Below are 558,353 nucleotides of genomic sequence, written 5' to 3'. Positions count from 1 at the left end.
CTCCCCGAATTCGGCTCGGTTCCTGCCCACAGCTCCCTCCTCCTTTGACCCAGTTCCTGGCGGAGATATCCAGGCTCTGCGCGCTGGTGGAAGGAGCCCCCGTCGGATCCGAGGTGGTCCCTGGGACCGCGCGTGGCCTCCGTGAAGCCTGAGCACTGACAACGCTGTCGGCCGCGTCAGGTGTGGACGCTTCAGCTAGTGAAGTGCGGGACCCGCCACAGGTAAGCATGTTTTAGTCCAAAAGTCATGGAAAGGTCATTGGCCCTTGACTCCATGTCCTTCAGTGGGGTCCTTACAAGGTGTCCAGGAACTCAGCTCCTCCCCAACCCTTCCGCATTCTTAGGATCCAGACCCAAGACCCTTCTCCACCAATCCCTCCAGAAGTATGATGTCCCAGCGTCCTTCCTCTTCCTACATTCTCCTAGTAGAACACCCTCGTAAACATAACCCAGGGCAAGTCAGACCCATCCCCGCTTTGCAGTGATAAGGCACTCTAGGGCAAAGTACCTGCGCTACCTGCCCTGAACCAAAACTGAGGCCCACAGAGGCTGATTGACGTGGCCAAGATCACAAGGTATTTAACGTATGAGGAGCTCGATTACAGCTCTGCCCCTCTAAACAGAATCAGAGCCAAAGATAGAGGTCATTCCTGAGGCAGATCCACTCAAGGAGGGGAGGATGAAGGTCAAGAGAGCCAGACCCCAGCCTCAGACCTGGAGAGGCAAACTGTGCCTCTGAGCAGGTTCTAGCTTGGTACAGACAAAGTGAAGACAGCTGCTGGGGTGATTTGAAGGGCAGCTGGAAGGTTAGCCCTCACCCACCCCCGTGATGAAATCCCACCAAGAGTCATCTGCAAAAACAGATGGAGAGGTGGCCTTCAGTTCTGGGTCACTCCCAGGACATGCATCCATTCATCTGGTTGTTCAACTCTTTGGAAAGCAGTGAGGTTAGAAGGAAGAAAGGGAAGCCTGACAGCATCATCAGGGGCACCAGGAGAACAGGCTCAATAGAAGGAGGGGTAAGAAATAGTGCCAACTGAGGAAATATGCTGAAGTGCCACAGATAGCATCAAGGTTTTTCCTGGGAGTTTTGCATATTTTGGAACAAATATTTTAAATATAATTCTAATTGTTTAAACTTTCATTTTTAACATTTTGTTTAACCTCTGAGGGTACATTGTACTTGATTTTCGTGGCTCAGATGCCACAAGGTCCCCGGAATTTTAACTCTCTTCCACCACCTGGTGGCAAGATTGGAAATTTCAAATGGTTGTCCACACTGTCAGAAAACATTCCTCAAAAAAAAGAAAAAAAAGAAAACATTCCTCATTCATTCCTAATTTATAAACCTCATCACCCCAACACGTGTTGGGAATAAAAAGACAAGTAATATTTGTACTATATCCATGGGTCTTGCTTTGAATTGTTTTTACAGCAGAAGTGTGTTAGTCGCTCAGTCATGTCTGACTCTTTACAACCCCATGGACTGTAGCCCACCAGGCTCCTCTGTCCATGGCGATTCTCCAGGCAAGAATACTAGAGTGGGTTGCCATTTCCTTCTCCAGGGGATCTTCCCAACCCAGGGATCAAACCTGGGTCACCTGCATCACAGGCAAATTCTTTACCATCTGCACCACCAAGGAAGCCCCCAAGGATCTATAACAAATTTGGGACATTTTACTAATGAAGTTAAATAACACTACTACAGCAACAACGCTACTCCAGGAAGATCCCCTGGAGTAGGAAATGGCAACCCGCCCCAGTCTTCCTGCCTGGAGACTCTCATGGACACAGGAGCCTGGCAGACCACAGTCCATGGGGTTGCAAAGAGTCGGACTACAGCAATTATGGAACAATGAGTCAATGCATTTAATATAAACCACTGTTAACATTTTGGCATTATCTCTTTCAATAATATGCATTTGCATGGTTGGCAGGCAGATTATTAACCTCTGGATCACCAGGGAAGTCCTACATTTGCATTTTTAAGCTTGTACTGTACAGATTTGAGTCTTGCTTTTGTAACTTAACAATACTTCATTACTATTTTCTAAAATCCTTTAATACACCTTTCCTAACATAAAGTTTGATAGCACATGGTGCTGGCTGGACAGGACAGACACTCTTTCATGAAAAAATTGAAAATCTCTGTGAAAAGAAATTTTGCCATATTGCCAAAATTTTTAATGCTCCCTTTTTTTTTTTTTTTTTTGGCCACAAGACTTGCAGTGAAAGCACTGAGTCCTAACCACTGGAGCACCAAGGAATTTCCTAAGTGCTCCTATGTTTTGATCCAACAATTCCATGTTAGAGTTTATCCAGATATCCTCATATGTGCAAAGTGAAATATGTATATAATTATTTATAGCAGCATGGTTATTCTGGCAAAAGATTTGAAAGAACTAAATGCCATCAGTGGAGGATTAGCTCAATAGATTGTAAGATATCTATACAATTAAATCATATTCAAGCATTTAAAAAATGAGGAAGCTCTGTGTTTTGATATGGAACAATCACCAGCTATAAAGTGGGGGAAAAACAAGATGCGAAACAAACTGCCATTTGGGTAAGGAGGAAAAACAATAGACGTGTGTTTTAAATGTTCCTCTTATGCGGGGGTGAATGGGGCAGAGGGACATAGGAGGGAAGAAAACCTACTTTTCACTTCATGCTCTCTGGACCTCTGAGTTTATACAATGTGAGTGTATTTCAAACCTCCAAAAAATTAAAAAGAAAAATCTTCAGTATCACTTTTTAACTTTTGCATAATTTCCCATCAAGTGGATATACCAATACTTTCTTAGCATTCTCTTAATGCTTTTAGAAATATTACTGTGATAAATATCTTTTACATAAATTTTTGTTAAGATTCCTCGTAATGTAATGTTCACAGAAGCACTATTCACAATAGCCAAGACATGGAAACCTAAATGTCCAATGACAGATGAATGGATAAAGATGTGGTACATATATACAATGGAATGCTATTCAGCCATAAATAAGACTGAAATAATGCCATTTTCAGCAATATGGATGCCACTAGAGATTATCATACCAACTGAAGTCAGAAAGAGAAAGACAAGTATGATACCACTTATATGTGAAATCTAAAATATGACACAGACGAGCCTATCTACAAAACAGAAAGAGATTCGTGGACAGAGAGAACAGACTAGTGGTTGTCAAGGGGGAGAGGTTTGAGGAGGGATGAAGTGGGAGGGTAGGGTTTAGCAGATTTAAGCTATTATACTGGAATGGATAAACAACAAAGTCTTACTGAATACCACAGAGAACTATATTTAATATCCTATGATAAACCATAATGGAAAAGATTTTAAAAAAGAATGTGTGTGTATATGTGTGTATATATATATATACACACACATATAACTGATTCACTTTGCTGTACTGCAGAAATTAACACAACACTGAAAATCAACTATACCTCAAAAAAGTTCCTCATAATCACAGGCTAAATAATATACATTTTTAAGGTTTTTGAAATAAAGCTGTCAAATTGTTTTCCACAAGAGTTGTAAAGGAAAGGGAGGCTTCCCCAGAAGGAATTAGGGATCTTTCCCTTGAAATAGGATAAATGGATGGTGAGTGACAAAAATAACAAATGCCCACTAAAATCACTTTTCCTTTCACACGTTAAAAAATCAGTCTGCATTCCTCTTCCTCCTCTGCCAACTCGCCTTAGTTGTTCTTTCTTGAAGCACTGCCTGCTTCTTTTCTCTGCTCTCTTCACAAAGCCATGTTTCTCCATCAGAATTAAGTCCCAAATGCCCCTGTGTGGCCGTCAAGACCTTCCCTACCCTGACCTTTCCCACCTCACTCCCTCGCTTCCTCCCCTGTCCCCACCCTAGGCCAATCAGGCTTTTCTGCCACCCCAACTGTGCTGCTTCTTTGCAGGCTGCCTGGGCGCTGCTCGTCTCTCTTCTCAAATTCCATCTCAGCACCACTTCCCCACCTTCTCCAGCCCTTAGTCATCTCATTTCTTTAATTTCTAGAACATGTCATCCTTATTACACTAACTAGCCCTTGATGAAATATGACATATTTATGTTTTTTTCTCTAATTTATGTTCCTCGTGGATAGCTTACCTCCCCAAGAAGACTGCAAAGCCCCTCAAGATAAGGATGCTATTTTCTCATGCACTCTCATGGATTAGACAATGATAGTACCAGACAGGGAATTCAACAACCTCTCCCTGATCATTAACAGCAGTACTGGACTTCCTTGGTGACATGGAGGATAGGAATCCACCTGCCAATGCAGGGGACACGATCCCTAGTCCGGCAAGATTCCACATGCTATGGAGCAACTAAGCCCATGCCCCACAAATAATGAAGCCTGTGAGCCTAGAGCCCCAGCTCCACAAGAGAAACTACCTGTAGTCAGAAGCCCGCTCTTGGCAATGAAGAATAGCTCCCGCTTGCCACAACTAGAGAAAGCCTGTGCAAAGCAACAAGGACCCAGTGCAGACAAAAATTAATTAATTAAAAAAACAGCAGTCAGTACCAATTTTTACTTCAGTTCCCATAGCCTGATCCCTCCTTTCCAGGAGACAGACGCAAACCTGGCCAGGGAGCTAAAGCCAGGATCTGAGAAGCAGGACCTGGCCAAGCAGGGGACAGAGGGCAGCAGTAAGTCAACGTCAAAAGCAGAGAGGTTGGATTTCATCACTAAGATTAGAAGCTGAGTAGATTCATGAGTGGAGCAGAGGGTCAAAACAGGACATGAATAGTATACAAAGGGAAAACTTCCAGGAGGAGGCTTCAGTACCCAGGGGCTAGCTGTCTGCAACAAAGCATGGGTGAGGGTGGTCTGCCCTTTGCACTGTTGGGGCACAAGGCAGACCACCCCCAAAATATCCTCAGCAGCATGATTTTGAATGTTACTTAAGAAATTGCAAATCCAAGAAGGACACTGTAACACCTGTCTCCCTGAAATCAGGAAATAAATCTCCCATTTGAAAGGTCCCCTCTGTGTACCAGTTGAAAGACATCCTTATCCCCAGAGATAGGAAATTCAGGGCCAAGTCTGTATAAACAAAACTTGTTATGCTTCTTTTATTTACAACCCCAAATCCAAACTCTGTTTAGACTCATTTATTAAGCACCCATAACCTAAGTTTGTCCTGATAATTCCTCTCAAATTTATTGTCTAAAAAGCATACAACATTCACCTGCTTTAGCCACATCTTATATCCCATTTCTGAGACCTCCATGTGCATCAATTAAAATTGTTACTTCTCTCATTAATCTGTCTGGTATCAATTTTATCAGTAGGCCAGTCAAACAGAGTGCTAGGGAAAAATTCCCCCTTCTTGACACCTTTTAAGTTTAGAATTTTCTTGAGTGAGGTAAGGAACTCAGATGTGTTCCTGACTGAAGTAATTTAAAGACGGAAGAAGTTTGATATTCACTGGTACATAAGACTACCGTCTATAGGACTTTTTTTTTTTTTCCAACAAAAGCCACCTTTTTCAGACAGACAAGCTGAAGAACAGAAGAGGACTTCCCTGGTGGCCCAGTGGTTCAGAATCCACTTGCCAATGCAGGGGACACAGACTGATCCCTGGCCCAGGAATATCCCACATACAGCAGGGCAATTAAGCCCAAGAACCACAACTACTGAAGCCTGTCTGTGCTACAACCCGTGCTGTGCAACAAAGGAAGCCATCACAATGAGAAGCCCAAGCACAACTACAGCAGCCATTGCTTATCCAAACTAGAGAAAGCCCGCAACGCAGCAACAAAGACCCAGTGTGGCCAAAAAAAAAAAAAAAAAAAAAGAGGAAATTTATGGTACTTTTATCCTGTTAAGAACTCATATCCAGTATGTACATAATGTACATGTATGGTGTGTGTGTGTATAAAGCTTATAAAATCAAAAATAAAAAACCAAGACTTTCTAGAGCTGGGGCAGGAAATAAGCTGAACTTGAACAACAAAAATATATAACATTGGATTATAATTCAAAGTACAAAATAATTAACCATTAATTTATACTGACTTAAGTACGTAACAATATATAAACAATATGTAAATCTTTTGTGCAGAAGAATTTCAAATATAACTGAATACTTTGTTGTACACCTAAAACACCAATATTGTAAATCAACTGTAAGACAGAGGATGAGATGGTTGGATAGCATCACCAACTCAATGGACATAAGTTTGAGTAAGCTCCAGGAGGTTAGTGAAGGACAGGGAAGCCTGGCATGCTGCAGTCCATGGGGTCACAAAGTCAGACACAACTGAGCAACTGAACAACATAAAACAAGTTTTCCTCTGGGCAAAAGCCGATTCATCCATGAACTCTTCCAGTTCTACCAGTAGGTATTTTATCTACTGCATTCAGTATGTGTTTCTGTGTAGTAATTGCACAATATTTACAAAGTCATTAAATGTCTTTTGCCCTCCCACCATAACTCTAAATGTTAAATAACCTAAATGAAATGGTACTAGTCTTGCTCACTTTGCATGTTCTTTAGTGTTAATCTCAGTTGATGCTCCATAAACTAAGCACTATTTAAAATATGCCTCTTTTAATATTCCTATAATCATAAATTATACCCTTGAAAAAGACATGAAAAGACGTCATTATAAACAGATTTTAAAATATAAATCTGAAAGCCATAAAACCTCAAATTTCAAAGGTCAAGTACCTTTTAAGACATTTACCACTCCTCTATAAGCTGTACAAAATACATTTTGACAGGCCACTTGGCTGCCACACAGGAAGGCTGTTAGGCAAAGTATTCAGGCCTGCCTGTCCAGAAGATTCAGGTGCCCATTAGGTAACCCATCACATTAGTTTGAGTGGTTTTAAAAAAACTGCACTTGAGTCTCAGAATTTGTTGCTCCTGGTTCATTGCTGTTTTTTTTTTTTTTTTTTTTTGATGTATAACATAACCACATTTAACAATGTATTCCAATATCTAAGAGCAAAGTTCAACAATGCAAACCACAATTATTGCACCAACCTAACATTACAATCACAAACAATGCATTATATATAAGCGATTCCTCTTTCAATATCACTGAGCCTACCCTGTGTTGTAACTAGAATACAGAACAGGCATTTGACAGCTCTAGTTTTCTTCCTATAAAGAAACGACAAATGGTTTCTGTTGGATCCTTCCCAAAAGAGATTTCAGCAAGATATAAACAAAGCTTCTCAACTAGAAGGAGCTACAGCAAAGTACATTTCACGTGGGAAGTTTCACATCGTCCTTCAGAGATTCCAGCATAGAATGACAGGTCTTCAGCAACCAGGGGATAAACAGCATCACTTCAAATTCCTTCCTAGCTCTAGAGTTTGTTAAAGTATCAGGCTATTTTGATAGTTTTAAAAGGTTTCAGGTTACTGAAGTAACGTGAATCTTTGCTCAGTCTTCCCATTAACACACCTCCATGGCACCAGTATAAACTCTTCAGAAACTCACGTTTGTACAAGGCACAGGAGTAAAACACCTGCGGGCTGTTCCATACCTATTAGATGTGTGAAATCAGCTCCAGTTAAATGATGGCCTTTTCTGGGCTTGAGTTTAAACTGAGTTCAGGCGTGTTGGAACTTACAACAGGTGATACTTGAATCACACAGGCAGAACTCTTCTCATCACTATGATGAACAACTATAGTTGTTCAGTGACTAAGTATACCTGAAAGATTGAAGACAGGAAGAGGAGACGACAGATGAGATGGCTGGATGGCTTGCTCAATGGACATGAGCCTGAGCAAGCAATAGATTGAGCTGATCTTTAGGTAAATAAAATCAGGGAAAGGGCCGCAACTCTTAATCCACATGATCAAAGACTTTCCAAATTCATACAGCTTATCAACAGAAACTGGCCTACATGAGCAAACTCACAAACTCTTTCCACATGGCATACTTGGTGTGTCTCACTACCATCAGACAAATCAAACTACAACTGTTCAGGGAATTCCTTAGTGGTGCAGTGGATCAGAATCCACCTGCTACTGCAAGGCACACGGGTTTAATCCCTGGGCCATGAAGAGTCCACATGCAGCAGAGCTGGGCCCATGCTCTACAGTGCACCCGCCTAGAGCCTGTGCAAGAGAAGCCCATGCCATGCAACTGGAGAAAGCCCGAGCCAACCAACACAGACCCAATGCAGTCATTTTTACAAACTAGATCTCAAAATATTCTGCTTATACAGATTCTGAGAGGAAGGTAAAAATAAACATTTTGGCTTTCTTCAGGTGTTATATAAGCAAAATTTCTTTATCCCAAATCATAATCTATACTGTAATGATAAATATGGGTGTGTAGTGTGTCCACATGCAAAATTCTTAACTACTGGGTGAAATCAATAGATCACACACATAATGTAAAAATGGCACAATGAAAACCGCAATATACAGTTGACAGAAGAAATAAAGTTAGCTGCTTTTAGAGAGCAGAAAAGTTGGGGGTAGACAAACAACAGATTGCCCTTTTTTCATCAACAGCCCTGTCCTTCACTCTGCCTATGGTACCCAGTTTTTGTTTCGGTATTGCTGTGAAGGGTTTGTTTTTTGTTTTTCTTTTTGGTTGGGGAGAAGGACAATCTACCACTGGACCACCAGGGAAGTCCCATGTGAAGGTATTTTTTAGATGATTAACACTTTAATAAAAAAGCATTAGACTTTGAGTGAAGTCCATTACTCTCCGTAAGGGTGGGTCTCATTGCCATTGAAAAACCTGAGGTCTACTGTGGGAGAAGGAATTGTACTTCCAAATGGAACACTTCCCTAAGTCTCCAACCTGCCCACCTACACTTTCAAATTTGCCAACACTATAATCTCTGTATACAACTACACTTACGTTTCATTTCTCTGGTGAACTCTAATATGTGAATTAAGCTCCTAGGTGACAGCAAATCTTCACAACTCTCAACAGAAAATATAGTTATCTTTGTGACTGTAAAAATTTCCCAAATAAGACCAAACATACTAACCATGAAAACCTGATCACTTCATAATTAAGAACTGCAGCGTACGAACGGTATTTTAAAGCAAAGATATTGACATGTTCACAATTTTATTCATTCTGATAACCTACTTTTGCAATTTTTGTCCTTATCTTTTATTCTTCACTTAGCATTTTTTTCATTTCTTTGAAAACCTTAGTTGCCCTATTTTTTTTTTTAACTGATTACAGTACCTCTTCATGCAGATCAGTCTTCTGGGCAGAGAAGCCAGTCAGGCTTTTCACATTATCAAATATGAACTTTGCCTCTTATGGCCAGTTAGTGAATTTCTCTTTAATCAATCACAAAACACTCTGGAATTGTACAAAGAACTCAATCATAAATATTATGTAGGCCTGCTAACTTTAATAAAGTACAAAAAGCTAAGAAACATATTTACCAATTCCTCAAAGTAATCTCAGTTCTTTTCAAGAATCAATCTATAGAAAACCACCAAGCAACATGGAATCTTTATTTTAATGTGATTACTGTACATCTGCAGTATTGGAGTAATCCTTTTACAAATGGAACTAGAAGAAACAATGACAAAACCAAACTGGCATTTGATGTGAATCCACAGGAGTTTAAGCTTCAAATCCAGCCAAGAAGTTTGTTACAATCTCTTTCAGCTTTGCATCTGACTCTTCTGAGATCTTTCCATCAGTCCTATTCGAAAACAAAAGCAGATCAGTTGCGACCTGGGCAAAAATTCAATGATTAACCTAATTACAGAATTCAAAAGAATTTTAACAAGACTTTCTATTTTAAAGCTTACAAAAAAGGAGACATCAGTTGTGTTCATACCTGATTTTGCCCAACAGGGCTTGATGTTGACTGATAACGTGAGACAAGAAAGCATTCTCAAATTTTGTGATCTTGCTGGGCTCCAGCTTGTCAAGATACCCCCTGACACCAGCATAGATAACAGCCACTTGCTCTTCAATAGCCATGGGAGCTGAAAAGAAAGAAGTTGCTCAACAAATGCATGCCATTGTTTCCAGAGTTAGAGAAACTTATTTTTTTCACAAATTATTAACATGTCTCCATAGATCACGGAATTTCACAAGTAGAAATTCCGTATTAGTACTCCTTCCCACCTCCCTGGAGAAACAGTTTTTTCCTCTTATTGGTAAGCCTTGAAGTACAATCTTTGCACTTTTTCCATGAGCACTATGCATCACCCAACGAGATTGTTTCGGGTATAAATAACTTGCTGAAATTTTATAATAATATATATTTTTTGGCTGCACCACATAGCTTGCGAGATCTTAGTTCCCCAACCAGGGATAGAAGCCAGGCCTTTGGCAGTGAGAGTACAGAGGTCCTAACCACTGGACTACTGGGGAATTCCCAACACTAACATTCTTTATTAGTTACTCTATATTAGTTATCTATTAGTTATCCCTTGTGGCTCAGGTGGTAAAGAATCCGCCAGCAAAATGGGAGACCTGGGTTCAAATCCCTGGGTTGGGAAGATCCCCTGGAGAAGGGAAAGGCTACCCACTCCAGCATTGTCGCCTGGCGAATTCCATGGACTATATAGTCCATAGGGTCGAAGAGTCGGATAAGACCGAGCGACCTTCACCTTCAACATTCTTTTAAATCTGCCAGATTCCACACATATATAGCCAAGGCAATGATGGGGAGACATAGAATCTACCATGTCTTAATTTCTAAAATAAAGGTATTATTATACCCTTCCTAGGAATTCCATTGAAATAATGACTGTACTTTAATTAAAACAGGTATCAATCACATTCAAAAGGCAACATCTTTCATCAAAGGTAATGGCACATACTACAGTTTGTAAGGAGCTATGTTATATTCCCAGGTCCTAACAGAGAGTAGGAACTTGACCAAATGTACAACTCACAATACTGTCCTTGCTTGAGCAGCTCAGTCAAACGCACACCACGACTCAAGAGTTGTTGAGTGGCAGCATCAAGGTCAGAACCGAACTGGGCAAAAGCAGCAACCTCACGATACTGAGCCAACTCCAGTTTCATGGTACCTGCCACCTGAAACATAGAAATGGTTAACTCAAACAATACAAAAATACTTCAATGACACAGACCACCATACAAATACATTTTTATTTTTAACCTAATGACAAAGTGATACAAATTACCTGTTTCATGGCCCTGGTTTGGGCAGCAGATCCGACACGGGACACAGACAAACCAACATTAATGGCAGGGCGGATACCTTTGTAGAACAATTCTGTTTCCAAGAAGATCTACAATGTAAGGAAAATACAGAGGCATATTAGCAAGCTTAAAGAAATCAATCATTTTCACAATTAAGTCACTACAGTAAAAACTGAAGCCCCAAAACTGAAGAATGCTAAACGGCTTCTTATCCTAAAGAGCTCCTTAAATCTTTCACAACTCAAAATCATCCTGTATATTCCATTGCTGAGATGAGGAGATATGAGATGCAAAAAAATTAGGTACCATATTTACAGTAAAACTTAAATTGGTGAAGTGATGTGATCTCTCTAGGATTCGCTTCAAAATTACACACAAGAGAACCGTGGGGAAAAAGAAAGCAAGAATGAAGTATACTATACCATCAATACATAAATAGCTGGGATATGTGGGGTTTCATTATACTATTCTCTTTACAATTGAGGTTTTCCATAATGAAAAGTAAAAGGAATTTAACAAATTAGTTCAAAACTACCAGTCTCAATTACTGCCTTGAAATCACCCAAAGTTTCCACATTTAATCATAAAAATAATACCTGTCCGTCAGTGATGGAAATGACATTTGTTGGAATGTAAGCAGACACATCACCAGCTTGCGTTTCGATGACTGGTAGAGCAGTCAAGGAGCCACCACCAAAAGCATCGTTCATTTTAGCTGCTCTCTCCAGGAGTCGGGAGTGCAGGTAGAATACATCACCAGGATAGGCCTCACGACCGGGGGGTCGGCGGAGCAGCAGAGACATCTGACGATAAGCAACCGCCTACAGTATAGAAAAGTGTGCACCTATTAGACAGGAGCTACATTTGTCAACTACCACATACAAACATAAACACGTCTAAAAATACATTTATTTTGACCTGTTTGGATAAGTCATCATAAATGATCAAAGCATGTTTGCCATTATCCCTAAAATATTCTCCCATTGAACATCCAGAATAAGGAGCCAGGTACTGAAGTGGGGCAGCATCTGAAGCAGTAGCTGAAACCACAATGGTGTACTTCATGGCATCTGAGAAGAAAATAAACATTAAGTTTTACATGATTATTAATACTGTGATTTTAAATTAGAGATTACTAGAATAAAAATTAAGTACTTTACTACTGTCATTACTATTAAGATTACCAGTCTAATAGCTTCTACTTTAAAGAAACTAACAAAACCTTCAGTTTACTGCTGCTTTATACTACCGATATAGTTTTTTACTTATTACTTTTTTATTGACTTGTATTAGTATAAATTTGAGTTCATTAGGGAGTAATTAAAATCAGACTTCATTCTAAGCATAAGCTATTCTAAGATTTGCAGCATCCCAGATAACTGCAATGAGACTGAAATTCCTTAATACCTGCATCTGTAAGTCTCTTCACCAATTGGGCAACAGTGGATCTCTTTTGACCAATAGCAACATAGATACAGTACAGCTTCTTCTTTTCATCAGTTCCATCATTGAATCGTTTCTGGTTAATGATTGTGTCAATAGCAATTGATGTTTTGCTTTAAGAAAAAATAAACATAAACCTTACTAAGTACTTCAAAGAATTCCCCAACTTAAATTCCACTACAAGTTACTCTCATATTACAGTCTACTCTCGCCGTATAGCCAAAGTTTTTATATCTACCATTCCAAGTCTAAAAGTAACCTTTCAATAGAGCATGTTTTAGTTAGAACTTTTAAACAAGCTGTTAAGTCTTTACCCAGTCTGTCGGTCACCAATAATCAGCTCACGCTGACCACGACCAATCGGCACCAAGCTATCCACAGCCTTAATGCCAGTTTGCATTGGTTCCCGCACAGAGATTCGAGGAATGATCCCAGGGGCTTTCAAGCCAACTCGTCTTCGGGCCTTGGAACCAATTGGACCCTGTTAAACAATAAGAAGAAACCCCAGAACAATCAATCTGGCTCTTTGTTTTGAAGCTACAACCAAATCCAATAAAGTTAAACCTACCTTTCCATCAATGGCATTACCAAGGGCATCGACTACACGACCCAGCAGCTCCTCGCCGACTGGAACATCTACAATAGCCCCAGTTCTCTTCACAATATCTCCTTCCTTAATAAGTTTATCATTTCCAAACACGACAACACCAACATTGTCAGGCTCCAAGTTCAGAGACATACCCTATACAAAAGACATAATTGAATATCCATGAAGCCTGAGTGGCACTTCTTCCCATATACCTACACTACATATGAAAATGGAAGGGGGAGCAATACCAACTTTTCAGATCTGGTTCACTTCTATTTTTCCACCAAACAATCTTCAGTAAACACTTGTCAAGTTCCCTCGAATAATCAGAGTTTAAAATTATAAGCCAAACATGCACCTTATCACATCCTCTAAAAACTAAAATAAGCAAAGAAATTGAACTGCTTAGGCTTCTTCCACTGCATTTCCTTTGACTACAGTTTTTGGATGAGGTGACCAGTATAAAGTAAAGTGTCAGGGTCAACTAGGAAGACACACTTGATTTACATCTGTGAGAACTCATAAACAATCTTTTTTAAAGATTATCTAGTAAGAACCTATATCCATCAAGTCAGTAAAAAATTAAATTAAAAGCTACCTAATCAAGAACAAATCTGTACAACAGAACAGTGCTGGGTCATCTCATCGTATTTCAAAATGGTAAGATTTTAGGTCCCTAGCTCATACATAATCAATGCAAAAAGGCTAGTCCAGGAACTGAATCTGGTCAATAAATAAAGCTCTCAAGAATTACAGAGTAAATATAGAGGAGTACCATGGAATACCATTGCAGGTACAAAATCTTTAGTCTAAATCTCTAACGTTCAACAGAGTAGTCACTAACATCATGTGGCTATTTAAAATTGAAATTAGTAATTGCCCTGTTACCCAAGTCAGTAGTTACCGTATCTATAAAACACTTCCATTATGGCAAAAGTTATTTCAGACAGTATCAGTCTGGACTCCTAGATTTTAAAAGTTAAACGAAAATGAGTTCCTCTATTTCAGCCTATTCAAAGCTACACACAACGATAGATCAAAGGGTAAATTTTTAGCCAAGGTGAGAGCTACCGATAAAACATTTGGCTCCATAATTAGTCTTTCACACCAACAGGTTCTTTTTCCATACTGGACACCAAATTCTACTGCCCCTGGTCCACCTGGATATCATACTCTGCTTTTGTCAGAGAACCCATGACTCCTGCAACTTTGACTTCTCACCTTACTGGCCAACTACGATAATCTAATAGAAAAAAGCACCCTTCTGTTATTAGTGCTTCTGATGACTGTACCACTAGCTCACCTCTCAACAACAGGTCTACTCCTACAGGAAACACAAAGTCAATGACTTCCAACTTTCTGCCAAAAATGAATTTAACTCATCAAATGCTTTTGTACAGAATGATCTTAACAGCTACGAACAGACTTGAGCTTTTCACAATCTGGTTGAAGATTACCCAATTTTGTATTTCAGTGCTAATGGTTACAACTTATGTGTAAATCAGTCCAGAGGGTAAAAGTCTGGTCAACAAAAATATATATTCTTTTCACAATCTATAGTAATGACAAACACAAACATCACTGAAGCAGATTTAGATTCAAAGTTAAAAAAAAAAATAATGTGACACAATCTCTCAATTACTAAATGAATAACTGAGGAAACACCAATGCTAAAACTATAAAATCTCATTTTACAATTTACCTTTAAACCTGAAGAAAACTCTACCATTTCTTCTGCTTGAACATTTCTTAGGCCATGTACCCGAGCAATACCATCACCAATACTTAAAACACGCCCAGTCTCTTCAAGGTCAACAGAGGTATCAGCTCCAAGAATACGCTCTTCAAGAATAGAGGACACCTCAGCAGTGCCTATTAAGAGAGGACAATTCCATTACAAAAAACAGCCTGGTCCAAAGATCTTTTCAAAACTCATTTCCCCAACAACATATAAACTATAGCTGTGATCAGAATAATCAAATTGTATTCTAAAGTTAACATTCTTTAAAAAAAGCTTGATACCTACCAGTATGAAAACGAATCTAAGTGACTGAGAGAAAACCTCGCGAGACAAACATAAATCAGGTAAGGAGCTAATCAAATTAAGCAATATCCCTAAAATAAATATTTTCTATCTCCTAATTCTTTGGTTTAATCTCTTAAGAAATCTGAAACTTGAATTTTTTGGCTAAATTCTATAAAAAGTATATCTTAAAAGGCAACAGCTTAGGAATTCCCTGGCAGTCCAATGGCTACGACTCCATGCTTTCAGTGCCAAGGGCCCAGGCTCAATCCCTGTTGGGGGAAGTAAGATCCCACAAGTCACTCAGCCAAAAACAAAAACAAAAAAAAACCCCAACTGTTTAACAAAATATAAGTACTGATAGCCCTTGCACTTTGAGAGTTCATTTATGTCACTTCACTTTGACAAAAAAGGGTAATTTCTTCTTCACACTTCAATCATTTCAGCCAAGGAAAAACTTCATTAGAATACCCACTTTCAAATAGTGATGAAAAGCTGTATTTCTCGCTTTCAAGGGAAGCATGTATTATATTCCTCATCTTGGCATACAGATGATACCTATTTCAAAAGCCCTAATGCACATCTCAAAAAAATTTCCCAACCTACAGAATCTTCTTAACTTTACCTCCTCATTTCTCTATTGCATTTACAGTGTGCAAATTCAGACTGCCAGGTATAGGTTACCAGTTCCTGTTTTTGAAACACATAAAAATTACTTGTGTTTTCTCAATGTCTATTAGGAAAGGGTTCATAGGTCAAAAAGGAGCCTACCACCTGACATATACTGATACAGACCAAGAAGTATTCATTATGACAAAAAAAGAATCTGTGTTCCCATCAAGAGAAAAAAATATAGTTCAATTCACTAGAAGAGAACCTACCAAAATAGAGCTAAATGGCATATTATGGGTTCAGAATCTAAAATTCCACAGTAACTAAAATTGAGAAAAAAATTCACTAATGGAAAAAATCCAAAAAAATATTCCCAGCAGGTATGTAACCTACGTGACATTTTTCATTTAGTAACAAGGTAGTAAGTGTGGTCCAGACACAGAAATAATGACTTACCGGTCTTCTGAAGACGCGAGTTAGAGGCATGCAGGTTCCTTGCAGCAATGAAGGATGATCCCAAAGCATTTTTGGAGACCTAGTGCAAGAAATTTTCTTTAAAAATCTGATTTTTAAAAAAGGCCTTTATAAAACTAGCAAGCTTAAACAAATGCAGGCTTAGTATGATCAAATTATCAGCACAAATATTAATCACGTGAGAAAGCATTTATCAATATATGTGAAAATTTGTTAATGCAGTTCCAGGTACACTGTAAGTACACTAAAAAAAAAAAAAAAAAGCATATTCTAAAAAGCAACCGCTAACAAAGTATCTTTCCTTTTAAAGGCACCAGATAAATATTATTTTGACTTTAAATGTATTTCAATTGAGTTGTGGAAATCCTCAATTTTATAAACTGCTTCCTAAAAGGGGCAAATCTCAATAGATTTTTCTATTCTAATCTTAAAAAGCCTCTAAATGTTGAGTTTGGTTAGAAACCAAGAGATATGGCAATATGCACTTTGTTTTCAAAAAAACTCCCTTCAACAAATCCTGCAGGAATCCGGACCCTCCTCCTACAGCTGTGGTTGGTCAAGGCATATTCTGAAGACATTCCCTTCTACAGGACTAGGATGAATGTCCTTGAGTACTTCTTTTTTGTTTTTGTTAATAGAAATCCAAGATGGTATCAGCGGTTGTGTTAGGGCAGTAAACGGCCAACGAATTTATTTGGCTTTCCAAACTGAGATTACCCTGAAGATGAAAACACAAGTAAATGTCAAAGCGTTTACATAACCTTTAGGAGTAATGTCCTTAACTTCATGGGATTTAGGTGATGAAGGGCAGTGACCTTCCAAAGAATCTCCCAACCTATGTTCTATTTTACTTGAGTTTTCAATCACTAACATTCCTCAAGGATGAAATCTTAAAACAAGTCAAAGCACCACCAACGAAAGTCTGCCAGTCTGAGACAATCTGGAAGCCAGCTCCTCGGCTGTCAGGGTGGCGCCCGCACTGAAATGCATATTTGCACCTGTACGGTGTTTTCACGATCGTTTCACTATTCGGCACTAAGAGATTGCATATTGAAGCATTCTTAAAGGCAACTTCATTTATTGCTTTTCTCTGAACCGACCTCGGGAGGAGGTGAAATGCCGGGGCCTGCTGACCTTCACGCAATGCTCCCTACCTTGCTTCAACCCGGGCTGACAACAGTACTCTGACCTTCAGCGAGGAAGTCCGGAGAGTCAGTGGGACCCAGGCTCCCCGTTTCGGAGCAGGCCTCGAGAAACTAGCGCCCCAGCCCTGACCTTCATCCAAGGCCCCTCTCCGGCCTCTCTGACGAAGACTGGAATCGTCCCGAGGGGCCATCTCCAGAGAGCACAAAGGTCACTGTCTCCCCTGCAGCACCCTGCACCCTCCGGCACCGGGCAAGCAAAAGAGCCCTTCGACGAGAGCCCAGGGCAGGCCGGGAGGCCAGCGGGGCAAGATGGCGCCGCCCGCCACAGCCCCTCACCCTCTGCACAGAAAAAGAGCCCGAGCCCATGCAATCGCCACCCGCCGCTGACTGGACCCTCTCTCCAGCCAGCCTCCCGTGCTCACCAGCCCCGCTCGCCGAGGGAGGGCGCGGGCCACGGCCGCGGCGACGCGCACGGACAGCATCTTTGCAGCTCCTCCTAGGGTGCTTCCTCCGCAGCCGCAGCCTCGAGACTGACTGGGACAAAATGGCCGAGCTGCGGGGAAGGTCAAAGCAGTCAGCCCACGTGACCCGGATGTACCGCCCCTCGCTTTCACCCCCGGACGCGAATCTGCCAGCGTGCGAGTGGGAGGTTAATTACTTTCTTCCTTTAAGTATCATTTTTAGATTTTGAACCTCCAAATGACTGATCAGACGTTTGCCAGCTTCGACCCAGGCACTGGTTACATATTTACTTTGATCTTTCTCATCGACCTTGTGGTTGCCCTGGGCGACCACATGGTTATAGCGGAACTGGCTGAGAAGCAGTTTCCAGGCCGCATCCTGGTAGAAAAACGATGCTGCCGTCACCTTGTCCTGGGGCGCAGCTGGCTAGCTTGACCATCAGGGGGGTTGACTGTGGCGGGTCCCGAAGATACAGCTATTAAACCTTGGTGATGTGGGTGCAATAGTTACTCTTCTTGGGCGTGTAGGCAGCAGAGCATTTCCTGCTGTGCGAATTAACGCGGATTAATCTTCAGATCGCTAGCCACACACCCAGAGACTGAGTCAAAAACTGGGGGCAAGCCGAACGTTTGAAAAGCACCCTCACTGTGATAAGCACTCAAATTGAAGAATCGTAGTTCTTTTAGATTCGAGCTGAAAGAATTATGTCTGCCAATTAGGGCAATGTTTAACATTAAAATGTTTAACAAGCAAAAATTTGAATAGAGTGGTTGCTAATCCTGGGAAGAATTGTCCAGAATCACTCCAGGGAGAGCTAGGGCTCAATTTTTCCTTTAAAAGTAGCTATTTTCATGACAGTATAGACACTACTTTTTCATTTGAAGTAAAACGGCAATGATGACAATAACTTTCTATACCTACCCAATGAAATCAGGGCAGGACTTTTGCTCCCCCCAAGGAGATTGTGTGTGTGTGTGTGTGTGTGTGAAAGAGAGAGAGAGATACTGAGATAATTGTGAAATGTGCAGAATTTGGGTTGGGAAGGAAAATGTTAGGTATTTTGTGATGCTTGTTGAGTCCTATCAGACTGCAACTCCATGGCCTGTATCCCACCAGGCTCCTCTGTCTCTGAGCAAGAATACTGGAATGGGTTGTCATTTCCTCTTCCAGGGTATCTTCCCGACCCAGGGATCAAACCCCATGTCTTTTGTGTCTCCTGCATTGGCAGGTGGATTTTTTTTTTTACCACTGTGCCATTTTATGGCATTTTATGATAGTGGAGAGTATTTACATTAACTGCACTTGTAGCTGTTTTGAGAAGAATCTTTTAGCTTCATTCATCAAATTCTAGCATATACCCCAAATCTTAATTTGGGTTGGGCATATGAATATCTGGGTTAAAAACAGTCATATCCTAAAAAAAAAAAAAAAAAAAGTCATATCCTAAAACAGTTTGCAAATATATGATCACCCATCCCTTTATCTAATATCCTACTTCCTTTTCAAGGTGAGCCTTGGGTAAATATGACAGTCCTCCTGGGAATTAGGGGTAGGACTAGGTAAAATTTGGGTTTGTAAAAATAAAGTTCAAGGATATTTTGTAAAATTTGTAGTGATGAAAGTGGACAAAGGGCATAAAGATAACTTCCCTACCCTTATCTGGAATTTAGTAAATGAGCAGATACATATATGACTGAAACAAAAAAGAAAAGAATAAGAGAGCCACACAATATGATATAGGCTACTTACTAAAATTTCATTGAAAAGTTTCATCATTTAAAATATCCATATTACTCAAGAGAAAGATATTTGGTGCTAAGTGATCCACAATTTGATATTGAAACCTGTCACAGAAAGACTGAAAGCAAAAGGAGAAGGGGGCAGCAGAGGATAAGATGGTTAGGCAGCAACACTGACTCAGTGGACACAAGTTTGAGCAAACTCCAGGAGATAGTGAAGGACAGGGTAGCCTGGGGTGCTGCAGTCCATGGGGTCGCAGAGTCAGACACAGCTTAGCGAACAAACCATCACCACAGAAATTTGAGTACAGGACCTATTTTTCCTAATGTAATAGTATACTACAGCAGGTTGTGCACAGCAGTATGGTATGACCTGAGGAGACTGAAACACCCAACTGGAGTCAGAACACCATGGTCAGATTCCAGGTCTACCACCTAATCTTGGTCAAGCCATATACTCCATGTGTGTGGTTTTAATGTGAAAATAGGTAAAATAATGTGTGCCCATGTACTTTGCAGGGTTCCTCTAAGAATGAAACAAAAATAGGAAAACACAGAAAACTATACATTACCATAGAAATATAAAGAATCTCTCAAGGTGTTAACTACAGAGTGATGGAAGGAGAAGAGAACTTTAGGAAAGGCAAAGAAATGAATGGAACAATGGCTGAGTGACAGTGCAGGAGTTGTATGCTGTAAACCTTTTTAAAACAGTTTCCAGCACATTTAGCTCTTTAGTAGTGGAAACTAAGGGATAAAAAGAGTGAGACTGCTCCAGCTCATATTGCCAAGGTAAAATTAAAATTGTAAGTGAGGAAGAAATAAACATCTGCTATCAAAAAACAAGTTCCAGGTTGTTTTTTTTCTTTTTAAGATGAGTGATTCAAGTGAGAAATAAAAATATAAAAGAAAGAAAACACAGCCTGGTTCCATGCGGCTTTGCTTCTCCTGGAGGTGATAACCATGGAGAGCGGAGAAAGCCGCAAGGGAACAAGGGCTTGCAGGGTTAGAGTCTCGGATCAGCCTCGTCCAACAGCTCCGCGCACTGAAGTCCTAGTAAAAACTACAACTCCCAGAAATCCCGGATCCCGAAGGGGGTGGGCCCAACGGTGTGTGGGCGGGGCCGTCAGAGCAAGCGGGGCGCTGCTTCCGCGAGGAGCTGCTGGAGAAGTGGCGGGACTGGCGGCGATGGAAGCTCTAGAGGAGAAAGAGGCGCAGGTGATGGGGCGGGAGCTGGGCTTTGCGGCCTCCGGGAAACCGCGTCTTTGACACACCCGCCCCGCCGGCGGATCTCCTGGGCGAGCCACTCTTACTGTGTTCCTCTGCTGATCCATCTTTAGTCCGGTTTTCACCATCTGTGAGCTACCCCCTCTCCCCCCTAACCCCACCCCAACGCTGAAAAGGGAGTTTCCCTTCTTTTCCCGGCCTTCCCTGCTGGAACTCAGGCTTGGAGAAGGGTTGAGGAGCCCTATCGTGTGAAACCTCTCCCTGGACACTGGATGGGGACTTCTGATCCTAAACTCAGTTTCCAGCCAGACCTCGCCGTTCACCGCTGCTTTTTACTAAATTTCTCACTCTTAACCAAGCGGTAAAGAACCTGTCTGCCAATGCAGGAGGTGTAAGAGACACGGTTTCGATCCCTGGGTCGGGAAGATCGCCTGGAGGAGGGCATGGCAACCCACTCCAGTTTTCTTGCCTGGAAAATCCCATGGGCAGAGGCGCCTGGAGGGCTACAGTCCATGGGGTCGCAAAGAGGAGGACAGGACTGAAGCGACTTAGCACACACAACCTGTTTTCCGCATCTCGCATCCCAACTCTAGGAGCTTTCCGGCTTTGAGGGACTTGTGATGTGTTGGAGACAACTCTTTTTTCAGACTTTGCGCCCATAATAATGGTTAGCACTTGCATATTGAGCTTCCTATGGAAATACTTGCCTAATACTGCTTTCGTAGCTTTGGGGAAGAACAGATTGTTTTCTGGTAATTTTGTTGATTGTGCTGTGCCTGCTCACTTTTTAATCTCCTGACATCTGATCTCTCTCTCCCTAAAGACAAATTAGGATGTGGAGTAAGTAGGATGCCAGAATATTCATAGAAAGCATTTTGTTTGCTATTGATCATTACTTGGTCTTATTTGCTTCATGCCATTGAAATAAACAAGGATTATTAAATTCGTGTCCCTTGTAATGGTTAGGTCGCTGCATGGCTGAAAAAAATATTTGGAGATCATCCCATTCCACAATATGAGGTGAATGCTCGGACAACAGAGATTTTATATAACCTTTCAGAACGCAACAGAGTCCGAGACAGGGATGTCTACCTGGTAACAGAGGACTTGAAACAGAAAGCAAAGGAATATGAATCAGAAGGTGAGATCAATTACAGAATTTTGAATGAGATACTAACTAGAGGTAACCAGATTTTAAAAGAGTAAAGTATGCATGCCTGCTAAGTCCCTTCAGTCATGTCCAACTCTCTGTGACCCTATGGACTGTAGCCCACCAGGCTCCTCTGTCCATGGGATTCTCCAGGTAAGAATACTGGAGGGAGTTGCATGCCCTCCTCCAGGAGATCTTCCTAACTCAGGGATCAAACCCACACCTCATTATGTCTCCTCCATTAGCAGGAGTTCTTTATTACTAGTGCCACCTGGAAAGCCCTAACAGTAGAGTACACAAGATTGATTTAGTGTAGACAGCTTTTTAGCATTGCTTCTTTATTTTACCGAGATTTGTCTTAAACTGTGTTGTTATAGCAACCTAATATATTACAAGGCTTGCCTGGTAGCTCAGCAGTAAAGAATCTGCCTGCCAATGCAGGAGACACAGGTTAGATCCCTGGGTCGGAAAGATCCCCTGGAGGGGGAAATGGCAACCCACTCCAGTATTCTTGCCTGGGAAATCCCATGGACAGAGGAGCCTGGCAGGCTACAGTCCATGGGATTGCAAAGAGTCGGACACAACTAAGTGACTAAAGAACAATAACAATATGTTGTGTCATTATAGTATATTTTATTGGTACTCTGATGGTAAAATACTAACCGCTAAAATATAAGTCTAAACTTATTAGCCTGACATATAAAATCAGTTCAGTTCAGTTCAGTCACTCAGTCATGTCCAGCCTTTGCGACCCCATGGACTGCAGCACTCCAGGCTTCCCTGTCCATCACCAACTCCGAGAGCTTGCTCAGACTCATGTCCATCAAGTCAGTGATGCCATCCAACCATCTCCTCCTCTGTCGTCCCCTTCTCCTGCCTTCAGTCTTTCCCAGCATCAGGGTCTTTTCAAATGAGTCAGTTCTTCGCATCAGGTGGCCAAAGGATTGGAGTTTCAGCTTCAGCATCCGTCCTTCCAATGAGCATTCAGGACTGATTTCCTTTAGGTTTGACTGGTTTGATCTCCTTACAGTCCAAGGGACTCTCAAGAGTCTTCTCCAACACCACAGTTCAAAAGCATCAATTCTTTGGTGCTCAGCTTTTGTTATAGTCCAACTTTCATATCCATACATGACTACTGGAAAAACCATAGCTTTGACTAGATGGACCTTTGTCAGCAAAGTAATGTCTCTGCTTTTTAATATGCTGTCTAGGTTGGTCATAACTTTTCTTCCAAGAAGCATATAAGATACCTGTGGTTTTTAATTAATCTGTTTATTTATGGCTTCCCTGAGTCTTGCTTGAGGCACTTGGGCTTTCTGTAGTTTCAGTGAGCAGGGACTACTCTCTAGGTGTGGTGCATGGGCTTTTCACTGTGGTGCAGGCTCTGTAGTTGTGATGCAGGAGCTTAGTTGCCCCACCGCATGTGGGATCTTCCCAGACCAGGGATGGAATCCGTGTCCGCTGCATTGGCAGGTGGACCAGAAAAGTCTTATTTTAGTAATTATTACAATACAGTATGTACACCCATGGCTGATTCATGTCAATGTATGGCAATAAACCACTACAATATTGTAAAGTAATTAGCCTCCAATTAAAATAAATTAATTTTTAAAAAATAAATAAAATACAGTATGAAGAAAGGGGCTTTGAGTCCAGAAAAATCTTTTTTGCAAAAGCTATTTTTTTTTTGTCTATACTAATATGTAACAAAAATTCTAAGGATTTTAAAAGTTAAGATTATTTATGTCTGTCGTAAAGCACCTTTTAGGGTGACACATTAAACTGTAAATATTTCTACTAATATATACAAAATTTTGACACAATTATCCATATGAAAGTATCCAATAAACATCTACTTCTGCTTCACTGATTATACTAAAGCGTTTGACTGTGTGGATCACAACAAACTATGGAAAACCCTTAAAGAGATGGGAATACCAGACCACCTTACCTGCCTCCTGCGAAACCTGTATGCAGGTCAAGAAGCAACAATTAGAACCAGACATGGAACAACAGACTGGTTCAAAATTGGGAAAGGAGTACGTCAAGGCTGTATGTTGTCACCCTGCTTATTTAACTTGTATGCAGAATACATCATGTGAAATACTGGGCTGGATGAAGCACAAGCTTCAATCAAGATTGCACAGAGAAATATCAGTAACCTCAGATATGCAGAAAACACCACTCTCATGGCAGAAAATGAAAAGGAGCTAAAGAGCCTGTTGATGAAGGTGAAAGAGTGAAAAAACTGGCTTAAAACTCAACATTCAAAAAGCTAAGATCATAGCATCCCTCACTTCATGGCAACTAGATGAGGAGAAAATGGAAACAGTGACAGACTTTATTTTCTGGGACTCCAAAATCACTGCAGACTGTGACTGCAGTCATGAAATTAAAAGACACTTGCTCCTTGGAAGAAAAGCTATGACACACCTAGACACGGTATTAAAAAGCAGAGACATCACTTTTCTGACAAAGGTCTGTATAGTCAAAGTTACGGTTTTTCTTGTAATCATGTGTGGATGTGAGAGTTGAACCATAAGGAAAGCTGAGGGCTGAAGAATTGATGTTTTGAACTGTGGTGCTGGAAGAGACTCTTGAGAGTCCCTTAGACAGCAAAGAGATCATACCAGTCAATCCTAAAGGAAATTAACCCTGAATATTCATTGGAAGGACTGATGCTGACGCTGAAGTTCCAATACTTTGGTCCCCTGATGCGAAGAGCTGACTTATTGGAAAAGACCCTGATGCTGGGAAAGATTGACCGCAGGAGAAGAGGGTGACAGAGGCAGAGATGGTTGAATGGCATCATCAATTCATGGACGTGAGTTTGAGCAAGTTCCAGGAGTTGGTGATGGACAGGGAAACCTGGTATGCAGCAGTCCATGGAGTTGCAAAGAGTCAGACATGACTGAGCAACTGAGCAACAACTATAAGTTGATGTCTGCTGAGTAGGGCCGGGATGGCTGAATATCTGCATGTAGAAGAATGAAGTGGGACCCTGCCTCATAATATATATAAGAATTAACTTAAGGGACTTCTGTGTGGTCCAGTGGTTAAGAATCTGCCTTGCAATGCAGGGGACACAGGTTCAATCCCTATTCAGGGAACTAAGATCCCACCTGCCACTGGGCAGCTAAGCCTGAGCGCCACAACTAGAGAGCCTGTGGGCTACAACTGTTGGAAGTCCACATTCTCTGGAGCAGTGACGATCCCAAGTGCTGCCACTGAGACCAGATGCAGCCAAATAAATGAATAAATACATTCATTTATATATATATATATTTATATATATATTCATTTATATATATATATATGAGTTTTAAACAAAAGAACAAGAATTAACTCAAAATGAGTAAAAAACCTAAAAGTAAGAGCTAAATCTAAAACTCAGAAGACAGCATAGATGTGCATCTTCATACTTTGGATTTGGCTATGGTTTCTTAGCTGTGATACCAAAAACAGAAGCAGCAAAAGAAAAAGTAGGCAAACTGGAAATCATCAAAATTCAAAACTTTTTATCTCAATTTTTTTCTTATCATCAAGTAAATGAGAAGACAACACACAGAATGGGAGAAAATATTTGCGAATCATATATATGATGAGGGACTGCCAGTAATCACAGCATCAGTAACCATCAGGAAAATGCAAATCAAAACCACATTCCACTTCACACCTACAAGGATGGGTATACAACTCTGAATATAGTAAAAGCCATTATGTTTTAGGTGGGTGGTTGCAATAAAACTGTTGCAAAATTAAAGCAAAGCAAAGATCTTAGTCACCATAGAACTCTTATTTCTTTTCAGCCAAGCATCTTCAAGACCTTCTCATGGAGAGTGTGAATTTTTCCCCTGCCAGTCTCTCCAGCACTGGTTCCAGGTATCTGAATGCTTTGGTTGACAGTGCAGTGGCCCTTGAAACAAAGGACACCTCTCTAGCTAGGTAATTCTTATGATTGTTTTAATTTCTGCAGTCATATATGCTATCAGGTGTTGACCTACGGAGCTTTTTTATCTCAGGGTAATGCTATATAAGAAATTATAGGAAATAATTTTATATTTATATAGGAAATATACGCAGAAACACTAAATTTAGTCAACTCCTTATCATTGTTAGTGAGTATGTTTGATTATTTCAGATAAACTTGGTTAAATTTATAATGTATTCTTTCAGGATTAGGTTTGTGAAGGTAGGTTCTCATGTATATTTGAAGAGGGATTAGGTATCACATTATTCCCCTCAGTCAGTCAGTTCAGTCGCTCAGTCATGTCCGACTCTGCGACCCCATGAACTGCAGCACACCAGGCTTCCCTTTCCATTACCAACTCCCAGAGCTTGCTCAAACTCATGTCCATCGAATTGGTGATGCCATCCAACCACCTCATCGTCTGTTGTCCCCTTCTCTTCCCACCTTCAATCTTTCCCGGCTTGAGGGTCTTTTCCAATGAGTCAGTTCTTCACATCAGGTGGCCAAAGTATTGTAGCTTCATCTTCAGCATCAGTCCTTCCAATGAATATTCAGGACTGATTATTCCCCTAAACAGTAAGAAAAGCAGTAGACTAAATCACCTACTGTTGAGCATAATGATTTTTAGTCATGTTCCCACCCTACTGGATAGAGTAGGCTTCCTTCTGACAGGCATCTTACCTGTGTAAAGACATTATTCTTCTAACAACCTTAAGAAGAAACTGAGGCTCAGAGGGGTGGGTTAGATAATATCTCTGAGCTAGTAAATGACAGAGTTGGGTTTCAAACCCCATCTGACTTCAGAGTCCTAGGACTATCCCTGTTGGATGAATCTTAGCTAGGGACTTCCATTACAGATTATAATCAGAGAACTGTATAGCTGTTCTGTTTAACTGCTAATGCAAAAGCTTGGAGTATATATATACATACATATGTATATATATATATTTAAGCAAAAGTGTTTTAGCTAGAAGTTCATATAGGCTATATGGCAGTAGAAATCTTAATTCAATCAATTGACTTGAATTAAGCAAATTCAGCAGACACCAAATACTAAATATATGTATAACTCTCTGTATCTCTGTTCCCCTCTCTTCTTCCCTCCCTCCCTATATATATATTTATGTATAGCTACCTATGTAGGCACTGGGGAAGCAGAAATGAAGTGAATAGAATAAAATAATGAATGCTGGCAAGGACTATCTCACTCATGGTAAATTGCAGAAGATGGACTTGTAAAATTATAAAATAGTAAGACAGCTGCAACAGTATAGGAATGTACAGGTTGTAGGTAGAAAGCACAGAGAAAGGGGTAGTGACTTCCAGAATGGGAGTAAATATAGTTTTTAAGGAAATTTGCCAGCTGAGGAAGGGTATTCCAATGAGAACAGTGTGTAAAATAGTATAGAGGTGTAAAAGAGCGTGATTAAGGAAGAATTCACATAGAAGTAAAATCATTTCTAGAAGTGAGGAATAATTGTAATAATTGTAATTATTGTCCTTAATGTCCGTTTACATGACCAGATTCTTCTTTTAGTTTTATCCCTGCAGTGAATGATTTGACCTCTGATCTTTTTCGCACCAAATCCAAAAATGAAGAAATCAAGCTTGAATTGGCAAAACTTGAGAAAAATCTAACAGCAACTTTAGTATTAGAAAAATGTCTGCGAGAGTAAGTAATTAGTTTGAAGTTGTGGCAATTTTTACTACAAAGGCAATAACAGGACATTGTAAGATTTAGTTTTGGCCAATAGATACAATTTAAAACAACACATTAGAAAATGGTAAGATAAAATGTGTTTTTAAGTAGAAAATGACTTGGATGAAGATAGGAGTGGTTGGGTACATACTTTTATCTTTTATATAGTAGATTCTTTTTTCCCTTTTTTTAAATTTTTTTATTACTTATAAAGTTTTACAGAAAGAATACATCTGAGTATCATTCTATTGGTGATGACAATTGAACAATACTCATAATTGTTCTTGAGTAACTAATAATTATCAAAGATCATAATTATACAATATTGAGAAATAAAGAACAAAATACAATTATGGGAGCACAGTTGCTCTACAATATTGTGTTGGCCTCTGCCACACATCACCACGAATCAGCCACAGGTGTACCTATGTCCCCTCCGTCCTGAACCCCCGGTCCCATCTCCCATCCCATCCCATCCCTCTAGGTTGTCACAGAACACTGGGTTGAGCTCCCTGTGTCACACAACCAATTCTCACTTGCTATCTGTTTTTCACATGGTAATGTGTATGTTTCCATACTGTTCTCTCAATTTGTCCCACTCTCTCCTTCCACCACTGTGTCATAAACTATGGTACAACTTAAAGTCATGTTCTATCTTATTGCCCTTTGTTACTAGAACTCTGGTATCCCTCTTGATGTTCTGGCTCTTCTTTAGGTCCCTATGGCCCCAGAGGTTAGATGCTGTGAAACAGGAGTATGTATATGCACAAGTAATATGATATTGTATAAATTTATCCCATAAATATTGACTCTGTATGTGCAAAGCACCTTGTCATGTTACATTTAGATGAGAGGCCTTTGTGACCTCCATAATTCAAATTGTATTTAGTATCCATTAAGTCACTTTTTTGAGCAGCAGATCTACTTTCTCCAAGAATAATCAGCATAGATTAATCTTAAAGTTATTCAGTATTCCTTGAGAAAAATCCCAGATGGCAACATGGAGAGAAAGATGACCTGGAAGAATGCATGGTAGTAGCCAGTCTGGGATATAAAATTTAAGCTAGAAAATCCAGCAAGTATGTTATCTACTCTTTGAATCAAAAGAAGTAGTAGTTTGCTTTTCATAATAATTTCATCAAGAAGAAAATGTTCTCAACTTTACTTTTTCAAGGGACCTCAAGAAGGCAGAGTTACATCTGTGTACGGAAAGGGCCAGAGTTGACAGTCGTCTTCAGAACATGGACTTCCTGAAAGCCAAGTCGGAGGAGTTCAGATCTGGAATTAGAACTGCGGAGGTTCGTATGAAAGACTCAATACATTTAGCTCTCTTCACACTTCTTTTCAACTTTCGTCCTCACAACTAGGCAGTATTATCATTCTCTTTTCACGACAAGGATACTGTGAAGGTAGTTCAGTTCAGTCGCTCAGTCGTGTCCGACTCTTTGCGACCCCATGAACCACAGCACGCCAGGCCTCCCTGTCCATCACCGTTGCACAACCGTCGAGCAGCAGATCCCACCTCACATGCAGGTCCCAAAGCTCAAGCTCTTAAGCCCTGCACCCATATTGTCACCGTCTTGTCACAAATCTCGGACTGTCTGAAATGACTCACATGCAACATAAAAAGTGCTTAGAAGCAGGTATTGTTCTTCATCTGTGATTTTTTTTTTGTAGCTTTTACAAAAGCTCTTTTTTATGTTATAGCTCTTTACATAGCTCTTTACTGTGTTATATATTGAAAATATTTAATGATGGTCACTTGCAAAATAATTTTTTAAACTGAGCTCCCTTTTTTGTCATTGTAGGAGCAGCTTTCAGCCCGAGGAATGGATGCTTCTCTGTCTCATCAGTCACTGGTAGCACTTTCAGAGGTTCGCTTACTTTACCCAACTTAGCTTCCTTTAAAATGTCAGTGTGCGATGTGCTTGTTTCTTTTTATAGTTTTTTTCACTATTGACCCGATTTCTTTTTCTTTACCTCTGTATTTTATGTTTACCAGTATTTATATCTTTACTACTTGTTTATCTATATATATATTTACATTTGTTTGTTTTTTTCTTTATTTGTTGGAGTCAATGATTATTGATTTATCTGTTGAATAAATGTATTGAAGTATTATGTGCTAAACCACGTAAGTATTCATCTTTCTTCCCTTTCAGTAAAATACCAGCTCCCAACTCCTATAGAATGCAATTCTGGGGTTTAGGTTCTGTAAGAGTTTTACCTATTTTTGTGGGAAGAGGGAGCAATGGGGAGATTTGTTTTATGGTTTTATTCTTAAGATTTTTTGGTACTTTGAGTTTTGGAATCTAAAATTGACGGTTCATAAATATGTGTTTGAGACTCTTGTTTCCTGATGTTCTGATGCCTCTTAATCACATTATTTTGTATTCCCAGACAGCATATTAGTCTGAATAAATAGGAGTATTACTTTCCTGTTTTAACATCTTCTAAGGATTGTGTCCATTTGTTATCCATTTACCTTTGAAGCTCTTTTATTTGTTACATTGTTTAAAATGTCCTAGTGTTAATGCTTTGTCATGTTTTATTTATGTGCAGTGTTTAATTGTATTGTGAATATCTTTATTATTCTGTGTGTTTTTTTTCACCCTCAGAAATTGGCAGAACTAAAACGACAGACTACGCCTTTGAAGAAAAAATTGGAGTCCTATTTAGATTTAATGCCGGTAATTATTTTTATGAATTAAAAAAAAGGTTTATCTCCTCCAGCTTTCTCCAAGGGCACTAAATGATCATGAAAATACTGGGTCCATGTCTAAGGACCTAGGTCCTCCTCTTTCTTCTCTTTCAGTAAAATATAAGCTCCAAATTCTTATAGAATGCAATTCTGGGGTTTTAGGTTGTATAAGGGTCTGTGTTGAAAGTCTTTATTGAATTTCAGTATTGTATGTAGTTGGTATATACTTTCTATAAGTTTTTTTGCCTTTTGAAAAGGGTTGTTATATATTTTTTTCCCTTGTTTCCTAGCTGAGACAATATAACCTTTCCTTATTCTATTTTTCTTTAAAAGAATCCATCTCTTGCTCAGGTAAAAATTGAAGAAGCAAAGCGAGAATTAGTAAGTAGTTCCATTTTTTTCCTTCAGACTTTAAAAGATAAATGCTGATAAAGCTAAAACTCCCTTCCTCCTCTTTCTTTCCTTTCTACTCAGAGGTAAAGGTAAAGCATAGTCCCAAACTTGAGGTATATCATTACCAAGCATCTTTTAATACTTTTGGGGGGGCATATATGTTGTTTTTTTTTTTGTCATAAAAAATACATAGTGGTCTTTTAAATTTTTGTGTAGATTTTCCTGGATGGAAAAGGAGAGTTGAGAGGCATAGAATATTCTAGACAAAGTGAAAGTGAAGTCACTCAGTTGTGTCCAACTTTGCAACCTCATAGACTGCAGCCTACCAGGCTCCTCCGTCTATGGGATTTTCCAGGCAAGAGTACTGGAGTGGGTTGCTATTTCCTTCTCCAGGAGATCTTCCCAACTCAGGGATTGAACCCAGGTCTCCTGCATTATAGGCAGACGCTTTACCGTCTGAGCCACCAGGGAGGTCAGGAAATAACAAAAACATAAGAGCTGAAAAATGGAGGACTTTTCCAAGCTTTTGCAAGTAAAGCAATCTGCCTGCTTAGGGGTATGCAGTGGAAGATAGGACTGAAGTAGGTCAATTGGTTTAGGAGGTGAAGGGCCTTAAATGTAAAGAAGGTTGAACTTGGAGCCTGTAGGGCAGAGGTCCCCAGGACTGGTCCATGGCCTGTTAGGAACCAGGCTCACAGCAGGAGGTGAGCAGCAAGAGAGTGAGCAAGAGAAGCTTCATGTGTATTTACGGCTGCTCACATTACCTCCTGAGCTCTGCCCCCGTCAAGTCAGCATCCAATTCTCATAGGAGTGTGAACGCCAACCCTAAAGTCAAGGCAGAATATGCTGAGATTGCCACAAAATAAAAATAAAGTACACAATAAATGTCATGCACTTGGATCATCCCAACGGAAAAAACATCTTCCATGAATGTCTTCCACTGGTCCCTAATGCCAAAAAGATTGGGGACTGCTGCTGCAGGGGACCACTGAAAGTTGCTCTGAGTTGCCTTGCTTTTTAAGCTAAAGTGAAGTGTGATCAAGGTTATGCTTTTTGATCAGGGCAGTCATTTAGGAAGATTTTTCTGGAATCAGTGTATAAGGTAGCTTGGAGGATAGAGAAAGAAAATTGCAGAAACAAGTTGGCCTGTTTAGGCCAGATGAGAAGTAATGAGAACAGTGACAGTGAGACTGGAAAAGAGCGATGTGAGAGACATTGTGAAAGTACATTGCTTGAGGAGTACAGGTCAGGAAAATCTATTCATGTAGCATGTCATTCACCCCTCTAAAGGGTTTTTTTTTCCCCCTCCTTAGATGTTTATTAGGAGTCTGAAAACTTGGAGTGTGGGAAGTGGGAAAGATATGAAAGCAAGGAAAATCTCATTTATAATGATATTTTTTAAAATTTCTGCTTTAGTGGTTTTCCTTTTTGTTTCCCTGATTTTAAAGAGCTTTACAAGTTAGAGCACTTTTTTATATGTCCTTAGTTATAATATTTATGGTGTTTCTTTCTTCCTTTAGGATACTATTGAAGCTGAACTTACAAAGAGAGTAAACATGATGGAACTGTGACCAGAGCCAAATAAATTTCACCTTTCTTAACAAAGTAGATCGAATAGGACTTTAAAGAATTTTTCCTTGTGACATTCCTATAACTTAATTTCTGTGTTCTTAGATGAAATAATGTCATTATTGATGAAATAGTGGTGTCTGGTTGTGTATTGAATTTTTATGTGCAAATGCATAGTTTTCATATGAAGAAACTGGTTTTCAATGTTGTTAGTGGCTTGATGTCCTTCAGTAGCTCTCTTAGGTGAACTCATGACAGTCATCATGTAGTCACTCACGAGGTCAGCTAAATGAAAGGGAAAGATTCTGCAGCTTCAGTTATGTTCCTCCCACGCCCCCTTCTCCTGGGATTTGCTATTGTTTTTTCTGATCCGCTTACCTGCCTAATTCCAAATGTTAGTATACGCAGGAGTTTGGTTTATGAAAAAGATGACCTTTTAAATCAGTAATAGAGAGATGGATAATTTAACACATGCTGCTAAATCTATACTTTACCCCTTATATCAGGATAATTTCAAGGGATCAAAGATTTAAATATTTTTTTAAAAGACAGTAAAAGAAATCATAGAGGAATTTTAATATTTTGATTTTTAAATAATCAGAGTCAGAAACTTATGACTGAAATCCAGGAGCCATAAATAAAATGAATGAAATATTTTAAAATTTTGAAACACTAAAACTTCCTGTATGGGAATATCTCTTATAAATAAAATCAAACCATGATAAATGTAGTCTAAAGAAGAAAAGAGAGATTTTTCACTTTGCACCTTTTTGTACTTTTAAAAATTTTGTACCATGGGATCAAGAATCAATTAGTTTTTTAAAGATTACCTAATTGACCTTAAAAATTTCCCTCTCCTTTCCCACAAATATGTGGCTAAATATAATGCAAAAGACATTTGTATTTCCTTTTTTGGAGACTGTCCATATTCTTTAGCCATTGAGGTATGATTGTTTCATCTGTTTCCTAACAGTTTATAGGTGCTTCTGGTGTGTTAGCTAAATTAATCTTTTACAATTTGAATTGTGAATATTTTCCAAGGTTGTCATTTGTTTCTTAACTGCAGTGCTTTTGGTAAGGTGACTTGATGGGTCAACTGTGGAAATAACCACCGAAATCCCTCCCACCCTTGTGCTCTCCCCCTTTGTACTCTAACCTTGCTACTTCTCGCATCAAGAGGTGGAGTCTGTATCTTCACCTATTGTATCTGGTTTGGCCCTATGATTTGTTTTGGCCAATGAGACAAATAGCAAATAGGACAAAACCAAGGACTAAAAACTTGTTATGCGTTGGAGTTTGCCATCTCTTACTGAGACTACCATGTGAAGAAACCTGGACTATTGGAGGATGAGCAAAGAAAGGTAATTCCAGCTGAGCCCTGCTCCCACCCCAAGACCAAACAGGTTGCCAACTGCCAGATATGTGAATGAGGTCTTGTACTGTCCAGCCCTATTAGCAGACTGCATAGATCAACCATGCTGTCCCAGGCCAGAAGCTCACAGAGTCAACCTGTAGAATCATAAGAAATAATAAATGATTGTTGTTTGAAGCTTATTTTAAATTTGGGGCTGATTGTTGACTGTAGCAGCTAGTTGATAAAAGTAACCTTTGAAATTTATTTTTTGGCTTCCCCGATGGCTCAGCAGGTAAAGAATCTGCTTGCAGTGCAGGAGACACAGGAGACATGGGTTCAGTCTCTGGGTTGGGAAGATCCCCTGGAGGAGGCAATGGCAACTCACTCCAGTATTCTTGCCTGGAAAATCCCATGGACAGAGGAGACTAGCGGGCTACAGTCCAAGGGTCACAAAGAGTCAGATATGACTGAGTGACTAACACTTAACACCTGAAATTTATGTTCAAAGAAAAAAGCAAAACATGTACAATATGAGAATCAAAAAGAAACCTAAAACCTACATAATTTTATAGAATAGTAAAGTAAGTAAGAAAATTGTTTTAGATAAAAGACAAAGATTGAAAGAATAGGTTTTTAAAACACCTCCAGTTATTTAAGGTACTTGAACAAAATGTCTTAAAATGAGGATAGGTAGATTCACAATCATAGTAGATAGATTACATCTTCTCTTAGTAATTGATAGAACAGGCAGAAAAACAATCAGCAAGGATACAGGATATTTAAACAGCACAATTAACAAACTTGATAATGGATATATAAAGAATCCTGTTACAGACTGCCACAGGTACATGTTCTTTTCAAGTGCATCCAGAGCATTTACAAAAATCATCCAACTAGTGGTCAGTTAAAGAAATCTCAACCATTACAAAAGGACTGAAACCATACACAGAATGCTCTCTCAACACAATGCAATTAGATAAAAATAAATAACTGAAAACTTGTACATTTAGAATTTAAGAAATACATTCTAAAACTGTGAATCAAAAATTGCAAATTAGAAAATATTTAGAACTGGCGATGAAAATTCTGTATATCGAAACTTATAGATTTCTGCTTTTGGCCATGTTGAAATAAGAGTGATCACACTGACTAGATGGCTTTAAATAGAAAAACAAAAATAGGAAACTATAGTGTTCGACATTGAGTAACAAAGAAGCCTAGGACATTAATTCGTAAGAGAAAGAAACAAGGTGAGCCTTGTGATAGACCCAGCTTAGTGATGGGCAGGGTTTTCAAGTTCATAACTCAGAGAAGGAGAACCCAAACAGCCTGGTGATCTTGCCTAGTTGAAGAGAGAGAGATGAGAATTGAGAAAATCAAAAGAAAATGTCAGAAAATATCTGCAGGTCTGCAGAGGTATTTATTCAAATCTTCGTCTAAACTGATTTGCACACACAGGAGGAAATCACCTGAAGCCACTGAAAGAGCCACTGGAAAGGAACAGACAAAAATTCCTGGAACATGCAAAAGACTGGGATTATCTCATGTTCCTGTGAGCCAGAGTGGAGCTACTTCCTGCTCCATAGAACACCGAGTAGTGTCCTCAGAAGATTATTTGCCTTGGTGGTGAGAATTAGCTCAAAACCCATACCAACATGAAGGCAGCCATAGACTATACATAAACAAATGGAAATGGCTGTATTCCAAAAAAACTTAATTTACAGACAGATGACAAGTCAGATCTAGCCCACATACAGTAGTTTGCAAACTCCTGTCCTATAACAATAGCTATAAAACAAAAAGAGGGGTAGCTAATACATCAGTTGTGGAGTTAGCATGGAATCATAAAAAATGCTCAGCCCAAAAGAAGGCAGGAAATAAAAAGAAGAGACAAATAGAAAACAAGATGGTAGATTTACACACAGCCATATCAATAATGGCATTAAATGCAAATGATACAAATAACTCCAATTAAAAAGCAGAGATTTTCAGCTTGAGTAAAAAAATCAAGACTCAGTTAAATACTATTCTTTTAAAAATACTCATTTATTTACTTACACGGCTGCGTCATGTCCTACTTTCAGCATGGAAACCCTTAGTTGCGGCCTGTAAGATCTAGTTCCCTGATCAGGGATTGAACCTGGGCCTCCTGCATTGGGAGCTTGAAGTCTTAGCCACTGGACCACCAGGGAAGTCCCAACCTACTTTAAATATAAAGATACAGATAGATTAAAAGTAAAATCATGAAAAATGTATACATGTAAACAGCAATTAAAAGTTTACAGTACAGCTTCCCTGGTGATCCAGTGGTTAAGAATCCGCCTTCCAGGGGACACCCATTCTATTCCTGGTCTGGGAAGATCCCACATGCTGTGGAGCAACTAAGCCAGTGGGGCAACTAAGCCTGTGTGCCACAACTACTGAGTCTGAGCTCTTGAGCCCACAAGCTGTAACTACTGAGCCCACACATTGCAACTGCTGAAACCCAAGTGTCCTAGAGCCCGTGCCCCGCAACAGGAGAATCCACCTCAATGAGAAGCCCCCATCACTGCATGGCAAGTAGATGGGGGAAAAAATGGAAACAGTAACAGACTTTATTTTCTTGTGCTCCAAAATCACTCCAGACGGTGACTGCAATCATGAAATTAAGACACTTGCTCCTTGGAAGAAAAGCTATTTCACACCTAGATAGTGTATTAAAAAGCAGAGACTTCATTTTGCTGACATAGGTCCAGATAGTCAAAGCTATGGTTTTTCCAGTAGTCATGTATGGAAATGAGAGTTGGACTGTAAAGAAGGCTGAACAGCAAAGAATTGATGCTTTCGAATTGTGGTGCTGGAGAAGACTCGAGAAACCTTTGGACTGCAGGGAGATCGAACTAGTCAATCCTAAAGGAAATCAACCCTGAATACTCATTAGAAGGACTGATGCTAAAGTTGAAGCTCCAATACTTTAGCCACCTAATGCGAAGAGTCAACTCATTGGAAAAGACCCTGATGCTGGGAAAGATTGAGGGCAGGAGGAGAAGTGGGTGACAGAGGATGAGATGGTTGGATGGCATCACTAACACAATGGACATGAGTTTGAGCAAGTTCTGGGAGATAGTGAAGGACAGGGAAGCCTGGCGTGCTGCAGTCCATGGGGTCGCAAAGAATTGGACATGATTGAACAGCTGAACAACAAACAACACACCCCAACTAGAGAGTAGCCCCTCCCTGCTCACAGCAACTAGAGAAAGCCAGCGCTTAGCAACAAAGACCCAGCACAACCAAGATAAAAATAAGTAAATAAACAAATTTAAAAAGCACAATTTAAAAGAAAATTTACAGTATTATCAAAATAGATGTTAGAACAGGAAATAAAGATGGACAGTTCATGGTAATAAAAAAGCCAAAATCATCCAAAGATGATTTTGGGGAAAGAAGAGTTTTTAACAAGTGTTGCTGGGACAATTAGATGCAAAAAATAAAGTCAGACCCTTAGCTCACATTATATATAAAAACTAACTCAAAATAAAACATTTGATATGAATGAAAATAAAAAATTTTGAAGAAAAGTTAGAGACAAATCATGATCTTGGATTTGACAAAGGATTCTTGGATATGAAACCAACAGCACAAGCAACAAAAGAAAAAAACAGTTAAACTGGACTTACTGAAAATAAAAAACTTTTGTGTTTCAAAGGATACCACCAAGCCAGTGAGTAGACAATCTACAGAATGTGGGGAAATATTTGCAAATCATATGTCGGATAAGGGACTTATATCCAGAATCTATAAAACTTCAGCTCAATAATAAAATAACCCCATTAAAAATAGGTAAGGGACTTGAAAATACATTTCTCCAGTGTGTGTGTGTGTGTGTATGTGTATGAATGCCCAATAAGCACATGAACAGATGCTTGACATCATTGATTATCAGGAAAATAAAACTCAAAACCACAATGAGATACTGTCTCATACTAAGAAGGATAAAAGAGACAGATAATGACAAGTGTTGATGAGGATGTGGAACCCTCATACACTAATGGCAGGCTTGTAATATGGTACAATCATCTTGGAAACAGTTTGGCAGGTTCTCAAATGACTATTGAGTTATCATATGACCCAGCAAATTAAGTCCCAGCTGTATATCCGATAGAAATGAAAACACATGTGAAGGCAGGAACAGAGATGCAGACAGAGAACAAACTTGTGGACATGGCGGGGTTGTGGGGACTGAGTGTAGGAAGAATTGAGAGAGTGGCATTGACATGTATACACTGCTGCTGCTGCTACTGCTGAGTCGCTTTAGTCGTGTCCGACTCTGTGCGACGCCATGGACTGCAGCCCACCAGGCTCCCCCATCCCTGGGATTCTCCGGGCAAGAACACTGGAGTGGGTTGCCATTTCCTTCTCCAATCCATGAAAGTGAAAGGGGAAAGGGAAGTTGCTCAGTCATGTCCGACACTTCGTGACCCCATGGACTGAAGCCTACCAGGCTCCTCTGTCCATGGGATTTTCCAAGCAAGAGTACTGGAGTGGGGTGCCATTGCCTTCTCTGATGTATACACTACTGTATGTAAAACATAGTTAGTGGGAAGCTGTTGCATAGCAGAGGGAGCTCAGCTCAGTGCTCCATGATAACCTAGAGGGGTGGGATGGGGTTTGAGAGGAAGCCCAAGAGGGAGGGGATATATGTATACATATGGCTGATTCACATTGTTGTACAGCAGAAACTGAAACACAACTGTAAAGCAATTATATTAGATCAGATCAGTTGCTCAGTCGTGTCCGACTCTTTGCGACCCCATGAATCGCAGCACGCCAGGCCTCCCTGTCCATCACCAGCTCCCAGAGTTCACCCAGACTCACGTCCATCGAGTCAGTGATGCCATCCAGCCATCTCATCCTCTGTCGTCCCCTTCTCCTCCTGCCCCCACTTCCTCCCAGCATCAGAGTCTTTTCCAATGAGTCAACTCTTCGCATGAGGTCGCCAAAGTACTGGAGTTGCAGCTTTAGCATCATTCCTTCCAAAGAAATCCCAGGGCTGATCTCCTTCAGAATGGACTGGTTGGATCTCCTTGCAGTCCAAGGGACTCTCAAGAGTCTTCTCCAACACCACAGTTCAAAAGCATCAATTCTTCAGTGCTCAGCCTTCTTCACAGTCCAACTCTCACATCCATACATGACCACAGGGAAAACCATGGCCTTGACTAGACAAACCTTTGTTGGTAAAGTAATGTCTCTGCTTTTCAATATGCTATCTAGGTTGGTCATAACTTTCCTTCCAAGGAGCAAACGTCTTTTAATTTCATGGCTGCAGTCACCATCCACAGTGATTTTGGAGCCCAGAAAAATAAAGTCTGACACTGTTTCCACTGTTTCTCCATCTATTTCCCATGAAGTGGTGGGACGAGATGCCATGATCTTCGTTTTCTGAATGTTGAGCTTTAAGCCAACTTTTTCACTCTCCACTTTCACTTTCATCAAGAGGCTTTTTAGTTCCTCTTCACTTCCTGCCATAAGGGTGGTGTCATCTGCATATCTGAGATTATTGATATTTCTCCCGGCAATCTTGATTCCAGCTTGTGTTTCTTCCAGCCCAGCGTTTCTCATGATGTACTCTGCATATAGGTTAAATAAACAGGGTGATAATATACAGCCTTGACGTACTCCTTTTCTATTTGGAACCGGTCTGTTGTTCCATGTCCAGTTCTAACTGTTGCTTCCTGACCTGCATACAGATTTCTCAAGAGGCAGATCAGGTGGTCTGGTATTTCCATCTCTTTCAGAATTTTCCACAGTTTATTATGATCCACACAGTCAAAGGCTTTGGCATAGTCAATAAAGCAGAAATAGATGTTTTTCTGGAACTCTCTTGCTTTTTCCATGATCCAGCGGATGTTGGCAATTTGATCTCTGGTTCCTCTGCCTTTTCTAAAACCAGCTTGAACATCAGGAAGTTCACGGTTCACATATTGCTGGAGCCTGGCTTGGAGAATTTTGAGCATTACTTTACTAGCGTGTGAGATGAGTGCAATTGTGCGGTAGTTTGAGCATTCTTTGGCATTGCCTTTCTTTGGGATTGGAATGAAAACGGACCTTTTCCAGTCCTGTGGCCACTGCTGAGTTTTCCAAATTTGCTGGCATATTGAGTGCAGCACTTTCACAGCATCATCTTTCAGGATTTGGAATAGCTCAACTGGAATTCCATTCCCTCCACTAGCTTTGTTCGTAGTGATGTTCTCCAAGGCCCACTTGACTTCACATTCCAGAATGTCTGGCTCTAGGTCAGTGATCACACCATCGTGATTATCTGAATACATGGATGTTTGCATCTGCATTATTCAAAACAAACCAAATCCTTACCAACTGATGAATGGACAAACAAAACATTCATCCATACAATGGAGTATTCAGTTCAGTTCAGTCGCTCAGTCATGTCTGACTCTTTGCAACCCCATGAATCGCAGCACACCAGGCCTCCCTGTCCATCACTATCTCCTGGAGTTCACTCAAACTCACGTCCATTGAGTCGGTGATGCCATCCAGCCATCTCATCCTCTGTCGTCCCCTTCTCCTCCTGCCCCCAATCCCTCCCAGCATCAGGGTCTTTTCCAATGAGTCAACTCTTTGCATGAGGTGGCCAAAGTACTGGAGTTTCAGCTTCAGCATCATTCCTTCCAAAGAAATCCCAGGGCTGATCTCCTTCAGAATGGACTGGTTGGATCTCCTTGCAGTCCAAGGGACTCTCAAGAGTCTTCTCCAACACCACAGTTCATAAGCATCAATGGAGTATTATTGAGTCATAAAAAGAAATAAAGTACCCAAACATGCTACAATATGGATGAATCTTGAAACCATTATGCTGGACTTCTCTGGTGGTCCAGTGGTTAAGAATCTACCTGCCAATGCAGGTGACATGGGTTCAACCCCTAATCTGAGGCAATTCCAGATTCCATGGGACAACTAAGCCTGTTCAGCACAACTACTGAACTAGAACTCTAGGTAGAGCCAGTGAGCTGCAAGTACTGAGTCCAGGCACTGCAACTCCTGAAGACTGTGCACCCGAGAGCCCATGCTCTGCAACAAGAGAAGCCACTTCAATAAGAAACCCATTCACTCTAACTAGAGAGTAGCCCCAAGTCGCCACAACTAGATAAAGCCTGCATGCAGCAACCAAGACCCAGCGCAGCCAAAAATACATACTTAGAAACCTTTCATGGTAAGTGAAAAAAGCCAGTCACAAAGGATCATATATTATAGAATTCCATTCATATGAAATATCCAGAAATATACAGAGATATATTCAAGCTGCTTTTAGAAAAGGCAGAGGAACCAGAGATCAAATGGTCAACATCCTCTGGATCATGGAAAAAGCAAGGGAGTTTCAGAAAAATATCTATTTCTGCTTTATTGACTATGCCAAAGCCTTTGACTGTGTGGATCACAATAAACTGTGGAAAATTCTGAAAGAGACGGGAATACCAGACCACCTGATCTGCCTCTTGAGAAACCTATATGCAGTTCAGGAAACAACAGTTAGAACTGGGCATGGAACAACAGACCGTTTCCAAATAGGGAAAGGAGTTCGTCAAGGCTGTATATCGTCACCCTGTTTATTTAACTTATATGCAGAATACATCATGAGAAATGCTGGGCTGGATGAGGCACAAGCTGGAATCAAGATTGCTGGGAGAAATATCAATAACCTCAGATATGCAGATGACACCACTCTTATGGCAGAAAGTGAAGAGCAACTAAAAAGCCTCTTGATGAAGTGAAAGAGGAGAGTGAAAAAGTTGGCTTAAAGCTCAACATTCAGAAAACGAAGATCATGGCATCCTGTCCCATCAGTTCAGTTCAGTTGCTCAGTTGTGTCCAACTCTTTGCGACTCCATGAATTGTAGCACGCCAGGCCTCCCTGTCCATCACCAGCTCCCAGAGTTCACCCACTCACGTCCATCGAGTTGGTGATGCCATCCAACCATCTCATCCTCTGTTGTCCCCTTCTCCTCCTGCCCCCAATCCCTCCCAGCATCAGAGTCTTTTCCAATGAGTCAACGCTTCGCATGAGGTAGCCAAAGTATTGGAGTTGCAGCTTTAGCATCTTCTAAAGAACACCCAGGACTGATCTCCTTCAGAATGGACTGGTTGGATCTCCTTGCAGTCCAAGGGAGTCTCAAGAGTCTTCTTCAACACCACAGTTCAAAAGCATCAATTCTTCGGTGCTCAGCTTTCTTCACAGTCCAACTCTCACATCCATACATGGCCACGGGAAAAACCATAGCCTTGACTAGACGGACCTTTGTTGGCAAAGCAATGTCTCTGCTTTTGAATATGCTATCTAGGTTGGTCATAACTTTCCTTCCAAGGAGTAAGCGTCTTTTAATTTCATGGCTGCAATCACCATGTGCAGTGATTTTGGAGCCCAGAAAAATAATGTCTGACACTGTTTCCACTGTTTCCCCATCTATTTCCCATGAAGTGATGGGACCAGATGCCATGATCTTCATTTTCTGAATGTTGAGCTATAAGCCAACTTTGCCACTCTCCACTTTCACTTTCAACAAGAGGCTTTTTAGTTCCTCTTCACTTTCTGCCATAAGGGTGGTGTCATCTGCATATCTGAGATTATTGATATTTCTCCCGGCAATCTTGATTCCACCTTGTGCTTTCTCCAGCCCAGCACTTCTCATGATGTACTCTGCATAGAAGTTAAATAAGCAGGGTGACAATATACAGCCTTGACATGCTCCTTTTCCTATTTGAAACCAGTCTGTTGTTCCATGTCCAGTTCTAACTGTTGCTTCCTGACCTGCATACAGATTTCTCAAGAGGCAGATCAGGTGGTCTGGTATTCCTGTCTCTTTCAGAATTTTCCACAGTTTATTGTGATCCACACAGTCAAAGGCTTTGGCATAGTCAATAAAGCAGAAATAGATGTTTTTCTGGAACTCTCTTGCTTTTTCGATGATCCAGCGGATGTTGGCAATTTGATCTCTGGTTCCTCTGCCTTTTCTAAAACCAGCTTGAACATCTGGAAGTTCACAGTTCACGTATTACTGAAGACTGACCTGAAGAATTTTACTAGTGTGTGAAATGAGTGCAATTGTGTGGTAGTTTGAGCATTATTTGGCATTGCCTTTCTTTGGGATTGGAATGAAAACTGACCTTTTCCAGTCCTGTGGCGACTGCCAAGTTTTCCAAATTTGCTGACACATTGAGTGCAGCACTTTCAGAGCATCATCTTTTAGGATTTGAAATAGCTCAACTGGAATTCCATCACCTCCACTAGCTTTGTTTGTAGTGATGCTTTCTAAGGCCTTTCTTGACTTCACATTCTAGGATGTCTGGCTCTAGATGAGTGATCACACCATCATGATTATCTTGATCATGAAGATCTTTTTTTGTACAGTTCTTCTGTGTATTCTTGCCACCTCTTCTTTTTTCTTTTTTTTTTTTTTTTTTGCCACCTCTTCTTAATATCTTTTGCTTCTGTTAGGTCCATACCATTTCTGTCTTTTATCGAGCCCATCTTTGCATGAAATGTTCCTTTGGTATCTCTAATTTTCTTGAAGAGATTTCTAGTCTTTCCCATTCTGTTGTTTTCCTCTATTTCTTTGCATTGATTGCTGAGGAAGGCTTTCTTATCTCTTGTTGCTATTCTTTGGAATTCTGCATTCAGATGCTTATATCTTTCCTTTTCTCCTTTGCTTTTCGCTTCTCTTCTTTTCACAGCTATTTGTAAGGCCTTCCCAGACAGCCATTTTGCTTTTTTGCATTTCTTTTCCATGGGGATGGTCTTGATCCCTGTCTCCTGTACAATGTCATGAACCTCCGTCCATAGTTCATCAGGCACTCTATCCATCAAATCTAGTCCCTTAAATCTATTTCTCACTTCCACTGACAGAATATGGTCCACTGGAGAAGGGAATGGCAAACCACTTCAGTATTCTTGCCTTGAGAACCCCATGAACAGTATGAAAAGGCAAAATGATAGGATACTGAAAGAGGAACTCCCCAGGTCAGTAGGTGCCCAGTATGCTACTGGAGATCAGTGGAGAAATAACCCCAGAAAGAATGAAGGGATGGAGCCAAAGCATAAACAATATACAGCTGTGGATGTAACTGGTGATAGAAGCAAGGTCCGATGCTGTAAAGAGCAATATTGCATAGGAACCTGGAATGTCAGGTCCATGAATCAAGGCAAATTGGAAGTGGTCAAACAGGAGATGGCAAGAGTGAACATTGACATTCTAGGAGTCAGAGAACTAAAATGGACTGGAATGGGTGAATTTAACTCAGATGACCATTGTATCTACTACTGCGGGCAGGCATCCCTCAGAAGAAATGGAGTAGCCATCATGGTCAACAAAAGAGTCCGAAATGCAGTACTTGGATGCAATCTCAAAAATGACAGAGTGATCTCTGTTCGTTTCCAAGGCAAACCATTCAATATGACAGTAATCCAAGTCTATGCCCCAACCAGTAACACTGAAGAAGTTGAAGTTGAATGGTTCTATGAAGACCTACAAGACCTTTTAGAACTAACACCCAAAAAAGATGTCCTTTTCATTATAGGTGACTGGAATGCAAAAGTAGGAAGTCAAGAAACACCTGGAGTAACAGGCAAATTTGGCCTTGGAATACTGAATGAAGCAGGGCAAAGGCTAATAGAGTTTTGCAAAGAGAACGCACTGGTCATAGCAAACACTCTCTTCCAACAATACAAGAGAAGACTTTACCCATGGACATCACCAGATGGTCAATACCGAAATCAGATTGATTATATTCTTTGCAGCCAGAGATGGAGAAGCTGTATACAGTCAGCAAAAACAAGACTGGGAGCTGACTGTGGCTCAGATCATGAACTCCTTATTGTCAAATTTAGACTTAAATTGAAGAAAGTAGGGAAAACCACTAGACCAGTCCCATTACTTCATGGCAAATAGATGGGTAAACAGTGGAAACAGTGGCTGACTTTATTTTGGGGGGCTCCAAAATCACTGCAGATGGTGATTGCAGCCATGAAATTAAAAGATGCTTGCTCCTTGGAAGGAAAGTTATGACCAACCTAGACAGCATATTAAAAAGCAGAGACATTACTTTGTCAGCAAAGGTCCATCTAGTCAAGGCTATGGTTTTTCCAGTAGTCATGTATGGATGGGAGAGTTGTACTATAAAGAAAGCTGAGAGCCAAAGAATTAATGCTTTTGAACTGTGGTGTTGGAGAAGACTCTTCAGAGTCCTTTGGACTGTAAGGAGATCAAACCAGTCCATTCTAAAGGAGATCAGTCCTAGGTGTTCATTGGAAGGACTGATGTTGAAGCTGAAACTCCAATACTTTGGCCACCTGATGCGAACAGCTGACTCATTTGAAAAGGCCCTGATGCTGGGAAAGATTGAAGGCAGGAGGAGAAGGGGACGACAGAGGATGAGATGGTTGGATGGCATCACAGACTCAATGGACGTGGGTTTGGGTAGACTCTGGCAGTTGGTGATGGACAGGGAGGCTTGGCGTGCTGTGGTTCATGGGGTTGCAAAGAGTTGGACACGACTGAGCAACTGAACTGAACTGAGCTGATATATAGAGATAGAAATCAAATTGATGGCTGAGGGATGAAGGGTAGAGGGTAATAGCTAAAGGGTACAGAGTTCCTTTCAAATTAATTGTTACAAAGGTCCATGAATATATAGAAAACCACTGAATTATATACACTTTAAATAGGCGAATTGTATGGTGTATGAATTATATCTCAATGAAGCTGTTGAAGAAAAGATACACAGATTAGGAAGGAAGAAGTAAAACTATTTTTATTTCCAAATGGAGATAGTCAAGTGAACATCCATGCCAGAAAGATAGGAAAAGAGAAAAATAAACCCCAAAAAGCTATCATGAACAAATAATGAAGATATGAGCAAAAAAGCATGAAACAGAAAATGAGTACAATAGAGAAGAACACCAAAAAGCCAAGAGTGGTTCTTTAAAAAATAAAAAACTAGGAAATTTACCTTGTTGTCTAATTTTTTTTAATTTGGCAGCATTGTGTGGCTCATAGGATCTTAGTTCCCAGAGCAGGAATTGCATGTGCGTCCCCTGCATTAAAAGTGCAGAGACTTAACTACTGGACCTCTGGGAAAGTCCCTCATCTAAATCTTTAAGTATGGAGATATAGCGTTGTTATTAATAGCCTCTGTTTCCAAAATCTAAAGTGAATCCCCTTTGGTTTTTTGTTCCAATAAGATTAGTGGTTTAAAAACAAAAAAGGCTGGTTAGGAAGTCAGGAAACCCAAGTCCAGAGGGCAAAATGGACTAGGTCCTGGAGGAGTCAGGGGCCTGGCTCAGGCCGACAGTCTGTCTATTTGTAGATGTGCAAGAGTGATGTGAGGTGTGAGCAAGCAAGCATCTAAAGCAGTCCCTAATTAAACCTTCTTGCTCTAATTCCACTTCTAGGTCTATAACTGCATACTTCTTGGAAATATCAGATATACCCATACGTGTGGGTGTGTGTCAATGAGAGGGGCCCTCTGCTCTTTCATCTCTAATATTGACTGCGTGTCTGCCTATGAGAACCCCACCCCTACATACTTCTGCATTTATCTCCAAAGCACAGAGAGATTCTTGGATTATCACAGCAAAATGATCAAATTTAGGAAATTTAACTTTGATTTTATTAACTAATATGTGGTTCATACTCTAATTTCTGCAGTTGTCTTTATGTGCGTCTTAAAAATTGTTTTTCCAATCCAAGATCATACATTGTATGTAGTTGTGTCTGTCTTAAGAGATATAGCATTATTATTAATATCCTCTTGTTTCCAGAATCTAAAGTGAATCCCCTTTGGTTATTTGTTCCAAAAAGATTGATGGTTTAAAAAAAAAAACAAAACTGGTTAGAAAGCCAGGAAACCTGGGTCCAGAAGTTTCTGATACCTGATTTTGACCATCTTGCCTTTACTGTTTTATTCAGTTCAGTTCAGTCCCTCAGTCGTGTCAGACTCTTTGTGATCCCATGAATCGCAGCACGCCAGGCCTCCCTGTCCATCACCAACTCCCGGAGTTCACCCAGACTCACATCCATCGAGTCAGTCATGCCATCCAGCCATCTCATCCTCTGTCGTCCCCTTCTCCTCCTGCCCCCAATCCCTCCCAGCATCAGGGTCTTTTCCAATGAGTCAACTCTTCGCATGAGGTCGCCAAAGTACTGGAGTTTCAGCTTTAGCATCATTCCTTCCAAAGAAATCCCAGGGCTGATCTCCTTCAGAATGGACTGGTTAGATCTCCTTGGAGTCCAAGGGACTCTCAAGAGTCTTCTCCAACACCACAGTTCAAAAGCATCAATTCTTCGGTGCTCAGCTTTCTTCACAGTCCAACTCTCACATCCATACATGACCACTGGAAAAACCATAGCCTTGACTAGATGGGCCTGTTTTATTAGACCCCCATTTCTAGGTCTGTGAAACTTCCCACCCCTCCCTCCCAATTCATCTGAGTGAGTTCAGTCAGGGTGGTACAAATGTAGGGACTGTTGCACATAGTGGTCCAAGCCCTGCAGCATCACTATCCTTTGCCCAAAGTTCTGCCCTCCTGGAGGGGCTGTGCTGTCCATAGAGCTGCGTTTGCCTATACTAAATTAAGAACTCATGACCTCAGCTGGGGCTTGAGTTACCAGCAGAATGGAATTAGCTATTACAACTTCTGCTCCTTGGGAAGAATGTGAAACTGAATGTTGGGTAAGAAGTCAGCTTGAATGAAGAGATGTCCCTTGTTAAATGTGTCTGAGGCTATTTTAAGAGAAGACTGAGGATTGTGTGGGGTTGTCCTTGGAGCCTGTCTGGTTGCCAGGGGAACTTTTTCTTGTGAGTTATCCCAGGAGCACGTGAGAGCCAGCTCGCCATAGCCTGGCTCTGACCCTGTGCCAGGACTTCTGATGTCCAGGTTTTGATGACACACCACCCAAAGAGGCGGCCCTGCCAGCTTTATTTAGTGCTATGATGCATGGATGTGCTTTTCACATCAGCACAGCTTTCTCTCATGCTACGCAGGTTTTTATTTTCAGGTTTATCTTACAGTGCTCAGACCTCATGTTTACAGTTTCCTAATGGCACCCCACTCCAGTACTCTTGCCTGGAAAATCCCATGGACAGAGGAGCCTGGTGGGCTGCAGTCCATGGGGTCGCACAGAGTCGGACACTACTGAGCGACTTCACTTTCACTTCCATTCTGCAGTGGCGGTCGTGGGCTGACCGCCTGCCTCCACTGCATTGAGAGGAAGAATTGCTCTATTTTCTATCACATCTTCAGACACTGAGCATAAAACCTGATTCGTCTACTACCTAGCAATGTGGCCTTAAAGACATCATGTAACTCAGGTATTGAATGGATGTAACAGTTGCCCTAGCTGCCCTGTTATTCTTTCATTCACTTATTTATCTTTTTAAAATGATTTTTATTTTATTTTACTTATTAATGGCTGTGCTGAGTCTTTTCTGCTGCACAGGCTTTTCTCCAGTTGCAGAGAGCGGGGGCTCCTCTGTTGCGGTGCATAGACTTCTCATAGCCGTGGCTTCTCTTGCTGCTGAGCACAGGCTCTAGGGCACGTGGGCGTCAGTAGCTGCAGCTCCTGGGCTCCAGAACACAGGCATGTGGGATCTTCCCGGACTAGGGATTGAACCCACTTCTCCTGTATTACCAGGCAGATTCTTTTCCACTGAGCCACCAGGGAGGCCTTCATTCACTTATTTATTCACAAGTTTTATTAAATACTCTGTGCTAGGCAGTGAGCCCACAAAGATAAATTAGTTTCCCCTCAATCTCAGAGAGGCAGTTTATGCATTCAGAGTATATTAGACTGGAAGTGACTGTTCAGCCCAAATTTTAGTCTTATAGACAAGGAAACTGAGGCCCAAGGAAATGAAATAATTGCCCAGATGTCACACCCAGCCACTGATGAAGTTGGGCTGGGAACCCAGATTGCTTATTTCCTGACCCAAAGATCTTTCCTCCATATCACCTACTTTTGGCTAAACTGTAATGTTTCTGTCTCCCTGCTTAGCTTTTAACTACTTTAGAAATCTAGACTGGAAATAAGATTTCCTTTCTTTGTTTTTTTAAATTCAGCCATTTTTGTTCTAACAAAGCCCAATTATTCTTTATCTTCCAATTAAGGATATCAGGCTCCCTTCTGGTTTTTGTTTCTCATTTGTTTTGGCTGTGGGAATTTTAGTTCCCTGACCAGGGAACGGGCCCTGCTTATTATAGTGGAAGCTCAGAGTCTTAACCACTGGACCCAGGGAAGTCCTTTTTTGTATTTTTAAAGTAACTCTTAACATTTGCTCTATATTCTAGAATTATTTCTCTTCATCTCTAGGTTTGCAAATATGTATTTCTCTTAAGTAACTTTTCTGGAAGCAGAGAACATATAGCAAAATCATAAGGCTTTATAACTTGATGAATTTTCAAAGTAACACACTCACGTGCACATCACCCAGATCAGGATATATATGGACCATCACCAAGGAACCCCTTCTGTGTACCCCGTTCCAGTCATTACTCTCACAAAGGTAACAAAAACCCCAGCTTCTGTCATAGGTTGAATTCACCCTGTCTTAGAAATCACACAGCACGTGAGTCTCAGTTGGGGAGAGCGGGGGAGTAATCCTTCCCAGAGGCATTTGGCAATATCTGTAGACATTGTTCCTGCCTGGAGAATCCCAGGGACGGGGGAGCCTGGTGGGCTACCGTCTATGGGGTCGCACAGAGTCGGACACGACTGAAGCGACTTAGTAGCAGCAGCAGCAGCAGCAGCAATTTTTGGTCTCACAACTAGGAGAGTGCCATGGTCATCTAGTGGGCAAAGGCCCAGGGTGCTGTTAAATATACTACAATCCTGGACTTCCCTGGCATCCAGTGGTTAAGACATCCTGGTTCCACTACAGGGGGCATGGGTTGGATCCCTGTTCAGGGAACTAAGATCCCATGTGCTGTGAGGCCGCTAAGCCCACACATTGCAACTACTGAGCCCTTGCACAGCCACAAAAGGTCCCACAAGCCACAATTAAGACCTGACGCAACCAAAAATACATTTAAAATATTTTTTAAAAATAGGAAAAAAAACTGTAATCCTCATGACAAAAAATTATCTTGCTCAAACTGTCAACAGTGCTCTCCTTTAGAGTGCTTCAGGGTTTTACTTATCCATTCTACCGCTGATGTGTTGCTTCTATTTGAAGTTCTTACAAATAAAGTTGCTATGTATGTTCTCATACATGTCTTTCGGTGTACATACATTTACATGTATATGAAGTATATACTTAGGATTAAAATCTCTTATACTTTCAAATCTAGAAAATACTGTGAAAACATTTCCCAAATTAATTTACATTCTCACCAGCTATGTGTGAGGTCCAGTTGCTCCACAGCTTCATAAATCCTGGGTATTATCATTAAGAAAATTTTAAGCCATTTTGTGAGTTTTGGTATTATCCCACTTATAGTTTCAGTTTATATTTAAAAAATACTTCTGTATTTTTGAGAGGTGAGCTCTGTTTCCCTGCAGTGTCTAGGCTTCTCACTGCTGTGGCTTCTCTTTTTGCAGATCACGGACTCCTGGGTGCAGCAGGCTCAGTAGCTGTGGCTCACAGGCTTAGTTGCTTCGCAACATGATCCAACCCACGTCCCCTGCATCAGCAGGCAGATTCTTAACCACTGGAGCACCAGCAAAGTCCAATTTGCAATTTTTTGATGACAATTAAGGCTGAGAACATTTTCACCTGCTTTTTGTTTATTTGCGTACTCTATTTTGTAGATTGCCAGTTTAGTCTTTGGCCTATTTTTCTTTATTTCTTTTTTAAATTATTTATTTATTTGGCCATATCGAGTCCCTGCAGGCTTAGTTGCTCCAGGCACTTGGGATCTTAGTTCCCCTACTAGGGGTCAAACCTGCATCCCGTGTATTGCAAGGCAGATTCTTGCAGGGAAGTCCATGCGCATTTTTCTATTAGGCCGTTTGCCTTTCTCTTGTTAATTTGTAAATTAATTATATTTTCTGGATAAGAGTTCTTTATCAGCTATAATAATTACAAATATCTCCTCTCATTCTGTGACTTGTTTTACTCTTTTAACAGCATCTTTTGATGAACAGAATTAGTGTTAATATTCAGTGAATCAATTTTCATCTTTTCATTAATGCTTTCTCACCTTCATTTGAAAAGTTATTTTCACTGGGTTTATAGTTATAGGTTGGCAGTTATTTTAACACTTTAAATATATGATTCAAGTATTTTCTTACTTCCATCATACATTAGTTTTCTATTGCTATATAGCAATATTATAGCTAACTTAGCATCTTAAAATAAAACACATTTATGACCTCACAGTTTCTGTGGGTTAGACTTCACAGCTTATTTTTGTCCTCGACAAGGCTGTAATTAAGATGTTAGTCAGGACAGGGTTCTCATTTGGGGCTTGATTAGGAAAAGGATCTGCTTCTCTGTTCATTTAGTTTATCGGCCGCGTTCAATTCCTTGAAGTTGTAGGACGATAGACATCAGTTTTTTGCTAGCTACTAGGTGAGGCCACCAAAGTCCTGGCCAAGTGAGATTCCCCAGTATGGCCACTTACTTCTCAAAGCCAGCAAGGGTGATGAGACCCCAGTAAAACAGGAACTGTGATCTTATGTAGTATGCTGCTGCTGCTGCTGCTAAGTCACTTCAGTCATGTCCGACTCTGTGCGACCCCATAGACGGCAGCCCACCAGACTTCCCCACCCTTGGGATTCTCCAGGCAAGAACACTGGAGTGGGTTGCCATTTCCTTTTCCAATGCAGGAAAGTGAAAAGTGAAAGTGAAGTCGCTCAGTCATGTCCGACCCTCAGCGACCCCATGGACTGCAGCCCACCAGGCTCCTCCGTCCATGGGATTTTCCAGGCAAGAGTACTGGAGTGGGGTGCCATTGCCTTCTCCCTTATGCAGTATAACCATGCAATATTATAACTAATCTAACATACTCACACAGGTGATCATGTGCGTCTTGTCACCTTTGCCTTATTTGTTGGCCACAGGTCCCGTCCATACTCAAGGGTGGGCGACATGAGGACATGAATATCAGGAAGAAAGGACCTTGGGGGATCTGCTGAGTCTGTCCACACCTTCTCACTGAGAAGTCACTGTATCTCTTGCACACTATTGTCCATTCTTTTTTCTCTAAATTTTTTAACATCTTTTTCCTCTCCTTCAGTATGGATATTTTTACTAACCGACCTTCCAGATTACTGATTTTGTTTTCAATCTGCTGTTAGACACATCTAATGCGTTATTAAGTTCAGTTGTATTTTTCCCATTTATAATTTCCATTTTGTTCTTTTTTAAAAAACATGTAACTTCTAGTTCTCTGGTGAAGTTCTCCATTTTTGTCTTTTCTTTTCTTGAACACATCAATCACATTTACCACTTCAGTTCACATCCTTTTATAGGAAGCAACTATCATCTCACAATCCTGATATCGGGCTGTGAGATGGTATCTACGTCAATACATATATTTATAGCTTACAGATCTCAGCAACACTGTGAGCATATAAAGTGCAAACACTGCAGTTCATCATTCACCTCCTCTTTTATTATTCACATAGGACGTGAGTAATAACACACCCATTCACCTCTACAGTGGTTAGATGAAAACCTAGTGAGAAAACCTCTAAACCCTTGGTTCATCTAATAAAATCATTGCCATGGAAGAAATTCTGGAAGGGAGGTATCCAGGATTTCTCTCTGAGCAACAGTATCTATTTGGAATAAAATGGTCAAAGAAGGAAAAATATAGTAATACATCCCTTATATGTGGAATCTAAAAAGAAATGATACAGATGAACTTACTTACAAAACAGAAAGAGAGGCACAGACTTATAAAATGAACTTATCGTTGCCTGGGGGATGGGATACTTAGGGAGTTTGGGGTAATCATGTACACGTTGCTATATTGAAAATGGATAATCAACAAGGACTAACTGTATAGCACAGGGAACTCTGCTCAATGTTATGTAGCAGCCTGGGTGGGAGGGGGGTTTGGGGAGAATGGAAACATGTATGTATATATGGCTGAGTCCCTTGGCTATTCACCTGAAATTATCATGACATTGTTCATCAGCTATATCCCCATACAAAATAAAAAGCTTAAAAAGAAAAAGACTTAAAAATAAATAAATGAAAAAAAATGGCCAAAAAAGGATTTCTCAAGAAAATTTATGAAGGAGAGTATGGCAGGGGCCTCTGAAATAACCCCTGCCTTCTGGTATTCTCTTCTTTGTCTATGCCTCTCACCTTGCACGTGGACTGAGCTTATCTATTTCCTTCTAACAAACAGGACTCATGGGGCACAGTTATGCTAGAACTGTCCTTGTTGTTTATCAAATATTCAAATTTAACTGGGTGTCCTATATCTTGTTCTATTTGCTAAGCTAGCAACCAGTGTGTATTCTCCACTTATGATGTCTCTAAATTAGAATTTCTATTATGAGTAGGCAATGTTACAGAAATTTTGGCAATGGGAATCACAACTTTGGTCATTTATGCAAGTAAAAATAGAAAGAAATTAGGTTTTAGGGGACTTCCTTCATGGTCCAGTGGCTAAGACTTTGCACTCCTAATGCAGGGGGCCTGAGTTCGATCCCTAGTCAGGAAACTAGATCCCACATGCCGCAACTAAGGGGTCACATGCCACAGCTAAAGACTCTGAATTCACAGCAAAGGTCAAAGATCCCAAGTGCCCCAAGATCCGGTGTATCCAAATAAATAAATATTTAAATCTTTTTTTTTTTTTAAAGAAAGAAAGAAATTAGATTTTGAAACTAACCCCTCATTCTCTTATTGTCCTAATATTTTTTCAGTGTATTCTCTTGACTTTTCCAGATATCTAATTACTTCACATGCAAATAATATAAGTTTACTTCCTCCTTATCAATTTTGGATCTTCTCATTTTTTTCTCAGCAAGTACTATCATGCCAATGTGGTCATGGTGGTATTAATAACAGCAGAGGTTTAGTCATTACTGTACAATGACTGTTTCCCAGGTGGCACTAGCGGCAAAGAACCCGCCTGCCAATGCAGAAGACACAAGAAACACGATCCCTGGGTCAAGAAGATTCCCTGAAGGAGGAAATGGCAACCCACTTCAGTACTCTTGCTGGGAGAACTCCATGGACAGAGGAGCCTGGCGGGCTACGGTCCATGGGGTCACAAAGAGTTGGACATGGCTGAAGTGACTTGGCACGTGTGCATGGACTGTATAATGAACTACTCCAAATGGCATAAAATAACTGTGGATTCTTTGGGTGAGGAGCCGGGATGGGGCACAGTGGGCATTATTGACGTTTGCTCCATACTGTCTGCAGCCTCAGGTTGGGAAGACTGAAAGGCTGGGGATGGTTAAAGAGCTGAGGGGTAAAATCACCAGGGATGCTTCAGTTGTTTGCCTGGCATTTGTTGCTGGCTTTGGGCAGGATCTCAAGCTGTCAGCCTCGGGCTAAAACATTAACACCTGATCTCTTTGTGTGGTCTCTTCATGATGGCTGATTTGGGCTTATTTCCAATATGATAGCTGGTTTTTAAGAGTGAGCATTTTAACAGAGCAAGGCGGAGATATAATAGCATTCTTATGATCAATCTTGAAAGTCACAAAGCCTCAATTCTATCATTACTGTATTAGAAGTCCACCCACAGAGTCAAGAGAAAGGGACATAGACTCCCCAGCCAGTGGTTGGAAGGTCAGGGTTACATTGTAAGAAGAGCGCAGATGATATCACTGTGGTCATCATTGGAAAATGCAACCTGGCAAAAAGAACGACTTTGCTGTGTTCCTGAATTGAGTGGAGATCCTTCTACTAAAGTGCCTTCACCCTTAAGCCTAGGTTCAGATTTATTAACATGTCAAGGAAGTCCCTCTGTTCAGAAATTATTGCGTTTTTAAATAATAAAAACTTGGTTCAATTCAGTTCAGTCACTGAATCACGTCCAACTCTTTGCAGCCCCATGAACTGCAGCATGCCAGGCTTCCTTGTTCATCACCAACACCCGGAGCTTGCTCAAACTCATGTCCATTGAGTCGGTGATCCCATCCAACCATCTCATCCTCTGTCATCCCCTTTTCCTTCTGCCCTCAATCTTTCCCAGCATCAGAGTCTTTTCAAATGAGTCAGCTCTTCGCATCAGGTGGCCAAAGTACTGGAGTTTCAGCTTCAACATCAGTCCTTCCAATGAACATTCAGGACTGATCTCTTTTAAGATGGATTGGTTGGATCTCCTTGCAGTCCAAGGGACTCTCTAGAGTCTTCTCCAACACCACAATTCAAAAGCATCAATTTTTCGGTGCTCAGCTTTCTTTATAGTCCAACTCTCACACCCATACATGACTACTGGAAAAACCATAGCCTTGACTAGACAGACCATTGTTGGCAAAGTAATGTCTCTGCTTTTGAATATGCTATCTAGGTTGGTCATAGCTTTTCTTCCAAGGAGTAAGTGTCTTTTTATTTCATGGCTGCAGTCACCATCTGCAGTGATTTTGGAGCCCCAAAAAATAAAGTCAGCCACTGTTTCCACTGTTTCCCATGAAGTGATGGGACCAGATGCCATGATATTCGTTTTCTGAATGTTGAGCTTTAAGCCAACTTTTTCACTCTCCACTTTCACTTTCATCAAGAGGCTCCTTAGCTTTTCTTCACCTTCTGCCATAAGGGTGGTGTCATCTGCATATCTGAGGTTATTGATATTTCTCTGGCAATCTTGATTCCAACTTGTGCTTCTTCCAGCCCAGCATTTCTCATGACATACTCTGCATATGTTAAATAAGCGGGGTGACGATATGCAGCCTTGACATACTCCTTTTCCTATTTGGAACCAGTCTGTTGTTCCATATTCAGTTCTAACTGTTGCTTCCTGACCTGCATATAGATTTCTCAAGAGGCAGATCAGGTGGTCTGGTATTTCCATCTCTTTCAGAATTTTCCAGTTTATTGTGATCCACACAGTCAAAGGCTTTGGCATAGTCAATAAAGCAGAAATAGATGTTTTTCTGGAACTCTCTTGCTTTTTCCATGATCCAGCGGATGTTGGCAATTTGATCTCTGGTTCCTCTGCCTTTTCTATTACCAGCTTGAACATCAGGAAGTTCACGGTTCACGTGTTGCTGAAGCCTGGCTTGGAGAATTTTGAGCATTACTTTACTAGTGTGTGAGATGAGTGCAATTGTGCGGTAGTTTGAGCATTCTTTGGCATTGCCTTTCTTTGGGATTGGAATGAAAACTGACCTTTTCCAGTCCTGTGGCCACTGCTGAGTTTTCCAAATTTGCTGGCATATTGAGTGTAGCACTTTCACAGCATCGTCTTTCAGGATTTGGAATAGCTCAACTGGAATTCCATCACCTCCACTAGCTTTGTTCATAGTGATGCTTTCTAAGGCCCACTTGACTTCACATTCCAGAATGTCTGGCTCTAGGTCAGTGATCACACCATCGTGATTATCTGGGTCATGAAGATCTTTTTTGTACAGTTCTTCTGTGTATTCTTGCCACCTCTTCTTAACATCTTCTGCTTCTGTTAGGTCCACACCATTTCTGTCCTTTATTGAGCCCGTATTTACATATATAATTTTAACCACCGGGGGGCAGTCATATTTTAAAAATACTTTCAAAGGGGAAGAAAAAGAACAAACCCTTTCCTTGAAAGGCTGTCCCTGGGGTTCTGGGGCCAGAGGCAAAAATCACATGGCAGAATTCACTCCAACGGGGACACAACGCAGCACCGTACCGCTTCAGGCCTGCAGATTGCACCAATTTGCCACGAGGCTCTGGCGCTTTGAGTGGAGGATGATGTAATGAATCCTGACCTAGGTTGTAAGGAAGTAGATCAGAGGATCTCCTAAATCAAACACTTCAGAGGGAGTGAACTGCAAAGTTAGCTGTTACCCTGGTGGGAGGGGTCTGGAGCACCCCCACCCCTTCCACCTTTCAAGTCCTCCCTGAAAAATCAGTGAGTGAGCACTTACTGAGCCCTGTCTATTCAGCAGCGGGGTATCTGGCAGGAGAAAAGCTTTCTGGTTACAAAACAAGGCCTCACTTGCACACGTTATGAGAGAGCAGTAAGGACAGCTGGAGCCAACAGTGTCCAGTCAGGAGCTGATGGTCCGCTCCAGAAGCAGAGGCCACCCACCCTGGGCCTCAGCTTGCCTAGATGCAGCCTGGGCCCTAACCCTTGGGGTCCTGCCAGCAGAACTGTGCTTCCAGGAGCTCCAAATCTTTTCTCTCCCTAGCCTCGGGTGAGGCATCTATTTTCAGTGTTTTGATTTGTCTTATTCTGGGGTTTGCTTGTCCAAAGTGGTTTATCAAAGCCCCACGTCCTCTCCCCATTTGGGGCTGGAACAGCTTTGGTGGCAGAGAAGGTGGAGAAACTCCCAGGCTCCTACCCCATCCAGCCTCCCCTGTTACCAAGGCTGCTGCCCCAGAGTCATACCCTGCCCCTTCCTCAAAGAGAAACGGATTGCTCTTATCTAAGTTTCAGGAAGAAGCTGCAAAGAGAAAAAACAATTTAGAACAAACCAGGCCCAGGATGATGGAAGATTTGATTTCCAGTGGACCTTGAGCCTCAGTATATGCTCTTTCTAATGCATTAGAATCTGAATGACAAGGACTTCCCTGGTGGTCCAGTGGCCAAGACTCCCCATGCAGGGGGCTCAGGTTCCATCCCTGGTCAGGGAACTAGATCCCACATGCTGCAATTGAAGATCCTGTGTGCTGCAACTAAGTCCCAGAGCAACCAAAAAAATACTGGAAAAAAAAAAAAAAAAAGAATGTAAATGACGTACCCAAGACACAATAACAGTTGACAATTGCCTTGACAACAAGTAGGAAAGCTCAGCTAACTCATGAACATTCCTCCGACTCTTTCCAAATCCCTCCCTTTTACTCGATCCTCCTATACTAAGTATTTGGTGTCTCAGCCCTAATCAGGTTGAGAGGTTGATTTGTGAACCAGGTTCCTGCCTCTCCATTCATTGGCCACTCAATAAAGCTTGTGCTATTCCAGAACTGTACAAAAAAGATCTTCATGACCAAGATAATCACGATGGTGTGATCACTGACCTAGAGCCAGACATTCTGGAATGTGAAGTCAAGTGGGCCTTAGAAAGCATCACTATGAACAAAGCTAGTGGAGGTGATGGAATTCCAGTTGAGCTATTTCAAATCCTGAAAGATGATGCTGTGAAAGTGCTACACTCAATATGCCAGCAAATTTGGAAAACTCAGCAGTGGCCACAGGACTGGAAAAGGTCCGTTTTCATTCCAATCCCAAAGAAAGGCAATGCCAAAGAATGCTCAAACTACCGCACAATTGCACTCATCTCACACACTAGTAAAGTAATGCTCAAAATTCTCCAAGCCAGGCTTCAGCAACACGTGAACCGTGAACTTCCTGATGTTCAAGCTGGTTTTAGAAAAGGCAGAGGAATCAGAGATCAAATTGCCAACATCCGCTGGATCATCGAAAAAGCAAGAGAGTTCCAGAAAAACATCTATTTCTGCTTTATTGACTATGCCAAAGCCTTTGACTGTGTGGATCACAATAAACTGTGGAAAATTCTGAAAGAGATGGGAATACCAGACCACCTGATCTGCCTCTTGAGAAATCTATATGCAGGTCAGGAAGCAACAGTTAGAACTGGACATGGAACAACAGACTGGTTCCAAATAGGAAAAGGAGTATGTCAAGGCTGCATATTGTCACCCTGCTTATTTAACTTCTATGCAGAGTACATCATGAGAAACTCTGGACTAGAAGAAACACAAGCTGGAATCAAGATTGCCGGGAGAAATATCAATAACCTCAGATATGGAGATGACACCATCCTTATGGCAGAAAGTGAAGAGGAACTAAAAAGCCTCTTGATGAAAGTGAAAGTGGAGAGTGAAAAAGTTGGCTTAAAGCTCAACATTCAGAAAATGAAGATCATGGCATCTGGTCCCACCACTTCATGGGAAATAGATGGGGAAACAGTGGAAAGAGTGTCAGACTTTATTTTTTTGGGCTCCAAAGTCACTGCAGATGGTGACTGCAGCCATGAAATTAAAAGACACTTACTCCTTGGAAGGAAAGTTATGTCCAACCTAGAGAGCATATTAAAAAGCAGAGACATTACTTTGCCAACAAAGGTCCGTCTAGTCAAGGCCATGGTTTTTCCTGTGGTCATGTATGGATGTGAGAGTTGGACTGTGAAGAAGGCTGAGTACCGAAAAATTGATGCTTTTGAACTGTGGTGTTGGAGAAGACTCTTGAGAGTCCCTTGGACTGCAAGGAGATCCAACCAGTCCATTCTGAAGGAGATCAGCCCTGGGATTTCTTTGGAAGGAATGATGCTAAAGCTGAAACTCCAGTACCTTGGCCACCTCATGGGAAGAGTTGACTCATTGGAAAAGACCCTGATGCTGGGAGGAATTGGGGGCAGGAGGAGAAGGGGACGACAGAGGATGAGATGGCTGGATGGCATCACTGACTCGATAGACGTGAGTCTGAGTGAACTCTGGGAGTTGGTGATGGACAGGGAGGCCTGGCGTGCTGTGATTCATGGGGTCACAAACAGTCTGACACGACTGAGCGACTGAACTAAACTGACTCCAGTCTTAGGTTTTTTTTATTGGCTGCACAAAATCAGTTGAAAAAGAACCTCCCTGGATGAGATAAGGGGTCTTAGCCTGGGCTAGAACTCCAGAGTAGATCCATTTAATCAGTTTGGTAACACTCCCACCCCAAGTCAGTGAATACAGAGCTCAGCTTGAAAGAGAAGGAAAGGAGAGGAAAATGATTGATGTCTTGAAAATATCTCCCTTCACAGGATTCTGAGAATGCACAAGACTTAGCCCAAATCTGTTGTGATCAAGAACTTAATGGGTATTAGTTGTTAGATGTCCACAATCCTTTACCGAAATTTCCAAAGTCCCAAAGCTTTAAAAACCCGAAAGTCCTTCATAACTCATTTGGCAAAACCTAATCTGACCTAAGCTTATTTGGCAGCAAAACCTCACCTGAACCACCATGCAGCTAATTTGGGTCTACATGTACCACTAGGTATGAGTAATCATATATCTCACTGCAGAAATCTACAATGATTATAGACTGCCGTCCCAGACTACACCAAGGATGTTGTGAGTCTATGGTGTAACTGTCTGATTGTCTTTCTAAAATCTAGAACAGTCTGAATTCTGAAACATAACTGACCCCTGAAACCTGTTTCTATATGAAACCTAGGTTCTATACCTTAACTCTGCTTTTATCTAGCTGTGTGACATGTGGTGATATGGTGACCCTAAGCTTCACGTCTCCTACATTTATCCCTGTTTCCCTGGTGGCTCAGCTAGGAAAGAATCCGCCTGCAATGCAGGAGACCTGGGTTTGATCCCTGGGTTGGGAAGATCTCTGCCCTTTGAGCGTGGGCAGGACCTGTGGTCTAACAGAATAAGGCAAAGGTGAAGAGATTTTTGAGGATGTAATTAAGATCCCAAATCGACTGATTTTTATTTAATCAAAGAGGAAATGAGTATAAGTGGGCCTGGCTTAATCAGGTAAAAGCTTCAAAAGAGAGACTGCGGGCCTTCCCTGAGGCCAAGGCTCTCTCATGTGTTGGCTTTGAAGAAATTTTGATGCTGTGAGAGGATCTGTGGAGAGGCCTTTGGCGAGGAACTGTGGGCAGCTTTTAGTCACTGAGAACGCCTGGCCGACTACCAGCATGAAAACAAAGACCTCAGTCCTGCTACCGCAGGGAGAGGAATTCTGGCAGGAGCCCGAGGGAGCTTGGAAACTGATTTTTCCCCACTCGAGACCCTGATGAGATGGCAGCCCAGCTGACACCTTGATTTCAACATATCACAACGCTGAGGCACAGGACCCACTAAGTTAAGGTCAGATCCCTGACCCAAGGAAGCTGAACTAATAAGCGTGTGCTGTCTGTATCTACCGTATCGTGGTTGCTGGTTATGCAACACAGAGAACTAGCACGCTGGAGAGAGTCCTTAATCTCCCGGGCTCCAGCTGCTCGTCCATAAACTGGGGAAATGGGTAGACTAAGGTCACATCTACGAGTCTTTCTGGATCCAGCTTTTGGAGACTCTCTGAGACTCTGGGTGCTTTGGTTTGGGCAGAGAAGGGAGAATGGTCCTCCAGCAGGGGAGCAGATGTGGGGCAGGGGGCCGTGGGAGCCAGTAAAGTGCACACACAGACAAAAATGCAGACAGGCGAGAACTCCCCCCGAGTGCCCATTGACCCATCGTCTGCTGGGCTGGACACTGCCCGCAGCTGGCACCACTCCTGGCTACAGAGGCGATCGTCTTTCAAAAGCAGGGAAAACAAGCATCCTCCTTTCCCTGCTCTGTCAGGGGAGCTCCACACCGCCCTGAACACTGACCCATTTCTAGCAGTTTAGGAGGGGCGAAAGGTCCATTCCCAACCATCTTCTTCTCGAGAATGCTTTGGGCTTGTGGCCGCAGGACAGGGAACCACAGTGGGCTGAGTCAGGGCGGGCGTCAGGTTTCCTGTGGGTTCTTGGCAAACCTCTGGAGAGGTTGAGCTTGTGCTTCCGGGTCCTCTCACCGAGCCCCTAGACCACGTGTCCCTGCTTTCCACACTCCATGCCTGTCGGGGGGCCCGGACCACCAACATGCCCCAGAGGTGGTGCAGCAAACTTCCCTCCGCGAAGACGCTCTGAGACCCAGCTGACTCTCATTTCATTGGCTGAAGGGATGGTCCCTTATGAAATTCCTTGGGGGATGATCTCATTAAGCCTTGTTATGGGTCACTTCTATTTTAGGGAGAATAAATTTGCTGGAATCTTTCTATGGGCAGCTGGTTAATTGAAACTTGAGGTGGGGGTTGGGGGAGGGGTGTGCACAGGTGAGGCGGTAGAGAAAGCTTGGAAGGAGGCGGGGGTGGGGGGTGCTGCGGGGGTACATATGAGGGGAGCCGATAAGGAGGAAGCCACAGGCTGAGGAGGGGGAGGGAACCTGAAACAAGTGTCCACTGCAGGCTGATCCGCTTAGATAGCCTCCTAGCTGCCGCGTGGGCCTCTGTGCTCAACCCTGCCAGACACGTGAGTCCGGACCAGCGTTGACGTGATAAGGGCCTAGGGCCAGGATGCAGCAACAGAGATGGAAAAGAAGGAGATATGAGAGAACTTGGAAACAAATTTGATATAGGAATGGAGGAGAGGAAAGAAGCTGAGATGACCTTGAAAGATGCCTGCAGGATGGGGAGAGGTGTCAGAGTACAAGCCCAGGAGAGGCCTAGTCAATGCCAAGTTCAGGGCTCTATTGTTTGAAGAATCGCTCTTCACCTACTTTTGGAAAAAACACTTCCTGTCTCCAGTCTTCTGGCTCTTCAAGCATTCATGCCTGCAGGCAGCTAATGTGAACTGAGTACCTGCTGACGGTGGCACCCAGGCTCAGCACTGGCCAATGCAAATGTAAACAAACACACGTTTTAGGCCAAGTCACTTGAGTCCCTTCAGAGCAGTTAGCGGCTCAGCATCTCTTTTACTTCAATTTCCTTTTCAAACAGTTGTGCTGATCTTCAGGATAGGTCCTACAGAGAAGTGGATATAAAGATGATAGAAAATCTTGGGTTGGGGACCATAAAGTCAAATGAATCTCAAGTGGTCACAGGTGACCACTAATTAATTGTGTGACCCTTGGCTGGACTGCAATCAGGCCTGGATTCTTTCATCTGTAAAAGGAGTGAGTATGGTTAGGTGATTTCTGAAAACTCTCCTACCTTTCTTTCATGTTTTTTTTTAACTTCTTTTATTTTTTAATTTAAAAAATTTATTTGAATTTTTAAAATTTTGACTGCCTTCAGTCTTCGCTGTGGCACGCAGGCTTCTCTTGTTGCAGCACTTGGGTTTAGTTGCCCCATGGCATATAGGATCTGAGCTCCCCGATCAGGGACTGAACTCGTGTCTCTCCTGCATTGGAAGGTAGATTATTAACCACCCACCACCAGGGAAGTCCCTCCTGCTTTGATTTTGATGTGACAGTGTTATGAAAAGTTTGGTTTCTACATAAATGTGAGGTAGTGCTTTATTTCATAAAATGATAATAATGTGAGCACCCATAGAGGGATATGGGTGTGATGTGGGAAACCCCACGGATGGAGGAGCTGGGCGGGCTGGAGGCCATGGGGTCGCAAAGAGGAGCACATGACTTAGTGGCTAAACAACAACAGTAAAGTTAAATTGGTATCCTTATAGGAGGAGATTAGGACACAGACAATACAGACTGAGGGGTGACCACGTGAAGACATAGCAGGGAGAAGGCCTACTGTAAGTTTCAGAAGAAACCGAACCAGCTGACACCTTGATCTTGGAATTTAGACTCTAGAACTATGAGGAAATACATTTCTGCTGTTCAAGTCACCAGTCTGTGGTACTTCAGTCCTAGTGAATTAATAAACACTCTCTGTAGGGCCTGCCCACTTGCAAAGGGACTATATTCTGGGCTGCTCACCAGGCTGTAAATCCACTACTTGGGGGAAGGTCTGAGGTTGTCCAGTCTATCTGCAGCTGGGTGAATATGGTCTACAGTGGCCGTGACGTATTAGGAAGACTGTGGGGCCTGCACATTTCTCTGTGTCCTCCTATTTAGCTTTTATTTATCATAAAGTTGACATGTAAGTGTTCACCTATTTTCTGCGTCTTATTTTTCAATTGGTTCCAAACTTTCTTTTTGAGGAGAGGGAGATAGGGCTATTTATTGCACCTCTACCCCTATCCCAGCAACAAAAAGGAAAGAAAAAACCATCTCAGCCCATCTTACAAATAAGTCTTCCTTGGGGACTTTGTTAAACTCCTCTTTCACTGTTGCTCTCATCACTCCCAAATGAGCACTCTGACCCCAAGCCCACTCATTCCCAGAATGGCTTGGTTCTTTTTGACATCTGCCTAGAAGACTTACCTCCTCTTCTCAATGCTGCAAATTCTCCTCATTCTCAGAGTCTTGGCTCAGAAGTCTTCTTCCAGCTGAGTCCTCCCTGGGCACAGGCCATGTCTGCAGCTTCCTGGTCTCAGCTCCCATGACTCTGGGTGCACACTCCCTTTATGTTGGCACATAGTCCTAAAGTTAGGTGACCCCATGTCTGTCTTCCCCACTAGGACAGGGTGGGCTGAGTTCTGAACCTGGAAGGGCTCTGTGTCTGTGTCTCCATGGCTGGCACAGTGCTTGGCTCCAAAGCAGGTCCATAAAGTGCTGGAGAATGAAAGAGTGGCAGGGTGATGTTTTGATATATTGATTTATGTTTTTTATTGTATTCCAACTAACTCTTCCATTTCAAGTAGACTGCCAGGTTGGTAACTTCTCGTTTCCTTAATTTGGGTTTGGTGCAAGGCAGAAGGAGGTTGAGGTCAATGACTCTTCTTGTCCTGTAAAAAAAAATCTAAACTCAATGGGCTTCATGTCTGTTGTAAAGGGAAGGGACAAGGTAAGAAGGGGAGATGGCCTTTGAGAGAGAAGAAATCATGAGGGCCTGGAAGGTATAAGAGGTGTGAGTAACGTTATCCTTGTACAGATGTCCATGATGGAAGTGGCCTGCCCACCTTCGTGGGATGGGAGGCCTTTGGGGATCCAGTGTTGGCAAAGATTTCTCTCCATGCATCACATGGAAACGGACCCCAGCTACTGCCCACCACTGTGCTTTGGTAAATGACAGATGGATGTGCATGAGACAACAGGCCCCATCCTAATTCTCCAGGCACTTGGGCATCCTGAGTACCGAAGGGAAATTAAGCTTCAGCAATGACTGACATGGACTTTCCTGCCAGGTGGGGGCTTTAGAGTAGAAATTAAACTGGTTTATAGACCATAAGGAAAGTGAGCTGAATACAGATGGCCAACATGCACATGAAAAGATGCTCAACATTGCTAATCATTAGAGAAATGCAAATCAAAACTACAATGAGGTACCACCTCATCCCTGTCAGAACTGCCGTTATCAAAGAGTCTGCAAATAATGAATACTGGGGACGGTGTGGAGAGAAGGGAACCCTCCTGCACTGTGGGTGGGAGTGCAAGTTGGCACAGTTACTATGGAAAACACCACAGAGGTTCCTCAAAAAACTAAAAATAGAGTTGCCCTATGATCCAGTAATCCCAATTTTGGGAATATATCTAGACAAAATTGTAATTCGAAAAGATACATGCACCCCTATGTTCATAAGAGCATTATTCATAATAGCCAAGACAAGGAAACAAGCTAAACGTCCATCTATGCAAAGTGAAAGGATAAAGAAGATGTGGTGCATATATACAATGGAGTACTATTCAGCCATAAAAAGAATAAGTAATGCCATTTGCAGCAACATGGATGGACTTAGAGATTATTATACTAAGTGAAATCCGACACAGAAAGATAAATACCATATGCTCTTGCTAAGTCGCTTCAGTCGTGTCCGACTCTGTGCGACCACATAGACCACAGCCCACCAGGCTCCGCCGTCCCTGGGATTCTCCAGGCAAGAACACTGGGGTAGGTTGCCATTTCCTTCTCCAATGCATGAAAGTGAAAAGTGAAAGGGAAGTCGCTCAGTTGTGTCCGACTCTTCGCGACCCCATGGACTGCAGCCCATCAGGCTCCTCCGTCCATGGGATTTTCCAGGCAAGAGTACTGGAGTGGGGTGCCATTGCCTTCTCCAAAATACTATATAATATCACTTATATGTGGAATTTAAAATGACACAAATGAACCTATCTAGGAATCAGAAACAGACTCACAGACATAGAGAACAGATTTGTGCTTGCCAAGGGGGAGGAAGGGTGGGAGAGGGGTGGATTGAGAGGTCGGGGTAAGCAGATGCAAACTGTTATATATAGAATGGATAAACAATAAGGCCCAAATGTATATGGTGCAGGGAACTATATTCAATATCTTGTGATAAACCATAACAGAAAAGAACATTAAAAAACATGTGGATAACTGAATCACTTTGCTGTACAGCAGAAATTAGCACAACATTACAAATCAATGTTAATTTTTTAAAAAGGCTCAAAAAAAAAAAAAAAAGTGAGTTGGGGCTCTAGATTATAATCCTCTAGAAGTGGACTCAATGAATTCCCCAACCAGGGATTGAACTCTGGCACCAGCAAGTAAAGCCTGGCATCCTAACCACTAGGCCACGGGCAACTCCCAGGAAATTTTGCTAAGGCCTGATCTGGTCCAGAATTTACTTCTTCATCCCTTTACCTGTTGCCTGGAATGTGGCTGTTTAGGGGTGAGCTGGTGAGGAGTGCACTCACAGTAGCCTGGGGCAGCCCAGGAAGGAGAATCCTTCAGTCAATGGATGTTTCCTGCCAGGGACTAAAGGCCCCGGGGGGAAAGTTCTTCTAGGGAACACAGTGAGGACCAGGACCGTGAGACACACAGACCTCTCTCCACGCTGAGTCACCTCCAGCCCGGTTCAGTCTCCTCTCTCCTCTTTAGCCCCATTCTGTCCCTGATGCCCTCCTCTCCCTTGATGCGGAGACCGGGCTCCCCAGGGATAGTCCAGTGATGGAATCTCTAATGCCTCACTGGTGGTCGGCCTGGGACACACCATCTGCCTGAAGGGAGGCAGGGGAGGAGAACGTACTTTGAGAGGAGGACAGAGCAGCAGAGAGAAGAGAGGAAGCTGAACAGGGCTGGGGGAGACAGGGAGAGGAAGGAGAGTGGTGGGCTTGAAAGTGAAAAGTGAAAGTGCTAGTCGCTCAGCCACGTCCAACTCTTCTTGACCCATGGACGGTAGCCAGCCAGGCTCCTCAGTCCATGGGATTCTCCAGGCAAGAATACTGCAGTGGGTTGCCATTTCCTTCTCCAGGGGATCTTCCCGACCACGGGATTGAACCCAGGTCTCCAGCACAGCAGGCAGATTCTTTAGCATCTGAGTAGGGACAGCACGGACAGGGAGAGGAAGGAGAGTGGTAGGCTTGGATTCGCCCAAAACAGAGTCCAGGACAAGAGCTTGTGCACAGGCCGTGGACTTGGGGAAGTTCCCCAGGAACAGAAGGGAGTAGCTTTGAAGAGCAGCTCAAGGAAGCAGGGAGGGCCACCGCAGGGTGCACCACCCAGTGGGTCTCCAGAGAGGCCTCGGAGCATGGTCCTGCTGGTGGCCACTAAGGAGCCCGGCAGAGAAGGCTTCAGACTTACCTTCCTGCAAGAAGGCAGCCAGACATTTATCCCCCAGCTCTGGCCTCTGCTGGCTTGAGGGTTCCCCTGAGGGGTAATAATAATTCCTTCTCTCCTTCAGTTTATCCAGGGTCCTCCAAGTTCTGGGAGGGAAGCCCTGGGACAGGGGACAGCAGGCAGCTGAGTGACGATGCGGACTAAGAAGACGTGAGCCGGGGCACATGCAAGAGAGGAGGGTGAAGATGGAGCAAAAGACACGGCTGCTGCTGCTGCAGCCGAGTTGCTTCAGTCATGTCCGACTCTGTGCGACCCCAGAGACGGCAGCCCACCAGGCTCCCCCATCCCTGGGATTCTCCAGGCAAGAACACTGGAGTGGGTTGCCATCTCCTTCTCCAATGCATGAAAGAGAAAAGTGAAATGAAGTCGCTCAGTGGTGTCCAACTCTTCGAGACCCCATGGACTGCAGCCTACCAGGCTCCTCCGTCCATGGGATTTTCCAGGCAAGAGTACTGGAGTGGGTTGCCATTGCCTTCTCCAAAAGACACAGAGAGGAAGGCAAAGAGGGCGGTGATGAGGAGACGAGGCAGGGCAGACAGGAGGTGTCCCCGTTTGGAGAGAGTCAGAGGGGAGCAGGTTTTCCCAGGTGGTGACTGTGTGAAGAACCACCTGCCAACGCAGGAGCAGAAGGAACACGGGGTTGCGTGGCTCTGTGGGCTCGGCCCAGATCGGGAGAGGCCGGCTGGCCACCCAGAGCCTGTCCTCATCCTCCTCGGCCCTGCCACGGAGGGGCCTCCCGCAGCAGGCACACTGCGGGACCCCCGGCCTCCCCACCCTTCCTTCCCCCCGCCACGCTAGAGGTTCCTGATCCAGGTGGCGGGGCGGGTGGCCTGCCTGGGCCCTGGGCCCTGGGCCCTACCTCGCCACACCACCCACCGCTGCAGCCTCTTCCTGGCTCAGACAGTTCACCATGAAGACCCCCTACACGTGCCCACACACCGAAACCCGTGGGTGCCCAGGCCCCCTCCTCACCTCCCAGCACCAACCCCCTGCCACCCTGCTGGCCCGCTGGCCCAGCTCCCGCTGTGACCGACGCCGAGGGCCAGCATCCAGCCGTGTGCCAGCGCCCCTTCGTCACTGCCGTTTTGTCTTTAGCTTCAAGGAAAGAGTCATTGTGCCACAGCAGCCGTCCCCCCACTTTCCCCCGGCCTGGAAGAGCCCCGCCCTCCCTCGGGGGCTGGGCAGCACAGGCTCACTGCCCGTCCCTCTGTGCTGGCCTGGACCAGGTGGGGGACGAGGGGATGGGCAGTGCGGTCTTTCGGTGCCAAACACAGAGCCGGGGGGTGGGGGGTGTCCTGTGATGCCCTGGGACTTGGGGCAGGCAGGGTGCAGGCTGGGCTGGGCAGAGGCCAGTGACCCGGGCAGGGGTGCAGCCCGCGGGGACATTTGGGGCAGGAACCCCACTGCTGTGAGGCTTTGGTGCCAATACAACTGCTGAACTCACGTGTGGGTCAGTCGGCCACACACACAGACACACGCTCATCCACACTCACGGCGAGCCCAGGCACAGCCCACAGCAAGTACATCCAGCGAGGGTCGCAGACCCTGCATCTGACTTCCGGGGCTTCTGGTGAACCACCAGGTGAGGTGAGCCATTGACCAAAGTGGCCAAAACCCCAGGACTTCTAGAGGCTCCCTGGACAGTGTGCCCTACCCCGTCCGCTGGACAGTGTACGTACTAATTGGGTGCCTCCATGCACCAGTCCTGTGGGGGTGGGGTTGGGGACAGCCCCCCAGGAACAGCTCATGTCTCAGGATTCTCTCAGCTGGGAAGGAGCCAGGCAGCAGAGCGTGGCCCCTCCTTCCTGGGGGGGGCCGATGTTTCTGGAGCCTCTAGGCCACAGAACTCACTGGTGGTGAAGGGTGGGGGTGCAGCTGCCCCAGCTAGACCACACTGGGGTGGCAGTGCTCCCACACTGCCTGGCATCTGCATTCATGTTGATTTCAAGAAGGGACCCACTTCTGAGGGTAGGGTCACTGAGGTGGGACCAGAGGCCCACGGGTGCAGGTCCGGGCTGCAGGGGGCAATGCATGTCTGTGTTTACGTCTAGCCGACGTGGAGCCCAATGCCCAGGCCCTGTGCCCCTCCCCGGTGTCCATGTGTGTGAGTGAACATGTGAGCCTGCTGTGTCCCCACGGAGGAGGTGCTCGTCCTGGGGCCCCTGCCACCCCCAACCCCCATGCTGTCCCCCGGAAACAAGCAGTCCATCCACCCCACCTCCATCCACCCCCTTACCCCCCGGTGGTGATCACTGTACAGTTTTTTTATTCACAAATCCATGCTCCTCTCCCCTTCAGCCTTCACCTTGGGATCAGTAGCTTATTTGGCTTCTTGGAGGCACCTCTGTGCGTTTGTCCTCAGGTGGTCTTATGGATATCTTTCAAAAAATGGTTATTTTTTATGACTTGTCATGGAATTTGTTCTGATAATCATTCTTCTACTATGTGGCAAAAATAAAAGAAGAAAGAAAAGCAGGTTTGATCCCTGGGTCCAGAAGATCTCCTGGAGAAGGAAATGGCAACCCACTCCAGTATTCTTGCCTGGAGAATCCCATGGACGGAGGAGCCTGGTGGGCTACAGTCCATGGGGTTGAAAAGAGATGGACTGAAGCAACTGAGCCCAGAGGGGAGCAGAGGCAGGAGTAAGACAGGGCAGAGGCAGCAGAACAGGGACCGGCTGGGATGATCCTCGGTGTCAGTCTCCTCTTCTTCTGGACTCTGGCAGGCCTCAGGCAGGGACTGTACATCCTCCACCCTTGTAGCCATGGGCAATCTCTTTTGTGCTTTCCCGGTGGATGAGCTGTCTCCTAGGTGTTCCTGGCTTTTATGCCACAACAATGTCAGTTCAGGGTTTGGCTGAGAACACATTTCTCCCAAGGGGCAGTTGAAGGAACGTGATTATACCAAGGGATGTGACCTGCCAGCCTGGAAGCGAGCTCCCTGCAGTCCTTGTGGCAATGGGAAATCCAATTTGGGTGAGTTGAGGAGAGAGGCTCTTGAAACTTCTGAAGTTTAAAGAGCGTGCAACGTTCCATATTTGTATTCCACCTACACTTCAGACCCAGTCTCATCCCACCATCGAGTGGGACTCCTCCCACACAGCATCAATCTTTTCCTCTCTGAGTTATCATAGCACTGATAATCAACAATACCAACTCACTTTTTAGCTCTCCTCCTGTTGTTCTCTCTGGGATATTTTTGTCTTCTCGGGTTGTAAATTCTAGAGCTTCTTGGTATTTCCCAGGTTCCTGGTACACCAGGAATGCAAAACAGTTGGCGTTAGGCCTTGGTGAGATCACACAGATGACTCTGTGTTAGACTGGCTCTCCTAGGTCGTCAGAACATTGTGATTTGAGAATGCTGAAAAACCTGGTGAACTAAAAATATCTTCCTCTCCCCAACTGACCTGCCCTGCTGTCTGAAATGTTTTCCTTTTATGTCACTTCCTGACAGCTTCTAGGGAAGTGTTTATTTTCATTGGACAAAGGATTCCATCACCTCAGAGGGGTAATCTGCTAGTCAGCTATCACTCTAGCAAGAATTAGGTTCCTTAATTAATTTTTTTAAAACAAAGAGTAGAAACCTTCGAGACTGAGTCCTAGACCAGGAAGTCTTGGTTGTCAGAAGGTGGGGGAGAGAGACAAGGAGGGCTAAGTCCTAAGGCCTTGAGTGGTAGGTAAAGGCACTGACTGGCTTGGGGGGTGGGGTGGGGAAGGGCAGTCCTGGACAAAGTGGGTAAACACGAAGCGAAGACAAACTGTTTGCCTTCTGTAAGGCCACTTGCATAGTGGAGCTAACTTGTTCAGGAGACACTAGTTATCCATTAGTTCTCTGAGGGCAGGGATGGCCAGCAGACATCCCTCTGTCTCATCTGCGGTACAAGCTGAGTGTTTTCATGGGTGACAAGAATGGAGCCAGCTCGACACACACTCTCCAGCTTTGCAAACATCCTGGACTTGTGGTGAGCCTATATTCACGCAGGGTGGCCTCCCTGTCACTTCAGAAAGGCACCTTGAGATGACCCCTGCAGAGCTGGCCTTTGGCCTGTCTACTGACTATGAAGGACTCGGGGCAGAAATCACAAGCAGAATTAAAAAGCCAGAACGGGGCTTCTCTAGCGGTCCAGTGGTTAAGAATCTGCCTTGCAATGCGAGGGACACCAGTTCGATCCCTGGTCTGGGAAGATCCCACATGCCGTGGGGCAACTGAGCCCCTGTGCCACTGCAACTATGGAAGCCCTCGATCCCTAGAGCCGGTGCTCTGCAACAAGAGAAGGCATGGCGATGAGAAGCCCGCTCACAGCAGCTAGAGAAAGCCCATGCACAGCAATGAAGACCCAGCACATGTGAAAATAATAAATAAATAATTTTTCTTTTTAAAGCCAGAACAGTTCCACTAAGTGCTTTAAGAAACAAATGTCTCCAAAAAGTATAATTAGTAAACATATACTAGTTTTCTGCAGAATAAGAGGTGATCTCTAAGCCTCCTTCCTCGGCCTGGTGGCTACTCATGGTTCCCAGTGAATCAGTTACTCAAACAGGAGGGGAGGCTTGTATCCTGTGTTCCCCGGGACTTGCCCGCCTGGCTGCTGGGGGCCCTTCCGGTCTGCTGCCTCCCACACAGGTTCTGTAAATCTCGGCTTTGTCTTTCTCCAAGAGAGCCCCATCCTGTTTTCCCAAAGGCTGGTGCTTTTGCACCGACTCCTCAAGAGAGGAGTCACATGAGATACTCTGCTTCGTTTAATTTTAGATTATTGTTGCTGCTGTCAGTCTACTGAAGTACTTTAATGAATGCCTGTATTGTTCTCAGGCCCCAAGCCTTTTTCAAACGATCAGCACATTATAAAACACAATAATGAGCCTAATTCCCTACCCTCAATACACACACACACACACACTGACATTGCTAAGTCCCCCAGCTACAAACAGTAGAAAAGAGTCTGGGATTTGGAGGCTGTAGAGCAAAGTTTGGTCCTGATTCTCCTATTTAGTGCTGGTGACCTTGGATGAGTTGTTCACTCATTCATTCATTCAAAGCAAACATTCATTGGGACTTTCCTCGTGGTCCAGTGGCTAAGACTCTGTTCTGCCAGTACAGGGGGCCTGAGTTCGATCCTTGGTCAAGGAACTAGATCTTGCATGCCACCACAAGGAGTTTGAGTGCCGCAGCTAAAAATCTCACATGCGCCAACCTAAAGACCCTGTCCGCTGCAACTAAGGCTTGCAGCTGCTGCTGTGTCGCTTCAGTCATATCCGACTGTGCGACCCCATAGATGGCAGCCCACCAGGCTCCTCTGTCCCTGGGATTCTCCAGGCAAGAACACTGGAGTGGTTTGCCATTTCCTTCTTCAATGCATGCATGCATGCTAAGTCGATTCAGTCATGGCCAACTCTGTGAGACCTCATGGACAGCAGCCCACCAGGCTCCTCTGTCCACAGGATTCTCCAGGCAAGAATACTGGAGTGGGTTGCCATGTCCTTCTCCCAACTAAGGCTTGGTGCAGCCAAATAAATAGATTTAAAAAAAAGAACAAGCATTTATTCAGAATCTCCTTGTATCAGTTGGATATATGATCTCTGCAAACTATTAACAACACCCACCTCACATTACCCTTCAGGACCGCTTGGAGCAGCTAATGAAGTCATACTTACGAAGTGGTAAAGATAAGCTCTAAACAAGAGAGCATTGTTGGAATTAATCGGTAAAAAGATAAAAACAAAACTGGAGGGTGGGTGACAAGGTCCCAAATCACAATACCTGATCCATCACTTGTGTGAGAAACACACGTATTTCACTGTCCGCTGCTGCGGTGGTAACTGTGCTTTCCGAGTGCAGCCTTCCCTCAAGCAAGACCTGATTCACCCAGGGCACCTTTCTCTGCATCTCTGTCCTTGGAAGCCCTGCTCTTTCTCCAAGCCCCTGGTCAAAAACTTCCTCGGGGAATTAATTTCTCCTCCCTCACGTCCCTCCTCTGCCTCTGTGATTTTTTTCTAGATGGAGCCCTGTTATGCATGGTCTTGAGGGAAGTAACATGTTCTCCTCCAGGAATCCTGGCTCTGCCCATTTAGCTCCTGTGGTCTTGGTCAGGCGCATGGTCTTCTCTGGGCCTCTGTGTCCTCTTCTGTGAAACCTCCCTACCCTTGCTGACTGTTGTTTTTTGGTCGCTCAGTCGTGTCTGACTCTTTGAGACCCCATGGACTGCAGCATGCCGGGCTTTCCTGTCCTTCACCATTTCTCAGAGTTTTATCAAACTCATGTCCATGGAGTCGGTGATGCCATCCAACCATCTCATCCTCTGTCATCCCCTTTTCCTCCTGCCTTCAATCTTCCCCAGCATCAGGGTCTTTTCAAATGAGTCAGTTCTTCGCATCAGGTGGCCAAAGGATTGGAGTTTCAGCTTCAACATCAGTCCTTCCGATGAACACTCAGGACTGATCTCCTTTAAGATGGACTGGTTGGATCTCATTGCAGTCCAAGGGACTCTCAAGAGTCTTCTCCAACACCACAGTTAGAAAGCATCAGTTCTTCGGTGCTCAGCCTTCTTTATGGTCCACCTCTCACAGGGGCTCAAATGGTAAAGAATTTGTCTGCAATGCAGGAGACCTGGGTTCAGTCCCTGGGTCGGGAAGATCCCCTGAAGAAGGGAATGGCTACCCACTCCAGTATTCTTGCCTGGAGAATTCCATGGGCAGAGGAGCCTGGCAGGCTACAGTCCATGGGGTCGCAAAGAGTAGAACGTGACTGAGTGACTAACACTTGCTGACTGTGGTGAGGATTAAAGCAACACCACGCCTAGGGCCTACAGTGTGCCTTGCGCTTAGTAGACAGGACTGATGGATGTCTGCTGAATGAGACTGAATGGCAGGCATGCTTTCCTCGGCTGTATGCAAATGAGGAAAGTCCGGATCCTCCCCACCCAGGAATGCTTCCTGCACTGTCACCAGGAGAGAGGAATTCCTCAGAGGCACTCCTTTCTGTTTCCATACCACCGGGACAGACAAGCATTGGAACTTGCCTTCCAGAGGCTTGGGTGTTGACAGCAGCGGCTGCCAATGAAGAGGGAGATGCCGTCACAGGGAAGGGAGGTGAGGAGTCTGAAGAGAGATTTGGTCTAGGACTGGTCTTGCTTAATGTCATGTTTATTTGAAACCAAATATAACGTATTTATTTCAAGTCAAAGCTTAGGATCCTATGTGATTTCTTTTCTGACACCAGTTCTCCAACAACTGGGTGCCCAGCCATTCAGTTCAGTTCTGACACTTACTGCCCGGAATCAGCGCAGGTCCTACAGGTTCAGGGCTCAGCCCCACGAGACTGTCTCACTTCTGATGCCACCTGCAAGCAGCGGCCCTGGGCTTATGGGACTCACACTTACGTTCTGCAGACTATAACAAATTCAGGAGTTCTGTGGTTCCTCCTCCTGTGTGTGCAAGTCACTTCAATCATGTCCGACTCTTTTCGCCCCTATGGACTGTAGCCTGTCAGGTTCCTCTGACCATGAGGTTCTCCTGGCAAGAAGGCTGGAGTGAGTTGCCATACCCTCCTTCAGGAGATCTTTCTGACCCAGGGATTGAATCCGCATCTCTTTCGTCTCCTGCCTTGGCAGGCAGGTTCTTTACCACTAGCACCACCTGGGAAGCCTGGTTCCTCCTTACCTTTGATAATTCGCTAGAATGACACACAGAACTCAGGAAAGCATTTTCCTTACTGTTGCTGGTTTATTACCAAGGATACAAATCAGGAACAGCACATGGTCGTGGGGGTGGGGCTGGCACAGAGCTTCCATGCTCTGTAGGAGAGAGTATCCCAGCATCTGAGTGTGTTCCACTCCATCAGGTGGGGGTTATCTAGGTTTCATTATGTAGGCATTGTTAATGAAACCATTAGCCTTTGGTGACTGAACTCAATCTTCTTCCTGCAAGTGGCAGTGGGGCTGAAAGTTCCAACCCTCTCTCTCCTCAAGGGATAGTTCCTCTGAGAAACTGCCCCCCATCCAGAAGCTACCCTAGGGGTCCATCAAGAATCACTTGCTTTGTAAATCAACTATACTTTAATTAAAAAAAAAAGAGAATCGCTTCCTTAGCCTGAACTTGGGCTTCTTAGAAATAACAAAAGGCCCTCCTATCACCCAGGAAATTCCAAGCATTTTATGAGCTCTGTGCCAGAGACCTGGGACAAAGAGCAAATATAAATTTTTAAATTACACCCAGAGTCCCCTGATGTAGTTCCCACTTAAAGGCTGCAGTTTTTGGAGCTGCAGGGGAGAAGGTGGAGGACTGAAGATGCTCTCCTCAAAGTGGGTGTTACCCAGAGGCTTTTACAAGTCTTTGCTTCCCAATCACTCTGTGTCTTTGCAATGTGTCTTATCTGCCACCCACAGGGAAAGTCCTTGGGGCTCCAGGTCCTTCTGTTACCAAGTCCAGGCTCGCTCTGCTCACCGCACTGTAGGCTAATGAATCCGAGAGATGAGGTGCTGAGACAAGGAAGACTTTAATTGGGGAGTTGGCAGACCAAAAAGATGGCAGGCTAGTGCCTCAAAATAACCATCTTATTGGGGTCTGGATGCCAGGTTCTTTTATAGATCAGAGAGAAAGAAGCAATGAGGAACTAAAGTCAAAAGGCAGAATAGGCAGGGCGATGCGGTGAGGAAGTAAAGTGAAAGGGTCTTCAGTTTTGCAAAACATCTCCAAGGGAATATCCAGCCTTCAGAAGGGGTGTGTTCACAGGTGGGCAGGGACAAACTATCCCTCCCCGAACTGAACAAAGGCTTTTCAGTTTACAGTTTACAAGCAGAGGGGCAGGGTCCTCCAGGCAAGCCACTGGGTATGATTATAATAATAAAAGCAAGTCAAACAGTTTCCAACATGGAGTCAGAATTGGCTTCCTCCCTGCAACACGCCCTTTCTCTCCTAAAGCTTTCCTTTCTTTCTCTCCAGCGGCTGGCAGTTCGACTTTCTCCCTCCTTCCCTCAGCTTTCCTGCCCCCCTTGCCGTGGAAAGTCTGGGGTCCATGTTCTGCTTCCTCTCCAAGTGGGCCGGGAGGGTCCATTTTCTGCTGGCCTTGACCCGAACACTCCCCAGAAGTCTGGTGAGAACTTCAGACACGGCTTCCCCAGGAGCGTTTAAAAAACGAAGCCCCGGCTCCTTCCACTCATATTAAGCCTCTGACTTACTACCTTCAGGGCTCCCACTTGCGCTGTCCAGCCACGGGCAGCCAGGCCCTCAGGCTGTCATCCCTCAGACATCCCGGGGACTTTTCCACCTCTTGTCCCCTTGTCCCCAAAGGTCAGCTTCTCTGCACAGCTGTCCTTCAGTCACAGACATTTATTTCTGTGTTGTCTGCCAGGCCCCGAGCTGGACACAGAGGCGGCTGCGAGGAAGGTCGGCCCAAGCGCTGCCCTCCGGGCGCTGAGCCCTCCTCCTTCTCAACAGCTGTCTGCAAGCCCGCCACCCTCCTCCCAGCTTCTCACCCACTTGGCAGCTGGAGCCACTTTCTTGTTTTGACATCTTTTCAGTTTTCTGTGTCTCCCCAGCTTAGGTGCTTAGACTTCCTCCATCCATGCCCATCCATGTATGGAGTGTGTCCACCACAGAGCAGGACAACTCGGTCAACCCCCCTCGGAACTCTCTGCTGTGTCGGATGGATGAGAAAGAAGATGCACGACGGGTGCAAAGGAGGGCAGATGTTACGAATGGAAAAGCAGATGTGTTGATGGGCGGTGGGTGCTAGTACTGATGAGGCATCAGGGGAAATCCTCACCCTTCCCACCCTAGAGGTCCCACAGGGTCAGGCGCTGTTAACACAGAGCTGTTCTTTTTTTTATTGCCATGTTCTATGGTCTTGAGAGTTCCCTGGACTGCAAGGAGATCCAACCAGTCCATCCTAAAGGAAATCAGTCCTGAATATTCTTTGGAAGGATTGATGCTGAAGCTGAAACTCCAATCCTTTGGCCACCTGATGCAAAGAACTGACTCACTTGAAAAGACCCTGATGCTGGGAAAGATTGAAGGCAGTAGGAGAAGGGGACGACAGAGAATGAGATGGCTGGATGGCATCACCAACTCAATGGACATAAATTTGAGTAAACTCCAGGAGTTGGTGATGGACAGGGAGGCCTGGCATGCTGCAGTCCATGGGGTCGCAAAGAGTCGGACACGACTGAGCAACTGAACTGAACTGAACTGATGGCATATGGGATCTTAGTTCCCTGGCCAGGGATGGGGTCATGTCCCCTGCAGTGCGGGCGCAGTCTTACCTACTAGACCATTGGGGAATTCCCAGGGCTATTCTTTTATTTAAAAAGAGAGGAACTTCCCTGGTGGTCCAGTGGTTAAGAATGTGCCTGCCAATGCAGGGGATACAGGGTTGATCCTTGGTCCAGGAGGATTCCACATGGTGCAGGGTAACTAAACCCGTGCATCCAGAGCCCCGTCCTCTGCAACAAGAGACACCACGGCAGCACAGACCCCTCTGCTCACCGCATTTAGAGAAAAGCCCACGTGGAGTTAATGAAGACCTACCGCAGCCAAAAACAAATAGATTTTTTTTTTTTAAAGAGAGGTTAACACATACTCGTTGAAAAAGTTAAAACTGTCCTTTGCACTTACTTCCACTTTTTAATAGACTTACAGACTTTACATATAGAAGGGGTGTCACCTGATTGGAAAGAGGGACTTAACCACAGAGAGAGGAGCCACCCACCCACCCCAGAGGCCCAGAGCAGGGCGGGGGTGGTGTGCCTCTACGTTCACGGCATCCTTTTGCCCTGTTCCATTCTGGTTCCACGTGAAGTTGCTGCTCTGGAAATATGAGTCCCTCGAGATGGCAACACCACCATACTTGAGCCATGTGAGTCTGTGCTTGTAGGAGGCGCTGGCCTGGAGTGTTGCCATCTGAACAACAGCCTTGTTGCGAGTGTTCTCTCTGAGCCAAGAGCAGTGCTGGGAGCTTTACCTAAACTCATTTCACCCTCACCCCTCACAAGAAGTTGTTTGACAGGCAAGGACACTGAGTCTCAAGGAGGTTACAGAACTGCCCGGAGGTCACTCTGCTCGAGGGAGGCAGACCCGATCCACACCCAGATTTGTCCAGACCCCAAAGCCCTCAGTCCTGGAGACCAAGTCACCTTACTACTCAGCCTGCTTCCGGACGGCCTTCCAATATGGGGACATTACTTTAATTCTGTGGGATGACGCTGTGAGGCAGAACAGGGGATGTTAACTCTGGACATGGTGACCTGAATGAAATTATGAGGCCACCACAGTGAAGACGGTCAACACCACCCCTCCCTGCACTCAACCGTTCCATGGCCTCACGGCAGGTGCAGGGAGATTGCAGCAGAGGCTGCTGATGCTGGCGGGGGAGGAAAGGTCAGGGTGGTTACATGAGGGAGGGGTAGCCCAGAGCTGAAGGTTCCATCCCTCGGATCCCCCATTTCCCTCATCTAACCAGTGGTTCTAACAATAGTGTCCGCCTTACAGGGGCAAATTTTGAAAGTAACCTGCTCAGTCAGGAGAGAACAGACTGTAGTCAAAGCAAGGCCGGCCACATCCTGACGCCATGGCTCGGGCCAGGCTTTCTACTAGGCGCCTGCTGTCCGCCCAGCCCCAGGTCCAACAATGAATCAGGTGCAAGCAAAGAAGCTGAAGATGACTCAAGGCTGGGCCTCCAGGGTTTATGACAGACTGAGTAGAACTACTGATGTGATGCAGCAGTAACTCCACAGAGAGGGCAACAGGTAGACACAGTGGTAGGACAGTATCTGTGAGCAAAGGGATCTTGAGAGAAATTTCCTACAGAGGCAACAGGATGTGGTTTAGACTGGGCTGGTTTTATAGAGATGAGATTTCAGGAGCTTGGAGGGCTGAGTATATAACGCACAGGAGATTCCAGGAGGCAATTCCAAGACAAGTAGGATCAGCTGTCCAGCACTTCCTGCTCCTACAGAAGGGGAAGAAGACAGCAATCGGGATCTAACTATGGCAGTAATAGTCAGTCCAAGTTGCTCAGTTGTGTCTGACTCTTTGCGACCCTATGGACTATAGAGTCCATGGACTTCTCCAGGCCAGAATACTGCAGTGGGTAGCCTTTTCCCTTCTCCAGGGGATCTTCCCAACCCAGGGATCGAACTCAGATCTCCTGCATTGCAGGTGGATTCTTTACCAGCTGAGCCACAAGAGAAGCCCAAGAATACTGGAGACTGGGTAGCCTATCCCTTCTCCAGGGGATCTTCCCCACCCAGGAATTGAACTGGGATCTCCTGCATTGCAGATGGATTCTTTACCAGCTGAGCTACTAGGGAAGCCCAGCAGTAATAGGGTTATTAATAATTAGGATATCAAACTCCCCAGACTCCAAAAATAAGCAGCCCACTCATTGTAGTGAATTGACTTGTTGGTATCAAACAGAAGGAGCCAAGTTAGTACCTCAGAAGTCAGGGTCCTACTTCAGCATCTCTGCAGCACTGATGAGATAAGATCGTGGAGAGGCTGTTTTAAAACTGAATGTAGTGCTCACTTTGGCAGCACATACACTAAAATTGGAAGGATACAGAGATTAGCATGGCCCCTGCACAAGGATGACATGCAAATTCGAGAAGCATTCCTTATTTTTTAGTGGAAAAAAAAAAAGGAAAACTGAATGTATTTGTCCATATTCATTCATTCATTTCAGACCGACAGCTGTCATCTTAGTAGTTAGTCCTTTTCTCTTTTTCTCCTGAAAGAGCCTGGGCTCTTGTCACTACCCCCAAAACCTCTCAAATTCCTTGAGGACTAAGGAAGCAGGGAAATAAATGAATGAAATAACACACCTAAACAAAATGTTTATCTGGCACATAGTATGTTCTCACTGAATTTCAAGGAGGCACGTGGTGGTAGCAGTTGAGAATGCAGGCTCTGGAGTTGGGCTGCCTGTGTCATGCCACTTTCTGAGGAGCGACCGTGGGCAGGTCACTTTACCACTGTCTGGCTCCACTTTTGTCATCTGGGGCCAAGAATACCACCAGACCCATGGAGTTCTTGTGAGAATTAGAGGAATGAGTCCATTTAGATGCATAGTACAGTGTCTTGCACATAACAGGCATTCAGAGAAGTTAGCTATTATTATTATTTTATCAATTTACTCATGAAGGAATGGAAAATTCCCATGCCTGTAGGCAGGAGGCATTAATGAGTGAACTGGGGGAGCTGGAGGGCCTGATCTAAAGGGGAGACTGACATTAAGGGAAGCATGGAACCGGCGCTGTGATTTTCAGAATGTCCTCCAGTGGAATGTCACCCCAACTCCCAGCACGGCTCCTGAAAAGGTAAATCCCTTTGACATTTTCTCCTCAAGCCCTTATGTATTCATTTATTTCTCAAAACCCTGCTTTTAGGGAGAGCGAAGCGTTGGCCGGATCTTGAGTTGTGAGGTTTCTCCTTCTTAAGCCTACCTCACCTTTCTTCCAGGTCTCGCGTCCAGCACGTTTCTTCCTCGATCCCAGACCTCAGCGAAGGGCGTCGAAAGCTCAGGGCGCGCTAGTGCAAATCCGGAGTGACTGCAAAGGTGGGATTTGGGGCGTCTTGCATAGCGCGTAGGGGGCGGAGCGGGGTTTCTCTGGGGGACTCTTGACTCACCAGCAGGTGGCGGTCTGTCTGCAAGGCGTGCAAGGTTCATCCAGAAAACTCGAACGGAATGTTGATGCCACTGCATGAGAGAGGCACAGCCAAGTCTCCGCGAGTAGAGCCGTGGGCATCCGCGAAAAGGTGGGGAAGAGAACGGAGCGGACTTCCTTGCCGGCGTGACTCAAGGATTCAAACGCCAAGAGCTTCCTTCGGTAACGCTTCAGGAGGGGTGAGTCCTGAGCAGCGCACAGAAAAGGGAGCGCCGACTTTCTCTTAGGGCATTATCCGTGGCTTGTATTGACTGGCTTCCCGACACCCCCGCCCCCCGCCCCACGGGGGCAAGACATCTCTTAGAAGGGAACTGCCTGAGTGGATACAGGGAGCGTGGGAAAACCCGGGAGGCCGATGCCCGCGCGCCAGGCGAGCTGCAGCCGGAGGAGCGTGGGGTCCGTCCCGCCAGATGGCGCTGTCTGGTTTCCTTTCGGCCTCCCGTGCTCGTCCCTAGAGGTTCCCCCGTCGCAGCGGCCGCTCTAGCCGGGCGAGCTCAGGGCTCTGTGGTTCCGGGCGGAAGTGAGGCGCCGAGCGGAACGGCCTCTGGTGACATTTTCTCCGGGCGGCGCGGACGAGTGAAGGGACTTGGTGGAGGAGGCTGCGGAGGCGGTGGGGTTCGCTTTGGCCTCCCCTTGACCCCAGTTGGGGTCCTGACCGCAACCCTCTACTCGTCGCTGGAGCTTGTGCTGAGGACAGAAGGCGACGGTGGGGCCGTCGCGTTCCTAGTCGCCGCGGCCCGGAGGGAACCGGCCGGGGGGGCTCGGTGCGTGCCCCGACGGGGCGCGCGCGGAGCGGGCGACGAGGTGCCGGGCTGCTGCGCAGCGCAGGTGAGGCGCGACGGAGCGCAGGGCCGCGGCCCGGCTCCGGTCCGAGCCTTGGGACCCGGGCAGCTTCCCGGGGAAGCGGAGGGGTCAGGTTCAGTGGGACGGGGTGCGGGCCGCGGGCGAGGTTTCTGCGGCGTTTAGGGCGCCGGGGTCGTGACGGGCAGGGCTGTCGGGCGCCGGGTCTTCAAGCCCGGAACCGGGCGGGAGGTGCGGCCCGGGTAGCGGCCGACTGGAGGGACGAAAACAGCCCTACCCCTGGCTCACTGGCTCGCCGGTGACCCTCGCGTCCTCCGGGCCCGGCGGGCCGAACCCTTCTCCCCGCTTCCCTACCCCCGGTGGATCCCTTTCCCCGGAGGCTGGAGGTGTCGCAGCCCGTGGGCCGCGCGCGGGAGGTGGGGAGCGGCTTCGCGGCTCCGGAGTTGTCTTTCGCGCAACTTTCCGGGACCCCGGGTGGCCGGGCGTAGTGGCCGCGGCGGCTTTGCCAACTCTGCTGGCCCAGCGAGCCGGGAATCTGGCGCCGACACCTGCTCGGTCTGAGAGCCCGGGCGGCCGCCCCAGCACCGCGGCTGCTAAGGCCTGGGAGGAGGGAGGAAGGCTCTCTCCCGCTTGGCGCCGCCTGCGTTTTTGGGCGCTTCCACTACCTTCTTCGGTCGGCAGACGCCCCCCTGGTCAATGGGAGGGATGTGTCAGTCTCCAAAATTGACCTCTTTCTGGCGAATTTGTCAACTCTGTTTAGAAAAACCCGACGAGGATGTAACCTGACCAGCCTCAACTTCATCATCATCTTTCTATTTTCCTCAGTGGTACTTCGTACTTTGTACTTTATTTTCTCGTAGCGCCGATTTCAGTGTCTTGGGGCGGCAACTCCCCGCAGAACCTCAGCCCGTCATTCATTCTCCCTTTTAAACCGTCCTCTCTGCTGTCACAGAATAGATGCTCACAGGTTGAAGGAATGAACGTCTGTACCTGTTCCAGATTGAACCGCTTGAGCAGTTTGTGCTGGATGTGCTTTTGGTTTCTCGCCTGAGCTTCTGCTTTCTGAATCCTTCCACCCAGTAGGATGCAAAACCCACTGATGATGCTTTGTCAAGGTTGGGCCTTTTCATTACAAATACATCTGGCAGTTTTGCTTAGGCTCTTGTGTAGTGTCGTGTGTTAACAGTTTGAAATTACTCTCTTTCTTCTCTTGGGATATTTTAAGGAGGGAGGCTATTAACTTTCTAATGTGGTTTTGCTGATCCTGGCAATCTGGATCCCTTCAGTAAGAACATTGCCTTTTAACAAGCATTTTTAGAGGCCTACAGTTGTTACCTGATGTCCTGAGGAGTGACAGTGTTGATCTTTTTTAGTAGGAAGTGTAATATTTTTGTTAAATAGTCTGGGTAATACAATACTTACTTGAGTGCTTTATGCACAGTAAATATAAAACTAGGAATTAAATTTGAATTCAGGAAACTTATGATGAAATTTACTGTGATGACCTGTATGCTACTTTATGAAGAGCTTTAGTGAAATTTCATGCAGTTTCGTAAAATGAGAAATAAAGACATTTCTAAATCATATTCCTTCAGAGTGCTTTTCAGTACCACTGTAATCTTGACATGTGAAACCATACGTTTTTCATAATGTTAACAAAGAGGTAAACTTCAAAACATAAAATAGGAAAGGAGAAACTTCAAGGTAATTATACCTGAAGTGTCAGCTAAATATGATTTCTTAATGGGAAAATTTTTTTTCTGACATCTTATTTGTGAAAAATAGGATGGACTAGATTTTGGAACTGGAAACTTTCTCTGTTGTTAGCTTCATATTAAGTTCATAATGTTACATTACTGACTAATTCAGTTTGTATTATTCTTAAATGCATTTATGAAAGAGTGTCATAAATGCTCTTTGTTTTATAGTTTGCATGATTAAAGATAGATTTACCTTTAGATTCTAATTTAATGAGGTTCTGAGAGAACTGAGTGCTCAGTGTTTGTTCTTCAAAGGTTCTGTTTCATATGTTACATTACCCTTGTGTGTATGACTAGTAACTTCTAGGGGGTTGTGTAGTTACTCATTATTCAAGGGGTTGTTTTGCTGGGATCTTCAGTCTTATGGTTTTATTTTGATGTGTGCATGAATAGAGTTGACATATGGGCACTTAGAATGTTCTTTTTCTTTTGAAAGTTTGGAAGTGATACATGTATGCGTAGACACAGACACACACACACACATGGGCTTCCCTGGTGGCTCAGTAAAGAATCCGCCTGCAACGTAAGAGACCTGGGTTTGATCCCCGGTTGGGAAGATCCCCTGGAGAAGGGCATGGCAACCCACTCCAGTATTCTTGACTGGAAAATCCCCATGGACAGAGGAGCCTGATGACTATAGTCCATAAGATCACCAAGAATCCCACATGACTAGGCGACTAAGCACACACACATACATACACACTGGAGGCTAAGACCGTATGTTTGTAACTTTGACAAATCATCTTAGACCTTCCTGATTTTCTTGCAAGTAACTGGCACCATGAAAACAGTTTATATTCATATTTACTGAATTGGCAGTAATTGAGAAAATCTGTAAAAGGTGAAAAATGTTGTACTATTAATGTGTTTTCTTTTGAACCACACTGATTTTGGTATTCTGTATTATTTTTATTAGGGCCAAATAAACTTTGCTGTGTAAGTAAAAATGAATAGACATTGATAATTGAGTAAAAAGCTATGAGACTGCAGAAGAGGGGAAGCGCCATTGTGGAAACAGAGACCAAAGGCTCAGATGGGGCCTCTTCCTTCTCCCAGCGCCGATGTATCGGTCGCTTGCTGTGCGCCAGTAGTGCTCTCGTTGCTGGTGCTCGGTGAGTGTGGCTGGCAGGCCTTGATGCTAAAGCAACTTACATTTTTTTTTTTTTTCTCCTAAGCTTACAGTGCTGTTCTCGGTGTTGTATCTTCTGTAAATTTGTTCAAATGTGTAGTGATATGTATCCATCCTTATGGTGTTACAGGGTACGTTCACTACCCTAAAAATGCTCTGTCTGTCCATCTCTCTATCCCACCCCACCTCCAACGACTGGCAATCACTGATCTTTTTACTGTCACCACTGTTTCACATTTGCCATAATGTCATATAGTTGGAATCATACAGTATGTAGACTTTTCAGATTGGCTTTGACTTAATAATACATATTTAAGCTTCCTCTTTGTCTTCATGGCATAATATTTAGGTTGGTGCAAAAGTAATTGTGGATTTGCATTGTTGAACTTTGCTATTTGATATTGGCATACATTCTTAAATAAATGTGGTTATATTATACATCATTTAAAATATTTTATTTGTTTGTTTATTTGGCTGCACCAGGTCTGGTATGTATGTGTCATCTGGTTCCCTGCCCAAGGATTGAACCCCGGCCCCCTGCAATGGGAGCTGGGGAGTCTTAGCCACTGGAACCACCAGGGAAGTCCTGTTACACATCATTTTAATGGGTATTTTTCACTTTGTTCTTTTGCTAATGACTTATTACTTGCTGTTTACTTTATATTTATTTTAGACCATGGAAATGATTTTAGACAAAAAGTAGATTAGAGTGATTTGTTTATTCAGGTTCAAAATGGGTTGTAAAGCAGTGGAGACAACTTGCAACATCAACAACGCATTTTGCCCAGGAACTGCTAAGGGACGTACATTGCAGTGACGGTTCAAGAAGTTTGCAAAGGAGATGGGAGCCTTGAAGATGAGGATGTGGTGGCCGGCCATCCAAAGTTGACAGTGACCAATTGAGAGCAGTCATCAAAGTTGATCCTCTTACAACTACATGCTGCTGCTGCTGCTAAGTTGCTCAGTCGTGTCTGACTCTGTGCGACCCCTTAGATGGCAGCCCACCAGGCTCTGCTGTCCCTGGGATTCTCCAGGCAAGAACACTGGAATGGGTTGCCATTTCCTCTCCATGAGAAGTTGCCAAAGAACTCAATATCAACCATTCTGTGGTCATTCAGCATTTGAAGCAAATTGGAAAGGTAAAAAACCTCGATAAGTGGGTGCCTCATGATCTGACTGAAAATCAAAAAAATCATTGTTTGGAAGTGTCATCTGCACTTATGCTGTGCAACAGCTATGAACCATTTTTTGATCAGATTGTGGTGTGTTATGAAAAGTGGATTTTATATAACAACTGGCAACAACCAGCTCAGTGGTTGGACTGAGAAGAAGCTCTAAAGCATTTCCCAAAGCCCAGCTTGCACCAAAAAAAAGTCACGGTCACTGTTTGGTGGTCTGCTGCTGGTCTGATCCACTACAGCTTTCTCAGTCCTGGCGAAACCGTTACCTTTGAGAAGTATGCTCAGCAAATTGATGAGATGCGCTGAAAACTGCACCTGCAGCCAGCACTGGTCGGCAGAATGGGCCCCGTTCTTCACAGCAGGGCCCGGCCGCATGTCCCATAACCAGGGCTTCAAAAGTTGAACAAATTGGGCCACAAAGTTTTGCCTCATATGCCATATTCACCTGACCTCTTGCCAACTGATTACCACTTCTTCAAGCATCTAGACAGCTTCTTGCAGGGAAACTGCTTCCACAACCAGCAGGAGGCAGAAAATGCTTTCCAAGAGTTAGTTGAATACTGAAGCATGGATTTTTACACTGTAGGGACAAACTGATTAGTTGGCAAAAATGTGTTGATTGTAATGGTTTCCAGTTGATTAATAAAAATGTGTATGAGCCTAGTTATAATGATTTAAAATTCACGGTCTGAAACTGCAATTACTTTTGTACAAACCTAATCCTTTCTTTATAGTGTTCAATACTATACTTTTGTCTGAATTCACCACCTGAAGGTTGGTAGGTTGAAGAAAACTTACACATTTAAACTTGGAACTGGAAATAGATTTCCAGGTGGACATTCCAGGCTAGGGAACAGCCTAAGCAAAGTTGTGAGTATCAGTGATTTCGGTTGGTGTGGCCAGTGCTTTCATTGAAACTGCTTACCTTACTCTTCAGAACTCATGATTGAACTTAGGGAAGTAAACAGTGTTTTCTGCTTCTGTGTGGGCAGTTTCTTTTAGCAGAAGTGAGATTGATGTTCAGTCAGTTTTCACATACGGCTTACAGGTCCTTGTGGTAAAAGAAAGGGACAAGGTGAAACTACAATTACCTTGTTTGTCTTACTCTCTCGTATTTCTGAACTGCCAGGAGAGAGAATATGTATTATATATATTATACACATTTATCATAGCATTTTAATAGAAGTGAATAATAGTAAATATGATTTTAAAATAATTTGCAGTGTGTGTTATTTATTGAACTGTGTATGTGATTTACAGCATTGTATTAATGTCTGTTGTACAGCAAAGTGATTCAGCTGTGTACAGGTGTGTGTGTGTGTGTGTTTGTGTGTATACATTTTTTAATATTATTTTCCACAATGATTTATCACAGGATATCCAGTGTAGTTTCCTGGGCCATCCAGCAGGACCCCATTGTTCATCCATTCCGTATATGCTAGCTTGTATTGCATAACCCCCCTCTCTTTCCATTCCCCCACTTGTCTTGTTCCTGGCAACCACAAGTCTATCCATTAATAGGGTTTAAGTTTTGTTTCTATTCTCTTTCATGTCTTTATTCAAAATAGATCCCTCATACCTCTTTGCTCAGATTCTGTCACTTGAAATAGCCAATAGATAGATGATGCAAGTCCTGAGTTATTAATTTGACTTGATTTACTTTTAAAACTACTTGGATGAGTATTTTCTAGTTGTGTTGTGTGCTTAGTTGCTCGGCCGTGTCCAGCTCTTGGTGACCCCATGGACTGTAGCCCGCCAGGTTCCTCTGTCCATGGGGATTCACCAGGCAAGAATACTGGAGTGGGTTGCCATGCCCTCCTCCAGGGGATCTTCCCAACCCAGGGATCGAACCCAGGTCTCCCACATTTCACGTGAAGATTAACCAAAAGTAGAAATCTGTCGGCAGAACTTAATTTGAGGGTGGGGCAGTTATACCTGGTTAAACTAAAAACCCATTTTCTGAGCACTCAGGCACCAGGTGGAGATGGGCACAAAAATAAAAGAAATTTATGTTGAAGGAACTCAAATCTAGGGAACCAGATGATTTCTGTTTCTTTCCTGCTCTAAAATGTGGAGAAGAAAAGCAGGCTGTAGGAGGAAAAAAGTATTGGATAACCAAACAACTAGTGTATGGAGTTAGTCTTTTCATTTATAAAATAATTTAAAATCGGATATTGGAAAATGATTTTTTCTTAAACGGGTCTGTAAGAGTAAAAGAAAATGATTGGAGACTTGAATTTTCTTTTTCGTACTGCCAGTTCGTGTACCAAATACTTTTTTCTCTGCCTGGACTTAAAGTCCATGTATTGGTAAATTTGTTCTGATTGTTGTTCAAAGAGCAACAAAATTAAATGTTAGATCTTGTTTATTTGCAGCAGCCATTCCCAAGAATGTGGATAAACTAGGATTGTGTTTAGGTAAGATAGAAATTCAAGTTTTCATTAGCATGGTTAACATTCTGGAAACCAGGTACTGACCAAAGGAATCAGTAGAAGTTATTTTTTTACTGAGCTGTTTGGCTTAAAAAAATAGCTTCTATGATGTCCAGAGTCAACGTTTTGTTAAGTGTGTTATAATTAGAGAAAGATATTGTTGAGGATAGGGAAGTTGGGTGTGGACTAAAATTCTAGGAAAACAGGACTGTTTTCTTTTCTGTACTAAGAACAAGAACCTCATGTGGTCAAGATTTTAAGCAGTATCCTGTCTGCCTTAGTTTTAACCTAGCATAAAAGGATAGTAGCATAGTTTATTCTTAAATCAGCATTATATCATCAAGGGTTCCCCATTATTTATCTCTACTATTTGCTATGAGCCTGAGGGCATGATAGGTTTTTGGCAATATTTAGGGGACCTCAGGTCCCAGCGTGTGGTAACCCATCTTTATTTGTACCCTCTTCTGAGGGAGATAGAAAATGGCCAGAGCAGAAATCTTGGCGGAAATCTAGAACCTGTGCTTTAAAATTATTCTTGGTTTACACTAATAGTGCTTATGAGTACTTAGAGGGTCTGTCATTAGCGCTGTTGCATTCTTTACATTTGATAACTTCCTTGGCTTCTTTCTGGATGCTAGTTTATTCACAGCCCTGGTTCTGGGCCAGATACATGTCAGTGGTGGTAGTATCTGCAACATGAAGTGATTTGAGCAGCCATTATCACTTAGGGCCTATTTATAGAGCTTATATCAGTGGAGAAGAGGTTGGCTGGCAAGCAAGAAAAGCTACTCTCTTCCCCTGGTTGCAATCTCATAATTTATTTTTCAGTTCCGAATAGGCCAGATCCATTCAGCTGCATTAATTTTTAGTGTTCCTTTTCTGCACTCTAGCCCTTTTGTACTCTATAGTGTGTTTTAGTCACATTCACTCTTGAAGGAAAAAAAACCAAATAACTTATCACACTGAAAAATAGTTAACAGTACTTCTTGATAGCATCTGCTATTCAATGTTCAGATTTCTCCTATCTCATAAGTGTGTTTTTACAGTTATTCAGATTGAGTCCAGTAGGTCTCTGCATTGTGTTGTAATCTATAGGTATCACCCCCCCCCCCCACCCCCATTTCTTTTTCCTGGACAATTATTTGTTGAAAAAACAGGAGCCTTCCCACAGTTTGAATTTCCAGTTAACATTGCTGTAATGGTATACCAGTCTCCTGTGTTTCTTGTTAATTGATATTAGGTTTAAAGGTTGAGCAGATTTGGTTTCTGTAATATATTATCTCTTTTCTCATTTTTTCTTTGAGGGGGCAAAAATATTTTCTAGGTGATGCTGCATACTTGCATCAGGAGGCACTTAATGTTTGGGTCTCTGCAGTGTTAGCAGCTGATAGTGCTCATTGCCCATTACTTACTCATAGTTCTTTCCTCTGAATGCCTTACATCATTCCCAGTTCTGAGTCTTTGTACTCGGTCTTGCTTATAGTTATAGCCTCTTCAACCTTTTTCTTTTGAGAGCTGAGGGAAAGGAAGAGATGAGTTGCTGTGTAGAAAGGGTTGTTTCCACTGTACTGTAATTCTGTAGATGTTTGTATTTCAATCTTGATCTTTTTTAAATAAATGCATTTATTTATTTATTTTGGCTGTGCTAGGTCTCTGTTGCTGTGTGAGCTTTTCTGTAGTTGCAGCGAGTGGGAGATGCTCTCTGGTTGCAGTACGCAGACTTCTCATGGCAGTGGCTTTTCTTGCTGCAGAGCATGGGCTCTAGGGCATGATGGCTTCAGTAGTTGCGATGTGTGGGCTCAGTAGTTGAGGTTACCGGGCTCTAGAGCACAGGCTCAGCAGTTGTGACACATGGGCGTAGTTGCTGTGCAGCATGTGGGACCCTCCTGGACCAGAGATCAAACTCGGGTTTCCTTCGTTGGCAGATGGATTCTTTACCACTGAGTTGTGAAGGAATGCCAATCTCGAGTTTTGATTTCTGCACTGTCCACATTATCTATAATACAACTTCTCAGTGGAAAAGCTTACCCCAAATCCTGACAAATAATTGAAAGAAGTCCTTCAAAAGCAAAATTTATTTTGAGATATTGGTACTTAAGAATACTGTTGTCATTAGAGTATGTTAGTATTTATGGATATAAAATAGAAAAGAGATTAATTCTTCTATTTTAAATGATTTGGGAACATCACTGTTTTAGTAGAATGTCTTCTAAGAACTAAATATCTGGAAAGAGGGCGTTTTATTTTCATTTTTAGTAAAATACTGTTATTTATGTTGTTTGCATTATGTGGCTTAAGATGCTTAGTTTCATGGTGTCTGGTTTTGCATCCTTATAAATATACAGTCACTTTATATAGTGTTCGAAATGTAAGGGAGCAGCTTTACTAGGCTGTTGGCAGTTGTGTCTGTTTTGTCTATTTTATCTGGAAAGATAAAATGAAAATTACTCTATTAGAAATAATGCTGATTCTATGTAATTTTTTTTAAACTTCTCTTTTATTTTTAATTTATTTTTGGCTGTGCCATGCAGCATGTGGAATCTTACCACCCTGACCAGGGATCAGACCCATGCCCCTTTTAGTGGAAGCATGGAGTCTTAACCACTGGACAGGAGACACAGATTTGTTCCATGGTCTGGAAAGCTCCCACATGCAACTAAAACCAAAAGCCTGTGATCCATAACTGCTGAGCCTGTGCTCTAAAGCCCAGGAGCCACAACTGCTGAGCCCATGTACCACAATACCGAAGCCCAAGGGCCCTAGAGCCCTTGCTCTGCAACAAGAGAAACCACTGCAGTGAGAAGCCCAAGCACAGCAACTAGAGAGTAGTCCCTGCTTCTGCAACTAGAGAAAAGCACACACAGCAGCAAAGACTTGCCAACACAGACATAAATAAAGTAAAATAAAAACCCAAACCAGGCAAAGCTTCAAAACACTTCAGGGATTTTTGAAAAAATTTCTAGGTATAGAGTAGGCAAGGTTTAACAAAGACCCAAGAGTGGTTTTAAAGACACATGACTGATTTGTCAAGATTATTATTTTTTTTAAACCTTGATTCCAGTTACATATTAGGGAAGTTCAGTTCAGTTCAGTTCAGTCGCTCAGTCATTTCCGACTCTTTGCAACCCCATGAATCGCAGCACGCTAGGCCTCCCTGTCCATCACCAACTCCCGGAGTTCACTCAGACTCACGTCCATCAAGTCGATGATGCCATCCAGCCATCTCATCCTCTGTCGTCCCCTTCTCCTCCTGCCCCCAATCCCTCCCAGCATCAGGGTCTTTTCCAATGAGTCAACTCTTCGCATGAGGTGGCCAAAGTACTGGAGTTTCAGCTTTAGCATCATTCCTTCCAAAGAAATCCCAGGGCTGGTCTCCTTCAGAATGGACTGGTTGGATCTCCTTGCAGTCCAAGGGACTCTCAAGAGACTTCTCCAACATCACAATTCAAAAGCATCAATTCTTCGGTGCTAAGCCTTCTTCACAGTCCAACTCTCACATCCATACATGACCACAGGAAAAACCATAGCCTTGACTAGGTGGACCCTTGTTGGCAAAGTAATGTCTTTGCTTTTGAATATGCTCTCTAGGTTGGTCATAACTTTCCTTCCAAGGAGTAAGCGTCTTTTAATCACATGGCTGCAATCACCATCTGCAGTGATTTTGGAGCCCCAAAAAAATAAAGTCTGACACTGTTTCCCCATCTATTTGCCATGAACTGATGAGACTGGATGCCATGATCTTCGTTTTCTGAATGTTGAGCTTTAAGCCAACTTTTTCACTCTCCACTTTCACTTTCATCAAGAGGCTTTTTAGTTTCTCTTCACTCTCTGCCATAAGGGTGGTGTCATCTGCATGTCTGAGGTTATTGATATTTCTCCCGGCGATCTTGATTCCTTCCAGCTTGTGCTTCTTCCAGCCCAGCGTTTCTCATGATGTACTCTGCATAGAAGTTAAATAAGCAGGGTGACAATATACAGCCTTGACGTACTCCTTTTCCTGTTTGGAACCAGTCTGTTGTTTCATGCCTAGTTCTAACTGTTGCTTCCTGACCTGCATACAGATTTCTCAAGAGGCAGGTCAGGTGGTCTGGGATTCCCATCTCTTTCAGAATTTTCCACAGTTTATTGTGATCCACACAGTCTAAGGCTTTGGCATAGTCAATATTGCAGAAATAGATGTTTTTCTGGAACTCTCTTGCTTTTTCCATGATCCAGCGGATGTTGGCAATTTGATCTCTGGTTCCTCTGCCTTTTCTAAAACCAGCTTGAACATCAGAAAGTTCTCGGTTCCCGTATTGCTGAAGCCTGGCTTGGAGAATTTTGAGCATTACTTGACTAGCATGTGAGGTGAGCTACTACTACTTAAAAAATGAGTTAGAAGGAGATGCAAGCTATAATCTGTTTCATAGCATTACTGTCTTGAAAGGAGGAAATTCTGTTATCTTAGAGTTCACTTTAGTTCAGTCGCGCAGTCGTGTCCGACTCTTTTGAGACCCTATGAATTGCAGCATGCCAGGCCTCCCTGTCCATCACCAGCTCCCGAAGTTCACTCAGACTCACGTCTGTCGAGTCAGTGATGCCATCCAGCCATCTCATCCTCTATTGTCCCCTTCTGCTCCTGCCCCCAATCCCTCCCAGCATCAGGGTCTTTTCCAGTGAGTCAACTCTTCGCATGAGGTGACCCAAGTACTGGAGTTTCAGCTTCAGCATCAGTCCCTCCAATGAACACCCAAAACTGATCTCCTTCAGGATGGACTGGTTGGATCTCCTTGTATTCCAAGGGACTCTTGAGAGTCTTCTCCAACACCACAGTTCAAAAGCATCAATTCTTCGGCACTCGGCCTTCTTCACAGTCCAACTCTCACATCCATACGTCACCACTGAAAAAACCATAGCCTTGACTAGGTATACTTTTGTTTGCAAAGTAATATCTCTGCTTTTCAATATGCTATCTAGGTTGGTCATAACTTTCCTTCCAAGGAGCAGCATCTTTTAATTTCATGGCTGCACTCACCATCTGCAGTGATTTTGGAGCCCCCGAAAATGAAGTCTGACACTGTTTCCACTGTTTACCCATATATTTCCCATGAAGTGATGGGACCAGATGGCATGATCTTCGTTTTCTGAATGTTGAGGTTTAAGCCAACTTTTTTACTCCCCTCTTTCACTTTCATCAAGAGGCCTTTTAGTTTGTCTTCACTTTCTGCCTTTAGGGTGGTGTCATCTGCATGTCTGAGGTTATTGATATTTCTCCTGGCAATCTTGATTCCAGCTTGTGCTTCTTCCAGCCCAGCGTTTCTCATCTTAGAGTTACTGTATCTTAGAGTTAGCTGCATTCTTATTGGTGATTACATGATTTTTAAGTTTCATCTATGTAAGAAGTAAGTATTTTTAACAAAAATATAGAAACAGTCCAATTGCTTTGATTTTTAGTGCTGGGAAAGTTTATCATTTTTGAATCATAAATTCGGTAATAAAAGTGTATAGTTGAATATTTAAACTGTAGGGCAGCTAACAGTATTTGGATTTTCAAGCTGAGCCTATTTTAAAAAAAGAGCTTAAAAAAAAAGTTTTTAGGGACTTCCCTGGTGCTCCAGTGCTTTCACTGACGTGACCCTGCATTCAATTTCTGATCGGACAGTGCTGCCAGATAAAAAATAAAAATTTGTTTAGTCTAGATTTCAATGAAACTAAACTGCATCTCCTTGGCTTAATAGCTCCTTTTCTCTCCTTTATTGGCATAGTTTTTACTTTAATAGATTAACCATTTGGCATGCCTTGGGCATAATGTTAAATAAGTGCAGTGGGTGAAAAACTACCATTTTCTTCACATATGAAGATAACAAAGAAATGGTGGTTGTGTGGTTTCTATAAAGTCTATCAAAATGATGGATGTTTTGTTTTTAGGGAAGGCTATCAAAGGAGCAGTCTTGTTTACTTTCTTAAGTGCAAAATGTAGATATATCTTGTTATGCAAAAGATGGATTCTTATACATTCGAGGGAAAAACAAATGATGCAGTGGCTTGGTGTTTTTTGGAGGGCTAAGCCACACCACGAGTAGGGTCCTAGTTCCCTCAGCAGTGATGGAAACTGTGCCTCCTGCAGTGGGAGCAGAGTCCTAACCACTGGACTGCCAAGGAATTCCTGGTGTAGGTTCTTTAGATATTACTAGCTTGTAGTAATTGAGTAATAGATGTAAGCAAAGATATGGCATGTATTTGCATATCTGGTGGCTACTTTTTGAAAAAAATAATTCATTTCTAAAGCCTTGTATCATTATTACATATATTTGAAAGACACGTGCTATGCCAACGATGCATTTGTAGTTAAAAGTCAGTGCTGAATTAACTGCACAGCAGCAGTTTGCTGTGGTACATATACACAATGGAGTATCACTCAGCCATTAAAAAGAATTCATTTGAATCAGTTCTAATGAGATGGATGAAACTGGAGCCTATTATACAGAGTGAAGTAAGCCAGAAAGAAAAACACCAATACAGTATACTAACACGTATATATGGAATTTAGAAAGATGGTAACAATAACCCTATATACGAGACAGCAAAAGAGACACTGATGTATAGAACAGTCTTATGGACTCTGTGGGAGAAGGAGAGGGTGGGAAGATTTAGGAGGATGGCATTGAAACATGTATACTATCATGTATGAAACGAGTTGCCAGTCCAGGTTTGATGCACGATACTGGATGCTTGGGGCTGGTGCAGTGGGACGACCCAGAGGGATGGTATGGGGAGGGAGGAGGTAGGAGGGTTCAGGATGGGGAACACATGTATACCTGTGGCAGATTCATTTTGATATTTGGCAAAACCAATACAATATTGTAAAGTTTAAAAATAAAATTAAAAAAAAATTTTAAACGGTTCATACATTATTAACAAATATGTGAGATTTTAAAATGTCAATTTAAAAAATGAGGATGTCTTTAAGATGCTATTTTAATAAAACATTTTATTTAAAATGATATGAACTTATCCACAGTGCCTAGCAAAATGTCTTTTTTTAAAATAAATACTGATTATATGTTTAAGAACAACCACTTCTCTGGGAGTCCAGTGGTTAAGACAGTTTGCTTCCACTCTGGCGGACATGGTTTGATCCCTGGTCATGGAACTGAAATCCTGCATGCTGCAAGGCCAAAAACAAAGAGACAAAAATAATATATTCAAGAGATATTACATACCTACTACACATTGGGCATTTTTCTAGTGGTTTGGTTATAATAATGAGACAAAATCTTTGCCTTCTTGTATCTTACAGTCTGTGAAGCATACAGGCAATAAACTAGACATATAAATAAGCAGATAATTTTAGGCACTTAAAAAAAGAGAATAATGGGCTATGGGTGACAGGATGCATTTAATGCATTCAGGGAAGGCCTTTTTTAATGTGAATTTAAATTGAAATGTGAATAATTGCGAATACCTGAAATATTAGAGCCAATCTCAAAAAGAGCTGGGGGAGTTCTTTCCTGGCGGTTTGACCAGCAAGTACAAAATACCCTGAATCTGAAAAGGTGTGTTGAAGAATTTGGAGCCTAAGGAGACAGAAATGATGCTGAAGTGAAGTTTGAGCAATACATACCTTGCTCAAAGGTAAAAATAAAATTTTATTCTAATTGTGAGGAAATTTATATAAAGAAACTGCCCACAGTTTCTAAGCAAGTAGCAGTCTTGTTTGCACTTTCCAGTGTAAAATGTAGATGTGCCTTGATTTATGCAGGTGATATATTCTTGTATATTTGTGGACAAAACTTAATTTTAGCACTCAGTTCAGTTCAGTCGCTCAGTCGTGTCCGACTCTTTGCGACCCCATGAATCACAGCTCGCCAGGCCTCCCTGTCCATCACCATCTCCCAGAGTTCACTCAAACTCAGGTCCATCGAGTTGGTAATGCCATCCAGCCAATCTCATCCTCTGTCATCCCCTTTTCCTCCTGCCCCCAATCCCTCCCAGCATCAGAGTCTTTTCCAGTGAGTCAGCTTTTCGTATGAGGTGGCCAAAGTACTGGAGTTTCAGCTTTAGCATCATTCCAAATGTGTGTGTGTGATGGGTGATCTTTTTGGCTGCCCAGAGCAGGTCATCTACAGATGGTTTAGCAACAAAAACCAAATTTTGAATATCAGACTTAAAATATATTACGAAAACTTGTTTTAAAAGGAATCTGTATTAAAACTTTCTTTTAAATATAACTTACTTTATCTTTTGTAAATATCCAGGTGTTCAGAATTTTTTTTATTTTGGTTAAGGGAGACTACTTGTGTAGCATGATGTAGTCTTAGGTTGAGAAGCAGGTTGGAAATTCAGAAACTGTTCTAAATATATCTGTCTAAATATATCTAAATATAACTTGGCCATTGACCTACATATTCTTTTCTTAGAAATGAGGATTATACATTTCAGGTTAACTATGAACAGTAATTAATAAAAATAATTAAAATGTTCTGAAAGCCTAAATAGAATTGTTTAGATGAGTTGTCAGTGTGGCTAGATCCCTTATTCTGTGTATCTTTTTAAATTACAGCTTTTATAAAAGCCTACAAATAGGCAATAAAACATTTATGAATTTCTTTTTTTACATATATTTGTTATTTTGTTAATGGAGTCCTGTGACTCAAAGTACTTTGATATTCACTGATATGGTTTTCTAAAACTGTCTGATTATTCAGGCATCAAGCATTTGCTAAAGGATATCAGTATCCTCTTACAATATGTAAGGTTTTTGAATTTGGTGAGCAAGTCAGAAAGTATACTACTACAGTTATATCAACGGAAAGTCTCTGATTGAAATTACAGATTACTTGGGAAGGAATCTGTGTTCCTGAGATTAGAACTGAAAGCAGTTCTTTGTTGAAGAAAGAATATCAATAGAATATTTATGAAGTAACTACCAGTTTGTTTTTAAAAATCATTAGTGACTGAAATAAACATTATTTTAGGGAGTTTTTCAAATGAAATTTCCTTTATCTTTTAAAAATATTCCTTGAAACTTTTTGAAAGCCTCAGGAGGCCTTAGCTAATTCATGGTTGAGTATTTTATGTTGTGGCTAAAATCGACCAGCAGCACTCGTAGTGCCGCTTGGAGGCGTTGGTTTTCTGATGCTGAGAAGCACAGGCCAGAGGAATGGAGTTTGTGCTCATGTTACCTTTTCCATGAAGTCTGTGTAAGCAGAGCCACTGACTGCAGTGGTTTTCTGGATGCTGTGACCCTAGTTTCTGTGGAGATGCTTATGCAGAAGATGACTGTACGTGTGTGTGTGTCACCATACGGATTTTTAAAAACAAAAATGAGCTCTGATAGGTTCATTTAACTGTGATAAGTCCAGTGTACAACTGGCCTAGTTGAGTCTGGGAGCTCATTTGATATCATCTGAGCACTATTTTTCTATTTTTCTCTCTCACTCTTTACTGCTGTTTTTTGTGGGCTTCATTTCCAGCCAGGCATTCCTCTCATAAGGACACAGTTGGCTCTCCTAGCAGCTCTAAGCCCACAAATTTCCTCAGCATTAATTTAAAAAATTAATAGACTATTTTTAGAGCAGTTTTAGGTTTGTAGAAAAGTTTAGCAGAAAGTACAGAGAGTTCTTCATGCCCCCCTCCTCCAGTTTCCTGTTACTAACACTTTGCATTAGTTTGATGTTTATTGTTTATTACAATTGATGAGCTAACACTGATACGTTATTAAACTTCAGATTTGTATTAAAGCTCACTTTGTGTTGAAAAAGAGACACTCTGTTGAATAACACAATACAACAGTTCTCTGGGTTGTGACAAATGCCTGTCCATCCATACTGTGCTTAGTTGCTCAGTCCTATCTGTTTGTGACCCCATGGACTATAGCCCTCCAGACTCCACTATCTGTGGGGATTCTCCAGGCAAGAACACTGGAGTGGGTTGCCATGTATTCAGGGGATCTTCCCAACCCAGGGATTGAACCCAGGTCCCCCCATTGCAGGCAGATTCTTTACCAGCTATGCTACCAGGGATTCTCTCATTATAGAATCCAGCAATAGTTTCACTGCTCTGAAGATCTTTCCTTATTAATTCCTCCACCTTCTCCACTACCCTCTGGTAACTTCTGCTTTTTTGACACACTTTATATTCTTGGGCTCCCAAATCACTGCAAATGGAGACTGCATCCATGAAATTAAAAGATGCTTACTCCTTGGAAGAAAACCTAGACTGACCTGGACAGCATATTAAAAAGCAGAGACATCACTTTGCCAACAAAGGTCCATCTGGTCAAAGCTCTGGTTTTTCCAGTAGTTGTGTATGCATGTCAGAGTTGGACTGTAAAGAAAGCTGAGCACCGAAGAATTGATGCTTTTGAACTGTGGTGTTGGAGAATACTCTTGAGAGTCCCTTGAACTGCAAGGAGATCCAACCCGTCGATCCTAAAGGAAATCAGTCCTGAATATTCATTGGTAGGACTGATGCTGAAACCCCAATACTTTGGCCACCTGATGAGAAGAACTGACTCATTGGAAAAGACCCTGATGCTGGGAAAGATTGAAGGCAGGAGGAGAAGGGGACAACAGAGGGTAAGATGTTTGGATGGCAACACCAACTCGATGGACATGAATTTGAGCAAGCTTCGGGAGTTGGTGATGGACAGGGAAGCCTGGCATATTGCAGTCCATGGGGTTGCAAAGAGTCGGACACGACTGAGCAACTGAACTGAACTTTCTCATCACTTTAAATACATCATTCCATTTCCTTTTGGCTTGTAGAGTTTCTGTTGAGAAATCAGCTGATAGCCTGATGGGAATTCCCTTGTATGTTATTTGTTGTTTTTGCCCTTGTTGCTTTTAATGTTGTATCTCTGTCTGGAGAAGGAAATGGCAGTCCACTCCAGTACTCTTGGCTAGAAAATCCCATGGACAGAGGAGCCTACCAGGCTCCTCTGTCCATGGGGTTGCAAAGAGTCGGACACGACTGAGTGACTCCACTTTCTTTCTTTCTTTTAATTTTTGTCAGTTTGATTACTATGTGTCTCGGTGTTCCTCCTTGGGTTTCTCCTGCCTGGGAAGGGATTTCTGCACTTCCTGGACTTGGTTGACTATTTCTTTTCCCATGTTAGGGACGTTTTCAGCTCTTACCTCTTCAAATATTTTCTCAGGTCCTTCTCTCTCTCCCCTCCTTTTATGCTGTGCTAAGTCTCTCAGTTCTGTCCAGCTCTTTGAGACCCTGTGGACTGTAGCTGGCTAGGCTCCTCTGTCCATGGGGATTCTCCAGGCAAGAATACTGGAGTGGGTTGCCATGCCCTCCTCCAGGGGATCTTCCCAACCCAGGGATTGAACCCAAGTCTCTCATAAAGAATCAGGCAGATTCTTTACCATCTGAGCCACCAGGAAAGCCCAAGAATACTGAAGCCTATCCCTTCTCCAGGGGATCTTCCCGACCCAGGAACCGAACCAGGGTCTCCTGCACTGCAGGAGGATTGTTTACCAACTGAGCTTCAGAGAAGCTGCCTTCTCCTTCTGGGACCCCTATAATGTGAATGTTAGTGTCTTTAATGTTGTCTCAGAGGACTCATAGGCTGCGCTTATCTCTTTCATCTTTTTTCCATATTCTGTTTTGTGGCAGTGGTTTCCACCATTCTCTCCTCCTGGTCATTTATCCATTCTTCTGCATCACTTATTCTGCTGTTGATTCCTTCTAGTGTATTATTTAGCTCTGTTCATTTGTTCTTTAGTTCTTCTAGGTGTTTGGTAAACATTTCTTGCATTTTTCTCAGTCTTAGACTTCATTCTTTTCTGAGATCCTGTATCATCTTCACCATCATTATTCTGAATTCTTTTTCTGGAAGGTTGCCTATCTCCACTTCATTTAGTTGTTTTTCTGGGGTTTTTATCTTGTCCCTTCATCTGGGACATAACTTTCTGCTTTTTCATGCTGAGTAACTTTCTGTATTGTGACTTTTGTTCTAGTTGTAGGATTTTGGTTCTTTCTTCTTCTGTCTGCTTCTTGATGCTTGAGGCTAAAAGGCCCCAGGTCAGTAGGTGCCCAATATGCTACTGGAGATCAGTGGAGAAATAACTCCAGAAAGAATGAAGGGATGGAGCCAAAGCAAAAAGAATACCCAGCTGTGGATGTGACTGGTGATAGAAGCAAGGTCCAATGCTGTAAAGAGCAATATTGCATAGGAACCTGGAATGTCAGGTCCATGAATCAAGGCAAATTGGAAGTGGTCAAACAGGAGATGGCAAGAGTGAACATTGACATTCTAGGAGTCAGAGAACTAAAATGGACTGGAATGGGTGAATTTAACTCAGATGACCATTATATCTACTACTGCGGGCAGGAATCCCTCAGAAGAAATGGAGTAGCCATCATGGTCAACAAAAGAGTCCGAAATGCAGTACTTGGATACAATCTCAAAAACGACAGAATGATCTCTGTTCGTTTCCAAGACAAACCATTCAATATCACAGTAATCCAAGTCTATGCCCCAACCAGTAACACTGAAGAAGCTGAAGTTGAACGGTTCTATGAAGACCTACAAGACCTTTTAGAACTAACACCCAAAAAAGATGTCCTTTTCATTATAGGTGACTGGAATGCAAAAGTAGGAAGTCAAGAAACACCTGGAGTAACAGGCAAATTTGGCCTTGGAATACGGAATGAAGCAGGGCAAAGACTAATAGAGTTTTGCCAAGAAAATGCACTGGTCATAACAAATACCCTCTTCCAACAACACAAGAGAAGATTCTATACATGGACATCACCAGATGGTCAACACTGAAATCAGATTGATTATATTCTTTGCAGCCAAAGATGGAGAAACTCTATGCTGCTGCTAAGTCACTTCAGTCATGTCCGACTCTGTGCGACCCCATAGACGGCAGCCCATTAGGCTCCTCTGTCCCTGGGATTCTCCAGGCAAGAATACTGGAGTGGGTTGCCATTTCCTTCTCTAATGCATGAAAGTGAAAAGTGAAAATGAAGTCTCTCAGTCATCCTCGACTCTTAGCGACACCAAGGACTGCAGCCTACCAGGCTCCTCCATCCATGGAATTTTCCAGGCAGGAGTACTGGAGTGGGGTGCCATTGCTTTCTCCGAGAAGCTCTATACAGTCAGCAAAAACAAGACCAGGAGCTGACTGTGGCTCAGACCGTGAACTCCTTGTTGCCAAATTCAGACTTAAATTGAAGAAAGTAGGGAAAACCACTAGACCATTCGGGTATGACCTAAATCAAATCCCTTATGATTATACAGTGGAAGTGAGAAATAGATTTAAGGGCCTAGCCTGATGAACTATGGAATGAGGTTTGTGACATTGTACAGGAGACAGGGATAGAGACCATCCCCATGGAAAAGAAATGCAAAAAAGCAAAATGGCTGTCTGGGGAGGCCTCACAAATAACTGTGAAAAGAAGAGAAGCAAAAAGCAAAGGAGAAAAGGAAAGATATAAACATCTGAATGCAGAGTTCCAAAGAATAGCAAGAAGAGATAAGAAAGCCTTCTTCAGCAATCAATGCAAAGAAATAGAGGAAAACAACAGAATGGGAAAGACTAGAGATCTCTTCAAGAAAATCAGAGATACCAAAGGAACATTTCATGCAAAGATGGGCTCGATAAAGGACAGAAATGGTATGGACCTAACAGAAGCAGAAGATATTAAGAAGAGATGGCAAGAATACACAGAAGAACTGTACAAAAAAGATCTTCACGACCCAGATAATCACGATGGTGTGATCACTGACCTAGAGCCAGACATCCTGGAATGTGAAGTCCAGTGGGCCTTAGAAAGCATCACTATGAACAAAGCTAGTGGAGGTGATGGAATTCCAGTTGAGTTATTCCAAATCCTGAAAGATGATGCTGTGAAAGTGCTGCACTCAATATGCCAGCAAATTTGGAAAACTCAGCAGTGGCCACAGGACTGGAAAAGGTCCGTTTTCATTCCAATCCCAAAGAAAGGCAATGCCAAAGAATGCTCAAACGACCACACAATTGCACTCATCTCACACGCTAGTCAAGTAATGCTCAAAATTCTCCAAGCCAGGCTTCAGCAATATGTGAACCGTGAACTTACTGATGTTCAAGCTGGTTTTAGAAAAGGCAGAGGAACCAGAGATCAAATCGCCAACATCCGCTGGATCATGGGAAAAGCAAGCGAGTTCCAGAAGAAACATCTATTTCTGCTTTATTGACTATGCCAAAGCCTTTGACTGTGTGGATCACAATAAACTGTGGAAAATTCTGAAAGAGATGGGAATCCCAGACCACCTGATCTGCCTCTTGAGAAATCTGTATGCAGGTCAGGAAGCAACAGTTAGAACTGGACATGGAACAACAGACTGGTTCCAAATAGGAAAAGGAGTACGTCAAGGCTGTATATTATCACGCTGTTTATTTAACCTATATGCAGACTACATCATGAGAAACGCTGGACTGGAAGAAACACAAGCTGGAATCAAGATTGCCGGGAGAAATATCAATCACCTCAGATATGCAGATGACACCACCCTTATGGCAGAAAGTGAAGAGGCTTCTTGATGAAAGTGAAAGTGGAGAGTGAAAAAGTTGGCTTAAAGCTCAACATTCAGAAAATGAAGATCGTGGCATCTGGTCCCATCACTTCATGGGAAATAGATGGGGAAACAGTGGAAACAGTGTCAGGCTTTAATTTTCTGGGCTCCAAAATCACTGCAGATGGTGACTGCAGCCATGAAATTAAAAGACGCTTACTCCTTGGAAGGAAAGTTATGACCAACCTAGAGAGCATATTGAAAAGCAGAGACATTACTTTGCCAACAAAGGTCTGGCTAGTCAAGGCTATGGTTTTTCCTGTGATCATGTATGGATGTGAGAGTTGGACTGTGAAGAAGGCTGAGCGCCAAAGAATTGATGCTTTTGAACTGTGGTGTTGGAGAAGACTCTTGAGAATCCCTTGGACTGCAAGGAGATCCAACCAGTCCATTCTGAAGGAGACCAGCCCTGGGATTTCTTTGGAAGGAATGATGCTAAAGCTGCAACTCCAGTACTTTGGCCACCTCATGGGAAGAGTTGACTCATTGGAAAAGACTCTGATGCTGGGAGGGATTGGAGGCAGGAGGAGAAGGGGACGACAGAGGATGAGATGGCTGGATGGCATGACTGACTCGATGGATGTGAGTCTGGGTGAACTCCGGGAGTTGGTGATGGACAGGGAGGCCTGGTGTGCTGCGATTCATGGGGTCAGAAAGAGTCTGACACGACTGAGCGACTGATCTGATCTGATCTGAAGCTTCTCTGTTGGGAGGGAATTGTGCTGGGAAAACTGGGTCTTGCTCTGGTTGACAGGGCCTTGCTCAGTAAAGCTTTAATCCAATTATCTGTGAATGGGTGGGGTTTTGCTCCTTCCCTGGTAGTTTTTTGGCTTGAGGCAACCCAGCCCTGTGGGCTTTGTGCTGGGTTAATGGCAATTTTCAAGAGGGTTTATTCCCAGGGGGCCTTCCTAAACTGCTGCTGCCGATGCCCCTGTCCCTGTGGTGAGCCCCTCCTGACCCACACTCCACAGGAGACCCTCCAGCACTAGCGGGTAGTTTTGGTTCAGTCTTCTGGGGGTCATTGCTCGTTTCCTCTGGGTCTTGGCAAAACAAAAAAGGTTTTGTTTGTGTCCTCCAAGACTGGAGTCTCCGTTTCCCCCAGTCCTGTGGAAGTCTTGTAATCAAATTCCGCTGGCCTTCAGGGTTCAGATTCCCTGGGTATTCCCAGTCCCTTTGTCACATCCCCAAGTTGGGAAGCCTCAAGTGGGATTCAGAACCTTTACAACGGTGGGGGAACTTCTTTGGTATATATTTTTTTTCCAGTTTGTGGGTCACCCACCTGGCGGGAGTGGGATTTGAGTTTATCATGATTGTGCCCCTCCTACTGTCTGACTGCAGCCTCGTTTTTGTTTTTGGACATGGGATATCTTTTATTTGGTAAATTCCAGTGTCTTTGTGGTTGTTCAACAACTAGTTGTGATTTTGGTGCTCTCGCAGGAGAAAGTGAGCACTCGTTTCTACTCTGCCATCTTGAACCTCAGAATTTTTTAAAAAGACTGTAGAATCTCTTTTGTGTTCACTCTGTTTTCTTCCTAGGTGAGCTGATATATTCAGCTATCACCTCTGCTTATATTGATGATGTCCTCTTGTATTTCTGGTTTTTTTTCCTTTGAGACTTGTGTTCCTATGAACATTATCTAACTCAAACCATAGTTGATTTTTTTGTCTCTTTACTTTTCTTATAGGCTGCATCTTAGTTTGGATGGTTACCCTGTACCCAATTGTATATGCCGTTAACCAACCCAAGGAGTGTAGTGTTCTGTGTATGTCTTAGGGGTTGAGTTTGTTAATAATGTTAAAAAATCTATATTATTGTTGATTTCCTGTCTAGTTTTATCCATTTAGAATGAGAATTGACATCTGCAGCTATTTGTGTTATCTCCTTTCTATTGGGTTGGTGCCAACGTAATTACAGTTTCAGACTGTGAATTTTAGGTCATTATAACTGGCTCAAACACATATTTGTTAATCAAGGTAGGAACCATTACAGTCAACACATTTTTGCCAATGTTTGTTTATTCCTGTAGCGTAAAAACTGTGTTTCAGGATTCAGTGAACTCTTGGAAAGCATTTTCTGCCCTCTGCTGGCTTTGGAAGCATTTTCCCTGCAAAAAAGTTGTCGAGATGCTTGAAGAAGTGGTAGGTGGTTGGTGAGAGGTCAAGTGAATGTGGCCGATGAGGCAAAACTTCATAGCCTAATTCGTTCAACTTTTGACTATTGGTTGTGCGACCTGTGGTCAGGTGTTGTCATGGAGAAAAATCGGGCTCTTTCTGTTGACTAATGCTGGCTACAGGTGGTGTGGTTTTTGGTGCATCTCATTGATTTACTGAGCATACTTCTCAGATGTAATGGTTTCCCTGGGATTGAGAACGCTCTAGTGGATCAGACCAGCAGCAGACCACCAAACAGTGACCATGAACTTTTTTTGGTGCAAGTTTGGCTTTGGGAAATGTTTTGAAGCTTCTTCTCGGTCCAGCCACTGAGGTGGTTTGATGCCGATTGTTGTATAAAATCCACTTCAGCAGCTTCTTGTGTAGTTGTAAGAGGATTAGCTTCCATGATTGCTCTCAGTTGGTCATTGTCAACTTCTGATGGCTGGCCACTGTGCTCCTCATCTTTAAGACTCTTGTCTCCTTTGCAAAACTTCTTGAACCCCATTGCATTGTATGTTCTTTAGCAGTTCTTAGGCTAAATACATTGTTGATAATGAGAGTTGTCTCCATTGCTTTACGACCCATTTGAACTCGAATAAGAAAATTGCTCAAATTTGCTTTTGGTCTAATGTCATTTACAGTCTAAAATAATTACAAAATAAACAAGTAATAGGTCATTAGCAAAAAAACATAAGGCGAGAAATGTGTATTACAATTATGGATAACACAACCACATGTATTTAAGAAAGTGTTCTAGTATCAAATGACAAATTTCAGTAATGCAAAAACCACAGTTACTTTTGCAACAGCATCATATTCTGTTAGTTTTTGCTCTATGTAGTTTGAACCTTTGTTAAGTGCACATATTTATAAGTAATGAATACATTTGCAGTTTTTATGTTTTCCTGATACTTCTTTTGTATCATTGTGAAGTGTTCCTCTTTGTCTCTAGCAATATTTCTTAAAGTAAGTTTTGTCTGATATTGATACGTTTTAGCTTTCCTATGTTTGCTCCTTGCTAGTGGATCTTTTTGCACTCTTTTTTTTTTTAATTAGTCTATTTTTGAATCTAAGATATGTCTCTTGAAAACTACATACAGTTAGATCTTTTTTATCCAGTCTGACAAACTCAGCCTGTTGATTGAAGTGTTCAGGGCGTTTATATTTAATGTAACTATTAATATGGTTAGATTTACTGTTACCATTTTGTTATTTATTTTCAAATGGCTTGTTTTTTGTGTGTTGTTGATCTTCTGTATTTACTTTTACTGCTTTTTTTGGAGGTAGGGGTTGTTTTTCAACTATAGTTTTGGAGTTATTTTCCCAGTGGCTACTCTGGGAATTGCATCTTTATCTCCATTTAGCATATTCTACTTCAGATTAATACTTATATCCAATAAAATACAGAAACAGTTCTCCAGTAAGGGAGAGCTCCATCTTTTCCCTCCTTTATATGCTATTGTTTTTATACATAAAACATCTGTGTGTGTTATAAACCTAGCAATACAGTGTTACAATCAGTCGTTTGTACAATCTTGTATTTTTAAAAAGATTTTCTTATTGCACACATGTTGGCATTCTTGATGTTGTCCCATAAATTTCTAAGGCTCTTTTCATTGTTCTTTAATTTTTTAATTCTAAAGATTGTATACTTTCTATTGAGCTCTCATTATGTTCCCTGATTCTTTTTCTTCCGTCTTGAATCGGCTGTTGTGAATTTTTCCTTTTAAATGGGCAAAATGTCCATTTAGTTCTTCTTTTATTGATTTCTGTCTTTTTATTGAGATTCTTTACTTGTGGAATCATTGTTACCATATGTTCCTGTAATTTAAAAAATTGTGGCTTTGCTTGGCTTTCTTCGCTGTGAGCAGGCTTTCTCGAGTTGCAGCTCTCTCTTTGGGGGCTGCTCTTGGTTGCAGTGCATGGGCTCATTGCAGCGACTTCTCTCGTTGTGGAGCATGGGCTCTGGGTGCATGGGCTTCAGTACTTATGGCACATGGGCTTAGTTGCCCTGAAACATGTGGGATTTTCCCAGACCAGGGTTTGAACCCTTATCTCCTGCATTGGCAGGCAAATCCTTAACCCTGAACCACCAGGGAAGCCCACTTTCCTGTAATTTTTAAAGCATATTTTTCTTCAGTTCTTTGAACATATTTCAAATAACTCTTTTGAAGTCTTTGTCTGCTAAGCCCAACATCTGAGGAAACTCTTTTTTCTAGTGACTTTTTTTTTTTTTTTTGGCCCCACCTTGTGGCGTGCAGGATCTCAGTTCCCCAAGGGATCCAGCCTGAGCCCCTGGCAGTAAAAGTGCCAAGTCCTGACCACTGGACCACCAGGGAATTCCCTCTAGTGACTTTTTATCTCCTGTGAATGGAGCATATTTCCTGCTTCTTTGGAAGTCTCTTAATTTTTTGTTGAAAACTGGACATTTTAGATAATACTTTAGCAACTTTGGGTTTTGATTATTTTTCCCTTTGAAAACACGGCTGTTTCTTCCTTTAGCTAACTGGGTAAATTTGTGAAATGTTTCTCTCCTGCAGTGTGTTGTTGCTTACGTCTCTGCTTTTTCTTTTCTTCCTGTTTAAAATTTTAAGCCTGGTTGCTCGTATCCTTTCTAGTGTAGCTTATTGGCCAGTCTGCTTAGACAGAGTTGTGCTCAAACACCTCATTCCAGGAAGGATTTTTGTTCTTTGTTGATGGACCTGTATGTGGATAGGGGAACACATTTTAAAGTTCAGGCCATTTTCAAGTCTGCCTGGGCTTTTACTTTCTGTTGGACCCTTTGGCATCTTCTCTGCATTATCACGCAGCCTCAGCCAAGAATATGCTGAACCTCATTTGTGACTGTATCCCTAGGTTAGTAGAACCTGTGACTGCCCTGATTTCTTGCTGCTGAGATTGCAGTTGCACCTACAGTGCCCCGGCATAGGTGTGGCCATCCACTCCAGACTGAAGGAGGCCCCTTTGTTAGTGCAAGCTGGCAGGTCCTCAGGGCATGCCCCTATCTGTAAGGCAGAACCTACTGAGCTAGAGGTGGGGGGGAAGCAGGGGCAGCCTCAGGCAAGACAGATTTTCACTATTCTTAATCAGAATTTTGCAGGTTTTCAAGCATCAGCACATTTGTGTATGCTTTTGACTGATTTCCAGAGCACTGAAATTGGCTGCTTCTGTCAATTTTGTCTTGCTTTATAGTTTCATTTTGGGGAGAAGATTTGCTGACCATCCCCACCCCCACTTGCCCATGGGCTTCCCTTATAGCTCGGTTGGTCTCCATGAGGAGACCCCGGTTCAATTCCTGGGTTGGGAAGATCCCCTGGAGAAGGGAAAGGCTACCCACTCCAGTATTCTGGCCTGGAGAATTCCATATATAGTCCATGGGGTCGCAAAGAGTCTAAGACGACTCAGCAACTTTCATTTTTGCTTGCCCACAGCCAGAGGTCTTGCCCTGATGATACTTAGGAACCCTGTGTACTCATAATCCATCACATCTCTCTCACCCACAAGTAACAACTGACTTGACATTTTGGTAACCATTTCCTTGTTTTTTAAAACACAACTAGGTGCTTTCCTGGTAGCTCAGTGGTAAAGAATCAGTCTGCCAATGCAGGAGATGCAGGTTCTATCCCTGGTTTGGGAAGATCCCCTAGAGAAGGAAATGGCTATCCACTCCACTATTCCTGCCTGGAAAATCCCATGATCAGAGGTGCCTGGCGGGCTACAGTCCATAGAGTTGTAAAAGAGTCAGACATGACCGAGTGACTGAACAACAACAGCTGCACATCTGTCTATCCATGTGTGACGTGTCTTTTCAGTTTGTCCAGTTTTGCACTTTATAAACATGGGATTATAGTGTAGGGTTTGTTTTCTTTTTTTTTGTTTCAGTTCAATCAGTCACGTCCAACTCTTTGCGAACCCATGGACTGTAGCATACCAGGCTTCACTGTCTCCTGAAGTTTGCTCAGACTCATGTCCATTGAGTCAGAGATGAGTCATCCACTTATCTCATACTCTGTTGCCCCTTCTCCTCCTGGCCTCAATCATTCCCAATATCAGGGTCTTTTCCAACAAGTTGGCTCTTCACATCACGTGGTCAAAGCATTGGAGTTTCAGCTTCAGCATCCGTGCTTCCAATGAATATTTAGGACTGATTTCCTTTAGGATTGATTGGTTTGATCTTGCAGTCCAAGCGACTCTCAAGAGTCTTCTGCACCATGGTATGAGAGGATCAGTTCTTCAGTGCTCAGCCATCTTTATGGTCCAGCTCTCACATCGATACATCACTACTGGAAAAACCATAGCTTTGACTAGATGTACCTTTGTTGGCAGAGTGATATCTTTGCTTTTTAATATTGTGTCTAGATTCGTCATAGGTTTTCTTCTAAGGAGCAGTTGTCTTTTTTGTGGCTGTAGTCACCTTTTGCAGTGATTTTGGAACCCAAGAAAATAAAATCTGCTACTGTTTCCAGTTTTTCTCCATCTATTTGTCATGAAGTGATGGGACCAGATGCCATAATCTTAGTGTTTTGAATGTTGAATTTTAAGCCAGCCTTTTCATTTTCCTCTTTGACCTTCATCAAGAGCTTCTTTAGTTCCTCTTCACTTTCTGCCATTAAAATGGTATCATGTAGTATCTGAGATTATTGATATTTTTCCCAGCAGTCTTGATTCCAGCTTGTGTTTCATTCAGCCCAGCATTTCACATGATGTACTCTGCATAGACGTTAAATAAGGAGGGTGACAATATACAGCCTTGATGCACTCATTTCCTAATTTTGAACCAGTCTGTTCTATGTCCAGTTCTAACTGTTTCTTCTTGACCTGTGTACAGGTTTCTCAGGAGGCAGATAAGGTGATCTGATATTCCCATCTCTTTAAAGAATTTTACACAGTTTGTTGTGATCCACATAGTCAAAGGCTTTAGTGCAGTCAGTGAAGCAGATGTAGATGTTTTTCTGGAATTCCCTTGCTTTTTTTATGATTCAGCTGATGTTGGTAATTTGATCTCTGGTTCCTCTGCCTTTTTAAAATCCAGTTTGGTGCATATATATGGAATTTAGAAAGATGGTAACAATAACCCTGTGTACGAGACAGCAAAAGAGACACTGATGTATAGAACAGTCTGATGGACTCTGTGGGAGAGGGAGAGGGTGGGAAGATTTGGGAGAATGGCATTGAAACATGTGTAATATCATGTATGAAACGAGTCGCCAGTCCAGGTTCGATGCACGACACTGGATGCTTGGGGCTGGTGCACTGGGACGACCCAGAGGGGAGGGTATGGGGAGGGAGGAGGGAGGAGGGTTCAGGATGGGGAACACAGGTATACCTGTGGCGGATTCATTTCAATATTTGGCAAAACTAATACAATATTGTAAAGTTTAAAAATAAAATTAAAACTAAAAAAACAAAAAAAAAAATCCAGTTGGACCATATGGAAGTTCTTGGTTCATGTACTGCTGAAGCCTAGCTTGAAGGGTTTTGAGCATTACCTTGCTAACATGTGAAATGAGTGCAATTGTGCAGTAGTTTGAACATTCTTTGACATTGCCCTTTTTTGGGATTGGAATGAAAACTAACCTTTTCCAGTCCTGTGGCGACTGCTGAGTTTTCCAAATTCGGTGGCATATTGAGTGCAGCACTTTCACAGCATCATCTTTTAGTATTTGAAATGCTCAACTGGAATTCCATTACTTCCACTAGCTTTATTTGTAATATTGCTTCCTAAGGTCCAGTTGACTTGACACTCCATGATATCTGGCTCTAGGTGAGTGACCACAGCTTCGTGGTTATCCGAGTCGTTAAGACCTTTTTTGTACAGTTCTTCTTGCCCCCTCTTCTTAATCTCTTCTGCTTCTGTTAGGTCCTTACTGTTTCTGTCCTTTTTGGTACCCATCTTTGCCTCAGATGTTCCCTTGGTATCTCTAATTTTCTTGAAGAGATCTCTTCTTTCCCATTCTATTAATTTTCCATTGTTCACTCAAGAAGGCTTTCTTATCTCTCCTTGCTCTTCTTTAGACTGCATTCAGATGGGTATATCTTTCCCTTTCTCCTTTGTCTTTCACTTCTCTTCTTTTCTCCTTCTCTTTGTAAGTCCTCCTCATACGGCCATTTTGCCTTTTTTGCATTTCTTCTTGGGGATGGTTTTGGTCACCCCCTCCTGTACAATGTCATGAACCTCTCTGTCCATAGTTCTTCAGGTACTCTATCAGATGTAATCCTTTGAATCTATTTGTCACTTCCACTGTATAATCATAAATGATTTGATTTAGGTCATACCTGAATGGCCTGGTGGTTTTTCCTACTTTATTCAATTTAAATCTGAATTTTGTGATAAAGAGTTCATGATCTGAGCCACAGTCAGCTCCAGGTCTTGTTTTTGCTGACTGTATAAAGCTTTTCCATCTTTGGCTGCAAAGAATATAATCATCTGATCTCAGTATTGACCATCTGGCAGTGTCCGTTTGTAGAGTCGTCTCTTGTGTTGTTGAAGAGTGCGTTTGCTATGACCAGTGCGTTCTCTTGGCAAAATTCTGTTAGCCTTTGCCTTGCTTCATTTTGTACTCCAAGGCCAAACTTACCTGTTACTCTAGGTATCTCTTGACTTCCTACTTTTGCATTCCCGTCCCCTGTGATGAAAAGGACATCTCTTTGGTGTTAGTTCTAGAAGGTCTTGTAGGTCTTCATGGAACCGTTAACTTCATCTTCTCCGGCATCAGTGGTTGGGACATAGAGTTGGATTACTGTGATGTTGAATGCTTTGCCTTGGAAACGAACCAAGATCATTCTGTCATTTTTGATATTGCAGCCAAGGACTGCATTTTGGACTGTTTTGTTGACTGAGAGCTACTCCATTTCTTCTAAGGGTTTCTTGCCTACAGTAATAGATATAATGGTCTTCTAAATTAAATTTGCCCATTCCTGTCCATTTCACTGATTCCTAAAATGTCAGTGTTCACTCTTGCCATCTCCTGTTTGACCAGTTCCATTTTACCTTGATTCATGGACCTAACTTGTGGCTTGTGGCTCAGCTGGTAAAGAATCCGCCAGCAATGTGGGAGACCTGGGTTCGGTCCCTGGGTTGGAAAGATCCCCTGGAGAAGGGAAAGGCTACCCACTCCAGTATTCTGACCTGGAGAATTTCATGAACTATATAGTCCATGGGGTCGCAATGAGTTGGACACGACTGAGCAAATTTCAGTTAACCTAACCTAACTAATGGACCTAACATTCCAGGTTCCTATGCAGTATTATTCTTTACAGCATCGGACTTTACTTACAAGTGGCCGTAGTTTCTGCTTTGGCTCAGCCTCTTCATTCTTTCTGGAGCTATTTCTCTGCTCTTCTCCAGTAGCATATTGGGTACCTTGTGACCTGGGGGATTCATCTTTCAGTGTTGTGTCTTTTTGCCTTTTCATACTGTTCATGATAGAAACTGTGGCTTCTCTTGTGGGACTCTGGCTCTAGGCGTGAGGGCCCTAGGGCCCTCTACCTTCTGATACTAATAGAAATCTGGCTTTCCCCGGAGGGGAAGGCACTGCTTCACCTTGTAAGGGGTGGTTGTGTTTTTTCTCTTTTAGCCCTTATCCTCTGGTCTGGAGAAGGAGGGTAGATGATCTACTTGTTCCTCATTGCCACTTTTCAAATGATTTTTCTCTTTCATTTATCCCTATACTGCTGTGTTCTTTTAGCCACTGACTCCTTTATATTGAAATGATTTTTGTTCCTTGATTAGTGTCATTTTGTCCATTATTACTTTTGTCTTAATTCTTGGCCACTTCAGGATACACATGGATGAGTCTTCTGACACTATCCACTCAGTTCCCATAATGGTTTTGTTTTCTACCCTACTTCAGCCACTTGTATCCAGTTATCCATAGTCATACTATAACCTGTGTTTCTTGAACTGTCTGTTGTATTTTTATTCCCATTCCATCATTGGTGGATTTGGGGGGTAAAATATTCAAAATCAGATACTAGAAAATTAAAATGCTGTTTGTTTGTCATGACAATATCAAATTGCTATAAGTCTCTGATCAGTTATTGGTAATTTCTACAGTTCCCTCATTGCAGACAGTCATTCAGGGATAGCACTTTGAGTAGCACCGTTGCGGGATAGTGAGGTGCGAGAGGATGGTTATGTCCCAGGTCTCATGTGAGTCCATGGGTTGGCCGCCCAGTGTGGGTTCTTGGCTTTGATGCAGGAAAGAATTCAAGAGTGAGCCATAGTAAAGAGAAGATTTATGAGTGTGGGCCATCTCAGAAGGCAAGAGAGGCAGGCACCAGGGTATGGGGTTGTAAGATTTTATAGGGGTGGGTAATTTCATAGGCTAATGAGTGGGAAGAGTATTGTAGCCATTTTGGGAAAGGGGTGGGCATTTCCAGGAATTGGGCACCTTTTGTGGTAAGCCTTGGAACTGTCACGGCGCCTGTGGGTGTGTCATCTGTCGTGCTGATGTGTTACGGTGAGTGTATACTGAGGGTTCCGCTTTCCTGGGGACTCAGTGGTAAAGAGTCCACCTGCTGATGCAGGAGTTGTGGGTTTGATCCCTGGGTCATGAAGATCCTTTGAAGAAGGAAATGGCAACCCACTCCAGTATTTTTGCCTGGGAAATCCCCATGGACAGAGGAGCTCGGGCAGCCTGCAGTCCATGTGTGTGTGCGCAGTCGTGTCCTACTCTTTGCGACCCCGTGAACTGTAGCCTGCCAGACTCCTCTGTCCGTGGAATTTTGCAGGCAGAAATACTGGAGTGGGTTACCCTTTCCTACTCCAGGAGATGTTCTTGACTCAGGGATCAAACCCACCTCTCTTGAGTCCCCTGCTTTGGCAAACAGATTCTTCACAGCTGCGCCACTACATCTTGGACCTAGTTAGTTCTAATCAGTTTATGTCATGTCCTTGGGCTGTGCCATTGTCTTAAAGTTGCTCAGTCGTGTTTGACTCTTTGCGACCCCATGGACTATATGGTCCATGGAATTCTCCAGGCCAGAATACTGGAGTGGGTAGCCTTTCCCTTCTCCAGGAGATTTTCCCAACCCAAGGATTGAACCTAGGTCTCCCACATTGCAGGCAGATTCTTTACCAGCTGAGCCACTGTCTCAGCACTGTTTTAGGTCTTGTTGCATGCATGCATGCTATGTCACTTCAGTCATTTCTGACTCTGTGCGACCCTATGGACAGCAGCCCACCAGGCTCCTCTGTGCGCGGGATTCTCTAGGCAAGAATGCTGGAGTGGGTTGCCACTTCCTTCTCCAATCTCACGACCCTTCTGTAATCTCAATTTCATTCAGTGTTTTTGGACTAACACCTTCCGTCTTTCCAGTTCAGTGTATACCCTTACTCCATTGGGATGTCCATTCTGTAGGTTCACTGCATTTCACTACCCTATACTTTCTTAATGTTAGAACGTTAAAATCATAACATTTTACACAGTCTTGCTTTTTCTTGAGTTGTTTTACTTGCTTGGTGAAAGTACAGTTCTGGTTAAATCCAACTTCTCCCTCTGCGTTTAGACTTACACAGTTGAACTTGAAAGGAGAAGACACATCATGTGTACCTTGGAACTTTCATGGTGCTTTAAATTCATGGTTTCAGCCCGTGAAGTGGGTCCTTACTGTCTGGAGATCATATGCTGTACTCCCCTAGTTTCTGGACTCTCTCACTGCTGTTTCACCCCAGTCCTGTGATCAGCCTCCCCACCACCTTGTTTCATCCTTACTAACCACCTTGCTTTCAACTTCCTAGAGAAGTTTGCAGTCAGAAGAAAAGTTCCACAGATTCCCATTATGTTTGTTTTTGAGCCATGCAAGACTAGAATGACACTTTTTGTTTTGATCATAATTTTTGCCTTGTGTTCTCTTTTGCTTGTTAATCATAGGGACAATCAGCTGGTGGGGGTGGTTATTTAATTTGCTGTTAATATATGGGGGATGGACATTAAACAGTGACACAGTTAGTTAACTACAGTTAAGCAAAGTGTCCTGAAGAATGATCAGTATATAATATGTGTATGTACCAGGGATCCTATTAGTCTGTAAGGTGCCCATGGCTATCCCCAAGGAAGCAGTATTTATTCTGATAAGGTGTAAAGAGTACCCAGCAAGAGGTAAGGCACAGAATGAGTGGGAAAGGCCAGCAATCTAAAAAAAAACTGTTTTTGTGACCTTCTCTCTAGGCTGAAGAGACCTAGGGTGTGAGTGGCCCAAGATGAAACTGGAGATATGAATAGAGGGTTTTTTTGTCTTTTTGACAGAGGTTTTGAGTAGGGAAGAACAATCACATTTTAGCTTGTTTGTGTTAATGGTTTCTAGAAAATGAGTATTGTGAATTCTCTTTCACGCTATGTAAATCATTGTACTTAGCAGTTTTATTTTGTCAGATTTTCTGTAGCATGTGTTAAACCCTTTTCCATTTTTCACAAACCCCCAAACCTGCTTTCTTTTTCACCTTGTATTATGCTTTGCTGAGGTCTGTTATAATACAAACTCCCTCCAGATTTTCCTAGTAGCCTCGTTTACTTGTTTTTTAAAAAAGATCTGTTTATTTTTGGCTGTGATGGGTCTTCGTTGCTGTGCGAGGGCTTTCTCTTGTTGCCGTGAGCAGCGGGGCTCCTCTAGCATGTGGGCTTCTTTTGGCGGTGGCTCCTCCTGCTGTGGAGCGTGGGCCCTAGATTGTGTGGGCTTTAGTAGTCTTGCCTCTCGGGCTCCAGAGCACTGACCCCGTAGTTGTGGCACATGGGGCTAGTTGCTCTGCGGCATGTGGGATCCTCGTGGACCAGGGATCAAATCTGTGTACCTTGCATTGGCTGGCGGACTCCCAACCACTAGACCACCAAGGAAGCCCCTTATTCACGCTGATGCTTATCACTTCACTGTCTGCTCAGAGCAGACCTTTCCATGCTTTAACTTTTCCACCTGTCCTCATCTTCTTTTGTCTTACTTTCTTAATTAGTACAAGACTAATAAAATGCTACATTTTCGTTGTCCAAAATTGACAGCTAGGTTTTGAAATTGCATACAGTTCTTTTAAAGGGGGAGAGAAAAGCATCAGCAAAGCTCAGGTTGCCTTTAAATTCTCTCTCCTCTCGGTTATCTCTCCCTCCTTCCCACCCCATCTTGCCACCCCAACCTTACAGTATATTTTAAAAATATTTATAGAAAGTATGTGAAATATAAAAAAAGTAAAAACTTTCCCGTATAAGCATGTCAAATTTGCCTTGTATAGATACTGTTCTGCCTGCTGTATGAAAAATAGGTTGGTGGGTAGGAACAAGACTGAATACACAGTCAAGAGTTGATTGTCAATCATCCCATTGAAAAATAAATGGTAGTGGTTGTGTTTAGAGTGGTTAACAGTGGAGACAGAGAGTAGTGGACAAACTAGTAATCTGAGGATGTAGGGTTGATAGAAATTCGTGAGTGATGGGATGCAGTGAATAAAGGAGAGGCACTGTCGAGGATAACCCTCAGGTTTTGACATAAGCAGCTGAGATAGTAGTAGTGCTGTTAACTGAGCTGGGGAAGGCTAGAGAAGGAGCAGAGTAGGGTAGTAAAGAGATGGATTACGGTGAACTGATTCTCTTTGAATCTTAAGTGTCAAGTGGATGCTTGAGAAGACTGGAATAGAGTTCAGAGAAAGTCTAAGATGGAAAAACAAGATTATGAGTGGAAACTGAGTGGAGGGTAGCTCACTTTGGTGGGCGGGAAGAAGACCAGCCCCGGGGCTAATGACTGCTAATGGATGCGGTAGAGGAGGTTAACCTTACAAAGCAGGCCAGGAAAGAGCAGCCAGAAGTAAGATAGGGAAACCTGAAGCCAAAGAAGCACAGTTTCAGGAGAAGAGAGTGGTGAGGCGTAGAATGCTGCTTAGACATTAGGTTATTTCTGTGTCAGATTCAGAGATATGGGGGTCATTCATGATCTTGGGAAGAACTGTTACTGGTTTGATAGAAGCAGATGTCAGGTGAGATTTGGTTGGAGAGGGAATGTGAGAGGTAAGAAAATAGAGGAAAAAGTCTGGACAGCTCTGTTAATAGTTGGATGTGAAAGAAGAGAAGAGTCCCTGGAGGAGGAGATGGGAGATGTGAGGTTGAAGTGATAGGCAGAAGTAGATTACTTATTTTTTTAATGAATGAGTGAGTGAATGAATGAACGGATGGTCTAGTTGAGTGTGAGAGGTTGATAAGTGCCAAGGAATAATCATAATGTAAGGTTCTAGAGAGATGAGAGGGGATAGGTTGTAAAACGGAGAAGGCAATGGCAACCCACTCCAGTACTCTTGCCTGGAAAATCCCATGGACGGAGGGGCCTGGTAGGCTGCAGTCCATGGGGTCGCTAGGAGTCGGACACGACTGAGCAACCTCACTTTCACTTTTCACTTTCATGCATTGGAGAAGGAAATGGCAACCCACTCCAGTGTTCTTGCCTGGAGAATCCCAGGGACGGAGAGCCTGGTGGGCTGCCGTCTATGGGGTCGCACAGAGTTGGATACGACTGAAGCGACTTAGCAGCAGCAGGTTGTAATAACATTTACAGTGTATACATATATACATATACACAGAAGGGGATTGATTACCTTTAGATTGGAGGGAAGAATAGCATGGGGGTGGGAATGCTGTTCTAATAGGATAAATGCTAATTGTTGTGGATTTCATACTTGAATGTACATTCACTGAAAAACCCTCTGAACATTAAACTAGAGGGTTGAGAGTCTTTTATCTCAAAGATGCAACTCCCATTTGATAATTTTATCATTTCTACTGCCAGCTACATTTGACTGCCTCTACCAGGAAAATCCCACTCCCCCCCCCCCCCCCCCCCCCGATTGAAAACCATATATGCAGTAAATAATCTGTTTGGGAGGATTAATATATGCATATGACATCTTTTCCCCTGGTGTTTTGGATAGTTCATCTTTATTCCACTGCAGAGAATTTTGTTAGAGTTTTTATTTCTACTTTGTTTTACTTTTTTCCTTGTTTTATGAATTACAACCAAATTCCACTATGGAGAGAACTTCTAATAGAATTAACTGACTAAATTTGACCTAAATAGTAATTGGTGTCCTGAGCAGAAAAAACACCAGTCCTTTTTTCCTTCAGAAGACTTTCAGTAGACTTTTATGTTAGAATGGAGTTTTGAGTAGAGTTGTATGGGATACAAAATTCAAGAGGTACAAAACTCTTGGATAGTAAAAAGTCTTTGACTCCTGTGCCTCAGTCACTCGCTTTCCTTGCCAGCGCAGCTGGTGTTACTCTCTTTACAGTCCTTCCAGAGATTTCTGTGCATGTACAGACAAACTCATATAATTTTGTTCATTTTACACTAATGGTATAATGTATCTTTTTTCATTTAATGTTATGTATTAGAAAGTGCTCATATTAGTGTATAGAGAATTTTTTTTATCCTTTTTGGCCACATCGTATGGGCATACCATGATGTCCTATTTATGGTTGATGCCAGTGTTTGTGATTAATATGGACATATTTAAGTGGTTTCGCTTGCAATACTGGTTGCTTTTTTAGGAAACAGAAGCCACTGTAAAGATCAATACTTAAAATTTAAGGAACTTGAAAGGTTGATGTGTCATATTGAAAGACATTGATAATTGTTATGTTTTCTTACAAGGAGAAACAGTCTATATTTATTTGTGCTATCCACATAATTTATTTACTTGAAGAAGCAAGAGTTTTAAAGATCATTTTAACAGATTTATTTTTCATTTTAGTGTCTTTTCTGATATTTAAGAAGAATTTTATTCTAGAGTATATAACTTTATAATCTGCAGAAGAGTCAACTCTCATGTTTATTCAGTTAGAAAACCTTGTATTATTCCTCTTACCGGAGGATATTGCATATCTATAAATATTTTATTTCTTGGTTTGTTTGTTTTTCTCTTTTCTGTCGGCATGCTTCATTCAGGACGCTGGCAGTTTGTTGATTTAACTTTTACTCCCTCTGTTGGCTTTCAGTGGTGTTACATTCCTTTTGGAGTGGTGTTTGCAATGACGTTTATGCTATTTTTCTTTCAGCTCAAAAATTAATTATGATACAAATATATTTATACTTTTTTGTTTTGGTTGTGGCATATGGGATCTTGGTTTCCCAACTAGGGATCGAACCTGGGCCCCCTGCAGTGGGAATGTGTGGAGTCTTAACCACTGAACTGCCAGGGAAGTCCCATGGGATTTTTAATTTATAAATGTTTCCAGTGGTCATGAATGTTCTGATTTTCGTGAATGTGTAAGGCCTGTTTTCTTTATTTCCTTGACTGTGCTGGGTCTTTGCTGCTTGGACTGTCTAGGTGTGGCGAGCTGGGGCTACTCTAGTTGCAGTGTGTAGGCTTCTCGCCATGGTGGCTTCTCTTGTTGCAGAGCACGGGCTCTAGGGCCTGTGGGTTCCAGTAGTTGCAGCTCCTGGGCTCTAAAGCCCAGGCTCAGTAGTTGTGGTGCTTTGGGCTTAGTTACTCCGTAGCACGTGGGATCTTCCTGGATCGGGAGTTGAACCCATGTCTCCTGTATTGGTAGGTGGATTCTTTACCAGGGAAACCTCAGAATGCCCGTGTTGTCAGCAGCTACGAACAGGACCTGAGCGGGGAGAAAAGTAACAGATAGTAGAACATTTATGTTTATATGTTTATAGTAAGCAAAAAGTAGACTTGTCATATTAGATCAATGAAAGGGTTTTTCAGTTATCTTCCTGCTGCTGTCTGCCACATAGTGAACTATCGAGGAACTCGACAGAATGACGGAATGGAGATGTCGTATTGTACCTTTACTAGCACCATGTAGCTTAATGTTTGTGTCTCTCTGTGACTTGTGGGACATTATGATAATTGCCTTCTTTAACATCAGTTGTTCAGGGTGACATACTACTTGCCTTATACATTGTTAGCATTCTCTTAAAAACTACCAGTTAATGAACTTCGTGCTGTATTGGTCACAGCTCTCGTGGTTAAAGATTATGTCCTGTTTCTCTTATGAGTAAGTGGAGTTGTAGCACACACAGTGGGGGAGAGATATTAGGTTCTAAAGTTAGCATAGGAGGTGGATAATGTGTGTGTAGGGTGTTTTCTTTTAAACCCTTTAAGTCATTCTTAAAATAGAGAGTATTAGGTTTTCTGGATTCACAAAGTAGTTTATCTGTATTTAGTGGCTATTGTTTATGAAACAAAACATAGGTTAAAACACTAGACTCGGTGTTTGATGAAGGTTTGATGTGAAAGGTTTATGGGAACTAGGAAGAACAGATGAAACAACAGATTCAGGTTTTTCGGCTTAATGCCTGTCTAGAGCAGCTCCTATTGAGCAAAATGGCAGACAGCTTTGATCACATAATTATTTTTGTTCACTTGTCAGATGCACGTAATTGATGGGTTTTTTCCCTTTAACGAAGGTGTGCATTTGATGTCACTCCCCTGTAGCTTGCTCCCTTGCTTCTTTTCTTTGAAGGTTGGAACATAAAAGTAATCATTCCAGTTAACTTGTTCTAGATCAATTTTTTTGAAGCATTTATATTAGTTAAAAATGTGTGCTACCTATATCAAAGTTTTGAGGATCCTTTTTTTGAACACTTTAAATAAAGTTTTTAAGTTGAGAATACTTATTTGGTTGCTTGCTGGCCTTGCAAGTTGAGTAATAGAAGATTAATATTGTGCCATTTTTAGTAGCCATGTATGCCAGTATTTGGTTGCATTAAGTCCTTTGAATTTGACTTGTTCTAGCAATTAATAGATACATATATTTTAAAGGCCCATATGATGGCTACTTTCACTATCCACTTAGAAAGGTAGGAATGTTATGTTGATTCAGTGATCTGCCATTTCTGTTTATTGATTTTTGTGTGTTTTTGTACAGGTTGGTTTCCTGTTACATCTTTGACATAGTTTCCTAGACTGCTCCATGAATTAACTTGAAAATCTGAAATGAAGATGGAGGAGGCAGTGGGAAAAGTTGAAGAACTCATTGAGTCTGAAGTGCCACCAAAAACATCTGAACAAGAGACAGCTAAGGAGGAAGATGGATCTGTGGAACTGGAATCTCAAGTTCCAAAAGATGGTGTGGTGGATTCTACAGTTCTCTCTTCAATGCCCTGCTTGTTGATGGAACTGAGAAGGGACTCTTCTGAGTCTCAGTTAGCATCCACAGAGAGTGACAAGCCGACAACTGGCCGAGTTTACGAGAGTGATTCCTCTAACCACTGCATGCTTTCCCCTTCCTCTAGCGGCCACCTGGCCGATTCAGATACATTGTCTTCTGCAGAGGAGAATGAACCCTCCCAGGCAGAAACAGCGGTAGAAGGAGACCCTTCCGGAGTGTCTGGTGCCACAGTTGGGCGTAAGTCTCGCCGGTCACGATCTGAAAGTGAAACATCCACCATGGCTGCCAAGAAAAACCGGCAATCCAGTGATAAACAGAATGGCCGAGTTGCCAAGGTTAAAGGTCATCGGAGCCAAAAGCACAAGGAGAGAATCAGGCTACTGAGGCAGAAACGGGAGGCTGCTGCACGGAAGAAATATAACCTGTTGCAGGACAGTAGTACCAGTGATAGTGACCTGACTTGTGACTCAAGCACGAGCTCATCAGATGATGATGAAGAGGTTTCAGGGAGCAGCAAGACAATCACTGCAGAGATACCAGGTAGAGGATGTTTTTTAAACTGACTGTAGAGCACCTCATGGCATTTCTCAGCTCTTGGGCTCAGTTAGATGAGTGACACTTGAAAAAAATCCAGGAGACCTGCAGCTCTATGTAAATTGAAGACTGCAGTGTGTTAACAAGACACGCCAATTTGAAAATCTGTTCTGAGGTTTCTAGTGCACTTTAGCACATCAGCTCGAAAAAAAAAAAATTTAATGATAGGGACAAGATTATTTTTAAAGAATGGAATTTCTCACAAGTCTCTTTCTCTGTAACCCACTACCTGAACTCCCATCATTGCCTTTCTAGCACTGCTTAGATCTAATATTCACTGTTCAGTGTTATTACCAAGTACATATTCCTCAGGAACAGGCACCTTGCTTTATTATATAGCCACTGCACTCAAGCTGATGGTGTCTGAAATAACATGTTCTATCTTTTGTTAAAGGTTTCTAATAACTGTTCCTGCTAAAACAGTAGTTTTATGTATTCCCCTTCTCCCTCATTCAGTGCATGATTAGCTCGTTGTCACTTGCATTTGAAAAGAATGTTTTTTGCAAAATTTCCCCCTTAACACCCCCAAGTTTAAAAAGTTCAGTAGAAATCCACTGTTCCAGCTCTCATTGATATGAGTCTGTAATTTATTACATGTTTGACATAATCTGCTTTCTCTATATTACTTCGTCTGATACTGTGTACTATGAAGGCAGTCTTGAGATTTTCTAGTGGAAGAAAAATGAGATCTGAACTATCCTTAATTGGGTGAATTCTCATTGTTGAAGAGACTTTCGATTAGGAACATTCTGTAAAGTAGTCAGCATGTAATAGATCATGGCAGTGTTATTTGTTGCTATGGTAAAGAGGGGGAAGTTTTGGTTTTCAAAGTTTTATGGGTGACTTTTTTCCTCCTAGTTTTTTGAAAGGTTTCTGATTCTATACATCAGCATATTGCTGATATACGAAGAATATTTCAAGAAAAATCATATTGGTTAATTAAATCTATAACTAACCAAACTTACAGAAACTCAGTAACAAGAACGATTTTATAGGTATTCAACTTACAATAAAAGTATCATTCATATAGTATATTAAATGTGTTCCTAACACTTGTCGGACATGCTTACTGTTTTAATATCTATTGAATTCCTTTGGTAGTTCCCTGTGTTATAATTACTGGGAGAGAGGGTTTAATTGAAGCCCATCAGTTGACTGCATGAGAGAAGCAGACATTAGGGTTGTTTTAAGGCAGGTATATTTAAATTTTATATTTAGTGTTTTAAGGAAAGCCTATTAACAACTATACAGTCGTTTATGCATTCTTAGGTCCTGTACTAATCTACTACTCATGATCATAATGGATCTCTTGATACAGTGCTTAATTCCACTCACTAAACAGATTTTTATGTAACTGCCCAATGCTTCTTTGTCTTTTTATGGAAACGGAGAAGGTGGGTGAGCAAAAATTCTCTTTGAAGATAGACCCCATTGTAGAGATAGCATGAGAAATACCTTCAAGGACGTTCTCCCTGTTGGGCTTATATAGATTAGGTGTGCTTTGTTCATGTTTTCCAAACCCCTCTGCTAATTGACTACCTTGACCAGTATCTAAAACTTGTAAAATGCCAGTCATCTATTTCTTGTCTGTTCTGAATTGTATACCAACCAAAACACCAAAGTAAATTATCTGTATCTATAATTTAGTTTGTTTTGAAAATATGTAGAGTTTTCAAACTATGTCGAGTAATCATGGAGAACCAAATGGTAGGTAAGGTGCAGGGCCACTCTATGATTATCTGGGCTGCAGACCACAGTTTCTGAAGATGCTGTACGCATGAGCAGCTATGAATGGTCTTTCCTAGAATTATGCAAAGTGACAAAGATAGAACAGCTTAAGTTTAAATATTAGGAAGTTCATTTCAACTATCCACATTGTTATCCCTGAAAAATTTTGACATTGGCCTTTTCTGTTGTCATAATTATGTGTACCTCATTTTCTTGAGTCACATTATAACTTTGGGGCAGGAGGGATACACTCTGCTCTAATTGCAAGGCAGTTGCTGAAAAGTCACATAGATTGTAAAGGTAGGATAAATTGTGAACTGACTTGAAACATGAGTACAGCACCGTGGACATTCAGGTGAACTTAAACTGGACATGTCTAACAATGAATCTCTTGGGATCTGGAATTTGAATGCAGCAATTTATACAGAATGGAAACGAAGAGGGAGAATAAAAACTGATATTCTTGCTTTACACTTTCATTAAGATGCAAATAATTTTAGTAGTTCAGAAGTGCTTTATAAACTTTGTTTGGCAGCAGTTTAAACACTGAAGGAATTATGCTAAATGTTAACTTATGCCAAACAATTTAACAATTAATGCATTTTCTTTTAAAGAGTGAAAATAATGTTGCCTGGTGATGCATAATAATTGAGTTTGATATTTGGATCACAGATGTTTACAAAGTGGTTTTGTTGTCTTAGCATTTAGCTGACAGGCAGCTTTTTATCCACACTAGGTCATTCTCTCCTTGAAGTTTTTGAAACTATTGATATATTTCTCTTTTAAGAATCTGGAAGTATCATATCAAGATAACTTTGGCAGTTCTTTCATTTGGGGGATTTAGAGATGAGCAAAAACAGAGTGTTTCATAGTGGATATTAATGTGAAAATAGTGTGTGGTGGTTTTGAGTATTCAAGGTTTTTATTGAGTATCTCATTTATAGATGATCTTTTTATATTATTAATCATTCTTTGCAGTTTTATTATTGGAGCGTTACTTCTTCACGGGTTGAGAGAGACATCAGTTTTTCTGTAAAATCACTTTGAAACTAGATATATAAAGTCTGCTCTCGCAGGGAATTTTTGTTTTTTGTTTTGTTTTGGCTGTGCCACATGGCTTGTGGGATTTTAGTTCCTTGATCAGAGATTGAATGCAAATCTTTGGCATTGAAAGGATGGAGTCCTAACCACTGGATGGCTGTGGAACTCCCCCAGGAAATTTTTATTTTAGTGAATGTGAATAACAGACATCAGACTTCAATTCAAAAATTCTCTGAACAGAGCAGCTTATGTGCATCATTGAGGGTGGGCAGCAGAGAAAAGTTTTACCAGTGACATGTTTTTCATAAATATTTAGTATATAAGAAACCTCACGGTAGCTTCATCTTGTGTGTGTGTGCTCAGTTGGTCACTTGTGTCTGACTCTTTGCGACCCCGTGGACTGTAGCCCACCAGACTCTTCTGTCCATGGTGTTTTCCAGGCAAGAATACTGGAGTGGGTTGCCATTTCCTACTCCAGGGGATCTTCCCAACCCGGGGATCAAACCCATGTCTTCTATGTCTCCTAAGTTGTCAGGCAGATTCCTTACCATTGTGCCACCTGGAAAGCCTGTAGCTTCCTCTTACCTTGGCTATAATGACCTATTTTTGTGTAGTTTAGTAGTGCACCATGTAAGTGACCACTCGGACTGAGGCTCAAAAATAGTATCCATCTTGGTAGATAAGGGTCAGTTGGTTTGCATTTAGAAAATCTAATTGGTCTATTTTGGAGAATGTCAGGCTGTAGAGGACACCTAAGATCATCTGAGTCCTTAATCCTTTGTGGTCAGGCTGGAGCAGCTCAGCCCTCCTGAAGCTAGGATCTCAGCATTCACAACTCACCACAATTATTTATACAATGAAATCCCTCATGATTAGCTATAGTTTTACCTTACAGTTTTTCCTATGTAGAGACTTATTGTGTCTGATCATTTAACTCTTGGAAATGAAAAAAATATTTCTTTAAGTAGTAAATCCTTCGTAGAAAAATTTGAAAATAGAAAAATGTGAAGTCTAAGATTAAAATCCTGTTTCTGTTAACATTTAAGAGTATCACCTTCTATAATAACAGAATTGATCATACTATGTGTACTTTTCTTTCCCTTTAATATTGCATTTTGGACATTTAACCAAAACACAATAGTCTCCCTAAAACCATGTGTGGATTTTGAATAATTTATCTAACTATAAAATAACTTCCCGAATGTTGGCCCTTTGAGCTGTTTTTAGCTTTTGCTGTTATGAAGTAGGGTATGAACACTTTTAAGTCTCTCAACACATACTGCCAAACTACTCTTTAAGACTTTATTGAGTTTATTTTATCCAGGAGCTTAAGTGTTGGTTGCATTATTTTCTCTCTTTTGAGTGTTTATGAAAAGGTTGCTGGTTTGATGAAAGAATTGTATCTTGGCATTAATTTGTATTTCTTTGATCACTAATGAAGTTGAAAAATCATACTGGCCATTTGTATTCTTTTGGTAAACAATCTATTCATGTTCTTTGCACATTTTCCTCTTGCTACACTTTTGTTTAAAATTGATTTGTAAGGGTTTGTGACCTACTGAGGGTTGAATTACTTGAAAAATTTTATTATTAATTTAAGCTGTAGGGACTTGCAGTGGAAGATGAGATCCCAAACCCAGGTTGGGAATCCTGTAACCTGTTTCCTGTTTGAATATGAGGTGACTGAAAGCCCCATGGCCATAATTTAAAATCTGATTGTATTTTGGCAGCTGTTTAGGAGACTCATTAAATACATTGATAACAAAAGACCAAGACTGTGTAATCAGGTGAAAACTGCCTGAAAGCAGTGATTAGTAAATGCAAACAAAGAACGTAGTATCTGTGCAGTTTTCAGTCTGGCTGTGTGTTAGAATCACTTGAGTGGGGAGCACTTAAAACTACGATGCCCAGGCTCCATTCCAGACTTGTTAAATCAGAATCTCTGGCTCTGACTCAGGCATCAGCATTTTCTCCCCAGCTTTTTGGAAACATAATTGACATACGACATTGTGTAAATTTAAGGTATATACGGTATTGATTTAATAAATGTCAGTTCAGTTCAGTCTCTCAGTCTTGTCCGACTCTTTGTGACCCCATGGACTGCAGCACTCCAGGCTTCCTTGTACATCATCAACTCCCCAAGCTTGCTCAGACTTAGGTCCATTGAGTCAGTGATGCCATTCAACCATCTCATTCTCTGTTGTCCCCTTCTCCTAAATGTATATATTGTGAAATTTATTAGCATAGGGTTAGAAGGCAGTGGCACCCCACTCCAGTACTCTTGCCTGGAAAATCCCATGGATGGAGGAGCCTGGTAGGCTGCAGTCCATGGGGTCGCTAGGAGTTGGACACGACTGAGCGACTTCACTTTCACTTTTCACTTTCATGTATTGGAGAAGGAAATGGCAATCCACTCCAGTGTTCTTGCCTGGAGAATCCCAGGGACAGGGGAGCTTGGTGGGCTGCTGTCTCTGGGGTCGCACAGAGTTGGACATAATTGAAGTGACTTAGCAGCAGCAGCAGCAGCAGCTAACACACCTCTTACTTTGCATACTTACGATTTATGTATTAGGAAGTTGTCTTCCTTTCAAATATATGATGCAGTATTGTTAACTAGAGTCACTATGGTGTATTAAATCCCTAGAACTTACTCTTCTTATACAACTGGGTGTCCGTCCCCTTTGATCACCTTCACTCATTCTTGCTGCACTCTGTACTCTCCACCAAACTACTCTGTGCTTTTATAGTTTGGTTTTCTTAAGATTCCACGTGCAGGTGTGATCATGCAATATTTGTCTTTCTCTGACTTATTTCACTTAGCATAAAGGTACCAGCATTTTTAAACTCCCTGGTGATGACATTGGGCAGCCAGACTGAGAACTACTCAGTCAGTTAAGCAGTGATATGTGAAGTCTCCCATAGCTAAAAATCATTGTAGTCTGCTTCAGTTAAGTTCTAAACAGTAGAGTCTCGTTTTTTAAAATGTTCTTAATTATAAAAACCACAGCACAGCCTTTATAAATTAACAAACATGAGCAATTATAAATTTTTCTCCATTTAAGTGATTATATTAAAAGCATGCATTGTTTAAATGTAATCTCCTCAATACTACAGTGTCCAGATAATGTTACCTTAAATTTAGAAGCTTTGAAATGTTACTGGTGGATATTCTTTGACAATCTCTAATGTTAAAGCATCGAGGTATTATTTTCGGCCTGTTTTTCCTAATTTATTTCCTTAGGTGAGTGCCCTTAAAAACTTCGTGTATGCAAAAGCATAAACTTTGCTTTTGATATGTCTTTCTCAAAGTAGGATATATTTTAGTGTTAAAAGGACATATGTGTGTTTAAGATGAGAATATGGTCCCTGGTTTTCTTTTTTTAGATGTGTTTTTCAGAGCAATTTTAGGTTCACAGCAGAATAAAATGGAAGGTAAGGAGATTTCCCATTTATTCCCCTTCTCACCTGCGTGTAGCCTCCTCCACTAGGAGCACCTGCACAGAACAGGACGTTTGTGCCTAGACTGACACGTCATCACTCGGGGCCCGTGGTTTATACGTTAGGGTTCATATTCGGTATTGTACATCCTGTTTGTTTTGACATGTGTAATTGCGTCATCTTTTTAGACTTTAAAATGTCTTTGCTTTTAGTGTGTTTTGCTGGTAGTCATCTTTATAAGGCTGCATCTTATCTCACTGTCCTTAGCACAAGTGTTCTCACACCATTTTGTTGAATTCAGCTTTTAAATACTGAAAAATAAGCAGCACCAGAATCTGAAATATCAAAGTAGTTGTATAAATTCCTGTCCTATACACTGCAGTTTACCCAGCACTTATAATGGGGATAAACTGTTTAAAGAAAGTTTAATATACTTCGAACTCCTTTTAGTTTCTCTATAAGCTGAATGTATTATACTTTGGGGAAAGGTATGTCCTTCTTGAAGACGTTTACTTATAAATAAGTTTTTTTTTTTTTTTAATGTGGAGAGAGGGCATGGAATGGAGTAATCAGGGGTGGAGGAATAAAATGAAGTTAGAGGGAAAAGTTGGTAACAATAAACTTGATGAAGTTTTTATTTGCTAGGTAGAATTGGGCTCAAAGTTTGTCCTGTAGCCTTTTAGGCATTGAAAAGAGGTGAAGTGGCATGATATAAGCAGTTCTCTTAATATAGGAGAAACACTGCATTTCTTGATACTGAGACCTAGGAAACTTTTCTTTTGCCTATTCATAAAAAGCCATTATGAGATAAAGTAAACTATTTTTTCAGAAATATTCTGGGATAAATACAATAGGGCATTTCATGGGGGCAGTTCTTTATAAAGACTTCTTGATATAGGTAGATGGTATAAGGCCAAGCTTGATTGATTCCATCATTCATTCATTCAGCAAAGTTTGGACACCTGCTATGCGGCATTGGGAATGCAACAGTGAATGAAACATGTCTGCCCTCGTGGAACATGATCTTTTTTGAGGAGACAGATAATAAATGAATTCATCATATGCTCTCAAGTAGGAATATACATTATGAATAATAATAAAGCAAGATATAAGAGTTCAGATAAAAATGAACTAGAGATGGGGTAGAATAGCTATATTAGGTAGCATAGGCAAGAGTGATCTGAGGAGGTAACATTTTTAATAGTTACCTGAAGAAAAGAAGAGTTCAGTATAATTAGTTTTATTAGAAACCCAAAGTATTTGAGACCCAAACCAAAACTAATCTGGCCTAGTTCAAGGATAAAACACTGTATATAGAAGAGCATATCCTAAAACTGGAATCCTCTGAAACCACTGTTCTACTTGATATTAATAGGTGTACACTGTTCACACATTTGGAAAGTGCTGGATCATGTGGAAACAGATTTGTCTACTGCAGGGCAACTCAGAGCCATTATTGTGCTCTCCAGAAGAGTAGGATATGATTTGTATATCCAAAACTTAACCACAAAACTTTTTTTTTTTTGAGATATATGTTTTAGTACCTTGCATAAACCAGGGTTTATAAAAAATATTACACAGCAGTATACATGGATTTTGTATATCCTTTATGTGGTTTTTCCATAAGGAAAACAATTTTTTTTAACTTAAGAGTAGTTGATGAAAATCAATTAACTGAGAATTATTTATACTGACTTATTAAGGGTCAGCTGTTAAAACACCTTTTAGAATTTTAAAGTCATGGTGTGATAATATTCAGGGATACAGTGATAGTCAGTCAGGGTTGTACACTGGAATCACCCAGGGGGCTTAAAACAAACCTATGCCTGGGAGCTGCCTACGTTTTGATGTTTGTTATACCATTCCAGGTCTTTATGTTTAGCAAGTTTGAAAGCTACTGATACTTTCAAACTTGAGTAGTTAGTTGTATAGTACAAAATATAAAATCCTAGGCAGATTCAGTGAAGCTATGAAAAAAGGGTAGTGTCATGTTATTTTTCTCAGAATTACTTTTGTTTGGTTAAGTGCTCCTTATCATTGCTGAATCTGTTTGCCTGTTCTTGGTAATGCTTAAGTCATTTTCCTGAATAAGCATGTCTTAATAAAAATACAATTTTCTGATTTAATGACGTTTTATCAAATGGCCTCACTGCCTTTAAAACTGACTTTAGTCATACTGGCGGATCTGAAGGAGCACCCAGCGAAATTTTAGGATTACTTGGCAGGGGTGCTGTGTGTGTTAGAAACGTTACAGGCAGTGTCCTAGAAGAGGCCATGGGCTGTTATTCCAAGATGCAGAGCCAGACAGAGAAGTTCCGAATGTGGACGGAAAAACTAACTCACCTTGACTGGTGAAGAGGACAAGCAGCTACTGGAGTCCAGGGAACTTAAAATGCAACTGATTGGCCAAGGCGTTTCCCCATCACCCGTCAGGTGCTTACACGCATTGCCTGATTCCCAAGACCTGCTGCAACAGCCCTTTGTGACTTGTCAGAATGTTGGCAGCACATTCGAATTCTCAGACGTTACAGTTTTCCGATTAACTTTGTTGAAAATGGGGATATTATAGAACAACCTTTGAATCTATCACAAAATTAATTGTGTTAACTATCTGCTTTTTGAATTGTGTAAGAAAGAATATGCTTTTGCCCATTTTAAGTTTCTTTTGGTAATGTTTTAAAAATTAAATAGTAAACAAGTTGCTTTTTAAAGAATTAGTTATTCAAAACAAAATTTCATGAACTCTAATTAGAGTTTTGTTACATGTGCTTGGAACATAGAACCGTATTTATATGATGATAGGAGTGATCCTCCGGAGAAAGCAATGGCACCCCACTCCAGTACTCTTGCCCGGAAGGCTGCAGTCCATGGGGTCGCTGAGGGTTGGACACGACTGAGCGACTTCACTTTCACTTTTCACTTTCATGTATTGGAGAAGGAAATGGCAACCCACTCCAGTGTGTTCTTGCCTGGAGAATCCCAGGGACATCTTGGTGGGATGCCGTCTATGGGGTCGCACAAAGTTGGACACGACTGAAGTGACTCAGCAGCAGCAGGAGTGATCCTCATCTTTATGCTTTTTTCATGCCCAAAGTGTAAATATCAGTAAGATATAAAATAGGGAATCTTAGTGAATCTAGATAGGTAAGTGGTTAATTCCCTTAGCGTCTCTTAGCATTAATCTCTGCAACAGTGTTGACTTGCTTGTGATTCCTGTAAGAGGAATGATGTAATTAATCTCATTCTGGAGGTCATGAGTGAATATTGCATGAGCATTTTTATGTCATTCTTTCATAGGTCATTTAATGAACTGATTTTTTTGCTAGTCTTTAATGACTTGTATGAAATAGCCTTTGTGTGCAAGAAGAATGAATTACTTTTTGAGCAAATTAATACTCTGTACCTTCTATGTGAGATACTGTAAGGAATGCAGATTAGACAGGAGTTTGAGTTTATGTGTGAGAAAAGCAGTATTTTTCCATTGTTACATAGATGGGTTTTTATTTTAAGCTTTAACTCTCTAAGCAGTTACCTGGCAGAATCCAGTGAAATTGGTACTCTGATGTAAAGGGTAACCTCTAGAGGATAGAGATGAAATGGTCACTCTATTAAGGGTATGTATTGAATGGGTTTTTAAATTAATAGTGACTAAATGTATTGGCTAATGTACTACCAATTTAATTTTGTTTTCAGTCCCTGGACCGAAAATAAATGGTATGTTAAAGAGTCCATGGCTTGTGTCAAAGGGGAGAAAATAGCACAGCATCGTTAGCTTTGCAACATGATATATTTTCAGTGTGTGGCCCAGGACTGAGAAATAGTGTGAGAAAAAGCTAAATTAGGAAGAAAATTTTCAGTAGGTGTATATAACTTGGCTAACATTACCTTGTGCTTTTTTAAAAAAATTGTACTTCCTACTGGATTTACTTACAATAAAAATATGATAGTTTTTCCCTTCAGATATATAAGTTAACTTCTCAATATGAATAAGGTTATTTTAATATTTAATATAGTTGCAACTTTGAAAAAGATCTGATTGTGTGTTTTGCAAGAGGAAAAATAGGTGATATATTTGGAGTTTCATATATAGTTGGACATTAGAACGACAGGAGTTTGAACTGCACAGGTCTTATATGCAGATTTTTTGCACTAAATATGAACTGTGGTTCTGCACAGTCTGTGCTTGATAGTATTCATCGATGTGGGACCACAGACTGTTAGAAAGTTTTGTGTGGATTTTCTTCAACTCTGCAGCGGGTGGGAGCCCAACTTTAGGGTCAGCTGTATAAACAATAAAGACCTTTGTTTTATTTTAGTAATTTACCAGTAACTACTCAGAAAAATTGTCTTCACTTTTTCTGTTTAGTTCTATATTCAGATATCTACACCTTGTAAGTTAACTGTAATAGATTGAATCAATTTATTTTGCTTTTTTGAAGTGAAAAATGACTTAAAAATTTTTTTTTCTTTTTAGAGCTTAATACATGAGAATTGGGGATTAACTTTGGGAGAGTTATAACTGACAGGTTTTTCTCTGACATGATAGCACAACACTTGTAAACTACTTCAGCTAATATATTTTTTTTTAACTTTCCTGTTTTATGCCAATAAGAAGAGCATATTGGTTTTGGGTGAGAAGTTTTTCGCTAATCTATAATATTTATTTGAAATTAAGATGTTTTCAGGGAAGTTTGTTCTGTATTTGGCTTTTCCCTGGGATCACAGATTTTACTAGACATGGATTTTTAGATATAAGAAAATGTCAATTTCAGCATGTTAACATGACTGCTTTTCTATGCATGCATAACTGCTTCAAGAACTTAACAGATTTTTTCTTTGTTTCATGATTTAATGTTTCATATATTAAGCATGTAGTGAAATGCTTTTTATTTTTAAAATAGAAAACATGAATGAATCCTTTAAGAATAACATAAAAAGTAACGAGGACATTATTCTTAGTATGGACTGGATATGTTCTGATTTCTTGTTGTTATTAGATAATGGAGTAGGAAATCTACAGATTTTTTTTTGCCTAAAAGAGAAAAATGTCAGTTGAGTGGAATCATCAAGCTAAAGTTTTAATAATTGATATTCAACGTAAAAATATTGTAAATATTTGAGAAGGTATCGAGCATAATAAATTTGAGGAAGCCTTTTCTACATAAATTTGTATAAAGATATGGAAAGATAGGTTTTGATAGAAAGAAGAGGAACACCAGAATATACTGATTTAATTCATAGAATATATGCTAAAATATTAAAATTTATTCCAAAACAAAATTTTATATTTTGTGGTTTGAAAAGTTTAACCTTAAGAATAATTTTGTACCAGAAACATACACACAGTTTTTTCCCCTGATTTTCAGTTTGTCATGGTGTCTTGAAAATGTGTTGCTGTCTTAAGGAGTATTGTTTTGAAACAGTAGTTGTTGTTGTTTTTTTTTTTAATGAATTGTGCTTTAAAGTAATTATGCTTATTCCAGATTGCATGATTTAAAAATTCTTCTTTCAGAAAAATTTGTTTTTGTATTGTGGACAAAGAAGTATTAAGTATTTGAAGTAGTTATAATAGTTTTTTAAAAATGACTGCTGTTTTGGATTATTGTATTCTCCTTCACTGAGGCAGAGTCTGTATTCCTAAGATCATAGTCTAAATACGTACTAAGAAGTGGAAATTATTTTTGGATTATGTGGTGGCATTTTTATATCGGTATTATTTTAGAATGCCTAGTGGTCATCCCTTGTGCTGTGCTGTGCTTAGTCGTTCAGTCGTGTCCGACTCCTTGCAACCCCATGGACCCACAAGGCTTCTCTGTCCATGGGGATTCTCCAAGCAAGAATACCGCAGTGGGTTGCCATGCCCTCCTCCAGGGGATCTTCTCAACCTAGGGATCGAACCCAGGTCTCCTGCATTGCAGGCACATTCTTTGCTGTCTGGGCCACCAAGGAAGCCCATGAATACTGGAATGGGTAGTAGCCTATCCCTTCTCCAGGGGGAACTTCCCGACCCAGGAATCGAACTGGAGTCTCCTGGATTGTAGGTGGATTCTTTATCAGCTGAGCTACCGGGGAACCCTGGTCTTCCCTTAACTTACCTTAAATTGGCTTAATTTTCCTACAATTTTAAGTATAGGGAATATATCCTGTTTGGGCTTTTTTGTGGTGTATAAAGGGCTAATGCTGGACAGAAACGTCTTTTAGTTGATCTAGATCATGTCTAGCATTGATCTAGACATGGTTGAAATGTTTTTATTTAAGAATATAATCCCACTCTGCTCAGTGTTATGTGGCAGCCTGGATGGGTGGGTGGGTTTGGGGGAGAATGGATACTTGTAGATATATAGCTGAGTCCCTTTTCTGTCCACCTGTAACTGTCCCAACATTGTTAAATGGCTACCCAGTTAATCAGCTGTATCCTAATACCAAATAAAAGGTTGATAAAAGAAAAGAGTATAATCCCAGGAGAATGTGCTCCCAAATATGGCTGCCACCAGTGTCTACAGGCCCCAGGGCAAGCCAGGCACTGGCCCCTCTGCTTCTCTGGGAAGCTTGGGAAGATCAGCAGGGAGATGGCCTTTGGAGAGTCACTGAGGACTGGCAGATTGCAGTGCTTTATAGGGAATGACTGCAAGAAAAGAAAGAGAAGACAAACACAGATGGTTTATTTAAAATATCTTTGCTCATTTTAATCAGTCCAGTTTTCAAGAAAAGGATCAATTCCGAAAGAAATAGGGAAAAGATTAAAATGAAGACTATAATCCCATATTTGGATTATGTCATCTCTCTAACGTCTACATATGCAATTTAGTTGCTGGTATTCAAGTGGGGGGCGCTATGGTGAATATGTTTTCTGATAATCTATCTACAGACTGTTTTCTGCCTAGAGTCTCCTAGTTCAGTGTTGTAGGACATTAGATCCTAATCATTTTTAAGAAAATTTAACCAGCAGATTAAGATTAGAGTTATCAGGTTATTTGAGCCTCTCATTGCATAATACCTTTCAGTTATATTAATATGTAATTTGTGTGCATTATTAAAACTTGAGTGTAATAAGAGCTCAAATAAAAATTTAATTTAGAACACAACACAATAAAATTAAAATCTTAAAACTTAATATTTTGCATGAAGTTTTTTTTTTTATACTTAAAGGATCTGTCATTTTGGGGGCTCCAAGAGAAAAGCCTGTTTTTTGTTACTAAGTCAAAGGAATAAGCCTAGTCTCAAGAGTGTGTTTGTGCACGTGCTTGTGAAGGTGTGTGGACCTTCAGAATTATGAAATAATCCTGTATTCTTATTAATGCTATAGTTGGCAGGTTGTGCTGGAAACATAACTATGCAATAGTCTACAGGGATTTTAATGGATTCAGGTCACTAATATATCCATTCATTGCTTCCTAAATGTGTATAAAAAAAAAATTGCCACATACGAGTTAGAGTGATTAAGTTAGATGGAAAAATTTATTTCTTAGATTATCAGGTAAAAATTTTGACTGCTCGTTTCATTAGCAGACTGAGTAAAAGAATATACACGAATTAGTTTATTTTGCTTCATTGCTTTTGTCATTCCTTAGTTATGTGTATTTAACAGCAGATACTGTGATCTGAAGGTTGAGATATAGCACAATTGAATGAAATATATTGCTTAAGGTTTATATGCAGGTCAGATAACATGGGCAGGTTATTTTACAGAACTTGACTTTAAAAAATAGTTACCTGTTATATTTTGTTTAGCTTGTATTGATTTCCTCTCTTCTGTTTGAATTATTTAAATAGTATAGTAGGGGCACAATGGAAAAGATTTTGTGGGGTTTCACATGTGAGAAAACACAGTATCAAAACAATTTGAGCAGATTTATTAAACTGAAATTTAATTAATTTTTTTATTAAATTTGCTTTAATAAAAATTGTTCTCAAAGAATAATTCTCAGAATCTTCTCTAAAAATGGCGTATATGCCCTCAATCATTGTACAGATAAGAAACTTGTCGTTTTTAATCTGTCTGGAACAGTTGTATGAGTACATTAATAGTTATCAATGTGAATAACTTCCAAGTTCTATACTTTTCATTTTTTTCTTGATTCTGTTTTTAATTTCTCTGAAGTTTAGGAAAAGTTAGTAGGGATTGAAACCAAAGTAAGGAATAGATCTTTTCATATTATCTTAAAATACTACAACGTACAATAGAAGACATGTTAAGAAATGAAGGAATAATAATCTGTGAGGAAGTATATTCTTTGATAATGAAGTCTTAAAACTTTAAAATTTGGGAAGAATGTTATCAAATTGCTGTGATTTTTATTTTTACTGCATTTTCTTTATATCTTTTACCTAATTCTGCATTTGAAGTGTATCAGTTGACCTAGATAAATAAAAATGTTTAAAAAGAAATGTTTCTTGTTACTCTATTTAGGATCCTTTTACATTAGTTATAGTGATTCCCTACCAGTTAATTCACATTAGGTGTTCCTTAGTACAGAAACCTGCTTTTCCATAATGAAATGAATGGCATTAGTTTATAGGTAGTATCACTAATGAGATTTTACATGGTGTTTTTCAGATAATTTTCAGTCTTCTTGCAGTTGGTATATTGAAAAAGGAAATAACAAAATATCAGTGCTAACATAAAAGGTGGAGATTCTTCTCCTTTATATGTCCTTCTGAGTTATCCTGTTAAAAATTGAAGACTGTTTAGAAAATAGCAAAATGTAGCCTACCTTGAGGAATAACCAAAAAGCTGAGTGGATATGTCTTAGCAGGGTACATAGATACGAGGATGTGGCGAAAGTCATGTCAACTTTTCGTGTTCTTCCTTCTTGTATGTAGTGTAGATGTTTTAGTTTTGTTCTCCATTGATCTGAATCCTCAAAACAGAAATTGTGGATTTGTCCTTGAAATACAAAGATAAATTGAAAGATGGTGACCTCTGCAAGTGTCCTGTTTTCTGTATTTAATCTTGAATATTTTCCTTTAACCTCTTCGATACTTTCAAAGTTAACTATTCATCAGTATTATAGGTAACTTCTCTGGGCAAAATGACCTGTCATTTGTCAGTATGATGTAAGAACAGATGTAATCCTTAAAACTCTATTTCTCCCTTGTAAACAGAACATCTAAATTTTTAATAATTGAGTTGGATATAATGGGAAAAGCACAAAATAGGCATCAATTCATTTTATTTAAAAATGATTTTTTAACTTCTGACATAGAATTTCAGTGCATATTGCTGCATTTTATTTTCATTTAGCACTATCTTATTTTTCTTTTTACTAAAATAGCTTTATAATACTATAAAGGAAAAATACCCAGTTTTTGGTATTTAAAGTTGTTATTTTAGAAATGGCACTTTTTGTCTTTTCTGGTTGATATAGTCATCTTTTCCAAGAGATGCTTTGAAGTTACTGGTTTTATAAATGGTTCTTTGTGTATGTGTGTACATATATTACATATATATGTAGATTAATAGTAATAAAATACAGCATATGTATTTTCTTAAGTATTTTATTTTTTCTTATTCCAAATAATCATTTTCCATCTTGGTAAATATTTAGATGTGTTACTAAAAAGCTAGTTTTTATTAGGTAGGTTCTGCCAACTGCAGATTTCCCTTCCAACTATTGAGGTTTGCTTCTTTCTTAAAATCCCTAAGGCTCACACCTCATTTTCCCTACACTTGTTTTCCTAACTTGGCTACCATACACATGCCCCTCCTTCTTAAAGTGCTTGGGTAGGTAATTTCTGAGAACTCTTCTTTTTAGGTGTAACTTTTTTTGAATCTCACTATTGGAGTGACTTTCTCTAGATGTTGTAGATAATGGCACTGATCTTAGGACCTTTAATGACTAGGGAGAAAGTACTTCTGTGGGGTCCTTTGACAGTAGCAGGAAAGTTTTTTTCTTTCCTTTTCTATGAGGGCTTTTGGGAAATTGGCTGTAGTAAAACATAGAGAAGGAATTTATTCTGGTCTTTATCGTATATTACTGTAGTCATTGAAATGGGAATTGAATGAGTAAACGCTGTTTGTCTGTTGCTCCACCTTTCCTTGGGCCGAAGATTTAGCAATAGAGAAGGAGGAGTGACGTTTCCAGATGTCTGTGAGATACAAGAGGAATTTCTGATTCCCAGATCTGATTAGATTTCATACTGGGAGTCTGACAACACTTGTGTTAGTGGAAGGGCTTTGTAGGCAAGAATGATGCCAAATATGGGATAATCCAAAGTGACCTCTATTTGGCTTTAAAACACTTTCATATGAATACATCTAAGCTAACATTTCACTTCAAACAAAAATAAAAATACAAAAGCCACATATGTGATGACCTTATTAATCCCAGCAAAGCATTTACTTAACAAGGTGGGTTAATCCATGACCAGTAGAAGGCACCAACTCAGGCAGTGATGTTTTCTCAAAGCTTCTTGCATGCGGGCTGTGTACAGCAGAGTTTACACAAACATAAGCAAACAAGTAGGGTTAAGTGCTAATTTATAATGGAAAGGTGGGCAGGTGGACCAGTATTTGAACTGTTGTGTTCTGTGTTATATTTTAGCCTTCATCATAACCCTGTGAACAACCTGAGTCATAGGTTAAGAAGAAGTAGGCAGGATTTTAACCTATGTATTTGCTGCCCAAAACCTATGCACTTCATAGACGGCTCCCAGTCTTACCCTGTATATTTCCCATTTCCTCACCACTGAGAACAACTGTAAACTATGCTGGTTTTACCTACCTAGGACTCAAAATTTCTCATCTGTAAAATAGGACTGGTAACTTATGTATTACATAGTTTTAAAATTTTGTGCTTTTGGTTGTCAGCTTTGGAAAGAGGGATTTGGAAAGATAGATGTAATAGAGGATGGATGTTAGGCTTTGTTTTGCTTTGTTTTTTGTTTTTGTGATTCAAATTGTTTCCATGAGATTTAGAAGAGAACACGTTTGACTAAAAAGAAGACTAATTCATAAAATTAAACACTGTTGATAATAATACAGAAGATTTAAAGTCACATAGGGGTAAACTTCACTGTAGTAGGAATGTGTGATGAATAGACAGATCTGTATGTTTTTTTTCATTTTTCTTTTTTGGTCGAACTGTGTGGCAAGCTGGATCTTGGTTCCCTGACCAGGATCGAACCTGCACCCCCTGCAGTGGAAGCGCAGAGTCTTAACCACTGGACCGTTCGGAAAGTCCCACACCTGTATTTTGGTATTCCAAAAGTTAGAACCTATTTATAAACTAGGAGGTCAGAGAGAGGATACAAACCTGTCTAGCACAAGATAGACCAAGTTGATGTTCTTAAATGAAGCAGTAGATTGCTGAACATTTTATTTTTCTTGTGATCAGCAAAAATATCAAGATACTTAAATTGGACACAGCACTTGGATTAACCACAGACCAAATAGTTATTAAATAATTGAGTTAAATTTACCTTTATAGAGAGATGCTTTTAATGACTATAGAAAAACAAAGTTCATCATTATACATTGATGATGTGTGGTTGACAGATACCAAATGGGAGAATGTGAAGTTTGAATAACCTTTTATGTTGTAAACATGGAATGCTTAGTGACTGCATTTTAAATTGGAAATGTTTCCATGTGTAATTTTACTTGAAGTTGCTATTTTGATGTTTTTAAAAGTCAAAATTATCTTAGTAGCAGCACAGTTGTTTTAGCATCCTAGAGGAACAATCAAGTCAGAGGAAGAAAAATAGCTTCATGCTTATTCCCTCCTGTAATAAATTGATAGAATCAAATTGGAAGCATAGATAGCTGCTTCTGTTATTAATGTTCCTGGTTTTTCTAGCTCCTCTTAGTGGTTTGATTTTATTTTTTTCTTTCAAGAGATACTTATTTTAAAAGGATCTTACCTCTTAATTTTGCTGTGTAGCAGAAATCATGTTTTAAAAGAATACCATAAATTGTCCCCATCAGTTAGCTAATATTCATACTTAGTGATTCAAAATCCAAGCCTTGATGCTTAGTTCTTTAAACATATCTTACTTAATTTTGGTTTGCTGATAGTGTGAGATGACGTTGGGACACAAGATACTTAATTGTGATTTCTTGTTGGAAGGCAAAATTGGAAAAACAACCTTTCCTTGACTTTATTAAAGTTTATATAGTACTGACGTGTCATTGTTTGAATATATTAGATATGAAAAACGACAGTGATAATTTATTTTAATTTTAAGTATAATAAAATGTGCAAATATTGCTGTCTTTGTTTATGATGAATACTAAATTTAAGCTAAGCTATAAGGTGTGCTGTTTGGAAATATGGAAGATACAAGAATGAAGCCAGATAACAAGTTTATGCTTGTATATCCTACTGATGAAGACTTTCAGACAAGTTATTTCCATGGGTAGGTGATGTTACTCTGCATGTACATCTGCACTTATACTTTTTGCATGAGTTTACATGTAGGAGTGGGTACAATTTTGACTTGACTGTTGACCTGTTGCCTCAATTTGGTGGTTGTGGGTTGTAGGGTGGGGGAACGTGAGGGCAAGAGGTTGTGAATGGTATTTATGATACAAATTTTTAAATAAGTCTCTTTTATTTTTTTCCAAACACAAAACACTTAAGCCCTTTAAAAAACAGAATATTTGGTCAAATAGTCAATATTGTACTTGACCTTCATATCTTCTGCAACCAAATATTTGGACATCCCACATTATCTTGATTCCATAATAATCATTTTGAACTCTGACGAGAACTCCATAAATGATACAGCTTTCTTTTCTTTTTTGAAAAGAAAAACCGCAAACATGAACCAATATTTTACTATTTGGTCTAAAATCTATTACTAGCTGATACTAAGGCCACACTGTTGAATTTTATGAACTTGATGTACCCTTTTGGGGAAATTGGAAATTATTTTTAAGTAGTCAGCTGAAATTGTCATGATCGTCAGAATTTCATATTGTGACATGTCTGTTCCTTATACGGTGGCACCTAATAACTCATTCACTTTTATGTTTGGTCATTTTTTATTTTAAAAGTGTTGCCGCATAAGCCTGTGGTTTGGGAACTTAGTCTTAAGAGATAAGTGCCCCAAGTGTGTTTCATGTTTTGTTTAGTGACAGTTTACACAATGGATGTTTGTATTAAAACAGTAATCCTTCATTGTGTTCTATTTTAATGATTTATTGGCATATGTATTCCTTCATAGTCAAGAGTGTCATAAAATAGGTGTGTTTAACATTAATTTATTAGATATTAAAAATTTTTTTCTGGAATTAAGTGATTTGCTTGCACTTAGTAATAACTGTTGGAGGAGAAAAAGCATTTTATTCAAAAATAGCAGTTAGAAAAAAAAAAAAGAAAAAAACATAGCAGTTAGTAGTAAGGGATATGCTTCATAGTTGATTGAAAATGATTTTTGCTTTTTACTTTTATATTAGAAAAGGTAGCACTAGCATTTTAAAGCATGTATCTATTTTACAAGCATGAATATTGAATTATTTAGCATGAATCACTGCAGTGTAATTACTTCAGAGCTCAGCTGCCCTTTTCAGCAGCTTAGGGTGATTTGGAGGTAGAAGGGCTCTCTTTATTTTTCCAAAAGTTTTAATATCTTCCTCTCAAATAACCCATAAGGTTGTGTATCACTTCCATGGAGTGTCAGCTGGTTGTTTTTCTCAGGGAAAAGACAATAGAAATATCCCTCACAAGACATCCAAATCCTGAAGATGGATTTTATGAGTTATCTTTTTGCTGGGGGCTTCCCAGGTGGCTCAGTGGTAAAGAATCCGCCTGCAGTACAGGAGATTCAGGTTAGATCCCTGGGTCTAGAAGATCCCCTGGAGTAGGAAATGGCAACCCACCCCAGTATTCTTGCCTGTAAAATCCCATGGGCAGAGAAACCTGACAAAGAGTCAGACCCGACTTGAGCACGCTCTCATCTTTTTATAGAATGTTGTAAAATACATAACATCCCTAATATTATAAAAGGGCTTTTACTGGAAATAGATGTTGGGCAAGTAGAGCTCTTGAAGTAGGAAAACATATATTTGACTTTCTTCTCCGATTCTACTAGGGACTTTTAGTATTAGCTACTAAGAGGAAGAAACTAGATTGATCCTCTTAAAAATAAATAAATTCAGTTTTAATAGTTTGCATCAGTGTTTCCTTTAAAAAATCAGCTTTACCTTCTCTATAGTCGTCCCCTTTCTCTTAATCTTTGGCCCTTTAGCAGAATGACAGGAATTGAATGTAACTTTTGTTCAGTATAGTCTTGTCTTTGTTCTTCATAATAACACCCTTTTCCCTCCTTCTCAAATGTGTCCCTCATCTTTGTAAGCTGGAGTATTTCTTTCACTTTCATTTCATGTACAAAATAATTAGATTGTATAAAGTGCAGCTTTTCTGACTAGGTAGAATAATAAGATAAAGGCAACAGGCATTTAGGGGGCTTTTAGTTATAGAAGTATTTTTCACCCCATGAGTTAGATACAAGTATACATTTTTTTTCCTCCCTAGATGGACCTCCAGTTGTAGCTCATTATGATATGTCTGACACCGGCTCTGAGCCAGAAGTGGTAAATGTGGACAATTTATTGGCGGCTGCAGTAGTTCAAGAGCACAGTAATTCTGTAGGAGGCCAGGACACAGGAGCTACCTGGAGGACCAGCGGGCTTCTAGAGGAGCTGAATGCGGAGGCAGGTTGGTCTCCTTATCCCTACCCCTCCTTCTCTGATGATATAATATGCATGTGTCCTGGCAGCTCTTTTCCTTGCTTAGGAAAGCAGGCCAACTAGAAACATCTAACATTAGATGATTGCGGCTATCCAGGATGCCCTTTATAACTGAAAAGATTTGGGGTAGCATGTCATTTGTATTTACTAATCAGAAGAAAGCAAAAATGAGAATATCTTAAGACAATAATTATAGGCATAGGTAAATTTCAGTAGACATCTTGAGTTAAAAATACCTAACATATGTAAAAATCAGCCAGATGACCCGATACTGTCTCCTCAACACCCCCCCCCCCCCCCCCCCCCCCCCCCCCACCAATGGATTCCCTCACTTAACTCTGAACAGGGAGTGACTTTGCAGTCTGCCCTGTGGACTGTTCACTGAAGTGCCGCACTGTTGTTCTGCCTCTTGTGCAGTGTCCCTGTTAATTTCTCTACACTAGTTCTCATTTTGTCTTTTCCAACTCTTCAGTTGCTGTGTCTCAGGAAAATCTTTCTCCCTGTCTTGCATTGTTTATCTTGGTTCTGTGATGATTCTTAAGAGTGATATTTTATTCTCTAAGAAACCTATTGCTGTTACCTTTGAAAACCTTGCACAATGCCTCCAAGTCTCCTTCAGTATGTTCCCCAAACCTCTTTCTTCCAACATTCTTTCTAATTTAAACCTTTTTCTAAAAGTACTAGTGTTTTTAGAAAATTTTAAGAAAAGAGGTAGAGGGGATTGAGAGACAGACTTCTTATATACTGTGTATTTTCGTTATTGTTATAGAGGGATTTTAGTTTTCTAGTTAACTTATAAATTCCATTGGTTTAATAACTATCTAGAATATTATTTTTATGGGAAATGAGTTTTGTGTTAACGAAAATAGCAGTGGGCTATGATTTAGAACTTTTTATATTGAAGTTCTTAGGAAGTAAAAGACAGTTCTGCAGATCATTGTCATTAATTCATTTCATAATCCTCAATTAGAACTAAATAAAAAAGTTTCTCTTTATTTGTTGAGCTTCTGATTAATTTATTGTGACTAATTTTGGAACAGGACCTTGATTTAGTTTAACTCTGTTGTGACTGCTAACTGCCTATTTAACCTTGGACAAGGTGATTCTCTTAGGGATTTCAGTTTTTGTTTGTATAAACACTTGCTTTGCCCAACAAGTGTCTTTTAAGTGTTTATTAATATGTATTGTGTATATATTGTAACATTAAATGCAGTCTGGTCGGTAAATGTAGACCACTTTATTGTGAATTGTTAGGAAAAATATGAACAGTTACTGTTTGTTTTTTTTTGCTTTTCATAGAGAGTTTTAATATTAGGTTGAACTCTTTTGAATTGTTAATATTTGAGTTTCTGATCTACAACCAATTTAGCAGTTTAATATGAATTAACCTAACAGTGCAGCATTTGGGCGTCTTACCATATCATTAAAGTCACCAGCATTGGTGGGGGTGGGGAAGCTTCACATTTTCAGGTTCAGGTAATTGTTAGCTTGATCATTTAAAACAACCTTAGCCTTTGGTGCTTAGTTCTAAATTCTAAGAAAGAAAACATGACAGAAGTATTTGATGAGGGAAATACATATGACTTCCTTCCTCTATTCTTCTCTCTCCACTCCAGCACTGCCTTGAAATTGATATTTAATATTTGCTATTCCTGTGTATTCCTTCATAGTTTTACTGCATTTGCTTTGTATCTGTAAACAAGCATGTTTTAATACTAAGTAGTATTACATAGAAGGTAATCATTTGCCACTTGCTTTTGTTTTAGTTCAACATGTTGTGAAGTTTGTTCTTGTTAAGTACTTCTGTAGTCCATTCACTTTTCACTGCTGTTTAGGATTCCAGCATATGCATATATGACAATAGACGTACCCATTCTCTTCTTGAACATTTATGATGCTATTTGAAATGATGCTACCATTAACATTTCCTGTATGTGTCTTTTGGTACATGTGTGATAATTTCACTAGGACGTAGTATATCAAGAAAGCACATGTATGTATTGGGCCATAAATCGTGTAGATTTTTGTGTATCATAGAACATGGATATCACTGTTCAACAGATCCCCATGATATTTTCTTATGAAGCCATTTATTGATCGTTCAAAGTCTTTTTTTTTTTTTTTAATCTGACATGCAGGTATGTGAGTAATGTATGTGTGTGTGTATTCAGTCATATCCAACTCTTTGCAACCTCATGGAGTGTAGCCCGCCTGGCTCCTCTGTCCATGGAATTTTCCAGGCAAGAACACTGCAGTGGGTTGCCATTGTTGTCTCCAGGGGATCTTCCCAACTCAGGGGTTAAACCCAAGTCCCTTGCGTCTCCTGCATTGTCAGGTGGATTCTTTACCACTTATTAATACCCTCTAGTCTTGATGTAATTGTCATAGTGGGAACCTGTTTTGTGAATTTGAATATACTTACTGTATCATAACAAAATGTTCATAGAATTTATGCTTCATTGCCAGTTTATAGTTTTGAGACTTGGACTATTAGTATCAATTAGATCATCATTCTTGTGTTTGGAGTTTAAGATAAATGTAGTGGTTAATCATAGTCTTCCTTCTCTCCCTCCCAATAAAATAAAAGCCAGTCACTGAGTTAGACTGTTGAGTGTCTCTGTACACTGTACACTGCATTGGTTGCTCAGTCATGTCTGACTCTTTGTGACCCCGTGGATTGTTCGCCTGCCAGGTTCCTCTGTCCATGGGACTCTTCAGGCAAGAATACTGGAGTGGATTGCCATTTCCTTTTCCAGGGGATCTACCCGACCTGGTGATTGAACCATGTCTCCCGCACTGTAGGCAGATTCTTTACCATCTGAGCCAGCCACTTAGGATGGATACTCAGTGTCTAATTAATAGCAACATTTCAGACCAGGTCTACAGCCCTCCATTTAGAATCACATAAGTAATCATTAAGTGGCTTGTAGCATGTCTCTTTTTCTAAGCAACTAGATGTTCTAGTGGAGAAGGCAATGGCACCCCACTCCAGTACTCTTGCCTGGAAAATCCCATGGATGGAGGAGCCTGGTAGGCTGCAGTCCATGGGGTCGCTGGGAGTCAGACACGACTGAGCGACTTCACTTTCACTTTTCACTTTCATGCACCGGAGAAGGAAATGGCAACCCACTCCAGTGTTCTTGCCTGGAGAATCCCAGGGATGGGGGAGCCTGGTGGGCTGCTGTCTCTGGGGTTGCACAGAGTCGGACACGACTGAAGCGACTTAGCAGCAGCAGCAGCAGATGTTCTAGTATGCAAACATGACTGAAGCGACTTAGCAGCAGCAGCAGCAGCAGCAAATGTTCTAGTATGCAAAATAGTTTTTACTGTTTAGTTTTAGTTTCAACCAAGGCAAAAGAGTTGAAATTAGGAAAGCCACTGATCAAGAAAAGACCTAAACTTTCCTTTTCAGCTCTTGCCATAGGTTTACTTTTTCTCATTGATGCTAGAATTAAATAGTGTAGTGGGTGGCAGCCTCCTGTGAGCAAACAGCTGGATTTTGAACAAGCAGCCTCTTACGGACTGTGTGACCTCACGTAGGTTATGCAAAGCCTCAGTTTTCCTTGTCAAAACTGAGATAAAACTAGTATCTACCCCCAAAGGTTATTAACGTGAAAATTCTTAAAGAGATGGGAATACCAGACCACCTTACCTGCCTCCTGAGAAACCTGTGTGCAGGTCAAGAAGCAGCAGTTAGAACTAGACATGGAACAACCAACTGTTCGCAAATTGGGAAAGGAGTACGCCAAGGCTGTATTATTGTCACCCTGCGAATTTAACCTCTACGCAGAGTACATCATGCGAAATGCTGGGCTGGATGAAGCAGAAGCTGGAATCATGATTCCTGGGAGAAATATTAATAACCTTATATATGCAGATGGTACCACCCAAACAGCAGAAAGCAAAGAGGAACTAAAGCGCCTTTTGATGAGGGTGAAAGAGAAGAGTAAAAAAGCTGGCTTAAAACTCAGCATTTAAAAAACTAAGATCATGGCATCAGATCCCATCACTTTATGGCAAATAGATGGGTAAACAGTGGAAACAGTGACAGACTTTATTTTCTTGGGCTCCAGAATCACTGTGGATGGTAACTGCAGCCATGAAATTAAGACATTTGTTCCTTGGAAGAAAAGCTATGATAGACCTAGACAGCATATTAAAAAGCAGAAACCTCACTTTGCTAACAAAAGTCTGTGTAGTCAGAGCTGTAGTTTTTCTAGTAGTCATGTACAGATGTGAGAGTTGGACCATAAAGAAAGCTGAGTGCTGAAGAATTGATGCTTTTGAACTGTGGTGCTGGAGTCCCTTGGATTGCAAGGAGATCAAAGCAGTCAATTGTAAAGGAGGTAACTCTCAATGTTCATTGGCAAGACTTGAAGGCTCATTCACTGTCAATGTAGATGAGGCCAAGAGAGGCCGAAGTCTGAAGTAATCTTGGTATAATCATTACACTAAACTAATTTAGAGGTCCCCCCGCCTCGGAAATTAAAAATTCTAAACAAATCTCATTTTTTCCATCAGCCTTCTTTTTAAGAAGGTGGATTGTGAACATTCTCTCCATCCTTGAAATTGGGCTGGTAATCTTGACTTGTCCATAGTACAAGCTTAGTTGTAGTGAAGAGAAAAAAAATCTTGGGTTTCCTGTTCTTAGAGTAGGGCTTTTAATAATCAGACCAAAATGACCATGTTTCTGTTGTTAGCACTTTAAAATCATTGTATCGAGTCTTGTGAAGGAGATTTTGTTTAGCTGCTAAATGTGGACTATAAGATTTTAGGTTTCTAATCTCCTTTTCTACCACTTTTTAAAGTTGTTTTTAATACTTCTGTTGAAAAAGCTCAACACAAGGTAATAATTTGCTTCTTTTAAAACTCTGTGAGCACTTAAGATAGTAACCTTTTTATACCGAACATTCCACTGTCACCACTATGTAATACTTTTATATACTGCGAATAGGCTTACGACTAGTTCTCATTAGATAGCTGATTTAAAAAGAGAATATTTGCCCTGATAATTTAGTTACTGCCTTTTCTGGTCTACTTTCTGACTTATTTATGTGTTGAAAAGGTCTGTAGTAGGAGGACAGAAATTTAGAATTAGTTTTCTCATGAAATGAAAGAAGTTATCTTTTCAAAAAGCTACACAAACAAAGAACTACACAGAGACAGCCAGCTGCCACAATAACTAAATATACATCTTCTGCTTTATTTTCAGTCAAATACATGGTAATTGTGATATTTACGCTTTTTGTGCAGAGCTTATTCTAGAATAGAAAGAGATTACTACGACCGACAGTATTTGAAGAGCCTCGTGCATCTTTGACTCACTTGTGTGTGATTTAGGCCCTGCTCTGCTGTTGGATTCCTTTGAGGTATAGGGGCGTTGGTTGGGGCCATGTAGGTGTGACCCGAAGGCCAGAGAGTGTTCGCTTCTGCACAGGAGCTTCCAGAGGAATGTGCGACTTTCTGAAGAGGGTAACGTTGAGAGAAAAGGACTGATTGTTCTGGCTCTGAAATAGAGGAGTGGATGCATTCCTGACTTACTGGAGAATGCCATGGGGTCTCTTGTAGAGCATGGCACCCCATAGACTTGGTGTGTGGCACATTTTATTTAAAGGCTCTGAGAGGAAATGTGGCAGAATACTCACATCATTAGTTCAGAGTTGTTAACGCTCACCAGGAAATTTGTTTGTATCCTCCCACCAACCCCACCCCACCCTCTGGCCCTGTTTTGTCTTAAACTGACTTTTAGACCAAGCAATAAAGAACATGGGTGCATTGAGGTGTCAGAATCATAGGCCTGCAGGGGAGGCAGCATTTTCAAGAAAGTCATGTTTCTACAAGGAGGCAAAGAGAAAGCTCAGTGCCTTTTTCCATAGAGCTGGCATTCCATAGGGCAGTGGAAAAGTTGTAGGAAGGTGAGTGGTAGGTGGCTGGAGCAAAGGAGAATAACAGTTGAGTAGGGGACAAGACCGGAGAAGGCAATGGCAACCCACTCCAGTACTCTTGCCTGGAAAATCCCATGGACGGAGGAGCCTGGTGGGCTACAGTCCATGGGGTCACTAGCAGTCGGACACGACTGAGCGACTTCACTTACACTTTTCATTTTCATGCATTGGAGAAGGAAATGGCAACCCACTCCAGTACTCTTGCCTGGAGAATCCCAGGGATGGAGGAGCCTGGTAGGCTGCCGCCTGTGGGGTCGCACAGAGTCGGACACGACTGAAGCGACTTAGCAGCAGCAGCAGGGGCAAGACTGGAGGAGGGCATAGCGACCCACTCCATTTTTCTTGCCTGGAGAACCTATGGGCAGAGGAGCCTGACGGGCTGCAGTCCATAGGGTTGCAGAGTCGGACACGACTGAAGCCACTCACCACACATGCACACAGGGGACAAGACAGTCAGATGGGTGGCCCCAGGCGGTTGTATTTTGTGAGTGGCCAGGAGGGTAGAAGTACATTTTACTTCTCATAACCGTTGGTTTCCCTCTTACCTCCTCCTAATGCTTTCTCCTTTTGCTTAGCTTTACTTACACTGTTCCTTCCTGCTATGCTGTTCCTCTACCTTAGTGAACCCATCACACAGTCCTTTTTCAGCTCCCCCTAGTTGCATCTTTCTCTGTCTAGTTTGTTCAGCCCAACTCTCCTTTGCTGATATCCTCAGCTCCTTATATAGTTGACTTTCTTGTACTCAGCTGGCCAAGTCTGATCCCTGGATGCACACTTTAGAGCCTCTATCCATGCTGGAGAAAGTCAGATAGTTGAAAAGTTGAGGGTCGTATTAACTTCCTGATTTGCAGTCTCACCTTGGCTCTCCTTTCCTTAGGCATCATTCTTTCTTCACAGTGGCTAGCTCACTTTTCTAAACCTACTCTAAACTGACTCTGCTGTCCTACTCACACCTGTGCTCTGCATATGGCCCTCTGCATTCTTTACAGATCAAGATCACCTCAGCTTTCTGCCATCAAAACTGTTTGCTCTCTGCCTTTTTTCTAGATATGGCCGGTAAAAATAACTATATACACGTACACATCCCCCTCCTGCAAACCCATGTTCCTCTTAGTGCCATCTATTGCTGTTTCCTCCACAGCCAGTTGTCTTCAAATGGGTCTGCTCCTTCTCCCCTTCTGTTCTTCTCCAGCTTGCTTTGCTGCAATAGCTTCAGTCCCATCATTACTCTGAGGTTCCCCTGGCCAGGGTTGTGTATGGTCATCTTATCACATGTTCTGTTGGGCTATACTTAGTCCCTCCTCTTATTGTGTCTCTCTGTTTGGCATTGTAGGCACTTCTTCCGAGAAATGCTCTCTTTATGGTGCCCTGGCTTCGTATCTTCAGATTTTCTGTCTCTTGGTTGACCTTAGTGAGCACCTCTTCCTGTGCCCATCCCTTAATTATTGTTTTTTGTTAGGGTTCTGTTTTAGGCCCCCTTCATTCCTCTGGATGAACTTTATCTTCTCCGCTATTGGGAGGACTTACCTATTATTTCCTCTCTAGACCGCTGACCTGAGCTTTAGAACAGTAGTAACTTCAACTGCCTGTTTTGAGCATCTCAGAAGCATATCATCATCATGCTCTAAGCAGCCACCCTCAACATGTCTGTTGGTGCACTGAATGCCACCAGTTACCTACATCAGAAACCTTGGCGTCAGTTTTTCCTTTGCCTAATTTCCAAGATTACTCACTGTTTGTTCTTACAGAAATACAGACTGTTCCTCCTTTTGTTTCTTTCCTGGTTCTGCTACTGCTGCTGCTAAGTCGCTTCAGTCTTGTCCGACACTGTGCGACCGCATAGACGGCAGCCCACCAGGCTCCCCTGTCCCTGGGGTTCTCCAGGCAAGAACACTGGAGTGGGTTGCCATTTCCTTCTCCAATGCATGAAAGGGAAAAGGGAAAGTGAAGTTGCTCAGTCGTGTCCGACTCTTAGCGACCCCATGGACTGCAGCCTACCAGGCTCCTCCATCCATGGGATTTTCCAGGCAAGAGTACTGGAGTGGGGTGCCATTGCCTTCTCCGTTTCCTGGTTCAGCCATAGCCATTTCTTACCCCGGAAACTATAGCAGTCTAACTGGTTTCCTTGCCTCTAATATTTCTTGTCCCGCTACTGGTTCTGTTTCCATACTTGAAAAAATTTTAAATTCAAAATCCGATCATGTCACTCTTCTGCTGAAATCCTTCATTGGTTTCCTACTTTTCAAGGTCAAGTCAAGACTCCTTACCCATGATCTGACCTCTGCTGACTTTACCAGCTCATTTCCCATTACTTTTTTTTTTTTAACTAACATTACCCCAGATCTCACCCTAAAGGGTGATTTTCTGCCCTAAAGGGCTAGACAGTGTTCCTTGTGCTGCTTTCCTTCACCTGGGCCTGCTCTTCCCTGCGAGCTCAGGGTCCTTGATTGTTCTCCAGTCTAGGAATGGTCCTTTTCTCTGTGCGTGTAGGGCATTCTTTGCCTCCCTCTCAGACTAGTTTTCAAACCATAATACCAACGGACTGGTTTTTGTATATCCTTGATTATCCTCAATTATATCCTTGACTATATTGTAAGCTTGCTGAGGGTATAAACTCTGCCTCCCTCATTCGTTCCCTGGAGCAGTCCTAGCACTGAGCGCAGTGCATTTGTTGTTGTTCAGTCGCTTAGTCGTGTCCAGCTCTTTTGTGACCGTGTGGACGGTAGCCCGCCAGGCTTCTCTGTTCATGGGATTTTCCAAGCAATAATACTGGAGTGGGTTGGCATTTCCATCTCCAGGGATCTTCCTGACCCAGGGATTGAACCCATGTCTTCTGCTTGGCTAGCGGATTCTTAACCACTGAGCCACCTGGGAAGCCCAAGTAGAGTGCATGCTGCTGCTAAGTCGCTTTAGTTGTGTCCAACTCTGTGTGACCCCATAGACGCAGCCTACCAGGCTCCCCCATCCCTGGGATTCTCCAGGCAAGAACACTGGAGTGGGTTGCCATTTCCTTCTCCAATGCATGAAAGTGAAAAGTGAAAGTGAAGTCGCTCAGTCGTGTCCGACTTTTCGCGATCCCATGGACTGCAGCCTACCAGGCTCCTCCGCCATGGGATTTGCCAGGCAAGAGTACTGGAGTGGGGTGCCATAGCATGTCATAAATAAATGTTTACTTTAGAAATAAATAGATGAAGTATACTGTTAGAGCTACGCACAGCAAGTCTGCTTGAAATATTGACTGTGGAAAAGCTGAAGTTTTGGAGAAAAGGGAGACTGTCAATTTGTATTTCTCCCGAGCAGTGCAGTTGGAACTATGTGCATGACAGCAGTCTGACTACAGCATTGAAGTAGAAATGAGACAAAAGACTTTGCCACAGACAAAGTGGTGGGGTCAGAGCAAGAATATCGGTTTACCAAATCCAGGCTTAACCAAATTCCACTTAAGCAACCACCCTAGATTTAACAAAACTGGGTTTGTCTGGTGGATGTCACCTTTGCATGCTTGTAGACTTCAACATCACTGCCCATACCACACACAATCCTATCTGTTCTTTAATACGGATAGGATTAACAAGCCTGTGTGCTGTGTGTTCAGACACTCGGTTGTGTCCAACTCTTTGCAAACCCCATGGATTGTAGCCCGTCAGGCTCCTCTGTCCATGGAATTCTCCCAGCAAGAACACTAGAGTGGGGTGCCATTTCCTCTTCCAGGGGATCTTTCTGACCCAAGGATCAAACCTCTGTCTCTTCCATCTCCTGCATTTGCAGGGCGGATTCTTTACCACTAGCACCACCTGGGAAGCCCGCTAACAAGCCTGTGCAGACTGTAATACAATTTCAGTCACTGGTTGTATCTACAAGACTTTAATCTTCTGTTTTCTCATATATGCATCAGTTTCAATTGAAGAAAAAAAGGTAAAAATAATATTAAAGAATTATAAAAAAGACCCACAATCATATTCAAATTCCTTTACTTTTCATAGCTTTTAACCAGCACATACATATTTTTAGTGTTATATGTAACTCTCTGTGTGTTATACATATATTTTCCCCAAGTTTCTACATAGCAATCTGGTGAGTATCATTTGACATCATGACTCTGCTTATTTAAAGTGTATTCTATAAGGCTAAATTCTCAGAGGTGGGATTATAGGGTCAGAGCATATAAATTATAAGTCTTTTTTGCTTGTGGGACTATCCAAAATTTTCAAAAAGGATTACACTACAAGTTTGCAGGAGTATGAAAGTACAAGGTTTGTCTTGACCTTGAAGCATAGATATAAGTAAGGTGAGAAGGGAAGAGAGAGTTGTGTATATAAAATCTTATTTATATTGGTTTAGTTGACCTAAAGATCCTCTTGATGAGGGTGAAAGAGGAGAGTGAAAAAACTAGCCAAAAACTCAACATGAAAAAAAAAGAAAAAAAGGCTAAGATCATGGCATCCAGTCCCATCACTTCATGGCAAATGGAAAAAGTGGACCTAGTGACAAATTTTATTTTCTTGGGCTCCAAAGTCACTGTTCAGTGACTGCAGCTGTGAAGTTTAAAGCTACTTGCTCCTTGGAAGGAAACTATGACGAACCTAGACAGCATGTTAAAAAGCAGAGACATTACTTTGCCAACAAAGGTCTGTCTAGTCAAAGCTATGGTTTTTCCAGTAGTCATGTATGGATGTGAGAGTTGGACCATAAAGAAGGCTGAGCACCGGAAAATTGATGCTTTCGAAATACGGTGCTGGAGAAGACTTGAGAGTCCCTTGAACTGCAAGGAGTTGAGTCAGTCCTAAAGGAAATCAACTCTGAATATTCATTGGAAGGACTGATGCTGACGCTCCATTCATTTGGCCATCTGATGCACAGAGGCAACTCACTGGAAAAGACCCTGATGGTGGGAAAGATTGAAAGCAAAAGGAGAAGGGGGGCAGCAGTGGATGAGATGGTTAGATAGCATCATCAACCCAGTGGACATGAATTCGAGCAAACTCTGGGAGATAGTGAAGGACAAAGGAGCCTGGTGTGCTGCAGTCCATGGAATCTCAAAGAGTCAGACATGACTTAGTGACTGAATAACAACAACAGTTGTTGGAATTTTTTTTTTAAATAGAAATAATTTTGTATTAGATGACAATATATTTAAATAAAAATACATCTTTAAAGAGTAAATGAAAATTTATACCTGTTGCAACTCTGTTCATTCCATGTTTACTCTTAGACATTCTGAAATTCATCCTTCTAAGTCAGAACATTCAAGAGCTGAATAAATAGGTTTTTAACTCTTTGTCTCTGTTTTTTTTTTTTTTGGCTGTGACATGCAGGATCTTAGTTCTCCTAACTAGGTATTGAACCTGTAACCCCTGCATTGGAAGCGCGAAATCCTGTCTAACTAGAGGAGCGCCGAGGAATCCCTCTGAATTTTAACTCTTTTTAGAATTGTTTACACAGCTGTGTACTTTGGTGCTATGCCATTAACCTGTATTGAGAGTCAGTTGTATTAAACTCATGTTTAGTGTTGGAAAATGTGTTTTATTGCACCATGGAATAGATGCTTTGTGAAGATCTTTGTGAGAAAGTCCTTATAGGCTCCAGTGCTTTCCAGGGTGAAGCACTGTGGTGCTTTCTGTCTAATGAGGAGTATCAACAACATACAGGTTATATATTTCAGTTTCTCAGGGCAAAAATTACCATTTGCTTCTAGTCTTCCCTTTTCGATGCTGTTTTGGGTTCAGTCCCCATCCCCCTCCCCCAACCAGAGCTCAGACCTGCACCATCGTCAGTGATAGTGCAGAGCCTCAACCACTGGACTGCCAGGGGGTTCCCTTGGGCTTGATTTTGTCAAATCTGGATTCCTGGAGAGAAAATTGTTAAAATTGTTTAAAATTGAGAGAAAATTATTAAATCTTTTGTAAGGTTTCCCAGTGTAACTATGATATTAATAATTCTTTTATTTACTCCATTTGTGCCTTTGAGCTTGTCTGGTTTAGAATTTTGTTATATTAAAATGATAAGCAGTAGAGAACCCCTTTGACCTGAGTGGAGACAAACCTACCCGCAGGTCATTTAAAAGCAGAGTAGAATTTAATGCAAAAAGCATCACAAAATAGAGTATTATTGCAGTTTATATATACCTACATTTATGTATACAAACTTGTCAGAATACTCTAGAATTTTTTCTCCTAAGGAATGGCAGTAGAAAGCAAGAGAATTGGAGTTCTTACTTTTATGTACTTCTGTTGTTTGAACATTCTTTTAACACTCAGTATGTATTGTTTAGTTTTTTTTATTTGATGTAGTAACAGTTTCATGGAGGCAAGCTTTTATAAGGATACTCTGTTTCAGTGATTAAACTGAGAGGAGAAATCCATCAGTGCGATGTTTCTGCTGCTCTTAAGGAATCAAAATATAGTGCTTAGTTTTTTCTCCCCTTTCTCTCTCAGGTCATTTGGATCCAGGATTCCTAGCAAGTGAGAAAACATCTGCTGGCAATGCACCACTCAATGAAGAAATTAATATTGCCTCTTCAGATAGTGAAGTGGAGATTGTGGGGGTTCAGGAACATGCAAGGTAGGAAATTAATTAGAAGAAAATGGTATGGCATGCCATGGCATGGCTGGCATGAATGTTGGGAGCTATTTCTCAGCTTCCTGTAGTTTAAGAAATACATTTTGATTATAGACACTTGATGGGTTTCAGAATGTATTGCAGATTGTCTTATATCAGAAACATCTTGGCCACACATGTATGTGAACCAGAACTAATGTTTTTCTCTTATTTTTAGCAAATGGCTAGATGGCTTAACAGATTTTTCTGTTACAGCAGAAGTATCTCCATACTAACCCCCTTCTCACCCATATTTTCTTGCCTTTCAGTTTATCTTGAAATATATCAGGAATAAATAATTGGAATATCTGCATTTGACATCACACCTTTTCTTAGAGCACCTCTCCTTATCTTCCGTGAAAAGTTACAAGTTACTTTAGTCAGTTCCTAACAGTATATTTCTGGTGATGTTCATGTGATATAGGGCATCTTGTTTCTTAGGAATTAAAAAAGCCGTAAGACATTGAATTAGTGTGCAGTAGTATAAAAATAATTTTGTGAAGTTTGTCATTCTTTAAGAGATAAGAGAGAGCAAACTGTAGCCCATGGACCAAGTCTGGCCTGCTGCATCTTTTTATATGGACCTCAAGCTGAGAATTGTTTCTACGTTTTCAAATGGTTGGGGGAAAAAAATCAAGACATGTTTTGATATGAAAAAATTAAATGAAATTCAAATACAATTTATTTATCCATAAATAAAGTTTTGTTTGAACAGACCATGTTTATTTACTTACATATTGTCTATTTTACAGTCCAGTGGCAGAATTGCGAAGTTTCTTCAGACACCTTAGGGTCCACAGAGCCAAAGATATTTATTGTCTAGCTCTTTGCAGAAAAAATTTACTGACTCTTCCTTTAAGATATGGTCCTAAGAATTAGTTGCAGCCCTGTCAGAGATATACCTGAGGAACATTTAACACACACGTACAAAACAAAATCTCATCTTTGGAAAAATCTGTATTCTCTGTAGTGAACAATTTTTCTCCTGTGCCACAAGAGTTACGATTTTGTGATTTCCTCAAGTTGGTATACAAAATAGTATCTTGCCTTATTTTTAGATCTGATTTTGATCTTTGGTTAGCAAGATAATAAAACATTCACCAGCACTGATTTCTTCTGTTGACTTATTTAAAAGGTGGATTTAGGAGTGGAGAAGTGGGGGCAAAAAAAACAGATGCACATAAATTGAATACTTTTTCTAATGAGAACCTATTTTAGTTTCTGAAAGGATTTTTTAGTTAAACAATTGGGGCTTTAAGGGTGTAGAGTTAAGTTGTAATTTATCAGGCCATCTCCCCTTAAGTGGCTAATTCTCCATCAAAACACTTTCCCTTCTATCTTGTATTCGTGCCCTAAGTCTGTCTGCTTAGCTGCTTCCTTTTTTCTTGTCTTTCTAAATGATTATTTCCCCCTATTCTGGTGGGAAAGAACTTTCATTCTTTAACCTTTCCTTTACCTCATACTTTCTTCTCTTCCTTAATAAAAAACTCTTTCCTGTTATGTTCTCTTTCATTTTCTCATGTATTTCCTTCCAGCTGACTTCATCTGACTTCTTCAGATGAAGAAGATAGAACTCCAGATTTCTTCCTTTAGCATACATTTGTCATTATTTTATTTCAGCACTGTATAAATATAAAAGACATTATTAGACTTTAAGCCCCATGTCAAGATCTTTCTAGAATATGATAGTATTTTCCATTTCCAACTCTGTACTATAAAACTTATTCTGCCTATTGACTGATAGCTTGATGTAGGTTAATTATCTTCTGTTGTGCCAGGAGCACATTATCCAGTTACCAACTTCCTCTTTGACTTACTATTCAAATTTTAATTCAGTGTTACTCATGTGTTCCTACTTAAGTAGGAAAGAATAGGTCATGACCTGTGTTGTCTATTTAAGCTCTTGCTCATTCTGAGACATATCACTTGGTCCAGTTCTCTATTCAGTTCAGTTCAGTTCAGTCGCTCAGTCGTGTCTGACTCTTTGTGACCCCATGAATCACAGCACGCCAGGCCTCCCTGTCCATCACCAACTCCCGGAGTTCACTCAGACTCTCGTCCATCGAGTCAGTGATGCCATCCAGCCATCTCATCCTCTGTCGTCCCCTTCTCCTGCCCCCAATCCCTCCCAGCATCAGGGTCTTTTCCAATGAGTCAACTCTTTGCATGAGGTGGCCACAGTACTGGAGTTTCAGCTTTAGCATCATTCCTTCCAAAGAAATCCCAGGGCTGATCTCCTTCAGAATGGACTGGTTGGATCCCCTTGCAGTCCAAGGGACTCTCAAGAGTCTTCTCCAACACCACAGTTCAAAAGCATCTATTCTTCAGCACTCAGCCTTCGTCACAGTCCAACTCTCACATCCATACATGACCACAGGAAAAACCATAGCCTTGACTAGACGAACCTTTGTTGGCAAAGTAATGTCTCTGCTTTTCAATATGCTATCTAGGTTGGTCATAACTTTCCTTCCAAGGAGCAAGCGTCTTTTAATTTCATGGCTGCAGTCACCATCTACAGTGATTTTGGAGCCCCCAAAAATAAAGTCTGACACTATTTCCACTGTTTCCCCATGTATTTCCCATGAAGTGATGGGACCCGATGCCATGATCTTCGTTTTCCAAATGTTGAGCTTTAAGCCAACTTTTTCACTCTCCCACTTTCACTTTCATCAGGAGGCTTTTGAGTTCCTCTTCACTTTCTGCCATAAGGGTGGTGTCATCTGCATATCTGAGTTTATTGATATTTCTCCCGGCAATCTTGATTCCAGCTTGTGTTTCTTCCAGTCCAGCGTTTCTCATGATATACTCTGCATAGAAGTTAAATAAGCAGGGTGACAATATGCAGCCTTGACATACTCCTTTTCCTATTTGGAACCAGTCTGTTGTTCCATGTCCAGTTCTAACTGTTGCTTCCTGACCTGCATACAGATTTCTCAAGAGGCAGGTCAGGTGGTCTGGTATTCCCATCTCTTTCAGAATTGTCCACAGTTTATTGTGATCCACACAGTCAAAGGCTTTGGCATAGTCAATAAAGCAGAAATAGATGTTTTTCTGGAACTCTCGTGCTTTTTCGATGATCCAGCAGATGTTGGCAATTTGATCTCTGGTTCCTCTGCCTTTTCTAAAACCATCTTGAATATCAGGAAGTTCACGGTTCACGTATTAACTCCTGCCAATTCTCCATTCTTTATTGTTTCTTTGTGCCTAGAAATGTTACAGATGCTACTCTTCTTTTCATGGATTTCCCCAGTGGCTCAGCGGTAAAGACTCTGCCTGCAGTGGAGGAGACACGGGTTCAATCCCTGGGTCAGGAAGGTCCCATGGAGGGGGTCATGGCAACCCGCTCCAGTATTTTTTGCCTGGAGAATCCTGGAGTCTGGTGCGCTACAGTCCATAGGGTCGCAGAGTCAGACAGGACTGAAGTGACTGAGCATGCACACCCTTCTTTTCAGATTCTTTGTTTAACTTTCCTTTCATAATGAAATCTTCAGCTTCTTTTCCTGCCAATATTTTTGTTATCTGTAGTTGAAATTATATTATTTCTGTTAAAACTTGTAGATTTAAATTCTAAGTTGCTCTCAACTTCAGTACACACACACACTCAAAGATTATCTTTAGTAGACCCTTCTCTGAACTTGTTACAGTCTTTTATTCAGATTGTCATTTTACTTTATGAACAAACATACTTATTTCAGTCTTAACTAAGCCAAATGATTTTGGGTACCTTTTAAATAACATGCTGTAACATTACATTTGAGGACTTTTTCTTACCAGGCTCTGAAATATAAAGATGTGTTTTTGTTTTTCAAATTCTGATCTTTTAGTTTGAATCCTGGGGAAATCATATCTTAGCAGTAACAGCTTTATCTTAAAATCTCGGTGTTGGTTAATAACTGTCCATACAATGGAAGATGGGTAGGGTTGACAAATTCTATTGGAGTACTTTAAATGGACTCTTTCATCATTATGAGGGGATCTCTTATTTTGGCCCTTGGTCTAGGAATGAGTAGAATCTCACTGACTGTTGTGCCTTTCTCAAAAATTTTCCAGCAGTTTTATTTAGAAGAAGCCTGATAGTCTTTCAAACATTGAGGTTCAAAAGCTGAGAAGCAGGTTGGGGGTTGGGGGATGGAGGGGTGAGAGGCTTTCTTATTGGTTGCTTCGAAATTGCCCCTTTAGCTGGCTGTATCTCATCTGGAATTTGTTTCTTTTACAGGTCTAGGGTTGCAGTTATGAAGTATTGATGGGCTTCTGGCAGGGTTATCGCTTGGAAGAAGGTTTTAGGTTTTGATCCACATCTTTGTGTTCTAATTTGATTTTTTGCATGCATAGATGTTTTGTTTGGATTTAGTTGTCCTTTTCTTGTTTTTCCTTTTGGTATTCTACCTTGTGGACTTTCTGAGAGCTTTAAAAAAAAAAAACTGAGACTTTGTTCTTGAGTTGTTCTCTTTGAGATTGTGGTTGTTCTGACTTGCATTGGATAACATTTTTCCATATTGGAAACATTCTGTTTTGTTGACCTTTGCACTCAGTAATTCTGGTTATGACTTGTCTTTTTTTTTCCCCCCCCAATAAACAGTCATTTTTCTTTTCTTGCATGCTAACATCTTTCCCTGCTCTTTCATTTTAGATTTTGACATATCCCCTTAGCTTACGTGTTTCTTCTAGTTATAGGCTAGAAAGCATGCTTTCTTAACTTGAATGCATCTTTTATGGCTGCCTTGGATTGCCGTGATGAACTCTTGTCATTGTCTACATGTCATTTCTAGGTATTATTTTTGGACAGTCCAGTTTTATAAGGTGCTGTTTGCTAGTGAGATGGGAACTTCTCTAAAATCTCTGGTTCTTCTGCACCCATTTAATTTTGCCATAAGTTTTAAGTTATGACCGTCTTGCCAATATTTTTCTTTATCCTTTGTCCTTTTTCCTTCTTTCCTTCTGCCAGCCTCATTGGTAATTCCCCTAGGAAGATGAATGTGTGTAGCCTGGGTCTTTATGTCATGGAACTGTGTTGGAACAGTTCTTTCAGTACTTGTTCTCTGAAGCTTTTATGAATAATCAGACTCTTATCTCCTTTCACAAACATGGTCCTGTGGTCATTGGTTAATGTTGATTCACCCGTCAGCAGAAGAATTAGTGTGAGAAAGCTTTAGCATTTAAGACTGATTGCATCCTAGAACCACTTGCTAACATTAACCCTAAAAAAACAAGGGGGGTCAGTGAGCATTTCCCTGAAGCTGCAAGGATTCACTCCACCTTCAGTTCAGAAAAATAAGTAGGAATGTTATCTAAGAGGTCACCTTCAGGATCTGTAAATGAGAGCAAAAAATGATTAATTTTTAATGTTGTTTTCTTAGACTAGTAAGTTAACTGTATCAACAGCTGATCATCAGAGCCTGCCCTCTTTCTGTGTTTTTCTTCCTTTCTACTCCAAAGTCTCTCCTTTATTGGTTTTAGTGTATGAAGAGCAGGAAATTATTATATCAAAACTTATTGTTTATAAATAGTGGATTGGTGGGGGAAATGGAAGTGAGGCCTAAGTGGTTTTTCTTGGCTATAAGACACAAAATGTGACTCATTTTGTAGACCTGTTGCCAGTCAAATGCAGAGTAAATGCTTTGTGAGGAAAAAGCTTGTGTCTGCACTAGAATTTGATTGGACCAATTGTAAAACAGATGAGTATATTCCCACCCCATATCTTTCATAATAGAAAAAGGATATGTGCTAATACATGGAACTGTTTTATGTTAGTTAACCTTCCAAAATTTTGAGCTTCTCACATCCTTCTTTTTAAAAAAATATAGTTTTATTATTTATTTATTTGGCTGTACCAGGTCTTAGTTCCTGCCTGCAGGATCTAGTTCCCTGACCAGGGATCAAACCTGGGCTCCCTGCATTTGGAGGGTGGAGTCCCAGCCTCTGGACCACCAGGGAGGTCCCTCACATGAGCCTCCTTTATAGGGCCTCTCTGTGGGGTTAATAACAGTTGTTGTAGTCCCATTTCTTCCTGAATTTTTTTTTTCCTTTTTATCTAAGTTATTCTGTAAGGTACCATCTTATAAAATAGAGCTTGACCTTTTTCCCCCTGTACTTAAAAAAATGTGTTAAAAGTCTTGTTCTATCCTCATCCATCTCCTAGCTACCATTTTATTTAAGGTGGTTGAGGTCTTAAATCATAAAAATTTTTTTGAATGTTTTTTTGGCTTATAACACACAGAGAAAGGCTATAAGTTTGCATTCTAGCTTTTGTACCCATACCCAAGTAACCAGCATTCAGAACAAGAAACAGAAGTCCCCCTGTGCCACTTCTTAATTATACCTTCCTCTGTCCCCCACCTTGTCCCCGTAACTACTATCCTGGCTTCTAACAGGATAGTTCGCCTATATTCAGAATCTTATTAACATTCCTGACAGATGCCTCAGCAATTACTTAAATGTTTAAAAGGCAGATTATTCTGTTTTGTGTAGTCATGACCATTCAAAACTTGGCTTCTAGAAAACGATTGTTGGTTCTTACTATGCTCTCAAGATTGTGTACATGGAGGAGCTGCCTTCCATGGTGATTCTCCCTTCTTTGGCAGCTGCCCTTCAGTTGCAGTTAATAGGAGACAGGGAAGTTTTTGGCCAAAGAAAGGATCATCACATTCTCTGGAGAATCTAAACTTTTGAAGAGAAACAGAGTACGAGGGTTGGTTGTTGTTACTGTTCAGTCACTAAGTCGTTTCCAGCTGTTTGTGACCCCATGGACTGCAGCACAGAGTTTCCCCTGTCCTTCACTGCCTCCCAGAGTTTGCTCAGATTCATGTCCATTGAGTCAGTGATGTTACCGAACTATCTCATCCTCTGCCACCCTTTTTGCCTTTTGCCTTCAGTCTTTCCCAGCATCAGGGTCTTTTCCAATGAGTTGGCTCTTCACATTAGGTGACCAAAGTGTTGGAGCTTCAGCTTCAGCCCTTCCAGTGAATTCAGGATTGATTTCCTTTAGGATTGACTTGTTTGATTGAGACTTCACCAGCACCATGATTTGGAAGCATCAGTTCTTCAGTGCTCAGGCTTCTTTCTGGTCCAACTCTTCACATCCATTCATGACTACTGGAGAAACCATAGCTTTGACTAGACACACCGTGGTCGGCACACTGATGTCTCTACTTTTTAATGTGCTATCTAGATTTGTCATTGCTTTCCTTCCAAGAAACAAGTGTCTTTTAATTCCATGGCCGCAGTCACTGTCCACCGTGATTTTGGAGCCAAAGAAAATAACATCTGTCACTGCTTCCACTTTTTTCCCTTCTGTTTGCCATGAAGTGATGGTTCTTTGAGGTGCTCAAGTAAAGGTGACTTCTAATAAATTTTCTTTTTTGCTTAAAGTAGCCCAATTTGTTTTCCAGTAACTGGAGCTATTTATGATGAAACTACAGAAGTGGTTTAGTTTATATAGCTGAAGAAATGCCTTCTCTCCTCATTATTTCTCCTTCAACCTTTCCTCATTAATAAATATCCTCTCTAAATCTCTCACTCTCCTACTCTAGACACTTTCTAGAATCTGCTTTGCTTTTTATTGTATTATTCCTAGGGGCTAAGCAGTCTTCTTACAATAAAACATAGTGTATAATACTTCAGGTGCAGTCTGGGAAAGACATGGTTATTTAGTTGGAAATAAACTCCCCAGAGGAGACCTACTTTTGTTCTAGTTCCATGCTTTACTTTCTTAAGACCCTGGGAAGTTGTCTTTTGGTCTTGATTTTCTCTTCTGTAAAATGGTAAGATTGGATTAGGTCCTTTTTAAAGCCACGCCTTGATGTCCTGATGTTACATTGTATGATTATTTTAGGAGCAGTGCAAAGTAATAGTTGGGAGTAAATACTGCTTTTATTTCAGAATTATTTCTTGCAGTTCTGTCAGAGATTACATTGACTTTTTTTGGTAGCTCTTCATTCCCTGATTTTTCTAAGTTTCCAACCAACTTTTACTTCAATTACTGCTTGTATAAATGAGCATTTGAACTGTTGAAGAACTTGATATTTTTAAATTGTTTGTCTGGGCTTGTCTTTGCACCCTGCTGACTCTTTTGTATTTTGTCTTACCCAGTTTAATACACACCTTTGTTAAGTGGCAACATTATGTTGTGGAAAGCACTGGACCAGAAATCAGACTTGGTCTGAAGTTCTCTTGCCTACACTTTCAAACAGTGTGACCCTGAACAAGTCATGTAATCTCTTAAATCCTCAGTTTCCCTGTCAGAGGATGGATGATGGCTTCCATGTATACTTCATGGGTCTGTTGGGTGTGTCAGATGTGTAGAAACTACTTAATAATTGTGGTATTCTGTTGTCATCAGTCATCAAAACCATTTCTTGAAAATGTTGAATGGACTCCTTGGACTTTCTTCCATGACTACTTGGTCATTTAATCTCAGTGTATTTAAAGAGTGGACAGATTTGGATTAGACTTTGGGTTTTTGTGTGTCTTATTTTAATGCTTTTCACTAGCTACTCTGAAAATATGGTGGCCTCTGGGTTAGTAGCTGCTTGATTCATTTCTGGAAAGATGATGGCCCTCTGATAACTATAACAGGTCCACATTCTACCCCTACTCTGGCCCCAAGGGATCTGTTTTTTGGCACCTCTCTTGGGAAGGGAGTCCTTTTCAGGCTGGACTTTGTAGGAGCTGAGCCTCTTTCCGTGATCTTAAGGATCCTCAGGGGCAGTTCTATAGCTAAACTTTGTGTGTGCATGCGCGCTCAGTCTCTCAGTCATGTCCAACTCTTTGGGACCTTATGAACTATGGCCCACCAGTCTCCTGTGTCTGTGGGATTCTCCTGGCAAGGATACTGGAATGGGTTGCTATTTCTTTGTCCAGGGGGTCTTAACCCAACCAGAGATCGAACCCACATCTCCTGTGTGTCCTACATTGGCAGGCACATTCTTTACCACTGAGCCACCTGAGAAGGCCAAATTCAAACTAAAACACCATCAGTTCTCCTGCCTCTAAGCCTTCAGACTCAGATGAAGCTACACCATTGGCTCTCCTGGGCCTCCAGCTTACTGACTGCAGACCTTGGAACCTCTCAGCCGCCATGACTTCTTATAATAAACTTTGTCCATTGTTACTCTAATGTTTCTTTTGAACCTAGAGGTGCAGGTGGCATGGAATAGAAATTGGAGTTCTGAAGTGACTAAGCATCACTCATTGTATACAGGTTGTCAGAACAGCTGCTTGCGATCCACTGTAGTAGTTTGTGTGGTTAGAATCATGCCACTTGCCTCTTCTCACGGGTGCTGCGTAGTGACGGGTCTTACAATTGAGATGGGAAGGCATAAGGAGCAGTGATAGCTTGTGCTGCTTGCCTTCCTCTCGTTTGAATCAAAACTTACTCTGTGGTTCATCCTGGAGGTTCATGGTTCTATCATTTGACCGGAATGTGCAATTCAATCTGGAGGTATTTCTGAAACAGTTCTCTCCCAGTCGGTGAACTTTGAGATATGTCAGCTTGGCAGTTCTGACACTCTTATAGAACACTTTTAGAGAATCTAAGCTAAGTACTTCAGCTATGTTATTTTCACTGAACTAAAGCATAAGTGTTTGTGATGAACTAGCCAGGTTTTTCTGTTGTCACCTTCAAGATGAGGAAAATTGGTCTTTAATTCATGTTGTTGTTGTTTAGTCACTAAGTTGTATCTAACTCTTTGTGACCCCACGGACTATAGCCTGCCAGGCTCCTCTGTCCCTGAGGTTTCCCAGGCAAGAATACTGGCGTGGGTTGCCGTTTCTCTCTCCAGGGGATCTTCCCAACTCTGGGATCAAACCCACGTCTCCTGCATTGGCAGGCAGATTGACCACTGAGCCACCAGGGAATCCTCTTTAACTCATGACCTAGTACGTATATGGACATTTAAAAATCTAATCTGTAAAAGGGGTTTTACTGTTAACTGTTTTTGAAAGTGGTATTAACAAATATGGCACAGAACTTATTTTAAGAACAGATTCCACCTGTATTTCTTATTGTTTCATTTGCTCAGGCTAATTGGGCATCTTAATTTTACTTGGGATTTATATGCTGCCCTATCCTGAAGATTCCAGAGATATAAATGAATTCAGAGAAACAACATCTTGTCCATCAGTAATAGATCTAGACATAACTCAGGAGCTTGTGACTGAGACAAGGCTTTTGGCATTTCTTAGGCTATACTGAGAGAGGCAGGGAGACTGACAGACAGACAGACATAGAAGAAAGGAGGAAAAGGGGGAAGGATATTGGTTGTGGGTTTTATGAACTTGTGCAGTAGGCTTATCTTAGGAAAAGTATTAATACAGCCGAAGCCGTATTGCCTTCTGTTTTTGCTCTGATAGGGTTAACCATGCTTTTGCTCTTCATCCCACTTGCAGGTGTGTTCATCCTCGAGGAGGTGTGATTCAGAGTGTTTCTTCATGGAAGCATGGCTCCAGCACACAGTATGTTAGCGCCCGGCAAACACAGTCATGGACTGCTGTGGCTCCTCAGCAGACTTGGGCTTCACCTGCAGAAGTTGTTGACCTCACATTGGATGAGGATAGCAGACGCAAATACCTGCTGTAATACAATGTCACTGTGTTTCCTCTGCACTGTTCCCCTCTACTTCCTCCTCCTCCTCCTCTTTGTGACATGGAAGTTCATTGTCATAGCTTCAGCCTCAGAAGCTGTTTGTGGCATTTGTATAATCAAAAACTCATGGAAAATTGCTCTCCTTCCCCCTCCTTTTTTTTTTTAAATTAAAAGAAGTCACTTAGGAAAATAACTTATCACAGAGAAAAGAATTTCTTTTCTTGTTTCCCTCAGTAGGAATATGAGAATGATGACGTTTATTAGACAACTTCATTTTACTTGGTGACTTTCAGTCTTAGGAAACTCTGCCCTCCCTTTAGAATGGTATTTTAATTACCAGGTAAAATGGATTTCAGTTTTTGAGTCTTGTATTTATTTTTCTGTGTAATAAAATTAATATGTAGACTTGACCACTGTCAGCCCACCCATTGGCACTCCTATCTTAGGGCATTTGCACACATATTAGTCAGGTCCTTATTGGCACCTAGTAGGGCACGTGCATTGAAAACCTGTCCTTAAAAATAGAAGACAGAAGTTAACTTTTTCTTTTAGCTTAAGTCTTCTGCCTTCTTTCCTAACTTTGCTCCCGGCTGACTTCCCACAACCCAAATAATTAACATGCCCTCTTTGTGTTTATAAATACTGCTAAGGTGACTTAGTTGATCTCCTTGTTGCAATAACTCATAACCCTTTGGAAAATATCTCCTTGTAAGGCAGAGGCATTTCAGATAGATACCCACCATGAGGTTTGAGCATCTGAAGAGAGTATTGAGAGATCCCTTTCCCCCTCCCTGGTTTGTTCAATGGGAGAAACAGAACCTATTACTTAGGTAAACTATGCCTAAGTATATAGCTTATAATATGAAAGTTGTGTGACTTCTAAGGCTATGGGCACTTGTAAATCTGAGAGGACAATGCCTTTTTCCATAGCTAGTCTCTCCAAAAAGGATGCATAACAGCTGTTCAGTGCTTGAGCTGAAGTTGACCTGATGCTGTATTTGGGTATTTTTCTCCTCTACCTTTTAAAAGTGGAAAGATCAAAATGTATCATAAAAATCAGATACAAAGCACATTAATGGCACTGTAGATTTTGCAGTATCTAACAGGAATTAGAAGGGGTAGTAGGAGCTTCAGGGAATTCAGGAAATGCCAGTGTTGGAGTTTCATGGCATTAGTTACTACCTTGTTTTCCTATAACATAGTTACTAGTGAATTATTTTACAAGCAATACCTAGAGTTAGAGCACTATATACTGTGCACAGGGAACAGTGAAGTAATACTGGCGTAGAAGACCTCACTTTGTGTTTTTCCACAGTTTTTGTTTGCTTTTTCTTTTTGGTTTCCATTTTCACCATACAGTGTGGCTAGAGCCCTTTGTCTCCCTTCCCAAATGTCTCGGTGGCTCTTCCTTATCGTGAGAGCATGAGAAGGACTATGTTCAGCTTCCATTCAGCGGACACGCATTTACCAAGTGCCTGTTCTGCATGAGGCACTGTGTGGGGCAGTGCTGTGGGGCTGCTGTGCTGAGCAGGACCCCCCACACGCACACGAGTCAGAGTCTGCCTGGCTCCACCTGCCTGGCCTTTCCTTCTGTATTTTGTAAAGACTCATCTATTCCTTCGCCCTTCTTCCTGCTGTTTGAGTTCGTCTGTATATCCTTCTATGGGAGTATATTTAAGCATGTCTTCTCTTCTGATAACATCTCATTTGATCTGGCCTCTGTTGTTCATCAACTTTTTATTTTCCTGTGTATCTATTTTTAATAGATGAGGCTTTTGAAGAGATCGTGAACCTCCAGTTTTAGCCCCTCATACATGGCCACTATTCTAGGCAAAAACCAAAGACCCAGAGGCCAGAGCAAAACAGGACCTTCTGCAGATTCACTACTGGTATATCCTTGGACCTTCACATTTTACTTTAGGATTAATTTATTGAATTTTACTGTTACACGTTGTTTTTGACTTGAATTAAAATGCTAGACAAAGCAGAAATGTACAATTTCTGGTCTGTATTTTCCAGGAATATCATTGGGGAAAGGATACAGTGAGTTATATGACTTGAAGTTTTTGCAGCTTATTTTTCTCCCAGTATCAGGGCAGAGCCCCATTTTATTTCATTTTTAATTTAATTTTTTGCTACACCTGGTGGCTTGTGGGATCTTAGTTCCCCAACCAGGGATCAAACCCACGCCCTCAGCAGTGAAAGCGCAGAGTCCTAACCACTGGACTGCCAGGGAATTCCCCAGAGCCCCATTTTAAAGAACATTTTTGCATTACCTGTTCTTATGTTAGCAGTATGTTTTATTCACTTCCATATAGCAGGTGATTTCCCAGGACATATTTTCTTTAGTCCCTCATGGTCATCCTTTAATGAGAATTCTTTCAGTGTGTTGTATGCACTGTGGGTTGGGAACAGAGAGTGAAGTTTTAACCAAGCTCTTTTATGGCTTTGCTTTTGTATTGGGTTAAAGTTTGCCCTTACCTGTCCCTTTTCCACCACCCTGACTACCTGGCTTAGTGCACCAGAATGAAAATTAAGATGCAGAAAGCAGGGAGGGGAAGGGATGATGGAAATAGTCAGCTTTTCTCCCTACTAGTTTGGGACTTTTCCACCTTCTAACTAACTATAGAGAGACTTTGTTTCAACTCTTCTTTCATTGCCAGGTCCAGGAGAGTAGGGATGTGGTTTCTGGCAAGCTGTTAATGATAAAATTCTGTGGTAAATATTCTGACGTTTTAAATTTCTTTAAAGGGGATCTTTTCTAACCAGTTTTGCATTTGGTAGCATAAACACTTTATACTTCACAGTCTCTTCAAAGTAATATCTCTGCTAAAATGGTACACTTTGGTCACAGATTGGTTTATGGCACCAACATGGCTGAGTGCCCCCCTTCCCTCAGTTTGAAACCACGGAGTGGTAACTTAGCTATTGCATATTGCCCTGCGAGATGTAATTGCTGCTTGCTTCATTTTGATGGAAGGGGCCAAACTGAATGGACTCCATTATTCATAGCAACTGAACATCCCATAAACTTGGCTTTCATTTTACCAGTTGTGAATATGAACATCTAATTTGCTAATTTAGTCAATTGTTCATTGTTACTTTTAGCAAATTAGCACCATAGGTAATTTAAAAACAAATTTGTTGTCTGCTTTTTATATATACTGTGTCATAAGGTTCTTGAAAAAGCTGGGGGCACAATTTTGTCTTTTAAAGTTTTTTTTTTTTTTTTTAAGGCAAAGAGCTCCCCCCAACCCGTTTCTCGGTATGTGTGTGATGCGACTTCCATGTATATATAAGAATGGCTGCGCCCTAACCAAGCTTCCTCAGATTGTGCACTGTTTGTTTAAAATAATCACGTATTTTAGTCCAATGCTGTTGTATTTTTCATTTTATTTAAAACACTACGTACTTCTTATTCTTTTAACAAGTTTTAAAGGATAGTGATCTTAAAAAAAAATCACTGGATAACTAGGAAATAACTTTTTGTTGTTGTTTTGTTTTTTAAAGAGTACAAAGGTCTTTAAAGCCTTTTGCTCCTCTTACCGTGAAAATGAAATGTTAGCCATTGTATGGCTAGGAACCAATGCACTTGGTGGTTAACAGATCTGCTGTTGCTGGAGCGTGGACTTGATGCAGTGACGACAAATCATTGCTTAGAATTAATGTTTTAAAATGTGCAACTCTAGTTTTTAAAATAGAATTTGGTCTTCTTTACGTTCATTATTTAGTTTTTGTTTTCATTTAGTATTTAATGGTCTTTGGAGAAAAAAATAAAACAGAGTGTTATATATATATTTTTTGGTGCAAGATAAGATTTTCTGTTTTTTGAAATAAGTCTGTAGCATAAAGGTTAAACTATTTTAAGACAAAATAAAATAGAGTGTATTTAAACAAAGATAATTTCTGAGGATTTTTTTTTTTCCTGTCTGCTTCAGTTAATTAGATGGTACCTGGAGCAGCTCCCAAGTTAGCTTTTGGATGTGAGAGTGAATTATATTTTGTTATCAGATCTTGTTGTTTAAGTTGCCTGATTTTTTTCCAAGCAACAGCTGTATCCTACTCCTAGAATGTTTTGCAAGTGGCCTTTGGTGTATTAGATCTAGATAAAAACAGTTTTGTACTGGCTTTCCTGTAGCCCCCACTTCCCGTTCCAGTTTGAACCAGTGAGATTTCAAAGTCAACTAAAGGCTCTCTAGTGCTCGACCCCTTTGCTCCTGGGAACAAAAGTCAGCTGACAGTTACTTCCCAGAGTTCAGCGTGCCAGGGTAAAATGCCGTGACTGCGTGCACTTTGCTCGTGGTTCAAGCAAATATAGGATGTTTCAAAAATAGCCTAAAGAATTTTCCTCCTAATTTGATTCTATTTTCAGGTTTTTAATTTGGTTATCAAAACGATAGGAACTACTGTATTAGCGTTTTATTACTTTTGTAACTCCGCATCAAGGAGAATGAGGAACCAGAGAGAGTAAGGCCCATGTTTATTTAAATATTCACTCCTGGATCTCTTCATGTTCATCGGATTTTTGTTCTGCTTGCACTGGAAAGAGATCTGTTATCAGGAAATGTTTTTAGTTTTTGAAAATGGTTCTTTTATACTACCTTGTGTCTGAGACCTAGACATGTTAGTACCTATGAGGAACTTCTTTTCTTGGGCTCTGGAGGAAATTTTTTTGCTTAGAGTCTTGCTTCTGAACCCTTTTGCCCTTGGAAGCTGCTTCTGAATAGACAAGGCATGAGTAAGTAAAATAATCAGTAGCTTGTAATTAATCTCATTCTGACTTCCTCTTTCTATCTTACGCTGGCTTTTGGCCTTGCCTTCTCTTGAAAGTAAAAGTGTTAGTCGCTCAGTTGTATCCAACTCTTTGCGACCCCGTGGACTGTAGCCTGCCAGACTCTTCTGTTCATGGGATTCTCCAGGCAAGAATACTGGAGTGTGAGTTGGCATTTCCTTCTCCAGGGGATCTTCCCAACCCAGGGATCAAACCTGGGTGGATCACCTGCATTGCAGGCAGATTCTTGACTGTCTGAGCCACTAGGGAGCCTTCCCTTATTTGTATTTTTTTCACAGTAGATGACAGCTATTTATAACTCTAATCTTAATAGAGAAAAATTACATAAATCTTTACGAAATATCTCTTCAGCTCCAGTTTTGCAACTGAAATAATACGGTGAATTTCTTGTAGGTTTTGTTTTAACAATATTGCTGATCTATAAAAGAGTGATTCTCCTAGGTTACTGGTAGGTATGATTTTCTTTACTTCCTTGACTCTGTGTTTGGGAGCCCTGGTTTACAGAATTAGAGGAGTTCCTGGACTATACAGTGGAGCTTTGCCTGGGAGAATCTGCCCGGAACAGAAGAAGGCAGTGGCAAATACTGGAAGGAGCAGTGAACTCAGAGAAAGATGCTTGTGGTTATCATGAACATCATCGAGACGTGGAAAGAGCATCCAGTAGCTCAGCTGAGGTTGTGGCACTGGGGCTCGATACAGCTGCCAGTGCACTGCTCTGTGGGTAGCATGCCTTCGAGGTGGAGGTGACTTTAGGCAAGGATCCCTTGGTGTAGCGAGGATTCACCACTTCTTTCCTTTCTGCCAAGCCCTGAGATCTCATTTGGTAGGTGGATGTGAGTCAAGGATGAGAGCCAGCGCTGGCAATGAAGTTAACCCTCAGAAAGGAGGAGGCGGCAGCAGCTGGGTCCGTCTGCTCACAGGTCCTGGCTTGCAGGTGGGGTACAGCTCTTGGTTGTAAATTCTGTTGATCTAATTTGTTATTCTTTGGCAAAGGAAACTATCTGGTGCCAGTTTTTTCCTTTGTGTTTTGATAATTGACACCTCAGAGGAGTCATTCTGTTTCCTTTCCGTGATTGCTCTGTTATAAGAATGGGAAGGTGAAATGTTGCGGACAGTTGAGCCCTTACACTTGGGCTTGTGTCTAAAGCAGGCAAGTCTGACTTTAGGATGGATCTGCATCTGCAGTACGAGGGAAATCAGACCAGAGGGCGGAGGGACTGATATTTACAAAGCCTGAATCAGCGTGCAGGAGACCCCAGAAAGACTATCTTGACTGCTAAGGGATTTTATTTCTACGCCTTAAAATGGAGCATTTCTAAAACTTCTTTTCTTAGATTAAAAGATAAGGATGTGTTATTTTAGGGGATAATTCATTGTTCTGCAGGGCATCGCTTTTCAGGCAGTAATACAGGAGAATGGCTCACTCCAAAAGGCTGTTTTACAGTTTTGTCATCTCACAAGTTTTTTGAAGGCATTGGATAACGAACACTCACAAAACCTTTAATTTCTACAAACTCTTTTATTTTCAAAGTTTTAAAAGAATCTGTATTTCAAAATTTCCACATGGGGTTAAGAAGTGGTACAGATTGTTATCCTCATTTTGCAGATTGGAAGACTGAGAACAGCAGAATAATATATCCAGATTTACAAAGTTTGACTTAGCAAGAGTAGATTTTTTTTTCTTGTGGTCCAAATTAGGACTTTCTAACTTTAAGAAAAACAAAAACCTCTTTTCTCCACCTTATTTTTCATTCATTCTTATTGCTACTGATTCTACTTTGTTCTGGCCTGAACTGAATTAGAAGAAGTCTTTCCCAAGAAGGTAATGTTTGATTGGTTGCCTTTTTTCTCAGGCAAGTGGTCACAGATTTAAACATCAGAACCACACACCTGCGTTTGCCTCTCAGCCCCAGCTCAGGATGGCCATGGAACTTCTTTCTGCAGACAGATTCCCTGTCTCACAGTTTATGGAATAGGAAAATACAGATGGTCAATAAACACAGAAAACATGCTCTGGTTCACTACTAATTATGGAAATGCATGCATATTACAGGACACCATCCCACATAGGAAGAAGCAGTTAGGATTACAGTTAAATCCAATAAGGAGGCAGGACAGTGGCAGCTCACTTGTCGGCTTGTTTGAGCATAATTTGCTACAGCTATTTTGGAAAACAGTGAAATTGTCTAGTAAAACGCTGAATATGTATATACCTCAAGCTGCAGACTGACTGACTGGGTCTCTCTTCCCTCCCTTGCATATGTTGAAGCTCTCCTACCCAATGTGAGGTTATTTGGAGGTAAGACCCTTCACAGATAATTAAATTTATATGAAATCATGAGGGCAGAGCCCCCATGGTGTGATGAATCCATGTTCTTATTAGAAGAGGAGGAGACCTCAGCCTTACATGTAAGACAGTACAAAGGCAGCTGTCTGCAAGCCAGGAAGAGGACTCTCAGCCAGGCCTAACCATGCCAGCACCCTGATCTTGGATTTGCAGCCTCCAGAACTGTGAGAAAAAATGTCTTTTGTTCAAGCCACCACTCTCCATAGTGTTTTGTTGTGGCAGCCCAAGCTGGCTAAGATACCCAAGACCCAGCAGTTACACTATCTGGGACAATACCCTTGAGCAACTTTTATTTAAACTGTGGTAGTAACCTAGGTAGAGAAGTCATGAAATCGCTTCAGTGTCTGTAAACCATCTTTTGTTTACTTGAGATATTAACAACATAGAAATAGCAGGAGACAATATTGTTACACAAAACTTCTGTTATATGCTGATAAACATCTACATACAAATATATGTATGTGTACCTAGGGTCAAAATATATATTTTATTTATTTTTACTGTGGATTGCAGTAAGAAGATACGGAAAGCCATGGTTCTAAAGGAACTGGTTTATGTGCTCAGAGAAGTTTAGTGTTAGTGTTTAGTTTTTCCTAGTTTTTGGCTATTTCAACATGGATGTTCCTCTATAGAACAGGTAAACATTGTATTTATAGAACATTTAGACACTGTGAAAATTAATGAACTAGAGCAATATTTATACACTTAAATTAGTTATATCAACATGGATCAACCGCACTGTGAAGGGGGGGGAAAGCAAGTTGCAGAATATGTATGTACTACATGATGCCATTCATAGGAAGTTAAAAGACAAAGTAACACTACATTTTGGTAAAATACTGATGCACACATAGTAGGAGTATAGAGAAATGCACGAGAATAATAAACACCAAATTCAGAGTAATGGATACCTCTGGATATGGGAGGTAGGGAGGGGACACAGGGATTTCGAGTTTATTGGCAGAATTTCTTAAGCTGGGTAGTGGGGACACAGATGTATGTTGTTATTTGCACCTTTATGTATATCTTAAATATTTCATAATAAAATTAAAGATTGTTTTCTGTCTCCAGTAGAAGGAATAAAAGTTCTTTATGACATTGCAGATGATATTAATGGAAATGAGTAAGATGTGAAGCTGATTCCTTTTAGATGCCTGCAGCACCTTTTGGATGTATCACTGTAAGCAACAAAAGCAATTTGATAATTTGGGCTTTAACAAAACCAATTTTATGCTTCAAAGGACAACATCAGGAAAGGGAAATGACAACCTATGGAATTGGTAAAAAAAAAAAAACAACTTGTAAATCTTATATCTGATAAGGGTCTTGAATCTAGACTATATAAAAACTGTTCCAAGTCAATAATAAAAGACAAAAAAACCAATTAAAAAAACCCAAAGACATATCTCCTAGGAAGAGATACAGTTGGTCAATAACACTTGAAAACAGGCTCGGCATCTTTAGTCATCCGGGAACTGCAAATCTAATCCACAGTGAGATACCACTTCACACCTGCTAGGACCACTAAAGTCAAAAAGTCAAATAGCAACAACCATTGGTAAGGAAGTAGAGAAGTCAGAAGCCTCATAGATTGCTGATGGGAATATAAAAAAGGTACAGCTACTTTGGAAAACAATTTGTTTTCTCAAATGGTTAAATGTGACAGTAATTGAAGGTGGGCATGACCAACTTTGTTATGGGGTGTGACCTGCTCTGACGCTGAGATGCACGTTCACCTGGAGATCTACCCTCCATGGAGAGAGAGGCGGCTTGCTGAGGGTGAAGATAGTTCAGCAAGAAACCAACCATTCCCCACTGAAATATAAGTGCTTGCCCTCAAGGCAAGGTCAGGACCATTGCCTGTGAGCTCTTGAGACCTGCCCCAGGTTTTTGCCCAGAAAGCTTACAGCCATCGCGAGAGACCCGTTTCTGACAGCTGACATCCCACTACAGCGGCCCTCACTGCATCCTTTGGGCGGTGAGTCACATGGGGTCAGAGTGGGGGCAGTTTCTCGCCAGACATGCCCCTGCCCTCTGTGAGATTCTGCTGCAACTGCCACCCCCCCTTGCCTGGTCTCCAGCTCCTGAGAGTCGCTGTCACTGCTGAGAGTTCGTGGTGTTCCTCGGATGCTGAGGCAGAAAACACCCTTAGGACCTTAGTTTTATGTAGTGCTGGGTTATCCAGTTACCCGGTTTCATCTAGTTAGTAATTTTCCACTTCCCAAAGTAGAGGGCTGAATTCTGCTGATTAGCTCTTTGGGCTCTTGGCAGCATAGATTCGTTTGTTGTGACATTAAAGCTGTATACCATTAAAAATGCGAACCTTGCACTCAGCAGTAAAACATGCAAAATCTTCAGCACAGGCATCAACCAGTCAGAACCAGCACTGAAAGTAGGGCTCAAGCAAGTTCCTGTGGCAGGTGTCGGATTAACCCTATCATTGCTGGACTGCAGATCCTGGGGAGTGACCAGGATGGTGGGAAGGGTACGCCAGGGCTAGGGCATAGGTCAACTGCGATTGAAATGGGTCATTTTTGTAACAACTGATAGGACCAAACTAGTGTATACTGTCACTAAGTCAGTCTTGCCTTCACCTAACCTGTCTGTGCCTCAAGTTGCTAACTCATTTAAAGTGGGGCTGGGAGGACTCGCCTGATGGGACTGTCTTAAGGAGTAAATGAATCCAGGGCTAAGTCGATGGCAGCAGTCTTACCAGCTCTGCGCCAATCAATGCTATTTGGCTGACTCAGCCAGGAAGCATGTAGACCAAATTAAACTTGTCTTTAGGCTGCTAACAAATCTCATAGCCACAAAGTTAAAACTCTTGGAACATCTTTTCAGAAGTGAAATGCTTCAAAGGAAGCAATCAGCAGTTTGGGTGTATGATAACTGGCATGGGGTGGTGAAAATTAGAATGTCCCAAGGTCTGCCATAACTGCTAACAAGCTGTGTGACCTCCCGGGGTCAGCCACCTCTCTGGATCTCAACTTCTTCATCTGTGAAGGGAGTATACGTGCAGGCCTACCACTGCAGTGAGGGGGGACCACCCCTCATCCTGTAGGCTGCTAAAACCCAAACTCCAGGTGTGTCTCTGTAAGGGGCAGAGAAAGATAGCTCAGGGAGCTGTGGTCACGCTCATCCTTGGTCTGGTGTATTGCCTGAGTACATCACTCTGGTTGGCTGGACAGTCTGAAGAGAATAGAGGCCAATTTCATGTCATCAGTCTTAACAGCCCTGTAATCAGAATCAATACTATTTGACTTAGCTCAGACAGGGTCTGTGTGGGCCAAACAAAACTTGTCTGCAGGCCTGATTTAGCCTGCAGGCTGCCAGTTTGCTGCTTCTCTGTACCATGCAGATTTCACTGTTGCAGCAAACACTAAATGCTTGTTATGTTCTAGGCACTGGGCCAGACCGCAGGGACACAAAGGTGACTGGAAGTCAGCCCTCACCCTCAGGTAACTTACTCCATCTGCTGTAACAAACCATTGTCACAAAGCCTGACAAGCGCTAAGACAGAGCTCAGTGCAATGGAAACAAGAAGGCTCCCTGAGCCAGCTTTGGGGTGGAGTGAACAAATGGAGGAAGAGCTCGTGCAGACGGTGTTGGTGAGCTAAGTTTGCAGGATGTTAGGAACTCTGTGAGGTCAGGGGAGAAAGAAGGTGGAGGGTGTGGGTGGATGCTGTTCCAAAGCTCTGGAAAACGGAGGTGAGAAGGAAAGCGTGGCTCTGGAGGAACTGCAACTGGCAGGGAAGCAGGTGAGTGCTGGAGACTGGAGTTGGAAGCCATGAGGCAAAGGCCTTGAATGCTTCACTAGCATCTCAGATGCTCTGGCTGTTGATCTCCACCAATAGAACGTGTATTACCCTCAAAAAGCCTGTGTTTTGAGGCAGAAAATGAACATCTAAACATACGCAATGGAGCTGTACCGCAAATGATGGGAACCCTAAAGTATTATATGAAGGAGGAGGAAGCAGCTTTTCCTAGCAAGGAAATGGGGAATTGGAAGTAGGAAATGTGATGAGGAAGCTTCTGCAGGAATTGAGTAGTTAGATGAACAAGACTGTCTCAGGTGGTAGGAAGAACAGGGAGGAGAAGTCAGAATAAAGAAATCAACTTATGAGGTTGAGTCTTCATGATTTAGTTAGAATATGGGGGTATTCAGCATGTGAGCGAGGAAGGAAGAGTCAGGAAGAGAGGTTCATGGGTTATTACATCCACTGAGTGGGAGATACAGAGAAGGACTCAGGTGTAGGGACTGCAGCAGAGGCTTTGGGGTGCCCCATGTCATAGCCCTCTGAGATGACGGGTTATTGCCCTTTGTACTCTCTGCCTTAAGGAGGAGACAGCACCACGTGCCATGTCCCTCTGTGGCTTTGGGACACCAATACATACCGCAGTTGAAAGTACTGTTGCCGTCATTCATTGAGCCACTTAGAGCAAGGAAGCAAACCCAGGCTAGAATATAAGCTGCCTTGCTGCTTGGACCATTATGACACAGCAAATTCAGTGGTGCTGGAGGTATTCTTGATGGATTAGGGTGTGGTGTGGAGTCTGGCAAGCCCCAGTAGGAGGGGGGTGCCATGGGATCCTACAGGTTTTGGAGGCAAGGCTGTGCCTTCTGTAGCAGAGAACTATTCACCACTTGAAAAGCAGCTCCCAGCATGCTCTTGGGCCCTGACATGCAGCATCAATTGACCAAGGCATCAAATGCTCATGATGAGCTGGGTTTTGGACCACTCATGTGTCACTCCTGTTGTACCAACAGGAGTCCGGTCTCAGATGGAAGTAGTACATCTAGGATTGGGCAAAAGTCCAAGGGGCACGAGTAAGCTGCACAAACGGGCTAGCTGCACAGGCTTCTTCCCCAGACCTCCCAGGCACACCCCCGTTGTGTAGATGGCTCTCCTTCAGTTCACACCAAGCATTTTCTTGTGGTGAGCTGCCGGAGGAAGAAAGACCCCAGTTCTGGTTCAGTGTGTTGATGTTAGCCAAAAACAGACTGCTGGTTTCACTAAAGCCCCAGCAGGGTAGCCCTGAAAGACGAGTGGAACCTCTCCCAGTGGGCAGGACTTGCAGCAGTGTGTCTGTCCATCAGTGTGCTCTAGCGGGAGAAGTCTGTATTCCAAAAGGATCTGTATTGGGGGCTACGACAAAGGAGCTTGGTTGGTCGGTCAGGCCTGAAGGGAAAAAAAAGAAAGGCAAGGAGGTCAGGGGAAGCAGCACGTGGGCAATCCTATGGGAGAGGGCACAAAGCGTGTGGGTCATCATTATGTTCCTGCTAATGTTTGCCAGAGACCACCCAGCACAGAGGAGGTGCTGAATAGCATGACACCCTGTGGAGGGCAGCCTTGTCCTCGGCCACTGGGGCTTGCACAATGAGCCCACGAATAGGGTAGCCATGGGGAGGCATGGAGGCTAGGCAGGGGCTCCCTTCAAGGTGGTGCTGGTCACCGCCATTGCTGACCGATCTGTCAGCTCAGAGACAGGCTCCAAGTCCTTGAGCAGCCAGCTACTTGAGGAAAGTTCATTACATTCGGCCCCTTCCACCTTGGAAAGAGCAGTGAATCCTCCTTCCTGGGATTGATACCTATCCTAGCATCCATCTGAGGGTTTACAGAGTGCCTGACTTATTTACATGTGATGCCTCATAACATCACACCTAAGAGACCCATCTTATGGTCAGGGAAGTGTGCTGATGGGTATGTGATCACGGAATCCTCTGGTCTGGTATATATCAAATTGCTGGAGGTTGCGGATCTCGTAGGATGATAGAATGATTTGCAAAAACTCAGCTAAGGTCCCAGCTCGAGGAAGACACTAGGTTTGGTTGCTGTCACCCAGAATGGACCTGTTCTATGGCACTGAGTCCCTAGTTGCAAGAATACACAGGTCCAGGAATCAAGGGTGAATGTAGAATTGGTCCCTTTCCCTATCACTCTCAGTGGTCCACTCATAACAGGTGCGAGGACGTCTGGAACTTAGGAGATGCTATCAGAAACATGTGTGTCTTGAACTCAGGGCTTCCCTGCCTGGTGGTATCAGAAGAATGGACTCTTGTAACAACTCTGAGCTGACACGGCCAAGTCCACTGAGGGCTCAGCCTCCTCAGGGATGTAGGTCTGAGTCACCGCATCAGGCAAACACCTAGACCAAGGAGAATATTGAATAGGTGGTGGAGAAGGAAGGTAGCGATCAGCAGTGTCGGCCTCTGGACCTGCTGTAGCAGCGAGTCGGGTTGTAACCTGTCCCATTAACTCTCTTGTACAAACTGTTTTCACTAGAATAATTATGGCTGACCACTACCTTGAGTGGAGAAGGAAATGGCAACCCACTCCAGCATTCTTGCCTGGAGAATCCCATGGACACAGAGAGGAGCCTGGTGGGCTACTGTCCTTGGGGTCACAAAGTGCCGGACACGGCTAAGTGACTGAGCACTACCTTGAGGCCTTCGTGACTGAATAGACTTACTGTGGATCTGAATAGTGCAGAGGGATAGACTGTTTGGGGTGCCCTGCACTGCATCCCCTTCATTAGCCTCTGATTTCAGCTGCAGCCGTGATAGGTCTTTGTGAGCTTAGACTCGTGTTGATTGCACCCGCAATTCAAGCACACGGTGTGTGCCATTCTGGTATCTATTCTAGAGCCGCCTTCTAAGCCACAGGAATCTGTTTCGCTTGTGTCAAACAGCCCAGAGGGATTTCCCTGGTGGTCCAGTGACTAAGACTCCATGCTTCCAATGCAGGGGGCCCAGGTTCAATCTTTGGTCAGGGAACTAGATCCCACTTGCTGCAACTTAAGATCCCACATGCCGCAACTAAGACCCAGCACAGCCAAATTAATGAATAAAAATAAATATTAACAAATAGGTAACCCAGAAGCCCAGAAGTTGGGGAAGTTAATGGCTCTGGGCATACATGCTCAGTCACTAAGTCATGTCCAACACTTTGCAACCCCGTGGACTATAACCCGCCAGGCTCCTCTGTCCATGGGATTCTCCAGGCAAGAATACGGGAGTGGGTTGCCATTTCCTCCTCCAGGGGTTCGTCCCAACCCAGGGATCGAACCCACATCTGCTATGCCTCCTGTATCAGCCGGCGAACTCTTTAATTGAGCCACCTGGGAAGCCAGATGGCCCTGGGACAACCCGCTAGAATGGAGGATGGGAGCCAGTGGATGGATGCTCTCACCTCACTTGCACTAGGTGGGGGATAAATGCCTAGCCTCACATTTGTGGGGACGGGTAGACAAATCTGGGGGGCATTCTTCATGCTTATTGGAGAGTCCAGTGGGATTGAGGCCCTCCACCCCAACACTGCTCACAGCAGTAACTGATGTTGGGCCTCGTATTGGCTTTTCCTTTTTTGCTCTGCCTCCTCCATTCCTCACTCCTATTTCCTGAGATCACTCCCTAATTAAACTGCCTACATCTGAATGCTTGTCTCAGGCTCTGCTTTTGGGAGAATCTCAACTAAGACAGGAAGAGGCCGAGTTCACTAAGAACTTGACGTGCTGAGGAGACAGAGAGTGGAAACAGGCAGCAGGCAGTGGCCGTATGATGTTTGGAGATGTAGATTTATACATGAGCATAAAGTACAGATAAAAATGACAACCACACTGCCCTTCCTCAAAAAAACCCTGCAAAACCCAACCATATTTAAGAGACCCATGGAAGAGAAGCACCCTTGTAGAGCAGTGTTTCTCACCCAGGGGCCATGTGACAATGCCTGAGGCCATTTCTAGTTGTCGCAGTAAGGTTAGGGACACTGCTGAACACCCTGCAACACATAAGTCCGATCTCCATGACAAAGAATCATCCAGTCCCAAATGTCAGTAGCACTGTAGTTGAGAAACTGTTCTAAGATTGCGAAGATCAGGGGTAGGAAGAAAACCAGGAGAGAGAGAGGTTGTGAAAACCAGAGTGCCCTGGAGCCAGGAGGGCCAGCAGGTCAATGCTACAGAGGGGCAGGGGAGGTGGGAACTGATAATCGTCCATTTAGTTTAGCAATGAGGACCTTTACTAATGTGATTTCATTAGCAGCGTGGGGGCAGAGGTCAGTTTGGAGTTGGGGAAGGAGGACTGAAAGGCAGTCAGTGAAGACAAGGACAGACTCTTTCCAGGAGCTTTGAGGTGAACAAAAGGGGTGTTTGGATGAGCTACAAGGAGCTATAGAGGAGAGGAAGAGCTTAGGAAGATGTTAGAAAGACAAACACCCTGTATATGCCGATGACAGAGAACAAGTAGGGATTCAGAAAGGGGATGATTGATGGAAGAGAGGACCCATGGACATCTGTGGTACCAAAAACCAGAGCAGAGGTGCCCTAACTTGAATCAGGTAAGGAAAACTTCCTCTGAGGCTGGAAGGAGGCAGGGTGGCCATAGTTATACACACAGTTGGGTAGGGGAGTGTAGACTGTCAAGGGTTAACCTGGTGGCTTTTTATTTTTTGCATGTCTGGGAGACATGACCTTCTGCAGGGGAGAGGTGGTGGGGTAACAGGCTATGAATAACTACTTGTTGATGGATTATAGGGGATCATTTTTTTTGCACTGCGATTTTGTATTGCTCTGCTCTCCCACATGAGTCTCCTTGGGCAGTTTGTCTATTTTCTTGCCTCAGATGTTCCAAAAGTGAGCAAAAGGCAACTGTGGAAACTCGGGTTCCCCCCACCCCAGGACGTCAGTTGAGTCTGTCCTCTGTGGAATGCCTGTGGGAATCCCAAGTTCCCTTCAAGATGTTTATGGACTTGGGTTTTGGGGATCACCTCTGTCTCTTGGTTCCTGTGTCTGCATGTGTGCTCTGCTCTGTCATGGATTTAAGCTTGAACATGAAATCCTCTCATTCTACAAAATCACCTCACACCAAACGTTTGGGCGTATGGCCGGGTCTGGGTTCTTGCAGAGCCCACACCTGTGCCATTTTGTGGGGACCTTGCTCCTCCTCATCCCTTCCCAGATCCTCATCTGCCTCCTGCTAATTGCCCTCATCTCCAGTTCCTTCTGCCACTAGTAACTCAGCCATCCTCAGCTCCCAAACAGGCTACCCCAAACCATCCTGGCACATGGTAGACAAGAAAGCTTCCTTTAGACAGATTCATCCTCCAGCAGAAAGTGGTTATGGCTTAAAGCCATGAAAATGTGTTTTCTCATGGGAGCAGTTCAAAATACAAAATACATAAATAATTTAATGAAATGTTCATCTGTCTTAATTCCTAAAGTGAGTACTGCTCTGGTCGTCAGTCCCATACCGACTTCCCTGTGTTGGCCTGCTTCATCCAATCCTCTCATCTCCCCAGGAAGACCTGAAGCTCTTGGGGACATGCTGGGTCCTTGCCCCCTCCACCAAATGTGTTTTTTGTAGGACTGCAGATTCAGTTAGGGTTTGGGGACCTCTAAGATTTAAGCCCAAATCCACCACAGCAACTCGCTCTAAGCCAGGAAGGGCCACTCTACGACTGTCTGTCACCTTGTAAGGTGTCAGCTCCTTCGGGGACAGCGCAGGGAGACATTGCGAGACGGAGCAAAGCTAGAGGAGGAAGAGACCCACCTGGGAAATGGTCCCAGTCCCCTCAACTGCCTCCTTTGTCTCCAGGGGGCTGGCCTAGAAGTCAGCAGCCCCAGCTTCTGGAACTTGCTCCTCGTCAGCCTTGTGACCTCTGTGTTCTTGTCTGTAGACTGAGGGTAATAAGGGAGGAACAAAGACGTGATGAAATAGGTTCTACGAACACCTGCCTCGTAGTCACTACTTAATACACTCCAGATGCCCCATTTCCCTCTGCTTTTGCCACAAGGAAAGGGAGCCTTACCATTTCTTGTCAGAATGATAAGCCAAGTGTCCGGTGACCCTGGACAGCTTCCTTCTGCAGGGCTGGCTCATCAGTCAGCGAGGGGGCCTGGAGCACCGCGCCTCACTGGTGAGCCAGGTGGGTGTAAGATCCCAGCGTGCCCCCAAGCTTCAGCTCCTGGGGAGATGAGAGGACGGGATGAAGCAGTCCGACCACAGGGAAGACGGTGCGGGACAGATGACCAGAGCAGTACTTTAGAAATTAAGACAGATGAACATTGCATTACACTTCTTATTTATTTATTATGTTTTTGTAGTTTGAACTGCTCCCAAGAGAAAACGGGTGTTGCCTCCCACACCTGTCCTGAAAGTCAGGCCCGGCCCTTCCCACCTCCCTGCCACGGAGGCTCCTGGTGCAACGCTGGCAGCGCCCAGCAGGGGCCGACCTCGCTCTTCTCCGCTGACTGCTGCTGCTTAGTCACCAGTCGTGTCCGACTCTGTGCGACCCTATAGACGGCAGTCCACCAGGCTCCCCCGTCCCTGGGATTCTCCAGGCAAGGGTACTGGAGTGGGTTGCCATTTCCTTCACCAATACATGAAAGTGAAAAGTGAAAGTGAAGTCGTTGACAGCAGCCTGGAAAAAGGGTTCTGCAGGCTTTTCGGACCATGAGCCAAAGCAGGACGTGCGTTTTATCTCACCACCCAGTATGGAGTTATGCACATGTGTATTTTACTAAACAATACTTACTCTACTACTTTTTGTGTGCATTCTGATCTAGTCTTCTCAGTTCTGTCCCTTATGAGGTCATTTTAAAGCATACTGCTCCCTCCTACCAATAGATGGAGACCTACGCTCTGAAATGCGCTGGGAATCTCAGTGAGGGAGTTGGGGAGGTTAGGTCTTGGTCGCCTAGGGAAGGACAGTCAGGCTGCCCCTGTCACCCCAGCTCTGCCCTTTTCTCCTGCTGTGACCCGAACAACTTACTCCACCCACTCTGTGCTCAGTAAAGACAGCACCAGTCATAACAACAGCTCCTTTCCCACTCAGAAACAAGGATGGATGGCTGCAGAGTGCCAGTCGGAGCCTGCCTGGCATCTCATGGGCTCATTGATCTAACACATGTTGACGCCTGTTACTGCAGATAACTGAGCAGGAAGCTCCTGGCCAGGCTGAGGTGGCCAAGAAAAGAAGCACACAGATGTGATGGGTGCATGGGTGGTGATTCGCACGGGACACTCTAGGATGTAAATTCTCAGGCCATAACCTGGGTACACGGGGTCAGAAACCAGGGGTGGGCCCGGCTATCTGTTTAACAAGTCCACCTGGGGATGCTGGTGCATATTCTGATTTAAGAATGACTGCCAGTGGCTACCAGACTTTGCTGCATCTCGGGGGCATCCAGCAGCAATCTGATCACAGTGTCTGGGAGTCAAGCATCAGTAGTTTCTTAAAAAAGATCCCCAGGTGATGCCAATGTGGAGCAAAGCAGGGCAATCACTGCCCCCACCCACTCCTGGGGTGAGGCATCTGAGAAAGCTTTCATGGGTGGCGGGGAGCACCATGTAGGCAGAAGCCTTAAATGCAGCAGAGGCTTGTGAGTGAACCCAAGTTCACCCCAAGTTGGAGGGGTGCCCATAGAAGTTTCCAAGGGACTATAATCTAGTGTTGAAGAAGCTGGGCTCTGGAGATAAGCCGTCTGGGTGTGAATAACGCTGCACCTGTCCTTACTGGCTAGTGGGACTGCAGGGTCATCTCAACAGTAACAAGGGAGGAGGTGTCTTATATGTGCTGAAGGCTCACAGCAACCCCGTATCTTGGGAGCTTCATGTGACAAGACATGACCCTGGAGAGACAGGGGAACAAAGCCTCAGAAGGCTTCATCACCACGTCTGGACCCGAAGGCCCTGGGAAGCCACTGAGGAGTGTCAGCGCTGGGGGCCTGTAGGCGGTGTGTGTGGAGAATGTGCTAGAGAACAACTCGGCTGGAGTGGAGAGGTCAGGGAGGGGCTGGTCACCCCGAGACAGGTCAGATGTGACTGAGGCCCTCCTGCCGAAGGGGTGGAGATGGTGAAACAGGTGGGACTTGAGGGTGAGGACACGGCCCTTTTCCAGGCTCGATGCGCCGGGTGGTCTGCACAGTGCTGGGGAACCCTCTGCACCCAGCCCCACCACTAGGTTTTCCCTTGGTTCTGTAGATGGAGGCCTGGCGGTAAGCATGGTCAGACTGGGCCTTTTGGCACGTGGCCCCGGCCTCCCCACCCCCACCACTTGCACACACTTCTTGACAATGGCCTGAGCATTTCAGAGTCATTCCTTGGCTGAAGGCTTGAAGGCCTGTCCAGGCGGGTTGATTCGTCACTGAAAGTGTCGTGCGTCTTCCCACCTCCAGGCCTTGGCCCGTCCTCCCCCTCTCCTCCTGTCTATCAGAATCCTGCCTGCAGGCCACTCTCCTCCAAGACACTCTCCCCAGCTTGTGGCCTGGAAGTCTCCTAAGTGCAGTGACTGCCCTGCAAAGGACAGTGTCCTGGACGTGCCACGTGGTCCTGTGGTTGGCCTGAACCTGTGCCCCCGAAACGAAAGTGTGGAGGCTGAGAAGGGTCTCCACACCTCTGCGCCCCTCCCAGCAAGCCTGGCCCAGTGTTCTGCTCAAGAGATGTGTGGGTAAGCCCCCCTGACTAGGTTGGGAGGAAAATACAGAATTCAATTACCAGCCAGAAAGACCTTGTTGAGAATTAGATGATCAGAATTATCAGTTGAGGCCTCGGCCCCTAGGGGCTCAGTGGGAGAGAACAGAAGGCGGAAAACGTGGCAGTGTCAATCCTCCCAGGGGCTCAGCAGGCTGAGAACATCCCTCTGGTTTCTGCACGGGGGTCCCTTCTTCATCCTGCAGTGAGAGGTGGAAACAGCCGGGCTCTGGGCATCCCTGCCCCAACCCCTCCACGGCGGCTTCTCCCAGCTCCTGGCCATTTAGGGGATGGATGCTGCTGGCTCCCAGCGAGAGACAGAACCAGGGGCAGCATTCAAGAAAGATCACTTAGCAGCCAAGGAGCATACCTAAGGCCATTTTGGTGGGTTGGGTGCTGTCCAGGAGGTGCCAGAAATATTAAGGTGAAAGTCCCAGAAACAATAGGAGAATTGTACAAAGTGAAAGGTGAAATTGTGTAACACAGATACTCATACCTGGGGGATTGGACGTAAGAGCTCAGACTTTGGACTAAGACAAACCTGAGTTTATTCACTAGCTAAGGGACATTGAGCAACACTGGAACCTAAATGTCTCAGAATCTCAAGTTTTCTCATCTGCTAAATGGGGATGATGATAGCATCCATTATGCAAGTGATTAAAACTTTAATTATATATGTTCAAAAGTATGATACAGTGATTAATTGATACATATGATAAAGGTATATAAAGCCCTTCAGCCAAGAGTCTGGCACAGAACAAGCTCTAATAGGTGGTAGCTGTTACTGTTGCTACTGTTCCTTCTGGTTATGAGTCATTACAGGAATTCAGGGAAGGGTAAATCCTCGGAATGATCCCAAATGGCCTGAGGAGACAAGACTGTAAGATGGGTTAGAGAAGAGAAGGACTACCCAGCCCAAGGGAGCAAAATGTCCTGATTTTCAAAAAGAGAATAATATGCTTCCTGGGATGTAAGCTTAATGTCACTCCACAGCATTCTAGAATTATTAGACAGATGGTCCGGGAGCACTTCACAGAGAACCATACTCATGCCAGAATTAATTCATTAAATCATGTCAAACCCAAATCCCCATTACCAAAGGATTTTTTTTTTCAATCACTCAACATATTTATTGTTAGCATGTTAGGAAAAGCAAAGAGTATCTTGGCAAGCACTGAACAAAGCTTCCCGTGCTGTCCATGTGGACATGAGAGAGTCATGAGCAGGGTGATGGGGAGGTGAGTTCTGTCACAGTGTGAGCAGTTTTGCCCCCAGAGCGGGACGAGGGGACGGATGTCAGCCTGGAGCATGGTCCCAGTGGCAGCCAGTGGGCTCTGGTCCAGCCACTGAAGAGCCAGAGGAAGCACGTGGTGGGAGGGATGCACAGCAGAGGACATCATCGTAAGCATTAAGGATTCAGCTCATTAGGAGCAAGAAGGAATCGCAGAACAGCAGAAAAGTAACAGTGTATGCTACTGTATGTTTTTTCTAATGGGAAAATGCAAGCTCATGGAAGAAAATCTAGAAATAATAGATCATGAAGATGTACGTAAAAGGTACCTGTAATTCTCCCTAAATGAGTGATTTAATAGCCTATGAAGGATAATGGTGCAAAAGGGAATTCAGGGGCTACCGGAGAGGATGAGAGATCAGGATTGTTGAACCTAGAAAAGGTTCATGCTGTATCCGCCTTTGGAGAGTGGACATGCTGACGGGAAGGACATGTAGGCTCTCCTGTGCTATTCCAGAGAGCAGAACCGGAACACGGAGGCTCCCAGAGGCCACTCAACTCACAGAGAACCAAAGCACCTTCCAAAAAGTAGCTCCCCCCACCAGTGGGACCAGCTGCCTTGGGAGGGAGAGGTTCCATTCATTGGGAGTGTTTAAACAGAAGCTGGTTCCTGGCCACTTTTTCTCTCAGTGTTGACAAAGACCCCTTGCACTGCTCCACTTCCTTTAACCTCGAAGGTTTGTGTGTCTAGAGGTGAAACCATGGAGGCAGAAGAAAACGTGTTCAGTTATCACAGAGAAGAACATGTTGCAAAATGGTGTGCTCTGAACTCTGATGAAAGCAGAAAGTGTTCACTGAAAAGAGATGGTGAGAAAATGAATGTTCGTGCTTGTACATGCTTTTCACTCTGGGCTGTTTTGATTTCCCCGTTTCTACAGTTGACCTATTTAAAATACAGTCAATGTCATGTTAACATAAAGTAAATGTACCTCTTACATGTGTGAGGCTACTTCCTTTACTGAAACAATAAACTAGGGAGGGGGTCAGAGGGAACATAGTCTAGATAAATATTTAGGGTGGGGTTGATTGTAGAAGGCCTTGAAAGTCAAGTAGATTGTTTAGGCTTTATGGTCACTACGATGGCAATGATAAGGTCAGCAAATGACCTTATTTACTGGGCCAAACTCGGGACTGATAATTGGACAGATAGCAGCCCATGTGTGGGGATGAGAAGACAGAATATAGTAACTGAAACTGCAAAACTCAGAGAAGCAGTGTCAGAGTAGGAAGCCCTATGGAGTTCTTAAAGGACTGATCCTCGTTTGCTTATGCATTCATCCAGTTGAATATCACTTATTAAGCTCTATCTGTATACCAGACACCGTGCTATGTGCCTCATGCAATCAGGTCATTTGAGAGCTGAGTGCAGGACACACTAGAACGTAAGATGGAGATGAAATGGCCAATTAGAAGGTCCCTGCAAATCCAGGTTAGAGGTTCTGAGTGTCAGAAGCAGGAAGTCCTGGTGATACTTAGTCTTTGCTTGTCTTGAAGCTGCACGAAGTGTCCCTTTCAGCACTTTGAACAGGGCAGAGTGCACAGCAGGCAGATGGCCATGTGGTGCGAAGAAGGGCTTGCGGCCACTCCATGAATAGCCATCCCTCTGTATCTATGGGGATGCTCAAGCCTCTCATATAAAACGGTGTAGTCACTGCATGTAACTTGCTAGCATCTTCCCATGTACTTTATTTTTATATATTTATTAATTTGGCTGTACCAAGTCTTGGCAGCAGCACACAGGATCTTGACGCATGTGGGATCTTTAATTGCGGCTTATGAACTCTTAGCACAGCAAGTAAACTCTTTGTGGGCATGAAGGATATAGTTCCCCGGCCAGGGATCAAACCCAGGCATTGCATTGGGAGAGCAGAAGTCTTAGCTACTAGACCACCAGCAAGGTCCCCTCCCATATACTTCAAATCAGTGGTCCCCAACCTTTTCGGGATCAGAAACCAGTTTTGTGGAAGATGGTTTTTTCACGGATGGGGGTGAGGGGATTGGGGGGATGGTTTGGGGATGATTCAAGTGCATGACTTTTATTGTGTACTTTGAAAGTGAAAGTCGCTCAGTTGTGTCCGACTCTTTGCAACCCCATGGACTATACAAGTCCATAGGATTCTCCAGGCTAGAATACTGGAGTGGGTAGCTTTTCCCTTCTTCTCTAGGGGATCTTCCCCACCCAGGGATTGAACCCAGGTCTCTGGCATTGCAGGCGGATTCTTTACCAGCTGAGCCACAAGAGAAGCCTTTGTGCACTTTATTTCTATTATTATTACATTGTGATATATAATGAGATGATTTTATAACTCACCATAATGCAGAATGAGTGGGGAGCAGCTGTAAATACAGATGAAGCTTGCTTGCCTGCCAGATCGATTCCTGCTGTGTGGCCCAGTTCGTAACAGGTCAAGGACCCTACCAGGGGTTGGGGATCCCTGCTTTAAATCATCTCTAGATCACTTATATCTAATGCAATTTAAATACTATGTAAGCAGTTATGAATACATCATGGGCGGTTGGTTGGATTTGAAGATGAAGAACCTGCACGTATGGAGGACTGACTGTAGTTCGCTGGTGTAGAAATGGCTTCTGGGCATATTCCTGCCATTCACTGTGAAAGAAGCAGGGCCAGAGACTGTATCACAATGTGCGTGCGTCCCCTGAGCCTGGGCTGTGAACAGTGGGTACGGCAGGAGAAATAAATTTTGAAGTGATGAAGCCAGAAGCTTGGGAAACATTCTTCTGATCATCAAATGCATAAAATCAGAAACTTTAATTCTTATCAATCCCAGTTCAAAATGGAAGTGCAGTCCTAGGAGTGATAAGGATTCTCTCCTTGACTAGACTCTAGTCAGGCTCCTTTGAATTCTCTTAACTGGGCCCTGACTTTTGGGCTTCTGGGTTTGTCTCTCCATCGCCCAATATTAGCAAGACTCCTGTTATGTCAGTCGGTTTAGCCAGATTCCCCTAATCCCTTACTTGATCACTCTCTCCTCTAGTACCCCCTAGTGATGCCTGATCACCCTATCCTGCCTTCAGCAGGTAACCCCTCCCCCTGATGCTTCCTCTTCGTAATTTTCCATCCACTGACCACCACCCTGCTCCTGCTCCTTGGCTGTAAATCCCCATTTTTCTTGCTGTATTTAGGGTTGAGCATGCTGTCTCTCCCTTCTACAAAACTCCATTGTAGTAGCCAACCCCTCCCCCTCCTTACCATCTTAAACAAGTGTCATGAATGATTTTTAAAAACATGATACCCATCATACTTTTTCTCAAAATGGGAAGCACATGAAATATAATTTATCACATTTTTGGTGTGTTTAAGTTTTTGGATGATCTGAACACAAAAACTTGAAATGCCCTGAATTCCTGTTGTTTACGTCCAAAGAAACTGATAGACGTTTTCCCAAATTTAGCAATAATCATAAACATTTACACTGCAATACCAGTAATAATTTGTGAATGTGAACATTTTATAAACTATCCATAGTCAAAGAACAAATTTAGATAAACCACATTAGAGGAAAGACAAGGTTATCTTTCTATTTTCTCTGTGGAAAACAGAACAGTTTCAGAATTGTCTCAAGAAAAGGTAATCAGAGTATAAAGCTCCAAAAAAGATAGAAGAAAAGTACAACAGAGGTGGATTGGGCTGTAAATGAATTTAAAATGTTGTTATTTTTCTGTATTTTGTGAAATTTGTAGTATCTCTTAGCTTTTTCTTTTCTTTTTTTGATGTAGGCCATTTTTAAAGTTTTTATTGAATTTGTTATAATATTACTTCTGTTTTTTTTATGTTTTTGTTTTTTTGACCTCAAGGCATGTGGGAATCTTAGTTTCTTGACCAGGGATCGAACCCTCATCCCCTACATTGGAAGGAAGAAATCTTAACCACTGAATCACCAGTGGTCCCGCTTAGCTTTTTTTAATATTTGTAATTTAGCATGCTATTTTCCTCATTCTAGATCAATTTTAAAGTTTGTACTCCTTTTAATTTTGTATTTGTCACTTTGTATTCTTTTTGTTACAGAGTTCTACCTCCAATCAAACAGACAAAACAAATACACTGTGTAAGCTACAAGTCCCTCTGTCCCTGCCCCACAGATGGGTGACTTGGTGACTCTCCGTGGGCCTCTGTGTCTTTCCCCCCAGTGAGGGTCAGTGCCTTGAGCTTTCACCAGACCCTCTTCCAGGGAGAATTAGAGAGATGAGCCAGATAATCCTGCCATTATGCCTCACGCCTGCACAGGGAGAGCACATGTCAGCCAGTACTTCATTTGATCCTTCCTGCAAGCCATTAGAAAAAAAACCCTCACTTTTTAATTATGGAAATGTTCAAATTTATGCACAATTAGGTGGAATAACCCCAGCTCCGTGCTGCGGGCTGGGCTCAGTGAGGTGAGGGGAGTGCTGGGCTGGGCGGTGGGGGGCCAGAAGTTAAATCTCTGTAGGCAGGATCTTCTCTCACCCCCCACCAAGCTTCCTGGACCGGGGCACGGGTATTGATGTGCTCACATCCACACCTGTGTGCCTGCCTTGGAAATGTGCAAAAACTCTGAGCTACCAGGAAGGTGCAGGAAGCCAGCAGCAGGCTTAGGGCTCCTTCAGAACATGAGATGGGACCAAGGTGCTTCTCTCAGGGACCCGAGGGGCCAGGTCCCCAGGCAGCAGGCCTCTGGGGGCAGGCTCGGGAAAGCATCAAAATCACTGCGGGGGCTTCTTCCACTTACGGGCTGTGCGCCTCACCCCGGCCTGCTCTGCTACAGGCTGGAGAAGGGCGAGGATGGGGCATTCGGGGAAAATTAGCCGGTAAGTCTGATATCCACTCACTTTGAGGCTGAGAACTGTGGCCTGAGGGGCTCACGGGAGTCACCAGGAGCCTGGGGGAGCCCAGACCTGCTCACCGCTGAACGGAGCCATCCGCTCCAGAGGAGCACGGAGCGGAGCAGATCAGACCGCCTAGGGTGAACCCCTGACCCACCTCCTTTCTAGCCATTTGACCCGGTCCAGGTGCTTGACCTTAGGATCCCCCTGCTTACCTAAAAAAAGGGCAAATAATCGAAGCATCTTACCTTAAATGTGATGATGCACATGAAGCCCTTAGCACATAAAGAATTAGAGACATACTGCGCAAAAATGTTAGCCACTGCTAACATAAATTTCTTTCATTGACATCAGCCACAGGTGAAGAGGAAGGTGTATGTGGCAGCCTCTTCTCCCTCCTGCACACCAACGAGGCAAGATGCCAACGGCCAGAGGCTCATCCTGAAACCCAGTCCAGCTGGAGTCTCCTTTCAGCTCTGCTGGGACCACTCTCTTTTGTCTGAGGCTGGGGAGATGGGTTTGGGGGAGGGTCTCTGGTGTCATCCATTTCCATCCTTTCTATGGGCAGCTGGGGGCTGTCCCAGGAGAGGGAAGAGCCCACAGACCGTCTTCCTTTTACAGCCGGAACAGATGGGAAGCCTGGAACCAGAGAAGGGACCTGGGCTGGCCGGTGAGGAATGGCAAAGGGGGCGGTCTTTCTCGGGCATCCCATTCTGCCCCTTTCCCTCTTGCCTGGAAGCCGTGATCCCCGAGGGGCTCAGGTGTGCACGCCGCCAACGTGCCTGCTCAGGAGGAAGGGGCTTTGACTCATTTCGTGAAGGCATTGAGGTCTAGACGCCTTTCTTCTAGACTGGTGATGCCTTGGAGTGATTTTCAAATGCCCGCCCTCAAGTACTCAGACTAGGGAGGGACTGGGGGGTTGGCACTCTGCCCGAAGCAGCTCTTGGAGCCCCTAGGGCTGGGGAAGCGTGTTCTACACGGGAGAGTCTCCTCGGCCATGAGGCCCACTACCCCCACTCCCCTCCTGAAGCCGGTCAGGGCCGAGATGGCACTTGATCTCAACTCTGTCCTGCACTGCTGGTGGGCCCTTGGCAGGTGGGCATTGGGGACTGAGGCACAGCCCTCTTCACTGCCCACCCTGCCAGGCAGCTTCTGGGGGACCCTCCTGGATGCTCGGACGTGAGCCCACTACCAGGCCCTCTCGGCCCCACACCCTGGGGTCAGAACGCCAACACCTCTGGAATTAATCCGGGCTTAATTGGGTGAACTTGGACACATGGTAGCCACAGCGGCCTGTGGTGATGCGGCTAAGGAGCCGGGCCTTGCTGGTGATGAGACAGCTCTGCTGTTCAGGGCCTCGGGGCTGCGCCCTGTGGGATAACTCAGTGCTTGCCCACCCCCACCGCCCTGCGATGCCGCCCTGCACGCTGCAGTCTCGGAAGTAACAGATTTGATGTCCAGACGGCCAAATGGAGGAGCTTAAAACAGAGTCAAGAGGAAAAAGTCAGAGAGGGAGATCCCTGACACAGTCTGTTTGTATTCATTACTATTATATGTGGCTCAAGCAAGAATGTTCATGCGTAGAGGTTCAGAGAATCAGGGTTGGTATTTTTGTTTTTAATTAATTTATTTACTTTAATTGGAGGCTAATTACTTTCGATATTGTAGTGGTTTTTGCCATACATTGACATGAATCAGCTATGGGTGGACATGTGTCCCCCATCCTAAACCCCCCTCCCACATCCCTCCCCATCCCATCCCTCAGGGTCATCCCAGCGCATCAGCCCTGAGCGCCCTGTCTCATGCATCGAACCTGGACTGGCGATCTGTTTATGACCGCAGCTTATCCTGACTTGTGTTCCCGGGGACCTTCCTCTCTGTGCTGGATACTGGATCCCTGCCTTTCCTAAGGGTGCTCATGCTCCCCACTACCTCTCCGGCTTCTCTAAATCCCACCCAGCTTTCCCAGACTAGTGCAGACCCCACAGCTGCCGGCAAGCCCTCCCTGACCACTTCAGACCTAGCCCAGCGAATCCACGAGTCCCCTCCCTCTCTGGGGTGGCAAGGTGGAGGGACAGGACCAGAGCCCTCCACAGCTTGGGATGGTGGGAGTCTCAGGTGGCAGAGGAGAGGTGAGGCCTAATGTTAACTGCAAACCCACAGGTTGTAGGCATGTGAGAGAAACATGAGCTCTTGGTAATGGATTGCACTTCTTATGGGTGTTCCTGGGCATGTGACCCCCACCCAACAAACCCCCTCCACACACACACACAGGCCCACTGTCAAGGCAGCAAGGCCAACTGTGCCTGAAACAGCTGAGCAGTTGGGTCTAAAGTAGTGAAGAACAGAAGGCACCCCCCACCCCCCACTAGTGTAACCAACTTGGTAAGTGAGAGTAGCTGTGGCAGCTGGCAGCGCTCTGACTCATGGGAGGGCACAGGGAAGGCCCAGGGAGAGGGCTGGGAAGGAGGGGATGAGCTCTGCCTCCAAGCTCCAGGGTCAGGCAGAAAGTGCTGGAAAGGGCCCTGGAACCCCTGCCATGCCTTCCTCTCCCCCGGTCTTTTCCCACCTGTGTCTATTCACCTGTCTATGTTTTGGAGTTTTGATAGGTTAGTTCACCTCCGCTGTGGAGCCTTCCTAGATTTCATCAGGCGCAGAAATTCCTCCCACCCTTCATGTCTCAAATCCCATGGACAGAGGAGCCTGGTGGGCTACAGTCCGTGGGGTCACAAAGACTCAGACGTGACTTAGCGGCTAAACAACAACAATGAAATTATAACTCTCAGGACACTGTGTCAAATTCTTCTCTCCTTCTAAACTGTGACCGCCCAGGTATAAGATTCCTAGTCCCCAGTATGGTGCCTGGCATAGAGGAGCTAGATGCTACATGGCAGTAATAAAATGAGATATCTCTAACATGTAAATAATAAAGAAAGAAAATGAAGTTGCTCAGTCGTGTCCAACTCTTTGCAACCCCATGGACTGTAGCCTACCAGGCTCTAGGTCCATGGAATTTTCCAGGCAAGAGTACTGGAGTGGGTTGCCATTTCCTTCTCTGTGAATAATAAAAACTGAAAGAAAAAAAAAGATTAATTTTTTTTGTTTGTTTCTGGCTGTGCTGAGGGGCATGTTGGATCTTAGTTCCCAGACCAGGGCTCAAACCTGGGTTCCCTGCAGTGAAAGCACAGCATCCTTACCACTGAACTGCCAGGGAACTCCCTAACTTTTTTTTTAATCTTAAAAGAAGTTTTAAAGATATCTCTCTTTAGAAGAATGTGCCAAAGATCTAACAGAAAATTCACACACCCAAAATGATATAACAATAACCCTTAAGTGAAAATATTAAGAGAAGTGCTAATTAAAACTACACTGAGACATTTCTCATTCATCAGATTGGCAAAACTTCAGACTTTTGATAACCTACTCTGTTGGTGAGGTAGTGGGGAAACAGGTTGTCTTAGACGTTGCTGGTGGGATTGCAGGACCCAAGACTCCACTACGGAGAATTTGTGAACACCTAAGAAAACTTCATACAGGGACTTCCCTGGTGGTCTGATGGTTAAGAATCCACCTTGCAATGCAGAGGATGCAGGTTTGATCCTTGGCTGGGGAACTAGAATCCATCATGCTGCGGAGCGACGAAGCCCATGCCCTGCAACTGAAGACTCCCTGAACCACACTGAGAAAGATCCCAGCCAAATAAATAAATTGAACAGAATTTCTCAAATGTAAGCAATAAAATGGGAGACTATTTCAAAGGAAAAAAATGCACATGGGCTCCCAGGATTTAAAGGAAAAAAAGAAAGAAAACTACATACAGGTTTGCCCTCCACTCAGTAACTGAACTGCAGAAACTTACACCGAAGAAGCGCCTGAGTGCTCAGTCTCTCAGCCATGCCTGACTCTGCAGCTGCATGGACCAGGCTCCTCTGTCCATGGAATTGTTTAGGCAAGAATACTGGAGTGAGTTGCCATTTCCTACGCCAGGGGATCTTCTCAACCCAGGGATCAACGTCTCTTGTGCCTCCTGTGTTGGCAGGTGGATTCTTTACCGCTGCACCACCTGGGAAGCCCTTACCCTGAAGTTACAGGTCAACAACATGGAGATGAGTTAAATACACGTGGTTCATGGCAGCATGATTTGTGACTGCAAGCTATAGGAAATTACCTAACTGTCAAAGCCCTTAAGAGATTAGTTGAACATCCATTCAATGGATCCACATCGGCACAGCTGTGAAATGAGTGAGGAATATCTCTTTGAACTGATATGAAGTGATTTTCGGGATATACTGTTAAGTGATAAAAGCAAAATGCAAAAGAGAGCATATCGCATGTAAGAAAGAAGGGAAAGAAAACATAATGGTATCTGCTTATTTTTTTCAAAAGACACACAGGAAGGATAAACTAGAAACTACTGAAATTGGCTATCTACAAAAGGGATGGTGGGAGAGGGAGGTTAGAGGGAAGTTTAGGAGAGTGCTGTTTCTCTGAGTGTACCCTTTATGTAGGTTGACTTTGGAAATTATGTTAATATTCTGTACATTAAAAAATATATAGTATGAAATCAACCAGATGGAAGGAACTGTAAAACTGAGTTCAAGTGAAAATAAATGGATCTGACCATATTTGAAATAAATGTAATAAATACACTGAAAGAAAAAAAAGTAATCCATGTAATTTTTGAACACAGTGCTTTGTCCCTCAATCTACAGACAAAAAGAACCAGAAATGGCTCATCTCTGACTAAACTTGCTTTTTGTAGTGGTATAAAAAACATTGGGGCAATTGACAAAATTGGAACATAGATTTTAGGTTATAAAAGAAAAAGTTGCATTAATGTTACAAATTAACTGTTTACAATGTATCAAGTCCCCCAAATTTGATAACAATAAGATATTAAATAGTAGATGGAGATGGAAATTGGAAAATAAAAGGCCCAGACACAGACTAGAAGGTTGTGCGGGAGCCTGACACCCGTGGCAGCTGGAGTGGGTGGGCAAGGATGCATGAATGAAGTGGGTTTAAGAGACGACATGGCAGAGGCTAAAGATTGCCTGGCCAGTATCCATCCCACCCTCCTTCCTTAGTGACAGAAACCTAGCACAGTGCCCGGTGGGAAAGACTACATTTCCCAGCCTCCCTTGAGGTTAGATGTGTCTAGGAGCTTTGCTTCTCTCAGTGGTGCCTGGGACTCCTGGAAAAGCTCCTGAAGGGAGACTTGGGGGAGGTGTGCCTTTATCTCTCCTCCCACCTCCTTTCTTTCTGCTTTTGGGTAGATGTCGTGGTCCCTGAGGCAACCTTGGGTATTGGCTGTGCACACTGAGGATGGCAGAGTGAAAAAGGCAAAAGAAGCCTGAGTTCCTGGCAATTTATGGAATTACCAGACCATCTCTGGATCGCTCACCTTCAGACTTTACCCAAATAGAATATACCCTTGGGTATTTGAGCCATTTTTATTAGGGGAGTATGAGGGGTCACTTAAATGCAGCTAAAGCCAACCTTGATACTGATGAAAAGGATTGGAAGGTAGAGGGCAGAAAAGGCCCTAGACAGGAGGGTGGAGATCATGCCTGAGAAAAGCCTCGAGAAGGCCAAATGCACTAGGTGGAGACCAGTAATGGGAGGTAAAGCTGGGACGATTGGTGGGGGCCAGACTGTGGACAGCCTTAAAGGAACCTGAGTGCCACTAGCCTGCTGGCAACCTTCACTAAGTTGTTTTCTCTCTCCTGGGCTGGAATTTACTTGGATCAGAAACTTTTAGCCTGAACTTCCTAGACAGACTTCATGGAGTCCAAGAACCTCCTACCAAATCACATAAGGTTTGTAATTGCATCTATGTGTATTTTTCTGGAGAGAGGCCCGCAACTTTAATCAGACTGTCTAAGAGGTGGGCAGCTCCCAAAGAGTTAAAAATCACTGCCCAGATGCTTCCAGCAAGACAGGTCTCTCACTAACTTAATTATGTGGGCTCCTAGGAGTCTTTGGTGTTTGGAGGAGTAGTAAAATTTTTAGGTACCTGAAAAAGTTTTAGGTACCTGAAATTTTTTATTAATCTGGTAACAAATAACTTGTAGAAAATGTATTTTAAAAGAAGAAAAGCACAAAAAAGAAAATTAAAAACATCCCCATAATCATTCCACCTTGTTAGTCGAAATGCTTGGCTGGATGAATCACATGCTGGAATCAAGATTGCCAGGAGATAAAGATCTAAATGTAAGACCAGAAACTATAAAATTCTTAGAGGAAAACATAGGCAGAACACTCTCTGATATAAATCACAGCAAGATCCTCAATGACCCACCTCCTAGAGTAATGGAAATAAAAGCAAAATTAAACAAATGGGATCTAATTAAACTTAAAAGCTTTTGTACAATGAAGGAAACTATAAGCAAGGTGAAAAGGAAGCCTTCAGAATGAGAGAAAATAACAGAAAATGAAACAACTGACAAATAATTAATCTCCAAAATATACAAGCAGCTCATGCAGCTTAATACCAGAAAAATAAATGACCCAATCAAAAAATGGGCCAAAGACCTAAACAGACATTTCTCCAAAGAAGACATACAGATGGCTAACAAGCACATGAAAAGATGTTTAACATCACTCATTATCAGAGAAATGCAAATCAAAACCACAATGAGGTACCATTTCACGCCAGTCAGAATGGCTGCTATCAAAAAGTCTACAAACAATAAATGCTGGAGAAGGTGTGGAGAAAAGGGAATCCTCTTACACTGTTGGTGGGTACGTAAACTAGTACAACTGCTATGGAGAACAGTGTGGAGATGCCTTAAAAAACTGGAAAGAGAACAGCCATACAACCCAGCAATCCCACTGCTGGGCATACACACCAAGAAGACCAGAATTGAAAGAGACTTCTTTACCCCATTGTGCATTGCAGCACTGTTTACAATAGCTAGGACATGGAACGGAGAAGACAATGGCACCCCACTCTAGTACTCTTGCCTGGAAAATCCCATGGACAGAGGAGCCTGGTAGGCTGCAGTCCATGGGGTCGCTAAGAGTCGGACACGACTGAGCAACTTCACTTTCACTTTTCTCTTTCGTGCATTGGAGAGAGAAATGGCAACCCACTCCAGTGTTCTTGCCTGGAGAATCCTGGGGTCGGTAGCCTGGTGGGCTGCCGTCTGTGCGGTCGCACAGAGTTGGACACGACTGAAGCGACTTAGCAGCAGCAGCAGCAGCAGCAGGAGCAGCAGGAGCAGCAGGACATGGAAGCAACCTGGATGTCCATCAGCAGACGAATGGATAAGAAAGTTGTGGTACATATACACAATGGAATGTTACTCAGCTATAAAAAAGAGTTCATTTGAGTCAGTTCTAATGAGGTGGATGAAACTGGAGCCTATTATACAGAGTGAAGTAAGTCAGAAAGAAAAGCACCAATACAATATATTAACCCATATATATGGAATTTAGAAAGATGGTAATGAAAACCCTATGTGCAAGACAGCAAAAGAGACACAGATGTAAAGAACAGACTTTTGGACTCTGTGGGAGAAGGCGAGGGTGGGATGATTTGAGAGAATAGCACTGAAACATGTATATTACCATATGTGAAATAGATGACCAGTCTTAGTTTGATGCATGAACAGGGCACTCAAAGCCAGTGCACTGGGACAACCCAGAGAGATGGGATGGGGGGTTTTGGATTGGGGGACACATGTACACCTGTGGCTGATTCATATCATTGTATGGCAAAAACCACCACAATATTGTAAAGTAAATAGCCTCCAATTAAAGTAAAAAAAAAAAAAAAAAAAAAGATTGCCGGGAGAAATATCAACAACCTTAGCTATGCAGATGACACCACCCTAATGGCAGAAAGTGAAGAGTAACTAAAGAGCCTCTTGATGAGGGTGAAATAAGAGAGTGAAAAAGCTGGCTTAAACCCAACATTCAAAAAGCTAAGATCTTGGCAACTAGTACATTCACTTCATGGCAAATAGAAGGGGAAAAAATAGAAACAGTGGCATATTTTATATTCTTGGGCTCCAAAATCACTGCATACAGTGACTGCAGCCACGAAATTAGAGGACGCTTGCTTCTTGGAAGATGAGCTATGACAAACCTAGGCAGCATATTAAAAAGCAGAGACATCACTTTGCTGACAAAGGTCGTATTGTAAAAGGTATGGTTTCTCCAGTAGTCATGAATGAATGTGAGAGTTGGACCATAAAGAAAGCTGAGTGACAAAGAATTGATATTTTCAAATTGTGATGCTGGAGAAGACTTTTGAGAGTCCCTTGGACTGCAAGGAGATCAAACCAGTCAATCCTAAAGGAAACCAACCCTGAATATTCATTGGAAGGACCGAGGCTGAAGCTGAAGCTCCAATACTTCAGCCACCTGATTCAAAGAGCCGATTCATCAGGAAAGACCCTGATGCTGGGAAAGATTGAGGGCAGGAGGAGAAGGGGGTGACAGAGGATGAGATGGTTGGATGGCATCACCAACTCAATGGACATGAGTTTGAGCAAACTCTGGGAGATAGTGAAAGATACTCTTTTTTAAAATTCTTTTCCCATGTAGGCCATTGCAGAGTATTGAGTAGTGTTCCCCCTGCTGCATAGCAGATCTTTATTAGTTATCTATTTTATATATGGAGAAGGCAATGGCACCCCACTTCAGTATTCTTGCCTGGAAAAATCCCATGGACGGAGGAGCCTGGTGGGCTGCAGTCCATGGAGTTGCTAGGAATCGGACACGACTAAGCGACTTCACTTTCACTTTTCACTTTCATGCATTGGAGAAGGAAATGGCAACCCACTCCAGTGTTCTTGCCTGGAGAATCCCAGGGACGGGGGAGCCTGGTGGGCTGCCGTCTCTGGGGTTGCACAGAGTCGGACACGACTGAAGCAACTTAGCAGCAGCAGCAGCATTTTTTATATAGTAGTGTATATATGTCAGTTCCAACCTCCCAATTTATTCCTCTCCCTCCTTATCCCCTGGTATTGGTAAGTTTGTTTTCTACATCTGTGACTCTACTTCTGTTTTGTAACTCAGTTCATTTGTATCCTTTTTTTTAATATTCCACATATAAATGAAATCATATGATATTTGTCTTTCTGACTTACTTCACTCAGTATGACAATTTCTAGGTCCATCCATGTTTCTGCAAATGGCATTTTTCTGTCCTTTTTTATGGTGAGTAATATTCCATTGTATACGTGTACCACATCTTCTTTATCCATTTCTCTGTTAATGGATATCTAGGTTGCTTCCATGTCCTAGCTAATGGGAATAGTGCTGCAGTGAACCCCAGGGTGCATATATACTCTTAAACTATGGTGTTCTCTGGGTATATGCCTAGGAGTGGGATTGCTGAGACATATGGTAGTTCTATTTTTAGTTTTTAGGAACCTCCATACTGTTTTCCACTTCCCTGGTGGCGCAGACGGTAAAGCGTCTGTCTACAATGTGGGAGACTCAGGTTCAATCCCTGGGTTGGGAAGATCCCCTGGAGAAGGAAATGGCAATCCACTCCAGTACTATTGCCTGGAAAATCCCATGGACAGAGGAGCCTGGTAGGCTACAGTCCATGGTGTTGCAAACAGTTGGACACGACTGAGTGACTTCACTTCACATACTGTTTTCCATAGCGGCTGTACCAATTTATATTCCCACCAGTAGTATAGAAGGTTTCCCTTTCTCTGTACTCACTCCAACATTTTTTGATTGATTGCAATTCCAACTGGTATTAGGTGATACCTCACTGTAGTTTTGATATGCATTTCTCTAATAATTAGTGATGTTGAGCATCTTTTCATGTGCTTTTGGGTCATTTGTATGTCTTCTTTGGAGAAAAGTCAATTTAGATCTTCCACTCATTTATTGATTGAGTTTGTTGGTTTTTTTGATATTGAGCTGGATGAGCTGTTTATATATTTTGGAGATTAATCCCTTGTCAGTTGCTTTGTTTGTAAATATTGTCTCCCATTATGAGGGTTGTCTTTTTGTTTTGTTTATGGTTTCCTTTGCTATGCAAAGTCTTAAGTTTAATTAGATTCCATTTATTTATTTTTGTTTTTATTTTTATTACTTTAACAGATATACCAAAAAAGATCTTGCTGTAATTTATGTCGAGTGTTTTGCCTATGTTTTCCTCTAAGAGTTTTATAGTGTCCCGCTTTACATTTAGATCTTTAATCCCTTTTGAGTTTATTTTTGTATATGGTTAAGCCTCATCTCTTCATGGCAAATAGAATGGGAAAAGGTGGATGCAGTAACAGATTTCCTCTTCTTGGGCTCCAAAATCACTGCAGATGGTCATTTCTTTTTCTTCTTCGATTGCCGTGGCTAGGAATTTCAAAACTCTGTGGCATAGTAGTAGTGAGAGTGGACATCTTTGTCTTGTTCCTGATCTTAGAAGAAATGCTTTCAGCTTTTTAACATTGCGAATGATATTTGCTGTGGATTTGTCACATTATGACCTTTATTATGTTGAGGTAAATTCCTTCCATGCCCACACCCACTTTCTGGAGTTTTTTTTTTTTTAATCATAAATGGGTGTTGAATTTTTTCAAAAGCTTTTTCTGCATCTGTTGAGATGATCATATGGTTTTATTCTTCAATTTGTTAATACGGTATATCACATTGATTGATTTGTGTATACTGAGGAATCCTTGCCTGCCTGGGATAAATCCCACTTGATCATGGTGTATGATCCATTTAATGTGTTGTTGGATTCAGCTTGCCAGTATTTTGTTGAGGATTTTTTTGCATCTATGTTCATCAGTGATATTGACCTGTAGTTTTCTTTTTTTGTGATATGTTTTTCCAGTTTTGGTATCAGGGTGATGGTGGCCTTGTAGAATGAGCTCAGGAATATTCCTTCCTCTGCAATTTTTGGAAGAGTTTGAGAAGACCAGATGCTAGCTCTTCTCTAAATGCTTGATAGAATTTGCCTGTGAAGTCATCTAGTCCTGAGTTTAGTGTTTATTGGAAGATTTTTTTAAAGTCTTTATTTATTTTAGACTGTGCTGGGCCTTCATTTCTGTGCAGGCTCTTCTCTAGTTGTGGCAAGCAGGGGGCTACTCTCTAGTTGCCGTGTGTAGATTTCTCACTGCAGGGGCTTCTCCTGTGGGGCAGCACAAGCTCTAGGGCATGTGGGCTCAGTAGCTGTGGCTCCTGGGCTCTAGAGCGCAGGCTCAATAGTTGTGGCACACGGGCTTAGTTGTTCTGAGGCAAGTGGGATCTTCCTGGACCAGGGATTGAATCTGTGTCTCCCGCATTGGCAGGTGGATTCTTTACCACTGAGCCACCAGAAAAGCCTCTGTTGAAAGATTTTTCATCACAGATTTTTAACACAAATCACAAATTTCAATTTCATTACTTGTGATTGGTCTGTTTATATTTTCTATGTCTTCCTGGTTCAGTCCTGGAAGATTGCATCTTTCTAAGAATTTGTCCATTTCTTCCACGTTGTCCATTTTATTGGCATATAGGTGTTCCTAAGAGTCTCTTACTCTTTGTATTTCTGTAGTGTCGCTGTGACTTTTCCTTTTTCATTTCTAATGTTATTGATTTGAATCCCCTCCCTTTTTTTCTTGAGCCTGGCTAAAGGTTTATTAATTTTATTTATCTTCTCAACTGCCAACTTTTAGTTTCCTCAATCTTTGCTATTGTTTTCTTTGTTTCTATTTCATTTATTTCTGCTCTGATCTTTACCATTTCTTTCCTTCTACTAACTTTGGGGTTTGGTTGTTCTTTTTTCTCTAGTTGCTTTAGGAGTAAGGTTAGGTTATTTATTAGAGACTTTTCTTGTTTCTTGAGGTAAGATTGTATTGCTATAAAATTCTCTTAAAATTGCTTTTGCTGCATCCCATAGGTTTTGGATCATCCTGTTTTCATTGCTGTTTGCCTTTAGGTAAGTTTAAAATTTCCTCTTTGATTTATTTAATGATCCATTGGTTATTTAGCAACATATTGTTTAACCTCCATGTGTTCATGTTTTTTACAGTTTTTTGTTTTTTTTTTTTCTGCATCTGAATTCTAATCTTATAGTGTTGTGGTTGGAAAAGATGCTTGATATGATCTCAAGTTTCTTAAATTTACCAAGGCTTGATTTGTGACCCAAGATGTGATCTGTCCTGTAATTGAGAAGACAGTGTATCTGCTGCTTTTGGATGGAATGTCCTACAAATATCTGGTCTAATGTGTCACTTAAGGCTTGTGTTTCCCCACTAATTTTCTGTCTGGGTGATTACCCATTGGTGTAAGTGGGGTGCTAAAGTCCCCCATTATTATTCTATTACTGTCAATTTCTCCTTTTATGGCTCTTAGCATTTGCCTTATACATTGAGGTGCTCCTATGGTGGGTGCATATATGTTCACAATTGTTCTGTCTTCTTGGATTGATCCCTTAATCATTTTGTAATGTGCTTCTTTGTCTCTTGTAACAGTCTTTATTTTAAAAGTCTATTGTGTCTGATAGGAGTATTGAAGTATTTTTCTCTGACATTTATTTTCTTGGCTGCAGAATATCCAATAGACAAATATCTTTGCTCTTTTGCTCCAGTGACAGAGGGTTTTAATGGTGGGTGTGGTGGGAACACTAGATTAGTAAGAATCTGACATTGTGCAAAGCTCCAGGAGACTGACTGAAAGAAGTGAGCCCATATGGTAGATGGGAAAAATGAGGCACAAATGATGTGCCTTCTAAGCTGTTTTCCAGACATTAACAGAGGAATTGTAACCCAAGTGTTCTGAACTCCACCACCTGCGTGATGAGTCTGTTCTGAGAGGCAGCTTCCCTGGGGGGTCTCCATCTCTGATCCTCAGGCTGTGACTTGGGGTACCCCCCATCCTGGAACAGTGGGACCTATACTTCTCTGATCTCTCAGCCACGGGAGCTGCGAAGTTGGGAGAAGGAGGATCCTTGTGGTCCAGGGAGGAGCCTCTGGCTGAGCAGTTCTGTCCAGGCTGCATGGGTGAGGGATGGGGGATTGGGGGAGGAAGGAGAACCTCTTTACCTTCTAGTGAACTTGGGCTGGAGGACTTGCTGCAAGCCCAGCAGAAAAGCCCAACGGGGCAGGTTGGCCTCCTCTCCCCTGCCAGAGGGCCTCTTCACTGAGAGGGGCCGGAGGGGCCCTCAGGCACAGCTGCTCAGCGATGCTTAGGGGACAGGTGGCCAACTGAGGAGCCGGGGTAGAGTGCAGGGTTGAGGAGAGCTCAGAGCCTCTGATCCACATGAATGTTGCTCTCTCCCGCAGAAGAGGGGCACCCAGGCAGAGTCTGGAGCTCCAATCTTTATGCTCCTTTCCCTCAGATAGAAGTGACTGGGATGGGTTTACAAAGAAAGAAGGGTCAAGGACTGAGAGCCTCCTGTTGTCGAGCTGGGCGGTATGGCCTAGTGATTAACTCCTGCCTCTGCCCCAGAGTTTGGGATGCAGCCTTGCTCTACCACATCCTGGTTCTGTGACCTTGGGCACGTGACTTAACCTCAGTGCCTCCAAGTCCCCCCTCTGCAATATACAGCATAACAGAACTCAGTCATAGAGCGGAAGAGGGTTAGTTAAGATAGCAGTGTCAAGTTCTCGGAACAACAGTAAAGGGGAGAGATTACTACGATTTGCCTGTTATCCACATGCAGTGCCTTAGGCCTCAGTTTGACTAGTCTAATGGTGGAATTGCTGATGCTTTTCCAACAGGGAACATTTTAGGGACAAGGAGTTCTCAGGGCCTCTCTCAAGCTTGTACGTTTGCAGGTAGATCCAGCCCTATGACCCTTGGAACACATGGATCAGTTTAGAGCAGGGACTGAACTTTCGCCTCCATAAGACTGAGCTCAGTGTACAGCTTAATACATGCAGATTGGCCAGAAATCTACCTGTTGAGAGCCAACTTAGACTCTGTATGTGTGTGTGTCTAAGAGGCAACTTGTACGTCTAAACTTTGTGCTTCTGTTTCCTTGGTCTTCAGTTGTCACTGGCAGTGCCTGTCTAGCTACGGAAGGCATTTCCAGGCCTCTCTTCTGCCTTCACCTAGGTGGAGCCCTGTGATGAGTTCCTGTCAAAGGCACAGAGGCAAAATGATGGATCACTTCCAAGACAAGAAGTGAAGTTAAAAAGTAGGCGTGCCTTCTCCCTGCTTTCCTCCCCACTTCCCAGTTGATAGGAACCTGGGACCCTAAATCACCAGATGGGAAATTTTACATGCCTGCCAGTCAGGAATACCCACTGCCATGGACTGAATGTCTATGCTCCCACCCCACCCCAGTTCCTATGTTGAAACCCCAATCACCAATGTGATAGTATTTGAAGATGGGGCCTTGGGGAGTTAATTAAGTCATGAGAGTGGGGCCTTCATGAATGGGATTAGTGCCCTTACATCTCTCTGCCATATGAGCACACAGTGAGAAGACAATAGTGAGAAGACAGCTGTCTATGAACTAGGAAGCAGGTTGTCACCAGGCACCAAATCTACCAGCACTAGATCTTTGGACTTCCATGAACTAGCTTCTAGCACGAAGAGATAAATGTTTGTTGTTTAAGCTGCCAATCTATGGTATTTTGTTATAGCAGCCTGAGCTAAGATACTCACTTTTTGATAAGGAGAGATATATTCTGATATATTTGAGGTTTATTTGTTACAACGGCTCATATTAGTCTAATGTGGAGGAAATGGGATTAGGGACGGTTTCACAGAGAAGTTAAAGCTCAAGCAAGGTTTGAAGGATGAGTAGAAACTGCAGGAGTGGAATCAGGGTGGGAAGAAATGGAGGGCAGATTTCAGCTCAATATAGGAAAGAATTATGGAGTGGTGAGAGTTGGCCCTATAAAATCTCTATGAAGCAGTGAGCTCCTTGCTCTTGGGGGTATATAAGCAGAGGCTGTCAGGAGTGTTATCCTGGGAAGCATGCAGGCCTAGCTGTCTTGTGCTGTCCCCATCAGCTTCCAGAAGCAAGGGATGAGCTGCCCCACAAGGTTGCCCAGAGTATCCCACGCCTTTCTTCAGGGCTTTCCGAACCTGAAGCAACAGCCCACAGTTAACTCCCCACCGTGGCCATGTTAACTGGGTATACTGAGAAGCCACCTACGGTTCCCAACATTGTGGCTGGGCTGTCTGTGTTCCAGAAATCTCTGTGTGAGCCAGTTGTTTGGAACTCAGAATGCATTTTCCCATAGAAACCGAGTTATAAATGATGGTTGATTTTTCAGGCCAGTCCACAAATTTCTATTTAACTCATAACGTTCCTGAAGTGTGTCACTAACAGAGCAATGTTAGCTGCGCCCGGTCACCATTTACAGTGTGGTTTCTGTGGGAAAATGCATTTTATTTTCCAGTTTGGAAGGCAAGCGTGCATCTCACTTCTAGGTAGCATCAGAGGGCTGGAGACACCTTAGGGAGACTGGGGAATGCAGTGAGTATTTTGGGTACTAGGAACTCGTTGCTTCTCCCCCACAGTGGACAGAGGGCTCCATGCTTCAGAGGTTCTGAGGCAGGGAACAATGGGCCAAGTTCCAGCAGTGAGAGTGGGCAGGGCCCGGGACTCAGACACAAATGCCTCTCCCACCTTGTTGGAGCAGATCAGTCATGGTGCCTGCACACACTCAATGGCCCTACTCAAGGAAATAACTGAACCCTGACTGGTCCAGGAAGGCCCCTGATTGCAGGCAGCCCACATGCAAACCACTTGGTGACCAGCTGGAGGGAAGAGCTCTGCTCGTTAGGGGTGATGGAGGTGTGCAGAGTCGATCCACTTGGTTGCCTTCAGGATTTGGACTGTGGAATAGAAAGGCACTAGGTCAGCTGGCAGCAGGAAGGACTGGATTAGAGACACATTTATTAGTCAGGGCTCCAGGATGCAAGCAAATGGCACTGACTCTAGCTGATCAAACAGAAAAGATGTTTCTGAAAGCCATGCTGGCTTAAACATCGGAGCAAGCTTTGTCAGTGCCCTGCCCAGACCCCAAACACTGAAGACTGCACGCTGAGACAATGGACAGGTCTCTGGCTACAGGGAGCTCGCTTGCTTGTTTGCAGGGTAAACAAGTGCTGGAGAGGGATTTCCCTGGTGGTCCAGTGGGTAAGATTCTGCGCTCCCAGGGCACATACTGCAACCAAGTCCAAGCGCCACAACTACTGAGCATGCGCGCTGCAGCTGGAGACGTCTCGCACTGCAGTGAAGACCCAGAGGAGCCAAAAGAAGAAAAGTGCCGAAGAGTTCATGCCCCTGGAAGCAACTTTCAAGTGATGACAGATGGAAAGTTGGTGAATAAATATCCTGACTCCCCCTTTCCTCAACTGATATGACTTTGAGGCATATTCTTTTTTTTTTCAAAGATACTTTAGAAATCCCATGTATTTGGAACTTAAATGTCCACTTTTAAATGATGGGTGTATCTAAGAAGCTGTACAAGGAAAATTAGAAAATATTTGTAACAGAATAAAAATGAAAAGAAAATTTACCAGAATTTGTTGCATGCAGCTGAAGCTGCTCAATGCATTTAAATACAATGTGGAGTCTTGAATAAGGTATGAAAACAATGGACACTAAATGTTGTGAAATTTGAACAAAATCTGTACTTCAGTTGATAATACTGTATCACAGGTTAATTTCTTTACTATGTGTCACATAGTATTTCTTTATATTCTCAGAATGGGATTAGAAGCTTCAAGACTCATTCAATTTTTTTAAAATCACTAAGATAATAAACTTTCTAGACATTCAACAGTAATACTAGATGCCAAAATAGATGGAACTGTATCAAAGTTTTGAGTGAATATAAATTAGAAATCTCGCATTCTATTCATACTAGGTCAAAAAAGTAGAATAAAAATGTCATAAATTTTTTAGCTAAGCAAAAATTCAAAAGTTTTCTAAAATATATATATTATACATACTAGTTTTATATATGTATACAACAGCTTTTCTACTGTACTTGATAAAGGCTTGAGAAAGAACATAAAAAAAAAAGAGAAATTGGAAAACATAAACTAAATGAAATGGGAGCACTGAACATGAAATTGAAAAAGTGAAAAAAACTAGAGAAAAGCAAAAGAGCATCACATAGGCCAGGTGTTCCTAAACATGATGCTCATTAGAAGCGCATCTGAAGCTTTAGAGAAAAAAAGCAATATCTGGGCATTTGTATTTTTCAAAAAATTCCAAGATAATTCTGGTATGCATTTGGATTTTAAAAAGTGATTACAGGTTTTTCTATTAAATAGTAGTTTTGGTGATATAGAATTCTATTATATTCTGTTGACCAATCATAATACAATGGTATTAAGCAAATAATAGTTACAAGCCTTTGACTGTGTGGACCACAACAAACTGTGGAAAATTCTTAAAGAGATGGGAATACCAGACCATCTGACCTGCCTGTTGAGAAATCTGTGTGCAGGTCAGGAAGCAACAGTTAGAACTGGACGTGGAACAACAGACTGGTTCCAAATAGGAAAAGGAGTTCGTCAAGGCTGTATATTGTCACCCTGTTTATTTAACTTATATGCAGAGTACATCATGAGAAACGCTGGACTGGAAGAAACCCAAGCTGGAATCAAGATTGCCGGGAGAAATATCAATAACCTGAGATATGCAGATGACACCACCCTTATGGAGAAAGTGAAGAGGAACTCAAAAGCCTCTTGATGAAAGTGAAAGAGGAGACTGAAAAAGTTGGCTTAAAGCTCAACATTAAGAAAACGAAGATCATGGCGTCCAGTCCCATCACTTCCTGGGAAATAGATGGGGAAACAGTGGAAACTGTCAGACTTTATTTTTGGGGGCTCCAAAATCACTGCAGATGGTGACTGCAGCCATGAAATTAAAGAAGGAAAGTTGGAAGAAAAGTTATGACCAACCCAGACAGCATATTAAAAAGCAGGGACATTACTTTGCCAGCAAAGTTCCGTCTAGTCAAAGCTATGGTTTTTCTAGTAGTCATGTATGGATGTGACTATAAAAAAAGCTGAGCGCTGAAGAATTGATGCTTTTGAACTGTGGTGTGGTGTTGGAAGACTCTTGAGAGTCCCTTGGACAGCAAAGAGATCCAACTAGTCCATCCTAAAGGAAATCAGTCCTGAATATTCATTGGCAGGACTGATGCTGAAGCTGAAACTCCAATACTTTGGCCATCTGATGTGAAGAATCGACTCATTTGAAAAGACCCTGATGCTGGAAAAGATCGAAGGTGGAAGGAGAAGGGGATGACAGAGGATGAGATGGTTGGATGGCATCACCGACTCAATGGACATGAGTTTGAGCAAGCTCCGGGAGTTGGTGACGGACAGGTGAGCCTGGCATGCTGCAGTCCATGGAGTCGCAAAGAGTCGGACACGACTGAGCGACTGAACTGAACTTTCTGTAGTATGGTTTTTGTTCTAGCTGCTGTGGAATTGTGATTCTTCTTTCTCCTTCTGTCTGCCCTCTGATGGATGAGCCTAGGAGGCTTGTGTAAGCTTCCTGATGGGAGGGACTAGTGGTTGGAAGAACTGGGTCTTGCTCTGGTGGTCAGGGCTGTGCTTAGTAAAACTTTAATCCAGTTATCTGCTGATGGGTGGGGTTGTGCTTCCTCTTAGTTTTTTGCCCTGAGGCGACCTGGCCCTGGGGTCTATAGGCTCTAAGGCAGGGTTAGTGGTGGCCTCCAACAGGACCTACGCCAAGGGGCCCCTTCCAGGACTGCGGCTGCCAGCGCCCCTGTCCTCATGATGAGCCGCCTCTGACCCACACCGCCACAGGAGACCCTCCAGCACCAGGTCTGCTTCAGTCTTCTGCGTGGCCACTGCTCCTTTCTCCTGGGTCTTGGTGTGTGTAAGATTTTGTTTGTGCCCTCTAAGGATGTTGAAGTGAGTGAAAGTCGCTCAGTTGTGTCCGACTCTTTGTGACCCCATGGACTATACAGTCCAGGAAATTTTCCAGGCCAGAGTACTGGAGTGGGTAGCCTATCCCTTCTCCAGTGGATCTTCCCAACTCAGGAATCGAACCGGGGTCTCCTGCATTGCAGGCGGATTCTTTACCAACCAAGCTATCTCTAAGAGTGGAGTCTCTGTTTTCCCCAATCCTGTGGAAGCCTTGTAATCAAATCCCACTGGCCTTCAAAGTCCGATCCCCTGGGGATTCCCAGTCCCTTTGCTGGCTCCCCAGGCTGAGAACCCTGACGAAGGGCTCAGAACCTTCACAACAGTGGGAGACGTTTGGTCTTATTTTTCTCCAGTTTGTGGGTCATTCACCTGGCAGGTGCTGTCATCCTTCAAATTCCCTTTGTTTTCTCTTGAGTTGAGGGGGAGCCTATGCGTGCTGGATCTCATGACTTTCTCTTCTTTGGTTTACTCCCTTGCTTTCTTAAAGCACATCACTGGGGGAACTATGCGATAAAGCAATTTTATCGCATGGTACCTTCTGCTCCAGTCTGGCCTGGCTGTCCTCTATGGTCTTCCTCCATCATTATCCTCCAGGAAATTCTTTTGGCTTTCGGTTGGATCTCCTATTTCCTGTGTCCCTCTTGGCTTTAGTGGTGAATAACTTCTGTTAGCTCCATGAGAAAAAGTTTGGAGTGGTGATTTCTGGAGACTGCATGGCTGAAAAACACACCGTTTTCCCACCTGTTTAAGAATTTGGATATAGAATTCTGGAGTGGAAATCATGCTCCTTCAGAATGCTGAGGGGCTTGCTTCATTGTCTTCTCTGCAGAGGTTCTCTGCAGACACTGAGAGGTTCAAATGCATTGCGATTACTGCCCCACATGTGTGTCCAATGCTTTTCTTCCTGGAAGTTTGCAGCACTTTTTCCTTATCCTCAGTGTCTTAAAAATTCCTATTGTCATGCATTAGAATGAGATTTTTTTTTTTTTTCAGTTACTATGCTGGAAGTTCAGTGGGCTATTCAGTCTCATGGTGCAGAATTATTTAAAAGACTGAGGGGGAGTGGGGATGGGATGGATTGGGATATATATATATATATACTATGTATAAAACAGATAACTAATGAGAACAGACTGTAGAGCACAGGGAACTCTACTTGGTGATCTGTGGTGACCTAAATGGTAAGAAAATCTGGGGAAGAGGGGATATGTGGCTGTCTCACTTTGCTGTACAGCAGAAACAAACACAACATAGCAAAGCAACTATACTCAACAAAAATTAATAGTAAAAAACAAGTCCACATAAAAAAATACCCTGGAGCCTACTCTGGGTTGCCTAGACATAAGCTGGCTTGTCTCCAGGGTCTCCTCCTCCTTAGGAGGAGATATACCTAAGCGCAGCTGTAAAGGAGCAGAACCCTAGGGGCCTTCCCAGGACAGCAACCCACCCCTAAACCCCATGTCCTCTGCCTACTTCTTGCTTGTAGAAAAACTTTAGCATCCTAGGCCTTTCCCAAGTTCCAAAGAATAAAGTTAATCAGAGAAGTGAGAAAATGCAGAAGCAAAGGAAAAGTCAAGCAAGACAAAATCATTTAGCCATTAGGCTAAGTCAGGGACTTTCAGCTCCTCCTCAAAGGCTAAAGATAATATTCTGAACCATGTCCTTTGAGCTGTTTTGCAGATACTGAAACCCCTACCAGGTGAAAGAAGTTGCTAACCACAAGCACATAGATCCCAGGTTGGTTGGAACCAGAAGGTTAGTGATGTTGACTCCTGGTTACCTTACTACCAACCAATTAGAAGAATACCCACAAACTGGTCACATCCCACAACCCTCTCCATCATTCTGTCTTTAAAAACCTTTCCCTAAATGTTTGGATCTTTTGACCCATTAGCTGCCTGGCCGCCTTGCTTGGCATCCTGCAATAAACGCTGCACTTTCCTTTGCCACAGCCTGGTGCCAGTGGATTGGCTGGTGAATGGACCCAAGTTCGTTTTGTAACATAGCTTCTTTTTGCACCGACAGCTTCCTCTCTCCTGCCCTTCTCCAGCAGGGGCTTTGTTGCTGTTCAGTTGCTAAGTTATGTCTGACTCTTTGCGGCCCTATGGACTGCAGCACGCCAGGCTTCCCTGTCTCCTGGAGTTTGCACAAACTTGTGTCCATTGAGTCAATGATGCCATCCAATCATCTCACCCTCTGTCGCCTCCTTCTCCTCCTGCCCTCAATTTCTCCCAGCTTCAGGGTCTTTTCCAATGAGTCAATTCTTCGCATCAGGTGGCCAAAGTATTGGAGCTTCAGCTTCAGCATCCATCCTTCCAATGAATATTTATTGGCATGGGGGTTTAGGGTTATACTTACAAACTCCCACAGCCAAGGTCACCAGATGCTAGGCAACTGGCATTGCCCAACACCTGCAAACTTCTGATACCCTGAATGCAGACTGCCTGTTAATTATCACTTGACACGACTACTTTCCTACAGTTGCCTATGAAAGGAAGACCCACAGTGAGGATGGGCTTCCTCCACTGGAATCAGACACACTTTCCATCCCAGTAATACCATGGCCCTAACATACCTCCCTGTGAAATAATGGGAGATTCTGGGATTGGCACGCCTTGTCTTCCTGTCTCTTCTTACACACCATGGCCTTGTGGTCTTCTCTTTCTCCAGTAAAGACTGTTCCTTACCATTCACTGAGAAATGCTATGGAATTCTCCTTGAACCCTCGTGCAAGTCAGAGGTGAAGCCCAGAAGGACCATGTTTACAATAGCTCTGTAACTCATGTTCTTCTTGATGGGGAAATACTCTTGAATTGCTTTGAGAAGGATTTCATTATCTCCATTTTCTCTGTGTTCTCTGTCTCTTTGTCTTTTTCTCTCTCTCCCTCCCTTATTATTATGATACTGGTGTTCCTGGGTTTTCTGTGTCTCTGTTCTCCTTTCTGGAAAATTTCCTCAGGTTGATCTTCTAACCTTTCTATCAAGTTTCACATGTCTGCCCTCGTGTTTTTGATTTCCAGGAACTCGGTTCATGTTCTCTAAATATTCTTTTAAAAATAACATTCTGTTGTTGGTATTCAGCATCTTTTCTTCTTTCTCTGGGGATAGTAATGGTTTTTAAAAGTCGTTTTTCTTTCTTCCTGGTTTTCTTTTCTTCTAGCCGCCTCTGGTTTGTTTGGTCTCTGAATTCCTTACCGGAGGTCTTTATAGGAAGTTTGGTGAGCTTCGGTTGTCTGCCTGTGATTTAGTGTAGTGGTGGGCAGGGAGGAACCAACATGCTGACGGGAAACTCTGTGTGGTGGATGGGGCTCTTTGACTTTGAGCTTCACGGTAGGGAGATCCTGGTGGGCCCTTTGCTGGGGGAAAGTCGCTCCTCTTAGATGCCCAGAGAGTTGTTTTCTAATCTACTGTCCGGAGGGCAAAGTTCTGCTGCCAGTGTTGTGGAGGCTGAGCTGGGGAGGAGAAGTCGAAGAAGCGGTGGTGGGGAACATGAATTAATTTCCCTAAAGCAGAGATAAAGACTCTGCTTTATCTTCTTCAGAGAATAAACATCCAGAGCCCATGTCCTGCTGGAGAAGGGGGCGGACGCCCAGCACTGTGGAATAAGGAAGGGGACCCCAGGGATCTGGCTGCCTCTCAAACCATCTAATTTTTGTCAGCCCCCTTACTCCCAATTCCAAGGGTGCCACTGTGGTCAGCTCTTGAGCCCTTTGAGATTTCTGCAGTGGAATTGGGTCCTTTCTCAATACTTCCCCCCATTTGATTAGGATTTAGCACCCGTAGCCCTGCCCATTTCCAGGTACCATTTGTCCATCTGCTTTCCAGCCTCTCAAAGTTGTTGCTGAAATCTTTTTTCTGTCTTCCCTGTCCTTTATAGGTTTTTGTCTTTAAACAAATCTTTTTTTATTAGTTTTAATGAATTTTGGAAGGGAGCAAATTTCAGCATGTGTGTTCAATTTGCTTTTCTTTTTGCCTTCTCTCTCACGGTGCTCTAATTATCCCACCAAGTGATCAGATCCTTTTACAGGCTTCAGTCCTGCTGACTTCATCTGTCTGTCACCTGGCAGTTAGGCCAGGCTCCCATGGGCTGCTTCTCAAATTGCTGCAGCTGGGAGGTGGAGACAGATTCCCTAGGGACAGAGCCTCACCCAGTCCAGGCCTCTCAGAGCCCAGAGGCCCGCACCTCTTTCACAGAGAGCTGAGAGGGAGGGAGGCCCGGCCAGTGGTGACTACTTTGGTGAGAGGGGATGGAGTCCAGCCAGGCGTGCTCACAGACAGCCCAGTCCAATAGCCTGGCTGGGCAGCACACTTGCCTTCGGGTGTATGTGGCTGGCTGCCGTGGGTGGCAGGGAGGATGGACCACACACTGGAAAGATACTAACATTGTCCCTTCTGGTCTTCATTCAGAGGCTTGTCTCCTGGCTCCTGATCATTTTAGGGGCCCAGGCTCCTTCTGTTTAGAACTGGGGCTGACTCTTGCTTGTTAGGTTAACTCCTTGCTGGTAGTGGCATCCTCCCATATGCTGGCGGCCCTTGCTCTGGAGTCTGTAGTGTAATTCATGGGACGCTGTTGGTGCCCACCCAAGAGGCATGGCCTCTTTTCTTGCCTGACAGAATATTGACTGGTATGGCTGGTGTCGGGCCAAACCCAGGGTGGACCATGAGTGGTCAGTGTTAGTCACAACAATCCCGTTTCCCTGTGCTGTGACTTCCAGGGATGGATATGCCACCAAGTTCTGGCCAATGAGATATGTGTCTGGGTTAGGCTAGGGATGGTGAAGTGTGTGCTGTAATTTCTTGGAGCAAATTTTCTTTTCGGTAAAAGAGAGAGCTGCCTAGAGTCAAAACCTTCCTCCCTTTCCTTTCCTTCCTGTTTTGGATTCTATCATGTGAGGATATGATGCCTGAGCTAGGAGTCAATTTATAACCATGAGACAATAAAACCAGAAAAGTAAAGGTCTTACTTACCTAGTGGAGTCAAAGCAAGAAAGAGTGTGGGGCCCTGATTATAAGGTTGAGCCTCTGAACCCATCGTGTTACCACATTTACTCTCACCATGGAACTTGCTGAGTCAACAGAAAATGACCTTGCAGCTTAAGTCTCCATTACTAAGGTTTTCTGCTCATTACGGTTAAAGGCAGCCTGACTAATAACACTCACAGACCATGTTTCTGGTTTTAGAGTCTTCTGGTGCCTGGAAAAATACTTAGTTTGGGCTGCTATAACAAAGTGCCATAGACAGGTGGCTTGTGATCAACAGAAATCTGTTTCTGAGAGTCCTGCAGGCTGGAAGTCTGAGATCGGGGTGCTGGCATAATCAGGTTCTGGTGAGGGCCTTCTTTCAGGCTGCAGACTGTCATCTTCTTGTATCCTCACTGTGGCAGAGAGCAGAGAAGGGAAGTGAGCTCTTTAGTGACTCTTCTAAAGGGCGCAAGTTCCATTCATGAGGGCCTCACCATCATGACCTCATCTAACCCTAATTGCATTTCAAAGGTTCCACCTCCTAATACCATGACATGGGGTGAGGGAGGGGGTGTGTGTTTCAACATATGAATTTTAGGGAGACACAAACTGTTAGTTTGTAACCAAAGCTATGCTTCATGGTAATTGATAAACCAGCAATTTATTCATTAATATCTGAGTGCCTACTCTGTGCCAGGCACTGATTTAGGTAGAGAAACAAAAATGATACAGACAGGCCTGGACCTAGAAGAAGCGTGTGAAAGCATTTAAGAACACATAATAACCCAAGGCAGGCTTAGCCTCATGCTGGGGGCAGGGGAGGGCCAGTTGTGGGAGGTATTCACCCAGGAGGGTGTTTTGGTAGAGATGGATCAGGGCCTTCAGGGTGGGCAGGTAATGAGATGAGACAAGTGAGGCTGGGTAGGAAGTGAGACCGTAGGGAGTAGGGTTATGTGGTGGACTGAGGGGCTTAGCAATAAAAACCAAACACAACCAGGGCATTGCTGGCTCAACAATCACCCACCAAAGCCCCCACCTCTGCTGCCCTGACCATCATGGGGCTGCCAGACTGTGACCTGCCAGGAAATGGCCAAGGGTCCCCGGTGCTGTCACATGTGTCCATGTGTTATGGTCACTTGGAAGTACCTGGGATGGATATGCTACAGACCCTGGCTCCACATGCAGACTCTCCCTTCAGCCAGGACCACCATCAGCTGGCACAAAAGCAAGCCCTCTGGGTCAGAAACCCAAAAGGGGTTAAGAATCCAAGGGCCAGAGAGTACTGGAGAGGGCAGGGATTCTGCGGAGCATCTGAATGAACCTTTCAGGGCAGATGGGACCCAGAGGGACAAAAATGTGAAGTGGGAGCCCCTTGTCACTAGAAGCATTCTTGCAAAGGCTGAGTGACTGCTTGTGGGTGATGCTACAATGAGGATTCTCTTTCTGAGTTGGCAGATGGATTGGATTTTGTAAACCATCCCTCCTGGTTCTGCAAGTCCCTGATCCCAGGCCCCCCACAAAGCCCTTCTCCCTGTGGATGGCAGCTCATTTCCTTCTTCATTCAATTTGAACTCTTCCCATCTGGCTTTGCTTTGGAGCAGTTATTATTGGTAATCAACCATCAATTCTGCTCTAATGATGCAAACTGAACACTTTCGGGGCAAAGCCTGGACCACATCTGCCTTGCAGAGGGACAGTCCCAGGAGGTCAGGCTGACCTCTGACCTCTTCCCAACTCCCTCCAGGCCCTGTTAGGGGGTAGAGGCTGGTCCCCTGCCCTAAATCTTCCCCTCCCCCTTCTACATTCTCAGGATCAGCTTCCTAGGCTCAAATCCACCCTTTCTGCCTGGCCCAAAAGGAAAGTCAACCTCTGGAATCTGAGACTTTGATTACCAGAGAGGCAGGGACAGAAGCCCGGGGGAGGGACAGGGAGGCGGGCTCTGGGATAAATTTGGCGAACATGGTGGATAAGCTAGGAGTGCTGAGCAGTGCTTCCTGAGCTGTGGGAAGACTCAGCTCCTAGAAGGCTGGCAGGTCAGAGGGGGCTGGTGCATCTCTTTACTGGAACATTTACTGCTTTTTGTCCAAGGCAGGAAAGGTTTTCAGCAAGAGCAATGCCTTAAGCCAAAGCAGTGAGGGACGGTGGCACTTTCTGACTGTGCCTGATTTAGGGAGAGATGTTGAAGGGAAGGTTGGGCATTCGGGGCTCCTCCAGTCCCTCTGAAAAGTGAGGCCAATACCTCCCATGACGGGGGGAGTCAGTCTGGCTTCTTGGTTTTGGGACTAAGATTGACATGATGCTAAGAACAGAGTCCCTATGGCAGGGAGGTGGGGGGAGCCAGGGCTAGCTGGCACACCCAGGTGTGACTCTTATGCACGTGACCTGGATAAATCGACCTGGCTTCTAGGAGCCTCATTTTCTTCACCCGTGAAACGAGGACGAGCTGAGCCACCCCATCCTTTGCAGGAGGGACAAGGAGCATGTGTGAGAAGGTGTGAGGACATAGAAGGCAGGCTCTGTAAGTGGAAGGCCTCAGGCCCCAAGCTCCGCTTTACCTCCTCAGCACTGCTTCCGGCTTCTACAGGCGGGATCGCCTAATTCTAACCAGAGTTCCTTGTGGGCCGATCAGAGACTGCAGTCAGAAAGTAGGTTGAAGATCAAAATGCTGGCCTGAGAGTCTGAGGTTTTTTAAAAAAGAAAATCCTCAATTCCTGTTGGATTAGAAATTTCTTTTGTTCTCCCGCAGCAGGCTCAGAGCAGCAGAGCCAGAAGTGGAAGTGATTTTAAAGTCACTCTCTTGCCAAAGATTGCTTAGAGGCTCCTCATTGTCAATAGCACGGAGCAGCCCCTGGTGCTAACTGAGCCCTGGGTGCTGGGCACACGGCAGAGAGCAGAGCAGACCAGCCCTTGGGGTGGGTGGTCAAAATCTAACAGCTGGGTTTTTCCCGAATGCCTCCTCAGGAGGCCTGCTGGAGCAGATTCACTGGGGAAGGTGTGGGGCTTGCTAAAATGCAGGTTCCTAGGCCCAATCCTGGGGCCTCCTGAGAATCTCAGGGGTTGGGACCTGGGGGATCCACCTTTTAAATGTCTCCACATGGTTCTTATGCACACTGACATGTAAGACGCAGTCCTTAAGGATGGTGACTCTAGGGACTGGCCTCTGCCTGCTCCGTGGATTTCCATCTCTCACCTACCCCCAAACCAAGGCAGACACCAAGGCAGAGCGAGAATGGGGGAACCAAGGAGCTAAGAAACGTCCTCTGCCCTCATTGCTTCAAGGCCAGCCTAACCCTTTCACCCCCTCACACCCACTGTTCCATGTGCCCTGATGTTTGTTGACTACACTGAGCATTTCATTCCTTCCTCTTTGCCTCTTGATGTGCATGGAAGTAGTGCCTCTACTTAGGAACTCAGAGCCTACACATTTCCTCAAGTCTGAACAGATCCTTGCATCCCAGGTGAAACATCTCACCTCTGTCTGTACCCACTAGGCAGGAATCACTGATCATGTGGTGATTTTACATCTTCCAGCATGTGGAGAAACTGAGGGAAAGTTGCCAAATAACAGTGGTTTCAATGAGATAGAAATTTCTTTCCTACTTTAAAGAAGTCACAGAGAAGCCATCTGGGGCTGGTAAAGTGGTTTTATGGAAGCATCTAGTGTCTCAGTTCAGGTCAGTTGCTCAGTTGTGTCTGCCTCTCTGTGACCCCATGAATCGCAGCACACCAGGCCTCCCTGTCCATCACCAACTCCCGGAGTTCACTCAAACTCATGTCCATTGAGTCGGTAATGCCATCCAGCCATCTCATCCTCTGTCGTCCCCTTCTCCTCCTGCCCCCAATTCCTCCCAGCATCAGGGTCTTTTCCAATGAGTCAACTCTTTGCATGAGGTGGCCAAAGTACTGGAGTTTCAGCTTCAGCATCATTCCTTCCAAAGAAATCCCAGGGCTGATCTCCTTCAGAATGGACTGGTTGGATCTCCTTGCAGTCCAAGGGACTCTCAAGAGTCTTCTGCAACACCACAGTTCAAAAGCATCGATTCTTCGGTGCTCAGCTTTCTTCACAGTCCAACTCTCACATCCATACATGACCACTGGAAAAACCATAGCCTTGACTAGACGGACCTTTGTTGGCAAGGTAATATCTCTGCTTTTCAATATGCTATCTAGGTTGGTCATAACTTTCCTTCCAAGGAGCAAGCGTCTTTTAAAAATTTCATGGCTGCAATCACCATCTGCAGTGATGTTGGAGCCCCCCAAAAAACAAAGTCTGACACTGTTTCCACTGTTTCCCCATCTATTTCCCATGAAGTGATGGGACTGGATGCCATGGTCTTTGTTTTCTGAATGTTGAGCTTTAAGCCAACTTTTTCAGTCTCCTCTTTCACTTTCATCAAGAGGCTTTTTAGTTCCTCTTCACTTTCTGCCATAAGGGTGGTGTCATCTGCATATCTGAGGTTATTGATATTTCTCCCGGCAATCTTGATTCCAGCTTGTGCTTCTTCCAGCCCAGCATTTCTCATGATGTACTCTGCATATAAGTTAAATAAGCAGGGTGACAATATACATCTAGTGTCTAGGCTCTTTCAAACTGGCTTCTATACCATTTGCATGAGTTTCACTATGTAATTTCCACTTTATGGTCTGATATGGCTACCCAAGCTCCCGCCCTTACACCCATCTTCCAGTTAGTACAAATGATAAAGGGGAGAAGAAAAGTACATCTCCTTGCCTTAAAGAATACCTTCTGGGAGTCATACATTAACTTCTGCTTATGTCACTAGTCAGAACTTAGTCACACTGACAATGGGGGCACATAGCACATGGCAGCACCATCGTAGTCTTCCTCAACCTGAGACGTGTTTGCTGTGGTCATATTCATAAATCAACATTTGAGTTGATTTATGAATATACGTGGGGGCTTCCCAGGTAGCGCTAGTGGTAAAGAACCTGCTTGCCAAAGCAAAAGACATGAGAATTGGGTTCGATCCCTGGGTGGGGAAGATCTCTAGAGGAGGGCATGGCACCCAGTCCAATATTCTTGCCTGGAGAATCCCATGGACAGAAGAGCCTGAGAGGCTACAGTTCATAGGGTCGCAAAGAGTCAGACACAACTGAAGTGGCTTAGCATGCATGAATATATATGACTGCCTCATGTCAAATAAAAGCAAAATTGGAGAAAATGTGAAACAGTAAGAGAATCAGATCATTACAAAGGGATTGAGAGAAAAGTATAACTTTTCAGGGATGAAAATATGAGATTCCTAGAGTGACATCACTTTGGATTTAGAAACAGCTGGGCTTGGGAGCCACCTTTGTAATCTCCTCTCCTCGTAAAGGAGGCACTGCCTGTGCGATATGCTCTTTCTTGTTTAAAAATGTGAGGCGGGTCCCCTGTTCCTCCTTTACACTTCTGGATCAGTGTGCCATTCCAAAGTCTGACTTTTTGACTCCCCTGACAGATTTCTTAGCTCTTAGAATCTACCCTCCCCTTCATTTTATGCACAGATAGATTACTCTTCCTGATCAGCTCGGAAACCTCCAGTGCTTCCCACTGCCTACCAAATAAACTCTTAATTTCTTCACGCGCGTGCGCACACAGACACACAGACACACACACACACACACACTATTCCCATTGAGTAAAACCTCTGGCTGTTCCCTTCGCTCACCCGATGAAAGCTGCTATCACAGCTGGAAAAGCTTAAGAGGCTTTGTGTTTCCATCTGCCACTGCCTGAGAGGACCAGGTCCTGGCTGGCTCAAACAGGATGAGACCTGTGTCTCCGTGGAGCGGAGCCGCCCAGCAACCCACAGACAGCAGCATCACCACGGTGGCTTCAGCACAGAGGCAGAGCTGGCCAGAGCAGCTGATCCCCAGCCAGCCCGCACATCTGTGAGAATAAATGCTTATTGTTGTCTGCCACCGTGATTTTTTAAGTACTTATTATGCAGTGTTTTTGCAGCGATAGCAAGCCGACCCACCTGGCTAGCTACCTCTCTCCTCACCTGAACCCTGCAGTATTTTCAGTGCCTCTTTCAGAGTGTGAATCACTTCTACCTTTCCTGGTGGTTCATTGGAAAAGAATCTACCTGTCGATACAAGAGACACGGGTTCGATCCCTGAGTCGAGAAGATCTCCTGGAGAAGGAAATAGCAACCCACTCCAGTATTTTTGCCTGGGAAATCCTATGGACAGAGGAACCTGGCAGGCTATAATCCAGTCTATGGGGTCACAAAAGAGTTAAGCGTGACTTGGTGACCAACAGCAACATTTCTACCTTTAGTGAGAATTAGGTTTGGATGTGAACACAACCAAAGAAACAGTGGTTTAAACCAGATAGGAGTTTATTTCTCTCTCATACGGTAGTTGTGAAGCAGGTGAGCCGTCCACAGCTGCCGTGGGTGTGTGAACTGAAATTCAGCCCGAGCTCCTGGCCTGGGTCTGAGAGGAATAGGAAGAAGGCGCATGGCTTTCCACTTTGCCCAACCAGAAGAGACATCTTCTCATGTACCCACAGAGTGAAGGACATGTGCCTGCTGTCTTTTTGTGTATTTCTTACTTTTAAAAAATCCAATATAAACTGCATTTGTCAGAGTTCTCTGGAAAAATGGAACAAACAGGACACAGCTCTATAGAAGGAGATTTTTCAGTAAAAGATTGACTCACATGATCACAGACACTGAAAAGTCCCACAGTACACTACCTGCAAGCTGGAGGCCCAGGAAAGCCAGTGGATGTGGTTCCAGTCAAAACCCCAAGGCCTGAGGACCAGGAGAGTCAGTGGCCTGCATCCCAGCCTGAGTCCACAGGTCAGAGAACCAGGAGCACAGTGTCTGATGTCCCAGGGCGGGAGACAATGCATGTCCCAGCTAAGCAGAGAGCAAATTCGCCCTTGACTTGCCTTCTTGTTCTAATGGGGCCCTCTGTGGATTGGGGGATGCTCACCCACATTGATGAGGGTGGTCTTTACTCAGTCTACCCATTCAAATGCTAATCTCTTCCAGAGACACCCTCACAGATACATCCAGAAATAATATTTTACCATTTATCTGGACATCCTTTAGCCAAATCAAGATGTCACATAAAATTAACCATCACGTAAACAAAAGTAGAGAATAATATGATGAACCCTCATGTATCCTTCATTTAATTCCAACAGTTATCAACTCAATGTCGATCTAGTTTCATCCATATCCTTCTCTCTGGGTTTATCATTTAGTATATCTGTAAAGCAACTGAAAATAAGGGTTTGTTGAGGAAATACAACCACAATATGATTATTCTATCTAAAAACCCAACTAATAGCATTAGTATCGAGTCAACTTGCATTTCCCCAGTTATTTTTATAGCTTATTTGTTCATCACATCTCACAAAAGTCTGAATGCTACACTTGGTTGATATATTCCTTATGCCTCTACAGGGAACCCCTCCATCTCATTTTGTCCTCCTTGAAACTCCAGTACTTTGGCCATCTCATGCGAACAGTTGACTCATTAGAAAAGACTCTGATGCTGGGAGGGATTGGGGGCAGGAGGAGAAGGGGACGACAGAGGATGAGATGGCTGGATGGCATCATGAACTCGATGGACATGAGTCTGGGTGAACTCCGGGAGTTGGTGATGGACAGGGAGGCCTGGTGTGCTGCGATTCATGGAGTCACAAAGAGTCGGACATGACTGAGCGACTGAACTGAACTGAACTGATAATTTGTTTTTGGAAAAACATTTCTGTCCCATAAAGATTACATGATCTGGATTTTGCTAAGTACACATGTATGTTATTCAGTTGCTCAGTTGTGCCTGACTCTTTGTGACCCCATGGACTGCAGCATGTCAGGCTTCCCTGTCCTTCACTATCTCCTGGAGTTTGCTCAAACTCATGTCCATTGAATCAGTGATGCCATCCAACCATCTCATCCTCTGTCATACTCTTCTCTTTCTGCCTTCAATCTTTCCCAGCATCAGGGGCTTTTCCAATGAGTCAGTTCTTTGCATCAGGTGGCCAAAGTATTGGAGTTTCAGCTTCAGCATCAGTCCTGCCAATGAATATTCAGGACTGATTTCCTTTAGGATGGACTGGTTGGATCTCCTTGCTGTCCAAGGGACTCTCAAGAGTCTTCTCCAACACCACAGTTCGAAAGCATCAGTTCTTTGGTGCTCAGCCTTCTTTATGGTCCAACTCTCACATCCATACATGACTACTGGAAAAACCATCATTTTGACTAAACAGACCTTTGTCAGCCAAGTAATAAAGTATTCTTTTAATATATTTCTCTGTTTCCTGTGCTTCATATCAATTGGAAATTAGACCTAGAGATTTGATTAGGTTCCATTTTCTGGAAAGACTACTTCATGAGTGGTGGTCTGTTTTTTCATCAGGAAGCAAATCATGTCCTATATGTCTCTCTCTTGCTGATTTTATCTGCTGTCGATGGTCATTGAGTCAGTGATGCTATCTAACCATCTCATCCTCTGCTGCTCCCTTCTCCTTGGGCCTTCAATCTTTCCCAGCATCACTGACTCAATGGACATGAATTCGAGCAAACTCTGGGAGACAGAGGAGCCTGGTGTGCTACAGTCCATGGGATCACAAAGAGTCAGACACAACAGGGTGACTGAACAACGATGATCATTGTTGTGCTTAAGAATATTGTTTCATTAAGATGGTATTCTCATTATAACACTTATTTATTAGTCAATTCTTCTATAAAGAGAAACTTCCCCTCATCCAGTATTTCATTATCCTGAAATGGAGTTCATAGAAAGAAAGGAAGGCTAGATGCTTGATTCTATTTATCAGCTTTTTTTTTTTTTTTTAATGGCTTCTTAGCATCTTCCAAATCAGCTCTTTTCTAAGAAAGCCATCCCACACCATCCCTGCTTCCATCTCTTTGCCTAGGATAGGCAGAGTCACAGGACCCCACCACCCTGCCAGGGTATCTGGGATCTTCAGCATTTAACCTGGGCAGCCAAGTACTCAGATGATTTCCCTAGCACAAAGGAGAAGCGGTTCGTGGACCCTGGGTACCTGCTGTGTTTCCTGTTGGCTCCACCTGCTTGAGGGCTGAGACAAGCTCTTGGGGCTCAGTGAGTAAGCATGTTGCACAGGAGTGACCGGTTCAGTCCCCGCGGCTCCCATCCTTGCCACGCCTGACGTCCCATTCAGTTCTGAGCTGCCTCCTACGCCTCACTCAGCCCAAGCTGCCGCTGCTACTATAGTTCCTTTTCCTTTCTTTCCGCTTCCTCTTCTTCCCTCCCTCTCCTCCTCCTTCCTCTCCCCTGCTCTTTCCCTTCCCCACCTCCAGCTCCTTCTGCATTTACTTCTGGGCCTTTGTTCATGTTTTGCCTCCTTGAGTTGATGCCTTCGCCTACTTTCTCAGTCTGTTGGAAAAGGACCCAGCCTTTAGGGTCCTCTGCTACCCTTGCCCTATCCCGAAGGAGTCCCTGAGGACTCAAGTCCGCCCTGACTTCCATCCGACTCACCATCATGTTTGGTTAAGCCCCTCTTGGATCCTTTTCTTTTCTGGTGTTTATGCCCAGACCCCCCAGTGACTGTCAGTGCCTGGGGCCATGCTTCAGCCCCCAGCAGGCTGCATCTGGACCTCCTGCCTTGCTCAGCACAGGAGCTGTTGTGACACCAATCATGGGGATGCATTGGTTGAGGCACTGCTGTCTTGCACCGATTTTGAAAGCAATGTCCACCTGATACCAACACAACCTGGAGAAGAGCAGGAATTTGGTCATCAGGCTTGGAAATTGTTTGAGGTCTACATGACTGATGAGGTGGATTTGTTTTCATTTGTGGACTAAAGGGCAGTGGTAGTCACAACCCAGATCTGATACTGGGCTCCAAAGGAGTAGTTCTTGAAACAGTTGCTTCTGGGTGCCAGAAACACGATGCTCTATAGAATCCCTTCTGCAGGTGGCCAGAGTGGAAACAAAAGAGAGTGAAGAATCAAAGCGTGGGTCCAGGTTCCAAATGACAGTGCTATTTCTGCTCTATAGAGCCATGTTTCTCCATTTTGGACCAGGAATTATGGACGGACCTTCACCTTGCATTTTCAGTATTTCCTCCTGAGTCTTACATGCTAAGCCTGCAAACATGCTCTAGATATTGATTTCGGCAGTGGGCAAGAATAATATACAAAGAAAAAACCGGGATGAATGAACTTCTGCGGACTTTACGTCATGGGAAGGGGAGAGAAAATAGTCCTCACCAGCATAATGGGAAGAAAATGGGAGGTAGAACAATCTTAGGCTGTGTGCTGGGGAAAATGGATCTAGCTGTAATCCAGCCTTGAACGGTTCTGATCTTGTTCGTGAGCCCATTTCTGAGCCTTGGTTTCTTCATCGGCAAAACAGGGAGGTGGGCAAGACAATAATCAAATTTCATTCTTGGAGAGAAACTTGAGACCAAGTTTCATTCTACGGTTCTAGAATTCTCTGTATTATTTACAGACTCCGTAACTATCTTCTCATTTGATCCTCACAGTAAACCTTTAATGCGGGTTATTATTACCCGTATTAGACAGATGGGCTAATACACTGAGGACTGAGGCTGAGGAATGGTAGGTTTTATTACAAATGAAGCTTGTTCTCCTGACCCACAGTCCTTCTTAGCAGGAGGTGCAGGCCGGTGTGGGAATGTTGTTACATTGATGAATATGGGCAGCTGCCAGTTATGTGTCTCTGAAGCATATGAAGGCAAGAAGGGTATGGTTAGTAGGTAGATTTCCCTAGCCATAGTGCTGGTCTGTTCCTTGATGATTGCTTTTGTCTAATGGATGTTCCACGTTATGGTATAATGTCCCCTAAATACATTAACTAGGCAGTCATAAATAACAACAGGAGGACAAGAGAGTCCTTGTTAGTGGACAAGGAGAGATGGACAAGGGGAAAGAACTAAGGGCTGCAGAGCCAGGCACTATTCTATGTCCTTGACAAGTATTAACTTACTTGGTCCTCACCTCAGTCCTTTGGGGAAGGTTGCTATAATCATGCTCATTTTACAGCTACTGAAACCAAGGCCCAGAGAAGTTAAAATAACTTGTCCAAGCTAGTAAGTGGCAGAGCCAGAATGTGAAGCCAGGCAATCTGACTTTGGAGTGTGTATCCAAATTGCTCAGCTGACAAGGTCAGGCTGGGCAGTCATAGCCTTTGTGAGCTGCTCTAGTATAAAGTAAGATAAAGAATGCTCACCCAAAGCTAGCCAGGTTGCAAAGGAACTGGCATACTATAAAGCATCAGCCTGCAATGTAGGATCTGCAGGAGACCCAGGTTCGGTCCCTGGGTCGGGAAGATCCCCTGGAGGAGGGCATGGCAATCCACTCCAGTATTCTTGCCTGGAGAATCCCATGGACAGAGGAGCCACAGTGGGCTACAGTCCATGGGGTCGCGAAGAGTCAGACATGACTGAAGACTTAGCACACATGCATGCATATTGCTGATAGCATTGGCAATGAGCTTAATCTTTTTATAAAGCTTTTAAAATGTATGGCAGGCAACATAAAGTTTTCTATATTTACTTAAGAATGCCAGCCAATCCTCAAAGTTTATTCGAAGTTACAGCTCAACAAAAGCTACCAGCTACAAGAATGCAAAAGTTCCTTGTATGATTTGCAGAAATGAAAAACTGAGAGGAAATTAAGTGCCCAAGAATAGAGGATGATTAAGTAATTTCACAGTACATTCACTTGTTGGAATACAGTGAAAACATCTAAAATGAAAATTAGGAAGATAATTATGGGAAAATATTTCTGATAAAATTTTATTATTTTAAAATTTTATTTATGTACTTATTTATTGCTGTGCTGGGTGTTTGCTGCTGTGTACAGGCTTTCTCTAGTTGTGATGAGTGGAAGCTGCCCTCCCATCCAAGTTCTAACCAGGCCCGACCCTGCTTAGCTTCCGAGATCAGATGCGATCAGGCGTGTTCAGGGTGGTATGGCTGTAGACCAGGGCTACTCTCATTGCATTGCCAACGCTTCTCCTGGTGGTGGCTTCTCTTGTTGCAGAGCACAAGCTCTAGGGCACTCGGGCTTCAGTAGTTGGGGCGCATGGGCTTAGTTGCCCCTTGGAATGTGGGATCTTAGTTCCCAGATCAGGGATTGAACCCATGCCTCCTGCACTGAGTAGATTTTTAACCACTGGACCACCACTGAAGTCCCTATTACTATTTTTATTATTTATTTATTTCCTTAGATACTTGGCTGTCCTGGGTCTTCATTGAGGTGCTCTGACTCTTCGTTGCAGTGGGCAGACTTCTCTGCAGCACAGAACCTTAAAAAGTTTTGGCGTGTGGGCTTAGCTGCCCCCAGGCATGTGGGACTTTAGTTCCCTGACCAGGGACTGAACCCACATCCCCTGTATCGGAAGGCAGATTCTTAACCACTGGACCACCAAGGAAGTCTCTAAAATGTTGAGTTTAAAAAGCAAGGTAAAAATATGTAGATTCTGATGACAAAAGCTATATTATATAATTAAACTGGCAAAGCCTGAAACAGAAAAGGAAAAAATTTTAGTAGTTAGGTGTTCTTAAGTTCTTTTCATTTAAAATTTTATTAGTGGTGGCATTATGTTTATTCGATCGGTAATGAACAAAGGAAAGAACTGGGGGCAGGAGTGGGTTGAAATGATTGTCAAGAGTGGGGCTTGGAACTGTTGGTGTGCTCTTCTGACTGCCTTCATCCCCGAGTTCTCTGAGGGCAGTGGAGGTGTTCAGGGTGGGGAGAGGTCTGAGGAATATGCATGCACTGGGATCATGCCCAGCTGTGGCCACCCGGAATACGGTGGGTGTCTTGGCAAAGCTTGCCTGCAGTTTTCCCTTTGCTGTGTTCTTCTTCTCCTGACCTCACTTCTCCCGTTCTTTATTCAAGTCGCACTTAGAAGTCAATTTTCTGGAGTCAACCCCGTCTGCTCTCCCCCTCTCCCACCCACTCTGCTAGGTGCTCTTCTTAGGTGTCCCCTCCCCAGCACCCTGTGCTGACCCCCGTCTCTTCCATTTCTGAAGCCCCTCTGGGCTGCAAGTGTTGGGGCCTCCGTAGGATTTGGATCACCTCCTTAGGCCCTGACAGCACAAAGTGTATTCAGTAAATGGGCTCCTTTTCCTTATCTCAAACATGGAAGCAGGTTTGGTTGAGTAGATTTTTTTTTTCCAGTTCCACCTACTGCAATTTTCCCATCTAATTTTCCCAAACTCATAAAATAAAGGAGCCACTGAAGACAAGTTGAGATGGAGGAAATGTCCTCTGCCTTGTGGATGCCAAGCTCACTCTGGTCTTGCCTTGGACTTTGAACTGTGAGCCTGGTCTGGGGGCTCTGCTGGGAGTTGCCATAGCAGGTAGGCTGAGTGTAGGAACAGGGTCTTAGCAGTCCACCTGACAACTGGGCTGCTGGGTGAAGCCTCTTTGCTTCTGTCTTGCTTGTACCTGGCAGACCAGCCACAGGACCCATGAGACCCCATGGCTGGGCAGCCACGTGTGACTCTGAGGAGCCTCCTAACCCTGATATCACATATGTGCCTGTCAGCAGTGGAAGTGGGCGTGTCTGTGCACATGGCTGGTTGCACCTCTGTCAGAGTGCAGAGAATGGTGGTCGAATGGTTTTCTGGGGTGAGCATGTCTCTGTATGGAACCTGTGCACACATCTCAGTCTAGGAACAGGGTTTTCCATTCTGCAAATACATATTGTGAGCTTTGTGCTCTGCAGAAGCATCATAGCGGTGCGACAGGCAGAGAGCCTGGAAGTGTGCATATCTGCATTGTGTGTCCTCTCTGTGTGTCTTTGGGAATGCGTTCTTGGCACGTGTTCGGTTAACCAGGCTTTTGGTGTGTGCATGCCCGTGTGACAGTGCCTGGGTCCCGTGTGCGGCGCTTGCTCGCTTTCCAGCTCCACTTGTGCCCGCAGTCGGGCTCTGCACGTGTGCCTGCCTCCATGCACACGTCCCCAAGTGACCCGGGCGCGTTGTGCAGAGACCTCTGGGTCGTGTGCACTGGAAACGCTCGAGCCAGTCTCTCCGCACGCACGAAGGCACCTTCACATGTCTGGGTGCACGTCGCTCTCGGTGTGTGCACGTTCCGTGTGCACGCCGCGCGTGTCTGGGTGCAGGGCGCTCCACGCGCGCGCGTTCCGGCCCGTGGGCGACCAGGGACCCACGCGAGGCTGCAGGAGCCCCGCGGGGCTGACCCCCTTCCCGCGCCCGGCCGCGGGCTACGGCGATTGGCCGCCCGCTGCTTCTCAGCCATCACCCCTCCCTCCCTGCACCCCCGCCCCCCCGCCACCCGCGCGCCCGCGGTCCCCGCTGTCCCCCGCGGTTTCGGCGAGGCCGCGCCGCGCTGCGCTCCGTTCCCATTGGCTGGGCGCGCCTTTGTGTGGCGGCAGCTGCGGCCCCAGCGCCTTTGAATGTCGAGAGGGGCCGGGAAGGGAGCCTTTCCATGGGCCATCTGTCTCTCCGCCAGCCGCCGCCCCGCCGCCGCCCGCGCCCCGCGCCCCGCCTCCCGCCCCGGCGGCTCCCGCAGCCCCGCCGCCGCCCGCGCCCGCGCCCCGGAGCCGCGCCACAAAGGGCCCGCGCGCAGCCGCCGCCGCCGCCGCCGCCGCGCGAGGAGCCAGGATGGTCCTGGTCCACGTCGGCTATCTCGTGCTTCCAGTGTTTGGCTCTGTGCGAAACAGAGGTATCGCTTTTTGCTTTCGGGGTCCTCTTCCGAGCGTGGATCGCCGCGGACACCCGGGCGGGGGCTGGCGCCGAGGGCGGCGGGTGGCGGGGGGGGGGGGGCGTTCAGGGCACACCCGGGAGGACGCGGGGCGAGCGGTGGCTTCTCCCCTCTCTCTTCTGGGGGACCCCGAGTGTGGAGGTGGCCGCCCTCGTGGGAGCTTTTGCAGTGAAGTTAGGGTTTGGCGAATTCGAGTCCCCTCCCTCCCCGGCCCCAATTTTTTATTCTTTGCGGCGGACGCGGTTCCCCCAGTCATAGCCCCTTCCCCCAATACCTAGCCCTGTGTGATCGAAGGACGGAGAGAGATACATGACTGTGTGCGCGCGCGCCTCTGTGTGTGTGTAAGCCTACTTGGCTTTCTGTGATTTTTTTTTTTTTTTTTTGAGATGTATGTGTGTTTCATGTCATTTGTGTTCGTGTTTCTCCATTATTTAGTCACTGATACCGATGGCTGCCTAGCTGGCATCTGGCATCTGCCCTGTCCCATGCCCCAGCCCCCACCTTCTCGTGGGCACTTGCACGATTTCCCGTCCCATCTTTTCCTCCCCTTTAACCCTTTTTTGTGTATCGCCCTTCTGCTATCCACCCCCCACACCATGGTCTTTGTATGACAGTTGTATTTATGGGTTCAAGATGCTTGTGTGTGTGTGTGTGTGTGTGTGTGCGTGCGCGCGTGTATGTGACTGTGTGCAAGTGTGTGCGCGCCTTGGAGAGTCAGGCGTGCACTGCTGTGCACCCCTGGACCTGGCCGGCCGGAGAGGGGTGCTGGCCCTTGGGTGTTGCGCTGTGTGTGCGAGGATGCGGTGGGATGCTGCCCCCAGGCCAGGCCTTTGCCCCCGGCAGGCGTTGACAAAGCAGCAGGCCGGCGCCGGCTTTGTTTTTAACTGTGATATATGGGGTGTGTTTGCACGGTCCCCTTCCCCACATCCCCTTTCCCTTACATTCTGCTAACAACAATAGCTTGATTTTCCCCCTCTTCTCCACGCTTCACATTTCTTCCATTTTCTTTTAATCAAAAACTCCCACCTCCCAAAGCAAACCCGAGATGCATTTAGATTCATTATTATTATTTTTTTTTTTTTTTTGCATTCTGCCTCTGGACTCACATTGCTCTTCTTGGAAATGTTTCTGCTATCCTCTCCCACTCCACGTCTGCTTCAATCCCACCTTGGCTGAAGCCCTCCCCCGGCCCCCCTCCCTCACGCACGGAATGATGTCTTCCCTTTGCGACCAGGGCTGCTCCCCCAAGTCAGAGTGGGGGGTGGGGTCGCGGGCTAGCGCTTTCGTGCGCCCCAGGGGCCCGATTGGGCCAGAGAATGAAAGCCCAGCCCTCTTTCTTCCAGCCCAGCTGTCCCCAGCCCCAGCCTCTCCCCAGAACCTAAAAGGCAAGGTTGACCCCCTTAGGCCTGTTTGAACCGCAGTTTTTTTGTGTGATGATAGAATGATGACATTCTGCATTTATCAAATCTTTTTTTTTTTTCTTCATTGTGTAGCTCAGTGAATGGTCAACTCGCTGCTGTGTGCGCTGTGACCCTTCTGCCTCCGCATTTAGCTGTATTGTGACACCCCTCTTAACCATCTCCTGTCTCCATCTGAGGAAGGCATTGCTATTTAAGCGGCAGTATCCCCTGTCTCAGGCCAGCCTAGCAGTGGGGGGCAGGGGTGGAGGGGATGTGTGAAGAATAGGAATGGGGGGGGCTGGGTGAGATCTCCCTTGAAATGCCAACCCCTCCCCCAATACACAATTATATCTCATTACTTGGCATTTCCGTTTAAAACGGGTGTGGAACATTACACTAGGCAGAAATTCAAAAATGATTAAGATGGATGTTGAGCCTGAAAGTATAATTATCCTGATTAAATCATTATCATCCTCATTAATACCACCGATCTCTAAATACCATTGCAGGATGCTGATTCCATGTTTTGAAATTCAAATTGCTCAGCTGCCTTTAAATTTTGTTTTTAATACACCCCCCTCAAAAAAACAAAAAACACCTAAGAAAACAAATTCTGCCAGTCAGTCAAAGTTTACTTTCATGGCAAACACGCCCATAGGAAATCCAAGGGCTGAGGGTTAGTCGGGCTGTGAGTAAAATTTAGCACAATGTGATAAGAATTCATGACCTTCCGATAGAGGATACTAATGCTTAACCCAACAAGGTCCTAAACCACAATCTTCTTGTAAAACTATTAGATAGCTTGCCAGCTTAAATCTGTTCTTTTTAGTTTCCATTGTAGTAGTATAGGATGTAGGCCATTTCAGAATAGATGTAGAGAAATAACCATTTTTGTATCTCATCTTGTTTAGCCGAGTACATTGCACTGTAAATCCCTGTTAAGTGGACTCCTTTTGCCTTGGCTTGGAGGCCGTAGCACCCCATTTGCCACTTATCTGGGTGGCTTCAGCTAGCTCCCTGGTAGCACCCTGGCATAAGTGAAGAGATTACATCTAGTCAGAGGCAAAAAATAATAAATATATATATATATGAACAATTTTGATAAAATGATAGTTGCTGCTACTCTGAAAATTTGGTGCAGCAAGGTCTTTGGCTTAAGGGGGAGCCCTGGCCACGGTGTCTTAATTGTTTAATTGTACAATGTCAAGAGCATCTTTGGACATCCGCCCTGGCCCTCAGAGCTGCCCCTTTAACAGCCGGCTCCCTTCTGCTGCCTCGCTGGCCAGACCTGCTTGAAAACTGAAACAAAACAGCAGCAATAAAGAAAGAATAAGGCCCCTACTTTGAGGGCCCTTCCAAAGTAAAGTCCCAAGGGGCCTCCCCAGATTGCCATTTGGCAATCTGAAAAGAAGAAGAGAAAAAAACGAAAAGAAAAAGAATCCCCAGCAAAATGGTTTTCCATTAAACAGGGATCGCGTGTTCTGCTGTGCTGAATTACTTCCTGTTCTTATTTTGTGGGTAATTTTTTCTGTATCAAATATCCTTTTGGTTGTGTATCTTTTTCACCTTTTCTTGTACTAAAACTAAAGCATGATCTGTATTTTTTTACATCCCCCAGTTGACAATGTACAGCGCTCGGTTAGAGATGTTACCCTGCTGAAACCTACTGTGCTCGTGTAGCCCGGGCCATCTGCTCATTGTACGCTGCTTTTGTTCTGTTGCCCTTCCGAAGCATGGTGGGCCCAGCCTTTTTTTTTTTCTTTTTTTTTTGTATCGTGTGCATGACGACATTGTTACACACAGAATCCACTAATACTAATATACAATCTCTCAATAAAGAACTAGTTTCCTATATTAACCTAGTGTGCTTTTTCTCTTGCTGTTTTCCCATTTATTGTCGTATCCTGCTGTTTAGATTTCCCCCCTTGCTTTTCTATCCCCACCCCTCACCCACCCACCCACCACTCCCACCTCCCATTGTAAGATTTGAGTGAATGCCTTCTGGTTTTTTTTTTTTTTTTCTTTCTTTCCTTTTTTTTTTGTGATACAGATATGGTGACTTTAATCTCATCTAGTCCATATCTTTCTACAGTAGATGTCTGGGTAATGTGGTGGGGGATGGGTCAGTTGTCCTGACACACCAAAATAGCTCTATTACATAGAAAGAACTCCTATCTTTGGCCACCTATGTACCCACCCGATAGCCTCTACTTTTCATCTCAGTTTCCAAGTTTCATGGGCACCCGGTTTATGATGTTGATGAAGAGATGGGCTATAACCCTTAGGTTGAGAAAAGGGATACTGTTCTTAACTAGCAATCTTGTAGCATTTCAGACTCGCCTGAAAAACCCATTTTCAGTTGTCTTTTTTTTCTTTTTACTGTTTCATTGATTTACTGTCCTTCTAAGTCATGCTGGGGGTGACATGTTACATGCAGTTGAAGCCTTGATTTGGAATTTGAAAGTATCCTCTCCCAGGTGCATATTTAAATTGTTGGGACCTGCGATGTAAGTTTTGCATGGAGATCCTGCATAAGGAAGATGTTTGAAACAGAAACCAACTCAGACCACTCCCACATTCATCCCAGGGCCAGCAGCCTGACCTGTTACTGCAGGAATAAGAGGGTCTGTGCCCTCTGTAGGCTGTGAGCCAGTGAACGCTGATTACAGCCCCGTTTCCTGACAGCTGCCTCATCTGTGGCCGGCCGGAGTGCCCCTCTTGAGAAAGAAAGCCAGATCTCTGTCATTGTCCGATTGTGGGGGGCGGGGATCAGGAGGGAGGTCCGAATCTACCCCCAAACTGAACTGGAAGAAGAGCCCTTAAAATATATCTTTGTTCCATAATTATATTTGAGGAGCCAGTGGAGAGGTATTTTTTTTTTTCCCCCAGAGTGGAACCCAAATTCAAACATTTGTCAATTACACCTATTCAATTTCAGCTCAGAATAAGCCTTGCTAAATGAGGCGTTTTAGTCACCGAGGAAATTAGTTGATTAAAGAAATTCACGGTTCCTTCAAAGGGTCATCATTTTGAAGCTGCTCTTCCTTGGGCCCAGGTGCCTCCTGCTCGCCTCTGTGGGCTGTCTCCCAGCTCGCCTCTGCCCCCTGCCAGCCTTCCCTGCCAGGCGGGCGCAGCCCTGCCTGACCACAGCGCTTCCTCGCCTCCTTTGTGGCTCACGCAGCTCTGCTCTCCCCCATGGCTGCCCTCTCTGCTCTGGCCCTTTGTTCTCGTGCTCTCCCCAGCCCGGGTGGGAAAGCTGAGCTGATTTACTGTAACACATGGACACACATGCAAGCTCCCAGCGGAGGCTCGTACTGCAGTTTGCGTGAGGCGAGATAGGCAGGCCTTGGGGATTCTGTTTCTCTCCCTCCTTCTCCCTCCCCTCCGCCTCCTTTTATTTTGGTTTTCATGAAACTTTCAATTTTGTTCCCAGTTTGAGAAAGCAAAATAAACCATCCTCCAACCAACCTCAACAAGAAGGAAAACGATCCCAACTCAGGTGATCACCCTAGAGAGCAGTGGCTATTAACCAACTCTCGGATTTTATTTCTTTAAACCAGTATTATGTATTATATTGGAATTATCTGGTCAATGTTTTGAGAATGGTTTAGTAACCTAGTAATAACATAGAAAGTTAGTAGGTTACTGGGAAGTCATGTTTTAGCAATTTATCAAATGCATGCCATATTTTTGTCTAGACTGTCAGAATAAACTTACTCATCTGAAGGAGCCTTTTTCTCTAACTGGATGGTCCAGTCATTACAAAGCCACTGTACTTTGCATCTACTCTCTCAGCCAACAGACACATACCTGTTTTAATCAATTTTAACTCTTAAGATTTTGGAAAATCCATCTACTCTGTAGATTCTACGCTGGACTTTGTAATAAGATGGAACATGGTTTTTATTTACCACTTTTCCTTTCGAATAAGAGAACTTCTCTCCTGAAACCAGCATTGGATAAGGCCCACCTAATTGAGGGGCTTACTTAAATAATAGTTTCTCACAAATCGGCAGATACTATTAATTACTCAAGGCTAGGGGAAAAGACGACCAAGAGTCTCCATGCCGCAATATGCAGATAACAGACACTGGGTCACCTCTCATCTCTCTTCCTTGCTCACCTCCTGCCCTACCTGCCATGTCCTTCCCGCCTTTAAATACGCAGCCTGCAGTGTCCATTGGAAAACTTAATGCTTTTCTGAGCTAGGGAAGCAACAGCTCTGTGCTGGATCCAAGTGCCATGGGAAACTCCTGGCCAGGAGACACAGGCCCTTGACTCCAGCTCAGGACATAACTTTGGGTGTCTCAGACCTTCCTGACCACAGTTGCTCAAATGTATAAGACACTTACTTGTACACTTGCGCCTTGGTTCCTCTATGAATCTAAATAGTTCTTTAAAAAGTCCTGGCTTAATATAATATGAATCTGAATTTGCTTTTATGAGGATGGTATGGTTTGGCCACAGATGAGCCAATATATTTCTAAGAGAATTGGAGGGAAAGGCTTACCTTAGGCTCAGATTTTCTGGCTGATTTAAGAACTAAGAGCAAACATTCATAACCCCACTGCTGAACCACTTGCAATGCCTGTATTTTCATGTATTCATTCATTAAGTCATTCATTCACTGACTCACTTGTTTGTTCATTTAGTTAATGAGTGTTCACTGAATTCCTACTTGGAGCCAATTGAAGGGGGATATGAAAGCCATGTGGGACCTGGATACCTGCCCTCCTGAGGCTTATGCTGAGGCTGGGAGATGGATGCTTAGGAAACCAGACACTGTCTAAGGTATTCGGTGCCTCGGCACCCAAACAGATGGCACAATGTCCTGATTGGTGCGATGGGAAGAGCTTGGAGCAGTCCAGGAGTTGAGTCCTATCCCAGTCTTGACCAGGAAGGGTGAACTTAGGCCACTGCTCTGAGTGTTCTCTAAACAATGACCATCACTATATCTACCTGATAGAGTGTGTGGAGACTTTTCAAAGACACCGGGCACAGAGCAGGTCCTGAGGCATGCTGGGTGGCCGCGTGCATCCTGCACAACTCTTGGAATATACTGGCCAAGGGATCAGATAAATCAGGGAAGATGTGCTGAGGAAATGGGGTTGAGTTGTGCCTCAAAGGTTGGTATGTATACAGGAGGGAGAGGAGAAAGACTCCAGGCAGGGACAGGAATGGAGGGAGACTTCGGTCAAGGCCAGGTGGCTCTGCTGACTGGGCAAGAACAGAAAGCGCTTATGAGGAGGGGTTGTGTGTGTGTTGGGGTGTGGGTGCGGCCTGTCACCTTGCATAGCTATGGGAAGCATTGGGACCATTGTCCTGTCTTTGAATGGTTCTCGGGAGAGCATTACTCCAGGGGTTAAGCAGCGTAAGGATGGAAGAAAATGGGAGAAAAGTCTGATAGAAATCCATTTCTTAGGCCTTTGGAAGCTCCAGTAGAGGGATGAGCCCAAAAGAGCTTAGCTGGGGAGGAGTCCACGGCAGGCATCCAGGGGTGTTGGAAGTCCACACACCAGTGGTCTAGAGGATGAGGAGGAGGGTTTATGGGGGGCGGGGGGGCTTCCCATAAGAGGAAATGAGCAGAGCTGAGTTGATGTGGAGGGGCAGAGGGGTGGGGAGGTCTGGAGGTGCCTGGGAGAATGTGAGACCAGGAAGGCAAGCAGGGATGGTGGGTGGAGCAGACAATTTGGGGGAGAGGTTAGTTCAGCATGTAGATAAATAGAATTTGAGATGCTGAAGGGGGCAGAAGGAAGGGCACTGTGGCAGTGTCCTGGGATTTGAGACTTCTAGTCCTGGATGGAGTACTAGGTGATAAATGTATGGGACATTTATGGGACACACCCTCAAAGAACTCTCACTCCCTGCCTTATCTGGCCAGGCACCTGCATCCTTAGTCATGCAGGTCACGCTTTCAGCAACCTCTCTACCAACATGCACTCCCTCAGGGAGCTGTGCTCTGGTATCTCAGTTTGAACTTCTATCAAACTTCATCTTTCTTGAGAAGAGGGACCCAAGGCCAGAAAGTGGCAAGTTTATTGCCTCCACGGGTTTGCAAAAAGGTGGGGCCTACCCATGTGGGGAGGAGGGCAGAGTCGCAGAGAAGGAGGGGGTGGGGGGGTGGCAGCTGAGGCCAAGGACAGGGCATGAGGGGTGAGGTGTGGGCTCCAACCTCAGGCTTAGCTCTGTCTGCAGAGAGTGGATTTTCCCTAATTCAAAGCTCTTCTCTTCTGTTATCTCATTTCCTCCTCAACACAGTCTGGGAGGAGGTAACTGGGGACCAGAGGAGACAACTGAGGCCAAGGGTGGGGAAAGTTGTCCCCTGCTCGCCTTGGGTTAGGGAATGGCTGAGCCAGAAGTGGATGTGGTATGACTGGCCGGCCAGCTGTGGCTCCCTGCAGCGCTTCCCAGGGTCTGCACACTGTTAGGAATCCTCTTGAAACCAAGAAAACACTGACTGGAAAGGAATCCCTAATTTTCCTCCACATCTGGGGACATCGGTTTGTCTGCTTTGGGAGAGGCCTCAGTCTAGCTTGTGGCCAGCCAAGCTGTGAAGCAGGTCAAGTCCCCAAACTAGAGCCTCCACCCTCTGGAAGGGGAGTCTGAGAGACAGGGAGGGTGTGTGGTGGACCAGAAAGACCCCAGGGTGGGAAACGAGCAGGGGCTGGAACTGGGTGGTGAGTCCTTTAGCCTGCAGACTCCGGCTCGGAGGAGGCCTCGCCAGCTTAACCGGGGGACCCCTGCGCTCAGGTTGCCGCCAAGATAACTAGGTGTACCCCTTCAAGGACTTTGGCTCCCAAGTCATGAGCACCTCTCCTGGGTTTTCTTAGGTCATCATGATGCCTTCTATCTGTGTTATATCGTCAAGTAATACACTCACATTTTAATACACTCACATTTTGGAAAGTTTAGAAAATAGACCAAAGGGAAAAAATCTCTTAGGAGTCCACCTGTCTGTGATCACTTTAGTGAAAGGCCTTCCATCAGTTTGTTCATACTCATATACATATTTTTTGTAGAGCTGTAAACACAGTAATATACACTTTTGCATTCTCCGATTTTTCAGATTTAACCTATTAAAAGCCCTTTCATGTCTTGCTAAGCTGTTTTCACAAGCATCACTTTGACTGGCTTCAGCAAATTCCACTCGAATGGTGGCTCTGTGTTCAGACTCGTGGCTTGTGAGGCACCCAACGGCTCTGGGTCTCAGGCCACTCCTGCTGGTGTGGTCTGTGGCCTCCCTTGGGCTGTTGTTTGGCCACGGGGAGGGTGGGGGATGGTGGACTCTGACAGCTCCCAGGCCTCTCTGCTCACCATCAGTCCAGGCCCAAAGGGGCGGGAAGAGGGGGCAGGAAAGAGGGCATGGGGAAGGAAGCTTCAGATAAATTCCTCTGAGATTTGGCTTCTGGTCTCTGTTCTGCCACCAAAGTCCACTGTGATCTTGAGCCAGTCAGCTTCCTCCAGTGGGTCTCAGTTTTCCCATCTGTCAAATGGGGGCGATGGGTCTACCTTACAGGACTTGTCACATGAAGTGTGACTTACGCGAAGTGAAGTTTGAGAAGCCAGCCAGAGACAACAGTTAACAGTGATGCCCATTATTCAGGCTGGTGGGCCCAGCCCTGCTTCGAGGCTGCTCTGCCAATAACCACCCTTGTGACAGGGCTGGCGAGCCTGACTGCTCTGGGTCTGCATTTCCAACTTGCCAGGGGAGATAACTGGCCTAATTGCCCCTTCCTGCTGTAAAAAAAATGGTGATTTCCTCTGGATGAGAGTCACTTACACTTCCATTGTCTTTTGGCCCATTCGCGGGGCAGCAGCCATGCCTCGGAGCTCAGTAGAGAGGCTCCGCCCTTCCGCCGGCCGCAGAAGTGACTGCAGGCAGCACAGGCCCCGCTGGGGGTCCAGAGCCTCGGGTCCCTCCTGCCTCCTGGGACTCCCCCCGCTCCCGTTTGGCTCCTCAGCAAGAGCTTCCCTGGGGCCTCCTTTCCTGAGGTGTGCCACTGCAGGGGAGCAGGGGTCAGCCAGCCCTCCCGCAGGTGACCTCAGCAGAAGGGCTCAGCCGCACCCCCCGGAGGTGGGGGCTGGTCTCCCCGAGTGGAGGAGAGGAAGAGGCGCTGCTGACTCAGCACCGGCCTGCCGGGTGGAGAGCGGGTGGAGGCGCTCTCTGAGGCTGGGAGGAAGTGAGAATTCAGCCAACACCTGTCTCGAGGAAGGGCGGGAAGCTTTGGAACAGCTGCTGCTGTTTCTCTGGGGGCTGCTGAGTGGGAGGCAAGGGGGCGGAAGCCCTCCCAGGGCTTCGCCTCCCCGCACAGCCTGCTTGCTGGGCTCCAACTCGCCTCCCCCAGCGGCCAGTGCCTCCAGGCAACCCCCTCCCCATAGCTCCCAGGCCCCTCTGTGGCGCCTGTTCCCAAGACCACCCCATCCTAGAACAATTAGTTCTGCTCCCAAACTCTGGGTGCTGACGGGATTAACGTATCCCCTGCCCCAGGGCTGCCTACACCTGCCATCCTTAAGCCAAAGGGTGGCTCTTCCAGTGGGGCCCTCCGTCTCCATGCTGTTCTCTGGAGCAGGAGCTGGCCTGGGCGGGCCTCTTCTTCCACCAGCCTGGACCTGCTGAGCTGCGCGGAGAAGTTCAACTCTGGGGCAAGTGAGGCAGGGATGGGAAGACCTGGGTCCGTGGGGTGATTCCCTCCTACAAGGCCCCCCGAACTGCCAGTCACCCCTGGCCCAGCACCAGGACCCAACTTGGTACTGGTGGTACAACTTGGTACAACTTGGCCCAGTACCCAACTTGGTTGTCAGGGAGGGACCCCAGAGAGGCAGCTGGACAGAGCCTTGACCCCAATGCAGTCAGAGGTGGCCAGAGCCCCTCCTGGACACCAGGTGGGTCGGCCCAGCCTTGGTTTCACCTTTGGTGGACTCACATCCTTTGGAGCACAAGGGGAGTCGGGCATGAAGAGGAGCCCAGTTGGCTGGTCTAGGGAAGCTGGGCCTGGGTGGTGGGGGTGGCGGGCAGCTCTCATCTTCCTGTTTCTGGCTGGGAGAAACTGAGGCTCCTGGGCAGGGTTGTCAGGAAGCAGGGCGGCCACAGAGCCAGAGCCAGAGTTGGGGAGGGGGCAGGGTAGGGAGTAAGGGGCCCCCAAGAGGGAGCCTGGGCCCCCTGGAACCTGAGGAATCCAGCCTTCTCCCCAACAGGAGGGGTGGGGCTGAGGGAGGGGTGGGGGGAAGAGGTGTCACGGGGGCAGGGGTGTGGAGGAGGGGGGAGGGTGGGTAAAGGGAGCTACAGCCATCAGCCCTCACCTGAGCAGGTGAGCAGGGAGTGTGACGACGAAGGTGGTCCAGGAGCCCAGAAAGGAACCTGGGATGGCCTTTCCCCAGCCCATCCCACCCTCGAGGGCCCTCACCAGCCCACGCCGCCCCCAGGAGAGGGGTGGAGGAAAGAGGAGCCAGAGGCACAGGAGGGTGGGGGTGGGTGAGGTCAGAGACCTGCCTCTGTCCCCGTCCCCCAATTCTCAGCAGGAAGCGCCCATCTCTCAGGGACTCGCTAAGTCCATCCTGGCATCTACTGCAGGTGACTTTGGACCTCTCTGAGCCCCAGTTTCTTCCTTAGAAAAAACTGGAGATAATTGTTATCAATACCATTGTCCTGGGGAGGTGAGGATGAAAGAAAGTTTTGATACATGTAAAGTAACAAGACACGGGAACCTCTGGGAAGTACTTAGAAAAAGATGTTCATTCTTGGTTCCTCCCTCACTGGAACAATTTCAGGGGCCCAAAAGGAGTGCAAGGGGAACAGGGAAAGAAGGGCATGTCTCAGCTTTCTTGGATAAGCAGTTACTGAGAATCTACGCCGGGCTGCGGGCATCTGAGGCACAGATAGGATCTGGCCTGCAGCCTGGCTGCGGAGACCCCTGAGGACCCCTGGAGTTGGGTGGAGAATGCACAGATTAGGCTACGGTCTAATGAGGGCCAGGCTGATAGTCGTGCTGGCCGGAAATTATGACCCAGCCTGGAGGCCGCTGGCCAGTGTTGGTGCCTGCGCTGGGAAGTCACGGGGCCTGGCAAAGTCAGGAGGGCCTCTTGGAGGAGGCGGAACTGGATCTGGTTTCCGGAGCAGGGGGTGATCTGCGGCTTGCTGCCTGGGACCCTCTCAGGTCAGCCTGCACCCTGCTCTCTCCCACGGAGGCCCAGAGCTGATCCAAGAGGTGAATGTTCAGAGTCCTGGGGCTGTCACCTTGCCTGATTTTTCTTTTTCTTTTCTGGAGCATCGGGCCCTCTCATTTCATTGTCATCCTACCCATGCCAGTCTCCATCTTCCCTGCTATTCCCCAGCCCCAGCCATTTCCCTGGTAATCCTCTGTCCCCTCCCGCCCCTCTGCCCAGCCGGACTGCCTGAGTGCTCCCACAGGTCAACGTGTTTTTCCTGGGAGGGCCACGCTGAGGGGGAGGCTGCCTGGGGGGAGCTGAGGGCTTGTGACCTCCTCTGAAGTGGGTAACCCTCTCGACCACGGGTTCTGCTCCCTGCAGAATTGGGTACTCAATCTTACCTGCCAGGCTGAGTGACAGGTGAGATGGTGGATGGAGTATATCCACTGTGACACCTGGCACAGAGCGTGGGGCTACTCTCATTGTTATACATGGCTACCTGCTAGGTCATTGCCATGTATAGGATCCCTTGACTGCTTCTAGGAAGCACTTTGACTTTGGTAAAGGAGACAAAGGGTAGGGGGGGAAAAAAAAAACCCTCCAAGTCTCAGTGTTCTCATCTGTAAAATGGGAACAATTCTAGTAACCTTTGCAACTGGTTATAATGAAGCTCAGATCTGATCACGGATTTGTTAAGCTGACCTAACAGATGTGTGTCTGAGTTGGACCAGGCACTCTGCCAGGCACTGGAGACATGGGGATGATAACAATAACATGAGCATCAGCAAATGCTCACGTAGCACTTGCTCTGTGCCAGGTATTCTCCCAAGCACTTTAACTGCCCTAAAGAAAGGTAGTCCCGTGGGAAACCAACATGTGAACAAACAAGAAAGTATGGCTCAAGGTATGGGCTGAGTGCTCTTTCAGGGGGAGCTTGGGCTGGGCACAGTCTTAGAGGATGCATGGGGTTGAATTGGAGCAGAGGTGGGGGCAGAGTGTTGCAGGCAGAGGGGCTGCAGGGCACAGGGCAGGCTGGGGAGCAGAGGACTGCAGAGGGGACGGGAGAAGAGGCAGATGTCCTATGGGGCAGCTGGGCCCTTGTCACTCCTAATTGTCACAGCAGTGTTGCCTGTTGATCAGCGTTGCCAGCGGCTGACTGGCCTTTGTCAGGAACAAAGGGCACACTGCCCATGCGCAGCTCTGGTGTGTCCGGGATGAGCTAAGGGCTGTGCTGAGGCCTCAGTCTGCTCAGGACTTCCTCCCCCTTTGTATGTTTATGACCTTGCCCAGGTTCCTTGGCTTCCCAGGTGGCTCAGCAGTAAAGAATCAGCCTGCAATGCAGGAGCCGCAGGAGACGCGGGTTCGACTCCTGGGTTGGGAAGATCCTCTGGAGGAGGGCATGGCAACCCACTCCAGTATTCTTACCTGGAGAATCCCATGGACAGAGGAGCCTGATAGACTACAGTCCATGGGGTCACAAAGAGTCAGACAACAACCGAAGCGACTCAGCACAGCACAGATACACACCAGGTTCCTTGGGGTGGGCTTTCTCCCTAGCTGCCTATGTTGAGAGCGGTACTCACCTGTGAGTACGCGCAGCAGCACCGTGATACCCAGGCATGCTGTCTCTGGAGACACAAGTTCAGTGTCCGCTTCCCCTTCTTTCCATTGACAGGTCTCTTGAGCCCCATGAGCTGGACACTGTCACTGAATTCACACAGTTAATATTCCCACGAGACTTTAGCCGGGATAACGCCACCAGGCCTGACCATGGCCACGTGCCCCACTAGACCCTGTGGCCCCCAGTTCTCACCGTCCTCAGGGCTCTGCTGTTTCATCGCTCTCACACGACCCGTCTAGCACTTGACGTGCACATAATTGTGCACCTGGATGCTCAGCCCAACACATGCCTGTCTGTACACAGTCCCCGAATCATGCACATTTGCATAGTCACACACAGCCGCACACCCGCGTGATGTCAGCACGTCCACTCATCAACACGCGTAAATATCTGTACACACAGCACATTACACAGTCTCACACACAGGTGACAACTGGCACACACAGCCACTTGCTGCTCACACCCGTGAGTACACGCAGCAGCACCGTGATACCCAGGCATGCTGTCTCTGGAGACACAACTTCAGTGTCTGCTTCCCCTTCTTTCCATTGACAGGTCTCTTGAGCCCCGTGAGCTGGACACCGTCACTGAATTCACACAGTTAATATTCTCACGAGACTTTAGCCGGGGTAAGGCCACCAGGCCTGACCATGGCCACGTGCCCCACTAGACCCTGTGGCCCCCAGTTCTCACCGTCCTCAGGGCTCTGCTGTTTCATCGCTCTCACTGCAGCCCAAGAGGGGCAGAGGCTGTGTGGGCTACGGAGGGAGGGGCCGCTGACTCGCCGTGGTCTCCGCCCTAGCGCCCGCTGATGGATGCTACAAACATGGCGGAGCTCCTTTGGGATGCCATGTGGCCTTGGGGGCTTTGTGGAGGAGGTGGCCCTCGAGCTGTGGTTGAAGGCTGAGGTCCCTGTCAGTAGGAGGTGAGACAGGAAAGGGTACCCAGGTGGGAGGAGGCCCCGTGAGGGGTATGGGGAGGCCTGAGCATGGGTGACAGCCCCCCAACCCTGAGAACCCCGGCTGTGCTTATGAGGGCAGTTTGGGCAGGGATGGAAGAAGAAGCCGTGGGTCCAGGAGATGGCCAGCAAACCCCGCTCTCCTGGGCTTTCCACCCGCCACCCTGGGTGGTGGTCCTGGCCCCTGGGAGACCCCTCGGCCAGTGCTCAACCTCGGCGTGCAGATGGCCGGGGAATTAGACCATGCGGTATTAATGGTGCTACCCTGCTTTATAAAGTGCCCTAACAAGCTGGCGAGCCAGGCACACTCAGTCTTATTTACGGCTGCTATTATTTCTCTGACATCGAGATTAATTTGACGATAGCTGTTTATAAGCTCTTCTATCATCAGATGGGCCCATTACCTGGGAGGAGAGGAGGGCTGAATTTAATTTGTGAATGGTGTGCTGGGTTCTCTGGTTCCTGGAGTGTGTGTGGGAGTCACAGCCATAAATCATGGAAGAGACCAGCAGTGCCGAGACCAGAGGCCTAGGAGTTGCCCGGCCGGCCATGTGCCAGGGAGGGATGTGGGCAGGTGGGCGAGTCTGCAGATCCAGGGAGCCCGGCGGGATGCACACCATCTGTGCTGGGAGAGAGACCTGGGGCTTCATCTGGCCAGAGAGCTTCAGACTCTAGGGTCTACAGCAAGTGAGAATCATTTGGAAGTTTGTTAAAACACAGGTTTTCCCAGCCCTACAGAGTGACCACCTCTGGGTGGTGGGGCTTGTGACTTTCCCAAGTCTGGAGTGTATCTCTGTCAGGTACAGTCCACCTCGCTGGGCCTTGGCCTATGGACAGGATGAACAGCCCCTGGGATTCCCCCTGCTCCAGGCACGGCTCCCCTCTCCTGGGTATCTGCAGAGAAAGGCACAGGAGAAGGGCTGGCAAAAAGTAGACCCCGAGTGACAAGCTAAGAGGTTGGGTCTTGAGAAGAACAGTAAATTAGCAAAAGCTGCCTCCTTCCTCCCACGGGCCCCTCCCAGCATGGTCACTCCTCAGCTGTGAGCCCCTCCTGCGGACAAGGGAGAAGCGTCACCTCATGAATGTCGTGTTGGGAGCTTACAGACACCATCTCTCTGTCTTCTTGCATTGATCTTTGGGTTCAGTTCAGTTCAGTTCAGTCACTCAGTCGTGTCTGACTCTTAGTGACCCCATGAATCGCAGCACGCCAGGCCTCCCTGTCCATCACCAACTCCCGGAGTTCACTCAGACTCACGTCCCTCGGGTCAGTGATGCCATCCAGCCATCTCATCCTCTGTCATCCCCTTCTCCTCCTGCCCCCAATCCCTCCCAGCATCAGAGTCTTTTCCAATAAGTCAACTCTTCGCATGAGGTGGCCAAAGTACTGGAGTTTCAGCTTTAGCATCATTCCTTCCAAAGAACACCCAGAGCTGATCTCCTTCAGAATGGACTGGCTGGATATCCTTGCAGTCCAAGGGATCTTTGGATTACCTTTCATTAAACGCAATTGAGAGATAAGAAAACTAAGGTGTTGTAGGAGGTGGTTTAAAATTTCATGGCCTAGAACTGAGGCTGGGGTTTCAGTGCAGCTGGGACGTCAGGTCCCTTCTATGACCCGAGGCAAAGTTCTCCCCTCGCCAGGGGCAGGGGCCCGGCTGTGCAGCTGCACACTTCAGACTTCGCATCCTTCAGCACACAGTGACTCTATGGAGTGTGTGTGTCGGGTGGGGACAGGGTCCCAGAGAACTCAAGCTGTTAAAGGGGCCCCTGTGCTCCTGAGAAATCTTCCTCTGATGAGGGGTACATTTCCCTGGGTGCCCCTGGAGCCCAATGCAGCAGATCTTTCTCCACTTGTGGCCTGGCACACAGTGTCACTGCAGATCTCTGGGCGAGACGGTTGAGGAGCAGGAGGGCCTGACTCACACACATAGCCCCCGACTTGCACTGATGGAGATCGGTGGCCCGTGGGCAGCGACCAGGCCCCTTGCCTTTCCTGGGCCTGTCCCAGGATGCCAGGCTCTGTCCTCTGCCTCCCAGACCCTGGCCTTTCCTTCCCTACCGCTGACTCTCCTCTTGGCAGCCTTCGCAGGGCTCTGCTGGGCACTTTTAAGAATCCTTCAGGCCAAGCATCCCTGGTTCCACCAGTGTCGTTGCTTCCAATCAGATGCTGACCTGGATGAACTCCAGTTGGTCAAATTCCATAAAATGAGAAGGACGCCAGTGGGAATTCCATCAGATGCCCCCCTCTTTGTTGAAAATCTACACTTCCGTTACTGCAGTCTGAGTGTGCATCAGATGTTTTGAACACACATCGCCTTATTACTGAGCTTAATTCATGCAGACCTGAACTCTCGAATCTGTTAACACCTGCTTGGAGATGCTTATGTCTTCACGTGGTGAAATTGGTTTATTGGGTAGGGTTTAGTCTGGTTCTGGTGCAGAGACTCCAGATAAAGGGGGTACCAACTATCTCAGGTCAGCCTGGAGTTCGTGGTCCTGGGCAGGCAAGGCAGGTAGGTGCAGGTGGCAGGGACTTGGGTATCTCTTCTTGCTCCACCCTCCCTGGGGTATGGCCCTTTTCGGCATGTCCAGGATAGTTCACATCATGTCCACTTTCTAAGTACCAGGATGGAGGAAGAAGAGAAAGGACAGGAAGAGCATGATGTATTGCTGCCTGGCACCTCCACTCTGTATCTCATTGTCCAGAACTTCTTCACATGACCATGTGTTGCCGCAAAGGAGGCTGGGAAATGTGGTTTTTATTCTGGAAGGCCAAGTGCCGAGCTAAATTTGAGGGTTCTACTACAATCTACCTGCAGTGCAAGAGACCCAGGTTCCATCCCTGGGTTGGGAAAATCCCCTGGAGGAGGAAATGGCAACCCACTTCAGTATTCTTGCCTGGAGAATTCCATGGACAGAGGAGCCTGGCGGGCTACAGTCCATGGCGTCACAATGAGTCAGACACGACTGAGCGACCAACACTTTCACTTTACTGTAGAAAAAGGGGACGGGTATTGGGAGACGACCCATCATCTCTGGCCAGTTGGTCTTAGTACCCACAGTTGAAGCCTTACATTGATCTATTTAAAAACTGTCTTGTGAGCAAAACTTACAGACTCACAGGGAAACTCCTTGCCTGTGGGAATAAAAGAGACTGTCTGTGTCCACGCCGCTCAGTTTAGTGTCATGGTGGTGGGCTAACATGCCTGCAGGGCTTCGCCTAATAGGCAAGGGGCAAGGTCCCAAGGCGAGAAGTGAGAAGCCACCTGTCCAAGTTGGTGTCCGACCACTGACCTGGGTTGACGGGTGGTGCTCATTTGTTTATTGACAAATTCTTCTCGTTGTCCTGGCGACTAGCTTGCGTTTTCCATCTTGTCCAAAGAACACAGTAGAATGTGTGAGCTAAGGAGGAGGTTGTAACTGGGAGTGCCCAGCCCGGGTATGGTGTACAGACCCTCCACAAAAGCTGTGTGTCCTGGGGCAAGGCATGTAATCTCTCGGAGCTTCGTTTTCTCATCTGAGAAATGGGCATATAACCATGCCCCGCTCCTGGTTGTTGGAGAGACTCAGGGAGAGCCCCCGGGTAGCACCAGTGCAGTGCCCGGGGCAGGGATGGAAGCGGCCACCGCGACAGGTGGCCTAGGGGTCAAGAGCACAGGCTCCAGGTCAGACTGCTGGGAGAGAGGTAGACTCTACCCCCCGGAGAGATTGTTTCTGTAAGAATTAGTGGGGTATGGACAGCATCAGCACAGCACCTGATAAAGGGTGGGCACTGGGCAAATGCTAGTCTGCCACGGGCAAGGAGCACCACTCTACCCCTCTGCAGATGGGGGGTGGGGGCAGGGGAGGGCTGAGAATCAGAGCAGAGTGACGGGTCATGGAGACAGGAGCTGCTGGCGGGTAGAGGCCCAGGGCTCTGGCCCCTCAGTCCAGCGTGGTGCCCACCGCCCCAGGCTCTTGCCTCAGGTCCTCCCTGAGGGAGGTGTGGGAAAGGAGGTTTGCTCTCCAGAAGTGATAACCAGACACAGATATCCCAGGTCGAGGACTCGGGCTCGCAGGGGCTCCTGGTGGCCTGGCTGGGCCTTGTCCACTGAGACTCAGCTCTCAGGGTTTGCACTGGAAGCCCAGAAAAGCAGGGCTGGAAGGGACCCCAGAGATACCCAGCCCTTCCAACCAGCCCCATTTTGCAGGAAACAGAGACCCAGAGAGAGGAGGGGACATGGCCAAGGTCACTCAGTCAGGGTGGAGACCCGGGCTCCCTCCCCTCACTCCTGGACCAGGGGACAGAGGCCACAAACCTCCAAGCTCCCACTTTCTTTCGTCTTCCTTCTGCCCCCAGTTACGAATCATTCCATTTCTTCTCAGCGTTGGGTCCAGTCTGAGGGAGGTCAGGGAGGGGCAGACACGCTGGCAGAAGTGCCTGCAGGGAGTTGGGATGACCTCTTGAGGGAGGCAGAAGGAGCTTCTCAGGGTCAAGGATGGGGCCTGGGCTCCAACGCCAGTCCCGGGGCTCACTGGTGTGTGCTGAAGGCAAGAGTGGGCAAATGAGACCCGCTTCCAAAGCCAGGGTGAAGATTTACCCACATAAGTTTGTGAACTATGAAAGAGTGTATATACATGAAAGTGAAAGTTGCTTGGTCGTGTCCGACTCTTTGCCATCCCATGGACTATACAGTCCATGGAGTTCTCCAGGCCAGAATACTGGAGTGGGTAGCCTTTCCCTTCTGCAGGGTCTGTTCCCAACCCAGGGATTGAACCCAGGTCTCCCACATTGCAGGTGGATTCTTTATCAGCTGAGCCGTAAGGAAGTCCAAGGATGCTGGAGTGGGTAGCCTATCCCTTCTCCAGGGGATCTTCCCAACCCAGGAATTGAACTGGGGTCTGCATTGCAGGTGGATTCTTTACTAACTGCGCTATTAGGGAAGCCATTCAGATGCAAGGTTGCCTTCATTCAGGCTGAAAAGCTGAGGTTCTCATGCACAAAGCGCAGGATGAAAAGGACTGATCAGGGTGTGTAAGTATCTGACTCCAACACCGCTATTGACAATACAGGGTCTCCTTTTATCTTAGAGGCCAAACAGGAAAAATCTTTATGAGAGTCTGAATATCTGGTTACAGTATTTGCAGGGCGTTCGCGCGGTACTACAGGGTTTTATGAAACACACTCAGTCAGTCAGTCACTAAGCTCTAAGGCGCATACACTTGCATGTCTCCCAGCTCTGAAATTGGGATGCATCTTCTAGACGTGTGTCCCAGTTACATTGTCTTTTAAAAACTGGTGGTGGTTCATGAAGTGACAGTGCACCATCCAACTGACGGCTTCCTAGAACTGATGCAATTTAACACTTTTTTTTAATGCGTCTCATCCACAAAACTTTGAGGGCCACAAATAAGTCTGTAGAACTCTCGAAGGCAGATAGTGCCAAGTTTGCAATTCATAGGATCTTGGTTTCTTTCTCATCATAAACATCCCCCTCCCCTTGTCTTGTTTTTGACATTGCACGACCCCTCATACCCAAGGGCCCAGGCGAATAAGCACGTCCTGCAGGACTGGAAGGCAGCAAATCTGGAGACAGGAGTCCTGGGGCCACTGTGAGCTTTGTTAACCTCTCTGGGGGCTTTGGGCTCCTTATAGATCCAAGGGAGAAGAGCATCCACGTTGTGCTTTCCTCCTCAGGGGCTGGTGAACACTTCAGGGAAACTTGCTGTCTAAAAAGCTTTGGAAAGGACAGATGTGCTCTAGAGTTAATATTCTAGGAAAAATGCTAACCTCCTTAACTTTCCCTCTCTCCCCAAACCAGCTAGCCCCTTCCTATACCTCTCTGAGAACCGCCAATCTTCTAGACACACGGGTGACCCTGCTGGAATGCTGACCCCTCCTCCTCCCACTCCTCCAGCAGCCACAGTCTCCCAGAACCCCGGGATGCCCCTTCCCGGGGCCTCTGCCCCCCTGCATTCGGTGCTTGCTGGCTTCCCTCCGTCTCTCCCCCTGCCTCCTCCCCGTGTACTCAGCTGCCCTCTCAAGACTTTACCTACCCCAGCTTTGTACACATGATCCAAAGCCTTGCATGGCCCCATAGTACCTGCAGGACCTCTATACCTACATGCCCGGTACAGCCCCACCTCATGGACTGCCAAGAGTGATAATGACATGACAAGGATGACACAGAAGGACCTCTGTGTTGGTGGGGGCATGGCCAGTAATGGGGCCTGCTGAGCCAAGGCCACGGTCTGGTCCTTGGCAGGTTTTCCATGGCTCTTGGCCCGAAGTCAGGATGAAGTTGGCTCAATGCAGGCCCAAATCTCTACCTTTCCTCCCTCATTCTCTGCTTTATCTATTACTTTAATATTTATTAAGCCCCTCTTCTGTGCCAGGAACCGTTGACCCTGGATTTAGACCCATTCAGAAGACCCCAATGTCTGTGGAGAAGCTGAAAAAATATTGCTTCATCTTCCTTCTTTTCATTCATTTGTTTATTCACTCCCTCATTGCACAGATGTTGACCGAATGGCCTGTCCTGCTCCAGATTTGTTCTAGGCACTGAGGACACAACAGTGGACAAGTCAGGGCCCCTCCCCTGGATTTAGGGAGCTTACCATCGGGTGGGGGGATGATGGCAGACAGCAAATGAATAAGCAGGTAAAAGATAGCATGCAGGAGGTGATGGGGCTAGGGTGCAAAATATCACAGCCAGGGGCCAGTGGTGCTGGGAGGGGTTGGGGGAGCGGCAGGGATGTCACTTTACTTCCACAGTCAGGGGAGCACTGTTGTCAGTGTCAGGCTTACGAGGGCCCAGAACTTCAGGGCAGTGAGAGAGGAAGCCCAGAAGGTGTAAGGGGGTGAATCTTGGCTCCCTTGTTGTTGGGGAGGGGGGCGCTGGCTGCTTCTTGCCTCCTGATCAGGGCAGGGTACCCACACTTCTGGTACCACTCTGTACTAGGCACCCTAGTAGCATCGTCTTCACACCAGGAAGGTAGAGACTGTCATCCCCATTTTACAGATGGGGAAGCTGAGGCACATTACATGTGTGCTCAGTTGCTAAATTGTGTCCAACTCTTATGACCCCATAGATTGCAGCCTACCAGGCTCCTCTGTCCATAGGATTATCCTGGCAAGAATACTGGAGTGGGTCACCATTTCCTCCTCCAAGGGGATCTTCCCAACCCAAGGATCGAACTCGCGTCTCCTGTGGCTTCTGCATCGGCAGGCGGGTTCTTTCTTTACCACAGGGCTACCTGGGAAGCCCTCTGAGATGCAAAGAGGTCGTGAAAGGCTACACAGCTGGGAGAGGTGGAGCCAGGAGTTAGACCCGGCAGGGGACCCTGGAGTCTGATCTGTGACCACTGGGCTACCCCGGCTGCCCATGTCTCTGTCACACCCCTGGTCCTCTGAGCCTTGGGGTCCCCTCTGCAGGGTGCTGACTGGTGGGTGTGGCAGCGGCCAAAACCTTTCTCAGTTCGTGCCTTGCTGTGGCCCTTACACGTGAGGAAACTGAGGTCCAGGGAGGGGAACTGACTCACTTAAAACCATATACTAATTAATGGCCAAAGAGTTTCAAAGACTTTCCTCTCCTTTGCCTCCTCCCATTGTCCGATTTCTTTGCCTGGGAGCTTCAGGGCTCCTTGGTGGGGGGCGGGAGGAGGTGGGAGCAACGTGGGTCTGTGCATATTCTGGGAACCATCTCTGAGGACAAGATGTGTGTGTGTGGGGGGCGCATCTGTATGTCGATGCGTGTGTGAGCTGTGTATGTGGGTGTGTGCACGTGCATGCACATGTGTGTATTTTCAGATTCCACCAAGGACACCCAAGAATCGAGTCTGAGACACGCCAATTGAGGGTTGAGAGGGCACCAGGGCCTCAGCACCCACTTCCAGGACCCTACCACCCCAGGCCCTTCTCAATGGCACTGCCATCTGCTCTTCTCACCGTGTCAGCTCTCCGGCCCCTGACTCCCTGCCTCTGTTCTAGACCTTAGTCACACCTGGTCATGGTGCAGGTGTCAGAGCTTTTACCCTTGAGACCCCAAAGGTTGGAGGATTCTGTCAGAGCCGGATGGAGCCCTGGTCGGAAAGGCAACACTATGCCTTTGAGCTGCAACATTGGCTTCAGGTGGGACAACTGGCTTTGAGAAGTCCTCATATCTGTCACCAGGGTTATCTGGGGAGCTTGCAAGGATCTGTATGTCCAGCCTCCAAGGCAGAGCTACCTTAATGAAGTAGGAATCTGCATCTATGGAAATACAGATTTGTGAATTTTAAATACAAGCCAGCTTGTATTTGAAATTTAAATACAAGCCTGTCCTTTGATCATTAAAGAGGAAAGATGTGTATGTAGGGAAGGTGGAGGCAGTGCAGCAACTCGTGGCTGAACTCCAGCTGCCACTCCTAGCCTGCGCTCTCAGGCCCCTCCCCAGAGGCAGGGACTGTATTTCTCACCCCTGGTTTAGTAGCAAGTGCTACACGAGACTCGGTGCATGCACACGTGCACCCGAACGCCCCTGCCTGTGTGGAGTGTATGGTCTAGTGCAGGTGACCGGGAGTAAACAAATGACCCACAAATACACATATGATCATGAAATGAGACAAGGGCCAGGCATGATCAGAACGGTGTGCTGGGGCCAGAATAGCAGGGACAACCTCATTTCGGTGGGCTGTGCTGGAGCAGGTGGTAGTGGACGGAATGAGGCTTCCTCATCTCCTGTCCAGTCTCGAGCTGGGGGCTGGTGGTGGCAGGGACAGGGGACCCTCTCCACTCACTTCTCACTTGATGTCTGGGGTACAGAGAGGAGAAAGACCCCTCCCATTTAGGGGGACTCTCCATGCAGGTAGGGAGACAGGACCTCGCCCACGATAAGGATTGTATGGGTTTCCTAAGGCGGCCGTGACAAATAAATGGAGGGCTTGAAACAATGGAGACTTATTGCTTCTCAGTTCTGGAGGTTGAGAGTCTGAAATGAAGGACCATGCTTCCTCTAAAGACTCTGGGGGAGGATCTTTCCTTTCCAGCCTCTGGTGGTTACTGACGATCCTGGCCTTTTAGACCCATCACCCCAATCTTCACCTCTGTTATCTCATGGTGTTCTCCCTGTGTGTCTCTCCATCCCTACATGGCCTTTTTACAAGGGTATCAGTCATTGGATTAGGACCTACGCTAATCCAGGGTGACCTTGTCTTAACTGGGTCACATTAGCAAAGACTGTATTTCCAAATAAATCTCATGGGCTGAGAGTTCAATGTATCTTTTTGCAAGGACACAACTCCACCCACAACAAGGGTGAGACCCGTAGGCCCAGGAGTGGGACAGCCTGTGAGGGCTGCAAGGATTCATGGGATATCTCCAGGGTTTGTGAGGAGCCAGGTACTCCGGGAAGAGGACAGAGAATGAGCAAGTGAATGAGTAAAAGACAAAAGAGGCAGGAATGCACAGTGTGTACACAGCCATAGGGAAGAGGCTCCCAGGACCTGCTCAGAGCTGCCTTCTAGAACTGCGAGTCCAGGGAAATGAGGCCACCAGGTGTGAAGCCTGCAGCGCATCCTAAAGGGAACCCATTTGCTCCTCCCCTGCAGGAAGCGATGGGGCCCTGGGTGTTCTCAGTCTTCCTCTGTGAACTTCTTCCCTCCTGGCTCTGGCTTTCAGGTGTGGCGACTGCAGGAGGAGGAGTGATTGTCACCGGGGCTCCGGGGATGAGCTAACACATGTCCCCAAAGCTCATAGCCTCTGGCCCTGATGACACACTCCAAACACCCAAGACTGTCCCTTCCTCCTCTGCAACCAACTTCTTTTTCCAACCAACCATTTTTTCCTCACTTATGAAGGGAGAAACCTGTGGGTGGGATCACCCCCACTTTGTCATCACTTATTCCCAGCATCTAGAGAGGGTCTGCTAAGAGCATGCAGGCAAAAAATATTCCTTAAAAAAAAAAAAAAATTATTTATTTAGGCTGTGCCAGATAGCTTAGTTGGTAAAAGAAACCTCCCGCAATGCAGGAGACCCTGGTTCAATTTCTGGGTCAGGAAGATCTGCTGGAGAAGGGATAGGCTACCCACTCCAGTATTCTTGGGCTTCCCTTGTGGTTCAGCTGGTAAAGAATCTGCCTGCAATGTGGGAGACCTGGGTTTGATCCCTGGGGTGGGAAAATCCCCTGGAGAAGGGAAAGGCTACCCACTCCAGTATTCTGGCCTAGAGAATTCGTCCATGGGGTCACAAAGAGTTGGACACAACTGAGTGACTTTCACTTTTCAGGCCTTAATTGTGGTGTGTGGGATCTAGTTCCCTGATCAGGGATCAAACCCAGGTCCCCTGTACTAGGAACACAGAGTCTTATCCACTGGACTCCCAGGAAAGTCCCAAGAGATCTTCTTTGACTTAAAGAAAAACCGCAGTGAGATGAGAACATCTGGACAGTCACACCCTCAGATTTTTGTCCCTGCAGACACCCAGTCCCCCCTGCCCTTCACATACACTACTGCTCAGGAGGACTGCGCCCAGGTCTTACCACAGCCGCTGAGCTAACCTGATGCTTGGGCACATCTCCTTCCTGGGCCTCAGTTGCCCTCTTTGTAGTTTGGAGGTGATAGTACCCACTTTATACCCTTACATGTGAATAGCTGTCACGAAGCTGCTGCTGCTGCTGCTGCTGCTGCTAAGTCGCGTCAGTCGTGTCCGACTCTGTGCGACCCCATAGACGGCAGCCCACCAGGCTCCCCCGTCCCTGGGATTCTCCAGGCAAGAACACTGGAGTGGGTTGCCATTTCCTCCTCCAATGTCACGAAGCTAGAACTATGCAATTTATTTCAGCCCGACCGTGTGCACTCCTGCTTTGTAATCTGAGCCCTACGCCAGGCCAGCAAGGCAAGGTGGACCAGGCAGGCTGCCCACTTCTTGCGGAGGGGGTGGATCATGTGTAAGGAGTTCACAAGATGAGGAACACTACAAGGGGTGGGGAGGTGCAGGCAGCGCTGAGAAGGCATGACCAGGATTTCAGCTGGCTCAAGGGGCAGTAGAGTCCTCCTGAGGACCTTCCTATAAAGAGGAGTTAGCCAGGCAGAGGGGAGCAGAGGATTTCTCTGCAGAGGGAACAGCCTCTTGGACATGAGAGTTCAGGGCTTGCCCTAGAAAGAGAGCAGTCTGATGTAGTTGGAACAAAGAGAGCAAAGAGGACGTGAGAACTGAGCCCAGAGAGACCAGATGGACTCCAGGGGAGAGGCCATTCCATTAGCATTCTGTTTGGTTTAGCAAGTACAGTCATTTCTCTCACTTCTCTAAAAGAAGTCTGGCAGGAGGAATTCAGGGCTGGTGTGGTGCCTCACAGTGTCAAGGACCCAGGCTCTTCCTAATCGCTCTGCCATTCTTGACTTCCATTCCCAAAGTCACTCATGGCCCAACAGAGCTGCTACTGCTCCAGCCTGTGTCTGCATTCCACCAAATACAAAGGAGCAAGGGATGAGGATGTTTTCTCAAATTAGGGCACTTCCTAGAAATTGTACACAGGGCTTAACAGGTGGCAGTGGTGGTAAAGAACCTGCCTGCCAATGTGGGAGACATAAGAGATACAGGTTTGACCCCTGGGTCAGGAAGATCTCCTGGAGGAGGGTATGGCTATCCACTGCAGTACTCTTGCCTGGAGAATCCGATGGACAGAGGTGCCTGGTGGGCTACAGTCCATGGGGTCACAAAGAGTCTGACACAACTGAGTGACTGAGCACAGGCTGTGTATCAGTGTATGTATCAGTAGATACTGATGCATAACCAACTACCCCCAACTCAGTGTCTTAAAACAGTAAATATGTGTTGTGGAGGGGGGTTCCCAGGTGACGCTAGTGGTAAAGAACCCGCCTGCCAAAACAGGAGACATAAGAGATGCAGGTTCAATCCCAGAGTCGGGAAGATCCCCTGGAGGAGGGCATGGCAATCCACTCCAGTGTTCTTGCCTGGAGAATCCCATGGACAGAGGAGCCTGGCAGGCTATAGTCCACAGGGTCACAGAGTCAGATACGACTAAAACCACTTAACACACACACAGAAATTGTACACGCCATTTCCATTTAAATCTTACTGGAGAGATTTTAGTCTTGTAGTCAAACTTAGCCTCAAAGGAAGCTGGGAAAGGGTCTTTATTACAGACAGCCGTGGGTCAGCTAAAAATAAGGAGTTTTATTGTTATGGAAATGGAGGAAGGTGGATATTGAGGATAACTCACGGCCTCCACCGCAGTCAGCATGTTTAGTATTTCACTTGATGAGGGCACTCTAGAAAATCCCGAGAAGCATCATGAATCCACGTCCTGGCTTCAGTGAGGGGCTTCCTCATCACTCTTCCAAACAGAGCCCTTGTCCCTCCCACCAACACGGTTAATCAAGGGCATGCCTCCTGTCCTCCATGGGCCTCTCGCTCCCCACCCAAGGTGCTGTGGCTGTGGGAGATCTTCAGTGCTGCTAGGGTGGGAGGAGGAGGGACCCTGTGTTTGTGACCAGCCCTTGGAGGAACAGAAGCTGTTTGTTCTATGATGGGACTAGAGGGGCAGTCAGGCCCAAATGGAAAAGCTGTCTTCCTGCTGTGGTGGGAACCTGGGAGCCCAGAGTCCTTTAGGAAAAGGCAATTGAAATTCCAAACAACATGTTGACTAACTCTTGAGACTGGGTTGCCGGTGTCCTTTTCTCAAAGACAATACCATGGCAATCCCTGCTTTCTGGCCTGGCCCTCCTGGTCTCTCTTTTGGGACCAAAGCCCCAGGCAGCACTAGGCAAAATGTCCGTGCAGTAGGAAAGGTGGCAGATTCTCCTGGGGGCCAGGACCTGGGGTGCAATGGGAGGACACCGCCTTGCTTCTCCCAGGCGCACGAGACGGGGTGTGGGTTCTGCCTGGGGTGGTGCCAGGCAGGGTCAGGCACGGAGTCAGGCAGGGCCCAGAGCACTCAGGTTGGGAGATAGCTAGATGTTGTCCAGCCTTGGGGTGTTCAAGCCACTCTTGGGGACCCCTGGGAGCTGTAGAGGGGGCTGTGGTGGAGCCAGGGGCTCCTTTGAATGCTCCCACCAGCTTTCAAAAGTGGGCTTCCACACACATTCCATCTGAAGGAAGATCTCTGTGACTAGAAAACGCAGGACTCCTGCCAGCTGCTCAGTGAGCAGCTGATGGGAACCGGGCAGGGAAGACGACAGCGACTTGCCTGCGGTCCATGCTGCTTGCTGCTGCCCCATCTCCAGGCCGACTGGGTGCGAGGGCCTGCCCCTCCCCGGATGCGGGCCGGTCGTCTCTGGAGCCTGCTGTCCAATGCCTGCTGGCTCGAGGGGGAGCAGTCTCTGACCCTCCCTGGATCTCAGTCTCCTGCTCTTGGTGATTGATGAGGCTGGGTGAGAAGCTCCTAAAGATCCTTTTTAGCTCAAACTCCCATGATCCTATTATCTACTTCATGCCCCGTTTCCCCACTTAAAGAAATTAAGAAATAGGGCAGCACTGAAGATAATAGCTCATTTATGTCCCAGAAGGATTTTAAAGGCCTTTACGGCATGCAAGCAAAATACTGCTCAAGTTCAGCTGTGGCCAGCCTGCCCCCGGCCTTGCTCCCACCTTATCCCCATTCGGGAATGGGGGTGTGGTGGGCCGGCCCCGGGGTCTAGGTCCAAGGTCACAAGGGGGTCAGGGGGCAGTGGTTTGCCCTCCAAGGCCATTCTCTTCTTCACCAGGCTGTGCTGTGCACCCTGTCAGCTCTTGGAATGGATTCTTGAAAAAGCCAGGTTTTCCCTTCAAGTTTTTTGCGTAAAAATCGGTTTCTACTCATGATTTCTTAGGCCCCAGGTTTACTTATTTCCTCTTAACTTCCTCACTCGACTTCCCTGGTGACTCAGACAGTAAAGCATCTGCCTACAATGCGAGAGACCCGGGTTCCATCCCTGGGTTGGGAAGATCCTCTGGAGGAGGAAATGGCAACCCACTCCAGTACTCTTGAAAATCCCATGGACGGAGGAGTGTGGTAGGCTACCGTCCGTGGGGTCGCAAAGAGTCGGACACGACTGAGCGACTTCACTTTCACTTTTCACTTTCTTAACTTAGAGCCACCTGGGCAAGTCCCTCAGAGCGCCCCTAAAAGAAATAGCAGGTTTTCCCACAAGGCTTGTCTTCCAAGAGCCAGCGGTCCCGGGACTGCCTTCAGCTCTGTCCTGCATATTTTCCCTGTGACTTCTTCTGGTCCTGGAAACCCCGAACGCAGCCCAGAAGCAGCCCAAGTAGATGGCAGCACAGCCACGCCTCACTCGTGTGAACAGGGTGGGTCTCAGAACTTTGCTACTTACAGACTCAGAGCCACGTGACCGTGGCCGATGACACTTGGAGAACCTGCCTTGGTGAACAGATAAGAGGGATGCGTGATAACCCCACTGAGCTCAGCTGTACATATGTCAGTGGATTCAAAGTGCTTGATGAGTTCCTCTCCCCAGTGGTCCCCGCCTCTGGTCCTTTTCTTCAAATTACAGAAACTTAGCACATCAGAGCCGAAAGGACTTCAGAGAGGTGTTCACTCAGCCCCTCCATTTCACAGAGGTGGAGACTGAGTCTCCAAGAGCAGAGTCGCAGGAGGAGAGAAGTAACCAAGGGCTCTTGTGCACAGGCTGCAGAGACCTTTCCGCACCTGAAGAAAGAGCAAAGAGTTAAATCCAGGTCAGCTTCTGCGGCACCCAGGATGGGGGTCATGAGGGCCCAGGATCTGCCCGACTGCCCACTGTGTCCCTGGGGCTGACCCAGAGCTAGCGCTCAGTAAGTGGATGGGAGTTCTAGCACATTCTAAATCAGAGGGGTCAAGAGAGTTGTGGCTTTGCTGTGCTGCCAGTCTAGAACATCCCTCCTTCTCTGGGGTTTGAACGTGGCCTTGAAGATGAGCGAGCGCTCTTAATTCTTTCACCTCCTTCGGTCACAGAGGAAGCAAAGGCCAAGTCTCCTGGAGAACAGGCAGCTCTAGTCTAGGTGTTATTAATAAGAAGATTGAAAGGAGTACACCTCAGTCCTCCAGCCAGACCTGCTGTTTGCAAAGTCTCCATGGGAGCCGTGCCCACCCCGAAGTGGTGCCTGTGCCCGACTTCTCCCAGCGCCTTAGCTGCTCCCTGACTCCAAGCACTCGTGAATCCAGGTTCACTTTTGTTCTCTGGGTCCCTGATTCATGTGGGGAGACCAGGTCACCAAGTCACAGCCCAGCGCTCAGGGGCCCGTGGGCAGGTAGAGGAGCACTGCCTCTCATTGCCGTGATGAGCTGACCTTCAGGGCAGGGAACATGCCTCCGTGTCTTGGGTCTCCCTGGACTTTCTGAGTGGAGTTTCAGATGTCTCATGAAGTTGCTGGGGCCACTGGTAAGAGGGTGACCAGCAGACTCACCTCTCAGAGGGCCTGAGGGCCGGGCTGTCCTCCCTCAGCTGCCTCCCTACAGACAAGAGATCTTCCAAGACCTTCTTGTCCTCCCCACCCCCTACCAGAAGTTTGCTTGACCAAAAATCCTTAAGAATTACCCAAAGCATATTTTGGTGTGGTGAGCTTCCCAGGTGGCTCAGTGGGAAAGAATCCTCCTGCCAAGCAAGAGATACAGGTTTGATCCCTGGGTTGGGAAAATCCCCTGGAGGATGAAATGGCAACCCACTGCAGTACCCTTGCCTGGGAAATCCCATGGACAGAGGAGCCTGTCAGGCTTTAGACCATGGGCTCGCAGAGTCAGACATGACTTAGCAGCTAGATAACAACAACAAAGCTTTAGAGAAAAAGCTGTAAGGACACGAAATACACGCACTCTAATGTGACCCCAGGGAGGCTCACTTTGTGGGGTCCCTAGGAGGCCCTTCCGGATGCCCCCTCACTCCTAGGTGAGATGACCACCCAGACCTGTGATTTCAGGTCATTTCCACCCCTCACTGTAAGATGCCTTCCTCCATCTAATGCTTGGTGCGGAGATTTTAGGATTGGTTTACAATTGGATTTTTTTGTCTTTAAAAGAGGCCAGAGGCTAGAGGTACCATGAAGTCTCCTTTGGTGGCTTCAAAACGTTGTCCTTTGGCTCCCTCTGACAACCGAGCTGGCTGGGGGCCCCCAGGAACATAGAATCACCAGAAGAACCAGGGCTGATGGATCCCTCTTTGTACCTCCTCGTTGGGCTCCAGGCTGGAGGCTGGTTGGCCAGGTTTCTTCATTAGGCCGTCAGGGTGCTTCAGGAGGTGAGAAAGAGCCCTGGCCTAGGATTCGGAAGGGCTGGGCCCTCTGATCCCTGCTATACCCCTTGCAGGCTCTTGGGGGTCTGTTTCTGTTTCTGACGAGAGAAGGGCGGATGGGTCGGGGGTCTTTGGGACTCCCCTTGCTTCTCAGCCCTATGAGTCTCTGCTTCCCCAGGGCGCCTCTGCTATATCACCTGCCCCTGCTTCTCCTGCTGCGTCCTTCCCAGGCAGTTTCCTGCCTTCTTGCCAGAGGAGGGGGAGGGGAATTTCTCTTTGGAACCAGACGGAGGTGAGAGGGGAGGGCGCTTGGATGGCAGGTGGCCTGAGCCTAGGCTTTAAAGCTCCATTGTGGACTCTTCCAGAACCCATCTCCTGTCTGTGTTACCCACCCCACACCCTGGGTCAAGGGCCCAGGGGTTCTGTTTGGGGTGACCAATGTTTGCCTCCAGAAGTCTCTAGAGGAGGCTTTTCTCCGCTAAGCAAACGCAAGTAGTTGTTCCTTTACAAGGATGTGGGCTCTTGTTATGCAGGGTCCCAAGTTCAAAATCTGGCGGGGGTAACTTTTATGGCCTTGGACATCTCACTTCACTCTGGGTTTCCACATCCTCAGGCTAACTTCATGGTTAGATTGTCCTGAGAGTGCAGGGTGTAGGTGAGACGTAGAAACAATGACAGAAGAGTTATCAAGCAAGGGGGTCACCCTGCAGGAAGTTAGAATCATCTGCAAAGGAAATGTCGTATCTTGTGACCAAACCAAAGTGGGACTTGTCAGTACAAGTTGGGGTCTAACTAAGCGATAGGTCTTATGACACAGGCTTAAGCCTTGCGGAAGATAAGGGGGCATGAGCTGGGACCAGCTGACACTGTTACTACCTCCTGTTCCCCCAAGCCCAGCCCAGGCCTGGACAACACCTGGTTCTTCTCAAGTGCTCCTCAGATGCTGTAGTTCATGTTATGAGATACCGTCAAGAACTTGGTGAGGGTTCTGGAGAGTTGCTCCCTGGTTTCCTTGTGCTCTTAGTAAGTGGAGTGTCTAGCAGTGTCTTCTGGAGGATCCTGGGAGAACTTGATGCCTAGTGATATCATTGATATCAATGACGAACCTGGGTCTCCTGCATTGCCGGCAGACTCTTTACTGTCTGAGCCACCAGGGAAGGCCCATGTTGATAGTGCAGTTAAACACTGGAGTCCTGACTGAGAGGAAGAGTCGGATTTCTGAAAAGCTTCTAAACTGGGAGAAACGTGTTTCGTTCTGGAAGGGCTCAAGTGCAGCTCTGCCTTGGGACTATTCTCTACCCTTCCTAGTTCTGAGATTAGGTCAAGTTCATTCATTCATTCTTGTATTCATTTACTTAACACACATGTATGGATTGTCCCCTATCAGTCAGGTGCTGTGCTAAGGGCCAGGGAAATAAGAGCCATCAAAACAGTCTTGGAGAGTGAGCATGCAAGTCTAGTAGGAGGCCTTCTGTGTCCTGCTGGAGAGAACGGATTTGCTGCAACTGGCTTAGGGCCCAGTCCTCCTGTTGGGCTTCTGGGATTCACCCCAAGAGGAAATTCATCATATACTTAATTTCCAAGAAAAAGGAAATAAATCAGCAAACGAAGCAACATTGTGGACCTTATAAAGCAAACACAACAGGGAGACCCTGGCATTGGAAGGATAAAAGGCTTCTTCCAGGCTGCCCATCTGCTGGGGGATGTGGGATCTCTCCTTACAGATGCTGAGTTTTGGGAGTTTTCTAGGAACCTTTTGGGATTTAGCTTCCTAGTCAACTGGTTCAACTCTCTGCAGATGTAGGGTAGACCAGATGACCCCTGAGGTCTCCATCTGCTTTGAAATTCAACAGTTCAGGGACTTTCAGAATCTGAGCTCAAACTGGAGGATTGTATTAATGTTCGGTTCGGGTGGTGGGGAACAACTTGTCCAGAGTAATGACCTGGAAAGGAAGTGGGCTCCTGCTAGGAAGAAAAGTGGCTTTCTGTTCCAAGCATCTGAGCCAAAGACTTATGCTGATTCTCTCTGAGGCAGGGTAGAATTGGCTCTTGAATTACAGATGGGTCTACTGGAGTCATAATTAGGCAATTTCAATCAAAAGTGACCCCCAAATGGGGCCTTAAAACTTATGTTGCATAAAGCTTCTAGCATGGAGCAAGATGGGTTTATCCATCTGACCTTGGTTTTCTCCCACCAGCAGCTATGGCTTTGTGTTTCAGTCATTATCAGACACCAGCTCCCCTGAATAGCAGGTTAGGGGTGTGCTTCTCTAGGCTTCTCGAGCACCAGCATCTCTTCAATGCTTTCAACAAATCAGACTGCTGGGCTCTATTCCTGAATATCTATTGCAGCTGGTCTGGGATGGGGCAGACATCTCTATTTTTTAACCACCTCCCTTCTTGATTTTGATGTCCTGTTAGGGTTGAGAACTTTGGGCCAATAAATCTCCAGGTATGGTCCCCTGAGCAGTGCCCTCACCAGGGGCACATGTTGAATGTGCATGTTCCTGGGCCCCAGAGCTACTGAATAAGCATCTGCATGGTAATTTGGATGCACACAAATGGTGGAGAACCACCTCTCCAGGGCCTGTCTACCCACCTCTGTGCCCGTGCAAAGAAGTCCTTCCTGGGGGAGTTCTTTGGAGGTTCACTGTGGGTTCATCCCTGGAGATGTAGGTTACACCCATCTGATGTGGCTGAGACTGGCTTGGGGTGTGAACCCCTGAACAGAGACTAGATATGTTGGTTAGATCATTCGCTGTCCCCTACACCCTGCCCACATCATCACCGAAACCCCAGGGGTCCTGAGTGGGAAACCAAGACTTTTGGGGCAGGGCCCAGTGAGGGGATAGAGGAGCAGGAAGAAGCCCATGGGTGTCCCCACTTCCTTGGGGGCACCCTGGTCACAGTTTGGCACCAGCGTTATCCTTGGTGCCCTTGGCGGTCCAGGAGAAGTCAGCTGGCCTTCTCCAGCGCTGTCTTGGTTCTGCAGTCCTGTTGTTTTGAGGAAACTCCATGGAGTTGAATCTTTCCAGGCACGCAGGGGCCCTGAAGCACTAGCCATGGACCAAGGCCTGATTGTGAGTAAAGAAAAGTGGTCTGGCTCTGCCTAGTGTCTAGTACATTCTGGGGTTCAGACCCCAGTTCTGCCATTCACTGGCCGAGTGGACCCCTCTGAACCTCCACGTCCTCAGGTTTGTTTACTCTTATCCCATCAACCAATATCTATTTATTAAGTACCTATTCAATGATGAGCTGGACTTGGCCTCTTGTCATTTTTGAGAGCTGTCAGGAAGTGTGACCTGGGGACCAGATTGCTTTTAGGGTAGCACAAGGGAGTATCTAAACAGGAGTGCCCCGGGGCAGCGCTGGTGGCCGAGCACTGGTGGCAGGTCCTTGCAGGCTGGACTGTCTGCTGTGTCCAGGGGTCCTCTGGAACCCGCCAGGTCTTGCATGGATGCTTCAGGGCACGCTGATCAGGGTGGCAGCATACTTTTCTGCAGGCAGCCTGGTTGGAGAATGGGGAGCCCAGTGTAATGCCGACCCCGCCTCTCCCTTGCTGTGCCTCTCTAGGGAAGTCACTTCATTTCTTCATGCCTCAGTGCTGGAAGCCTTAAGCCTACCACTGCCCCTCCCAGAAACCCATGCAGGGACCCCAAAAAGTAGAGCACAGGACAGCTTGGAAAGCAGCCTCTGTGACATTAAGCGTGGCACCGTCATCTCCACCATCCCTGTGTGGGCCCCTATGTGAGCTCACTCCCACTTACTCCACATTCTAGCTTATTTTGTCCTGGAGGAGAGGGCCATCAGCTATAGAATGAGTCCGTGTCTCCATGGCAACAAGAAGACAGAGCCTTGGGAGGGGCTGGCCTGAGGGGTTAGAGTTTCCTGTTGGGACTTGGTGGAGGGGAGACGGGACTGGGAAGCAGGTCATCTCTTGCTCTGGCTACAGGAACCAAAGGCTCTGCTGCCTCTGGCTGAGCCATTTTATCCATACATGTTATTATAAAACCTGAAAGGGACAAGATCTGTGTTTCCTTTAATCGAGCCACACTGCAGTGCTGTTATGTAAGGGCTGCGTGGTGTCCAGGAAGCCTCTGGGGCACAGGGAAAAGGAGATTTCTCAACTCTGCAGCCTCTGCCTCGCCCTTCTTTTCCCAAAGTCTTGTAGGGGCACCACCAGCCCTCATGTGTGTGTGTGTGTGTGTGTGTGTGTGTGTGTGTAGGAGGAGGATATGCCTTCTTCTATGTCACACACAGTAAACTGAGCAGAAGAGCCTTCTGCCACTCACTTGGCCCCTGCCAGGCTGCGGTGTCCTCTAGGGGCGTCCAGGGCCATGAGCTGGATGCCAGGGCTCTGGGTCTGGTGTGGCTGGTGCTCAGCCCTGGGGGTGGTGAGTCCAGCCAGAGCCTGGGGGTAATAACAGGGCACGTTTCCTCCAGAGCTCCACCCGCGCTTTCTAAGGATCGGTTATTCCTTTTGCGTCCTGATAAGCACCTGTGAGGACGGCTGGCCCACCAGGCAGGTGAGGAAAGTGAGGCCCAGGGGAGCCGAGGGAGCTTGGTGATGGCCCAGTGGAGGGCCCTGTCCATGCCCCCCGGCTCCCCAGTGCCCACGGTGTCCTGGCTGGGATGACAGGCTGACCTGGCTGCATCCCACAGAGCAGGTCAGTTCAGTGCCGTTTCTCGCCATTGATGAGCCAGTTGACAGCGATGTGGTGACAATTGAGAGCACAGTGTGGGGGACACAGAGTGTTAATAGACCCCTGCTGACGCCGAGGATGGAGCTGGGCACCCCTGCGGTGGCTCAGGGGCTCTGGGCAGCCAGCAGTGGCCGCCCGACCGGATGCACGTGCACCCAGCCCCCCGGTTCTTCCCTGGGACCCCAGCTGTAGGAGGCGTTGTCATCTGCACCCCGCATGTGGGAGTCTGGGCTCGGGGCGGCCTCAGCCCCCAGCCCCATGGCCGTGAGTGCCCTGGCAGCTGCCTGCTTTCCTGAAGCAGACAGACAGTGGCTCCCACAGAAGGGCTGTGTGGTGCCCATGCTGCGGTTCCCATGGCAAACTCAGCCCCCCCCCGTGTTTTTCTTTCCTCCTGGGGTATTTTTCTCCCCTCCGTGTGAGCATGACCAGGCTGGTTCCCCCACCTCCCCTCCCCACCGAGTGTCCCCGAATGGAGCCCTTCTCGCAAACAGGAAAACTGGGGCCCAGGCAGCTTGTGCACCAGCCAGGCAGCTTTGAAACTTGTTGTAGTTTCATCAATTAATTAACTAATTAACCATTTTTTATTGTGGTAAAATACACGTAATATAAAGTTTATCATTTTAACTAAGTGCACAGTTCAGAGGCATTAAGCACATTCATGGTGTTGCATGACCATCCCCCGATCCATCTCCACACGTTTTTCATCTTCCCAAACTGAGACTGCTCCCAATAAACACCAGCTCTCAGCCCCTCTCTCCCAGCGCTGGTAACCTCTCCTCTACTTTCTGTCTCTATGATTTTCTCTAGCTAGGGACCTCCTATAAGTGAAATTATACAGTGTTCATCCTTTCATGACCGGCTCCTTTCACAGAGTAATGTCTTCAAGCTTCATCCACGTTTCACCGTCTGTTAGAATGTCCTTCCCCAGACAGAGAAAGGCGGCCTTTTGCCTTTTCTTTTGCTCTAATTCTTTGGTTTTTAAACAAACAAAGCAAGGGAATCTTCCTCCAGCTATTTGTTTTCCGAAACAAAACCGTACCTGGAGCCCCAGTGTGTAAGGCACACCAAGCAGAGACACTCTGGCTGAACAAGGTGAAGGGGGGCCCTACACCCTGAAGACTCTTGGCAGAAGCTCCCAGGCACATGGCAAGGCTTCTGCCCCTGTTGCACCTGCGTGTCCCAGAAGGGGGTGACAATTTGGTTCATGGTGGGCTCCCCTGCAGGCACTGGGGGCCTGGGCTCGCTCCTGTCTCCTCTGCGTTCTTCCTAACCACCTCTTCCTGCCTGTGGGCCCCAGCCAGGACCCCAGGATTTAACACAAGGGAAAATCCAGAGAAATTAAAGACATTGCTTCCCTGGGGGGTTTGGAGTTTCTCCTTGCAAACCTTCCCAGGCTGCCTTGATCGCATCTGTCTGTCTGAGTCTCTTCTGGGACCTGGTGGAAGCCCCCTGCCTCCCCTCCCCTCCGATCCCCACTCCCCTCTGTTATCTCCCATCTCTCTCTCTGTGCTCAGAGTCTTCGAGCACCTTCCAGGCTGCCCATTCTGTTCTGTTCCCACTGAAAAAAGGAAAGTGAAGTCGCTCAGTCGTGTCCAAGTCTTTGTGACCCCATGGACTATAGCCCACCAGGCTCTTCTGTCCATGGGATTTTCCAGGCAAGAATACTGGAGTGGGTTGCCATTTCCTTCTCCAGGAGATCTTCCCAACCCAGGGATCGAACCCGGGTCTCCTGCATTGCAGGCAGACCCTTTACCTTCTAAGCCACCAGGGAACTCGTCTATATATTGGCTCTAGATCATTCCTTTCCTTTTCCGCAAACATTTCTGGTCCTGAGTTCTGTTTCCTTAGCATCTAGTGAGTATTCTGTTTGTAGTGAGTATTAATCTGCATCTAGTGAGTAATAATTAACTGCAGCATTAAGTCCAATGTTAGTTGCTGCATGAGTTTATATGCTCTGAGGAGTTCCCCATTTATCACATAGCAGTTCCCTGCAGTTTTACATAAGGTCTGGAGCACACAGAACTTCAAGCCCTATGAGAGGCAAGGTGGGGGTGATATTTCAGGATAGGAGAAGCACATGGAATAGAATACCTTTGGATGTTCTGAAATCCATCACGATAACCACTGACTCTGCTACATGACACACAGCTGTGTACAGATCATTGCCTCCGTCCCAGGTCTTGGGCTGAGAGCTGGTGGTTTAGCCCAACCCCATGGACTGTAGCCTGCCAGGCTCCTGGATTCTCCAGGCAAGAACACTCGAGTAGGTTGCCATTTCCTTCTCCAGGGGATCTTTCCGACCCAGGAATTGAACCCAGGTCTCCTGCACTGCAGGCAGATTCTTTACCAACTGAGCTATAAGGGAAGCTGGGCTAAAAGCTGGGAAAATAGCAAAACAGGCTTAGACTCCTCTGCCCTCAATGAGAGCATGGTTTGGGGCAAGTTACTTCCTTTCCTTTTGCTTCTGTTTCCTTATCTTTAAAATGGCATGTAATCTCTTGGGTTGTATGGGGATTACGTGCGATGGAGCCTGAGGAATGCTCCCAAGGGGTGGGCACGGTTGGTCACAGCCAACACTGGCCACTCTGAGCCTGCCCCTACCTGTGTCTGAGGGGACCACGGACTCCTCTATGCGCCGCAGTTGGGCCCCTTGCTTCAAACAGCAATACAGCCGTCACCTATCACCTGAGCTTCCTGTCCACTTTGTCCTGTTTACAGTTAACATACAATGGGGAGGGAACTGACATTAGCTGGGTACCTTCTCTGTGTCAGCATCTCTGTGAGGTAAGCGTTAGTTTGCCCATCGTACCGACAAGGACACTGAGATTCTGAGTGTTGCCGAGCATGCCCGGGACAACATGGTCAGGACATGGTGGAGGCCACAGGCAGGCCAAGCCTGCCCAGGCAGGTGAAGAGGAGGAACATAGACACAAAGGAAATAGTAGAAGCAGTCCCTGGGAGGAGTCTTTTGAAGCTTCCTGGGTGTGGGACCTCATTTGTGCACGAAATATTAGACCTATATCCCCAATGTGTGGGATGTTGCAAAATCATGGCCTTGTGACTTGAAAAGGAATTTCTTTCGAGGCCTCAATCCAGTTTATCTGAAGTAATTCAGCAAACACCACTTGAGAGTCTTCTAACTGCAGGCACTGGAAGAGACTCAAAAATGCACAACTTACCCCTACAACCTAGGAACATCTAGGCTACTGGAAGGAGGTGGTCAGACATGGGATACGCACTTAGAGAAGTTCAGATGTGGCCATTGCATCTGAACCCCAACTCAGCGCAAGGTCTGACAATGGGTTGTTTTAAATTGTGAATGTATTTATAGGGAAGACGTTAAGAAGGTATAGATTGCATACCATTTCATTACATCTTCAGTAGATAACTTAATGAAAAGAAAAATCTTTCATAAAACTGAGGCTGGAAATATTTGACTTGTAGTTAATGTCCTCTCTCTCTCCCTCCTTCCTCTTCTCCTCCCTTCTTCCTTCTTTCTTTCCCTCCCTCCCTCACTTCAGCAGGTATTTATTGGAGCTTACTATGTGCTAGACACATAATGAATAAGGAGCTTTCAGGAGATGAGGGAGGCAGACAAATAAGAGGCAATATCAAACATATGACTAAAAATATCTATTTAAAAAGGCAATATCAATATTGCTTCAAAATGACTATGCATGGAGATGTGAGTACTCAGGAGGGTACCCAGTCAAATCTAGGGCAGGGAGAGGCTGGAGGAAGTTTTCTGGGAAGAAGTGGTGTGGGAGAGATAACTGGAAGGACAGTAGTATATTGTCAGGTGAAGCGATGGAAGATGGGGTGGGGAGAAAGGGTACGAGGCAGAGAGAAAAGCTCTACGAACCGAATGTATAGGAGGTCGAGAGAGAGGGTATAATTAATTTTGCTTGCGGGTAGAAGCATGGGAGATAGACAAAGGCTTTAGGGAAAGGCTGGTGTTTGGGGCTTTGTGGGATGAGTAGGAGTTTGATAACCAAAGATTGAGGGCACTCTGGGCAGAGGAAGTGGTGTGAGCCAATGAATGCATTTAGGGTGTGAAGTGCAGGCCACCATGTCTAGAAGAAAGAGTATAAGAAAGTGTGACTTGACATGATCAGACATGAGAGGATGATCTGGGCAGGAGGACTGCTAACAGGTGATGGAGGGCTGCCTGAGGGAAGTGGCACAGGAATGGAGAGGCAGAGTAGATTCAAGAGGCATTTGGGGAGAGGGTGGTGGATCTTGGCAGCCAAGTCTCAGTAATTGAGGCCAGTAGAAAATCGCCTTGGGGTTTGCATTTTAGCTAACTGCTCTGCCAGATCCCCACACCGACTTCATTACTGCTCCATGGCACCCCCAGTCATTTATCACCTTGTACTGAGGGAGCAAGTACAAGGGTATACAGTACCACACAGTACCACTCATCTGTACAGTACTGCACAGTAGCTTCTCCCTTTGCCCACACTGCAGATGAGAAAATAAGGCTGGGTGTCTGCAGAAGTCCACACAGCCCAAGGCCTAACAGTCAGGCTCCTGGGGCACACCCTCTAGAACATTCTGAGCATGCTCTGTGGGAGGTGCTTGGTAAAAGTGGTGGCCTTTTGCACATCTTTCTCTAATCAGTACCCAGACTGCAAAGGCTTAGGGGAGCTTGAGTGGAAGCCCTGAGCTGTCTTCTCTGCAGGTGTCTAACTTCCCTCCCCCTCCTCTTCCACTAGTACTACTTAGATGGATAAACAGTTGAAAATAGCCCTGTGTCAACAGGTGGGACCCTGGTGCCTCTATGGGGCTCAGTTCAGTTCAGTTCAGTCGCTCAGTCCTGTCCGACTCTTTGCGACCCCATAAACCACAGCACGCCAGGCCTCCCTGTCCATCACCAACTCCCGGAGTTCACTCAGACTCACATCCATCGAGTCAGTGATGCCATCCAGCCATCTCATCCTCTGTCGTCCCCTTCTCCTCCTGCTCCCAATCCCTCCCAGCATCAGAGTCTTTTCCAATGAGTCAACTCTTCACATGAGGTGGCCAAAGTACTGGAGTTGCAGCTTTAGCATCATTCCTTCCAAAGAAATCCCAGGGCTGATCTCCTTCAGAATGGACTGGCTGGATCTCCTTGCAGTCCAAGGGACTCTCAAGAGTCTTCTCCAACACCACAGTTCAAAAGCATCAATTCTTTGGCGCTCAGCTTTCTTCACAGTCCAACTCTCACATCCATACATGACCACAGGAAAAACCGTATCCTTGACTAGACGAAGCTTTGTTGGCAAAGTGATGTCTCTGCTTTTGAATATGCTATCTAGGTTGGTCATAACTTTCCTTCCAAGGAGTAAGTGTCTTTAATTTCAAGGCTGCAGTCACCATCTGCAGTGATTTTGGAGCCCAAAAAAATAGAGTCTGACACTGTTTCCACTGTTTCCCCATCTATTTCCCATGAAGCGATGGGACCGGATACCATGATCTTCATTTTCTGAATGTTGAGCTTTAAGCCAACTTTTTCACTCTACACTTTTACTTTCATCAAGAGGCTTTTGAGTTCCTCTTCACTTTCTGCCATAAGGGTGGTGTCATCTGCATATCTGAGGTTATTGATATTTCTCCTGACAATCTTGATTCCAGCTTGTGCTTCTTCTAGTCCAGCGTTTCTCATGATGGACTCTGCATATAAGTTAAATAAGCAGGGTGACAATATACAGCCTTGACGTACTCCTTTTCCTATTTGGAACCAGTCTGTTGTTCCATGTCCAGTTCTAACTGTTGCTTCCTGACCTGCATACAGATTTCTCAAGAGGCAGATCAGGTGGTCTGGTATTCCCATCTCCTTCAGAATTTTCCACAGTTTATTGTGATCCACACAGTCAAAGGCTTTGGCATAGTCAAGAAAGCAGAAATAGATGTTTTTCTGGAACTCTCTTGCTTTTTCCATGATCCAGCGGATGTTGGCAATTTGATCTCTGGTTCCTCTGCCTTTTCTAAAACCAGCTTGAACATCAGGAAGTTCACGGTTCACATATTGCTGAAGCCTGGCTTGGAGAATTTTGAGCATTACTTGACTAGCGTGTGAGATGAGTGCAATTGTGCAGTAGTTTGAGCATTCTTTGGCATTGCCCTTCTTTGGGATTGGAATGAAAACTGACCTTTTCCAGGCCTGTGGCCACTGCTGAGTTTTCCAAATTTGCTGACATATGGAGTGCAGCACTTTCACAGCATCATCTTTCAGGATTTGAAATAGCTCAACTGGAATGCCATCACCTCCACTAGCTTTGTTCGTAGTGATGCTTTCTAAGGCCCACTTGACTTCACATTCCAGGGTGTCTGGCTCTAGGTCAGTGATCACACCATTGTGATTATCTGGGTCATGAAGATCTTTTTTGTACAGTTCTTCTGTGTATTCTTGCTGCCTCTTCTTGATATCTTCTGCTTCTGTTAGGTCCATACCATTTCTGTCCTTTATCGAGCCCATCTTTGCATAAAATGTTCCTTGGTATCTCTGATTTTCTTGAAGAGATCTCTAGTCTTTCCCATTCTGTTGTTTTCCTCTATTTCTTTGCATTGATCACTGAGGAAGGCTTTCTTATCTCTTTCTATTCTTTGGAACTCTACATTCAGATGCTTATATCTTTCCTTTTCTCCTTTGCTTTTCGCTTCTCTTCTTTTCACAGCTATTTGTAAGGCCTCCCCAGACAGCCATTTTGCTTTTTTGCATTTCTTTTCCATGGAGATGGTCTTGATCCCTGTCTCCTGTACAATGTCACAAACCTCATTCCATAGTTCATCAGGCAGTCTATCTATCAGATCTAGGCCCTTAAATCTATTTCTCACTTCCACTGTATAATCAAAAGGGATTTGATTTAGGTCATACCTGAATGGTCTAGTGGTTTTCCATACTTTCTTCAATTTAAGTCTGAATTTGGCAATAAGGAGTTCATGATCTGAGCCACAGTCAGCTCCTGGTCTTGTTTTTGCTGGCTGTATAGAGCTTCTCCATCTTTGGCTGCAAAGAATATAATCAATCTGATTTCGGTGTTGACCATCTGGTGATGTCCATGTATAGAGTCTTCTCTTGTGTTGTTGGAAGAGGGTGTTTGTTATGACCAGTGCATTTTCTTGGCAAAACTCTATCAGTCTTTGCCCTGCTTCATTCCGTATTCCAAGACCAAATCTGCCTGTTACTCCAGGTGTTTCTTGACTTCCTACTTTTGCATTCCAGTCCCCTATAATGAAAAGGACATCTTTTTTGGGTGTTAATTCTAAAAGATCTTGTAGGTCTTTATCGAATCGTTCAACTTCAGCTTCTTCAGCGTTACTGGTTGTGGCATAGACTTGGATTACTGTGATATTGAATGGTTTGCCTTGGAAACGGACAGAGATTATTCTGTCGTTTTTGAGATTGCATCCAAGTACTGCATTTCGGACTCTTTTGTTGACCATGATGGCTACTCCATTTCTTCTGAGGGATTCCTGCCTGCAGTAGTAGATATAATGGTCATCTGAGTTAAATTCACCCATTCCAGTCCATTTCAGTTCACTGATTCCTAGAATGTCGACGTTCACTCTTGCCATCTCTTGTTTGACCACTTCCAATTTGCCTTGATTCATGGACCTGACATTCCAGGTTCCTATGCAAATTGCTCTTTACAGCATCGGACCTTGCTTCTATCACCAGTCACATCCACAGCTGGGTATTCTTTTTGCTTTGGCTCCATCCCTTCATTCTTTCTGGAATTATTTCTCCACTGATCTCCAGTAGCATATTGGGCACCTACTGACCTGGGGAGTTTCTCTTTCAGTATCCTATCATTTTGCCTTTTTATACTGTTCATGGAGTTCTCAAGGCAAGAATACTGAAGTGGTTTGCCATTCCCTTCTCCAGTGGACCACATTCTGTCAGATCTCTCCACCATGACCCGCCCGTCTTGGGTTGCCCCACGAGCATGGCTTAGTTTCATTGAGTTAGACAAGGCTGTGGTCCTAGTGTGATTAGATTGACTAGTTTTCTGTGAGTATGGTTTCAGTGTGTCTGACCTCTGATGCCCTCTTGCAACACCTACAGTCTTACTTGGGTTTCTCTTACCTTGGGTGTGGGATATCTCTTCACGGCTGCTCCAGCAAAGCGCAGCCGTTGCTCCTTACCTTGGACAAGGGGTATCTCCTCACCGCCGCCCTTCCTGACCTTCAACGTGGGATAGCTCCTCTAGGCCCTCCTGCGCCCGCGCACCCATAGGGTGCTATGGGGCTCACCTGCTCCTAATTAGGACTGGGGCAGGAGGAGAATGGGCACCAAAGAGCAGCTGCAGTGGTCCCCAGGACCCATGGATGTGTGGGAGGCAGTGAAGGAAAGAGAAGGCTTTGGGGCTTCACACCCCTTCTGGAAGCCCCTGTTCCCCCACCCTGCCTCCTGGTTTTCCCCCCAAGATAAGGGAGGATGTGGAAATGCAATGGCCCTGGCAAGTTATTCAGCCAAGGAAAACTCTTTTATCTTCCTTTGTGGGGGCATCTAGTCCAGGTGATTTTAAGCTTTTTGACCCTGCTTTGGCCACCTGATGCAAAGAACTGACCCACTGGAAAAGACCCTGATGCTGGGAAAGATTGAAGGCAGGAGGAGAAGGGGGTGACAGAGGATGAGATGGTTGGATGGCATCACCGACTCAATGGACATGAGTTTGAGCAAGCTGCAGGAGTTGGTGATGGACAGGGAAGCCTGGCGTGCTGCAGTCCATGGGGTCAAAAAGAGTCGGACATGACTGAACTGAACTGACCCTGCTTTGACAAACAAAATACCTTCTCCTTCAGATGGAACTTGAAACTTAAGAGAACAAATCAATCTATAGGACAAAGTGCTGGTTTCTTTTCAGGGCTGATACTCTATCCCTCCCGCTACTGGGCAGCCCTTCCTACTTATTTCCTAGGACACACCTCCCCCACCCCTAGCCATTTCACAGGTGAGGGAATAAGCCTAGATAGATTGAGTGATCTGCCTGAGGTCACATAGTAATTTTGGCCTTTGAGCCTGGACAATAACACTGGTCCTCATCTCCTTGCCCTGAGCCTTTCTCTTTTCACCAGGCCCACCTGGCAAGGTTCCTCCTTTAGGCCACCTTCTCTCTGCTGAGGGCTCCCTCTGCTAACTGCAAACGTCTGGCCTCTGCAGGGGTGGCCACAGTTTAGATAGCCACCCTGGGGAGCCAGTGAGCTTTCTGAACCTAAAGGATGTGACTCAGGACACAGAAGGGGAGGAGGAGCTTAATGCAAAAGGTCTGTTTCAGAGTTGCTTCCAGATGTTTCCCTGTGGGTAGTTACCTACTGAGTCAATTGCAGAAGGGGCTATCCTACCCCAGGGTCCTGGGCCGGCAGGCAAGTTCCTGCCACCCATGCCAAAATACTAGGTACACAGTCTCAGAGACAGAGTTTTGGGTGAAACAGAAAAGAACGGTTTTATTGTTTGCCAGGTAAAAGGGGACACAATGAGCTTCTCCTTCCGAAGCTGTGTGTCCCAATCCTGGAGGATCTGGTGAAGAGTTTTAAAGCAATGGCTCAAGGGTGGGTTGCTGATAAGATTAGGGTGTGTGGAGGGCCCATCTCCATGGGGTCACAAGGAGTCAGACTGAACAACAACAACAGATAATCTCTTGATGAGCTTCTCGGTTCCTTTAATCTGGCCCCAGATGGTCTTCTCAGAATGAAGAATGATGAATCGTCCACTTGTTTCAGGTTTTAGTTCTATAGTTCTATTACTCAGCTAGAGCCAGGCATCCTGGAATGTGAAGTCAAGTGGGTCTTAGGAAGCATCACTACAAACAAAGCTAGTGGAGGTGATGGCATTCCAGTTGAGCTATTTAAAATCCTGAAAGATGATGCTGTGAAAGTGCTGCACTCCATATGTCAGCAAATTTGGAAAACTCAGCAGTGGCCACAGGACTGGAAAAGGTCCGTTTTCATTCCAATGCCAAAGAAAGGCAATGCCAAATAATGCTCACACTACTGCAGAATTGCACTCATCTCACACGCTAGCAAAGTAATGCTCAAAATTCTCCAAGCCAGGCTTCAAAAGTATGTGAACTGTGAACTTCTAGATATGCAAGCTGGATTTAGAAAAGGCAGAGGAACCAAAGAGCAAATTGCCAACATCCATTGGATCATCGGAAAATCAAGAGAGTTCCAGGAAAATATCTACTTCTGCTTTATTGATTATGCCAAAGCCTTTGACTATGTGGATCACAACAAACTGTAAAATTCTTTAAGAGATGGTAATACCAGACCACCTGATCTGCCTCCTGAGAAATCTGTATCCTGGTCAAGAAGCAACAGTTAGAATAGGACATGGAAAAACAGACTGGTTCCAAATAGGGAAAGAAGTATGTTAAGGCTGTATATTGTCACCCTGCTTATTTAACTTATATGCAGAGTATATCATGTGAAATGCCGGGCTGGATGAAGCACAAGCTGGAATCAAGATTGTCAGGAGAAATATCAATAACCTCAGATACACAGATGACACCACCCCTATGGTAGAGAGCAAAGAACTAAAGAGCCTCTTGATGAAAGTGAAAGAGGAGAGTGAAAAAGTTCACTTAAAACTCAACATTCAGAAAACTAAGATCATGGCATCTGGTTCCCTCATTTCATTGCAAATAGATGGAAAGAATAAGAGACTTTATTTTCTTGGGCTCCAAAATCACTGCAGATGGTGACTGCAGCCATGAAATTAAAAGACCCTTGCTCCTTGGAAGGAAAATTATGACCAACCTAGACAGCATATTAAAAAGCAGAGACATTACTTTGCCAACAAAGGTCTGCCTAGTGAAAGCTATGGATTTTCCTGTGGTCATGTATGGATGTGAGAGTTGAACTGTGAAGAAAGCTGAGCACCGAAGAATTGATCCTTTTGAACTGTGGTGCTGGAGAAGACGCTTGAGAGTCCCTTGGACTTCAAGGAGATCCAACCAGTCCATCCTATAGGAAATCAGTCCTGAATATTCATTGGCAGGACTGATGCTGAAGCTGAAACTCCAATACTTTAGCCACCTGATGAGAAGAACTGACTCCTTAGAAAAAAGACCCTGATGCTGGGAAAGATTGAAGGCAGGAGGAGAAGGGGATGACAGAGGATGAGATGGTTGGATGGCATCACTAACTCGATGAACATGAGTTTGAGCAAGCTTCAGGAGTTGGTGGTGGACAAGGAAGCTTCAGGAGTTGGTGATGGCGTGCTGCAGTACATGTGGTCGCAGAGTCAGACAGGATTGAGTGACTGAAATTAGTTCTATAAAGAACTTAAAGATACTGTTCTGTGTATCCCTTAAGGTGAACCAGGACCCTGCCCCAAGGCTCTCCTATTGTTTCTTGGCTTCTCTTTCCTGGTTTCTGCATCCCCTCCCTTCCCTGATTAGCAACTGTTTAAACCTGGCCTTTGGAACTCAGGGAATTTCACAGAGGCTGTTCCCTTACAAATGAGAGACACCAAACAGAGAGACGTCTGTGTTCTCGAGCCCCACAGGGTCCTGCTCAGTTTCACCACCAAGCCTGCTCAGTTTAGTTCAGTCGCTCGGTCGTGTCCGACTCTTTGCGACCCCATGGACTGCAGCACGCCGGGCCTCCCTGCCCATCACCAAGCCTGCTGGCTGACCTCATCTCAAATGGACTTGGAATGTGAAGAAAGAAGAGATGAAGGTCCAAAGGCAAAGGCCATCTTCACCCTGAAATTCCTCCTGACTCTTCTTCTCAAATTGTCTTCATCCCAAAGCTGTGCTCAATACAGCTTTTACAAAACAGCTCACTCCTCTGGCACCCCGCCCATGCAGGGGGCAGAGTGGAAGAGCCTTGAACCTCACCTCCCTCTCCATCCCACGCCTCTGGGCCTCAGTTTCTTCCTCTATAAAATAGATGACTGGGATTGGAGGGGCTGTCCACCACGTTCAGCTCTGCTGGTCCCTCACTCAGCGACTCTCAAGGAGTCATTGGAAGTGTGGGAACCGCAGGAAGCCTGTGTGCGTGCGCACGTGCCCCTGGGCGGGGCTGCGGTCTCAGAGCCCCCCTTTCCTCCTCTTGGCCAATCTGTGGCCCATCTGGAGCTGCCAGGGATGGGGCCTGGAGGCGGGCACCCGAGGAGCCCAGGGCAGCCTTCCTTCCTCCCCCGCTGACCCGGGTGGGGGGTGTGCAGGGACATCCGCTGGAGGAGGCCCCGAGGACCTCGCCTCAGGTCTCACTGAGAGGGAGGTAAACGCAGTGATGGAGGTGACAGCCACGCGTCACAGCCAGTGGCAGCAGCACCCTGCTAACGAGCACTGGCGCGTGTGCCAGGCATGGCTCTCAGCGGTTTGCCGCATCACCTCTGGCCCCAGGGGACTGCATTCCTCAGGCCAGATGCTTCTGAACCTGCTGCTCAGGGCTGGGTGCTGGTGACTCTCCCTGTGGGTGGGAGCTGGGAGCCGGGGACTTTTGAGGTCACTCACTCCTGTATCTGGGAACCCCGCCTGGTACTTGGGTCTGGTGTTTGTGAGTGACGCCCACCCACTAAGAGGAAAGAGAGACGGGCAGGCAGAGCTGCCTCCTGGGTCAGGTCCCATCACACCCTCCCCGGCCTGTCCTCCTGGCGGTCTCAGAGGAAGCCCAGAGCCAGGCCTGTGGTAAAGAAGCAAGGAAAGGGACTGGGGAGATTGACAACCCCCGCCAGCTTGCATTTTTCTCTCTGAAACAGCTCGTCAAGAATGCTTGACTCTTGGGTTTCTCGGGTCACGTGTGGGAGTGTGGTGAAGCCTCAGGCTCCACGCAGCACTGGGTCTCGGTCTCCTTGTCTGCAGAAAGGGTTCAGTGCTACACTCTGCCCTTCCCATAGAATGAGAGAAGAGGAGCCCAGCTGGTCTGATATCGCTACCAGGCAGGCCCGTGCTGTGCCGTCCACAGCAGCCACCAGCTTTCCAACCACGCTTGCTGCTCTGGCTCTCGTCTCTGAGGAGCCAGGCTCTCCCATCTCAGGCCACGGGGGCAGGGCAGCCCAGGAAACAGTGGCCTGCACCACGGCAATGCTGCGCTTCCCTGCGCCTCTCCTTCTCCAGGCTGCCCCTTGCCTAGAGCTCCCCAGGCTCCAACTGCATCAGGTTTGGCCCTTCTCAGGATCCTCCAAGTTCCAGAGAGGCCTCCTGGAGTGGAAAAGTACCATTTAAGACTCTCAGGAACAAAACTCTTGTGGTGGAGTTTGGGGCACCACCAGTGAGAAGGCTTTTTGGAGAAATGCACTTTTCCCTGGCCCCCACAGCTCTGGGGGCCTACAGTTCCTCCTCTTCCCTCAGGCCTTGCAGCCAATGTGCTCCTCAGGAGCCCTGCAGCTCAGCTTCCAGGGCCTCTGGGACACAGGACAGTGCAGGCCCGCTTCGGTGCAGCCTCACTGTGTGGGGCCGGGCGGCTTTGGGAGGCTTGGTTTTTAAATAAGAGGCTGCAAGGATGTCAAAGGCCAAGTTTTGACATCTGAGAAGCTGGGTCCCTGGCATCACGGCTCCCTCCTGGACTGATGTCTTCCCCTCCTCCTGAGAGGGGCAGGCCCCAGGGAGGCAGAGGTCTCTCAGGCCTGCGGCTGGAGAGAAAGCCAGACACTGGAGTCAGGGCGTCGTCCGCAGGCTCTGTCTGGCTTCAGATTTACAGCACAGCTCAGAACCCTGGGTGGCGCCCCTGGTGGGGCTGGGTGTCTGCAAAGCTGTGGCTTTTAGAGATGAGTTGATCATTTTTTTTCTTTTTTTTTCCAAAAAGGAATTCCTCCCCTTGTATGTCATTTAATGTTTTAACATTATGCATTCATCTAGTGTCAGCTTCCCCATTGTTTATTTTGCCTACTGCTGAAGGTAAGATCCTGCCCACCCACAAATCTCGGCAGGCTCCGCTGACAGTTATGAATCTTAAGTTTCCAGCTTTTCTAACCATCCTCCATCTACAGTTCATCTCCTCTGATGCCACAGTCCTGGGAGGTGTGATTTTCTCTGTGGGCAGAGAAACAAAGAGGCTCATGGATCTTCCGTGCTGGTCAGCGGGCACGGGCAGAGCCTGAGCTCTTTGCCTTCCCATCCCAGGTCTGGAGCCTCACGCACACTCTCACCTGCTGGGGCAGTGTGGCTGGGGCAGAGGCTGGGGGCTGGGGACAGAAGGTCAGCAGAAGATAGTTTTGAAATAAGATACCTAAAATGTGAAAAGCATAATTCTTCTACAAATATACAGCAAGCATGAACCAAAGATTTACTTAAGTCATTAATGAGGGAACCAACACGATGATACACATACAGATGTACACACACACACACATGCATGCACGCACATGTGTGTGTGTTAATGGGGGAAAACGAAGACTGAAATAATATCACTAAATTAGATACAAAACTGATATTCTCCATTGGGTAAAAACCATTTGCACCCATATCAGTTTCCTAATGATAACTTTCCTAACGTCTAACTTTACAGGGACTGGACTCTGTGTGCGTGTGTGTGTTAGCTGCTCAGTCATGTCCGACTCTTCGTGACCCCATGGTCTATAGCCCACCAGGTTCCTCTGTCCATGGAATTCTCCAGGCAAAAATTCTGGAGTGGGTAGCCATTCCCTTCTCCAAGGGTTTTTCTGGACCCAGGGATTGAACCTGGGTCTACTGCATTGCATGTGGATTCTCTATCATCTGAGCCACCAGGGAAGCCCTGATTGGACTCTACCAGCAGTAGGAAAAGGCAGTGGCACCCCACTCCAGTACTCTTGCCTGGAAAATCCCACGGACGGAGGAGCCTGGTAGGCTGCAGTCCATGGGGTCGCTAAGAGTTGGACACGACTGAGAGACTTCACTTTCACTTTTCACTTTCATGCATTGGAGAAGGAAATGGCAACCCACTCCAGTGTTCTTGCCTGGAGAATCCCAGGGACGGGGGAGCCTGGTGGGCTGTGTCTATGGTGTCACACAGAGTTGGACACGACTAAAGTGACTTAGCAGCAGCAGCAGCAGTAGATAGTAAGTCAAATACAGTTCTGTTTCCCTAGAAAGCCGGATGATTCTTAGGCCTATTAGACAGTGTTCTAGTATGACTTTGAAAGGATGCACAGTCTTCTTTTTGCCTTATTTCAAAGTTTTGGATATTTTTCCTTTATAACTGATAGAAAGTAAAACTGAGGGATGGCAGCCAGAGAGAGCCCAAGTCAGGGATGGCAGGGCAGATTTTACTGTCCAGGGCTTTTACCCTTTTTTTGGACCCTGTTCCACCCTTCCTTCATCTAGAATCCCACTCTGTTATTAGAATAATCTCAGTATTTTGTGATACCTGAGTCTCGGGAGGTTCCCATAGGTGCCCAGACCCCCCAGGGACCCGCAGCTGGTGTGTCTGTGCATGAGTGCCTGGGATTTTACTTCCTTTCATCAGAGAGACCTTCTCCTTCAGGGCTCTGCCCAGAACTGGGGCTCAAGGACCTCTTCTTTATTGAAACACCTCTAGTCCCTATTTTCTGTCCTCTTTCAAATCCAGTGCTTGCTCTTTGAATTTTTCCTGTGGACTTATTACCCACTGTACCCCTGCCCCAGCGCACATAAACCTCCTATGTAAGCAGATGCACTCACTCTGATGCCCCGTGAAGCACAAGAGCCTGCAATGGAGAGGGGGCCTGCCTCTGCCTTCTACTTCTTCCCCAGGGTGCCAAGGCCAGCTCATTCTGCACCTCTGCATGGATGATGCGGACGTGGCTCCCCCACGCCAGCAGTCGCAGCCAGTGCCAGGGCACACACGGCTGCTTCAGCTCCATGCATCCCCTCACAGGACATCTCCGTGCCTGTTAGAGACGGCACCAGCACATACGTTGACCCTACTCCCTCCCCCTTGGAGATTTCCAGAATAGTCTCCAGGGCTATCTTCAACTTCTTGGTTGGTGCACCTTTGAAGTCCCAACGGGAGATAGTCCTACTCTCGCTGGCCCAGGTTCTCTGAGATCCTGCTCGCCACACTGGTGCCAGCTCTTTTCTCTTGGCTTGGAAACTACGGTTGCCTGGGTGATATGATGTCAGGGGCCAGGCAGGTCCATCCTATCCCACAATTACACCTTCTTCCTGGGCTCTAAATGAAATTGCACAGAAATGAGAGGAGCATGGTGTGTTTTCTTGGGAGATGAAAAGGGGTAGTGTATCTCTGTTATTGAGTGTAAATGACTGATGACTGACTGTCTGGTCTGGGGGCCTCTAAGCACTAGGAAGACTGTGTGTGCGCGCGCGCGTGTGTGCGTGTGTGTGTGTGTGTGCGCGCAGGGAGGGGTCAGAAGAGGAAGTGCTGTACAAGGTCATTGAGGCTGAGACTGGGACTTTTTCCAGGTTGGCTCTGCTGAACCTACTGGACCCTACTATCCCTGGAGCCTTTAAATACCCAGATTTAGAGTACTGCTCTGTTCTGATGATAGTTGGAAGGAAGGCGAGCCTTGTTTTAAGATGCACAGAAAGAAAATCTAAATACAAGCCCCACTGCCCCTCAGCAGAAAGTGTTAGCTCTCATTCTCTGGCATGTGAGCTGAGCACCCATCACCTCCTCCCAGAGCTTCTCCACCACCACCCAGCCCCCAGCCCCTTGCTCCCCTCCTGTGGTTTTGGCAGGACCCATTGGAGGTCATTAATTAATAAATCCAGGGTTTGTCTTCCTCTTGGAGAAGTGACCTTCCCCCTCCTCTATGAGTAATAAGTGTTTCAGCTGAGCTCAGTGAGGTGTCTGGGGCTGGAGGAGTTACTGCTATTAATACGTGCCAAGAAGACTGGAAAATTCTCTCTATAACATGAGGGGATGGGGCTAGATGACCTCATGGTGGTGTCTTCCAGCTCTGATCCTCTGGCTCACTGGACTCCACATCCACAGGAGGGACCTCCGCTGTCATCTGGGCCTGCCTCTCAGTTGTTTTGCCAAAAAGAGGTACTAGGGTCCACTCACGGCCTTGTGGGGCATTGGTGGCAAATGCCTTGGCCCATCCATGCAGGGGGAATGTTCTCATGGGTGAGAGGAAATGGGTCCCCATGGTGCCAGGATTTATCCTCCTCCTGACTGCAAGGAGATCCAACCAGTCCATTCTAAAGGAGATCAGCCCTGGGTATTCTTTGGAAGGAATGATGCTAAAGCTGAAACTCCAGTACTTTGGCCACCTCATGCGAAGAGTTGACTCACTGGAAAAGACTCTGATGCTGGGAGGGATTGGGGGCAGGAGGAGAAGGGGATGACAGAGGATGAGATGGCTGGATGGCATCACCGACTTGATGGATGTGAGTCTGAGTGAACTCCAGGAGTTGGTGATGGACAGGGAGGCCTGGCGTGCTGCGATTCATGGGGTCACAAAGAGTCGGACACGACTGAGCGACTGAACTGAACTGAAGTGGCTGCCTCAGTGCCCACCCTGGTGAGGCAACCTGAATGATAAGTTTCCCCATCCTTGTAAAAGGATCTAAAGACTCTGACACCCAGCTACTCTGTGAAGTACTGATGAGCTTGATCATTATCATTACCATCCCTTCTGGCATTTGTGTAATTTGATCGTCTACCAAGTACCGCTGTTATGCGGTGATCCTATTAGAGGTACAGACTCCTATGAGGTGCGTGTGCGTGCTCAGTTGCTTCAGTCAGGTCTGACTCTAGGCGGCCTCATGGACTATAGCCCAGCAGGCTTCTCTGTCCATGGGATTCTCCAGGCAAGAATACTGGAGTGGGTTGCCATGCCGTCCTCTAGGGGAACTTCCCAACTCAGGGATCGAATCCACATCTGCTGTGGCTCTCGCACTGCAGGCAGATTCTTTACTACTGGGCCTCCAGGGAAGCTCCCATCCACCAGGATGGGGCTGTTGCATATATAACCAGCACTGTTTAACAGGAAGCAGTAGCTCATAAAGGTTAATATCAGTTTTCTTCTAGGGCCACTAAGCACTGGGGCCAGCAAAAGAATCCAGGTCTCGTTCTATGGTATATTGTCTTGATTTCAATCCATCCATGAACCACCTAACCATCCCTCCATCCATCCATACCTCCATCCATCCAATAGACGATTACTAAAAGCCCATTTCATGCCCACATGAATGAGCAGTAAACAGAAACAGCCCTGCTCCCTACCCCTAATTGTTGCCAGTTAAGTGCAGATTCTCTTTTCTGTAGATAGAAAGATCCAGGGTGTGGAGTGGGCACCTGGGCATGAAACTCTCAGAGGAAGATTCTGTTTCCTTTCCTACATTTTCTTCTTCTTCCTGTCCACAGCAGGCTGGTCATTTGGGGGGTTTCTGGTTTCTAGATCCTTTGGCAAGTGAGCAGGTTTTGGGTAGTATAGGAGGAGTTAAACAGTAATGAAGGGGAGGAAGGACATTGATGTTTATGAGCAGTGCTGGAGGCTGGTGCACTCCAGGCACCACTGCAAACACACTGAATTCATTTCTCACCACACTGTTGAGAGCGGTGCAGGTCAGGGAGACAGTGATGCCTGCTGGTCTCCCGTAGTGATGTTTTGCCGTGTCTGGTTAGCACAGGGCTCTGGTCGGGGCAGCTCAGCAGACAATTTACATGATACCCTGTGGTTCTCACCTTGTGGAAAAGATAACCAGGCCCCACCTCTAGAGAGTCCCATGGTGGGTGTGGGAGGTTCACACGAAGACCTGCATCAAAATAAGCCTCTGTCCCAACCCAAACACAAGCTTCTGGTGCAGCTCCTGGGTTTCTCTGAGGATGGGAAGACGCCTTTCCTCAGGACAGAGGATGTCTTTGAAAGACAGTCCAGTATGAAAACAGAGCTTAGCTCTGGGGCAGGCTGTGCGTACAGAACTTGCAATATTCCTGGATGTGTAGGGGAGAAATTAGTCCAGACCTCTGTGCCAAAGCTCCCTCGGGGCTGTCCAAAGCAGGAAACCTCCTGTGCTTCCAATTCCACCCGAGTGCAGGTCTGGGGGGCTTCGCAGGTAGTGCTAGTGGTAAAGAACTCACCTGCCAATGAAAGAGACGTAAGAGACGCAGTTTCGATCCCTGGATCACGAAGATCCTTTGGAGGAGGGCTTGGCAACCCATGCCAGTATTTTTGCTGGAGAATCCTATGTAAAGAGGAGCCTGGTGGGCTATACAGTCCATAGGGTTACACAGAGTCGGGCATGACTAAAGTGACTTAGGATGCACGCATGCACGCAGGTCTGGAAGGTAGGGAGTGAGAGCGGCCTCACAGAGCTGGCAGAGGCCTGGAGCCGAGCAAGTGGGTGGATAGGTCGGTGGCGCAGGGCTCACCATCCGGAACAGACAGACACCCAGGCAACTCCCTCTGAGGCGGCCGCAGCCAAGGGAGAGCCTTCCAGTCTCCACCGTCGAGGACTTTTGAAACCCCAGGCTTAGGGCCCGGAAAGCAGACTCTTGAAGCAGAAGGTGACCTTAGGCATTGACTGGTCACAGGGACAGCGGGCTGCCAAGCGGCTCCCGGGACGGCAGCAGATATCTTAATTGACCACGGCAGTTTCCCCCCAAGCCTGGAGGCAGCGTCAGAATTCTTCTAACTGCAGGACCGCAGGCCAGGATGTTCCAAGATCTGAGTTGGCACATGAGTTCCATACAAGCCTCTTTGCCATTCTCTATCTAGATTAAGTCCCCTACTTGACACATGAACATGAGGCTGGGAGACGGAGAAAGGCTTGCTCAGTGACTAATAGAATCAGTGCCAGGAGATGAAAAGAGGTAACCAGGTAGCAAGGTATTGTCGAGGGTGCTTGGGTCCTAGCTTGGTAACTTTGGCATATCCTGTGGGTATCCTGTGCGTGCTAAGTTGCTTCAATCGTGTCCAACTTTGTGCGACCCTATGGACTGTAGCCTGCCAGGGTCCTCTGTCCATGGGATTCTCCAGGCAAGAACACTGGAGTGGGTTGTCATGCCCTCCTTCAGAGGATATTCCCGACCCAGGGATTGAACCCGTGTCCTAGGTCTTCATTGCCAGGTGTGTTCTTTACCACTAGTGCCGCCTGGGAAGCCCACCACCATGCCTCCCTTCAAAATTCACCACTCACTGTCACAGTACAAGCTTGGACCTTTTAAAACCCACTGCTTTCTAGATGCAATTGGTCCCAGGGCTGCTCAATTATCCAGAACAGTTTGTTTTTGAAACACACTATGGGGCCTGCAGGCTGAGCAGAAAGAAATGAGGTGATGAGATTTCAGGGTTTGCTTCAGCCATGACTGAGTGCTGGGGAGCAGTGGGTGGGCACCACACAAAGCTGCCCTCGGCGGGGTCTGTGGGGTCGCTGGTCTTTACGGTTACTTTTCGCTCTGGTGGTTTAGGCTTCTCAGGTGGGCGTGTGGTGTGTGTGTGTTGGGGGCGTGGGCGTGAGCATGCGTGAGCCTACCAAATCCTAATCACATGAAAAAGCAGCTCTTTTGGAAGGTGGTTTTATGGAAAAAGAGAAAGTTGCCTTTCGCAGAGTGAGGAGTGAACCTAGAGAACTCCAGGAGATGGGTTTGTGTGGAGAGGTGGGTGTGAGTGAAAATTTAACACCCCTCCCAGGGTGGTCAAAAACAGATCTATGAACACAGAGGTGGAGAAAAAAAAAGAAAAAAAGCCACAAAACACTGAAAAAGTTATCATGGAGCTCAAGCGCTTGACTCTGGGGCCCAGTTTCCTGGATTTCTTTTGTTGTTTATGTAGTTTATAGTCCACAACAAATTGGCAACAGCCGATGTGAAGAGGGAAGACAGACGCGGGGGAGGATTGGGGACAGTCGTCCCATCCCGTTATGTGCTGTTACATGATTCTGACCCCAAGGAAACCGAAAGGTGAACGTGGTCTTTGGTCACTGATTAAGGAGCTAGGCAAGCTAAGCGGGTGAGCGTTTAGGGAAGGTTTCCATCCTAAACGATGGAGATTAAAGGGATAAGTTTCTGTTATGGGGAAAATTCTCTTATGTGAACCTTTCTCAACAAGGTTGATAAATGAAACATCACTGTAAGTTCCAGACACTCTCGATAAATTCCTGTGGGTCATATTAAGAGACAGATACATCGTGTGTTTACAGAAAATGAAGCATATCAGAATCACCCGGTTCAAGCTTTTTATTTTGTTGGTGGAGACAAGGGGATGGGGTGGGAGGGAGCCCCCCAACACCCCCGCCCCCCCGCCCCCCTGCCCACGCCCCCAGTCAGAGGGCCACAGGGGATGGAGACAGGAACAGTCTGAATCTCCCCTGTCTTCCTCAGCCAACAGGTCCCTCAGCCTTCCCTCAATCTCCTCTGGACCCTGTGACTTGCTTGCTCCCGCATCCCCAGGGCGGAGTCAGCCCAGGAATGTGGAAGGTTAAGCCGGGGTGGGGATCTCTAAGGAAAATGACTCCATCAGCCATTCGTGGTCTGGGGGCAGGTGACAGAGGTTGAGATGGGTCACTGCCTCTGTGTCCTCAGATCGGGTGGCTGGTTTCATGGAAGCCCTGGCATGTATATTCTATTTTCTGGGGAACTCAGAGATAAAGCATGCGGACCTCCTACTTTCTGTGAAATGGACCCTTCTCTGAGCAATGGAAATAGGCCAGGGTCTTCTATTCTCTCTCTGCCCCACCCCCGTGCTGGACAATGAACCCACCTGCCCCATCCATGGCTGCTGATGGTGTGTGGAATCTAAGACTAAGGCGGAGCAAAGGGAATGCTACTTGGGGGGTCAGAATTGCAGTCTGCTGTTTACTTCTGAGCTGGGAGCCCTGGGCCTTGGTAGTTACTGTCCCTCACCTGTAGGATGTGGGCATGGATGCTCACAGGGACATGAGGATCAGACGAGAGGATGCATATAAATAATTTAGGAAGCATTCAATGAATGGGAGGGATTTTTCAATAAGGGAGATCTTTATTGACTAGAAACCGCCACCAGGTAGGAAAGTGTCATTGAAACTCTTGAAAGCAGTGAGCACAATGGAAATACTTCACAGTGTATAATGGTCTGCAAGTGTGCTGGACTAGATTTGAATTGAGCTCTGCTTTGGCCCACTGGTGGCTGAGCACGGGGCTCCTAGCTCACGGGGCTGAGGACAAAACAGCGCCAGTCAAGCCTTCTTAAACAGGGCCACCACTTCTCTGTTCATTTTTCCCAGTTTACCATTCACAAGCACTTCTTCGGGGGTGGTATTCACAAAAATTGGCTCTTTCAGCCCTGAGGCTGCGCCCTCAGGAGCTTGCTGTGTGTCAGCTGAGCCATCCTCTCGGGCTGTGCGACGCACAGCCCATCAGTGGGAAGGACCGAGCACAGAGCCAGGCTCACTGCATGCTCCCGCTTCAAGGTGGACATGGCACCAAGAAAGGGCCCTGGGGTATGAATTCTGACACTTGTCTCCAGGACGTGCCCACAGTACCACCCTGACAACATCTGGTGAAGTTTGAGAAGTTTCTCTGAAAGAATCCTCCCAGCTCCTGTTCTGGGCAACAGAGGATGGTCCTGGCTGAGAGGGCTGGGCCAGGGCCCTGGGCAGTTGACCGGGTCACATCTGATGGGTGACATCCTCCTCCTTGTTTAGCGGCCTAAACAGGGTCTTCCGGAGGTCAGGTCCTAGGCTGCACTGCTGTCCCTCTCTCCCTTCCTCCCGGGGTTTTAGAAACCTGGTCTTCAGCACTGGGAGGCTGTCTCTACTTTCCTCTAAGCCTTGCACTCTGCCTGGACCAGGGCCCCTCCTCTGCCCTCCAGGCAGGACGAGAGCCAGACCCCAGGCTGTTTAACTCATCAAAGTGTGAGGTCTCAGACCTGATGTCCTCTCATTCTAAATGCTTCTTAAACCTCGATGTATCCTCCAGGTTCTAAAACCTTCCACCCAGGGAAGCCATGCCCCAATCCTCAGGGACACTGGCTAGTGTGCAGGGGTCGGCGGGAAGCTATACAGATGATCCATTAAGTAGAAAGGACTGTGGAGTCACGATTTGGAGAGCCTGGAAGTCGTGAGAACTCATCTCGCCCACCTGGGCTCTGAGTCTGCAGTTCAGGGTTCAAAGCCTGTCTCTGCTACCTACTAGCTGTGCAGTTACTTGGTGGTGGTTTAGTCACTAAGTCACGTCCAACTCTTGCGACCTCATGGACCGTAGCCTGCCAGGCTCCTCTGTCCATGGGATTCTCCAGGCAAGAATACTGGAGTGGGTTGCCATTTCCTTCTCCAGGGGATCTTCCTATCCAGAAATCGAACCAGGGTCTCATGCATTGCAGGCAGATTCTTTACTGACTGAGCGCTACAAGGGTGCAATTACGTAACCCTTCTGAATCTTGGCTGATGTGAGACTTGGAAGAGATAAGGTGCCCACTGCCTGGCAGGGATCCAGGTGGCTCCAGTGGGGTGGCTGCTGGGAGGCAGGGAGAGCTTGTCTCAGGCGCTCAGACCTTCCTCTTTGGCTTCCTGCTGTGGGGAGGGTGGGGAGGGAGAACTCCCACAAGCCAGACTTTCCTTCATTTCCTTCCTCCAGAAACCTTTTCTCACTTAGGTGCAAAAGACTAGGGGTGGTGGGACAGGTGGGGGCCCTCCTACAGACTTTAAACAGGGTGAAGACAGGAACATAAAGTGATGGAGTGCGTGCCTGCTTTCACTGTGGAAGTATAGGCTTTCTGGGGCATATGTGAGAGCCGCAGCCTGACCATCAGGGTGGCTACCTTTGGGCCATAGTATCTTAACTGCCAGAAACTCAGACATGTCGTCTCCCTGTTGGAACTCAAGCTGACACTTAAAACCTGTCCAGTCTAGCTAGACTCCCATTTACGGACCTTCAGAGCAGATGGAGGGCTTCCCTTCATCCGGGGAAGTGGTAAAGAACCCACCTGCCATTGCAGACCTAAGAGACCTGGGGTGTGTGATCCCTGGGTTGGGAAGATTCCCTGGAAGAGGACATGGCAACCCACTCCAGTATTCTCACCTGGATAATCCCATGGACAGAGGAGCCTGGTGGGCTACAGTCCAAAGGGTCGCAAAGAGTCAGACATGACTGAAGCGACTTAGCACACACAGGGCAGATGGACTCAAAGACAGAAAGTGGACTGGCTAGTATCAGTACCCAACTTGCCATTGGTGCTTTTCCCTGAACCTCCCAGGAAGCGTGCTGGGGTCTGGGAGCCCCGCTTCTCCAGAGATCTGTGTGGCCACTTCCACGGCTGCTTGCTTGCAATGTGCCTGGAACCAGGGCTACAGACCTTGGGGTTTCTCTCCTTCGGCACCCTTGACATTTGGGGCTGGATGATTCGTTACTGCGGGGCTTGACTGCATCGTAGGATGTTTAGCAGCGCCCGGGCCTCTCTCCACTATGTGTCAGTAGCAGCACCTGTCCCCCCTGCCCCCACCCGGTCTCACTTTGCGGTGATCAATAAAATCTCCCTCTATTGCCAAATGGCCCCCAAGGGGCTAAATCGTCCCCACTTGAGAACCGCTGCTTTACACATGTCATCTCATGTAAATCTCATGTCAGTCCTTGGAGGAACCAGCTTTCTCATCATCTCCACTTTACAGGTGAATTCACAGAGGCTGAGTGAGTTAAGTAACTTACCTACAGTTAGTAAATGACAGAGCTAGCTAGGTCTTTGACACCAGAGTCCATCATTTTACCTTGATATCCGGCAGCAGAGGATGATATCTGAGTCCCTCTTTAAGCTCCAAGTTGCCCAGGATCTCACCTGGTGTTCACCTGGGGATGTGCCCAGGCTGGAGTTTTGAAGACGTGAACTGGTAGGTGGCAACGCAAGGGTCCCAGCCCTTCCGAGGCTTCCCCAGGCCAGGCGGGAATGGGAAGTAGCTGGGAGGTAAGCCTGCTCTCCTGCAATAGGGCTTGAGTCAGTAGCTAGAGCCACAATCTGCTGCCTAATGTCGACCAACACCAGTGGCAGAGAACGCAATCACTTATTACAGCTCATGATTCTCTGGGAAACCTGCACAGTTCTGGCTCCGTGGCTGCTCAGCAGGACCCCTGCGTGTGTGGTTTCCTGCTCTTTGGACTCTGCCACCGGCTATGGCCTTGGCTGGGACTACGGGGCTGTCTCCGCTTTGTTCTCTGCCGTCTCATCACCCAGTAGGTTAGCTCAGGCTTGCTTACAAGGAAAGCAAGAATCTGAGAGAGAGAGAGAGAGAAGAAATGTGCAAGGGCTTCCGAGGCCCGGGCTTGGAACTGGGAACAGTCACTTTTTCTGCCTTCTGTTGGGCTTCCCAGGTGGCTCAGGGGTAAAGAATCCACCTGCGGTGCAGGAGACGCAAGTTTGATTCATGAGTCAGGAAGATCCTCTGGAGGAGGAAATGGCCAATCACTCCTATATTCTTGCCTGGGAAATCCCATCAACAGAGGAGCCTGGCGGGCTACAGTCCGTGGGGTCGCAAAGAGTCAGACACGACTAAGAGACTGAGCACTTGCATACACATACGTTGGCCAAAAAATTTCACCAAGATATCCCAGATTTTAGCCTCTTAATGGGAACGGCTACAGAGTCACATTGCAAGGGAGTGGAGGAGGGGAGGGGAAGCCGAGGCCACCTCTGTCTTCGTACTCTCCTGGTGCTCAGCTGGCATCCATCTCAACCTCTGGAGGTTCGTGAGAGGGGGAGGGTAATGCTAGAAGTTTCAGACTGCTGTGAGATGCTTGCTGCTTGGACACACCTCTCAGGATGGTGAGCTCCTTGAGGATAAGGATTTTGTTCACTCCTGAGTTCTAAGAATCTAGCGTGTGCCTGGCACCAAGGAGGTTCTCAGCCAATTGTTGTTAAATATGAAATTAATTCTGTGACTTAACCTGCAGTCAGTTCAGTGTAACTTGCCTTCCTTCAGGTCTTTGTTAAGTACCTGCTGTCTGTTGAGCTCATCCCTACTTAATCCAAGAGAGTTAGGAGGCTGTCCAGTTCTCAACCTAGCTGTTAGGACCATCACCAAAGGTCGGCATGACTGATAGGGGTTCCAGAGAAGGGATCCAGACAGCTTGGAAAGTGCTGTCTTTGCAAACCACACCTGTGAGCGCCTGGGCCGGGTACGGAAGGGCATGGTGGAGGCCGGGAGCTCTGGAAGCTCGTCCCTGGTCTTGGCAATATGTGGATCGGGTGGATTTTCTGCTGCTTTTCCAAATGGCTCCATTTAGTCAAAGCTGGCGGCTGTCTTGACAGCCTGCTGGCTTCTCTTTTTCTTTGAAAGCCTGCGAGCTCTGGGAGAGGAATCTGAGACTGGCTAGAAATTCCCCATAAGCCGTCTGTGCAAGGGCGGCTAGGACCGGAGAAGACTTTCAAAACCCAGGTTCTTAGAAACAGGAAGTTGCCTGCTGCCTGGAGTCTCCGAGGTTTGCCTTGGTGGTGTCCCTCCTTCCTGCCCTGCAGGTTAGGGGAGGAAGGAAAGGACCTTAATTAGACGTCATTCCTCTCCCTCATCTCTACCTTCAGCCTTTCCCAGGGTCAGGAGTGGAGCCTGGGGGTGGGAGGTAAAGGGGGATTTCTTCCAGATCAGAAAAGAATCAGACCAGTGTGCGTGGTTTCTCAGTGGTGACTGAGAGTGAAGATCACCATGTTGAATTTAGGGCAGGGGTGTGTGGAGTGTGTGTATGTGTGTGTAGGCAGGGTCTTGGGGAGGTAGCAGGGTGTGTGTGGATGTGTTTGTATGTGTGGAGGTAGGGGTCATGGGGACGTGGCAGAGCATGAGTGTGTGTGTGTGTGTGTGTGTGTGTGTGTGTAGGCAGGGTCTTGGGGAGGTAGCAGGGTGTGTGTGCGTGTGTGTGTGTGTGTGTGTGTGTGTGTGTGTGTGTGGAGGCGGGGTCATGGGCAGTGGCCAGGGTGGGAGGAAGGAGGCAGGGAGAGGGAACAACGCTAGGAGCCCAGTCATGTTTTGTGGAGTGTTAAGTGTCAATTTTTGTTAGGTGGCCTGAACCTTTGCCAGAAGCTCTGGATGGTCCAGCAGAAGAAACCCAGCCCCCTGCCCCCAAGGTGCCCACCACTGGTGAGGACGTGAATTTGCCACAGGGGAGACCACCGGCCAGCCGTGACGGACAGGGTCCCATGAGGTGTCAGAAGGTGTGGCCTGGACGTCAGGGCAGGAGGGACACAGAGAAGGGAGGTCAGGGCAAGTTTGAGGAGGAGGAAGGCTTGGGCTGGAGTGACGCTGTGGGCCTGGTGGGTCTTGAATGGCAGGCGGTCCACCTGCTGTTGAACTGAGGGCACGCAGTCCAGCTCCAGGCGATCTGTGGAGACTTAAAGCTGCTGCCATCAAGGGGTCTGTTGCCTGAGACAGGAGGGGCCGAGTAACCCGCATGCCATGACTCCTCCATCCCTGCCTCAGCACTCCTGGGAGGGTGGCCTGCAGGGTTAGGGAGGAGCAGATACAGATCCAGACTCAGGGCTCTGATCTTCAGGCCCTTTGGGTGCTGGGCACTCTGGCTTTCAGAGACCACCTCTCCAAACTCAGGCCGGGACGCTGACCCCCTCTCCTGCCCTTCACCTGGCTTCATTTCTCATCGTCGGACGTCCTGGCTTCGCTCGTGAGCACTAGCCCTGACTTTTGAGAATGGGCCGGGTATTTCTCCTCTCTCACGAGCTTCTCTTCTCTGAGCTCTTCACTCTGACTATGTCTTTGTACCTGAGCTTGGCCAGAGTCTGCCCGGACAGCAGAGACCCGACCGCCCACTTCTCTGGGTCCCTCAGAAGAGGGACAGGGCACCCAGCAGGTTCCCAGCCCATCACCGTGAGTTTATCAAGAACTCTTCTGGCTTCTTCCTGACCTGCTAAGAGAGTGCTGTTATGTTATGACTCAGGTCAAACGGGGACCTTCGGTCTAACGACGGGCAGTTTGTAAGGTTGTGTGACCTGCAGAAGCAGGGAGAAACAGTGCCTGCATAGAGCAACTGGAACGCCTCCTCTATTGGCACAGTCCCCAGTTGTTCAGAACATTCCTGTGTCCGTTAGGGCCGTGGCCTGAGCCTCCCATGAATGTTTCGTCTCTCTAGGTCTGAATGCAGCCTGGACTGTGCCAGCTTGTCAGCAGCCCTGTCACTAGATCCTGCCCCTCCAGCTGTTTGCATTCTTCCTTCCTTGGTCTTCTGTTTGAGTAAAATATGCTGATAAGTGTTCAGGATTAAGCTTGGTGGCATTTATAATCCCCACTCCAACCAAGAGTTTATTGGGGAGAGCAAATTTTGGATGGGCAGATGGAAGAGGTTGGGGCAGGGCTATGGGGAGACTGAAGATGCTACAGGCAAAGACTGTCACCATCAAAGCCAAGCCTTGTACTGGAAATGCTGGAAGGCCAGACATCCCCATAAGACAAGTGGGGCGGTAAACTGGGCAGGCTGACAGTCCCGAAACTGTGGGACATGAACCTAGAAACCAGAGAGAGGCGAGAGCACAGAAGACTGGGCCTGGGCCCCCAGGGGCTGCTCGGTCCTGCTCAGAGGCAAGGACAAAGCCTGTTACCAGGCCCTGTCTGAGAGCGTGGACCTGGGCTGTGGGCCCACTGCCCCACAGCCCAGGGAGCCACTTCACCGGCCACACCAGCCCAGGCCAGGTCTGGGGCCCCCACTCGCTCTGTTGGTCGCACCTAACTCAGCAGATCCACAGACTCCAGTCGAGGTGGTCGCTGGCCACCACATAGCAACGTTTCTCCCACCCTCCACTTCTCAATCAGCTGGTGGCACTCAAGGACATTTTTTTTCCTTATTGTGGAATTTTCCAGATCTCTCTGAAATCTTTCTGGAGAGATGTGGAAAACTCTTTGTATTTAAATTCTGTAATAATGGATCCAAGAGCATGAGGGCACAAAAGGACTTGAGCAAGCACCTAGTCCCATTCTGGACAGTTAAGTGACTGGCCCGGGGTCACCCTGCTACTTGGGGTGTTTGGCCTCGCCCACTCCTGGGTCAGAAGACAGACAGAAAGCACATAGGTCTCACCTTGTCCTGTGGTCTTCCCACAAAACCCTCTTTAACAAATGTCAGCCACCTGCAGGGCTGCCTTTAAAGTGACAAATCACGGCAAGACCCTAGTGGGTCTTCCTGGCACCTGGGACCTTAGACTTGAGAAGCCCTTGGAGGTGTTGCCCCCTAGGGTCCCCAGATAGAGCAGGAAGTCCCCATGCAGGGTCCAGGAGTCCAGCTGACGACAAGCATCTCCTGCCAACGTGGGGAGCTATACGCTCTGGGAGGGGCCATCTGCTTTTATTTGCTCTATGCTGGGGGTGGGGCTCTCAGTAAAATCAATTTACACAGAAAAGAATTTGGAAATCATAAATCTGATGCAAAGTAGGAAAACCTCTCCTTGCTGCCCAACCACTTTGTCCAGGAAAAAGTGAGGCAAACCAGTCTTCCCTCCTCCATAAAAAAAAATATTAAACTGCACATATTTACACTATACAATTGGATGGGTTTGGGCATATGTATACTGGTGGTTCAGTGGTAAAGAAACTGCCTGCAATGCTGGAGACCTGGGTTCAATCCCTGGAGATCCCCTGGAGAAGGAATTGACAACCCACTCCAGTATTTTTGCCTGGAGAATCCCATGGACAGAGGAGCCAGGTGGGCTAGAGTCCATGGGGTCACAAAGAGTTGGATACGACTGAGTGACTGACACTTTCGCTTTCTTTATGCATCTGTGAAACCACCTCTTCCCTGTTGGCTAGGTCTTCTTGATCCCTTATTAATTCATGTATTAGATCAGCTACGTATCGAGCATACACTGCGCGCTATGGGCTGTTACGATTTTATACTTGGAATCTGCCTTCCTCTAAATTCTATTCTCTGACCCCAGCTTCACTGAGGCTGCCAGATAAAATACAGGATGTTCAGTTAAATTTAGAATCACAGGCAAAAAATGAATGGATTTTTAAAAGCAAGTATGTCCCAATTACTGCATGTGACATTTTAAAAAATTTAGTTTTAATTGGAGGATAATTGCTTTACAATGTTGTGTTGGTTTCTGCCGTACATCAACATGAATCAGATGTAAGTATACAGATACCCCTTCCTCTTGAACATCCCTCCCATCCCCCCATCTCACCCCTCTAGGTCATGAATGTGACATTTTTTTATACTAAAAAGCCACTCATTGTTTCTCTGAAATTCAGATTTAACTGAGCAGCCTGTATCTTTGTTTACTAACTGGCAATCCTAAGCTCTACTCACTTGTATAGAGCTGTATAGAAATCACGTGCTCTTTGTCCCAGGACAGCCCCTCTGGGGGCTGAAGATGGGCCCCAGTGCTCCCACGTGCTGTGAACCTTCCTGGTGTTCAGAGCACTGGATGGCGCTTGCTCTGGTCTCAGTGCCATGAATTTAATTACTGATGTTAAGACTGTATTGATATTTGGCAAAACTAATACAATTATGTAAAGTTTAAAAATAAAATAAAATTTAAAAAAAAAAAAAAAAAAAAAGACTGGGAACCAGGACTTCCTTGGTGGTCCAGTGGTTAAGACTCTGCTTGTCAGGGAACTCAGATCCTGCATGCTGTGCAGTGTGTCTGAAAAGAAGAAAAAATTGTGTGTGCTTTTTGAGCCAAGTCCCATGGCTGCTGTTAAGCTAGTCATGCTGAGAACCCCTGGCTCCCTTGGGGGCCATCAAGCAGGCCTCCCCTCCAGCCCTCAGGCAGGGGTTTTGAACAAAGCTGTGGCTTTTCCATCTGTGCTGATGAGATTTCGTCTTGGTTTATTCATGCTTCTAGGCCATTGGAATCTCATGGAAGCCAGAGTCTGTCACCTAGCAAAAGGTCCATCCCTCCCAGGTTAGAATATATTTAAACTTGATTATAAATCAGACTGTAGATTTCCCGTCAAGTAACTGGTGGGAATGCGGACAGGCCAAGGCTAAGCGCAGGCGATTACCGTTTGCTGTGAAGAGAGCCTGTCTCCTCCCTCCCTTCCTGTGGGTTGACATTGCTAACATTCATTGGCCAACTCACCTAAGTGTAGTATCTATTACCCAGATGGCATTTCTCATTTTTATCTACAAACATTTCATAACAGTCTAATCCAGTTTTCTCACTCATTCACTACAGTGGATATTTATTGCCTGCTTCCTTGTGCAATGTGTCAGATGCCTGGTGAAAATCAGATCTGTTACACTCTGGTGTCCTTCGTTTCCCAACCCAGGTAACCCCATCACCGAAGCCCATTCTTGAGGGAACTTGCTGGTCCCTGGGGATGATCAGTCCCCTCTTACTCTCCCTTCCCTTTTAAATCATCACAAACCATTTAAAAATCCATCACAAATTTGTCAAGGTGTTTTATAGTCTAGTATAAAGTTTCTGGATTTTCATCCTTTTCCCTATGGGAAAATTGGAACACAGTTTACAGTCTAAAACATCGGCTCCTCTGTTGTGATTCTTGCTCCTCACGAATTGCGCAGTAGTTCTGGGGTCCCATCAGCAAGTTCCCTGTTTGTGAAAGTGAAAGTCGCTCAGTTGTGTCCGACTCTTAACAACCCCATGGACTATACGGTCCATGGAATTCTCCAGGCCAGAATACTGGAGTGGGTAGCCTTTCCCTTCTCCAGGGGATCTTCCAGACCCAGGGATTGAACCCGGGCTCCCACATTGCAGGTGGATTCTTTACCAGCTGAGCCACAAGGTCCCTGCTTGTGCTGCACTATAATTTAACATAGTTGGAAGACATAGTTCAGTGCATGTGTGGAGTGGTTCCCTTACTCTTTTGAACTTAGAATGAATTCTTATTAATTGGATGGATGTAGGTCAACGGCAGGAGAAAGGTTAACAGAAGGAAAGTAACGGGTATTAAACACTTACTTTGTGTCAGATGTGCTATGCTTTTGGTATTCCTATGTCTTTTCACACTCACCAAACTTGATGAAGTAGAGATTGCTAGCCCCAGTTTTGAATTGGAGAAACTGAGAAATTCAGGGAAGTTAAGGGAGGTACTCAAGGTCACACAGCTAGGATGGCTATGTGATGCATGTGGAATTCACGTCTGGCTTTGTTTTGTTTCAAAGTCCGTGTACTTTCTACTGTTCTGCAGAGCTGAGCTTAACTCTAATATGGCAAAACCTATTTTGTTCTGGGAGAGGGGTGGTGCGGTTCATCATAGAATTCCTTCTTGTGTCAGAGCTGATTCTTCACATGCGCGGATTATTTTGGAACCGTCTACTGTGTACGGTATGGCAGACTGGGTCGCTGCTCTCTGGGATGCAGAAATTGAGTGATCTGTTGAGTGTCCTGTAGTGGAGTTTCTAGATGAGAGGAGAGCTAGCCTTCAGCTCTGAGGGCTCCATGGCAGTCGGAGTACCTGTGGGAGGTGCCTGTGGGCAGCAATGTGAAAATGGATTGTCAGTTGGCACTTGGACTAGGGGGCGCGGAGCTTGGACTGGGGGCTGTGGATGGCCTGACTCCCGGAAGGCAGCCTGGCGGAATGTGCATGGCAATAGAGGCCTTTTGGGAGGAGGGGCCAGCGAGGCCCACAGTAGTGACCCAGGTGGGGACAACGGGGACAACGGGAGCAGCAGACACAGCGGAGGCTGTGAGGCCGGTGGGGGCCAGCTAGAGGCGGTGGAAACAACCGAAGCAGGTGAAGGACTGGGCAGGAAGCGTACAGGAGAGAGCCAGGGAGAAACCCTCAGAAGGCTCCCAGGACCCCGGTCTGGTCCTCGGGTCCCGGTGAGCTCTGCACACCCCCAGGCGGAGGAGCAGATGAGAAGAAAGATCCAATTTGATCCGGTTGAGTGGAGTCTGAAGTGTCCGTGGGACGCCCAGACAAAGAGCTTCTTAAGGTCTGAGCTGACTGACGGGAGAGAGCCTGGGTTACTGTTGAGAGGGCAGGTGTTCTGTAGGGTTATTGGTGTGGACGACCTTCCCTGCCATGAACCCCCCTGCAGAGCCAGCATTCCCGCCTCCCTCCCAGGTGAGCTGCAGCCTGGGACTGTGTGCACGTGTGCATCTTTGCACACATATCCACACACAGCACATGTACACTCACGTATGCATAGTCAGACATCCTTACTCTCTCACCCCCACACACGTACACACACAATCACACACATTAGTGCATCTTTATGCACTCACCCATACACTTTCCTCACACACTCACACACTAGAACATTCACACACACAGTGTTTACCCTTGCAGAATCCATATCCACATGCACCTTCCTCTCAGACACACACACTCCCAGCAGACACACACTCACACGTGAGTACACACACAAACGTACATCATGTACACCCTCACCCACTCACACACACGTGAGCCATTGACACACCCATCATCCACACATACTCACCCCCACTCACTTGCAAACATTCGTACACTCACACACGGGAGCACTTACTCACGCCCATCCCACCCAGGAGCTGCTCCCGCTGCGTTAGGTCAGCCCCTCCTCAGCCCCCTGGGGCACTGAGTGCCGGACTCTACCGTGGGAGGCCCGTTTTGGGGGGCTCTCTACCCCTAACTGCCCCCCACCCTGCGGGTGCTGCCTGGGCTTGGCCGTCTGGAGTCCGCCCCCTGAGGGATTTGCAGCCCTTCTGTGCTTAGTTCCAGGAAACATGAGACGGGGTGTCCTTGGAGTGGAACAAAGTGTGAGGACTAGAGTTCGGCGTGAGCCTCTCGTCTGGCTCATGGGACATGAGAAGCCTGCCTTGCCCAGGTCAGCCTGCCCTCGGTGGCAGGTTAGGAGCTAGGGCACCACATTCTGGGGCGGGGGCTCTCTGAGCCCTGGCTGATGAGGTTGACCAGAGAAGGGTCAGAGCTGAGCCCAAGTTTTGAGGCTGGATGTTGGGGTCCCCTATGCTCCTGTCCTGTCCCATGGGAGCTGCCTCCCCAGGGCATGGCCTGACTGGTGCCCTGGCCTTGGTAGGGAGGGCAGTGTCCGGCGGCTCTGGGTGCTAGCCGTCCAGCCCAGGGACATACTGGGGTAGGGGAAGCAGAGTGGGGCTGTCTTTGCTGACCTCACCCTCATTCTCCCCAAACAGCCTAGTTTCCCTTTAAAAATAACTATTTATGTAGCTCTTATTTAAGAGTTTTCTAAAACCTTCTCGAACCTGGCTTTTGCCCCGGCCTCTGCCCCCTCTTGGAGAGATAGGAAGACTATAAATTGCATCCTACTGCAGACAGTTGGGCTTCCTTTGATTTGCTTGAATTCCCAAACAGTTTGAGAGCTGTTTGAAGTATTGGGATTGGTGACAAAGGCTGCTGCCTCCCTTTCCAGGGCTCTCATGGCCTTCACCCCCTAGAGAGGAAGACCAGCTCTGGCCCAGGCATCCAGCAGCAGACCTGCCCAGCCCATTGGAGGAGCCGGATCTCCACTGTCAGCCAGTCTCCTGACATTCCCTCCAGACACTGGCCAACGTCTGGTGTGGGGATTAACTCTTGCTTGCTTGCTTACCTGTGCTTCCTCTTTGGCACATATTGTCTTTAATATTATTATATGGCTTTATTTCTTCTGCCATGACAAAACCATGTAACAACACATTTGGAAAATATCCTTCCTAATCCAGTCACCCAACAGAACCATGCTCACGTGCTGCACTTCCCTCTAGAATTTCTCTCTGGGCAGATGAGGTCTTGTTTAGTTTAGTTTAGTTCTTTAAGTTGAAGGTTAATCCCTTCTAATGCAGATGCCATTTCCAGACCTGTGGCTCCAGCCATGGCTTGCATGGAACAAAAAAAAAAAAAAAAATGAGTCACAGCTGCTATTCATAGCTGGATTTTTAAAATTAAGAGCAGGGAAGCACGGGCTGGAAGCTGGCTCTGGGCTTGATGCCTTGAGGCATATCAGGTAGTTCCTGCCTGGAAGGAGCATACGCTGCAACTGAGGTGACGAGATGCACCCAGGACAAGGTGGGTGAGCTCACAGGCCATCACAGATGTCGCGGGGTGCTTGGGAGAGCCCTGCCTACGGACAGGCACAGAGATTGGCGGGCCCTTCAGGAATCCAGGGTGGCGAAGACCCAGTGGGGTGGTCAGAGAAGCCTTCCTGGAAGAGGTGGGATGGCAGCTGGGCTTTGAAGTCTTTGCAGATGGATGTTTGGGGAAGGGTTATGTTTCAGACTGGGGAAACGGCCCGGGGAGATGATTGGAGGTGGTAGAGCTCCAGGGCTTCCCTGATAGCTCAGTTGGTAAAGAATCCACCTCCAATGCGGGAGACCTGGGTTTGATTCCTGGGTCGGGAAGATCCCCTGAAGAAGGGAAAGGCTGCCCAGTATTGTCGCCTGGAGAATTCTATGGACATTCCATGGGGTTGAAAAGAGTCAGACACGCCTGAGCGACTTTCACTTTCACTTTCAGAGCTCCAGTATATCTGGAGGCCTGGACATAGCTCAGCATGGCAGGGGCAGAGACTGGAGTCAGAGGCCAAGGGTGCCATCTGCTCTGGAAAGACTAGGGAACCATGGAGGTGCCTGATGAATATGCTGCCATGGAGGCTGCTGAGTCAGGGGAAGGAGGGCAGGAGGAAGGGCAGGTCTGCTTTCAGGACTAGTGAAGAGGCCGCAGAAGGGGAGATTCTGCCAAAGAGCAGGCCTTGCCTTGCTATCCCTTGACCCGATCTCCCTCCTGCCCAGAGCCAGGGCTGACCTTGGGCTAGGTTGGCCGGCAGGTATGACAACAGCCTGGAGAGTAGGACGCCTATACAAGAGGAGCACTCAGAACACACACCAACTCCCTAGGTTCAAATCCCAGGTCTATCCCACGAAGGGCTTCCCTGGTGGCTCAGACGGTAAAGAATCCACCTGCAATGCAGGAGACCTGGGTTGGGAAGATCCTCTGGAGAAGGGAACAGCTACCTACTGCAGTATTCTTGCCTGGAGAATCCCCATGGACAGATGAGCCTGGCGGGCTGCAGTCCAGGGAATCGCGAAGAGTCAGATATGACTGAGCATAGCACATGCATACATCCCATGCAAGCCCACCAGCCAAGACTACCAAGAACACACCTGGAGAAAAACAAAGTCAGGCATGCTAGCCTGTTGCAGCAAGGCAGAGCACGCACCATGGGAAACCGTGGGGCACCTCAAAAGGGGCTTTAGAGAAGGGTCGCTTACGGAGTTTGGGGGCTAGAGTTAATTATAGCCCAGTCTTGGTCAGGGTTGCTCAGCTACTGCTTCGCTGGAACAGTCAGAAGTCATATCTTTAGAACATGCAAGCCTATTTGGAATTGCTGTCAGATCAGCTCGTCTGTGGTCTTATCTTGGAACATACGGGTGTGAGTGAGCTGGTGTCAAAAGAATCTGAGCTTAGATAGTCTGGGCTGCGCCATTTATGTGTTTTGTGAGTCACTGCACAGGCCTTTTTGTAAGTTGTGGCTTCTGCTTCAAATCTCAGTTTGCTACGTACTGCCTGGCTGCCCTCAGGGCCATTTCCTACCTCAGGTCGGTCTGTGGGCAGGTTACGTTGCCCTTGCTGTGCCTGGTTTCTTCACTGAGCAAGTGGGGACAGTAAGAGTAGCGACACCATGGGGTCCTGGGGATCAAAGAGTTAATATATGTGATGCATGTAACAGTGCCTGGCACACAGTGGGTCCAGTGGAAATGTGAGCCCTCCTTATAACCACAAAGCTTTAAGACTGAGATGTGTGGAAGGCTGCACTGCCTCCAAAGAAAAGATAGCCCTTAAGTTTATTTTCTACTGAACGAGGGGAAAGGGCACATTGATATGAGTTACTCTGATCAGATAGGATGGTGTCCTAGGGAGCAGGCTCCACCATCTAGAATAAAGCGGTCTTCTTTGACTGGTGTCATCTTCTAAGAAGGTGGGAAGGCAGGGGATCAGAGGATGCTTTGAGACTGGGGCACATCTTCAGGGAAAGATGGTGACACCCTCTTCCTTGATTTAGTCAAGGGCAGAGCAGGAGGGAAGGGACTAAAGCTCGGGCCCTACAAGTGTGGATTTCGTAGAGAAAGACTAGGCTGACTCTGGGTTGTTAAGTATCGGGGTGGGGAGGCTGAGGGGCTGTGGACTCCCAGCCACATCTGAGTATGGCGGAGATTGTGGTGCAGTGGTGGGACCTCTAGCCTGGGCATCAGGTCGCCTGGGTCCCAGCTCAGAACTGCTTCTAATAGATGGGCATGCCTGCTTAATCGCTCAGTTGTGTCCAGCTCTTTGTAACCCTGTGGGCTATAGCCCACCAGGCTCCTCTGTCTGTGAGATTTTTCAGCTGAGAATACAGGAGTGGATGGCCATTTCCTCCTCCAGGGGATCTTCCCAACCCAGGGATCAAACCCGTGTCTCCTGTGTCTCCAGCATTGCAGCTAGATTCTTTACCTGCTGAGCCATCAGGGAAGCTCTAACCGAGAGATGGCTTTCTGCAACTCATTTCTCATCCCCTGTGTCTTAACCTCCCTATTTATAAATGAAGAATTCAAAGGATCTTTCCGAGTCCTTGCTTTCTTCACTTCAAGGCATAAGGCATCCTGGAGACCATGGTCTTTCTTTCTCATGGTTGTACAGTGTTTCCTGAACACACGGTTCACTATTGATGGACATTTGGCTGTTTCAGTCCTTTGTACTTACAAGCAACGGTGCACATTTGTGCGCATATCTTTATTGGAGTTGTACGCATTTACATATAGGATGCCAGATGGAGTTGCCTCTTGACAAGGGTTGTGTATTTACGATTTTCCCTGCCATTGCCAAGCCTCTCCGTTGAGGTTGCAGCAAGTTGGACTGCCAAGTTGTGAAATGGTGAAGGGGTGGTGGGTGGGAGGTCCTTGGTGACCCCACCGATACATCTTCCACCCCTAAGGTTACATGCTACCAGGGTCCCACTCTGCTTCGGCTCCATTTCTTAAGGCACCAAATGCTTCGCCGGGTTGGGCTTCGTGCTCCTCCCCTTGCACTGTGCTTTTCTGCTCTTCAGCTGGTCCCAGAGGGAGGGAGAGAGAGAATGAGAATGCATGAATGAGAGAGTTCTAGAGGCTCAGTGTCTCATCTGTGAAATGCCAGCAACCGTCATCCTTCCAACTTCTGCATCCACACACTTGGCTCCCCACAGTCAGCGTGGAGAAAGAGGAGCCGGCCAATCAGGTGTGTGAGTTATGGTGAAGGTCAGAGCCCCCTAGGTCCTGAGACTGGACCCCTCAGGTCCAGTGTTCTGTCTTCAGGATCAGGATCATTACTCGTTAGCTTCACAAGACTCCTGATTCTTGGTGGAATTTTACCCCAGGGAGGTGCTTAGGGCCTCGATCTTGCTTGTGACCTGGAGCCCTGCCCGGAAACACTCAGAGCTGTGATCAAAAACCATCCATGGGCTTAGCTTTAGGAAGGGCCTTTCTGACAGACAGACAAGTTCAAGCCATCACAGAGGAAGTGAAACAGACCCAGAGGGTGGAACCGCCGCTGTCCCCCCATTTTCATCACTGACGTGGCACATGGTGAACCAGCTTTATGAATCCTTTCCTCAACTGTCCAGGCTACTAAAAGTGGTCAGCAAGCAATCACCTGATTTTCTACATATGCCTTTGTAACGTTCACAGGACACCCCCACCACAAACACACACACACACACACACGCGCACACATGTACACTCATTAATTAAACATCTCTTGGGCACCAGTGTGTGCCAGGTGCAGATGATCAAGACCCCGCCTCCACCCTGGGGAAGTTGCTGAGACAGGCTCCTTGTGACAAAGCATGGGGCGGAATTGACGAGTGTCAGAGACAAGACATGCAACACATGCCTGATGGCTCCAGGCTCTCTCCTCCGTTCCTCAGGGGCAGCTCTCTTAGTTTGCATTCCCCTAGCAGCCAGTCATTTCCAGAGTTGAAGGAAGGGAGAGAATCGGAGTAGAAAGGAGAGGACTGCTCCTGGAGAAGGTGGGTGAGGCCTTGCAGAAGTCAGCTACAGCTCTAGCCTTTGCTGGGTTCACAGGGTCACCGGAGGTGGCTTTGGGTTGGGCAAGTTTGCTGAAAGATGCAGTGTCTTTGACCGGAGAAAGGAAAGAGACATATTTCCTGGAGGCCCCTGGGTTAGGCCTTTGCTGATGAGGTGATGCCGCGTGGCCATGATTAATAGGAAACGTGGGTCAGTTGATGGTTTTTCACCTTTGCACCAAGAGGGGCTGCGTGGAGTCATTTGCATTTTCCTGTCAAATCCCCTTTACCACTGGTCCATTCAACACACCCTAGTTAAGTACCAAGTGTGCCAGCAGTGAACTGCACCATGGGAGTCTTGCCTCATGGAGTTGACACTCTGTGTGTGTCTTCAACTGTGGCCCAGTACCCATCCCAGGGAGGGTCACTTGGATCTTCGAGAGGAATTCCCAAGGGGTGAAGCTCTCCTGTGGAATCTCAGGCATGAGTCAAATATTTAAGATGGTTCACCCGATGTGAACACAATTGGAGGGTGTTTGAGGAAACCAGATTCAACCAAGTAGCTGGATGTGTCCTAATGATGATCCTGGGGTGGGCCGTGTGGGTGTGTGATCTTTGCCTCTCCTTGGTCCCTTTCTCCTGGACCCTTGGGTGCCCTCTGGGAGGAGGAGGGTCTAGGGTACCATGATGTCCTGCCCCCTGGAGTGGCATCCAGGATGCCAGGCTCCCTGGGCTAAAAGCCTCTTGTCAGTAGAGTAATTGGATCTGACTTGCAGCAGGCAGAGAGCAGAGGTATTCAAGTCAGTCATGCTATTTTTAAACGCCCTCTCTTCCCCAAGTGCAGATCTCAAGCTCAGCGGGAGAGAACGGCTCATCTCAGAGCCTTGGGAATTGCAGCACAGCCCCCTGCTCCCACGTTTGAGTGTCCCCACCCCCATCCTTGAGAATCAGATCTCACACCGGGCAACTGTCCATGAACCCTGCCACGACCACACGTCCTGTTTGGGAAAGGGTGGACTCCAGGGGCCTCAGGGTTGTGGGGACCCATCCCGGTGTGGGCTGACTGCTCAGCAGGCTGGAGGCAAGCCAGCAACCCTTGTCTCTTGGTTGCCTGGCAGTCCCAGAGGCTCACCACTAAGCTTGCAGGCAAACATGCCCCTGCTCGTCTGCCGCTGTCTTTGACTCTCAGGAGCAGCTCATAGCTGCCTGTCAGCTCTGAAGACGGTGGGAGTCAGAGCAGAGAGTAAGAACCCTCCTGCCAACCTCCCTCTGGGAGCTGAGCCCCGTCCTGTGTGCAGCCTGGGGTGGGGAGAGGCTCCCGGGAGGCCAGCGCTCAGTTACACACCATTTGTCTGTGGATTCATGCTCACTCCTCTCCCCAGCTTCCGCAGCAGCTGCAGCCCTGGGTGGAAGGCTGTATGAGCCACAGGTTGGCTGTGTCACGTTCTCCCTCCGGGGGATGCAGACAGGAAGGGCAATTGCTGAAGGGCTGGACCAGCCCCCACTTTCGGAGGAGGACAGGCTGCCTCTGGAAGGAGCTGTCGTGGAAGTGGAGACACTGCCAGCAGCCACCATGGAGCGCGCGCCATCCATGCTCCAGATAGCACGCCTGCGGGCTACGTGTCACTGCACCCTGTTACAGACAAGGCCAAGGTCACTGGCAGGTTCTCCCTGCTCCTAAGAATTCTCAAACCCTTCCCCCCACCACCAAATTCCTGAAGTCTTGGTGGTTTAGTTGCTAAGTCGTATCTGACTCTTGCATTCCAACCCAGGGATTGAACCCAGGTCTCCTGCATTGCAGGTGGATTCTTTACCGAATGAGCCACCAGGGAAGCCCCTCCTGAGGTCTTGGGTTACTTCAGATGAGGCACAGTTCAAGTTCAACACGGCTCTCTCTCTGAGAAGCTGGAGGTGTTCCCAGCCTTCCAGCCGTAGCCAGGGGGAGCCAGGCTCCCAGGCACGCTGCTAAGGCTTGTTGCTTCAGGTGACAGGTCTTGAACTTAGTTTTCAAAATTGTTTGGTTAAAACATTGCAAGCTGGGAAATCTGCCAAGGCCTCTTCTCTCTCAAATGGAATTAGAATGAGGCAGCTGCCTAACCTTGTCCAAGGGCCTGATTCCCAAGTTGATACTGCAAGCACCTTCTGTAAAGCTGTAAAAACTGGAACCCATCCTACCCCCGAAGCAGACGTGTGGTGACTTTGGGGGAAAGACTCTTTCCCCTGCAGAATACGCCTCCTTGGGTGTCAGACAGGCCTGGGCCCATGGCCTTGTTGTACCTTCTTGGCAGATCTGAGTTAGAGGTTAAGAGTGGAGGAGGACACTCTCTGGGGTCTACAGAACAGACCCCAAACCCACCCCATGTTAGCCCTGCCAGCTGGCAGGTGGGACAGCAAGGTGTTTACCTTCTTTGCACCTCAGCTTGCTGGTCTTTTATGTAGAGAGAGACAGTTGAAATTTGGGGAGAGGAGTGGGAGACAGTCACGGGAGGTCCTGGGACCCTGGGGTGAAGCGGGGGGAGGATGAGAAAGGGGAGCAGAGCAACCCTGAAGACTGACCACCTTTCCTGTTTTGCTATATGGACATTTTTTATTATTTTATTTTTAAAGACTCTTCTGTATTTTAATAGCCACATAATATATACACGTGGTTCAAAGTTCATGTGGCACAAAAGGACATGTACAGAGAAAACCCCATTCCCCTCCCTCTGCCCCCCTCCAGCCACCCAAGTTCCCTCTTCATGGGGAACCATGATCCTTCCAGAAATCATTTGCTTATTATTGATACTTTTGCTGCACATGTGTTGTAATCTAACCCACACAGTGTACTTCAGACTCTTCCAACACCCTCATTTCAGTTCAGTTCAGTCGCTCAGTCCAACTCTTTGTAACCCCATGGACTGCAGCATACCAGGCTTCCCTGTCCATCACCAACTCCCAGAGTTTACCCAAACTCATGTCCATTGAGTCAGTGATGCCATCCAACCATCTCATCCTCTGCTGTCCCCTTCTCCTCTTGCCTTCAATCTTTCCCAGCATCAGGGTCTTTTCCAATGAGTCAGCTCTTCCCATCAGGTGGCCAAAGTATTGGAGTTTCAGCTTCAACATCGGTCCTTCCAATGAACACTCAGGACTGATCTTTAGGATGGACTGGTTGGATCTCCTTGCAATCCAAGGGACTCTCAAGAGTCTTCTCCAACACCACAGTTCAAAAGCATCAACTCTTCGGCCCTCAGCTACTCATTTATGTGCTTGTTGTAACATCTTTGATACTAGGCCTCATTATGTGTAAGTGTCTTTACAGTTTTCAAGATGTGTATCTCAAATGAATCCATGACAGTCCTGGAGGTAGAGATGGTGATATCCTTATGCCCATTTTGCAGGTTGGGAAGTGGAGATTCAGAGAGGTTAGGCTATTTGCCTAAGGCCACACAGCAAGTGAGTGATTAAGATCCATTTAAATGCAACTTGCCTGACTCCCCAGGCAGATACATCCTACTGCTTCCACAAGGGAAAATTCTTCACTCCCTGTGTATTGTGTTGGGTAGAGCAGGTATTTAATAAACAATAACTGACCTGGCAAACCTGGACTATGTGTAGGCACTGCTAACAGGCGAGCCTGACTAATCCCAGCAGGCCATGGGGCAGGTTGTGGACCCACGTGTACACTCACAGGCACTCAGTCCTTCCACACACCCAAACTCCAGAAGAGCAGACAGCCTGTGGAGTCCCCTACCCTGGAGGAGAGGGAGGGGTGCAGTGGGAGCTGGGGAGGGTCTCCCCAGAGACCCTACTAGGTTCAGTTGGGGCCAGTTTGCCTCCAGTAAACACCTTCATTTTGTCCATCCCGCCCTTTTAAGGGGGGACTGTGGGTGCGCTCAGGGCCTGATCGGAGCTATAAGTCTTTTAAAGAACCTGGTGATGGGCCCTTATTCTTGACTCTTGGATTCCCTTCTAGCTTCAGATGACTGTTGGAGCCTCAATGAGGCAGGCAGGTACAGTCTCTGGGCCTGGGAGTCTCTTAAAAATGCCCCCTGCCTGGGCCTGGCTGACTGCAGCCAGAATTTATCTAACATGGATTATATACCCTTGGGAGACCTAACCTAAAATTACCAATAATCTGCCTAAGGAGCCCGTCTGCCCCCTTTCTCAGTGTATTTGGCCTGTTATTGAGAACATATTTTGATGGTGCCAATAGTGAAAGAAAGACCAGTTTGGAATCAGACAACCAGGCTCTAAATTTAGCCATGGGTCAAGAGGTGTGGGGTGAGTCTGCCAACTCTCAGAGCCTCAGTTGCTTCATCTCTAAAATGGGGATAGTCTTCTAATTCACCCAGCTTGGATGGTTGTGGGGCTGGCTGCACTTGGGAGGCGCTTTGTAAGAAATGATCTGATGTCCCGACATTACCAAGAGCATCACAGAAGCACCAGTGTGGGTTCCTAAGGGACCTGGCGCACCTGGGGTGGAGGGAAGACAAACAGAGCAGCAGAAAACAGTGCCTGAAGCCCTGGAAAAGGACACCAGCCCTGGGTGGAAAGTCAAGACGCCCAGTGCTGCACCAGCTGGCTACTCACAGCTGGGGATTGTCCTCAGCCCTTTTGACTTTGCTGTTGCCATTTCCCCTGCTAATTAACGTGTCATGGGGGTGTCGAGGAAGAAAAACCCCAAACGATTGATTTGTCTGTTTGCCAGCACATTTGGGAAAAGGCTGCGTGTGGGAGGTCAAAACAGGCTAGAAATCAGTGCTCCATGTTCTCAAGGAAACACACGGATCTGTGGGTTTCAGTTCTCTGCTGCTATTGCTGATGGAAGCTCTGGGAAGTCAAGGTTCAACTGCAAACTCTCAACGGAGTAGCGGGCGGTTGGTAGGGGGGAGGAAGCATTTAAAGCTCATCTGGCTTTGTCAAGGGAAGGGTGATTCAGGGACCTGGCTGGTCCTCAGGGAGACTATTAATAAGTCATCTATCAAGTGAATTCATCCATCCATCCATCCATCCATCCAAGTGTGCACTGAGCACCCAGATTCCATCTAGTCCTTTCCTCAGGGTACTCTGAGTGTTTCAGGGAGAGAAGACAAGGATTCTGTTCTCTAAGCATCCAGACTCCCATTCAAAACAATCAAGCATAATTAAAAATTGAGTCTCCACCTTAATAAATGGCAATATCATCTTTATCAGTATTTTTCTGCTTGATAGCTATTCCAAAGCTTGTTTTAAAACAAGAACCATCTATTCAGCTCACAATTTCGTGGGTTGATAATTTGGACATGAGTTTGAGTAAACTCTGGGAGTTGGTGATGGACAGGGAGGCCTGGTGTGCTGTAGTCCATGGGGTCGCAAAGAGTCAGACACGACTGAGTGACTGAACTGAACTGAATTTGGGTTTGGGCTTAGCTGGGAGTTCTTTTGGTCTTCACTGGGTTCATTTGTATTTTTACAAATCAGTTGGGACAGACTGGTCTAAGGTGGTCTCAGCTGGAAACTTATCTCTGCGTCACATGGTTGCTTATCCTTCACTGGGTTAGCCTGGGCTTGGTCACATGGGAGGGACAGGGCTCTGAATGAGAATGGAAACAGCAAGGTCTTTTGAGGCCCAGGCTCAGAACTGGCATGATGTCACTTCCGCTGTGTTCTATTGGCTAAAGTCAGTCATACGGTGAAGCTCAGATTTAAGAGGTAGGGAACTAGATTATGCTTCTTGGTGGGAGGGGCTGCAGAGTCACCTTGCAAGGGGTGTGCATACCAGGAGGGAAGGATTGGGGCCACTTTAGCAAACTGTTAACACCCTATCCTTCTAGTTGTTCAGGACAGAAGATCTGGAACCCTGGTCTTCTGTCTCTCACACTTCATGTCCAATCCATCAGCAGATCCAGTCACCACCGTTGACATATGTTTCGGAGCTGACTACCTCTTATCTCTCTGCCCCACTCCCACCCTGGTCCAAGGAACAACCGTATCTTTCTTGGTCTCTGCTTCTGCCCTTTTGTCCCTGTAACCTGTTCTTAATACGGCAATCAGAGGGAGTCAGAGTTTGTCATTTCTCTGCTCAGACACCTGCCTTTGGCTTCTCACTAAGAGTAAAAGCTAATCTCACTCAGAGTAAAAGCCAATATCCTATAACAGACAACAGGGTCCTACACAATCTCAACATTTATTGAGCCCCCAATATTTATCTTACCTAAACTCCTACCATTCCCCCTTGCCCCCCATCTCATTCTGCTTCTCATTCTCACACTGGCCTCCTGATATTCCTCAGTGCCAGGCTCTCGCTCATCTCAGGGCCTTTGCACGTGCAGTTCTGTCTCCCTGGAAAACTCTTCTCCTGACATCTTCATGCTTTTTCAGCTCTTTACAGAAAAGTCACCTCGGTGAAGGTTTGAAAAATTAACTCCCCCTTCTCGTCTTCCTTCCCTATTTGTTTTCTTCATAGCTTTTATCATTATTGATAAATGACACTTTTTCTGATATACCTACTTACTGTCTAGACCAGTACTGTCCACTATAATGTAAGAAAAATATAAATTAACATTTTCTAACAGCTACATTTTTAAAAGTATGGAATTTATTTTTAATAGATACATTATTTAATTCATTATATCCAAAACTTGTTATTTCAACATAAAAGCAAATTGCCAAGTTTCTAAATTTGTTACAATGTTTTGTTGGTACAACACCTTTGAAGTCTGGTGCTGCAGACTTATTTTACACTGACAGCCTTTATCAATTTAGAGTAGCCAATTTCACATGCTGAACAGTCACACACTGGTCACACCGGTGACCACACAGGACAGCGCAGGACTATAGTCCCACGAAGGCACATGTATTTGACTGTTATTCACGGCTGTGTCCCAACGTTAGAACAGTTCCTGGCAAGTAATAGACATTCAGTAAATATCTAGTGAGTGGATAAGCCAAGTTTAAAGTCAAATGCAATTGGCCAATCAAATGCATGTGGCCAGACAGCAAAGAGCTGTCGCTGGCTGTCTCCATCCTCAAAACCGCTGGGGCAGAGCTGTGAAGGAGATAAAGTCAGGCTTTCTTTCCCAGCCTTGCCACCTCACTTGGCATCTCAATGATTTTTCCATTCATTCTGGACAGACAGAAAGTCTTGCAGGTTCATCCACACCGAACAGTAAGGCTTAATGTGCAACCCTCTTGGGAATGTTTGCATCTTAAAAGTGGGAGTGAGTGATGCTTAATTCAAAGCAATGACTCCCTCCTGGAGAATTGTTGGCTCCAGTGGGAATGCTATTACTGACATTCCTTGAGTGTCCCTGGTGTCCTGGAGTTCACCCCAGGAGCCAGGAGGCCACTAGAGACCATGTTGGGGCCTGATGGGGACAGAGAGGACTTTGAAGACATAGGTTTTCCTTGAGCTTGTTCTCTGCACCAGGCTGGTGGAGGGTGAGCGCCTGTCCTCTGTAAGGCACCTTCTCAGGTGGGGTCTATGGTCACCCTGCCAGGTGGCCAGGTGAGGCCCTGCACGCTCGTTTTGCTGATCAGAATCTCAGTGCAGAGCTAAGAAGTGGAGTGACTCAGTCCGGTGCACAGTCTTGGCCTCTGGGGGCTCTTGGTCCAGCTGGGGTGACTTGATCAAAGGGACATTGGCCGGAGATGATAACTATGAAGGATACCTGGTGATGAGCAGCTAGACATGGGCACAGCTGGACATGGCCTGCCTAGGGGGGACCCATCGTGCTGGTGGAGGAAGGAGCCATGGCAGGCCAAGCCAGGGGCCCCAGGGGGCCTACAGAGTCCCTGAGGTGACCCGAGACAGGCCTTTGCTGGTTGAGGCATCACCTGCTGGTTTTGAGACAGTGAGAGCACCGTCTCCCTTCCACCCTCCTCTCTCTTCCCTCTCCCTTCAGATGTCCCCTTCCTCTTTCCTCCTACAGCCAGTCTCCTGCCTTCCCTTCTCAGCTCTTGTGGATTTTAACCAACGCCCTCCCTCCCTCCTTCCTCTCTTTCTTTACTCGCCTCCCCTCCCCCAACCCCAGCCCCCTACACACACATCCCAGGGTGCCAGACCAACGTGCCCATGGGTAGAACCAGTTGGGAGTGTAATTTAATTGCTTCTGACTCCCTTGGAATTTAATTTCAGGGTGAGACTGGGCTCTCCCCACCTTTCCCGTGCCAAGACTCACTGGCTGCTCTCTGAAATTCCATCATTAGGACTTCATGATATGATCTTGCTGAAACATAACCACTCCTGAGAAAAGCCACCATTGCAAGTCCATCATTGCCCGTCACAGTGAGTGGGCCCTGAGAGGCAGTCTGGGAACAGGGCAGAGGTGGTGCAGGGGAACACAAAGTCAGAAGGAACAGGATTCTCCCGGGGGAAAAAGGAGGCCAAGGAATGAAGTTAATCTCAGTCCTGCCCGAAGTATTCATAGGGCCAGGCCTTTATGTGGGTGTCACATGGAAGGTCCATCTAGTCAAGGCTATGGTTTTTCCAGTAGTCACGTATGGATGTGAGAGTTGGACTATAAAGAAAGCTGAGCACCAAAGAATTGATGCTTTTGAACTGTGGTGTTGGAGAAGACTCTTGAGAGTCCCTTGGACTGCAAGGAGATTGAACCAGTCCATCCTAAAGGAAATCAGTCCTGAATATTCATTGGAAGGACTGATGCTGAAGCTGAAAGTCTAATACTTTGGCCATCTGATGCCAAGAGCTGACTCATTTGAAAAGACCCTGACACTGGGAAAGGTTGAACGTGGGAGGAGAAGGGGATGACGGAGGATAAGGTGGTTGGATGGCATCACTGATTCAATGGACTTGAGTTTGAGTTAACTCTGGGAGTTGGTGATGGACAGGAAGGCCTAGTGTGCTGCAGTCCATGGGGTCACAAAGAGTTGGACATTACTGAGCGACTGAAGTGAAGTGAACTGAACTGAACGTGTATTCTGCAGATCTCAAGAGAGTCCCAGGTGAAGCGGCTTTCTGAACTTGCTGTGTTTTGGGCACCAGGAAATGCTCATGTGAGGTGGGCCCAGAAGCTGCCCTGGTACTCCTTGAAAGTTCTTGGGGCTTGGATTTTTTTTTTTTAATTTACTTGCATCTTTATCAAGAATATTAGACAAGTATGGCCTAGAAGGAACTATATATGGTTTATAAGAAAGTTAACCAATGTCATCAACAGTGTAGACCCCTCCTTTCTTGGCCAGGGATGGCAGGAGGCTTTCTGTTCTAGGTCTGAAACTGTATCTTCTTCTGGGTTAGTTGGTTGTGATTCACACTGACCACCGGGTGTGCTGGGCCACCTCAGTCCATGGTGACTGGTAACTGGGTCCCTAGACTCATTGAAAGAATTCCCAATCCTCCTGTCTGCAGCATCTCCCAGATCAGTCTTTCTATTGTTACATCTTACCTCCTTGAGTTGCATTTATTCCTCTGCCACCATGGAAAACTCCCAAGCACTGAATTGCTGGGAGGTGGCTGTTTTGCACACTTCCCAAGGTTTTTAGCAAGATGTTATTGCCTACATGTTCATTTTTCTCCCTCCCTTCCTTCCTTTTTTTCTTCTGTGAATTCTTACTACATGTCAAGGTCTGTGCCATGCACTAGGAATACGGGTGCATGAAATAGAGCTTGGTCCTTTCCCCAGGAAGTGAGGTCTCCTAACCATAGGTAGCCTCTACAAAATGCCCTTTTATGACTCTGGTGGGAATATTTTTATAGTGTTCATGGGCGTTAGACAAAAAAAAAAAAAAGGCATCTTCCGGGATGGATGATGCCTGGAGAACTGTCTTCTGTAATTGCATCCTGTCTCTAGCCGACCTTGCACTCCTGGGCTCCCTTCCCTTACTCCTGGTCTGTGACCGCAACTGGAGCACAGATCCTTTGCTGTTTCCCGGAAGTTTGCTGTTTAATTATCTCATGCCCATGGGCAAGCAGGTTTCCTTAGGATGGAAAGTTCCCTCCCACCAGTGCTTCGAGAGCCAGGAATTCAGTTCCTCGGAAGAAGCTGAGCTTTTCATTAGAGATCAAAGCCTGGCCCTGGGGAAGCATTCACAAAGTTGCTCTTGGCGGTAAAGAATCCCTCTGGGCATATCATTTCCTTTCTAAGCCTTGTTTGTTCCCGTTGGTCAAAAAACCAAACTATGCCGAGGAAGGAAAGCAGACCAAGAAGCTGAGCCGGGGTATATTCTTTGGATCAAGCAACTAGATCAAAAGAGGTTAATTCAGTTTACCTGGAGTAAGTAAGGAGGCCAGGAAGAACAGCCTAGGAAGCTGTTCTGGGCAGATGATCCATATTCTTCATCTCTGATTTCTCTGAAGTAGTTGTCTCACGAGGTATACCCCAACCTCCTGGTCCTGCCATTCAGACATCCCACAATTTGCACCCTCCTCCATCTGTCCAGTATCATCTCCCCAAGCATCCTGCATCTGAGAGGATCACAAAGGATGCACTACCTAGCAACGTGAAACTTGAACATGTCCCAGGATGGAGAAGTCAGTGGGGGCCATTGGGAGGCTCAGAAGATGCAGGAAACCAAAGTTCTGAGCTGTATCAGTGCAGAGGGAGGGGAGGCTCCTGGGACTGTGTTGAGTAGAGGAAGGAGTCTGTCTTTGGTTGCCTGCCGAGGCTTGCTCCTCCTCCTTGCGCCTGCAGGTCTGGGCCCTGAGGACTCAGGTGTGCTCTCTGCTTGTTGCCGTGTTCCTTCCTCTTTCCCCCCTCACCCAGAACAGGCTTTCTGTGCCTCCAAAGACCCAATTTGGCCTACCTGTGCTCAGGCAGGGGGTAGATGCTGCAATGAGTTTGCATCATCTCCTAGTGAGCACAGAAGGGGCCCTGGAGGTGATCCAGGGCCATCTCCCTCTCCAGTGTTCACACTCCTCTGCCAGGCAGCTGCCCAGCTTCTGCATGGACATGCCCAGTGATGAGGAACTTTGGAGGACAAGTGAATTCTAAGAAGTGTCTTCCTAACCTTGACCCAAATCCACCAAAAAGTGTGATTCCCTTTGCCTGAGTGTTCCCTGACCCAGGGTCGCCTCTGCACCGCTCATGCCTGGATTCCTCAGCTGTTCCTCCTTTTGGGCAACTCAAGTCCCCTCCCAGCCCTGGTCTCCTCATCAGACTTCAGTTTAGGTGTCCGTACTAATACAAGGTCCTCATAATTGGTGCCAGGACCCTAGAATTTCCCCCATTCCTCTTTATCAGTTAAAACTGTGAGTTGTAGGGCCAAAGCTTTACATGGGAGGATTCCCAGGGACCCTGCTAAAGCAGCAGTTGCCTTCTGCCAGGAGGACCCAATGGGCTGCAAAGACCTTGGCCTACTCCAAAAAGCTGGGCCTTGTTCTTAGGCCAGGGAAGAGGCCTGGGGCTGCTGGCCAAGGTGAACTGACTGGGCCTAAGCAATGTCAGCCACCACAGCCACTCCTCAGCATCTGTCACAGCAGAGATTCAGACTGCTCTCACGGGCACCAGCTGCTGGTCCTTGTCACCTCCCAGTTACTCCCTTCGGAAGGAAAGGCTTCCTCCTGGGGGAGGCTTAGGATGGGGATGGGGAGGGGCGGGGAGACCACCAGGGCCTGGGCACTGCGGCTCCTGGGCACTGCGTATGGACTGGTGTGGGCACATGAGGAGCTGGTACTGGGTGGGGGGACTCTGAAGTGCAGCACAGGGTGGAACACACCACACGGGGACTCAGAGGCCTGGACTCCAGTCCCAACTCGGCCATAACTACCTGAAAGCACTTGGAAAAGCCGTCCCCCTTTTCCAGCCTTCTCGAGATCCTCATCTTGTAGAACAAAGGCTGTGTGGTCTCTGAGCCTCATTTAACTCAAATATTCGAGGATTCCCTGCAGTTGTGTATTTCCTTGTGTGTGTGCACACGTGCACACACGCATGTGTGTGTTATTTGCTCAGTTGTCTCTTTGCTACCCCGTGGACTGTAGCACGCGAGGCTCCTCTGTCCATGGGATTTCCCAGGCAAGAATACTGGAGTGGGTTGCCATGCCTCCTCCAGGGGATCTTCCCAATTCAGGGATCAAACCTGGGTCTCCTGCATTGCAGGCAGATTCTTTACTATCTGAGCCACCACGGAAGCCCTTGTATTTCCTTACTAGCTAATAAACTAATAGTCAACTTTTCTAAGATAATGAAAGTCTTTCTCTTCTTTCTTTCCTTCTCTTCTTCCCACTTCCATTCTTTTCTTTCCCTTTCTCTCATTTTCTCTCCCTTCCCTCTTGTAAGTTTCCTAAATCCTTCTAAGAACAAAGGACACTTACTGTATGGTATTTGTCCTGAAATACTCACTTTACAGCCGATTATTAGAGATAAAATTTGTGCAGAAATGAAACACAAAGTGTGAAAGCCAATGCCACAAACCCAACAGGAGGTTCTATCCCAGAGTTAGCATTTGCCTTGGGTGTTTAATGCTGACAGAATGCAGACAGTCTTGGGAGGTAGGGTATGGGGTCAGGGGTCAGGCAAGTCCTCTGGGGGTCTGGGAGAGGTAAGAGAGAAGGTCACGGGGAGCAGAGAGAGAGAGAGAGAGAGAGAAAGAGAAAGGCTAGAAAGGGTGTTTGCAAGGGATGGATTGCTCAAAACTGGCTTTAGAATGACACAGCAGCCACTGGAAGATGGATTTTGAAAGTGAGCGCTGGTTGACTATTGCCTCTCACCACTTCAAGCTCACTTCCGGTGCCGGACATGGCACAGAACACACAGGCTTTTCCCAGCAGGAGGTGGGACGGCAGACCTTGTGAACTGAGTGTTGTAACTGCCCCGGGGTCCCCCACGAGCCAGAGAGAGGCTGAGCCAGAAGATGCCTGCCATGCCCCCACCCCACAGCTGAGAAACATTAGCAAGCGTGTAGGATGGGGTGTCATCATTGTGGGTCACAGTCTGAGGCCCGGAGAGGTGGACTGTCCCTGCAGGTCTGACAGTGAGGGGAGGCACCCTGGCCCTACGACTGAGCCCTTCCACGGGGTAACTCTGCCTGGCTCTGAAAGCCTCTTCGGTACCAGCGGCCTTCCGGCTGCTTTCAAAAGACCGATTTTCTTTGCTACTTGAGAGCTTGGCTTTTCAGAGAGGAGCAGACTCTGGCTCCAGACCTGGCTTCAAGAAGTGCTCAGCAGAGACAAGGGGGAGCCTCCCGGGCCTGCTGGCCAGCTGGTCTCCATCCCTCCATCCCAGGGTCTGTGGGAGGGGGCCTCTTTGACCCTCCCCTCCCCTCCGACTCTTCTGTGGGCGCTGCCTTCCTGTGCTGCCTCCACTTCCGAGGGAGAGAGAGGCAGGCCAGTGACCCGAGGACAACAGGAACCTGGGGCCCGAGAACTGGCCTGGGGAGGGGGGATGCCAGCTTCCCTGGAGACCCAGGAGGGTTTGGTTCCATCCTTTTCTCCCAGGGTCCTGCACCCATCCACGAGAGAAGTGGGGGACGTTTGGCCTGGCTGGCCGGGAGCCTGGCCTCGTCCCCGAGGTCCCCGCCGGCAGGAGGTGGTTATCCCCGGAGCCGTGGGGTGGGCAGTGGGCCCCTCTGGTGGCTGTCTCCACATTGCCTGCTCCTTCCCTTCCTTCTTGGTCTGAGGATTTGAAGACAGTGCCCCTCAGCTCTGGGGTCTGGAGGCTGAAAGCCCCTTTTCCTTGAGGAGATCAAGCTGGTGCAGGTGAGAATTCAGCTAGAACATCCCTCCAGCACAGGACGCTCTCTGCTCTGGAGAAGCCCGGCTGGCCACACTGCTCTGCTGTCTCCACCACCGTCCCTGGCTTCCTGACTTCTCAGCCTGGCTCCTCTTAGGTCCCAATCAGCCTCCTCTGCCCCCTTGCCCCTGTTCCATTGTCCTCAGGAAACCGGGCCTGGCCCAGAGGATGCTCTGGGTGTCGGGCCTTGTTTCTGCCCTGCTCTCCTCGGAAGGGCCTCTCACTTTATCAAGCCTCCTGGTTCCCGGGCTCCACCCCTCCTCCCCATTGACAGCTGCCTTTCAGTAAAGGCCTCAGTTCAAGTCTCTGCTCTGTCACTTACCAAATGAGTGTAAGTGAACCTTCCAGAGATGCGAGAGCTCCGTCACTGTCTTCTCCACCCACCTGGCCCACAGCCCGTGGCCCCAACATCCTCCGCTTCTCCTTCACCTTCCCCTCCCCATGGGGCTTGTCCTCTGATCCATGCACTCTCCAGCTGCCAGCCTTTTTGGCTCCCCGCCCACGAGGCATGGATCAAACACCAGCTCTTGTGGGGTGCCTGTACGTGCCAGGTGGCCACTGGGCAAGGCCTGCATGGTGGCCTGCCCCATCCCAGCCTTGCCCTGGGGAACACCCCTGCTTGAAGGTGCTCCCAGCTAGCTCTCAGAGGGACCCGAGAGCACCAGTTTCCAGAATTCTAAGATGCACACATTTCTTTTCACATTTCTGAAACTACTGTGTGTCTTATACTTTGCTGTGTTCCTTTAATGTGGTACTTAAAAAAAAATGTAACCCCTCTTTTTTCCCCGACTCCCTAATCATGTTATTTCGTTCACGATGAATCTTCCAACTGCTGTCATTTCAGCCCTGGGGAAATAAGATAAATGGACAGTATAGTCAAGGACATCTGGAGATTATTTCTTTAACCCAAAGGAGTAACTCTAATGGGAAAAATTGCAGGTTGTCTATTGATGGGGGCATTGTGGGATGTAAGTGTTATTCAGATGTCACTGATCGTTGGCTTGCCAGGGGCCCAAATTGTGTACCCTAAGAACTTCACTCCTCTGCTCTTAGAGCCCACATACAGCAGCTGCTATTTGCTGCTTTCATAGATGGTACAGGACACAGGCTGGGGAGAGGCCGGGGCCCCAGAATGGGTGTCTCCTGCCTTTAACTACTTTCTGAGTAGGGCGGCTGTGACTGAGAGCCCTCTGGGGATGGAGGTGAAAGGGGAGAGGGGCACAGAGTCCCAGAACAGAGGTCAAAGGACTTGTGCATGTAGAAATTGCCTGAAACAATCTGGGACCTATAGATACTTTGGTTCACTTATGCTGTCCACCCAGGAGAGAGGGCAGCCGTGTTCACTGCCCAGCACATCGGAAACCTCTCCAGGCTGGGGTGGTGGCCTGTCTTCTTCCTAAGGGGCCTCCACAGGAATCTGAAAAGCTCCCCACCTCACAGGGTGGGCACCCTCATGGCAGGAGGGGACTGTGGGAGGAAGGCAGCTGCTGTTCCCCATGATGGGAGAGACTCCACCAGTGCCTGAGGTGGAGGATGCCAGCCTACTCAGCCTGACCAGCCCCCGGGTGCTGCAGCTTTAAGACCGAGAGCTCACCCCAGCCCTATTGGCCACCTTCCTTCCCTCTCAATTTCATATCAGTTTGCCTTCAACTGGCCTCAGCACAGCATCCCTCCAGCAGTCAGTCAACCAGCTATTCACTGAGCACCAGCTCCAGGGAGGCGTGTTGGGATCCAGAAACAGCGAGACACGAAGCTCGGCCAGCTGGGGGTGGCAGGCATGAAGTCACAGCCCAAGGTAGCTACTGCCAGGTGCCAAGGGAGTGGTAGCGACAGGGCCTTCTATAGGAACACGGAGGAGGAAGGTGTCCCCGGGGGCTGGTGGGCACTAGAGGCATTTTCTGAGTTGTCATGATATGACCTTTAAAGGTGGGGAAGGCAGCCACCAGTGTGAGCAGTGGCCCCGGAGTGGGAATGTGGATGTCTGGAGATTCGAGTGGTCCAGTGTGGATGATGGTGGAGGGTTTGGTGGGGGTGGTGGGGATCAGGAGGATGGAGCTGGACAATCAGGTTAAGGTGTGTGAATCTCACCAGCAAGCCAGGGGGGCCACTGGCAGACATGTTAGCAAACTTGGCTAAAATGCTTTGCTCTGTGTGTGGAGCTGGTCTTTTTCCTTTAGAGCTGCATTGTCCAACATGGAAGCTGCTAACTGCAAGCAGTCAAGATATACTGTGCTAGGTGTACACTGGATTTTGAAGACTTAGTATGAAAAAAAATGTAAAATATCCCAATACTTAAAAAAAAAATTTCATTTATTTATTTAGGCTGTGCTGGGTCTTCACTGCAATGTGCGGAGAGCACATGGGCTTCAGAAGTTGGGAAGCACAGGCTTAGTTGCCCTGCATGTGCAATCTTCCCGGACCAGGGTTCGAACCCATGTCTCCTGCATTTGCAGGTAGATTCTTAACCACTGGGCCACCAGGAAAGTCCCTCAATAAATTTTTATATTGAGTATATGTTGCAATAATAACATTTTGGATATACTGAGTTATACAACATACATTATTAAAATTGCATTCACCTGTCTCTTTTGACTTCTTTAAAGGTGGATACTAGAAAGTCTACGGTTACATATATGGCTCACATTGTAACTGAACAGACAGTGGTGGATTGGAGTCTTCACAATATTCTTTGCTTTTGTCACCCCATTCCTTCCCTCTGCAGTTGTGGCTGTCTTTCACTTCGTTAGCTTCGACAGCTCTCCATTCCTCTCTTGCCCTCTTTCCTTCGGTCGCGTGGGCCTTCTCCTCCATTTTTTACAGTTGTGTTGATGATAGATGGTGGTGAGGGAGAAGAAGGAAGCCAGAGCCAGCTTGCTCAGGCCACAGCCCTGGACTCCTGGAAGCCAGAATTCACCAGGCAGGGAGGCCTACTGATCTGTAATGCTTGTGGGAATTAAGCTTCCAGATAATTCTTTTCTGGCTTACTTGCAGTGAGCCAGAAATACATTTTAGTTCCCTTTTGTTTTAAAAATATTCATTAAAATTTTTTTTAAAAAAACCTATCAGTGACATGCATGTCATTTACAAAGACAATAACTCCAGTACAAGATACATTTAGTAAAACAGGGATTGTCTGCCCTTCACCCTCCCCACCCCAGCCCCACCACTGGAAGCTCAACACTCCCAGATCTTCTTTAAGTATTTACTTCCTGAAATACATAAATTACCAAGTAAATTCCTAAATAAATTCTTATAAATATAAATTCTAAATAAATTCTTCTAAATAAATTCTAAATAAATGCTATTTGTTGATTTTTCAATTTTGACATTGTCCATTTTCTTCTCCTTATGGAATAAATGTCCTTTTCTGTTCTAAAATAGTTTATTAATGCTTATTGCATTATTAATATATAGAGATTGTTCACTGCTGAACCAAGTAGTACATAATAATTACACTTTCTGAACAATATTTTCCCTTCCCAGAGGTAATAATTGTCTGCTTTCTATGACAGTTTTATAAATTCTTACCAAATGCTCTATAAAATTGGAAAATTTCTTCAAGTATTATTTTATTGTGGCCAAATCTAATGGTAATCCTATATTTTTTTACTTACCCCCAAGATACCTTCAGTGCACCCTCCCTCCTGCCCCCCTTGAAATGGTTCCGGGAGTGTCTGTACAGCTGTGTGCTTGGGAAACACCCTCTCTTCCAGGTGTCACCCCCTATTTCTTTTCTCCTTTCTCTTGGCTTGCATCAGTACCTCTTTGAGAAAGGGTGCAGAGAAGTTTAATTTTTTTTGCATGTTTGAAAACAGTCTTGTTCTAGTCTCATGCCTGATTAAGTTCAGCTGGACACAGAACTCTAGATTGAAAATCTCCCCCTCCCGCATCTCTGCAGTACCTTGAAGGCAGTTGCTCCGCTGTTTTCAAGCTTCCGACACTGCTGTTGAAAAACCTGGTGCTGTCCTGCTTCCTGACCTTCAAATGGGACTGGTGTGCCTTCTCTCTGGAAGGTGTGAATCATCTCTTTGCCCCCAGTGCTTGGGGGTTTCCCTGTGAGATGTCTCACTGTGACCTTCTCCCTATCCCCACCCCATTTTGCTGGGCACTCAGAGGGCCTTTTCTATCTAGAAGCGGACCTTCAGTTCTGGGAAATTTTTTAAATACTTTTTTCCAGAATTTTCTCCATTTTTTTCTCTTCCTAGAAAAACTGTGGGCTCTTTTGACTGAACCCTTCAACTTTGGCATCTTTCTCCTCATCTTGTTTTCTTGTTTTACTTCCTGGGAAATTATCCAGTGTCATCTTCCAACCCTTCTGCCAAATTTCAGAGTTCACCTCTTATAATTTTTAAATTCCAAGCGCTCTTTTGTCTCCTCATTGCTCCTTTTAAAGGAGCTTACAGTTGTTTCATGGACCCAATATCTTATTTTTTCTGAGGATATTAATTTAAATGTTTTGAAGTTTATTGGTCTTTTTTTTCTTTCTTTTTTGGATCCCTGCATTACTTCTGTTTCTCTGAGTTTTTTTCTTTTCTTTTTTTTAAATTTAGTATATTCTCTCTCTCTTTTCACTTTTCCTCAAGAGACTAGCCATCCTTGGCTGTCTGTTCACATTGAAGAGTAGGTCACCAAAACTTCCAGAAGCTCTGTGTCTATGCGTGGACCTTTCAACTTGTGGCTTTATTATGCAGTGGCCGGTTGAGGAGTCTACCAGTTTACTGGGTACTCCCAACCAGAAGGATCTGTCGAGCTCTTCCTGGGATCAGTTTCCAGCCTGGAGCTGTCGGGTGTGGGGGAGAGTGGAGGGGCACATGAGGGCAGCATCCACCGAACCAAGTGCCAGAAGGGAACAGAGGTTTCCAAAGTTCCGTGTGTAGACTTTCACTTTACCCCCCTGTTGGAGCGCAGTGCTGCATCCCGGTCCTCCACTATTGTGGCCTTTCTGGCTCAGTTTCCCTGCAAAATGCCAGGGCGAGGGAGGAACAGTCACTGCGCTGGAAAGGGCAGAACTGCTCCTCATACAGGTTGGCAACCAGCCTCCCCATTCTCAGCACCACCATCTCTCCCACCTTCCCAAGGAGTCACCACCTCCAACTCCACACCATTCCATGTGTGTGGCAAGATCTATCCATTTCTCACTGACTGCACCTTCATTGTGTGTGTGTTTAGCTGCTCAGTCGTGTCCAAGTCTTTGTGACCCCACAGACTATCTGCCAGGCTTCTCTGCCCATGGGATTCTCCAGGCAAGAATACTGAGTGGACTGCCCTTTCCTTCTCCAGAGGATCATCCAGACCCAGGGATCGAACCCTGTTCTCCTGCATTGCAGGCAGATTCTTTACCCTTTGAGCTACAGGGAAGTCCACACCTTCATTGGGGACTTTGTTTCCAATTTCTCAGCTCTGCTAATTCCTCCAACTGCTTTCTGTCTTCCAAAAATCTGTTGACATTCGTTTCCTGCTGATGTCGCGCCTCCTGTTCTCCCTGTCCTTGTCTGTTTATTTTCTCTTTATTCCTTTGCTCTCATTTCAGTGGGGTTTGAGAAGGAACAGATATGTGTTGAACCTGCCACATTTAACAGGAAGCCTCTTTAAAGCTTCCTGAGGCGTCAAGTCTATTTCCTTCCTTATTAAAGGACTCCAGCACTGAGAGCTGGATCTCTGCTTATGGAGAAGTTGCAAGACTTTCCCATCATCAAGGTCAATTTTATTTAGAAGGTGGTGGAGACCAGATTAAATGAAGCATGAGCCTGGCTTATTGCTGGAAATTTTTGCTTTTAAAGAAATTATTATATTACAACAAATTAATTATACTTTAAAATTTTGTGTGATTAGTTTTTTTCTTAAAATTGCATGGAAAACAACTTGTTTTCTCAGAAATTTGGGCTCTCTGCAGGCTGGGTCCTGGCCAGCCAAGGCTTCAGACCTTGACTAGGCTGGACTATATTTTCTCGTGTGTGTGTGTTGGTTGCTCAGTTGTGTCCTACTCTTTGCAACCCCATGGACTGTAGTCCACCGGGCTCCTCTGCCCGTGGGACTTCTCAGGCAAGAATACTGGAGTGGGTATCCATTTCCTTCTTGAGGGGATCTTCCCAACCCAGGGACCAAACTTGGGTCTCCTGCATTGCAGGCTGTTTCTCTAGGCATCTATTTAAAAGGTAGTAGGATCAATAAAGTTGCCTGGGAGAAATTCAAGAAAGCCAAACTGTCTCCTGGGACCTTAAAATTCCTTTAACTAGTGTGTTAATTTAAAAGAGAATGCTTAGCTATTTATTAAACAAAATACGCCTCCTCCCTCCAACATCTTCTGCACTGAGCCTTTACCAGGCAGCACTGATGATCATTTGTATATAAAAATAATGACACTGTTGGGTTCTAAAGAAGGTTTTGAGTTTCAGGGGCTGCAGGTTGCGGTAGGGGGAGATGAGACCCGTGGGGGAGGGTAGCAGGGCTAGTCCTCATGGGGTCTTTGTCATTGCTTCTCCAGGTGCCCCCTTTCAAAGGTCTCAGCTTCCTCACGCTACCTCCTGCCGCCACTTCCACCTGGGCCCCCCGCAACCGCAGCAGCTCGCTCCCGACTTCCCCCTGGCTCACCCCGTGCAGTCGCAGCCGGGCCTCAGCGCCCACATGGCCCCGGCCCACCAGCACAGCGGCGCCCTGCACCAGTCGCTGACCCCGCTGCCCACCCTGCAGTTCCAGGACGTCACAGGTCCCTCCTTCCTACCTCAGGCCCTGCACCAGCAATACCTCCTGCAGCAGCAGCTCCTGGAAGCCCAGCACCGCCGGCTCGTCTCGCACCCCAGGTGTGTGCGCCACGTGGGCGAGGAGGGGCGGGGCCGGGGTGGGGCCCAGGGCGCGACCCCTGATCTCCACCCTGCCAGGCTTGGCCCGCCATCAGTCACCAAAGGAGTCTCCCTGTAGGAGGCAGCTTTTGCTCTGGTTAGAAGCATTCATTCCGGGTAGTGAGCATGGCTTTAACCTGACACCGGTTCCCTCTGTTGCTAGTGTGTGTCCTTGTCACACGGCCCTGGTAGCTGGGCTAGGATGGTCACGGTGGACTTTTCATAGTGTGGGAGACTAGACTAGGGGACCCCTCGCATCCTCTCCAACTTCATGGTCACCTGATTCTAACACTGGAGGTCCCTAAGGGATGCCCTGGGTCAACCCTGCCCACAAAGAGCCCATCCTGTGGTTGGAGAGACCAACAGTGAAACAAATGCAAAATTAAAAGAGACAGTACTAATCAAATGGGGCCGAACTGACCGTGGGACCTTGGGCAAGTCACTTTACCTCTCTGAGTCTCAAGTGTTAAGAGGAGTTGTACAAGATAAGTGTTTCTCTAACATTTTTGTCTCAGGACATTTTACTCTCTTAAAAATTATTGAGGACTATAGCAAACTTTTGTTTATTATGACTATTGGTACTTACCCTATTAGAAATTTAAAATGAAAATATTTAAATACTTATTAATTCATTTAAAATGACAATAACAAAGTTATATTAACGCCAATAACGTTTTTCAAAAAATAGCTATATATAATGCAGTAAAAAGAGTGACTTTTAACAATTATATATTTGCAAATCTCTTTAACGCCTGGCTCAATAGAAGATAGCTGTATTCTCAAGTCTGCTTCTGCACTCAAATTGTAGCTGAATCACATGTCATGTAGTTTCTAGAAAATTCCGTTGTTCACTTGTGAGAGAACGAGACTGAAAAAGCAAATACATGAGAGTATTATCATGAAAATCATTTTGACCTCAGAAACACTGTGAAAGGGTCACAGGGACTGCCAGGGGTCGCTGGAGCATACTTTGAGCACCTCTGGACATGATGATCTTTAAGGCCCTAAGTGTTCATATCTATAGAGGCTGGGGTACCTGGGACAGAAGGTAAGTATTGTAGGAGGTCAGAGGAAGGAGAGGTCACCATGATCTGGAGTGTTCTGGGAGGCCTTCCTGGAGGAGGCCTAGTCCTGGGCCATGAAAACTGGGAAGAGTATGGAAAAGGGTGGAGCAGAGGAGAAGAGCATGATGGCAGCAGAGGGTATGGGTGCATAGACGGAGATGCTACAGGAGGCAGGTCTGTGTGTCCTGAATACAACCCACCAAGGACAGAGGGGAGTAGAAGGAGAAGGAGCAAAGGAGGCAGAGAGCCTGGGTGAGATAGCAGGCCAGCAGCAGTAAGCGGCCTTGGTGTAGTGGGCAGCCCACAGACAGCAGGAATGTCTGAGTTATGAGCTGCTGCCCAGGAAGCTTCCTTGGAGCTTGGGAAGAGGGCTGAAGGCCGCTGCTCCATACGTAGGCATGGGTGGGGGCTCAGCGCTCTTGCAAGCTGGGCTGGCCCAGGGCTGCCCTGACGCCTGGGTCCTCCTTCCCTTCCGGTGCAGGCGGAGTCAGGAGCGCGTGTCTGTCCATCCCCACCGCCTCCACCCCAGCTTCGACTTCGGCCACCAACTACAGACACCTCAGCCCAGGTATTTGGCTGAGGGCACTGACTGGTGAGTCTTTGGGGCCCCTGGGGGAGGGAGAGAGGAGGGTGTTGCCTGATCCTTGGAGCTCCTGTTTCCTTCACATCAATGATGCAGGAGTTCTAGTTTTCAAGCCCCAGCTTTTGCCTTGTCCCCAGCCACCTTTGGAGCCAGATGGGCCCCCAGGGGCCTAGTTCTGGCAGCAAGCTCAGATGTGGCTAAGCACCACCATGTGCCAACCTGGGGCTCAGTTCTTGTGGTTCTGCCTGGGAGGAGCTGACAGGGATGCAACACATTTCCCAAGTCCTGGGAGTGTTGTCAACCAATAGTCCTTGGTAGGAGGGCAGATAGGAGAGTCTCAGGAGCTAGCATGATGGTCAGGGAAGGCTTCCTGGAGGAGGTGGGCCTTGAGGAGTCCAGAGAGAAGTGCCAGGGCATGCCAGCCATGCAAAAGAGGCTCAGGGAGATAGAACCAGCTAGGTTGGAGGCAAGGCCTGGGGAGACTGCCTGGGGAGAGGTTCAGCGCTTGGTTGAGGGGTCTTTGTAGGCAGTGGGGCCTTGTGAAGTCTTCCCACAATCTCTTGAGCTCAGGACAGAGGTCTTTCTTGCCCTGAGATGCAGTACTGCTTGGTTTTGGGTCCTTGGTCCCACCCTACTCACAGGTTCTAGCTCGGGGAGGGCTGACCTAACGTAGGGTCAGATCCAAACACCCGAACACTTGAAAAAAAAGAAGTGCAGTTCACTAAAGTACTTAGAGGTAAAGGGTATCCTGCCTGCAACTTACTTTTAAATAGTTTAGAAAAAAAATCCACGGGGAGCTGTGTATGGGTATGTATAAGTAGGTGGGTATGGATAGATGAATGTAGAGAGAGAAGGAAAAAGAAATTCAGTGAAGTAGTAAAACTTGAACATTCGGGGAATCTGAATGAAGGATAACCAGGAACTTTTTGGTGCTGTTCTTACAACTTTAAGGTTAAAAAAATTTTTTTCTTTAAAAGAATGTAAAAACAAAAAAACCTCAACGAAAGGGAGTGGACTATTTATAAAACAGACATACAGTAGTGTCATTACTTAGCCATTCAGTCTGTCTAACTTTCATGGGCAAGGGTTGCTTTGGAAACGCGACCGGGACTGGACACCCAGGAACGGTTCTGAGGGGCAGTTCTGGTTGATTGGAAATTAAATGTGCCTCTAGGTGCAGGAGAGGGTTGTTTTCACAGGTTCCATCGTCTCCAGCCCCCTCTAGTTCTCAAGTTTTTTCTGATAGATTTAATGCTTCCTTAAGAGATTGTACCACAGCCAGCTTCAGCCCAGCCTCTTTCTAATTAGCAGATTCAAATTAGGAAGATTTAATTGTTGTTTGGATGAAATTCTGTCCCTCAGCAGGCAAGTCAATTCAATTTGATTCACTTCAGCACACAGAGCACCCAGGGTCCTTGTGTGTGGCTGAGGGATCTGAATATACACACGGGGTCCCACGTGGCAAGTGGGAGGGGACAGGTGAGGGTGATGCTGCAGAGATGTCAGGAGGAGGGTGGTGTGCCGGTAAGCCTGCTGGCTTTAAATCTCCTGTCCTCCTCAAATTTCTGTTGCTCTGCATTCCTGACCCCTGCCTGCCCCGAGGACTGGGAGAGACTGAGGCCCTGAGAGGCTGGGAGGCCCCTGTGCCCAGGGCCAGCTTGGGCCTTTCTGCCTGTCCTGTCCCCACTTCCCAAGCAGGAGGCCCCCCTCTCCTCCCTGTAATGAGCTCTGCTCCAGCAAGGGCCAGCCTAGTGGTGACAAGGGGCTTTACATACCCGCCCCCCCTCTTTTCCAGGGAGGTCTCTTCCGCCAGGAGATGCAAGGTTCTGGAAATTAGATGACAGGAAATGCAGTAGAGGAGGGGCCGCTCTCATGCTCTTCGAGGACCCCTGGGAAGGGGGAGGTGGGGAGTGTGCCTGGACCCAGCCCCCCCGCCCCTTTCCTTTAAAGAACCATTAGGAATCACTGACTTCTGCCCTAATCATTCCAGGATCCGGCCCCCAGAGCCTGTTCCAGCCCCAAGCCTGAGGCTGACTGGCCTTTCCCTGAAATTCAGGCGATTTCAGCCCTATCCATGTAGCTGCTCTCAGTTGAGCACCCCGGCCTGAGAGTGTGTAGGGGCAGCAGGCCTTGGGGGATAAATCCCCCCATGAAGCTCTGCTTTCTGGCCCAGGCCTGGTAACTTGACCCCAACTTCGTGCCCCGCTCCAGTGTCTCCATTCTCATCGTGCTCCTCTGACTCAGTCCTGGGTTCATGATTCCATCTCTGCCCCCACTGCAGGCCACTCCACCACCTCGTCCTAGCCCTACTTGGGCATCTGGGACAGGTAGAGAGGGGACATGGAGATGAGAGCCTCCTGGCTTCCTTCCCCTGCAGGCAGCTGTTAGGGGACCCTGGGTTTTGGATCAGATTTTTGATGAGGTAAAAGGGGATCCCAGAGCCCACCCAGGCCCACCCTGGGCAAATCGTTCAGCTCATCTGAGGGTGAAGGTGTCTTTTGCTTCTCTAGTCAGCACTCTCGGAATTGGAGCAATTCTGTTCTCAATTCCTTGGGGCTTTGCTTTTGGTAGAATTCCCTGAACATCTCTCTGCAGCTGTGAATCTGCTGGGACCTCTGGGCAGCTGCTAAGAGTCCAAGTTTCTGCCCATGAGGTGCCCCATGGAACTCCTTTTGTCGAGGCAGGTCATAGGATGAGCCCAGGTGAGGGTCAGAAACCCTGGAGTCCCAGACTGGCTATCCCAGGGCCGTGGATCGGGCACTGCCCTTCTTCAGGCCTCTGCTGGGCCTGCAAAAATGAGGGGTTGGACTCAGAGAATTTCTAGGTTTACTTCCAACCAACTCCAAGAGTTACCTGATTTCCCAAGGGGGCAGACTCATCAGGAGTTGTTCCAGGGATCTGGGCTTTGGCCACCTGATGCAAAGAACTAACTCCTTGGAAAAGATTCTGACGCTGGGAAAGATTGAAGGTGGGAGGAGAAGGGGATGACAAAGGATGAGATGGTTGGATGGCATCACCGACTCAATGGACATGAGTTTGAGTAAGCTCCAGGAATTGGTGATGGACAGGGAAGCCTGGCTTGCTGCAGTCCATGGGGTTGCAAAGAGTCGGACACGACTGAGCGACTGAACTGAACTGAACTGATGGAGGAAATATAGGAATATATTTACATCACACTGTTCAGACATCACAGATGGAAGCAGAAATTCCTGTCACATTCCTCATGTTTTAAACAAATTGCATTTGCTCAGGTGCTCTTTGGTTTGCTATGTTCCCTACACCCTGGCACTCAGGTTGCAAGCTGAGCAGGTTCAGCTTCAACTCGCAATTTCTGGTAAAAACACTTCAGAGGAGATGCTGGGTTCTTCCAGCCAAAAACTGGTTGACTCTCCTATGTGATTTTAATAGTAATTGATGATCTTCCCCCAGATCCTTTATTTCTTTAGGGGACGTGAGAAGGTGACAAGTAATTCAATCATTCCTTATTCATTTATTACACAGAAAACTTTCATAAAGAGCAATTTCCCTTCATCATGATTTGGTTACCCTGAAGTACAGTTAATAGAGGAAAGACAGGATAAATGTTTGGTTCTTCTCCTGTATTTATTAGTTTTCAAAGTGAAGCATTGGTTCCCTAGTATACTTCAAAGGGGACCAATTTGCTTGAGCATCATTTCACGCTCATGGATTTGAACCTATTTGATGTATTTCAACCTACTGCGGTTATACTCATTGATGCAAAATGTCCAAACTCTGCCAGTGGGGGCCTCTTTGAGATGGTTCCTGAATCCTTTTGACCTGACCTTGATGACTTCCTTGCTTTCAATTATGACAAGATGTTTAATCTCATTTCGCACATTTTTTTGGTACTCAGTCATTTTTTTTGGTACTGAAACTGAGTCATTAGTTAGCCATTAAACTTAGCCATTTTTTCAAGAAACCCTGGTTCCTTTTCAGTATTAACTGATTGATTACTAAGTGAAGTGAATTTCCTGCATGGTTAAGAATGGGGGCAGTGGTTCAGGAGAGTTTCCTGCCCCAAGGCTGCAGGTCCCTCTCCTGTTATTTTCTTAAAGTGGTAAAAGCATGGCCTCTGACCCCTCCACTTTATCTGGACCTGTCTTTCCTTTGCTCTGTATGTGTCTGGCTTATTTGGATTCCTCTTTCAGCATTTCTCTTAGGAATGGACTTTGCCTTGGGAAGGAGATTTGTGCACTAGTCCCAAGTAGTATGAGGCTCAGAATATTCTAGTTCCTTCAGATCTCGAAGAGCCCTTCCTTCTCTGAGTCTTGGTTCTCCTCGTCATAAAGAGGGGATGGACTAGGCGAGACTGGGTCCCTTGCCTCTGCAGCAATTCGTGACCCTGATTCTACTCGATGGGCTTGATGTCTGGGATCCCTTCGCACCCGACAGCTGAACCCCCTATGCCTCACTGTGGCCCTGTCCCTGCAGGGATCTCAGTGTGGACGCCGGCTTGAGTTCTGCTCAGTTCCAGGTGCGGCCTGTCCCTCAGCACTATCAGCATTACCTAGCAACTCTTCGAATGCACCATTTTCCCCGAAACTCCTCCTCCACGCAGATGGTGAGTGAGAGGCTTTGCCAGGCGACTGAGTCCTCTGCCGCCTGTTGGTGCCAATGGCGGCCTGAGGTCTGCGGCTCTGTTCCCCTGTGACCTGCGCCTCTGTGCCCCACGCCCAGGCAGGTCCACTGCCACCCTTCCCTCCCAGCTCCCAGTCCCAATCAGGCTTGAAGGGGAAATAAGGGAAACCTGCTGGGCTAGAAGCTAGCACTGCTGGAAGGAGGGGTGGGGGGTGCTGGGGGAGGGGCAAGGGGCAGTGTGGCAGGCTGTGGTCTGGGGGTGCTGGGGGGTGTGGGGATGGAGGTAGGAGTGAGTGAGGATGGGGGGTGGCTGGGGGAAAGGCTCAGGGCTAAGAACAAGCAGGGTAGTCCCCCAACCCCATAAGACCTCATTTAGGGTGGCGCCTCTCTGGGCTCTGGTTTTACTGATCTGTGAAATGGGATGAAGACACCTGGTGTGGGAACATGAGACCCCAGAGGTGGCCCTTAGGGCTGCCTGCTGGTCTGGGGCGGCCTCGTGTGGAGCGTAGGCCTTCAGCACTGCAGGGGCAGGGACTGTGGGAGGGTCAGGTTGGGTTTGGGGGCCTTTGTGTTCCTGGCCTCCCAAGCTTCATGATGCTTCATGAATGAAGGTGAAGTGAATCTGTTAAGGCAGCTGAAGACCGACTGGAAATCTTATTTCCAGACATCTTCTCCATGTTGATGCCCTCGAGTGTTAATTCTGCCCTCCAGTACTGCCTTTGCCCTTTAACCACCCAGCACCTCAGTCTCCTCACTTGTAAAGTGAGAGCTAGGATGCGTCATCTCAGAAGCCTTGTCGGCTCTGAAGTTCTAAGGTTCACGTATGAAGTACCACCCCCTAGGAATAAAACCTTGTGTTTACTGAGAACTTAGTGCATACCAGGCACCGTTCTAAGCTCTGTATGTTCAGTTGCTCAGTCATGTTTGACTCTTTGCGACCCCATGGACTATAGCCCACCAGGCTCCCTCTGTCCATGGAATTTCCCAGGCAAGAATACTGGAGTGGGTTGCTATTTCCTACTCCAGGGGATCTTCCCAACCCAGGGATCACCCCACAGGAAAGGTTTTATCCCTATTTTACAGATGGGCAAACTGAGGCCTAGAGAGGTTAAGTCCAGGATCATGCAGGAGTAAGCTGAGGAGCTCTGACTCACAGTGAGTGAGGTAGGGCCGTGCCAGGAAAGGGTCAGATCCTGTTTTTCTTTAAAATTTTGATATTTTTGTTCATTATGGACTTTTTGGTATTACTTTGATTTTTAAATATTACATTAAAGTACTATTTCTCTTGGTTACTGAGTCATTAAATTTTGTGCCCTCGCTTGTCCCACCCTAGTCTGGGCAATGCAGTGCAGAGGGGAAGAGAGTGAATTTTGCCATCTGACTGCCTGGGTTTGAAACCATGGTTATGTCACTTACTTCATTTGTTCGCATCTTGTTTACCCTATCGGTAAAATGGGGATAGTAATTGCACCCACGTGACAGATCAGGTGGGATAATTCAGTTAGTCATGAGAAGGGCTTCGAACAGGGCCTGCTATGAAATAAATGCCCAGTCAGATTAGTCTGTTACTTTACTGATTTTGTGATTCTTTCTGGGGCTGGTTCGGCACAGGCTTGGTTCTTGATGAACAGAAAAGACAGGAGGAGGAAAGACAGCGCTTCTCCTCCCTTACCTGCAGCACCTCAGGGTTGTGCTGACTGGCAGCTATGGGAGGGGGATTCAGAAGCTGGGCTCCCGGATCCCGGAATCCTGTCTGAGGCATTTTCTCCCCAACAGGTCGTCCATGAAATCCGAAACTACCCTTACCCTCAGCTTCACTTCCTTGCTCTCCAAGGACTGAACCCCAGCAGACACACCTCCGCTGTGCGGGAGAGCTATGAGGTACGCCCTGTCCCTCTGTCTGGGGGGAGCCCTCCCATTCTGCCTGGTTCCCTCTGGGTTGGTGGAGACCCCACCATCTCCTGTCCCTTCCTCTCTGGTCGGGGAGGCACAGGTGGTGGTGGGGAACCTCAGGGTTGAGGGTAGGAGGGAGAAAAAGAGTAGAGATCTCTCGGTCTTTGAGCCTCTGACAAGTTAGTTCTCCCCATGTGAATCTTTGCTGATGTCTCCCAGTGCCCCCTGCCTTATCGTGTGTGCATCTATGTGTTTGCACGTGGGGAGTGCACGCATCCACGTTTTCTCTTTGTAGGAGCTGCTGCAGCTCGAGGACAGGCTGGGAAACGTGACTCGGGGAGCAGTACAGAACACCATCGAGAGGTTCACCTTCCCTCACAAGTATAAGAAGGTAAGCTGACCAGCAGGTCAGCCTGCAGAGTTGGGAGGTGGGGTGGGGAGTGGTCTAGTTGATCCTGGTGCAGTTTAAAATCTAGAGGAAGCTCTGTCTCCTTTCCAGGGCCTTCTCCTGCACCTCTGCTGGTGTGATTGGGAGGGCTGATGGCAGTGTCTCATTGGTACAGGAGGGGAGCTGGGTGCATGTGTGTGCACTTGTGAGTGGTGTGCTGGGTGGGTGTACAGGCAGATGAATGTGTGTATCTGAATGTGGAGGGCCAAGGGAGCACCAGCACTAGAGGCTAAGGTTTGCCTTAGAAAAGACTCCAAGTCCAGCCTCACCTGTGGACAAATGGGAGGCTAAGGCTTCAGGGTGTAGGTTCCCAGTCCTCAGTGAGTGTCAGGCTTACCTGGACCGCTTTTAAAGCCACAGAGTCACAGGCTCTACCCTAAGCCTGCAGAGGAAGACTCTCCAGGGCTATTTCTTGGGAATCTGGAGTAGGATTAGAGCCTAGGAATTAAAGTTAAGGTTTTTTTTTTAATTCAATAAATAAAAAATTTGGAAGCAACTGAGATGTTTTTCAATAAGGAAATAGATAAACTGTGGTACATGTGTATATTCCATGATTTTAAAAACATATTCAGTCATGAATAGATGTCATACAGAAAATATATATTAAAAGCATGTTACTAAGTGAAAAAAGTTGGCTTGCAAAGGCTGCATACTGTATGATTCAAAATGTACAGCATTCTAGAAAAGGAAGACTGGACTGTAAAAAAGATCCACTGTTGCCAAAGGCTCCAGGGGAGGAATAGACAAATAAGCAGGTGGACCACAAGGGATTTGTTGTGCGGTGAAACTATTTTCTTATGCTACCATAGTGGTGGGTACGTGACACTGCATTTGTCAAAACCCTAAGAACTCGAATGTAAACCAACAGACTTATTAATGGTGATGTGTCACTCTCGGTTCATCAATTGTAACATATACACCAAACTAATGAGAGATATTAATTGGGCAGACTGTGTGAATTTTGAGAGGGGAAGGGATGGAACAGGCTGTATTTTCTGCTTAGTTTTCATATAAAGTAACACAACTCTATGAAATGAAGTCTGCTATGAAAACAAATAAATAGTTATTTAAATTTAGGAATTAAAAGCTTGATGAGCACTGAGAATCTTGGAGCTGGAAAATGCTCGTGCTGGTCAAGCTGGAGCCCGTCTTCACCCCCTCAGGAGGTCCTAGGCTGCAGTGGTTGTGAGCACTAGGTGCTGGAATCAGTTTTAAATTTCAGTTTTACTACTGTCTTTGGGCTGCTGTAACAAAATACCATCTGCTTGGTGGCTTGGTGGCACTTATTTCTGATGGTTTTGGAGCCTGGGAAGTCAAAACCAAGGCACTGGCCGACTTGATTCTTAGTGAGGGCACTCTTCCTGTCTGGCAGATGGCTCACTTCTTGGTCTGTCTTCACGTGGCAGAAAGGAGGCTCTGGTGTCTTTTTCTCTTCTTATAAGGGCATCAATCCCATTATGGGGAACCCACCCTCATGAATTCATCTAGACCTAATTACCGCCCAGAGCCCCATCTCCATCATATTGGAAGGCTGGTTAGGGCTTCAACATATGAATTTGGGGTGGGGAGAGAAACATTCAGACCATAACCACTACGTATAGCTGTGTGACTCTGGACAGCTTACATGACATTTCTGGCCCCTTGCCCTTTTTAATTTAAAATGGGAAAGATATACTAGTAGCTGCCATAGAGCGACTCTGGGGATTCAGTGGGACAGTGCGTATACACAGCCCAGCATAGTGCCTGTACCTGGTGAGAGCTTGGGAGTGGGGAGCTGCTCTTACCTTGAGAGCAGGCTCACACACTCTAGGCTTGCCCAGGACCCATGGTGTCAATGTCAAAGACCATGACCCTTGGCCTGTGCAACTTCTCTTGGAGGCACTGGATTTATCCATCAGTGATTCCAACCAACATCTGTAACACACCTATTATGTGTCAGTCATGCATAGCATGTTAATAGGGGACATGACAAACATAGACAGCATATTAAAAAGCAGAGACATTACTTTGCTGACAAATGTTTGTCTAGCCAAAGCTATGGTTTTTCCAGTAGTCATGTATGAATGTGAGAGTTGGACCATAAAGAAGACTGAGTGCCAAAGAATTGATGCTTTTGAACTGTGGTGCTGGAGAAGACTCCTGAGAGTCGCTTGGACTGCAAGGAGATCAAACTATTTAATCCTAAAGGAAATCAACCTTGAATGTTCATTTGAAGGACTGATGCTGAAACTGAAGCTCTAATACTTTGGCCACCTGATGCAAAGACCTGACTCATTAGAAAAGACCCTGATGCTGGGAAAGACTGAAGGTGGGAGAAGGGGATGACAGAGGATGAGATGGTTGGATGGCATCACCAACTCAATGGACATGAGTTTGAGCAAGCTCTGGGAGAAGGTGAAAGACAGGGAAGTCTGGCATGCTGCAGTCCAAGGGGTCGCAAAGAGTCAGACAAGACTGAGTGACTGAACAACAACAAAGAGGAAATGACAGTAATTCAGTAACTAAGGGGATCACTGGCATGGAGAAAATGACCATTCGTGGGTTGGAGAGCTTGAAGCTTATGGAGAAGAATGCGGAAGGGAGAAAGGTGTGTTCAGGAGCCCAGGAACAACTTCTACCTTCCTATGGCCTCACTTACACCAGATTGCACACTTTATTTGCCATCACTTCAACAAGTTGAGAGGAGATAAGGAAAAGAACAAATGCTAAGAATGAAAAGGAAAAATGAACTGAGCCAATGAGATAAAGAGTTGAGCTAAGAAATTATAAGAATAAAAGGAGAATTAGGGGAATAAAATATTTTAAAATAAGGAATAAGAAGAATTAAAAATGCAAAATGATAGCATTTAAAACCCTTTAAAATATAAAAATAGCTTAAAAAATTTAAACTCAGTAAAATAATATAAAATAGAAAAGGATATTTTAAAATAGTAATAATGATAAGAATAATTAAAATATAATCTAAAAAGAAAATACAGAAAAACAAGAATTAGGAAAAGATATGAAAACAACATACAAAATTAATATCAATAACATCAAAGTAAAAAGGGAATGTTAATGAAAATGAGAAAGTAAGGGTAAAAGAGATAAATATTAAATTTAGAATACCGAAGAAAGTTATAGTTAAGATAAAAGTTTCATGGAAAATGAAAAGAGAAGACAAAAACCAGAAGACCTAAAAGATTAAAAACTAAAGAAGAAATAGGATAAGATTTGAAAAGAGACAATAGTTTAAAGAAATATAGATTAAACATAGCAAAACAAAGTAGGAATATTAAGTTAAAATTCTTAACTATAAAAAGGAAATCCTGAATAATGATGGGAGAAGACAATAGAAAATAGTCTCCATGGTATTTTTTTATGGACCTCTCTTTTCTCAAAGGGTCGACTAAAAGAAGGCCACTCCTCCAGCAAACACAGCTGGGCTCTTAGGCAGGCAAATGATCATAACTCCATTCATAATCCAAACCCATGACCACTGTATGAGACCATGGATGTAATTCTGATTTTCTGGATTATGGCTAAGAGTAAACTTATTGCAATGGGGCATATAGGGCACAGGGAAGCTGAGATCAGAAGGCATAGATTTTCTTGTATGTCCTAATGAGGTTACACAATTCCCTAAACTGCCTCAGACTCCAGAACTGAGGATTAGGAACCAGACTGCGGAGACCTGGAATTTAGGCCTGGCCCCAAGATCAGAGTCATTCTCTGGGTGGTCTTTATCTCGTGACACTTCAGATTTTTCTCTTGGTTAAATGACCTTTAAGTCTGCTTATCCCTGGAGAAGGGAGAGAAGTGAAGTGAAAGTTGCTCAGTTGTGTCTGACTCTTTGCAACCCCATAGACTGTACAGTCCGTGGAATTCTTCAGGCCAGAATACTGGAGTGGGCAGCCCTTCCATTCTCCAGGAGATCTTCCCAATCCAGGGATCAAACCCAGGCCTCTCACATTGCAGGTGGATTTTTTACCAGCTGAGCCACCAGGGAAGCCCAGGAATACCAAAGTGGGTAGCCTATCCCCTCTCCAGGCATTCTTCTCAAACCAGGGTCTCCTGCACTGCAGGTGGATTCTTTACCAGCTGAGCTACCAGGAAAGGAGCTAGTTTTACTCCCATGGGTGTTATCAGAATGTTTTACTGTTTGGCATGGAGATGGGGACAAGAAAGTGGGCTGACTTCATTCACTGATTAGATTCCTTCCTCCCCAGAATATTTTTTTTAAGCACCCTTGTACTTGACCAAGTGTGCACAGAACCTAAAGAAGGATGAGCCATGGTCCAAGCCATCTAAGAACTTGGAATTTTCTACATAGTAGTTATTCTTGTGCAGTCCCTAAGTCGTGTCTGGCTCTTTCCAGCTCCATGGACTGCAGCACGCCAGGCTTCCCTGTCCTTCACTATCTCCCAGGGCTTGCTTAAATTCACATCCATTGAGTTGGTGATGTTATCTAACCATCTCATCCTCTGTCACCCTCTTCTCCTTTTGCCTTCAATCTTTCCCAGAATCAGAGTCTTTTCCAATGAGTCAGTTCTTCGCATCTGGTGGCCAAAGTATTGGAGCTTCAGGATCAGTCCTTCCAATGAATATTCAGGGTTGATTTACTTTAGGATCGACTGGTTTGATCTTCTTGCAGTCCAAGCGACTCTCAGGAGTCTTCTCCAGCACCACAGTTCAAAAGCATCAATTCTTCAGCACTCAGTCTTCTTTCTGGTCCAATTTTCACATCCATACACGACTACTGGAAAAACCACAATTTTGACTATATGGACCTTTGTCGGCAAAGTGATATCTCTGCTTTTTAGTACACTGTCTAAGTTTGTCATAGCTTTTCTTCCAAGGAGCAAGTATCTTTTAATTTCATGGCTATAGTCACTGTCCACAGTGATTTTGGAGCCCAAGAAAATAAAATCTGTCATTGCTTCCACTTTTTCCTCTTTTATTTGCTATAGAGTGATGGGACTGGATGCCATGATCTTAGTTTTTTGAATGCTGAGTTTCAAGGCAGCTTTTTCAAATACTTAGCATAGAATTTAAAACAAGACAATTAAAGTTAACAAGTATCAACAGAGTGCCTATGTGATGGCTAACATGATATTGAAACTAGTGCTTAACTTATCCTTTTTTTTAATTAATAGCTTTTAAAAATTGAAGTACGGTTGATTTACAATGTTGTGTTCGTTTCTGGTGCACAGTGGAACTAGTACCTATTTTAAAGGAACTTTCTGGGCAGGCAGAGAGATCCAACAACCTAAAATAAGCATGGTACGAAAATTAAGAGGTAAAGCCCAGATGCCTTCATCTAGTAATGAATGAATAACTGAATAGACATTAGCTGAGGGACGGAGAGGAAGGAAGGAAGAAAGTGGAGGGAAAGTGTGGAGTTAAGGATCTAGGTTGGAGAGAATGTAAGGAGGAGTGGACAGCATGAGGGGACTAGAAAGGGGGCAGCTGTTTACCCACAAGCCATAGATTTGCCAAGGCTGATTCATTCAGTTCAGTTCAGTTCAGTCGCTCAGTCATGTCCGACTCTTTGCGACCCCATGAATCACAGCATGCCAGGCCTCCCTGTCCATCACCATCACCCAGAGTTCACTCAGACTCATGTCCATCGAGTCGGTGATGCCATCCAGCCATCTCATCCTCTGTTGTCCCCTTTTCCTCCTGCCCCCAATCCCTCCCAGCATCAGAGTCTTTCCAATGAGTCAACCCTTCGCATGAGGTGGCCAAAGTACTGGAGTTTCAGCCTTAGCATCATTCCTTCCAAAGAAATCCCAGGGCTGATCTCCTTCAGAATGGACTGGTTGGATCTCCTTGCAGTCCAAGGGACTCTCAAGTCTTCTCCAACACCACAGTTCAAAAGCATCAATTCTTCGGCGCTCAGCCTTCTTCACAGTCCAACTCTCACATCCATACATGACCACAGGAAAAACCATAGCCTTGACTAGACGGACCTTTGTTGGCAAGGTAATGTCTCTGCTTTTGAATATGCTATCTAGGTTGGTCATAACTTTCCTTCCAAGGAGCAAGCGTCTTTTAATTTCATGGCTGCAATCACCATCTGCAGTGACTTTGGAGCCCAAAAAAATAGAGTCTGACACTGTTTCCACTGTTTCCCCATCTATTTTCCATGAAGTGATGGGACCAGATACCATGATCTTCGTTTTCTGAATGTTGAGCTTAATCCACCTTTTTCACTCTCCACTTTCACTTTCATCAAGAGGCTTTTTAGTTCCTCTTCACTTTCTGCCATAAGGGTGGTGTCATTTGCATATCTCAGGTTATTGATATTTCTCCTGGCAATCTTGATTCTAGCTTGTGCTTCTTCTAGCCCAGCATTTCTCATGATGTACTCTGCATATAAGTAAAATTAGCAGGGTGACAATATACAGCCTTGATGTACTCCTTTTCCTATTTGGAACCAGTCTGTCGTTCCGTGTCCAGTTCTAACTGTTGCTTCCTGACCTGCATACAGATTTCTCAAGAGGCAGATCAGGTGGTCTGGTATTCCCATCTCTTTCAGAATTTTCCACAATTTATTGTGATCCCCATAGTCAAAGGCTTTGGCATAGTCAATAAGCAGAAATAGATGTTTTTCTGGAACTCTCTTGCCTTTTCCATGATCCAGCGGATGTTGGCAATTTGATCTCTGGTTCCTCTGCCTTTTCTAAAACCAGCTTGAACATCAGGAAGTTCACAGTTCACGTATTGCTGAAGCCTGGCTTGGAGAATTTTGAGCATTACTTTACTAGCATGTGAGATGAGTGCAACTGTGCAATAGTTTGAGCATTCTTTGGCATTGCCCTTCTTTGGGATTGGAATGAAAACTGACTTTTTCCAGTCCTGTGGCCACTGCTGAGTTTTCCAAATTTTCTGGCATATTGAGTGCAGCACTTTCACAGCATCATCTTTCAGGATTTGAAAGAGCTCAACTGGAATTCCATCACCTCCACTAGCTTTGTTCGTAGTGATGCTTTCTAAGGCCCACTTGACTTCACATTCCAGGATGTCTGGCTCTAGGTCAGTGATCACATCATCATGATTATCTTGGTCATGAAGATCTTTTTTGTACAGTTCTTCTGTGTATTCTTGCCACCTCTTCTTAATATCTTCTGCTTCTGTTAGGTCCATACCATTTCTGTCCTTTATTGAGCCCATCTTTGCATGAAATGTCCCCTTGGCATCTCTAATTTTCTTGACGTGATCTCTAGTCTTTCCCATTCTATTGTTTTCCTCTGTTTCTTTGCATTGATCGCTGAGGAAGGCTTCCTTATCGCTCCTTGCTATTCTTTGGAACTCTGCATTCAGATGCTTATATCTTTCCTTTTCTCCTTTGCTTTTCGCTTCTCTTCTTTTCACAACTATTTGTAAGGCCTCCCCAGACAGCCATTTTGCTTTTTTGCATTTCTTTTCCATGGGGATGGTCTTGATCCCTGTCTCCTGTACAGCGTCACGAACCTCATTCCATAGTTCATCAGGCACTCTATCTATCAGATCTAGGCCCTTAAATCTATTTCTCACTTCCACTGTATAATCATAAGGGATTTGATTTAGGTCATACCTGAATGGTCTAGTGGTTTTCCCTACTTTCTTCAATTTAAGTCTGAATTTGGTAATAAGGAGTTCTTGATCTGAGCCACAGTCAGCTCCCGGTCTTGTTTTTGTTGACTGTATAGAGCTTCTCCATCTTTGGCTGCAAAGAACATAATCAATCTGATTTCGGTGTTGACCATCTGGTGATGTCCATGTATAGAGTCTTCTCTTGTGTTGTTGGAAGAGGGTGTTTGCTATGACCAGTGCATTTTCTTGGCTAAACTCTATTAGTCTTTGCCCTGCTTCATTCCATATTCTAAGGCCAAATTTGCCTGTTACTCCAGGTGTTTCTTGACTTCCTACTTTTGCATTCCAGTCCCCTATAATGAAAAGGACATCTTTTTTGGGTGTTAGTTCTAAAAGGTCTTGTAGGTCTTCATAGAACTGTTCAACTTCAGCTTCTTCAGTGTTACTGGTTGGGGCATAGACTTGGATTACTGTGATATTGAATGGTTTGCCTTGGAAACCATCAGAGATCATTCTGTCATTTTTGAGATTGCATCCAAGTACTGCATTACACACTCTTGTTGACTATGATGGCTACTCCATTTCTTCTGAGGGATTCCTGCCCACAGTAGTAGATATAATGGTCATCTGAGTTAAATTCACCCATTCCAGTCCATTTGAGTTCGCTGATTCCTAGGACTGCATTAAGTTTATACCCTGGACATAGTTTGCCTGAAACAACAAGAATAAGATTCTTTTGGTTTCTTCCACACTCTGTATGCTACACCAAGGAGGGGGATGTGGGGAGGAGGCAGGGAGAAGAGTCTGGGAAGCACACAGAAGTCTAGGTGTTAAAAAACAACACAAAACAAAACAAAGTCTGCTGCTGCTGCTGCTAAGACGCTTCAGTCGTGTCTGACTCTGTGTGACCCCATGGACAGCGGCCCGCCAGGCTCCTCTGTCCACAGGATTCTCCAGGCAAGAATACTGGAGTGGGTTGCCATGTCCTTCTCCAAAAACAAAGTCTAGGTGTTACTTAAGAACTTCAAAAGTGACCAACACAAAGGGAAAGGAGGCTGAAAGGCAGAGGGGGAAGTGCTGTGGATGAAAGACTCACCACCATGTGAGTTGGCTTCAGGTAACAGATGCTCTCCTCTGCTTCTCCCAGCGAAGACCCCAGGATGGGAAGGGCAAGAAGGAGGAGGGAGAGGAGTCAGACACCGATGAGAAATGCACGATCTGCCTGTCTCTGCTGGAAGATGGGGAAGATGTGAGGTAGGAGCGCGGCCCCTTGAGTCCCCCATCCTCCTTCCCAAGGCTGATCCAGTCCTCTGCTGCATGTCGGGGTGGGGGGAGTGCTTGCTTGTTTGCCTGGGCACATGCGTGAGTGTGCAAGAGTGTGTAGTATGCTCCGTGGTGGTCCTAGGAAGGTAGAGTGTGGAACATTCTGGATGTGTAGTGCCCATTGTGTGGACACCCGGACACCAAGCTAAGAGAGCAGAGGGGCATTTGGCCTGGATGGATCTCAGATTAAGTCCTGGCTTTGAGTTGGAGGGCCAGGAGGAGGGGGGTCTTGGGACTCTCCTCCTGTCATGCATTTCCATCCCAGCCACAAGCTCATTCCATGGCAGGGCCCCCAAGACCCTTTGGGTGTGAGTCTCCTGGTCCCCTGAGTAGTCGGTTTCCCTCAGCTCCTGGCGCAGCGTGGGACCCTTCCCCTTGACCATTGCTCCCACTTACCCTTCCCTCTTCCAGGCGCCTCCCCTGTATGCATCTCTTTCATCAACTGTGTGTGGACCAGTGGCTCGCCATGAGCAAGAAATGCCCCATCTGCCGAGTGGACATTGAGACACAACTGGGAGCCGACAGCTGAGGGAGGAATCAGCCAGTGGACACCCCATTTTCCTTCACCAGGTCCCCCCACGGCCATAGCCCTTGCAGCCAAACTTTGCCTTCTGAGCCATTTGATGTAGAGGAAAAGCCTGCAAGCACATTTTTGTGGAAAGAGGAGTTGGTGGTAATCTGTATCCGAGGAAAGGAGGGGGTGGGGGGAGACCCGCCTATGCAGAGTGGTGACTGCCCCATCCGTCCGTCCGTCCGTCCGTCCATCCGCCTGCTGCGCGGGAGGGAGGGAGCTGGCGTTGCCCGGAACAAGGGTGGGAAGGGGGGGCCACGCTGCTGAGAGTCTAGAGGCGGTCCTGCAGATCCCAGCTGACAGCCCGGCCCCTCGATCCTGTCCTTCAAAGGATTGTATATATACCTCTCGACCACGTAGAAACCATGTAGGGGTCTCTAGCTATTTCTGTGGATGGCAGCCAGAGCATGTTAGCTTCAGAAAAAAAATGTCCTGTGTGGTGCTCCAGTCATCTGTGGTGGACATGTCGCTGTTACAGAATCCGCACCAAATATTTCTCATTGAGTTTCTTGTTTTGGTGCCTGACTGAACCAACCAATGACAGCCCAAAATCTTCCCGTCTTTACGAGAGAAAAGAAAAAAAAAAAAAAAACAAAACAAATCAAAGGTGAAAAAAAAAAAGAGCCAAATTCTGTTTACGGTGAAAAAGGATGATTTTTTTTTTTCACCCAAGTTGGGAGGCGGGAGGGGGTCCTGGTTTTGTTTTTGTCTTTTTTCTTGGCTTTTGTTTTTCTCATGTTTACAAGTGCACGGAGCGAGCATGGAGGGGGCATGTGAGAAGAGGGTGGGGACTGGAGACGGAGCAGATGGGGGCCTTAGATGGGCCTCTCAGGGGCTCAGCCAGGCTTGGGAAGGCAGCATTTGAGTGGGTGAAAGGCATAAATCTGTCTTGAAGGAGGGCTCCCCACTTCCAGAGCCCATCTACTTAGCTCCAGCCATCCCTCACCCCCTCCCGTCCCACACTGAACTAGGAGTGGTTCAGCTAGAGCTGCCCCAGGCTCCTCAGAGCCAGGATAGCCCTGCTCACGCCAGCCTCTTCCTTTGGCTGTGCTCAGACCCTGCCACAAAGAGGCAATGTGGCCGCTGCCTCCCTAATGCAAAGAATTAATCAGATGTTAAAGGTCAAGTCACACAGGTGAAGGACACTTAGTCTTGGCCAAAGTGCTCTCTGCTAGCACGTGCAGGCTGAGGTCAAACATGGGACCCTGAGGAGGATCTTGAGCTTCTTCACAGACGTCTCGAATCCTGATCGAGTCCCTCAGAGAGGACCCTGGCCCTGACACCACCTTGGTGGGTTTGGGAGGCCCTCGTCTCTAGCCCTTTCTCTGACTCTTTGATAACCTTGGGCAAGTCTCTTTCTTTTTCTGTGCCTCAGTTTCCTTCTTCTTACAGTGGGGAGAAGCAACAGTGTATGCCAGTTTCCACTTCCTCTACCTCACGGAGGTGTTGCGAGGAGTACGACTATCCGCCCAACGACTTCTGTGCTCTCTCCTGGGAACCTCCTTGGGATTGAGGGATGGGGTGGTGGAAGACAACTCCTGGAAGTTCCAAGTGACATCATACCTGGACTGTAAGCTCCCCGAGGCCAGGATGTTGTCTCCCTGGCTGCTGTCTTTCTGAACTGCTCCACATTTTTTTTTTCTTTCTGAATTTCAAAGGGAGCAGAGAGAAAGGAGGACAGGAGAATGGAGATGGGAGAGTCCATCAACTTCCAATCCCAAGCCAACTTTCTTTGTCCATATGTGGAAAATACCAGCTCAGCTGGAATTCTGCTCCCTTCCTCTGCCCCTGCCTCTGGCTCCTTCTCTCCCTCATGTGTACTGCCCTTCAAGCCTCCCCTTCCCCTTACTTACCCCATGCCCCAGTCTCAATGCCTTTGTATCAGTGAGAAGGACTAAGGGGGACAGGTATTTATGACATATATGAAGATCATCCTTAAGGTTAAGAAAATTTGAGTCTGCATTGCTGCTGCAAAGGGTAGAAACAGGATCAATGAGTGAAAATGATGGGGAGGCTTGAGATAGAACCTTCTGGCACACGTGGAGGTGTCAGGCAGAGGGGCATCGCTCGGGACACCTGCGGGCAGAGAGCAGGGGTCGTGGCTTCTGGGAGGAGGAATCCTTGAGGATCTCACTCAGACCAAGGCGTCTATCCTGAGTGCTGCCAGCGCAGGTGCTGGGAGAGACAGCAGCCAGGGAGGCAACATCCTGGCCTTGGGGAGCTTACAGTCCAGGTGAGGAGCCAGGGTGATAATGCAGGGTGACTGATCAGATTCAAGGTTAATGGCCTGGGCATGATCCTGTCCCGTTCGGTGGTTCCAGTGTGTGAACCTGGTCTCCAGGGCCAGTGACTGGAGATCCCACGAGTGGGAAAGTACTTATCAGGATTTTGGACAGAGCTAGTTACTAGTAGCCCCAGGAAGCTGGGAACTTCTCCCCCTACCCTACTTTGACCTGAGATGGGTGGGGCGGCCCAGGGAAGGTCACTGCCCATTTACTTAGTCTTTGTTCTTCCCTCCAAGGCTGGTTTGAAAGGCCAGCAGGTGGGGGGCTGGTGGGGAGCTGGTGTCTGGCTTCTGTCCAGGCTCTTCACTGGCAACGGGGCAGCTCTAGAACCTGCCCTCTGCTCCCTGGGCCTCAGCTTCCTCAGCTGCCCACAAGGAGCTCGCATTGGATGCTTGCTAAATTTCCTTCCAACGCTCATATTCTCTGATCCTCCCTAACATCAACACACTTTTTTCAAGTCGGGAGAGCTGTGTGCCCACCGAACTGTTGACAACGATTCTTCCCAGGGGCACCAACATCTGTATCACAGGCTGAGAGTGGGACGGGTCCCCTTCTCCCCACCACTTCTCTGCAGGCTCCCTGCAGGCCCCCAGGCTAACATGAGGCACTAACGGGGTGAGGACCACCCAGAGGGGAGAGGTCAGTGCTGGTTTTGGGGGTAGATCCTAGAGCCCACCCCCATGCCCATCTCTCTGGGGCTCTCCTACCCTGCAGATAGGCACCTCCCAGACCCGCCGGGGGGTGAGAAGTGTGAGAAGTGAGGAGAGGGGGTCTGTGTGTCTCCTCCCTTGAAGCCCCCTCCCGTGGCCCTCCCCATCGTCCAGGAGCCTGGGAAGACTGGAGAAGAGGCAGGTTGGGCCTCAGCATCTCACACCCACCACCTCCGGGAGGGGAGACCGCAGGTCGTCCTCCTTCTGCTCAACTCAAGGGACTCAGACCCTTCCTTGACCGAGACGCATGAGTGCCTTCTGGGGCGACAGCGGCCCCAGGATTCCAGTTGGGCCTCCAGCCACAGCGCGGCCCGGGCCGCCGGGACGCCAACCCGCGAACCAACCCCGCGAAGTCCGGCCACTCGGCGCGGTCGGCGCGGGGCCCAGGTGGCTTCTCCCGCCGGCCCCGCCCAGCCCTCGCCCCTCACCCGTGGCGGGACTCCGAGCTCCTCTTCTGCAAATCTTTCCAGCCTCCGTGCAAGTATTCTTAACTCTTTACGCCTAATGAACAAGCACAGTTTTTTCAATGGTGATGAAAAAGCACCAGATTTTTTTTTTTCTTCTTCCTGAAGAAATTCCGCCCCCCCCCCAACCCCCCCGCCTGCCGGCGGGACAGACACTCCCCGCGTGGGGCTGTAGCACCGTCTGTCAGGTCCTCCCGTCGTGTTTCATCTCCCGCGCGCGCGTAGAGCAAATGCTAGAGCGATTTCAGCTGATAGAAAAACAAACATGAAAAAAAAAAAAAAACACAAAAAACAAAAACATGGCACGTTGCTAGTTTACAGGGTTTTGTGAGTTTAAATGCCTTATATTTAACAATCATAATTTATGACTAACTTGTAGATATCGTGGGTTCTTATTTAATTATTTTTATAGTTGTTTTGCATTTTTAATTATAATTTATTTATTTAGAAAGGATACTAATTTTTTTTATTACTCCTATTACCTCATTTTGGCGTTGTTTCTGGGAGTGGAATGCTTTGCATGCATTGGTACGATGACAAACAACTACGAATACAAAAAAAAAAAAAACAAAAAAAAACACAACAAAAAAAACCACAAAAATTCCGCGAATTTTATTTCGTCCAAACTATCAGGGTGTGTGATTGCAAGCTGTCCTACTGTGGTGCTGGCCTCTTTGGATACATTCCATACGAAATGCAAACCTTTGATTCTGTATGCTGTGATCCTAGTGAAAAACTCCAATATAGTGACTGTATTTAGCACATATATAAATATAATTTGCACTCGTCAGCAGACTGGGGTAAGCCTTTCACTTGCTATCCTTGCCCTCCCAATCCCCTATCATTAACCTCCCCATTTTTCTTCCTCTTCCCCTTTTCCACAACCTCTACCCACCCTGCCCCCATCCTCTGGGGAAGGTTGGGGGTGGGGGCTGGGGGGGTCATCTTAGTTCGAGAACTAAGCCCCTTGGACATTACCAGCAGGAGCAGCTGAGAGCCAAAGCCTGATGATTTATTAGAATGAGCTCGGGACCTGGGGTCAGGAGGCTTGGTTTTTCAGATCAGCTCTCCGGCAGACTTCCCTGTGATCTTGAGCAAGTCACTTGGCCTCCCAAGTCTCAGTTTTCTGGGCTGGGGTGAGGAAGCTGAACAGGAGGTTTTCTCTAGTGCCCACAGAGCCGGCGGGAGCCCACCACGCTGTGCTCTCCCATCCTCTTAGGAGAGAAAAAAGGGAGTGTGGAGGGAAGGAGAGGAAGAGAGTGGACTGAGAACTTATCCAGTGGAAGGATGTCTGTCCTTTGACATGGAGCATCCTGCGGTGCACAGAGGGCAAGGCAGGCAGATGCGTCCTTGGACATGGGCTTTCACAAGGTTTGGTGGGCATTTGGAGAGTGAGCTGCCATCCATGTCTTCTTAGATATGGGGACGGGGTCAGCAGGATATAGGTACCAGACTCTGGCGTTTGGGATTGACCTCACCACCCTGTCATCTCCTGGAGCCTTTGCTGTTGAGGCCTCGCCCTTGACAACAGATCAGGACACAGGTTTGAGACCCACGGTTTCTCCTCCCAGCATCTCCTTTGCCCTCTGCCATTGCTCCAAGGGGGCTGTGGCCTGGAGGGGGCTGCTGTGGAGGACAGCTGGAGGCCTCCGATCTCACTGCCCCCAGGAGAGGCGGGAGGGGAGAGCTGGAGGATCAATAGCTTTGAAGCCTGGCACAGCGGTGAGCCCAGCTGTTTTTGAGTCAGAGGCAGAGAGAGGAGGTCCCTGTCCCCTCTGAGCGGCTCTGGCTCTCTACCTGTTGGCTTCCTCCCCTTTCTTTCCAGCTCATCCTTCCTTCTTGCCTCTTGACATCACTGCCTTTGCCCAGTGGAGAGATCCACCCTCCACATGAGGCGCCGTGGGATGGTGCTGACTGGGGAGGGAGTGGAGGCCCAAAGTTGCCATACTGCCTGGCCAACTTGTGAGAGTGGCTGGGTCCTTTCGGCTCCACTTGGCTCTGGCTGGACTTATGGGTCCCCTTCCCTGGGCTTCCTGACTGCTGCCTGCCCAGCTTCCCTCTGCTTCCACCCTGGAGCCATGCGGACCTGACTCCTATGGAGGCAGCCTGTGGAGTTGCCCACTGGAGCACAACTGCACACGGCAGGGCCTGGCAGATACTGCCCCTTGGCAGGGCTCCTGGACGGACACGCCTTATGCTGCTCTGGGGTGGGGGGGGTCAGGGTGGGAAGTGCCCTTTGCCCTGGCTGGCCTGTCCCCTACCCCTCCTCACCCCAGCCTTCCCCTTCCCCAGCCCCACCCCTGGCCTTGGCCGTGGCTCGTTTCTCAGCTCTGGAGCCAGCGACCCCAGGCCCGCGAGGGGGTAATTTGGTTGCCCCTGGTAAGTGAAAGGCTTATCCTCAGTGTTGATTGTCCTTTTTTTGTAATCCTCCTGCTGTTCTGTTCTGTTGTGCTGTGCAACATTTTGCTACATAGACTATTTTATAGCAGAAAGCTAGAAGAATATTTATTATGAATATTAAAGCAATAGTGCATCAATGAAAAGGCGGAGACATTAGGAATTGTGTAAATGCTTAGATTCACTTTTGGTGGATTTTTTGTACTTTATTTATAACTAATAAAAATGAACTGCATTGCTAACTACACCTCACTCGTGCAGGGTGTTTATTTCTGTGCACACCCAGGAAATGCCCAGAGAACGGTGCTCCCAGACGGCCCTGTGCTCCTCCGGGACACCTGGCGATGTCTGCTGTCTCCTCCTCACTTCACCCTCTCCTCATCCTCTGTCCTTCACTCGTTTCCCTTTTTCCTCCTCCTCCCTCAACTTCCCCACTTCTTCTGCTCCCAACTCCCTCCCTCCTCCTCCTCTCTTACCTCTTATTTTCTTTTACCTTTTTATCTCTCAAAGAATCTGTTATATTCTGTGAACCAACCATCTAATTAACCTGTTTTCCTAAACTTTAGTTTTTGGATCTTAAGGCAGAAAGTTCACATTTTTTTTAAAAATCATTTTCAAATGTAACCTCTTCTGTTTTGATCTGGAAGCTCCTCAGTTTCGCCATAGAAGAGAAAGATTTGATTTTTGACAGTTGGACTTGGAATTTTTTATTCCTTCGTAAGAGCCCAAATTCAGACACTCTTTGCTGGGTCTAGAGTCTATTCTCAGAAAAGTGTGGGTCAGTGAACTGGAAGATGACTTTCTCTCAGAAACTACCAGCAGAGCCCAGGTGAGTGAACTTTTTTCCCCTCTGTCACAGACTTTATTTTTTCAGAACAGTTTTAGGTGCACAGAAAGTTGAAGAGAGTAGAGAGCTCCCGTATGTCCCCTCATGGCCACCCATTAACATCTCGCCTTGATAGATGCATTGTTGTAGTGGAGGAGCCAAAACTGTTACCTTATTATTAACTAAGGTCCATCGCTTTCACTCATTTTGTATGTAATTTCATACATTTAAATGAATGTTAAATGGGCATCCCTGGTGGCTCAGATGGTAAAGCATCTCCCTGCAATGCAAGAGACTGGGGTTCAATCCCTGGGTTGTGAAGATCCTCTGGAGAAGGGAATGGCAACCCCCTCCAGTACTCTCACCTGGAGAATTCCATGTACAGAGGAGCCTGGTGGGCTACATTGCATGGGGTTGCAAAGAGTCGGACGTGACTGAGCAACTAACACACACACAAACAAAATGAATGTTTAAATCTCTAGCTCTCATTCGAGTCAGATGATCCAAAACGCTATCTGCCATTTTCCCCACAGTTCCACCTGTATCTCTTGCTCCGGGAACCTGGGCTCCTTAGTCTTTGCTCCTCCACTAGTCAGCCGTGTGTGCACACACCCCGCTATCCATGTTTGTCAGCTGTAAGCACGCGGATAGGAGGCCAGGCTCCTTCCCCCAACATCCCACAGGCCCCCTCTGTCATCTTTGGCTACTTAATCTCTGTTGGGGCACGGCCTTATGGGGTTGGGGGAGTGGCTCTATTTCCTTGGATTTTGTGCCCACCCAACTTGTGGGCTGGTGGGCAGCCTTCTGAATCTCCAGCCCTCTCCCACCTCCTATCACAGCGCCCAGGAGGACAGACTTCTCAGAAAATATCCAGGCTCTGCCCATGACTCCCAGTCTCCATAACCCTCAGGAGGTTAAGGAGGATGGAGTCTGGCTGTGATTATCAGGGCTCTTTCGGGAAACGGAATCAGTAGGGTTAATATGATATAATATAGGATACGATATGTTATTTATAGATATGGAGATTTATTTTGAGGAAGAATCAGCTCACGGGATTCTGGAGGCTGAGTTGTCCTACATCTGCCCTCTGTAAGCTGGAGACCCAGGAAAGATGACAGGCTAATTCAGTCTGAGTCCAGGAGGCCCGAGAACCAGGGAGCCGATGGGGAATTTCCCAGGACCTCTGGCAGGGAGGAAGGGGATACATCCTCCCTTCCTCTGCTTTTGGTTTTCTTGAGACACTCCAGGTATTGGATGAGGCCCACACACACAGGGGAGGGCCATTTACTCTACTGAGTCCACTGACTCAAATGCTCATCTCATCTGAACTGCCCTCCACCAGACACACCCACGAATCGTATTCTATCACTGGTGCCCCGGGGCCAGTCCGGATGACACCAAAGGTTAACCCACACCCCGGTCCCACCTCCCTCTCAGGCCTCCCCAGCTGCTGCACTCAGCGCACACCATGCGGACCCAAGATGACGCCTGGCCTCTGGCCCTGATTCTCCCCCACACTCCCCATTCCCCGGAAGGGAACAAACCAGAGCCTTCCCCACCAGGCACTGTCTTTCCACACTTACCTTTGCTCTGGGCGCAGCCTCACCTGCAAGCAAGGCTCCTGCCCACGGGGCCTGCCCTTCCTGAGCGCTTTCCATCTCAGAACCCTCCCTGCCTGCAACCAGCCACAGCTGAATTTCTTCCACCTTTGAGCTTCCATCTAACATTTTGTTTGAGGAAAACCCCTGCCCTCTGTGGCACCTGTTAGCCATGTGACTTTGGGCGACTTGCTTACACTTTCTGTGCTTCTGTTTCTTCATCTGTGAAATAGGGGTAACAAGAGCGCCTGTCTCATAGATCTTTCTGAGGCTTCAATGAGCTCACGTGGGTAAGGGACTGTCTGGAATATAATCAGCGCTCTATAAATAATAGCCATGACAAAGATGATAATGGTGATGGTGTGTGTGCGTGTTTTTTTTTTTTTAAATCCCTGACTTCCATAGTCTTTCTCCTCTCTCCCTCTTCTTCCTCTCCTTTCTCTGGAGAATTTCCGAGGCCCCATCAATGTCTACTCTTCTTCTCTGGCCATTCCAGGCCATGGTCAGCCACCAATAATGTCTGTTCAGCAGAAGGGCTGGTGGCTGAGGCCTTAAAATCAAGACACCAGGAACGACTGCTTGATTAAATGTCTTTCCCACATTCAGCTGGAGAGTCTAGAAGAAAAGCCACATTGAGGCCTTGAGGCTGGAAGCACAGAACCCACCCTCCCTCCAGCTCATTAGCATCATTGCCCCCTCCCCCCATTCCAGTGACATTACCCAACCTTCTCCTTTTGAATTTAGGACTAGAAATGTCAAATGTCCTTGCCCATACTCCCTTTGTCCAAGGCTGAGGTCCCTGGAAGACCTATCTTGCCCTCACTCAGAACATTTGGCTGTTTGCAGATGGGTGATGCCTGGGGTCAACCTCTGCCAAGGGGCTGAGAGCAATGGGGGTCCCTGTTCAAGACAAAGACACAGCACCAAGGGTCCTCCAGAAGTGGGCATCTATAGTACTTCTGACCTTATTCCATTTGGAGCCCACATAATCAGAATTCAGAAGGGGTATATCTGAAGTGAGCTGAGTTTACTTATCAAAATCTTGGAAGGAGAATGTTGTTCAGTCAAAGAGCTGAGAAAATATGATTGAAGGCTTTCGTTTAACCTGTTTCGTTTAACCTGAGAAAAAGTGTTTCTTAGACTTTGGTATAACAGTTCTTGTGTAAATAACTTGTGCTAATTGCAAATGAGTCTTTTTCTTTAATGTGGACCCTGGGGTATTTGGGCTTCCCAGGTGGTGCTTGTGGTAAAGAACCCGCCTGCCAATGCATGTTGGATCCCTGGGTTCGGAAAGATCCTCTGGAGGAGGGCATGGCAATCCACTCCACTATTCTTGCCCCGTGGGTAGAGGATCCTGGTAGTCCATAGGGTTGCACAGAGTCAGATACGACTGAAGCGACTTAGCACACATGCACGCATGCAGGTTTTTATTTGGAAATACTTTGTAGTTGTAGCTTTACATTTAAGATTCTCTCCAAATATTCTTTAATGCAGACTTGCCTCAGAATCAAATGAGGAAAGATGATGCTGATATAAAGCTTGGCATTCAAGAAGCCATTTTAAAAAAAGAACTTTCTAGCAATGTGAGCTGTCAGTGCGGGAGTGGGGTGGGGCTGGGGAAGGAATGAGCAGGTCTGGAGAAGATGGTAGGAAATGAAACAGAGGAGCAGGGGAGGAGACTATTCCTTGTTTTGTTTTCTTCATCTTAAGGGGTTTGGGGGCTTCCCTGGTGGCTCAGATGGTGAAGAATCTGCCTGGAATGCGGGAGACCTGGGTTTGATTCCTGAGTTGGGGAAGATCCCCTGGAGAAGGGAATGGCTACCGACTCCAGTATTCTGGCCTGGAGAATTCCTTGGACAGAGGAGACTGGTAGGCTACAGTCCATGGGGTCGCAGGGTCAGATATGACTGAGCGACTTTCACTTTTAAGGGGTTTTGTCTTGGTTGGAGGAAAGGGACTATCCAGGGCCACCAGCCATGGCTGATGCCCCCAGCGATGACCAGGGGCCATGTCAGCAGCAGGGACCTGGAGGTGAGAAGGGTTCAGGAGACACCTTCCATAGAGAAGGGGCTATTCACCTTCCCCACGGCTGGGTGTTGAATCTCAGCCTTGCGATTAGGACTATTGGGATACAGAGCTTTGTGGGGCCTTTGGGTAGAAGAATGTCTTTCTTCTAGGGCCAGCACTAGGGATGACGAGGCAAGCAAGGTGCCCTGGGTGCAATGTTTAAGGAAGCCCCACTCTTGGGTGCCAGCCTGGCCTTTGCACAAGGCTGAGGTTGAGCGCCTCCTTAACGTTTGTGCCCTGGGCTGCCTGCTTGCTTTTCCCAATCCCAGCTTTCCTTGCTGCCCTTCCTGCACCGGTCTGGAAGAGACAGGAATTGAGGGATTGAGCCCAGCCCAGGGGCCGGCGGGGGGTGGAGATTTGGAGTGTGCCCCCTCTTGGAGGCTTCTGGCGGGGCTGATCCCGCATTCCCTCCTCAGGGCAGAGAGGGCACAGCAGGTGCGAGCAGGGGCAGCAGGGGCCCCTCCTTTCACTGCCCAGTGCCCTGCTAAGCAGGATCGCCTGCAGCCTGGGAGGGGGAAGGAGGACTTCAGGGCCCTGATGGAAGGGCAGTGCCCAGCCTGAAGAAGCAGATCCGTGGGGAGGGGACCTGATGCAGGAGGGTTCCGCAAGACTCCCCTCTCCACTGCGCTGCCCATCTCCCTCCGACCTCCTCTGGGAGTGCAAAGGTTATCAGACAGCCCTCTGCAAGCGCAGCCTTGTCCCTCTGGGAGCCTTGGTGAGTCAGAGGCCAGTTCCAGTCCTCAGTTCCTGCCCTCTGAAGCAGGGAGGCCGGACTGGCCTGGAGCCTCAGAACAAGGTGGGAGGGAGGGCTGGATGGTGGGGAGGAGACTTGAAGCCCGAGGAATAGCTCCAACCAGAGGCTCAGCAGACAGACAGTGCATGGCATCGCTGGAGACAAACAGGCTGGACACACAGCCGGGACAACTGGCCTAGGTCCCCAGGGACTTGGGGAAACCAGGTGGGTAGGAGGTGCCCTGCAGGAGATGAAGTGCATCCCGATGAACAGAAGGGATAACAGTTTTGATAGCTTTCATAGCAGTAGTTTCATCCCTGGTGAGGAGCCAAGGGCCAGGGCCAAGTAGAGACAGAAAGAAAGTTGACGCAGATCATAGGGTATATTCCCAAACCAGTCCAGCCCTTTGCAGTAAGAGTAAGCCCACATTTATTGAGCACATCAGCAACTGAAAAGAACACAGGGCCTTTCCCCTCCCAGTCTTGGCTGGATCAACAATAGATGCTACATTCCACACTCAGTTGGAGTAGCGCTTGCCAGAGGACAGAGCAGAAAGCTTTTAACTTTGAGCTAAGCATCACCCTCCAGGTATAACAGAGGACGGACAGACGGAGAGCTTGAGAAGGGGGTGGGCATGGATACGAGGGCAGTGCTTTCAGAAAGAGCTGAGGGTGGGCAGGGAGTACCCCTTCCTTCCCTTTGGCTGCCCTTTTGCCCAAGGCTGTGACTGGGGTTTCAATGGGGCTATTTGGAGAGGGGGATGTGTCCATCTCAGCTGAGGACACAGCGCCCTGCGCATCCAGAGAGACTGTGGGAGTGAGGGATGGGCAGACTGACTGCTGATGGCAGAGTGGCCCGAGTGCCCAGGGTTTGTTAGAGCAAAGGATGCCAGAGAGCCTCCTTGTGGGTGTCTTGGATTCTAAGCACGACACAGTGGGAGAGGGAGGTGGGGGGCCTGAGACGGAGCCCACACAAGCGCTCGTGGGAGGAAGTCTCCAGGCGCTGCAAGTCCAGGAAGCAGGACCCCGTCCACAACAGTGCCCCCAGCAGGAAGCCGCCCTTTCCGCCTCTCCTCCCTCCCCCAGGGGTGGGGTATCAGGGTCAGGAGTAAACGTGCAAAGTGGGCACAGGAGGTGAGGGTGACCCCAAACTCATACACACACGTGTGCACACTGACACACACGCACACTCCTGTTTTCTCACTTCGGTTCCCGCTTGGGACTGGACTGAGCTGGGGGATGGGAGGAGACTCAACTCTAAGTAGAATGCTCTGGTCTTTGTACTGGAGCCAAACATTTAAATTACAGAACTGAGATGGACTTTGTGGCTTTAAAGTGGCTGTTGGACGTTTTATTACCTACGAGAGTCCAGAAGAGTTATGAGGCTTGCCTTAATTTTCGTCCAGGGACAGGGGAAGAACCAGCTCCAGAAAAAGATATAGAGAAAGCTGTTTAATGATTACTGGTCCCCCATCCTACCCCAGCCCCTAGAGTCCTGCTTATTCAATATAATGGACAAACCCTTCATTGCAGGCTCTGAATTAACTGGTCTGCATTTTAACTCACTTAGTCTTCATAATAACCTACGAAGTCGGTGTTACTCTTCCTATTTAACAGATGAGAAAACTGAGGCCTGAGACATGAGATTATGTGCCCAATCTCTCCCAAAAGGGAAAAGGAAGAGCTGGGACTCAAGCCTGCTTCTTGCTGCCTCTTGGCCTGTGCTTACTGCGGCCGCCTCTCTCCAAGGGTCTCTGAGAGCGCAGAGCCAGGAAGCCTCACCAAGTTTATACCTGTCTGGGTTAGAGGCCCTGTGGTGACACGGCAGAAGTGCTGATACTGGGTGCCTCCTACAGGACGACTTCCTGGCCTGATGCACCTTTCTGCTCAGTCCCACCCCACTGTCTGCAGGAAAAGGAGAAGTCAGGGGCTGAGTTCTGCAGCACTCTTGTGATGGTTGATCAGGCAGTGTGTCTGTGTGTGCGAGCACCTGTGCATGTGTGTGCGTGCACGCACATGTGTGCACACACACAGATATGTGGCTCTCCAGCTGCCTCTCCATCAGTGTCATCCCCCTCAAGGGCAGAGACCACACCTTTATTTTCTTCCAGTCCCTTCTCAGCTTTCAGTCCACATTGCCCACAGCAAGGCACAGGTGACAGGTGCTAAACACCACTGATGTCCCCCTGCCCTCCCAGCCCCTGTGCAGCAGGGACCAGGCTGCTCCAGGCGACCTCTCCCTTCGACTGTTGCTCAGGTCTCTGTGTCTCAATTGTGTTATTTCTGGCTGGGGCAGCCGCAGGCACTTGGTAATGTGTTCTTTGAAAAGTGATGGAAAGAATCAGGTATCTGTTCACAGGCTTATAAATCCTTTCAGCTAAAATTCTTTCTCCTGATGTTTTTCTCCATTGGCTGCTGGATTTATTGAAACTGGGGAAAAGGATGTGTTTCTAAGTGAGCAGATGCCCAGATGAATTCATTGTGGGGTGTGGTTGGTAATAATTTAATTAGCCCAGTTTTTTTTTTTTTTTTTTTTTTTTGGGAAAAAAGTGTTAATTAGTTCTTGCTTAAAATACATCACTTTGAGGACCTCTTCTTCCCCACTTCTATCCCCTGGGTGAAGCCCCAATTTCCCATTCATGCCCAGCCCATCTCAGCCTGGTCACTACTGTTATTGAAAAAGAAAATGCCAAAACTTATTTTGGGGCAGCCACAGATTATGACACACGTTGATGGATTCCTATAGATTCAGGAGACCCGGGAGAGGGCGGGATTCCACCAGCCGTCACCCACAGTGACCTCCGAAGGATCATGGAACTCTGGCCCCTCAGTCCCAGCTCCAGGAGGCTTTCAGGAAAGGACTCCTGAAAGCCCTGGTTGAGGGTGGCAGGTGTGGCCAGGGCGAGTTGGTGCAAATGGAGAGGGAGGGCTTGCAGCCCTCAGACGGAAGGGAAGAGGTCCCTCCAAGTGAGCCCATCGCCCCGCTTCTTGTCCAGCCACCTGCCACAGGTGAAGATGGTGGCCACCCCGGTGCTGGTGTTGGTGACCTCCACCTTGTCCACCAGCCAGCCTGAGCAGTAGCCGCTGCCGTCGTGCTCCAGGCGTACCTTGCGCAGCTCGCCCAGCTCCAGCGTCTCCAGGAAGAAGCGGTCAGTGCTGCCCCGCTCAAACAGGTTGCGCATCTTCTGCTTCAGCTCCCGCTTGCCTGTGTCGCCGTTGGACCCAAAGATGGTCACAAAGACATTGGCATCAGTGCCCGCCCCTGCCTCATAGCCGGTCGTCACGATGACCTCGTACTTGACCGGCACCAGGCTCTGGACCTTGCTGGCAAAGCTCTCCGTAGTCTTGGTGACCTCGAAGACCTTGAAGTACTTCCTCTTCCTCTTGAGGGGTATGAGGCTGTCGCAGTTGAAGAAATACCTGCGGGTGGGAGCAGGGGAGGTCAGGGGGTACCAGCCAAGGCTCACGCCCTCCCCTCCAGGATCCTGGGCATCCACCAGAGATTCCCTCCCAGGCGACAAGATCTTAGGGCGGAAATTGTCCGTGTCAAAATGTAAGGATAGAATTTTCAGATGAATTTTTGTTCATCTGAAAATTGACAGTGACTGACATCACCATCTTTTAAACTGCCCCTTGATTCTCCTTTTCTTTTTCCCCTCACACTCCACATCTGTGCGTAGTCGCTTAGTCGTGGCAGACTCTTTGAGACCTCATGGACTGTAGCCCGCCACGCTCCTCTGTCCTTGGGATTTTTCAGGCAAGAATACTGGAGTGGGTTGCCATTTCCGCCTGCAGGGGATCTTCCTGACCCAGGAATCAAACCTGCATCTCCTGTGTCTCCTGCATTGCAGATGGATTCTTTACCTGCTGAGCCAATCCACATCTGATTCACCAGCAATTCCCACTGACTCTATCTTTAAAATACAATCTAATAAGTCCAGAATTGGCACAATCTCACTAACTACCTTGCCACTCCTCTCGTCCAAATCACCACCATCTTCTGTCTGGAATGTGTCAGCCTCCTAACTGGTCTATCTGCTTCTCAATACCTATCTACGGTGAATTCTCTGCACAGCATCCAAGTGATCCTGTGGAGATGTAAGCCTGAGAATCTTATCCTTCTGCTCAGAATTTAAACTGCCCTTTGATTCTCCTTTTCATTTTCATCCTTATTCTCAGAATTTTTGTTTTTCAGTTGCTCAGTCCGACTCTTTGCGACCCTATGGACTGCAGCATGCCAGGATTCCTTCACTATCTCCTGGAGTTTGCTCAAACTCATGTCCAGTGAATGAGTGATGGATTAATACTTGTTCCCAGAATAAGTATTAATAAAAGCCACCACCTTACTAAGGCTTGCAAGACCTTACATGATCTGATCCTCGGCCCAGGGTTTACCTCTCTGACCTGTTCCTCCCCTTCTCTAAGCTCACTGCACACCAATCAGGCTGATTCTCTTGCTCCTTCCAAGGGAGTGATGAATGCTTTTATCCACTCTTGTCACCTTCAGAGGAGCTATGGGACCAGAACGACAATCCTAGGCTAAGTCAAGTGGAAAAGTAACTATGAGATAGAGGTATGCTCCCAAATCCCTTGCACTTGGCTGAGTTGAACCATGGGTGTATATGTGTGTTGTGTGTGTGCACACATATGCATGTGTTCACGGATGACACAGTACAAAGGGGTGCAAAGTACTGAAGAAGCTACCACATGCAGAAACAAGTCCAGGGCCAAGAGAAATGGTCTTGGACCAAAAAGTCCCTTCTCTACTCCACCCCCAGTGTGAGCCTCTGGGTAATGACAGTGAGTCCAATAGTTATAGGAAGAAGTCAGAGGCGCGGTGGGAAAACACTGCATGGGGTAAGGGGGCTGGGGTCTGCCCCAACCCTGCCACCTCCCAGCTATGTGACCTTGATTTTCCCACTGGCAATGCTAGAGGTTTGGACTGAACAAATGTCCTTGTTTTCCTCCCCCATCCAAATTCCTAACATTTTAACAGTTTTGGAAAGAAGCAATTCTGGCACTGGCTAATGATTTCAGAAACGTAGCTCGGAAAGGGTGTGCCCAACGATGAAAAATTAATTTTTAGATGAAAATCTATAACAGTAAAAAGAACTTGGTTTTCTGCATGCTCACTAAATGGCTGGGTTTTGCATTTTTGCATTTCATCAACTCCCCAGGTCATACAGTTCATCTCCTCCAATTTCACAGAAGGGAAACAAAGGCTTGGAGAAGAGAAGTCATTACACAAGGTGACCCAGAGCCGGGGCCCAGAGCCAGCCTGCCCGGCCACTACAGGAACCAGCCGTTTAAAGACACTTGGCAGGAAATTCGAATTCTGTCTGGAGAGCTCTCTTCCTCCAACTTGTCACTTGATAAATCTGGGTTGTTGTTATATACCACACTTTCTTAGAGGGAGATATATTTGCCTTCTTTGCTTAAACATTCACTTAAAATGTATTTCTTTATGCAAATGTCCACTCATATACATAATTCTATATAAATGCACAAATCCTGTGATCATATGTGGTTTTCTAAATGCACTCTTTTCTTTTATGCTTGGCTCTGTCTCCCTTTTCCCCTCCTTTCCCCTCCTGCATCCTGCCTTCACCTCAGATAACTCATGTAACAGTTGTGGATATATCTTGCCAAATTTCCCTCTGTTTTGCCCAACCTTGCACGAACGCACATAGACCCACACACATGGGGGACGTCAGTGTTCCCTTTACAAATGGCATCGTATAATGCATGTTTCCCCATATCTTGCTTTTCTCACTCAACAGTGCTTCCTGGGAATGGCTCCAAGTCTTCTGGTACATATTTAATTCGTTGTTTTAATGGCTGAAAATTAGTCCCTGGTGGAGTTATAAGGAAACGTTTCCTAACAGACATCATTATAAGATCACCAAAATGTGGGACCTCAGGGCTCTGTGGAGTCAAGACTCCAGCTGTGGAAGAACATGCCAGGCTGTGCTCACTTGCAATAAGCTCGTGAGCAAGAATAAAGGCAAAGTAGAGAATAATGAACAAAAGTGAATATGTTAGAAATATGATCATACTTGTTGATCATACAAGAAATATGATAGATATGATCTAGAAATATGATGTCATATGATCATATAGAAATAATATGATCATATAGAAAAATGATCATACTTGTTGATCATACTTGCTGAATATGATAATACTTGTCTGAACAGCGTGTGTGTGTGAAATATCAGAAAATCGCCAGAGAGAATGGGGTCACCAAATGTTCATGGTGGCCTTCTCTGATGGATAGGACTTTAAGGAATTTTACTTTCTTTTACGAAAGGGATTTTTCTTCTTTCTTTCATACACATTTTTTTGCCTTATTTGAATTTTAAAATGATTATGTATTATATGTGATAATGAGATAAAACAACGATTTCGTTTTGGGTTTTTTAAAAAAAGAAACAAAAGCCTCTCTGTGCGTCCTTCCACTGAAGTTCTGAGGATTTAACAACAAAGAGCTGGTCAGAAATGCTGCAAGAGTCAGGACTAGAATCAGTTGGAAGGTGAAAATTTGAGATTTTTATAAGAGATTGAGATAAAATTACTTTGTATTTCATGGAAATCCAGATATTATGGCCCAACATGCTGGTTAGAAAGGAACTGTGGATCCATATACAGTGTTATGTAAGTGGTCTTTACATGGTAGGATTTAAATGTGTTCTAGAGCAGTGACTTTGGCCACCTGATGCGAAGAGCTGACTCATTGGAAAAGACTCTGATGCTGGGAAAGATTCAGGGCAGGAGGAAAAGGGGACAACAGAGGATAAGATGGTTGGATGGCATCACTGACTTGATGGACATGAGTTTGAGCAAGCTCTGGGAGCTGGTGATGGACAGGGAAGCCTGGCGTGCTGCAGTCCATGGGGTCGCAAACAGTCGGACACGAATGAGCGACTGAACTGAACTGAACTGAGAACGGTGACATGTAAATAGGCTCAGACAATAAAGAATCTGCCTGCAATGCAGGAGACCCGGGTTCAATCTCCGGTTTGGGAAGATTCCCTGGAGAAGGCAATGGCAACCCGTTCCAGGATTCCTGCCTGGAGAATTCTGTGGACAGAGGAGCCTGGTGGGCTACAGTCCATGAGGTTATGAAGAACTGGACACGACTGAGCAACACACACACACACAGAATGGTGACATGTGAATAGCCACAGTGACACACACCTCTGCCCCATCCTCACTCTGGATAGAGGTGATATCTGGCAGAGGGGAAGAGAGGTGGTCACCCACCAGAAATCACAGACCAGCACAGTAGGTAGGCTGGAGCATGACTTCTGAGAGCCTCTGTACTCCCGCCATCTTTCCCCTCCCACCAGACTCTAAAGAGCATCCATCTCTCCTCCCAGAGAGGAGCTGGGTGATGGCCTGAAGCCACACGGCTGACCAGGTGATGGCTGGAGCATCTGGGGTCTGGACTCCCTGTACCCCCCTTTGAGAAGATCCCCAGCCTGTGGACATCCCTTCCTCCCCTCCCAGCCCAGCTGACAAAAGGCCACACTTTTGAGAGTGTAGGAAAAGATGCTTCACTGGGAGTGGTAGATTCTTTCTACTGAACAAGGAATCCTACAACTCAGCTGAGGACTGTGGGTCAGGAAGTTCTTCACTCCCCTCCCTCCTGAGACTGGAAGGTGCTGGGTGGCGTTGAGACCTTTGACTCTCTCACAGCTGACACTGCGTACTTAAAGCTAATTTAAGTAGCAACTCTTTTATTATTGTATTGTATTGTCTTGTTTATTTTGGGTATTTGTAGAGAAGTATGAGCAGCCACATTCCTTGCAGTCGGGAAGCAGCACAGGTTGGCTTGCTGGTGGGCTGGAACTCTCCTCAGCCCTGTATCCCAGCTTCCAAGGCCTCAACAGGATTGCTCCTCACAGCCATGCCCAGTGACTCCTACAGGGTTTACTGTACCCTAGCTGGTTTTTCCCCAAAGAACAACAATATAGCATTGCAGCCTGAGAGGGCGCTGCTATGAACTGAATTCTCTTTCCCCAAATTCTTACCTCAGTGTGATGGCATTTGTGCATGGGGCTTTGGGAGGTCATTAGGTTTAAATGAGGTCATGAGGATGGGGACCCATGATGGGATTAGTGCCCTTGTGGGAAGAAGTATGTGTGTGTGTGTGTGTGTGTGTGTGAAGTCACTTCAGTCGTGTCTGACTCTTTGCCACCTCACAGACCATAGACTGCTGGGCCCCTCTGACTATGGGATTCTCCAGGCAAGAATACTGGAGTGGGTTGCAAGGCACTTCAGGGGGTCCTCTCAACCCAGGGATCGAACTCATGTCTCTTATGTCTCCTGCACTGGCAGGTGTGTTCACTAGGGCCACTTAGTGACAGAAGGAAGAGACACCAGATCTCCCTCTGCCGTGTGAACGCACGATGAGCTGGCAAGGGAGGCCTCATGGGAACTCAACTCCGCTGGCACCCTGACCTCTGACTTCCAGATTCCAAGGTGTGAGAAAAGAATGCCCACTGTCTGAGCCACCCAGTCCATGGATTTGGTCGCAGCAGCCTGAGATAGCTAAGACACAAGTTCACATGTCAGAACCCTTTCCTGCTCCATTCCCAAAGGGCAATCTTGCTTGGAGACGGCCCGTTCCAGGGAGCTGGCGGGTGCACGTAGAGTGTGGACAGACATTGCCTGAGAGGCTGAGGCCCCGAAGGCTGGAGCCGAAGCTGGGACCCGCCTGGCCAGGCAGGGCTGCTACTTGTGTCTGCTGCGATTCTTCTGAAAGATGCTGTCAAGAGCAGGGCCAGCCCGGGAGGGGTATGAGGGGGGCCTGGAGGGGCAGACAGTGGTTCTGAGGGTGGCCCAGCTATCTTAGCCTCTCCTTGGGCTTACCCTCCCTGAGGCACATGCTGCCCTCTCCTTCCCCATCATCCTTTCCTGGTTCCTTTTTAGTGTCTTTTCTGCCTTCTAGAGCCTCAGGGCTCTTTCTGGCTTCCAACACAGTTACCAAGTGGTTTTAATTAGAAAAACTGATGGCTGCGAACTGTTACCCAGGTAACTAAGACCCTTAATCCTCTAGAAATGTCCCCAGTAAAGCTCCTTATCTGGGGTCCTCGGGGCGGTGGGCATGGGATTTCTCTGCTGGTCCCCGCTCTGCCCACAGGGATGACGGGCATTCACTCTGACTGTGGAGCAGCAGGCTTCAAAGCTGTATCTCTTTGTCATTACACAGTGATCATGGGGGCAGGGAAGGAAAGACTCAGCTGTCTGGCACTGCCTGACTGGCTCCTCTTTTCTTCCAAAGAAGCACCACTGGATAAAAAGGCTGGAGCACCCTAGGTCATCGAGTCTAGTCCCCTGCCTCTGGGGTAATGCTCTGTTCAGAAAACTCAAGAACCAGTACAGCTGCCTCTTTCCTTTCTGACTCAGATGCCTTGAAGGGGACACCTCCCCGCCCCCTGCCGTCTTGCCCATGGTCTGGCTGCAGGCTTCCCCGGGGGAAGAGGGTGGAGACCCAGCACATACACGTTGCCATACTCCATCTCGGTGATGGTGATGGTTTTGACGTGCCAGACCAGCTCTCTTTTGGGGATGAACCGGTCCTCCCTGGCAAGGTGGCCCACGCAGAGGGAGGCAATGTCCCCCAAGTAGACGCTGTCGAACTCAAATGTGTCTGTTGTCCCCCTGCAGGACACAAAGGTACCATCAGTGAGCGCTGCTCATGCCCACTGAAGGAAGTAAGCATTTATCCAGTGCCAACTGTATCCTAAATGCTGGTCTGAGGAACAGGGATAGACCGGCAAGCGAGACCTGATGTCAGGCCTCCATTGCTTGAGGGGTTCAGTCTAGTTTTGGAACAAGACAATTAGAACCATTTAAAAGCCCTTCGGGCTACCTGTTCCCAAAATCAGTGATTGGTAATAGCGGATGGTGTTGGAGGAGGGTGAGGCCCTGGGCCCTCAGCTCTGGGCTGAGGAGGGAGGTGAGATTCAGGGAGCAGAGGGAAGGGGAAGGGAAGCATCTTCTCATGAAGACTTGATTTGGCAAAGTCATGGGGTTGGAGGTGCGGTCATTTCTGGAAGGAGGGCTGGCTTGGCTGGAGTTTGGGTTCAGGGAGGGAAGTGGCAATGGAAAAGAAGTGGGGTGTGCTGCCTTTTGGGGGTGGGGCAGCTCAGCCCATCTTCATGCAGAACGGGTGTTGAATAGAGGGTGAAGTGAGGTTATGGGAGGAGGAGGCTCTATTTAAGAGATTCTGGAGGCAGCAGGGAGATGAAATGGGCATCTGGGCAGTTCAGAGGCAGCTCTGATGTACAGGAAGACGTGAGAATCTCCAGGGCGTGGCGGGCAGCAGGGAGTGCTGAGCGGGGGCGCTGTTACACGAGACCTAATTTTGATTTTTCCTATGAAGCATCTTAAAGGCTCTCCCCTCCCTCTCTATTTCTCACTAGAACTGAATTCCATGCTGTCTTATTTGCGTTTTTACGGGTGACTGTCTCCCTTTTCAAGTAGGCTGTGAGCTCCTCATTTGCACGGATGTGGAATAACATCTGTGTGATTCCCAGTCCTGCCGCATAGTGGACTTGCTATAATTAATTAAGTGATTTTTGTTGTAGTTTTGCATTAAGTTTTAAAAAATTGAAACACATTTGACATATACCATTGTGCAAATTTAAGGTGTACAACATATGAATCTGAAACATTTTTATATTGTACTATGATTGCCATTGTGGCCATAATTAGCACTTCTATCATATTACATAATTATCCTTTTTTTCTAGTCATTGGAGCAATTAGATTCTAGTCTCTCTTAAATGACAGTCTTCTCCCTTCCCTTTTCTAAAGCTCCTGTTGTGTCCCTAGAGCTGGAATGGCGTTGGCACACAGTAGGTACTCAGTATGTTCTTGCTGGTTAGGCCCATTTGTATATTTATGGCCCCAACTAAAAGGGTTGGCTCTTGGGGTCCCCCTCTTACCCACCCCACTTATCCCCATTCCCCTGTGGGCACCCCCTCGTCCTACTTCCTGAAGGCCCGCTGTCTAGAAGAATTCTCCACGAGAAACTCTTTGGACCGATTCTTCCTGCCCTCCAGGATGAGCCAGACGTTCTCCCTGGTTTCGCCTCCGTTGCCGGTTTCTATGACGATCTCGTAGGCTGCAGTGGAGAAGGTGGGAGACAGTCAGCAGAGGGGAGGCGGCACCCACCATTGGGGCAGAAGCAAACCCACCTCTCCCTTCAGGTCCTACATCTGGTCTGAGACTACAGACTTAAGTGTGGGGGCTGGGACGCTGGTTAAAATCCTTACGATCGAGGCACTGTCAACAGAGCCTGCCTCGATTTAGGGGCAAACCACAAGGAGGGGATGAGTTTCCCAAGGGATGCTGGGGCCTGGCTCTCAGGGATGGAGGAGTCTCTGAGATGCAAAGTGAAGACCAGGAGCAAAGAGAAGGGAGGAGAGGCAGGGCCCAGCTACAGAAAGGGGAGGGGAAGATCCAGGCAGGAGAGACTCTAGAAGAGCCTGGAACTTTCTCTGGCAAACAGCCTCTGTATTGTCTCAGCTCTCACTTTGGTGTCTAGCTCTGCGTCACAACCTCCCTCCCCTGAAGTTTCCACAAGCAGGTCAGCATTGTTTCATTTGTTAAGCGGGTGTCTAGTGCCAGGACTGGACTAAACTCTGGGTGATCCTAGCACTCATCTCTGGCCCCAGATGGAAACACACTGACTATACAATGGAACAGAATAACCTGCAGCAAAGGGCGCAAGTACCAAGGAGGAGAGTGTGGATCTGGCTCCCGTTATGTCTTCAACCTCACCTTCCAGCACTTTCCCCTCCTTGCTCACTCTGCTTGGCCTCCATGCTATTCCAGGAGGACAAGACCTGCTCCTGCCTTAGAGCTCTGTCTGTGGCTCATCCCCTTTCTCTCCCCACCTCCATCCATGTTGACCTGGCTCACTCCTTCCTGTCCTACTCAGATGTCCCCTTCTCAGGGACCACCTTAACCAAATTCCAACCCAATTTCCCCAGGGCTCCAGCCTGCTCTACTGAGCTCTATCATCTTCCCTTACCTAGTACCTTCTAATATGCTGCTGCTGCTACTACTGCTAAGTCACTTCAGTCGTGTCCGACTCTGTGTGACCCCATAGACAGCAGCCCACCAGGCTCCCCTGCCCCGGGGATTCTCCAGGCAAGAATACTGGAGTGGGTTGCCATTTCTTTCTCCAATGCATGAAAGTGAAAAGTGAAAGGGAAGCTGCTCAGTCGTGTCCGACTCTTAGCGACCGCATGGACTGTAGCCCACCAGGCTCCTCCATCCATGGGATTTTCCAGGTGAGAGTACTGGAGTGGGGTGCCATTGCCTTCTCCGTCTAATATGCTAAGCAGTTATCATTTTGTTGCTTATTGTATGCCCCCCTCCCACCTGAATGTAAGCTCCATGAGGGCAAGGGTCTTTGTTTTGCTCATTATAGACCCCAAGTGCCCAGAATGGTACCTGGCACATAGGCATTCAATAAATAGCTGTTGAGTCAATAATGAATGATTGGGCTCATCACAGTAAGCTCCATGAAGAAGGCAGTGTGTGAGCTTGGCTTCACACACACAGTGTGTGAAGATTCATGATTGTGATCAGCAGAGAACCGAGGGATGCTCTAGGAGCGGGGGAGGGGAAGGAACATAAGCAAAGATACTGGAGGGCAGGGGCGGGGCTTGAGATCCAGGAGATCCAAGAGATCCAGCCCCACTCCCCATGGACCAGCTGGGATGGAGCTGGCACACAGGAGGACACAATATTTGTCTTCCTGCAGTTAGTGAGTCACTGAGGATTTGGGATTCCAGATCCAAAGAGATAGTTTGATTTCTGTGCTTTTATCTCGGAAATGTGATAAAGACAATTAGAAGGGATGGCTGTGTCTACAGCTCAATGTAATGTCAACCCCAGCCTCTCAGTGACCTGTTGCCTTTGTGACTTCTCTCAAGTCATAGAGGGCATCCAGGCAAAGAACCCAGGATAGGGAAGGAGATCCACAGTGAGCACAGCCCTGGAAGAAGAACCTGTCTCTGCAGGCCCAACCGTTCACAGCACCAGGACATGAAATGAATGAGTCATGGCTGGGGGCTCAAAGCCAACACAGGGAGGGTAAGGTATTTCTGCAAACCATACACCTGTGAATTCAAAGTGGATCCTTCACTGTAGAGGAAATGGACTGCCAGCGCCCAGGGAAGAAAGCAGGGAGCACTAGGAACCTACTTGCTTCCTGCAGTCAGCTCAGGGAGGACATGCGTGTGGATCACAACCAGCTCTCTCCTCATGGCCCCAAAGACAAGGCAGAGAAGGAAGGCGTGTAAGTGAGGACATTCAGATGGATTAAAAACAAATGTGGCCAGTTGCATCAACGGTCTTTCAATCAGCCTATTTCCACCTTGGAAAAGTCATTTCATCAATGACTTGATAAAAATTTGGAAGGCATGACTCTCCGCTTTGTTTATAGGCTGCTGGGAAGAAAGGACAGAGGAGGACCAGGGACCTGACAGAGTGGGGCAGGTAGCAGCCCAGCCTAGCAGGGATCCATGTGAGGCTCACCCCGGGGCCAACACCCCCATGGGAGGAGTCCGGCTGGAGAAAGTGGCTCCGTAGCCACCATGCAAGTCATTCACATGAAGGGGCCACTAACAAAGATACTGTGGGCTTAGTGGGCATGAATGTGGCAGGACAGGAGAGAGCAGAGCTGTCCGCCCTTGACATCTGGCCTGTGCTCTGGGCGTGGTATCTGCAGACAGAGATGAACCAGAAGCCCAGGATGCACCGAGCAGATCCAACATACCTCACGTGAGCAGCTCCTGAACAGATAGGTGTTTGCCTTGAGGCCAGGACTGAAGGGGCGCAAGGCACTGAGGAGCGCCACCAGAGGCCACCTGGGCATCCAGTGGGCACCTGCAGCTTATTGCTCCACATCACCTCCCCCATCTTATGTTGCCAGGACCCTTTTTGGCTCTGGAAGTTCCTCCCATGTGGTTTTGCATGAGAGTCCCAGATCTGGACAATCAGAATTATTCCTTAAGAGATGCTCTCTTCCCTTCCACCAAAGCTGTTCAATTAGAAGGCTATGGGGTTGGGGGTACCAGCCACCATCTTCCCACGATGTAGAGAAAGAAACAGTTGAGAGGAAAAGGGGACAAGGACATACTGAAACCACTGGAGCCTCTGGAGAGAGCCAAGCCCCAGCCAGTTCCACCTGAAACTTCCAAGTTCTGGGCACCAACATGCTCCCTTTTTCCTGGAGCCAGCTTAGGGCTGGGGTTTGGGCATGTACAACCAAGTCCTGACCGCTCCTGAAGTTTTCTGTTTGCCTCCATTGGGACTGCCAATGGATAGTAGCTTCAAGAATATAATTATAAAGATGAATTTTTAAACAGAGCTGTCTGGTGGAGCAGTGAGTCCTCCAACCTGGGGAGTTGGTCATCAAGCTTGATTGTATCAGAACTGGAAATGTCGCAGATAAGGCTGACTGAGCAGCCTGAAAAGGCTTCAAGTAGGGGTGGATAAGAAGGAAGGGGGCTGTAGAAGGGGGAGGCATTGGTCTTACTGGAGGATGTCCCAGAGAGGGGGCTTCCCAGGAGGTTCAGGACCTGCCTGCCAATGCAGGAGATGCGGGTTCAATCCCTGGCTTGGGAAGATCCCCTGGAGGAGGACATGACAACCCATTCCAGTATTCTTGCCTGGAGAATTCCATGGACAGAAAAGCCTGGTGGTTTACAGTCCATGGGGCGGCAAAAAGTTGGACACGACTGAAGTGACTTAGCACACACACAGCATGCCCCAGAGAGATATTTTTTTGTCCTCCTAGGTGTCATGTATGTGTGTGTGTGTGTTGTGTACATGCGTATGCACACATAAGCACATGCTCTTACTGTCCAGGACTTAACACAGAATCTCTGGGGTGAGACCCAAATAACAGTATTATTTAAAAGTTGCCAGTGGTTTTCTGCTTTGCCTGCACATTGGAATCACCCACAGAGGCTGACTCTTACAGAGGATGGGGAGGAGCTTCTGAAATTGCTAACAAGAATTGGAGGTGAAGGCAGCAAACAGGATGCTAAACAAAGTGGGGTAGTTGATCAATCTGGAGCACCAGCCAGGCCCGAGGAGGGCACAGCGACCGTGGTATGAGGAGTCCTCATCTAGGAATCAGGTCATATGAGTCCTACTGGCTGTGGCTAAGTCTTTGGTGTATTGCTTCACTTTTCTGGTTTATGGTTTTCCATACCTAGGATATAGAGAGGTGAATTTGCCCCTATGCAGATCATAGCGTGGGCGTAGGGTGGTGAGGATCCAGTGAGAACAGGGGATGTGTGGAGCACCTTCACACACACGCAGCTCTGTTCAGATATGAGAGGGTGTTTATTCTTACAAGTCGAGTGCCCAGAGATGCCCCTGGGGACACAGACATGGACTGTAAGTGCCATGAGGGCAGGATCTCTGCCCTATTCATTACTGTGTCCCAGAACCCACACCAGGCTGTGTCACTTGGTTAAAGATAGCTGAGGTTGGTATGATTGGCTTGAATTGTATCCCTGGCTCTCCCTAGGATAAGCCTCCATCTGCGGGCATGGGTGTCACTGGCCTTTGGGCACCCTGCCCTCTGCAGGCTCCTCATAATGACAGACTGATCCAGACCATTCCTGGGCTTGGTGTCTCTGCCCTTCCATCTCTGTCTCACACACATCCTTCTGGAATTAATGCAAGTACTGCTTCCCCTCTACCAAGCTCCCTACCAACCCAAATTCCACAGGTCTTAGCAAGCTGTTTGGCGGGAAATCTGTGAAGGAAATTCCGTGGTTATGCTCCCAACCTCACAAATCTCTCCTCCCCTGAACGCCAAGGGCCCCAGGAGCCTTTATTGCTCATGTTAGCAATTATGCATTAGCCTCCACCACTAATGAGATTGTGAGGCCCCAAGGAAAAACAACCTTCATTTGCTGAGCTCTCATGATTTGTGCACCTACTAAGTCCCAAAGCCTGCAGAGTGAGTCTGTCCTTGACCTCTGGGAGCTTATAGCTGTGTAGGGATAACACAGATGGGCACAGTTCAGTACAAGGAAACTAACAATCACAAAGCAGGGTGCATGGTTCATAGCATCTAAAATAAAAGTGGGCCCCCAGTAAGTACAGTTAGAGAAGCTGGGAGTTCACCCTCTGAATTAGGGCAGGCATCCTCATACATGAAGGCTGACAGATGAGTGGTTGGCCCTTGTCTGAATGCTCCCAGTACCATCAGTGATCATCCCTCTCCAAGCAGCTGAGTCCATTACTGGGCAGTTTGGATGGCATGGTGCAGAAGGCTCCGTGGCTTTCCACCAAGCATCCATGCTTCCCTTTCGTGATGTACAGAGCTTGCCTGGGGCAACTGTCCAGCCAGGTACTACAATCCCAGGTGCCCTTGCATCTAGGTGGAGCCACATGACTCAGAATATGAGTTAATGTGTTAAGAAAGTATGGAGTGTGCCTTCTCCAGCTCTCTTTTCCCTCTTCAAGAAATGTGGGAGCCACATGTTGAAAATGGCAGACAGGTGAGAAGAGCTTGGGCCCCTGAATCACAGCGTGAAAGGCCTCTTGCCAAACACCCACGCTGGACTGATTACATCAGTGAGAAACAGATTTTGTTGTATTCAGCTATTGAGATTTATGGGTTTAAGTCTTACTGCAGCTAGTGTTACAGTAACTAGCTAGCTGCAGTAAGAAAAGGTTGGAAAATCCTTTCTTTACATCAGGCTCTGCTATTGATAAGCCTTCATCAAATCTGTTGGACCCAGATACTGGTATCTGTATTAAAGAGACACCTCCCTGGTTCTTGATGGCCATCCACCTTAGGGACCAATTACTCTTTCCCTTTGCACATGCCCTGAGGAAAGAGCCAAAGAGAAAGCTGTCAGTGGAGATGCTGGCTCCCCACACATTCTGTTTTCAGGAAGGCCGGAGTTGGTGGCTGTTGCCATAGACATCAGTTGGAGAGAGTCCACGACAAAAAATTAAACCAGAGAGAGCATCACATCAAACTGCCCAGGGTAGGCTTGTCCCCTGTGGGTTTTCCTGCTACCTAATAAGTCCCTGTGATCTGGGGCCATGAGCTGGCACCAGTATCTTGGCTGTCTCAGGTTCACAAAGCAACACTTAGGGTGTTTACTTATGCACTGCTGCAATGTTATTTCTTTCATTGGGCATCTGATTCCCCTCCAGCTATGAGAGATCTTCCTTTAGATTTTCCAACACTGTTCCCCCCTCCCTCCGCCCAGGCTGCATCTAAGCAGGGCCCACCGGTGTCCCCACATACTGGTCTCCTCCAGCTCGTCATGGATCTCATTGTTGGCGCAGGCAAAATCGCGGACCGTCTGCCTGTCGCCCTCACTCTTGGAGAGCCAGCAGTCACATTGGAAGCGGAAGGTCTCGTCGCGGGAATTGTCCTTCACGTCGACATGGCTCAGGTGCCAGCCAGGAAATATCCCTGAAAATAGAGACACGGGCCTGGAGGCTAAATGGGCTCATCCTCCCCTTTCAGACTTCTGCTCCCTACGTGTGCTGGCTGTGTGGCCCTGGACAAGTTCTCTGTCCTCTCTGGGCCTTTGTCTCTGTGTTGATAAAATGAGGGGTTGGGTTAGATGATCTCTGAGGTACCTCTAGCCTAGAGAATAGATTGGGTTGGCCAAAAAGTTTGTTTAGGTTTTTCCATAAGATATTATTGGCCAACCCAATAATTCTCTTTGCAGAATCCTTAACTTGGGTTCAGGAACTCTTAGAGGATCTCTGTGTGTCCATAGTATGTGCAGAAGGCTACAAGGAAGGCATGTATATGTTTTACTTTCACATCTTGCCTTCTTATGCCACTTGGGGTTGGAAAGGCAGTCCTAGCTTCTCCAACAAAAAGCCATTTCAATAATGGTGAAGGAGGATCAGACACTGCCCGAAGTGACATCTCTAGATCTTGCCATTGGTCTCAAGGGTTATAAGCACAGAGACACACAAAGATGGACACACGCTTCCAGTCACGCAGTCCACAGGGAGCAGATATTAAGGCTCACGGGCAGAGCATACATACTGGCAGTCCTAGTATAGCTTCATTCCTGGTGTAAAAGGTACTTCATATGTTTTAAAACATAGGTCTTTACTGAAAGTGGAAATCAGCGAGTCCTAGAACAAGTTAAATTTTACAGTGGTTCTGTTGAGTTAAAAAGTGGCATTATTTTATCAAGAAAGAATTTTTTTGCATGCATATTTTAAGTTTTATTTAAATTCAAAATGTAAATAACAATGGTTAGTAATAAGTGGGGGCTTCCCTAGTAGCTCAGCTGGTAAAGACTCTGCCTGCAATGGCAAGAGACCTGGGTTTGATCTCTGGGCTGGGAAGATCCCTCAAGGAGGGCACGGTAACTCTCTCCAGTATTCTTGCCTGGAGAATCCCCATGGACAGAGGAGCCTCGTGGGCTACAGTCCATGGGGTCACATAGAGTTGGACATGACTAAGCAACTAAGCACAGCCCAGCACAGTATTAAGTGGAAATAACAGACTTACTCTGCTCTATATCCTGGGCAGGTCTCACTCCCAAATTCACTTCCAGAGCTCCAGGCATGGCGGTGACAGAGAAAAGCAGTGGGATGATGGGAAGGGTGGATTCTGGGCTGCCTTTAACTTTATCCTCAGGCAATCCAGGGCCCCAGTGTGTGGGTGAAGACAGCCGGAGGAGGAGGCAGTCCGACCCGGGTTGCCCTGGTGCGAGCTGGCAGGCTGCTCTCTTCCCCGAACCCCACTTTCCTCTCTCCTCTGAAGGCATGGCCCTGTCTCACCCCATCTTCAGCTCTCTTTTCAAGTTTGATTCTGCAAAGGAACTCCTTCCATGGTAAATAGCAGACTAACCCCAACCACTGTAAGACAAATAAGCTTCACTCTTAGCTTCATGCTCACTGATTATTTAATTGCCTTGTTTTGGAAATGCTGGATGGGATTAACAGGGATCCTACCATGACTTTCTACACTAAGAACCTATCAAACATGAGAAGAGGCAGCTCTGGGAAGGCTGATGTCATATGACATCACTACCACCATAAATCAATAGGGAACCATCTTAATCCCACCACTAGAGAATCCATTTCTTTACAGAATCTGCTCTTTAAGAGTCCTACTTTATCTTTTTACACAAAGATAGCAAACATCGCACACTGTCTGACATCTTACCTTTTCGCTCACAGTCTATATCAGTACATAAATATCTGCCCATCCCTTCTCATAGTTGCATGGTATTCCATTGTATGCACACACAAGAAAATTTCTATGTTGTCCTAATTGATGAGTTGTTATCCAAACTTTCACTTCTACATGCAATGCTATAATTACTACCCTTCTACATGCATCATAGTGATCTTTTGAAATCATAAATCAGGTCTGATTTTGCTACTTCTCATGGAAAACTGTTCAATGGCTTCCCATTACTCTCAGAATAACCGCAAACAGCTCACTAAGAACTATAAGAACTGACGTGACTTGGCCCCTTTCCATTTTGATTTCATCTCATACTACTTGCATTTTTACTTACTATATTTCATGTACACCTTTTAGTACCTTAATATATGAAATCCAGTCTTGTCATGGAAATGTTGCACATTTTCTGTCTGCCTGCAACAATATACCCTAGGCTCTGAATATCCACAGTGTTTCATCACTGAGGTGTCAGATCAAATGTCCTGTCTTTGGGAAGACCTTTCCAATTTGCAGAGGCTTCCCCATCCCCAATTACTTGCTATCACATTAACGTACACCCATTTCACAGTCTGAAATAATTTTGTATTTATTTCCTTGCACGTTGTCTACACTGTCTGTCTTCTCTAGATTGTAAGCCCTATGAGAGCAGGAGTCTTGCCTGATATCCACCACTATATTCTAGTGCCTAGAGCAATGCTTAGCACATTATTCAATAAATGTTTATTGAATGGATGAGTGCACTATTATTAAATAGGGAAGAAAAGGAAGGACACTGGTGGTAACATTCTATGAGTGGAGGGGAAAAATAATTCAAAGCCCCACCAGGGAGCAATGGTCTGTCCTAGTGAAATTATTTTATCCCAAATGTTCCAAGGTTTATTATAAGAAAAAAAGCTTAAAAACTGAATGAGGTGTAAAATAGTAAGAAGTTGCTAAACACACAGGGAGCCCAGCCTGGCACTCTGTGATGACCTGGGGGTAGGGGGGAGCTGGCGTGGAGAGGGTGGGATGGGGCTGGGGAGGGAGGCCCAGGAGGGAAGGAATATATGTATAATTATGACTGATTTGCATTGTTGTATGACAGAAACCAACACAAAATTGTAAAGCAATTTTTCACCAAAAAAAAAAAAAAATTGAATGAGCATAGGGCCCCAGTCTTTCCAGCCAAGAGAAGGCAGACTCCAAATAGGAGGGAGACTAACTGCCAGATACTTCCTGGATTTCATCATGCTATCTGCTACCTGCAATTCCTCAGTGGCCTTCCATATCTGATGGGGAAAAGGGTCCAATCCTGTGTTTACATATATAGGGCCTTCTTCATCCTGACTCCATCCACCTCATTTCCTGCCTCAGTAAGGAAGACTCCTAAGGCAACTCCTCCATCCCAGTGAGATGGATTTATTCAGCATCACTTAGCTGTATCTTTCATCTTCATTAAGGCTTCAAGTGATTTCCCTGCCCTAAATTCACACCTACCCTCTGGACAACTTAGGCTTCACTTCCTCCATGAGAGCCTCCAAACCCCTCAGTCCCATGGCATTCATCATCTGTTTATTCACTTGCCCATGAACAGTTGCCCAAGATGGCTTGGGAAATAAATGTTTTCTAGTGAGGTTATGAACATGGGCTCTTTTATAGTGATTGTGTGTGTGTGTGTGTGTGTGTGAGAGAGAGAGAGAGAGAGAGAGAGAGACTTCTCTAGTTCAATTTTAAGGTGTGGAAGTTATGTCTTAAACTTCTTGATTACATCACAGGTGTATTGACTTAGTGCTCAATAAATACAGAATTGATAAATTACATTTACTTTCTATAGTGATCTCTCAGCTTTTTAAATTTCAGTGCAAACCCTTAAAATATTGCTTGAATAGATAATTTATTTCTTCAAGTAATTTCTTTAAAAAATAACTTTGGCAAGCTAAAGTCCATGGGGGTAAACAAAATTTCTTTAAAAAGATAAATAGATTGTTTGAAATGAAATATGGAGCCATCACAGAGTCCTAGCTATTAAAGAATACAGAATCTAGCTAGTATCCCTCCACAAATACTTTCTCATGTACATCATTCAAGATAGGATGCCCAGAGTGACACACTTGGGTCTGGGAGATCTGTAGACTCCATTCTAAGCAAACCCACCAAACTGAACACATTATAGCATCTCTATGCCTCAGCTTCCTTACTTGAACAAAGTAACTGGGTTAAAATACATGATTTCTGAGATCCTATCCATTTCTATGAATTTATATTATTCAAAGGAAAATGTATTAATTAGAGTTTTCAGTTCAGAGGAAGAAAGCAAGAGGAAAAAGATGAATTAGAAAATAAACACTCTTGTTATAATTTGTTCAGTATTATAAAAGCTATCTGAGTAACTGGAATTAAGGGGAAGAATTAATCATTTATCTTGATTTTCATCTATGAACTATATTTCATGGTAATCAAATAGCCTGAGGGGCAATTTTTTTTTTTTACAAAAGAATTCCAGCTAATAAGTGGATAAGAAATAACAATTAGAAAATCATTTGTAACTCTACCTGATCATCACTGAGAAGCCATTAGATGAAGAGTGATGGGAAAGTTTACAATGGAGGGATCAAGCAGTCCGCCCTGGATTCACCATTAGACGTGAGCGTCAGTAAGTGTGAGATGGCTGTGATGTAATATGAAGTACACAAGTCTCATTTTAAAGTAGCCCTGATACCACATATAAAGTATTCTTGCCAAAGAATGTCGAACCTGGATCTAATCAAGTCTTTACAGCTGACTTTCAGATTGTAGGAAATATGGGGAACGAGGAAGCAATGACACCATAAATAAGCAAGCAGACAGGTCCAGAGTGTGCAAATTTTATACACCATTGGGCCCTGTTCCTTCAAAAGTCAATGGCATGAAAAAAATAAAGGGATTAGGTATGGCTCTGTATTAAACATTTAAACTTTCATCTTTGGAGGAAAAAGTTACTATAAAGAGGAAATTAGGCACAGAATCTTGGTCCTCTTCTGATCATAGTATCCCAACCACTTGGGCTCATTGAAGACATAAAAATCTTTCTGTTTTTGCCAATGACAGGATCCTGCTTTCAAATCCAAAGTCTAGTTGTCGACGAGGAGGTCAATTCTCTGCTTACAAAGGGAAGAAGATAACATCAGTGACTTGGAATTTCTTTAAGTCCAAGAGCGATGAGGAGACCAAAGGTAATCAGAGGAATAAGGGAGGAATCAAGCTCTTTGAAGAGCCTGGCACTGACACCAAAGTTGTTGTTGTTCAGTTGCTAAGTCGTGTCCCACTCTTTGGGACTCCATGGACTGCAGCATGCCGGGCTTCCCTGTCCTTCAGTATCTCCTGGAGTTTGCTCAAGTTCAAGTCCATTGAGTCAGTGATGCTATCTAACTATCTCATCTTCTGCTGTGCTTTTCTCCTTGTGCCTTCAGTCTTTCCCAGCATCAGGGTCTTTTCCAATGAGTCAGTTCTTCACATGAGGTGGCCAAAGTATTGGAGCTTTAGCTTCAGCATCAGTCCTTCCAATGAATATTCAGGATAGATTTCCTTTAGGACTGACTGGTTGGATCTCCTTGCAACCCAAGGGACTTTCAAGAGTCTTCTCCAACACCACAGTTCGAAAGCATCAATTCTTTGGCACTCAGGCTTCTTTATGGTCCAACTCTCACATCCATATATGACTACTGGAAAAACCATAGCTTTGACCATACAGATCTTTGTTGGAAAAGTGGTCTCTGTTTTTCAATATACTGTCTAGGTTTGTCATAGCTTTCCTTCCAAGGAGCAAATGTCTTTTAATTTCATGGCTGCAGTCACTGTCTGCAGTGATTTTGGAGCCCAAGAAAATAAAATCTGTCACTGTTTCCACTTTTCCTCCTTCTGTTTGCCATGAGGTGATGGGACTGGATGTCATGATCTTAGTTTTTTGAATGTTGAGCTTTAAGCCAGCTTTTTCACTCCCCTCTTTCACTCTCATCAAGAGGCTCTTTAGTTCCTTTCCACTTTCTGCCACTAGAGTGGTATCATCTGCATATATGAGGTTGCTGATGTTTCTCCCAGCAATCTTGACTCTAGCTTGTGATAAATCCAGTCTGGCTTTGCATGATGTAATCTACATATAGGACTTCTGAGGTGGCTCAGCAGGGAAAGAATCTACCTGCAATGCAGGAGCCACAGGAGACATGGGCTTGATCCCTGGGTTGGGAAGATCCCCCAGAGGAGGGCATGGCAGCCCACTCCAGTATTCTTGCCTAAAGAATCCCACGGACAGAGGAGCATGGCAGGCTACAGTCCAGGGTTACAAAGACTCAGACATGGCTGAAGTAACTTAGTATGCATGCATAGTCTTCACACAAATTAAATAAGCAGTGTGAGACTATACAGCCTTGTCATAATCCTTCCTGAATTTTGAACCAGTCCACTGTTCCATGTCCGGTTCTAACTGTTGCTTCTTGACCTGCATACAGGTATCTCAGGAGACAAGTAAGGTGTTACAGTATTCCCATCAGAATTTTCCACAGTTTGTTGTGATCTACACAGTCAAAGGCGTTAGCATTATCAATGAAGCAGATGTAAATGTTTTTCTGGAATTCCCTTGCTTTCTCTATGATCCAGCAAATGTTGGCAATTCGATCTCTGGTTCCTCTGCCTTTTCTAAACTCAGTTTGTACATCTGGAAGTTCTCAGTTCATGTGTGGTTGAAGGTTAACTTGAAGGATTTTGAATATAACCTTGCTAGCATGTGAAATGAGTGTAAATTGTACAGTAGTTTGAACATTCTTTGGAATTGCCCTTATTTGGGATTGGAATGAAAACTGTTATTTTCCAGTCCTGTGGGCACTGCCGAGTTTTCAAATTTGCTGACATATCAACTGCAGCACTTTAACAGCATCATCTTTTAGGATTTGAAATAGATCTGCTGGAATTCCATCATCTCCATTAGCTTTGTTTGTAGTAATGCTTCCGAAGGCCCACTTGACTCCACACTCCAGCATGTCTGACTCTAGATTAGTGACCACACCATCATGGTTATCCGGGTCATTAAGAATTTTTTGTATCATTCTTCTGTGTATTCTTACCAGTTCTTCTTAATCTCTTCTCTTTCTGTTAGGTCCTTACCATTTCTGTCCTTTATTGTGCCCATCCTTGCCTGAAATGTTCCCTTGATATCGCTAATTATTCAGCTGGGTATATCTTTCCCTTTCTCCCGTGCCTTTCACTTCTCTTCTTTTCTCAGCTATTTGTAAAGCCTCTTCAGACAACCACTTTGCCTTCTTGTATTTCTTTTTCTAGGGGATGGTTTTGGTCTCCACCCCCTTTACAATGTTATGAATCTCTGTCCATAGTTCTTCAGGCACTCTGTATACCAGATCTAATCCCTTAAATCTATTTGTCACCTCCACTGTATAACCATGGGGATTTGACTTAAGTCATACACGAATGGTCTAGTGTTTTTTCCTACTTTCTTCAATTTAAGTCTGAATTTTGCAATAAGAAGCTCATGATTTGAGTCACAGTCATGTCCAAGTCTTGTTTTTGCTGACTATATAGAGCTTCTCCATCTTCAGCTGCAAAGAATATAATCAATTTGATTTCAGTACTGACCATCTGGTGATGTTCATGTGTAGAATCATCTCTTGTGTTGTTGGGAGAGGGTGTTTGCTATGACCAGTGTTTTCTGTTGACAAAACTCTGTTAGTCTTTGACCTGCGTTGTTTTGTACTTCAAGGCCAAACTAAACCAAAGTAGTAGCAAGAAACGATGGGTGGATGGTTTTAGAGCTGTCCAAGGTGCTGAACTGTCCCCCTTTCCTTTCAGGGTTTTGACGTGGATGAGATAAATTTGAGTGTAGAGTTTTTGCAGAGAAGGAAAATGAAAGTAGAAAGCTGAGAAAGTCTAGATATATGCATAGTGTCCAAGGAGTGGGAGAAGCCATTATTATAGGACCTAGTGATGACCCTGAAATTCATGACCAGGACCCACTTTTTGAAAGTATTAAGAAACAAGGAAAAACTTTGATCCAGAAGAAATGTGGGTTCCCTGTGGTAGAAGCATAAGAAAATAGGGTTTGTATATGAGGACTTGAAACAGAGGTATTAAATAAATTCTATATTAAGCCCCCACTGCGTTACAGGCAGTGTGAGGGGCATTAGGGAAGAGTAATGAATATGGCAATGGTACTCCTGGAGCTGCTAGTTAAGTAAGGGGCCAGACTGAGCATGTAGTTACAAATATGATGACTATTCGGGGAGAGGGCTTAAGTAAGGTAAGGCAATAGGAAAAACTTTCAGTAAGGAGGTTAGTCCATCAGAGATTTTGTTCATCATAAACAGAGAGATGTAATCATGGCAGAGCTAGGAAAGAGAAGAGAGTGAAAAGAAAACTTTTTAAATGGATGTTCATCTTGGAGACTTCTCATTGCTGCAAATTCATATATATCATACCATTCACTGGATGGACTGGAACAATCAGGAATAAAAAGGCAATTACACATCTCAAAAAGGACCAGCAAACAAAGAGAGTGAGATTGGTGAGAAAGTTTCCCTGACATTTTGTGTGTGGGAGGTGAGAAGGAGGAGTACTTAAGAGGCAATGATGAACATTTGTATCTTATAAACATGAATCCACAAACGACGGAAGACTGTTAATCTTCCCCTCCTTTCTCCCTGTGACAGTGACTTAAATGTTTGGCTGCATAACAAAATTTCTCAACAAGGGATTCTGGGAATTTGCTAGGAAGAAATAAACATTTAAAATAGTTTAAATTGCTTTGCTATTTGAAAAAAAAATGTAGTTTCATAGCTTCTTTATTAAATTTATGCCCAGGAAACTTTGGCATCATGAACCAACACACCACATTTTTGGGTTTCATGGTCAGTGAACAGTCCTCAATAGTTCCATAGGTAGGGTCCATCTCCCTGAACACGTTCCTTTAGGAAGTGAAAAAATGTTGAGGCAACCCATTTCCCTCTCCCTTTCCTCCTCCTTCTCCTCTGCCTTCCCTTCTATTCTCTAACCTCAAACATGAGGGTACTCAAGAATCTGCTCTTGGTCACTCTTGTTTTTCTGAAGTTTCATTTCCTCACTCTCATGGCTTCAGTGATGTCTCTGCACTAGCAACTCTTAGATCAATATCTCAGATCAGTATCTCCCAACTAGTTTGACTCCTGAGCTCCAAACCCAACTGTTACTAGCCATCACTCCTAGATGTCTACCAGACCTTTAAATTAAACATGCCAGGATGAAGAATATCCTCTAGCAGCCTTACCATTCTTGCTCAACTTTCCTTCTCAGCCAATCATTTAATAAGCCTTCTGCTTAAGCATTTCTTAAATCTTTCTACATTTTCTCCATTCCCCACTGCTACCATCATTGTGCAGGGCATCGTTATCTCCCATCATCTCTTAGCCAGTCTTTTGAAGTTTGCTTTCTTTTCCATCTAACCTATTCCCCACAGACACTATGATAATCTTCCCTACATGACTACTGTTCTGAGATCCTTTGATGGCTTCTCAGGACAATTAGGATAAAGACCCAATCCTTGACAAGACTTATAATACCTTGCATGGCCTGATTCTTGTCTACTTTCTAGATCCCACACCCATTCCCTATTTTGTCGTCATTCTGAACTGTGCTTTCATTTCTGAAACATGTCAGTCTTTCTTATATTTTAGAGCTTTTATGTTTTCTATTCATTCTGCCTCAAACACACTTCATTTCTGATAAACACCACCCCTCACCAAATGTCTACTATAAATTCTTTAGGTCTTAGCTCAAATATTGTCTTTTCAAGGACAGATCAAGTTGAACCTTATTATTTCTGTATCCATATTTGCAAATTCACCTAATTGATAAAATTTATGTGTAGCTCTAAAATCAATACTCACAGTCCTTTCACAGTTATACATGGACATGTGCAGAGCAGCAAAAAATTTGGGCTAATTCACATGTTGCCAGTTGAGGTTAAACAAGATGGTGCTCTGACTCCTGTTTCAGCTCTCACACTATGAACAAGTGTTTTTGCTATCTACTTAGCGCTGTGGGATTTTTTTTTTTTACATTTTTATGTTATAGTGCTAAAGAACTGTCTAGTGTTTCTAAGTGCAAGCAGGCTGTGATGTGCCTTACAGGGAAAATAGATTTGCCATATAACTTTCCTTTATCCTCATCAATAGTGTTGATGGCCATGAGTTCACTGTTAATAAATCAACAATATATACCATATGAAGTGTCTTTAAACAGTGTGTGTTTGTTGCTCTGACTCTTTGTGACCCCATGTACTGTAACCTGCCAGGGTCTTCTCTCCATGGGATTCTCCAGGCAAGAATAGTGGAGTGGGTTGCCATGCCCTTCTTCAGGGGATCTTCCCAACCCAGGGATCGAACCTGGGTCTCCTGCATTGCAGGCAAATACTTTACTGTCTGAGCCACCAGGAAAGCCCCTTCCCCAAAAGAAAATAAGGTTATGCATTGACTGGTTGATGAAAATGTGTGATCAGAGGATTGCAGGAACCTAACCTTGTGTTTTTCTTAGCAGCAGTGGTTCAGTGTTTACAGACACTTTATAGAGCAAAGCTATGATGAATGGACAATGGATGGTGTGTGTGCTCAGTCATGTCTGGCTCTTTGTGACCCCATGGACTGTAGCACACCAGGCTCTTCTGTCCATGAAATTTTCCAGGCAAGAATACTGGAACAGGTTGCCATTTCCTACTCCAGGAGATCTTTCCAACCCAGGGATCAAACCCATGTCATCTGTGTTTTCTGCATTGGCAGGTGGATTCTTTACCACTGAGCCACCTAGGAAGCCCCAAAGAAGGGATACATAGCCATCACTAAAGACAAACATTATCCATGACTCCTGAAATGTTACTGCTTGACTTTCTGGAACGCTTTTCTCAAATATGTCAGTCTTTGCTTTCCTAGATACTTTGGAAGGAGGGATACAACACAGAACACAAGTGCCCAAGAGAACTCTGGAAAGTCTGTGATGAGAAACAGATTGAGAAGGAATAAGGCAGATTTTGAAGGTGTGGGCAGCAACAGGAGCAGTCATCCAAGTGACAAAGAACCAGTGGGCTTTCAGGTGTTTAGTCAGGTGGAGTTAGATAATATGGAGTTGGAGATAGCAGCTTTTGAAGGCAGGAGACAGAGACGAACTCTTATCCTGGATCAACAATTATCTGCCTTTTATTGCTGTGACTTGAGGATGAAATGTGTGGAAGTTTGAACCATTTTGCCAAGCTTGAGAGAAATCTATAACAGTCCATGTTGAAAATAGTCAGCCTCCAAGGTGGAGACCCTAGAAACAAGTGATAGAGTCCAGAGTTGAGAGAAGTTGAGAGAAGCAGTGAAGTCAGAACCCTGGACAGATACATGACTCCAAAGGCTGTAGAGTGTGAAGCTAGAACTGTGATCTTTAATAAAGGCATCCTCAGTCTTTCTGGTCATCCCTTCACCCTCACTTTAATATGAAGAGTGAAATCTTCATATTAAAAGTGGCCCTAAACAAAAAATGGCCCTAACATTGCCTTCTCCTCTTAGAAAAGTGAGGGAGGTCATCATGGTCTACATGAAATTCTCCCCTACCCAGTTCTCTGACCTGACCAGGAGATGATCAGGGAGCTGCTTGACCTCTGATCCCATCTTGTGGTTGAACCTTGAGGGGATTGTTCAGACTCATTGGGAATAATATTTCTTCCTTCTCAAGGTTCTAGTCTCTTTGCTTCTCTGTTGCTCCTGAGGTAGGGGCTGTGGTCTTGGTATTTCACAGCTCTCTCCTGGGGGTGGGAGGGCATGGAGTCTCAACTAAGTTAAGATTTAAAGAGTTTCCACTCTGCCATAGGCACCTTTATGAAGATGAATATGGATGAGGCAAGGCCCCTGCCCTCAAGATTAATGCCTTACCAGTGTGTGTATTAGGGCAGAAGTAAAATGTACTTCTTTCTGATTAGGGAAGGGGCACACTTCCTGGGAATATACTTCCTGAACAGTGGTTTGCCTCTGGTGTGGACACTGCGACAGGAAACTATGCCTGGAAGCTAGGGTAGACAGACCTCATCTCCACCCACCCTCATCAATCAGCTCTGTCAAATCACTCTAATTAGACACACAATGGGGTTCAGTGCTTTTACTGAGCCAATGGCAGCCTGATCAAACACTGAAGCGATTGTCCTGACACTCATTTGTTGAGTGGCATGGGCAGCAGCTTATCCTGATCTTTTGAATTCTCTGGGGCAAAAGATGATCTTAATAAATCTGACTCATAATTGTCAGACTTTCAGCTACCAGCCAACCTCCTACTAAGTCTAAGACAATCATAACAGATAATGAGAGGGTGAGAAAGAATTCAGGGATCTTGTTTTGTCTCTTTGTTAGGAAAGAATAGAGATTCATTAGCGATAGTCTGAGAATACTTTGCAAATATGTTTCTTTACATAGACTTATAAGGACAATGAATGGACAGGTGAGGAATAAGCATCTCCTCTCACTTTTCTGGAGAAGACATCCTCCCCCAATCCCCTGACAACATGTATGGGGGACATAGTGAACAGAGATAGAAGAAGCTGCCCTCATCTCCTCATCTTTTCTTCTCTGACCCATCGGCCCATTGGCTGGGCAGAATGGAACTGGCAGGATGGGCTGACCCCCAGCATAGTTTACTAGAAAAAGCATCAGAAGACTTGGATTTGAGTTTCAGTTATGTCTATTTCTTGCTGTGTGTTTCTGAGTAAGTTGTTCAAACCTCACAGGGCCTCAATATTCCTTGGTTGTAGAAAAGAGAGATGATAAAGTTCTTCTGTGGCAGGCATTCATAAGACTGTCACAAAGATCAAGTGTTTGTATCTTTTGTACTTAACAGAGCACTAGGCACATAGCGAACGCTGTAAATGTTCCCTCAGTGAATGACTGAGTGGGTACACTGAGATTTGAAAGTTGAGGGCTGTGCAAATCTTCATTATTTTATTGCTCTGAAGACTGAGAACTTTCTCTGTGCTTAATCAGAGCTTATCCCATGTTATGGAAAACATGTTTAATTGTTTAATGCATGTTAAAGTTGCCAAATTAGGCTTCATCAGCCACCATGACAGATACATTGGTTCTCTGCCAGGATCTAAAGAAGTAAGGACAATACAACAGTCAGGACACCTCTGGGCCACTTGTGGGGGAGACTCAGAGAAGACTGGAGAAGGATTTGAGTGAATTGCCTTGTCAAAGCCAGTTTCAATGGAAGTCAAGAGGGTGAGTTAGAATGGCATAAATCAAGAAAATAATATGTCTTAAGGAGGTGACATTTAGTATTTAACAACTGTGTTCAATTATATAATGTAGAACGTAATGGCCCAAAGCCAGAAAAAAAATGTTCATAGCAGCCTGACGACAACAAAGCAGTAATGAAAGAAATATTGAACATGAGCTTCATCACAATTACAGATGCAAAAAAGTGTTCCTTTGGCATTTTGAAGATAAATTTCTTGTTTGGCTTATATCCTATCCCATCATTCATATTTATAACTGAGTTTGACTAATTTTAGATTTGCTATTATAACTAAACAAGCATAATCCTTTATGGAAAATTCATGTGAAGGGAATTTGGTGATATAGCCCTTTCCTCCCCCCACTCCTCTTAATTTTAATGTTTGAACTAAGTAGAATTAATGCCCTGATATCACAGAAAAAGTAAGAGCTACTCATTACCCTGGGACGGGGGGTGTGGAGAAGGAGGGACTGATATTTGTCGTGAAACACCGGCTCTTCTAACTGATGGAAACATCGAAATGGTAGCAATCTACTGTTTCCGGTTTCCTGCCACCCGGGGGCGGAAGGGTCCACACGCTGCCAGAGAGGTGGGCAGGGGCTTAGGCGAAGAGCTGCAGCCTGCTCTCCCCCACCCTGACCTTGAGCTACCTTTGTTGTCGTGCCAAACTCTCAGCTTGCAGAGGTGGCCCAGGCTCAGCATGTCGGAGAAGTTGAACGTGTCAGTGCTGTTCCGCTCGAACTTGTTCCAGTTGGCCGACTGCGTCAGGGCCAGGGTCCCGCTGTCCCCGTTCTCCCCGAAGATAATGATGAACACGTTGGCATCGGTGCCCGCTCCTGGGGTGCACAAGACAAGAACTCTGGCCTCTCTGAATCACAGCCCTCTTGCTCTGGCCTCACTCTTGGGATCCAGGGAGAAGCCAGGGGTGCACGTGGGCAAGTTCAGAGTTGTCAAAGCCAGGGATGAGATCAGAAAGGGCTGGTCAGTGTCCTGGGGCTCCCAGGTCTACAACTCTATCCTTCGTTTTACATTTGAGCCTTGTAAATGCTGTTGGGTTAACTGGGGTCCTGGTTAGCAGGCGTGGATGGTTTGGTACAAGAACTCATGTATTCTGCGGAAATATACCCATCCTTAAAGGCACGCCATGTAGACTGGCTTTACAGTTTAGAAATAAACACCTTCCTATACAATGTGAAAGTTCTTTGTCCCCACATCTGCCTCCGGTTGACATTCTACACTAGAGCTTGTCTGCTTAAGCCAAATAGAAGCAGTGACTCAGCTGGAAAGAAAAGGCTTCTGGGAGAGGTGACCCCTTGAAACTTTTCTGATACATATCCTGTGATTATCAATGAACTTATTACTTTCTGAGAGCACATCATGAAGGGATGAGGGACTTGAAAATGAGTGAACACTTGGAACTTTGAGCAAAGAGAGTGAAATCTTCTTTCTCAGGAAGAAAGGAAGTGCCACAAATCTGGTGCCTTGCCAGCTGTCCTGACCCAGCATGTATGCCTGAGCTGCCAATTTAGGAAAGCTTCATTTCTTTGGCTTCATTTGCAAGAGGTCCCTATCACTGTGCCCGGAGAGCTTCCCTGTTGAAAGTGTGAACTAGCAGGGCCAAGTGGGGATCCCTCACTGCCATTTATAGGTACTGTGAGTGAGTTTGCTGGGTCCTTGCACCAGCTCCCAGGGGTCAGAACTGCTTGAGGGGACAGAGGCAGCGCACACTGCCCCCCTGCGAGCTGCAGGCCTCTGCTGCATCGGTGCTTCCCTGCCGGCTGCAGGCCTCTGCTGCATCGGTGCTTTTGCTTGGAAGGCCCTTCCTCTGGCGTCCCATCTGCCTCACCGGCTTCTGTTTGTCTTTCTGGTTGCACTTTGGCACCACCTCTGGGAAGCCCTCCCTGATTTTTGCCCCTGATCTCCAGCTAGGGCAGGTGCCCTCCTGTAGGTTCCCAGCACCTGGTACACCTGTGCCAGCCTCTGTCACAGCCTCGCTGTCACTGCTGCACTCGAATGTCACTCACACGTGGGCTCAGGGACTTACCCTATCCTAAGATCCCAGGCCAAAGCTGGCACAGAAGATGGTGGCCAAGCATAGGGATGTGGGAAGGGGCCCAAGGGCAGCCATGCTGAACAGCACCTGGCTGAGGGGTTTCAGGAGGCAGCAGAGGACTGAGGGCCTCTGAGCCAAACTCCTGCACCGTTTTCTCCCATTTTCCTGATGCAGAAAGGACAGAGCCATATCAGTCACGGGGAGGAATACTTTGTAGAAGATGACACTCTGCAGAAATGAGCTGGCCTTACTTTTGAAAGGCTAACCAAAGAAAAATGCCTTGACCAGAACTTGGGACCTGAGCCAGAATTTGAGAAGGGCAGGGTGAGTGGGCAGTGAACACAGAAGGGAGCGCTCCACCCCCGACTCACCCAGGACGTCACTGGTCTTCACTGAGACAGTGTAGGACGTCCACTCCATCATCTCCTCCCCATCGATGACGGCACACATCTCGCACACCAGCGTCTTCTTGCCCTTCCGCTGGGACAGCCAGTCTCCATAGTAGAACATGGTCAGGTCTCCCGTGTTCATGTTCTTCAGGAGGATCTGGGCAGGGAGACCGGCCAGTGTGTGAACACCTCCCTCACCCCCACCGACTGCCCAGCCACTAATGCGGCCCCCTTGTCTGGACCCTGGAACCCACTATCCCAGGCCTGAGACAACTTCTTCTCAGACTCGAGGCATGAGGAAAGGGTCCTCTCCAGGACAAGACCCTACCCCGGGGGCCTGGCATGGAGTCTGAAGCCCCCGCTGTGACTAACTTTACTTGGTGAGCTGGAAGTGGGCAATTCATGTAAATATGTTTCCAAGGAGGGCCTATAACTGTGCACCAGAAATCTCTGCTGAATTAATGACATAAAAATAGACCAACCAAACCACTTTCAGCCACAGACTCCCCAGGACTGTGGACCCAAGTTCGCCAGATTGTCCTTGGAGGGAACACTGTATTATTGGCTCAAGAAAAGTCTGCTAAAAGCTGGACAAGGGGAGCAGAGCCTCAGGGGACTCGGGACAGATGGCCTTTGATGGATAAGGGATGAGAGGACGGCTCAGAGAAGAAGAGGCAGCCCGCTCACTGAGACCGTGAGGGAACCGGGAGCCTCCCTATCGTCTGCCTCGGGTTCCCACCATGGGAACCTTGCTGCCCAGTTCCTGCCGCTCCCCTCTCACTCCTCCCAACTCACTCCCTCCAGGAAGCTCACACTGGTCTCTGTCCACGTTACACTGACCAGGCAAGCTGTATTCCCTGGCAGCTCATTCAGTTTTGACTGGGTACAAATAAGTAAAACTACGTTCCCTGATTAATTCACACCCAGAGGCATATTATCTGGGCAGACTCAGGTAACAACCTTCTAAGGTGACATTTGCACGTTAACACACCCCACTGACAACCCAAAGGAGCAGGAAGTAGGGGTGGGCAGTGGGAGGAAGGGAGGGTGAAGGTCCAGCTGTGTTACCCTCTCCAGGAACCACTCAGGCCGGCTGCCCAGGCCATCAATTCGGATCCTCATCTTGGTGAATGGGGCAATGTCCAGGATCTCCATGATGAAGGTGTCATTCTGCTCCCGCTCAAATCTGGGGATGGAGAGGAGAGACACGAAGGAGGGAGGCTGGCCAAGGTGAGGGGGGAGGCCATGGTAAAGACAGATTCGGGGTAAGGACAGAAGAGGCCTCTCAGCTCCCAGTGACTCCCCAGTAGCCTGTCTCTTGCACCAAGAGGTGTTCTCGCAAGGCTGGGTTAAATGAATTGCTGGTAGAAATGGCCCTGAATCAAGAGTTACCAGTTCTGGGTCCTAATCTCATCGTGTTAACCACGTAGAACAGTCCCAGCTCCTTTCTGGGACTAGGTTTCCTCGTCTGTAGTCTGGGGAAAATGACACTGTCCCTGCAATCTCATAAAACTGTTATGAGGACCAAATGGATGTGAAATCAGTTTAAAATGTGAAAAGAATTCCATGTCTGCAAAGCTTGCAATGAGACTTCATGAGTGACATGGCTGCTGTGAATGGTGGGGCAGGCTGTGCACTGTGCAACTCTAGACAGTACCACTCACCTTTTTCTTTTTGTACACGATATGCACAATGCTGGATGAAGCACAAGCTGGAATCAAGATTGCTGGGAGGAATTTCAACAACCTCAGATACACAGATGACACCACCCTTCAGAAAGTGAAGAAGAGCCTCTTGATGAAAGTGAAAGAGGAGAGTGAAAAAGTTGGCTTAAAACTCAACATTCAAAAAATGAAGATCATGGCATCTGGTCCCATTACTTCATCGCAAATAGATGGGGAAACAATGGAAAGAATAAGAGACTTTTTGGACTCCAAAATCACCCCAGATGGTGACTGCAGCCATGAACTTATAAGATGCTTGCTCCTTGGAAGAAAAGCTATGACCAACCTAGACAGCATATTAAAAAAGCAGAGACATTACTTTGCCAACAAATGTCTGCCTGGTCAAAGCTATGGTTTTTTCCAGTGGTCATGTATGGATGTGAGAGTTGGACTATGAAGAAAGCTGAGCACCAAAGAATTGATGCTTTTGAACTGTGGTGTTGAAGAAGACTCTTGAGAGTCCCTTGGACTGCAAGGAGATCCAACCTCAAGGAAATCCTCAAGGAAATCAGTCCTGTATATTCATTGGAAGGACTGACGCTGAGGTGGAAACTCCAATACTTTGGCCACCGGATGTGAAGAATGGACTCATTGGAAAAGACCCCGATGCTGGGAAAGATTGAGGGCAGGAGGAGAAGGGGACGACAGAGGATGAGATGGTTGGATGGCCTCACCGACTCGATGGACATGAGTTTGAGCATGCTCCGGGAGTTGGTGATGGACAGGGAAGCCTGGCACGCTGCAGTCCACGGAGTTACAAAGAGTTGGACGTGACTGAGCAACTGAACTGAACTGAAGTGATATGCACAACTGAATGCAGCGGCCCTTGGTTGGAAAACACTACTAATAACTGTAAAGCAGCAGGTGACATTGCTTTTGCTGCTATTACTGCTTTTCTCCCGAAATGACCGCATCATCTTAGCGATGCTCTATCTTTATTTCTACTGCTCTTCTCACAGTGCTGCATGCATAATGCGATCTTCAGTGCTGACATTGCTTGACTGCTCACTGATTCCAGATGCTGATGCTGATAAGCCCCTGGGGGTAACACAGGTATCACTGAAGATATGACACTGCATGGCAATTTTATGCTTCCTTGAGCAAACATATTTTTTAAAAACAAAGGCCATAGCCAGTGGGAGCTAGAACTACAAATGCTACAAACCAAAAACTAACTACTCCTTGTCTTCAAAGCAGTGGAACAGAGGCCTAATCCCTTCTGATGACTTGCTTCATGCACTTTGCGATTATTAGAAGTAAAAACACTCTCCCAGAAGTCTGCCCTAAATTCCTCCTGCTCTAGTTTAAATTGTCTGTCTCCCGGTCATGTGGAAACTGGAAGGCAGTTCTCAGAAACTCCCCTCAAGCTCATCTCACAAAGTGGAGATTCTCTCAAATGTCAGGAAGCATTTAACAGGAGGCTTCCTGTGTGCTGTTCTGGATCTGTCAGGAATCCTCCGTTCCTTATTAATTCCTGAATATTCAGGAATTAAGAGGAGAGGCAACCAGGCATTTCCTTCGCTAGTTTTTCAATACGGTGATAAGTACCCTCTTCCTTCTTATGAACCATATGGTAAAAGTGATTGTTTACAACTCTCTCTCTTTAATATGGATCGCCTATGTTTTGTAAGTCTGGAATTTTCATCTTTATCTGAGAATAACTACCTTGTAAGACAGTATATATGCCCACACCATGTTGATTAAAACATCTTTGCTCCATCAGAGCTTTGGTCCCTGTGTCTTTCTTTCTTTCTTTCTCTCTCTATTTCTGGCTGATTTCCTGGAACGCAAAAGCCGGCTGCGTAACCCAGGAAATATTAGCCTCTCTCCTTCTTTCACTTTCTCATTGTCGACTCCGGACCACCAGGTTCCAGTCCATTAAAGGACCTCAACAATCTTTCAACTCATTCATTCCTTACTCTTGCTGGGTGTATAATGTTGCAGATCAAAGGAACGTTAGAATTCTTCACTTTATCTTTTTCTTTAATTGTCACTATCTGAATTTAACCAACAATCTCCCCTTTATGGAGATTTTATGGTCAGGTAGGTGTAAGGAAAAGGGGGAGAGAAAAACGCTTTTTCTTTTAGAAAACTGAAGCCTGGATTATACTTCCCCCCTAGTCCTTCATTGCAGGCTAAATCCCGATTACACCTGTCTCCTCAGAGTAAAAGGCCCACATTCTACAGGGAACTTCATCCTTCTACGACTCACCAGCCACCTCTTTCCTGCTTCCCCACACCCTCGCAAGACAACACCATTGACATGTGGGAGGGCTCCCGCGTTGAGGGGCCACTGCTGGAGAAGTGGTCCACCCCTGAGCCACGTGCCCTTGCCTCTGTCTCAGAAGGACGGGCTGCTGAAGGCCCAGGCTGTGCCCTGCTCATCCACCCCAAGGAGCTCAGCAGCTCTTGCTGCCTCTCTCCCTTCCTGTTCTGCTTTCCTTCTGTTCTCCACCCATCAAAGAATGTCCTTGGGAAAGGGCCCAGCAGCCACTCACTCAGTGGTCTCCGTGATGGAGGACAGCCTGAGGCTAACCAGGCCCAAAGCCTTAGGCTGCAAGGGCAAGTTTTTAATGGAAGAGTTTTAGACATTGCCAAGAAGCTGGGAAGATTTGTACGTAGTGGAAGCCAGGGGCCATTCTGAAGGGCAAACCCAACACAGCTCTGAGAATCTGGTTTGCTTCCAGACAAAAAATTTCCTAGTTCATGGGGTTTCCACTGGGCCTCGGGATGATTTCTTACAGGCACTTAATTTCCTCTAGAGAAAAACATCTCTTTGCCTTAAAGGAATCCCTATCTCCATTAGAGACACTAATTGCCTCAAATTCCACTGCTAGAGACATATTCCTTAAGTTTAAGCATTTCCTTTTGAGGGTATCTTTTTTTTTCTTTGAATACCACATCAATTCACCACCATCTCAAAGTGAATTAGTTATGAACAGTTTCCCCCAAAGTGGCAAGATGACAAGTTGGGGACTTCAACTAGGGAGAGGGGTTGAGGGAAAGGTTATCAAGTTTGACCTCTGGGTCTAGTATTTTACAACAGGGCCGTTGCAGCAGGCAAACCCACACCATGCCTTCTGTTAGACACATGCCCATTCCCGCCTCCATTCCAGTCACGTGCCATTTCTTGGGAGGATCTCTTTGCACAGCACTAAGCTATAAGAATGACACAAACCCAGTGGGTCATACTGTCTGAGTCCCCAAGTTGAGATGCTGACATCTGTAACAAGGATTTCAAGACACAGGCCAAACACTGGGCCACTTGCAAATGAAATAAAGCAGACTATATTTTGGGTAAGAAACCTGAGCTTGCAAACCAGTGTATTTAAGAAATGATGGCTCTTCTCACAGCATAAATCTTAATGCAGAAAAACAAAATTCTTTAACAAGGTGCCTCAAAGCATTTATAGAATGGTGTGACTTTCAGAAGCATTTTTGGAGTTTAGATACTACCAGAAAAGAAGTGTCTATCTCTCCCACCAGCAATTATGTACATCTCTAAAATAAGGTGGAATGTCCGCGTGGGATAATTAATCCGAGAAATTTCAAGGATTTGGGGCTGGATTGGAGATTAAGGTCAAATCATGGAGGGGAAGACTGTGAGAGAGTGTGGAGGCCAACCACAGACTGAAGAGGATAACAGAGCTCTGCCCGTTGGCTCTGCCTCAGCCACCCCAGGCTGCCAGACTGAAGCCTTGCCAGCAGTGGGCCCACGACGCTCAGGACTCAGTCAAATCTGCCTTCCTGATTTTCCCCCACTCCCGACTCAAGACCAACTAGATAAATCCAAAGATACTCCCCTATCCAATCACTCAACATTCAGAAAACTAAGAGTATGGCATCCAGTCCCATCACCTCATGGCAAATAGATGGGAAAACAATGGAAACAGTAATAGACTTTATCTTTTTGGGCTCCAAAATCACTGCAGGTGGTCACTGCAGCCATGAAATTAAAAGACACTTGCTCCTTGGAAGAAAAGCTATGACCAACCTAGACAGCATACTAAAATGCAGAGACATCACTTTGCTGACAAAGGTCCATCTGGTCAAAGCTACGGTTTGTCCAGTAGTCACGTATGGATGTGAGAGTTGGACTATAAAGAAAGCTGAGCACCGAAGAACTGATGCTTTTGAACTGTGGTGTTGGAGAAGACTCCTGAGAGTTCCTTGGACAGCAAGGAGATCCAACCAGTCAATCCTCAAGGATATCAGTCCTGAATATTCACTGAAAGGACTGATGCTGAAGCTGAAACTCCAATACTTCGGCTACCTGATGCGAAGAGCTGACTCATTGGAAAAGACCCTGATGCTGGGAAAGACTGGGGGCAGGAGGAGAAGGGGACGACAGAGGATGAGATGGTTGGATTGCATCACTGACTCAATGCACATGAGTTTGAGTAAACTCCGGGAGTTGGTGATGGATAGGGAAGCCTGGCGTGCTGCAGTCCATGGGGTCGCAAAGAATTGGACACAACTGAATGACTGAACTGAATCCGATCACATAAGCTGCCTTGATTCCAGTTAGCTCTCCTCCAGTTCTCCCATGCCTCAAATAATGCTTCACTCTGAAGCTTTTCCAGGATCCTGAGAGCCTTTGGCCTCTGCCAAACCAAGTGATGGTGCTCACACTCTTGCTGTAGCAAGCTGGAAAGATACAGCCTCTGTTCTCATTTGACCTCCATTTTATTTCCACAATTACATGAGTTCAAATCCCAGCTCCTCTGCTGATTAACTGAGTGACCTTGGGGTGTTAGTTACTTCATCTTTCTATGCCTCAGGCACTTTATTTGTTGTGAGTTAATATATATAATTGTATTATTACTATAGTTAATATAAATATTATTATATGTATATATTAACTCTCTCTCTCTATGTATATATATAGAGAGAGAGCACTTACAATGGTGCCTGCAGGGAGTAGCCGCTCATTGAACGTTAACCATTATTACAATCACTATCAGAGGAGAACAGCTCAGGAGAGAATTCCAGGAGGAAACAGGAGTTGCATAATGAGAGCATAGGAGTGCTAAGAGAAGAGAGGCCAAAACTCTTCTCATCGGATCCCCCCAGACACAAGCTGCATAAGATGAGCAGAGTTCCCACTCTCATGGACTGCTCTGTCCATGAGAAGAAGCCTCTACCTGGCCGCCAAGAGCTTCAGCAACTTCATCCCCCGCAAGCACCATCCCTCCCATCCTTACTTCTGCCACCTTCCAGACGTACTTATTGAGTGCCTGACACACGCAAGGCCAGAGGCGGGAGCTGTGAGAGGTCAGAAAGGATTCTGCCCGCCAGCTTTCATGGAAGGGTTTTAGACATTGCTAAGAAGCTGGGCAAGATCTGTGGGAGACGGCAGTGTGGGTTCAGAGGCGAGTGGCTGTGGGTGGGTTGCACAAGCCTTAGGCTTGGGTTCTGGGTCTCTGCCCTCTGATGCTTAAGATATCAGGGGTCAGGGATGGTTTGGGGGGACAATGGCTGAACACAGAAAACCAAACAAAACCTAGGACTAAGTTGGGGATTTAATGAAAGACGCAGACAGGTCCTTTCTAGAAGGACTAAAGAGGTCCACCAGTACTGTCATTACTGATAACTATCTTAAGAGGAAGTAGAACCTAAGGCTTAAGACTGGGGCCACTTGGGTGCACTGTCCAGGGCCAAAGCTTACTGGCTATGGGGTCTTTAACAGCATGACTGGACCCTGTTGTGTCTCAGTTTTCTCATCTGTAAAATGGGGATGATAATAACAATCCTCATAGAGTTGTAGGTAGTAATAAGTGTGTCAATACATTCAAAGGGCTTAGAGAAACGTCCAACACCAGATAAGCCCACATCAGTTGTCTGTGTTGTTGTTGTGGTCCCCTCAGGTGTTAAACTTCATGAGTTTGAGCATCTTTTCTTCCCAGTTGGACTGTCTCTCCAGTGTCTGAGACAGTGCCTGATATGGGTGTTCAATTGTTATTTTAATATTTCAATGTTTTTTTTTTCACTTTTATGCAATCATTTTGAACTTGTAGGAAAGTTACAAAAATAGAGTAGGTTTCTGTGTTCCCTTCAGCCACCTCCCCCTAATATGAACAGGTTACATGACTACAGTAAAAAGAATGAAAGCAGGAGATTCACAATGACACAATGCTATCCACTAACCTCCAGACCTTACAATAAACATTTCACAGTGACAGAAGGAAGGAAGGAAAGAGGGCTATGGGCTGAAGTGATTGATCAAGGAGGGCTTCCTAGAGAAGGTAGATTTGTGCTAGGCTTTGAAACAGAAAGATCTTGCAACAGAGAGCGTGGATGAAAGGCATTCTAGGAGGGAGGAATCACAGACAGAAGCGTGGAGGCTGGAAGGCCCCAGGGGATGAGGGGAGAGTCAGAGGGTAGTCTGGCTGGAGGCAGGATGGGGCTGGAGGGTGGAGGACTGGGTGTGTGGAGGGGCAGAGGGGCAAGGGGCACGGCCATGCCCAGATACCTGGCCTTCTTCTTGTCCAGCTGCACTTCTTCTGTGCTGCCGTTGATGCCATAAAGGGTCATAAAGATGCTGGAGTCGGTGCCACCGCCCACCACGTCCCCTGTCCACACCGTCATTTCGTAGAGCACCTGTCCCGAGAGGGATGTGAGTCCTGGGCTTTGGCCTCAACCACCACCCCCGGTGATTTACTATACTTCACTCTCGCTGGGGCAAAAGAACACGTCCTCCAAGCTCCACGGCTCTGAAAAAAGCCCTCCCACTAAGCAACTGTGAGTGTCTGCAGAGCAAGAGCCAGGCCGTGTCACTGTCCCTGTCCCCCGCTGTGCCCGGCTCAAGGCTGGAGAGGAGTTCAGTTTCTGAGAGAGAACACATGTGGAGTGGGAACATGACCGATCGCCCCAGCATTAACCGATCTCCTTGTTTGTAGAAGCCCGACCTAAGTCCGTTCATCCCAGCTGCATGTGTTGGCCGCACAGTGGCTTTTGGAGCCATGCAGGGCGCCACTGAACCCCAGGGCCATCCCCACTGCTAGCTGTGGAATGGCAGATGTCCCACCCTCTCCAGCCTCTGCCTCCTCTCCGTAAATAGAGATGCGCACCATGCAGAGCTGTGAGAGCCACAGACACCTCGCCTTGGTGCCCACTCTGGGCCTGGCATCAAGGGGCCGCAGCAGTTCTAGGGGACCATCCCTCCTACGTGTCATGGCCAGCTCACACCCTGCGCATCAGTGATTGGAGTGTGTCGGGGCTGCTGGTTGAGGGATCTCTGCATCCTTTCGCTTGTGGGGTGGGCCAGCCACCTATCATAGGTGCTTTTCACTTTAGACTGGAGTTTTGCCCTTTGGCCTGAGGTTTGTGCCAAAAAGAGTGTGTTCTCTTTGTCTCTGCCAGAGGAGGCGAGAACAGCCCTCTCCCTGCAGCATGGTGCTTTCCTTGAGGCCCCTGCCTTGGTTCTTCCTTTGAGGGGCAGCCTCAGGGCAAGCAGGGCCATCTTCACCTCTGATCTGGAGTGTCCTCTGGCCCCTGACCTCTCATGCCACAGCCTCTTGCCAGGTGCCCAGTTAGGTCTCAAAGGTTCAGGAGAGGCCTGCACACACGGCCAAGAACACGCCATGCTGACTATCTCCTTGCATGTACCCATAGCCAGCCCCTTCTTTCCCCAGGGGCTCCCACACTGCAATATCACTGTCGCAGACGCTGGATTCCCACCACCAGTTGCCGTCAGATTCAGAACCTGTGTTATTCATGTCAGTGATCGCACCCCTGGTGTTGTCCTTTTCAGGCAGCACGGAGAGCCTTCACCACCATATTGCAAGGTCAGAAGTAATATTTCAGGCCTGGCCAGGAGGACACGTTTGCCGGGGAAATAACTGAACTACACTTTGCTTTCCCAGGAAAATCCTCTTAGACCACCTAACAAGGGTGTGTGTGGTGGGCACGGAGCTTCGGGAACAAAAGTAGAAGCCTGACCGCTCGGCTCTTACCCAGCAAACTTAGAACAATCAAAGCAAGCACTCGAGGCCCCGTGGAGACTGGCCCCTTAAGACTGGGCTCGCAGACTCCTGTCTTCTCCGGGTCCATCTTTTTTCTCTTCTTTACACAGACCCATCTCTTTTTATGCCATAGATGTGTTTCCAGAAAGAGACACAGAAACAGTCTTTTGTAATTCCAGTCTGATATCAGATGTCCTGGGGAGGTGGCCAGTCCAAAGAGCCCTCGGGTTCTTTGTGAAGTGACAAACCTGTGTTCTTTTGTAATATGAATAACTGCGGTGTGAGGGTTTGGATTTCCACAGATTAAAGACCCCAGAGGGAGGTGAGCTGCACCGAGAGGGGATGTGCATGTGTACTGGGGGTGGTGCGCACACACACACACACACACACATACACACACCCACATGCATGCCGGGAACAGGGTCAGGACAGAGGTCCCCGGAAGAACTGCGTGCTCTCCCCCACTGACCGTCTGGCCACAGATGCAGATGGCTGAGCAAGGGAGAGGGTGTCTGTGCTGTAGGAAGTTCGGCTCTCCAGCAGGAAGGAGATGGGCAGGCATCCACACTCCTGCCCGAATAGAGTTTAGAGCCCATAACTCAGCCCTTCCTTGTTTCCACATACAATACAGGCAAGGCACGCTCAGGTCCAGGGCGATGTCTTCCTACCTTTGTGGGACAGCTTCCAACCTAAATCTAGTAGCCCATTGATTTGGATTCAGGAACAGAGATGAGGGCTGGGACCTTCTGTTGACCCCACAGCTTTTCAGAGAAAGAGAAGTCTGCAGGGTCACGTGACACAGAAGCCTCTGGGCCATCAGCTGACCACGTGTCCTTGGGTCCAGCACCCAGCAACTTTGCTTCCTGCCTGGCACCGACCTGTGACTTCATACAACTCAGCCCAGGTGGAGCTGGGATAGGCACTCAGAGCACCCGCCTTCCAGCCTTTTCCACTTAAGGGGGACCTTGGGCAGATAGCACTCACTGCACTGAGACCCAGGGGCTCACAGCATCCCAAAGGCCATCTGTCCCCATCACCAGCCTACTGGTGTCAATGGAACATCCTTTGGAGAACAATGACTCTGGACATCTATGTAGAGCACGCTTTTCATGAACTATTCATGGTCTCATTCATTCTCATCAATACCTTACATGGGAGAGGATAGGAAGCATTATTTCCATGTGCTATGTGAGAAGACCAAGGCCCAGAGAGACCAGATGACCTGCCCAAGGTCACACAGCTGCAGACAAGAAGACACTTGAGTCTCATGGCTCCTAGCAACGTGGGTCTTGTTGGTACAAAGGGCTGCTGGTACAAAGGGCTGCAGCCCTGGCCAGTGCCCCAGGGATGAGTCTGCTCCTTCTCTCACTTCTGTCTCCCCTGTGCTCGCCCCCTTCACCTGGCACTCCCTTTGCCATGCCATACCATCCACACAAACAGGTACCCCCTATACCTTCACCCCGATGTTCACCACCATGGCATCCAGGAGGTCGAAGACACGGGAGGTGACGCCATCTCCTCGGTCCTTGGCAAGCCAGCAATTGCAGCGCAGTATGTATTTGGTCCCCTGGGTGGGCACGGCCAAGCACAGCTCCTCCACCAGCCAGCAGCTCTCGGGGGAGGCCCCGTCATGGCCCAGCTAGGCGGGGACACACCGGGGCCGTGAGGATGGGGCACAACTGGGCAAGAAGCCCTGCCTGCTCAGCATCCCCTCCCCCATTTGTTAGCCCCCCCCACCCCCCCACCCCCATCTTCAGTGCTGCCTTCCAGCGTGCTCTGCACTCACTGATCCAAGTCCCTCCTGTGAAGGTGGAGAGATTTTGCAGATGCAATGAAGGTCTCTAATCAGATGACCCTGAGTTCATCAAAAGATTATTCTAGGAGGGCCTGACCTAATTAGGCGAGCCCTTCAAAAGCGGGTGTAGACATCAGAGAGGGAAGACGTCACAGAGATTTGAAACAGAGGAGATCCTCTCTGAATGGCTTTGAGGAAACACGTTGCCTGGCTTTGGAGAGGGCCACATGGCAGAGAATTCAGGCAGCCCCTGGCCTCGGTCCTACGACCACAAGGGAACTGATTTCCTCCCACAACCACTGAGCTTAGGACAGGACCCCAAGTCTCAGATGAGACCAGAGCCCTGGCAGCAACTTTGACCTCAGCCCAGTGAGAACTTGAGAAGAAGACACAGCTAACCCTGGACTCCTGGCCATACATTTGTGTGGCCTTAGGTTACTAAGTTTGTAGTGACTTGTTACAGAGCAATTAAGAAAAAAAACTAATACACAGACATCGCCTCTGGGTGGGTGGAGAATGGACCTGGAAGGGCAGGTGAGGCATCCAAGGTCACCCAGCCAGCTGAAGACAGAGGCCAGGAGCTCTTCCTGTGCTGCTTGTTCTGAGCCAGGCTCAGGTCAGGCCCACTCAGCCTCCCACCCATGTATAGGTCAGCTCCTTCCTTCCCTGGGGGTCACCACCCCGAGGCCCTAGAGACCGGCACCTCTATTTTTTTGATGACGCCAACATCCAAGCCGGCAACATAGAACTCCTCTACAGAGCCGCAGGTGAAGCCCTTCTTCCCCCGGGGATAGTCCAGCCAGATGCGGTTACTGCGCTCGTCCTCCTGCCCGATGAGGATGACGTAGGCCCGACTGTCGGTGGCTGCATCCCTGTGCTTCCCCGTGGTGACTGACACGTAGTAGGGAATAACTGCAAGAGATCATGGGAGCCCAGCCTCATTACGGGCCAGGGGGGACCAGGGTGGGCTTGGAGACTTGGAAATGACCTCTGGAGGCACTGATCTCAGCTCCCTGTCTCTGAGACAAAGTATAACAGAGCTTTTCAGACTGGTGAGCTATCTATGGGGAGTGTCTACCCTCCAAGGGGGCTTTCCATATGGCGTGAATGGTAAAGAACACACCTGTCAATGCAGGAGACATAAAAGATGTGGGTTTGATCCCTGGGTCGGGAAGATCCCCAAGAGGAGGGCATGGCAGTCCACTCCAGTATTGTTGCCTGCAGAATTCCATGGACAGAGGAGACTGGAGGGCTATAGTCCACAGCGTCGCAAGGAGTCAGACATGGCTAAAACAACTTAGCCTGCACCCTCCACGTAGTGAGGGAGTTGGTAAGTCCCAAATGAAGATCAAAGAGAGATCACTGCAACATCTAAAAGCCCCACTGACCAATTAGCTTAGCTGCACCCAGCACTCCCACGCGAAGTGGGCCGAGAGCAAGAACTGCTACCCAGTTACAGGATATATGCCTGACAAGCACACTATGGACGTACAAATGAGGTTGGCAAAAGCAAGTTCTCATGAAAAGCAGGAATTTAGAGAAGAAAAATAAAATGGTATTTATATGTGTAACATAAATGAAAGTTCTAGAAGGCATTCATTTCCAAAGCATGTTTTAAACAGCACAAAAACCTGCTCAGGAAATATGCTTAGAGTTCTAGTTGCCCAGCCAGTGTCCATTCTCCTTACAGCTAGGGGTGGTCACGATATATAAGATGTTGGGAACTTTTCTTTTAAAGGGTCTGACTCAACTGGGAGGAACACCTTTTTGCTCCTTACCCTTCCAATCATTCTGCCTGGAATGTGATGTGATATTTGGAGCTCCAGCTCCAGTTCATCTTGGAACCATGGACACCTTTTACGATGGAAGCCACTTGGAGGACTGTTAGTTTGGTCAGGTTGAAGAGCCTAGGACCCTGAATTTGCTGGAGCTGCTGTATCAGCCCTGTGTTTCTCTTTGAACTTTTATGAGTAAGAAAAGAAATGCTTCATGTTTGTTATTTGTAGTTACTAACTGAAACAGGTTGGAAAACCTTCTCCTAATTACCATATGTAAAATAGATGATCAGTGCAAGTTCCATGCATGAAGCAGGGCACTCAAAGCTTCATGGGACAACGCAGAGGGATGAGGTGGGGAGGGAGGCGGGCGGAGGATTCAGGATTGAGGGACATCTGTACACCCATGCCTGATTCATGTTGATGTATGGTAAAAACCACCACAGCATTGTGAAGTAATTAGCCTCCAATTAAAATAAATAAATAAATTTATAACAAACAAACAAAACCTTCTCCCAGCTAACCTTCCTAAATAGCTTGGGAGACATTGCCCTGATGAAGCGGACGTTTGGTTATGCAACCTGTAGCCCTTTGAAAAATTTCCAGACTACACCTTCCTGGCTGGAATTATCCGCATTGTTTTCTTCCCACGGCTGTATTTCATCTTTACAAAAAGAACCCCACTGGCCTGTCCACAGTTGATCACAGTGCTTAATTCAGTTTAGTTCGGTTGCTCAGTTGTGTCTGATGTGCTCTGCATATAAGTTTAATAAGCAGGGTGACAATATACAGCCTTGACGTACTCCTTTCCCAGTTTGGAACCAGTCCATTGTTCCACGTCCGGTTCTAACTCTTGCTTCTTGACCTGCATACAGATTTCTCAGGACGCAGGTAAGGTGGTCTGGTATTCCCCTCTGTTGAAGAATTTTCCACAATTTGTTGTGATCCACAGTCAAAGAATTTGGCATATTTAATAAAGCAAAAGTAGATGTTTTCCTGGAACTCTCTTGCTTTTTCAATGATCTAACGGATTTTGGTAATTTGATCTCTGGTTCCTCAGCCTTTTCTAAATCCAATTTGAACATCTGGAAGTTCTCGGTTCACTTACTATTGAAGCCTTGCTTGGGGAATTTTAAGCATTACTTTGCTAGCGTGTGAGATGAATGCAATTGTGTGGTAGCTTGAACATTCTTTGGCATTGCCTTTCTTTGAGATTGGAATGAAAACTGACCTTTTCCAGTCCTGTGGTCAATGCTGAGTTTTCCAAATTTGCTGGCATATGGAGTGCAACACTTTCACAGCATCATCTTTTAGGACTTGAAATAGCTCAACTGGAATTCCATCACCTCCACTAGCTTTGTTTGTAGTGATGCTTCCTAAGGCCCAGTTGACTTCGCATTCCAGGATGTCTGACTCTAGGAGAGTGATCACACCATCATGGTTATCTGGGTCTTTAAGGTCTTTTTTGTATAGCTCTTCTCTGTATTCTTGCCACCTTTTCTTAATATCTTCTGCTTCTGTTAGGTTGATACCATTTCTGTCCTTTATTGTGCCCATCTTTACATGAAATGTTCCCTTGGTATCTCTAATTTTCTTGAAGAGATCTGTAATCTTTCCCATTCTATTATTTGCCTCTATTTCTTTGCACAGATCACTTAGGAAGGTTTTCTTATCTCACCTTGCTATTCTTTGGAATTCTGCATTCAGATGGGTATATCTTTCCTTTTCTCCTTTGCCTTTAGTTTCTCTTCTTTCTCAGCTATTTGTAAGGCTTCTTCAGACAACCATTTTGCCTTTTGCATGTCTTTTTCTTGGGGATGGTCTTGATCACTGCCTCCTATACAATGAGATGAACCTCCGTCCATAGTTCTTCAGGCACTCTGTCTATCAGAGCTTATCCCTTGAATCTGTCACTTTCATTGTATAATCGTAAGGGATTTGATTTAGATCATACCTGAACGGTCTAGTGGTTTTCCCTACTTTCTTCAATTTCAGTCTGAATTTTGCAATAAGGAGTTCATGATCTGAACCACAGTCTCCTCCTGGTCTTGTTTCTGCTGACTGTATAGAACTTCTCCATCTTTGGCTGCAAATAATATCATCAATCTGATTTCAGTACTGACCATCTGGTGATGTCCATGTGTAGAGTCGTCTCTTGTGTTGTTGGAAGAGGAGGTTCTCTTGGCCAAACTCTGTTAGCCTTTGCCCTGCTTCATTTTGTACTTCAAGGCCAAACTTGCCTGTTACTCCAAGTATCTCTTGAATTCCTACTTTTGCACTCCAGTCACCTATGATGAAAATGACATCTTTTTTGGTACCACTTCACCTGCTGTTAATTCCTTCTTGTGTGTTTTTCATTTCAGTTATTGTATTCTTCAGCTCTGATTGGTTCCTTTTTATATTTTCTAGTTCCTTGTTAAAATTCTCACTGGGTTTGTCTTTGCTCTTCCCTGGTTCAGTTAGCATTTTTATAACTAATGCTTTGAACTCTTCATCTGGTAAATTATTTATCTCTGTTTTATTTGTCATTTTTCAGACTCTTTTGTCTTGTTCTTTCATTTGAAACAAATTCCTCTGCCTTCTTGTTTTGCTTAACTTCCTCTCTATCAAATTAGGTAAAAAACAGTTTCTTGTCCCAGTCTTGAAGGGGTTTGCTTGTGTGGGAGCAATCCTATCAATCTGTGTGTGCCCAGTGGCTTTGGCAAGACAGCCGGATCTGGAGTCAGCACAGGTCGCGTCTTCCCCTCAGGTGTGCTGGCAACTCTCACCAGGGTGGGAAGTGGGGCTGGAGATGGAGAGGCTGGAGCCAGAGCCAGGTGTGGCCCAGGGCTTCTGCTGTGCTCAGTGGCCAACACTGCCCTACTAGGGCTGGGGTCAGGTCCAGGGCTGCTGTTGTTCATTGCTCAGTCATCTCCAACTCTTTTCAGCCCCTTGGACTGCAGCACGCCAGGCTTCCCTGTCCTTCACCGTCTCCTGGAGTTTGCTCTCCCAGAGGTCCAGCGTGCTAAGGCAGAAGTCCTGAGGGTCAAGTTCAAATCAGTTCTATTTCCTCTACGTGTGTGTACTTCCCCATCACTTTCATCCTAGAAGGGAGTAGTGTTGCAGCGAGAGAGGTCAGAGTGGGCCCCTGGTGTGGCCAGGGGCATGCACTGAGGCGGTCCTGGTATACCAATTAGAGCTTCAGTGCGCTTTTGATGCATCATCTCTGCAAGTGCCAGAAATGGCCATGCTCACCCCATTCAGATGAATTCCAGGTCCCAGCCATCTCTGTTCCCCACAGTCGCACACTCTCCTTGGCTATGACAGACTTCACCCTAGTGGAGCTGTGCTGGAGCTAGAGTGGTGGGATGTGGGAAGTGGGCCAGGGGTCCTGGGGAGTTTCAGTCTGCTTCTTCCTATTTGATCCCAGGAGTAAGCATGCCTGTGTGTGGAATCTAGGTTTCTTACAGCCCTCCTGCAAGTCCCACAGATTTTCAAATCAGTTATGGGGAGTCATCTCCTCAGTATCAGACCCCAGGGCAGAGGTGCCCAATATGTGGTCCAAACTGCTCACTCCCCAGGGAGGATCTCCTAGCCTGTGTAATCGCTGACTCTTCTATGTTCCTTCCTAGGGGCACTAGTCCCAACCCGATCGCTTCTCTTCCCTTCCTACCTGACTCCACGTGGCTCTTTGTCTCTTCCACTCTCCAGTTTGTTTTCAGTGAGAGCAGTTCCACATGCAGGTGTATTTTAGATATGTTCATAGTGGGAGGTGAGCTTGGTCTCCTACTCTATCATCTTGATCTCCTCCCTCTTAAATCCTTGATTTCTTATATTCCCTGGACTAAAGCTGAACTGTGAGCCAAAGTCAAAGATTTCCCCAAAGCAACCAAAGATCCTTACAGATCTGAGGAGGGATTTAATATAGTCATTCAAACTCATCAACCTGGATTCTCTAACATGTCAGCTAGTTAATGTGCTTGGTGGTAAAGGCCAGGCCCAGCACTGAATGCAAACTATTAATTGGGAAAATCCTAAAAGATGTCTAGAATCACAACTGGGAGTCCATCCTGCTATCTCACTATAGAAATACCTTGAAGATATGGCAGGTTCAGTTTTGGACCACAGCAATAAGGTAAATATTGCAATAAAGTGAGTCACATGAATTTTTTGGCTGCCCAGTGGATACGCCACCTGATGCAAACAGCCGACTCATTGGAAAAGACTCCAATGCCGGTAAAGATTGAAGGCAGAAGGGAAAGAGGGTGATGGAGGATGAGATGGTTGGATGGCATCACCAATTCAATGGACACAAACTTGGGCAAACTCCAGGAGATGGTGAGGGACAGGGAAGCCTGGCGTGCTGCAGTCCATGGTGTCGCAAAGAGTTGGACACGACTTGGTGACTGAACAATAACTACCACAGACCATAATCTATAAAGTGTGCAATAGCATTATATCTAAAAAATGTGCATGTCTTAATTTAAAAATACTTTATTGCCAAAAAATGCTAACCACCATCTGAGCCTTCAGTGAGTCATATTTTCCCCCCAGTGGATGATCTTGGTTCTGTGTTGATGGCTGCTGACTGACCAGGGTGGCTGTTGCTCCAGCCTGGGGTGGCTGTGGCCATTTCTTAAAATAAGACAACAATGAAGTTTGCTACATCAACTGACTCTTCCTTTCATGAACAATTTCTCTGTAGTGTACGATGCTCTTTGATAACATTTTACCCACAGTAGAACTTCTTTCAAAATTGGAGTCAACCTTCTCAGACCCTGTCACTGCTTTATCCACTAAGTTTAAATAATATTCTAAATCTTTTGTTGTCATTGCAACAATCCTCACAGTATCTTCACCAGGAGAAGATTCTTTTTCAAAAAACCACTTTCTTTACTCATCCATAAAAGCGACTTCTTGACTGTTAAAGTTTTATCATGAGATGGCAGCAATTCAGTCACATCTTCGGGCTCCACTTCTAAGTCTAGTTCTCTTGCTATTTCCAGCATATCTGCAGTAACTTCCACTACTGAAGTCTTGAACCCCTCAAAGTCATCCATGAGGGCTGGAGTCAACTTCTTTCAAACTCCTCTTAATGCTCATAATTTGAACCTCTTCCCATGAACCACGAACACTTTTAGTGGCATCTAGAATGGTGCATTCTAGAGGTTTCCATTTTACGTTTCCCAGGTTCATTAGAGGAATCACTGTCTATAGAAGCTATAACTTTATGAACTGTATTTGTTAAAGAATAAGACTTGACAGTAAAAATTACTCCCTGATCCATGGGACGCAGAATGAATATTGTATTAGCAGGTATGAAAACATTAATCTCATTGTACATCTCTATCAGATCTCTTGGGTGACCAGCTGCCCTGTGAATTAGTAGTAATATTTTGAAAGGAATCTTTCCCAAGGGGGAACGGGTGGGATGGGATGAATTGGGAGATTGGGATTGACACATATCCACTATTGATACTATGTATAAAGTAGACAACTGATGGGAACATACTGTAGAGACAGGGAACTCTACTTAAAGCACTGTAGTGTCCTAAATGGGAGGGCAGTCCAAAAGAGAGGGGATATATGTATACATTTTGCTATGCAGCAGAAGTTAACACAACATTGTAAGGTAACTATACTGCAATAAAATTTTTAGAAAGCCATGATATCAAATCATGTATATGAGTCAAGTTTTATAAGTAAAATATATCATACAGCAAAAAAGGGGAAGCTTGAAATATTGCAATAATTACCAAAATGTGACACAAAGACAGGAAGTAAGCAAATACTGTTGGAAAAACGGCACTGATGGACTTGCCCCACTCAGGGTTACCACAAACCTTCAATTTGCTTAAAAAAAAAAAAAAACAAATCTGTGAAGCATTATAAGTGTATTAAGTCTCTCAGATGTGGCTGACTCTTTGCGATCCCATGGACTGTAGCTCACCAGGTTCCTCTGTCCATGGAATTCTCCAGGCAAGAATACTGGAGTGGGTTGCCATACCCTTCTTCAAGGGATCTTCCCAACTCAGGGTTTGAACCTGGGAGATAGATTTTTTTTAACCATATAAGCCACCAGGGAAGCCCAGAAGCACAATAAAGTGAAGTGCAAAGAAAAAAAAAAGCAAACAAAACGAGGTATGCTTGTATACGATCAGCCTCAGGCAATCACTAGGTGACTTCATCAGGCAATTCCTAAGGCTTTTCCAAAGCCTGTTGATTGAAACAAAATTCAGGCTTGCACACAAAAATCTAATAAACCTGCGCATAACTATTACAATTGATTTCAGATGATTTAATCCCCCTGGGTAACTTTTAATTCTATGTTTATTAATTGTTAACAGGGACCGTTTCCTTCCAGCAGAAAAAAAGGCCAGGATGCAATAGGAAACTGGGTCTACTCCAGGTTATTTAACCTGCCACACCACCTCTCTCGTACTCTAGATGAGTCACCTAAAAGAAAGACGGCCAAAATTTTTACTCTTCATCTCCAGTAACTGAAGGCCCCTAAACAAAACTTAAACCCTTTAGTTTCTGCCATTAGTGCAAAGAGCCAAGACACTGGAAAAGAAATTGCTACAAATTTTAAGTGCTTTAGACACTGTCAGCCCTCCAAATAACCTCTCCAAGTGACAGTCACTCAACCATGTCTGACTCTTTTCAACCCTATGGACTGTAGCCCTCCAGACTCCTCTGACCATGGAATTCTCCAGGCAAGAATACTTGAGTGGGTTGCCATTTCATTCTCCATGGGATCTTCTCAACCCAGGATTGAACCCAGGTCTCCTGCATTGCAGGCAGAGTCTTTACTACCTGAGCCACCAGGGAAGCCCAAATAGCCTCTCCAGTGTCCTCCCAATTCTCTAGGGCAGGGCTCACAGAAAATACAGGGGCTCTTCCCAATCCTCCCTCTTAATGGGCTTGGAGAAACATTCCCCCAGATTGGAATGAATCTCTCCCAGTCCTAACTGTCACCAGAGCCACACTCCCAAGGCTCAACCCCACTACTAAAACAGCCCCTGCCCCACGGTACTAATCAGTTCAGATAGTGGAGATCGCTAATGAACCTCGAGAGGTTCCTGTCTCTGAACCTATTTCCTTTTGTTTAGGCCCTTTGAGAGATACATGTCTTTTTCTTCTTAGTTCCTTTGTCCCTATCCATTGATTAGGCCAAGACTTCTTTTTTTTTTTTTTTTTTAATTTTTTTTTTTAATTTTATTTTATTTTTAAACTTTACATAACTGTATTAGATTTGCCAAATATCAAAATGAATCCGCCACAGGTTTACATGTGTTCCCCATCCTGAACCCTCCTCCCTCCTCCCTCCCCGTGGCCAAGACTTCTTACAGAAGTATCATGTTGGAATTTCTTTCTCCCCCAAAGGAGAAATAATTCTAGGACTTGACAGTAGTCATCAAAGCAGCCCACCAGATGAGTTACATGACTTCTTTTATTTTCTCTGTGTCGGACAGTACTAGAGATGGTTCTGGAAACACTGATCCTTTGTCCCAATTGAATCAGCTACCACCCTCCTTAAAGGCAAAATCCTTAACCGATACTGGCAAAATTCACAGTGCACCTCCAACCAAGATTCAAACAGATTCTCAAAATCTCTTCTCAGAATTAATCAATGTCCTACAAATGAAGAACCCGTCCAGGCACAAAGTCAATAACACAAGATTACAAGGCTCAAGGCTTCATTATCTCTTGTACTGGCTCCTGTAACTCTCCCATTTTGCCATGAGACAATGTAAGAGCCAAAGGTATAGAGGTTTCTCCTAAGCCTCAAACAATAAAAACAACATTATCCCTCAACACCCCATTGTTCCTAACCCTCAAATGTTACTACTGTCCATCCCCACTGGAGCAAATTCTTTACTGTAGCTTATCTACGTAGTGCATCACTACGAACAAAGCTAGTGGAGGTGATAGAATTCCAGTCGAGCTATTCCAAATCCAGGAAGATGATGCTGTGAAAGTGCTGCACTCAATATGCCAGCAAATTTGGAAAACTCAGCAGTGGCCATAGGACTGGAAAAGGTCCGTTTTCATTCCAATCCCAAAGAAAGGCAATGCCAAAGAATGCTCAAACTACCACACAATTGCACTCATCTCACACGCTAGTAAAGTAATGCTCAAAATTCTCCAAGCCAGGCTTCAGCAATATGTGAACCGTGAACTTCCTGATGTTCAAGCTGGTTTTAGAAAAGGCAGAGGAACCAGAGATCAAATTGCCAACATCCGCTGGATCATGGAAAAAGCAAGAGAGTTCCAGAAAAACATCTATTTCTGCTTTATTGACTATGCCAAAGCTTTTGACTGTGTGGATCACAATAAACTGTGGACAATTCTGAAAGAGATGGGAATACCAGACCACCTGATCTGCCTCTTGAGAAATTTGTATGCAGGTCAGGAAGCAACAGTTAGAACTAGACATGGAACAACAGACTGGTTCCAAATAGGAAAAGGAGTATGTCGCGGCTGTATATTGTCACCCTGCTTATTTAACTTCTATGCAGAGTACATCATGAGAAACGCTGGACTGGAAGAAGCACAAGGTGGAATCAAGATTGCCGGGAGAAATATCAATAACCTCAGATATGCAGATGACACCACCCTTATGGCAGAAAGTGAAGAGGAACTAAAAAGCCTCTTGATGAAAGTGAAAGTGGAGAGTGAAAAGTTGGCTTAAGGCTCAACATTCAGAAAACGAAGATCATGGCATCCGGTCCCATCACTTCATGGGAAATAGATGGGGAAACAGGGGAAACAGTGTCAGACTTTATTTTTCTGGGCTCCAAAATCACTGCAGATGGTGACTGCAGCCATGAAATTAAAAGACGCTTACTCCTTGGAAGGAAAGTTATGACCAACCTAGATAGCATATTCAAAAGCAGAGACATTACTTTGCCAACAAAGGTCTGTCTAGCCAAGGCTATGGTTTTTCCTGTGGTCATGTATGGATGTGAGAGTTGGACTGTGAAGAAGGCTGAGCGCTGAAGAATTGATGATTTTGAACTGTGGTGTTGGAAAAGACTCTTGAGAGTCCCTTGGACTGCAAGGAGATCCAACCAGTCCATTCTGAAGGAGATCAGCCCTGGGATTTCTTTGGAAGGAATGATACTAAAGCTGAAACTCCAGTACTTTGGCCACCTCATGCGAAGAGTTGACTCATTGGAAAAGACTCTGATGCTGGGAGGGATTGGGGGCAGGAGAAGGGGATGACAGAGGATGAGATGGCTGGATGGCGTCACTGACTCGATGGACTTGAGTTTGGGTGAACTCCGGGAGTTGGTGATGGACAGGGAGGCCTGGTGTGCTGCGATTCATGGGGTCACAAAGAGTCGGACACGACTGAGCGACTGATCTGATCTGAGAAGAAGCTAGTCAGTACCTTTATGCATTAACTCTGGAAGAAAAAAAAAATTCACCTGGACAGTAACGCTTCAGGGTTTTACTAAGAGTCCTTCCTATTTCTTACAAATCCTGAAGCCTGATCTGGATGATAAAAATTCCCCTAGGGATCTACTTTGGCGCGCTATGTGGAGGATTTGTTTCTTTACTCTCCTTCTCAAGCTTCCTTTTAAAAAGACAGTATCCACTCGCTAAAGCTTTTAACCTTGAAGGGACATAAGATTGCCAAAGAAAAGTTGCAGTTTGCCTCAGTCCCTAGTTTCCACAGGTAAGGCATCTAATATCAGAACAAGAGTTATACCTAGTTCCAGACAGACCTCACTGTGTCCTAAATTTCCCCAAACCCCAAATTAAGTGCTGACTGCTAGGTTTTCTAGAGCTACTTTGTTATTGCAAAAATTGAATTCCAAATTTTTCTCTTATGGTCAAACCTGTGTTTGTTTTACTAAACAATAATAACACTGACCTAATATTATGGGATGGAGAAGGAAATGGCAACCCACTCCAATGTTCTTGCCTGGAGAATCCCAAGGATGGAGGAGCCTGGTGGGCTTCTGTCTATGGGGTCGCACAGAGTCGGACACGACTGAAGCGACTTAGCAGCAGCAGCAATATTATGGGAAGAAGCAGATGACATAGCTTCTAAGGCCTTAAAGGAGAGTTTGATGAATCCACCTGCCCTCGGGCATCTCAAAGATCATATTTTGTTTTCCCTTTTGGCATATGAAAAGGAAGAGGTATGTGTATGCCTTGGGGTACATGCCTTAAAACACAGGGAGAACCATTGGCCCACAGGGTATGACAGCCAGCAACTGGAGCCTGTGCCAATGGGATATCCTCTTTGCCATTGAAGCTACTGCCCTTTTGGGTCAGTTGAGTTCAGTTCAGTTCAGTCGCTCAGTCATGTCCGACTCTTTGGGTAAGGGCTACCAAAAAAATCCTTATGAGATCTTGAACCATTTTTGTGCCTCATGCAGTAGAAGCCCTCCTGAATTCTCATCACACTCAACATTTCTCAGTCAGCTGTCTCACTTCCCGTGAAGTCCTTTTGTTAACTGCTCCTTACATAACTCTTTTACATTGTAATATCCTTAGCCAGGCTACTCTTCTCCTCTCCGTGATGAAGTCCCTCTCTACTGATTAACGCTGACGGGTCACCTCTTGACTCTCCTCATGCTCTTCAGCAAACTCCTTCGGGTAATGTTGACTTCTCATGGTTCACTGATGGGTCCTATGCAAAAGGTGACAATGAGAAATATTTTGCTGGGTGTGCTACTGCAACTCCTTTGATGATGTTACTTTAGCCCTATGGTACACATGGTTACTCATGAGTGATCTCAAGAGGTTTCCAGTCCTACACAGACTCATACTTCAGCCAAAGACAAAACTGCCAGTATTTAAACTGATGGTAGATATGCTTTTGGAATAGCTCATGATTCTGGAATGTTGTGGCAAAAGCACGGCTCCTTTACTTCCAGTGGAAATAAAATTTAAGTGGCCCCTATGTTCAGGAATTATTGGATGCAATGTTTTCACTTGCAGTTTTAGCTATTAATAAGTTTAGAAGGCATTCTAAACTTAACTCGCTGGAAGCTAAGGGAAATCACCTTGCTGGCATTTCTGCAAGGAATACTGACCTTAAAGGAACTGATAGCAGTCAAACTTCTGTAACAGTTCAAAGGGATATTTCCCCCAAATGATAACTTAGCAAAACTAGCTAGAAAAGCCCAACAATTAGCCTCAGAAGAAAGAAAAACAAGATTGGAAATTCAACAGTTCTTGGTTTGATAAAAAAGAGAAAGCTATTTGGTTTGGTCCAAACAACAACCCAGTCTTACCAGAGAGTAAAATCCCCACTCCTCACCACTGTACCGGCATCAGACCATTGTTCTACTGGAGAAATGATAGCATCCATGAATCAATACTAGTGAGGAAACATTAACAAGGCCACAAAAGCGCTTACCTCACTCTTCCACTTCTCTGAAACACAACTCAGGAAAATCTGCTTGCATTGCTTCTGGACATTGTAAACTTACTAATGGACCATTTGAGGTCTGGCAAATGGGTTTAATACAACTTCTTACGTCTCATGGAGATAAATATCTTTCAGTCATGGTCTGTATGTTTTCACACTGAATGGAAGCCTTCCCTAGAGACAGACTGCTGCCTCTTCTGTGGACAAAGCCCTTTTGGAGAAGATTATACCTACTTGAGAAACTACTCTCAAACTTCATAGTGATTGAAGAACTAATTTCGCTAGTCAGGTACTTTGATGTGTGTGCATGCTAAGTCGCTCAGCTGTTTTCAACTCTTTGCAACCCCATGGACTGTGGCCCACCAGGTTCCTCTGCCCATGGAATTCTCCAGGCAAGAATACTGGAGTGGGTAGTCATTCCCTTCTCCAGGGGATATTACCAACCCAGGAATCGAACCCAGGTCTCCTGCATTGCAGGCAGCTTCCTTTACCATTTGAGCCGCCAGGGAAGCCCAGGTACTTTGACAAAGTCTGCACTATTTGGCTGGTTTTAATATACTTTAATTGTGCTAACCACTCTCAATCCTCTGGTTTAGTCAAATGCACTAACAGCATTATTAAGATTCAATGGCAATTTCTGTAGAAACCCTCCAAATACATTAGCAAAAAGCACTGCCACTGATTCTTCTAAATCTTAGACCCACTCCTTTCGGAACTCACCAACACACACCCTTTAAGATGGTCACAGTACACCCAGTGTACTTGGCTTCTGCTTTTTCTGATCCACAACTGATAAAAAGAGAGATACTCTAATACAATTTCTATTGAAAATAATCATGTTATTTGTAGAGCAATCTTTTCATGGTATGCTCTTTGGAGACAAAGATCTTAAGCATTATGCCTTGCGACCTGGATATTTTGTTTATTGGAAAAGACTATCTTCAATCTTGCTGGAAAAGCTTCTGGGAAGCACTGCTAGCCAACACTTGTGCTACTGAACTCCAAGGAATAGACTCTTGGATTCATATGACAAAGAAGGCAATTAAATCCTGATCGGACATGTACATCATCCAGTCACATGACAGTAAATATTTCCTGGAACTGAAGCATACAACAACTGATGAAACAGCTTTCCCAAGATATCCAGATCAGGTCTGTCAGAAGTGTGTTTCCAAACTCCTGATGGAGATATAAAGCTTCAGGTAAACTCCAGAGTCTATTATTTTTGTAACATGGACTTTGGATTTAAAAAATGCCTGAGATTTCTCCCTCCTTCCTTGTTACTCAAATGTGATCTTATTAGGTTTCCAATCTGTACACTTTCTCTCCAACATGGGACACTATACCCAGGAAACGTCCTTCCTGACACTGAGGGACAAAAACCTGCTGAGAAGTGAAAACCTGACTCATCAGTGATGCTTTCATAAAAAGAACTCCGTCAAGAGGAGAAAAAAAAAAAAAAAAACAGACAAAAAACTACAAACTGTAATGAAATAGTCAGGAAACCAGAAGGGGGAGCTCTCATGTCCTGTGACAACAGACAGAGCCCAGGAAAGACTCCTCTTCTATCCTGGCAACAACTCAGCCAATGAAAAGCTGTGGACTCTTGGTTTACTCCAGCCTTCCCAACTTCCTTTTCTCCTCTATGAAAGAGTTCTCCTTCCCTTGCTCTGTCGGGACTTGCATGTAGCTTGACCTGGCTGTAGACTCCAAATTGCAACTCTCTGCTGATCCCAAATAAGCTCATTTTCACTAGAGAAATAACTTGCAGTCTGTTTGTTTGTTTGTTTTGGTCAATGTATCTCAGTTCACAGAGCTGTTGTGGGGATGGAAATAGCATGTGAGGAACCTGTGTGTAAACTACAAAATGTTACATGTAAGTGAAATGACGGTAAGGTTAATACACGGCCTGTCCAGGAATAGTTTAAACACATTTCCATGTGAGCTCTCTGCTTGGCTTACCTGGGCCCTCCTGAACATAGTCAGCCATGGGCCCCGTCACTGTGGCGATGTCGATGTCGGCCATCTTGGAGCTCAGGGTGATCTCCCAGAAGTCAGCGGGGCTGCTGCAGTTGCTGCTCCGGTCCCCGCTATACTCCTGTCAGGAGGAGCACAACCCAGGCCCCTTACGCCTCTGGCACCTTGTTTTCCGCAGAATCACCCAGGTGCCCCATCTGCCTTTCACGCACCTTCTCATAAAAGAGCCTCTCCAGCTGCCCGTCCTCCTTCTTCAGGGACAGCCAGCGTCCGCACAGGAACAGGAACTCATCCTCGTTGGTGTCGTTCCAGATCTCCACCTTCTCCACGTACCAGTCTGCGCACCACTTGGTGTTGTCATGGCGGAGCTTGATCTTGTAGATGACGCCCAGGTCCGCAGCCTCGATGATGAAGGTGTCGGCCTGGGAGTCCAGATTCGTGGATTTGGGTGGGGGCCCCTCCCTGCCTCCACCTGCTCCAACCCCATCCATCTAGTACCTTTCATCCCCCTTAATTGCTGGGCTGAACAGACCTTCCAAGCTGGATCCCTCCAGGCCCAAATCCCCAACACAGAGAGTTTGATATTCCAAGGCCTTGCTTCCACAATTGCTCTGTTTTACAGTCTAGCTCCTCTTGGCATAAGAGGACATCCTGGACATGCTGAGTTATGTGGAGTATTGATTGAGGTCAGCTAGGAGGCTGGATGGTAAGAGCTATGGAAGAGGTGGTATCTTTCTGAATAAGGTGAGGGGCCTTGAAATTCTCAGGGGGAAGCCAGCAGTTGGAGGAGCCAGTCCGGGCTGCAGGAGAGCAGAGAGGGGAGAGGCTACGGTGCAGGCCAGGCTGGGGAGCATAAGGCACGACACCTGGACTGTGAGTTTATGAGGGATTTTGTGGGGATGTGACCTAGGCCCTCCTCTATGTCCCTGATTATACCTTTCATGATGTGACATTGTATTCTGGAGCACTTGCATTCCTTTAGGATTGCTCAGTGAGATATGGAGTTCTAGGTTTGGGGTAAACTGGGATCAAAACAGCTGGCAGGAGCTTAGGGAAGGAGAGGTGGGAGAGGTGACCCCGAGTGACACCCACTTTCCTTCCAAAAAATATGCTAAGTCACTGTACTGAGAGCTGGGAACCCAGGGATAATAGGATGCCCTGTGCCCCTCCTCAGGACAGCCCAGGTGGTGGTAGTAGCCACCTGTGTGAGGACTAGTGCCAGGGCTGGCAAGACTTGCCTGGCGGTGGCATTAAGCTGAAGCTGGGCCTTCCAAGCAGCCAGGGCAGGTCAGACTGCAGGCTGAGGTAAGTGCAGGTGAATGGTGTGATCCTGACGGCAGGTGTGGACCTGTGCAGGCCTTAGAGTGCTGACAAGCGGCTGAGCCCACACCCTATGACATGGCAAGTCCACTTTGCATCTGTCCTGGGGGGACACCTTCATATGTACACAAGGATGCTTACTGCAGGATAATTGTTTACAGTGGAAAGTTAGGACCCACCCAGGTGTCCAGTTTTGGGGCAACAGTAAATAACAATGGCAGTGTTATACATGGAATGTTATGTGTGCAGTGGTTACAAAGAACAAGCCAACAACATCCATGTCTGACTATCTTGACAGAAAAATTTCAAAGGTACCCCATTGCCTGCAAAAAACACCCATATAGGATACCTTTTATGTAAAAAATTAAAGCTGCAGAGCAGTGTTATATATTTCCTCTGGGCATATGTGCACGGATGCAGAGAAAAGCCTTGGAAAGACCTGGACATAGGAGAGAGTGATGGACCATTCTGGAAACTGGGGCCCAAGGGAACTTCTACACAAGCTAGTGAGGCAGGCAGTGAAGATCTGGGAATCCCATGAAAGGCTCAGGCAAGATCTGGGGTCAGTGGGGAGCCTTGATGAGTCCAAGTGAGAGAGTGACTCTGCCATCTTTGGATGGATTAACTGGGGAAGCCTGGAGGGTAGATTGGATTTCAGAGGTCTGGTGCAGGGTTCCCTAAGCAAGGTATGATAAGGAAGGCATGACAAAGCTGACCGGGGTGATCTGAGGGTCATTTAGAGAGAAACTCTCCAAGACCAGGTGACTGACTGGATATGGGAGGGAGGGAGTTCTGACAGAGAGAGGGGTGCCAAGGTGACTCCTAGATCTGGAGCACAGGATTAGAGAAGCAGAAGCTTTCACAATACTCAGCAGTGAACAAAGTCCGAAATCATCAGTGACTGAGCCAGAGGAGCTCCAGCTTCCCCACCAGGATGTCAACACGGGAGGGGAGGAGGAGAAGGAGGGGCAGAACGGGGTAAAGACTTCTCTTGTGATGTCATAATTGCTAAGAGAGAAAAAATCTGAACCTGAACACCGAGGAGAATGGATTGCATCACCTTCACTTATACTTTCACTCATTTATTCATTCAACAGATAGTTTTTGGTGGGAAATGAAGTCCAGAGCCCCTTCCTTCTTCCTCAGGTGGTGCCTACCCCGGGGGACTCCCTTTCCCCTCCCCACCTTCTCTGGGAGCCCCGGGGCCCGACTTCCCTGGGATCTTGAGCCCAGGCTAGGGCTTCTTACAGGCGGCCTGGCTGCTGGAGTCACCAGCTGGCTGCAGACCCACTTAGATGACACCCGCTGTCCTTGGCCCGGAGTTACTTTCCTGTTCACCAAGTAGCAAACATTTCAGCACTAAAGGTCATGCCTGGCTGAGGCTTGGCCTTAAGGAGACCCCAGTGAACACAAGCTGGTTGATGTGGGAATCTATCTCCCCAGACACGTGACTACGAGGAGGACCGCAGACGGGGTTAGGAGCCAGCCGCCTGGCTCTCCTCTCCAGGCTGTAGCCTGGCCTGTGGGGCTTCTGGCAGAGAGGTGAATGGAGAGGAGGAAGGGAGCCTGAAAGTGAAGAAGGGTGAAGGTGGCAGAGAGAGGGGTGCTCCGGCAGGGAGAGGGGCCAGGCTGGTGGGAAGCAAGTGGGGACGGAAATCTTCCTTTGGTAAAACCACCTTTAGGTCAGAGCTGGTAGGGCCTCGGATCCCACTATTCAATTGGATGGTCTTCATGCTTTTTTTGTAGCCACAGAGCCCCTTGATTAATAGAAGGCTTGCTTGCCACCCCAACAGATAGGCCAGCTCAGAGTGGTCCCATGTGGGAGGAGGCGGGTGCCCATCTGCACCCCCACTCTTCCGTGGCTCCCTCGGGCCTCCATGCTGTCTAGAGTTCTGCACAACACAGCTGAGCTGATTCACATCGGGCTCCTTCTTTCACAGATGAGGACGCTGAGTCCAGAGATGCTCAGTCACGGACGGAGTGGATGGCAGACCCAGCCCTCCAGACTTCTATCTCATTCAAGCCTCTGTCGAGGCAGCTCTCCCACTCTGCGGTGCTCACCTCCACACTCATGACCCACGTGCAGTGAGCTACATTCTCTGAAAAGGACCCAGCTCCGTATAGCCAGCAACCTGGGGCTCACACGGCCTCTTGCCTGCTCAAGTCCCACCCCCACTCCACATATAGGACCCAGGGCTCAGGCATAGGCTGAGAAAGGGGGACCAGATGCCCTTGGGGGATGCATGGGGCAGATGCCACCCCAAGGGTCAATGACATCCCACAAAGGTCCCAGACAGCCTAAGGGACCAAGAGGAGCTGGCCCCTGGAACAGAGGGCCAGAGGAGAGGGGTGGGGTACAATGAGGGCCCCGCCTACCTTTCCTCTCTCAAACTTGTTGGTGCGGTTCTCTGACTTGCCCAGGTACCGCTCCCCGGTGTCCCCGAGGTCCCCATAGATGGTGATGTAGACCTTGGCGTCTGTCCCCGCCCCGGGAACATTTCCTGTGAAGATCTGCACCGAGTACAGCACAACTGGGCGGGCAGTCGGACAGACACACAGACAAAGGGAAGAAAGGGATGGCGTTGTTTAGCTTGGGGGAACTGGATTTGTAGGCGGAGTTCAGCTTGTGGCTCAGGCCTGCAGGAGAACGCAGTGTCCTTTTCGTCTGCTCCATTATGCATGCTCTGCTACAAGTCCGGCCAGATTCAGCAGTGGGAAGTTTGCTCTAAGAGACCCAAGGGATGCAGACTTTTCCAGCATCCCTCAAAACATATACCCCACCCCCACCCCGGGAAACTGCCTGCCACGCGTGCACACCGTGGTCACTACATGCACCCGCCGTGACATACGGACCTGCCTTCCCGCCGGAGGGCGACCAGTATCGATGCCAAATCCTTCTAAACAGTTCATAGGAAAAATTAAGTATTTCTAAAAGAATAGGTTCCCCTCAGTGTCTCTTCCCTTATGTGCATTTCCTCTTCAAGCACCCTGCCCCAGTGCTCCAGGGAACCACCCGCCGCCAAAGCCACAATCTCTGTCACCTACTCTTTTGTCTCCCATGGCCTTTGGAAAGGGCTCAAAGAATACTTGGTGTGACAATTATTACAGATTATTAAGGAAAATAAAACCAAACACTGTCTTGTTTTTGTTTTGCTGCTAAGCATTCATCAGGGAAGCATAAAGTAGTCACTCACTCAACCCCCCACCCTGGGTGGGGGAAGACGCATCTGTTTGTATGACGGCTAAGCATTCTGTGTCCCCTCTCCACAGTCCTTTGTGCCAGGAGCTTTGGAGTTTCAGGCCAAGGAAGAGGGGACTTAGCTGGATTATCCCCAAGGGGAAGGATGGAAGTTGTGGCTTTGAGGTGAAGGTGAAAACGACCCAACTGGGAAGAAGTTTCATTTCCCCAGCCTGGGAGCAGGTGTGAGTTCGAGAGTGCCTATGGTGGTAGGAACTCCCCAACTGCCCACAGGGACCCAGGAAGGAGACAGCTGCCAAGCCTGTCTGAAGCCTTGAAGCAAGGAGGCCTCCAGGGTCTTTTGACAAAGCCAGGCTCCTTGGAGAAGCCTTTCTGGCCACCCAGAGAAATGAAACCTGTGTGCTGGCTGACAGCCAGCAGCCACAGTCTCACCAAGCAGAAGGCCACAAGTAAAGGTTGTCCCCAACCTGGACTGAAGGCCGGGTTCCTGCTGTAAGCCTCAGGATTTTTATAAGACCCTAGGAAAGGGGACACCCCTTCCCTGCAGTGACTGAGATGGACACTCTTACTAGCCCATGCAAGTGGGCTCAGAACCACATGGAACTAAATGCAGGCGAGTGAGGTGATGTGAGCTGCTCTGCCTGTGGGTATGGAACATGCTCACACCCACAACATGGTTCCTATTATTATCCTCATTTTCCCTTGGATCCGTAGCATTATTCTTCCCTGCTCCCCTTCTGCCTCTTTCTGCTCCTTGAGCAGCTTTATAGGTTCCTAAACATCTGCCTTGCCCCAGATGCCCATGTCTTCCAGTTCTGTCTGCTTCCCGTAGCTCTCACCCTGCACTCTCCAGGTGTCGACTTCTGTGAGTTCCCCAGGCTGTATCTCCAGCCCAGGTCCCTTCTGAGCTCTGAACCCACATCCCTGTGTCCACCTGGACTGGACCACAGGCCACAAGCTCACATCCAGTCCTGAGCTCCACCCCCTTTCGCATCCTCCCATCTCCATCACCCCACCCAGCAGTCTGCTGGCCATCCCTCCTTGGTGCACCAGGAGACCTGCTCCTAGAGGCCTGTCCCCTTTGAGAGTAGGATCCAGCACTGGGCGCACCTGAACCCTGGCCCCCCAGCCCCCAACTTGCTCAGTTTGGTGCAGAATCCAGCCAGCATTTCACACACACATTAATAACATCTTTTGTCTAAAGGAGTCAACGTGACCCACACCTGGCTGGCTGATATGACAAGAGGTAACACTAGGAATCTTGCCGGAGTTTGGACACAGCAGTCGACTATCCCCACCCTCCTCACTTGTTCTCCCCATCCATTCCCTGGCTGTTCATTCAGACCTGCTCCACACTTGGGTGGGACCTTTTCAAAGGAGACCCTTGTCCCAGAGTGGGGTATGGTGTCCCCAGGGCTGTGATTTAAATGGCCTTCCTGCCCTTCACTGCTCTCTCCAGTCCTTTTGGGAATCAGCAAAACCGACTCAGCTTTTGGGTGCTGAGCAGCACGGTCGGTCAGTCGTGCAGTCAAATCCGGCTATTTCCAGATCCTCCTCCCTCCCCATCCCACCAAGGCCACCCCGCTCTCCGTGAAAAGATGTTTCCCTAGAAACACCACCCAGCGCAGAGGGGTTCGTAGCATTTTGTTAACACAGAACAGCCAAGGGTGCCGTGAGGACAGCTTTCCAGCGCATCCTCTGGGATCCAAGTAGAAAAGGAAATGATCCCCCAGATTCAAAGTAAAACACATTCAGAGAAAAGGATGTGGGTAGGGAAAGGCATGTCATCGAGGTAACACTTGTTTTTATCTCTAAGCAAGTGGCAACTCAGATGAAAAGAAATATCACAGCTACAGCAGAGGCTTAGTTTAGGTTGAGGTCTGAGCCTGGAGCAATACCACCCAGTAAGGGAAGGGAGAAGGGCATTCAGAGACTAGCCAGAGAGGTAAGAAGGTGTATGGAGAGAGTAACATGGAAACTTACATTAGCATATGTAAAATAGATAGCCAAGGGGTGGGGGGGACTCAAACTGGCGCTCTGTAACAGCCTAGAGGGGTGGGATGGGGAGGGAGGTGGGAGGGAAGTTCAGGAGGGAGGGGACATGTGGATGCCTATGGCTGGTTCGTGTTGCTATTTGGCAGAAAACAACAAAATTCTGTTAAACAATTATCTTCAATTAATAAAATAAATAAAGAAAGAAAATGGTGGTTCCAAAGCAAAGGAATGAGGGCAAGAAGTGTGTGCTCAGGCTGGTGCAAATTCTGCAGAAAAGAGCCTCATCAATGAGGAAAAGGTGACTGGCACACACAGAAAAGAAACCCATGGCCTTGGACACGGAAGCTGCACCCAGCCTCCTGAGAACAAACACCAGAATTACAGTTCTGTACAAAGCCGGGAAGCTATCTGATTCACACTCGGTAGGGACAGCTGGATCCAGCAAGAGCAGAGAGGACCAAGTCCCGCGGATTAGTAGCCAAATTAACTAAGCAAAGGGAGAGAACAAGGACCAGTTGAGTCTAGCCCCAGGAGAGCACATACGTGGATGGCGGATCACACTGTCATACCAGGGGAGGATTTGAGCACGAGACTCAGGGTGAGGGTGCTGCGACTTTGAAGAACAGCTGTGCCATTTATTAGCTGAGTGAACTCTGGCAGCTTGTGTAACCTCAGTTGCCCTCTCTGTGGAGTGAAGGTAATTACAGACTCTGCCTCCAAGGTGCAAAGGCTCTGCCCCGCACAGGGCAAGTGTCCAACGAGGGACACTTCGTTCTGCTGATGGCGATGAGGGCAATCGCCCCACACTTACTGTCCAGAGGCTCCTCCACTTCCTTGTAGACTTGCCTTAAAGACCCATCTCTCATGTATTTCTCGGTGAAGATGTCATAAGGGACCAGTTCTCGAATGGTCTTCTTGTCATCCTCCGAAGTGGCAAGCCATCGATCACAAGGGAAAGTCAAGGTCTCTGTACCCTGGGGTGAGGAGAAAGGAGGAAACTGAGCCCTTCATGTGGAAACTGCCAACTTCAGTCATTCATCACCTGTCTCAACACTCATGGGGACCAAGGCCAAGGGTGATGGAGCCCCACTGATAATGCAAAAGCCCCAGGGGAGGCCCCAGCCCTGCCCCAATTCCAGCAGATCCAGTCTTACTTAAAGCACTTCCAAACCATGTCAGGGGGAGGCTCTGGAAGGTCGAATTCCCCACGTCACTTGAAAATGGATACCCGAACCCCATCCCAGAGACTAAGACTCAGCTGGCAGTGAGGGGAGAGTCTGTATTTTAAACTTCTCCCTAGGTTTAGAATTCTGTGGTTTTAAGAATGCTTTCCAAGTTGTGTGGGTGGCTTTCTTTCTCTGAGTTGACCTTGAGTTGCAGGAGGGACACACTTGGTCACTCACTAGTAGCACGGCTTTGGGGGTGAGGAGCAGAGACACGGCTGTCCAGACCCTTTTTCTTGAAGGTTTTAAAAGATTGTGCCTTGGGCCTGCTTTAGCTCCTGCACTTGGCGTGAACTGGCTGAATCTTCCTTAGATGATTTTATCTCAACTTAAAAAGGCTGCAGTTTCTTATAGGAAATCTGACTTGAATCTCTTCTGAAAAGGGACAAAAGAAACAGCAGGATGGACCAGTCAGAAACTCACATCTTTATCTGGGAGGAGCCGGCGGATGTCCACGTGGGAGCAGTGCCAACCAGGATTCATGCCCGTATTATCATGGCCAATCCGAATTTTTTCAATGATTTCTCCCACGTCTTCTAACTTGGGGAAGGAGAAAATACACCAGATGTTGATTGAACAGTCCAGGAAAGTACAACCTCAGCAAAACTCTGCCTCCCAAGGGCATCTACCTTAGAAACCCTTTGAACTTCCAGGGGTCACTTTCTCCCAGTCAGTCCCTCCTGTTTGGTCAAATCAGCCCCTGCTTTCCCTTCCTTACACATGCTGTGCTCACACCTCTCTTCATCTCCCCAACTTAACATCAGCCTAGACTCCAGAACTCAGTTCACTCAAGCTCTGGGAGGCTGTATCCCTTTTCATGGTGGAGCCCAGCCCCCAGTCTTCTGTTACTAGCAGAGGCTTGAGAGCTGAAGATGAGTTCTAGTTCTGCCCAAGCCCTGCCTTGCTAGTCTGACCTTCTCCTTGGCCCATTAGGGCTGCTTCCATCTCCAGCCACTCCTCTTCTGTGTCATTCAATTTCCAGTCCCTCCAGCCTGACATTTTCTTGCTACAGGGCCTTTGTATCAGCCCTCCCTGCCCCTTCCCTTTCTTCTTCTTTACCTAAACCAGTATTTGCCCAATGTCATTATTCAAGTCTCAACTCAAGGATCATTTACTCAGGGAAAGCCCCTGATCACCTTGGTGGTTTAGTCACTAAGTCATGTCTGACTCTTGCAACCCCACGGACTGTAGCCCACCAGGATCCTCTATCCATGGGATTCTCCAGGCAAGAATACTGGAGTGGGTTGCCATTTCCTTCTCCAGGAAGTCTTCCAGACCCAGGAATTGAACTGAGGTCTCCTGCACTGCAGTCAGATTCTTTCCCAACTGAGCTATAAGGACCTGATCACCTCAAAAAATTCAAATCTCTTCATGATAGGGTCTGACAGCATCCTATCACTCACACACACACATACACACACCAGCACTTCTCACAGTCAGAAGTTTGTATTTACTTGTGTGAAGCCTTCTTTTCCATCACTGAAAGTCATAAGGGCAGGCACCACGTCTGTTTTGCTCATCAAGGCATCCCCAAAACCCAGAACAGAGCCCTTGACCTCTGTACTCAATACCTAATGGCAGAAAGGATAAAAGACTGCTTCCTCATCTGCGAAATGTGTGTGACAAAGTCAGCTGGGTTCTCTCACACCTCAGCCACCAAGGAGTGCATGAAAGTCCCCCTGAATGAAAGAGTGATACGTGCAGGCATGAAGAGTCCCTGAAATTCAGGAGGTGCTCTCTCTCATCTATCCTGTCTGGACTCTATGGGCACATGGTGCCGGAGAGGGACTCAACCAGGAGTGATTGACTCCCAGATCCTTTCCTTGGAGCCTTTGAAAGAAGCAACAAGGTGGCCAGACACAAGGCAAGGCATCCACACAGTTGGCACCTGCCTCCTTGGCTCTCTCTGTCAGGCTGCCCTCCATCAGGTCCCACTCTAGGGCCTCTGGGAGCCTTGTGGGCCTCTCCCAGTTCTCATGTGTCATGTTCTTCCCTGAAATGGAGATGGACGTGTCAGTTCCCACCCTGCCTCATCCCTATGGGGATCTGGGCAATCATAGGTGGAAACAGACAAGGAAGTCGGGGTAAAGGGAAAAGAGGACAGGGAAACAAAGTAATACCCAGATGCCCTGGCTCATGGTTGGTCCACGGAACTCATGTCTTCGACATTGACAGGTTGAAGTTAAGGAGGGTGTGCAGACTTGAGCTTCCTGGCAGCCCCTCTGCGGAGCTTTCTGCCTAGCCTGCTCCATCAAAGACTCAGTGCTACAAGGAGATGGCACAGTCAGCCCCAGGGTAGATGAAGACTCCTGATGAGTGAATGGCATCTGAATGAGTGATTGAGCCATTCACCAAATGTGGAGCCTCTATAAGCCTAGACAGATGTGACCTGGGAATGAACTGGAAGAGCTCCCAGCATTGCACACCCTCCACACACACACACACCGTTGACAGCCATGGCCAAGCCCATCAGCACCGCCTGAGGAATGTCCCCCTGCTCCCACCCACCTCCATCCTTCCCAGCTATAGCCCTACAAGCTGCATGATCTAGACAAGTTTCTTGACCTTCTAGGCCTTAACTGCCTCATCTATCAAATGGGGAGATTGCTCAGCCAAAGGCAGGGGCATGGGCAGGGCAACCCTTCAAGGTCACTTCTGGGTCTAAGATCACAGACGTGTTTCTTTTTGTCAGCGATTCTCTCCTTCCAAGTGACCAATACGGCACCACTTTGCTGGAGACGCCTTGAGTTAACAAACTCCCCAGCAGCCAGCTCACCTGTGCTTCATCAGAGACCTGGTGTCCCCTGTGAGCTCCTGGACTTTCTGAATCATTAAACAGAGACCAGTGAATGCACGGGGCCTCACTCTTTCACAGCAGGAGAAACAGGAAGCTCTGGGCGAGATCGTGACTTACAGGATCTGCACTCAAGGACACTGAGCTGCCAGGCAGCTGGCAAAGGGGGACAATGACACCATCTGACTCTTGGAATGGTGATGAGGATTAAATGAGGTGATACATCCCAAGTGCCAAGAACAAGGCTGGCACATGGGGAGTGCCCAGTAAATATTAGCCATTGTTATTTTCCCAGCAGATCTGAGTGTCTGAGGACAAGGCCACAGAGAGGGTGGGCTTGCCAGAATCCAGGGTTATGGGCTCACTTACAGTCCAGCACTCCTCCTCTTACCCGAAGATCAGTGGGAAAAGAGAAACGGCGAGACGGGGACACAAAGCAAGCTCATTTGTATCTAAGCCCTCATACTCCCCCCAACACCCAGGTAGATTTGGAAAGAAAAAAAATTGCAACAAATTACTGGCAAATTATAGCTGCCTATTAGGCAGACTTCATTGATGAAACTTCCCGGAAGCCAAGGTGTGATCACACTCAGGCCTCTGACACCATCCGGCTGGGATGACGCACGCACAAGGAGATCTCTGTGGGTGAGGTGCTGCTTCGTGTGCATAGATGAATCACCCTTGAATTCTCCTTGTTAAAAAATCTCCACCAAGGTGGCAACCTTCCCACAAGTGCCGACTGCTCCCGGAGAAGGTGGGGAGAGGAAACGGAGTTTCCCAGGGCAGACATGACCCGAGGAAGCAAGATGGGGCTCTGTGCTTTGTCTCCCACCAGAAAATAAGGGGCACATCTCCCAAAGTCCCTACTACCTAGAGAGCCCAAGCCCCCACCCCTTGTCCTTCAGAGTCACCCCCTTTAAATCCTGTTCCATGGATCCTTAGCCAAGTTACATCCCTCTCCTATCCCCTCTTGTCAAACCTCAAGCCACTTGCTATGTTTGCTTCCATCTCTGGCCCTTGGCCATGATGTTCCCCTTGCTAGGAAGGCCTTCCCTCCTTGGTCCCTCATATGCTCACTTTCAGGTCTAGCTCAAAGCCACCACTTTCAGGGAGCCCTCTCTGGTCTCTGAACACCTACAGCACACTCAACCAGCCCCACCGTTTGCCCTCACGGGCTAGTGGATGGCAGGGGCTAAGGGCACATATTCTGAGCCAGTCCTCCAGGTTTTGAATCCTACTTCCACTATACCTTGGCTGTGTGATTTCATGGAAGCTGCTAAACTCTCTGTGCCTTGGTTTCCCCATACTTAAGCACGGATAATCACAGTGCAGAGCTGCTCTGAGAGCTAAGTGACCCTATGACAGGGCCCTCTTACCCCCAAGAGCAGCTATCATGATGGTCACCAGACTCTCTCCTTAGCCTTGTTGAGATCTGGGGTTCCCCAGTTGGACTGCAAGCCCCTTGCAGGCATGGTCTGGGTCCTCTCCTTCCCTTGTCTCTTCCACCCCACTGGCACAGAGTGGAGCATACAAGGAGGCACGGGATGGGTGTACAGAATACCCAGGTGTGGATGCGGTGACATACATCTGCAATAAGCATCGAACAGTGAAACTCTCAGGCCAGAGCCAAGTGGGAACCAAGGAATACATGGGATGCTCTCTTCCCTGGTGGCTCAGATGGTAAAGCATCTGCCTGCAATGCGGAAGACCTGGGTTCGATTCCCGGGTTGGGAAGATCCCCTGGAGAAGGAAATGGCAATCTACTCCAGCACTCTTGCCTGGAAAATCCCAAGGACGGAGGAGCCTGATAGGCTACAGTCCATGGGTCGCAGAGTCAGACAGGACTAAGCGACTTCACTTTCACTATAGCTTGACAGATAAGCAGGAGACAATAATGTGATGAGGAAGTCTGGAGGCCAGCTCTCTCCATGGCTTTGCTGTTGGTAGCACTGGAGATGGCCCTAGTGGAATTGTGCCTCTAGTTTCCTTAAACCCTGTGCACTCATTGTCACCTTTGACTCAGACACTGGTCCCAGAGAGGGAAGGTCACTGTCTTTCTGGCTCCTCACATGCACTGAGGCTCAGAGAGATTGGATGAACTTCATCCAATGAGGTTCCAGTGAGAATGATGGTTCCAGTGAGAACCATCTCCTCACTCACAACAGCCCATCAGATGAAAGGCACATGTCAGACTCTGGACAAGGGCTCCTTCTCCTTGCCTTCTGGTCCAGCCCGCACCCCTGTCCTGGCTCCCTTGGCAGCCTGCCAGATGCCGGTACCTCCATTATGAAGCGGGAGGCGGACTTCCTCTCAAAGAACAGCTTCTGCTCCCTCTTGTTGGTGCACAGGTACTTCTGCTGGGTGCACACGGCATCGCAGCCATAGATGACGATGAAGATGTTGGCGTCTGTCCCAGCAGCAAAGACATCACTGGTGTAGAGGATGATCTCGTAAGGGACAACTGGGGAGGGGACAGAAGGCAAAGTTGGCTGGGGGGGGTGGTGAAAACAGGAAATAAATACAGGCAGGTCAAGTTCTTCATCAGCACCACCACTCTGGATCTGTCCCTTCATTGGGAGCTGCTACCCAGGGGCCTGAACCTTCATGTGGTTGCCTAGCAACCCAGGGTGGAGGGAGGTATCCCAACATGCCTTGGGCCCATCGAAAACCCCTGTCACCTCAGACTAGGGTCTCCGTGCCTCTCCCATCACAGAGCTAGTATAACAGATTGGGTGAAAGCGCAGGCTCTATCTAGCCTGACTGTGCGGCCTGTGCAAGTCACCTAGGAGTCTTGGTTTCCTCATTTGTTACAGCATCCTCAAAGCAGTCCATGGCTGCAGATATCCTATACACAGGAGCATTATGTTTCAGGGGACAGCCACCAATCAGATCGGCCGGTCTACAGTGGTGAGAGTCCTTTCTCTTCTCTTCTCACCCCTTCTACTACTCACTCACTGGCTCCACACTGGCCTGCCCCTTCCTGGCAATACAGACTTTCAGATGATGACAGAGGAAGCAACATGTCAAAAATTCACCTAATTGTTCCATTTTCTCCTTTTCTTTAGCTGGTAAAGGAATTACATTTCGCTTCTTTTCAAGTTCTTTTTTTCCCCCCCAATCAAGATAAAATCTTATAACAGTGATTTCTTTGGTGTGTTAATGACTGGAGTGAGGACTGATTAAGGGGTTGATAATGACCCTTCATTGTTAGACTGTGGAGAAGGAAATGGCAACCCAGTCCAGTACTTTTGCCTGGGAAATCCCACGGACAGAGGAGACTGGCAGGCTACAGTCCATGGGCTTGCAAAGAGTCAGACACGACTGAGCAACAACAACAACAAATGTTAGACCTTATCTTTTCTCCTTTTTGGGTCTTACAACCACCCTACACTATTATCTCTATTTTGCAGACAGGGAAACTGAACTCCAGAGAAGTCAGGCTCTTTGCCTGATGTCATCAGCTAGTTAGGAGTAGAAATACATCCCGTATTTCCTTTCCTTGTGTCTAGAGTTCTGTCCACAGCCAGCACAGGGCCCAGGGAATTTCCAAGGTGGGCCTGGCCAAGGGTCAACCGTGGATGAGGGACTGGGAGTTGGTGGGCGGAAGAGGAGGTCTAGGAGGAGGCCCAGGCTTTCCCTGCAGGACTCCTACATGGTGTGTACCGCCTTGTCTGAAGCTCTGCGTGGAAAAGGTCCCTGACGATGGTGCCGTCATCTTCATTCTTGGCCAACCAGCGGCCACAGGGGAACGTCATGCACTTGCCAAGGGATGGGGCGTCCACCTCTACCCAGTCTACAAACCAGCCTGGAGCCTTGCCTGGAGGGAAGGAGACACAGAACCCCTCAAGGACCTCTACACAGATGGCTTTCTGTGCACAACTTCAGGACTCCAAGCATCCTTCCCTAGTCAAAGGCTGGTGCCTATGGCTCCACCGTGGACTCATCATTGCTTCTGCTTACAGCAGTGTGGACTGATTCCTGTGTACCCTACCGGATCCTACTCTGGGCTGCTGTCAGTGAAATGAACAGGAGGGAAGGGATATGGAGAAGAGATGACAGGAGGCAGAGTCTGAGGGGAGGGAAGCAAAGAACCGTCCAAGGTGGAAGGTATTCCCAAAAGGGAACCCAGATGCCAGAGAGAGCCTGTGTTAACAAGGGCTCCATATTTTCACCCAGTGGCAGGGCGACATGCTGGGCTCCCTGGCCTCAGTTTATGATTCATGAAGGGAAGGGAAACCAGTGAAGGATCTATGCTCCTCCCTGGGAAAATGAGTGCTCAGGTTTAAAGAAGGAAATGGAAGCCAGGCAGAGACCTTGTCCCTCAGTCCTAGAGGCAAAGAGAAAGGCCTCCTTCCTCAGGCTCACAAGATATGGTTTGAAGACCAAAAAAAAATGAGTCCTGCTTTAGTGAGAGAGAACAAACTTGGGCACAGTATTAGGGGGTTCTGGGAAGAACTGGCTCCATCTGTGGTTCTAAGTGGAGCCCCCAGACCAACAGCCTCGGCATCACCTGTGAGATATAAAATCTCTTGGGTCCCATCCCAGACCTACTGAATCAAAGACGCTGCACACTGAAATTTCTGACTGTGGGGTTTGGGGAGAAAGCTTTAAAAATCACTGGTGTCCGGGCCCTACCCTGATCAATTAGACCAGAATCTCTGTGTGCAGCCATGAAGGGACTGAGGAAACTGTGTCATTATGGCAAGCAGATGACATCCAAGCCCACCCTAGATTCTTTCCTAGTCACCCATGGGGACCTGCCCATGGTCCTCACGTTCTCAGCCAGGAACAGAAGGGAGGGAAGCCAGACCTGTGTTGTCATGACCGATTCTGACTTTCCACAGATCTCCCAGGTCCAGGGTCTCCACTGTGAAGATTTCGATGCTATCCCTCTCAAACTTGTCGCTGTTGGTCTTGGAGGATTTCAGGAGGGTCATTCCTGCAACCAAATGACCCCAACATGACTGGCTAGGCCTGAGGCCTTCAAACCTAGTCTGACTACCCCTCTTAGTCTCTTCTCTTAATGAGCAAATTTCTGAACTTCTATCAAATTTAGACTATACAGTTACTATCCGTGGGGCATTTTTGGTATTTTGTATGTGTGTGAATGTCCTTGTATGGAGCTTTGCAATAACTCTTTGACATATGTATTTTTATTTCCTGCTTTGCTAAAGAAAAGGAGACACACCCACAAATTAAGGGCCTTATCCAAGATCACCCGGGAGAAAGCGATGGGGCCCTAAGACACAGCCCTCAGGTTTCTCCACGTGGGGAGGAAGCCACCTTCGCATGTTCCCTGCAGTGAGGAAACAAGGGCTCCCCTGCAGGATGGGGCACGTGGCAATTCTCTGGAGACTCTTCTCTGGGTGACAGAAGGAGGACTGGATTCCAGTGTCCCTCACCAGCCACCTCACATACAGGCTCTGTCCTAGGGCTCTGACTGCGGTGTCGATTGGAAATTTAAGGTGGTCCCAGGGTCATCACCATCTGTCCTGCCTCATTCTTCAAGTCTCCTTATCCCTGTAAGTCCTGCCTCATGTAGGAAGTCTTTTGATAATCATAGACTTACTGCAGATGATTTAAGTGCACAGAGTCAAACAGACCTTGGTTATTGTCTGGGTGGCCTTGGGCAAATTACTTAATTTTCTGAGATCTGGTTTCCTCAAATGTCAAAAGGGGTGGCTTTGGTGCCTTCCCCATAGAGGAGTTGTGACTATTTAATATGATGACTGTTGAGCGTTGAAGAATGTGCCAAACACATAGAAATCCCTTGGCAAATAAAAGCACTCTGTTAGGCCCCCTCAATTTCATTGACTATGGTTCAGGAACTATTGCAATGACATACATTTGCAAGTTTCAACCTGATTCACTCATTATATTTGCATTATTTAACCTATTAAATGATAATAATATTAATAATAAATGCTTTATTGTCATTTTGTCTCAAATATTTTACACATTCAATTTCATTAAATCCACAACTCTATGAGATATCTACTAGTTTAATCTCCATTTTACAAAAGTGCGTGTGTGTGCTCAGTCATATTAACTCTTTGTGACCCCATGGACTGTACCCCCCCAGGCTCCTTTGTCCATGAAATTTTCCAGGCCAGAATTCTGTGTTGGGTTGCCGTTTCCCACTCCAGGGAATTTTCCCAACCCAGGGATCAAGCCCTTGTCTCTTATGCGTCCTGCACTGACAGGCAGATTGTTTACCAACTGCGCTATCAGAACACGCTACAAATGGGCGAAACTAAAGCAAAGAGAGCTTAAGCCCCTTTCCCGAGGTCACCCAGCTACTAAGCGGTATAGGAGAAATTTAAACCAATTAGTCAAGCTCGAGTACACACGACTGAATTAGAATATGAGCATCTCAAAGTCAGTGATTACAAAGTCAGGTTTCACCCCTTCATTCTTCAGCAATGCTTAGAATAGAGCTTTAGGAGTAATGAGAAAATATGTGATGACTACGTATTTGAGGAACTGGTTCTTCTCTGAACTCAGAATGGCTGGACAGGTGGCCCAAGTGGACTGCTGACTCCGGCGCATATGCCACCTTCTGTGATGGCCTTGACAGAGGCTCCAGAATGACTCCAAGATTCCCTGAGCATCTCATATCAAGAGTACCATGGAACCCACTGGCTGAATCTTACTGAAGGTTGGGAAGAGCCACCATTTCCCAGGTTGTTATTGAGATAGAGTTACAGCTACCTCTACATTTAGAATAGAGGGAAGAAGCTGGCAAAAGACACAGAGCAGAGACCTCTCACTGTGTGGACTGAGGAGTTCCTTCACTATAGTTTTGAAAGGCCACCACAGTGACGCCTCAAAGAAGGGCGCAGGAAATGGTTAAACAAAACAAAACGAAACCACCTTTCAGGAAGGCTGGACAAAGACTTGGGCACCATTACCTGGGGAGAGGATGCTGAAGGGAAGATGATTCTCACAGCTTCCAAACACTTGTAGGGGGTAGAGGCAGCAACGAGGGCCAAGAGAGGACTTAGAAGGATTCAAAAAGAATTTTAAAAGAACATTTAAAAGAACAAGGAATTGCCTTTCTCTGTTGGGGTCAGTCGCATGTAATCTTTCAAGAGTCAGAGGCACGCAAGTGTACAAAATAGGGACAGGAAAACCTCTCCAATAAATGGTGCCGGGCATATGGCTGTCTACAGGTGAAATAATTCATTTGGACCCTTCTCTCACATCATACACAAAAATAAGCTCAAAATGAATTACAAATTTAAATGTAAGACCTGAAACTGTAAAACGCCTAGAAAAAAAACCATAAGGAAAACACTTGATGACACTGGTCTTGGTAATGAGTTCATGAATATGACACCCAAAACACAGGCAACAAAAACCAAAATTAACAAGTGGGATTACATTAAACTAGAAGCACAGCAAAAGAAACCGAATTCTGTAGAATGGGAAACATATTTGCAAATCATTTACCTATAAGGGGTTAATCACCAACATATATAAAGAAATATACGACTCAATAATAAAGAAAATCTAACAACTCAATTAAAAATGGGCTAAAGACTTAAATAGACCTTTCTCCAGAGAAGACATAAAAATGGCCAATAATATATGAAAAAAGTATTCATTGTCACTAATTATGAGAGAAATGCAAATCAAAACTACAATGAGATACCATCTCATACCTGTCAGGAGGTTACTATCAAAAAAAACAAAGACAACAAGTGTTGGTGAGGATGTAGAGAAATTGGACTCCTTCCACACAGTGGGTGGAAGTCCAAAACGATGCAGTTACTCTGGAAAATAGTATGAAAGTTCTTCAAAAAGTTGAAAATATAACTACCATAAGAACCTGCCATCTCGCTTCTGGGTATATATCCAAAAGAATGAAATCAGGTCCTTAAAAAGATATTAGTACTCCTATGTTTGCTGCAGCATTACTCAGAATAGCTAAGACATGGGATAAAAATCCTAAACGTCCATTGACAGATGAATGGATAAAGAAGATATGGTATATACATACAATGGAATATTACTCAGCCTTGTAAATGGAGATTCTTTGATATGCAACAATGTGGATGGTTCTTGAGGATATTATGCTAAGTGAGATAAGCCAGGCACATAAAGACTAATACAGCATGACTCCACTGAAATAAGATATCAAGGTCAAATTCATAAAATCAAAGACTGGATTGGTGGTTACCAGGAGCAAAGCATAAGAGGAAATAGGGAGTTATTAATCATCAGGCATAAAGTTTCAGTTTAGTAAGATGAACCACCTCTAAAGATCTGTTGTACACCTTGAACCAACAGTCAACAATAATGTTTATATGTTTAAAATTTGGTAGGAAAACAGATTGCATGTTAAGTGTTCTTCCCACAATACAATAAAACAGTAAAGAAAATTTTAAAAATGATTTCTTAAAAAAGAAAGTGAGAGACATGACCGGGATATCTCTGGAAAGTTCCACTGTCTCTTCCAGTCTCCCTCAAGAGGGGCATGGGTGAATGGGGCCTTGCATTGCTCTCTTACCAGTGTCATCTTGAGTGCCAAAGAGTGTGATGAAGACATTGGCATCGGTACCAGCATTCTTCTTGTCCCCAGTCTTTATGGTCACTGAAAATGTGGTAGATTTATCTGCAGGAGAAGAGTGTGGAGAAGTGAGTGGTAGACTGCACCTCCCATGAAGGGAGGAGGGAGATAACTTATTGAGCACATTTCTCTGCTTCGGTTGACTGTTTCTGAGTCACTTTCCTTGCAGTATGTGTTGTTCTGTAGTTGCCTTTAGTCTGGAAACTTCCAGAAGGCAGAGATGAGACTCCCCACCCCTACTGCCAGCTCACACAGGAAACCCTCAATCAGTAAAGTTGTAGGATGCTTGAGGAAGACTTGGGGTGACTGTGGGGTTCAAAGGCTCATCAGCCAGGAACCCTGGTCTGACTCCTCCAGATTGGGAAGTTTTAAGGATGCGAATTTCAAGGAAGGGAGCACAAGCATCCCAGCACTCTTGAAAGTTCATTCTTCCCCTTGACAAAAATATTCGTATTGGGAGTCTATAACGAGCCGGGAGGGGAGGTTGCAAGACTAAGTCAAAGGAAAGGAAAGTCGCTCAGTCGTGTCCATCTCTTTGCGACCCCATGGACTATAGCCTACCAGGCTCCTCTGTCCATGGGATTTTCCAGGAAATAGTACTGGAGTGGATTGCCATTTCCTTCTCCAGGGGATCTTCCTGACCCAGGGATCGAACCCAGGTCCCCTGCATTGTAGACAGACGCTTTACCGTCTGAGCCACCAGGGAAGTCTAAGTCAAAACCAACTGTAACTATTCTGTTCTATTTCATTCCATTCCTGACAATAACTCCATGCTAAGCCATGTACTTTACAGCCAGCTATATGCTAGACATGTGAGAACATGCCCCTGTCACCTTCCCATTCTTGCCACGGAAGACTGAGAGGGCAGCACAAATAGATTCCCAGAAAAGGAAGTGCTCGGAGTCCAGAGTGGAGAGGAAGATGGAGACCTAGTTGGGGAAAGACAGAGGAGAGGGGTGCTGGAGGGAAGAAATCAGCTCTAGGAAACCTTTCTGCTCCAGGGCCAGGTTGTCGAGGGGGGCGTTGTCACCACCTCCCCCGCCCTCCTCCGTGCTTGGTGGCAGCACACAGGACTCGTCCACTGGCAACAGCTCCCTGGACAGCTGGCCATCGTCCTCCTCCACAGCCAGCCAGCGTTGGCACGGGAAGTAGTACCTGTGCGGGAGGGGAATGGGGAAAGTTTGGGAATGTCTCTTTGAGAAGGTCTCATGAAAGAGCAGTCATGGCTGAGACATAAGAGGCCCTCATGGGGCCCAAATGCTCCCCTGTCTGTCCCCACCCCCCAGCACTGCCTTCCCATCCTACCTAAGAATCACCCCACTAGTTCCTTGCCTGGTGGTGGTTTAGCCACTAAGTCGTGTCTGACTTTTGTGACCCCATGGACTGTAGCCTGCCCAGCTCCTCTGTCTATGGGATTTCCCAGGCAAGAATACCGGAGTGGGTTGCTGTTTCCTACTCCAGGGGATCTTCCCGACCCAGGGATCAAACTCAGCTCTCCTGCTTTGCAGGCAGATTCTTTACCATCTGAGCTACAAGGGAATCCAGTTTGCCTGGAAGTCTACGCTTGCCTGGAGTAGACAACAAATATGGGATGTGGTTTCCATACACCCCATGGAAAAAGGCTGTGCCTGGAATCAGGGTCACATAGGAGGAATCTAGAGAAGGAGGGGTTTCTGGGGATTGTTCTGGCCTTTTCTAGAATCAATCTATTAGCCAGAGCTACTTTGGCAGAGAATATTGTACATAGGAGGTGCTTCATACCTAAAGGATTATAACGGAATGACCCACTTAAGCTTCTGAAAGATACAAAGAATATGACCTTTAAGGAGCTGGCACAGCAGACAGCGGACACCATCCAGGGAAGGGAGGTCCAAGTTAGACTCCTCAGCAGAGAAGCTGAACCCAGTGCAAGGGAGGAGCCGGGATGGAAGGGAAGGCAGGACAAGGGCTGGGAGAAGCAGCAGAGAGTGGGGACTAAGGACTCTCCTCTAGAGCCAGACTGGGTTTGAATCCTGGCTCTGCCACCTACAGTCCTTTGAGACTGAACAAGTTTCTTTACAACTCTTTCTGTGAGAGTTGCCAGATTTAGCCTGCAGAATCACAGGACTCCCAGTTAAATTGGAATTTTAGATGAGCAAGGAATAATCTTTGGGACACACTTATACTAAAATATTATTCTTTGCTTATCTGACTTTCAAGTTTAAGTGGCCATTCTACATTTTATCTGGCAACCCTCTATAGAATGAGGAAAATGTTGCCTATTTCAAAGGCAGTGGTGAGAATTACAGGAGTAAAACATTTTTAAGTGCTTAAATTTCCTGGCTCTCAGTACATTCTTGGTTAAAAATTCGCTAATACTTTGATAGTGATGATGATGGTGATGGTGATGGTGATGGTGATACTTCCTTTCTTTGTCTTCAGCCCAAGCCTGGGATTTCTGGAGGCTGTTGGCTGGACAGTTCACCATTGGGCCCTTGGGCTCCCAGAACAACTCAGAGGGTTTGGGGACAGACTATCTCTAAGTTGGGGCTGCTGCACACCATCCCTACCACAGTCCAGGTGCCTAAGATGCATTCAGAGACAGGTCAAAGTCTGGAGAGGCTGGGAACAGTGTAGACCGGGGGTCTCATCCCTTTCTGAGCCCCACACCCTCCTACAGTCCTTATTGCCTCCCATCAGCATGTGAGAGGAGCAGGGCCAGGGGCATGGAGGTGCAACTCTGCATCAAAAGTGAAAGTGAAAGTCACTCAGTCATGTCCAGCTCTTTGCGACCCCATGGACTAAACAGTCTATGGAATTCTCCAGGCCAGAATACTGGAGTGGGTAGCCATTCTCTTCTCCAGGGGATCTTCCCAACCCAGGGATCGAACCCAGATCTCCCCCATTGCAGGCAGATTCTTTACCAGCTGAGCCACCAGGGAAGCCCAAGAATACTGGAATGGGTAGCCTATCCCTTCTCCAGCGGATCTTCCTCACCCAGGAATCGAACGAGGGTCTCTTGCATTGCAGGCAGATTCTTTACCAACTGAGCTATCAGGGAAGACCCCCGTAGCTGTGCATCAAGGGACATGGATTTAAACGGTGGGAGGAGCTCAGCCTTGAGAGAGACAAACTAGATTGCTTTGAAATTAGTGTTTAAGTGAAAAATGCATATTGCTCCACTTTTCAGCCTTTTAAATGTATGAATGGAAAAGTTAATTTTTTTCTTCAACCAAATAATTTATGAATAATAGGCTTTAGTTCTGAATTATGGCCAATTAAGGGAGAGAGACAGAAATAAAGAAAAGAGTGGGGTTGGGGCTGCGGAGGAGTAATGAGAGTGTGGGAGGCTGGAGGAGGACAGAGACAGAAGGAGACAGAGGCATAAGGAGCTGGAGAGACTTATACTAGGAGACAGAACAGTCAGCAAGACAGAAAGGGGCGGGCGCAAGCCCTCCCACACCAGCGAAGAGCGCATGCGCAAGGCCTCGGCGCCTGTCTTCTGGGCGCGTCACTCCTGCTGTCCTTGAGATACCTGCTCGGGGAAGTCGGAGGTCCTCAGCACGCCCACTGCGGCAGCATCGCGGGCCCCGAGCCTCCGGATCCCGCTCCCTGGGGGGAGAACCGGAGCCAGAGGCCGGACGGGCCTGAGTGCCGGGCATTTAGCCTCCACCCCCAATGATGCCAACAAGCACCCACAGGAGGTCTAGCGGAGGACTGGACCTCTGGGCCAGTGTTCTCCCCTTCCTCCCACAGGAGGAATAAATCCTGCTCCAGGAGGCCTGGGGAGGGCACTAGGTGGCTGTTTTTCAGGAGTGAAGGAGAAGAAAGGCATGCAGGTGTTCTGGCATGGTACCCCCCACTCCAGCCAGGGCAATGGAAGGAAGAAGCAGAGCTGGGGTCAGCAGGAGGTTTAAAGTGAGCATGGAAGCAAAGCTCAGGGCCCCTAAAAGGTTGGGTTTCACTTGAAAGTAAAACTGGAATGCGTGGATTGCACACTGTAAAATGTATTTAATGCATGGCTTTTCCCATTCTGTGAGTAAAGGCTGAAGCTCATCAGATATGCCCACTGGTGTTACAGGAAGAGCACAGTGACAAGAGTGGGTCTGGGGCTCGGGGACTCTGGTTTGTGCCTCTGGTCTTCCCCTAACATGCCGCATGGTCTCTGCACCCCAAGTTCCATCACATTAAGGCTGCATGAAATCATTGTCAGGTCTTTTCTGTCTCAACATTCTGTGAATCTCACACCACCCCCCGCCCCAAATCCTGGAGGAGTGAGGGGTTTTGGAGAATATCTTCCTGTTAGGTGAAACTTACGGGGAAAAATAATTCAAACTTTTTGATCAACCCTCGCTGGAAAGCTCACCCAACACATTTGCCACTTGTAATGGAATTCAAGAATAACATCTGTCTTTCACGATTCAGGGTCTTATGAGACCCCCATCAATAAGAACAGGAATCTATGTCTTAGGGCTCAAAACAGAGGTGGAAAAAGGCTATCTGATCGCGTGTGGACAGAGCTCAGAACACTAAATACATTCCTAACTTCTGTGGCATTTGCTTCTTCCTCTCTGAAGTTGAGTGATTTGACTTAATTGCAGATCTATATAAAAAGATAGCTAAAGTATTAAAGGAGGAAGGAAGATGTGGCAAACCTCATTTAGTCAACAAGGAAGGGGGCGAGGAAGCAGCAGAGAGAAGGACTTAACAAAGACGGGCTGAGTCAAGACAACACACTCCCAAACGTCCGCCCATTTCTGTTATGTATTCAGAAGCTAAAACATCAGAGATTCATAGCTTTAGAGGTGAGGAGGACTTTGAATTTTTAAGTCCTTGCTAATGTACTTGGAATCTCTGGGCTGTAAGGGGTCTTTAAGAGCCAGTGCACAATTTGTCACATCTCCTTCCACTGTAAGGAAGAGCATGGAAACATACACTGAGGAAAAGCCTCCATCAGCCTGGATGTCCGAGAGATCACAGTGATTCTCAACATATACGCCCCTGATCCCTTCCCCCTGTGACCTGTGTTATGAGCAAGAACTAAGCTTCCATTGTGTGAGGCCACTGACATTTTAGGGCTACTTGTTATCTAGCAGAACTTAGCCTATTCTGACTGATACAACTTGGGATACCACATGGACATGATTGTCAAATAAATGGTCGCTGAAGTGATGAGAAAGGAAGAGGTTGCCCAGGAGCATGTATTTAAAGTGTCTCTGCCAGAAGTCAGGCAAATTGAACACCCCACGAGCTCAGAGTCTCCTTGCCCCCTGCCGTCCACAGTCCCTGGCATACATGGGCACCACAGGATCAATGGAATCAAAAGGCATCATGCCCTCTTCAGGTGAAACGTTCTTAATTCCCCATTCAGAATTCCTGCCACGACTCCTAGGTTTCTTAATCAGCCACTATTCTTTTCTTGAAGATGCATTTTCTCTTTTCCATCAGCCCCCTTAGAATGTGGTGCCTGACGTCACCCCAAGGCTCCAGGAACTGTCTGAGCAGAGCCGGTGAGAGGAGAGGACCGGCTCTCCTCATTCCAAGTGTGATGGGACTGTCAACGTGAACATCAACCTGACCCTTTTCGAATGTTTTTTTCCAAAGAGGCCAGTGGTGGAGCCTCCCAGGCTAGAGTCCCCAGACAAGCTGTCTCAACTTCACAGTTTTCTCCCTGCCCGAGGGACTAGCAGCCTCCTTATATGAGAGGATGTGAGTCTGTGGGTAGAGCCCCAGTCAACCCATGGGACACCTCAGACCCCAGGACAATGTACTCAGAGCCATTCACAGCTGCAAACCACCATTAAAAAGACTTTCCACATCATTTGATCATGGACCCTGACAGCTTGAGACTCCTCTAAAAGACCTCAAGCACTCTCTATTTGGAAAATAATTATTCTTTTTTTTTTTCTCACAATTGAGTTGCAGATCAATAAATCTTCAGCCCCCACTTCCCCCAGTCCCCTCCTCCTGGGGTTTCAAGCTCAGACTCAGCTGCCCTCCAGAGCAACTGTCTCAGAGGCCAGAAGGGCTCCAAGGGGTCCTGCTGAGGCTCCACTGAATCTGTCCAGCTCTGGACATCAGACCCCTGGGGCCACTGTGGCTCTGTCTGGGTGACCTCACGGCGGCGGCAGGGGCTCTGGGCATCACACCGTCTCTTGAGCCTTTCTGCTCAGACAGCATCTCCCGAGGGGGCCTGACAGCAGTTGACATCTCTCTGCTCCTTCCCCCCATCTCCCATGCTCAGCTTCAGCAGGGTGCCCATGAAATGCAGCCAGCCAGGAGCCTGGATGTGTTCTCAGCGTGGCTTTGGAGCACCTTCATCCTGTCTTGCCACCCTCTCCATTGTTCTTTTCCTGTTTCCTATCCTCCATGATCCTCGTGCCCAAGAAAAACACAGTGACCTACTGCATCCCGTATGTGCCCCCTGGCTCTCCACCTCTGTACCACCTGAATCACATTTTCCAACCGCTTTTAATGCTCTCTGTTTCCAGCACTCAAACATCCAAGAGCTGCCTGTTCACAAAGGCACATCTCAATGCCACCTTGGATAAAAGAGCAGCCTGATAACCTGCCATCACACCCTCCTCCCCAGTCCCCTCAATGTTCTAGGTTACCGCGTGGAGACCACCAGCACCTGCTTGCCCTGCAGTCCCTGTGGTCTCCCTGCCTCCCTGGCTGTCAGCTCCTCAACCACCCTGCACTTCTCCTGCCCCATTTCCTAGCTGTCTGGCCACTTTTAGATGTTGACTCACTGGTACCTTCCTGCTCAGGGAAAGAACGGATACTGCCTTTTACTGGGTGTTGGGCCCCCTGACACACAGTACCTCACTTAGTCCTCGCAATGATTTTGTGAAAGAGTTTCTTTATGCCCATTGTATGGATGGAAGAACTGAGACTTGAGAGGTGACTGCCCAGGCCACACAGGCAAAGAGTGGAAGAGAAAGGAATTGAACCTGAACTACCTCCCATCATAGGTTTCTGCTCTTCAAAGGTGGTGTCTGAGCCAGTTATTCAGCTGGCAGCACTTAGCATGGCTTGTGTTTGTTGAATTAATGAATGAATCAACACATCAAGCATAATTTTATTTATTAGTTGACTTAATAAGTATCTATGGTATGCTTATTACATGCTGGGCACTCTTCTAGGGACTGGGTGATGAGGGGGCAGACACAGCAGTGAACAAAACAGATGAAGTTATTTCCTCATTCAGGGGACCTCATATTCTACGTCTGGGAGAGGAAGAATGGCTACATGGAACAGTGTATTGTAAGTCAGTGATGTGGGGGAAGTAAACTGAGGAGGAGGAATAAAAGGTCCAGGGCTGGGAGTGGGGCCTCGCTGAGCCGGTGGGACCTAAGCAGAGACCTACCTAGACAAAGGATGAGCGAGCCATCAGGGCAGGAGTGCTAGCGGGAGGGGGCAGCACACGCCAAGGCCCTGAGGTGGGACCACGTCTGCTGGCTTCAAGGAACAGCAAGGAGTGAGCCAAAGAGGTGGGACAGGCCACTGGAAGTGCTCTCGCTCTTACTCTGACAGACCCGGGAGCCTCTGTGCAGTGTGAGCAGAGAAGGCACGTGGCCTGGGGGTCTGGACGGCTCCAGCCAGGAGGTTTTGACCAGGAGGTGCTGAAGATGGGGAGGGGCATCTGACAGCTTTTCTGACAGAAGGGGCAATGGACGGAGGGGTGGGGGGCAGCAGAGAGGAGTTACAGGCACCCAGTCTGCAACGAGATGAGTGACTGGGACAGCTCAGTGTGCGTTCACCCTTCTGGCCGCAAAGGTCTTATTCCTGAGCTAACAAAGGTCATGGAAGGTTGTGGCGCTGTTGAGAAGACAGTGCCTCTCCGAGAGAGAGGACCACTGCTCTCATTCTGCTTCCAACGGATGGCCATGGTTTTACATCTCTCTCCCAGGGTAGGCTTTGCTCAGAGTCACTCTCTGCTTGCCCATGGCTGGAGCCAGCTGAGCACAGAGCCCTTACTGCTGCTTCAATACCAACGAAACAAAGTAAAGAAACCATGCAACACCAACAAGGAAGGACGGCAGGGGAAGAGGAGACGAGCGGAGTGCAGAGTGGAGGAAGGAAAAAGAAAGGGCGGGGAAAAGGAGAGAGGAGTAATGAGAAGGGTCCAGTCGCAAGAGTGATAAAGATATCAGACACGTGAGCAAATGTAACAGGAATGTGTAGCCTGTGTGAAGCCAGTGTAGAAAATGTGTAGAAAATGGCCTGACTGAGATACTCAAGGAGCACCTGGAGAGACAGAAATGCGTGCCTGGGGGAGCACTTCATGGTCTAAATGTGCAATTCTCTGCATATACATTTAACAGCAAAATGATCAAAATTCCAACAGGGTTTTTTAAAAAGTCACCCAATGTCTTCATTTGAAAAGGTAAGAACAGCTAATATTCTTCATAATGAAAGAAGACAAGCATGGACAGAAATTAAAACAGATTATAGAGCTGCAATACTTTTCAAGTATGTTGGGCTGGCCCAGAGATGCCAAATCAACTGAACAGAGTTCCCCGACCCTAACCAGGCTGCAGGGGATGTTCACAGTTTGTCCCTGTAAGGCGCACTTTATCTTTGTCAAGATTAAATGCTTTCTTTAGATTTTGAGACCATCTTGAGATATAAGTTGGGCTATTATCTTTAAACCCATTTATCAGAAGAGCAAATGAAAGCTCATGAAGATGGAGTTTGGGATTGACATGTACACACTATTATATTTAAAATAGATAACCAATAAGGAGCTACCATATAGCACAGGAAACTCAGTCTACTAACCCGAATGGGAAAAGAATTTGAAAAAGAATGCATAGTTGTATGGGTATAACTGAATCACTTTGCTGTACATCTGTAATGAATACATCATTGTTAATCAACTATACCGCAATATAAAATAAAAAGTTTTTATAAAGATGGTGTAGTAACTTGTCCAGGGTGACCTGGTGAGTTTCTGGCAGAGCACCTACCCCAGGGGAGGACCCTGGTTCCCAGCATGGGCTTGTCCCACAGCCCTTCTCTGCCATCACGGGGTCCTCATGTGGCCTCATAGAAACCCATGGCACTGGGCTGTGTGTGAGCTGTCCCTCAGTGTCCCCTTCTGGAATAATCTCTTGGGCTGGGGAGGCAGGGTTGAGGTGGAAGATGGGGTGACCTCCATCAACCCCTACCTTGCACAGAGAGGGGAATGTTCAAGAGACACCAGGCTGCAGGCCAAGATGTTATTTAATCCAAACATTTATTTCCTAAGTGCCCTCGACATTCTGGGCACTGGCAGGTCCTCAGCAGCTCCACAAACCTCTCCAGATCTTGCCCACTTCCCTCTCTGCCCACCTCTGTGCCCCCGCCCCCAACAGCTCCATGTCTCCTTTCATGTCTATTGCCCCTTGACTCCCCTCCTCCAAAAGGCAATGTGGCCTACTGGTGGAAACACACCAGATTCATCTCTGATGGTCTGGAGTTCTGGTCCTGGCTCTGGCACAAACTGACGCTGGGGCTACAGCCTCACCTCCCTGGGGTGTGGTTCCTTCACCTGTCAGGAGAGCAAGACCCCCTTCCCACCCTAGCTCCAGGGGGTAGCTGTGAATCTGGAGCAGGGGCCAGCAAGCTATGGCCTGTGAGCCAAACCTGGCCCACCACCCACTTATGTACCCAAGCAAAGGTTTTACATCTTTAAATGGTTGAAAACAATATAAAGAAAAATAGTTTTTGTGACATGTGAAAATTACATGGAATTCAAGTTGCAGTGCCCATGAATGAAGTTTTCATGGAACACAGACACATCCATTTACTTTGCTGTTGTTGCTGTTGAGTTGTTAAGTCATGTCCAACTCTTTGCAACTCTATGGACTGTAGACCACCAGTCTCCTCTGTCCATGGGATTTCCCAGGCAAGAATACTGGAGAGGGTTGCCATTTCCCCCTCTAGGGGATCTTCCCAACCAAGGGATCGAACTCACATCTCCTGCATTGGCAGGCAAATTCTTTACTGCTGAGCCACCAGGGAAGTCCAGTTCCTGACTACTCTAACTTAAAAAAAAAAAAAAAAAAGCCAGCCAGCTTAAATAAAATCCATTCACTTAGGTATCATCTATGGCTACTCTTCTGCAGCAAAGGCAAAGCTGAACAATTGAAACAGAGACCAAATGGCCTAAAATATTTGCTATCTGGCCTTTACAGAATAAGTTTCCTTATTCCTAGTCTAGACCGTTAAAGTCATGTCCTGGAAGTCACTTTATACATGGAGAGACTTGTGAATAGTAAGTCTGGGCATGGAGATTGGGCCATGGCAGGAATAGAAAGCCTGACTTTCTGAAGTGATGGACATAAAGAACTGGAGGGGCAGCCCAAGGAGAGAGAAGGGAGGGAGGCAATGCCCACCTAGCCAGCTCCATGTGCCAAACCCACATCCTAGCCACCCCCTCTCCTCACTCATCACAGCCACCCCACCCTCACCCTTCTTTCCATGACTATCTTGGGGGCAGGCATGACCTCCCCTCCCTCCCCTCCAGTCCCACTCACGTGATCTCATTGTTCATGTCAGTGATGTCTATTCTGTCTAGGAACCAGCCTGGTCTGTTGCCTGAGTTGTCATGGCGAATCCGAATCTTGGTCAGGGGCCCCAGATCAATGGCATAGATGGTGAAGGTATCTGTCTGGGAAAGATCAGAGTAGCACTCATGGAGGGGGGCAGCCCTCCCCACCTCACCGTCAGCTTCACCCTCCCAGGACCTGGGGCAGCCCGAGGCCAGTTGTTAGATCCAAAGCATCAAGAAGGAGGGGGCATGGAAAATGTAGCCAGCCATCTGGGGTTTGGTCTGCACTGCCGACTATTGTTTATTGAATTATCATTAATATACAACATTAAACTAGTTTCAGGTGTACAACATAGTGGTCCAATATTTTTATACATTATGAATTGACGACCACTTAAAGACCAATTATCATCCATCACCATACAGAGTCATTACAACATTATTGACTATGTTCCCTATGTGTACATTACACCCCTGAGACTTCTTTATTTTATAGCTGGAAGCCTCCACCTCTTCATTCCCTTCACCTGCTGCACTACTGTCTTTTCACCTGCCCCTGCCAGGGGGGTCTTCTCACTTTCACTGTGTCCTGGAAGGTGGAGGGAGGTAAGAGGGTGATAGAAGTGACCGTGAGAGAGGGCTAGGGAATATGGGCTGACTGAATGCCCACATTTGTGTTGTGGTGTGTGTGTGTGTGTGTGTGTGTGTGTGTGTGTGTGTAGATCCTGTTGCTTGCATATGTGCAGATACTACATGCCGTGTGTGTACATATATGCATAAACTCCTTCAACCACAAATTCTGATTAAGTACCTGCTGCTGCTGCTGCTAAGTCACTTCAGTCGTGTCCGACTCTGTGCAACCCCATAGACGGCAGCCCACCAGGCTCCCCCGTCCCTGGGATTCTCCAGGCAAGAACACTGGAGTGGGTTGCCATTTCCTTCTCCAATGCATGAAAGTGAAAAATGAAAGTGAAGTCGCTCAGTCATGTTCTACCCTCAGTGACCCCATGGACTGCAGCCTACCAGGCTCCTTCATCCATGGGATTTTCCAGGCAAGAGTACTGGAGTGGGGTGCCATTGCCTTCTCCAGATTAAGTACTGTGGTGTTGGAGAAGACTCTTGAGAATCCCTTGGACTGCAAGGAGATCCAACCAGTCCATTCTGAAGGAGATCAGCCCTGGGATTTCTTTGGAAGGAATGATGCTGAAGCTGAAACTCCAGTACTTTGGCCACCTCATGCGAAGAGTTGACTCATTAGAAAAGACTCTGATGCTGGGAGGGATTGGGGGCAGGAGGAGAAGGGGACGACAGAGGATGAGATGGCTGGATGGCATCACTGACTCAATGGACATGAGTCTGGGTGAACTCCGGGAGTTGGTAATGGACAGGGAGGCCTGGCGTGCTGTGATTCATGGGGTCGCGAAGAATCGGACACAACTGAGCGACTGAACTGAACTGATGAGTCAAAGTGCAGATCAGAAGTGATTGACAGAATGTAAACTGTAAGACCTAGATTGCTCACCATTCAAGTGGGAGAGAGACCACTAGGGAAGCCTTATATGATACCAGTTGCACATTTATGCACAGGAGAAAACAGATGACACCAGGACCAGAGGGTGACCCCGATAAGTGAATGAGATCTTCTTGACTATAACTTTTAAACTACTTATTGAAAAGCATTCCAAATTTACAGAAAATTTGCAGAAACAGTGCAATGAAATTTTGTATACCCTTAGATCTTGCTTTCTCTCTCACTCTCTCTTGCCCTTTATTTTTTGCCTGAATTATTTGAAAGTATTTGGCAGATATCATGATCCTCTACTTTTGACTTCTTAAGCATGAATTTTCTAAGAATAACATTCTCATATAATCTCAGCACTTGCGTGCTCAGTAACAAGTCGTGTCCAACTCTGCAATCCTATGGACTGTAGCCCACCAGTCTCCTCTGTCCATGGGATTCTCCAGGCAAGAATACTGGAGTGGGTTGCTATGCTCTCTGCCAGGGTATCTTCCCAATCCAGGGACTGAATCTGCGTCTCCTGCAGCTCCTGCATTGTAGGTGGATTCTTTACTGCTGAGCCACCGTGGAGGCCCATGTAATGACTGTACAATTACCAAATTCAGGAAACAAAGTCAACACAATATTATTTAACATATAGTCTATGTTCAAATTTCACCAGTTGTACCAATTACATCCTCTGCAGCAATTTTCTTCCAATTCTAGTCATCATAGTGGCTGCAAGTTTTAAAAGAAACACAGAAATAAATCCTGATCCTCAAGTCATGGGAAGGTGGTGTTGAAGAAAAAAGCAGGGGACATCCGAAATAGATCAAGCAATGAGCCCAGAAGTATTTTTATTGGATGTATACATTTCTGGTTCTCCTCTTTGTTGATGAGGGAACCTAGCTTTGGGATGCCGGCAGAAATGGGAAAGGTGACATGAGAGACAGTCTTCTAGCCAGAGGACCCTGTAAAATCTCAAGGGACAAGAAAGACAGCTGCATTTTTCCGTGCTTTTCCTACTATACCTGGAAGGAGAGGGGCCTGAATTTCTCTAAATGCTCAAATGCTGTTGTCGTGGCGTCACTGCCTCAGGATGTAGATCAAATTTCTCAGCCGTCACTCAAGGCTCTCACACCCCCACCCCTTCAGTTGGTCCCATAAAGCTTCCCAGAGGCAGCGCCCACCATGGCTTGGCAGTAACCACAGCAGAGTGAGAAGACCCGCCATCCAATGTCCTCCAACTGGCCTTCTGCACTTCCACCCCACACCTCCTCGTGTGGTCCCATCTTCAAGGAACACCTCTCACTGTCATCTTGAGATCAACACCATACTCCTCCACCATGGCCCACTCACATGCCTCCTTCCCTCCAAGTTTCCTCCGAAGCCCCATCTTCTGGTCAGCACTTCCTCCCTGAACCTGTCCCCCCACTCAGCACCTGAGGGTCTGGTACCCATGCCGCCTCCAGTTAGTTCCTGGGCGTTTCCTGGACCCCACCTGGGCCTTTCTTTATGTCCCCATCACAAAGCCCTGGTGCTTACAGACGAGGTGCTTCCATTCTACCTGGCTGGACTGAACGGGGCACAGCGCTGGACACAGCAGTTGCCATGCAGGCTGGGCCTGCCTTGGAATCACCAGAGGGCTCTCTCCATCTGGGACCCACCTGCCCCCTCGGGGAGCCCACACCCTACCTGTCCCTGCTCAAACTTGTTGGACTTGTCTGACTTCTTCAGGGGCCGCTCGCCTGTGTCCCCGTATTCCTCCCCGTAGATGGTCAGGAAGACGTTGGCATCAGTGCCAGCCTTGGGCACATTCCCCGTGATCACCTGTATCTCGTAGGTGTTGGCTGGGGGACACAGAAAGGCAGTGTTGAGAATGCCCGGGCCTTGGGGTGGACCTGAGGCTCAGCCCGTTGCATCCAGCCAGATGGTGGGAGCCGGAAAGACCTCATGGTACACCCACGTCTACACTGACGGTAGAAACGAACTGGCTCCTCCTCCCTACCCAAGACTTCCCTTCACCATGAAGCCCAAGAGGCTGAGAGTTCTGGCAAGGCGCTGGTCCGCAGCAACCCTCCTACTGATGTCCCCACAATGAGTCACCAGTGAGCCATACCAGGGCTCCTCCCAAGAGTCTCAGGGCAAGGGCAACACCAGCCCCAGCAAAGAATGGTCCACGGTGGCATTTCACCACAGCCCAGGTCAGGAGAGCCACGGGGGGCCCCACCTGCAAGAAGAGCTGGGCATCCTTCCCTCTCTGTACCCCCCCTACCCTGGGGGGCTATGTGACCCCTCCTCAGGCTTACGTTCAGGACCCTCTTGGCCCGCGGGCACCAGCTCCACCACCAGCTCGTTGTCCTCTTTGCCCCGGGCCAGCCAGCGGTGGGCATCGAACTTGTACTCCTGGATCACCTCCTGCATCCCGGGCTCCAGCTCCTCCTCCTCTTCTTCCTCCTCGGTCTCCTCCTCCTCTTCCTCAGACGAGGACTCCTCCTCCGACGAGGACTCCTCCTCCTCATCCTCCTCGTCGCTGCCCTCCTCCTTCTTTTTCTTCTTTTTCTTCTTCCTCTGCAGCTTGGCTTTCAGACGTTCCTTCCTGAGCAGCTGCCGCAGCCTGTCCTTCTCCTTCTTCCTGCGCGCCTCCTCCTCGGGTGTGAGGTCCTCCTCCCGCACCGCCAGGTGCCGCAGCCACACGGTGTCCACGTACCAGCTGGAGTTGAAGCCCTCACCCGTGTGGCCCAGCCGGATCTTGAAGACCTGGCCCACGTCCGCCGCCTCCAGCTGCACAAAGCGCGGGGGCTGTGGCTTGGGAAGGCCCTCGGCATCTTCCCTGGGGCCCCGCGGAGCCGCCGTAGCCGGAGGCTGGGGCTTCTGAGTCAAAGCTACCCCCTCGCCTCCTCTCCCGCCCCCCACCCAAGCCTGGTTTCCCTGCCGCACCACCCCTCTGCCCAAACCGATGTCTTTGGAACCCCCGACACAGTGGGTCAAGATGGTCTCCTTCCTTCTCTCTTTCTCATTCTCCACTTTACACACACATACACACACACACACACACACACACACACACACACTCGGCACGTCACACTCACTCCTATTTTTCTTATTTCTGTATCTTTGTTCCCTCGTGCAGAATGCCTTTATCCCCTCCTCGGCCTCTAACCAAACCTATTCATTCCAGTTCCTGAGCTTTATTATTATCTTTTTTTTTTTTCTTTAGTGTTGTGCCTTCCTGTGCTCTCTTTCCGAGCATTTTTTCCCCCAGCATTAATCATATAGAACTTTTCCAAGAAGCAAAAAAAAAAAACGTGGTGTTTGTCAAAGACAGAAGTCTCCCCCACACCCCCAAGAGGCCCCAGCCCCCCACCCTGACACCAGCCTTTCCCCTCTCTGAGCGCTCAGGGGTCCCGGAGGTTGGCAAGGTCTTAGCCTAGCCTGGATGCCTGGATGCCCTCTCTGCCCGCGGGCGCTACTGTCTGTGCGCTCAGCTCTCTCCTGCAATGGGCCTAGCACATGGCCGGCTCAAAGGGCAGGGATTTAGCTCTGCTTCAGAGGACTGGGTACTTGACCTGCCATCTGCCACTCTGGTCTGAGCCTGACATCCAGGGGAGGTCTGGCCCCGGCTCGGGCGACGGCTCCCGTGCTGAGCAGACTGAGGCCCAGGGCTGTCCCACGAGCTGTTTGGTGTCCCCCCCATCTGGACCTCAGACCTGCAGGAGAGTCCAGGTCTCCTGACTCACTGTTCATGAAGCCACAATGTAGCCAGAAGCACCTCTGTGAGAAAATGAGTGGCCAAAATGGAGCCCAGGACCCGTAGGGATGGGCTCTGGATACGGTAGTTCCTTCTTCAGCACATTCCAGTGGTTCCTGGTCACAGCACCCTGGCAGTCTGGCTCACTTACCATCTCTCTCCCCCCATCTCCTCCTCTCCAGTATTTTCCAGGTCACAGCACCCTGGCAGTCTGGCTCACTTACCATCTCTCTCCCCCCATCTCCTCCTCTCCAGTATTTTCCAGGTCACAGCACCCTCACAGTCGGGCTCACTTGCCGTCTCTGCTCCCCCATCAACCTGCCCAGCTATGAATGCAGCCACCACCACACCCAGCCACGCAGTCCATTCACATCCAGAAGACGCTCTGCTCCTAACACCTCCGTGACTGGTCACAGTTTCCTAAGTACTTTCCCTGACATTGACCATTTTAATCCTTCCAGGGGCTGTGAAGCAGGCCAGGTAGTTATGGTAAACCTAGGTTTGAGCTGATAAAGAAGCTGATCAGGCCCCTGCTCTCTCAGCAGTGTCAGGAGAGGGTGGGATTCCAGGAGGGATCCTCCACCACTGACATTCCAGACACCCGTGACTCTGGCCCAGCTCAGCCAGGACCCTCTCTGCTGGGCACTGGGTTAGGACTCTTTGCTGAGGGCCAGGCTACTTATGGCACACACGCAGAGCAGCCAGCATGAAGATATTACTGCAGAACAGATCTGCAGATGTACACATATGCACACATGCACTTGTGTCCCATATGAGACATTCACATGCCCTTTAAAAGGCACCACCCTGGGTCCTTCTCTCCTGCCAACAACATGCTTACGTTCTCATCTTTTTTTCTCCGCTACTCAAAGGGACATGAGGTGGCCTGGGGCACTCAGAACAGAGTCATGAGACTCCAAGCTTCCCAGTAACCTGGTTGGGAGCCATGGCCCTACTCTTAGACTGAGTGAGCTGTCGAATCAGAGGCCAAGGCTGGAAATGAATGCTGTGACCAAGGCCCTAGCATCATATTTTGCTAAATTAGAATCAACCCTCCAGCCGTTCTCAGAATTGGCAGCATGTTAGTATCACTGGTAGAGATTTTAGAAACATACCCCAGTTTTCTTGCCTGGAAAGTTTCCTGGATAGAAGAGCCTGGTGGGCTACAGTCCATGGGGCCACAAAGAGTCGGACACAACTTGAGCACACACAAACACACACAGAAAACATATCCAACCATAGAGGTTTTCATTGAATTGATCCAGGTGTAGACTAGGTGGCACTAGTTTCTTAAAGCTCCTCAGATGGTTCTAACAAGAAGCCAGGGCTGAGACCCAATCCCTCTGTTTTCAGACGTATGCTGAGCCCTCACTTGGCACCCCTCCGCCACCATGGCTTTACCCCCACACACCTGAAATGTGTCCTTGGACGCCCGTTCAAACACCTTCGAGCGGCTGGAGAGTAAGAGCACTTCTGTCTTGCCTTCCTCACCATAAATCTGCATGAATACTCGGGCAGTGGTGCTTGCTCCACCTACATCCCCGGTCCAAACCTCAACCTCGTAGTGGATCACTGGGTGGGCACACGGAGAAGAAGCAGGACATTTAGTAATAGCAACAACAGTAACAATAGTTACAAAGCAAACATTTCCCAAACCCAGGCCATGTGTCTGCTGCTTCTTAGGCATCATCTCATCCAATCCTCCCATCAGTATCATAAGCAGTATTATTGCCATTTTGCAGATTGACAAACTGAGGCTTCGAGGACTTAAGGCGGTTGTGGAAATGGCAAACCTAAGCAATCAGACTCCAAGGCTCAGCTGTCCTCTGTGCTGCATGTGTCCTCTGGAACCAGGAATGAGGTCAGTACACCAGCTGGCACTCTCTGCTGTGTGCCTACCCCTGGGTAGACACTGTGGGGCAGAAAGAAGCAAAAGGCTATGTGTTTGTCTTTTTCCCTTATTTTCAGTAAAGGAGGATGGTTGAAATGATAATCTTCATTTAAATATAGGCAGCTTTCAGATGATACCACAGAAAGAATTTGTCTCTATGTTGAAGACTCGATGGACGTGAGTCTGAGTGAACTCCGGGAGTTGGTGATGGACAGGGAGGCCTTGGCGTGCTGCAATTCATGGGGTCGCAAAGAGTCGGACACGACTGAGCGACTGAACTGAACTGAAGAAATACTGTCGAGCTGTTAGAGGGTGGAAATGTGTTATAAGTATTCACCATTAGAGGGCGCTTCTTATAGGAGAGCAAAATGTCTCCAAGAACTATGGGACCATATTTTTTTTTCTAAGTGGCTATATTACAAGACTTGTCCTCTCAGCAGTGCTGTAGGGTGAAATCATAATTTTTTCAAGTTAAGACTTATTTTTAACAAGATAAGGGATCTCCCATTACCCCAGCAATGTGAGAAATTGGCGGCTGAAATGAGGGGACTGGCTGAGAGCCAGAAGAAGTTGAACTAGAAATATGGCTTTAGCTGGGGGTGAGGTTGGGCAAGTTGATGGGCAGGAAGGAGACCCAGTAAAAGTCCAGCATTCTTAATGGGGAGAACCCCAGTCTCTGTTTCCTCTCTCTGGTTTCAGTAGTAACCAGGATTAAACAAAATTAGGAGAGATAAAAATTAGCATGCAGAGAACAAGATCCAGCTGTTGGAAATGAACATGTGGTAGCTGAAACAAAATATTCCAAAGAAAAGGTAAAGTCAAGGACAGCACTGAAGAACAAAAAGGAAAATTCCCAAGAACAAAATGATAGAAAGATAAGAAAATCAGAGGAAGCTTAACAAATTTCAGTTCTAAAGAAAACACCAGACAGAGAGTTGGAAATTGTCGAAGAAATAAATACAAAAAAAGGTCCCAGAGCTAAAGGAACACTTCTAAATTCAAGGACCTCTTGAGTTCCCAGAAGATTGGATGACACCAAAATCACAAAAGACACTGAAGACATCATGAAATTTCAGAATGCCAGGGACAAACATAGGATCCTGCAGGTTTTAGAGAGAAAAAACCCCAAAGGTTTGGGTAGCAGAATGGCATCAGACTTCCCAGCTGTAACCCTGGGAGCCAGAAGGTGCTAGGAAAATCCCTTATAAACTCTAATAGAAAATGAGTTCTAGATCAGAATTCTCTAACAAGCCAAATTATGGCTCAATGGTGAGAGTAGACTAGAGACATTTGCACACATTCAAATTCTCCATTGCAGTGGACAATGAACCAAAAAAGAGGACTATGTGAAATTCAGAAAACAGGAGATCTAACCTAGAAGAGAAAGACTGGAATGTCCAAAAGATGATAGAAAGGAAGTCTCAAAAGGAAAGCTTCATTGCATCCCAGAGAACAAGACAAGAGTTTCCCTTGTAATGGGAGTTGGAGAGAAGGAAGTAGAGTTCCTGTTGGATTTGAACATATGAAAAGAACTTTAGTTCTGTTGGAGAGATGGAGATAAGATGGTGTTATGGAATAGCTGTGTCCTCCCAAAATTCATATGTTGAAACCTTAACCGCTAGTATCTCAGAACGTGACAGCATTTGGAGACAGGGCCTTCATAGAGGGGATTAAGTTAATCCAATATGACTGCTGTCCTTTTAAGGAGAGACTGTGATACAGACATGCCCATGCTCACAGGAAGACTTTGTGAGGGACAGTGAGACGGTGGCCTTCTGCAAGCCCAGGAGATAGATCACAGAAGAAACCCAACTTGCTGACTCTTCAGTTTAGATTTCCAGCCTCCAGAACTGGGAGAAAACAAAGTTTTGTTGCTTAGGCCACTTCAGTTCAGTTCAGTCACTCAGTGGTGTCCGACTCTTTGTGACCCCATGAACTGCAGCAGGCTAGGCCTCCCTGTCCATCACCAATTCCCGGAGTTCACTCAGTCTCACATCCATCGAGTCGGTGATGCCATCCAGCTATCTCATCCTCTGTCGTCCCCTTCTGCTCCTGCCCCCAATCCCTCCCAGCATCAGAGTCTTTTCCAATGAGTCAACTCTTCACTTGAGGTGGCCAAAGTACTGGAGTTTCAGCTTTAGCATCATTCCTTCCAAAGAACACCCAGGACTGATCTCCTTTAGAATGGACTGTGGTAATTTGTTATAGTAGCCCTAGCAGACTAATACAGATAGGTGAGTATACAGATGGGTATATAGAAATATATATGGGTACATTGAAAACTCTACTAATGCATAAATGAGATTATTATTAATTCTAGAAAAAAACAAGTTGTATAAAAAATGAGGCATAATTGTTATGAGTATGTATCTCAGCAGTGAATAATATTTACATGGTTGTAATAATATAAAAATCAGATATTGATTATTGAAGGTTGGAGGGAGGGGATATATGTGTGTGTGTATAAATGTACATGTGCATATGTTAAAAAAGCTAAATCCTCCTATTCTATAGTAGGAAGTTAATAGTTAGTGTCTATGACTGAAAATAATTAATGTCTATGACTAGCAAATTTGGAAAACTCAGCAGTGGCCACAGGACTGAAAAAAGTCAGTTTTCATTCCAATGCCAAAGAATGTTCAAGCTACAATTGCACTCATTTCACATGCTAGCCAAGTAATGCTCAAAATTCTTCAAGCAAGGCTTCAATAGTACATGAACTGAGAACTTCCAGATGTTCAAGCTGGATTTAGAAAAGGCAGAGGAACAAGAGATCAAATTGCCAACATCTGCTGGATCATCAAAAAAAGCCAGAGAATTCAAAAAAAAAATCTACTTCTGCTTCATTGACTACACCAAAGTTTTTGACTATGTGGATCACAACAAACTGTGGAAAATTCTTTAAGGGATGGGAATACCAGAACTCCTTACCTGCTTCCTGAGAAACCATTTGCAGGTCAAGAAGCAACAGTTAGAACCACACATAGAACAATGAACTGGTTCAAAATTGGGAAAGGAGTACGTCAAGGCTGTACATTGTCACCTTATTTAACTTATATGCAGAGTATATCATGGGAAAAACTGGGGTGGATGAAACACAAACCAAATCAAGATTGCCAGGAGAAATGTCAATAACCTCAGATATGCAGACATCACCTGCATAGCAGAAAGTGAAGAGGAACTAGAGAGCCTCTTGATGAAAGTGAAAGAGGACAGTGAACAAACTGGCTTAAATCTCAACATTCAAAAAACGAAGATCATGGCATCTGGTCCCATCACTTCATGGCAAATAGATGGGAAACAATGGAAACAATGATAGACTGGGCTCCAAAATCACTGCAGATGGTGACTGCAGCCATGAAATTAAAAGACGCTTGCTCCTTGGAAGAAAAGCTATGACCAACCTAGACAGCATATTAAAAAACAGAGACATAACTTTGCCAACAAAGGTCCATCTAGTCAAAGCTATGGTTTTTCTAGTAGTCATGTATGGATGTGAGAGTTGGACTATAAAGAAAGCTAAGTGCCAAAGAATTGATGCTTTTGAACTGTGGTGTTGGAGAAGACTCTTGAGAGTCCCTTGGACTGCAAGATCAGACCAGTCAATCTTAAAGGAAATCAGTCCTGAATATTCATTGGAAGGACTGATGCTGAAGTTGAAGCTCTAATACTTTGGCCCCCTGGTGTGAAAAGCTGACTCATTAGAAAAGACCCTGATGCTGGGAAAGACTGAAGGCAGGAGGAGAAGGGGACGACAGAGGATGAGATGGTTGGATGGCATCACCAACTCAATGTACCTGACTTTGAACAACCTCCAGGAGATGGTGAAGAACAGGGAGGTCTGGCATACTGCAGTCCATGGGGTCACAAAGAATCGGACAGGACTGAGCAACTGAACAGCTAAATGACTGAAAAAAAATCAAGCAACTGATACGTACATTACTGAAAATATGGAGATAGATTTCTGAACAAAAAGCTAAAGTTATTAAAAATGTGTTACCTCTGAAGAAGGGGGATGGGTTGGGGAAAGAGGTAGGTAAGGGAACTGCTGCTGCTTTTTTACTCTTTATCTTGTAGTACCTGTATTGTGCTGTGCTTAGCTGCTCAGTTGTGTCTGACTCTTTGCAACCCCATGGACTGTAGCCCACCAGGCTCCTCTGTCCATGGGGATTCTCTAGGCAAGAATACTGGAGTGGGTTGCCATTCCCTTCTCCAGGGGATCTTCCCAACCCAGAGATCGAACCTGGGTTTTCTGCATTGCAGGCAGATTCTTTACCATCTGAGCCAACAGGGAAGCCCAGTACTTGTATTACTCTGATGGATATCAAGTTTAACTCATAAAAAGAGGGAAGGATTTGATTCTGCACACTAGCAGGTACCATTACAAAGCCTGTGTATGTCACACAGTGCTCAGAGAATTTACAGGTTACATGGGGAGAGAGGATGGACACAATAAGACACAAGGCTTTCTGGAAGAGGAAGCAGCGAGTTCATAGTGGGTTCCTTCTCAAAGCAGCTTCCTGTGGCAGTGAGTCTTGGACCGCTGCTTTCAGGCTAGACACAAAAACGCAGAGGTGAGGGAAGGGATATTGTCTATAACAGGTTTGGACCGATGATCCTCTAGATAACCTCTTGTTTCTTTAACCCCTACTTAATCAATGGCTCTCACATCATGTGCAATAGGTGGCCAGATCACCTTGAATTTCACCTCCACTCAGAGAGGTCACCACGCTGTCTACATAGTTCCCTCTTCCCCATGCTGTTGCTAACCCCTTATCTTGCTTCCTTTTCTTCCTAGCTCTTACTTGGCATTATACCAAGTATTTATTTTTCTCCCATCACAGAGCATGAAGTCCCTGAGGACAAGGCTTTGGTCTGTTTTGCTCATGATTGTCTCTACAAAGCCTAGGGCAGTGTCGGCATAGAGAAACAGTCGATGTACACATATTGAATAAATGAATGAATGAACAGCTTATCTCTTCACTAGTATTCCCGGGGGGAAACTCTTTCTCAAACTTCTCTTGTACACAAGGCCAAGAAGGTATATTTCTCAATAAAGTCATCTGCTGCCTTTATCCCAGAAAACAATGGTTTATCCACCGAGTTCTGAGGTTCCCCATCTGTAGAAGGAGCCCCTTTTCCATCCCAGAACCCTACCAGGGGCAACTGGAAGTTTCCCACTTTGAGACAAGACCCAGCTCACCCACAATCCCTCTTCCTTCCCCGCTGCCCCACCCCATGGGGAACAGTGCTACAGTCCCGTCACAGCTGCCTCCATACATTTCTGGATGTCCACCACCTCGCTGGGGTAGAGCTCCACCTCCAGGCGCCCGTCAGCCTGGTCCTTGTCCAGCCAGCGGTTGGCAGGGAAGGTATACCGCTTGCCTTGGCGGGGCACGCGAATCTGGACACTGCCCAGGAACCAACTGGCATGCATGCCCGTGCTGTCGTGCCCGATCACCAGCCGGTTGATCTGGAAAGAAACATGCGATACACGTGAGCAAGGAGCTGGTATAGAAGCCTCCATCCCTCCATCCCTACGCCCTCCCAAAACACCAGGGCAAGCAGCTCCCCTCAGCCCAGACTCCAGCTCCTCAGGAGATGTGGGCTCAGCAGGAAGGGCTGGGTCCCAGGCCGGCCTGCCTTCAACCAGCCAGGAGACCAAGGCCCCACCTCTCCAGCCTGGAGCCTCTGTCCCTTTGTCTTTAGTTCAGCCCACCTCCCAGGGACACGGTGAGAAGCAAGTGGGTGTGACCAGAGGTTTGAAAGCTCCAGTATGTACTGAATGCCAGGCAGTGGACGTCCTAAGAGTGTGGTGGCTGCACAGGAAAGCAAACGTTCAAAATATTCACCATCGGCTTCCGATGCCATGTTGGTGATTTGGCTTTGTTTTGTCTTACACCATACACGGTTGTACATGTTTTTGCATGTCTTCTCCAGCACACCCATCCTACAGGTGACAATAAGCAGACCATCTTTTGGGGCTCTGTCGTTCTGTGCCTGGTGCCTCCTCTCACTCTTAGAACCAAGGTGTATTTTTCTCAGTAACACTATAGTTCAGTTGCTTTGCTATTTTATATTTTATGTTAATCTTTGCCCACAGATGTCATAGATGAGCACATAAATGTGCATGTTACCATCCTTAAATGTACCTCGCTCTTCAGGGTTTGAATGATATTTATGTTTTTTTTTTTTGAAATTCAGGCCATTCTAACAACAGATGGAACTCTCAGATGGTCTTTGAGGTCCCTTCCAGCCCCCTGGATCCTTTCTGTGGTGGTTTGGAGGGGTGGTGCTCATTGTGAGTCTGGTGCCCAAAGGCCAGATTCAGAAAATAGTCCCTGTAAGCCTTGCTCTTGCTCTTCTGCGTCCTGAGCACCTATTTGCAGCTGCTATTGGAAACTCTATCACAGCTGAGTGCCTGGAGCCTGGTCGCCTGGAATCCAGCTACATCTACAGACACAGTCTGAAAGCCTTTAGGGTGTGGGCCGAGGAGCGTGGGAGAGCTTCGTTGTCTTTCTGTGGTGCTGGCACTGTGACAGAGGAAAGACAGGAACAGGTGTTTTCTGCCTGTTGTGACAGAAAATGCCATGAAGGCAGGGATCATCTGTCAGCCCCATAGTGGCCAGCACCTGACGTGGGCAATTGTTCAGTCACCAAGGCTACAGCTTACGGAGTACATACTATGCATGTGGGTGTTACTGACATAGTTAATGCTAATGACAATCCCACTGGAATCCCTTGCGATAGCAGTGAGAAAATCAAAGCAAACAGAGGTGAAGTAACTTGCACACGGCAGTAAGTGGAAACACTCGGCCTCAGACCAGGCAGTCAGGAGCCCAAGCCCACACTCCCAGACTTTTGGCCACACTGCTTGTTGAGCAGGTTTCAGAAACACGAGAAGGGCCCAAACGCCCTTCCCTACCACTCGGATGTCTCATTTATCTGCTGGCTGCTGCCAGAAATCCTTAGTTAAGGAAACAGCATTTCAGTCTACAATTATTAATTCAGCTTAAAATGTAAATACAGCTTGATCAAGGAAAATCTTGATTTAAGCTAAGGAGCTTCAAGATGTAAATGACTGACATGAAATCATTCCCCAGAGCACCTGAACTCAGGTGAGGCTCACCAAGAGGGGAGGGGTCAGCAAAGGGGGGCTTGTAACCCTCTCAGTTTCCACAAGCCACCCCGAGAGGGGCAAGTGGTAACACGAAGCCCTGCTCAGACACTTCTAGAAAAGTTTCCAGCACTTGAGTGCAGGCAGTCAGACCCATACTTCTCCAGGTGAATGCTTAGACCCCTCACAGCACAGTCAGCCGGGGAGGTGATGGTGGGGACCCATCTCTTATCTAAGGCAGAATCCCTCAGGTGTGGCCTGGGAGTTCACACTGCAATAGGCTTTCTGGGTGTCACTGTGACACACACGCCAGTTTGGAACTGGGAAGCAATTCCAGCCGCTCTCTCCAGCTCTCCCTCCTTCCTCCTTCCCTGCACACCAGGGTCTACCCAGGTCTCTCTGGTCCTGGCTATGGAGGTAAAGGAAACACTGGACTAAGAACATGAGTTCCAGCCCCAGAGAGAGTCTGGAAGCTTGACCACTGTTCACGTGCCTCCTGATCCTCTGGGTCATACCAGAAAACAATGTACTGCACTAACCAAGTGGGCACTTTTCCCCTTCAAATGGGTTCACTTGTGTGTTGTGAGAGTGTGTGTATGTGTGTGTGCATGTATGTGAGTGTGTGTATGTGTGTATGTGTGTGTATGCAAGTGTATGTGTGTGTATGTGTGTGTGCATGTATGTGTGTGTATATGTGTGTGCATGTGTGTGAGTGTGTGTGTACATGAGTGTGTCTGTGTATGTGCGTGTGTGTGTATATGTGAGTGTGTGTACACGTGTGTGTGTGTGTGTGTGTGTGTGTGTCCATGTGCAGATACGCACAGGGAAATTGGTAAGACACCCTCACAGGGTCTTGGGAAAGAGACTTACAGTTCCAATGTTGAGGGTCTCCAGGGTGAACTCATCCACTCGGCTACGTTCAAAATAGTCTTTCAGGTTGTTGTCAGAGACGAGAAGAACTTGCTTAATGGTGTCAGATTTGTCCCCGTAGAGCTTGATGTAGACTCTCGAGTCTGTGCTGGCCCCAGGGACGTCCCCCGTCTTCAAGCTGATGTGATAGCGGAAGTCTGAACAGTCCAGGGCAGGAAGCGGGAGGGGAGGGGTTAGCGCGGGTGAGCCACAGGGACCTCGGGGCAGGAGGTCGATGGCCGGGGCTGGACACTCAGCTGGGGGTCGGGGGCCCAGGCTCTGGATCTCCTCACATAGCCCTGAGACTGGGGTGGGGTGGTGGTGCTCCTACCATCTTTTGGAGTCCCTTCATCTCAAAATCAGAAATCTGATTCCTGCTTCGTCTGCCCCATAGGGTGTGAATGCGCTGAGAACAGGAAGGCATGCAAAGAATACTAAAATGTAAGAGACGAGGATTTAAAGCAAATACGCATGCACTTTCTCATCCGATGGGTGAAGAAACCAAGGCAAAGGAAGCCTCTACCTCCCGGCAGAAAACGTAGCACGTTACCTACATGGTGTTTGTGCTGGGTGTTCTGACCGCGGTTTTACAGGTGAGGACTTTGAGCCTCAGAAGATGTTGTTTTTGGCTCAAAATGGCTACAGTTCAGAAGGAGCCAGCCTAGCACTAAACACTAGGCAGTCATCCTTAAGCATAATACTAGTCCTTCAATTTTAGAGTGGTGTTTCCACACAATCATTTAAGGAAGTAAGCTTGTATGCATTTTTTAAAAATTGAGAAATGGAAGCTGAGTCTTATCAAATAACATTTCTGGCATGATATTGAAATAATCACAATTGCTTTCTATGAACTATTGTGTATTAAGGTTTATATATTAAAGTAAAATAGTTGGAGATATTTTTTAAAAAAGGGTCAGCTATGTGTAAATCCCTAATGTGGACCCAAAGGTCTTATTCTCACCCGAAATGCCATGCTGATGTTATTCTATCTTATGACCCAGAAAGGTCTGTGTCACCTGTCCACAAGGGAGGATAAAAGGCAAGGCCTAGGATAGTCTGAGCCATGAGCCCAAGTCCGATAGCCTTGTTCCAGGGCGTGGGTCTTGGGAATGAAAAGGGAAGCGCTGGAAAGGCAGGTGATGCTAGTTTCAAGGCCTGCGGTTCACAGCCGTCTCAGGGCCTTCCGGCGCTGGCAAGAAAGACTCGGAGAGAGACAGCTAAGCACACCTCTCAGGTGACAACCCCACAGACCAGTCAGGCCCTGGAGGAGGCCAGACCTGTGGGTCTAGTCCAGGTCAGCTCCCCCGGGCACACCTGAGGACCCTGAGGAGGTGGCGTCTGTCTTTGCTGTAAAGATATAGCAAGACCTGTGAAAAAGACCGCTTCCTTATACCATTTTCATCTAAATCCTTTCAAAAACTCTGACTTGGGGAAGAGGGAGCCTGAAGGACCCTGTTCCTGTAGAACAGTGAGGCTTGCTGGAGTGGGAAGGGCAGGCAGGAAGACAGAGATGCCTGGGCGCTGGGCCCCGCTCCACTGCTGCCTGCAGACCTGGCTATCCTAGGAGTTCCCTTGGCACAAGCATGAGCCTTGTGTCCAATCTAGGCATTTTCTTCATCTCTTAAGAACTGTTCCAGCTCTTAAATTCTGTAATTCAGTGTTCTCAGAATGCAGAATTCCAGCTTTGCAATTTGCTATCTGACCACAGGAAGATATTTAGCTCCACCAGATCTGGGGTCCCCCTGACAAACTGGCATAACAACATTAGCTCTGCCGACTTCCAGGGTTCTTGCTGGACTCACATGAGATAAAAAGTGATAAATATGTGGTCTTATTATTCATGTGAGCCCAGAAATAACTTGGGAAGGTCGGCGGAGTTGATGTCATTATGCCCATTTGTCAGGTAAGGATGCAGATCTGGTGGAGCTAAGTATCTTCCTGAGGTCAGATAGCAAATTGCAGATAATAAGTGATAAATATGAGGTATTAAGGGCTTCCCTGGTGGCTCAGACAGTAAAGAATCTGCCTGCAATGAGGGAGACTCAGTTTCGATCCCTAGGTCGGAAAAATCCCTTAGGGAAGGAAATGGCAACCCATTTCAGTACTCTTACCTGGGGAATTCTATGAACAGAGTGGCGTGGTGGGCTATAGCCCAGGGGGGTCTCAAAGAGTCAGACATGACTGAGCAATTAACAGTTTTATGAAGCCTTGGAAAAGAAACCAGGTGTTGGCATTATTGAGGATTCTGGATATATTTCTTTTAAATTTTGTCTAACACTCATGAACAAATCAAGGTTCTTGAAGAAATAACACCAGTAAGGAAAACTATAAGACCTCTAGGATAATTCTCAGCATCGAAAAACAAGGTCCTCCTTGTACAGCCCCTTCCAAACGTGTTTATCCTCTCCAGAATGACAGGTACGCACCCCGGGGCCGGGCAGCATTAGCCAGTGTTACTGCCCTTGTTACTCTCATCGACAGAAGCCCACAGGTGTCCAGGACACCACATCCAGGGCTATAAAGAGGCTGTGCAAAGCTCAGACAGGCAGAGGGTTCCCGATCTCTCTCAGAGCCTTTTCCTCCCTACCCTCTGCCGTGCTGCCTTCATGGAGCGAAGTGAAGGGTGTGTGCTTTCTCCAAGGGCTAGTTTCTAGGTAGCCAGGGAAGTCCCACCCAGGCCACACCCACCACCTGTCCTCTGGACCACTTACTCTTCAGTGTCGCATTGCTGTCGCTGGGCAGCAACTCTCGGACCAACTGTCCATCATCCTTATCCTTGTCCAGCCACCTGCAGGCAAACAAGGGCCGTTAGCTCTCTGAGTGGGGCAGCCCGACAACCAACCATCACACAATTCATGCAGAGTCACCGGGAGGCCAGAGCTCTAAACTCAGCAAAGGAAAATGGTTCTACCAGAGCTCAGAAGAAAGGATCTCAACCCAGAATGGGAGGGAGGGCTGCCCTGCGGAGGTGATAACTGGATAAAACTGGGAGGGTGATGAGGAATTAAGCAGAAGAGGAGGCAGGTGCATTCGGAGCGAATGATGTGCTGGGACAGAGCAGAGCCTCCAGGAGCAGATGGAAGGCAAGTGTGGAATGGAATGGAGCAAGCAAATGTTGCAGGGCTGGCAGATGGGGCTGGAGAAGGGACAGGGTCGCTTGATGTGGAACATCAGTTCCTAAAGAGTCTGTCCTAAAAGCCATGAACACCTGTGTCATTATCATAAAAAACAAAACAATTGTAAAAGTTCATCATGTGCCTTGTCCTGTGCTAAGGGCTCTGGGGTGGGGAGAATGCAGAGAAGATACACTGTGGTGAATAAGAGACAGCCCAGCCCTAGAGAACCTGTGGCCTAGTTAATAGAATAAAGACTAATTTTATCAGATAAATAACTCTTTCTTAGGCATCACTTAACTAGCTTATTTTTATAGTCATCTATCTATAAGTTGGTATTACCCACTTGTTGTTCAGTCACTAAGTCGTGTCCGACTCTTTGTGATCCCATGTACTATACAGTCCATGGACTTCTCCAGGCCAGAATACTGGAGAGGGTAGCCCATACCTTCTCCAGTGGATCTTCCCAACCCAGGAATCGAACCAGGATCTCCTGCATTGCAGGTGGATTCTTTACCAACTAAGCTAACAGGGAAGCTCACACTATTAATACTATGTATTAAATAGATAACTAGTGAGAACCTACTGTCTAGCTCAGGGAACTCAAGTCAGTGCTCTATAGTGACCTTAATGAGAAGGAAATACAAAAAAAGGGGGATATATATATATATATATATTTCACTTTGCTGTACAGTAGAAACAAACACAATATTGTAAAGCAACTATGCTCCAATAAAAATTAATTTAAAAGAAAAGAAGAAGGCAGGACAGACTGGCCAAGGAACTAGATGGAGACCAAGATAACAATGGATGTTGGACCAAATTAAGTGCAACAGAAGTTTAGAGAAATGAGAAAGGCTCATGTGAAGAGGCTCTGATCTGACTTCTCAAGGATGAATGAGATTTGCCAAGAAGAAGAAGCTGGGTCTGCACCCTGAAGGGAGGGGGCTTTCTGGCTCTGACGCATCAGTACGTTGGAGTGGGCCACAGTAGACACCAGCAGAAAGACATGGGACCAATTTGCCTGAAAAGCACTGTTTCCACTGAGCGCAGGGACCCAGCCTGAGAAATCAGACGGTTGTGCAAGTAGGAGTTATCCAGACCCCGTACTCAAGATGGTCTGTGATATTGGGCTGATGGCAACAGAAGAGACACTCTCAATGTTCTCCAGGGCAACAGGGAAACCAAGATACTTGCTTCTTGTCTAGGGCATCACCCCATTTGTCTGTGTCCTGGTGCTTATCCTTGCAGTCACTCCTATTATAAACCCAAGAGGGAGGCAACTCCTGGCCATGGAACGTATCAGAGGAAGCCAGGGCACTGCCGCCTCCCCAGCACTCCTGACCTGGCGCTCAGGCTTCCCTAAACCATGGTCCACTCTACCAATACGCTGCCTCCTCTCCCCCGGGTCAATGCGGGTGACCTTGTGGTCTCTCCCATCCCTCTCTCGAGCCCTGCCTCCCCAGGCCCATGATCTCTAGGACCTTGCTATCAGTTAGCTGTTAGCTAGCATCAACTATGACATGTAAAATAGATAAGCAACAAGAATCTACTGTATAACACCAGGAACTAAATTTGATAACCTACAATGGAAAATAATCTGAAAGAATATAACTGAATCACTGCCCTCCACCTGAAATCAACACAGTATTTTAAAAATCAACTATACCTCAATTAAGAAAAAATTACCTGACCACGAAGTTGTCATGCTTCCCATGAGCTTTCACGCTGTGAATCTAAGACATGAAGATACAAACTCTTGGCTTTGATGACAGGAAGGGAGAGACTTGGGGGAGTGAGCAGTGCTGGTTAGATCCCCTCAGTCAACCTCTGACTGTCCTGCTGAGGTCACTGTGGCATCTCCCACACACCTGGATGCTGCTGTGGCGCAGCACTGGCTGAGCGCTCATAGGGCGAGCCAGGAGGATGGACCACCATCCTCAGCCATCCTCAGCCATCACAAAGCCCCATCTCTCCCTTCTTGCCCTCCACCACTTCTCCATCTCCTCCACCACTTGCCCTCCCCAGCAGCAAAGGAAACCATGACCTGTCATTTCAGTTTCCACCTAAATACTTGCAGGATATTAATACATATTTCCAAATATAGCCGCTTTCTTTCAGCTTCAGACACTTCAGCCCAGTTTCAGTGTCAGACGTTGTGAAATAGATAAGCCAGTCTTCTGGAGCTTTTATTATTCTTCCCCTGGGCTCACAAAAGTGTGGAAGTGTGCACACACATGTACACACATACACACTCACACATAAACACACACATCTACCATAGCTAAGATGTTCACCACTCCCTGATCCTGGCAGAGAAGTTCTGAGAGCAAATGCCATAACCACACACCTCAGCAAGACAGAAGAATCCAAGGCCTGTAACCTGAGCTGGGGAAGATCAAAGCTGGTGGGCCTGGTGTACCTGAGACACGGGAACTCCACGTTGTCGCTCTCAGGCTGCCCCTCCTCTCTCACCAGCACCCGCTCCAGGAACCAGCCGCTGCCACTGCCTTTGCCGTCGTGTCTGATCCTCACCCGCCTCACCTTCCGCATGGTGACAGACTCGATGGTGAACTCATCGGCCTACAGGGGAGATAGCAGGGCCAGATGGGCGGTGGCTCCCCTGGGACCCAAACACCAAGGGAAGAGCCAGGCCCAGAAATCCTACAAGCCATAGCTGATGGGTTGGGCTATTGGTCTTTCCCAGATGGGCCAGGCTGCTAAGTCACTTCAGTCGTGTCCGACTCTGTGCGACCCCATAGACGGCAGCCCAACAGGCTCCCCCGTCCCTGGGATTCTCCAGGCAAGAACACTGGAGTGGGTTGCCATTTCCTTCTCCAATGCATGAAAGTGAAAAGTGAAAGTGAAGTCACTCAGTCGTATCCGGCTCTTAGAGACCCCATGGACTGCAGCCTACCAGGCTCCTCCATCCATGGGATTTTCCAGGCAAGGGTACTGGAGTGGGGTGCCATTTCCTTCTCCATAGGTGGGCCAGGAGCTACACATGAAGAACAGTTGCACTCCACCCCATTTTCTCCCACTGGAACATCATTTGATGTCAAGTTCTCAACAACTGAGATCTGCATTTCTTGGCTAACCAATGGCCATTCCCTGTGATCTCCTTTTAAAAGGCAAATCCCCTAGGAGGATTAACACATCAAGCTGTCATCAGTGACTAACCATTCATTGTGAATTCATTCCTTGGCTAATCTCCTCCAGCTCTTTGCTGCAGAAAGACACTGGGCCCTTTTGAGAAAGGGAATGATTGGGGGGAACCAGTGGTCTTATTAATTTCAGTTTTTTCTCACCAACGCAGCAGGTGCTACAAAGTCGCTAAGTCTACATAGAAGCATACCCTGGGGACAGGAACTCGAGGGTGGGATTCATGGCAGGAGTCAGAAGATGTAGCAAGAAAAGAATGAGAAAGGATGGAAGGAGACCTCCACTCACATTCTGGGGCTTGTCCTGCCCTCACCAAGGAAGGGATGGCAGAGGAAGGAGAGGACCAAGGCTTATCAAGTGTTCATCTGATGACCAACCTTGGCCTCATAGTTTTGCAGCCACACAGCTCTTTATAGAGGAGGGCATGGCAACCCACTCCATTCTTTCCTAGAGAATCCTATGGACAGAGGAGCCTGGCAGGCTATAGTCTGTAGGGTCGCAGAGTCAGACACGACTGAAGCAACTTAGCACACACACACACTGTGCTGTGGGCCAGATCTGCCAGGGCAGTGCATCTGACATCCTCACAACAGCTAGCCACAGGTAGGCACCCTTTACCCACTTTAGAGGCTCAGGGAATGGAGTGGCTGGCTCCAGTCTGCCTGACTCTTTCCCTGCTGTTTCACACAACCTCCCCAGTCAACCCAGCTGATGGCTGGGGAAACCAAAAGAAATGCCCAGCATATGGTCATGTGGCTGACAGGAGAACCTAGTTCTCCCACTTCCACGTTTAGTATCTTTCTTGGTTTTTCTCTCAAGAAGGAAATGAACAAGGTGCCTCCAGCGGTCATGCCTAGTGGAGAAGGCAGTGTTCTCAAGTGGGCCCTCAGATGCCCCAGCTTCCTGAAAGCCTGGGATCTCCAGGTCACCGTAAGGTGCCCAGCTTCCTTCCCTGCATGCCCACCCTGAAGTCCTCCTGCTCTGCCCTCTTCTCAAAACTCAGGGGTGGGAAGAGGATTGTGATCCTTTAGGGTAGCTCTCCAGCTCCCAGTCCTAGGAGCCTGGTGGGTGTCAGGCATGTAGTTCCCTGTTCCCTCCCCCAGAGCCAGCCACTCTGATGGCCAAGGCCTGTACCAGTGGGCAGCTCTACCCGGAGCAGGGAAGACCAAGGAAGAGAGGGTGGGGCCGGTGGGGACATGGCACCACTGCAACTTACATTGCCCTTCTCAAACAGGTCGGTGTTATTCCTGCAGTTGTAGAGCAGCCGCTCCCCTGTGTCCCCCACGTCACCGTAAAGGCAGAGATAGACGTTGGCATCCGTTCCTGCACCTTCGAGTTCCCCAGTGCACACAGTCACGCGGTACCGGGCCACTGGCAGGTAGAGGGGGAGACCACTGACTGCCAGCCCCCTGCTCCCAGTGCTGGCCCTGCTGCTCCCCACTTTCAAGCACTGCTTTCCCCTCCTCCATCCAGCTCTCATCCAGGGCTGACCTTGCTCCTTCCCTCGGCTGCCTCAGGACAATGATGGGCCAGCTCAGCTGCGAATCTCTGTCCCAGACAGTTCAGAGCTTCCTGCTCCTGGCTAATCATCAGAACTCCATGGGAAATGTTTATAAGAATTCCGATTCCTGGGCCCTGCCTCAGACTTCTCAAATCCTAGTTCTTGAGCTGGACACCTAAAACTGCATTGTTCACAAGCTCCCCCAGGGGACTCTGGTGAAGCTGGCAGTATTTGGGGACTACAGGTCTAATTCAAACATTTTGGCACTTGATTCCATTCCAGCCCAGTAGACTTTATTTTGCCTTAGGTTGTTCTCCAATTCATATGTTCCCTGTCTTCCTAAGAAAAGTAAGATAGCTTTTCTTTTGAACAAGAACTGAGCCTCCTCTTCTCTTCAGAACTCCCTAGTGCTAAGGACACGCCAGGAAGAGAAGCAGAGAGAAAGCCACAAAGTGCAGCCGCTCCGGAAAGGGCAGAAGCTTCTTCCCACATTGAAAATATACTGTTGGGGGCAGCCCACATCCTGCACATCACAGCCTTGCTTCCACTTAAAATAAGCTTCAAAGTGAAATTCATTAATTCATTTGCCCCCTGTTTACCTAAGCCTCGTAGGTGGAAGGCATTATGACAGGTGTAATGAGCAAGACAGACAAACTCTTGCTCTGTGGCACTTGCATTAGACTTGAGAATGAAGACTGGAGAGGAGAGATGGACAGTAAAATCACAAATTAAGAACAGGGAAATCTCTGAGTTATATCTGTAACAAAGCTGATACCCTGAAGTGATGCCACAGAGTGTGCTAGAAGTGAAGAGAAGGGTGGTGAGGGGGTGAAACTGATTTAGAGATGCAGAAAAGCTTGCTGTGAGGAGGCAAGGCTTGGACTAAGATATTAGTGATACAAGCCAGCCACAGGTGCTGTGAAAGAAGAGGATGCTGCTAACTCTGAAGTCCCAGTGTGAGTACGGAGACTATAAAGTGGGGATGAGCAGCTATGTTCTAGGAACAGAGAGAACAAGGCCGGTGTGGCTGGAGTAGAGGAAGCAGGAGGGGATGATGTGAGGTCCAGAAGTGAACAGGGGCCAGAAAGGGGCCCGTGATGTGTGACAAGTCAAGGTAAGACATGTGGCTTCCTTTGCTTATTGTTTTTATTAGTACAGGAAGCCAGTATAGGGTTTAAGCAAGGGAGTAACTTGGCCTGATCTATGTTTTAAAGAGCGTCTGGTTGCTATGTGGAGAGCCGATTGTAGGGGATGAAGGAGAGAATCAGAAAGGATAGTTAGTGGAATAATTACGGTAGTCTAGAAAAGAGAGAGGGTGCTTGTATTTACAGCCACTCACCCTTGCTTTGCATTGCCACCTGAATTCTGTCTCCTGTTAGATAAGAGATGGCATTAGATTCTCGTAGGAGTGCAAACCCTGCTGTGAACTGAGCATGCGAGGGATCTAGGTTGTGCACTCCTTATGAAAACCTAATGCCTGATGATCCGAGGAGGAACTGAGGCAGTGAAGCTAGTGCTTGGGAGAGGCTGCAAATCAGATTAGCATTAGCAGAGAGGTTAACTGAACAGAGGCCGTAATAAATCAATCGCTTGCAGACTCATACCTAAACCCTATCAGTGAGTGGAAAGTAACAAGCTGCATCTGGTGGCAGGCTTTAAGTCAGAATCCAACGCTTACTTTAGTCCATGCGTGGCCCACCCATTATTTTATTTACCACTTCCACCCATGCCTCTTTCTCACTCTGCACACTTTTCTCAGTCACAGTTTCGGCAAGCCCACAAGCTAACCCTAGCCAAAATGAGCAAAAAATAAACATCACTGGGGAGTTTCTTTGGAAATGGGTGAAGACCCAATGACGAGACAGCAGAAGACTCTGAGGCTGCCTGGTGGCTCAACTGGTAAAGAATCTGTCTGCAATGCAGGAGACCTGGGTTCGATCCCTGGGTTGGAAATAGCCCCTGGAGGAAGAAACAGCTACCCACTCCAGTATTCTTGCTGGAGAATCCCCAAGGACAAAGGAGCCTGGCGGGCTATAGTCCATGGGGTTGCAAAGAGTCGGACATGACTGAGCGACTTTCACTTCATTTCACAAAAAGTAGGCTGCACTTCAAAGAAAAAACCAGGAATCCTACTTAAACTACACATTCATTTCAACAGGTGATTTACATTCTCCAAGCCCGTTTGGTAAAATATTTGGCAACCAGCTATCCAACAAAACCATGAAATCTTCTAAACTTCTTCACCTCATGGATACCAAGCACCCTGCATTAAAAGACAAACTCTTGGAGTTTTTCAGAAGAAAAAAAAATGTGAACACGAAGAACAGATGCAATTATTGAAAGGCACCACTTTATCAAACGTATCTACACTGAGAGCATCAGTCTTAGCGCCTAATCGCGTTGCTAGAGCTAGAAACCCTTTAATATTGGTGAAGAGCTGATCCTGCCCGTGACTAAGGACATTGTTGTGAGCCTTAAGGAGAGACTGCAGCTCAAAAGGTCGCACTTGTTCCTCTTTTGGCCAGCACCTTAACTAGGTGAACGGATGAATGGATGATATCCCCTTAAACAGCAGGGGATATTGAGGTGCAACTGTTAGGATTAGAGAGTCACCATGATATGGAATCCAGGTTGATGAGTCTACCGATGATGACAAGGCAACAATGCTTGTTTTTGTGCGCTATATTTTCAGGAGGATGTGCACGAGGGTATGTCACGTGCACTTTTGTTGCCAGCCAACACCAGAGCTCAAGTCTTTGAATGGCTACATATCAGGAAAACTGAATTGGTCATTCTGTGTCAGTATATGCATGGACGGAGCAGCTGCCATAACTAGACAACTTTCTGGTTTCACTACTCGGGAAAAGAGGTTGCTTCTGATTGTAAACCTACACACTGTGTCATCCATAGAGAAATGCCAGTTAGCTGAAAAATGTCACCTGAACTTAACAATGTTTGACAGGTTGTGATTAAAATTATCAACCCCATTAAAGCATGCGACCTTAACTCATGTCTGTTTACGCAGCTCTGTGAGGAGATGGACACAGAGCTCACATGCCTTCTCTTATACACAGAAATGAGGTGGCTTTCTAAAGGAAGATCACTGACCAGAGTGCTTTTGTTACAAGGGCCACTCCAGAGATTTCTTCTAGGAAAACAATCACTATCAGGCAGCACATTTTAGTGACACAGAATTCGTTGCAAAACTTGCTTACTGAGTGACATATGCAACCTGCTCAACAAACTCAGTCTGTCACAGGGGAAAATGACACTGCTTCCAAGTCAGCAGATAAAGTGGCTGCGTTCAAAGCCAAACTGGAATTATGCGGCTGATGAGTGAACATTGGGATTTTTGACATGTTTCAAACATTAGCTGAGATTTTGAAAGAGACTGAGCCAGCAGCTTCATTCTCCCAGCTTGTGCATGATCACCTATCTCAGCTTTCAAAAGACTTGGAGCATTACTTTCCAACCACAAAAGACTCACAAACTGGGAAGGAACTGATCCGTGAACCATTTGTGAATAAGCCAGGTGAGTTGACTTTGTCTGTGCTAGAAAAGGATCAACTGCTTGAGATCACAAATGACAGTGGCCTTAAAAGTGTGCTTGGGACAACTTCAAATCTCCATACTTTCTGGATTAAAGTCAAGGTGTAATATCATGAGATTGCCAAAAAAGCGCTGAAAAGCCTGCTTTCATTTCCAACATCCTATCTTTGTGAAGCAGGGTTTTCTGCAGTGACAGCAATCAAAATGAAATTACAGAGTAGACTGGACATCGGCAACACACTCTGGGTGTCACTTTCTCCCATTGCCCCCAGATGGGACCAGCTAGCTGCAGAAAAACAAGTTTAAGGCTCACCGATCCAGCATTGTAGTGAGTTGTATAATTGTCTCATTATATATCACAATGCGATAATAGCAGAAATAAAGTGCACAGTAACTGTACCTTGCGTAAATAATCCCCAAACCATCTCCATCCCAGTCCAAGGAAAAATTGTCTTCCTTGAAATCAGTCCCTGCTCCCAAAATGGACGGGGACTGCTGCATTTGACGATCATAAAGAGAGGTCAAGATGGCAGTTGAATACGTGTGGAGGGTCAGGACTGTTGACATGACTTTCGTCATCATAGACATGTAGATTCCACTGCAAGTCACAGTGCCAGATGAGGTCCTCTGTGGAGAAGATGCAGACGAGGACTGTGGAGGGATGCCCACTTTAGAGGTCAAGCCCAGAAGCTAGAAACTCAGATGAGAAGCAGCAGCCAGTGAAGCAGAGGGATTTTGCTCTGAATCTAAGACTGCTCTAAAAAGTCCATTTTTTTTAAAAATGAAGGGGCTATTAAGGCATTCCCAGATAAACAAAAACTAAAAGAACTCATCACTAGCAGACCTGCTCTAAAAGAAATATTAAAGGGAGTCCTTCATATTTGACGCTAGACAGTAACTTGAACACACTCAGACATAAAGAGAATGAGGAAAAGTAATGATAGAGGTATATTTATAGACAGTGTATTTTAATTTTTGTTTGTACCCTTTTCTTCTCATATTTTATACAAAAGACAACTGCATAAAGCAATATATATATAAAATTGCATTGGTGGGTTTGTAATGTATGAAAATGTAATTTGTATGGCAATATAGCCTGAAGGATGAGAAAGAAACAAATCTACACCAGAGCAGAGTTTTTGTATATTATTGAAAATAAGTTGGTATTAATCCTAACTAGAATGTTGTAAGTTAAGATGTTAATTGTAATTCCCTGGTATAATTCCCCAAGTGTAATTCTTTCCAATAAGAAAATAATTTATATAAATAAAAAGAAACAAGGGAACTAAAATGATATTTTAGAAACTAATACAAAAGAAAGAATAAGAAAGGGACAACAACAACAACAAAAAAACTTATGACATATAAAAAGCAAATAGCAAAATGGCAAACTTAAATCCTGCCTTATTAGTAATTACCTTAAGTGTACATGAACTAAATATTTTAATCCAAAGGCAAAATGTGATGATAATCCGACAGAGATAGGATGGATCCCCCTACTCCACATTTGATCAGAAATCAAGGTCAATGATGCTACATATGTAACAAGAGTGAACATAAGATGATTTTTCATATAATGAGGAGTTCTGGGAAGAGCATGATAAACTTCAAGCAGGTCCAAAAATGGCTTGAGATAGCAGGGAGTGATGACTGGCTTGGGGTATGGTGGTTAGGGGGTGGGAATTTCTTCACATGGGTCCTTGTATGGCTTGAACTTTCCACCAGTGTGAAGGAAGGGAACATCCAGGTTTTCTCACCAAATTGCCCAGATATCAGGCAGAAAATGAGAAAGATTGGTGTAGCTGGAAAGCTATCAGAGGCCAAACATCAAAAATAATTCATGCTCCTTATTACACAGAGATTGACAGAATGAATAATGGATCTTACCATCTGATGTGTGGAAGAGACACACTTTAGATGCAAAGACACAAATAGGTTGAAAGTAAAAGGATGGCTCAGGAAGAGACAGACACTCTGCATGACAGACTCTAGGTTCATGCACATCACTCCTAGTGACCCAATTTTGTCCCTTTTTATGGCTGAATAATATTCCATAGTATATATGAACCATGTCTTCTTTATCCATTCATCTGTCTGTGGACCTTTAGGTTGCTTTCATGTCCTGACTATTGTAAATAGTGCTGCAATGAAAACTGGGGTACGTGTGTCTTTTTGAACAGGTATCCAGGTTGGGAAGAAGTAAAACTATCTCTGTTCATGGACAACATGACCTTGTATAATGAAAATCACAAGGAATCTACTAAAAATGATCAGAACCAATAAACGAGTTCCGAAAAGTCATGGCATACAAGATCAAGATAGCAAAATCAACTGTATTTCTATTACCTTGCAATGAATAATCTGAAAATAAAACTAATAAAACATTTCCATTCAAAATAGCATTAAAAAGAATAAATGAAAGTGACAGTTGCTCAGTTGTGTCTGACTCTTTGCGATCCCAAGGACTCTACAGTCCATGGAATTCTCCAGGTCAGAATATTGGAGTGGGTAGCTGTTCTCTTCTCCAGGGTATCTTCCCAACCCAGGGATTGAACCCAGGTTTCCTGCATTGCAGGTGGATTCTTTACCAGCTGAACCACCAGGGAAGCCCAAAAAGATTAAATACTTAACAGATAATTTTTTTTAATATTTATTTGACTGTGCTGGGTCTTAGTTGTGGCATGTGGGATCAAATTCCCTGACTAGGGATCAAACCCAGGGCCCCTGCATTGGGAGCATGGAGTCTTAGCCACTGAACCACCAAGGAAGTCCCTTAACAGATAATTTAAGAAAACAAGTGAAAACAAATTAATAAGTCATGGAGATGTACAGTAGAGCAACTAATATTAATAATACTGTACTGCATGTTTGAAAATTCTGAAAAGAGTAGAAGGCAAACGGAAAAGAGGGCATCAGAGGATGAGATGGTCAGAGAGCATCACTGACTCTATGGACATGAACTTGAGCAAACTCTGGGAGATGGTGGAGGGCAGGGAAGCCCAGTGTGCTGCAGACCATGCTGCCGCAAAGAGTCAGACACAACTTAGCAACTAAACAACAAGAAGACAGCATATCTTAAAAGTTCTCATCACAGGAAAGAAATTATGTAGCGACATATGGTGATGGATGTTAACTAGACTCACTGTGGTGATCACTTCACAATGTACACAAATACTGAATCATTATGTTGTATACCTGAAACTAAATATAACTTTGTGAGTCAATTATGCCTCAATAAAAAAGAAAGAAATGTGTAAAACTTATACTCTGAAAACTAAAAAACTGTTGAAAGAAATTAAAGACGATTTAAATAAGTGGAAAAGCATCCTGTGTTCTCGAATTGGAAGACTTAACATCATTAAGTCTTAACATGGCTGCAGTCTGTTGAGGTCTCATCTTTAGGCTCCAGTTGCATCGTTAAGGCAATACTTCTCAAACTGACCTACAGATAAAAATGAATCTCTATCAGTCTTAGTTGACTTCTTTGTAGAAATTGACAAGCCATCTCTAAAATACATATAGAACTTCAAGGGACCCAAAAGAGCCAAAACAATACTGAAAAAGAATATTAAAGAAGCAAAACAAGTGTTGGCAAAGATGTAGAGAAATTAAAACTCTCATACATCACTGATGGAAATGCAAAACGTGCAGCTGTTTTGAAAAACAGTAGGATAGTTTCTCAAAACTCAAAACAGAATTGCCACATAGCAGCAGTTTGACTCATGGATATAAATCCAAGAGCACTGAAAACATATGTCCACACAAAAGCTTGCACATGGATGTTCATAGTCACATTATTCATAATAGCCAAAAAGTGGAAACAACCCAAATGTCCATCAACAATTGAATGTGGTCTATCTACACAATGAACTACTATTCGGTAATTAAAGTAAACGAAATGCTGATACATGCTACAAGGTGAATGGATGTTAAAAAACATTATGCTAAGTGAAAGAAGACTGAGCACCGAATATCTGATGCTTTTGCATTGTGGTGATGGAGAAGAATCTTAAGAGTCCCTTGGACTGCAAGGAGATCAAACCAGTCAATCCTAAAGAAAATCAAGCCTGAATAATCATTGGAAGGACTGATGCTGAAGCCGAAGCTCCAATACTTTGGCCACCTGATGTGAAAAGACAAATCATTGCAAAAGACTGTGATGCTGGTAAAGATTGAAGGTAAAAGGAGAAGAGGGCATCAGAGGATGAGATGGTTAGATAGCATCACTGACTCAATGGACATGAATCTGAGCAAACTCCAGGGGATAGTGAAGGAGAAGGAAGTCTGGAGTGCTGCAGTCCGTTGGGGTCTCAAAGAGGTGGACACGACTTAGTAACTAAACAGCAAAGTAAAAGAAACAGACACAAAAAGTCTTATATTAAGTGATTACACTTATATGAAATGGCCAGAACAGGCAAATATAGGGACAAAAAATAGATAATTGGTTTAAACAGATGGCTAAGTACAGAGCTAAGGAGTGAGGTGGGGGAATGGGTGTGACTTCTATTGGGCATGTGGTTTCTTTCAGGGGCAATGAAAATATTCTGAAAGTTGATAGTGGTCATGAAGCATGATTCTATCAATATACTAAAAGCCACTGAATACTTTAAATAGATGATTTGTATGAACTTGTATCATACCTCAATATAGCTGTTGTTTTTTAAAAATGAACACTACTCATCCGTGGTCCATCTGAAATGAAGTACCAGTCCATCAGAAATGATGTACCAGAAAGTTGATTTCAATGCACAAATTTTTTTCGGCCACATACCCATTTTATTTGGTGATATGAAGACATCTGAAAATTAAATTTGACCTTTAAATATATGAGTCTGAAGATATAATACCTGAGCAAAAGCACTTGTTAGAAGAAAAGGTCAAGGACAGCAGCTTATCTAAACCTGCCTGACTGGGGCTGGCAGAGGCAGCCACTGAAGCCAGCAAGGGGGAAAGGTCTTGCCTCCAACACTGCCTCTTTGGGGGACAGCACCTGGCATTCAACCGTTGCTGTCTCTCCAATCAACTCTGTTAAAATACAGAAGCTACGTGTTTTAAATGTTCAGACAGCATAAACGAAGCTGATGTTTTTGTGTTAAGCTCCCAACGATAGGCGTTGTTAACAGTAATCAGAACAAATAGCGGTAACTGGATTGAGTAATGAAACGGGGAAGCACAAAAGGGAAGGGGGCACGCCTGTCTCACTCATTCTGAATTTTGATGAAGGTCGTTTTGCCTTTTCCAGTTGTAACTATTAGGCCCTTCCCAGAAGCAAGCTGATAAGGGAATTCAGAAATCCCTGTGCCTGGGAATTCCAGTCCCCTTTATTCAGGAGTTCAAAGGTCTGTTTGCCTGGAGGTTGTCAGGGGTCCCAATCCTCTCTAGGGGATGGGGCCCTCCCAGCCCACCTGCCACTAAGTTTTCGAGCTCCTTCCTGGTGAGAAGCCTGCGGGCAATTAAAGATGATTTTAACTGTTAGTTATCAGCAATGAAAGACTTCAAACAGACAGTAAGTACTGGAGCCTCTTGTACTTTAATTTTAAAATTACAGCTCAGCCTGATTAGCAAGAAGCTACAATTTTCAGCACTTGAGTCCAGTGGTCTCTTGCCCGCTCATCAGTGGTACGAAATCACTTCTGCTGGGCACACACTGGAGAATGCTAATTTTATCGGTTTTACTATCTCATACAGCTCCTGAGGGAAAGGCAAGGTGGAAATAAATTGTGGGCTGGTGAGTGTTTTGTCCGTGTTTCCTGGTCTGCATTAATCAGTGCGATCACCCCTGGTGGCATCCTGGCTCTCAGACATGGTGTTAATTGCTTGTTTGACTGGCCCTTGTTTTTTAAGTAAACTAGGAGTTTACTTACAGTTTACACAGTTTCAAACCTAGAGAATTGGTTTTAAATTGGTATTTACTCATCTTACACTAGCCCAAGGCTCTCCCCAAGGGATTTCCAGGAAGCCCTGCATATTATTCACTAGATCAGGATACCAACTGCGGAAGTGAGACATTGCCACCACCTCTATTTATTGTTACAAAGAAGCATCCAGACCAGCAAAGGAGATCTGAATTCCTGTAGAGGTGAGTGAGGACATGGGTATGTTCCAAGAACAAGAGAAATTTATGTGGGCCAAAAAGAACAGTTGAGGGAAAGAAATTCAAGTTGGTATGGGCTCCAAAGTACTGCCCAGGACCCCCAGAAGACATTAAAATGCCTTTATAGCCAGAACAAACAGCTCTTCTGTTACAAACCCAGGTCCTGGGACTCTTTAATCAATAGAAATTGGTAAGAGGCCAGAAAAGAAATTCAGGCAAGGCTTTACAAGTGCCCTTGCTTGCTCTCCGAGGAGGGCAAGCTGGTTCCTTAAACAGGATGAGAGTAGTGGCAGATCGGTGGCTCTGATTGGAGGAGTGGCTTAGGTGGTCTGCCCACCCCCTTGGTGGTGCTGTGTGCAGGGGTCATGCCCAGTGTCCTGCTTTTGCTCCCTGTGATTCAGAAATGGCAGTTGGTTTGTGGCCTTTTTGTATCTGTGGTTCATAATTGCCCCAACTGCTGTATGTGTGCAGTTATTTTTAGTCCCTTGTAGCTTCCTTGTGTTATGTTGCTAGAGGTGCAAGCACTCCAGTAAAGGGTGCCAGGTCTCAACTTAGCTCACTTCAATCCAATACTAGTCATTACAGAATTTTTTTAATTGCCATTGTCTTGTAATAGTATCACAGAAGGCAAAAACAAACAAGAGCGTTTTTGTATGTAACCTATAGAAATGCTCTTCCTCCCCACCCCTCCCACCATGATCTCTTCTAATCTTTCAAATCCCTACTTCCAACTCTCAGCTTCTTCAGCAGGAAGCTCATCTCCCCACTGTGTCCACAGCATTCATTCAAATCCTGCCGGTTCCACCTGCAAAGTATTTCTTGAATTTATGTTCTCTGTAGTCAACTTGGTCCTTGCCCAATTTCAAGATTGCGTCTTCTCCCCACTGGATGAAATATTTCTTAAAGACCTGTCCCTAAAATACACCCTCCACACACCCACAAGTCCTTGACAGAGCAGGAGAAAGAGAAGAAGTAGAGAAGAAGGAGCTGGAGGGAGTTCAAGTTCAAGGGTGGTATACATGTCATCAAGGTCGTGAGAAGCCTAGGAGCGCAGGAGCCCGAGTTGGAGGTGGAGGCTGAGTCAGAGCTCGGAGGAGCAGCTCTGTGGGATGAGCCCGAGTCAGGTCCTGAGGAGTGGCTGCTTGCCTGGGAGGGAGGTGAGGGCACCAAAGCGGACGAGGACTAGCATGCAGACGAGCAGATTTTCCACTCGGACATTGATGAGTGGAACAAAGCCTCTCAAGTTTTGATATGTGCAAAAATCACTTGGTGTGCTTGATAAAAATACAGATTACCAGGCAGAGCCCTCAGAGAGTCTAGTTAGTATTAGCTGAGATTGGGCCCAGGCATCTTTGTTTTAACAAACACTCTGGGCAATTTTGATATAAACAGGCTCTTGACCACACTTTGAGAGATACTATCTGATGCAGGCTGAATTGTGTCCCCCTCATATCCATATCCACTCCAGAACTCTTGCCTGGAAAATCCCATGGATGGAGGAGCCTGGTAGGCCGTAGTCCATGGGGTCACTAAGAGTCGGGCACTACTGAAGCGACTTAGCAGCAGCAGCAGCATATCCATATGTTGAAGTCTGCGGGAAATTAACAAGATGGCACCAGTCAGGCTCTCTCATTTCCCCCCTCCCCACCGCCAGGCTCTCATGCCCGCTGGCCCCATGTTCTGTAAACAATGACTTTGCACAGCTATTAACAGCCGAGACCACTTATAGCACTGCGCATGCGCGTCATGAGGTACTCAACTTGGTCATAGGCTACTTTGTGCAGTAGGCCTATATGAGCTTCACCTGGAAAGGCCCTGAAGGGTTGGATGTGCTTATGTTCAGTTCAGTTCAGTTCAGTTCAGTCGCTCAGTCGTGTCTGACTCTTTGTGTCCCCATGAATCGCAGCACGCCAGGCCTCCCTGTCCATCACCAACTCCTGGAGTTCACCCAGATTCACGTCCATCGAGTCAGTGATGCCATCCAGCCATCTCATCCTCTGTTGTCCCCTTCTCCTCCTGCCCCCAATCCCTCCCAGCATCAGAGTCTTTTCCAATGAGTCAACTCTCTGCATGAGGTGGCCAAAGTACTGGAGTTTCAGCTTTAGCATCATTCCTTCCAAAGAAATCGCAGGGCTGATCTTCAGAATGGACTGGTTGGATCTCCTTGCAGTCTAAGGGACTCTCAAGAGTCTTCTCCAACACCAAAGCATTGCTGTTCAAAAGCATCAATTCTTCAGCACTCAGCCTTCTTCACAGTCCAACTCTCACATCCATACATGACCACAGGAAAAACCATAGCCTTGACTAGACGGACCTTTGTTGGCAAAGTAATGTCTCTGCTTTTGAATATGCTATCTAGGTTGGTCATAACTTTCCTTCCAAGGAGTAAGCGTCTTTTAATTTCATGGCTGCAGTCACCATCTGCAGTGATTTTGGAGCCCCGAAAAATAAAGTCTGACACTGTTTCCACTGTTTCCCCATCTATTTCCCATGAAGTGATGGGACCGGATGCCATGATCTTCGTTTTCTGAATGTTGAGCTTTAAGCCACCTTTTTCACTCTCCACTTTCACTTTCATCAAGAGGCTTTTGAGTTCCTCTTCACTTTCTGTCATAAGGGTGGTGTCATCTGCATATCTGAGGTTATTGATATTTCTCCCGGCAATCTTGATTCCAGTTTGCGCTTCTTCTAGTCCAGCGTTTCTCATGATGTACTCTGCATATAAGTTAAATAAGCAGGGTGACAATATACAGCCTTGACGTACTCCTTTTCCTATTTGGAACCAGTCTGTTGTTCCATGTCTAGTTCTAACTGTTGCTTCCTGACCTGCATACAAATTTCTCAAGAGGCAGATCAGGTGGTCTGGTATTCCCATCTCTTTCAGAATCTGTTGCTACAGCTGCTGTGCCAGCCAGGAGAGAATAAACATGTCTCCAGTTCCTACGGCTCCTCGAGTCTTCTTCCAGTCTCTTAGCGCGAGCCTTGCCTACCCTGGGTTCAGCGGACGGTGTGCACAGTGAGATACAGTGAGACAACTGGCATCACGAACAGGATCAACAAGACAAAGTCACACCCCCCAGGGCCTCAGAATGTGATTGTTTTTGGAGGCTGGACATTTAAAGAGGTAAACAAGATAAAATGAGGTCATATGTGTGGACCTTCATCCAGTATGACGGGTGTCCTTTTAAGAAGAGACTAGGACACAGATAGGAGCACAAACAGAGAAAAGGTCATCTGAGAAGATGCTCATTTACAAGGCAAGGAGAGAGGTCTCAGGAGAAAGCCAACCTGCCAACACCTTGATCTTGAACTTCATCTTCCAGAACTATGAGAAAATAAATTTCCATTGTTTCAAAATCCCAGTCTATGGTATTTTGTTACAGCAGCCCAAGCAGACGAATTCACTATTCTAGAACAATGGTAGAAGTGGGTGATCTAGAGAATGACCAGGGGACACAGTGCAAAAGAGTAACGTGAACAAAGTCAACAGAAGATGCAAATGAGCTGGGACGGAGGTCCCCCTATAAGCAGTGTGAGCTTTGAGGCTGGAAGTGCAGAGAGAGTCAGGAGAACGTCCCCTCTTGGCAGCCCCACAGCCGTGAGGACAGAAAACTGGGTTTGGGGAGAAGGGGAGTCATGCTTTAGTCAAGGCAAGGGAGAGATGGAGGTAAAAGAACAGACTGGACATTTAAGTAAAAGTGGCAGCTTTCTCTCTGAAAAAAAAAAAAAATCTCACTAGAATGACAGCATACCGGAATTTTAAAGATTTAACCAAACATAAAATTGTCACCAATAAAGCGTGGGGAGAGGGAAGAATATAGACAACAGCAGCCAAATTTCAGAAGCTGGGGCACAGCTAGAAAAGTGACTAATGCCTTAGCACAGTGGGTCCTCACCAGGGCCCCTAGCAATTTGTTGGATAAACAAATTCCTGAGCTCCCCACCCCAGACCCACTGAATTAGAAAATCCATGGGTGGGGCACAGCAATCTGTGTTTCAAGAAGCCCTCTAGGTGATAATGCTGAAGTTTGAGGTCCCATGACTTAACAGACGGAGAGAATTATTAGAGCAGTCAGTTGTGAAATTCACAAAGCAACCTTGCAAAAAGTCTCAGGAATGACAGCACCCGGTGACTTCAGAAATGGGGAGTGAGGAGCTAATCTCATGAGGACTGGTTGGCAGGATTTAGAAAACAGATCTCAAGCCCTTCTCCTCAATTGTTCATATCTACAGGCTCAATTCTGGCACATAAAGAGGGCAGACCAGGTAACAGTAGGTGTATTTCTGCCTTGGGCTATGTTTTATATAAAGTCCTAATTGGAGGCTGAGCAGGGATCATATTATTTATCATATTTTCAGGGAGATGACTGCCTTGCTGCCAAAGAAACTACTACTGAATGTGAAAAGGCCGAGTACAGTCACTGACAAGGTAAGAGATCTTGATCTAGGTCCCACTCTGCCTCTAACTGTATCATCAGGGCAAGAACTTCCTCGGTTTCCTTATGTGCATCAAGCTATTCTAAGGATCTTTGAACACAAATATTCCATAGTTATATATTTTAATTAAAATTGAAGAAGCATCATAAAATAGTATGAATTGCAAGCATTGCCTAATTGAACTAACAGGGTGATCCCTCTTTACATGTATACATATAGAGAGAGAGACAGCTTCTACTGGATGTGCAAATGCCTGAGAAGTGACATTATCCAGATACTTAGAAGGACTTCAGGAACGATGGGTGATGTTGTTTTCTATATAGACTTAACTTTCTGCAATTTTTCAAATTAATTTTGCGCTTAATTATCTTAAGTGCTAATTCTGATCAATTGCTAATATTTGCTTGCAGTGCCATATTGAGGGCCATAAAGCTCACTTCAGACTCGATGGGAAAGAATGATGTGATTGCTCAGTAATGTCTGCCAAGGGAAAAGGATAGGACATATGCCATGCGCTTGCCAGCACTGTGGTGGTACCACCTAGAAGCAAAATGGTCTTGCTTACCTCTTTGACTGTGGATGACTTCAGATTAAAAGCTCAGCTCTCTCCTACTAGCCTCAAACAGAAATAGAGGATTCACAAGGGAGCAGTTGAGTATGGCTGTAAGAACCCAGATCCAGCCTTCCTTTTTTGAAGAGCATCTCATGAATAATTTGAAGAGGATGCTTCTCCAGAGTGTCTGGAGAAATATTGTTCAGTGTGGATTCTTCTCATTGTCTCACAGCCAACCTGAAGACCCAGAAATCTCCCCCTTCTCACCCATACCCATCATCAGAGAGCTTTAGCATCATGCCTTGGAGATGGTTCCTACAAGCCTATCTTGGGTATAGGATCTTATAAACTCATTCCTCATTCAAAGGGAGCCTGATTCTGCATAGCGGATAAGACTACAGCTCATGAGTCAGACTCCTATTGGCACACACACCCCCCATACCACTACCTCCCCCAGGATAAGAGCCCGTCAGTACTTACTGCCCATTATCCTCCGTACTGTTGGGCCTTCAGCAGTCATTTCCCTAACGATCTCATTGTCATCCTCATTGGCATCCAGCCAGCGATTACAGTTGAAGTTATACTTGTCCTTGGTCAGAGTGTTCATCAGGGTCATCTGGAAACAAGTCCTGGGGTGAGCAAGTGGGTGTACTAGAGATATTCATCCATGCCTTGAGGTTCCTGTTCTGCTAGTTCATCTCAAGGAGGATGAGGCCGTCCCCCCAGAGAGGACTCTTGTGGAAGATGGAGTGCCAGATTAATATTTATCCCTCTGGTCCCCCAGAGACCCACAGTTGCCTGGCAGCCAGATGACTGGGACACAAGGCAAGTCTCTTGAAACCTAAGCATCTTTTTAGCCTACTTTGGAAGTCCTGTCCTCATCAGGAATTCTATGCATCATGTGTCCAATTTTAGGTCTCACTGTAACCCTTCCCCATCCACACTTCCAACAGATAAAGGCAAACTAATAAGACAAGGTCATTAGAAAGAAACCATGTTGGTTCCTCTCCGAATCACCTTCCAACCCCAAAATGGTCATCTCACCTTTTCTAAATGCCATCCAGAACCAGGATTCCTTTTATCATGCCATACCCGAATCTTATAAAACCTGCCAAGGTCTGGGAGCTCAATCTATGGTGAGAAATAACAAGGTTTGCATGGACAGAATCAAGTGAAATGTATTTATCCTCATAGCTGAGCCCCTGCCAGGAGGGCACCTGCTTTGAGTTGTTTTTTCAGCATCAAGGCAGGGTTTACTTCAAACCACCCTCATATACTCTATCTTTTTGTGCTCCTTTAACCAATGGCACATGAGGGTGAGACAGCTGTAGATCCAGGGTTCAGCCTGGGCTGGTGAAACTGAACAAAAATAACTGACCCACAGTAGGATCCTGACTAAAGGAAATCTTCCAAATGATAAGCTTTCAGTTACAAAATCTATATGGCAGCCCTGCAAATTAACACAGGCCCACAGCCCCAGGACTCTGCTGGGCACTGAAACAGACAAAAAGATCAATACAGTGGTCATGCCCTCTCCCAGGGGCTCAAAATCTAGCTGAGAAGACAAATACATAACGAGCAGTGAACTGAAGGTATAATAGAAGCTCAAACAGGGTGCTCTGAAAAGAGAGCCACAAATTACAAAATTATTCTTACCTAAAGGTCAGAGCAGCACTTCCGTTGGCAAAACAAGCCCTGCTCTACTTATATACATATCGAAAATTTAAAGCTGAACTTATTTTTAAATGTTCTAAAATGTATACTTTCCCTTAAATTGGCTCCTCACTCTAATTCAGTCCAGGTTGGGCTGTTTGACACTAACTGGGCTCCGGGTCTCTGTTCTACAATGATTCCCCAAGTCGCCAGGCTCCTGGATGCCCAAAGCCATTCCATACTTGCTTCTTCTCCCGTGCTTTGTTTGGAACTGTTTGATTCAGATAAAGGGCCAGATCTAAACTACACCCCAATGCATTGCCTATAGATTAAATGTGGCACTCCTGCAGGGGTCTGGGGACTCTATTTTACCTTTTTGTCTTCAAACTCGATCCAAACCTGGCTTTGAAAACCAGAATCCCATGACAAATACATCTTACACCCCTTCCTCCTTCCTCCATCCCACCCCATCACACTTCCTTCCTACCCTAAATTTCTCAATTATGCCGGGTTTGAACCACTTGTTGTTGGGATTCAGAAGGATCTCATCTGTCCGCCCTTTCTGCCCATAAATCTGGATGAAGATAGGAGAGTTGGAACCAGCTTTCTTCAAGTCGGTTGTCCAGACCCACAGGGACCATGGGAATTCTGCAGAGATAGGTCCAGTTGCACCATAAACTTCAAAAAGTGAAAAGATTTTCATGCTTCCAGTGGGGAAAATGAGCACATTAAAGGTGATCAAGACTGAAATGCAGGTTGTATGCAGTCGTGTCCCACTCTCCCATTATGTAATAGCAAGTACCAAATTTAGGGAATGATGGATTCCTTGCTATTTCAAAGTGCATGCCTTAATGTTCATTTCTTTAAAATTAATTAATATTTTAATTGGAAGATTAAAACTTACAATACTGTGTTGACTTTTGCCATACATCAACATGAATAAGCCATAGGTATACATGTGTCCCCCTCATCTGAACCCCCTTCACACGTCCCTCCCCACTCTATCCCTCTAGCTTGTTCCGGAGCACTGGCTTTGGGTGCCCTGCTTTGTGTATTGAACTCACATTGGTCATCTGTTTTACGTATGATAATGTATATGTTTCAATGTTATTCTCTCAAATCATCCCACCCTTGCCTTCTCCCACTGAGTCCAAAAGTCTGTTCCTTACGTCTGTGTCTCCTGGTGAGAGTCTGTTAGTAAGTTTTAAGTAGGGGCAAGAATAGACTCCACCCAGACTGGCCAGTACATTCAGAGTGCACTCTGTTCGACCATTCAGTTCAACAACTAGCCCATCACAGCAGTGTATCAATTTGGGGCTGCTGGAGTATCTACCTTGGTGCCATGAATATAACTCTGTGCGGCCTGTGCCTTGGAGAACTGAGCTCCCTGGGGGACCCTTTCCTTTCCAGAGGAAAATTGAGAAGCAGGGGGACCCAGTGGTCTGATCCTGGCCTTTGTTGGCTCCAGGCCCCTCCACCTACTTTTCAATCTCTTCTTCCTGAGAGACACCATCTCATAGAGCTGCCTCTCGATCAGTCCATCCGCCTTCTTCTCATCCAGCCAGTTGCTGCAAGGGAAGGTCTGCTGGATGCCAGTGAAGGGGCACAGAATCACCACCTGGGCGAGAAGATGACATCTTCTGCAGCAAGTCCCCTGACCGGGACTTCCTTGCAATGTTCAACAGCCTCCTTAGCCTCACCTTTAGGGTCATATAGCCTATCTCGTTAAATTTTGGATCAAGAAAGACCTCCTCTAGGAAATCTTCCCAAGAAGGTATCATACATACTCCAATTTACTAGTGCAAATATCAAACATTTTTCTCTATACACACACTCTTTTTGAACACCATACTTCCTTGTGTGCATCCTAAAGTCTCAGTCTGAACCAAACAACTAGAATACTAAATTAATACCCTATATTTGTCTTACAGAAAAAGTCAATCACATAAAAGATAATTAATATCTATAATTTAATATGAAAACTAACCACCCTTTTCAGAGCTTGATCCTTATTCAACCTTCTCTCCTACACCTTGTCCATCTCTACTCACATTCTGAAATCATAGGTTTAGAACATGGCAGTCTATCTAACCCAGACACACCTAGATGCTTTGAAAAGAAGCATCAGAATGCCAAAGACAGGAATCTTAGGAACATCAAGAAAAAAACAGACAAATGGCAACTGGACTAACGGAAGCCAGATGATATTGGGGGATAAGGGAATTAGAATTCAGCCTAGAGTTCTGTATCCCAAAATTTCTTTCAGGAATGAAAATGAAATAAAATAATTTTCAGATAAACTAAAACAGAGTTTACCACGGATAGACCTTATTTAACCAAAGGAACTTCTAAAGGAAGTTTAGCAGCAAGAAGAAATCTGACACCAGAAAAGAGGTCTTCAATGCAAGAAGAATTGGCAAGCAAACACGCTGGCAAATCTGAACAAATAATGACTCTACAAAACAACATATATTGTGTGGATTTAAAAATAATTTAAAATAGAACTAAAATACTAGGCAAAAATAGCATACAACCTAGATGCAGGATTATTACCATTAGAAATTTCTGAGATTCTTGAATTGTCTAAGAGGGAAACAGAGATGGTGATTAAATTTAGGTCTTTTCACAGTAAGTATGTATGCTAAAATTTCAATAGTAACCACTAAAAAACCAGAAATAGTGTATAATTTCCAAATCACTATCAAGGAAACCAATCAATTTATCAAAAAAAGGGAAGAAAAGTAAAAGCAGGACAAACAGACATGTCAGTTATTGTAATAAATACAAGTGGACTAAATTTATGAAAAAGATAGTATCAGATTGGATTGTGGCATAGATTCAATTCACCAGAAGGTTAAAATAACTCTATATTTCATAATGTAGCTTCAAACCATACACAGCGAAAATTGTTAGTTCTATAGTAAGAAATTTAAATATCTACCATTGACATTGGAAATTTCAATACATCTGTCTTAGTAGTTAATAAATCAAACAGACAAAATGCTATTAAGGAGACAGAAGATTCAAATAACAAAAGTAGCAAACTGAATTTATAAATAAAATCAAAAACTTAAATTCAGCTGTTGGAATTATGTGCATAGGTTGAAGTGCATTGTAAAGTAAATCTCAAAAAAATTTAAATAGCATCATTAATGTTTCCTGATTAAAACAATGTTGAAATAAATAACAAAAACATAAAAAGCAAAATGTATTTGGAACCTAAAAATTACATTTCAAAATAAATAATGGGTAATGAAAGAATTTCAAATGGAATGACAAAAAGAACCAAAAAATCACAAATCATAGAAGAAAAAATTGATAAATTGCCTTTCATCAATATTAAAAGCTTCTGCTCTTCAAAAACATTAAGAAAATGAAATGGCAAATTATGGAGAACAGTATGGAGAGTCCTTAAAAAACTAGGAATAAAGCTACCATATGACCCAGCAACCCCACTACTGGGCATAAACCATGAGAAAATCATAATATAAAAAAGACACATGTACCCCAGTGCTCACTACAGTACTATTTACAAAAACCAGGGCCTGGAAGCAACCTAGATGTCCATCAACGGATGAATGGATAAAAAAGTTGTGGTACATATATACAATGAAATGTTACTCAGCCATAAAAAGGAATGAATTTGTGAATGTATATGAATGAATATATATGAATTTGAGTCAGTTGTGGTGAGTTGGATGGACCTTGAGCCTCTCATACAAAGTAAAGTAAGTCAGAAAGGAAAAAACAAGTATTGTATATTAACTCATATATATGGAATCTAGGAAAAATGGGACTGATGAACCTATTGCAGAAAAGGAATGAAGACACAGATGTAGAGAATGGGCTTGTGGATGCAGCAGGGGAAGGAGCGGGTGGGTTGAGTTGAGAAAGTAACTTCAACATGTATATACTACAGTGTGTAAAATAACAGCTAGTGGGAAGTTGCTGTAAAATAAAGGGAGCCCAGCCTGACCTGGGCGGGGTGGGGGTGCGGGGCGGGAAGGAGGCTCCAAAGAGAGCGGGGATATATATATATATAATTGGGTCTTCCCCGGTGGCTCAGTGGTCAAGACTACACCTACAGTGCAGTAGATGTGGGTTTGATCCATAGGTTGGGAAGATGCCCTGGAGGAGAGCATGGCAACCGTCTCCAGGATTCTTGCCTGGAGAATCTCATGGACAGAGGAACCTGGCAGGTTACAGTCCATAGGGTTGCAAAGAGTTGGACACAACGGAGCAACTGAGCACACACATATATAATTATGACTGATTAGTGTTGTTGTATGGCAGAAACCAACACATTATAAAGCAATTTGGTTTCAATTAAAAAATAAATTAAAAAAAAGAAAATGAGAAGGCAACCCACATACTGGGAGATTGTTTATATATAATGTATATCATGGGCTTCCCTGGTGGCTTAGATAATAAAGAATCTGCCTGCAATGTGAAAGACCCAGGTCTGATCCCTGGGTCGGGAAGATCCCCTGGAGAAGGGAATGGCGACCCACTCCAGTATTCTTGCCTGGAGAATTTCATGGACACAGGAGCCTGGTGGGCTACAGTCCATGGGATCCCAAAGAGTTGGATATCATATTTAAAATACATATTATATAACATAATTATATATTATATATTCATATATAGATATATAGTTCTGTCATAGAACTTGAATCAAGAATACACAAAGAACTCACAATTCAACAATAAAAAGATAAAAAAATTAAAAGGGGTAAAAAGAAAGGAAGATATACAAGTGATCAATAAGAATATAAAAAAATAATGTTCAATGTAAGTGGTCATCAGAGGTATGTAGATTAAAACCAAATTAAATTCCATTACATATCCATAAAAATACCTAAAAATTTTAAAGATTGGCATTACTAAGTGATGGTGAGGCTATAAAACAACTGGGATTTTCATACAATGCTGGTGGGCATACAAAATTGTGTAGCCCCTTTGAATATAGTCTAAAAGACTTTTGTAAATTAAATGCATATTTACCATAGAATACAGAAATTCGACTCTTAGGTATTTACCCAGTGAAATTACAAACATGCCCGTTAAAAAACTTGGACATGAATGTTCATAGCACTTCATTCATAGTAGCAAATAAAAAACAAAACCTGGAAATGACCTAAACATACACAAATAGTTGAATGAATAAACAAAATGTTGTATATCCTTACAATGGAATACTACTTAACAATAAGAAGAAAGAAGTACTAATACCTGAAACAGTGCTAGAAAAGACAAATCTAGTCTTTAATGACTGAAATGGGATCTGTGGTTGCTTGGAATTGTGGAGATTGACTGGGAGGGAGAACAAGGAACAAGTTGGGTAATGGAAACATTTCATATATTAATTCTGGTAATGGTTACATGAGTGTATATGAATTCATTAAAACTCAAAGAGCAGTACAGTTCAAAATAATGCATTTTTATTTATGCCAGTTATACCCCAATGAAGTTGAATTTTAAAATGAAACAATAAAATCAAACTGAATGATAACACAAGTATAACATGTGGGGTACGGGTTCAGCACTATTTTGGGAGAAAATTATAGTATCAAAATTTATACTATGAGAAAAGAAGAAGGCTAAAATTGAATGAGCTAAGAATACAATTTAAGAATTTATAAAAAATAGCAACAACTGAAACCTAGAGAAATTTAGAAGAGATAATAAAGAACAATAAAATAGAAAATAAAGATAGAATATAAACAAAGAAAAATGTTGGTTATATGAAAGGGCTAAATAAACTTTTGTGAGAATTATATTTTTAAAAAGCAAGAATATCTGAATAACTGATGTTAGGAATGAAAATAAGATTATAATTACAGATGTAGTGGAGGTTAAAAAGTAAGGGAATACTGTATATGACTTTATATCAGGACATTTGAAGTCTACAAATACACATATTCCAAGAAAAATATAGCTCATTCAGATTGAAGAGAAAATTTTGAAAGCTTGAATAATTCTATAACTGCCAGGCTTCTCTGTCCACGAGATTTTCCCCAGCAAGAATACTACCATTTCCTCCTCAAGTGGATCTTCCCAACCCAGGATCAAACTTGTGACTCACATATCTCCTGCGTTGCAGACAGGTTCTTTTACCACTAAGCCACTGGGGAAGCCCCAATTTTATAACTAAGAAAACAAAAACACAACTTTCTTTTTTTAAATCAGTAATTCTCTCTCTCTTGCAGATGTGCACACACAATCCCACACTATCTTGACCAGATCACTGCATTTTACCTTCTTTCAGGAGAAGAAATGCTTCTCATTTTATTCTAAGATCAAACCTCACAAGGACTGTATGAGAAAGGAAAATCAAGGGCCAATGTGACTCATGGACATTAGTATGTAATATATTCTATATAAAATGTTGGATAATCAATTTCAGAAACATAAAATTAAAATTCATTATGACCAAGTTTGGCTTATAGAAGTTCGGGGTTGGTCTACCATAAGAACTGGTAATTCACCATAATAAATAAAAAAGAAAAACCATTTTGACTATCTAATCAAGTACAGAAAAAGCAATAGATAAAGTTTAACACCAATTCAGAATAAAAACTCTTAACAATAAAACTATAAATGATCAGTCTTAATAACAGTGTTTAGCAAGATAACTATATGTAAACAATATACAAAAGTACTTCTATATCTGTCTACACCAGCAAAAAGTAAATAAATAAATAGTTTTTAAAGAGATACCATTTATAACAGCAACAAAAGTTTCTATGAATATATTTACAAAAATATGTAAGACCTTTATTAAGAAAAATATAAAACTACACTGAGAATTATTAAAGAGCTAAATTTTAAGGAGTCCTGTATGTTCATAAATAGGAAAAGTTAGTAGAGTAACAATGTCAGTTCTTCCAAATAGGTCTACAGACCCAGTTGCATTCTGTTCAGCAGTTCTTCATGGAACTTGGCAAAAAAATTCTAAAATTTCTGTGGAAGATAAAGGCTTATGGATAGGTCAATATATACCTGAGGAAGAACAATAAAGTGGGCCCTAGCAGATACCAAGACTTAGTGTAAAGGTGTAAAGTGAAGATAGTGAGTAATGCATTAGTGCAGGAATAAACTAAATCAATAAATGGAACAGCCTAGAGAGCTCAGGCACCCCACTCCAGTACTCTTGCCTGGAAAATCCATGGACAGAGGAGCCTGGTGGGCTGCAGTCCATGGGGTCGCGAAGAGTCGGACACAACTGAACGACTTCACTTTCACTTTTTACTTTCATGCATTGGAGAAAGAAATGGCCACCCACTCCAGTGTTCTTGCCTGGAGAATCCCAGGGACGGGGGAGCCTGGTGGGATGTCGTCTATGGGGTCGCAGAGTCAGACACTACTGAAGTGACTTAGCAGAAAGCTTCAGAAATAAATATTCACTTACAGCCTAGAACATCCATCCTGAGAAGCTCCTGCATATTTGTACAAAGATGTACATACAACAATTTCATGGAAGTATTGTTTATAGTATCAAAAATCAAGAAACAACCCCAAAATGTCCATCAATAGAAGAACAGACAAATTGAAATCGATTCATGCAATGGAGTAGATAGGAAATGGATGGTCTACAGCTTCTGCTATCGATTCAGATGATCTCTAAAGCATAATGTTGAGTGAAAACTGCCAGTAACCAACAATATACACATAGACAAAATTCTTAATAGTATATGTTCTTTGGGAGAGAGAGGATTATATGATTGGGGAAAGACACAGAGGAGTTTCAGAAGCATTGGAAATATTCTTTTAAGTTAAGTGATAGGCAAAATTAACATTTGAGCTTTTAAATCATTCTCTATATCTTACTTTTATTATGTATACTCTTTAAAGCATAAGTATTCCACAATTAAAATCATGTATTTAAAAATACTTGTTGATGGAGCCATTTAAAAACTAAAGTGGAACACTGCATCAGGAGTCAGGACAGACTATAACTCAGCTGAACACCCCTGGATCACCTACCCTGTGTTTGGTCCCTGGTTGCATGTACAGAGCAGCCCCCATTCCCAACCATCAGGTAGACAAGACAGATGGGCATGTTACCATCCCAGCGTCCCCGTGAAAGGGATTTCCCATGTGCTTTGTAACTCGTCCAAAGGAAGTAGGAAATAGGATTCAGATTAGAGTTTGTAGCTGCAAGTGAGGGGTTTCCCTGGTGGCTCAGTGGTAAAGTGCATCTTTCTGTGTTAAGGGTCAGCAGTAAAGAAGCTGCCTGCCAATTCAGGAGACTCTGGTTCAATCCCTGGGTTAGGAAGATCCCTTGGAGAAAGAAAGGGCCACCCACTCCAGTATTCTTGCCTGGGAAATCTCATGGACAGAGGAACCTTGTGGGCTACATTCAATGGGGTCACAAAAGAGTCGGACGCAACTTGGTGACTAAAACAACAAAACAACAACAATCTGCAAAGTGAAGAGAGTGTCTGAATCAGGCCCGGGTCTCCCTTACCTTCTCACAGTACCAGCCTCTGTTGACGCCCACATTGCTGTGTCCTATGGAAACCCGGCTCAGGGGGCTGAGGAGGACAGCCAACTCAATATTGAAGATATCTGTGCGGCCACGGTCAAACACACCGCCCTCCAGGAAGATCTTCCCGCTGTTCTTATTCCCTCTGGCCCCATACATGACCAAGTAGATTTTGGATTTGGTCCCGGCCCCCCGGACATCCCCAGTGAAGACGGTGACAACGTAGGATATGGCTGGTATGGAAACAAGGGGAGGAAGAGGGGTCAGTGCAGGCTGGTAACGATGTCCTACCCACCTTCTCCCGCACCTAGCCATACCTCTGCCATACACCCCTATCCCCCCTAAATCCTCTTCCTCTGGATGACATCCAGTGCCCTCTCCATTTCACTTTTATCTTTTTCAGAGTTGGGGTGCCAGGGCATCTGACTTTAGGAACAAACTGTAGGTTACAGGAAGCTGTCAGGCATGATTACAGGAAACTAACAAAGAGAAGGAAGAGCTTGGGTTGGCTCAGAATAGTACTTATTATGAATGCTAATTACCATGTGCATATTATTAATAGCTGCCGGATGAATTCTATTATGTCTCATTTAATTATAATAGTCAACTCGATTAATAGAGATTTATATTTGGGGCTCTCTGACTCATGGAGCTTGCTCTTTTGCTCATAACTTAAAGTGCAACTCTAATAATGGGCACCAATGGCCTTCTTGACCACCTGACATGGTGAGATGTCAGGAGACTGAGGGAGGGAGCTGGGCCATCTGGGTTTGGTCAGTCAGAGGCAATGTGAGGACACAGAGTTCTGGAGAAGAGTCAGCAAGGGGGATTAAACGCCGAGATGAGACAGGGTAAAGGAAAACACCAAAGATAAGCATTTGGACAGGAAATGACAGGAAATGCTGTTAAGGTCAGGCCTGCATTTTTTTCGCTCTGTCCAGGATTCTAAGTGGTGCTTTGAACCTTATTAGTCCTCCACCTCCCTTTCATCCTAACTTCATCCCCTCATCTCAGAGAAATAAAACATCTCTGGGAGATAGCACATTATTCATTCATAATTTGCACCTTCCCTTACTCAACAAACATTTACTGAATGTTTACTATATAACAGGCCTTGGGAGAATGTGACGATAAAAAGGAATAGCTACCGCCCTCAAAGAGTGGGCCTCCAGCTTTACAACGTGTGGCCAGAGAGGTTCTCACTCTCGACAGACTGCCACGGCCTAGGCTGTCAGCAATCCCAGTTTCAGACTGTCATTTCTCCTCCTCCTCTACCACTGCAAGCAAGTAATAGTAACACAGTTAAAGGGGGCATATTAAATCTGCTCTCATGTATGTTATTTTTTAACAACTTTATTGCAGTATATTTTACACATGCCCATTTCAAGCATAAAAGACAGTGATTTTTTATTTGTTTTTACTCTTGGTTGTGCTGCCTGGGCTTTCCTCTTAGTTGCCTTGGGTGGGGGGCTGCTCTCTAGCTGTGGCCACGGGCTGCTCACTGCGATGGCTTCTCTTGTTGCAGAGCACAGGCTCTAGGGCACGTGGGCTTCAGTGGCTGTGCTTTCGGGGCCCTAGAGCACAGTCTCGATAGCTGTGGCACTCTGGCTTAGTCACTCTGTGGCATGTGGGATCTTCCCAGATCAAGGATCGAACCCATGTCTCCTGCCTTGGCAGGCGGATTCATTACCACTGACCCTCCTGGGAAGCCCTAGTGTATGTTTTTAAGTAAATGATTGGCAAACTCTAGTAACAAACTTACGACACACCCAACAATGGTCAGGTAAGGCCAAGGCACCACAATGCCAAAGTTGAAAAACACTGGAGGGTTCCCTGGTGGTTCAGTGGTAAAGAATCCACCTGCCAACACAGGAGACAGGGGTTGGACCCCTGGTCCAAGAAGATCCCACATGGCACGGAGCAGCTAAACCCAAGTGCCACAACTATTGAGCCTGTGCTCTAGAGCTGGGGAACCACTGAAGCCTGCGTGCTGTAGAACCCATGCTCCGCAACAAGAGAAGCCAACACAGTGAGAGGCCCTTGTACCGCAACTGGAGAGTAGCCCCAGAGCAGCAATGAAGACCAGGCACAACCAATAAATAAATAAAAATATTTTTATAAAGAGGAGAAAAGCAGAAAAGCACTAGAGCAGAGGAGCAGGTGGCTTCCTAAACAACAGCCATCAAGTTCTACTCAAAATGTCTGGAGCAAAAGAAGGGAGAAATGGCTCCACCTAGAGGGGGTGGTGGTGGGGTTCAGAGGAAGTGACTGGAAGCAGGAATTTGAGAAGAGGGAAGAGAAATGGCCTCACAGGCTGAGGGGAAAGCATATTCCAAAGAGAAAGGCAGAGAAAGAGGAAGGCCGGCAGCTCGGGGGAGGGAGAGGGAAGGCGTGTGGATGAGATGGGGGTGGGTTTAGATGCGGGACAGAGTGGACAGTGGGCAGATGGGGCGGGGAGAGGGAGCATGTGCAGGAGCAGTGGGAGAAGGTGTTGAAACATGCTGCTGAACCAGTCAACTGGAGCCCAGCCGTGGAGCAATTTTTGTCCTATACCCCAGAACTTGGACCCATCCTCGGTGCAGTGGGAGCCATGGGAGGGTCTGCCCCAGGGCACATTGTCAGCTGTGTGCATTCACCAACATCGATCTTCGGGAACACCTATGAACTTCTGTGCTGGGAGTTTCCAGTTGTCCATGGAACTCATACAGGGTAGAGATTTAGGAGGCAGACCAAATCCTGGATCTGTCACTCACCAGCTGTGTGACCTTGAGCAGGTCTCTCAACTTGTGACTCAGTTTCCTCTATTGTGAAATGGGAACGATAACTGCTCCATACTGTAGGGGTGCTGTGGAGACTAGAGGAGGTGACATGGGTCAGGTGCCTAGAGAGAGCCTGGCTTGTAGGAAGCACTCATAGTAGGAGGAGGGAAGAGTGAGTCCAGATCCTCGTAAAAGGACACAGGTTCACAGCCTGGCTCCGTCCTGTGGATAACTTCTTCTCCCGGGAAGTCAGCATCTCCTCAGGGGTGCTTCCCCATCTCCTCTGGCATCAACAGAGCCCAGACTCCAGCCCAGAGGAGCGGATAGCACTTTCAGGGGCAGGAGGAATGTTGTCTGAAGACACGGCTGCTTCCCACTTGACTGAAAGCCTCTAGGTCCACAGATGAGAACATCGACCCTCAGACAGAAAGTGAAACACTGAACCAGTTTGCACCTCCCCTTTCTTCAGCCCTACCTGTGGTCTCAGCTCCACCCACTAAGATATCCCTCTGGATTTTGCCGTCATCTTCATCCAAGGCCAGCCAGCGGTTGAGAGGAAAATCGTATTTTCTTTTGTTCCCAATATCTTCAATGACAACCTGGGAAAGAGACAGTGAGAAGGAAGGTTAAGTGTCATGGAAGTCACACATGCTGACCAAATCCATTCCTCCATCACTTGAGTGAACTCTAAGAATATGTTCTCATCTTCTTAGTGGCCCAAGGAAAGCTTATCACAAGGACACACCTGTTGTCGGGAAAACCTTGCAAAGCACTGAGAGTCACACGGGCGTGACTGAGAGTTACCTCCTTCCTGAATTACTGAGCTTTTGTTCCCTCCTCTGCGGATGACCATTTAAAAATGCAATGCAAGAAACTTGGCAGAATGTGCCCAATGAGAACCCATTCCAGTGTTCTTGCCTGGAGAATCCCAGGGATGGGGGAGCCTGGTGGGCTGCTGTCTACGGGGTCGCACAGAGTCGGACACGACTGAAGCGACTTAGCAGCAGCAGCAGCAGCCCAATGAGACTGAGGGGCCAGAACTGGAAGCCTGGATTTGCAGACAGCACCAAGATCATCATCTTCCTCACCTGTTGAAGCTTGGGATTCTGGCCTTCTTACTGAGAAGGACAGTCCACATAAAGGGAGCTATAAGCCCTCATTCTGGCACACTGAATCCTGGGACCCGGTGAGCAGGTCAGAAAATGTCAGCCACGGACAGTGACGGTAGGGGATCTGGGCATCCATGAAGCCCCTGGGGAGACGCACACGTGAGCTAGGTCAGCAAGGCTGAGATAAATGTATCTTCTCAAGCTCACCAAGATGCTGAGAGGCCCTCCCAAAACGTCCCAGAAACACCCAACTGAAAACTCACTCTAAGGTAACTGTGATTGTCAATTGTGATTGTCAATAACCAGGTCGAGTCTTCCATCGTAATGGAAAGGCAGACATACCTGGTGACAGACAGGGTGAGTGTTCCCAGGGCTGCCTGACGGAATAGGGCTGATTTTCAGTGGAAAACTCACTTCCTAAGATCAAAGTACCTACAGTGTGGAAACAGGGCACGTCTTGACCTACCTAAAAGCACCTCACCTAGTTCTAACCCAGTGTTCATTAAGGAAACTTCTGGGCTCATGACTGGCCTCCTAAGGATACTACCCACCAGGGGGCAGCAGTGGCCTGAGCCAGTGACCAGCCTCCTCTCCCCAAGTAAAGTGGCATTCAAGCTCAGGTTTATAAATCAGCCCCTTGTAAGTTTGGTTGGTAAGAGTCACCCTTCAGAGCTTGCTGATTTTATTAAGTATCTGTACTTACAGAGGTGAATGCTTAGTGACCACTGTGGTCTGTCCAGAGTAGGTTCTGCCACTGAAGAAAGTCTAGCCTCTATCAATTCATCTATCTGTGCATTTCTCTGCTTTTGCTTTTATCTCCCAGGACTGGGGTTGGGGGAGATTGGGGAGCCAAGAATCTGGGCTATACCTCTTAACTGGCTTCACTCTGACTTTTACAAGGTTGGAAAAGCAAGGTGAAGAAAGAAAGAACTTAGTTTATCAGATAAGCTGTCAAGTCTACTAATGAATCTAGATATACCAATTGACCATTTCTATCTTCAAATGTTCACAGAATGGAGTGCCAGCCATGATCCAAGAGCGAATGACAGCCACCCTCGCAGTTCACAGAGACGCCATCAATAAAGGGCCTTCTCCTGACCTGGTGTCTGATGGCAATTCCTGGCTTAATAAGCTTAGCTAATCTGAAAAAAAGAATGTGTTGCCATTGAACACCTGTATAGGGTAAAACTAGCTGCACAGCTGAACCACAAAGGAAAGAGACAATATATGAATGAGTATTTGAGTAACTGCCAAGACTCTAAAAATTAGACTTTCCGAAATATGAAATCACAAAGAAAGGCCAAGACTTAAACACTGGTGTAGAAAGGATGAAAGCCTATGGATAGTTCTAGAAAACTTCCAGATACATTGAGTTGGCTAACACAATATATTGAAAAATGTAGACAATTATTTAGTCTTCAGGATGAGGCTAGAGGAAGCTGGCTCCCGGAGGGTAGAACATTTTGGAACATATCTGGTAGCAAGTGGTGAGCCTGGTGGGAAGGAGTAGAGAAGTGAGATATAGAAGGGGCTGATGCCAGCACTTCCGCAGGAAGACTGTCCCTAGGCGGGGCTGACGGTTCTCCCAAAGGCATTCTGGTCACTGCTGATAAGGGTCCTGTGGCCTGGGACCCATGATCCTGGTTGCTCAAGGGACTTTACTGAGGGCCTCTCTGGGGAAGAACAAACAGCTTTCCCACTTCAGCTCATGAGTTGCCCAGACATGCCTGGGTTTTCATAACGTTCCTTTTAAGAATTCAAGACAGCTCAAGAGTGGTTTTTGCTAACAGAAAGAAATGGTGGTGCTCCCTCCAGACCACTGTTGTTCTAGCAGAGACAACAGTAAAATACGACTGGAAAGATAGAAGCGACCTTACCATGAGTGATATAGAAGCACACACGTGGAGTGTGTGTGAGAAACAGAAGCAATAACCTAATGGCAAACAAGAACCATTATCTCCTGGAGGAATATTCTCCACCTGCAGACAAGTCTACAGGCGGGGCTGAACTTCCAAGAAGCTTGTGGGAAACCAGGGGTCATGAGCCTTGGGAGGCGAGATGGCAGCTAGAGAAAGGGGTCTGTCCAAGGTGAGGCCCACTCTGTCTTGCAAGAACAGGGACAAAGCAGTTACAATGAGACCACCCATTACGAATAAGCCAGAAGAGGATAATGCTAAGTCACTTCAGTCATGTCTGACTCTGTGTGACCCTGTGGACTATAGCCCTCCAGGCTCCTCTGTCCATAGGATTCTCCAGGCAAGAATACTGGGGATCTTCCCAACTCAGGGTTCGAACCCACGTCTCTCACATCTCCTGCATTAGCAGGCAGGTTCTTTACCACTGGCGCCACCTGGGAAGCCCCAACGAGGATAAAAACGTGAAAGCCTGCAAGTGTAGTCGATCAGTTGTGTCTGACTCTTTGTGACCCCATGAACTGTAGCCCATCAGGCTCCTCTGTCCATGGAATTCTCTAGGCAAGAATACTGGAGTGGATTGCCATTCCTTCTCCAGGGCATCTTCCCAACCCTTGGTTCAAACCTGGGTCTCCCACATTGCAGACAGATTTTTTACCATCTGAGCCACAAAGGAAGCATAGAGGATAAACAACCCACAAAAAAGGGGAGCCAAAGATGAAGCTGACAAGCAGAGTTTCTTTCTTTCTGGATCTTTCCAGACAGTTCACAGACACCCCTACCCGACCCAGGGCCTGGGGGCTGATTTCCTCCTGCATGGGTCAGACATGTCAGTGTGAGCACATGGAGCTGGTCTTATAGTCAGTACGTTGTAGATGGATGTAGAGAGTCACCCATGGCCTACAGTAGCCCTCCCTCCTTGACGTGGGAATAACTTCCACCAACCTGACATAGCCTGGTTGGAGAAGAGGCCCATTTCGGGCAGAAGAGACAAAATCTCCACACGCAGGGCAATCCAGGGAAACTGAAGTGTCTTCTCCTTCCCGCCCACGTGCCAAGGTGCCTGAGATGCAGACAGGCTGGGTGATCCACAACGCACCCTCTCAGCACCAGTCATGGAACACAAAATGATGCCAGGCCTACCGGTGTTTCCAGTCTTCCCTTTGAAAATGCATGTCTGTTATCCAGTCAAGGTGGCCCTCGCTTGACTCATAAGCAGCCATGCCGCATTCCAAGAACCACTATTTTTTCTTTTGGGCTGCACTGGGTCTTAGCTGCAGCACTTGAGATCTTTATTTCCACACATGGACTCTCTAGTTGTGGCGTGGGGGCTCTGGAGCACGTGGGCTCAGTTTCCCCACAGTATGTGGGATCTTCGTTCCCCAAACAGGGATCAAACCTGCATCCTTTCCATTACAAGGCACATTCTTAACCACTGGGCCACCAGAGCACTCCCCAAGAACCACTATTGAACTGTGGTTTACATTTCTAGTTCTTAGATCATAGGACAAGGGACAGGTAGGTTTTGACACAGGAGAAAAAAAAAGATGCAGACTTTGGAGCTTACAAACCCACTTGGAAATAAATCAGCTTCCAGGAGTTAGCAGAGGAGACCTGGGCTCATGGAAGAAAGAGGGAATGGTCTAAGAGGGAAATTGAAGCTCAGCAAAGGAAGAGGGGTGGGTGGCCTCCTGCTGCCCCCCGAGCTCTGGGCCTCACTCATCACACTGAAATACTGTGTCAGTTGCTATGTAACACGCCACAAGCATGAGTAACTGCAGGTGACAGCATGTGAACGGTGTAACCCCCAGTGCTCTCAGCCCTTCCTCTGCCCTTTACTCCTCTCTTCTGAGCCCGTACACTTGCCTACTCCTTCGTCACTGCCCCAGGCTGCCTCATTCAATAAGGACCTTCAGTCGCTTCTTCTGATCACACCCGCGGTGGTCCTGCCCTCAGTTACCCCCTGACGTGCTTCCTCAGTTCTCTGAGCCCTGTGCCCTGGCCCTGAGTTATTCAGTATTCCGGTGACATCTTCCAGCTGCCCTACCTGGCAAAGCCCTGCCTGTGTTCATGGCCCAGCTCCAACAGACCCTCCCTGGAACCTGCTCTGATGCCCAGTCAGGCGCTGCTAACCCCAACATTTGTTTGTACCTCATGAAAGACACTTGCCTCATCCAGCTTTGTATTAAAGTTGGGGTGATTCTGTTTTCTGATTTATAAACCAGGACATTTGGATTGATCAACAGTTGTGGGATCCTTAGGACAGAATGTTCGTTCACTGAAAGCTGGACTTTCCCTTAAGTTTTGGGATATAAGGTTACAGTAAGTAACCTGCCTTCCAGTAAATAACCTACCTTACTGTAAGTATTCAGTCTTATCTCTTTTAGAGGCAGAACCATGTCCATTGTAACAGTCATTCATAACATAGGGCCTAGGATGTAATAGTCACCCAGTAAATGTTTGTTGAATGTCAAGTATAAATCGGTGACATGAGGCCACGCTGAGTTTCTTGAGGTCCCTGAAATCTGCTCCATGAGTCTCTGTCTCCACTTCCTGTCAGAGCCAGTGGTACTGGTTGAACTTAAGCTCCCTAAGGCATGTGGCAGGGGACCTACCCAATTCTGGATTTTCTAATGCATGGCACAGTGGAGAGAATCCAGACTTGGAGTCCAGAGGACTGGGGACAGGTCCCATCCCTGCCCCAAAGAGCTATAGGACCTCGGGCAAATCCTCTCCTGAAGCAGATGGGCCAAAGGCAGGGCCCACTGGCAGTGTGATGTTCCATCTTGTGACTCTTGTTCTTTGGAGCTGGTGGTTGAGCTGAACTGATCATCTGAATTAGTCACAACTGTTGGACTAAGCAGACGTGGGGACCCAAGCCACATGCAAAGCCTGTGGGAGGGAGATGCCAGCCTCGGGGAAGGAATGAAGAACAGGGGGCTGAGGAATACACATGGACAACTGACTAACGAAGAAGGGGAGGGAGACGACCTATGAAGGCTGTCAGATTTATCCTTCCAAGCCCCACACAGAAACACCAAAGGAGCAGTGTCATGTGGTGTCCAAGGCAACCAACCAGGCCACTTCTAGAATGGGAGCACTTGCTGTAGAATTGTCGAATGTGGAAATGCAGACAATCTAACGGCACTTTAACTGGTGTCTCTGTGGAGGTGAGGTGAGGAAGGGCAGCATGGAAGCCCAGTCTCCATGGGGAGGCAGGAGGCTAGGGACTGTGTAGTCACAGTGGTGAGAGGTAGCCTCTGGTTTCCAGGTTGCACTCACTCTGCCTGGGACCTAAAATCCTCTTCTTCCTTCCTCACCAGAATTCCTCCTTCAAGAAAATACCTAGTAAATCCAGGTGCTCTGACCTACAAAATACTAGAATTATTTTTATGTCTTATTCCCAAGGATTATTTCGGTTTGGCTTAAGTTAAAGGAACAGACTGTTAGGAGTTCTTCAGAAGCCAGTGAACACTTGGAGGCACACTCCCCTTGGGGACCTGCCTGCCAGGCCCTGAACTCACCCCTACACATAATACTGGCCCCAAAGAGAATAACCAATCTCACACTGAAAATAGCCTGCTTGGCTTCTGGTTTAAAACAGTGTCTGAGTAGCAAACATAAAGGAAAAAGAAGCAAAGGAAGGAAGGAGAGAGGGAAGAAGGAAAAATCATTCTGAAGAATGAAAAGAAGAGCAGAAATCTGGAAAGGACTGAATAAAGGATACAGAAAAAGAACAAAGTATAATAAAAGGATAAAGGATATAGAAAAAGAAGACAAGAAACTGTCCTTAATCACTCAGTTGTGTCTGACTCTTTGCAACCCATGGACTGTAGCCTACCAGGCTCCTCTGTCCATGGGGTTTCTCTGGGCAAGAATACTGGAGTGAGTTGCCATGCCCTCCTCCAGGGGATCTTCCCGAGCCAGGGATTGAACTCAGGTCTCCCGCATTGCGGGCGGATTCATTACCATCTGAGCCACCAGGGAAGCCCTATAAGAAACTGATTTGCTTGATAGAATGCAACAAAATACAGTCTTTATGAAACAGGGGTGAACATCTTTAATGATAGGAGGGGCTGCAGCGAAAAGGCAGTAAGATGATATGAAAAGAGAGCCAGATCACATGAGGAAACATATCAAGGAAAGCAAAACTGTGTAGCAGCAAATTCGTCAGTGTCCTTACAATTCTGCATGACCTTGAAGTATCTCCTAGGAATTAATTGTAGGAAGTAATCATAAATGTGTATGTAGATAAGCTCTGAGAATGTCTGTCATAGCACAGTTTATTTCCTCAATAAATTTGAGGGAAAAGATTGAAATGTTCAACAAAGAGGAATTGGTTTAATACTTCATGGTATATCTGGGTAGTGAAGTATTATCGTCATTACAAACTGCATTGTGAAATATCAATATTATTCTATTTAAATAGCATGAGGAAATATGTATATTACACTTGAAAATGGAGACAAAGCAGTTTGTAAGATATTGTGCTTATTATGACCCCATTATTTTAAATGACATATGTGTATTAATTCACAGAAAAATGCCTGGAGGATACGTATGAAAACATGAACACTGGTTACCTTTGGGTGGTGAAATTATGGTGGTTCAGATTATTTAATTTTGCTTATTTGCATTTCCTAAACTTTTTACAATGAATATATATATTACTTTTGTGAGAAGAAAAAATAATTTGAAGAAACATTCAGAATTAAAATGCATATTAATAGGAGAAAGAAACAGAACTGGTGGTATGAAAAAGCAAGTCAATAATAAGGTGGGAGGGAATTTGACAAGTTCTTATGGAGTGCAAAGAAAATAGAGATGAAAATAATAAAAGGGAAGCTGAGAGCTTTTGAAAACAGAGAGTGGCGATCCAGTAAATGGATAATCGTTTCCTGAAGAAAAGATCAGAATAAAGCCATCCAAGCAAGAATCTAGTATATTTTCTGATCTCTTAGTATATTTACTAGATCGCTTTTCTGAGCTATAAACAAACAAAAAATATCCTAGGCATCATAGAAAAGTCTCATCATGTTATAGAGAAGTTAAAAACAAGATTCCCTGGTGCCTCAGACGATAAAGAGTCTGCCTGCAATGCGGGAGACCCAAGTTCGATCCCTGGGTCAGGAAGATCCCCTGGAGAAGGAAATAGCAACCCACTCCAGTATTCCTGCCTGGGAAATGCCATGGACAGAGGAGCCTGGCAGGCTACAGTCCATGGGATCCCAAAGAATCGAACACAACTGAGCCACTTCACTTTTCTTTTAAAAACAAAGGAAGGAGGGAAGGAAGGAAGGGGAAGGGAGAGGGGGTAAGGGGAGATAAATGAACTAACAAAGACCTTACTCAAAGACATTATCTGGCAAGACTTTTAAATTATAAATAAAAAGAAAAAATCCTACAAGCGTCCTAGCTGAAACAAAAACGCCACAAAAGAGGCTGTCCAGGAAGAAACAAAAGTCTGTGCGGCTTCCATGTCAAATTTCAAAAGGTAACGGAACAAGATTTTCAGCGTTTGAAAGGAAAAGTGCTCTTACCCTATGTCTCACACCTTGCCAAGCTGCCCTTGCTTTGAGATGAAGATAACACAAGGACGTGTTTCCGTGTGTGAACCACCTGCTTCACAGAGCTTCAGAAAGCACCAGGGGTGAGGATCCAGGTGACCAAGAAGGAACCTGACTTCCCAAGGTACAGCTGTAATGGCTATGTCAAGGTCACCCTCAGGCCCTCGGCTGCACTTTGCAGCTCCCTCAGCTACTCCTGCGTTTTCACTTTGACAATCTTCTTTCCCAGGATGAAGGGACTGGACTCCAAAGTATCTCTCTGTGCCCCATTCTGGCTGAGGTCATAAAGCACACTGCCTCCTCTGTGCTGAGGCACACTTCTGCCTGGACATTGGCTCTCTAGGTTCTGGACTCCTGCCCCACTTCTTCTCCAATCCAAGCAGCAGCTCCACTTAACCTCCGGAAACCCTATTCAGCATCAGGCTGGCTGCTCTTACAGCCAGGAAGCCCCCTCTTTCCAAAAAAACTTGGCCATTCCTTGCTTTGCTGATTTAGCACCGTGTCCCATGCCAAGAGCTGGGGAGGTGCCCTCAAGGAACTTTCAGGCTGGTTACAGGGAGACATGCGGCAGACACTCAAGGATTCTTACTCAACACCCTTTCCAATCACCTTCTTAGCCTACTTCTGCCATAACGGCTGGAAAACCTACTTGAAGTCCCAATTTCCAGTACAGCTAGGATGGCCCCACGACACAGGCAGAGGTTCCAAAGAGGGTTATGCATCTCTCAAACCAAGGCAAGGCATGCCACAAAAAAAAGTCCTTCCCCTTTGGTCTTCTCTTTTTTTCCTGCCTGGAACACAGATAAGATGCCTAGAGGTTCAACGGCCAAAATGTGATTGTGAGCCGAGTTGGAGAATGAAAGCCGCTGTGCTGAGGACGGTGACTCAGCGAGACAGCAGGTCTCAGGAAGTCGCTGCAGCAGCCCTGAGCTGGCCACACCTGGATTCATGTGAGATGAGAAAAATACGCCCTTGATTGCTCCTCAATTTCTGATCTTTGCAGTCAAGCACGTTCCTAACTGCCACAGCATAGTATACAAAATTAAGGAGTAGCAAAACCTCAACTATCAGACAGTCTCATTCTCAGTAGTCAGATTATTATAAATCCAAGGGTGTTATGTTTTTAAGCAGTAAGAGCTTTTCAAAATATTTTTCAAAATATGTTACACATCCATTTTTTCCAATCATTCTGGGATGAGCTGAAAGATGTGGATAGCCTCATGACTAAGACACATGCCAAGGCTGGTAGCCCTTTTCTAAATGACCTCAGACTTCCATGATCATTCAATATTCTTTTGACTTTTTCTGTCTTCTCTGACTTTCCATTACAGTTCTCAATAACCCCACCAATTTCAGTGTCTCTTTCTACCTCTAATTTTCTGCTATATAGGTTTAAAATTATGGGTAGCAAGTTTGCTAGAAGGGATTATAAGCAAGCATTAGACTGAGTGAGAATCTGAGGGGTCTTGCCTTCAAAATCAGGGCAGAGCAAGGTAGTACCTGGGGCATAAGCTCTTCTTGTGAACTTTGAGCCAGATATATCTCAGCTTCTCAGAAGCCTTTTTGCTTTCTTCTTGACTCTTAACTTTGTCCTGGATAGGTGAAATTTTGAGGATCTGAGATCCAGAAGTTTGAGGTACAAAGCAATGACCCAAGATAAGTCACAAGTAGCTTATGATTAAGGTGAAATGAATGCTACAAGCCAGCAGGGTTATAGACACTCATGGGAGGGAGAGGTTCTGGTGGCCAGAGTCAGGGAATGCTTAGTGTCAGAGGCCTGCTGGAAGGAAGACCCTGAATGGGTGCAGATGAGAGAAGCCGTCCTTCTGGGAAGGTGATAGATAGCACAGGCAAGGCCTGGGAGGCTGTGGGAAGAGCAGCATGGCTGACCAGGGTCTTAGATAGAAGGGTGGAGGCTGATGGACCTAAAGAGAGAGTCTAGGTCTGAAGTACAGCCTCTGAGGAGCCAGAACTCCCCCTTCCCAGGCCAAGGGACTACAGACAGGCAGCTGAACCCACCTTGGACAGGAACCAGCCCGCAGATGCCCCCTTGTTGTTGTGGCCAACATTGATCTTCATGAGCTGCCCCAGGTCGGGGGCATCCAACATGAACTTGTCTTCAGCCCCCTTTTCAAAGTTGTCCTTTTCATTCTCCAGCCTACGCTCACCTGTATACACAGACACACAAGGCAGTTATTTGTACAAAGGAGACCAGATGAGGAGAGAGAACCGGCTCCAAACTTTAATGGGTCACCCACTGCAGAATGGTCTTAAAAGTCACCACGTGGGAGGCTGTGGGTGGGGACAGGCGGTATGTGGACACTCTCTGTACTTCCACTCGATTTGGCTGTGAACCTAAAACTACTCTAAAGAATAGAGTTTATTAATTTATTTAAAAGGGTAGCTTCACCCCAAGATCTATAGGCTCCTTAAACCCCTCCAGCTGCCAGTCAAGGCTGAGGCTCACCTTGTGTGGCCTGTGCCCAGGACCCATAACTGGGTCTCTGAGTTCAGCCTTAGCCCAGGGTCCCCAGCCTAGCAAACCCACCTGCACCCCAGTACCTGGGCCTGAGGCCCTGCCTTGCTTTTCCTGAACAAGGAGCACAACCATGGTTATTGGTCTACAGGCTGTGGCTGAGACCCTGACATCAGCCAGCAGGCTGCCTGAGGCTTGCCTCCTCTGGAAAATGGCTATGATAACTATCACCAGAGTCTGCTCCATGTTTAACTTTTTTTTCCTCCCTCACTTGCTCCCTTGTCACAATCTAAGAGGGAAATATTATTAACTTTGTCTTGCAGATGATGAAACTGAGACTTGGAGAAGTGAAACAACTTGCCAAAGTCACACAGGTATTAAGCACATAGTTAGGGCTTGAGCCAGCCTGTTCCTTCTCATTTTCAGTTTTCCATGATCGCCTTCCCAAGTCTACTGGTCATGTTAACCCTTACAAGCCCATCTGAGCACCAGATTTTTGCTTATCCTTCCTGTTTTATTTCTTTTCTAAAAGCCGATTCCTTAAATTTTTCTAAATTTTAGATTGCCACAACTCACACATATAGAAAATATTAGACATCCATGTACCCCCCACTCAGATATAAGAGGTATACCAGATATTAACATTTTGTGTAATTAACTTAGGCCTTTCTCTTTTTTAAAGGAAATTAAACATAACAGGTAGGTCTAAAGCCTCATAGTCCATCCCTTCACCTGCCACACCCTGCCACAAGCAAACAGTATCATCAACTGGCATCCATTATTTTCATGAATTTTTGTTTGTGCATGTATGTATCCATAAAGAACATATACTATTTTTGCATGTTTTAGAATTTTACATAAATAACATCATAGTTAGCATCTGTCTTAAGTTCCTTGTCTGTACTGTGGGAATGATAAGGACTCCACCTCATAGGAGCTGTTTCAAGGATTAACTGAATGAATGTGTGCAAAGCCCTTAGGGTAGTGCCGGGAGTGTGGTAGGTGCCATGTCAGGGGCTGGGATTCTTACTGTTGCCTGTGTTACCATCATCTTATCATCACACACTCTTGTGAAGTTAATATCACTCCTTTGAGATTATTCTGTTGATGCTAGTAACCGAATTCACCCAACTGCTGTATATAACAGTCATTGAATGAAGAAAACAGGATTATATGTGCATTCTTTCATATTTGGGTTGTTTCTATTTGATTGCTATTGTAAACAGCACTGAAATGGACTCTCCAGTACTAACCTTCTGCCCTACATTTGTAAAAACTGATCTGACTGGACACCTACAGAGTTTCTGGATATTGAGATGTGCTCATCTTCAGTGTATTAGCAATTGCAAAATCACCTTCAGAGATGGTTGTACTACATCAATTATCACCAGCAGCCTTTGAGGGTTCACATTCCCCATAATCATTGTTAACACATATATTTAAACTTCTGTTTCATGTGTACAATGGTGTCTTATTATGGTTTTAATTTGCATTCCTTTGACTATTTGAAAAGACTGAAAGATGTTCATATATATACATATATTTTGAGATTGGTTCATATATATATTGGCCATTCAGGCTTTGCTTGTCCATAATTTTTCTGTTCATATACTTTATTATATTTTTCTATTGTCTTTCCTTTGTCTGTGGTCTTTCCTTTTCTTTGTCTTTCCTTTTTTCATACAGGCTTTTTCTTGTTTTAATGGACTTTATCAATATTTCCTTTTGTTGTTTGTGCTGTTAGTGAATTGTTCAAGAAACTCTATCCTAAACTGAGATTTTTAAAAGACACACTCTTAAAGTTTCTACTAAAAAGTCATAGTTTGCTTTTTCACATTTAAATCTCTAGCCCATCTGGAACTTATTTTTGTGTGTGGTGAAAGGTAAAAAGATTGACTTTTATCTTTTCTCACATGGTTAGACAACTGTTTTAACACCAGCAATTGAATATTTCATCCTTTCTGCTCAGATTTATAATGCCACTCTCTGTGTATTTCTAGACTCTTTATTCTTTTGGTTTATTTGTTTCTCCTCCTATACATATCACTCTGTTGTAGTTTTTGGGGATTTGAATATTTTAGTATTTGGAGGGTAAATGGAGAAGGCAATGGCACCCCACTCCAGTGTTCTTGCCTGGAAAATCCCATGGATGGAGGAGCCTGGTGGGCCGCAGTCCATGGGGTCACGAAGAGTCGGACACGACTGAACGACTTCTCTTTCACTTTTCACTTTCATGCATTGGAGAAGGAAATGGCAACCCACTCCAGTGTTCTTGCCTGGAGAATCCCAGGGACGGGGAAGCCTGGTGGGCTGCCGTCTATGGGGTTGCACAGAGTCGGACACGACTGAAGCGACTTAGCAGCAGCAGCAGCAGCAGGAGGGTAAATATCCTCATATTATTAATATTGTCAATATTATTTTCATTATTCAAAAATTTCCTGGCAATACTTAGCCCTATGTGGACATGAATTTAATAACAGCTTAAGCTGTGGAATATTGCCTTTTGGGAATTTGACTGAAACTGCATTGCATTTATAGAATAATGAGAAATTTGGACATCTTACTGAGTTTAAGTCTTTTCTCATCCACGAGGATAATATATTTTTCCATTTTTTAGGTATTCTTGCATGTTCTTAAGTAGAAATTTTTATTTTTTCCAGAGTTTTTCTTAGATACCAAAAGCTAGTATAAATCATATATTTTTAAATAATATATATGCTTACTGTTTTATTAATATTTTTGTATTAGTCATATCCAGCACCTTTATTAAACTTTCTCATGGTTCTAATAATTTTTTTAATTCTCCTGGATTTTATAGATGATCATTCATTTTTTTGAAAATTAAATTTTGTTTCTAAATGGGGTAAAAGGTTGGAGTTTCTTCTGATTTTATTGATTTATGATCAAAGAATGTTGTCTCTATGTTATTGATTCATGTGCATTTGTCATTATGCGATTGAAAAGAATGTATATTCTCTACCCACTGGATTTAAAAATCTACATACTTATATTAGACCAAGGTTATTAACCATTGTTAAAATCTGCAACCATACTAAATTTTTATCTATTTGACTTATCAATTACTGAGAGTGTTGTATTAAAATCTTCCACTATGATTATGTACTTGTCAAGTTTCTCCAAGAATTTTATTACTTTTTGCTTCACATGTATTAAAAATATGTTGCTAAATCTATACAAGTTCAGAATTATCCTATCTTCCAGGTTAATTGCTCTTTTTTTCATTCTGATACTTATTTCTAATGAAGTGTTTTGTCTGACAGTTTAATTTGATGGATATTAATATAGCTACACCAGCTTCTTTCCTGTAGATGATATGTTCCTGGTATACTTAATTTCATTTTATATATTCTCAGAAATTTATGTATCATATATTTAAGCTGGATTTTATTTCTTTTAATTTAATATGAGAACATTTGTTCTTTAGTGGATGAATTTAGTTTAGTTTATTTCTATTTATTGTATTATTTACACATTTATCTTACTTTTTGCTATTAGCATACTTTTTCTTTCTTCATTTCCTGACTTCTATTGGATTGATTGAGTCTTTATCCCCTTTCATTTCCTCTCCTGGTTTAGAACTTATGCATTTCTCTTTGGGGTGCTTACTTTTACAATTTTAATCTGCATACTTGATGTATCAAAGTCTAAAGTTAATTATTCCCTGGGGTCAGCAAATGGACTGCAACCAAGTTATGTTTTAATTCTTATTATCGCCTTTCTTTCTCAAATAGCACTGTGTTTTAGTGTTTAGGGTCCATATTTTCTCATATCTTGATAATAGTTATTATTATTAATATTATCATTTTGTACAGTTAACGCTTCCTTAAATTTGTTACATAATTATTTTTTGGCTCACCCGTATTTTTTGGATCTCACACATTTCTTCTGGGTACAATTTTCTTTTTCTTAAAGTATATTCTTCAGGAGTTTAAGCATGAATCAATGAAAAACTCATGTTTAAGCATGTGTCTTTGGGTGGGAAGTCTTATTTCTCTTTGTTTGCTTGGAAATCCACTAATTTTGCCCTCATTCTGGAATAGTTGAGTATAGAATTCTAGGTTTGGCTACACCATACAGCTTGTGGGATTGTGGAATCTTAGTTCCCTGACCAGGGATTGGACCCAGGCCCTCAGCAGTAAGGGCACAGAGTCCTAACTACTGGAACCCAGGGAATTCCCAGAGGATGCAAAATATTATCCCACGAACTTATATCCTCTATAAGCTGCTGATAAGAATTTGCTATCAATCTGATTGTTTCTATAGAAGATAATCCACCAAATCTGGTTACTTTTAAGATCTTTCTCTTGGCCTTTGGTGTTACCACAATTTATCTAAATGAAGATCTGTTCTTGTTTATTCTGGTCAATGTCTCTTGTTACTTTAATCTGAAGATTCATATCTTTGCTTAAGTCTGAAAAAAAATGTGATCAGCCATTATCTCCTCAAATATTTCCTCTCGCCTATTCTGTATATTCTGTTTCCAAAACTCCTATTCAACATATCAGGGCATATTCCCTCCTCCACATCTCAGGACCTCTTACTTGTATTTTTCAACCCTTTATGTCTCTGCACATCTGCATATTTTGTTTATATTTTTCTACAGTTCACTAATTATCTATTAAACAATTTCTAATTGTGTTGTTTTACCCATCCACTAAGTGTCTGTATCTAGTAACTGTATTTTCAGTTCCTGTATTTCTGCTTCCTGTATTTGTCATAGGGGGCTTCCCATGTGGCTCAATGTAAAGAATCTGCCTGCCAATGCAAGAGATGCAGTCTACAGTCCATGGGATTGCAAGAGTCGGACAGGACTTTGCAACTAAACCACTGGCATGGAACAAGTTTTCTGTACCTGAAGGAGAGGGTTCCCAAATCACATGTGCAGTGTAAAATGACACCTCAAGCCTGTATGTATATAAGCCTAAAGTATCAATTCCCCAGCAACTGTTTTTTTAATCTAGAGTTCTTACAAAGATAAGTTTACTCTACTGAGGAGCAATTTTTTTTTTCCTACTCTCTTTTTTCACTGAAGATATTCCTGTGAACTTCTAGGGATCCTGGCTTTTTTGCATATTTTGCCTCATACAGAGCCAAAATATCATTTTCTGACCCCAAATGTGTAAGGAAATTCATCCTATAGATTGTTGAACATGAAGGTGTCTTTCTAAGATTCAGAGCAGCAGTTCATAGCTAATACTTTGGTTTTAAATTCTCTCATTTCTGACACCAGGAGATTTCTCTTTTTTTCTTATAATTCCAGCAATGCATTTTAAATTATCTAATAGATTATGTCCAAAATTCATGTCTCTGAAGATTTTCTGACTCCTATGCTGCTGCTAAGTTGCCTCAGTCGTGTCCGACTCTGTGCGACCCCATAGGCGGCAGCCCACCAGGCTCCCTCGTCCCTGGGATTCTCCAGGCAAGAACACTGGAGTGGGTTGCCATTTCCTTCTCCAATGCATGAAAGTGAAAAGTAAAAGTGAAGTCACTCAGTCGTGTCCAACTCTCAGTGATCCCATGGACTGCAGCCTACCAGGCTCCTCTGTCCATGGAATTTTCCAGGCAAGAGTATCCCTTTAAATGGGCAGAAGCAGGAGCAAACCACCTGTCTCAGTAGTTCTACTGGCTGAACCTCCTTCCAACACCTACAGCTGGGTCTGTGCCCTCAGTTCCTGGTCCACCTATGAGGCCAAGAGCAATTTATCCCCCTGCCCCATTCTTGTCTGCCCCAAACTGCTGCAGTGAGTCAGGCCATGCCCAGCCACATCCCCAAATATAATTCAAGATGGGCATGGAGCTTAGGGAGATAGAGCAAGTGAGAATGAATCCCCTGGAAATGTGGAGCTTGGGTCTGTTCTAGGATGCAGGATGATTTAAAATCAATTCAAAAGCCAAGCACAGCTTATTCTGAAAGCACATCATTCACATAAACTTGATGCAATGGGCACCGTACTGCCTGAGGAAGGCCATGACAAAGCGCATCACAAGAAGAAGAGAAAGGCTTAAGAGAAGAGCCTAGAGGAGCCTGGAGTTGCCTTCCTCTGCCCGGAGGGTGGGAAACAGCCCACTTAAGAAGTTCTGGGAATGGCTTGAGAAGAGTTTAAATCTATTACCTGTGTCTCCATACTCTCCAAAGATATTGATGAAGACGTCAGCATCAGTCCCCGCACCAAGGACATCACCAGTGTACACTTTGACTTCATACTTGTTACCTGGAAATGAAGACAGAGAAAGTGTCAGCTCATTCAGGTCCTGAGGAGAGAAGAACAGAGGCCTCAAAGTAGCTACCACACCATCCACCCTTCTTTCCAGCAGCACATGAATTGTCTCCGCTACTGTCAGTAACTGAGCAAGACTCAAGTCACCTGACTTGGTTTCCAGAGGTCATAGCTGAACATTGCTGATCTGTGCATGCAGAGAACAAATCAGAGGTGGAGGGGACTTCTGTTTTCATCTACTAACTTGTTGCCTTGGGATGCATGAATCAACCCAGATGCAACCAACCCGCCAGCGTATCTCCCCTGGATACTGAAATGACTCCAGCTGGGCCTACTGCCTCTACACTATTTTTGCCAATCTGTTCTTTACACCACGTCACATCATAAAAATGCATTGGATAAAACTGGTTATGCAAATAAAAAACAAATTTATATATAAATTGTCAAGGCCATAACCAATGCAAAGACCAAAGGAACCAATAAGAGCCAGCAAATACACATTTTGACGTTACTTCATTTAAAGACCTATATCTGCTTCCTGTATCTTGCTCCATTTATTGAATAGAAATCTATTCTCTGTAACCCCAAAACACTTCAGTTTTGGCCATGGCCTCAAGAAGGGGTGGTGCTCAATGTAAACTTGACAACATGTTAAGCCATGCCCAAACCTTCCCAACCAGATCTTGCCTTAGAGTGGGGAGTGAAAGCCAGGAGTTGCTCTGTGCTGCAAAAGGGAGATTCCTCTAGATTTTCTTTGTGACTCAACAAGTCTAAGGGCTGAGGCAACTTTTCCTTATCTTTCCCCTTGCTGCCATAGCTTTCTATTTTTTACGTTCCAGAATCTTTTTTTAGATGTCTTATGCCCAATATATGGGTTTCCTAGTTGACACTAGTGTAAAGAACCCACCTGCCAATGCAGGAGACAAAAGAGACATGGGTTTGATCCCTGAGTTGGGAAGATCCCCTGAAGGAGGGCACAGAAACCCACTCCAACATTCTTGCCTGGAAAATCCCATGGACAGAGGAGCCTGGTAGGCTACAATCCATAGGGTTGCAAAGAGTCAGACATTACTGAAGCAACTTAGCACATACACACGAACATGCCTCGTATATGAAGCCAATAAAAGGTATTTAATTGAGGTCCAAATCCTAGCCCCTCTGCCTGCCTCCTCCCTAGACCTTCCTCAGTGTCTCGGGCCCCAGAGGTCTTTCTCCCTGTGCTCCTTGGCTCTGCCACGTGGTCGGTGTCAATAATTTCCCAGTTTCACCATCTCCTCCTTGTTTTGTTTGCTGTTTCCTGGAGGTGAGACTTCTAAGTTCCTCAAGAACTTAAAAGAGGACTGGGAGCAGGACTTCCTTGTCTCATATGGTTTTCTCTCACAGCCCTCAGCACAGGGCTGGGCACATATGAGAGTCTCACTGAGCATGTCAGGGACACTGGAGAAGACGGCAGAGGCGAGGGACGTGAGAGCAGCGAGGTCCTCTGCGCTCTGCAAGTCCACGATGCTTGACCAGGAGGGGCAGCCTCGCCGACTGCGGAGGGAAGCCAGGAGAACAGGGAGGCACCTCAGAGGGTGGGAAAGGCAACCAGGGCCACAAAGATGAGGCTGGGGAAGCAGGAGCCCACCAAGGGCTTAGGGAACACACATCCTCGTCCTGGGAAAGCCCAGGCAAGCAGAGAACCAGGGCCCAAGTGAAGGAACAGGGGCGACAAGCCAAGGGTCAGGGACCAATAGGCCAGAGAACGCTTCCAGGCCTTTCCAGGTGAGGCGACCAGCGGCCGATGCCCAGGTGTCAGGAAGCCAGATGAACAGGATGCAGGGGGAAGTCAATTCTGAAACAAAGCTAGACTGTCCTAAACTTTTTGGGACTTTCTGCAGCAGGACAAGGCCCTGGGCCCCCATGTATTGGCTGAATGGAGAGCCTATGGCCTTTGATCACACTGAGGAGGGGCCAAGAACTGCCTTTTATTTTTTATTTTTTTTTAATTTTATTTTATTTTTAAACTTTACAATATTGTATTGGTTTTGCCAAATATTGAAATGAATCCACCATAGGTATACATGTGTTCCCCATCCTGAACCCTCCTCCCTCCTCCCTCCCCATACCATCCCTCTGGGTCATCCCAGTGCACCAGCCCCAAGCATCCAGTATCGTGCATCGAACCTGGACTGGCGATTTGTTTCATACATGATATTCTACATGTTTCAATGCCATTCTCCCAAATCTTCCCACCCTCTCCCTCTCCCACAGAGTCCATAAGACTGTTCTATACATCAGTGTCTCTTTTGCTGTCTCGTATATAGGGTTGTTGTTACCATCTTTCTAAATTCCATATATATGCGTTAGTATACTGTATTGGTGTTTTTCTTTCTGGCTTACTTCACTCTGTATAATAGGCTCCAGTTTCATCCACCTCATTAGAACTGATTCAAATGTATTCTTTTTAATGGCTGAGTAATACTCCATTGTGTATATGTACCACTGCTTTCTTATCCATTCATCTGCTGATAGACATCTAGGTTGCTTCCATGTCCTGGCTATTATAAACAGTGCTGCGATGAACATTGGGGTACACGTGTCTCTTTCCCTTCTGATTTCCTCAGTGTGTATGCCCAGCAGTGGGATTGCTGGATCATAAGGCAAGGAACTGCCTTTTAAATCCATTCTTTAAAGGCCCCATAGACAGACAATGAAGTTTGTTTTATAACTGTTCTCTTTTCCCCATATTTCCTCTTCAGGCAGAACCCCATAGTATCTGATTAGCCATTTTCCAAGCAAAGTCCAGGGCCCAGCATCCATCCTGAGTTGTGATAAAAGTATAAAAGCAGGGCTTCATCCCCTCACAGGAGGCAAATGGCCAGCACAGTACAGCAAGGCTTCCTCCTAAGTGGTCGCATGGGAGCCCCCCAGCTTCCTGCAATCAGAGTTTCAACAAGCACAGACTTTCCATTCTGGTCACAGGTGGGTGTTTCAGCCAGGGGGAAAGGGGAAGAGCCAATAAAAACCCCTGCCCCAGAGGCCAAGGGAGCAAGGCTGCCTGGAGAAAGACAATGAGAAGAAAGGTGGAAAGAAGGGGCCGGAATGACCCAGCTTCTTGGGCATATAATACTAAACGTTCACACAGGCCTTGCAATTCACAAGGCACTTGCCTGTCCTTGTGATCCATGCAAGGGCCACATGAGGTGGGCAGGTAGTGAGAACATTCCGCCTGACAGATGAGGAAACAGGCTCGGAGAGCAAGGACACACAACTGCTAAATGTTGTCAGCAAGGCTCAAACCAGGTCTCTTGTCTCCAAATCCAGGGCTGCTTCCAGAATACTTGATGGGCTCTCATGCTCTTGACTAGGGGCTGGCAATATTTTTCTGTGAGTGCCTGATAGTAAATATTCTCGGCCTTGCACGCCTCTTGGTCTCTGTTGCAATTCCTCAGCTCTGCTGCTATAGCACCAAGCAGCGGCCCACAGTCCTACGTAAATGCTACATAAGCAAATGGGCCCAGCTGCATTCCAAGGAAATGTTATTTATGGACATGGACACTTGAACTTTGCAGAACTTTCCTGTGTCATGAAACACCCTTCTTGTTTTGATTTCCTCTCAATCCTCCAAATATGTAAATACCTTTCTAGGCATTTCCAGTCCACACAAAGACAGGCGACGGGCCAGGTGTGGCCATCCCCTGCTCTATGTCATCTTGTGCACCATCCTCTGTGTTTCTGGACAAAGGACTGCAGACCACTCTGCTCTCTGGGGCCCAGATGGGAGCAGTGCTACGTGGAGCAGAGGAGTCAGTTACTTACAGGATGATCATAGCGCATCCTCACCGCTAGCTTCCCTGGTGGCTCAGATGGTAAAGCGTCTGCTTGCAATTTGGGAGACCCGGGTTCAATCCCTGGGTGGGGAACATCCCCTGGAGAAGGAAATGGCAGCCCACTCCAGTACTCTTGCCTAGAAAATTCCATGGATGGAGGAGCCTGGCGGGCTACAGTCCATGGGGTCGAAAAGAGTCAGACACAACTGAGCAACTTGACTTTCACTTTCACCGCTAGCTAAACAGCTTAGGGCTTTGAAGGTTGGGGAATGACTGCCCTTTCTCTGTTGGGGTGGGGAGTGAAAAGGACCATGAACGGCGCTCCGTTTTCCCCGCCCCTTACAGTGCTGTGTGACTGGGCTGAAGCTGCCATTCCTTTGAGTCCGATTGAGAAGAGGGGCTAGTCTAATCTGGGGATTCCTGAAGGTGGGGATGATGGCAGGTCCAGTTCTGTAAACTTCGGCCATGTGCCTTTCAGCTCACTGCCTGGTTGTGAACGAGCAAGGAGCAGAGATGGGAAGAAAGGGGAAGGTCAAGTTGGAGGAGGAGCTGGCAAGCTGAGTTCATCGCTCTTCCTGAGCAAACATGGGAGAAATGGGGACTAAAGAGGGCCCGCCCCAGCCCTGGAGTTGGCCTATGGTTGACCTGTTTGGCATATTATCTGTTCTAAAATTCTCCCTAGAACTACTTCTCTCTGACCTTTCAGCAGGGTTACCATTAGCCCACACAGTGCCTGTGTGCAAATGAGATAAAGGGAGCCCTTCCTCAAGACACTTGACTGCCATCTGTTGGATAACTGTCATAATAAATGCATAAATCTACAGTCCCTGTGCTGTGAAAGGGATCTCCTTACACAGTCGCACTGGAGCCATGTACAGCCTGCACACCTGAAACCAGGTAGTAGCCTCTTTCCACCAAAGGTCAGCGTGAGCTCAAAGAGAACAGACTAATTGAAACATTGACCTGAACAATACACCATAGCTACAGATCAAGGTGCTGATCCCATGGTGCCTTCCAAAGCCCAACCACATTGAGCTGGGGTCTTGCACAGAGAATTTTATTTGTAGTTTAAAAGACAGATGGCTGCCTCAAGGTCACATCGTAGGGTCATCTGTGACCTTCCTGTCCTGCCCTGCCTGCCCAAGGGATACACAAGTCCAGCCTGGCCCTTGCCCTTTTTTCCCCTCTGCACCCCATCCTGGCAGAGGCACAAAGCTGCTCCTTCCAAACAGGAAATATGTGCCCTGCAGACCAGCCGGAAGCTGCCTGCGTGGGCTTCCAGAAAAGACAGGCACTGGCAGGCCCCAGCTGCCTCCTGCACCGCCGGGTGTGCCAGCCGCCCCCGCAGCCTCCCCGGCGTGCCGTCTGGAACAGTCAGCACACAGCAGTGATGGGACGCATCTCCCGAGAGCAATCCTGGGCGGCAGGAGGAGGAGGCACAGCCCTGAGGGGGCCGGAAGCCCCACATCCTGGTGCTGGGTGCACAGCTGAGCGGGTGAAGCTGCTCGTCATGTGCCCGACAGCGGAAGCCTAGCAAAAGACCCCATACTGAAGCCTCTGTCCTGCTTGCCAAGGAAGAGACCATCCCTTGCCCACATGGTTTGAGCCTTGGAGAAGCTCACGTGGTCCAGGCTTTCTCAGGAAGCAGAGAATCATGAATGAGCTGAGGATGAGCTAAGAGAATGAAGTTTTCGCCCATCCCCAGATCCTGTCTAATTAGAACGTGGCTTTATTTGTTCTCACAGGTGAGACTGGGGAGGAGAGTTGGAAGAGGGATGATTGGACTTGATGTTACCCCACTCCCAACCACATCTGCCAGCCTCACACCCTGACACCCAGCACTTCCGCTCACCCAGAGCCAGGATGCCAAGCCACAGAAGTGAGATTTCACAGGGGCTGTGTGGGAGCTGAAGATGGCAGGGGTTGGGGGAAGCTGCCTTGGGGGTGGGAGCCGAGGAAGAACATTCTCCCCTCTCCAGTTCAGTTCAGTTCAGTTCAGTCCAGTCACTCAGTCGTGTACGACTCTTTGCGACCCCATGAATCACAGCACGCCAGGCCTCCCTGTCCATCACCAACTCCCGGAGTTCACCCAGACTCACATCCATCGAGTCAGTGATGCCATCCAGCCATCTCATCCTCTGTCGTCCCCTTCTCCTCCTGCCCCCAATCCCTCCCAGCATCAGAGTCTTTTCCAATGAGTCAACTCTTCGCATGAGGTGGCCAAAGTACTGGAGTTTCAGCTTTAGCATCATTCCTTCCAAAGAAATCCCAGGGCTGATCTCCTTCGGAATGGACTGGTTGGATCTCCTTGCAGTCCAAGGGACTCTCAAGAGTCTTCTCCGGGAACACCCCTAACTACTCAAGCCCACATGGGTGTGGGGAGGATGTGGTCCACAGAACCCGAGGATGGGCAGCAAGGCTCCGCGCTGGGTCACGGCCACTGACCAGTGGATGGCCTCCCAAGCCCATTGACCCGAGTTCTCCTTCCCAATTCCTGACCCGACAGTTTCCTCTTTCTTCCTTCAGGTCCAGAGGCCAAAATTTCTCACCCAGATTCACCCTCTTCTTTAATCAGGACTGGAATATCTCTGCTTTCTATAGAGGGCCCTGACCCTCTCTGCCCTCACAGACACACCCACTAATCAAGAAATAAGAGTCTCCAGGGCTTGCTGAGAACCTAGCATGGGCCAGCACACCTATTACCTCGGGTAATCCTCACGATGGCTATTGTCACCATTCACTAATGAGGCGATCAGTGGAAGCAGGAGGCTGAGATACTTAATCAAGCTTTCACAGTTGGACAGGACTAAAGCCCAGATGTGGACTCAAGGGACCTGGACAAGAAGGCTCTCTCTTAGCTGTCATTCCACCCACCCTGCCCAGCCTAGCTTAAGCCCCAGACTCTCTGCCAAGGGCCCCCATCTCCGAGCCCTCAGTCCTGCACTCCAGAACTTCTGGGGTCTGTATCACTTTGTCGGCACTTCCCACGTGCTGGAACACAGGCCATGGGCTGAACCCAGCTGAGCCTGGTTACACACTGACACTGAAATATCACTCAATCATTAATAATCACTCCTGGGTGGTAATCAAGAAAAAGCGCTCTGCTCTTTTCATCCTCCCCAAGTAAATATACAACCTGTATATTTCCTAAGAAACTGTGATGTCAGCCTAAATGCTATGGGGTGTTTTTAACAGTATGGTATAGAGAAGGGTTTACTGCTCTGAATGCTCACCTCCCTCATTGCCAAGCCCCACAAAGCTACTTCCACAGACTCAGCCCCCCTCTCTGGCTGTCTGCAGAAGGTTCTTCCCTTCTACCCAAGTACTCAGCAACTGTTGTTCCATTTCTTCTCTTTCCAACCCAGATTCCACTCCACTGCCAGAGTTTATCCCCCACAGGGCTGGGAAGCCAACATGTCTCAGGTGCTGCTGGAGGTGAGGAATGTGTGTTAAAGACATCGTTCTGCAACTCCCTGGACCAACAATTCCATCCCTGTGCATAGCAACTAGTTAATGCTAGGAAATCCTTGTGTTCATAGACCACCTAAAAAGATGTCTATCACAGAACTGTTAGAATAATGAGAAACTGAGAACAACCTAAAAACATCCAAAATGAGGGATCTTTGGGAGTGAATTATAGTATTCACCCATTCATGGAATACCATGCAGCCGTTAAAAATAATGATTTAGAATATTAGCCAATGCTATTAACTGAAAAAAAAAGGTTATAAATTTGACCAAAATAAAATACCATTTTCATCAATATATAGTCTTTAATACATTCATGCACAAGAAAAGAATAGAAACGGAATTCACTAAAATGTTAACAGAGGTGTCTCTAAGGCTGTCTTACACAGTGATTAAGTTCAAGGCCATCTGGGTTCACTTTTGGCTCCATTACTTATAAGCAAATTACTTAACCTCTTTGTGCCTCTGTTTCCAGCATCCTCAAAATGGGAATATATTTCCAAAACATACAAAGAGCTTATATAGCTCACTATATACAGACACACACACACACACAAAACCACACATACATATATATAATGATATAGTTGCTAAGTTGTGTCCAACTCTTGCGACTCCATGGACTGTAGCCAGCCAGGCTCCTCTGTCCATGCACTTATCCAGACAAGAACTCTAGAGTGGGTTGTCATTTCCTTTTCCAGGTTGTCTTCCCAACCCAGGAATTGAACCTGGATCTCCTGCACTGCAGGCAGATTCTTTACCAATTAAGCTACGATGGAAGGCCATATAAATATATAGACAAAGAATTCAATCAAAAAATGGGCAGAAGACCTAAACAGACATTTCTCCAAAGAAGACATGCAGGCACATGAAGTCAATAGGCACATGAAGGATGCTCAACATTGCTAATTATTGAAGAAATGCAAATTAGAGCTACAATGAGGTATCACCTCATTCCAGTCAAAATGGTCATCATCAAAATGTCCACGTGTGCATGCTAAGTCACTTCAGTCATGTCTGACTCCTTGCAATCCTATGGACTTGGAGCCCACCAGGCTCCTCTGTCCATGGGATCCTCCAGGGAAGAATACTGAAGTAGGCTGCCATGTCCTCCTCCAGGGGATCTTCCCAACCCAGGGATCGAACCCACATCTCCTTCAGCTCCTGCATTGCAGGTGGATTCTTTACCACTAGTGCCACCTGGGAAGCCCCATCATCAAAAAAGTCTACAAATCACAAATGCTGGAGAGTGTGCATAGAGAAGGGAACCCTCTTGCCCTATTGATGGGAAGGTAAATTGGAATAGCCACTATGAAAAACTATGGAATTTCCTTTAAAAAGCCAAAAATAGTGTTACCATATGATCCAGCAATCTCACTCCTGGGCATATATCCAGAAAATACAAAAACTCTAATTTGAAAAGATACATGCCCCCCAATGTTCATAGCAGCACTATTTGCAGTAGCCAAGACGTAGAAGCAACCTAAATATCCATCAACAGATGAATGGATAATAAAGATGTGGTATATATCTAAAATGAAATATTACTCAGCCAGATAAAAAGAATGAAATAATGTCATTTACAGCAGCATGGATTAACCTAGAGATTATCATGTTAAGTGAAGACAGAGAAAGACAAATATCATATATCACTTATATGCAGAATCTGAAAAAATGATACAAATAAACTTAATTAAAAAACAGAAATGGACTTATAGGAAACAAATGGTTACCAAAGGGGAAAGGGGAGAAGAGATAAATTTGGAATTTGGGATAAACAGATGAACACACAACTATATATATAAAACAGATGAAAAACAAAGACCTACTATATAGCACAGGAAACTATATTCAATGTTTTGTAATAACCTATAACGGAAAAGGATCCAAAAAGCACTTGGATCTCTCGGCAGGGACCCAGCAGGAAACCATGGTGGCTGAAATGGACAGCCAGACCAGGGTCACGGCCCAGGCAATGACTGGATCATAAGTTCACAAGTTCACAGATACAGGATGCGGCTCCAAAAAGTATAGTTTCCAAATTACAAAGGTTATTACAAATACCTATTTGAGAATCAAAATAACCAAGCATGGGGCAAATATACAAGTCTATGCATTCCCCCAAAGGTTCAGGCTGCTTGGTTGAAAGAGAGTGTGGCTGGCAGTGGTCCCTGGGAAACTGAGGCCACAGTGAAGCTGTGAATTTGAGGGTCTACCCCCGGCTTTGTGAATGAGACACTGTGCCATTAGGACCCATCAGCTCCTAAAGTGCCCTCATTCTGTTTGAAAACCTGGTGAATCCCTTCTCACCTATGAAGTCGCAGCTTGAGCACCATCACCTCCTCTATGAACCCTCCTGGCTCCCCCTTCCTCGATGCTTCCTTGGGCCTGGGGCATCCCCCTCCCTAGACCATTCTATCTCTTTGTACTGTGGCCATTTACTGGCCTGACTCTCCTCCCTCTAGACTCTAAGCTCCTAGAGAAAAGCCCTTACATATTTACCCTGAGTCTAGGATCTGGTGCAGAGAAGATTCCCAATGAATTTCCACTGCCCACTGAATCACTGAATGACACTGGAGGAGATGAGCTGGCATCCTGTCCCCAGGGATCTGGCTCTGCCTGTAGTTACACTGTGACCACGAGCAGGTGGCTCAGCTTCGCTGGGCTTCCGTTCTCCTCTCTATAATACGGAGGAGGGTAGATAAGGTCCTTTTTGGCCCCAAATTATCTGAGACTCTTCACTGGGGCCTCATTCAAAGCACTTTTCTTCTTCCCACTCTTTCCGGAGATGATTTCCTGCAATGCTAGGAGGCAGCAGATGGGGTGGGTGGGAAGCTGCTGTGAAGTTCACAGGAAGAGAGGGCTGCAGGGATGGCCCTGCCCTCCCCACCCGGAAGCCCTCAAGGCTGTGTGTCCCGAGGCCCAGGATCACCTCCATAGGGTTTCAAGGAACCATGACTCCTATGCTGCAGCCCCAGCAAATAGAGCTAGGGGACCCTGAGTAACACTTGAGCTGGGTTAAGGGGGAAGAGGGTTGGGAAGAGCAGTGCTCCCTGCAGGTTTTGGCTGCAGTCAAGGTCATGAGCCTATACACAGCACCCTAGATGAGCCTGTCGGATTCTAGAGGAGATTCAGGCACTTCATGGCTCCAAAGTCCTTTCTGAGCTTGAGAGGCCAGAATCTTGAGTCTGTGCATCTCAGAGTCAGAACAAGCTTAGACGTGGAGGAAGATGCACAGGGAGAAACGGCTTTGTAACAATAGCAACAACCAGGTTGGCCTGGTTGACTGAGCATTTATTCTATGCTCTACACTGCACTGGAGAAGGAAATGGCAACCCAGTCTGGTATTCTTGCCTGGAGAATGCCGTGGACCAGAGGAGCCTGGCTAGCTATAATCCATGGGGTCGCAAAGAGCTGGACACTCACTCACTCACTGCCCTAAGTCCTTTAATGTTCATTCCCCCAGTTAACTAGCTCAACCACTTCCTGAAGTGGGAATTCACATTATCCCCATTTTACAGAAGAGGAAATAGAGGTACAGAGCTTAAGGCATCTGTTCATGCTTAGAGAGGCAGAGTCAGGTTTGACCACAGACAGTGGAAGTCCAGAGATAGAGCCTGTGATGGGGAGACTGGCATGGGCAGAATAGAAGGTCAGGGGAGGGGCATGAAATGAGGAAGAAGTATCTGCTGCAGAAGGGAGGGGCCAAAAGTCAATCTCCTCCTGCTGCTGTAGAGGAAGGCTAGCCCTGGGCCATCCGTCTCTGTTGGGTTGTGAAGGGAAACCCTCCTCTAGTTCTGAAAAGGTGCTTCTCAGGTGGCTCATTGGTAACTAATCCATCTGCCAAGCAGGAGATGCAGGTTCAGTCCCTGAGTCTGGAAGATCCCATGGAGGAGGAAATGGCAGGCTACAGTCCATGGGGGTCTCAACCCACTCCAGTATTCTTGCCTGGGAAATGGCAACAGACAGAGGAGCCTGGTAGGCCACAGTCCATGGGGTCGCAAAAGAGTCGGACACAAGTTAGCAGCTAAACAACGACAGTCCTAAAAAAACCCAAGAGGCCACCTAATGCCCCCACTAGGGAGAGGAGCTGAGCTCTGGCCCAAGCCCCATGACTGCCGAGGGCAGAGCCAGAGTGAGAACTCAGGTGCGCAGCCCCGTATGCTTTCTGATCCAGAGAGCTGCATGTTAACATTAGTGACTTGACTACTGTATGATAGCGTCCACTAGAATCTGGGAGTAGGTTAGGGCATCGGGTTTATTGGCAGAGCTCTCATGACGGGTGTGTTTTGCATCAATCACCCAGGCTGCTTGCATTTGCTCCTGCACCATGTGGTTCTCCGGCTGGTCTGGAATCCACTGCAGGTCAGCATGACTGCCATATGCCCCTAAGACGTTAATCATGATCCCTTTTTTTGTCCTGTCCCTTCTTCAAAGGTGCCCTGGGCACTGTGCCCCACACTGTCTTGCCAAGACCAGGTGTGCACTTGGAGCTGTGTGATAATTACTGTGAAGCCCGGCATGAGCTGGAAATTACAACCCCGTTACCTGATGAAATGGGCTTTCCCGATAGCTCAGCAGGTAAAGAATCTGCCTGCAATGCAGGAGACACAGAAGATGTGGGGCTTGATCCCTGGGTCGGGAAGATCCCCTGGAGGAGGAAATGGCAACCCACTCCAGTATCCTGGTCTGAAAAATCCCATGGACAGAAAAGCCTGAAGGGCTATAGTCCAAAAGGGTCACAAAGAGTCAGACACGACTGAGCACAAGCTTGATCTAACCTGATGAAATAACCAGGAGTGGAAACAGTGATTGTGCCAGACAAACATGGCACCATTTCTACCCAGTCCCCAGCTCTGGGCAGCTTTGGGCTCCCAGCACTGCACTTGCTGTCCCATTTGGTATAGGGGGAAAAAAGCAAGTCCTTGCTCCAGACTGGAAATGGGAGACTGTCTTCGATCCTCTCTGTCGCCTGCCTGTTCCAGCCCACCTGCCCAAGCTGTCGTTCCTCCTGTGGGCTCCTTTTCTTCCAACAACCAGCCCCTCAGTCTCTTTGAAGCACAGCACAGAACGGGTTGCAGTCATATTTATTATTATTCCACCAAAGACTAAATGGTCCTTAGAAGAAGGCTTGTCCCTAACGAACCGGCCCCAGCTGGGAGCAAGGGTGGGCCCTTCTGAAGGCAGGGGTCCTGTCAGCTGTCAGCGAGGCCTGGGTCTGAAACCCTGATGCACTGTTGGGCCTGGGCTCTACCAGCCCCAGGGTGCGTGCAGCCCCCAGACCAGCTGGAACTCAGATCCTGGCTTCAGAGGCTTGTCTCACTGCCAAGCTGGCAAGCTCTCCTAATGTGATGTGGGCTCGGTACTGATTTAAGCCATGTGATCAACTCGGTGCTTTGCAAGGTGGGAGGGTTTGTGGGTTGGCACCAGGATGGGGACAATTGCTTGGCCAGAAGGCAGGAAATGACATCATATTGGCAGTGAGAAAGCTATGTCTGCTCTAAACAGGTCATACCCGCGCTTCCCTACTGGTGACAGCCCTCAGCCCACGCTCCTTCAAGACCCAGCACTGTGTCACTCCAACTCTACTCCATCATGTCCTGCCTTGTCCACCTCTGTGTCCCCACCCTCAATCTTTCAATGCTGCCCCCATCCCAGCTCCAGCCTCAGGGATGCACCTTGAGCCTCCCTGGGGCCAGAAAGACATGGGCAGGCCTGTGTTCTCAGCCTGTGTAAGTCTGTAGTATGTTTATCAACTGCATTTGGGCACTGTGCCCCATGAGTGTCACACCAAAAATGACATCAAGGTTGGCAAGTGGGGGGTGCACAGACTCCTGGAGCCATTTGAGAGAGAGACGCTTAGCTAGCAGAGTAAAGCCAGAGCTAGCAGAGGAAGCCAGAGTCACAGGGGACCTCTGATAAGATGAGCAGGCAGCCCAGAGGACAAGTAACCTGCCCGAGGTGCACCGTTCCTGAGGTCAAGCCTAGCAGCCAGCTCTCTGCCCCCCGGTAGAGCTCTTTGCACTCGTCTGTGCTGCTGGTCTTCATGAGCACGTGTGTCTGCACACCTGAGCCCGTGTCCTACTGACCTTCACTCCGGCCCCTAAGTCCCAGGACCAAGTGTGCAGGGACAAGTGAAAGTGCTACCCTCAGAGAAACCCAAGCTGAGCTGGAGAGACCAGATTGACACATATTAAGTGCTTAGAGTCCAAAGAGGTAAAGAGAGTCTCTGAGATATGCTGTTTCTCAGCCATGTATCCAAGGGCTACACCCCAGCCCCAGTAGCCACGGTGGTTCCTTCTGCTATTTGGCCAGGATGTATCTGAATCTCTGGAAACAGGTAGAAGTTCTTTCCTCTCTCCCCATAAGATTCTTTGCTTATTGTTTAGTCACTAAGTTGTGTCTGACTCTTTTGCAACCCTTTGGACTGTAGCCCACCAGGATCCTCTGTCCATGGGATTTCCCAGGCAAGACTAGTGGAGTAGGTTGCCATTTCTTCTCCAGGGGATCTTTCAGACCCAGGGATTGAGCCCGGATCTCCTGCTTGGCAGGCAGAATTCTTTACCACTGAGCCACCTGGGAAGCCCATAGGATTCCCTATACATCCCCTAACTGCTGATGGAGTGCCGGGACCCCACTGAGAATCATTGCACTACAGTGGAAGGTACAGACTTCAGTTTATCCAGAGTTTGCAGGGAGAGAACAACCCCAGGCAAGGGAGCAGGTAATCCTTTCCAGAGAGGCTGGGGCTTTAGATGCAATGGTGTTTAGGTGGCCTGGAGAAAACTGAAGGAGAAAATAGAAGAGCAATGAAGGGGCAGAGGTGTGGGCTCTAACATTTTCTCTGACTCTGGTATATGTTTCAGTGGGAGATTCAGAATTTTTTGCCTAACCAATTTGAGACAGCAGTCTGGGAGGAAGGAGAACCTCCCACCTTCATCCTGCAGGCAGGCATTGGGGCTCCGGGGAGAGCAGTCCTATTGGGTCCTTGTTGGGGTGGATGGGGTGCAGATTGAACCCTAGAAACTGCTGTACATTATCTGGCTTCCTCCCCAGACTGTGGGAGCAGGTTGGGAGAGGATGTCTCATCCTGTCCCTCAGGCTTCATCCCCCTTTTGCGTGGGTCCCTTGAAACCTTCTCATGATTTATTAGTGCCAGGGAGAACAGCTTTCAGAGCACTTCCTGCCAGACACTAGAGCCAACACAGTCTGAGCAAGCAGGTTGAGAAAGGGGAGCTGCTAGTCTGAGACCAAGAAACAGAGGAGGGGGCTATTCAAGGTCATGGATGCTCTGCTCCACCTTCTTTGCAAATAACAGAACTTCCCTCCTTGGGGTGCTGTGAATTTTAAATAAGATTCTAATTGTAAGGTGTGAGCACATGAAGACACAGGCTGCCGCAGGATTTTGTCCATGGCTAGTAGGTAACACTGTTGGGATTTGAACCTAGAACTCCGTGACTTGAGACTGGAGTTCTGAACCACTGTGCCCTCTTCGTGGATACTTGCACTATGGCAATCTCTGTCCACTAGACTGTGAGCACCTTGTGGGCAGAGACCGTGTCTTTAGCTCGACCTGGAGAATCTAACAGTAGCTCAGAGGGCATCACTGATGGCAGTTGTTAGTTTTCAATGATGATGCTTTGGTTCAAAGCCTGGAAGACTGTACTTAGATCCCAGCCAAGGGCTTTCATCAGTTGTAAATGTCAATGTCTCCTCTGGGTTCTGGGTGTCAAGAGGGTGAGCCATTACAGACAGGATGAAAGAAATCCTCCAGGAAATGAGTCAGGTGTCCATGACAATGAGGCGAGGATGCAAAAAGGCAGATGGCAAGAGGGAAATTTCGCCAAATTTCTGGAGCAGTTTGATAGTCAAGACTGTGTTTCCAGGGATAATCAACACAGATATGCTGAAAAAGTGGCTGCCAACCTTCCCCAGACCCCAGAAGGTGCCAAGACCCCTGACACCCGTTCCAGGAAGGAAATGAACATAGAGATGGCTGCTAACTCCCTGTTCAGGCTGTCTGTATGACTGAGATGCTTAATTAGGAGGTGTGATGTCTGCCTGGATCATTTTGTTGAGATGTGGTGGAGAGCCAGCCAAGACTGGGACACCCACACCTGCTGACTCACACGGGGGATGAGTCAGGAGAATCTGTGAGGTTTCCCCAGCAGTCTTGAAGTCCTGGGCAAGGACTGAGGACTTGGGGTTGAGAGAGACTATTCATATTTTTTTCCAAGTGAATAAAAGCCCTTTGACAGCAAAGTCAGTATGGCATAGTGTCACTGTTAAAAACAGTTAATGAGAATTTAAGGTGCATTAAAAGAAGCTGGATATCAAGGGACCCTGAATAGCCAAAACAATCTTTAAAAAGAAGAATAAAGTTGGAGGTCTACTACATCCTGATTTCAAAACTTCTACAAAATTACAATAATCAAAACGATGTGATACTGACATAAGGATAGACATTTAGACCAACAGAACAGAGAGCCCAGAAACAAACCTTTGTATGTATGGTCAAATGATTTTCAACAAGGGTGCTAAGACTATTCAATGGGGGAAAGCACAGCCTTTTCCACAAACAGTGCTGAAAAAACTGAACATCCACATGCAAAAGAATGAAACTGGACCCTCACCTTTCACCATTTACAAAAGTTAATTCAAAATGAATCGACAACAAAAATGTAAAAGCTAAAGATACAGCATTCTTAGAAGAAAACATGGGACAAAAGCTTCATGACATATGATTTGGCAATGACTTTGGCAATGACACAAAAGCATAAATGACAAAAAGGAAAACTAGATAAATAAGACTTCATAAAATTGAAGAAGTTTGTGCACCAGCAGACACAAACAGTGCAAAAGGCAGCCCATGGAATGGAGAAAATATTTGTAAATCAAGTCCGATTAGGGGTTTATATTCAGAAATATATTCTGGATAGACTCTTACAACTCCACAACAAGAAAACACCCTGATTTTAAAATAAGCAAAGCACTGTTATTTAACATAGTTTTGGAAGTCTGTGGCCATCAGAGAAGAAAAAGAAACAAAAGGAATCCAGGTTGGAAAAGAAGTAGTAAAATTCTCACTGTTTGTAGATGATATCATACTATACATAGAAAAATCCTAAAGATACCAACAGAAAATCCCTAGAGCTAATCAATGAATTTAGTAAAGTTGAAGGATACAAAATTAATACACAGAAATCCCTTGCATTCCTGTATACTAACAATGAAAACTCAGAAATAGAAATTAAGGAAACGATCTTATTCACTATTGCAACAAAATGAATAAAAATACCTAGGAATAAACTTACTTAAGGAGATGAAAGACCTGTATGCAGAAAACTAGAAGACAATGGTCAAAGAAATAAGAAACGACACAAACAGATGGAGAGATATAACATGTTCTTGGATTGCTGCTGCTAAGTTGCTTCAGTCGTGTCTGACTCTGTGGGACCCCATAGACGCCAGCCCACCAGGTTCCTCTGTCCCTGGGATTCTCCAGGCAAGAATACTGGAGTGGGTTGCCATTTCCTTCTCCAATTCTTAGATTGGAAGAATCAATATTGTAAAAATGACTATGCTACCCAAAGTAATTTATAGATTCAATGCAATCCCTATCAAATTACCAATGGCATTTTTTCATAGAACTAGAACAAAAAATTTTACAATTTGTATGGAAACACAAAAGACCCTGACTAGCCAAAGCAATCTTGAGAAAGAAAATGAAGCTAGAGCAATCAACCGTCCTGACTCCAGACTACAAAGCTACAGTCATCAAGACAGTGTGGCATTGGCACAAAAACAGAAATATAGATCAACGGAACAAGATAGAAAGCCCAGAGATAAACCCACATACCTCATCTTATGGGCACCTTATCTTTGACAAAGGAGGTAAGAATATACAATGGAGAAAAGATAGCTTCTTCAATAAGCTGTGCTTAGAAAACTGGACAGCTACATGTAAAAGAATAAAATTAGAACACTTCCTAACACCACACACAAAGATAAACTCAAAATGGATTAAAGACCTAAGTGTAATCCAGAAACTACAAAACTCTTAGAGGAAAACATAGGCAGAATACTCCATGACATAAATCACAAGATCCTTTATGACCCATCTCCTAGAGTAAAGAGAATAAAAATAAAAGTAAACAAGTAGGACCTGATTAAACTTAAAAGCTTTTGCACAGCAAAGGAAACTATAAACAAAGTGAAAAGACAACACCCAGAATGGGAGGAAATAATGGCAAATGAAATAACAAAGGATTAATTTCCAAAATATACAAGTGGCTCATGCAACTCAATATCAGTAAAATAAACAACCCAATCAAAAAGTGGGCAGAAGACCTAAACAGACATTTCTCCAAAGACATATAGATGGCTAATAAACATACGAAAAGATGCTCAACATGCTATTTGTTAGAGAAATACAAATCAAAACTACAATGAGATATCACCTCACAACAGTCAGAATGGGCATCATCAAAAAAAAAAAAAAATCTACAAACAATAAATGCTGAAGAGAGTGTGGAGAAAAGGGAATCCGCTTGCACTGTTGCTGGGAATGTAAATGGATACAGCCACTATGGAAGACAGGTACGGAGATTCCTTAACAAACTATGAATAAAACTACTGAATGATTCAACAATCCCTCTACAGGGTATATACCCTGAGAAAACTATAATTGAAAAAGACACATGTACCCCAATGTTCATTGCAGCACTATTTAAGATAGCTAAGACATGGAAGCAACCTAGATGTCCATCGACAGATGGATGAAGAAGCTGTGGTACATATACACAATGGAATATTACTCAGCCATAAAAAGAAATGCATTTGAGTCAGTTCTAATGAGGTGGATAAACCTAGAGCCTCTTATACAGAGTGAAGTAAGTCAGAAAGAGAAAAACAAATATCATATATTAACATATATATATATATATGGAATCTAGAAAGATGGTACTGATTAACCTATTTGCAGGGCAGCAATGGAGAAACAGACATAGAGAACAGACTTTTGGACACAAGGCGGGGGGAACGAGAGAGCGGGACAAATAGAGAGCGGAGCATGGAGACATATATACTATGATATGTAAAATAGATAGCCAGTGGGAATTTGCTCAGGGAACTCAAACTGGGGCTCTGTGACAACCTAGAGGGGTGGGATGGGGTAGGAGGTAGGAGGGAGTGGAAATATATATACCTAAGGCCGATTCATGTTGATGCATGGCAGAAATCAACACAATATTATCCTTCAATTATCCTTCAATTAAAAATAAACTTTTTAAAAGTTTTTTTTAAAATAGGCAGAACACTTTGATAAAAATCTCAGTAAGATCCTCTTTGACCCACCTCCTAGAGTAATGGAAATATAAACAAATGGGATATAATTAAATTTAAAACTTTTTGCACAGCAAAAGGAACTGTAAACAAGATGAAAATACAACTCTCAGAATGGGAGAAAATAATTGCAAATGAAGCAACTGACAAAGGATTAATCTCTAAAATATGCAAGCAGCTCATGCAGCTCAATATCAGAAAAACAAACAATCCAACCAAAAAAACGAGCAGAAGACCTAAACTGACATTTCTCCATGGAAGAGACACAGAAGGCCAATAAACACATGAAAAGATGCTCAATGTCACTCATTATAAGAGAAATGCAAATGAAAACTACAATGAGCTATCACCTTGCACCAGTCAGAATGGCCTTCATCAAAAAATCCACCAACAGTACTTGCTGGAGAGGATGTGGAGAAAAGGAAATCCTCGTGCATTATTGGTGAGAATGTAAACCGACAGAGCCGCTATAGAGAAACAGTATGGTGATTCCTTAACACACTAGGGCTGAAACTACCATATGACCTAGCAATCCCACTACTGTGATAGAGCCTGAAAAAATAATACAAAAAGACATGTATCCCAATGTTGATTCAGCGCTACTTACAACAGCCAGAACATGGAAGCAACCTCGACGTCCACTGACAGATGAATGGATAAGGAAGTCGTGGTACCTATTTACAATGGGATATACTCAGTCATAAAAAGTAATGAATGTGAGTCAGCTGAACTGAGGTGGATGAACCTAGAGCCTGTTACAATAGAGAGTGAAGTAAGTCAGAAAGAGAAAAACAAGTATCGTATAGTAAAGAATATATATGAAATCTAGAAAAATAGTACTGATGAACCTATTTGCAGGGCAGGAATAGAGATGCAGACCTAGAAAATAGACTTGTGGACACAGCAGGGAAAGGAGAGGGCGGGACAAATTGAGAGAGTAGCACTGAAACGCATATATTACCACTTGTAAAATAGATAGCTATATAGTTGTTGTATAACACGGGAAGCTCAGCCAGGGACTTTGTGACAATCTAGAGGCGTGGGTCGGGGGATGGGAGGGAGGGGATATATGTGTACTTATGGCAGATTCACACTGCTGTACGGCGGAAACCAGCACAACACTGTAAAGCAATTATCCTCCAATTAAAAATAAAATTAAAAATAATTTTTTTAAATGGACAAAAGGGGATGGAGAGAGGGGAACAAAGATAGGGGCATGGATTATACATGGGAAATGTCCCCTTTCTTCTCTCCCCCTCTTTTATACCCTACATCCCATGTTTTTAAATATTTTTACCTGTCAAACTGCATGAATTAAGAAATAATTATCTTCTCCATTTTGGTGATCAAAGACTTCCAAACACCAAATTAATATAATTCCAGGTGAAAATAGAAGAAACTTAACCTTTTGTTTACCCGTGCAGTCCCTTGAATATTTAAGGATCATGTTTTTCATTCTCTCCTCCAGAATCTGGCCTGAAAATACTAAAAAACTCAATGCCCTCCAGCCCATATAAGGACAGAGGGCCCGGTCAGGCAACCGAACTCAGAAGCTTTAAGGAAACACTACCCTGGACCATTCTCATGGAAAGTTGAGGAATCACTGAGTTACATTCATTCTCTCTCAACGGTGATTTTCAGAAGCTCTTCGCCTAACAGCGGAGCACTGGATTTTCATGTGACCAGAGCAGAAGTTGGATCATGAGCTAAAAGGAGGGGAAAGGCCAAGAAAGGGGAAACTTAAGAGAACAGAAAAAGAAAGATGGCAAGCTTGACAATTTGCTAAGGATTGATCCTGATAATGACACTGGATCAAGAGTTAAAGTGCTTTAAGTCTATAGGAGAATTGGGGCAATTCACCTCAAGCAAAAAGAAAGACACAGGGACCATGAGGTAGACAATTTACACACATAAACACACACAATCCAAATGACCAATAAAACATGAAAATATTCAACCCCACCATTAACCAAAGAGAGAACATTGAAAAGCCCTTTTTCCTATCCAATTGGGAAATTAATCAATACTTTCAGCTGTTGGCAGGGACAAGTGGAATGGGTGCCCTTCACAGCTGATGTGACTGTGCACTGACGGGTCCTTTTTAGGACACTTTGGGAATGATCAGCAAAAGTCTTCACCATATGTACTCTATTTGACCTAGAAATTCCACTGAGGAAATGATCTTAGGGAAAGAAGAATTTATCTGTGGCAAGACTTAGATGTACTCTTTGTAATAACAAAAAAGCTAGAGGGGGAAGACAATATAAATATCAACTATAAAGTATCCAGTGAATAAATGATGGTATGTATCTCCCTACACCAAAATGCTGCTGCTGCTGCTGCTAAGTCGCTTCAGTCGTGTCCGACTGTGCGACACCATAGACAGCAGCCCAACAGACTCCCCCGTCCCTGGGATTCTCCAGGCAAGAACACTGGAGTGGGTTGTCATTTCCTTCTCCAATGCATGAAAGTGAAAAGTGAAAGTGAAGTCGCTCAGTCGTGTCCAACTCTTAGCGACCCCAGGAACTGCAGCCTACCAAGCTTCTCCATCCATGGGATTTTCCAGGCAAGAGTACTGGAGTGGGGTGCCATTGCCTTCTCCGCACCAAAATGCTACACAGCCCTTATAAGTAGGGATGTTGCTGCTGCTGCTGCTAAGTTGCTTCAGTCGTGTCCAACTCTGTGCTCCCACCAGGCTCCCCTGAACCTGGGATTCTCCAGGCAAGAACACTGGAGTGGGTTGCCATTTCCTTCTCCAATGTGTGAAAGTGAAAAGTGAAAGTGAAGTTGCTCAGTCGTGTCCAACTCTTCGCGACCCCATGGACTGCAGCCCACCAGGCTCCTCCATCCTTGGGAGTTTCCAGGCAAAAATACTGGAGTGGGTTGCCATTGCCTTCTCCGAGTAGGGATGTTGAGTGACATTTAATGACTTAGAAATAAACATGCTCTAAAACAGGGGATGTTGTACCAGCACATCCTCTCAAACTATATACACTAAAAAGATCAGAAATAAGTGCTCAAAAATGTCACCAGTGATATTTCTCCAGGAATTATAGGTATTCTTTTTTTCATTTTTGTATGTTTGTATTTTCTAAATTTTCTGCAATGATCAAATTTTTATTTTGTAATAAAAGATGGATAGCATATATTTTTAAAAAAAAAAAGAATCAACAAAGTTGCAAGTTATTATGATGAGAACTACACAGGAATAGGGCAAATTTTCAAGGTTGGCTGGGAGCTGGGAGATCATCACTAGAATAACAGATATGTTTACATGCCCAGCTGACTTGCAAGAGCCAGTGGCACTTGGAAACCACGGGGGACATGCTGGATGGAGGAGTGTGTTAGCCTTCTGCTGTTCTACCGAGTGACTGTGGGAAACCCACTTCTCTTTCCTTGGCCACCAAGTTCCTTTTCTCTCTGATGGCCCTTGACTCTATGTAGGCAGGATATAATGATGATGGTACCCACTTGTGAGGTCTCCTTTTTTGGAAATGAGGACATACGTATATCAATGATGGTGGTGGGGGGGTCAGGATTTTAGGAGACAAAGGGGTGATAAAATAGGACAGGGAATATAGATATGTTTTTACACACTTTTTTTTCCTGCCTCCCATTGTTCCTGCAGGGCTAAAATGACGGAACTAATTCTTTGGGCCAGAAATGCATTTGATATAAGTTGCTTCACTTTTCATAAAACCAGAAGGAGTTGGGGAACTCTGGAAGCAGCAAGCTGTGATCCAATGCATCATGCCCTGGCTGGAACTCACCTTCCTCAAGAGTAAGAAGAAAAACCATGGAATAGGAAGCCAGGGAGAGTTGCTTTTGAACTCAGAGGGAACTTTCCATAGGTAGGAGCTGATCATACCTGAGTCGGTAAAGAATCTGCCTGCAATGCAGGAGAACTGGGTTTGATTCCTGGGTCGGGAAGATCCCCTGGAGGAAATGGCAACCCACTCCAGTATTCTTGCCTGGGAAATCCCATGGACAGAGGATCCCAGCGGGCTATAGTCCATAGGGTTGCAAGTGACTTCTTAGGGACTAAACTAACCACCAAGAAAACACAGGGTATGCTCAGGGCTGTGCCTGTTCCTCCACCATGCCTTCAGGGCCTCCTGCATCTTCTGCTTCTGTGAGCCCCCAGAACTTGCTCTTGAAAGGGTCATAAGGAAGTGCTGGGGCCTCACCTGTGCCCTAGTCAACAAAAAGACCCTGGAGGGGTGGCAAGGAGTGATGGGGCCACCCAGAACAAGGCAGAAGCCTGGGCGAGCCCAGCGCAGGCAGGGAGGGACGGCAGGCAAGTCAGCCTCTGGACACTGACCTCGGGGCATGTCCATGGGGTTGAAGCTGGCCAGCAGGTCACGGCACCACTGGCGATCACCCTCCACTTTGCTCAGCCAGTTGTTGCAGTTGAAGTAGTAACGGAGGTGAGGCCGCTTCATGTCGGTCACAATGACACGGTCCAGGTACCAGCTGGCGTTCAAGCCTGTGTTGTCATGCTCGATCCTGGGCCAGAGGCAGACACCCACACCATCACTGGTAAGACAGAGACAGTGCCCCTTCCATACTGAAATCCCACCAATGTTTTCTCAAAACAGAGGTTCAACCGTTCTGATTCTGTTATTTCTTTATCTCTGAGGCTTCAGTTTCCTCATCTGAAAAATGGGGATTCCTTGCAAGGTGGGTGTGCTTATTAATGAATGTGGATTGCTACATTGCCCATAAGGAAATATTGCCTTCCATGGAAAACTGAGGATCACCAAGGCTTGCAGAAGGACTGTCTGGAGCTTTCCCTCTCACCGCGACTCCCAAAACACACTCAGCCACTCAGTCCTACCACCCAGAGGAGCCCGCATGGCCACATAGACTGGTGTTGCCCCATGGAAACATCACATGAGCTTCATGTGCAAGCCAGAAAGGTAATTTAGGTTTTTTAGTAGCCACACTGAAAACAAAGGGGAGGTGAAGTTAATTTTAATAGTATATTTCATTTAATCCCTTTATCATTTCAGTGGGTAACCATGTAAACATTTGTTAATGAGATATCTTACATTCTTTATCTTGCGCTAGTTTTTCAAAGATCTGAAGTGGTTTTGCACCTGGTTTTGCATCTGGTTTGGGCTAGCCATCTTTTAAGTGATCAATACTACATGGGGCCAGGGACTACTGTAGAGATCCAGAATGTTCAAAATCTGGCCCCTATCATCTTCTTCCACTTCCTGTAGTTCTCTCCATCCTTGCCAGTCTAGTTCTCCTCTTTGAGGCCCAGTTTCTTCCCCAGAACTTGATCCTTGGGTGACCTCACTTTGCACCAAGCATCCCATTACAGTGAGGCCTTACATTTGCAGATCTTAACAGGACAATCACAGCTCAAGACAGCACACACCCCAACAGATGGTGTGTGTGTGTGTGTACACTCAGTCACTAAATCGTGTCTGACTCTTTGCGACCCCATGAACTGTAGCCTGCCAGGTTCCCCTCTCCATGGGACTCTCCAGGCAAGAATATTGGACTGGGTTGCCATGCCCTCCTCCAGGGGATCTACCTGACCCAGGGATCAAATCTGTGTCTCCCGTGTCTCCTACATTGGCAGGTGGGTTCTTTACCACTAGTGGGTTCTTTACCACTAGTTCTCACCACCTGGAAAGCCCCTACACATGATATACACATAATGCGTGACTCTGTCTGGCACAGAGCCCAGCACACAGTAGGACTTCAGCTTAGGGGCTGCCTTTCCCACACAATGACACTCTCTTAGCAGCCTTCCCCTGTAAGAGCCCCTTTCCTGGTCATAACCCCCTTCCCTTGACACAACCAGTGCCAGAGCCTATTAAACATCCTTTATTTTCCCAGTAAAAAGAGTTCACAGCCCTATATTTCCCAGTGGGAAGAAGAAAAACAAGGAGTGACTGGAGGCTGCATTTCATTCCTGTCCAGGCCCTCCAGTCTGGGTACAGTCAGACCATAGGTGATCTTGACATGCTGACAGATGGGCATGGACTTGATTGGGGATGGGTAGTAGGTGGAGGCAGAGAAGGCAATGGCAACCCACTCCAGTACTCTTGCCTGGAGAATTCCAGGGATGGGTGAGCCTGGTGAGCTGCCGTCTATGGGGTCACACAGAGTCCAATACTACTGAAGCGACTTAGCAGCAGCAGCAGTAGGTGGAGGGGGGCAAAAAGGGACAATTGAAGCTCTTGCTCAGCAACCAGGCTGGCAGGCTTATCCCTCCCCACACATTCACAAAAATTCCCCCAGAGAACAAAGTCAGCGGAGATCTCTGTCAAAAGGCACCCTGCAATACGGCCTGGCATTGCTAACGCTCCCTGGGTGCTTACTGTGTGCCAGTTATTGTTCTAAACACTGACTCTTGAGTCCTCACTAACCCTGATGGTGCCCTAGGAGCTGGGCACCATTATTACAGATGAGGAAACTGAAGCTTGGAGAGGAAATCTCCCTGAACTTCCACAGCTGGTAAATGGCAGGGCAGAAATTTGAACCAAGGCAATCTGGACGCAGAGTCTGCTAACCACTGTGCTAGGATTTCTCAGAGCTTATTTCCCCCAAGTGTGTGAAAAATTGTCTCAAATTGTCATAACCCAAAGAAGTGAATCTCTAATGGGCAAGCTTACAGCACCATGACTCAGGATGGGAGGGGAAGATGTGGTCACCTTTGGTCACCACTCAGATGACACCAGGAAAGCAGTCAACACCCAAGTGTCAATAATGAAAGCAGTTCCTATTCTGCTTGCCTTCATCTCACCCTGCCCTGTCAGAGGCCAAACTCTCACCTGATTTTGTAGATGAGGCCCACATTGTTGGTTCTTACTCGGAACACATCAACGTTGGCTTTCTCAAAGGCAGATTCACTCCTGCAATGGCGTGCACAGTTAACACAGATCAGCACTTGGTTCAGAGGCCCAGGAGGAGAGCCAAGGGCTGGCAAATCCTACTTCCTCCACCGTCCCACTCCAGGAAGTGCTACTGGCAGTCAATTCCATTCTGAGATTCCTTTCTGACATGGTTTGGAGAGGTGGAAGGCAAGGATGGTTAGTATCCATTCCTTGCTTTCACACCCAGGTTCTCATGGGATCTTTGCTGTGTGTCAGTAAAGCAAGGATGGTGAGCAACATTAGCCCCATTTTACAAACAAGTAAATTGCTAGTCTGGTCCCAGGTTCTGGGACCAGAACCTGGCTGTCCAAAGTCATGATCCAATCATCTGTGGTTGTTCTGGGTTGGGAGAGTGGTGGAGGAAGGAAGGTGTGATAATGCCATGGTGCTCTTGGATCTGCAGGCCTCCTGGCCTCTCTTCCCCACCTGCCTTGCTCTTGCTGAGAGAGTTGCAAAGGCAGCCCCAAGTGGATGCAAACCTTGGGTGGTGGTCCACGGTCCTGCCATTCCAACAAGAGAGGAAACACTCAACCCAAACCAGCAATCAGAGAAGTGGGGGCAGTGAGGGAATGCATATTTGGCATCCCACAGATGGTGCAAACAGAAGCAAGTACACCTGAGATGTTTCTCAATGAGGTGCCCAAACAAGTCCAGACTTGGGAGCATCCTAGCATCCATCAGCTTAGATATGGGAAGGCTGGAGAACCGAGTCCTCCAGGAGTGGAAGCCGGAATCTCATGTGGACATCTGCTCTGTCTTCTGTGTGGGCCAGGACCCCCTCTGCTTGAGTCCAGGCCTGCTCGCAGCTCTTCCTGCCCCCATGGTGAAGGCCTTGCAGGACTGAGAGCCGTGGACCTCCCTCAGTGCTCCCAGCCAGGGCTCTCGGCAGCAGCACGCAGCCCACAGGAAATGAAAACTAAAGAAGACATGCCTTTTTATTGGCCATCACCTGTTTCAAAATAAAAAGGGAGGTGAAGGGCCTTCTCCCCAAGGCAACAAGGCTCAGACTCTCTCAGTAACCAAAGGCTTTTAAGATTCTAGAGACATAGAAGCTGTGGTTCTGCACACAGACCCAGCTGGCAAAAAGTCTGGTCTGGGGAGAAACTGCCTTACAGTGGGCACAGTGTGAGACACGGGGCCTAGGGCCCTCCTAAAGCAGTGCAAAGCTCACAAAATCAGGTGAAAATGTACACTGAGGTCACCTTGTCAGGGAGAAGAGCCCAAGGGGTGTACTCTGGGTGCAGGGCTGGAGGAGGAGAGAGAGGTGGGAACTTTTGGGTTGTGCTGGAGTGAAATGGTTCACCCCCAGGCTGGCAGCTTGAACCTGTTAGAATCTCACCTCCAAGGGTGAATAGCAACACCACCTGCATTCTGTGAACATTGATTCTGGGCATCAGGACTGTGTGAATGAAAAACAAGGAAATAAGAGGTATTTTATATTTCAGTATATGAGACAAAGAAATTGATTTTGGGAATAGACAGGAGTCTCTACATCATATAAATATCCCATGAAACAGTCACCGTGGGAAGTTATATGATGGAATATTAGGCAGCCATCAAAAATTCTATTGTGAAAAATATTTAATGAAACAAAAACAGGTTTATGAAATGGGCATGGAAGGAAGAACAGGTTAAAAATAGAATGTACAAACAGAACAACCAATACATAAGGAACACCAAGTTAATTTAAAAACAATAGAGGGGGAGGATTTATCCAAAAACATTGCATGATAAGACTGTTATGAAGTGTTGGTTACTTATTCTTGACTGTATTTTTTTCAGTTTCCTGAAGGGAGCACGTCTTGTTTTCGCAATTATGAAAAAAGCACAGTCCCTATTTTAGCAGCCCCACTCTATCCAGCCTGCAGCTGCCCGTGGTAAATTCTTTGGAATGAATTTGAAGATCGCCAAGTGGCATCTGCTAAGGGTACATGCAATTTGGGGAACAACCAGTGCCTTTAGTAGGGGAAGAGGAAGGTGATTTGGAAAGAAAGCGGCTGGCTCTCCGGGGTGCTTCTCACAAGTGTTCCGGCTCCAGCAGCTGCGTCCAGCACAGAGCGCTCTGCGTCTTCGGAAAGGGCCTGTGCATACAACCAGGTGGAAGGTGGAGTCGTACTTTCCAGCGTGTTTGTACTTTTCCATGCTGCTTTACAGTCGCTCAAAAGACAAAATTTAAAAACCGAGATAGAAGAAGGGAAACAGGAGAGAAACACCTGCCGGGGTGGGCAGAGGGCACACTCCTCACTGTCTCCGGACCACACTGGAGCACCCAGGGCATGGCAAGATGTGAGGCACATCATAGTGGTTACAGAACGGAGACCAGCATCCTGGCAGACAAGAGCAAGGCCTTCTGGGGAATTCCCTGGCTGTTCAGCAGCTGGGACTCTGCACTTTCACGCAAGGGGGGCCTGGATTCAATCTCTGGTTAGGGAACTAAGATTTTGCAAGCCACACAGTGCAGCCAAGGAGGAAAAAAAAGACCAAGGCCTTCTGTATTGCCAGGGTCTCTGTTCAGAGGAGGGGAAACAGAGGACTGAAGGACTGTAGAGACTGAGCTACATGGACTCTCTCCTCTCAGGGAGGGGCCAGGACAATCCCAGATGAGCCCCAACCCCAACCCACTCAGGGTCAGTCTCCAAATCCCCCGCTTCCAGTAAGTCAGAAATCTGACTGAAGGTGGAGGGGAAACAGCAAAGGGCAGAGGGTCCCAGGTCAAAGGAAACATCACAAACAATAGAGACCTCTTCACATTTCCTGCGGGAGATGGCATGTTCTTCAAGGTTGCTGGTCAATCAACACAGCCCCCCACCTGCGCCTGCTGTTCTGCAGGGAACCCACCCTCTCCAGGCGCTCACAGGGCATTTTAGCTAACTGCCGGGCAGGCTAAGATGCCAGGATTCTCCCACACTCTTGGGTGGTGAATTCTTAACAAGAGAACCGTATTCCAGAAGATACATGAGATTTCCATCCTTTTGCCATATCCTGAACATGTGACCCAGTGCTGGGGGGTGGTCCTGGGTCACAGAGAATGGGGCTTCCTCTGGGATCCAGAGCTGCTGTCACTTGACTGGTGTGGAGGGTGGGGCAGAGGTTAGCTAGTAGGGGAATGGAAGTGAGCATGTCACACTCTTGGCTGACTATGAGAGGGTCTGATGTGTGCCGAGGAATTTAGACCCCAGACCGTGAGGGTGAGAACAATTAGCACGTTAACATTGGGCAGCAAGGTTCTTCTTGCCGCAGGAATTACTTTGTACCGGAGATGAAAACATCCTCATAAGCCACAAGAGGGTAGAAGGTAAGGCCTGGGGCAGAAGAGGAAAGCCGCAGGAAAGAGCAGAATCAAGGAGAGAGAGAGGAGGATGAGCGAGAAGCGGGCGGGGTGAGGGATGCGGCCAGAGGCTGCAGAGAAAGGGTTCGAGGAGAAATTCCAGGAAGGGCGGTGGCTTAATTTTAAAACTGGGGAGAGGGTCTATCTAACATTCTGTTTTAAGTTATGTTGCCTCCGTGTGAACTCTCGTGCCCCGAGCTATCAGTGAAGTCTGATGCACCCCAAGATGCCTTGTGAAGTGAAATGAAATGAAAGTGGCTCAGCTGTGTCTGACTCTTTGCGATCCCATGGACTCTACAGTCCATGGACTTCTCCAGGCCAGAATACTGGAGTGGGTAGCCTTTCCCTTCTCCAGGGGATCTTCCTGACCCAGGAATTGAACCAGGGTCTCCTGCACTGCAGGCAGATTCTTCACCAACTGAGCGATCAGGGAAGCCTCGTACTTTGTATGTGTGCATGTGCATATGAGTGCACGTACGTGTGTGTGCTTGTGGGTGTAAAACAAGGAAAAAGAGCTCCATTCCAGGTGACAAGTGGGTGTGGAGGTGGGTTTTGGGTGACACAGTGTGGAGAGGAGAGAATAGCACTGGACACTGAGAGGAGAGGGTTTTGAGACCAGCAGGCATTCTGATCCAGACCCTAGGGATGGTGGAGGGGGCGGGCCGAGCCGGGCGGGACTTAGCTGCACCTAAACCTCTCTTGGACCTCTGCAGCCCCCTGCATCTGGGTCACGTGGCAACCTGCACTTCCTCAGAAAGCAACGCTCCCACCCGGACTTGAGCTCTCCATCTTGAATCAGAGGGTTTCAGATGGTGAGGATTGTGTCTTTGCAATTTTCTTTGTAGACAGGATTTCAGGTCTTGCAAACTCTGAAAGCAGCCTTGCAAAGCAGCCAGACTCTAATCTTCTACTTCCCCGTTTATCCTGCTTACTACGGTCTGATTCGTCCTTCTTGGCTGCGGAGTACGTCAAATCTCCACTAACTGACTTTCAAGCAAGGCCGTCTGTGTCTAGTCCTCCCTGCCTTTCCTAGCTCCTTCCTCTCTGCCCCTCAGTGCAGCCCCCACTGGCCTGCAGTGCCCCTTGTGGCCTCCGTACTTCTGCAAGCTGTCCCCACTCATCTAAAGTCCCCTCTTTCTGATCCTTTCTTATCAGAGTCCTTTTCACCCCTCGAGGTCCAGATTACATGTCCTTCCCTGTAAAGTCCTAATCTAGCCACACTGATACCAAATCATTGAGGAAGCTCTCTTTGCAAAGAACTGCAATAGACACTGGAAGTACAAGGCAGATCTCCCATCATCCTCTGGTTCCAGCTAGCATCCCTCTAGGAATCACCTCTCTAGTCTCTCCAAGGACAAACAGCTGATGCTGCAAAACATGCCTGTATATCAGAAACCACCCACTTCCCATGAGCTCCTGAAGAACCCTCTGCCCCAGCCGGATTGGGGTCCTGGTCTAATATCTGCCCCCAATGCCCAGCCTGAGGCAGAACACAGACACAGGAGAGCCCCCCATCAGCAGACCCACAGAGTAATGGGGGGACGTTGATTCCTACGTGCAGGGCTATCCCAGAAAAGCTGGCTGCCTTCCTGCAGTTTCAGCACTGCCTGGTGCCCTGCCAGCTTGGTGCTGCCTGAGACCCTCTCCCAAGATGCAGTCTGTCTTCCCCATTGAGAAGGAAGGCTGGAACTCAGATTCCCAGGGAGAGGGGACTCAGCGATGAGCCTTCACACAGGGCTGTAAAAGCTGACTCCAGGGACCTTCCTGAGAGGGCATTTTGACAAAGGAAAAAGGTGAGAGGGGCGAGTTTAAGGATGCAGAAGCAGAGAGGAGGAAAGATGGTGAGGAACCACCACAAAAGGGCTGGGGACTCTAGAAGCCAAGCTAACCCACTCCCCATGGTCCAGCAGCTTCTCCCTAGAGGGCTGTGCTCCAGGAGGACACATGGCAAAAAGGATGGAATTTCCATGTATTCTCTTTACCGTGCCCACAGCACTGGAGCAAAGGGCTTCCACAAGCGAGCCACTCAGCAGGGTAAGCAGTACAAGGAGGCAGGTACCCTGTTCTGCAGAAATGGACAAAATAGGACGTTATGCCTGCCTCAGCACAGTCGCATTTACACCCAGGTCAGCCTTCAGGGCGAACGTGTTCTGCTGGACCTGGTCGGGCTGCTAAGTACAAAGTCTATGGATGTCCTGGCCTGTGGACCCCACCCTTCTATCGCTTCCCCTGCCACACCTGGAGGTGTGGAGCCACAAAGCCCAGAGATCACACCCTGGAGCCCCAGGAGAACTGCGGGGGGAGACTCCCGCACACCCTCCAGGGCCACGGGGTCGTGTACTCAAGGGAACGTCTGCATCAGGACCCTGGGGTTGAAGGACCAGCTTTACCGTCAAAAGCTCCATGATCCAGAGCTGCTCACCTCTCTCCTCTAGACCCCAGATTTCCCAAGAGCAGGTTGGAATAGATTTAGTGATTTTTACATCTTCCTTGGCTATAGAATCCTTGGAGCAAATAGAATCTGACTGAGAAACCCAGCAGATAAGACAAGTATAAGCCAAGCTGCTCCAAAGAAAGGGAGGATAGGGTATTGGGAGCCCCAAACCAGCTCGCCAATACCCTGCTCCACTTAGCACAGGCTGAAAACCAGTTGCCTAGGTAAGGCCCCGGCCATCTCTGGAATCCCATGATTCCACTCTAACATTACCGTGTGTAGTAACCCTGTGTGCCCCTGCGTGGTGTTGGGGGAGGAGGGAAGCAGCCTCTGCTTTCAGTGGGCCACAATGACATGGAGGACACAAGCACACTCACACACACACACACATTTATACAAACACACACACTGACTCGAGTGTGCATTAGTGGACAAGTAGGTTTGATATGACATTGGTCCTGGGTGAGACATAGGTGCAGAGCATTTAAGATCATGCACAACCTTCACACATGATCCACATGCATGACCTTCTCTTCTCTTCCAAAAAGTCCTATGAGTTTGGTAAAAGGTGATTATCACTTCCGGACGATATATGAGGAAGTCAAGGCTTTGGGTGCAAAGATATTTGGCCAAAGTTATATGGCAACTAAATGGTAAAGCTGGACCTAGACCTCATTTATTGCCTGAGTATTTATTCTCCCACATAAAAGTACAGCTGATATGAATACTTGGAATTCTGGGATCCAAAGTAAGCATGACTATACGTATAAAAATCAACAGAGAAGCTTCTCTGGTTGAGACCTGGTTGGCATGCGGCCTGTCGTTAGTAAGGCCCATGCCACTTCATATACCTGTGGACACATGTATCTTCCCTCATGGGCTCCAGGACTGCATCAACCCCCAGTACCAGCCCAGGACCCTACCAAGGCTAAGTCAGTACTCACTTGCTGGTGAGATGGAGCTTGGGAGAGAGCCCATTCTCTCCAAAAATGGTGATGAAGACATTGGCATCTGTCCCTGCACCACGAACGTCCCCCGTGGCTGTGACCACCTCGTACACTGGAGGAGGAAAGGAGATGTTGGGGGCAGACTCAGAAGAGAACCCTGAATCCTACGTGGGCTCAGAGAAGCCTGGCTCCTGCTAATTCCACCAGGGATATCCAGCACAAAGGACTCTTAGAACGCTTGCTGCAACCCCCAAGACTCTAAGCCAGGATCAGACCCACATCGAGTCCTGCCATGAGACCACAGTCTCCCACTTACTGTTGCATGCTCATTTTACAGGTAAGGAACCTGCAGGCAAAGGGACAAGCCCAGGTCACACACTACACAATGCCAACACCAGAGCCCAGCCCCAGGCTCCCATAGCCCATCTGTGATCTTTCCAGGACAGTACATGGATGCCCTCCTAGCCAAGATCTTCTTCAGAGCCTGCGCCTGGTTCTCACCTTCCTCTCTGCCCTCCACACAAGGCTGCCTCACAGTCCTCACTTCCTGTGGCATTGCCTGGGCATTGCCATGGTGATCTCAGGATGACCCATCCTATGGATGGGGGAAGCAGAATTGCCAATGAGTCCCTTTAGGCACAGGCACTGATGTCTCCTCTCTTTGTGCCCTTGAAGTTTGTTCTCTTTGCTGTTGATGTGGTTTCTTTTGATGCCCTTGGTTCTGATGAAAGTCCCCGTGAGGAGGAGAAAGGAAGCAGTGCATTTGTGTGACTCCCTGTCTCTTCTGATAACCAAAGCCTTCACTCTTCACAGTCTACACCACAGGGATTTGATCTGCAAACGGCTCCTACACCCCTCCCCAAGATAACTCCAGGACCTGAAGTGTTGCCCATATGGTTTGTGCTTATGCAAAGATGTTTTCAAACTGAGTCAATAGGAAAATGAGAACACAGTGGAAATTCCAGAACCACACCACATGAGAGAAGACATAAAGGCCTCTAGCTGCCTGGTTTAGAGAAAGGAGCACAGCCCAAAATAAATACACAAATAAAAATTTTAAAAACATAAAAAATTAAGCCATCATGAAGATGAAAAGGCAAGCCATAGACTAGAAGATATTTGGAATTCACACACAGGCATACCACCATAATACCTTGTTTTTATCATAATTTGCTTTATTGTGCTTTACAGATATTTTGTGTCTTACAAATGGAAGTTTTGTGGCAACCCTGTGTCAAGCAAGTCTGTTGGCACCATTTTTCCAACAGCATTTGCTCACTCTTGTCTCTCTGTCACATTTTGGTAATTCTCAAAATATTTCAAACGTTTTTCATTATTATTATATTTGTTATGATAATCTATGATCAGCAATCTCTGATGTTACTATTGCAAAAAGATTATGACTTGCCAAAGACTCAGATGATTGCTAGCAATTTTTTTAGCAAAATGTATTTCTAAACTAAGGTATGTGCACTTTTTTTAGACATAACGCTATTGTACACTTAACAGACTATATAGCGGTAAACGTAACTTATAGGCACTGGGAAACCAGAAACGTGGTGTGGCTTGTTTTATTGTGATATTTGCTTCATTGCTGGGCTCTGAAATCAAATCCACAATATCTCTGAAGTCTACCTGTAGCCAACAAAGAACAGATGTTCAGAAGATGTAAAGAATTACACAAATTAATAAGAAAAAGAAAGACCACATGATTGTTCTAATGGGCAATAATTTGTTTTAAAAGTAAACATACACTTACCATAAGACCCAGAAATTCACCTTTTAAATATTTACCCAAGAGAAATAAGAACATGGCCATACTAAGACCTGCACACAAACATTCACAGCAAGTATATGAATAATAAGCCTACACTAGAAACAACCCAAATGCAGCCAGGAGTGAATGGATTTTTAAAATGTGGTGTATCTCTACAGTGGAATCCCACTCTGTGATGGTAATAAAAAGGAATGAACAGCTGACATACGCAATGCCAATGAATCCCAAGCACATAACACTGAGCAAAAGAAATCAGAAAAAAATTACTACACAGTAAGTAACGCCAGTTATGTGAACTCTAATCTGTTCTAACAGAAAGCAGATCTTGGTTGTCTAGGGTTGACGTTAGGGGGAATTGCCGGGGAAGGGGCACATGGAACTTTTGCGGGATAATTTAAATACCCTGTATATGAATGTTGCAAGAGGTTACAGGGATGTATACATTTGTCAATATGCATCAAACAACACAAGTAAAGTAGATTCATTTTATTGTTAATTATGCCTCAGTAAAGTTGAAAAATGGACAAAATACTTAAATAGGCATGTCGTAAATGAGGATATCCAAATGGAAAAAGACTCAACATCGTTATTCATAAGGGAAATGCAAATTAAAATACAATGAGACACTACCATATATGCACCAGAATGCCTAAAATTAAAAGGATGGACAAATACTCAGTATTTTCAAGAATGTGGAGCCACTGGCACTCTCATACATTACTGGTGGTGTGGTGGTTTAGTAACTAAGTCGTGTCCAACTCTTGCAACCCCATGGACTGGAGCCCGCCAGGCTCCTCTGTCCATGGGATTTTCCAGGCAAGAAGACTGGAGTGGGCTGCCATTTCAGCACATCTTCCTGACCCAGGAATCAAACTAGGTCTACTGCATTGCAGGCGATCTCCTGCATTGCAAGCGATTCTTTACCACTAGGCCACCAGGGAAGCCCCATACATTGACGCTGAGAGTGTAAATTGGTACAAGCCCTGGTAACTAAACATAAGCCCGCCTTATGACTTAGTGGTTCTACTTCCAGTTATAAATCCAAGAGAAATGAGTGCATGTGTTCATCTAAAGATATGTACAAGACCTGAAGCATCTTTATCCATAATAACTAAAATAACGCCAAAGTCCATCAACAATAGAATGGTTAAACAAAGGGTGATATATCTATAAAATGCAATAATACACAAATAATACAATGAACAAACTATGTAACAAGTCACAACATAGGTAAATCTCTTGGGTATAATGTTGAGTGAAAGAGAAGCTAGACACACAAAAACGTGCTATATAATTCAATTTATAGGAAGTTCAAGAGCAAAAAGCAAAAGTATGGTGATAGAATTAGGAGGGCTATTACCTCTGAGAAGGAGAGTGAAGGAACTTTCTGGAGGTTAGAAATGTTCCATGTCCTGTTCTCAATGGTGGTTACACACGCATGCACATTTGTAAAAATTCAACATGCTGTACCTTTATGAGTTTTGTGCTATATATATACAATATATATATATATAAAATATTCTATGTGTGTTTGTGCATGCTCAGCCACGTCCAACTCTTTGCGACCCTAGGGACTATAGCTTCCCAGACTCCTCTGTCCATGGGATTTTCCAGGCAAAGAATACCAGAGTGGATTGCCATTTCCTTCTCCAGGGAATCTTCCTGACTCAGGGATTGAACCCACGTCTCCTGAGGCTCCCGCATTGGCAAACAGATTCTTTACCATTGACACTGAGCCATCTGGGAAGCCCATATGTGTGTGTGTGTGTGTGTGTGTGTGTTTCCTCAATTTAAAAATTTTAATTTAAAAGTTTTTCAAACAGCTGAAGAACTGTCTTAGAGAAGACAAATACCTCGTGGAAAACACAAAATTCTGTTTGGTGCAGAGGATCCCAAACAGTAAAATCCCCTGATCAGCACAAAGAAGAACTGTCAACAGCAACAAGGCTTCTCCTAGCAGAGAGCATGACAAATGGAAGATGCTCAATAAATAATTACACGGATGAATGAATGGAAAGACAAATTAATGAGTGAAACAATCAATGAAATGAGTGTGGACTATGAAATAAATTGACCAGTATGTAATCTCAATTCTACCATCACTGCCTCTATGATTTCAAACAGATTTCTTTACTGAGCTTCATTTTCCTCATTGCTGAAGTAGAGATGATTTCTTCTCTGAAGGATGATTATAAGGATTAAACCAAATAAAACAGTCTTCAACTTTCATAGTCATTGACCTAGCCTATTTCCACCTCTGGGAATTTATCTTACAGATACTCCCTCAGTTGGATGAGAGATATGCATTCCATAAGTGATGAGCTGTTACCATCATCCCATCATCCCATCACCATCATCATCTCTAGCGTTGTCATCAACGACATCAATATCGTCTTCAACATGACCGTCATCATTTTCATTAACAACGTCCCCAAGAAGGCCGCCTTGGGAAATTGTATTCCCACAGATGCTGGGCAACCCCTGTCTGAGACACAGGAGAGAAAAAGGGCCCCAGGGCTGCAAGCTTGGGCAAGACAGCCTCTGAGGTCTCTCTGAAACCCGGATTCTGGAGGAGTCACTCTCTTGTCCTCATGGGCCCTGTGTAGGTCAGGGGGTAGACCAATGCACCAGGCTCGGCCTGTACCCTCAGAGCATCAAGAGAGCTGCTCACCTTCCTCTGGCTGTTGGTGAACTCCAGTGTAGCCTGGAGGCGACCCAAGGAACAGAGAAGGAAACCTAGGCCTTTCTCCTCCTCCTTACTCTTCTTCCCCATCACACTCAGCAAGATTCTCCACGTGACGGAAGAACCCAGTGCTCAAAGGGCGTAGGTGACACATTGTTCTAAAGCTGAGAGGATAACCACGACAGAGCAGGCAAAGCTCAGAATGTGACTACAGTCAGAACCATCCACATTCATCCTCCCATCCTGCGGCTGACTGCAGAATCAGTAGGTCCATGCCTCTTAGGAATGTCACGGGGACACTCACCTCGGCTTGCTCTTCTCCAGCTATTTTTAGCACAGTCAAGATGGGGCAGTACAAGGGCAAGGACCAGCCAAACCAGCAAGATTCAAACCCTAACTCTGCTACTTAATAGATTTGTGATCTCAGGCACATTATTTAGCTTCCTTGTGCCTCACTTGACGCATCTGAAAAAGAAGATTTTGAGAATCCAACCCACATCGTTGAGTAGTTGTGAAGATGAAACCAATCCACATGAGTAAAGTGCTCAGCGTGGTGCCTGATGCTTAAACCCATGATTCTATTGAATAGCATCCTGACCGGAAGTGGGAACTTGTCTTGGGAATGGTTGAAGCTCTTGTCTTTCCTGTCTGTGACCTTGCTGAAATCACTTCAGTTCTCAGAGCTTCTGTCCTTAACCTGAGACTAATCACACCTGCCTGGACTGTTCTTGGGGATCTCAAGGATTAAAAGTGAGAATGGAAGTGAAAATGCTTTGAGAAGGATAAAGAGAAAAGGGAAGCTGTGAGTCACACTGAGGCAGGCAGAGCCCATGAACAGAAGTGGACAGTGTGGCAGCTATGAAAGGTTCTCGAATGTTCGCACCAGCCGTCGTGCTGGCCAGGGTGAATCACCCCAAAGCTGAGAGTACTTATCAAGAGTTCTGCCCTAACACCTAGCCTCAATGCCCCTCCCTGCCACTGGACAACATGTCCTGAGAAAAGGCGGCAACACTTGACTCATTCTGGGCCCCTCGTCCCTCCCCACACCCCCGCCTCCACCCCAGGAGATGCCTGGGACTTGGAGCCAGGAAAGGGGCCCCAGGAGAGCCACAGCCTTCACGGTGCCACAGCGGTGACCTCCTTCTCTGAGCTTGGGTCTGCACTGGGAGTGGGGTGAGGAGTCAGCACAAAGAAAGGAGGGCCCCACCCGCACAGAAGTCAGGTTTGGCTGGGGAACAAGCCCGACAGATGGAGTATAATCAAGGAACTCCCAGCAGACGGGGATTAAGGAGGAGCAGAAGCCCATGGCGGGCACAAAGCACGCATTCAATACTTCTTTGGTGAATGAATGGGTAAATCTGGTGCTTACAGGGGGTAGTGAGCCAGTTTAGAGGGAGCACTGAGAATTTAATGTCTTCAGAGATGAGGTAGACAGCACTGATGTGTGAAACCCAGGTGGCACAATGGTAAAAAAAAAAAAAAATCTGCTTGCCAATGCAGGAGATGCAAGAGATGTGGGTTCAATCCCTGGGTCAGGAATATCTCCTGGAGAAGGAAATGGAAGCCACTCCAACATTCTTGCCTAGAACATTCCATGGACAGAGGAGCCTGGCAAGCTACAGACCGTGGGGTTGCAAAAAGTCAGACAAAGTCTGAGCGAACACACACACACGAGTGATAAATCCACTGCCTAATAGGCGTTCACAAACATTTTTTTAAATTTTAAAAGCAAAGCAAAACCAAAACAAAACAAAAAACCACCAAAGCAAACAAAAGCCCCCTTTGAGCCAAAACTGGCTCCTGGGTCCCTAGCTCACCCCTTCTCTGGTTTACTTTACATGAAGGTAGAGTATTTCCAAGCAGCTGCCATGCACCCCAGAGGAAAGGAAGACTAAAAGGCTAGAGCCCTGGGTCCAAAGCGCCAGCTGCCCTCCCCGAGTGGACCACAGCATCACCTTGCGAAGCCCCAGGGCCCCCTCTCCATTGGCCACAGCGGGCAGCAGCCCTAAGCCCTTGCTGAGCACGTGATGAGCGCCCAGATCTCCTTCCACAGCCCCTTCACAGCCTCATGCAGGCTGCCCCGCAGAGAGCAGGCTGGAGGTACGGGAGCTGGAGAGGGTGGGCACTTCTGTTCTAGTCTGTTCTGTACCACTGCGACTCTGTGGCCCTCAGTACAGTGGGGCCCTCGTGTACCCCCAAGAGGATGCAGTACAGACCCTGTAACAGGATAGTCCACAGGAAAGGGGTCAAGGCAGAACCTTAAACTCCCCTCTCGAAGTGAGGGATGGGATCGGATGGGCCCCCCACCCTGCAGCCAGGACCCGGCAGACCTTTGGCCTTGTAGTAATCGTGCTCCAGCTCCTCCTCGTCGTCTCCTGAGGCGTAGTTCAGCAGCTCCTGCTCATACAGGGCTAGGAAGTCAATGTCTTTCTTTCTCCTCTTTTTCTTCTGGGGCATCATTGTGCCAGCTGCCTCTTCCTGGCCCTCACTGGCTCAGCGTTCCCACTCCCTGGCCCCTTCCGGGACCCCCCTCTCCTTGCGCTCCTGCACACACGTTCGGGTGGATCAAAGCCCACGCGTGTCCAGAGCCCTCCCGCTCCGTTCTCCTCACTGGCCCCTGAGCAGGACCTCGGGGCTTTACCCCAGCCTTTCCTGCCCCTGGCCCCTGTCTCTGGCTCCCTCTCCCCTGCCGCTTCCTTTGCACCTGCCGTGGGCTCTCCTTGGGCCTCATGACTTATTCATGGGGACCGAGGACAGGCTGTCCTCCTTACCCCTCCCCTTCCACCCACCCCCCTCTCATCCTTTCATGGAGAATCAGGTGACATGAGCCCTTGGCATCTGTTTCCTACCTGGCCTCACAGCAGGGCCCCCCCTCACCCCAGGGACAGGTGGGGCCTCCCACCTAAAGATAAACCAGTCTCGCAGCCTCAAGGGTCGTGAAAGCATGCCCCCAGGACCTGGGGCCTTCCTGAGGCACGCAGGGCCCCAAATTAGCTGGGCCCCCGGACTCAGAGGACTCAGTGTCTCTCTATTATTTATGACCTCTGCTCATCTTACAAGGCAGGCAAGGTTCTAATTGGGTCCTTCTCAACCTCTCCGCTTTCATCTCCTTTAGACTCCAGAAGAGGTCATTCAGCCAGGAGGGACCTGCTGCTCTGACGAACACTCAGACCACCCACAAGGTGCTTCCTGAGTCCTGAGTTCCTACAGCTGAAGCCAAGGATGCTGGGGAAGCCCACCAAGTCCTAGGTGACCCCCACAGTGCCCCGACAGGCTGGCAAAGTTGACCAGCATCTGTTCTAACAAGAGCTTTCCATTTGCCCGTATCGCCCTCTGTGCTTTGCAGTGAAATAGTAGACACCCTGAGTGCCCACCCAGATGCCTGCCCCACTCAGCCCTTACCTTCCCTGCAGGCCCATGTGGGGTTCTGAGTCACAGCAAGAGGACCAGAGGCCCCTCCCCACCCTTGGTCAGCACGAAAGTTTCCCTTAGGGCCACTAGACCCCTCTGCCTTGCTGATTTTATTAAGATTTTATTAAGATTTCTTACAGCCCGAATTGTAAAATGTCTACGTAAATCCTGAAACGCTGGCAGTTTTCAGTCCACTTGGAACTTTCATCCCTCTCTCTGGCTGTGTGAGGTCATCAGATAAAACTGAGGTCATAAGACAAAACTGGTCTGCCTACCACCTCCTGGCTGTGCGGCTTGGACAAGCCAGTCTCCCCATCTGTAAAAGGGGGAGCATGACTCATTAAAACCTATCGAACACTTGGAGAAAGTGCTCGGTCAGCAGAAGCCTCTGGAACACAGTAGAAGCTTAATAAACATTCATGACTCAGGACTTCTCTCTTATTTTGCACGGCAGGGATGGGGGTGGGGAGTGGGAGTTTCAGTGATGCTTCATTATCATCTCAGATTGTCCCAGAAGCAAGGATGAACCCCAGTGTCCTTCCTCTGTGGGTCCCGGCCCACAGTAACACATCAGAGACACTAACGAACAGATGAAACAGCCAGTTTCCTGAAGACCGTCCTGCAAGGCCCTGTCTACTTGATGCCCCTCCCCTGCCTCTCCCAGCCTTGAGCTCTGTGGGGGCAGGGACCATGCCCCCTTGCTCATCGTTAGGCTCCCAGTACCTATAAGATGCCTGGCACACTACCGGCTTTGGTACCGGCTTGCTCAGTGAACGAATGGATGCTCAGTGGATAGATAAACAAATGGCAGTCAGATCTACAAACCAGCTACGAGGAAAACAGAATAGGCTGAAAAGAAAACACACTTTACATGACATGCTTGTAAAGTGAGTGTTCCAGAACCAATACCGTTCTGAGGGCACGTTTGGCCTGGAGAAGAGGACATTTTGAGGGTCTACAAATGTGAGTGACTGTCTAGACTAAGGCTGAAAGGGCAGTCTTACAACTGCGGGTGAGTAAAGGCTGGTTTCAACTCAATCCAGAAAGAAGGAAGGGACGCTGAGTGCCGCCTGGGGTGACAGTGTCACAGAGGTCTGAGGGCAGCTGGCACTGCTTGCCTACCTACAGCAGGGGGCACTCCAGGAGCCTCTGGAGGTTTGGGCTGGCAGACTCTCAGTCCAGTAGCCCCCACATTCTGTGACACGGAGTGGCAGGTGCCTGTGGATGGTGGAGGAGCCACAACAGGCCACCCAGGTAGGATTAACAGGCTTCCAGCCCAGGGGCGCTCAGTCCCCACAACACACTGGAGTCACCTGGAGTATTTTTAAAGGCTGCTGCCTGGTTGTCCCAGAGACCCTGATTTACTCAGTCTGGGGCAGAGCCTGGGCAGTCGAGTCCTCAAAGCTCTCGGGTGATGCAGGACATCCAACAGCAGTCAGCATGCACATCCCTCCCCAGACCCTGGGGCGGCTTTGTGTTTTGGAGCCACCCAAGTGGCTCAAGGGGACTTTCCAGGTGGTCCAGGGGTTAAGATTCTGGGCCTCCAATGCAAAGGATACAGGTTCAATTCCTGGTTGGGGAACTAAGATCCCACATGTGCTGATAAATGAATAAATGTTTGCTTCCCTGGTGGCTCAGCTAGTAAAGAATCTGCCTGCAATGCAGGAGACCTGAGTTCAGTCCCTGGGTTGGGAAGATCCCCTGGAAGAGGGCATGGCTACCCACTCCAGTATTCTGGCCAGGAGAATCCCCGTGGACAGAGGTGCCTGGTGGGCTACAGTCCATGGGGTTCCAAAGAGTCAGACATGACTGATCTACCATGTACACACACACAAGTGCTTCAAGTGGTAAAGAATCTGCCTGCCGAGCAAGAGACACAGGTTCGATCCCTGGGTGGGGAAGATCCCCTGGAGAAGGAAATAGCAACCCATTCCAGTATTATTGCCTGGAAAATCCCATGGACAGAGGAACCTGGCAGGCTACAATCCATGGGGTTGCAAAAGAGTCAGACACAACTCAGCGACTGAACAACAAGTCCTTACCACAGGAAGGCATCTCTGGCCCTAAACATTATCACTCAGGAAAGATCAACTTTTCTTCCATCTTAGTTCTGCTGGCGACGCCAAAGTCTGAATGAGGAATAGGAGTGGAGTTTAAGTGTGGGTGACGCACGCCCCCTGCTGGCACTGTGTGGTTTGACCTCTGTTGTTAATTTCACATTGGGTTCTTCAGGAGGTCTTTGGGACCTTAAAGATTACTGGGAAATTACTAGGGAAATATTATTTTGCATGAGGATCCATTCAGAGAAAAAAAATTAAAGTGTTCATTTTGCATGAGGGCCCATTCAGTAAAAAATAAATTTCTATTGGAATTTTTTTCAAAAAACTGAAATCAAATATTTTTAGAACATCCCATGTCTCTAGAACATAATGATTAAGGGAGCAGAATCTGAAACAATACCAAGTGTTGACGGGAATGTGGAGCAACTAGAACTCTCACGCTGCTGGTGGCAGTGTGAAATGATACCATCACTTTGCAAAAGAGTTTGACACATTCTTGTAAAGACACTTCCCACACAACCCAAAATTTCCACTCGTGGATATCTACCTGCTGCTGCTGCTGCTAAGTCGCTTCAGTCGTGTCCAACTCTGTGCGACCCCAGAGATGGCAGCCCACCAGGCTCCCCCGTCCCTGGGATTCTCCAGGCAAGAACACTGGAGTGGGTTGTCATTGCCTTCTCCAATGCATGAAAGTGAAAAGTGAAAGTGAAGTCGCTCAGTCGTGTCCAATTCCTTGCGGCCCTATGGACTGCAGCCTACCAGGCTCCTCCGTCTATGGGATTTGCTAGGCAAGAGTACTGGAGTGGGTTGCCATTGCCTTCTCTGGATATCTACCTAGGAGAAGTGAAAATATATGTCCACACAAGCTGCATTTGAACGTTCATAGAAGCTTTATTGATAATAACTTGAAACAACTCAGATGCCCATTGACTGGCCAAGACTATTCAACCATTAAAATAACTGAAGAAGAGGTGACACATGCCACAATACAGATGAGTCTCGAAAGCATTATTCAGAGTGAAAGAAACCCGTCAGAGTAAACTACATGCTGTCTGATCATATGCATTCAACCTTCTAGAAGCGGTGAAACTAGCCCAGTGGTTGTAGGGGGCAGGCAAGAGGGGAAGGGATTGACTGGAAGGGAGGATGCGGGGGCAGTGTTTGGCTTCAGACTCCACTGTGTCTCTCACCGGCCGGCCTCGTCTGCTATCTTCCACTGTGAAAGCTTATGTGGTGCCGTTTTGGTTACTGACTCAACGCCAGGCCCTTTGATGGGAGGACCTGCACATGGCTAATGGAAAAAGGTACTCAGGGCATGATGTGCAGACACCCCCTTCCATCCCAGGCAGAGCCAGGGTCAGTGCCAGCCTCCTCCTCCAACCTAGGCTTAGCATGAGGCCCTGAACATGGTCTTGTACATCTGCACTCTAATTCAGAAAGCTGACATGCAGGGCAGACAGGGTAATTGTTGGGACTTCTGATTAAAGTGTGTGTTAGGAGAAATAATGATGATAAAGTGTGTGTTAGCCACTTAGTCGTGCCCAACTCTTTGCAACCCCATGGACTGCAGCCCACCAGTCTCCTCTGTCCATGGGATTTTCCAGGCAAGGATACTGGAGTGGGTTGCCATTTCCTTCTCCACCTGATTAAAGTAGGTGCCTGTTTATCCCATTGACCACTGGCACGTGTGCCCAAATGATGCTTGCACACACATGCAAAATGATCTCATTGCTCCAGGCTCCTCCCCTTTCAAGTATATCCCCCTGCTGGCTGAATCAGTTCTAAAGCTTGTCTTTGGTCAGGTCACTGTCCAGTTTAAAAACCTCAGTTACATCTGAGTGCATCCAAATTTAATCAGCCAGGATGCGGGACTGCAAGCAATAGAAACCAACACTGGCTAATTTAAGTTGGAAAAATTTTGTTTATGTAAGAGTAAAAGGGGGTGGAGGGGTTTCAGGATTTTTCAGAGAGCTAAGACCCATGCTAGGGTCTTGGGCACCCTGGAAGGATGCCCGAGATCACGTGGTGGTGTAAGGACCCCACTGCCACCGATGCTGGGCCAGAGTGGACGCTGGTATCTTGTGCCAGTTTAGAGTCTGGGCTTGTGCATCTGATGGGCTGAGCCTAAGTGTGTGCCCACACCTTGCTGGAAAGGAGGCTGGGAAAATGAGGATTTGACATTTTCAACTCTTACACTGGGAGCTGTGCTCTCCTCAAACTTTGGAAGGGCATTCAGATGTGGGGTTGCCAAAAGAATAACAGATGTCCCTGACATTCATGGAGTTCGAGCTCCTGGAGCTGACACTGGAGGTCCTCTGTAATCTGACCCAACTTCCCTCTCAGGAAACCCACATTACAGTTAAACTGAAGTTCTGTTTTCTAAACATGCCTGGCGCTCTCCTTCTGAAAGCCCTTGTCCACTCTGACACTGGAGCTGAAGTGTGCATCTCAGTACCAGTCAGCTCTTGGTACACAGCAACCACAAAAATCTCAGTGGCATGAGCATTATATCTCACATGTCTGTGGCTCAACTGGGTTAATATCTACACTGGTCTCAACTTCAGCTCTGCATTCAGCTACAGAATCTGTTGGACGTAGGCCTACCCTATATGCGTCCAGCTGCCCAGGGAACACTCTTCTCACGGCCATGATCGAAGGGCAGGAGGGCCAGCCTGACAAGGCAAACACACTTGAGGCCTTTACTTGCTAACATCTTTGCTAACATCTGCTAACATCTTTGGCCGAGCCAAACAACGCACATGTCTGAGCCCAGTGTCCAGGGCTGTAAAGTTACATAGCAAAGGGTGTGGACACAGTGAAGGGAGAGAATGAGGGCAAAATCTCAGTCTTGCCCAATGCCTCCTCTCTTCCAGCAGACACTGATCCTTCCTGGAGGGCCTATGTATCCTCAGTGCCTATCCAGAGTTGCTTGAATGTGACTCAACAACTGTGAGTGAATGAGTGAGTTACAACTGTGTGCTGAGGTTGGGTGCAGAGCATATACAAGTGCAAGAGGAGTGCTCCTTCTGGCAGCCCCGGCCCCTCCCATGGCTCCCTACCCACCACGTGTCCCTGATTTCTCATTCAGGGTACCAGCTGGTCTGGTGTCTCAAAATGAACCACCTCCTATTCTGGGAGCAGGGCGGGTGATGCAGTGATGTGAGATCGGTGGTTTTCCTGCTTCACTGAAATGTTTGTTTCCATGTATGTTTTAGGCAAACCCCGTCCCCGCTCCTCCTATCTGTCCCCATTCCCCGCATCCACTCTGCTCAGATCAGCCCAAGAGGTTTTACTTACAAATGAATCGGATCATGTCACCCCCAGCGTATATGCTACAATGGCTTCTCATGCCCTTAGAATAAAATCCTAATCCCTCCTTCAGGCCTGCAGACTCTCTCCTCCTCACCCCATCCCCAAGCCCACCCCCACCTCCCATTCTCCAGCCAATGTGGCTCCAACCCACACCATTTCCAACCACTCCTCTTCCTGTCCTGATCAAAAAGCACACACACACCCATTGCCAAGGGCAAAACCCTTTAGAGCACATCTCTGTATCCTGTTGCTTTCGGATGGAATAGGGTGTATATATATATAAGATTTTTTTTGGTATCCATTCAGCCACTCTATGTCTTTCTATTGGAGCATTTAGTCCATTTATATTTAAAGTAATTATTGATAGATACATATTTATTGATATTTTGTTCATTGTTTTAGGGTTGTTTTTATAGTTCCACTCTCCCTTTCTTCTCATTTTGTTCTCTTCTCTTGGAATCTGGTGACAACCTTTAGTGTTAGTTTAGATTCCTTTCTTTTTTTGTGTATCTATTTTAGGTTTTTGGTTTGTGGTTACCATGGTCTGTGATTCATATATAACAACATAGATAGGTAGATAGATAAATAGGTAATAGAAATAGATGTGGATCATATATGTTAATATATAATCATTTGAAGTTACTGTGTTCTTTAGTTGTAACACATTCTAACAACCCTACTGTTACTCTCCCTTCCACATTTAATTATTTTGATGTTATATTTTATAATTTTGGTTTTGTGTATCCCTTAACTACTTATTGTGGATATAGATTATTCTATTACTTCTGTTTTTAGACCATCTTACTTACTTGATAAGGGATTGATATACTGTCTGTGCTGTTTGTTTGCTTTCACCAATGAGACCAGTGGGATTTTTCCTTTCATAATTTTTATATTTCTTGTAGTCTTTTCTTTTCTGCTTAAAAAAGCCCCTTCAACATCTCTTATGACACAGTGGTAAAGAACCTGCCTGCCCATGCAGGAGATGCAAGAGATGTGGGTTCAATCCCTGGGTCGGAAAGATTCCCTGGAGTCTTGTCTTTCCAGGTAAGAATACTCCTGTATTCTTGCCTGGAAAATTTCATGGACAGAGGATCCTGGTGGGCTACAGTCCATGGGGTCACAGAGTTGGACATAATTGAACATGCATGCACATGGTTTAACATTTCTTATAAAGTTTGTTTAGTGGTACTGAACTCTTAAGCTTTGGTTGATCTGTACAAATCTCTCTCTCCTTCAAAACTGAATAAAATACTTGCTAGATAGACTCTTCTTCGTTGTAGAGTTTTTTCCCTTTCACAGCTTTAATATATTGTTCCACTTCTTTGGGTGTGTAATGTTTCTTTTGAAAAGTCAGTGTTATGGGGGTTCCCTTGTACATAATGAATAGCTTTTCTCTTGCTGCTTTTAAGATTCCCTCTTTATCTTTACTTTTTGCCATTTTAATTATACTGTATCTTGATGTGGACCTCTTCAGACTCCTCTTGTTTAGGACTCTCTGTGCTTCCTGGAACTGAATGTATGTTCCCTTTCACAGGGTATGGAAGTGTCATTTCTTCCAGTTATCTGTCACTTGCTCTCATCTCCTTCTGGAACCCCTATAAAGTCAGCACGCTTGATGTTATCTCATAGGTCTCTTAAACTACCTTCATGTTTTTAAAAATTCTTTTTCTTTTTTCTGTTCAGCATGAATGATTTCCACTGCTCTGTCTTCCAGTTCACTGAACCTCTCCTCTATATCATCTAATGTACTTCTGATTCCTTCTAGTATATTTTTATTTCAGTTATTACATTCTTCATTTCTGTTTGGTTCTTCTTTATATTTTCTAATTCTGTTAAAATTTTCACTATGTTCATCCATTTTTCTCCCAAGTTCATTGAGCATTTTTAGTTTTTACTTTAAACTCTTTATCAGATATATGGAGATATCAGATTATCTCCACTTTGCTAAGTTATTCTGTGGTTTTACCTTATTGATTTATTGGGAACATATCCCTCAGTCCCTTCATTTTGCCTAATTCTCTGTGCTTATTTCTACGTATTAAATAGGCCAGCTATGTTTCCCAGTCCTGGAGAAGTAGCTCTCTGTAGGAGACAGCCTCTGCGGCTCAGCACCATGCTCCCCTCTGGTCACCAGAGCTAGATGCTCTAGAGATGCCCCCATGTGTGTTGTGTGGGCCCTTCTTTGTGGTGGGATCAACTACCATGGACATTCTCTTAGGTTTGTCTGGACTCTGGCAGCCAGTTGACTGCAGGGATCTGCCTTGCATGGTGGCGACCAGGCTGCTGACGGGCAGGGCCAGGTCCTAGGGCAGTTAGCTGCATGACTCAGTGAGATCTTGGGGTTGTTGCCAGCCCCCAGTGGGTGGGGGCCTTGTCCGGCTGGTGGGTAAGCACCCAGCACTTACCTAAGCCAGCTGCTGCTGCTGCTGCTGCTAAGTCGCTTCAGTCGTGTCTGACTCTGTGCGACCCCATAGACGGCAGCCCACTAGGCCCTGCTGTCCCTGGGATTCTCCAGGCAAGAACACTGGAGTGGGTTGCCATTTCCTTCTCCAATGCATGAAAGTGAAAAGTGAAGTCGCTCAGTCGTGTCCGACTCTTCGCGACCCCATGGACTGCAGCCTACCAGGCTCCTCCGTCCATGGGGTTTTCCAGGCAAGAGTGCTGGAGTGGGGTGCCATCGCCTTCTCCGGGAGTGGGGCGCTAGAGCACTCCAAAATGGTGCTTGCGAGTGCCAGTGTTTTTGCAGTAGGACCACTCACAGCAATGGTTGTTGCCATCATCTCCATCTCAAGGGGAAGTCCAAGTGGCCTCCTGCCTCTCTAGGAGGCTCTTTAAGCTCAGCAAGCGGGTCTGCTCCAGGCTCTTTTCAAATTACTGCCTCTGTGCTGGGACTCAAATCATATAAGATTTTGTGTGCACCTTTTAAGAGTGGAGTCTCTGCTTTCTACAGTCCTCTGGCTCTCCCCTGTAACAGTAGGGTTGTTAGAATGTGTTACAACTAAAGAACTCTCCCCTTTGAAGGCCCCACTGGCCTTCAAAGCCAGACATTCTGAGGGCTTGTTTTCCCAATTTAGGGTTGAATTGGGGAGCCCAGTGTGGGACTTGAACCCCTCACAACTTGGGGAGAACCTCAG

General features: G+C 45.9%; 5 protein-coding genes, 1 long non-coding RNA gene and 2 other non-coding genes across 12 annotated transcripts; 5 read left to right on the top strand and 3 right to left on the bottom strand.

The window, feature by feature from the left end:
• Positions 1 to 9,436: 9,436 nt before the first annotated feature.
• ATP5F1A (ATP synthase F1 subunit alpha) lies at positions 9,437 to 17,986 on the bottom strand. The gene is made up of 12 exons (XM_006075282.4): positions 17,838 to 17,986; positions 16,253 to 16,331; positions 14,864 to 15,033; positions 13,141 to 13,314; positions 12,887 to 13,053; positions 12,537 to 12,685; positions 12,048 to 12,199; positions 11,726 to 11,950; positions 11,111 to 11,218; positions 10,856 to 11,000; positions 9,787 to 9,937; positions 9,437 to 9,648 (listed from the first exon to the last, which is right to left on the bottom strand). Exons 1-12 carry the CDS (start codon positions 17,895 to 17,897, stop codon positions 9,567 to 9,569), a joined length of 1,662 nt encoding a protein of 553 aa, XP_006075344.1. The 5' UTR covers positions 17,898 to 17,986; the 3' UTR covers positions 9,437 to 9,566.
• A 2,719-nt stretch (positions 17,987 to 20,705) lies between these two features.
• HAUS1 (HAUS augmin like complex subunit 1) lies at positions 20,706 to 33,879 on the top strand. The gene is made up of 9 exons (XM_006075281.4): positions 20,706 to 20,834; positions 21,810 to 21,984; positions 25,803 to 25,938; positions 27,501 to 27,635; positions 28,837 to 28,960; positions 29,471 to 29,536; positions 30,281 to 30,352; positions 30,697 to 30,744; positions 32,277 to 33,879. The coding sequence occupies exons 1-9, from the start codon at positions 20,805 to 20,807 to the stop codon at positions 32,325 to 32,327; spliced, it is 837 nt and encodes a 278-aa protein (XP_006075343.3). The 5' UTR covers positions 20,706 to 20,804; the 3' UTR covers positions 32,328 to 33,879.
• A 43,622-nt stretch (positions 33,880 to 77,501) lies between these two features.
• Positions 77,502 to 80,664, bottom strand: LOC102412900. Its single transcript, XR_003106002.3, has 4 exons — positions 80,522 to 80,664; positions 80,343 to 80,442; positions 79,331 to 79,437; positions 77,502 to 78,845 (listed from the first exon to the last, which is right to left on the bottom strand). It is a non-coding gene; the product is annotated as an uncharacterized LOC102412900 (long non-coding RNA).
• On the top strand, positions 79,414 to 79,517 carry LOC112581473. The gene has a single exon (XR_003106056.1). It is a non-coding gene; the product is annotated as a U6 spliceosomal RNA (small nuclear RNA).
• C22H18orf25 (chromosome 22 C18orf25 homolog) lies at positions 80,608 to 165,691 on the top strand. Of its 4 annotated transcripts, none has more exons than XM_006075279.4 (5): positions 80,608 to 80,738; positions 120,422 to 121,204; positions 141,943 to 142,125; positions 154,537 to 154,663; positions 165,086 to 165,691. In XM_006075279.4, exons 2-5 carry the CDS (start codon positions 120,490 to 120,492, stop codon positions 165,273 to 165,275), a joined length of 1,215 nt encoding a protein of 404 aa, XP_006075341.1. In that variant the 5' UTR covers positions 80,608 to 80,738; positions 120,422 to 120,489; the 3' UTR covers positions 165,276 to 165,691. The 4 variants fall into 4 exon arrangements, with proteins under 4 accessions (XP_006075341.1, XP_025129311.1, XP_006075340.1 ...); XM_025273526.3 differs by lacking the exons at positions 80,608 to 80,738; positions 165,086 to 165,691 and adding exons at positions 81,109 to 81,387; positions 158,916 to 161,512; XM_006075278.4 differs by lacking the exon at positions 80,608 to 80,738 and adding an exon at positions 81,112 to 81,387.
• A 63,642-nt stretch (positions 165,692 to 229,333) lies between these two features.
• On the top strand, positions 229,334 to 341,837 carry RNF165 (ring finger protein 165). The gene is made up of 8 exons (XM_025273241.2): positions 229,334 to 229,469; positions 323,350 to 323,665; positions 325,250 to 325,360; positions 329,804 to 329,933; positions 331,727 to 331,831; positions 332,139 to 332,234; positions 340,996 to 341,102; positions 341,583 to 341,837. Exons 1-8 carry the CDS (start codon positions 229,409 to 229,411, stop codon positions 341,698 to 341,700), a joined length of 1,044 nt encoding a protein of 347 aa, XP_025129026.1. The 5' UTR covers positions 229,334 to 229,408; the 3' UTR covers positions 341,701 to 341,837.
• Positions 341,838 to 353,278: 11,441 nt separating this feature from the next.
• LOXHD1 (lipoxygenase homology PLAT domains 1) lies at positions 353,279 to 548,893 on the bottom strand. Of its 2 annotated transcripts, XM_025273259.3 has the most exons (41): positions 548,764 to 548,893; positions 541,971 to 542,085; positions 535,163 to 535,243; positions 532,693 to 532,877; positions 509,644 to 509,742; positions 503,053 to 503,201; positions 492,920 to 493,043; positions 489,668 to 489,918; positions 482,680 to 482,815; positions 481,685 to 481,845; positions 480,589 to 480,675; positions 480,025 to 480,160; positions 464,627 to 464,781; positions 462,671 to 462,831; positions 459,847 to 459,923; positions 457,097 to 457,293; positions 454,390 to 454,582; positions 448,630 to 448,790; positions 445,777 to 446,251; positions 445,163 to 445,317; positions 441,956 to 442,089; positions 432,442 to 432,608; positions 431,394 to 431,498; positions 427,692 to 427,820; positions 426,534 to 426,698; positions 425,161 to 425,342; positions 420,511 to 420,627; positions 419,676 to 419,838; positions 416,047 to 416,201; positions 412,563 to 412,772; positions 412,336 to 412,471; positions 397,931 to 398,139; positions 396,886 to 397,071; positions 393,941 to 394,068; positions 386,813 to 386,930; positions 385,727 to 385,901; positions 383,953 to 384,138; positions 370,130 to 370,300; positions 363,823 to 363,955; positions 362,329 to 362,487; positions 353,279 to 356,241 (listed from the first exon to the last, which is right to left on the bottom strand). In XM_025273259.3, exons 1-41 carry the CDS (start codon positions 548,891 to 548,893, stop codon positions 355,761 to 355,763), a joined length of 6,837 nt encoding a protein of 2,278 aa, XP_025129044.3. In that variant the 3' UTR covers positions 353,279 to 355,760. The 2 variants fall into 2 exon arrangements, with proteins under 2 accessions (XP_025129044.3, XP_044790482.2); XM_044934547.2 differs by lacking the exon at positions 396,886 to 397,071.
• Positions 424,544 to 424,615, top strand: TRNAC-GCA. Its single transcript has one exon. It is a non-coding gene; the product is annotated as a tRNA-Cys (tRNA).
• Positions 548,894 to 558,353: the final 9,460 nt, after the last annotated feature.

The sequence above is a fragment of the Bubalus bubalis genome, chromosome 22 (genome assembly GCF_019923935.1).
Source record: "Bubalus bubalis isolate 160015118507 breed Murrah chromosome 22, NDDB_SH_1, whole genome shotgun sequence".
NCBI classification, from domain to species: Eukaryota; Metazoa; Chordata; class Mammalia; order Artiodactyla; family Bovidae; genus Bubalus; species Bubalus bubalis.
This window is presented reverse-complemented; position numbering and strand designations above follow the sequence as displayed.

Excerpts from the sequence above, each read along its gene's own strand:
- ATP5F1A (XM_006075282.4), bottom strand. The coding sequence starts at position 17,897 with ATGCTGTCCGTGCGCGTCGCCGCGGCCGTGGCCCGCGCCCTCCCTCGG. Across the intron at positions 15,034-16,252 it reads CTCGCGTCTTCAGAAGACCG|GCACTGCTGAGGTGTCCTCT; the intron begins GTAAGTCATTAT and ends CTCTCTTAATAG. Across the intron at positions 13,315-14,863 it reads AGTTTTCTTCAGGTTTAAAG|GGTATGTCTCTGAACTTGGA; the intron begins GTAAATTGTAAA and ends TCTTTTGTATAG.
- HAUS1 (XM_006075281.4), top strand. The coding sequence starts at position 20,805 with ATGGAAGCTCTAGAGGAGAAAGAGGCGCAG. Across the intron at positions 25,939-27,500 it reads AAGGACACCTCTCTAGCTAG|TTTTATCCCTGCAGTGAATG; the intron begins GTAATTCTTATG and ends TTCTTCTTTTAG. Across the intron at positions 29,537-30,280 it reads CACTGGTAGCACTTTCAGAG|AAATTGGCAGAACTAAAACG; the intron begins GTTCGCTTACTT and ends TTTCACCCTCAG.
- C22H18orf25 (XM_006075279.4), top strand. The coding sequence starts at position 120,490 with ATGAAGATGGAGGAGGCAGTGGGAAAAGTTGAAGAACTCATTGAGTCT. Across the intron at positions 121,205-141,942 it reads AATCACTGCAGAGATACCAG|ATGGACCTCCAGTTGTAGCT; the intron begins GTAGAGGATGTT and ends TTTCCTCCCTAG. Across the intron at positions 154,664-165,085 it reads GGGGTTCAGGAACATGCAAG|GTGTGTTCATCCTCGAGGAG; the intron begins GTAGGAAATTAA and ends TCCCACTTGCAG.
- RNF165 (XM_025273241.2), top strand. The coding sequence starts at position 229,409 with ATGGTCCTGGTCCACGTCGGCTATCTCGTGCTTCCAGTGTTTGGCTCT. Across the intron at positions 329,934-331,726 it reads ACTCCTCCTCCACGCAGATG|GTCGTCCATGAAATCCGAAA; the intron begins GTGAGTGAGAGG and ends TCTCCCCAACAG. Across the intron at positions 332,235-340,995 it reads TCCCTCACAAGTATAAGAAG|CGAAGACCCCAGGATGGGAA; the intron begins GTAAGCTGACCA and ends TGCTTCTCCCAG.
- LOXHD1 (XM_025273259.3), bottom strand. The coding sequence starts at position 548,893 with ATGATGCCCCAGAAGAAAAAGAGGAGAAAGAAAGACATTGACTTCCTA. Across the intron at positions 535,244-541,970 it reads AAGCTCCATCTCACCAGCAA|GAGTGAATCTGCCTTTGAGA; the intron begins GTGAGTACTGAC and ends ACGCCATTGCAG. Across the intron at positions 480,161-480,588 it reads CTGGATGGCATTTAGAAAAG|ATGACCCTGATGAACACTCT; the intron begins GTGAGATGACCA and ends ACTTGTTTCCAG.